The following is a 527,631-nucleotide window of genomic DNA, read 5'->3' on the forward strand; positions in this document are numbered from 1 at the left end:
ATTAAAGAAAGTTATAAAAATAAAGAGGGTTTTTTGAGGTAAGAAAAGCTTAAAGAAAAAGAATTTTATATAAGAAAAAAGTCTTGTATGGTAAATTTTGTCCTAAAATAAAATAACTGTTTTTTTAAAAAAAGGAGGGATGTTCAGGACAAACCAGAAAGTCATGAATTATTAGTGTAAGTCACAATAAGAGGATATATATATATAAATAACAAAAAACTTTTACATCATCATATTATTATTAAGTTTTGGTTTGCTTAGGAAAAAGATCTGAGTTTTAAAAGTTTTTAAATTAAGGTTATTACCTGCATGTGTTTTCTTGTATGTGTTACTGAAGTCCTTGTAACATTGAGTTACAGGGCTTTAACTCTTGGGTCTAAAAAGGACACCATGTCCTGCTGAATCTTTTTTTTTTTTGAGACGGAGGTTCACTCTTGTTGCCCAGGCTGGAGTGCAATGACACACTCTCGGCTTATTGCAACCTCCTCCTCCCAGGTTCAAGCAATTCTCCTGCCTCAGCCCCCTGAGTAGCTGGGATTACAGGCATTCGCCACCATACCTGGCTTTTTTTTTTTTTTATTTTTTTTTTTTAGTAGAGACAAGGTTTCTCCATGTTGATCAGGCTAGTCTCGAACTCATGACCACAGGTGATCCACTTGCCTTGGCCTCCCAAAGTGCTCGGATTTCATGGTGCCTGGCCTCTGCTAAATCTTAAACAGTGATAGCAATTAAAGCCTCATCTTCAGGTCCAGTAGAAGATACAAATCAAAATAAATTACACTCCAGAGACACAGGGCAAGAAATTAAAGCTGTTCAACTCAAGGCCCAGAGACTATCACAGAAGAGGTAGGTGTGTAAGATTAAAAGAGCTGATTTTGAAAGATAAAATATATTCAGTTTATCCATAATTAATCATTAGTGTCAAAGGCACACTGGTGCAAAATCAGTGTACGGACCCCTGTGTCAGGTTAACAAGGTTTTCTTGAAGTATTAACCAACTCCTTAATAAAGGTTATAAAGCCCTGTAATCCCAGCACTTTGGGAGGCCGAGGCGGGTGGATCACGAGGTCAACAGATCGAGACCATCCTGGTCAACATGGTGAAACCCCGTCTCTACTAAAAATTACAAAAAATTAGCTGGGCACGGTGGCGCGTGCCTGTAATCCCAGCTACTCAGGAGGCTGAGGCGGGAGAATTGCCTGAACCCAGGAGGCGGAGGTTGCGGTGAGCCGAGATTGCGCCATTGCACTCCAGCCTGGGTAACAAGAGCGAAACTCCTATAATCAACATTAAATATCATAGACTGTTTACAAAATTTTGAAAAACAAATGTAATTGGCTTTATGGTGTTTTCATATTAGGGTTTCTTGTTTAGAAAATTAAGTCTTCTCTCTCGAGGGATGAAGGTTTTTTGAAATCCTTGAATTATCACTTTGGTTAAATAAATGACTTTACAGTGACCTGTGATCCTATTCTATAATATCAAGTGTTTTAAACATTTTATATTTAACAAACTTTCCGAAAATCAAATGATAAATTATGTCTTTTTCTAATTTAATCAATTAATTAAGCCATTAGATTCCCTGAAGTCCAAAAAAATGATGTAATTTGGTTTATTGGGTATAAAAATTATATAGGAAGCATTGACAAATATGAAATGGTATTTGGTTTTCTTTGGGCTGTATTGTATAAATATCAGTATGTGTTCCAAAATTAGGGGAAACACCTGTAATTCTGATATAACTTAGGGTACATTATCAGTAATAATCATAATTGTTATGTTAGAATTATTGTGTGCCACAGAGGTAACATATTTCCTTGTCAATTGTACCTTTTGACTATGGCTGCCTTAAGATCTTTTTCTTCATCAATGGACAATTGTTGTCTTGTTTTTGTCCTCATTAGAATGTGGTTTTACAAGCCGCTGTAAAACTCCAACAGGTGCTCTTGAAGGCAGGTTTCTGACAACTTGGGAGATTGTGACATCAGAATAGAGGGAATACTCCCAGGACTCTTGGAGAGCTAAATGTTCATGAGTATCAAGCAGAACAGAAATTAACGGCATGGACTGAACCAATCTTTTTGACTCCTCAGCTGAACTCTTTTTCTGAGCAGGCAGGAATTCAGGTTGCTATAGACGTGTATGTACTGGCTACCAGTAACATACTTTGGTGCTGCGTAACTACGATACTTTCCCTAGTGCTAACATGCTCATTATAGTTTTTAAGACTCCCTGATGGAAAGAAAAAAAAAAGCACAGGAGTTTCTTCCAAAAAGAAGTCTGCAGTGTCTTTTCTGTTGTCTCTAAAGGAGTCCCACGGTGTTAGATTTCTGTCGTTGTTATTCCCTTATGTGGCACTGAAGTTGGCAAGAGGAAGGAAGGGCTGATATAAATAAATAAGGAAATGAACAGAGACAGCGCATGTGTCTAGCAGTTTAGGATGAGAGAAATTTCGTGGACTGAGAAATAGTCTAAATATCCATTTTAATTTGTGAAAGAAAAATAAAAACCTGGGACCCCAATTCACTACGCCAAAAGGAAAAAAATTAAGCTGAAAGCTGAGTCATACAAGAAGCTGTTTTTCCCTTTGTTCTTAAGCAGAGCGCTAAAGATAAAAAGGTTAAACAGCTCCCCAGGTAGCTACTCTGTGTTCATCTGATCTTATGTAAAGTGCTGATTTACTGAGCATGAGAAGAATTCATAATTAACTATTCCTGTACCTGCTCTCTTTCTCCAACAAGTAGATACAGTAATATGACCATATCCTTCCTTGTTCTCCAGCCCACCTTCCCCTTTAAATATTAAAGACATCATAATCATCTTTGGATAAAGACACAAACCTGTCACCTGGATCTGTCCTTAACCTTGGGGCAAAAAAAGGCTCTTCTAAATTGAGTGAGACCTGTCACAGATACATTTTGGTTTACAAATCGATGAGCAATGGAGGGAACTCTGTCCTTAATCTTCCTGGTGGGAGACAATGAACCCCAGGTATTTACCCCAGGCAACGTCGCCACTTCACCATGATGATGGACAACAGGCAACTTTTTTTCTGGAGTTTCAGCTTGCTTCCAACAGGAAAGGTAAGTTTAAGGTTGATTCTTACTTCATGAGATGAGAAGAGAGACGTTTTCAGCCTAAGCCGCATTCCTCGGTAAGTAGCTAGATGGCAGTTTTGTCTTGGAACTTATCCTTAATGACTAAAAGTTAATATTAACAACTAGCTGGTCTTAATTTCTTCTTATCGTTAGAGTGCCCAGTAATCACATACATTCTGCAATCATCTATTTGTTCAGCTTGTTTTTTTATTTGTTTAAGTTGTCGTTGTTGTTATTTCTTTATTTTTCTTACTGCGTTTGATCAGCTCTACCTGACTTGGTAAAATCTGTAAGAAAGTACCGTAGTTATGGGAAATAAGTCCTCTGAATTGGCTAAATTCCTGCAGCTGAAAAAAAGAAAAAAATCAACAGCAAAAGTTGTAAAAAAAGAAACATTGGCTGGGCGCAATGGCTCACGCCTATAATCCCAGCACTTTGAGGGGCCGAGACGGCTGGATCACGAGGTCAATAGATCGAGACCACCCTGGTCAACATGGTGAAACCCCGTCTCTACTAAAAATACAAAAATTAGCTGGGCATGGTGGTGCATGCCTGTAGTCCCAGCTACTTGGGAGGCTGAGGTGGGAGAATTGCCTGAACCCAGGAGGCAGAGGTTGCGGTAAGCCGAGATCGTGCCATTGTACTCCGGCTTGGGTAACCAGAGTGAAACTCCGTCTCAAAAAAAAAAAAAGAAAGAAAGAAAGAAAAGAAACATTTCGATTACCTGAGTGGCTTTATTTACATGGCAAGACCACCTCTGCTAACCAAGCTAAACCTTGGGAGCAATGGCAGTCACCCTATGCTGTAGTTCAGCCGCAACGATTCTGTGCTTTCTTCACTGTTATAGCCTGCGCTGGTTCCTAAATCAAATCCTTTCCGGTTTGATATTTGTTTTACTTTTGAGATACCAGCAGCCTGTGCCAGCTAGAATATGGTAACAATATTTAAAAGCATATTTTTAAGACCTCAATAGTTAAAAGGCAGCTTGATGAAAAGACACTATCCACAATTTGTTTCTGTATGGTGTGTGTGTGTGTGTGTGTGTGTGTGTGTATTTAAAAGGGCTTCATGCCTTTTTTTCCTTCTCCTAGGGTTGTGTTTTTGAAAAAACAAGTTTTTTTCTTCTCACTCAACTGAATTCTGCTTTTTCTCTTTACTTCTGCCTGCCTCTCCTTTCTCCTTCTACCCTCTGCTGCATGAGGCACTGGAAATAATTTTAACAGTGGTAATGAAACCAATTATCAAGAAATTGGAGCTGGGATTCCTTAAAGAAAACAGAGAAGGTGCCAGACTTTTGGGGGGGGTGAAACCTCTGTTTTTCCTTATGGAACCCCAAGAGTAAAAACAAACAAGGCCCTCTCAGATCTTAAACTGCTTGCTTTTGTATTCTGTTTCCTGATTTTTTTTAAATAAAATAGTTATTATTACAGGCTACTCTTGGGTGTTTAGGATGAGAAAGGGTGCTTAGACACTCAGAGCAACATCTCCATAACAAAGTACTCTGTAAGAGCAGAATGTGGCCTAGTCCCAGGATTTCTGTCTCCTTTTGGAGACCCAGGATTCAATGTGGGCTCTGCTCAGAGCTCAGAGATCTAGTTAAATAGAGACCACATCTAAAACTACTTAAGTGCTATTGGTCTCCTTATACAATCCTCTGGAAGATTTCTGTAATTTTATGTTTGACTTGGTATCCATTTTGAATCACTCTGTTAACACACCAGATTCTCTCTTTTTCTCTCTGTACTTTGAGAAGTAAATTTTCCTGATTTTTCACCTGAGAGTTGTTCCTTCCGTAAACAAATTTAGGCCTATGTATCTGACAATTGCCTAGGGTAATGAAGCAAATTATCAAGAAATTGGAGGCAGGCAAGGTGGCTCATGCCTGTAATCCGAGCCCTTTTGGAGGCCAAGGCTGGTGGATCACTTAAGGCCAGGAGTTCAAGACCAGCCTAGTCAAGATGTAAAAACTCCATCTCTACTAAAAATACAGAAATTACCTGAGGGTGGTGGTACTTGCCCGTAATTCCAATTACTCAGTGGCTGAGGCAGGAGAATGCTTAAACTCAGGAGGCAGAGGTCGCAGTGAGCCAAGATCATGCCATTGCCCTCCAGCCTGGGCAACAGAGCAAGACTCCATCTTAAAAAAAAAAAAATTGGAAGTCTGAAATAGGAGGGATAAAAAGAGGGAGGTCTTATGATTCTGTAAGATCTATGTGTCTAATACATCTATCCATTTATATATAATGTATATATTTCATTATCAAGAATATATAAAACAGCTCTAATTATTTGGCCTTAAAGGAAATAAAGGGCTTAAATCATATACTTTATAGAAAAATAGAGACCTTAAGCCCAAATGCTTTTTCAAGTTTATGTAACTTTAGTAAATTTGTTTTTTTTTTTTTTTGAGACGGAGTTTCACTGTTGTTACCCAGAGTGGAGTGCAATGGCACCATCTCGGCTCACCACAACCTCCACCTCCTGGGTTCAGGCAATTCTCCTGCCTCAGCCTCCCGAGTAGCTGGGACTACAGGCACGCATCACCATGCCCAGCTAATTTTTGTATTTTTTAGTAGAGACAAGGTTTCACCTTGTTGACCAGGATGGTCTCAATCTCTCAACCTCGTGATCCACCCACCTCAGCCTCCCAAAGTGCTGGGATTATAGGCGTGAGCCACTGCGCCCGGCCTGTAAATTCTTAATAAATAAGCTGTTTTTAAAGTTATTGGTAAAATAAAATTAGAACTCTCTTCAGCATTGTCAACATACATTGTTGTTTAGAGTGATCAGTCAGGCAGTTTAACGTTTACCTTTACCATATATTATAAGGTGTCAGAATTTGGCATGAGGATTATAAAGCTAGAAATGCAGCCCAAAAGAGTATTATATTTGTTGGTGTAATTTTTTTGATAAATAGGGCGTTTAATATTGTTGATTTAATGAAAACAGCTAAATCCTGAGTTATCAAAAAAACACACACACACGTTTATTCAACCTAAAGGTTCTTACTAAGGTAAACACCTGAAATTCACAAAATATAAAAACAGTTACCAGGGAAATAACATTAAATAATGACTAACACGTTTTTAACAAGTAGTCTAAGTAATTTATTTTAAAAATAAATTAGGTCAAGATAATAAAATAAATGCTTGTAAATAAACTTGTCATACAATTTGGAATCTAAAGTTATGCTAAATTAAATAATAGATATTTATTAAATATCTGAGTTATTCACAATTTTGTTAAAATTATATTATGGGAAAATATTTTTCTTTAAAAATGTGTTCTTATTTAAAGGAAAATGATTTTTGTCTAATTTAAAGGTTATTTATGAAACAGGATAAAAGGAACCAGTAAAGAAGAAAGATATAAAGAAAGTTACAAATATAAAGAAGTATTTTGGTAAGAAAAGGTTAAAAAGAGAAAAAAAATTTTTTTTTTTTAATGGTAAAAGGATCAATGCAACAACAGGAGTCAATGATCATAAAAAGAAAATTATTTTATATGAGAAAGAATCTTGTATGGTAAATTTATGTCCTAAAATAAAATGATTGGTTATTTAGGAAAGAGGGATGTTTGGCATAAAACAGGAAGTTCAAGCATGTCATAGGTGGTTTGTGTATGTCATAATAAGGATTATTTTTTAAAAAGAGGATTTATGTGAAAAAAAGTTTTTGTGATCAAGTTGACTATAATTAAAAGGAAATTATTTATAACAGACTTTCTAGAGATTGAGCTATGATATTAAAAATACACTAATACACTAAAGAATTGGTTAGAACAACAAAATTTTCTTAAGGTATTGATTTCTTTTTAATGAAATTACAAGAGATTTTCATTTGTTTTTAAATCAGAAGTTCAATTTATATTGCATCTCATTGTTTTTAGCTCTCTCACCTTTCAGAAGGATGATAACTCTCTCTTTCAACTTTTTGTAAGCGCCTGTAAATTTTTTCTTTAGGTTTTTGCTGCTGTTGTGGCCTGATGCTTAAATGTTTTATCTTAAAGTTATAAAGGAAATATTTTCTTCCAGTATAACATTCTGTGCTTTGGCTTTAAATTTTTATATGAAACAATTTCTCTATAAATTAAACATTAATATCAAAGGTACTGATGCAAGACCAGCATCTGGGCCCTGTATCAGATTAATAAGACTTTTGTAGAGCATTAGTCTACTTTTTAAAAAAATATATAAAAGGTTACAAAAAGGTTTATTGAGTTATATCTTATAGTCAAGATGTTTAAAGTTTAGATTTATTTATAAGATTTGGGAGACAGATTTAATTGGTTTTGGCCTCATGCTGTCTTTATTAGAGCTTACGGCTTGGGAAATTAAGTCTCCTGTCTCAAAGTATAAAGGTTTTGACCTTTATTAAAAAAAATATTTGACTTATCTTTTTGGCTAAATGAATGACTTATTTTTCAATGACCTGTGATCCTGTTTTGTGATATCATGTGTTTTAAACTTTTTATATTAGACAAGCTTTCTACAATCAAATACTAAATTAAGTCCTTTTGACCTCATTAATTTTTTCATATTAGGTCCCCTGAAGTCCAAAACAGATCTATATGGTGTATTTTCTATTAAGAGTAAAAATTATGCAAGAAGGATTGTTGAATATGAAATGGTGTTTAACCTACTCTGGGTTATATTTATATTAATGTGTTATTAGTGTGTGTTCTAAAATTGTAGGATATTCCTGTGATTCTGATGTGTCTCAATGTATGTTATCAGTAGTAATTATGATTATTATGTGTAAAATTGTTGTATGCCACAGAAATAACCAAATTTCCTTGTCACTTGTGTCTGTAACCATGACTGCTCTACAACTTTTGTCATCTGCAATTGTTTATTTACTTTGATCCTTTCATAGTGTGGTTTGTAATCAGCTATAGAACTCTGTGGAATCCACATTGGAGACTTTGAAATGGAGAAAAAATCTTCCAGGACTCCCATGGAGAGCTGATGTATTCATGAGGATTGCTGATCCAATATTGACCAGAAGTTAATTGTATGGACTGAACTAACAGACAATTAAAATAATCTTTTATAACTCTTGGTTTAAAACATTTGCTGATTTTGTTTTGTTTTTTTTTTTTAGCTTTTAAAACTTGAGTAAAGTACATATATATATATATATATATTAATTGAGACAGAGTCTCACTCTGTTGCCTAGGCTGGAGTGCAGTGGCACAATCTCGGCTCACTGCAACCTCTGCCTCCCAGGTTCAAGTGATCCTCCCACCTCAGTCTCTGTAGTAGCTGGGATTACAGGCGTCCACCACTATACCCAGCTAATTTTTGTATTTGTAGTAAAGATCAGGTTTCACCATTTTGTCCAGGCTGATCTCAAAATCCTGACCTTAAGTGATCTGCCCGCCTTGGCTTCTAAAAGTGCTGGGATTACAGGTGTGAGACACCATGCCCAGCCCGACTAAAGTATAGTCAGGCTATTATAAGCAAATTTTAAAACATAATTTCTTTCTCTCAGTTTCTCTAAACTTAGAAACTATTTTGTATTATGCTTAATATATGACAATATAGTTATTTGCATAAGTTCAGAAACAATCTCTTTTTTATAAGATGGCATAATTGGAGACATGGGTTATTTTACCAAGGCTTTGACCAGAATGACATTTTCAGACACTCTTGAGAAAATAATGTTGACATACAGAGCTGATAAAAGCCCCTTAGAAAAACTGGCCCCATACCTTGTCCTTTTAGGGTTCCGACCTGTGGTAAATAAAGAATGTCACTTTCTGACAGTTCCAGGACTGCCTTGGGACCTTGAAAAGAAAGGATTTACCCAATTCACACAGGAATCTGCAGTCACATTTAAATTCTTGGCTGGGCTCAAGGATCATAATAAGGTCTAACCCGAGATTCCTTATGAAAATGTTCCAGCAAAGCCATTTTTTTCTTTTTCTTTTTTTTTTTTTTTTCTTTTTTGAGACGGAGTTTCACTCTTGTTACCCAGTCTGGAGTGCAATGGCAGGATCTCGGCTCACCGCAACCACCGCCTCCTGGGTTCCGGCAATTCTCCTGCCTTAGCCTCCTGAGTAGCTGGGATTACAGGCATGTGCCACCATGCCCAGCTAATTTTTTGTATTTTTAGTAGAGATAGGGTTTCACCATGTTGACCAGGATGGTCTCGATCTCTTGACCTCGTGATCCACCTGCCTCGGCCTCCCAAGATTACAGAGGGATTACAGACTTGAGCAATCGCACCTGGCCGCCATTTTTTTCTTAAAGAGAGCTTATAGGGAAAATGATTATTCTTGCTGCACTGTATACATCTAATCAAGCCACGTTTAATGGGACTAGGATTTATTTTACAAATAAACTGGCTTTACTATGATTTTGTCTTCATAAAATTGGGGAATTGGGGAGAGAAAAATCATCTTTCAAGATGAACTACAGTGTACCTGTTACTAGATTTTAGCCTTGCCTAATGTTTTTAAATTTTTATGATTTTATACAATTTGGACTGAATTCTAAAATTTTCCCTGGTTGCAAGTCTCCAAAATAATATTTTCAATTTTTTCCTTCTTTCTGTTCATTTTTCCTGATTTGAAATCAATAAAAATTAAGCCATGCTTTCCTTAATGCCCTGAGAACTGTAGCTAGACAATTTAAATTTCAGAAAAAAATAACTGCAACCTATTTATATACATAAACCATTTTCATGGACTTCAGAGTAATATGGCCTGTATTAGTTTTCAAGGTTGTTTCTCTTTTTTGCTTGTTTGTTTTATTTCTCCCTCTGTTTTTTGCTTTGTAAGACATGAGATTTCACAACCTTCTAAAATGAGTTTTCCTAACAACATGGGACCTATTCATCTCACATTCTAGACATGAGAGATTAGACAGGATCCAAGAGGAAAGACTCATTTTTTTCTAAAATGCTTTCTCCAAAAGATTTTTTTAAAGTTTAGGGGGAGAAATGTGAAAGGAAAATAAAAATTTGGGACCCCAATTCACTGATCAAAAGGAAAAAATTAGGCAGTAAGCTGTGTCATGCAAGAAGCTGCCTTTTCCTTTTTTCTTAAGCAGAGAGCTACAGATAAAAAGTAAATATCTCCCCAGGTAGCTACTCTAAGTTCACCTTATCTTACGTAAAACGCTGATTTACTGAGCATGAGAGGAATACTTAATTGACTATTCCCCTACCTTCTCCCTTTCTCCTGCCACATGTGGATAGAATAATGTGATCATACCCTCCCTCATTTCCCTCCAGCATGCTTTTTCCCTTTAAATATTGAAGCTCTCATAATCACCTTTGCAGAAAGGCACAGACTTGTATCCCTGAACATCTTGGTAAAATGAACATCTACATTGATTAAGACTTGTCTCAGAAACAATTTTTAGTTTACAATTTCAATTGACTTGTGGCAATAAACATCTTTTTAGAAAAATTCTTTCAAATCTCTTTTTACCAGATTTTACCTACAACCAACAGTTGATATTTCTGGCTTTTGAATTTCTTTACCAAAAGGTACCTTCTCATGTGCCTTAACAAACATTATGACTTAATCATGGGCTCATGAGTTGTCTACAAAGAGGTGGCATGCAGTTTTTTACAAGATCCAAAGACAGTTCACAGTAGGAAAATTGGCTAGCTATAAATGGGGCATAATGCATACTTCTGTCAGGCCGTATTATCTATCTAGGGTCTTAAATTCTCAGCTGACCATTGGCACACAAAGACCCAAAAGCCTTGCATGCCCCCTACAGATGGAAGAAGACAGGAAATCAAAAGCCGTCCGAAGAAGAAGAAATTATAAATAATAAATTGGTACCCCAAAAGACACATAAATATGAAACCAAGAGGGGCTAGTTCCCTGACAGGAATCAAATCCATGCCGTGGAGGTAAAAGTGGAGAATTTTAACTGTTAGCCCACAAGGTGGAGTGATCTTTGTTGTTCCCTGTTGAGGAAGAAAACCTAAGACAGAATTTTAACTACCAGATCTATTTTAGGCCATATGGTTTGCTCTTAGTTTTATCAAGATAATTTTTAAGACTGGCTGTGGCACTACTATGTGTCCTTTTCAAAATCTGTTCTTTTCATTACTTGCTTAGAATAAGATCTCTCTGAAATTATTATAATAGCGCAGAGTAAGAGGCTGGGAAAGCAGCCCTGTCATGTAAATAAAACCTCTCAGGTAGTAAAAAAGCTAAGAAAGTGATCACATAATTTAAATATAGTCAAGATCTCTGAGCATAAGAAGAGGTCAGAGCCAGCTATTAGTAAACCTTGATCTTCAGCTACCAAATCCCAAAATGAAACCCCAAATGAGTTCCTTATCTGGAGAAGGGGCCCAAGCTGAGGATTTCTCTTCATTACAGAAGCAGTAAACTCTAAGAAAAGGCATTCTAGCTGGGCGCAGTGGCTTACTCCTGTAATCCCAGCACTTTGGGAGGCTGAAGTGGGCAGATCACGAGGTCAAGAGATTGAGAACATCCTGGCCAACATGGTGAAACCCAACTCTACTAAAAATACAAAATTTAGCTGGGCATGGTGGCGTGTGCACTTGTAGTCCCAGATACTTGGGAGCGAAGGCAGAAGAATCACTTGAACTCGGGAGGTGGAGGTGGCAGTGAGCCGAGATCGACCCACTGCACTCCAGCCTGGGGACAGAGCAAGACTCCATCTCAAAAGAGAAAAGAAAAGAAAGAAAAAGAAAAGGAGTTCTTTAGCAGCGTAAACCTCAGCTCTCAACCAAAAATGTTTGTGAGATCAGCAATCTCTGGAGGAAGAAGCCTCCAGACCTTGGCAAATTGTCCAATTGGTCAAACTGATAAAGAGCGTCTGCTGGTACCAGGGCCCTGACAGGAGAGTGGCTGCAGGCCAGGGCCCAACTCCATTCAAATAATTCATTTGTGGTTGCAAAAACGTAAACCAATAAGTGACTGAGGCAGATCTCAATTGACTAGAGGTTTATTTTGCTGAGGTTGGGGACACCACTTAGGAAACAGAAACACAAGTTACTCTGGGATTGATCTGTGATCCATGCATTTTCCAAACAGGGTTTTGGGAACTTCAATACTTAAACAAGAAAGAGCAAGGGGGTGGAGAAAGAGGCAGGTTACATTCTTGTGAGGTTTGATAAGCACTCAGTGAGTCTATGTTTTACCAGTGCAAAGAAGGTAGTAGAGGAAAAAGTCACTGAAGCACTATTCTCGTGCTCAGTACATCTGCATTTTACATAAAGTAAGCACGTGAAATTACAGCTATTGGGGGGAATAAAGGAAGGCAGTTTTTTGCATGACTCAGTTCCCAAGCTTAACTTTCCCTTTGGCATAGTGAGTTGGAGGTCCCAAGGTTTTATTTTCCTTTCACAGGAGAAAAGGACAATCCCTGTTAGGTGTGCTGTGATAGCAAGTTTGGGAGTTTTGGCACTCTGTTCTCTGACGGTGTTTGGGAGTTTTGGCACTCTGTTCCGTGACGGTGTTTGGGAGTTTTGGCACTCTGTTCCGTGACGGTGTTTGGGAGTTTTGGCACTCTGTTCCGTGACGGTGTTTTGGAGTTTTGGCACTCTGTTCTCTGACGGTGTTTTGGAGTTTTGGCACTCTGTTCTCTGACGGTGTTTTGGAGTTTTGGCACTCTGTTCTGTGGTGATGTTTTGGAGTTTTGGCATTCTGTTCTGTGGTGATGTTTTGGAGTTTTGGCACTCTGTTCTCTGACGGTGTTTGGGAGTTTTGGCACTCTGTTCCGTGACGGTGTTTGGGAGTTTTGGCACTCTGTTCCGTGACGGTGTTTGGGAGTTTTGGCACTCTGTTCCGTGACGGTGTTTGGGAGTTTTGGCACTCTGTTCTGTGACGGTGTTTGCCACCTAAAATGTGCTACAGAGATTGTGTCTGTGATACCATTTGTTTTCATGGCAAGAGTACCAAAGTAAACTGGGTAGAATCCAAAAGAAACTGCGTACAAAACTAACAGTTTATGGTATTTTTTTTGCCAAATTGTAAGCAAATTGTAGGTGTTTATTAATATCAATCCAAGGAATGACTAGCAGTGCAAAAACTAGATACTTTAGTGGTGACAATTATTTGCTAATAATCCAGAACCTATAAAAAACAGAGGGACACCGCATACTGTTAAATAAATAATGGAACAAGGAAGAAATTACAAAGTCAATTAGAAAATACTTTAAGATTACATAGAATGATGGCCCAGCACGCAAAAACGTATTGAATGCAGTGAAATGGTACATAAAGGGAAATTTAATGTTCAAATGTTTGCATTTAAAAAGGAAGTAAGGGCTCATATAAATAAGCCTAATCTTCTATCATACAATTCTAAAGGAAGAAAAGCAACTAAACCTGAAGTGAGCAGAAGGAAAGAGCGAATAAATTGTAAAGTTAAAAATAAAGGAGAGAATACAAAAGCAGTAGGTAGGATAAACAAATCTAAAAGTTGGTTCTTTGAAAAGGTCAACAAAATTGGCAAACTTTTCACAAGGATGAGCAAGAAAAAAAGAGAGAAGGCTCAAATTATTAAAATCAGGAATGAAAGGGGGAACATTACTGTTTCCCAGGTTCTAGGATCCAGGGTACAAGGAGGCTTAGCTTGCTCCCTGGTGGGCTCCAGGCTCTTGGTCTCTCACTCACCCAAGAATGGGAGAGGGGACCACGCTGGGTGCAGTGCACTTGCAAGTAAATATCAAACCCCAAAGAGTTTTTGCAGAAAGTGATTTATTTAGGCAGAGAAAGAGAAAAAGGAGAGAGAAAAAGATGAGAGAGAGAAAGCTTCCATGAAGATTATGGAAGGGGACCCAGATATGGAATCTGGGTGAATATGGGGGACAGGGACTTTTAACCTGGGAGGAATTCCCTCCTCCTCCAAGCCCCCTGGCCTATGAAAGGAGTTCCTTTAAACTTCCACTGGAGTGATTGATCTTTCATTCTTTGCTCATACGTGAAAATTTAAACAAGGACCTTTAATCCCTGGATGCCGTGTAGGGGGTGCATGGTGCTGGGAAGATTCTTGCTCTTGAAACTATGCCCCTTGTGGACCTGGGAAGAGAATACATTCCCTCATTACTACAGACTTTAAAGAAATAAAAAGGATATCAAGGGAATACTACAAAAAACTGAATGCCAATAAGTTAGACAACTTAGATAAAATTGACAAATTCCTAGAAAGACACAAACTATTAAAGATGACTCAAGAAAAAATAGAATATCTGAATAGACCTATAATAAAAAAATAGTTTAAATTAGAAATTTTCAAATTTTCCACAAAAAAAAAGCTCAGCCCAAGGTGGCTTTAATGATTAATAATGCCAAATATTTAGAAAAGAATTAGTACCAATTCTTCACAAAAGGTAGAGAGGAGGAGCAAACACTTCCCAGCTCATTCTGTGAGGCTAGTATTATCTTAATACTAAAACCAAACAAGGATATCACAAAAAGAAAACTACAGAACAATATGTTTTATGAATATACATGCAAAAATCCTCAAAAACTACTTACAGACCAAATCCAGCAACAAATAAAAAAGGTTAACTACATCCCAAGCGGAATTTGTTCCAAGAACGCAAGATTGGTTTAGCATCTGAAAACCAATTAATATAATACATGAAATTAATAGAACAAAGGACAAAACCATGTGACCATTTGAATAGATGTGAAAAAACTATTTGACAAAGTCCAGCACCATTAAGGACAGGGGATAAAACAACTCATCAAACTAGGAAGAGAATAGAACTTTCTCAACATGATAAAGAACATCTAAAAAAAAAATCTGAATAGATATTTTTTCAAAGAACGTACGCAAATGACAAGTATAATAAAAGATGCTCAGCATTATTAGCTGTCAATTACATTTGAATCAAAATTACAACGATATATCACTTCGCAATTGCTGATATGGCTATAATAAAAAACAAAAATATAAGCAAGATATATTGAGCAAGAGTGTAGAAATTGGAACCTTTATACACTGCTGCTGGGAATGTAAAATGGCTGACAGTTACTCAAAATGTTAAACATGGGGACCATTAGTTTTGTTGCTAGGTGTATACCCAGAGAGTTCATATGTCCACATAAAAACTTGTACATGTTTCCATTGTTCACTATTTTAATAACATCTAAAAAGTGCAAACAATCAAAATGGTGATCAACTGATAAATAGGCAAATAAAATGTGGTATATCATGTAGTGTTCGGGTATAAAAAGAAAGAAAGTACTAATGCATGCTGCAGTGTGGATGAACCTTGAGAGTATGATGCCAAGTGAAAGAAACCAAATCGTAAAAGTCCGCATATTGTATGATTTCACGGATATAAAATGTCCAGAACAGGAATATCTACAGGGACTTAAAGTAGATTACTGGTCATTTAGGGCTAGAGATGTTGATGAGAGAATGGGGGGGAGCTGGTGTCAATGGGTACAGGGCTTCTTTGGGGAGTGATGAAGATGTTCTAAAATTAGTTGTGAGGATAGTTGCACAACTCTGTGAATGGACTAAAAAAATTATATATACACTTTAAATTATTGAAGTGTACAGTATGTACACTATATTTCAATAAACCTGATATGTGCACACACATATCAGCAGCAAAAGAAAATACCGAAAAGATAAAGAACAAAAGTGTTCAGATTAAAGCGTGAGAATCTGAAGGTTTGGTCATCTACATCTTGTTCCACAAGTAAGCGTACATTGTCTACTGAACACAGTGGTCAGCTTGATCAAAAAATCTTGGTTGGAATCTGTTTCTTTCAAGATTGTCTTTTCTAGAAGAGCCCCAAAATAATCATCTTTGAAGTTTCTGATTAGGACATCTTTTCAGGGATTCAAACATTATTCATGTCTCTTTAATTGAGGACTTTAAGGATCAATATATTGGAGTTTCACGTCTATGTCCATTGTTAGCAGTATTTGAGAGAAACTTTTTCATTCGGGTTCTAGAGTTTTTCCTCTTATTTCTTTAAGTCAGAACAGCAGTTCTTCGGGTTTAAGCTCATGCAAGTTTATAGGAAGATTATGAGAAAAGGTGGCCTGTGCCTGTGAGTCATCAGGTTGAATGTGTTGCGTGAATTCCTTGCAGTATTTGTCTGTATCCACTTGCGATATGTTAGAGCCTAGAATGAGACGTGACATTTGTGGATGTTTGTGTAGGCCACCCTGTTACTAACGTATAAGGGAAGTGTTCACGAACCTCAAATAAATTAATGGCATTGACATTAAAGCCCTGGCAATATCTCAGGCTGTGGGATTTTGAGGGCTTCTCAGAGCTTTCCTAATGTTATTTTCTGAATTTTTAGAAAATCTTTCTTGAATAGTGAAGCTGACATGGGCAGAGAAGTTTCTGAGTAAGTGTTAAGGTTTTATAAAGGTCTTTGATGACAGTGCCAATAAATGGTGGTTCCTGTCACTTGAAAGATGGATTCGAATTTTGTAGGCTGGGAACCCAAAATCTAGTAATATTTTTCCTGCCATTGGAACTGTATGTATTCAGAAAGGAAATGCTTCAATTCAGCCCCCTCAAAAAATGAAGAATGAGAAGAACACGTTTAAATTCTAGTGAGTGAGTAGTTATCCTCCGTAGCTGTTCAAAGGCTATCTGAAGCTTACGTTCTTGTTCATGTCCCACTTTTTAGTTGTGCCTACATGATGCTGGAGACAGATTAGATACATAGTTTTAGTAAATCATGAACCTTTATATTCTGCTTCTTTTTAAATAACAAATTCCATGTGTTCAAATAGTTTTTCTCTTCTTTTTTTTTTTTTTTACTAAAAGCAGTTAAAAGAAGCAATTTTACTAAATTTTTACTAAAAGCAGTTAAAAGAAGCAATTCTGAAGCCTTCTAAGTTCTTGCTGCTTAGAGGTTTCTTCATTCGTAAGTGCATTACTCTTAAGTTCCACCTTCCACAAAGTCCTAGGATATGGAATAATTCAGCCAAGTTCTTTGCCACTTTATAACAAGAATGACCTTTCTTCCCATTTCCAATACCTTGCTCCTCATGTCCATCTAAGACCTCATCAGAAGAATCTCCACTGTCATGACCACTAAAATAATCTCTAAGAAGATTCAGGATTTCCCTACAGCCTTTCTCTTCTGAACCCACACCAAAATTGCCCTTAATGCTCAGTTCATGGCAATCTCGGTCTTTTCTCGAATTCACTTCAAAACTGTGCCATCCTCTCTCCTGGTTCCAAAGACACTTCTACATTTTTAGGTATTTTTCACAACACCACCTCACTTCTCTGGTACCAATTTTTGTCTTAGAACATTTGTACTATTATAACAGAATGCCTAGATATTTTAATAACAGAGGTTGGATAATTTATAAAGATAAATTTATTCTCTCACAGTTCTGGAGACTGGGAAGTTGAAGGTCAAGATGCTGCCATCTGATAAGAGCTTTCTTGACCATCTTGGTCAACATGGTGAAACCCCGTCTCTACTAGAAATACAAAAAATTAGCTGGGCATGGTGGCACGTGCCTGTAATCCCAGCTACTCAGGAGGCTGAGGCAGGAGAATTGCCTGAACCCAGGATGCGGAGGTTGCGGTGAGCCGAGGTCGCACCATTGCACTCCAGCCTGGGTAACAAGAGCGAAACTCCATCTGTAAAAAAAAAAAATGAGCTTTCTTGCTGCATCCTTACATGGAAGAAGGTGGAAAGACAAGAGAAAAGAAACTAATCTTATAAAACATCTCTTTTAAAACAGACTTAGTCCCATTAACAAGAAAGCACATCTTATGACCTAATCATCTCATAAAGGCCCCATCTCTTAATACTATCACACTGATAATACCTTAATTTTGGAAGTGACACATTCAAACCATAGCAGAGACCACTAAGGATAGGGAAGATTAAAACCAAGAACCAGTGGCCGGAAGCCTGCACTAGCTCAGTCGATATCCTGCTATCACACTTTGACAAAGTACGAGGCTTTTGCTACTGAATCAGAAAGGCCGCCTGTAAGCAATGAGTCTCAGCTACCTCCCATGAAATTCACACATCACACCAGGGACTTCTGCTGATAAGTGAAAAGCTAGAGAATCACCTGTAGGTAGGCAACCTGGACAGGTTATTGAAGGACTAATTTTAAATTACAAAATGTCTCTTTATGTTTCGTTTGCAAACAAAAAGAGTCAGTGAAGGCTTGGCTGAGCCAATTTCAGAAACAGTAGGGATCCACTTTTTGCAGTAGTTAGGAAAACTCAGGGGTCTTTTTAAATGTATCCTAATTACTAGCCTAAGAAAGTCTATCTTCTATTGGGAGAAAAGGATTTACTTTCTTTAGACAAATCTATCTTTGGTAATGCACTTAGTTTTGACAAAATTGTTACTTTCCTTTAAAAACTCTATCTTTTTAAAACATTTCTGGAACTCACCTGTTTTTTTTGTTTGTTTGTTTGTTTGTTTGTTTTAATGGAGTTTTGTTCTTATTGCCCAGACTGGAGTGCAATGGCGTGATCTTGACTCACTGCAACCTCTGCCTCCTGGTTTCAAGTGATTCTTCTGCCTCAGCCTCCCTAGTGGCTGGGATTACAGGTGCCTGCCACCACACCCGGCTAATTTTTGTACTTTTATTAGGTGAAGGTTTCACCATGTAGGCCAGGCTGCTCTCAAACTCCTGACCTTTGATGATCTGCCTGCCTCAGCCTCCCAAAGTGCTGGGATTACAGATGTGAGCCACTGCACCCAGCCTCACCTGTTCTTTAGAATACAGCAGCAGATCATCTGTATGTCAGATAAGAATAGAACCATAGAGAAATTTAAGGTTCTTAAAATCCTTGGTTAAGGATTATTATAAAATAGGATGGCATTTCATAAAATCCCTGAGGCTTAAGAGTCTAGGTATAATGTTAGCTGTGACCTACTTAAGACAGAGAGGAGACCCTGGGGATTTTGAGGAGGGGTTTCTAAGGGAGATTTTAGCTGACAAATACCGTTTGCACAGTGAACCACTTCTTACCAAGTTATCAGAAAAAGAAGAAAAAGACGTCTCCCCACTAAATGTTCTGGGGTGGTGGTTGTCTAACACGTTTGGAAATACTCTCCTGAAGTGTTCGTTGGCTCTGAGAGACAGCTTGTGTATCAGTGGCAGGGTTTAAGGTTGATCTTTTCAGTGCCATATTAATCCTTGAGTACTTAGACATATTTTCCCTGTGAGTTTAGGGATAAAATGGCATATCATGCATTTTTCCTCATCAGATTATTGACTCCCGAATCCCAAACAAGATCACTGTCATAACTTGTCAATCAAATCATGCTAAGTTCATTAAAGTTAGTACAATAAGAGACAATAGTGCTTCTTAGCAACGGGGTGAAGGCCACGGAAGAAATTTATGAAGTCTTGACAACTGAATAGAGTAGATTAAGCTAGATAGCTCAAGGTGCATGTTTTAGTGAGCTCGGGCAGCTGTCAGTTACCACGGATTGGGTGTCTTACACGATGCGCGTTTATTTCCAGTTGTTCTGGAGGCTGGACGACTGCAATCAGAATGCCGGCATGCAGCGCGGTTGGTTTCCAGGGCGGGGGGCGGGGGGGAGGGCGGGGGGCGGGGGGGGGGCGGGCGGCGCTTTCTTCCTGCAGTTGGCCGCCTCCTTGCTGTGGCCTCACGTGGCAGAGAGCAGAGACAGAGAAAGCAGTCTCTCTTATAAGAGCCTTTGAGGAGGGGGCCGGGCGCGGTGGCTCAAGCCTGTAATCCCAGCACTTTGGGAGGCCGAGGCGGGTGGATCACGAGGTCAACAGATCGAGACCATCTTGGTCAACATGGTGAAACCCCGTCTCTACTAAAATTACAAAAAATTAGCTGGGCACAGTGGTGCGTGCCTGTAATCCCAGCTGCTCGGGAGGCTGAGGCAGGAGAATTGCCTGAACCCAGGAGGTGGAGATTGCGGTGAGCCGAGATCGCGCCATTGCACTCCAGCCTGGGTAGCAAGAGCGAAACTCCGTCTCAAAAAAAAAAAAAAAAAAAAAAAAGAGCCTTTGAGGAGGGCACTAATCCATGGGGAGGGCTCTACCCTTATAACCTAATTATTTCCCAAAGGCCCCCCCACTCCTAACACCATCCTATTGGGTGTTAGGATTGTGACATTAATTTTGGGGCGACACAAACATGCAGTTCTTAACAATAGGAACTGGTTGGAACTGGGGAAAATGTGTGACACAGTAGTCTGGTGGATAAGGCAAGGTCTTCAAACCAGTCCTTGTCCCTCCCGCTGTCTTTTCCTAATGCCTTCTCTCCGCTCCCTCTTGCCACCCTCTTTTTCCCCTCCATCTACCCAAAACCTTTTTCCCCCACTGTCTTTCCCAAAGCCTTCTCCCCCGTCTCTGTGGCCACCCTGCTTTCCCTCATCGAGCTCACCACTCTTTTCTCCTCCATCTACCCAAACACAGTTTTCCCACAGCCTTTCCCCAACGCCTTCTCCCCACTCCTGCTCGCCAGTCCTTTCCCTTATCTTTTTCCCCACCATCTTTTTCTCACTCCCTTTTCCCACTGCTTTCTCCCAGCCCCCTCTCGCCACCCTCTCTCCGGGCACCGCCTACCCAAATATTATTTTCTTCACCGTCTTTTCCCCACGCTTTCTCTCCGCTCCCACTCGCCACCCTATTTTTCCCCTCCATCTATCCAAGAACGTTTTCCGGCACAGTCTTTCCCGCAATGGCTTTTCCCCTTCTGCCACCCTCTTTTCTACCTCCATCTATCCAAAAACTTTCCCCGGTCTTTTTCCCATCCTGGTTTCCCTATCTCCCCCTCCCTCTCACTACCCTCAGGGCCACTCCATCTACCCCAAAACTCTTCACCGCCGCCTTTTCCCTCTCCCGTTGGCTGCCGTCTCAAGTGAGTCTTTCCTTTTTCCTCCTCCTCCTCCTCCTCCTCCTCATCCTCCTCTTCCTCCTCCTCCTTCTTCCTCTATTTGAGACGGAGTCTCTCTCTGCCACCCAGGCTGGGGTGCAGCAGCATGATATCGGCTCACCGAAACCTCTGCCTCTGGGTTCTAAGTGATTCTCCTGCCTCAGCCACCTGAGTAGCTGAGATTACAGGTGCACACCATGCCCGCTTAATTTTTGTATTTTTTTTTTTTGTAAATTCTGGATATCAGCCCTTTGTCAGATGGGTAAACTGCAAAAATTTTTTACAAAGAACTAAAACAGATTTACAAGAAAAAAAAACCCATTCAAAAGTGGGCAAAGGATATGAACAGACACTTTACAAAAGACATACATGAGGCCAACAAACATATGAAAAAATGCTCATCATCACTGGTCATCAGAGAAATGCAAATCAAAACTACATTGAGATACCATCTCATGCCAGCTGGAATGGCGATCATTAAAAAATCTGGAGACAACAGATGCTGGAGAGGATGTGGACAACAGATGCTGGAGAAGATGTGGAGAAATAGGAACACTTTTACACTGCTGGTGGGAGTGTAAATTAGCTCAGCCATTGTGGAAGACAGTGTGGCAACTCCTCAAGGACCTAGAAATAGAAATTCCATTTGACCCAGCAATCCCATTACTGGGTATGTATCCAAAGGATTATAAATCATTCTACTATAAGGACACATGCACACGAATGTTCATTGCAGCACTGTTTACAACAGCAAAGACCTGGAACCAACCCAAATGCCCATCGATGATAGACTGGACAGGGAAAATGTGGCACATATACATCATGGAATATTATGCAGCCATCAAAAACAATGAGTTCGTGTCCTTTGTAGGGACATGAATGAACCTGGAGACCATAATTCTCAGCAAACTGACACAGGAACAGAAAATGAAATACCACATGTTCTCACTCATAGGTGGGTGTTGAACAATGAGAATGTATGGACACAGGGAGGGGAGCACTACACACTGGGGTCTGTTGGAAGGAATAGGGGAGGGACAGCAGGGAGTGGGGAGCTGGGGAGAGATAACATGGGGAGAAATGCCAGATATAGGTGAAGGGGAGGAAGGCAGCAAATCACACTGCCAGTTCTGTACCTATGCAACTATCTTGCATGTTCTTCACATGTACCCCAAAACCTAAGATGCAATAAAAAAAATTTTGTATTTTTTTTTGTAGAGACAGGTATTCACCATGTTGGCCAGGCTGTTCTGGAACTGCTGACATTAAGGACCACAGTCTAAGAGGCTGAATGTAGGTGGCAGGAATGAAGTCCAAGCCAGGTAGATAATCGACTAAGGTCATCACTCGAAATGGAGAATGTAAGAGGTAAGAGGGAAGGGAAGGAAACGGGCAGAGAATACCAAGTGCAAAGAAAAGCCTGAGATACAAGAATTTGCTGAGTAGTTTACGATTGTTGAAGGTGCATTTTATGTGGTACCCACAACCTTAGCTCACCTCGGTCTCCCAAAGTGCTGAGATTACAGGCCCGAACCACCCATGCCCAGGTTCAAGTGAATTTGATCGCTAAACCATTGCTCACTAAGCAAGCTCTTTGTCCAGGTGAGCATGTAATTTGCTGGTAGGAAAGTTATTTGTCCAGATGAGCAAATTGTTTACTCAGATAAATTGGCTTTCAGGAATTTCTTGAAGCAAACAGTAAAGCTTTTTTTGCTGATTTTATGTCTTATCTTTTTGGGCAATAATTCCCTAAAACAAATGATTAAGTCTCAGCCTTGATAGTTAACGTATGTGGACTCAAGTTTTCATAGTTCTCACTTGTTTACAGTCTTTTTTCTCTATTTAATAATAATTATAGGAAGGCTGAAATAGCAAATAGTATTAGAAATAGATAATAATATTTAAACATTAAATTACACAGACAGTAGTAGAAGAATTAGTATCTAGTGTGTGATCTCTACAAGTGAAAATGCATTAGTGTCTTCAGTGTAACAAATTGCAATGGCTTCCCTGGGACTTGATCATCATCACCAACTTATTGTTATCTGTGTTTTATAACCATTAATCACACCTTATATACTTAAGAATCTGCTTCAATACCTAGTGCTTTGTGATTTTAAATTAATTATAGATAAACAATATACTTTGATGTGAAAAGTGGTATGGCTTCTCTGAATTCGTTTAATACTCAAATTTATAAATATATCAAGTGTGCTAAGAACTTTCATTTGTTAATGTATAAGGGTTAGATAGACTAATGTAAAGTTGAAAGGATGTATGGTTAAGTACAAGAAACTAATAAAAGTGTTCCATGATTTAAGTGAAGTGGTTTTTGTTGTTGTTGTTGTGGTTTTGAGAAGTAGTCTTGCTCCATCGCCCGGGCTGGAGTGCAGTGTTACAATCTCAGCTCTCTGCAACCTCTGCCTCCCTGGTTCAATCAATTCTTTTGCCTCAGCCTCCCCAGTAGCTGGGATTATAGGCACCAGCCACAATGTCCAGTCGATTTTTGTATTGTTAGTAGAGATAGGGTTTTATCATGTTGGCCAGGCTAGTCTCAAACTCCTGACCTCAGGTGATTAACCCACCTCAGCCTCCCAAAGTGCTGGGATTACAGGCATGAGCCATCGCACTCGGCCTTAAGTGAGTTTTTCTGTACTCTATTCACTCCCTAAAACTTGTTTTAGATACTACCCCTGTCCATAGCCTGCCCAAAATGCAATTAATACTGCCATGTGAATTTGATCCCACCAGATATATATTTTTAAATCTTTTTTTGGTTACATCTCCTCTAAACTATTTCTAAATAGTAGAGATTCTCTGGAGTACTATTGTAGGGCTTTTAAATATACAATGCCTCACTTTGGGAGGTGACTTTGTCTTATATGAGGAGCAAAGGCCCTCAAAATGTGTTCATAACAGCATATGGCCTTTGTAAAATGTTAGGAAAAAATTAGGTACTGTAATCAATATCAGATAATCCTTGTCTTTTTCCACTGTGGCTTCCTCCATAATTCCTTCTATCAGAGGTTACTAGAGTAGCCAAGCACTTCTTTGGGGATGCAGCTAAGTGATTTCACTGAAGGCTGAAAAGGTTGATGATATTAATTCAATTTTAGTTTTCGAATTTATATTTTGTTGACAGTGGTGGGGGAGTAAAACCCAGCTAAGGAAAAAGTGAGTTGGGAAAATGCCATTTACCTGAAACTTGGATACACATTGAATATTTCAATAACACAAGTGAGAAAGTACAGATTCCTGATTTGAATTTAAACAAAGGACAGTTTCTGTCCTATTTAAATTTAATTATTTAAAAGGTGATAAAATTCAGGTGAAATAAATCAAATATGAAACAAAATTAGTAAAGATGGTCAGTGAAATCAATAGAGATTATTCTGACTTTAAGAAATGAATTAAAACAAGAAATTGTTCAGATCATATTAAAAGCCATAATTCATTGAGTAAAAATAAATTCAGGAAGAGTAAAGAGTTGGCTTTTGATGAATAATCTGATTAATAACAACATAAATTGCATGATGCACTGCTACAGTAAGGCCATCAGCAACCAATTCATTAATGAAATCTTGTCAATCCAGAGCATTTAAAATTAGTCTCTGAACAAGGATAATCAGTGGATGTTGGCCCAAAATCTCAAGATTGATGTTCCACCCACAGCAGTAACTGGCTGGCTGGTGACTTTGGCCAACAAAGTGTGAATAAAATGGACCACAAGAATTAATTTTAAAAATAGATAAAGTACTTTGAACTCCTTTAAAAAATAGTTGGATTTGACACTGTGGCAAGGATTTGATGATTGTCAGTTAATTGAACTGACTTGACAGATTGGGGAACTCTTCAACCCAAGTGCCTGCAAAAGGAATTATGGAGAAAGAGAGCCAACCTGAACTCAAGCACTCCACACTTGGGGACATCAGTACTACGGAAGGCAGGTTTGTGGGATGGTGAGGAGGTGGGGGTGTACTGGGAGATTGGTTAAAATCATTTACCTAGAAAATTTGGACCTTCAAGTTTCTTTCCTCAGTCTTCCAGGGCAGGGTAGGATGAAAGGTTTTGTTTCTGTTTGTGTTTTTTTCCTTTTTTTTTTTTTAATTATGTCTACTCTTCTAGAGGGGTAAATGTTTTAAGATTGCCTAGTTTGAGTAATTCCAGCAGGCTATAAGCCACAGGGATGGTCTCCAGTTGTCTGATACCTGTCCCTGGGATGATGATGACAAAAGGTATTTGCCTTTGGGGTGCACAAGCCAGGTAGAGAAGGTCCAACCAATGGCTCTGCGTTGGTTAGTTTGCATAGTGAAGGCTCCCAGCTGAGTGCTCTGCTATCTCTAAGAACTGGCTAGTCCCAGAGAGGAGTTTCTCCCCAGGCAAAAAGGACTCTTGAAGATTTCACGCACTATAATATGCCGAACTTTTAATAAATAAGTAGGTATATACAATACACAAGAGAAGGATGTACTCTTGCATAGGTGAATGATGTCAGAAGGCCTTTGAAGCCAGATCAAAGGTATTCATAAAACACTAAGAAAGGAAAATGGGTCTGACAACCCGACTTCTAGGAATCTCTGAGCCCTGTGGAGACTGCCTCTGAAGTCATCACCCACCCTGCAAGATGGTGAACCATCAGAACATTCAGGAGCCGGGACATATCCTTGATCTGCAGAACTGTATCGGAGCAATCTCACTGGGCCAACATTGGGAGCTACACATAAACCAAGGTTTCTGTTGCATTCCAGAACCCTGTGAAGGAAGCTAAACTGGAGAGAGACAGAGGGCAGCAAGTGGGTGATGAAGGTGAGCATGAGCAGAATGAGTCCTCGGGGGTAATGAAGCCGGGCATCAGCAGAATGAGTCCTTGGGAACTTGGAGCACAGGCCTTGCAAGGAGTGGAGGATCTGGGTGTGTTCTGAGGCAGTATCCAAACATTTTTAGGTCCGGATCTGTCTCTACCTGTTCCCAAGTGAATATTCTGACAAACAGAAGGTCATGGTAAAGGGCAGGGCTATGTCATGGGGGTCCCCGGATCTCTGCTCTGAGTAGCCTTGCGTTAGTCTGCCCAGGCTGCCATGACAGATCGCCACAGACTGGTTGTCTCAACAGTAGAAATTTAATTTCTCTCAATTTGAGAAGTTAGAAGTCCAAGATCCATGTATCGGTAGGGCTGATTCCCTCTGAGGCTTTCTCCTTGCCTTGCACATGGCCACCTGCTCAGTGTCCTCACACAGCTGTCCCGCTCTGTGAGGCTGTGTGCTGACCTTCTCATGTTATAAGGACACTGGGTAGATTGGAAAAGGGGCCACTCTCATGACCTCATTTTATCTTAATTTCCTCTTTAAAGGCCCTGTCTCCAAATGTAGTCACATTCAGAGGCTGCAGGCCAGGACTAATTCAGCCCATAACCAGTTCCTCTAAGAGAGCTGTCAATGGAAACCAAATGAGGCTCCCTTGCTGATAGGCATGCAAGAAAACTTGCAGGGGCAGCAAGAGCAAGGATGTCTGGAGAAGATGCACAGAGAAGCATGGGCACTCTGAGATCAGCACTTCTGGGACTGGAAGTACAGAATGATCCCATGGGCCATGGAGTAAATGCAGCTGAGGGAGTCAAAGTAAGATAAAAGCTGCAAAGACCATGCAGCAGGGCTGAGTCTCAGGTGTAGCTCCGGTCACATGGGAAACATTACTCCAAACTTCTCCTGGAGGGAGTAATAGAACAAGAGCGCTGGAGAAGACAGGGCTTCCAGGCGATCAAGCAGGCATGTGCTCAGCTCAGTAAGATGTGGGGTAGAGCTGTAACTGTACTCAAGAGTGCACCCAAGAGTGGGTGAGGCTGGGCACTGGCAGGTTCCCTGGGTGTTTGCATGTGCTCACTCTTGAGAGCCAAGCTTCAGGGGTCACCTGGCTGCTCTCACGGTGCTGTGTCCCATGTCAGCAAACATGCTAAGGTTCTGTAAGTTGCAACAGGATGGTCTCTGCTGTCTCCTTTATACTGTTCAGCTTTTGGGTTTTTTGTTTTGTTTTGTTTTGTTTTGTTTGTTTTTGCTAATAAGATCCTGTAGAATTACTAGGCTGACATACGTGGGATAACCACAAATCAATTTCTCCTGTATGAATTGCAAAAATTAATCAAAATACTTTATATTCATGATTCAAGAATAACTTGAATAGAAAGCCTGGTCCTAGCAGAGTGTTTATTTTTCAGAATATTGGGTTATCAACCAGCATCTATAGTCTGAAAAAATTATCATCACTTTAACTCCAAAATGAACAATGACATCATGGATAAAGTATATTTTTTAAAGGACTACATTAAATACTTACATACTTGATTTTATTAGAATTTTCAATAATTAGAAAATACTATGTTCTTTAAGAATCAATATATTAACCTGAAATACATGGGCATCGTTTCAACTTTTCATCAACCCCCTTGGATGACTTGATGTTGGTTATGTCAATTTTACGTGGAATTTCCCAACTTTTCTCACCACTGTGACTACTTTCCTTACCCAAAGACTGTCTCTTGGTGAGTCGGAATAATGTAATGGCCAAGGACAAAGCCTCTGGACTCAAAACACCTGTGTTTAAATCTCAGCTTCTCCCCTTACTCCCCATATGCCTCTTAACCTCATAGAGTTGCATGAGCATTAAATGAGACAGTATTTTAAATGCCTGACATTCAAAAATCAGCTGGGCATGGCAGTGCAAGCCTGTAGTCCCACCTACTTGGGAGGCTGAGGCAGGAGAATCGCTTGAACCTGGGAGGCAGAGGCTGCAGTGAGCCGAGATCATACCACTGCACTCCAGCCTGGGCAAGAGTGAGATTCTGTCTTAAAAAACAAAAGCCTGACATATAGTATGCACTCAGAAGGAGGAGGTGGGAATGAGGAGGAAGGGAGAAAAGAAGGAAGAGGAGGAGAAAAAAAGGAAGAAACCTGAATAAGGATATCACATCTTAATAATAAATCTCTTCAAGTGATTCTTTTTTTTTCCCCCTTTTTGAAATAGGGTCTCACTCTGTTGCCCAGGCTAGAATGCAGTGATACGATCATAGCTCACTGAAGCCTCAATCTTCTGGACTCAAATGATCCTCCTGCCTCAGCTTCTCAAGTAGCTGGCACCACAGGTGTGTGCCACTATGCCTGGCTAATTAAAAAAAAATTCTAGAGACAGAGTCTTGCTATGCTGCTCAGGCTAGTCTTGAACTCCTGGGCTTAAGCAGTCCTCCTACCTTGGCCTCCCAAGTGCCAGGATTATAGGCATAAGCCACCATGCCTGGACTAGTGGCTCTCAGGAGTCAGAAGGATAAGAAAAGTTTGGAGGTGAGAGTAATGACTCGTGGGCATGATTCTTGGTCTTTGCTCACAGTCATGTGCAACTTCAGAGGTGGCATTAGGTGTGAGGTTATTTGGCACTTACTGGCAATACTGTAAGTGCCAAATAACCTCACACCTAATGCCTAAGTTGCTGTACTACTTTGCAGTTTATCTTCACCAAGCAAGCATACGAATGCCATCTGGGACAATCCAGCCATGGATCCAGTAATCATTGCAGATGGCATGCTTGCACTGTCAAACGTTTCATGCACTTCACTCCCATTCATTTCTGTGTATAGTGTTTGGAGTGGGGAATAAGGGTAAGAACAGCTCAGAGAGATGCCGATGATTTGCAACAACGTGGATGAAGCTGAAAGACATTGTGTTAAATGAAATAAGCCAGGAAGAGAAAGACAGATGTGTGAAATATTAAATGTGGACTCTGAAAAGGTCAAACTCATAGAAGTGGAGAGTGGAATGGGTGGGGTAGCAGTGGATTCTGGAAATGATCATCTAAGCATATACAATTTGAGAGAGAAGGAAGAATAAGTTTGAAATCTAATGCACATTACAGTGGCTACAGTTAATAACAATTTATTGTATCCTTGAAAATTGCTAAGAGAAGATTTTAAATGTTTTCACCACAAAAAAAGTATGCAAGGTAATGCATCTGTTAATTAGCTTGACAGCCATTTCACAAGGTATACATATATCAAAATATCATGTTGGACCAAGCACCGTGACTCAGACCTGTAATTCCAGCACTTTGAGAGGCTGAGGCAGGCAGATCCCTTGAGTCCAAGAATTCAGGACCAGCCTGGGCAACACGCCAAGACCTCGTCTCTACAAAACATATAAAAAAAATAGCCAGGCGTGGTGGAGTGCACCCATATATCCGGCTACTTGGGAAGCTGAGGCAGGAGGATTGCTTGAGACCTAGAGGTCAAGCCTGCAGTGAGTCAAGATCATAGCATTGCACTCCAGCCTGGGTGAGAGAGACCCTGTACACCCCCACCAAAAAAAACTCATGTTGTACAACATAAATATATACAATCTTTAACTGTCAATTAGAAAATACATAAGCAGGTGAATTTAAATATGTCACTATCAGCCTCAATCTCTTAAACAATAGCCTATAGTCCATGTTCAGTCAAAATGGCATAATGAGGATACAGCCTCTGAACAGTTTTGGCGAAAGGCAGTCCACACAGCCCATCTCCTTCCCACACCGTAACCCAGACACTCATGAATTCTGACCTTGCTCTGACCATGGGCCATGGTCTGAACCTCCATTTCTCATTTATAAAATGATCAATTATTGCTTAGAGTCCCTCAAGTTCCAAAACCTTACGATTTAATGGGATGCATTTGTGAGGTTGAAGGCTCAAGTTAGGTAGTTTGTGACAAGAAAAGATACGAGGTCAACAGCTGCCACTGAAAGCGAGGCTGCCTCTGTGGTCTCATTAGCAATGTGACTGGATCAGAGAACCAGACACATGGCCAACCGTATTGTATGTTCCTTTGTGTGTGTTACCTGTATAGACAGATGCATCCACCTAAATTGTGTCTGTCAGCTAATTTTTAGTACCGTTATAAAAACATGTAACTAAAGTGATATTCAGTAGTGCTTCTTATGACATAGTTCTTATGAGAAAAGATGTATATCGTTGCCATCTGTGTTCAAAGATGACATTACTCATTCCTGAAGATTCTATATAGCAACAAAAATAAAACCCAAGGACAGTAAGCACTCTCTTTCCTGTGCCATTGAGCATCTGCAAAATTGATACTGACAATATGCACCATGAGCAAAGGAACTCACTGAAGCAGAAAAGAACTTAATTATCACCATCGTATTAGCTCAAAACCGATAAAAAAAAATATCACCTATGTGATCTCTCCTGATTTTCAAATCTTTTTTTTTTTTTAATTACAACACAATTTAAAGTAAACACACACATAGTATTTTACTATCAACAGCAAATCTGGAAGAAGTAGCCAGTGCTGATTGGTGGAAGTGTTTATGTGAGCTTCCAGCAGGCAACCCATATTGCTCTGGCAGCAGGCCCAGCAGGCATTGCTCTCTAGCGTTAAAAACCACCCTCTCCCCCACGGAGAAAATGACCCAACCAGCGGGAAGGGAATCACATTTTCCCAACACTACCTCATCCAGTTCCATCGTCCCCTCTTGCATTCTTACCATCACTCAGGAGGCCCAGACTGTCTCGTGAAAATTCTTTTCCTTACATTTGCTTTTAATAAAGATGTCCTCCAAGTCTTATCAAACCAAGCTGTCAAGTATAAATTTGGATGCATCCAGTGAAAATATTTGCTGGAATATAAGCATATGACTGATTGTTCAAATACCAACAATTCTACATAGCGTCATGCAGTTTTGCTATCCTTCTGCTGCTTTGTTGATATGATTTATTAAATATTGCACAGCCCCAGATGGACCACCAAAATACAACTCATTTCAACGGGTAGAGGAAAACACAGATTTATAAAACTGTTTAAGAAATGGTTAATTGCCTTTAAAAAAAATCCTTTTTTTGCCTTAGAGAAGGATTTGGCACATCACATTTCAAGTGGGAAGAACAAAGACACTGGTCTTCATGGACGCCTATGAAATCTACGTGGGTGTGTGTGCATTGCCCCAGAAATAACTGCCCTAGAAAAACTGGTAGAGGAATTTCTTATACCTCCCCAAATCTTCCTTTAGGATTTACGTCTATTATTTTCTTTACAGCTTCAACTTTTGCTGTTTCCTGGGACCTGCACTGCGTTTTGTCAATCTACTACTTCCCTCCTTCTGTTTTCCCAAGTCAGTTGAGAAGGTTTCCACGACAGCAACAGAGGTCATCACAATGGCAAGGAGAGGAAAGGGGAAGGGAAAGTCCCCCACTCCTCTCCCTCTGCTCCAGCTACTGCCTCCACCATCTCGGCAGCACAGTTTCCCCAATTTCTCCATCCCCAACTCTGCCCTACTCCTGATTACGCATTCTTTACTTCAATCTCTAAGAAAACACCTTGTAGACTCACTAAATCAGGATTTCCTTTGACATCTAGAGAAATATTATACCAGTTAGGAGTCTCCAGAGAAATAGAACCAATAGGGTAAGTGTAGACGTACAGAAATTGATTTATTGTGCAGGCCTGGCTCATGTGATTATGGGGAATGAGAAGTCCCAAGATCTTCAGTCTGCAAGCTGAAAACCAGGAGAGCAGCTGGTACAGTGACAGTCTGAGATCCAAGGGCCGAGAACCAGGAGCTCCGATGTCTGAGGGAAAGAGAAACTGGATGTCCCACTTCAAACAGAGAGAGTTAATTCACCCTTGCTTTGCCTTTTTGTTCTATCTATACCTTGAATGGACTATACAATGATCACCCACACTGGTGGGTGGTCTATACTTAGTCTATGATTCAAGGGCTAATCCCTTCTGGAAACACCCTCACACACACCCAGAATAATGTTTCACCTGCTATCCGGGCATTCCTTAGCCCTGTCACGTTGATACATAAAATTAACCAACAGAAATATTGTTTCAGATGTTATTTTTACATTTCATGTTCTAATAGACCTACTAGTCTCACATATGTCTGCCCCACCTTTCTCAGAAGGGGAAATAGGGAAAAGAAAGGAGAAAGAAACAGCTAACATAAAATGCTTATCAAAAACACAAGCTTCAAAGGCCCTTATGTGTGGTCCCGAAACAAAACCTAAGAGATTGCCACGCCCTGGTTTCCTGTGAGAGCGGTAGTCAGCTCTGGCTCTGGGGAGGCCAGAAGCACAGTCAAGGGGCTGGCCGGAAGCTGTGTCCATGACAACTCACTGTCCTACCAAAATGTGACGTTTCAAGGTACAAGGAAAACATGGAAGAGAATATCAGAAATTTAAACTGACCTGCATTCGGGTGCTATCTTGAAAATAAAATTGCTACACATAATGTGATTTTGATGCAGAACTCATTGCAAAGAGGTACCTTTTCCCCCCACCTCATCTGAAGTTGACAGTGGCTTCTAACCCACTGAGCTTTGCACAGCCTAGTGAGCTCGGCACTGTGGCGTGGCGCTGGACAGGTGGTCATCAACAGACCACACGGGGTCTTTCTTTTCTCTCTGCTGCCAAAGAAAACACAGCTGTCCTCTGACAGAGTCCCAGTGAATTAACACAGCCCAAGATGACTTCACTCCATAATAGAAAGTAAATTATCTTGCTGCCCTTATATCTTGGACCATGTAAAAGAAAGGTCCCGTTTAATCAAAGGAATACTGCTAAAAATATATGTTCTGTGAAAATATTTCTAAAAATATGTAACTGTGAAAAGTTCCTTACAAATAATGGTTTTCACTGCAAATCCAATATGTTGAGGATTTGACCATTCACACACAAAAATATAAAAGGATGATAACTTCTTTGTTCTTCAATACATTTAATATATCAGTTTTTTTACTACCACACATTATTGTCAGTCTTGTGGAAACTCTTGCCCTAACAGAAATCCTTTTGATTTTCTTTTAAATTTCAGATTGTGTGTTTTATCATCTTTAAATAATAGAAGGCAATATAAAAATTTTTAAATTTCACCTTTTCTGGAATTGCTCTTGAAATTCACAGAGAGATTTTGATGACTTAATTTTCCTAATAGAATGTAAACTCACATGGAAGACATAAATTTGTGTGGTTTATTGTTCTGCAAAATTCCCACCAATCTATTAAGCTGTTCATCTTCCCAGAGTTTTATCTTATTCTTTGCATCTCCATTTCCCCCACCTCTCGTGAAAGTTACAGAAAAGTGGTGAAGCAACCCTCGCCGAGATGATTCATGGCATACAGATATACTTCAACTATTTTCCTTCCATATTGTTAAAATTATTAATACCATAGGTGGGTGTTGGACAATGAGAACACATGGACGCAGGGAGGGGAGCATCACATACTGAGGTCTGTGGGAGGGAACTAGGGGAGGGACAACGTGGGGTGGGGAGTTGGGGAGGGATAACATGGGGAGAAATGCCAGATATAAGTGATGGGGAGGAAGGCAGCAAACCACATTGCTACGTATGTACCTATGTAACTATCTTGCATGTTCTTCACATGTACCCCAGAGCCTAAAATGTAATTTTATATATATATATATATATATATATATATATATATAAATTATTAATACCAATGCAAATTTATGTAGTAACAGAGGGGTTTTTGTTATTGTCGTCATTATAAAACTTCATGATTCTCAAGTGTATTCTCAAACACATGTCAATACCATTGTTCAGCTTCTCCACCTTGGAGTCCAAAAGCCTAATCTGCTTAATACTATAGATTTGATTACAGACTCATTGGGCCCCAGGCTCTTTGAGATTTTGTCCATTGCTACACGGCTGGAAGGTCCTTTTTTTTTTTTTTTTTTTTTTTTTTTTTGAGACGGAGTTTTGCTCTTGTTACCCAGGCTGGAGTGCAATGGTGTGATCTAGGCTTACCGCAACCTCCGCCTCCTGGGTTCAGGCAATTCTCCTGCCTCAGCCTTCTGAGTAGTGAGTAGCTGGGATTACAGGCACGGGCCACCATGCCCAGCTAATTTTTTGTATTTTTAGTAGAGACGGGGTTTCACATGTTGACCAGGATGGTCTCAATCTCTTGACCTCGTGATCCACCCGCCTCGGCCTCCCACAGTGCTGGGATTACAGGCGTGAGCCAGTCTGGCCACACAGCCGTAGTCATGTGAGCACTACACTAGCAGCCATGCTAAAAGAGCAGCTGATAGGCTAAAGTCTTTTCTGGGACGGTGATGGCACACATTATTTCTGAAAGATATAAATTGCTTTGGCAAGACAGCTTCCTGACATTTTTAGTTTCTTGATGAGGGTAATAATGTGTGCCATCACCACCTTACCATCTGTTAAAGAGAACAGATAAGAAATGATACTGCAGTGAAATTGCTTTGAGAAATCAATCAAATCCTTGCTGATCCTCTTTTTTGTTCTGACCAAACATAATAGAAGTCTTAAGTTCGGCCTTATTTTTCTGCAAACTTAGGGTAAATTTAAATTAGAGAATACTAATTGCCACTGGGAGGCAGTATAGTGTTGTGGAGAATGTATAGAACTCTGCCGGTAGCGGAGAATTCAAATCTTGCCTTTACCGTAACTAGGTGAGTGCTCTAGTTTAAATGCCTTCACTTTTTTCCATTTTCTTCTAAATGAACTGTGGATGAGGATATTATGAAATGACACGGCCCTTAACAAATGTTACCTTCTTCCATCCCCGTGGCCTCCTCTCATTCTTCCTCCTTTTTTCCCTCTTCCTGTGCTGGCCCTCTTACCATTCATTCCAAAAGTTAGTGCATTGCTCTCTTACATCTGCTGCTTTAGTGCTAACCAAAGTGCTTCTGGGAAACTCGTCATCTAAATTTCTGAAAGGAATAGTTAACTCTTCAGGTGGGAGCCACAATTTCCAACTTTCTTCAGCAACCAAAACTCCTACTTAACAGGGCTGGACATGCAATGCTTATGAATTGAACATAAAGTTATTTCTTAAAAGAAAACTAGTCAGATAAATAAGACATAGAGTGCTGAAAAGTAGCTTCTTTGTCATATCTACATCTTTTAGAAATGCTACAAGAGAGAATCCAGCCAGAAAGCTGGTATAAAATCTCAGTCATCTGGGTTCGCCTATCCCTACATTTGAGTTGCATCAAAAGTAAGTAGGAAGCAGGGAACCGGAGGAAAACAGAGGAGAAGAGAAGAGAAAATAATTTTTAAAAAATAATCAAACTGTCTCTCTCTTAGAAAAAAATGGGGTACTCAGTTACATACAAGTTAATTGCTAAGAATGGAAAGATTTCCTAAGTCCTTAGTTTTCCAAGATGCTGGATGCTTTCTGAAGACCCCGTTGTTTTCTACTTTCTCTTTTTCAACTCTCTGACCATCAATGAGGCATTTACCAAAGGCGAGATTAACTGTGAAGGCAACTTTCATATCAGCAACCTACAGCAATAAAATAAAGTAAATCCTATGTGGGTGATCTAAACAAGATTCTTTTATTATAAAATAATGACGTATAATAATAAATTTACAAACACGCTGATGAACGGCTGCTTCCAGAATCTCTGGGGCTTCAGCCCATGCCCATTCAAAGCTTTCAGACATATTTTCATGTGCTAGTATTAAGAGGAGAATGGGGAAAAAAATTCTTCTTTTAAGATTTAGCTTCAATTTTTTCCTATTTACCTTTTTTCATGATTTTATGCATATTTTGTGCAGTGGGTAGCCAGCTTAAGTGCATGGCTAAACTGTAGTGCAAATGTAATCTGAAGACACAAATCACAGAAACTGAGGCAACATACAACAGTAACCTCATCAGCCAGATGGACTCGGGTCTGAAAGAGAAAGGAAATAACATTCACTAAGTAGGCCAGGCATAGATGCTATTACATTTCCTTCCCAGAACAATATGCATAGAAGGTACACAGTGTGTGTTCCACTGATCTAGTGAGGAAATTAACGTGTAGGAAAGTTACCATGTTTTACTCAGTCATCCAATTAGGAGTTGGCCTTTAAACACAGAGCTTTGGCCGGGCAAAGTGGCTCAAGCCTGTAATCCCAGCACTTTGGGAGACTGAGGCGGGTGGATCATGAGGTCAAGAGATTGAGACCATCCTGGCCAATATAGTTCATTCCTTTTTCATCTGGTCAACATGGTGAAACCCCGTCTCTACTAAAATACAAAAATTAGCTGGACATGGTGGCGCATGCCTGTAGTTCCAGCTACTCGGGCGGCTGAGGCAGGAGAATTGCTTGAACCCAGGAGGCAGAGGTTGCGGTGAGGCGAGGTCGCGTCACTGCACTCCAGCCTGGGTAACAACAGCGAATCTCCATCTCAAAAAAAAAAAACCTGTAGAGCTTTATGACTCCAAAACCAACACTCTCTCCACGGAGAAAGGAGCATCATTAATGAGTTGTTTCAATGTGCTCCCAATACAGCTCTTCTCCAGAGACCCAGGCCCTTCTTGCATATTGATTTAGTCAAAAGTTTGTCTTACCAATTCATTCTTCATTTCTACTGAAACCATTTGACTTACCTAATCATCATACAGAAGACGACTGACCTATGCTGGATTTTTATTGAAACTGCTATCCCTAGAGACATCTGTCGGGCCAACAGGAACGGTGTCCTGTCCACCCTTCAGACCCCCAGAAGCCCACTACCCAAGCCCAGACGCTCCTCCTAGAAGTTCATTTCTCATTTCATCCAATTTTTTTACCTCTTCTCCAGTTCTCTTCTTTCTGTCTACCTTCCCACCACCCACTTAATTTGCATTTTTCTGGCTTCTTAATTTAACTTTTCTGGCTTCCTTCTTTCTGGCCTCAAAGTCCTGCCAGTCTCCATTCTGAGCCACTATTCCTAGGGGATCATCCACCTGCCAGTGAGACAGAGTGTTCCTTCGTGGGTGTACATAGAAGTCTGCCCCCTTTCTCAGAAAATCGCCACATACACATGAAGGTATTTGTTGTGTTAAATACAAAAATGGATGTTATATATAGATCTATATTTGTTAAATATAAATATATATTTACATAGTAGCTGCTATCTACATATCATCTATATCAATCCATATACGGATTTACATTTATGCCAGTGTTACCAAATGGTATAGAAAAAGTAGCAGTATAGCCCTCACCATATTTTAAAAATACTTCAATGGTAGCTATCTCTCAGCTTATATAAAATGCAGTTCTCAGCTTGGAGATATTACTCAATCCATAGTCACTTTGGGGAACCAAAGACATTATTGTCAAAGGGATACATTCTCTTATTCCCATAGACAATTTAAATCTTCCTGATTTGAAGTCCTCTGAGCTCTGGCCATAGAAAAGATAAATTCTGGATTGGGGATGATCTGATCCATGACACGGTAGCCCTGAGTATCACTCTGTAAACAGCATCAACAACTTTCTTTTTTTTGAAACTGAGTTTTGCTCTTGTTGCTTAGGCTGGTGTGTAATGGTGTGATCTCGGCTCACTGCATCCTCTGCCTTCTGGATTCAAGAAATTCTCCTGCCTCAACCTCCCAAGTAGCTAGGATTACAGGTGCTCACCACCATGCCTAGCTAAATTTTTGTATTTTTAGTAGAGATGGGGGTCTCACCAGGTTGGCCAGGCTTGTCTCGAACTCTTGACCTCGTGATCCGCCCACCTCAGCCTCTCAAACTTCTGGGATTACAGGCATGAGCCTCTGCACCGGCCAACAACTTGTCCTTATTTGCTGAAATACTTCTCTTCATGTAGTATGGAAAGATACACAAACTCAGGACACTCTTGTTTTCCTCTAGGTACAAAGGGACAAGGGCTGATGAGAAACAGACCCTGGCTGTCCTGGGCTTCCAGTGGGCTCTGGACAGAGGCAGAGACACCCCATTCCATCCCATTCACTCCAAATCTCTTCCTGTCCAGACTCTCTCACTGCCAATCACAAAGTGCCCACATCTAGGAATACCAGCTCAGATGCCTCTGCCACTTGATCCCCCCATTTCTGGTTAGATGGTACTTTGCCTAATGTTACCTCCCATCTGCACATTCTCTTTAGCCGGCAGGACAAGGAGTAAAATCATGGGCTTCAGGTCATCAGATCCTCTTTTTCATTTTGACACCGAAACCTTCATCTGAAATATTAGCTGTGGGCTCAAGGTCAGGAAAAGCAAATCTGGCTGGAAGGAGTGAGTGGTGGCGCTGGCATCCAGCTGTGGGAAGGAACAACAGAGAAAAAGGGAAAGGGAGAAAAGATCGAGAGTGAGGAGCTGCCAAGTGTCGGGAAGGCTACAGTCTCCGTGGGCATGGACCTTCACCAGACACTGGTATACCAGACACTCCAGTCATTGTTAATTCTTACCCTTTTCCCCAAGTCCAACTCTATCATGTCTTAGCTTACCACTGCCACTATCCAACAGTGTTTATAATCACTGGCCTGGACCAGAGCTATCATCTCCTTGGTCCTCAGCCTCCTAGAACAAAATCTACCTGCCTCCCTCACCTTTACAACCTTGTAGAATTAATCACACAGAGGTCCAGTTGTGGTGACAACACTCCCTTGGCCAACACTTTCAAGGGTCCATTTCTTCTTGAAAAATACATCATCGAATACATGGCCAACTTCAGTCTTACCTTCTGTATTAGTCAGAATGCTCCAGAGAAATGGAACCAATAGGAGAGACACAGAGATTCATCATTAGGGGAATTGATTACCTCATGCAATTATGGATGTTGGGAAGTCCCATGATACACCATTTGCAAGTGGAGAACCAGGGAAACTGGTAGCGAGGGGCTCAGTCCAAGTCCAAAGTCCTTCGGGGAAGCCAATGTTGTTGCTCAGTCCAAGCAGGGGAGATGCTGGTGCAAGTTTTGGAGACCAAATGCCAGAGAACCTGGAGTCCTGATGTCCAAGTACAGAAAAAGAGTCCCTGCTTCAGAAGAACAGAATTCACCTTTGCTCTATCTGGGCCCTAAGTAAATCGGACGTTGCTCACCAACGCTGGGTGAGGATGGATCTTCCTTACTCAGTCCACTGATTCAAATGCCGATCTCTTCCAGAAACACCCTTACAGAAACACCCAGAACTTACAGTTACCAGCTATCTGGGCCTCCTTTCATCCAATCAGGTTGAAACCTAAAATTAATCATCCTATTGTCCAAAGCCTTTTGCCACCTGGATGAAACCCAGCCCTCCAGTGCCTGTGCCATCTTCTCAATATTCCTTTTCATCTGCTTTCACCCCTCAACACTTTCTCGAACACATTCCTTAGCACACACTGTGTTTGTTTTTCTGCCCAGAATATTCTTCTTTGACATCTCAACATCAACATTCTACCTAGTACTCAGTATCAGCACAGACGCTTCTCCAACCCCGTGAATTTTCCCAATTGAGTGACTTTGGGAAAATGCTGTGACTTCTCTGAGCTTAAGCTCCATCCCCTGTCGCGTAAAAAATAGTGACACTGATGTGACAATGTGCCAGTCAGGGGAATATTTTACATATTGAGTGCCCAGTGCAGTGCCTTGTACATATTAAGTGATAAATTTTTTTCCAAGACAAAATCTCACTCTGTTGCTCAGGCTGGAGTGCAGTGGCAAGATCTCCACTTATTGCAACCTTTGCTTTCTGGGTTCAAACTATTCTCCTGCCTCTGCCTCCTGAGTAGATGGGATTACAGGCGTGTGCCATCATGCCCAGCTAATTTTTGTATTTTTAGTAGAGACAGGGTTTCATCATGTTGGTCAGACTGCTCTCGAACTCCTGACCTCATAATCCGCCCATCTGGGCCTCCCAAAGTGTTGGGATTATAGGCTTGAGCCATCGCACCCGGCAAGGTGACAAATTTTTAACGGATCCTTTTCATGAATCTTCTAATTCCTTCCAATCAGAATAAATCCATGCTTTCTCTATACACAGGTTATTATGAATACAAAATCACTAATCAAAATTTGTCTTTATTTAAGTTGTCAACCTGTCCTAACTCCTTATTTGTATGTAAATTATGTGAAGGCAAGGATTCTATCTTTTTGTCATCCCTTATCCTCTCCAGTCTTGGTGAACAGAAGACAGTGAAAAATGATGCGAAGACTGGTAGAATTCACTGTCATCTCTTTTTTTTTGAGACGGGGTTTCGCTCTTGTTACCCAGGCTGGAGTGCAATGGTGCGATCTCGGCTCACCGCCACCTCCGCCTCCTGGGTTCAGGTAATTCTCCTGCCTCAGCCTGCTGAGTAGCTGGGATTACAGGCACGTGCCACCATGCCCAGCTAATTTTTTGTATCTTTAGTAGAGACGGGGTTTCACCATGTTGACCAGGATGGTCTCGATATCTTGACCTCGTGATCCACCCGCCTCGGCCTCCCAAAGTGCTGGGATTACAGGCTTGAGCCACCGCACCCGGCCCACTGTCATCTCTTTAATAATGCATTCCTTGTTTCCATAACATACCTCCTCCCAACTTCCCAGGAAATCTGAGAGTGCCTCAAGCCTCAACTTCCAATATGCAACTCCTTTATGGGCCTTCTGCAATACCTGCCTCCTCTTACCTTTAGGAACATAGAAGTTTTGTCTCTGACAAATGAGGGCTTTTTAATCTAGAAGGGAACTGGAATGAACCATCTCCCACAGCATTAGGAGCCCCTGTGAACACAGTGGTCAAGTGTTGCTGAGACACAAGTGTTGTCTCTATATGGACAGGTGTGGAGACAGAGAGCCCTGAGAAGGCAGAATTCCCAAGGGAGATGTCATGGTGGCATTGGCACAGGCAGTTCAGCTGGGGAGGGAAGTGCACTGCTGAGCTACAGAAAGTGAGATTTGGATGCAAGGAACAGTACATGGGATGAGGATTAAATGGAGGTAAAACAATCCATCCTCATAAAATTTCTAAAACTAAATTTCTAGGTTTTTCAAAAAGTATAACCTTTAAGTAGCAGCATAGCTGTTTTTAACCAGCTTTTCCTATGGCCCAGTTCCTTATAGCTGCTTACTGCTTCAAAGTCATCCCTGTCACAATGTCCTAAATTCTATAGGGAACACCTTTGATATTAAGAAAACTTAAGTTTCTCATTTTGAGCTGTTTTCAGATCCTTCATTTCAGTGAGTCACTAACACCAGCCAGTCTGAAGACCCTCTCCAAGGAACTGACTTTAGCTCATGAATGTGAATGTGGTTTCTTCATCTCCCTGTCCCATGATATCATCCCTCACTTCTTGACCAATCAGCAATATCCACAGTTTAGCTCATCATTCGTCCTTTAAAATCCTATCCCCAGTCTTCTTGGGGAAGCAGATTTGAAGTTTCTACTCATCTCCTCATTTGGCTGCCTCATGATTGTTAAACTCTTTCTCTGCTGCAACTCCTGCTCTTTCAAAGTATTGGTCTGTTATTGTGCAATGGACAATTGAACCTGGTGGCTCTGTAACAAAATCACTAAGGACTCAGGTAGACTTTAGTACAATGCCCTGTACACAGCCTCAATATTGCTCACTCTCAGCTACTACATCCCCCAAAGATGGATATATCCGTGAGGCTTCTTCCCTTGCAGAAAACACACAAGGCTGAGCCCTGGAGAAGAAAACAAATGGGGTGATGCTAATGGGGAGTGAGGAGATGTTGATTAAAGGATACAAAATTTCAGCTAGACAGGAGGAATAAGTTCAAGAGACTGAACAACAGGAAGACTATACTTAATAACAATTATTGTATTCTTGAAAATCTCTAAGAGTAAATTTTGTTTTCTCATCAAAAATATGATAAGTATGTGAGGTAATGTATTTATTAACAACTTCAGTTTAGAAATTTGACAATGTATGCATATTTCAAAAAACATATACGTGAAAAATTTTGTAATTTTTGTTTGCCAATAAAATACCTTAAGTGAAAAAACAAAAACTGTTAAAACCCCACATATGATTATCCCACTAAATTGGTGGTGTCTATGTTTTAATTGTCAAAAAAAGGCTTAAAATTGAATTTTAGAAAGCTGCTAGTGGTCCATGTGCTTTGAAAAGCTCTTCAGACCTCTTGAACCCCAGAGTGATTCTAGTCCATTAGTCTAATTATTTGTGATTAGAAGGCAGAAACAGGGAAATTATTAATTATAAAGGATATGCATATCTATTTATCTTCAGATTTACAAAAGAGCAAACATTTCATTGGCAAAATTTACATCTCACTGCAAGTACACAGGCAAAAAATAAATACTCTCGCATAAAACAAGCTGAAGGGACATTCACCTGGCTCTGCTTTCCCAGTAGACAATCTTTGCTGAACTTAACATAGGATAGCATTGGTGAATTCTCATGTTCATATTTATGCGTTGCGAAAAGATCAAGTTCAACTGTAGTTTTTTAAATGATTGAGAGGAAACAGAGTAGAGCCTCCATGAGAGTTTTGTATAAAGATAAAACATTTGAAGAGATAATTCTCTTTCTCAGTCTCATTGATTCTAAACACAACTTTTACCAAGCAGATAAAAACAAAACTGCTGAATGTACATCATCGGCCTCAGAAAAAGAACTTTTGTAAAAGAGAACTGACAACATTCCACGTTTAAAAAGGAAAATGTCAAGCACTGTTCTGCACATGAAGGATAACCCCACATCAATGAATTAATTCTAATCCGAATGGATGGACATTAGACAGGACTACTAGTCACACATGAAGGATAACCCCACATCAATGAATTAATTCTAATCCGAATAGATGGACATTAGACAGGACTACTAGTCACACATGAAGGATAACCCCACATCAATGAATTAATTTTAACCCGAATAGATGGACATTAGACAAGACTACCAGTCATGTCAAATGTTTGAGAAAAGTTCTGAGTTAAATCATGGTAATTATTACTCATTCACCAGAGAAAATAATTAGATCATCAGTAAGAAACATTTTCTGAGATGCATCTGCATTTTCCTGCGTGATCTCACGTAAGACACTCCTCCCTCAGTTCAGTTTGCCCATCTGTAAGCTGAGGCTAAAGGGAGCACCTCCTCAGAGTGCATGGAGGACGGAATGAGGGAAGCACAGGTAAATGTGTACCAGGCAGCAAGTGATCACTCACCTTAGCTGTTATGATTTAAGTCAACCATTGCATAGAGTTTTCTCTGAAGAATGTGGGCCAGCTATTTTCAGCTTTGACAAATAAATTAACAACAGAGAAAGAAGAACCATGCAAATCAAAGTCTCGTCAAATGCTTATCACAACTTTGCAGATTTCAGAACATGTAAACCAGGTGAAATCTCAATTTAATTGTGTGTGTGCTTAGTCCAACAAAACCTGAGAAGGGCACATAAATATTGTAATTCAGGAGAATGATTGACTTCTGGTTAATTGCTGATGTTTCTGAAAAGGTCAAGCATTTTTAGCAGGTAGGGAGTTAGCTAAAACACTCATTCAAGGAACACAAACACACACACACACACACACACCAAGAAACAGAAACAAAATTGTTTTTCTTTGGGTGTTTAGAAATACAATCTCAATAGAGAAACAATTACAGATTGTAGTTTATCTCTGCACCCGAAAGTGTAGATGCTCAGTACTTGCTCTGCTTTGTAGCTGTTTCTGCTTTAGGTGTTCATCAATTTGGCCGAGATGCAGAAGCATTTTTTTCCATTGTTAGAAGAGAAGCTAAAAAGATTATGACTGAAGACTCCTTAATTATTAGAAACTATGAAATAGCCTCTCTTGGATTGTAATGAAAACATAGCCCAAGCTTTGTGCTTTGAACAAAATATAGTCGTCTCTTCTGTTTGGGGGATTGGTTCCAGGACTCTCATGGGCACCAAAATCCATGGATGGTCAAGTCTCTCATAGTGTAGTATTTGCGTATAATCTATGTACATGCTCTTGTACAATTTAAATTATCTCTAGATTACTTATATTACATAACACAATATACATCCTATGTATATTGAAGTTATGCTGTATTGTTTTTTATTTGTATTCTCTCTTTTGTTTTTTTCTGAGATGGAATCTAGCTCTGTCACCCAGGCTGGAGGGCAGTGGCACTATCTTGGCTCACTGCAACCTTGGCTTCCTGGGTTCAAGTGATCTTCCTGCCTCATCCTCCCAAGTAGCTGTGAGTAGCTGTGACTACAGGTGTGTACCACCACACCCAACTACTTTGTTGCATTTTTAGTAGAGACAGTGTTTCACCATGTTAGCCAGGGTGGTTTCGATCTCCTGACCTCATGATCCACCCACCTCGGCCTCCCAATGTGCTGGGATTACAGGCATGAGCCACCACGCCTGGCCTATTTATATTCGTTTTTATTGTTGTATTTTTCTTTTTGATATTTTCTATCCATGGTTGGTTGACCGCTGGTGCTGAACCCATGCATGTGGAAATGGAGACAGACTGCGAGCCTTAGAGTCAGAAGAACTGAGTGTCATTGCCACCTGCTGCGGTCTATCCTAGAGTATGTCACTTACATATAATAATGGTTCAAGTAAGATTCTATCCAAGCTGCTGTCGTCTAGCATGCCCACAAGTTCATCTGATGACAGACCATTCTGTCACTAGACTCCAAGTACCTATGAATTTTGGATCCCAACTTTAAGAACTGTTGGCTTTATCCTTGATATAGTTTGGATATTTGTTCCCTCCCAAATCTCATGTTGAATTGTAATCCTCAGTGTTGGATGTGGGGCCTAGTGGGAGGTGTTTGTGTCATGAGGATAGATCCCTTGTGGTTTGGTGCTGCCCTCACAACAGTGAGTGAGTTTTCAGGAGATCTGGTCATTTGAATGTGTGGCACCTCTCTCCTTCCAACTCTCTCTCTCTGTTTCACCATATGATGTGCCTGCTCCCCTTCCACCTTCTGCCATGACTAAGCTTTTTGAGGCCTCCCTGTACACTGAGCAGATGCCAGCACCATGCTTTCTGTATAGCCTGCAGAACCATGAGCCAATTAAAACTTATTTCTTTATAAATTGCCCAGTCTCCAGTGTTTCTTTTTTTTTTTAATTGTACTTTAGGTTCTGGGGTACATGTGCATATCATGCAAGATTGTTGCATAGGTACACACATGGCAATGTGGTTTGCTGCCTCCATCCCCCGTCACCTACATCTGGCATTTCTCCCCATGTTATTCCTCCCTGACCTCCCTCCCCCTGCTGTCCCTCCCTTGCCCACTCCCAACAGACCCTAGTGTATGATGCTCCCCTCCCTGTGTCCATGTGTTCTCATTGTTCAACACCCGGCTATAAGTGAGAACATGCAGTGTTTGATTTTCTGTTCTTGTGTCAGTTGGCTGAGAATGATTGTTTCCAGATTCATCCATGTCCCTACAAAGGACACAAACTCATCATTTTTTATGGCTGCTTAGTATTCCATGCCACATTTTCCTTGTCCAGTCTATGGTCTATGGGCATTTAGGTTGGTTCCAGGTCTTTGGTATTGTAAACAGTGCTGCGCTGAACATAAGTGTGCATGTGTCTTCAAAACAGAACGATTTATAATCATTTGGATATATACCCAGTAATGGGACTGCTGGATCAAATGGAATTTCTATTTCTAGGTCCATGAGGAATCACCACACTGTCTTCCACAATGGTTGAACTAATTCACACTCCCACCAACAGTGTAAAAGTGTTCCTATTTCTTCACATCCTCTCCAGCATCTGTTGTCTCCAGATTTTTTAATGATAGCCATTCTAACTGGCGTGAGGTGGTATCTCAATTTAGTTTTGATTTGCATTTCTCTAATGACCCGTGATGATGAGCATTTTTTTCATATGTTTGTTGGCCTCATATATGTCTTCTTTTGAAAAGTGTCTGTTCATATCCTTTGCCCACTTTTGCATGGGTTTTTTTGTTTTTTTCTTGTATATCTGTTTTAGTACTTTGTAGATTTTGTCAGATGGGTAGATTGCAAAAACATTTTCCCATTCTTTTGGTTGCCGGTTCACTGTAATGATTGTTTCCTTGGCTGTACAGAAGCTCTGGAGTTTGATTAGGTCCCATTTGTCTATTTTGGCTTTCATTGCCAATGCTTTTGGTGTTTTAGTCATGAAGTCCTTGCCTATGCCTATGTCCTGAATGGTTTTGCCTAGGTTTTCATCTAGGGTTTTTATGGTGTTAGGCTTTATGTTTAAGTCTTTAAGCCATCTGGAGTTAATTTTAATGTAAGGTGTCAGGAGGGGATCCAGTTTCTGCTTTCTGCACACTGCTAGTCAGTTTTCCCAACACCATTTATTAAACAGGGACTCTTTTCCCCATTGCTTGTTTCTGTCAGGTTTGTCAAAGATCAGATGGTTGCAGATGTGTGGTGCTACCTCCAAGGCCTCTGTTCTGTTCCATTGGTCTATATCTCTGTTTTGGTACCAGTACTATGCTGTTTTGACTACTGTAGCCTTGTATTATAGTTTGAAATCAGTAGCATGGTGACTCCTGCTTTGTTCTTTTTCCTTAGGATTGTCTTGGCTATGCAGGCTCTCTTTTGCTTCCATATGAAGTTTAAGGTGGTTTTATCCAGTTCTGTGAAGAAGGTCATTTGTAGCTTGATGGGGATAGTGTTGAATCTATTAATTACTTTGGGCAGTATGGCCATTTTCACAATATTGATTCTTCCTAACAATGAGCATGGAATGTTTCTCCATCTGTTTGCATCCTCTCTTATTTCCTTGAATGGTGGGTTGTAGTGCTCCCTGAAGAGGTCCTTTACATCCTTTGTTAGTTGTATTGCTAGATATTTTATTCTCTTTGTAGCAACCATGAATGGCAGTTTATTCTTGATTTGGCTGTTAGCCTGTTATTAATGTATAGAAATGCTTGTGATTTCTGCACATTGATTTTTGTATCCTGAGACTTTGCTGAAGTTGCTTATCAGTTTCAGGAGATTTTGGGCTGAGAGGATGGGGTCTTCTAAATACACAATCATGTCATCTGCAAATAGAGACAATTTGACTTCCTCCTTTCCTAATTGAATGCCCTTTATTTCTTTTTCTTGCCTGATTGCTCTGGCTAAAACTTCCAGTACTATATTGAATAGGAGTGGTGAGAGAGGGCATTCTTGTCTAGTGCCAGATTTCAAAGGGAATGCTTCCAGTTTTTGCCCATTCAGTATGATATTGGCTGTAGGTTTGCCTTAAATAGCTTTTATTATTTTGAGATATGTTCCTTTGATACCTAGTTTATTGAGAGTTTTTAGCATAGAGGGCTGTTGAATTTTGTCAAAGGTCTTCTCTGCATCTATTGAGATAATCGTGTAGTTTTTGTCTTTGGTTCTGTTTATGTGGTGGATTACATTTATAGACTTGCGTAGGTTGAACCAGTCTTGTATCCCCGTGATGAAGCCTACTTGATTGTAATGGATAAGCTTTTTGTCAATTGGTTTGCCAGTATTTTATTGAAGATTTTTGCATTGATATTCATCATGGTTATTGGCATGAAGTTTTCTTTTTTTGTTGAGTCTTTGCTGGGTTTTGGTATCAGGATAATGTTGGTCTCATAGAATGATTTGGGAAGGATTCTCTCTTTTTGTATTGTTAGGAATAGTTTCAGAAGGAATGGTATCAGCTCCTCTTTATACATCTGGTAGAATTCAGCTGTGAACCCATCTGGAACTGGACTTTTTTTGATTGGTAGGCTATTAACTGCTGCCTCAACTTCAGCCCTTGTTATTGATCTATTCAGGGTGTCAACTTCTTCCTGGTTTAGGCTTGGGAGAGTGCAAGTGTCCAGGAATTTATCAATTTCTTCCAGGTTTACTGGTTTATGTGCATAGAGTTGTTTGTAGTAATCTCTGATGGTAGTTTGTATTTCTGTGGAATCAATGGTGATATCCTCTTTTTCATTTTTTATTGCATCTATTTGATTCTTCTTCATTTTTTTTTATTAATCTGGCTAGCAGTCTGTCTATTTTGTTGACCTTTAAAAGAAATCAGCTCCTAGATTTATTGATTTTTTGAAGGGTTTTTTTTGTGTCTCTATCTCCTCAGTTCTGCTCTGATCTTAGTTATTTCTTGTCTTCTGCTAGCTTTTGAGTTTTTTTGATCTTGCTCCTCTAGCTATTTCAATTTTGACAATAGGGCGTCAATTTTAGATCTTTCCTCGCTTCTCTGGTGGGCATTTATTGCTATAAATTTCCCTCTAGACACTGCTTTAGATGTGTCCCAGAGATTCTGGTACAGTATGTCTTCATTCTCGCTGGTTTCAAAGAACATATTTATTTCTGCTTTCATTTCATTTTTTATTCAGTCGACATTCAGAAGCAAGTTGTTCAGTTTCCATGAAGTTGTGCAGTTCTGAGTTAGTTTCCTAATTCTGAGTTCTAATTTGATTGCCCGGTAGTCTGAGAGACTGTTTGTTATGAGTACCATTCTTTTGCATTTGCTGAGGAGTGATTTACTTCCAATTATGTGGTCAACTTTAGAGTAGGTGCAATGTGGTGCTGAAAAATATATATATTCTGTGGATTTGGGGTAGAGATTTCTGTAGAGGTCTATTAGGTCTGCTTGGTCCACATCTGAGTTCAAGTCCTGAATATCCTTGTTAGTTTTCTGTCTCATTAATCTGTCTAATATTGACAGTAGAGTGTTAAAGTCTCCCACTATTTTTGTGTGGGAGTCTAAGTCTCTTTGTAGGTCATTAAGAAGTTGCTTTATGTAACTGGATGCTCCTGTATTGGGTGCGTATATATTTAGGATTGTTAGCTCTTCTTTATGCATTGATCCTTTTACCATTATGTAACGCCCTTCGTTGTCTCTTTTGATCTTTGTTTGTTTAAAGTCCATTTTATCAGAGACTAGGATTGCAATTTCTGCTTTTTTTTTTTGCTCTCCATTTGCTTAATAAATCTTCCTCCATCCCTTTATTTTTAGCCTATGTGTATCCTTGCACATGAGATGGGTTTCCGGAATACAGTACACTGATGGGTCTTGACATTTTATCCAATTTGCCAGTCTGTGTCTTTCGATTGGGGCATTTAGCTCATTTACATTTAAGGTTAATATTATGTGTGAATTTGATCCTGCCCTTTTGATGCTAGCTGGATGTTTTGCCCATTAGTTGGCACATTTTCTTCATTGGTCAATGGTCTTTACCATTTGGTATGTTTTTGTAGTGGCTGGTACTGGTTGTTCCTTTCCTTGTTTAGTGCTTCTTTCAGGAGCTCTTGTAAGGCAGTCCTGGTGGTGATGAAATCTCTCAGCAATTGCTTGTCCTTAAAGGATTTTATTTCTCTTTTGCTTATGAAGCTTAGTTTGGCTGGATATGAAATTCTAGGTTGAAAGTTATTTTCTTCAAGGATGTCGAATATTGGCCCCCATTCTCTTCTGGCTTGTAGGGTTTCTGCAGAGAGATCCGCTGTGAGTCTGATGGGCTTCCCTTTGTGGATAACCCGATCTTTCTCTCTGGCTGCCCTTAGCTTTTTTTCCTTCATTTCAATCATGGTGAATCTGATAATGATGTGCCTTGGGGTTGCTCTTCTTGAGGAATATCTTTGTGGTGTTCTCTGTATTTCCTGGCCTTGAATATTGGCCTGCCTTGCTAGGTTGGGGAAGTTCTCCTGGATAATATCCTGAAGAGTGTTTTCCAGCTTGAATTCATTCTCTCCATCACATTCAGGTACACCTATCAAAAGTAGATTAGGTCTTTTCGTGTAATCCCATATTCTTGGAGGCTTTGTTCATTCTTTTTCACTCTTTCTTCTCTATTCTTGATTTCTCATTTTATTTCATTGAGTTGATCTTTAATCTCTGATATCCTTTCTTCTGCTTGATCAATTCTGCTATTGAATCTTGTGTATGCTTCATGAAGTTCTCATGTTGTGCCTTTCAGCTCCATCAAGTCGTTTATATTCTTCTCTAAACTGTTTATTCTAGTTAGCATCTAGAAGAGAGAGATCCAAGGTGGCTGACCACTAGCAGCTCAGGCTTGTGGCTCCCAGTGAAAGTGCAGAGAATGAGAGGATGCCACACTTTCAGATGAATCTTTCTTGTACAAGGACCAGGAGATTCCCAGCAGAGGAGCCTCACGAGTCGCCAGCGCGACTCTTGCAGCTTGCTCTGCGGTTTTGCTGGTGCCCCGGCGTGGCGGTTCTTGGTGCAGAGTAAACGGGACTGGTTCCCCTTTTGGCCGACATTTGGAGCTGATTGAAGAAGGGATTCAGGAGGGAAACCAGACGGAGACTCCCAGACAGAAAAGCACCAAGAATCTTGATGCCACTGTTTTAGCCAGTGCAGTAGGGTGCTCACATTTCAGCCCTGGGAATTAACAAGTTGGACTTCCACTAAGAGACCTAAGTTGAAAGTTGGTAATTACAAAGACAACAGGTGGATAAATTTACAACAATGAGAAGAAACCAGCATAAAAAGGCTGAGAATTCTCAAAATCAGAATGCCTCTCCCTCTACAGAGGATCACAGTTCCTCATCAACAGGGGAACAAGGCCTGATGGAAAATGAGTGCATTCCAATAACAGAATCAGGCTTCAGAAGATGGATAATAAGAAACTTCTGTGAGTTAAAAGAACATGTTGTAGCCCAATGTAAAGAAACTAAGAACTTTGAAAAAAGATTTGATGAAATCCTAATGAGAATAGACAATTTAGAGAGGAATACAATGAGTTAATGGAACTGAAGAATACTATACGACAACTCCGAGAAGTATGCACAGGTTTTACCACTCGAATTGATCAAGCAGAAGAAAGGATATCAGAGGTCAAAGACCAACTTAATGAAATGAAACAAGAAGACAAGATTAGAGAAGAAAAAGTAAAAAGGAATGAGCAAAGTCTCCAAGAAATATGGGACTATGTGAAAAGACCTAATTTACGTTTGATAGGTGTACCTGAATGTCATGAAGAGAATGAATCCAAGCTGGAAAATATTCTTCAGGATATTATTCAGGAAAATTTCCCTAACCTAGTAAGGTGGGACAATACTCATCTTTAGGTAATACAGAGAACACCACAAAGATATTCCTCAAGTAGAGCAACCCCAAGACACATAATTGTTAGATTCACCAGGGTTGAAATAAAAGAGAAAATTCTAAGGGCAGCTAGAGAGAAAGGTCAGGTTACCCATACAGGGAAGCCTATCAGACTCACAGCAGATCTCTCAGCAGAAACCCTACAAGCTAGAAGAGAGTGAGGGTTCATACTCAATATCCTCAAAGAAAAGAATGTTCAACCCAGAATCTCATATCCAGCCAAACCAAGCTTTATAAATGAAGGAAAAATAAAATTTTTCACGAACAAGCAAGCACTCAGAGATTTCATCACCACCAGGCCTGCTTTACAAAAGCTTCTGAAAGAAGCACTATACACAGAAAGGAACAACCAGTATCAGTCATCCCAAAAACTTATCAAAAGATAAAGAGTATCTCCATAATGAAGTATTTATATCAACTAATGGGCAAAATAGCCAGCCAGCATTAAATGACAATATTAAACTCACAAATATCAATATTAATCCTGAATTTAAATGGATTATACGCCCCAATCAAAGACACAGACACACAAACTGAATTAAAAAATCAAAACACATTGGCACTTTGTATCCAGATCCATCTCATAAGCAAGGACACACAAAGACTCAAAACAAAAGGTTGGAGGAAGACTCACCAATCAAATGGAAGGAAAGAAAAACAAAACAAACAAAAAAAACAGGAGTTGTAACTTTCATCTCTGACAAAATAGACTACAATAGTAACCAAGACTAAAAGAAACAAAGAAGGACATTACATGATGATAAAGAGATCAATGCAACAATAGGAGTCAATAATCATAAATATATATGTACCCAATATAGGGGCACCCAGATATATAAGACAAGTTTTCAATGACTTATACAGAGACTTGGACTCCTACACTAATAGTGGGAGACTTTGACACCACATTGTTAATATTCGATGGATCAATGAGATAGCAAATTAACAGAGACATTTATGATTTGAACTCAGACCTGGAACAAGTAAACTCAAAGAATATTTACAGAATTCTACACCCCAGGTCCACAGAACATACATTTATTTTTAGTATCACGTTACACCTATTTTGAAAGTGACCACATAAATGGAAGCAAATCACTCTTCAGCATTTGCACAGCATTTCACAGATTTAAACGAAATATTGGTTGGCTGTTTGTTTGTTATTTTCTTTCCTTATTCCTTCCTGTCTCTGCTGTTAAGCACAATCATCAGCATAAAAGAGGTTTTTTAATACCTATTTCTAGATTGCTTTCCAGCCTGGGCAATAGAGCAAGACTCCTGTTCTCTCTCCCCCTTTTCTCTTTCTCTTTCTTTCTTTCTTGAAAAAAAAAAAAAGCATCTCATCTAACCCTTTTTCTAGGTTTAGTTTCTTTCCATTGTGTTAGCACATATTCTTTTGGGTCTGAGAAGTTTGTTATTACCCACCTTCTGAAGCCTGTTTATGTCAGTTCATCAGATTCATTTTCCATCCATCTTTGATCCCTAGCTGGTGAGGAGTTGTGATCCCTTGGAGGAGGAGATGTGTTCTAGTTTTTGGTGTTTTCATCCTTTTTGCACTGATTTCTTCCCATCTTAGTGGCTTTATCTACCTATGGTCTTTGTAGTTGGTGATTTTCAGATGGGGTATCTGAGTGGATGTCCCATTTGTTGATGTTGAAGCTATTTCTTTCTGTTTCTTAGTTTTCTTTCTAACAGTCAAGCCCCTGTACTGCAGGACTGCTGGAGGTCCACACCAGACCCTGCTTGCCTGCAGATCACCCGTGGGGGCTGCAGAACAGTAAGGATTGCTGCCAGTTTCATCTTCTGTTATCTTCGTTCCAGAAGGGTACCTGCCAGATGTTGGCCTGAGCTCTCCGTTATGAGGTTCTCTTTGGGTATACCCAGGGGTCAGGGAGCTGTTTGAAAAGACAGTCTGTCCCTTATAGGAGCTCAAGTGCTGAGCTGGGAGCTCTGTTGTTCTGTGCAGAGCTGCTGGGCAGGTACCTTTAAGTCTGCTGCAGCAGAACTCATAACCGCCTCTTTTCCCAGGTGCACTGAACTAGGAAGGTCAGCTTTATTTATAAGTTCCTGATGTGCTGCTGCCCTTCTTCATAGATGCCCTGCCTACACAGAGTAGTCTAGTCACAGTTTGCCAGCAGAGGTGTTGCTGAGCTGCCACAAGCTCTGCCCAGCTGCTGTGTGAACTGCCTTGGCTGTGTTGTACTGCCTCAGTAGTGGCAGGCAGCCCTCCCTGCACTGAGCTGGACCATCCCAGGTCCAGCTTCACTTGCTGTGGAACTCTCAATCCAGAGCATTTCAGATTGCTTGTTTTGTGCAGGTGGTACCTGGCTCCCTGTCTCAGCCCCCTCACTTTCAGTTGAATGGGTGGCTCTGTCTCCCAAGCATTCCAGGTACCAGTTGAAATGGCCACCCAGATTTATGTGAGTTTCTGTGCACCAACCCGCAGCACCAGCCATGCTGAAAACTCATGGTGCTTTTGGGCCCAGGAATCTCCTGGTCTGTGGGCAGTAAAAACTTGTTTGGAAATGTGGTGAGCATCACCCTCTGCATTGTTCCTGCTGAGAACTGCACTCTGGAGCTATTCCTATTCTGCCATCTTGGATCCTCTCTCTATTTTTATAACAAGGCAAGAACGGCCTAATTCAATCCTCCTATAGAAAAGTACAATGACTGAATGAGAAACTTTGTAAAAAGACCCAAAGAAAAGAAACTACCTAATTGGATAGGATCAGAAAAGTCCTGCCTCTCTCTGGGAGAAGCAGTGACCCTAGGAATGATTAGGGTAGGACTATGTTCAGGTTCAGACCCAGGTGAAGGTAACAGGTGGAGGGAGGAAGCAGGCAGAAAGGGGAAAAGTGATTTGGGGGGAAATTCTAGGAGTCTAGAAAAAAAGCAATACAGGAATGGGAAATAAGCAATCCCTTTTATTGAATGGGAGTTAGTCTTCATAAACAAGTGTAGAGCATCCCAGATTCATTAAATATTAAAAACTGTTAGTGGGAGCTCTAGGAGTACTCTTCTTTCCTCTATCTCCTTGGTCCTTCAACATCCGACATGCCAGAATTCTGCCTGCAAACTGTATCCAGACCCAGAGGTTGCAACTTACACACACCTTGGCATTCATTTTTCTTGAAAAACTGTAACATAAGCACTTTTCAACAAGGATTTCATATATTATTTTAAAGGACCTATCCTTTTTTCAACACTATAGATATGGGAGAGTAGTTTAATTTCTATTCTTTTTCAGGGGTGTGATGGATGTGATGAGTGCCAGGTGGAGTTTCAATGATGGCCTCAAATTCTGACTTGAGGTTGGGCATTCCAATGACAGCAACAGGGAACCCAATCAGGCTCACACTACGGTAAGTCTGAGCAAAGGAGACTTATACAAATAATGTCTTATAAACACTTTCATTTTATCCCTTTATATTCTAAAAAACAGATTTAATGAAACAATGTATTCTTCCAACAAGCCATTTTTGCATTGTCACAGTAAACAATGTAATCACACTATATCCATCAGCATTTTGAAGCAATGATGAATATTTATGCATTTAGAACAATTTGAAACAATGGTGTGGGTGTCACATTCTTGTTTACATTGTAGTTGGTCTCTTTGATGCAGAATTTTGGACTTGTTTTTCCTCCGATGGAAAATCACTGGGTTTTTTTTTTTTTTTTTTTTTGGTCTCTTGTACATTTTCCTTCATTCATATTATTCACTGCCTGAAAGGAACCCAAATACACCACTGTGACATAATGATATTTTGAGCTAGACATCTGAGAATCAACAGATACAGAATGAGGTTTTTTGGTTTGTTTGTTTTTTCCAAACCTTACTTAGCCTAAATTCAGAGCCTCCAAATATAATTTAACTGTCATAAATATCCTCCCTAGAAGTTTCAACCAAGGAAGATCACTCCTATCACAGCAGAGAAGTTGGCACTAGGATAAGGAATCACCAAAGCAGGCCAGATATGGTTGCTCATGTCTGTAAGCCTGGTACTTTGGGAGGCAGAGGTGGGCAGATCACAAGGTCAGGAGACTGAAAGCATCCCAGCTAACATCGTGAAACCCCATCTCTATTAAAAATACAAAAAATTAGCCAGGCGTGGTTGCATGTGCCTGTAGCCCCAGGTACTTGGAAGGCCATGGCAGGAGAATCACTTGAACCCAGGAGGCAGAGGTTGCAGTGAGCTGGAGGTTGCAATGTGCTGAGATCTTGTCACTGCACTCCAGCCAGGGTGACAGAGTGAGACTCTGTCTCAAAAAAATAAAAGGACAGGAGAGGGGAGGGGAGGGGAGGGAAAGGGAAAGGGAAAGGGAAAGGGAAAGGAGGGAAGGGGAGGAGAGGGGAGCGGAGGGGAGGGGGGGTAGAGGGGAGGAGAGGGAAGCGGAGGGAAGAGAGGAAGGAATGGGAGGGAAGGGGAGGGGAAGGGGAAGGGAAGAAGAGAAGGGAAGGGAAGGGAATCACCATAGCAGACATTGTCACAGTGCTACTGGATCTCCCATCTGTGCTCCTAAGGACCCATTTATCATTTCTACAACTCATTTCTTTTCCCATGTGTCCTTTCCCTCTTTTCCCTTCCCTTAGTAAGTTGTTATATGGGCCCTAAATTCTAACCACCTCTTTGAGCCACATATTCTGTGTTCCCATGTATGTTCATAAACAAATGTTGCCTTTTCTTTGTTGGTTTAATTTAAAGGCCTCAAACACTGAATAAAGGGTAGAAGGAAAGGTTTCTTCCTCACATGCCCAGGAGCCAACACTAGCTTGGCATAGTCTGCAGTTATCACATTCAAATTTCTGAATGATACTAAAGACTAAATGATACTAAAGGTTCCTTTTGTGGACCTTACCTGATATTTATTTTGAAGGTCAGATAGATTAAGTTCCATACAGTTCATATGTGATCATTTACTAATGATTACACATGTACTGGCTCAATCTTCCTATGAAGACTGAGAAATGAGCAGGAAATTAACAATATTTCAGCTCTTATGTCTCCATCACAGCATATCACATAAAATCAAATAGAAGCTAGGTGCTTATTAAATACTTGTTTATTGACAAAAATAATGAGTAGGTTAGTTGATAGCTCCTTGATTCTAGTAAACAACCAGGAGCAGCCAGATGACAAAGCCCCAGAGATAGACTTTTTCCAACCGCTTACCAGTCATATTCTTCTTGATCATCCTTTCTCTTTGGGCAAATGAGATTGTAACTCTTTAATTTTTTTTTACCACAATCTCAAAGATGATATGCTGTACTTTGTTATCCTGTGTGCATTGTCTTTAAAAAGCTATAGCTTTTGTAAATATTACCCAGCTTCTTTAATATGTTCTCTGGTTCTCTTTGTTTCCTTTTCACAGGAGGTTTTTCTTTCAGGGAACATCTACTTCCAAGGAGACCACCGGCTCCAGCTATTTGTAGACACACTGCAGGTGTATTGTCCACATTTGGCCTTCAAAGGCACTGCATTTTCTTGGAAATCATTGCTTTTTAGCAAGGAACTCTGATATAATTGCTTCTCGGAATGAAATTCAGGATCATTTAAATGCAATATGCTTAAACAGGACATGGGGCTCATCTCCCAATGAATATTACATAGCAATGACGTGGACAATACAATTATAATTACTAGCTAAGGCTTTTAAGTCAACTGTCCTTTGTAAAACAAATGAGGACTTAAATTGTTAAGACTGATAGGATAAACTTTGATCTTAATAAATACTCCAATAAGATTCAAATCTGAAAAATTAAGTATACAGTCTATTTTAAAACAAGAAAATACCAAAGTAGATTGTAATTCCAGATTTATTCTAAGAAATTTATTAAACTAAACGTGTGAGGTACTTAGGTAATTACTCCGAATTTCTAGAATGTAGCAGATCCTTGATACTTTTTTTTTTTTTAATCATTAACAAATGGGACACTGGAGTTACTGTCACCCTTTTGTTTGGTATCTATTAGTTTTTCTGTTTTTCGATGACAGCTTTGACTTCACTCCTTTCCCTGCACAAGTGCACAAATTTGAAGAAACCAAAAAACATTAGAAGAAAAGCTTTAAGTTATTGGGAGTGCAGAGAGTACAGTGAATCTTAAATTCTGCTTAATGAAGGACTAGAAAGCAGGGAAGTCTTTCCCAAGACAAATTTCTGAACATGCTTATGCCATGGAGCCTGACAAAGCATCACCTCTACTGAGTGGATCAGTGCCAAGCTGGAAATAACACTGGTGATTGTAGGATTCATCCATCAGGTCAAGAGGAGTTGCAGGCTACTTGGCTCATTGCAGAGCTGGGAGAAACAGAGCTGGGATTACTATCCAGCTTCCTGCTTCCAGGTGAGTGGAGATCTCGGTGTTAGATGGGAGCCCTACCTCATGTGGGTTGGTGAAAAAGCCTGGTGTTTCTCTTAAGTTAAATTATAGAACACTTTCATGGGTGTGCTAAATTGGTCACAAAGAACTCTCATTTAATTCTGGGGCCACTTGTAAATAGGCAGGAAAAGAAAAATTTAAAAAGAGTCCTAAAAAGAGATGGAACATTCTTAATATAGTTATATTCTTGAATACCCAGTAATATATTTACATGATTCAAAAAATAAAAAAGAAAAGAAATATGTACAGATTGATAAAGTCTACCTTTTCTTTTTATAGCTTCTGAACTTTAAATTATAGTTAGACAGATCTTCCTATTACAAGTATAATAATTCACTCATTTTCTTCTGGTATTTTGGTAATTCCATGTTTTGTCATATCTGACTTGAGATGTCACCATGCTTTAAACCCCTCTGTGTGACGGTTCCACTCCTAGTCTTCCCTATGTTTCTATGTTCTGTCAAGTCGTCTGTCAATGCCATTCTATAGAATCTCTGAAGCTTTCAATATGTGTTAGTGTGTGGTAGAGATGGTCCCTCCTAATTGCTCTCCATTTTCAGAATTTTTTTTCTGATTCTTCCTGTTACTGTATTTTTCACATGAGCCTTGGAATTAGATTGTCACAATTCTAAGGTTTGTATTTTCATTGTGACAATGTTAAATTCATAAATGCATTCATACAGAACTGACATTCTTAAGATCTGGAATGTGGCCGGGCACGGTGGCTCAAGCCTGTAATCCTAGCACTTTGGGAGGCCGAGGCGGGTGGATCACAAGGTCAAGAGATCGAGACCATTCTGGTCAACATGGTGAAACCCCGTCTCTACTAAAAATACAAAAAATTAGCTGGGCATGCTGGCGCGTGCCTGTAATCCCAGCTACTCAGGAGGCTGAGGCAGGAGAATTGCCTGAACCCAGGAGGCTGAGGTAGCGGTGAGCCGAGATCACGCCATTGCACTCCAGCCTGGGTGAAAAGAGCGAAACTTCGTCTCAAAAAAAAAAGAAAGAAAAAAAATTTGGAATGCTCCTGTCCAATAACATAATGTATTTCCGTTTGTTCAAATCCATTTGGGACCATTCAAACGAGTTTTTAAACTTACCATTTAGTTATCGCACACTTCTTATCCATCTTTCTGTTGCTCTTTTAAGTTGTGTTATCTCTTTGCTTACACTCTCTAGTTATTTGTTAATAGACTATGGATTTCGTATAGATACTTTATATACGACTGCTTAATGAATTAACTTCTTGCTTGTAATAGTTTTTTAGTTTGTTCATTTGGAATTTGACAGTCACATAATCTACAGATGGAGAGACTTTCACCTCTTCCTTTCCAATTCCTATATTTCCATATTTCTGTACTTTTGTACTTCATATTTCATTGACTTAATGCTACCCCCACGCTGTTAGAGAGTAATAAAAGTTGAATTCTTGTCTTGGTCCTAACAAACACTTTTCCTTTAAAGATGTTGATTTGGAACCTGAAATATCATGTTAAGTAACCATCAGTTCATGACTTTTTCCTAAATAGTGGTCATACTCTGGAAATGCTTTTAGTATCTTTGAAGTTCGTCATATGACGTTTTCTATCCCTGAAACGATTAATACCATTTAATGATGTTAATGGATTTCCTGACAATTAATGACTTTAGAAATCCTGACATAAAACCTACTGGGTTACAATAATTGATTGCACTATGGGATTTTATTTGTGTAAATGATTTTTGCAATGACATTTATAAAATTGATGTATAATTTTCTTTTTTTAATATAATTTCAAGTTTTCTTTTAGCTTCAGGGGATATATATGCAGATATGTAACCTGAGTATCTTGTGTGATGCTGAGGTGGGGTGTGACTGATCCTGTCACCTAGTACTGAGACTAGTACCCAGCAGTTAAGTTTTGAGCCCTTTCCCCACCCCACCCCACCCCCCAGCAGTCCCCATTTATGTCCATGAATAACCAATGTTTAGCTTCCATTTATAGGTGAGAACATGTAGTATTTTCTTTATTGCATAAGCTTTATCAAATTGTCCAACTGCTTTTAAAAATTAGAAAGAATTCCTCTTTTAAAGCTCTGGAACAATTTAAAATAGCATTGGAATTATGTACCTTTCAAAGATTTCGTAAAAAATTCTCGTGTAAAAATCTCTTAGCTTGCGTTTTGGAGTAGGGGAGTGGCTCTTTAACAACTTTCAGTTTACCTTCTATGAAAGTAAATCTGGACTTTTAAATCTTTTCTAGAATCAGGTTTATTAAATTATATTTTCCTGGAAAAATCATTCTTGTAACCCTAATTTGCATATTTAATTATGCAAATTTGTTTTGTGAAAATAGCCTGATTATTTTTTAATCCTTTTTTTCTATGATTATTTAACTTATGTCATTTGTTTTGTGACATAACAAAACAAATATTATGTCATTTGTTTTAGCCTTTTTCCTCTTTGTATTAATTAGGTTTCTTAATGATGTACATATTTTATTGTTTTTATATTTTAAAAATCTCAGCTTGTTTATTACTGATTTGTTATTTTTGCACCATTATGGATTAATTTGTTTTACTTTTCAATAATTCATTTCCTCTGTTGTTATTTTTTTTCTTTGTACTTTGAATAATATACTTGGGGCTCAGTTTATTTATTTTCATTTATTTTCTTAAATTCATAAGTATTAAACACTATGAATTTTTTCTTGAGTACCACTTTAACATTTCTCAGATATTTGGTTATATCGTGTCTTTATTAATGTTATTTTCTCAAGTTCATTTTTAATTTTATACTGGGCCTATTTGACCAAGTATAACTTACTAGAATATTTTCAAATTTTATGTGAAAGAATATTTTTATTTTTGAATTTTAAATTAAATTTGGTTTTATTACACTAATGTTAAAAAAGCTAGCTGTATTAATTCTGCTTTTTAGGATTTATTGAGATGCTTCCATGTCCTAATGTAAGTTCAATTTTTATGAATATTACATGTGTACTTTGAAACGAGTTTTATTATCAATTTGTTAAATGTATCTAATCTAAAGCTTATTTTATTTCTTCATATTATTATAATACATTTTTTAGCTACTTGACCTATTATGGTTTAGGAGGACTAAGAAAGTTTATAATTTTTTTAACATTCTTTCAATGCTGCTACACAAAATGCATTACTATCATTTGATGTGTGATATCTAAAACTGCTTTATTTTTATTATGTGAATTTCATTTTCTAATATAATACATCTTTCCCTTAATACTTTGTGCCCAAGTTATACTGACTTATCATAAAATTACAATGTCTGCTGTCCTTTTACTTGAATTTTCCTGGCATATCTATGTACAGCCTTTTCATTTTTAACCTTTCTGAATTAGATGTGCCTCTCAAAACAGAATGAAATTGAGTTTTGCTTTGACACTATAAAGCAGCCACATAAACAAGTGTGCCAAATCTAGACATATCAATACTAACCTTAAATGTAAATGGTCTAAATGCCCGCAATTAAAAGACGCAGAGAAGCAAGCTGCATAAAGAAGCAAGACCCATTGGTATGCTGTCTTCAAGAGACCCATGTCACATGCAGTGACACACATAGGCTCAAAATAAAGGGATGAAAGAAAATGAACTAAGCAAATACAAAGGAGAAAAAGAAGAGGTTGCAATCCTAGTTTCTGACAAAACACACTAAACCAAACCGAGATTAGAAAAGACAAAGAATAGCATTACATAATGGTAAACCATTCAATTTAACAGGAAATGCCATCTATCCTATATATGTACCAAACACAAGAGCACTCAGATTCATAAAGGACGTTCTTAGAGACCTTCAAAGAGACTTAGAGACCTTCAAAGAGACTCCCACACAATAATAGTGGGAGACTTTAACACTCCACTGACGGTATTAGACAAATCATTGAGACATAAAATTAACAAAGATATTTAGGACCTGAAATCAGCATTAAATCAAATGGACCTGATAGATAACTGCAGAACTCTCCATTGAAAACCAACAGAATATACATTCTTCTCATCACCACATGGCACTTACTCTAAATTGATCACATAATCAGAAGTAGAACATTCCTTAGCAAATGCAAAAGAACTGAAATAACAAATAATCTCTTGGGACACAGTGCAATCAAATTAGAAATCAAGACTAAGAAATTCACTCAAAACCATACAGTAGCATGGAAATTGAATTACTTTTGGGTAAATAATGAAATTAAGGCATAAATCAAAAGTTCTTTGAAATGAATGAGAACAAAGATACAATGTAAAAGAATCTCTAGGACACAGGTAAGGCAGTGTTAAAGAAATTTATAGTACTAAATGCCCACATCAAATAGTGAGATCTCAAGTTAACTACCTACCATCACAACTAAAAGAACTAGAGAACCAAGATCAAACAAATCCAAAGCTAGCTGAAAATCATTTCTTTCCATAGGTAAATTAATCTATTCATATGTATTAATATGACAGGTATGTTTGTCTTAGCTGTAGTATTTTATGCTACATGTATTGATCATTGGTATATACATTTTAAAGGTACTTCACTGTATTGTCTGTGTACTTTTTATTTTTAGTTCTAATTCAGAAAGGTTTGCAATTTTTGTTAGTGTGATCATATTTTTAATAACTCAAAATAATCATATTTTTAATAACTCAAAAGCAGGAACCCTTAGTTCCTGCTTTGAATGTATAAAATGTATTTGTTCCAAATTAAGAACAGCAATAAAGTTAACTAGTCACATGTTTTCCTCATGCCAAACTTAGGATTATTAGCTTTCTCGTAATTTCACATCATAATCTTAAAATGTTGAAATTCTGCTACTTGATTGGACTGCTTTTGTGGATACCCTTTGGCTCTCAGCTATTACAAATGAGTCATTGGTAGGTTTATTCTACTTTCCACCATCTTCCCCACCATAGTTTATTAGCAGTATTATTTTTGCATAGTCAGAATGAACCTCTGTTGTAGTGGGAAATAAAGCATGTAATAGCCTCCAATACATCACCAGGCAGCAGCATAACACAGAGATTGCAGAACAAAAGGGTCTCTGATGCAGTTAACTCACTTGACTCCTCCTGTTTGTTCAATCAATTTAAAACATGCAGTGAGAAAAGCAAAGAGAAAGAGATGGAGCAATTCACACACTTAGGACAAGGTGCAAGAAGGACGACGGGATGCCAAGTATGTGTGAACTTTCCTATGTAGTCTAGGTTGACAGCCCAGCCCATGTTGGTCTTCAATAACTCATAGACATTTCAGCTGATTTCTTCTCACCCTCTTGTATGGTACCTCCTCTCCCGAGCTCAGCCAGAGCCCAGGGATCAGTCTGAATTCCCTAGAGTGGGAAGAGATGGCCCTATTTGGAATTCAGATTACTTGATTACTTGTCTTTGAGTCTTCAGCTCTCAGATGGGCTGAAAAAAAAAAAAGCTGTTTATCTAGATTTATTCATTATTAAGATGGGGCCACATTTTTGTTGGCTTTCTGTTACATTGGGACAAAAGTAATTGCTATTTCAGACAGTGAATTTTAAATCATAACTAGGCTCAAACAAGTCTTTGTTAGTCAAAATAGGAACCACTACAATTATACATTTTTTACCAATGAGAAATAAGTTTGCTATCCCTATAGCATAAAAATTGGTGCTTCAGGATTTAGCAAACTCTTGGAAAGCATTTTATTCGTCCTGCTGATTGTGGAAGCATTTTTTCTGCAAAAAGTTGTCAAGATGTTTGAAGAAATAGTAGTCAGTTGGCAAGAGGTCAGGTGAATATGACACATGAGACAAAACTTCAGAGCCTAATTCATTGAACTTTTAAGCATTGGTTGTGTGACGTGCAGTCAGATATTGTCATGGAGAACTTTGAGTTGGCCAATCCTGGCTGCAGGTCTTGCAGTTTTCAGTGCATCTCATCAATTTGCTGAGCATACTTCTCAGATGTAATGGTTTTGCCAGGATTCAGAAAGCTGTAGTGGATCAGACCTGCAGCAGAGCACTAAACAGCGACCATGACCTTTTTCTTTTGGTGCAAGTTTGGCTTTAGAAAGTGCTGTGGAGCTTCTTCTCTGTCCAACCACTGAGCTGGTCATCACTGGTTGTTATATAAAATTCACTTTTTGTCACATGTCACAATCTGATAGAGAAATTGTTCCTTTTTGTTGTGTAGAATAAAAGAAGGAAATACCTCAAAATGATGGTTTTTAAAAATCTTCACTTAGCTCATGAGGCATCCACTTACCTACCTTTTTTACCTTTCCAATTTGCTTCAAATGATGAATGACCAGAGAATCATCAACGTTGAGTTCTTTGGCAATGTCTCATGTAGTCATAAGAAGATCAGCTTTGATGACTGCTCTCAATTGGTCATTGTCAACTTCCAAGTACCAGTCACTATGTTCCTCATCTTCAAGGCTCTTGTCTCCATTGCAAAGCTTCTTAAACCACCACTGCACTCCACATTCTTTAGCTGTTTCTGGGACAAATGTGTTGTTGATGTTGTGAATTGCCTCCACTGCTTTACAACCCATTTTGAACTCAGAAAAGAAAACAACTCACTTTGCCCTTTGTGTAATATCATTTTCATAGTCTAAAATATTCATATAAAATAAACAGCAAGTAATGTCATTAGCAAAAAAAAAATAAAGCATGAAACGGGCATTAAAAGTATGTATAACATAACTACATTATTTATTCCAATATCAAACTGCATATTTTAACAGTGCAAAAACTGCAATGACATTTGCATCAACCTAATATATCCAAAGTACAAGCTGAAACTGCATAGCAACCTTCAACCATGGAAGTTTCTCTATTTAAAATACATACATAAGTTGTGTTTAGTTTGTTTTTTTTATCATCTGTCCTCTTCCCAATCTTCCCTCAGCCTCACTCCCCAAACAAATTCAATGTCAGAAATGAGGCATTTTCAAAGTTTAACTTGAAAAGTCACATCATCTGTTACAACTTTCAGTATTTGGGCAGAATTACATGGCAGCAAATAAATACAATAGTCGAAACTTTCAGATATAGAATCAATAATGATATTGTACCTTAAAGTCTGAACTGTAATTTTGAAGACACTAATAATTTTCTGCAGTTCCATAGTAGCATCTGTAAAACGAAAGCAGCTATCAGACATGAACAGGTGTAAGCTTATACAGGATGCAAAGAGAATTAGAACACAACATAAATACAAGTGAAGTGATTAAAGAATATCACTGAATGCTTAATCTATATTTCTGAAGCAAAGAGAGACACACATACTCATCATAAATAAAATACTTTTATTTTGCTATACACTATACAATTAATATTTATATATATTATCTATTATATTAACAAGGTTCAGACATGGATAGTTTCTTTATATTGGAGAAAGAGATTTCCAATGTGGTCACATTTTAGGTAAATTTACATTCTGCATAATCGAGATCTGATCTATAACAATCATCATATTTTATACATCAAATTTGAATTAGTAAAAAATTACTAATTTTTTAGATTTTTAAAATAAATGTATCATTTTAAAGCCAGTGGATTGAGTGAATAGTAAGTTCTCTTAAGTTTATTGCCACAAAGAAGCAATACTTGTCATTGCTAAAAAGATCTTTGATATTTTATTGAAAACTTTTTTTAAAGATTTTTTAACCTACATTCATAAGTTTATACTGGTCAGTAGTTTCATTGTGATATTTTTGTCAAGTTTGGTATTAGAAAAATACTGGCCTCATGCAATGAATTGAAAAGTGTTTCTTCTTCTATGTATTTTATAAAGAATTGGTACTGTTTCTTATTTAAATATTTGGTATTAGAGAAGTAAAATTACTTGAGGCTGGTTTCTTTTTTGTGAGAGGTTTTTAAATCACTAATTTAATCTCTTCACTTGCTACAAGTGTATTCACATATTCTATTTTTTCTTGGGTGAGTTTTGGTAGTTTCTGTCTTTCTAGGGATTTTCTCAATAGAAAAATACTAGCCCCATGGAATGAGTTGAAAAGTGTTTCTCCTTCTATATGTTTTATAAATAATTGGTACTATTTTTATTTAAATATTTGGTAATAAAGAAGTCAAGTTACTTGAGCCTGGTTTGTTTTTTGTGGGAGGTTTTTAAATCACTAATTTAATCTCTTCACTTGCTACAATCTATCCACATATTCCATTTCTTCTTGAGTCAGTTTCTGTCTTTCTAGGAATTTTCTCATTTCATCTAGGTTATCTACTTTATTTTCATGTAATTGTTCACAGTATTCATTTGTAATCCTTTATATATTTGAGTTCTGATTTTAGTCATTTGCTTCTTTCTTTTTTTCTTGGTAAAATCTAGCCTAGGTTTGTGAATCTTTAATTTTCTTTTCGAAGAAGCAACGTTTGTTCTCATTTGATTTCTTCTAGTGTTTTTCCGATTTTCTGTTTCTCATATATCCACTCTGATCTTCATTATTTCCTCCCTCCTTCTTGCTTTCGGTATAAGTTGCTTGTAGCTTTATGGTATCTTAATATGAAAGGCTGAGTTATGATTTAAAATCTTTTTTAATACACTGTTTACAGCTATAAATTTCCCTCTAAACACTGCTTACTACATTTCATTAGTTTTGGACATTGTGTTTTCAAGATCATTCATCTCAAGGTATTTTCTACATTTTCTTGTGATTTCTTATTTACCCATTGCTTATTAATAATACAAGCTATTAAATATCCACATATTTATACCTTTCCCAATTTTTCCTTTTATTATTTATTTCTAATTTCATTCTTCTGTTTTAAGAAAACAAACTTCGTAAAATTTCTCTCCTTTTAAAGGTACTGAGGCCTTTTCCTTAAAGGCCTGAGATATGGGTTATTCTGCAGAATGTTTCACATGTACTTGAGAAGACTCCATATTCTCCTGGTTTTGGGTGAAGCGTTCTACAACTAACGCGTTAGCACAAACTGTTTTATAGTGTTTTCAAGTCTATTTTCTCATTGCTTTTCTGCCTAATTGTTCTATCTATATTTAATGTGGGATATTGAAGTCTTAAAATATTATTGTTGCATTTTTCTATTTCTCTGTATAATTTTGTCAGTTTTCACAGTGTATTCTGTGGGTCAGTTTTCATGTTAATAATTCCTATGTATTTCTAATGGGTGTACCCTGGTATCAATAAAATGCTTTCATTTGTCTCTAGTAAGATTTTGTCTTATTATCTGTTTTTTCTATTAGTATAGCTAATCCAGCTCTCTTGTGGTTATTGCTTGCATGGTCTATTTTTCCATCCTTTTAACCAATTTGTGACTTTGACTCTAAAGTGTCATTATAGGTCTCTTGTAGATAGCACATAGTTTGACTATATTTTAAATGTATTTGACTAATCTCTGACTTTAGTTCGGAGTGTGTAGTTAATTTACATTTAATATAATTACTGATAAGGTAATATTTACATGTGCCATATACCTATTCATTTTATGTCATTTTCAATTGTCTTATGTCATTTTCAATTCTGTTCCTTCATAATCCCTTCCTGCTTTTTATTAAATAAATATTTTCTGGTATACTATTTAAATCTTCTGGTATACTATTTAAATCCCTTTATTTATTTTTACTATGCATTTTTTGAGCAATTCCATTAGTATTTGCCCTTGGGACTCAACATATCTTAACTTTAAAATTTTGGTGCATGTTAATAGCAACTTAATTTCAAAAGTACATATAATTTTCTTTTAATACAGGTTTATTTTCTTTCTTCCTCTTTGTGCTTTATTTACATAATAGTAATGACATTATAAGTCTACCAACACAGTTTTTAATTACTGGTATATTCCATTGTCTTTTAAATTGGATAGCAGAAAAAAAGTGTCACAGGTGAAATTATGCTTTACTTTCTTTTATATTTGCCTGTGTAGTTACTGGTGTCCTTTATGCTTCATGTGGATTCAGGTTACTTTCCAGTGCCTTTAATTTCAGTCTGACAGATTCCGTCTAGTATTCTTTATTGGACAGGTCTGCCAGCAACAACTTTTCCAAGTATTTGTTTTTCTGAGAATGTCAATTTCACCTTCAGTTTTGAAGGACGTTTTTTGTTAGATATGGATTTCTTGGTTGACAGTCCTTTTATTTTGAACTTTGAATATGTAATTTGACTAATGTCTGGCTTCCATGGTTATGGCTGAGACTCAGATGTTATTCTTTGTAAGGATCCCTTGTATTTGATGTGTGACTTTTTGTGACTTTTGCTCCCATTATGCATAAGCTAGTGTGATTGATGGTATCTCACAGGTTTCTGAGTCTCCATTCATCCTTTTTTTTTTTTTTTTGGAAATGGAGTCTCACTCTGTCACCCAGGCTGGAGTGCAGCGGTGCGATTCCAGCTCACTACGACCTCAAACTGGGTTCAAGCAATTCTCCTGTCTAGCCTCCCGAATAGCTGGGATTACAGGCATACATCACCATGCCCAGCAAATTTTTGTATTTTTAGTAGAGATGGGGTTTCACCATGTGCGCCAGACTGATCTCCAACCCCTGACCTCAGGTGATCTGCCCACCTCAGCCCCCACAAAGTGCTAAGACTACATGTGTGAGCCACTATGCCCACCCTCCATTCATTTTTATTCGTTCTTTTGACTTCCTGTTCCTAAGACTGGGTAATTTCAGTTGACCTAGCATCAAGTTCATGAATTCTTTCTTCTGCCGGTCCAATTCTACTGTTAAGCCTCTTCAGTGAATTTGTATTTAAGCTATTGTACTTTTAAACTGCAGAATTTCCATTTGCTTCTTTTAAAGTAATTTCTGTCTCTTTTTTTTTTTTTTTAGTGAGTTATCATTTATATTTTCCTTTGGTTTTTTAAACATAATTTTGGCTAGTTCTTTGAAACATATTTAACAGTTAATTTAAAGTATTTTCATAGTATATGTAATATCTTGTCTTCCTCACAGATAATAGTAACTGGCTTTTTTTCCATGTATCGATTATCCTTTCTTATTTCTTTACATATCTCATTTTTTTTCTTGAAGACTAAATAATTTAAATATGATAATGTGGAAAATTTGGAAATCAGATACTTCTCGTACTTTTTTGTTTTGTTCTGTTTTGACTTTATTTTTGTTATTTATTTATTTTCTGTTTGTGTTGTGGTTGCTGTGGTTGCTGCTATTACCGTTTGTTTAGTGACTTTCTGTATTTGTCATGGGTGGCATTGAAGCCTTGGCTTGGGTAGCTTAGTGGTCAGCAAATGTTTTGACAAAGATTTTTCTGAATGTTTTAGACCAATCAATCTCCCATCCTTTGCCTAGGGGCTCAGTGTGTGTGTTGGGGCAAGCTTTAATGCACTAGCACAACTTTTACAACTCTGTATTTGATTTTATTTCCTGTTTGTGCAGAACCTCAAAGTCATAAAGTAGTGAAAGATGGGAGCCCTCTCATGTGTCACTGTTATACCCAAGCGAGGTTTTTCTTTTTTTTTTTTTTGCTTTTTATATTTATTTATTTATTTGAGAGCCGGTCTCACTTGGTTGCCCAGGCTGAAATATGGTGGTGTGACCCCAGCTCCCTGCAGCCTCAACCTCCTGGGCCCAAGTGATTATCCTGCCTCAGCCTCTTAAATAGCTGGGACTACAGGCACATGCCACCATGCCCAGCTAGTTTTTAATTTTTTTCTTTACTGCATTTTAGGATTTGGGGTACATGTGAATAACATGCAAGATTGTTGCATAGGTACACACATGGCAGTGTGATTTGCTGCCTCCCTTCCGATCACCTATATCTGGCATTTCTCCCCATGCTATCTCTCCCCAACTCCCCACCCCCCACTGTCCCTTCCCTATTTCCCCCCAACAGACCCCAGCGTATGATGCTCCCCTCCCTGTGTCCATGTGTTCTCATTGTTCAGCACCCACCTGTGAGTGAGAACATGCGGTGTTTGATTTTCTGTTCTTGAGTCAGTTTGCTGAGAATTATGTTTTCCAGGTTTATCCATGTCCCTAGAAAGGACATGAACTAATCATTTTTTATGGCTGCATAGTATTCCACCATGTATATGTGCCACATTTTCCCTTTCTAGTCTATCATCAATGGGCATTTGGGTTTGTTCCAGGTATTTGCTATTGCAAACAGTACTGCAATGAACATTCCTGTGCATGTGACCTTATAGTAGAATGATTTATAATCCTTTGGATATATACCCAGTAATGGGATTGCTGGGTCAAATGGAATTTCTATTTCTAGGTCTTTGAGGAATCGCCACACTGTCTTCCACATGGTTGAACTAGTTTACACTCCCACCAACAGTGTAAAAGTGTTCCTATTTCTCCACATCCTCTCCAGCGTCTGTTGTCTCCTGATTTTTTAATGATCACCATTCCAACTGGCATGAGATGGTATCTCAGTGTGGTTTTGATTTGCATTTCTCTAATGACCAGTGATGATGAGTATTTTTTCACATTTGTTTGCCTCATGTGTGTCTTCTTTTGTAAAGTGTCTGTTCATGTCCTTTGCCCACTTTTGAATGGGCTTATTTGTTTTTTTCTTGTAAATCTGTTTTAGTTCTTTGTAGTTTCTGATATTAGCCCTTTGTCAGATGGGTAGATTGCAAAAATTTTTTTCCCATTCTGTTGGTTGCCGATTCACTCCAATGACTGTTTCTTTTGCTGTGCAGAAGCTGTGGAGTTTGATTAGGTCCCATTTGTCTATTTCAGCTTTTGTTGCCAATGCTTTTGGTGTTTTGGTCATGAAGTCCTTGCCTATACCTATGTCCAGAATGGTTTTGCCTAGGTTTTCTTCTAGGGTTTTTTATGTTGTTAGGTCTTATGTTTAAGTCTTTAATCCATCTGGAGTTAATTTTAGTGTAAGGTGTCAGGAAGGGGTCCAGTTTCTGCTTTCTGCGCGTGGCTAGACAGTTTTCCCAAAACCATTTATTAAACAGGGACTCCTTTCCCCATTGCTTGTTTTTGTCAGGTTTTTCAAAGATCAGATGGTTGTAGATGTGTGGTGTTGCTTCTGAGGCCTCTGTTCTGTTCCATTGGTCTATATCTCTGTTTTGGTACTAGTACCACAGGTTCACAGCCGAATTCTACCTGACATACAAAGAGGAGCTGGTACCATTCCTTCTGAAACTATTCCAAATGATCCAAAAAGAAGGAATTCTTCCCAAATCATTTTATGAGACCAACATCATCCTGATACCAAAACCCGGCAGAGACTCAGCAAGAAAAGAAAACTTCAGGCCAATTTCCATGATGAACATAGATGCAAAAATCTTCAATAAAATACTGGCAAACCAATTGCAACAGCACATCAAAAAGCTTATCCACCATGATCAAGTAGGCTTCATCCCGGCGATGCAAGGTTGGTTCAATATACACAAATCTATAAACATAATCCACCACATAAACAGAACCAAAGACAAAAACCACATGATTATATCAATAGATGCAGAGAAGGTCTTTGACAAAACTCAACAGCCCTTTATGTTAAAAATCCTCAATAAACTAGGTATTGATGGAATGTATCTCAAAATAATAAAAGCTATTTATGACAAACAGCCAATATCATACTAAATGGGCAAAATCATACTAAATAAATCCTCGATAAACTAGGTATTGATGCAATGTATCTCAAAATAATAAAAGCTATTTATGACATACAGCCAATATCATACTAAATGGGCAAAAACTGGAAGCATTTCCTTTGAAATCTGGCACTAGACAAGGATGCCCTCTGTCACCACTCTTATTCAATATAGTATTGGAAGTTCTAGCCAGAGCAATCAGGCAAGAAAAAGAAATAAAGGGTATTCAAACAAGAAAGGAGGAAGTCAAATTGTCTCTATTTGCAGACAACATGATTGTATATTTACAAGACCCCATCATCTCAGCCCAAAATCTCCTGAAACTGATAAGCAACTTCCGCAAAGTCTCAGGATACAAAATCAATGTGCAGAAATCACGAGCATTTCTATACATCAATAACAGGCTAATAGCCAAATCAAGAACAAACTGCCACTCACAATTGCTACAAAGAGAACAAAATACCTAGGAATACAACTAACAAGGAACGTAAAGGACCTCTTCAAGGAGAACTACAAACCACTGCTCAACAAAATAAGAGACGACACAAATAGATGGAGAAACATTCTATATTCATGGTTAGGAAGAATGAATATCATGAAAGTGGCCATACTGTCCAAAGTTAATTTTCAGATTCAGCGCTATCTCCATCAAGCTACCAAATGACCTTCTTCACAGAGCTGGAAAAAAACACCTTAAACTTCATATGGAGCCAAAAGAGAGTCCACATAGCCAAGTCAATTGTAAGCAAAAAGAACAAAGCGGGAGGCATCACACTACTGGATTTCAAACTATACTACAAGGCTACAGTAACCCAAGTGAGTTTAAACAGAAGCACCACACACCAAGTTTGTTGAGATTCCACCTTTAATTCACCAGCGTTCAAGAGTCAGCTAGAGCTCAAACCTCTTGGCCACAAACAAAGGGCCATCATCATTTTTATATATTATGTAAGAAAATTCCATCTTGGAAGCTTAAAACACTGAATATATTTGTAATCCATTTCTGACGACTTCTCATTTAGCTCAGCCTATATTTCTTATTTTCAGAAGCAAGTAAAAGCATGTGACAGAGGTTTAGAGTCAGATAGACTAAGTAAGCATCTCACCTCTTTCATTTACAATCTAGCCTCAATTTCTTTGTATAGAAAATGGGGATAATAACACCATTCTGACACAGTTGGGAGGCTTGAATGAGATGAGCAGATTTTTCACAACGTGATGGGTTGTGATGATTATTATTTTCTTTCCTGAAGATACCTGTATTTTTTTTTGAGACGGAGTTTCGCTCTTGTTACCCAGGCTGGAGTACAATGGCGCGATCTCGGCTCACCGCAGCCTCCGCCTCCTGGGTTCAGGCAATTCTGCTTCAGCCTCCTGAGTAGCTGGGATTACAGGCATGCGCCACCATGCCCAGCTAATTTTTTGTATTTTTAGTAGAGACAGGGTTTCACCATGTTGACCAGGATGGTCTCGATCTCTTGACCTCGTGATCCACCCACCTCAGGCTCCCAAAGTGCTGGGATTACAGACGTGAGCCACCGCGCCCGACATATCTGTATTTTTCTATCTAGATGACATGTAGATTATACCATGTTTAAAGCTGAATTTATGTCTTCTGCATTTTATCCTATGCCTTCACCAATTTTATTAAGAAATATAAACGAAAAATTGGCTCGTCCCTCTTTTTAAATCCTGACATTCCTCCTAATTATATTATTACTTCCTTCACTTTTATTTTCTAGCTAGTCTCACACACCCTACCTCATGTCGTGTTTTCTTAATGACAACTTCTTTGTTCTCGAATCTGTGATACTAGAACAGCCAGAATTCTCTTTGAGTATTTTTCACATCTCTTCTTCTCAGCTGCCTGTGACAGTTTTCAGTCACTTTTTGATCTTACTTTTACACAGTATTTTTAAATTATTTCACCCTTTAGAAGCCACATTTAACATTTCATCAGCTTCATCTAAATTTAGATGTGAATAGCATAAATTACTTATATTATAATCCCAGATGTGGCATCTCTGCTAATAAAATCAATTTCCAAAATATGAGTGTATCAAGTAAAGACTTCCATTTGGATAAGTATCCTCATTCCAGAAAAAAAGATTTTCAATGTGTCTTTTCTTATTTCTGTCAATGGTAAATTGAAATATTCTGAATTCTTAAAGATAAAATGTTGGAATTCTAGCCAGCATGGACAGCACACAAGGACTATCTTAGCAAAAATTTCCGTAATGGACCAAAAGGAATGATTAATTCCATGAACTGCTCTTTGCGACTAAATGTGAAAATTTAAGGTGAAATGAACCACGTTAGTCCAGCCCCAGCTCCAGCTCCCACGTGCCAACCTTCCTAAATAATCTGTACATTTCTCCTCATGACAATTCATTAATCTAATGTTCTTTGCTTTGACCGAATTTGATTTACATTTCACCAAATTAAAATACCACCCCTTAAAGAAACTGAGAACACATTTCTTGAAGAAATCTCACTTGTTTAACGTCATTTGCTTCTGCAAATTTCAAGATGTTTTACATATCTTCATCTCTATAGTCAACTAAATTGTTATGTTTAAATGTTCATTTTTTCTAAAGCATCTCTCTGAAATATTTGTCATTCTGCACAAAATTAAACCTCAAATCATTTCACTCATTTAACCATTTTTGCAAGAACTACATCTAATCATTTAACCAGCTTCACAAGAACTACCACTACACCATTGACTAAGTTTCTTACTAAGTGTCAAGCACTTTACTACTGTCTCAACATCTGTAATCTCATCTAATTCTCAGCAAACCTGCAAGCTAGGTGTTTTCTAAATTTACAAGTGAAAAAATTGAGGCTCAGGAAGGCTCAGCGAATTATATGGCTGCACATAGCTTCAAGGTTATGGAGTTTCGGAGTTTTAATGTTAACTCTCCACCACGTAGTCCAGTCACACTCTGGGTTTTCTAGTCCCCTCATAACTCACTAGTATGACCCATCCCAACTCTCCTCCTCCATGAGTACCTTATAGGAGTGTCTAGCACAGAGAGGTTGGACCATCTGCTTCTGTTACAGGTAATTTACTCACAAAGTTCTAACCTCTGTACCTAGACAAAGAGTACCTATGGTCTTCTTTGATATTTGTCTTTGAATTGATATTATTCCAGTCCAGTCTAGAAACTGTTTGGGAGAGACTTTGAGTCATTTTTTTAAAAAATCGTCCTTAATGCCCATTTATTCCGTAAATATCAGTTAAATTTCCTATTTCTTCACATTACTAAATCCTAATTCAGAAAGTATTTAGTATCATTTTCTGAAAACATTATATAAATGAATGGTGATAAAAATATTTTCTAATCTAAATCATACATTTAAAAATTATTTTCAATTTAATTTAGGTTAGTATTTTTAAACCAAATTATAAATAAGAATTAGAAGTATGAGTATTTACATAAACCAGTAATTACATTATGGAGTGGAGCCAGTACAGGGCAAATCATTAATATATACAGGCTAGCATGGTCAGTCATACAAGTTACATCAGTTACTTTCAGCATTTCAATTTTTTCACCTGTAAATTGAGAAAACAATACCTAGCTCACAGGTCAGCTGAGAATTGCATGAGATTACAAATCACTTTTCAAATCTACTTTAAATATATATAAGAATATTTGCTTTCTCATAATGTTCAAATGCTTCAAGTCAATTTTTAAGACATTTTAATAAAATGTCTCCATTAGAAGTATTAATATGCTTTCCTATATTTAAAACCAACATGGCAAACCTAAGTAGACAAAAAAAAAAACTTTCAAGGATCCTCAAGATTTTCAAGTATCTATTATTTGTTCCTGTTAAGAAGAGAAATTTTGCCAATTACTCTCAACAATTATTTCGTATTTATCATGATTACTGAATACTAGCTGAAAATACTCATGTGCATTCAGCATCATTATAAGATACATTGTTCTAGGCACTGTGCTTGTACAGTAGCAGATACTGGGAAGTGCAGGGTAGAATTTATCACTCTCTGCTGTAAAAGAATTCATTTTCAACACATATTTGTTAATCCATTAGTATTTCATTAACTTTTCCACCATATGTTTCCTGATAATATATGATGTTCACACTGTTTAGGATATTTTTATTCACTGACAATTTGAACAGTGAGGAAGAAGATCCTAAATTGCATGTTAATCTCATTCGTTTTTAGAAGGTATATTACATTATGATAATTGCCACTGAACCCAGAATTGTTGTCTACTTAACAACCTACAGAACCAAGTATAATTTGAAGACACAAAGAAAAGGGAAAATTCTAATCTGGTTAGTATTATGGGTCCAATAGCTAAGGTTTTAAAGGAATCGTTTGGTGTCATACTCAATGTTTGAGGTCAGTCCCCTAACCAGGATATGTTTAATTTAGGGCAAAAAAGTCATATATCACTAGCGCAGTCGGCCTCCACCTAAAGGGTGGTAAATCTAGTTACTGTTTTGTTTAAAAAACTGCAGGGACTGAGGTTAATTGTCAGAGAGGGGGGCACTGGCACTGGCAGGGTAGTGAGAGTAAATCCACCCTCAAGTCTCAGGAATGAGGGCTGAAGATCAGTGAGTTAGTAGTAAATTCACGTTTCCCTCAGGAAATAAAAAACATTTTCTGAGGAAGGGCTGGCAATAAGAGTGGCCCAGTCAGCATGTATCTTTCTTTGTCGTCTTTAAAAAGCGCTGAGAACCGTTCCGTGCACACTGGAGCTAAGTACTTAGCTGTGCTAAGTACTCAATACATAATTTGTAAAGCAGATATTTTCTTAACTTTAGCTACTCTTGGGCATTTTGTCTCACATAAGAGAAAAAAAACACCAAGAAGAAATATGCCTCCTTCAAATAAGGTTGAAAAATACCACACATTTTAAAAAGTGTTTTTGGAGCAATGATCCAAAGATTCTCACATGTTTATCTCAATCAGTGGTACTTGTGAGTGCATGTGTACACACACACACGGAAAAGCTAATTTGTGGCAATTTCTGAGAAAGGTCTTTATCTCTTTTTTTCATTTTTCCTATTTACGGGTTGGGGGCAGGTAGGGCTATGTGACTGGCTGCTATGTGCTAGGTGTTGAAAATGAAGAGGTGCGTAAAATATTATCTGTTCTGTCTTGGAATCCTGCTCTCAGGTTTTTGTGGTACAAAAGCAATATGGATAACAAATCAAAATTCTTCATTTTGCTCTATGTAAGGGAAAGTGCCCGTAGAATTATTTTAATCTGACAACTTGATTTTCAGTTAGGATGAATCTCTGTTACCGGAAAGTTAGTTTTTCTATACTATTTCCCACATATATGGTACATTTTTCTCCATAGTATTATCATATTATATTGCAGGTTTCTTTTATATCATATAAAATGCAATAAAAATATAATATTTAATATACCTTATAGATTTTAAGGTTTGTGAGACAGAACTTGACAAACAGATTTGAGGTGGGTACAAAAATTTCATAAACAGCAAACCAAAGTGATAATAAAGAAAACTCAAAGTATATGTCAGATGTAGTATTTTACATTAGATTGCCACAAAATTGTTAAGAAAAATGGTACCATGGAAATATGAGCAAAGGACATCAAGTGAGCAACAAAAGTAGCAAACAGAAGGCAAATGAACACCTGAAAGGTGTTCACTGTACAGGAATCAAAATAATTACATTAATGGTACAAAGCAGAACAAACGTTTACATCAAAGAGCCTGAAATATTTGCAGCTCATTCTCTGCTGATAAAGTATACTGACATACATTTTCTCAGGTTCTTTAGCTATATGTATAAAAAGCCTTTAAAATTATTGCTGGCTCTGTGGTGCAATGATAACACATTGGACTTACAAAATTATTATATCCTGGCTGGGTGCAGTGGCTCACACCTGTAATCCCAGCACTTTGGGAGGCTGGGGTACGTGAATCACAAGGTCAAGAAATCAAGACCATCCTGGACAACATGCTGAAACCCCATCTCAACTAAAAATACACAAATTAGCTGGGTTCATGGCCCCCGCCTGTAGTCCCGGCTACTCGGGAGGCTGAACCAAGAGAATCGCTTGAACCCAGGAGACAGAAGTTGCAGTGAGCTGAGATCTCGCCATTGCACTCCAGCCTGGCAACAGAGCGAGACTACGTCTCAAAAAAAAAAATTATTATATCCTTGACCTGTAGTTTTAATTTTAAGAATTTTTCTAAGAATTTTGAAATTTCCTCAAAATTTCAAAGATACCAAAAACTTAATAAACAAAAGTAGAGAAAATTATTCCAGTAATAATAAAATGGCAAAAATTAAGAACAACCTAAATTTCCAATACCAGGGAGTCTGATTAAATAAATTATAGTACACAGAATATAGTATATGATTGAATTAAATTATTAAAATTATACTTTAAATAATATCAAACAGGACTGGAGATAGGTATATTATATGAGGTCAAACTAGACAAATGGATAATTAGTAACTACATAATTATTCCGATTTTTAATTTGGACCCATAGTTTCTGCAACTATTATATGCACCAGCATACACATGTATTCCCAGATGAAGGTCTGGAATGTCACACACTCAAGAAGTAACAGTGGTAACAGCAGTTGTGTCTGTATGACTCATAGTTGGATAGCTTTAAGGAGACTTTTTCTCTTTATGTCTTTAAATATTTTTAAATTTTCTAAAATTAAAATAAATTCCTTTCATAACCATAGCAAATAACAGTTTCTTAAAAGAGTAGACATTGGTCAGCCAAAAAATAGTGTGAACATTCTAAACGGTAGCAAAAAACACAGTGGGGAGTACAGAGACAAGAAAGGGCCTCATGAGCTCTTCAGAGGTTCCTGCAAGGGTGAACTTTAAGCTTTCTATTCTCTTCCAGAATGTAAAGGCTTTTGCTGAGTCTGTGATCTACAATCACCCAAGCCCTCTAATTAACCAAGAGGGTACAAAGCAGTAATGAGTGTGTTTTGTAGGATTTAAAGAGAATTTCTCTTGTCCCTAAGGAAAATGGCCCCTGAGCCATCAATACCTTTCAGAATTTCCTGGTATCTCAGAGTTTCTAGTTTCCAATGAGAAGTATTCAAAAATATTTCCTTCTCATCACTGTAGCATAAAGGAAAATGTAGAAACCTCTCAAGGTTTGCAAAGGGCACCGTCATTCATCAAGGCCAAAGTAAGAATGCCTTCCATTTACTTTAAATTGGAAAAGAATAAAAAATATTGTAATTGCTGCTTGTAGGTAGGCATTCCCAGCACCAATGCATGATGTAGCTCACGTGAAGCCAACTAGGGACTGTTGGAAATGAATGCATTGTGTGATGGTAATGGATGCTTTGATTCTGAAGATTTTGTTTCTTTCAGTGTCTTTTTGTATATATGCAGAACTTAAAGTACTGAAATAGCAGTGATTTTCACAGATTGACTCGACATCACAGAAATTATGAAAATGTAACCCTTTGATTGACCCTAGATGCCGATAATCACTGCTCATTAGAAAAGGAAGCTCTAGGTAAGAAAAAGAAAGAAAGGAAACAAAGGGGAGGGCAGGAGAGTGGATGGTGGGGGTATGGGGAGAAGGGAGTGGAGGGAAGGGGAGAGAGGGTGGGAGGGAGGGAGGGAAAGAGCTCTCGGTTACAGGAAATGGGCTTTTTGGTGTGACTATTAGGAAGAAAAAGTTGTAAAAATCATCACACCACCGTCTGTAATTTTGTAATTTAGAATGTTCCAAATAAGAAAAAAAAAGCTGCACAATAAAGGTACAGTTAAGCTATATACAAAGTGCTTAGAACAGAAGCTGGCACAGAGAACAGATCTATTTGTGGACCCTGCAGCAACTCACATTTCTAGTTTACCATCTTTCTGCAGGACCATGGTGAGATTTTGATTAAGTCATCAAAATTTGCTAATTATGTCACAAAAGTAGCTATGCAAAAGTGCTGCAGTAGGGAACTATTTATTTATGCATTCATTAATATTCTAAGTATTAGTTGGCTAATTTTAGACAAAAGCATATAAATGTATCATGCTACTTTTCAATATACTTATAGTAAGTTGTTTTATGCATTGTTTTAATAAAATATAAATTAATTATTTCACTCATGTAGTTTTTAGAAGTCATCTTATCTTGGGATTAGGCTAAGAGTGAGGAAAAAAATCAGTGGGAATATTCCCAGAAGAAGTCTTGAATACACTCAGGAATAAATTATTAGAACTTCAGATTCAAGTTGACTCTAGGTAAGAATGATCAAGTGAGCCAGAATACCTTTCACCCTTAGTCTTCAGCCAGGCTTCCCTATTCTCTGTTCCACATTTCCAGGTAACTTCAGTTGACATGGGGTTTGATTGCCTTCAGGGGCATGTTGACAGCTGAGATTTGTCATCCCAATAATGAGAATTTTTTTTTTCAGATAACACTAAAGGCGTCAGATTGTATCCCACAATTCTACAGATATTTAAAAATTCATTATATCTTTTTATTAAAATAATTTCAAAAGAATTTAAATAATTAACAAATGCAAAGAAATAAAATACTAAGACAAAACATTACTTCCCATTAATTTTCAAGTCTTCTAAACTCTTGTTGAATTTAATCTTAATAGTTCTGTCTCTCTGACATGAGGAGAAAAATATTGCTCTAATACTCTTTGATGAGTCAAAATCTTTCTATAAGTATTCATTATTTTGGTTTAGTTCTTCAGAACAGATAGCTGTTAAAAATTCGTATATGTGGTTTTGACCCTTTGTGCTACTGTAAAAAAAATTCCACAGGTTGGGTAAACTACAAGCAATAGCAATGTATTAATATTCTCACAGTTCTGGAGGCTGGGAAGTCCAAGATCAAGATGCTAGCAGGTTCTGCATTGGGTAAAGTTTGCTCTGTCTCCAAGATGGTGCCTTGTTGCTGCATCCTTTAAAGAGGAAGAACTCATGGCTCACGCCTGTAATCCCAGCACTTTGAGAGGCCAACGCCTGTAATTCCAATGCCTGAGATCAGGAATTCAAGACCAGCCTGGCCAATGTGGTGAAACCCCATCTCTAATAAAAATGCAAAAAATTAGCTGGGCATTGTGGTGGGTGCCTGTGATCCCAGCTACTCGGGAGGCTGAGGTAGGAGAATTGCTTGAACCTGGTAGTGGAGGTTGCAGTGAGCTGAGATTGGACCACTGCACTCCAGTCTGGGCAACACAGCGAGGCTCTATCTCAAAATAAATAAAACAAAAATAAAAAATAAAGAAGAGGAATGCTGTGCCCTCACAGAATGGAAAGCATGAAAGAGCAAGAGAGTGCTCTTTCCAAACTGGTCCCCTTTCAGCATATATAGACAGTACCTATATTAGGGTGTTAATCCCCATTATGGAGGCAGAGCCCTCATGACTTCATCATGTCCCAAATGCCCCACCTCTTAATACATTAGGGATTAAGTTTCAACACATATTTTGGAGAGGACACCATCATTTGAACCACAGCAAACTTTTAACTGAAAAATCATGAAAGATCACATTTAATCACCTGTTCCTGAGTCTTCCTGCAGAGACAGAAAAAGAGAAACCGAAAGGAAAAGAAAATAACGTGTACTGACCTGCTTCTATATTGCAGGCACTCTCTTAGGTAATTTACATGTGAAAGTGTATTGAAAGCACTAGGTTTGTTGAAGTACAAATCAAAAATCATTTTATTGATTTTTCCCCATCTCTTCCTTCAAACTTTCTTACCTCTCTCTTGCTTCCCATCAGCTCTTTGGATAAGATTCTATCACCTTTCAGTAGTTTCTCATCTACTAAAAGAGTACCATTTTTGGAAATTATAGAAGTCCCACTGGGCGTAGTGGCTCACACCTGTAATCCTAGCACCTTGGAGGCCAAGGCAACTGGATCACCTGAGGTCAGGAGATAGTGACCAGCCCGACCAATATGGTAAAACCCCGTCTCTACTAAAGATACAAAAATTAGCCCGGCATAGTGGTGGGTGCCTTTCCAACTACTTGGGAGGCTGAGGCAGGACAATCGCTTGAACCTAAGAGGTGGAGGTTGCAGTGAGCTGAGTTCATGCCATTGCACTCCAGCCTGGGTGACAAGAATGAGACTCCACCTCAAAAAAAAAAAAGAAGAAAGAAATTGTAATAGTCCAATTTAGTCTAAAACCTGACTCTATTGTCATATCATACTCAAATATCTGCTCTTCCCCCAGCTCAGGGAACAACCATAATTAAAGAAAGATACACTTTCACCTTGCTCAGGCTTTTCACTCTCTCTCCTCCACCTTCTGACTCTTCCAGGATCAAAGCAAAGAAACTGGGGATGGGGGCAAAAGGGTGCGGGAATGATAGAGTCTTACCTGTGAGCCAGTGTTCCCTGTAGTCCTAACTCAGCTGAGCATGGCTGGCTGCCATGTCCTCAATTTCGGGCTGCAGATTTGCAGACTTTAAAATTCTCCACATAGAAAGGAACACATCAGAGTCTATATTAACCTATGTTCCCTCATCCTGGGGACAGATAAGAGTTATTTTGCCTTGCTCTACCCAAATGGCTGTGTCCAAATGGACCTAAAACAAAACTAGCAGGTGATGACAAGCTTACCTTCCTTTAAGGATCTTCAGTCTCTCAAAGAGTTTTCTTGAAGTGTTCCCTCTTGGCCTGTTGGGAAGGAAAAAGATACTTTTTTCTCCAAAAAGGAAAGCAGGGAAAAAAAATCTTAGAACTCACTGAAACTTATCCCCTCCTGAAAATTCCATCAGATATTGTCCTTGCAATTTCAAATCTCCTCTTGTAGGCTATAGGAGCTTGATGGTTGCTGGACCATTTCTGATGCGTTTTAGGAATTTCTGCTTGGACATATCTATTCTCATTAGAACGTGGAGGTACTTATTGGTAATTTAGCAAGGTAACAGGAAAGTTCCATTTAATATTCTATTACCCAGTCAATATCTCATATAACTGACAACAATCCTACAATGTATTTATTACTTTTTCCATTTATAGAGGAGAATGCCAGTATCTTTTGAAGTTAAGTACCTCTTCAAGGTCACATAGTAAGTGTATCCAGGTTTTGGAAGATGTCTCTAACTTAGAAGATATATCTAACTGCATATTTCTTCATGTACCCTCTGCATCAGGAGTTCTGAAACTTTAGTGTACATCAAGATAACCTGAACAGCTTCTGGGAATACACATTGCTGGGCCTCTGGGCAGGTGTGAGTGAAGACCTGGAAATTTGCATTTCTATCATGTTCTCACAGAATGCCAATGCTGCTGGTCTGGGAATTGCACTTAGAGAAACTCTTGTTGCCTCATTTATGAAAAGGTGAAAGGAAAATAATGTAAGAATTTTCCTCCTCCGAAGAGCTGTCCTTCCACACCGTGACACTTCTGACACTATTCTTTGGAAATTCACATACAGTGTATTTCCTTAATACCGTTTCTAAATTCTGCAGTTTTTGTTTGTTTTTGTTTTTGTTTTGAGATGGAGTCTCGCTCGCTCTGTTGCCCAGGCTGGAATGCAGCCTGGCATGATAGCACACTGCAACCTCTACCTCCTGGGTTCAAGTGATTCTCCTGCCTCAGCCTCCTGTAGCTGGGATTAGAGGCACATGCCACCACACTGAGTTAATGTTTGTATTTTTAGTAGAAACAGGGTTTCACCATATTGGTCAGGCTGGTCTCAAACTCCTGACCTCCAGGCTATCCTCCCACCTGGACCTCCCAAAGTGCTGGGACTACAGGCGTGAGCCACCGCACCCGGCCAATTCTGCAGTTTTTTTTATATCCTCCATTATTGAATAATGCAAACTGCTTTTCTCTTAACTGTCCACGCTTCTTTCCTTATTTCCTTTCCCCAGAAACACCTGAAAACAAAGCAAAACAAACATTACTACACAAAAACAGGCAGTAATTTTACCTTGTCCTTCCAGTTTTTCCCATTTTGGTGGGTCTTGGTTTCAAGACCTTTTTTGAATCACGTTTAAGCCCTCAAGGACACTAGGATGGAAAAAGCAGAACTGCATGGATCGAGAGGGATGGTAAAGAATCCAATAATGGGACCAGAGCACCTCTCTGGATGTGTTTAAGGGTCTGACTCACCGCCTCCATGGCTAGACTTCTCTTTCCTGAAAATGAAAGGGAGGACTGTACTGACCACTCTTCCACTGTTACAGTGAAGATCTGGGTTTTATCAGCAGTGGTTATATGTTCGCATCAGACTCTAACAGGTAGAACAAACCTCTTTGTAGAGTTACATCACTGGTTTTAATTTTCATTTTTCTATTTGCTACAACACCAAATGATGTCTGATTACTTTTCTTCTCTGGGAAGGAAAAAACAAAAACAAATAAAGACCAATTAGTAGCTCTAAAGGCATTCAAAATGAGGAGTGAACCTTGTTATCTTTTCACTAAGGGAGAAAGACAGAAAATTGCCTCCCATTTCATGGTATTCTTCTCAAATGCTGAATATGGCGCAATCTACTTACCTAATTATAGATGATTTATGACCATTTCCACTGAAGCCACAGAGAGGGAGCGTGTTTGTGAAGACAATATTCAGTTTTATGAAACTCAGCAGGTACCTCATAAGGCTGCTGTTTACTGCAAAAGGCATAATTACTTGTTTAGAAATGAGAGTGTGAGAGAACTGATGGGAAAAAAGATTAAAGTGAAATACTTTAGAAACTTAGTGATTCACCGATGCTGTTAAGCACATTTATAAACGCGGCCAAGGTGAAAAGGCTGTGTGTAAACTTCAAACAGACACTTAAAGAAGAAAGATGAGAACTCCAAATGCCTTCACCGGTGACTCCTCTTTGAGATGTTGCTGGCTGGGGGAGGTCGGCATCACTGGGCTTCCCTTCTTGCCTGGGTAACAAATCAAAGCCTCCCGTATTGAGCTGGTAGTAACTATAGAAATAGCTCTGTAGACGCTCTTTGGCTTCGCACTTGCTCAGCTGTTTTCTTCATGAAGTAAACACTTTTGTTTTAGGACTCACCATCTATTTCCCACTACAAAATTCCAGGGAAACCCTCGCATTGAAGGAAGGTTGGTTTGTGCAATTTAATCATCATGGCCTCTATATGTCACATTCATTTCTCTTAGGCACAAACAATTCACTTGGTCTCACGTTTTTGTACTCTCTTCTGTTACAAATTCTGCGCTCAGAAGGCTTGCTCAACACAATATACAATGGGCACTGCAGCTACCACTGAATATAACTTTCGTTTGACTGTTAGCTCTTCCTGAAGCATAAAATCAGGGGTAAAGTCACAGCATGGTATAAACAATCAAGTAAGAGCAATAAAGAGAAAAAGCTCATCATGTGATTTTGGTAGAAACGGTAGAAAAAGAAACTGCGTTGCATATATCTGATTATAAATATGCAAAGTCCTTCATCAACTTCCAGCTTTAACCATAAAGTTTCCTCTGAAATGAATTTGTACTCCTTTTATACTGTTCACTATCATCCAAAATATTTTTATTGCATTATATATTTAAAGTATACAACATGCTTTGATGTACATATACATAGCGAAATATCAAGGAAATTAACATATCCATCATCCCCAGTACTTACCTTTTCTTGTGTGTCGTAAAAGTACCCAAAACCTACTCTATTAGTAAATTTCCAGTATACAGCACTATCAGTGATAGCCCTCATGTTATACATTACATCTCTGGATGTATTCATTCCTTACAACTGCAACTTTGTACTTTTCTTTCCAATAAATAACAAAACTCTGGCTGAAAATAATAACACTAAATTTTGAGAAATTTGCAGCAAAATTCTTCGAGTGAAGACAAAGGCGTTTTAAAAAAATAGAATAAGTAGCAGCAGTTAAATGCATTTCAGTAGATCTTAGAGCTCTCAGATTTCTGAGATATGTAAGTAAGTCAGCTTGGAAAATTATTTTATATATTAGATAACTTGAGTCTAGAGACGTTGGGGCTTTCAAAGGAGAAGGCAGGAGAGTGAAAATTGAAAGGAAAAAATGTAAACCTCTAGAAACGTTTCTTCTTCACAGAAAGACCTTTATCATCAACTGGTTATATGTTGTTTAATTTCTTTCTTCAGAAAAACTCCTAAGTCATAAGTCTGTTCTTATGTTGCTATAAAGAAGTATCTGAGGCTGGGTAATTTATAATGAAAAGAGTTTTAATTGGCTCATGGCTCTGCAGGCTGTATAGGAAGCATGATGCACGCATATTCTTGGCTTTTGGGGAAGCCTCAGGAAGCTTTGACTCATGGCAGAAGGCTGAGCTTACACATCACATGGTGAGAGCTGAAGCCAGAGAGGGGATGGGAGGTGCACACCTTTTTAAATAACCAGATCTTGCATGAACTCACTCATCACCAAGGAGCTGACCCTAAAGTATTCATGAGGGGTACACCCCGATGATCTCAACACCTCGCACCAGACCCCATCTCTGTGACACTGGGACCTGGTAGGAGGTGTTTCTCCTACCATTTCAACATGCAATTTGAAGAAGACATTCAAACTGTATCAGCCTATAAAATATGTCCCCAGCTTCTGAATTATTTTTATATCTTTCTGTAGAATAATTTTTCTGCCCGTTCTATAATATTTCTCAATTTCTCCTTGTTAATTGTAACCCTCAAAATTACTTATAATAACAAGGAAATATTACATTTGATCTACTTTTTAAGGTAGAATTATTACTTAAAGGAAAGGTACAAATAAAGCGTACCAAAAACAAGTATGTTTAAATGGTAGCATCTCGTTTTTGCATCTAAATTTTAAATTTGCATTTACTAATTAATTGTAGTGTTTTGTAGCTAATGATCCTAACTGAAAAAACATCTCATTGCAGTTGTTTGATTTGACCATTTCCTACATGGTCCAGGGTCATCTAGTCCAACCAGCCAGCTCTTCCATTCATTTAGCCAATATTTATTGAGCATTTTCTTTTTCTTTCTTTCTTTTTTTTTTTTTTTTTGAGACAGAGTCTCACTCTGTCACCAGGCTGGAGTGCAGTGGCATGATCTTGGCTCACTGCAACCTCCACCTCCCAAGTTCAAGCAATTCTCCTGCCTCAGCCTCCTGAGTAGCTGGGATTACAGGCGCCCGCCACCACGCCCAGGTAATTTTTAGACTATTTAGTAGAGACGTTGTTTTACCATGTAGGCCAGGATGCTCTTGATCTCTTGACCTCGTGATCCAGCTGCCTCAGCCTCCCAAAGTGCTGGTATTACAGGCATGAGCCACCATGCCCAGCCTTATTGAGCATTTTCAATTTGTGTCAAGGATACCAACCTATCTATCTGCCTAACACCACTCTCACACACTCTTCATTCTGGAAGAGTTAGGATTTGGTTAGAAAGTGTTAAGCCTATATTTGAATTATAACTTGAATATACATGGGTTGTAACCTGCCTGGGAAGGTATAGTCTCCCCACTTCAAAACACAAATAGTACCAAATGGATCAATGAGAGTGATGAGTTCACAGAATCACTCCTACTTCCATTGTTTGGATTTTGGGCCCATGTATTCTACCTCCTTACGACATACAACATACAATGTAAGTTGATTTCTCTTTTTTTTGGAGATGGAGTCTTGCTCTGTCGCCAGGCTGGAGTACAGTGGTGCAATCTCAGCTCACTACAACTTCTGTCTCCTGGGTTCAAGTGATTCTTCCACCTCAGCCTCCCAAGTAGCTGGGACCACAGGTGCATGCCACCACACCCAGTTAATTTTTTTGTATTTTTAATAGAGACGGGGTTTCACCATGTTGGCCAGGATGGCCTTGATCTCTTGAACTCGTGATCCGCCCATCTCAGCCTCCCAAAGTGCTGGGATTACAGGTGTGAGCCACAGCACCTGGCCTGTAAGTTGTTTTAAGTTGCATATTACACTTGAAGGATAACATCTCAAGCCTACAGAGGCTCTTCTCCAAGCCATCACCCAGTTGCATCTTGAAGCATCTGTTTCTATGCTCTGCCAGACTGGAAGCTTCTGGACGGTGTGATCTGTGGTAGTATCACGGGATCCAGTGCTACGTGCTCAGTGTCACATCTCCTATTCAGTGAGTGAATTCTTTATTTCCCAAACAGTGTTATAAAGGAGTTCATGTCTGTAAGTCAGACTCTCTGAACCACTGAGTAATGGTACTGGCAAAGGCACTGTGGGATGGAAGGGAAAGGTAAATCTATATTTGGAATATATTATCTCTGATCAGCATGAATCACCTCTCTTCCTAGGGTAGAACCCATTCAAGTAAAAGTACCATGAAATGGCAGGTTCATCTCTTTAAGTCACAACACTGTACTGGGGGACTCAGTTTGGATCCCTATTTCTGACACATCAGAGCTTCAGCAGCAGTAGTAGCTAGGTTAGCCTAGATGACAGAAAACCCATGCTGTTAGCCCAAAACTTCCATCTCTGCCACTTGGCCAGGCTGTCTGTGGGCCCATTGCATAAGCACTGGGGCAAGTGGGCACTGAGGCCAGCTGACAACTCTAGACAAGTCCTGTCCTACTGGTTCTTCCATGTCTGCCCTGAAATACATAATTTGTAGTGCACATCCATGTCAAATACGATGATTGTCATGCTGTCTACCTACTCCCATGGCCCTACCTGCATGCCTTTTCCACAAAGGCCCCTGGTCCTGATCTTCCAAGCATCTTCTCTTCAGAACTCTTGCCTGAATTGCCTGAAAAATTTTAATTTTTCAGACTGTCTTCTCTTACTTACCAATTTACATTTAACTTATCTCCATGTCTTTTCGTGGCTTGATAGTTCATTTTTTTAATCATGGAATGATATTCCATTGTCTATATATACACCACAGTTCGTTTTTCCATTCACCGATAGAAGGACATCTCGGTTACCTCCAGATTTGATGATTATGAATAAAGCCTCTGTAAACATTCCCATATAAGTTTTAGTGTAGACATAGTTTTTCAAATAAGTTGAGTCAAATCAGTGTGACTGCTAGATTATGGGACTATGTGTAGCTTTGTAAGAACTGCCAGAACGTCTTCCAAAGTGGCTGCACCATTTTTCTTTCCCACCAGCCTGAATTAAGAGTTCCTTTTCTTCCATATTCCCAACAGAATTTGATGTCAGTATTCTAGTTTTTGGCCACTTTTTCCAACTTTTATTTTATATTCAGGGGTTACATGTGCAGGTGTGTTGCATAGGTAAATTGTGTATTTCAGGAGTCTGGTGTACAGATTATCGTGTCACCCAGGTAATATGCATAGTACTTGATAGGTAGTTTTTTGATCCTCATTCTCCTCTCACCCTCTACCCTCAGGTAAGCCTGGTGTCCACTGTTCCCTTCTTCATGCCCACGCGTACTCAACATTTAGCTCCCACTTAAAAGTGGTAACACGTGGCATTTTTCTGCTCCTGCATTGATTCACTTAATAAGCTCCATCCATGTTGCTGCAAAGGACATGATCACTTTTTTATAGCTATGAAATATTCTATGGTGAATATGTGCCACATTTTTTTTAGTCCACCATTGACGGGCATTTAGGTTAATTCCGCACCACTCTCTAAATTCCAAATTAAGAGTCCTTTATTAATTAGCCAGCGACCGAGAGTCAGCTCACGCTCAAAATCTCTCAGCCCCGAGGAAGGGGTTTGATCATCTTTTATACCTTAATTTAGGTAGGGGAGGGGAGTACCTAGCTGAAGCAGAATTTTACAGAGCAGAAAAGCAGATTAGAAGAAGCGGCTGCAGACACAGGTGGTTTCCATACAATTCAATAAAGGCAAAGGGCGGGGGAGATCAGGCCCCTCACACAGTGATCAAAGGGAAACATTTTCTTATAATAGCAGAGGGGAGGTATGCCAAGCAGAATGCAGTACAATGGTTAAAAGTGCTCAGAACAGTCCACTTCAATGCTTCTAAGTGCAGCATTATCCAGCCATGCACCCAAAGGGGCTGTGGTAAGGAGGGGGAAAGCAGGTTGGAGTTTACAGCTAAGATGGAGTCAGTGACGTTAGCCCAGGGTAGGTTATTACACTATGAATAGTGTTGCAACGAACATGCATATGCATGTGTCTTTATGGTGGAACAATTTATATTCCTTTGTGTATATACCCGGTAATAGTATTTCCGGGTTGAATGGAGATTTGTTATGGAGAACACTGAGCCTATTTCATTAACGTTACTTTTCTGCTCCCTTTGCCAGAAGCAGGAAGGAATTTTTCTTTCCTCTTTACCTTAAGAATACAGTTGTATGTAATCCCAGCACTTTGGGAGGCCGAGGCGGGTGGATCACGAGGTCAAGAGATAGAGACCATCCTGGTCAACATGGTGAAACCCCGTCTCTTCTAAAAATACAAAAAATTAGCTGGGCATGGTGGCACGTGCCTGTAATCCCAGCTACTCAGGAGGCTGAGGCAGGAGAATTGCCTGAACCCAGGAGGTGGAGTTGCGGTGAGCCGAGATCGCGCCATGGCACTCCAGCCTGGGTAACAAGAGCAAAACTCCGTCTCAAAAAAAAAAAAAAAAGAAAGAATACAGTTGTAGTGAGCGAGATGGAACCACTGCACTCCATGGGCAATAAAGGGAGACTCTGTCAAAAAAAAAAAAATACGGTTGGGTTTCTGGAGGACAATCCTATGCATGTCTGGGCATCCCCTAAGTCTGGGCCTCCAGGATTTTCTCCCCCTAAAGCCAGTTCACACTCAGCCTCCACAAGCATCATTTGTGTGTTCCAGCCTTTAGGGTTTCTGTCCGCTTCAGGTAAGCTGTTCTCTGATGAGATTCTCTGTATTCACCCGTTTGAGATTTTAAGATGCTAGTCTCCCCTTCGACCTCGGTTCTCTGACAGCTGATTTCCAGTTCATTCGTCTTTGTCCCTCTTTACTTACATGCTGGACTAGGAACAGGAAGCTCCCCCCCCCTTTTTTTCTTTAATACTTAGAACACTGAATGGCTTTTTCAATCTTCATATACATTTTTCTTTATGTGATTATTCTGAATATTTTCCAGTCCGATTTTGTGCTCCCTCATTATATGGGATTAATAACTACGCATATTGATTTTTGCTCTGCACTTCATTCAGCATCGTTTATATCATTGTCCTTTGTGCAAAATTCTCTAAGCTTAGGCAGTCTTTCCTGTAATTTCTTCTTTGCCTCATGGGTTACTTAGAAATATGTAAAGTTTGTGGCCTTTTTTTTTCTCATTTTGATCACTTACAATTATTAATGCAGGCATCCTCGGGGTTGGGTTTAAGCGATGATCTTGCTATATATTTTCTGCTTGGCTAGTAGGTCACTGTGCTTTCCCCCCTTTTCCCTTATCTTCTTAGGGATTGTTTGAATATTATCAATAATTGCATTTTATGTTACTAGCTGTACTTCTTTGTTATAGATTCCACTTTTATATATATTATAAACCCCACAATATATTATTTTTTAAATAGCAATTAACATTTAAAGAGATTTCAAATACAAAGGGAAAAGCCATATTTACCTACATATTTGTCATTTCTAGTATTCTTTTTTGCTTGTTTCCTTGTTTTTGAGAAAGAGTCTCACTCTGTTGCCAGGCTGGAGTGCAGTGTTGCAATCTCGGCTCACTGCAACCTCTGCCTCCCAGGTTCAAGTGATTCTCCTGCCTCGGCCTCCAGAGTAGCTGGTATTACAGGTGCACACCACCATGCCTACCTAATTTTTGTATTTTTAGTGGAGAAGGAATTTCACCATGTTGCCCAAGCTGGTCTTGAACTCCTGACCCTAAATGATTCACCTGCTTTGGCTTCCTAAAGTGCTGGGAGGCGTTAAGCCACCGCCCCCGGCCTCTAGTACTCTATTTATTTCATAAGTCAAATTTTAATGTGATATCATTTTCCTGTCACCTAAAGAACTGCTTTTAACATTTCTTGTAGCACTTGCCTCTTTGTAATGAATTGATCCTCTCAGCTTTTGCATGTCTGCAAATTCGATAATGCCACTTTCAATTTTGAAAAATACTTTTACTGGGTATGGATTTTTAAATTGACTCTTTAAAATCATTTCTTAAAAATGCCACTCCATTGTCTTCAACTCGATATTTTTTGCTCAGGAGCGTGTTCTTATTTTTATATATGTTCCTATAGAGATATATATATTTTTTTCCTGGATATCATAGCGTGTGCTTGTTCAGTTTTCTCCATGTTTCTTCTGCTTGGAATTTTTTGAGCACCTTGGATCTGTGGTTTTCTGAGTTTTCATCAAACTTGGAAAAAAATGGCTTAATATTTCTTCACAATTTTTTTCCTTCACCTGGTATCACTCCTCTTTTCTGGACTCTAATTTTACTAAGCTGTTCGCTGCCGCCTTTGAGTTCACGCACACCTGATGCTTTTTCAGCTGTTTTCTCTGTTTCTCCGTGGATCGTTTCCATTATTGTGCGTAAAAGTGAATTAATCTTTGCTTCCACAGTGTCCAGTCTGCTTTTAATGATATCAGTATTTCTTATCTGAGACATTATGTTTTTCATCTCTAGAAGTTTCATCTCTGGCTTCATTATATAGTCCAGTTCTTTGATCGTCTTGTTAGTATTTCTTCCATGTTCTTAAACATATACAGTATGTTTATAATAGTTGTTTTGATGCTGTTTTCTGACAGTGACCTGAATTTATTCATGTGTCTGTTTCTACTGGGCTAGTTTTTCTCCTGGCTACAGGTCATGCTTTCCTCCCTCTTTGATTGCTTAGTAATTTTTAATTGGATGTTGGGTACTAGTTTTTATTTTACTGTGTGGTTGCTAAACTTTATCATATTCCTTTAAATCTTGAACTTTTTCTCTGAGCCATGATTACGTTACTTAGAATCATTTTTGTCTTTTTAGGTATGCTATTAAGATTTGTTTGGTTGGTCCCAGCAGCCTGTAGTGTAGGGCTACTTTGCAGCCCCATTAAGGCAATGCCGGTCTGAGATTCTACTCAGTGGCCATGTGTTAGGAGGTCTGTGCTCTCCACTGGGTGTGATCCTGAACGAATGCATTTACATGGACGCACTAATATACACATTGTGTAATTACAAACTGTGTCACACACTGTGTAATCGCACACACTGTAACTTCACACACACTGTATAATCACACACACTATAATTCCACACACTGCATCACACGCACAGTGTAATTGCACACACTGTATCACACACACAGTGTAATTGCACACACTGCATCACACACACAGTGTAATTGCACACACTGTATCACACACACACTGTAATTCCACACACTGCATCACACACACAGTGTAATTGTACCCACTGCATCACACACACAGTGTAATTGCACACACTGCATCACACACACACTGTAATTTCACACACTGCATCACACACACAGTGTAATTGCACCCACTGCATCACACACAGTGTAATTCCACACACTGCATCACACACACAGTGTAATTGCACACACTGCATCACACACACAGTGTAATTATACCCACTGCATCACACACAGTGTAATTCCACACACTGCATCACACACACAGTGTAATTGCACACACTGCATCACACACACAGTGTAATTATACCCACTGCATCACACACAGTGTAATTCCACACACTGTATCACACACACAGTGTAATTACACACACTGCATCACACACACAGTGTAGTTGTACCCACTGCATCACACACACAGTGTAATTCCACACACTGTATCACACACACAGTGTAATTGTACCCACTGCATCACACACACAGTGTAATTGTACCCACTGCATCACACACACAGTGTAATTGCACCCACTGCATCACACACACAGTGTAATTGCACACACTGTATCACACACACACTGTAATTCCACACACTGCATCACACACACAGTGTAATTGTACCCACTGCATCACACACACAGTGTAATTGTACCCACTGCATCACACACACAGTGTAATTGTACACACTGCATCACACACACAGTGTAATTGTACCCACTGCATCACACACACAGTGTAATTGCACACACTGCATCACACACACACTGCAATTCCACACACTGCATCACACACACAGTGTAATTGTACCAACTGCATCACACACAGTGTAATTGCACACACTGCATCACACACACAGTGTAATTGCACACACTGCATCACACACACAGTGTAATTGCACACACTGTATCACACACAGTGTAATTCCACACACTGCATCACACACACAGTGTAATTGCACACACTGTATCACACACACAGTGTAATTGTACCCACTGCATCACACACACAATGTAATTGTACCCACTGCATCACACACAGTGTAATTGTACCCACTGCATCACACACACAGTGTAATTCCAAACACTGCATCACACACACAGTGTAATTGCACACACTGCAACACACACACAGTGTAATTGTACCCACTACATCACACACACAGTGTAATTGTACCCACTGCATCACACACACAGTGTAATTCCACACACTGCATCACACACAGTGTAATTGCACACACTGTATCACACACACAGTGTAATTGTACCCACTGCATCACACACAGTGTAATTGTACCCACTTCATCACACACACAGTGTAATTGCACACACTGCATCACACATACAGTGTAATTCCACACACTGCATCACACACACAGTGTAATTGTACCCACTGCATCACACACACAGTGTAATTCCACACATTGCATCACACCCAGTGTAATTGCACACACTGCATCACACACAGTGTAATTGTACCCACTGCATCACACACACTGTAATTCCACACACTGCATCACACACACACTGTAATTCCACACACTGTATCAGACACACAGTGTAATTGCACAAACTGTATCACACACACAGTGTAATTGTACCCACTGCATCACACACACAGTGTAATTGCACACACTGCATCACACACAGTGTAATTGCACACACTGCATCACACACACAGTGTAATTGCACACACTGCATCACACACAGTGTAACTGCACACACTGCATCACACACAGTGTAATTGTACCCACTGCATTACACACAGTGTGATTACACACACTATTACACACTGTGTAATTGCACACGCTGCATCACACACACAGTGTAATTCCACACACTGCATCACACACACAGTGTAATTGCACACACTGTATCACACACAGTGTAATTGTACCCACTGCATTACACACAGTGTGATTACACACACTATTACACACTGTGTAATTGCACACACTGCATCACACACAGTGTAATTCCACACACTGCATCACACACAGTGTAATTGCACACACTGTATCACACACAGTGTAATTGTACCCACTGCATTACACACAGTGTGATTACACACACTATTACACACTGTGTAATTGCACGTGCTGCATCACACGTGGTGTGAGTACACACACTATATCACACTGTGTAATTGCACACTGTATCACACACACAATGTGATTGCATGCACTGTATCACACATGGTGTAATTGTACACACTGTATCACACACTGCAGTTGCACACACTATTACACACACTTTGTGATTACACACACTTTATCAAAATTGCACACATTGTATTACACACACTGTATGATTGCCCATACTGATCACACACAATGTGATTGCACATACACCGTATCACACAATGGTGCAATCGCACACACTGTATCACACACACGGTGTGAGCTGTGGAGATTGTTTAGCTGTTCTTTTCTGATGGCTCTTTCCAGATTCTCAGTAGTTTCCAACTACACATGCTCATTTGGTGCTAAACCAAAGACCACAGGAGACCGGTCCACAAATCTCCAGACCTCTTTCCCTCTCCAGCATTTTATCCTGCAAATTCTAGCCACTTTGGCTCCCCTAGTTCTGAACTCCATTTCCCCAAGTCAGTGAGCTCCCTGGGCTTTCTTTGGATCCCTCCTTGTGCTGCAAACCAGAAACCCTCCAGGAAGCACCCAGCACTTTCACAGCTTGCCTCATTGGTTTGCGATCTCTTAGCAGTGTTGGCCAACGTCTGAAATCCACTGTTGTATGCATTTTGCCCAGTTTCCCACTTGTTCAAGGTAGAAGTTGAAATCTGGTGTCTGTTATTGCATTGTAGCTGGTGATTCTTTTTCCCAAATTGGCAAGATGTAAGTGTACACAAGTACAGCCCATATGTATTTAGACAATGGGCAAAGTTAAGCTATTACAGTGACAAGTGCTTTCACACACTGTTTAGAGTATGCATATTGGTATAGTTCTTGAAATAGCGTATATAATGGGGAGACATGTAAGGAGTTACATTTCTATCCAGCCAGTAAGGATGATTCCTGTTGCTTATAATACAGTGTGGAAGTGCTACTCCATGTCCAAAAAGAACCTGTATTGAACATTTTTTGATATTTATTTGTTTATAAATTTTGATATTAAAATTAAATAATCCAATGAAAATAATGCGTTAAAACTATGTGATGAGAAGGACCTATGTTTACAATAAATTATTAAATAAAAGCATCAACTTGCAAGATACCCTCTCTTTTCCTTTGTCTTTCTACATTTGGGAAATACAATCTTAGTGACTTAGGTGAACTGCAGCATTAATTTACAAATTTGAAAAAAAGATTTAATAATTCGTGAAGGTTCTCAGAAAGGGTAAGATATAATAAACAACACATACGCTTTTGAAAGAGTATATGATGCCACTGGACACACCCCTAAAGAGTACATTTTATTCTATTTGTACCAGGTGTGGTGTCACACCTGTAATCCCAGCACTTTGGGAGGCTAAGGTGGGAGGATCACAAGGTCAGGAGATAGAGACCATCCTGGCCAACATGGTGAAATCCCTTCTCTACTAAAATTACAAAAATTAGCTGGGTGTGGTGGCACATGCATGTGATCCCAGCTACTCCGGAGGCTGAGGCATGAGAATTGCTTGAACCCAGGAGGCAGAGGTTGCAGTGAACCATTGTACTCCAGTCTGGTGACAGTGAGATTGTGTCTCAAAAAAAAAAAAATGCATTTTATTGCATTAATCACATTTATAGTGCCTTAACTATTTTATTATATAAGTATATAATATTCCTAAGGTTCTTTTTATATTTAAGAACAATCCAATTTTTATTAATAAGTTGAATACCAATAGGAAATTAATAGCATGGGAAAATCTAACCAATGGGCAATTGTTTAAGGCCTAAAGCAAAAATATTTAATCCCAAAGGAAATTGGATTCTGTATCTTGTTTTTGTAATTCCCATTTTAAGAAATTAAAAATTTCGTATTAAAATATTCTTAGAAGATAACTCCTATGATCATTTTGGGTATCTTATTATACCCATTAAAAATTCTACTTAAAAAGGTCTAATAACTCCTCACATGCTAATCTGTAACGTTTACGCTTGTATTTGAGTCTACTAATGAATTTTATATGGCTCCATTAATCATTACAAAAGATATAAACTCCAAGCCCTAAAGGTAAGTCCCAAAGATAAGAAGCATATCTAGAGAACTGTAAAAGATAGTAATCTTTGGTTCCAAAGAAAGTCAAGCAATAGAATTACAATTCATTCAAAAATGTATTTTTGTCTTTACTCTGTGGTTCTGAGGCTTTGTGAGAATTCGAAGAGGTATCAGACAGTATCCTATTCCAAGTATTCAGTAGATAAGGGAGTTGGTTTAAATCAAACAGACTTCCTTTTGAACTTGAATTCATTTTTTGCCTTATTGGCTTCTGACTTTTCAGTTTATTTTCCTGGATTTCCATTTTCTCATTTATAAATGGGGATTCTGACATATCTCATTGCCTCGTACATAGCAAGGACTCAATAAAGCTTCTAACGTACTAAAGGAAAATATATTTCTGACGTCAGTGCCATGATGACAACAGCATCATAGTCAATAAAAAGGACTAAAATCTGCTAGTTGTAGGGCTTGTGTCAATGTGTGGTCCATGTTCATCGTCACTGCCATCTAGTGGAAATGTGACAAAGCGCACTGTATAAACTCCCCTGGGTATACTCTGTAAATCATTCCCATTCTCTGCAGGATGACATTAAGAACACTTCCACTACAGAGCACAATTTGTTAGTTTATTTCAGAATTCTTTCTCTAAAACAAGGTTAGGATCACAGAAAGGCCACTCGTATCTCTTTTCAGTTTTATATTAAATAGAGTGAAATTACAACACTTTACACATAAGAAGGGATCAGTGTTTTTTAAGTGACAAGTATTTCCAGTGTAGAAATTGCAATGACAAATCCACAGTATAGAAATAAGTTTAAGGCTCAGGGTCCTGAAAAAGAAAGCAGAAACTTTTATATAAAGACATAGAAACTATCCATAAAATAGAAATTGATGCAGAGGACTTGGAAGAAAGGAAAGATTTCTTTCAAGCGGAGATTATTTTCTATTTAAAAAATTGGTTGAAACCATCATATTCCTGCAAGAGACAGATGCAGCTGAAGAGAAAGACAAAAAAATGGAAAAAGACACCATGAACACCACCACCTCCTTCCTAAATGGGCTAAAGAAAAAGAATGGTGAGGCCAGAGGTCTGGCTAAGACTTGAGGGGCAAAAGAAAGGAGAAAACCAGTACCTTGGGAATCAAAGCCACACGGGTGAGCAGAAATGCTGTGCTTTCAAGGGCTTGAGAGCCTTGTGAGCATGGGGGAGGGGCGTTCCCTTTTAACAGCCCTCACGGTAATTGTAATTCTTCACTACGTCTGACACCCCATGGGACCTTGAGCTGCAGGTGGGCGGGAGCAGTGTCTGTGTTGTTGACTGCCATCTCTCCCCCTCAAAAATTGTGCCAGGGATATAAAACACATAACAGAAAAAGTGAGGGAAGGTGAGAAGGTGAAGAAAAATAAAACACACCATAGAAAATGTGAGAGAAAGTGAAAGAAAATGCATTTTTAAAATTAGGTGATTGTGTTTATAAAGAACTAAAACTAAACGTTTGTGGAAACTTCTTTTGTCTCAGTCCACGTTCTGTTGCTTATAACAGAATACCTGAAACTGGGTAATTCATAAAGAAAGAGAACTTATTTTCTACAGTTAAGGAGTCTGAGAAGTCCAAGGTCAGGGGTTGCATCTGGTGAGAGCCTTATTCCTAAGCAGAGTCCTGAGGTAGCAGCAGGCACCACACGGCAAGCTCACGAGCTCAGAATTCTCTTCCTCTTCTTGTAAAGCTACCTGGGCCACTCCTGTGATAACCCACTAATCCATTAACCCATTAACCCATAAATCCATGAATGGATTAATCCCCGGATGAGGGCTCTGCCCTCACGACCCAATCACCTTTCAAACTCCCTACCTCTCATTTCTGCCACTTGGGGGAATGAATTTCAGCATGAGTTTTGGAGGCAACAGATAAACAAACCGTAGCAGTGTTGGTGATAAAGAGAACTACGAATTTTAATGATATCCTATAATTTTATGATACAATAAGACAATGTAGTTAATGACGGGCTGCTTAACAAAGGCAAAAAGACTCTCCAATGTGATCATCAGAGCAAGCTGAGGTTCTGATGACAAAGTAGGTTTCATCTCCTGAACAGTTTCATTAATCAACGGAAATTATCTCTTGTCTGTATCTAGTAGACACACTATTTCTTTGAAGCCAAATACTTCCAGGACTTTTTCCTGTGAAGTGGTGTAAGAAGTAAATACTTGCTGTTTAACATGGGCTATGAAAACTATACTATAGTTTTTAGTTTTTCCAACAAAAGAAATTCTCTTTAAGAGATCATTGCTACAAATTTTAATGGCATATTTGTACTACATTCCTTTAATCAGGTCCAAATTTATTTATATATTTATTTATTTATTGAGATGGAGTCTTGCTCTGTCACCAGGCTGGAGTGCAGTGGCACGATCTCGGCTCACTGCAACCTCTGCCTCCCGGTTCAAGCAATTCTTCTGCCTCAGCCTCCCGAGTAGCTGGAACTACAGGCAAGTGCCACCATGCCCAGCTAATTTTTTTGTAGTTTTAGTAGAGATGGGGTTTTACCATGTTGACCAGGATGGTCTTGACCTCTTGACCTCGTGATCTGCCTGCCTCGGTCCCCCAAAGTGCTGGGATTACAGGTGTGAGCCACCGCGCCCAGTCCCAATTTAGATCTTTATTAGGTTGATAATGATAATAGTTGTATAGCAAATGTTCCCATATTTTATTAATTTAGGATCTCGCTGAACATATTTGTTTTATGTGTTCACACATACAAAAGGGATTTTTTTCTTTGGTTGATTTTCCCTATTCTAATTTTTTCATAGGCTTCCACTAAGGGCTTCTCTTTGAATGATTATTTTAAAATTTACCTTCCTCCTACATTGTTCCCCACATCAATCTTTTTCCCTTTCTAAAATAGTGCTTTTGTTTAGTTAAAATCAATGTCATAGTGGGAATGTTATCCACACAGAATAGTAGTATACAACAAGTTTTGATTTTTGTTTGCATGATTCCTAGTCAATATTGCCTCTAAAACTTCAAAAACTAACCAGTTAATCAAAATTAGCCATCTTCACCTTAGCAATTTCACATGAATCAGTGGAAAACATATGCTTCTGACATATTCCTATGTCCTAAAATACCTCTGTGCTGTATGTCTACTGACAATTCATATAGTATCGCACTTTGAGTATGCAAAATGACATACAGAGTAATTTATTCCTAGGTTAGAAATAGAAAAGCTACCTAATCCACAAGCCCCAGGGTACTGTTAGCAGTGTCTGTTCACAATAATCACAATGAATCTGATGCCTGTGGCCTAGTTTCACATTGCAGCATTCTGCGCCCAGAGCTCAGACAAGCTGTTCTGCTCTGAGCCACGCATAACAACTAGTAACAAACATTTGGGGCTTCCTGTTGAACATCTGCTGCAAGCACAGAGAGATATAATTACAACGCAGCGCCCCATTTCTTTCCTCCTGATCCACCAAGAATTATTTGTAATAGTTTTTTCTATCATTTATATGGTTTAAGTAAATTATGCAAGGAGATGTTGATTGTAAAATGGTTCTTTTGCCTCCAACCTGTTTTCTTTGGTTATGTCGGTAGGTGACCTGAGGTCCAGTGCCATCACTCCATGTCATCAGTGTCTCCCTTTCCTCTGTTTCTTGTTTATTTCATTACTGTTCCACAGACCTTATTTTCCTACCTATAAAAGTCACCTCGTATGTTATTACTGTTCTCAGTATCTTCTAAAACATGGGATCCTATGTTTTTATTCTCAACGCATCTACACAGGGCTTTCTTTATAGAGAGTGTGCATAACTATTGATTGCTTTTCTCTTTCCACTTCCTTCTTTTTTAAAGAAATTAGTCTAGGGGAAGGAATATAAGCTTCTGGACAGCGTGTGCAGGAGATGCTACTACTCACTATCTTCACTTTAGCAGCCTCACCAATACTCACACCAATATGCGCACACACACACACACATACATGCATAAATAGGCATACACACACCACACATGCACACACACCACACACACTACACACATGCACACACACATACATGCATAAACAGGCATACACACACCACACATGCACACACACACCACACACTACACACATGCACACACACCACACACTACACACATGCACACACATACATGCATGCATAAACAGGCATACACACACCACACATGCACACACACCACACACACTACACACATGCACACACACATACATGCATAAACAGGCATACACACCACACATGCACACACACCACACACACTACACACATGCACACACACATACATGCATAAACAGGCATACACATACCACACATGCACACACACACACCACACACTACACACATGCACACACACACACACACACAGGCACGATCTGTCTTTAGGCCTCACCCATCATCTAAAACAGTTTTCAAAAATGTCACTCAGGGTGACATGTCACCTCATGTAAAGTGAAAAAGTATAGTTTGTACTTATTTATTTAACCTATCTTTTTTCTGAAATGCTCTCTTCCCTCTGCTTCTAAAACCTATGCTGGGTACAGTGGCGAGACCTGGGCTCTGCAACCTCCGCCTCCTGGGTTCAAGTGACTCTCATGCCTCAGCCTCCGGAGTAGCTGGGACTATAGGTGTACACCACCACATCTGGCAAATTTTTGTATTTTTAGTAGAGATGGGGTTTCACCATGTTGGCCAGGATTGTTTCAAACTCCTGACCTCAGGTGATCTGCCCACCTCAGCCTCCGAAAGTGCTGGGATTTACAGGCATGAGCTACTGCACCCAGCCCCCATGCACATATGAGTTTTCATCTGGGAAAATTTCCTTCTCCAAGAAGAATATGCTTAATATTTCTCTTAGTGCAGATGTGCTAATAATTTTTATCAATTTTTAAAAATTTGTCTCTCTTTCAAATGAATTTTTTTATATGTTTTTTGAGACGGAGTCTCACCCTATCGCCAGGCTGGAGTGCAGTGGCACAATCCTGGCTCACTGCAACTTCCGATTTCCAGATTCAAGCAACTCTCCTGCCTCGGCCTCCTGAGTAGCTGGGACTCAGGCATGTGCCACCACGCCTGGCTAATTTTTTGTACTTTTTTAGTAGAGATGGGATTTCACCATGTTAGCCAGGATGGTCTCGATCTCCCGACCTCGTGACCTGCCCACCTCAGCTTCCCAAAGTGCTGGGATTACAGGCATGAGCCACTGTGCCTGGCCTAAAAGGACTTTATTAAAAAATAATAAGAAGAATAAAATAAAGATAAGAGTAAATGTTGCCAGAACCCTCATACACTGATGATGAGAATGTAAAATTGAACCACTCTTTGGAAAACGTTTGAGCAGTTTCTCCAAAACGAAACCTCCAGTTACTGTGGATCCCGCGATTTTACTTCTTCCTTATTTACCCGAGATACGTGAAAACATATGTTTACCCAAAAATTTTAAACAAATGCTCACAGCAGCATTATTCATAATAGCCAAAATGTAGAAACAGCCCAAATGCCCCTCTGCTGATGAATGGATAAACAAGATAGTCATACAAAGAAATGAAGTTCTGATACACCGTGGATGAAACTTAGTGAAAGAAGACAGTCACAGAACACCACAGACTATATAATCCCACTTATATGAAATCTCCAAAACTGGAAATGCTATAGACGGAAAGTAGATGAGTGGGTTGCACAGGACTTGGGGACAGAGGGATTAGGAATGATAGCTGAAGGATATGGGGTGTAAAATGTTCAGAAGTTATGCTGGTGACTGCAAAACTGTGTAAATATACTAAAAATGATTAAATGACACTCTTTAAATAGGTAAATTGTATGGTATATAAACATATTTCAGTAAAGATGTTACCAAAAAATAGAAGCCAGGTATATGTCTAAAACCTCGTTACAGTGAAAATGTATATTTTCCTGATTTTAACATTTAATTTTCGTCTATTTCTGGTTTTATTATGCTGTACCTAGATGTGATTTACATTGTATAAGTTGTATTTATCATATGTAGACCTTTTTAATTCCGTGATTGGTTGACTTTCTCCAGTTTTATAAAATTTTCAGCCATAATTACAGCAAATATTGCTTCCATCCAATTTTATCTTTCACCTCTTTCGGACTTTGTTTAGTGACTGGGTTTGGATTGAGAGTGTTTAGAGAGCCACAGATGCCTGTATTTGACTATTTAATGACGGTAGATGTGAGACATGCTTGCACAATCACAAAGATTGTTAAAAATACCAAATTGCTTTTAGCTGACCCACTGTGCAATTATATATGCTAATTGTGTTGCAACAACTTTTACTACTCTACATTAATTTTTGTTAGAGTGAAGAAAAAATTATAATTTATTAACATTAGATTTTCAGGTCATTCTTTTAGCTTGTTGGCTTGGATAAATTTACTTTTTTCATAGAAACACCAAGAAATCTGGCAAGAAATGTACACACACATATATATATATACACACACACACACACACAGTGTGTATCTATTATATGATATACATATATCCACAGATATATGTATATTTATACACTATACACATATATAGTCTGTTCTTATTAATAAATAGCTATTAAAACTGTAGACTGAGTCCTTGATTTCAGTTATTTCATGTTTCAGACTTAAAACATAACCTGGGTTGTACTTTTCAGAGTTGACGGTTCTCTGCTGAGACTCTCAGTCTTGCTTTTCACATCTTTGACTCAAATAATCACAGTTACATTGAAGTCTATATTGGTTCATTCTAAAACTTGAAGCTTTATGGCTCCCTGATGAATCATTTGAGTGGGTTCTAATGTACACTGTCTGGTCTCCTATACTGTTTTAAGCAGTCCTATATCTGGTTAATGCCATTTTCCTCCAGAGAGGATTCCCGACTGGGGTCCTAGCATGCAGGACCCCATCAGACACTGTGGTCATATCAAGTGTGGACGCAGTTTTTGCAAGGGCTTTGTTACCCCTATTACTCTTATTTGTAAGCTTCAGCTCTCAGCAACTCAGCTCAAAAGCCTTGAGGTTTTTTACCAGGATCCGGTGTCATTTTATTTATGACCTCTGGCTTCCAGTTTCAGTCCCTCACACAGCCTTGGGAGTTGGTCGGAGACACTACCCAGCCTTCCGTCTTTGCATTTCTATAATTCTCAATCAGCAAACAACCCCAGAGAAACAGGGATCCCTTTTCTGAATTTCTGTGTCTCAAATTTTGGTAGGCAATTTTTCAATTTATTTTTAGCGATTCTGTGCCTTCAAAGAGGTTTCCCCCACCCAGCCTTTCTACTTTTCTCATCAGGGTGAGGGACTCTAAATTACCTAGTGTACCATTATTGAAAGCAGCAGTCGGTCCTCCCAACTTTATTTCAGCTAAAGCGTAAGTTGTACCCTCTCAAATCTTTGACATTTTCAAGTATTTATCTAGTATAGTTCTACTAGATAAGCTTTTCTCCTTCCTTCTGTTACTTAAGTGAATGGTAAAAAGGAAATTTCTTTCAAGTAATTTGAAAGCACTTAAAGTAGATTTTTAGCTATAAATGAAAGCACATACTTATTGTTGCCTGAAACCCATGTCCTTCCTGTGGCTGTCCACACCTGTGTTTTTGTTTTGTTTTTTTTGTCAAGCACTGATGCAATTCTTTTTTTTTTTTTTTTTTGCGTTTTAGGTTTTGGGGTACATGTGCAGAACATGCAAGATAGTTGCATAGGTACACACATGGCAGTGTGATTTGCTGCCTTCCCCCCCTTCACCCAAATTTGGCATTTCTCCCCATGCTATCCCTCCCCAGCTTCCCCCCACCCTGCTGGCCCTCCCTTATTCCCCCCAGTAGACCCCAGTGTGTAGTACTCCCTTCCCTGTGTCCATGTGTTCTCATTGTTCATCACCCGCCTATGAGTGAGAATATGCGGTGTTTCATTTTCTGTTCTTGTGTCAGTTTGCTGAGAATGATGTTCTCCAGATTCATCCATGTCCCTACAAAGGACAGGAACTCATCATTTTTGATTGCTGCATAATATTCCATGGTGTATATGTGCCACCTTTTCCTAGTCCAGTCTATCATTGATGGGCATTTGGGTTGGTTCCAGGTCTTTGCCATTGTAAACAGTGCTGCAATGAACATTCGTGTGCATGTGTCCTTATAGTAGAATGATTTATAGTCCTTTGGATATACACCCAGTAATGGGATTGCTGGGTCAAATGGAATTTCTATTTCTAAGGCCTTGAGGAATCGCCATACTGTCTCCCACAATGGTTGAACTAATTTACACTCCTACCAGCAGTGTAAAAGTGTTCCTATTTCACCACATCCTCTCCAGCATCTGTTGTCTCCAGATTTTTTAATGATTGCCATTCTAACTGGCGTGAGATGGTATCTCAATGTAGTTTTGATTTGCATCTCTCTAATGACGAGTGATGATGAGCATTTTTTCCATGTTTGTTGGCCTCATGTATGTCTTCTTTTATGAAGTGTCTGTTCCTGTCCTTTGCCCATTTTTGGATGGGCTTGTTTGTTTGTTTCTTGTAAATCTGTTTTAGTTCTTTGTAAATTCTGGATATCAGCCCTTTGTCAGATGAGTAAACTGCAAAAATTTTTTCCCATTCTGTTGGTTGCTGATTCACTCTAATGACTCTTTCCTTTGCCGTGCAGAAGCTGTGGAGTTTGGTTAGGTCCCATTTGTCTATTTTGGCTTTTGTTGCCAATGCTTTTGGTGTTTTGTTCATAAAGTCCTTGCCTACTCCTATGTCCAGAATGGTTTTGCCTAGATTTTCTTCTAGGGTTTTTTCTGGTGTTAGGTCTTATGTTTAAGTCTTTAATCCATCTGGAGTTAATTTTAGTGTAAGGTGTCAGGAAGGGGTCCAGTTTCTGCTTTCTGCACATGGCTAGCCAGTTTTCCCAACACCATTTATTAAACAGGGAGTCCTTTCCCCATTGCTTTTGTCAGGTTTATCAAAGATTGTACGGTTGTAGATATGCTGTGTTGCCTCCGATGCCTCTGTTCTGTTCCGTTGGTCTATATCTCTGTTTTGGTACCAGTACCATGCTGTTTTGATTACTGTAGCCTTGTAGTATAGTTTGAAGTCCGGTAGTGTGATGCCTCCCGCTGTGTTCTTTTTGCTTAGTATTGACTTGGCTATGAGGGCTCTCTTTTGGTTCCATATGAAGTTCAAGGTGGTTTTTTCCAGTTCTGTGAAGAAAGTCAATGGTAGCTTGATGGGGATAGCGTTGATTCTGTAAATTACTTTGGGCAGTATAGCCATTTTCATGATATTAATTCTTCCTAACCATGAACATGGAATATTTCTCCATCTGTTCGTGTCCTCTCTTATTTCGTGGAGCAGTGGTTTGTAGTTTTCCTTGAAGAGGTCCCTTACGTTCCTTGTAAGTTGTATTCCTAAGTATTTTATTCTCTTTGTAGCAATTGTGAATGGCAGTTTGTTCTTGATTTGGCTCTCTTTGTCTGTTACTGGTGTATAGGAAGGCTTGTGATTTTTGCACATTGATTTTATATCCTGAGACTTTGCTGAAATTGTTTATCAGTTTCAGGAGTTTTTGGGCTGAGGTGATGGGGTCTTCTAGATATACTATCATGTTGTCTGCAAATAGAGACAATTTGGCTTCCTCATTTCCTATTTGAATACCCTTTATTTCTTTTTCTTGCCTGATTGCTCTGGCTAGAACTTCCAGTACTATATTGAATAGGAGTGGTGAGAGAGGGCATCCTTGTCTAGTGCCAGATTTCAAAGGGAATACTTCCAGTTTTTGCCCATTCAGTATGATATTGGCTGTTGGTTTGTCATAAATAGCTTTTATTATTTTGAGATACATTCCATCAATACCGAGTTTATTGAGGGTTTTTAGCATAAAGGGCTATTGAATTTTCTCAAATGCCTTCTCTGCGTCAATTGAGATAATCATGTGGTTTTTGTTTTTGGTTCTGTTTATGTGGTGAATTACGTTTATAGACTTGCATATGTTGAACAAGCCTTGCATCCCCAGGATGAATCCTACTTGATCATGATGGATAAGCTTTTTGATGTGCTGTTGCAATTGGCTTGCCAGTATTTTATTGAAGATTTTTGCATCTATGTTCATCATGGATATTGGCCTGAAGTTTTCTTTTCTTGTTGAGTCTCTGCAGGGTTTTGGTATCAGGATGATCTTGGTCTCAAAAAATGAATTAGGAAGGATTCCCTCATTTTGGATTATTTGGAATAGGTTCAGAAGGAATGGTACCAGCTCCTCTTTGTGTGTCTGCTAGAATTCGGCTGTGAACCCGTCTGGACCTGGGCTTTTTTTGGGTGGTAGGCTCTTAATTGCTGCCTCGACTTCAGACCTTGTTATTGGTCTATTCATAGTTTCAGCTTCCTTCTGGTTTAGGCTTGGGAGGACACAGGTGTCCAGGAATTTATCTATTTCTTCCAGGTTTACTAGTTTATGTGCATAGAGTTGTTTGCAATATTCTCTGATTATGGTTTGAATTTCTGTGGTATCTGTGATGATTTCCATTTTATCGTTTATTATTGCATCTATTTGGTTGTTCTCTCTTTTCTTTTTTATCAGACTGGCTTGTGGTCTGTCTGTGTTGTTGATCTTTTCAAAAAACCACCTCTTGGATTTATTGATTTTTTGAAGGGTTTTTCATGTCTCTATCACCTTCAGTTCTGCTCTGATCTTAGTTATTTCTTGTCTTCTGCTAGGTTTTGAGATTTTTTGATCTTGCTCCTCTAGCTCTTTCAATTTTGATGATAGGGTGTCAATTTTGGATCTCTCCACTCTTCTCATGTGGGCACTTATTGCTATATATTTTCCTCTAGAGACTGCTTTAAATGTTTCCCAGAGATTCTGGTATGTTGTGTCTTCATTCTCATTGGTTTTGAAGAACTTCTTTATTTCTGCCTTCATTTCATTGTTTAACCAATCAACATTCAAGAGCCAGTTGTTCAGTTTCCATGAAGCTGTGCGGTTCTGAGTTAGTTTCTGAATTCTGAGTTCTAACTTGATTGCACTATGGTCTGAGAGACTGTTTGTTATGATTTCCATGGTTGTGCATTTCCTGAGGAGTGCTTTACTTCCAATTATGTGGTCAATTTTAGAGTAGGTGTGATGTGGTGCTGAGAAGAATGTATATTCTGTGGATTTGGGGTGGAGAGTTCTGTAAATGTCTATCAGGTTTGCTAGCTCCAGGTCTGAGTTCAAGCCCTGGGTATCCTTATTAATTTTCTGTCTGGCTGATCTGTCTAATATTGACAGTGGAGTGTTAAAGTCTCCCACTATTATTGTGTGGGAGTCTACGTCTCTTTGTAAGTCATTAAGAACTTGCCTTATGTATCTGGGTGCTCCTGCATTGGGTCCATATATGTTTAGGATCGTTAGCTCTTCTTGTTGTATCAATCCTTTTACCATTATGTAATGTGCTTCTTTGTCTCTCTTGATATTTGTTGCTTTAAAGTCTATTTTATCAGAGACGAGAATTGCAACTGCTGCTTTTTTTTGCTCTCCATTTGCTTGGTAAATCTTCCTCCATCCCTTTATTTTGAGACTTTGCGTATCCTTGCATGTGAGATGGGTTTCCTGGATACAGCACACCGATGGGTTTTGGCTTTTTATCCAATTTGCCAGTCTGTGTCTTTTGATTGGTACATTTAGCCCATTTATATTTAGGGTTAATATTGTTATGTGTGAATTTGATACTGCCATTTTGATGCTAGCTGGCTGTTTTACCCATTAGTTGATGCAGATTCTTCATTTTGTTGATGCTCTTTAGCATTTGGTATGTTTTTGGAATGGCTGGTACTGGTTGTTTTTTTCTATGTGTAGTGCCTCTTTCAGGAGCTCTTGTAAAGCAGGCCTGGTGGTGACAAAAATCTCTGAGTACTTGCTTGTTTGCAAAGGATTTTATTTTTCCTTCACTTATGAAGCTCAGTTTGGCTGGATATGAAATTCTGGGTTGAAAGTTCTTTTCTTTAAGGTTGTTGATTATCGGCCCCCACTCTCTTCTGGCTTGTAGAGTTTCTGCCAAGAGATCTGCTGTGAGTCTGATGGACTTCCCTTTGTGGGTGACCTGACCTTTCTCTCTGGCTGCCCTTAGCATTTTCTCCTTCATTTCAACCCTGGTGAACCCGAGCCATGTGGTTGCTCTTCTTGTGGAATATCTTTGTGGTGTTCACTGTATTTCCTGGATTTGAATATTGGCCTGCCTTACTAGGTTGGGGAAATTTTCCTGAATAATATCCTGAAGAGTATTTTCCAGCTTGGATTCATTCTCTTCGTCACATTCAGGTACACCTATCAAGCGTAGATTAGTTCTCTTCACATAGTCCCATATTTCTTGGAGACTTTGTTCATTCCTTTTTGTGCTTTTTTCTCTAATCTTGGCTTCTCGTTTTAGTTCATTGAGTTGATCTTCAACTTCTGATATCCTTTCTTCTGCTTGGTCAATTCAGCTGTTGAAACTTGTGCATGCTTCGCGAAGTTCTTGTGTTGTGTTTTTCAGCTCCTTCAATTCATTCTTATTCCTCTCTAATTTGTCCATTCTTGTTATCATTTCCTCAAATCTTTTTTCAAAGTTCTTAGTTTCTTTTCATTGATTTAGAATATGTTCTTTTAGCTCACGGAAGTTTCTCATTACCCACCTTCTGAAGTCTGATTCCGTCATTTCATCACATTCATTCTCCATCCAGCTTTGTTCCCTTGCTGGTGAGGAGTTTTGGTCTTTTGTAGGAGGCGAGGTGTTCTGGTTTTGGGTGTTTTCCTCCTTTTTGCACTGGTTTCTTCCCATCTTTGTGGATTTATCCACCTGTTGTCTGAGTAGTTGCTGATTTTTCGATTGGGTCTCTGAGTGGACAACCAGATTGTTGATGATGAAGTATTTCTGTTTCTTAGTTTTCCTTCTAACAGTCTAGCCCCTCTGCTGTAAGACTGCTGAGGTCCACTCCAGGCCCTGCTTGTCTGGGGTATACCTGTAGTAGCTGCGGAACAGTGAGGGATGCTACCAGTTTCTTCTCCTGCTATCTTTGTCCCAGAATGATGCCCACCAAATGTCAGTCTGATCAGTCCTTTTTGAGGTGACTCTTTGGGCGTACAGGGGTCAGGGAGCTGCTTGAGGAGACAGTGCTGAGCTGTGAGCTCCGTTGTTCATTCAGGGCTGCTAGGCAGGTATGTTTAAGTCTGCTGCAGCAGAACTCATAAAACCCCTTTTTTCCCTCAGATGCTCTGTCTCGGGGAGTTAGGGCTTTATTTATGAGTATCCATTGCACTGTCCTGCCCAGCTAGGAGGCAATTTAGTCACTATTTGCCTGCTGAGTCTCCGCCCTACTGCTGTGGGGTCTTCCCTGTTGCCATGGGCTCTGCCCTGCTGCTGTGGGCTCTGCCCTGCTGTCATGGGTTCCTCCCTGTTGCTGTGGGCTCCGCCCTGCTGCTGTGGGGTCCGCCCTGCTGCCAAGTGTAATTCTCTGTAGTCCTCCTTATATGGGTGTGGTTAGAACTGCTGTGGTGATGGTGGCCCGCCTCTGTATTGGTGGACTCTCTCTGTTATGGCGGGTTGCCTTGGCAACGGCAGGCTGCGTCAGCAATGGGAGAGTACCTCAGTAGGGGCGGAATGTCTCAGTAATGGCAGACACCCCTCCCCCACCAAGCTTCACTGTCCTGGGTTCAGCTGTGCCAGCCTTAAAACTCAACCCCAAGCATTTCGAATCACCGTTTTGTTTGTCCCTGTGGGGGTGGGACCCACTGAGCCTGATCACCTGGCTCCCTGCCTCAGAGCCCTTTTGTTTTTTTTCTTTAAGTTGAACTGCTGACTCTCTCCCAGGTGTTTCAGTCGCCTGCTGAAAGGGCACTAGGATCTGTGTGATTTCCTGTGCAGCGACCCACTGCACCAGCTCACACATCGCTTCCTGGGAATCTCCTGGCCCGGCTCACTGTCCAAGTCCCGTTTAATCAGATGAATATGCTAATTTGCCCTCCCAAATCTCAAATTGCCAGTTTAACAGTGCACCCAGACCAGTGCGTTTTGTGCGGAGTGCTGCTGAGCTGTGGTGCCGGCCAAAACAGCCGCACCAGCCAAAACAGCTGCGCTGGTGTCTTGTGTCTCTCCTACACCTGGGAATTTCCCCATTCTGTGGGTAACAAAGATCTGTCTGGAAATGCGGTGTGCACTCACCCTCTGCGCCTTCACTGAGAGCTGCAATCCTGAGTTGCTTCTACAGCACCATCTTCTCCCGCTCCCCCACACCTGTTTTTCACTGCATAGCTCAGAGCGCACTATGCCACTCTTGCTTCATTTCACACTTGGGTAAGCTGCCTCACTGGATGCTGCTATGTTCTGATTCAAAGGAAAACGGAAGTGACAAGGAGGCAGAAGTGGGAAAATTATCTGCCTTCAGTGTATCATCCACATAAAAAGTGAACTGCAGGATTTTTTGTTGATTCAAATCCCAAGTCTCTAATGCGGGGGTGATATGATTTGGATTTGTGTCCCCGCCCATGCCACATGTGAAATTGTGATCACCAGTTTTGGAAGAGGGGCCTAGTGGGAGGTAATTAGCTCACAGGGTGGATTTCTCCCTTGCTGTTCTTGTGATAGTGACTGAGTTCTCATAAGATCTAATTGCTTAAGAGTGTGTAGTGCCTCCCCCTTGCCCCTCGCCCCTTTTCCTCCTGTTCCTGCCATGCAGAACATATCTGCTTCCCCTTCACCATCTGCCATGATTGTAAGTTTCCTGAGGCCTCCCCATCCATGCTTCCGGTACAGCCTGTGGAACCATGAGCCAATTAAACCTCTTTTCTTTATAAGTTACCCAGACTCAGGCAGTTCTTTATAGCAATGTACGAATAGACTAATTCAGAAGGGGATGCACTGCTTGCCTTGCTATTTTTGTTGCTACCTTTCTGGTCTTAGACAAGGCAGCCAACTATCAGTCATTTCTGTTTGGTGTGAATGGGTCTAAATGAGGCATGATTCTTTAAAGAGATTAGAAAGGTATCAATTTATATTCCCAGTGTTGTTGCAAATCTATATCTCTTGCCTGGTTTCTTGGTGTTTCTATGGAAAAAGTAAATATAAGCCAACAAGCTAAAAGCATGACCTGAAAATCTGATCTTCATTAATTATAATTTTTTCTTCACTCTAACAAAAATTAATGTAGAATAGCAAGGTTGTTGCAACACAATTAGGATATATAATTGGACACTGGGTCAGCTCAAAGCAATTTGGTGTTTTTAATGATCTTTGTGATTGTGCAAGCATGTCTCACATCTACCATCATTAAAGAGTCAAATACAGGCATCTGTGGCTCTCTAAACACTCTCAATCCAAACCTAGTCACTAAACAAATTCAGGTAATGGAAGTACATGTGTACATAATCCATGTAGCCATTGTCTTTCCTTCCAGTTGCCCTGCGTGTGTCAGATAACAGTAATTCAAAGAATGCTTGCTGCATGAATACGAGAACAGTTACATTATTTAATTAAAAAGCTAACCAATCAAATCAAACTATTTATAGCATTGCCTGAATGTTGATGGCTTTTCAGAAGTTCATTCTAATTAGGTCCTATGGTTACCACTTATAGAGACTACCTAAAAGAAGTGAGAAAGTGTACAGCTAAAGGGAGACACAGGTGAGTATCTCCATATTTTTGGCAATTCTGGACACACATGGAAGAACTTACCTCATTTTAAAGATCAGAATGAACATTCGAATTAAAATTATGCTGTACGTCTCAAAGAAATCAATAAACTACACAGCTCTTTAATTGTTGTAAGGCTTTCTAATACTAGACAAAATAGTGATATGCTACACCCAAATTCTTCATTTTCTTTATCTCTCCCTTTTTTTTTTTATTGAGACAGAGTCTGTCACCCATGCTGGAGTACAGTGGCACAATCTCAGCTCACTGCAACCTCTGTCTCCCGGGTTCAAGCAATTCTCCTGCCTCAGCCTCCCAAGTGAGTGGAATGACAGGTGCCTGCTTTTGTATTTTTTGTGGAGATGGGGTTTTTACCATGTTGGCAAGGCTGGTCTTGAACTCCTGACATCAAGTGATCCACCCACCTTGGCCTCAAGTGATCCGCCCACCTTGCCCAGCTTTCATCTTTTGATACATGTAAAAGCTGAAAAGCCTGGACAGGAATACTGGACAGTAAAATAGACATCGATAAAAATCCACCAACTCTATATTTACAAACTGCAATAAGTTTTCATTCAAATATTAGATAATATAACTTAACCAGAACACTAAAATTAAACTCAATGACTTCTTAGCTTTTTTTTTCTAACAAAATATTCTATTATCTAAATATATTACTTCTGACCAAAAATTCAGTGTGGATAGGACTGAAGGCTTAGTGCTCCAAAGATAAGCTCTAGAATAATTAAAATAGCAAAAAATCATTTGTTTTTAATTTATTATCCTTTGGGGATAATTGGTCTATTTCAAGAATAAAGTCATTTAATACTGCCAGGAGAAAAAGAAGTGGATTGGGTGCTAGAATGTGCCTTCAGGCAAAGATTGCTATCATAGACAGATTTAACTATAGGACTGTGTTTAATTAAACTTTATTACTTTATTTGCTTTCTGTCACATGAAGGGAAATAATTTACATTAAATTGTCAGTCATTTAAAGATTATCTGTGTTGACCAAACACACATTGTCTATGTAACTGACACTCATCCACTCAGTTCAGCCCTGCCTAGAGTTGTACAAAGACCTAAAATTAGGCTCAAATTCAAGACGTTCTGAAACTCTTTGGCTACTAAGGTAAGCACTGGAAAAATTAAGGGTCGGTGATGAGCGAGACAGAAGTCAGAATTTGAAAACCAGATTAAATAAGAACCAGAGGAATTTCTCAGTCAAAACATGAGCACAGAGAATGCAATACTCAGCCCAAAAAATTGGTTCAAACCAGGTTCCAGATCACCAGGCTCTCATTCTCATTTAGTCAACCATGCCAAAGCTCCAGCCCTGGAAGGACTAAAAGGCACTTCTAAAAGGGGAATCTTTGTCCCCTCCAAATCTCATGTTGAAATTTAATCCCCAGTGTTGGAGGTGGGACCTAACGGGGGCTGTTTGTGTCATGGGGTAATCCCTATTGAATAGATTATTACCCTCCCTTACAGGGGAGGGTGAGTGAGTTCTTGCTCTGTTAGTTCCAACAACAGCTGGTTATTAACAAGAGCCTGACACCTCCATCCTCTGTCTTGCTTCCTCTCACCAAGTGATCTCTGCAGGCTGGCTCCCCTTCACCCCATACCATGAGTGGAAGCAGACTGGAGCCCTTCCCAGAAGCAGATGCTGGCGCCATCCTTTTCTGGCAGCCTGCAGAACTGTGAGCCAAATAACCCTTTTTTCCTTATAAACTACCCAACCTCGGGTATTCCTTTATGGAAACACAAATGGACTAAGACAGGTACTTGATGGCATCTGATAAAGACAGGATTCTAGTCCACGAGGAGCCACCAAGAGAAAATCAGTGCTGAGAGGAGAAATCCAAATACATAAGAAGACACTTGCCCTACAAGATGACTTATGAACTACGGTGAAGACCAGAAAAGATGAGCCACAGACTGAAGAAAGATATTTGCAAGGAAAACCAACACAGGAATATTATACTGAATTCATATATGGTTTATTAACCTCACACACATGGGGGCAAGGAAAAGATAAAGTAGCCAATGCTGTATCAGCCGATATTACTATACTGTCAAAGGATACAATGGGCATCCACAGAATATAAAAACTATACTGCCAATGAACTGATTTTTAAAATGTTCAAACTCTCTTCTAATCAAACCAAAAGGCACTATTTTATAGTCATCTGATTGGAAAAAAAAAAACAGGTTTGATAGTACGAAATGTAGGTAAGAACATGTGGGAATAGCAATTGTATTATTCTGGTGAAAATGTAAATTCGTACCTCTACTTTGGAGAACAATTTGATAATAGCCATGAAATTAATTAAAGATGAGAATATTCAACAATTGCAGGTCTAGAGGTTACCACATATTTACATGGAGAACATACAGGGGCGTTCATTACAGAACAGGCTGTGAGGCGGAGAGAAAAGGGAGACTCTAATAATTGACCCTCATTGGGAACCGGGCAAGAGCACTGTGGCATTCATACAATGGCGACCAATGAAGTTGCTGAAACAAAACGTCCAGAAAACATGCATTTTTTAAAATGTGACAAAAAATGTACTAAGACTAGTCACATATATTTAAAAAGCAATTTCTCTTTTGAGGACATACATAGACTACATAGATTTTTTTATACATGGTAGTTTATGTTCGTGTCAAGGGTTGTGTGAGCTGGTGACAAGCAACTCTGAGTAACTGGCTACTAAGGAATGGAAAGAAAGGGATCCAGGTGCAGTGGCTTATGCTTGTAATCCCAGTACTTTGGGAGGCCCAAGCAGGCGGATCACTTGAGGTCAGGAGTTCACCAACCTGGCCATCATGAAGAAACACCATCTCTATTAAAAATACAAAAATTAGCTGGGTGTGATGGCACATGACCATAACGCCAGCTACTTGGGAGGCTGAGGTAGAGAATCACTTGAAGTTGGGAGGCTGAGATTGCAGTGAGCTAAGATTGTGCCACTGAACTCCAGCCTGGACAGCAGAGCAAGACTCCATCTCAAAAAAAAAAAAAAAAAAAAAAAAGAAAGGGCTCCGATGGGAATGTGGTGCTAAACTGCACGTGTAAATCTTTACTTTCTTAAACTGAAGCAAAATAATTAAAATATTTGTAAACCAGATTTGTCAAATCTGGTTGATGTAACATTTGTCTAATATATATTATTTTTATTTGAAATATTACGTATTATGCAGTTACAACTTTGAATTATTTAATAAGAAAGAAAACTTACTACAGTGCTTTATTTTCTCAATAAAAGCCTATGAGGCAGAAGAGTTAATAATGGTTAATAATGGTTCAAATAACTAAAGGAGGTATTTTATTTAAGGAAGAACTTCTTAAAGATGAGATTTCCAAAGTAGGCATTATTTACATAGGACAAATGCTATTTTATTGGGTTTATCAAAGATTAGGCTGTCTACAAACTTAGGCATCATTCTAATAAATATTTTAATACAGAATGTTCAAAATTTTAATTGGCAAAATAATATTTAAGTTCCTCCCATGCATAATCTTATAACAAGTATAATTTCATTTTTATAACACTTCAGTGCCTTACCTCTTGCTTCTCTCCAATTCACAAAAGAAGAAAATAGTGACACCTCCCTTTGTTCCCATACAAGGGGACGGTTTGAATCCAGGTCTCTAGGAACCCAAAAGTAATGCACCTTCCAAGGCAAAAGAGATTTACCATGTTACGACATACATAAAAACATAATAGAGTTAGGAATTGGATAAGTATAGAGGGTTGAATAGTGTTCCTCCAAAATTCACGTCAACACTGAACCTCAGAATGCGACCTTACTTGGAGATAGGATCTTCAAAGGTAATGCAGATGTAATCAGTTAAGATGAGGTCAAACTGGATTAATTTGGGTCCTAAATCTAATGACTGGTAACCTTTTAAGAAAAAGAGAAAACAGAACACAGACACAAGGAAGCAGCAAACACGAAGACGAAGCAGGGGGTGCAGTGATGCAGCCACAAGCCACAGGGCCACCAGAGGCTGGGAAGAGGGAAGGAGGGACCCTTCCTGAGCCTTCAGAGGGAGCAGGGCCCAGCTGACACCTTGATTTTGGACTTCTAGCCTCGAGAACAGTGAGACTACATTTCCGTGGTTGGAAGCCATGCCATCTGTAGTACTCTGTCATAGCAGTCATAGGAAACTAACACGGGGATACAGCTGAGACTCCAAATGTGTTGACATCATATTTAATTTTTACAACCTTTTGCTCAGTTCCATCTAGCTTTCTTTCAGCTTAGAGATTAAAAGCATAGTCCCTACCTTCATGCATGTACAAGGGGGAGGATTGGAATCCAAGTCTCTAGGAATTCCAAATTCCTGCATGTTCCAAGGCAAAATAGTTCACCATGTTATGGTATGTGTGGAAATGCAAGAGGACCAAGAATTAGATAAGCAATTTAAAATAGTCATCCTAATAATTCCCAATGGATAATAAATGGTAGCTGTTAGTGAAATCCATAAAAGAAATGTTTTATTTAGACGGCATACATCCATTCTGTAACAATCTCTATTTTCAAAACTAAAGCAACAAAAATTTATTAATTTCATATTTTTGGCCATCACCATAAAACAGAATCAATCTCATGTGATTAAATTTGGGGCATGTAACATATAAATCATGTCCTCTATTAATAAGATGCTCCTATTTGATTTGTAGAAGTTCATAGATCATTTAAAACTGAGTAAGTTATTTGCTTTCAGAACTATAAGGAGTATAGACTGATATTTGACAAATTGTTTATTTTCTTTCAAAACACAGAAATCTGCTGTTTTAAGTTTTTGTTCAGATTTCAAAATTAACTTCTTATTGGAGAAAACCAGTTTAATTATATTCTGATTTTCTGTGTTCTCCTTGCAAGAACCATAGTTTCCTATGAATTCAGGAAAGCATAAGTTCCCATTACCCCTTTACGTTGAATTGGGACTAACTGGTCAATAGTCCTTGGCAATAATGAGTTGAAACGAGCATTATTTTCCTAGTGTATTGCACAGATGCACTATCTTAACTGTGAAACTCATTAGAGTTGAGATAAGACCACAGTGGCTTTCACCAATAATGCCTCAAGGGCACTTAATTGAGGGGTAGAGAAAATCCAAGAGCTGCCCTTATTTAAAAACCCCTGGCTGGTGTTAAAAAGTAGGTACAATAGTATATTTGTTAAGTACCTTGGAATTAGCTATACCTGGTACAAATACTAGTACTTTCTAAGCTATTTTATGTTCAGTACTGGTCAGGTCTATGCAAACCTACTCCCCAAAGTCCTAAAAAGCTGAGAGTCCAAAGGAGGAGGCTGACAAATCTAGTCTCTTAGAAAAAAAGCATGTAATAAGGACTTACAAACAGAGGCCATGTCTGTGTCTTGCAGTCATGGGACAAGATGGTGGATCCCTGTACCAGTACCCTCCAGACCCAGAGCTTATATACCACAGGGAAAGGGTGTACATCCTTTACAAGGGAGGTGTAGGACAATTGAAGTACACTAACATCAAGGGATTGCACCGTGGGATTTACAGTAAGTAAATTTAGGATTTATGGCAAGTCCCCGCTCTTACACAAGGAACAACAGATAAACTGGATATCCTAGAGACCCTCCCAGAATGGCTTAACCAGGAGCCAACATGGTGGATTAGCATCCAAGATGGAGTTGCTATGGCATTTACATCTCACAAGCTTTAAGACCTAGGAAAGGGGGGCAACACTTCCTCTAAGCCTAATTCCCCCTCTGTGTATTGGGTTCATAAAAAAGTGCCTACCAACGACTTATCCATCACAAGGAAGGTGGAGTGATCAGCCCAGCACGGAAGGCTATTTTATCAGTGACATTGTTTAGAAATGCTGGCGTGTGCAATACTAACAAGCAGAGTGACTGTTGCTGTTGTTGTTTTGTTGTTGATGTTGTTGTTGTTAAATTTTCCATGGCCAAAAATCACTTCTTTACTACCGTTCCCACCACTCTACCCTAGGCTGGCAACTAGGACTCACTTCCCAGTGTTACCACAGGGATGAAACGGGCTGGTCCTGATGACATTGTCCTGGAGTCACTGCCAATGGCAGAGAACGTTGTGTTTATCAAGATTCCTGGGAAAGGTGAGATCAGACAGGCAGGACTGTTTCTCAGGAGCAGGTAACTGGCACCCGGGCAGCACTTCCCAGGGCCTACTCATGGCCGCAGGGCATGATATAAAGGGAGCACTGACTTCGGAGCAAGTAAGGTGCAGTCAGAACATGGTGGAAGGCTGTTTGTGTGACATCTCATAGCACCCGGAAGTTTATATTACATGCGCCACAAGATGTTTGGGTCCTGTGGAGTATTTTCATAGAAATCAGTAAGTGGATATAGTGTTGTGACTATGGACAAGGGGCAGGACCAAGAGGGCTGGCAGGGAAACAGAGCAAAGGAAGCATAGGAATCAGGCTAGGTAATTAGCTTAAATGTTGCTAATATCAAGATACTCTGACAAGATTAAATAATGTAAAAAGCAATAACATGAAGCAGACTTAAAATCTAGATAATCAACAAAGATAATGTGAGTGGGGAGAAGAGTAGACACTGTCACGTTCATATTCTTTTTTCCCACAGGAAGAAAGACAGACAGAGAAATATATGTGTGTGCTAATACATATCTGAAAATCACAAAGAAACTCTGGGAATAAAAACCAGAATGATCAGCTTTTATTTTTTATTTTTTATTTTTTTTGGGGGGGGGAGGAAGGCAGGAAGGAAGGGAATAAGGACGGTAGGGAGGAAGGAAGGGATGAAGGAAGGAAGGAAGGGAGGAAGCAGGGAGGGAGGGAGCGAGGGAGGGAGAGAAGGGAAGAAAGGAAATCAAGCAATGAAAGAGACATTGCCGACCTGGATCTAGAGGTTTACAAGTTGATTTATTTTTTTTTTGAGAGAAGGAAAGAAAAAAAAATAATAATAAGTAAAGGAGAGGAAGAAAGATGAAGAGAAAGAGGGAGAGTAAATGGAAATATTGCTTTATTTTGAAAAAAATTGGGTATTAATAATGGCCAATCAATGTTTCATTTAAACTAATGGGTAGGTGTGATGTGGTATTGACAAGAATGTATATTTTGTGTACTTGAAGTGGAGAGCTCTATAAATATTTATTAAGTTTACTTGTTCCAGATCTGAGTTCGAGTTCTTGATATCCTTATTAATTTTCTGTCTCATTGAATCTAAGTCTCTATGTATCTGGGTGTTAAGGATCGTTAGCTCTTGTTGTTGCATTGATCCTTTTACCACTATATCTTTGTTGCTTTAAAATCTATTTTATCCGATACAAGAATTGCAACTCCTGCTTTTTATTTATTTATTATTTATTTTTGCTCTCCATTTGGTTGGTAAATCTTTCTCCATCCCTTTGTTTTGAGTCTTTGTGTATCCTTGCATGTGAAACAGGTCTGGATGTAACCTGCCGTTGGGTTTTGGCTGTGTCTTTTGATTGGGGGATTTAGTCGATTTAAATTTAGGGTTACTGCCATTTGATGTCGACTGGTTGTTTTATTCATTTGTTGGTGTAAATTCTTCTTTATGTTGGTGCTCTTTACTTTTTGGTGTATTTTTAGAAAGGCTAATACTGGTTGTTTCTTTCTGTGTGTAATGCTTCTTTCAGAAGCTCTTGTAAAGCAGGCCTGGTGGTAATAAAATCTCTGAGTTCTTGCTTGTTCATAAAAGATTTTATTTTTCCTTCAGTTGTGAAGTTTAGTTTGGCTGGATATGAAATTCTGGGCTGAAGGTTCTGTTCTTTAAGGATGTTGAATATTGGCCCCCACTCTCTTCTGGCCTGTAGAGTTTCTGCCGAGAGATCTGCTGTAAGTCTGATGGGCTTGCCTTTGTGGGTAATCTGACCTTTCTCTCTGGCTGCCCTTAGTATTTTCTCCTTCGTTTCAACCCTGGTGAATCTAACGATTATGTGCCTTGGGGTTGCTCTTCTTGAGGAATATCTTTGTGGTGTTCTCTGTATTACCTGGGGTTGAATGTTGACCTGCTTTGCTAGTTTAGGAAAATTTTCCTGAATAATATCCTGAAGGGTATTTTCCAGCTTGGATTCATTCTCTCTGTTGCATTCAGGTACACCTATCAAACGTAAATTTGGTCTTTTCACATAGTCCCACATTTCTTGGAGACTTTGCTCATTCCTTTTTATCCTTTTTTCTCTAATCTTTTCTTCACGTTTTATTTCATTAAGTTGGACTTTGACCTCTGATATCCTTTCTTCTGCTTGAACAATTCGAGTGTTTAAACCTGTGCATACTTCTCAGAGTTCCTGTATTGTATTCTTCAGTTCCATTAATTCACTCATACTCCTCTCTAAGTTGTCTATTCTCAATAGGATTTCATCAAACCTCTTTTCAAAGTTCCTAGTTTCTTTACGTTGGGCTACAACATGTTCTTTTAACTCACCGAAGTTTGTTATTATCCATTCCTTGAAGAGTGATTCTGTCATCAGGAGACGCTCGTTCTCCATCAAGCCTTGTTCCATTGTTGATGTGGAACTGTGATCATCTTTAGAGGGAGAGGCGTTCTGATTTTGAGTAATCTCAGCCTTTTTACGCTGGTTTCTTTCTGTCATTGTAAATTTATCCTCCTGTCGTCTTTGAAATTACCAACTTTCAGATTAGGTCTCTTGAGTGGACGTCCAGGTTGTTAGTTCCCAGGGCCAGAGCAGCAGCGTTAAAACTGATGGTGCTTTTCTGCCCAGGATTCTCCTGTCTGGCTTCCTTCTTGTGTCCGTAGTAGGCGACTCTGCCTTCCCGGGGCTCCAAACCTCGGTCAGAAGGGGAACCGGTCCTGTTTACTCTGTGCCGAGCGCTGCCGCGTCAAGGTGCCGGCGGAACCGCTGTGCCGACCACGAGAGTCGCGCTGGCGACTCGTGTGTTTCCACCACTGGGGGATCTTCTGCTCCTTGAGCGACCAGACTTTGTCTGAAAGTGTGGCGTCCTCTAGTTCTCCGGGCCTTCCCTGAGAGCTGCAATCCCGGGATGTTAGTGATTGGCCATCTTGGATCGTTCTCATGATCAGCTTTTAAATCACTAAGGAAAAGAAACGAGAAAGGAAACGTAGTATTGTGAATAAATAGGAGAAAACATTAAAAACAAAGAACAGGACAAGGTGAGAAAAGATTCACGAGAGAGATGAGAGCCAGTTGTCACGCTTAAGTCGTGCCTAAGATAAGACACAACTTACAAATCACATCCCTGAGGTGGAAAGCATATCAACCTTTCTATCACTCCATTTCTATCTCGGGGAACAGAGAGGCCTAAGCCAGTGCCCAGTGATTCCTGAATTGGATGTAAATAAAAAGCCAAACCTTAACGACAGTTTCTATAATTTTTATACATGCACTCTGAGGCTGGATTTGCTGGTATTTTGTGAAGTTTAGTGCATCTATGAGAGGCAAGATTGAACTGGAATTTTTCTGGTTTTACCATCTTCAGCTTTTGGCATCAAGGTTAGTTTTTTAAAATAACATGAGAAAGTACTGCCTCCTTTTCCATTCTCTCAAAAATTTTATATATGAATGTAAGTTTTGAGCCAGGCTCAGTGGCTCACACCTGTAATCCCAGCACTTTGGGAGGCCGAAGCAGGTGGATCACCTGAGGTCAGCAGTTTGAGACCAGCCTGACCAACATGGTGAAACCCCATCTCTACAAAAAATAAAAATTAGCTGGTCCTGGTGGCACACGCCTGTAATCCCAGCTACTCAGAAGGCTGAGGCAGGAGAATCACTTGAACCTGGGAGGCAGAGGTGATAGTAAGCCAAGATAGTGTCACTGCCCTCCACCCTGGGCGACAAAGCAAGACTCCATCTCAAAAAAAAAAAAAAAAAAAACAAAAAAAAGTATTTGTTCATTGCATGATTTGTAAAATTCTCTAGTAAAATAATGGGGCAGTGTGTTGTTGGTGTGAGTAGATTTTTAAGTAAATACTTGGTTTATTTAATGACTATAGGTCTTTCTATGTAAGTTTTCAATTGTGCTTTTTATTTATTTATTTTTATTTATATATTTATTTTGAGACGGAGTCTTGCTCTGTCACCAGGCTGGAGTTCAGTGGTGCAATCCTGGCTCACTGCATCCTGTGCCTCCTGGGTTCAAGCAATTCTCCCACCTTAGCCTCCCAAGTAGCTGGGACTACAGACCACGCCCAGCTAATTTTTTCGTATTTTTTAGTGAAGACCAGGTTTCACCATGTTGGCCAGGATGGTCTCCATCTCTTGACCTCGTGATCCACCCGCCTCAGCCTCCCAAAGTGCTGGGATTACAGGCATGAGCCACTGCACCCAGCCTTTGATTAAAAGTGTCTATTCTAAATATATTTTTTAAACTGTCGTGTTTTATTCTATAAATAAACAGAGGACAATTCTATTATTAACAAATTTATTTCATGAAAAACCACTTAATTGCATGAAGCATACTCTACTATTATGCTTAAAATCTCATTATTATATATGATGACTAGTACTCTCTCGAGTATGTGTTCCAGGATTATTTGCATTACTCATTGTGCTGGGATGTATATACGGATTGATAGTCAGCAAAAGTGTTGCTGCTGATATTAGTGATTTTGGGAGCTTTCAAAGAAAGCACATCTTAAGATCGTGAGTTGAGTTCAAACTGAATGCTCCAAATTAGCACATCATGCTCCTAATTTTACAGCAAGAAGTTTCATTGACAAGACTTTCTAAGGCATTGTCACACAAAATTTTCTTAACAATGTTATGAGTATTTGGGGAAGGATTTAAAGTGAATGATTTTGAATTTCGCAAAGTTCTCTTAAATTTGTACCTAAAATTACACAAAATAAATAAAATGTTACAGAGAATAGTGCGTTAAATGACATAAAATTGGATGGAGACACGCCAAGTATAATTACCATAATTGACTAATTTCTCCCATTGAGGCATAGTCTTTCAGACAGATTTTTGAAAAATAGAATATTGACAATCTTAAAATATAGGAAAGTTTAAAAGTTAAACGAGAAGAGGCATGATTGAAATATTCACCATTCAATAATGTCAGACTTGCTTTCACACAATGATGTTTCTTCATCCAGAACAGGTGTCTAATATGTTTCTGTTGGCTGACTGACACACTGAATAAATGCGTGAATGAATGACTAAAATAGCACTATGATCTAATAAGGAGGTTTTCCAAGAAGAGTGTGGTCTTGAATGCGGTTCTCAAGCAACAGAATAACAGGACTTGCTAGAGAGAAGGTTGGGGAAGGCCAGGGCCCCTGTATCATGAGCCGCGTGAGTCCAAGACGCAGATAGCTTGAACCAGAAGGTCATCTTGGTAGAGGAGATCATCCCAATGGTTATGGGGAAAGATGAGCTGTGTGGGAATCCCTAATGACTGAGCCTAGCTGTTTACAGCTCATTAAGGAAAATGAGTGAAAGCGATCTATTAACACAGAACACACATCTAACATAAAGTCACAATGAAAGCAGTGGTTCAAACGATGTGCCCAGATCAGCAGCATCAGCATCTCCTGGGAACTTGTTAGAAATGTAACTCAGGGGTCTCACTCCAAACTTCATGAATCATACTTTTTTTTTTTTTTTTTTGAGACGGAGTTTCGCTCTTGTTACCCAGGCTGGAGTGCAATGGCGCGATCTCAGCTCACCGCAACCTCCGCCTCCTGGGTTCAGGCAATTCTCCTGCCTCAGCCTCCTGAGTAGTGAGTAGCTGGGATTACAGGCACGCGCCACCATGCCCAGCTAATTTTTTGTATTTTTAGTAGAGACGGGGTTTCACCATGTTGACCAGGATGGTCTTGATCTCTTGACCTCATGATCCCCCCGCCTCGGCCTCCCAAAGTGCTGGGATTACAGGCTTGAGCCACTGCGCCCGGCCGAATCATACATTTTGAAGTGGATCCAAATCTTTTTTAATGGGCCCTCTCAGTAATTTTGATGAACTCGAAAATTTGATAGCCACTATTTTAAAGAATTTGTTGCTGTATTTTAAAGTATTTTATCGCTGTTTACTCACTGTGTCTCATACAGTGGTGCTCGTAACACTTGTTGAATAAATGAGAAAATAAAAGAATAATAAGAAATAATATGACGAAACATCTGAAGCAATTGTATAATTTAAATAGGAAATGCTGTAAGCTTCAATCAAGTAAGAATGCATGAAGCATTTATTTTGGAAGTAACATGCAGCATGGAAAATATAAGGCATGTAAAGCACATTCCTTACCAGAAAGAAACTTGAATACAGTCAAGAAAAGAGAAGACATTTCAGATTAGCAGCCCAGTGAGACATGGTATGATAATGCCACATCAGTGGTATAGAAAATAGGTGTTTTCATTTCTTTGCCCTCTAGGCCTGATTGAAAGTTTCAGTTGGAGCAAACTACCTATTAGCATAGGTTAAAATGGGAAGGCTTCAGGGAAAAGGAAGGAAGTTCCTTCCTCTGCACCTGTAAGGAAGACATATAGGAAGACATATTAGATGACGGGAGCAGAGTGTAGAAAATGATGACCAAAAAATAAATCTAGGCTGAGGTTGTAAAACCATAAACACACTAGCTCTGTTAGACTGGAAGGCTTGTGTAAAGGAAGAATTACAAAGTGACACATTATATTGGGACTATGTTTGAGAGAGTTCCAAATTAGTGGCAACAGAGCTCCTATGTGATCCTTCAGGAACATGATTTGGAAAAAGAAACAAAATAATGAAAGTAGAACTTTTATTGTTTATATCTTAAAATGTTGCCTATTTTTAGCTAAAAGCAGACTAGCCTTAGGTTCCCTATGTATCTTTCCTCTTCCCTCCCACACCCCTCTACACTAATAATTTTGCAAGTGTAACAAGAGTAATCCTTTTTCTGTTGAATTCCATTAGCACTTCAGGCGATTATTTCAAATTCATCATCAGTTGGTGATCTTCACACTTAGGCTCCATTCTTTGCCCTGTAGACTTGATGCCTAGAAATTAATTGTCTGGAAAGCACGGAAGTACTAATGGCCGTTGTATTATGGGAAAAACTCTAAATTCTGTGCAGTGGAAACTGCTTTAAAGGAGTGAATATTCTTTCTCTTATATTCTTTTTTGTGAGCCCAATTGTTGTATATCAGATTCTTTAAAGTAAGTAACATCAGAAGGAAAGTTAAAGCAGTCCACGCTTCATTCAAACGCATATTGTGATTCGCACAAGATTTACAGATGAATTAACTTGTCTTAAATGACTCACTGTTCCACTCCCACCAGTGCTCGGTTATTTTTTGGTGTAATAATTACAGCCCACAGTAGAGGATTCAGAAGCACAAATCCACCCTGAGCAATTGCTGACTCAAAAAATAATAAAATTGTGACATCTGCAGAATGGAGAAGAGCTGTTTTTAGTTGATTCCATTGTTGTAGAAGAAGGCACTACCGGATGACAGACAACTATTTAGAAACCTATTTAATGCCTTTCTAAGCTATCTTGAGATGGTGGAGTAAGCTCGAATTATTTTGTAAAGATTCATAAAGATTTATGGAAGTGGCTGATCACACAAGCAGCAGGCAAGGTGATAACCACAGACTAGCAGGCCTCTGTTCCCATTGACGGCTGTGTAGTTTGCACCCCGGAAGCGGAAGCATCTCCTGGGACAGGGCTCATCAGAGCTCATGTGGACCAGGTGCTTATCCTATGGCAGACTCCATAGTAAAGAGTTTGCAAATCTATCTTTTTTTAAGCCTTACTGGGACCCTATAAACTAGACCTTGTGATCGCTTTAAGAGGAAGCTGAAGTGGGGAAGAGGCCTCCAGATGACCCAGAAAGTGACAAAGCTACAAGTTGGACCACTTCTTTTTGTATTTCAGAGTATATGACCTGAACCTCTCCCCACTGTAGAGCAAAACTCTGCTACTGCTGCAGTCTTGCCAAAGCACCATAATGTTTCAGTCTTATTGTCTGAGGTAGTACCTGGAGTCCTTTGTCTCACCACTAGACACAAGGGTGAGGTTGGAGCGAAAGTTTAACGAGAAAAAGAAGAAAGCTCTCCACAGCTGAGAGGGTCCCCCAAAAATGTTGCCAACTGCAATGCGGAGTCCAGGGTTTCATGGCCTGGAAGGGAAGGAATGTGCTGACTGGTTTGTAGGGCATCTTGGAGAAAGCATCACTTAGAGAGAGGTATGATAGTATAAAGAACCAACTGGAGGTAGAGGAGAAGGCTTAGTTTGGGACCTTGGCTCGGGACCAATCGGGGGCTGAAGTGATGATTCACCCTATGTAAATGAAGACTTAGCCCGTGGCCAATTACAGAAAGGTAGGCATATGTAATATAGGTGAAAAGTAACTAAAGCATGCCAAGGAGAGAAAAATGTGTCCAAAACAGGAGTGGAATTGTTCATAGGGGTTAACAGAGTGTTTCCATCCAAGGACATGGGCTCTTTCTTATCTGAGGCCAGCAGTCTGATTTTCAGGCTGCTCTTTGTATGAAGGAATTTTACCAAGGACCCACCCTAACTGCCTGCATGACCAGTTTCTTACTCTCTCCTCTCACTACTTCCAGATCTATTCACATTCACTTACTTAGATTTCTTCTATTTTACCTCAAAAAGTAAGTGTATCATACAAAGATAGCAATTATGTTTCAAACAACTTGCTCATAGTATTAACTAAAAAAAAATCATTCTATGACAAATCCTCTTTCAAGGCAATGAGACAGTTAAAAGAATTCTAGTTTCATTCAAACTGAACATGAGCCTAAGTTTTGGTCGGAATTCAAATTGCTGACACTTCAATCTAGAAACATCTGTTACAGCTGCTAACGAAGTTATTTAATAGTGATACATGAATTAAAAGTGAAATAGGGGTAAAGTGCTGTGACATACTTTCAGTAAGGTCTTTAATTTCTTATTTAACTGAAAAAGTATGATGCATTTTCCAATCAAAAAGTGGCAAATTAATTCAACTTTATTTTCTTGTCAAATGATCTTTGTATTTATTTCACATTTTTCTGTTTTATACACCTGTTAGTCCTGCATTGCACATACATCTAAAATCTAGGAGCATATCTAAGCTTTTTTGGAAACTCATCCATAACTTCCTAGTCAATCTTTTACTTTCCCTAAACTCAAAAGCCAATATGCTTATCTCTTTGTCTTCTAAGTGTTGAGAAGCTGTAATCTGCCTAGGGCAAATATCTGCTTATAGTTATTATTTAATAACCCTAAGATAAGATTTGTTCAAAGTTACCATAATTAACATTTCTCAATTGAACATAAATAAAATTATTGTTTAAAGTGAAAAAACTTCTCTAAAAAGAAAGGACCCACTATAATATTTTCCACAGCAGCTGTGCCACTTTTCATTTACAACAACGCACAAAGTTTCCAATCTCTCCACATCATCACGAATACCTTTTTTTTCATGATGGCTATCCAGCAGGGCGTGGTGGCTCACACCTGTAGTCCCAGCATGTTGGGAGGCCGAGGTGGGTGGATCACGAAGTCAAGAGATCGAAACCATCCTGGCCAATATGATGAAACCCCATCTCTACTAAAAATACAAAAATTAGCCGGGTCTGGTGGCATGTGCCTGTAGTCCCAGCTACTCGTGAGGCTGAGGCAGGAGAATTGCTTGAACCCGGGAGGCGGAGGTCACAGTGAGCCGAGATTGAGCCACTGCACTTCAGCCTGGCACCCGGCAACAGAGTGAAACTCTGTCTAAAAAAAAAAAAAAAAAAAAAAAACAGAAAAAATATTAGCTATCCTAATGGGTGTGACGTATCTCATTGTGGTTGTAGTTTTTATTTGCATTTCCTTAATGCTTAGTGACATTAAGCATCTTTCCATATGTTTGTTGGCTATTTGTATATTATCTTTGGAGTAATTTCTATTCAAGTTTTTTACACATTTTTAAATAGGATTATTTGGTTTTGCTGTTGATTGTAGGAGGTTTTATACACACACACACACACACACACACACATAATTCTGGATATTAATCCCTCATCAGATATATGACTCCGAACATTTTCTCCCACTCCATAGGTTGCCTTTTCACTCTTTTGACCATGATCTTTGACAATCAGAGGTTTTTGAAGTTTGAAGTAATATAATTTTCCTGTTTTTAACTTGTGTTGTGAATGCTTTTAGTGTCATAACCATGACAGGATTGCCAGATCCAAAATCATTAAGCCTTTCCCTATGTTTTCTTCTAAGAGTTTTATAGTTTTAGTTCTTCTGCTTAGGCTTTTCATTGATTTTGAATTAATTTTTATATTCAATCTAAGTAAGGGTCTAACTTCATTTTTTTACATGTTGACAACCAGTTTTCCCAACATCATTTGTTGAAAAAAAATTGCCACTATATGTTCTTGGCACCCTTGTCAAAAGACGTTTGACCATATATGCAAGAGTTTATTTTGGAGATTTTATAGTATGCCATTGGTCTCTATGTCTGTCTTCATGCCAGTTACACAGTTTTGATTATTGTAGCATCTTAAGAAGTTTTGAAATCAAGAGTGTAAGATTTACAACATGGTTCTTTAAAAAAAAAAAAATGCTTCGGCTGGCCAGGCACAGTGGCCCACACCTGTAATCTCAGCATCTGGGGAGGTCGAGGCAGGTGGATCACAAGGTCAGGAGATCAAGACCAGACTGGCCAACATGATGAAACCCCATCTCTACTAAAAATACAAAAATTAGCTGGGCATAGTGGTGTATGCATGTAGTCCCAGCTTCTCAGGAAGCTGAGGCAGGAGAATCAGGAAATTGTCTATTTTATCTAGGTCATCAAATTTGTTGGCATACTATTGTTCATAGTATTCTCCTACAGTTCTTTTTATTTGTGTAAAATTTATTGTGTTGTCCTCTCCTCTATTTTTAATTTTATTTATTGGAATCTTCTCTTATTTCTTAATATAACAATAGTTTGTCAATGTTGTTGATTCTTTTTTCTCTCTTTTTTTTTTTTTTGTTTGAGACAGAGTCTCACTCTGTCACTCAGCCTGGAGTGCAGGATGTGACCTGAGCTAACTACAACCTCCACCTCCCAGGATCAAGTGATTCTTCTGCTTCAGCCTGCTGAGTAGCTGAGACTACAGTCACACGCTACCATGCCTGGCTGATTTTTATATTTTTAATAGAGACAAGGTTTCACCACATTGGCCAGGCTGGTCTCGAACTCCTGACCTTGTGATCCGCCTGCCTTGGTCTCCCAAAGTGTTAGGATTATAGGCGTGAGCCACCACACCTGGCCTGTTGATCCTTTTTAAGAACTGACTTGGTTGTATTCATTTTCTCTATTGTTTTTCTATTCTGAATTGCACTTATCTCTAATTTTTACTATTTCCTTCCTATTCTGTCTTTGGGTTTCATTTTTTTCTTCTTTTTAGGTTCCTTAATATATAAAATTAGGCTGTTGTTTTGAGATCTTCCTTCTCTTTTAATGTAAGCATTTATAGCTATAAATTTTCTCTTAGCATTGCTTTGGCTGCATTCCATAAGTTTTGATATGTTGTTTTATGATTTTTGTCTGAAATACTCTCAAATTTTCCTTGTGGTTTCTTGTGATTGTTGTTTAGGACTATGTTGTTTAATATCTACATATTTATGAACTTTCCAGCACTTGGATGAAATATTAATTGCCAAAAACATGGCCAACTAAAAGTACTATACGGAGTAAAACTGTCCATCAAAATAAAGATAAATTAAGACTTTTCCAGATAAATAAAAGCCAAGGGAGTTCCTTAACAGTAGACCTGCCCTAGAAAAAATGCTAAAGGAATTCCAGCTACTCAGGAGTCTGAGGTGGGATTATCGCTTGAGCTAAAGGGCTCAAGGCTGTTGTATGCCACAGCCACACCTGTGAATAGCCACTACTGAAGTTTAGCCTGGGCAAGATAACGAGACCCTGTCTCTAAACAACATTTTTTAAAAAAATACATGTTTAAAAAGATGTGATACAAAAAACAATTAACAAAATGGCAGTAATAAGTCCTTTCTTAGCAGTCATCACTTTATAGATGGATTAAACTCCCTAAGCAAAATACATAATTTGGCTAAATGGATTTTTAAAAATTCAGTGATATGCCGTCTATGGGAGATGCACTTTAGAAACAATAACACTCATAAGCTGAAAGTGAGAATTAAAATAATTCCTAAACTTAATTCCTAGTTTTCTATTTAAAAAATTTTTGTTTTTAAAGATGGGATCTCACTTTGTTGCCTATGCTGGAGTGCAGTAGCATGATCATAGCTCACTGCTGCCTTGAATTCCTAGGCTCATGGGATCCTCTTGCTTGAGCCTCCTGAGTAGCAGGGCCTACAGGCATGCATTGCCATGCCCAGCTAGTTTTTACATTTATTTATTTATTTATTTTTGAGACAAAGTCTTGCTTGTTGCCAGGCTGGAGTGCAGTGGCATGATCTCGGCTCACTGCAACTTCTACCTCCCCGGTTCAAGCGATTCTCCTGCCTCACCCTCTCTAGTAGCTGGGATCACAGGCACATGCAAACACACCCAGCTAATTTTTATATTTTTAGTAGAGACATGGTTTCACCACATTGGCCAGGATGGTCTCGACCTCTTGACCTCATAATCCACCCGCCTCGGCCTCCCAAAGTGCTGGGATTACAGGCATGAGCCACCACACCTGGCCTAGTTTTTACATTTTTTAATAGAAATGGTATCTCATCATCTTGCCGGGGCTGGTCTGAATCTCCTGGGCTCAAGTGATCCTCCCTCTTTGGCCTCCCATAGTGCTAGGATTACAGGCATGAGCCACCTCCCCCAGCCTCCTCTAGTTTCAAGAGTTGCTAATGCATCTAAAGATTATTTGACAACATTATTATGAAGAAACTCATAATGTAATTTAAATTAAAATGTAAGATGTAATATTCCAAATGAACACTCTAAAGGTAGACAATGAGACAAGCTGACCCAACAAAAATATAGACTTCAATAGGTAAATGAAGATTCTTCAGATTTATTTCAAATGACAATTCCTGTAGCAGATAAATACTTATCATGTATTTACTGGTTTAATACTTATATTTATGTATGATTCTGTATTTTTCCCATAAACATATATTATCTTCTGTTTTTCAAGCATTTTAATTGTGTCTTTACATCTTTTCTCTCATTTTATCTTCTTCTCAGCCCTATGAAGAATCTGGATATTTATTATCATCACCATTTAGCTCAGGAAAAATTTATGTACGAGTTAGTTATGTTCAACCACTCATATGTCTAGAAATTTATCTAACAAATATTTAATCTGGCATCCATTATTGGCCTATTATTATCGGATGGAACTCAGTCTTATTCGTGGTAACTTTATGGTGAGATTCAAATTTATTTGTCATATTTAGTCTTTATACTCACCTGTGTAGTTACCATTAATTAACAGTAATATTAAGTCTGTATGACTAAACCATCCAAGAGATACAGTTGACCCTTGAATCTTGAACAATGCAGGGGTTAGTAGCATCAACTCCCACACAACAAAAAATATTGGTATAAAACTTTTGATTCCCCAAAAACTTAACATTACTGACAATGTAAACAGTCAATGAACACGTATTTTTATGTTATTACATATTATATACTATATTGCTATAGTAAAGTAAACTGGAGAAAAGAAAATGTAATTAAACAAATCATAAGGAGGAGAAAATATATTTACTCTTCATTAAGTCAAGGTGGATCATCATAAAAGCCTTCATGCTTGTCTATACTGGGTAGGCTGAGGAGGAGGAGAAAGAGGAGGAACTGATGTTGCTGTCTCAGGTGTGAAAGAACTGGAAGAAAATTTGCATATATGTGGACCCAGGCACCTCAAATTTATGCTGTGCATGAGTCAACTGTATTCTTATAGCCTGGTACTACAGTAGCCATGCAGAAAGCAGTGGTAACAAGATAAACATTGGCCTCACCTAAAATGAACTTTCAACATAGCAAAGAACAGTTACCAAACAAGTCTAATAATTGTAATACACATATATACAAATTCATTTACATATATAGTGAAAAGGGATTACAAGTGTTGTGTGAACCTGTAACACAACAATTCTAGGTTTCATAAAGGAACTGACAGCAAATAAATTTTAGCTGAAACTGGTTAAGTGCATAGAAACCAGCCAAGGAAAGAGTAAAAAGAAGGATGGCAAGTATGGAGTATTCCAGGAAAAGGGAAGTGTATTAGGCAGTTCTTTCATTGCTATAAAGAAATACCTTCAACTGGGTAATTTACAAAGAAAACGGGAAGTTTAATTGGCTCATGTTACTTCAGATTGTACAGGAAGGATAGCACTAGCATCTGCTTTTAGGGAGGCCTCAGGAAGCTTACAATCATGCAGAAAGATAAAGGGGGAACAGGTGGGAGCCAGAGCAAGAAATAGTGGGAGGTGCCACACACTTTTAAACAACTAGACCTAGATTTCACATGAGCTCACCCGTCACCAAGGGGATGGTGTGAAGGCATTCGTGTGAGATCCGCGTCAGTGATCCAACAGCTCCCACCAAGATTACATTTCAACAGGAGGCTTGGCATGGACGCAGATCCAAATTGTATCAGGAGGGAAAAGTTTGGAATAACTAAACAAACAGCACACCAGAAAGATAGGAGGAGGAGAAGAGTGTGTTCAGAAAGGCTAGAGAGGAGGCAAAGGCAGCTCCCAGGAAGGGCCTGTGAAGCATGTGAAGAGACATCCGTTATGAGGGAAGTGGAAAGCTTCTGAAAGGCAGCAGTGAAATTGCAGGATCAGGTTTTCATTTTCATGAGCATTTCAGCTCACTGTGGCTGACCAATGGCAAAGACAGTCAAGACCAGTGCTTAAGCATGTGTATTTTTAAAGTGGTATGACTTCAGGTTCCAGCTGCTCAACTGCTTCGTTTGTTATTATCACGACGTTACCGGGTCACCTGAACCTTGTTAAGTCCCAGTTTTCTCAGCTACAGTTTATAGGTGACCATAATGTTTACCTCATAAGGCATTTCCGAGACCACATGAATTAATACATATAAAGAACTTGCTGCCCCAGAACCTGGCAATAAGTAAGAATTCAGTGTTACCTCTTACCGTCACATTATTTTTTTCCAAATACTCTGTGTGTTAGTCCATTTTGAATTGCTATAAAGGAATACATGAGGCTGGGTAATTTATAAAGAAAATAAGCTTATTTGGCTCGCTGTTCTGCAGTCTGTAAAGCATGGCACCAGCAACTGCTTGGCTTCTGGGGAGGCTTCAGAAAGCTTCCAGTCAAGGTGGAAGGCAAAAAAGGGAGCCAGCATGTCACATGCTCAAAGGGAGCAAGAGAAAGTGAGCAAAGGAGAGAGGAGGAGGTGCCGGGGTCTTTTAAATAATCAGCTCTCAGCCGGGCACCATGGCTCACGTCTGTAATCCCAACACTTTGGGAGGCTGAGGCAGGAAGACCGCGAGGTCAAGAGATTGAGACCATCCTGTCCAGCCCAGTGAAACCCCATCTCTACTAAAAATACAAAAATTAGCTGGGCATGGTGGTGCACACCTGTAGTCCCAGCTACTCAGGAGGCTGAGGCAGGCGAATCACTTGAACCCAGGAGGTAGAGGTTGCAGTGAGCTGAGATCATGCCACTGCACTCTAGCCTGGGTGACAGAGCAAGACTCCATCTCAAAATAATGATCATAATAACAACAACATTAATAATAATATCAGCTCTCATATGAACTCAATACTGCCCAGGGGGCACTAAGCCATTTATGGGAGATCCACCCCCATGACTCACTAGGCCCAACCTCCAACACTGGGGATCACATTTCAGCATGAGATTTGGAGAGGACAAACATACAAATGATATAACTTTGGCATCAAAAATAAATTGTTATTACCCCAAATCCTTATATCATCTAAGGCATTTGTAGGTTATCTTAGAGATCTATTGATAAATATATAAATCAACACCAAGAGGAACCCTCCAGCCAAACAAACACATAACAACTAAATACTTTGCTTCTGGATGACTTTTGTGTAAATGAAATTAAGGCAGGAATCAAAACATTCTTTGAAGAAAATGAAAATAGAGACAAAATGATACGGTTTTGAATGTCCCCTTGAGATCTCATGCTGAAATGTAATCCCCAATGTTGAAGATGGGGCTTAGTGGAGGTGTTGGGTCATAGTGGTGGGTTCCTCATGACTGGCTTGGCACTACTCTTTGGAGGTGAGTGAGTTCTTGTTCAGTTAGTTCACGCATGAGCTGGTTGTTTAAAGAGGCCTGAAACCTCTCCCTTCTCTTGCTCCTGTTCTCACTATTTGAGACCCTGGCTCCTTTTCACCTTCCACCAGGACTGAAAGCTTCCAGAGGCCCTTACCAGAAGCACCATGTACAGCCTGTAGAATGAGCCTAACAAACCTTTTTCGTGATAAATTACTCAATCTCAGATATTCCTTTATAGCCATGACAAATGGACTAACACATACAACATACCAAAAGCTCTGAGATCTGGCAAAAGCAGTGTTAAGAGGAAAATTTACAATGCTAAATGCCTACATGAATAAGATAGATCTCAAATTAACAATATAAACTTCCACCACATGAGGCCAACAAACATATGAAAAAATGCTCATCATCACTGGTCATTAGAGAAATGCAAATCAAAACTACGTTGAGATACCATCTCACGCCAGTTAGAATGGCGATCATTAAAAAATCTGGAGACAACGGATGCTGGAGAGGATGTGGAGAAATAGGAACACTTTTACACTGTTGGTGGGAGTGTAAATTAGTTCAACTAATGTGGAAGACAGTGTGGTGATTCCTCAAGGACCTAGAAATAGAAATTCCATTTGACCCAGCAATCCCATTACTGGGTATATATCCAAAGGACTATAAATTGTTCTGCTATAAGGACACATGCACAAGAATGTTCGTTGCAGCACTGTTTACAATAGCGAACACCCGGAACCAACCCAAATGTCCATTGATGATAGACTGGACAGGGAAAATGTGGCACATATACACGATGGAATATTATGCAGCCATCAAAAACGATGAGTTCGTGTCCTTTATAGGAACACAGATGAACCTGGAAACCATCATTCTCAGTGAACTGACACAAGAACAGAAAATCAAACACCACATGTTCTCACTCATAGGTGGGTGTTGAACAATGAGAGCACATGGACACAGGAAGGGGATCATCACATACTGGGGTCTGTTGGGGGGAAATAGGGGAGGGACAGTGGGGGGTGGGGAGCTGGGGAGAGATAGCATGGGGAGAAATGCCAGATATAGGTGAAGGGGAGGAAGGCAGCAAATCACATTGCCATGTGTGTACCTATGCAACAATCTTCCATGTTCTTCACATGTACCCCAAAACATAAAATGCAATAAAAAAGAAAAGAAATAACTAAAATCAGCAGAATTAAGTGAAATTGTGACCAAAAATACCATACAAAGGATCAGCAACATGAAAAGTGGATTATTCGAGAGGATAAACAAGATTGATAGACTACTAGCTAGATTAAGAAAGAAAAAAGTAGGAACAAATAAGCACAATCAGAAATTTAAAAGATGACATCACAGCTGATCCCACAGAAATACAAAAATCCTCAGGGATTGCTATAAATATATACATGCATACAAACTAGAAAATCTAGAGGAGAAGTTTAAATTTCTGGAAACACACAACCTACTAAGACTGAGCCAGGAGAAAAACAGAAATCCTGAACAGACTAATAATGAGTCATGAAATCGAATCAGTAGTAAAAAAAATCTACCATCCACAAAAAGCACTAGACTAGGTACAGCTGAATTCTACCAGATGTACAAAGAAGAGCTACTCCCAATCCAAGTGAAACAATTAAAAAAAAAATGAGGAGGTGTGGTTGTGACTCTTCCCTAACTTATTTTTGGAGATGGATTTTTGCTCTTGTCGCCCAGGCTGGAGTGCAATAGCATGATCTCAGCTCACTGCAACCTCAGCTTCCCAGGTTCAAGCAATTCTCCTGCCTCAGCCTCTCGGGTAGCTGAGATTACAGGCACCTGCCACCACACCCTGCTAATTTTTGTATTTTTTAGTAGAGACAGGGTTTCACCACATTGGCCAGACTGGTCTTGAACTCCTGACCTCAGGTGATCCACCCGCTTCAGCCTCCCAAAGTGCTGGGATTACAGGTGTGAGCCATCATGCCCGGCCTACTCCTTTTTAACTCTGAATGAAACCAGTATCATCCTGCTACCAAAATATGATAAGGACATAACAAAAAAGAAAACTACAAGCCTACAGTCCTGATGACCATAGATGTAAAAATCCTCAATTAATTACTAGCAAACCAAATCCAGCAGCACATCAAAAATTTAATTATTCGTGATCAAGTGGTTTTTATTCACAGGATAAAAGGATGGCTTAACACATAGAAATCAATAAATGTGATTCATCGCATAAACACAATTAAAGACAAAAGCCATATGATCATCTAAGTAGACTTAGAAAAAGTATTTGATGAAATCCGACATCCCTTTATGATAAAAACCCTCAAGAACCTAGGCATTAAAGAAACATACCTCAGATAATAAGAGCCACCTATGACAAACCTACTCCTATGTCCTGAATGGTTTTGCCTAGATTTTCTTCTAGGGTTTTTTATTCTTACCATTCCCATTCAGCTTAGTACTGGAATTCCTAGCAAAAGTAATCAGGCAAGTTGAAAAAAAGGTATCCCATTAGAAAAATGGGAAGCCAGATTATCTCTCTTTGCTGATGATATAATTCTATACATAGGCAACCCTAAAGATTTTGCCAAAAGACTCCTAGACCTGATAAACAACTTCAGTAAAATCTCAGAATACAAAAATCAATAGCATTTCTGTACACCAATAACGTCCAAGCTGAGAAGAAAATGAAGAAGGCAATTCCCTTTAAAATGCCCACCAAAAAATAATAAAATATTTAAGCATACATCTAAGCAAGGAAGTAAAAGATCTCTGCAAGAAGATCCATAAAACACTGCTGAAAGAAATCCTAGATGACATCATCAAATGGAAAAGCATTTCATGCTCATGGATTGGAAGAGTCAATATTGTTAATATGACTATACTGCCCAAAACAATCTCCACATTCAACATGATTCCTATCAAATTACCAGCATCATTTTTCACGTAATTAGAAACATACTGTTCTAAAATTAATTTGGAGCCAAATAAGAGCCCAAATAGCCAAGACACTCCTAAGCGAAAAGAATAAAGCAGGAGGCATCATATTATCTAAGTTCTAAAGGCTGTGGTAACCAAAATAGCATACATAGCACTATTACAAAAATAGACACATAGATCAATGGAACAGAATAGAGACCTGTGAAATAAAGCAGCACACCTACAACCAATTACATTTTGCCAGAGTCAACAAAAATAAGCAAGGGGGGAAAAATACTCTGTCCAAAAAATGGTGCTTGTAGAACTAGCTACACATAAGCAGAAGAATGAAACTGGACCCTTGCTTCTCACACTATACAAAAAATAACTCAAGATGGATTAAAGACTTAAATTTCAAGCTTCAAACTATAGAGATCCTAAAAGAAAACCTAGTAAATACTATTTTAGACATTGACCCAGGCAAAGAATTTGCAAGAAAGTCCTCAAAAGCAAAGGCAACACAAACACAAATTGACAGGTGGGATCTAATTAAAGAGATTCTACACAACGAAAGAAACTATCAACAGAGTAAACCATCTACACAAGGGGGTTGGAATATTTGCAAACTATGCATCTAACAGATAATTGACATCCAGAATCTATATAGAACTTAAGTAAAAAAGGAAAAAAAACTAAATAACAAAGAAATTATCCTACCAAAAAGACATCCACATTCTTATGTCCATTTCAGCACCATTTAGAAGAGCAAAGACATGGAATCAACCCAGGTGTCCATCAATGGTGGATTGAATAAAGAAAATGTAGTCCATATATGGCATGAACAACTACACACTGAAAAGAAAGAATGAAAAAGTGGGCAAGGGACATGAACAGATGTTTAAAAGAAGACAGAAGCAGTGAACAAACGTATAAGAAAATGTTGAACATCACTAATTTATCAGAGAGATGCAAATCAAAACCACAATGAGATACTATCTCACACCAGTCAGAATGATCATTATTAAAAAGTCAAAAACAAACAGATGATGGTGAGGTTGCTGAGAAAAGGAAATGTTTATACACTGTTAGTGGGAATGCAAATTAGTTCAACCACTGTGCAAAGCCATGTGGAGATCTCTCAAAGAATTAAAAATGGAACTACCGTTCAACTCAGCAATCCCATTACTGGGTAGCTGTCCAAAGGAAAAGAAATTCTTTCACCAAAAAGTTACCTCCACTCATATGTTCGTGGCAGCATTATTTACAAGAGCAAAGACATGGAATCAACCTAGGTGCCCATCAATGGCAGATTGGATTAAGAAGATGTAGTAGTACATATACAACAGGGACTACAACACAGCCATAAAAAAGAATGAAATCATGTCCTTTGCAGCAATACGGATGCAGCTACAGGCCATCATCCTAAGCAAATTAACACAAACAGAAAACCAAATACTACTTGTGCTCACTTCTAAATGGGAGCTAAACATTGGATATACACAGGCACAAAGATGAAAACAATAGACTCTGGGAATTTCAAAAAGGGAAAGGGAGGGAGGAAGGGAGGGGTTGAAAAACTACCTATTGGTAGTTAAAATGTACGTAGAAAAACTACCTACAGTCTCTGCTTAAATGACAGGATGAGCAGGCCAAACCTCAGCATCACACAATCTACCATATAACAAATCTGCACATGTACTTCCTGAATCTAAAATTTAACAAAAGGCTGGTTGTGGTGGCTCATGCCTGCAATCCCAGAACTTTGGGAGGCAGAGGTGGGCAGATCACTTGAGGCCAGGAGTTTGAGACCAGCCTGGCCAACATGGTGAAACGCTGACTCTACTAAAAATACAAATATTAGCTGGCCATGGTGTCATGTGCCTATAATCCCAACTACTTGGAAGGCTGAGGTACAAGAATCACTTGAACCCAGGAGGCAGAGGTGGCAGTGAGCCGAGACTGCACCACTCCAGCTTGGGTAACGGAGCAAGACTCCATCTCAAAAATAAAATTACATTAAAAAATAATTTGAAAAATAAATCCATACCTCGGAATTCTTACAAATAATTTAATCAACTCTAAATTTACTGGCAAATTAACACACTGATTTTAACTTACTTGTTTTAATATGAAAAAATACAGTTTTGCTTGAACTCACAAATTTTGATGTTTAAAAACTGTATCTAAATAGTCTTGACCGAGTTACAAAGTTATGGGTGAAAATTGAACAGGGAGACGTGATCCACTAACCACTCAGTCATTCCATACTAAATAAAAGCAGCAGATTTTCCTAAACTCTTCCCAAAAGATATATTTCATTAGACAAATCCATGAACTATAGACAACTTCAAGTATTTAAAAATAAATCTCACTCTTGATATTGAGATGGAAAATAACATATTTTGTCTGTTTCTTGATTGAACTAATTCTCAACAATGTAACTTATGCTCTACTCAAAAACTGGCTATATGTCTATATTTTGATCGTGTCTTCTTTTTACATTCTGATAGAATCTATTTGTTTTCTATTAGCTTCATTAAAATAAGTGGTTAAATACTAAGAATAAGTATATAAATGAATAAAATCATCGATAGTCATTTACAAATAGATTCATTAAATATCAGTATTAGTCAAACGTTACACATTCGTGAGACATCTCAGAGAAAAAAAATGACAAGTCATGAGCTTACATAACCCATCCTGGAGCCTCCTTCCTTTTCCCTGGCTGTATAACGTCTGATCACACTCACAGACCTTACACACCTGAAGGAGTTACTAAACCTTTGAAGTCGATATGTGGCAAGCCAGGACTCACTAACAACCGCTTCAGTACTGACTGAGTGGTTAAGTTAAATATTAAACGCCAGCACTCTTATACAAAGGCTGGAATGTAACAAAAGCCCATTAAGGGTTTTTGCCTAGGCCTTTGCTGGGCCTTGAAGCATGACAAATATAGCTAAGGAATTCTTTACAGGACCCATTTAGGATTAAACACGTTTTATTGTGGGTCTGAAGAAACTCCCCAGGCCTTCACAAACAAATTTATTGGGGATCCAGAGGAACTCCTCAAACCTCTGTGATTTAGCAGGAGACAAGATAAGGGTAATGACTCAACACCGGGACCCACTTAGATTAATTAAATTTACTGAGGCTTCAGAGGAAGGTCTTCGGAACTCAGACTTTAGTTATAGATTAAAAGAAGTTAATCACTTAACTTACATTTTTAGGTGAATGCACACTTACACATAGACATTTAGCATAGAAGGTATATAAGCTTTGGAAAACTTTGTAATTTTGAGTTGGTCTGGTGATAATTTCCAGGCCTTCTCCCTGTAACTGGTTACAGAAATAAAAACTCACTTCTTCCCCAGTTCATCTGTATCTCTATATTGGGCAGCAAGAAAGAGCAGCTCAACCCTCAACTGGGTCCATGAATGATATTAGTGGCAATTCTAAAATGCAGGAAGAAAAATATATTGCTTAATACTGCAAGTTTCTTTTTTATTAAAATATCTTGAAGAAGTTTCAATCTTGGCTATAACTGGATCTAACTGGAGGACTTTTCTTAGTGACGTATAATAGTACCAGGTTGTTAAACTCACACGATCATGAAAATAAATACTGTTTTATCCGTTTAACTGGTAGTACATGCTCTTACGTACTTAGGAGAAATTCTTTAAACTATACAAATATAATAATATTAACCACAACTCCTTAGTTCTCATTCTCATGCAAGAAATGTAATTTAAATGTTTATTTTATGAATAATTAGGTAACTGATTCACTGGTATAGATTTTGAAACTTGCCTATATTAAAAGAAATATAGATAATTTTAGGAATCAAATGGAGCTTTTCAACGTAACAAAGAGTAAAGTGAAGATGATAAGGTGATTTTTCTTTCTTTTTTTTTTGAGACACAGTCTTGTTCTGTCGCCAGGCGCCAGGCTGGAGTGTAGTGGCACAATCTCAGCTCACTGCAACCTCTGCCTCCCGGGTTCAAGCAATTCTCCTGCCTCAGCCTCCTGAGTAGCTGAGACTACGGGCACACGCCACCACACCCTGCTGATTTTTGTATTTTTTTCTTCAGTAGAGATGGGATTCCACCATGTTGGCCAGGATGGTTTCAATCTCTTGACCTCGTGATCCGCCAGCCTTGGCCTCCCAAAGTGCTGGGATTACAGGCGTGAGCCACCTCAATAGGGTCATTTTTCTAATTCTCCTGCTAAACTCTTAGCATCTCTACATGAAGTGTCATTAAGGGCTGGAAAAATGTGTGCTGAGCTTGTTAAAGATCATCAGTGTTGCTTATGAAACATATTGTCACTCCAGTGTCATATATACACCAGACATCAGAATTCAACCTAATCCCATGGCATAGAGGCCAAATTTAAGCTTCAGGAAGGACACATTTATTTCCAATGACAAATTTTAGTTTTGATTTTGGTGTTTGATAATGATTAACATGATCAATCTCAACTTCTTCATCCTTAGAGCGGGGCCTCTGCCCCCAGAGCATCTCTTCGTCTTAGAAATAAATGTAATGATGGTCATATTCCTGCTTCTTCTGTATAAATTAGTGGCAAATACCAAGATATTTACTGGCCATCAGTTATTCACAGCATTGCACCACTGACTCACATTAAGTTGTCCCAGAAGATTTTCCCCAGAAACAATTCCTTTACCCGAAAACTGTGACAAAAATGGGAATTTCAAACACTGTGGCAAGGTAAAAAGGGACACACTTGTGTGCAGATAATTTGACTAGTTCCTGCAAAACCAACAGACCGTATACCTCACTGTAATTACCCCAGTAATGAAGATAATTTTCCGTTTTTTAATAGGTATTTTCAAGTAATGGCAAATCTCATTGTCCTTAGAAGGAAAGTGTTTCAGGACTTACAGAGAGAGCAGATCCTGGGCCCTACATCAATGAGGTTCATTTTTCAGCTTTAACTGTCAAATTAGATTTTTGCTTGAGTTGGCAGCAGGGCAATTGAGTTGCAAACCAAGTTATATGAAAAAAGGAATTTTAAAAGTATTTTACATATAAAGAACTCATGCCTAGAGGAATTAGGTCGTACAATTTCTTCAAAAATTTTAAGAAGTTGCTTCTTTCCCCTACGAATATATACTATAAAGTCGTTTCCCAAGGCTAAGTAAAAGACAGCATTTGGGGAAAGAAAAGCTCATAACCTGAGGACTTTCTGTCCTAAGGAAGGTGGGAGGAGGAGGGGGAAAGAGACAGAGGTAGAGCAGGCAGGTGTAGGCATATCAGCCCTACCACCCTGGATATCCAGGTCTGTGGTAAGAGGGAAGCCTTGCAGGAAGAGCTTAAAATATCAGAGTTGGTGGCCTGTTTCCCTTGGGAAACTTCGGGGAGGGCTCAATGCCATTGGAAGTAACCCTACTTGGCTACTTCCTACGTGATGAGAAGAGATGGCTCTGAGGTAACAGCCGGGTGACAGATAAACAGCAATGCTGAGGCAGTGTTGCTGTCCACAGGGCCTGTGTGCCAAGTTCAAGAGACTCGGAATTCTGCAGTAACTTCATGGGGTGATGCCATTAGGATTCCAGGGACACCATCAGAGGCATAGGCTCAAGGCCAAGAAAGCCAGTTTTCAATTTGCTTTACAGAAAAAAACCCAACTCTATGCCATATAGAGACAAAACCCAACTTTATGCTAATAAGAGACAACCAGCCTGGGCATGATGACTCATGCCTGTAATCCCAGCACTTTGGGAGGCCGAGGCAGGCAGATTACCTGAGGTTGGGAGTTTGAGATCAGCCTGACCAACATGGAGAAACCCCGTCTCTACTAAAAATACAAAATTAGCCTGGCGTAGTGGTGCATGCCTGTAATCCCAGCTACTCGGGAGGCTGAGGCAGGAGAATTGCTTGAACCCAGGAGGCAGAGGTTGCAGTGACCCGAGATCTAGCCATTGCACTCCAGCCTGGGCAACAAGAGAAAAACTCCATCTCAAAAAAAAAAAAAAAAAAGAGAGACAACCTAAAACAAAGTGATTCAGAAGTGGTAAAAATAAAGGGATAGGTAATGCATGCCAGGAACATGGAAATAATGAGAAAATAAAAGAAGCAATTGAGATCTTTTTTATTTTTTTTGAACCAGAGTCTCACTCTGTTACCCAAGCTGGGGTGCAGTGGTGGGATCTCAGCTCACTGCAACTTTCACCTCCTGGGTTAAATTGATTCTCATGCCACGGCCTCCCGAATAGCTAGAATTACAGGCACCCACCACCACACCTGGCTGATTTTTGTATTTTTAGTAGAGATGAAGTTTCACCACGTTAGCCAGGCTGACCTCGAACTTCTGACCTCAAGTAATCCACCCACCATGGCCTCCCAAAGTGCTGGGATTATAGGCATGAGCCACTGCGCCCAGTGAAAGGTGTATTTTAATGCTAAAAGCCATAAGTCACACTTGAAATACAACTTTTAGGAAAATTAATGAACCAAATAACATCAGCAATCACCTTTATAATGCAAAAAATATGGCAGATTCAAGGAGACCAAGAGACAACACACTCCTTACAGGAGACATTCATACACCTGTCAGCACAGGACAGGTCAAATGAACAAACAATAAATCAGGAAAAAGCATGCTCAAACAGCATAGCACAACAACAGTGAGGTAGCTCCATGGATGTACATTCACAAGTTATTCACAAAAATCGGTCCTATATTAGGATAAAAGGAAGACATCAGTGAGTTTCATAATGTAGAAATACTACAAGTAATAATTCTGCCCACAATATCATGAAGTTAGAAATTATCAGAACAAACATTTTTTAAAAAGCTCTTTTATCCTGGATACTAAAAAGCCTACTAAATGACAGGAAAAATACAAACTGAAATTACAAAATTTCTTTTAAAAATCGTAATATGGTGTGAACCCCAAAAATGTGAGATAGGTCTCAGTTAATTTAGAAAGTTCATCTTGCCACAGTTGAGCATGAGCCCGTGACGCAGCCTCAGGAAGTCTTGATGACATGTGCCCAAGGTGGTCAGGGCACAGGTTGGTTTTATACATTTAGGGAGACATGAGACATCAATCACTATATGGAAGAAGTACATTGGTTTGGTCTGGAATGGACAATGAGAAGCAAAGGCAGGAAGATTAGAAGTGGGGAAGGAGCTTCCAGGTCACAGACAGGTGATACACAAACCATTACATTCTTTTCAGTTTCTGATTAGCCTTTACAAAGGAGGCAAACCACATATGCATCTATCTCAAGGAGCACAGGAGTGACGACGTTGAATACAATGGGAGACAGGTTTGCCCTAAGCAGTTCCTGGCTTGAGTTTTCCTTAGTGATTTTAGGGACCAAAGGTATTTTCCTTTCACCATAGCATTAAATAAAAGTATTTGTGAGATATATCTGTTAGACATAGTGAACTCCAAGTTTCTCTTCAAAGAATCAGTACGCCAGTATGTTCAGTTCTTTGTCCTCAATTTTAAAGATTAATTTACTTGTAGTTTCAGTAAACGACCTTTTCCATCAGGTCTAATCAGTAGTTCACATCTGTTCCCCCAACCCCTGCTCCATCCTGACTAATCCCAGTCACCTGCTCCAATCACCTGCTCTGACCTAGGTCACCGCTGGCTACGTGCTCTGACCTGTCTTGTAACTGTCCTTCCTGCCAAACTACCCACCCTACCACTCTGGCCAGAACCCCTGCTCCCCTTAAAATAGACAATCAGAATTAGACTAGATGGTGCCATCCAATTCCAGCCAATAGGGGAACACAGCAGTAGGGGCTACCTGCGTCAGGAATAAGAACCCCTTCCCCTCCCTTGTCCAGGTGTGCACTTGCCATTGTTCCATCTGTGAGACATACCTTTCTATAGAAGTAAATTGCCTTGCTGAGGAAATTTATATTCGAGTGCTACTTCTTTTGCAGCACTAAAAATTTACATATAAAACATTTTAAAATGTAATTAGAAGAAAATTCATAACACTAAACACTTACCAGAGAGAATAAAAGAATGAAAGTAAATACATTCTTATCTCAAAAAACTAAAAAACAAAAACCAGCAAACTAAACCTAAAAAAAAAGAAAGATAAAAGTAGAAATTAACGTGGTAGAGTGTATAAAAATAGTAGACAATAAGTAAATCTGAATCCTACATTTTAAAAAAAACCTAACAAAAAGACAAAATATGGCCAGCTGCAGTGGCTCACACCTGTAATCCTAGCACTTTGGGAGGCTGAGGTGGGTGGATCACGCAGTCAAGAGATCAAGACCATCCTGGCTAACAAAGCCAAAACCCCATCTCCACTAAAAATATGAAAAATTAGTCAAGTGTGGTGATACACAGTGTAGTCCCAGCTACTTGGAAGGCTGAGGCAGGAAAATCACTTGGATCCGGGAGGCAGAGGTTGCAGTTGGCGAAGATGGTGCCACTGCAATCCAGCCTGGGCGACAGAGGGAGACACTCTCTCAAAAAAAAAAAAAAATAGAGACAAAATGCTTGTTAAATCAATCCTAAGGAGGGAAGAATGGGCACAGATACATGTAATTTTTTTAAATGACATAGAGGAATACCATTAAACCAAGAAATTTTTTAAATAACAAAAAATATTGTGCAGACTTCTACATAAATAAAATGGAAAACATATGAAATGAGTAATTTTCTTTGAGAAAGCAGATTACCAACATTAATTCCATGATAAATAGAAAATTTAAACCAACCAACTTTCCTAGGAGAAATCACAATATTATAAAACTACTTCACAAAAAAAAGCATCAGGCCTAGATGCTTTCACAAGAAAATTCTACTAAATCTTTAAGGACCAAAGAGTTCTGATACTCTATAGGCTGTTCAGAAACATTTTAAATGAAGAAAAGTGTTCTAATACTTTTTGTGAAGCAAGTGTAACATCAATACCTCAACTAAATTTAAAGAGTGACAAGATTACAAAGCAGTGTAACTGATACTGATGTATATAAGAAAAATTTAGAGAATAGCATACCACTGCGAAGTGGGAATCACAGGAACGCAATATTGGCTCATTATGAATGAACCCGTTCATGGCTGATTAACAGTTCTATCAAGAAACACATGAGTTATCTTCAAACACACTGGCAAAGTCTTTGAAAAAGTTCAACATACCTTGATGAAAACACTCGAGAAAATAGGAACCAACAGATGCTTTCTTACAATAAACAAACATATACGTCTCAGTCTTAAAGGCAGCATTTTACTTGACAGAGAAACACTGGAGTCGCTGACACTAAGATCAGAACAAGGCAAGCGGGGTAGGCTGCGACCCTGCATGTGGTGAAGGGGCTGCAACCAGCCTCATTCCAGGTCTGTGCTCTGCAGGTCTCAGTCGTCTGCCCCTATGACCAGGTCTCTGCCTCATGGCCTGATCGGGCTGCAAAGTCCTTGCCTTGGGCGATATCCTCATTGGGTCCCAGTGGTGCAGGTCACTTTGCCCTCACTGTGGGACCCACTGTCTTCCCCCATCCACTCCCACAGCCTCAGGTTCTCTCAGCTGTCTGGACCATATATTTGGCCAGGAGGAGCTCTGGAAGTAAACAAGGGAACTTCAGCCTTTACTAGACACCACAGGAGGGCAGTGCTTGGGGGCACAGAGGCCATTTCTGGTTCATCTATCTATCTATCTATCTATCTATCTATCTATCTATCTATCTAGGTTTTTGTTGTTGTTTAGACTGGGTCTTACTCTGTCGCCCAGGCTGGAGTGTAGTGGCTTGATCTCACTGCAACCTCCACCTTCTCCCGGGTTCAAGTGATCCTCCCACCTCAGCCCCTTCCCCCGAGTACCTGGGACCACAGGTGCTCACCACCACTCCTGGCTCATTTTTGTATTTTTTGTAGAGACGGGGTTTCACCATGTTGGCCAGGCTGATCTCAAATTCCTAACCTCAAGTGATCCACCTACCTCAGCCCCTGAAAAGTGCTGGGATTATAGGGCTGAGCTGCAGTGCCCAGCCTGCCTACACTTTTTAACCACTACCTGGCACCATACAGACTGGCAGAGAGCTGACTGTGGAGGATTCACTAGGGCATGATTCTATCCCCAGGCAATACCCCTAACAGCCAGTAAGGAAAGCCTCTCTCCACCTAACTGTCTTCATCAAACCCCTCTTTGTGATTCCACTGTGACTCCATTCTCACTCACCCCAGAGACTTCGACCTTGAGGAGGGATTCAGATGCCAGTGGATTCTTCCCCTTCCTTCTGTTCTCTGGATCCTCACCCAGCAGTCAAAGGGAGCTTTGCTATGTCTTGGTGTCTCCTGCCTCTCTGACTTTTTTTCATACCCTCCACCCATGTTGAATAAGTAGCCACACATCCTAGACTAAAGGTCCACAGGGCTGTAGGGAAAGGCTGGGAGGGGGAGCTGGGTTACCAAAATTAAGAAATACCATCTGCCGGGCTCGGTGGCTCAAGCCTGTAATCCCAGCACTTTGGGAGGACGAGGCGGGTGGATCATGAGGTCAACAGATCGAGACCATCCTGGTCAACATGGTGAAACCCCGTCTCTACAAAAAATTAGCTGGGCACGGTGGCGGGTGCCTGTAATCCCAGCTACTCGGGAGGCTGAGGCAGGAGAATTGCCTGAACCCAGGGGGCAGAGGTTGCGGTGAGCCGAGATCGCGCCATTGCACTCCAGCCTGGGTAACAAGAGCGAAACTCCATCTCAAAAAAAAAAAAGAAATACCATCAAAAACACTTAAGAAGTATCTCCACTGTACAAAGAAACAGACTCTGCTTTGTACTGTGACATAACTGTGAAGATCTAAAGTCTGGAAAAGGCTGAGATGTAAGAGAAGGCCGTGCTGCCTCCAACTCCAGAGGGGCTCAGGTACACTTCAAGCAATGACCATGCATAAAACCAGGCAGTGCCACTGATTTTTTCTAGAGTGACTAAATTTGGTGCATGGGAGGGTCATAGAAGAGGCAGTTTCACAACACAGAATATGAATGGCAGAGCTGCCAGAAAAAAAAACCCGGCCAATGCAACTGTGGAAATTAAATGTTCATGGTTTGAAGACAAAGGGTGTTATTAACTTTACACGCTTTACTTTGGATAAAGTAATAATAAAAATTTGGGAAAAAGATAAGTAGGAGAAAATAAAAGTATTGATTATATTCATGGGATGGAGCTAATCAATAAAGTTGAAACCTATAATTAAAAAATAGTTTAATTTTTGGAGGACTCAAGATGGCGCTGTGAGAACAACCCAGGATTGGAGCTCTCGTTGAATCTGCAAACAGGTGAGTAGGAGCTGCATTTCCAGACTGATCTTTGTTGCCCACAGAACGGGGAAACTCCCAAGTATAAAAAAGACACGGGACACCAGGCAGTAGGTCTGCCTGGGGAAGCCGGCAGCCGGGGCAGTGGCGGCCGGCCCTACCCAGCAATCCCCACAGGGCGCGCTTGTCCGGGTGCCCTGTTGAACCAGCAACCTGAGACTTGAGAGGGCTGGACTTGAGACTGAACGAGACTTGGACAGTAGGCCAGCCCAGGGGATTGCAGGGACAGATCATTTGGGATACCTAGTGGGACGAACAAAACCGCGATTTCAAACTATCCCGAGCAGACGGTCCGAGACGCTCTGTGGGGGAGGGGCATCCACCACTACCGAGGCAACCCGCCCCAACTGAGATACACACCCACTGCTGACGCAGCCAGCTGTTGCCGAGGCAGACCGTCACTACTGAGATACATGCCCACTGCTGACGCAGCCTACCGTTGCTGAGGCAACACGCTACAACGAACAGACTCCGCCGCAGGGCGTGGCGGAGACCACAGCAGAGCCTGCAGGAACAGGGCGAATCACACAACAGCAGGGCGGAGCCTCGGCAGCCAAACAGTGGCTAGTCTGCCTTCTAGCTGGGCAGGACACCTCAACGGACATCGAAAAATAAAGCCTGAACCCCCCAACACAGAGCATTTGAGAAAAAAAGGGTTTTCTTTAATGAGCTCTGTTGTAGCAGAATCAAACATAGCAGCCTAACAGCCCTGAATGAACAACAGAGCTCACAGCTCAGCAATTGAGCTCCAAAAAAGTACAGACTGTCTCCTCAAGCAGCTCTCTGACCCCTCTATATCCAAAAGACTGACATTTGGCAGGCATCATCCTGGGACAAAGATAGCAGAAAAAGAAACGGGTAGCATCCCTCACTGTGCCACAGCTGCTAGAGGTGCACCCCAGACAAGCAGGGCCTGGAGTGGACCTCAGCAGTCGTACAGCGAAGGGGCTAGGCTGGTAGAAGGAAAACCAAGTAACAGAAATACTTCATCATCAACAATCTGGGTGTCCACTCAGAGACCCAATCGAAAAGTCAGCAACTACGCAGACGACAAGCAGATAAACCCACAAAGATGGGAAGAAACCAGCGAAAAAAGGAGGAAAACACCCGAAACCAGAACACCTCGCCTCCTAGAAAGGACCAAAACTCCTCACCAGCAAGGGAGCAAAGCTGGACAGAGAATGACTGTGACGAAATGACGGAATTAGACTTCAGAAGGTGGATAATGAGAAACTTTTGTGAGCTAAAAGAACATGTATTAAATCAATGCAAAGAAACTAAGGAACTTAAAAAAAGATATGAGGAAATGATAACAAGAATGGATAACTTAGAGAGGAATATGAATGAATTAAAGGAGCTGAAAAACACAATACGAGAACTTCGCGAAGCATGCACAAGTTTCAATAGCCGAATTCACCAAGCAGAAGAAAGAATATCTGAAGTCGAAGACCAACTCAATGAAATTAAACGAGAAACCAAGATTAGAGAAAAAAAGCGCAAAAAGGAATGAACAAAGTCTCCAAGAAATGTGGGACTATGTGAAAAGACCTAACCTACGTTTGATAGGTGTACCAGACGGGGACGAAGAGAATGAATCCAAGCTGGAAAATACTCTTCAGGACATCATCCAGGAAACTTCCCCCACCTAGCAAGACAGGCCAACACTCAAATGCAGGAAATACAGAGAACACCACAAAGATATTCTGCAAGAAGAGCAACCCCAAGGCACATAATCGTCAGATTCAACAGGGTTGAAATAAAGGAGAAAATATTAAGGGCAGCCAGAGAGAAAGGTCGAGTTACCCACAAAGGGAAGCCCATCAGACTCACAGCAGATCTCTCGGCAGAAACACTACAAGCCAGAAGAGAGTGGGGGCCAATATTCAACATTCTTAAAGAAAAGAACTTTCAACCCAGAATTTCATATCCAGCCAAACTGAGCTTCAGAAGTGAAGGGAAAATAAAATCCTTTGCGAACAAGCAAGTACTCAGAGATTTTGTCACCACCAGGCCTGCTTTACAAGAGCTCCTAAAAGAGGCACTACACATAGAAAGGAACAACCAGTACCAGCCATTCCAAAATCACACTAGAAGTTAAAGAGCATCAACATAATGAAGAATCTACAACAACTAACAGGCAAAACAGCCACTTAGCATCAAAATGGCAGTATCAAATTCACACATAACAATATTAACCCTAAATGTAAATGGACTAAATGCACCAATCAAAAGACACAGACTGGCAAATTGGATAAAAAGCCAAAACCCATCAGTGTGCTGTATCCAGGAAACCCATCTCACATGCAAGGATACACAAAGGCTCAAAATAAAGGGATGGAGGAAGATTTACCAAGCAAATGCAGAGCAAAAAAAAGCAGGAGTTGCAATTCTCATCTCTGATGAAATAGACTTTAAAGCAACAAAGATCAAAAGAGACAAAGAAGGCCATTACATAATGGTAAAAGGATCAATACAACAAGAAGAGCTAACGATCCTAAACATAGATGGACCCAATGCAGGAGCACCCAGATACATAAGGCAAGTTGTTAATGACTTACAAAGAGACTTAGACTCCCACACAATAATAGTGGGAGACTTTAACACTCCACTGTCAATATTAGACAGATCAACCAGACAGAAAATCAACAAGGATATCCAGGGCTTGAACTCAGACCTGGAGCAAGCAAACCTGATAGACATTTACAGAACTCTCCACCCCAAATCCACAGAATATACATTCTTCTCAGCACCACATCACACCTACTCAAAAATTGACCACATAATTGGAAGTAAAGCACTGCTCAACAAATGCAAAAGAACTGAAATCATAACAAACAGCCTCTCAGACCATAGTGCAATCAAGTTAGAATTCAGAATACAGAAACCAACCCAGAACCGCACAGCTTCATGGAAACTGAACAACTGGCTCTTGAATGTTGACTGGGTAAACAATGAAATGAAGGCAGAAATAAAGAAGTTCTTCGAAACCAATGAGAACGAAGACACAACATGCCAGAACCTCTGGGACACATTTAAAGCAGACTCTAGAGGAAAGTATATAGCAATAATTGCCCATATGAGGAGAATGGAGAGATCCAAAATTGACACCCTATCGTCAAAATTGAAAGACCTAGAGGAGCAAGATCAAAAAAAACTCAAAACCCAGCAGAAGACAAGAAATAACTAAGATCAGAGCTGAGCTGAAGGAAATTGAGACACGAAAAACCCTTCAAAAAATCAATAAATCCAAGAGCTGGTTTTTTGAAAAGATCAACAAAATAGACAGACCACTAGCCAGATTGATTAAAAAGAAAAGAGAGAACAACCAAATAGATGCAATAACAAATGATAAAGGGGAAATCACCACAGATTCCACAGAAATTCAAACCATCATCAGAGAATATTACAAACAACTCTATGCACATAAACTAGTAAACCTGGAAGAAATGGATAAATTCCTGGACTCCTGTGTCCTCCCAAGCCTAAACCAGGAGGAAGCTGAAACTATGAATAGACCAATAACAAGGTCAGAAGTGGAGGCAGCAATTAAGAGCCTACCACACAAAAAAAGCCCAGGTCCAGACGGGTTCACAGCCGAATTCTACCAGACACACAAAGAGGAGCTGGTACCATTCCTTCTAAAACTATTTCAAACAATCCAAAAAGAGGGAATACTTCCCAAATCATTTTACGAGACCAACATCATCCTGATACCAAAACCCAGCAGAGACCCAACAAGAAAAGAAAACTTCAGGCCAATATCCATGATGAACATAGATGCAATAATCTTCAATAAAAATATTGGCAAGCCGAATGCAACAGCAAATCAAAGAACTTATCCATCATGATCAAGTAGGATTCATCCCAGGGATGCAAGGCTGGTTCAACATACGCAAGTCTATAAACGTAATTCACCACATAAACAGAACCAAAAACAAAAACCACATGATTATCTCAATTGACGCAGAGAAGGCATTTGACAAAATTCAATAGCCCTTTATGCTAAAAACCCTCAATAAACTCGGTATCGATGGAACGTATCTCAAAGTAATAAAAGCTATTTATGACAAACCAACAGCCAATATCATACTGAATGGGCAAAAACTGGAAGCATTCCCTTTGAAATCTGGCACTAGACAAGGATGCCCTCTTTCACCACTCCTATTCAATATAGTTCTGGACGTTCTAGCCAGAGCAATCAGGCAAGAAAAAGAAATAAAGGGTATTCAAATAGGAAAGGTGGAAGCCAAATTGTCTCTATTTGCAGACGACATGATAGTATACCTAGAAGACCCCATCACCTCAGCCCAAAAACTCCTGAAACTGATAAGCAACTTCAGCAAAGTCTCAGGATATAAAATCAATGTGCAAAAATCACAAGCATTCGTCTACACCAATAACAGACTTAAAGAAAGCCAAATCAAGAACGAACTGCCATTCACAATTGCTACAAAAAGAATAAAATACCTTGGAATACAACTCACAAGGAACGTAAGGGACCTCTTCAAGGAAAACTACAAACCACTGCTCAACGAAATCAGAGAGGACACAAACAGATGGAGAAACATTCCATGTTCATGGTTAGGAAGAATTAATATCGTGAAAATGGCTATACTGCCCAAAGTAATTTACAGAATCAACGCTATCCCCATCAAGCTACCATTGACTTTCTTCACAGAACTGGAAAAAACCACCATGAACTTCATATGGAACCAAAAGAGAGCCTGCATAGCCAAGTCAATTCTAAGCAAAAAGAACACAGAGAGGGGCATCACACTACCGGATTTCAAACTATACTACAAGGCTACAGTAATCAAAACAGCATGGTACTGGTACCAAAACAGAGATATAGACCAATGGAACAAAACAGAGGCACTGGAGGCAACACAACATATCTACAACTATACAATCTTTGATAAACCTGACAAAAACAAGCAAGGGGGAAAGGATTCCCTGTTTAACAAATGGTGTTGGGAAAACTGGCTAGCCATGTGCAGAAAGCAGAAACTGGACCCCTTCCTGACACCTTACACTAAAATTAACTCCAGATGGATTAAAGACTTAAACATAAGACCTGGCACCATAAAAACCCTAGAAGGAAATCTAGGCAAAACTATCCAGGACATAGGAGTAGGCAAGGACTTTATGAACAAAACACCAAAAGCATTGGCAACAAAAGCCAAAATAGACATATGGGACCTAATGAAACTCCACAGCTTCTGCACGGCAAAAGAAACAGTCACTAGAGTGGATCGGCAACCAACAGAATGGGAAAAAATTTTTGCAGTTTACCCATCTGACAAAGGGCTGATATCCAGAATTTACAAAGAACTCAAATGGATTTACAGGAAAAAAACAAACAAGCCCATTCAAAAGTGGGCAAAGGATATGAACAGACACTTTACGAAAGAAGACATATATGAGGCCAACAATCATATGAAAAAATGCTCATCGTCACTGGTCATCAGAGAGATGCAAATCAAAACCACATTGAGATACCATCTCACGCTAGTTAGAATGGCGATCATTAAAAAATCTGGAGACAACAGATGCTGGAGAGGATGTGGAGAAAAAGGAACACTTTTACACTGTTGGTGGGAGTGTAAATTAGTTCAACCATTGTGGGAGACAGTGTGGCGATTCCTCAAGGCCTTAGAAATAGAAATTCCATTTGACCCAGCAATCCCATTACTGGGTGTATATCCAAAGGACTATAAATCGTTCTACTATAAGGACACATGCACACGAATGTTCATTGCAGCACTGTTTACAATAGCAAAGACCTGGAACCAACCCAAATGCCCATCAATGATAGACTGGACTGGGAAAAGGTGGCACATATACACCATGGAATATTATGCAGCAATCAGAAATGATGAGTTTGTGTCTTTTGTAGGGACATGGATGAATTGGGAGAACGTCATCCTCAGCAAACTGACACAAGAACAGAAAATGAAACACCGCATATTCTCACTCATAGGCGGGTGATGAAAAATGAGAACACATGGACACAGAAAGGGGAGTACTAAACACTGGTGTCTATTGGGGGGAAAAGGGGAGGGCCAGTGGGAGGGGGAGGTGGGGAGGGACAGCCTGGGGAGAAATGCCAAATGTGGGTGAAGGGGAGAAGGAAAGAAAAGCACACTGCCATGTGTGTTCCTACACAACTGTCTTACATACTCTGCTCATGTACCCCAAAACCTAAAATCCAATAAAAAATTTAAAAAAAAAAAGTTTAATTTTTAATGTTTTTCATAACCTTTTTCTTTCTTTGAAAGGTATCTCATGAGAACGAAAATTCTCTAATGCAAATAAATATTACCTGAAACTCAATACAAGCCATATTTTCACTTGTTTCTTTCTTTTGTATTTGAATAGAAATGAATTTAACACTTTTTAAAATGTAAGGAGTACTAGTTTTGTAAATTACTTCTCTCTGTTTATTATCTATAAGAGAGAGATTAAGCATTTCAAAAATACTGACGATAGTTATTTTGGGCTATAGAATTTATAGGATGTTTAAATTTTTTAACTGTTTTTTATTTTTAAATATTTTATAATCAACAAGATTTAGGCCAGGCTCCATGGCTCACACCGATAATCCTAGCACTTTGGGAGGCCAAGGTGGGTAGATAATTTGAGGTCAGGAGTTTGAGACCAGACTGACCAACATGGGGAAACTCTATCTCTACTAAAAAGACAAAAATTAACTGTGTATAGTGGCAAGCACCTGTAATCCCAGCTACTCAGGAGGCTGAAGCAGGAGAATTGCTTGAACCAGGGAAGCAGAGGTTGCAATGAGCTCAGATTGTGCCATTGCACTCCAGCCTGGATGACAAGAGTGAAAATTTGTTTAAAAAATAAAAAATAAAAAAAGAGAAAATTAGTTTGACAAAATTTAAAGGTTATCTTGTAATCAAGTGAAATTTTTTTAGGTTAATAATATTAGTTGCAGTTAAGATAGTTAAGACCTTAAGATAATATATCTTAAGGTCTGTTGCTCTGCATAGACCCTGCAAAGAGGGTAAAAGGGCAGGCTACAGGACTGGGAGAAACAAAAAATTTCATATTACCATGTATATGCCGACAAAGGACTTGTATCTAGAATATAGAAAGAACTCTCAAAACTCAACAGTAAGAAAAAATCCAATTTAAAAATAAGCAAAATGAAACATTTCACCAAAGAAGATGGCAAATAAGCAAGTGAGAAGGTGTTTAACATCATTTGCCGTTAAGGAAATGGACAAACCAAAATAAGATCTCACTACATATTTATCAGATTGGTTAAGATAAAAAATAGTGATAATACCAAACACTGGTGAGGATGCAGAGAAACTGGATCAATCATCCAGGGCCGTGGGAATGTAAAATAGCAAAGACCTGGAACCAACCCAAATGTCCATCAGTGATAGATGGGATAAAGAAAACGTGGCACATATACACCATGGAATACTACGCAGCCATAAAAAGATGAGTTCCTGTACACTGTTTAAAAGTGTTTAACAGGCATCTTTTAAATAGACACATATATGTCCTGTCTTAACCTAACCATGCTCTCTTTTGGTGTGGGATTTTCTAAGACCATTTCTTTAATGTAGAACTGAGCAAGTTGGCCAGGATTTGGAGTATTACCAACAAGTGTTTTAAAAAAATGAAATTCAGAAAGGAAGAAAGCAAGCCAGAACTACAAAGACCAAAAAAGAAAATATAGAGAGAAAGATGGACAAAGAAATGGAAATGAAGGAGGAAGAGATGGAGGGAGGGCGGGACAAAATGTCTGCTACATTGCTCTTCATCATTAGACAGCAGTCTGTTTGTTTTTTTATAACATAAAGTTCAAAGAAGGATATGCTGGCCGGGCACGGTGGCTCACGCCTGTAATCCCAGCACTTTGGGGGGCCAAGGTGGGTGGATCGCAAGGTCAAAAGATTGAGACCATCCTGGCAAACATGGTGAAATCTCGTCTCTACTAAACATACAAAAAATAGCCGGGCATGGTGGCACATGCTTGTGGTCCCAGCTACTGGGAAGGCTGAGGCAGAAGAATCGCTTAAATCCAGGAGGCAGAGGTTGCAGTGAGCCAAGATTGCACCACTGCACTCCAGTCTGGCAACAGAGCAAGACTCCATCTCAAAACAATAAAAAAAGAAGGATGTGCTGACCAGATAATAATCCTAACTGGTGAATGTACTTATTTATTTATCTCACATTTGGAAAGCCAAACATTGTTAATGTTACCCTATGCAAATATTCTAAAATATTCAACTGATGATTTTGTTTAATCAACCTGTTGTAACCTGTAAACACTGCTAATCTCCATAGAAATAAAATATTGTTATTTTGTATATACATTTTTTTTTGAGATGGATTCTCGCTCTGTGGCCCAGGCAACCCCTCTGCCTCCCAGGTTCAAGTGATTCTCCTGCTTCAGCCTCCAGAGTAGCTAAGACCACAGGCGCACATAACATGCCTGGCTAATTTTTGTATTTTTAGTAGAGACAGGGTTTTACCATGTTGGCCAGGATGGTCTCAAACTCCTGACCTCAAGCATTCTGCCTGCTTCAGCCTCTCAAAGTGCTGGAGTTACAGACCTGAGCCACAACCATGCCCAGCCAGAAATGAAATTTTAAAAAGAATTTTTTTTGTTTTAAAAATGTATGAAAAGTTTGAATAATTCAAAAGGCTTGCATCATTTTTATGAAAAAAAAAAAAAAAAAAAAAAAAAAAGCACATCCATAGTTTTGTGAGAGACACCAGTTAGTTCAATTATAGAGTAAATTTTAAAATCCTGAAATGAACACCAAACTTTGACTCCTAATACGGTTGAGCTATCTCTAAATATACCAGGCAAGGAGGGCCTAGACGAAGCCACAGCATACCCATTTTGAGACCACAGAAGAATTACCTTCAAATCTGCTGTTTGAAAGCACAAGGTTAAGACGTTTCCGTTCATGTCCCATCTTACCATCAATTCACTGCCCAACCTTGAGCAAGTCGCTTAAACTAAGCAAACAATTCACCTGCCTTGGTCTTGCTGTAAAGAGTAAATGAGAGAAGAATTATAGTTCCCTTTGAGAACTATAAAGGTGCTCAGCATTATTGCTGAGGGCAGCATTTATCAAGAATGGCACAAGGAAATGAAGACACATACTTCCATATCTGCAATATAGAGTGTACATTGCAGTGTTTCTTTCTGCACTTAGGCTGAACTCAGCTACACAAATCAACAAAACACTGAACTATCTTCTCTTTAGCACTAAACACTAAGCAAAAAAATGGCAAAGTGATTTCATAAATACCACTAGCAAACAGTAGTAAATAGGTAATAGATTATAAAACTATTATCTATAATTCTGTCAATTACTTAACAAATTCCTCTTGATCACTATTCTATTTAGCTTTGGTGCTAGTTTCAGGGAAGAATTTTCAACCTAGAAGGGCAGCCTAACACATTAACAGACACAACAACAAACCAATTTCAGTTGGTAAGTCTGCAACTGAAAAAATCAGAATAATTATGTTGGAGAAGCTTCAAAAGGTAGACATGGTAGCTAAAATATAAATAGTAACAAATTAGGAAAGTCTGTCCTCTTTTTCAACTGTAAGATTTTTTTAAGCTATGATTTTTGCTTTAAAAATAAAAATTAGGAAAGTTTGTCCTTTATTTCAACTGTAAGATTTTTTTAAGCTACGATTTTTGCTTTAAAAATAAAAAACTCTAAGTTTTCTCAGGCACTGTGTACTATATTTAGTCTTCTTCAATATATTGATAGTCTAGCTAAGTGAACAACTCAGCTTCAATATATCTTGATATGTTTGTTATCTTTTGACAGATTCTCATAAAATTCTTTTCTGAAGGAAAAATTACAGATGCTCTGTGCTAACATTTTTTCTACAACTCAATTTTAAGATACTCTCACTCTAAATATGACTTTAATTTGGGAAAGTTTATTTCAAATATCAGTTAAAGATTTTTATAGAATACACAAAAGACAACTAATTCATTTATACTATTTTTAGAAAAGAAGTAAAAAAAAATTTTTTTTGAGATGCAGTCTCGCTCTGTTGCTGGAGCACAGTGGCAGCATCTCTGCTCACTGCAACCTCCGCCTCCCGGGTACAAGTGATTCTCCTGCCTCAGCCTCCCGAGAGCTGGGATTACAGGCAGGCACCATCACACCCAGGTACTTTTTGTATTTTTAGTAGAGACGGGGTTTCACCATGTTGGCCAGTATGGTCTCAATCTCCTGCCCTCATGATCTGCCTGCCTTGGCAGATCCCAAAGTACTGGTAGAGACAGGGGTTTGACCATGTTGGCCAGGCTGGTCTCGAACTCCCAACCTCACGTGATCCACTCATCTCAGCCTCCCAAAGTCCTGGTATCATAGGCGTGAGCCACTGTGCCTGGCCTGCCCTTCATTTCTCTCACCACCTCCGTGGAACTCTGCATCCTTGCCTTTTGCTCCTGAACTTTAGAAAGCTCTCAGGGCCTAAATAAGTTTGTTTCATTTTTTCTATTTTTTTAAATTGCATTTTAGGTTTTGGTGTACATGTGAAGAACATGCAAGATTGTTATATACGTACACACATGGCAATGTGATTTGCTGCCTTCCTCCCCTTCACCTATATCTGGCATTGCTCCCCATGTTATCCCTACCCAACTCCCCACCCCCCGCTGTCCCTCCCTTATTTCCCCCAACAGACCCTAGTGTGTAGTGCTCCCCTTCCTGTGTCCATGTGTTCTCATTGTTCAACACCTGCCTATGAGTTAGAACATGCAGTGTTTGATTTTCTGTTCTTGTGTCAGTTTGCTGGTTTCCAGGTTCATCCATGTCACTACAAAGGACACAAACATCATTTTTGATGGCTGCATAATATTCCACCATGTATATTTGCCACATTTTCCCTATCCAGTCTATCATTGATGGGCATTTGGGTTGGTTCCAGTTTACAATAGTGCTTCTCTTTTGCATACATAGGTTAGATTGTAAACTGTCCTGCAATGAACATTCGTGTGCATGTGTCCTTATAGTAGAATGATTTATAATCCTTTGGATATATACCCAGTAATGGGATTGCTGGGTCAAATGGAATTTCTATTTCTAGATCCTTGAGGAATTGTCACACTCTCTTCCACAATGGTTGAACTGATTTACACTCCCACCAACAGTGTAAAAGTGTTTCTATTTCTCCACATCCTCTCTAGCATCCGTTGTCTCCAGAGTTTTTAATGATCGGCATTCTAACTGGTGTGAGATGGTATCTCAATGTGGTTTTGATTTGCATTTCTCTAATGACCAGTGATGATGAGCATTTTTTTATATGTTTGTTGGCCTCATGTATGTCTTCTTTTGTGAAGTGTCTGTTCATATCCTTTGCCCACTTTTGAATGGGCTTGTTTTTTTCTTGTAAATCTGTTTCAGTTGTTTGTAAATTCTGGATATCAGCCCTTTGTCAGATGAGTAAACTGCAAAAATTTTTTCCCATTCTGTTGGTTGCCGATTCACTCTAATGACTGTTTCTTTTGCCATGCAGAAGCTGTGGAGTTTGATTAGGTCCCATTTGTCTATTTTGGCTTTTGTTGCCAATCCTTTTGGTGTTTGGTCATGGAGTCTTTGCCTATGCCTATGTCCTGAATGGTTTTGCTTAGATTTTCTTCTAGGGTTTTTATGGTGTTAGGTCTTATGTTTAAGTCTTTAATCCATCTGGAGTTAATTTTATTGTAGGGTGTCAGGAAGGGGTCCAGTTTCTGCTTTCTGCACACGGCTAGCCAGTTTTCCCAACACCCTTTATTAAACAGGGAATCCTTTCCCCATTGCTTGTTTTTGTCAAGTTTGTCACGGATCAGATGGTTGAAGAAGTGTGGTGTTGCTTCCGAGGCCTCTGTTCTGTTCCATTGGTCTATATCTCTGTTTTGGTACCAGTACCATGTTGCTTTGATTACTGTAGCCTTGTAGCATAGTTTGAAGTCCAGTAGTGTGATGCCTCTCACTTTGTTCTTTTTGCTTAGAATTGACTTGGCTATGTGGGCCTTCTTTTGGTTTCATATAAATTTTAAGGTGGTTTTTTTCCAGTTCTGTGAAGAAGGTCATTGGTAGCTTCATGGGGATAGCATTGAATCTGTAAGTTACTTTGGGCAGTATGGCCATTTTCACGATATTGACTCTTCCTAACCATGAATTCTCAAGGACTCTAACCTATGTATGCAAAAGAGAAGCACTAAGTTAAGGCACCAATTCCACATGTAAATTACCTACATAATCACAGCTTGTCCATTGACCAGCTTTATAACCTTAGAGAAACTAGTCTCCGAGCATCAGTTTCCTCAGGGTGAAATAGAGTTAGTAATACCACCTAATTCTGAGTTGCATTAGTTAATAAGAATACTAAATTCCCTTAATTAATAATTAATTACATCATAATTAACTAATATCTTTCATTAAATAATATCTCTAATTAAGTGCATTCAAAGCCCTTACTGTACCCAGCATGTTGCAAGTTCTTAATATATGCCAGACAAGGTTGGCAGCATTTCCTTAGGATGGAAGGCCATCATTTTCACCTCACTTATAATTTTAATTCCAGTTTTCCCCGCAGATACCAATACATCAGAAAATTTACCCTCTGTGTCAAAATATCACTTTATATTTTCTAAAATTCTGTAATTTTGTCTTCTATACGTACAAACAAATCTTCAAGCTTTTAAGTGTAGAAGACAAAATTCTAGAATTTTAGAACTGAAACAGACCGTTTTTATTATCTTCCCACAATTCTGAGCTGCCTCTAAGCTTTCCTTCAGCTCAATTAAACATCTATTAAGTACACAATGTGGAGACCCTAAATCAATCCATGAATTGATACTGTGAATAATCGACATATACTGGCACTGCTAACTCAGGGGGAAAAGATAGGATGGTGGCTCAAGCATTAGGTCATGAAAGGCCCAGACCTGTAAATATAGTAAAACAGCATACTTAAATTTGAGCTGAACTCAAGTGTAATTTTTCACAGCTTCCCTGTCCATGGCTACATGAGCATAAGAAGAGGACATTCTGCAGACACCAAATTAAAAGTTGTCTTTGTTTCTCCTAGCCTTGGTCTCACCTAATACACATGCGCATTCTTAGCTTATTCCCACCACCCATCCCATAGTCATCATTATTTTGCCATGTACGTGAAACCCGAGGAGTGCCTGCTCTCCAGAGTCATTTCCCAGCTCTGTGCCTCAAGCCTGTAGTTCTTGCTGGTCCATAGATCACTAAGAAAATGTCTGTTTCTGTGTGCTATGATGCAGTCTGCTGGGGACACATAGCTGCCAGTCTGCCCTGCCATGACCTCAAGCCCTAACACTCTCCAGGGGTGTCAGCACTGTGCCTGCTCCTTCCTGACATGTGCATGGCTGTGTTTTCGGTATACATAACTGAAGGAAATGTGGCAGTAGCTGCCGAAACCAAGCAAATAAGTTTATTTATTCATTTAACAAATGATACCCACAACTCACCAGGCACTTGGGATACAGCAGTGGAAAACCAGATGTGTCTGTTGCCATGGAGCTTACATTCCATCAGGGAGTAAATAAATAAATATTTAATATGTCAGGTGGCATCAGTGTGAGGATATCAACACAATGCAAGAGCTAGAGATGCAGGGAGACTGTGTTTGGATGAGTTTGTCAGGGAAGAAGGCATCGGAGCCAAGACTTGGATGAAGAGAGACCAAGCCCTGCTGATACGGGCAGGGATTATGTGCCGGGGGCAGGGATTATGTGCTGGGGGCAGGGATTATGTGCTGAGGACAGGGAGGCCGTGTGACTTCTCTGGAGGCTGCAGTCGGCTTGAGTTGTTTGAAGAAGATCAGAGGGGGCAAGATGGCTGAGGCAACGTATGCAAGGAGCAGGTGGGAGATGAACTACATCATGTAGGGTGTTATAGGCCAAGATAAGAACTTGAGATTTCACTTGGAGTGAGATAGGAAATCCCTAGGAACCAAGGCTAGAGCAGAGAAGCAATATGATTGGACTTGAGTTTTAGAAGAATCTTTCTGGCTGTTGGTCTGGAAAAGAGACTATTAGGAACTAAGGGTCTAAGCAAGGAGACCTGATTCATTATATTTACATCACCCGTGGCCTTTGATGTTGGGGGGTTCTATGAAATTATTACTCTATTTACACGTGGCCATTTATGTTTACCGAATGCTTTGTGCCAGGCATCATGTTACACACCAGGGCCATGAAGGAGATCAAGGTACACTTCCTGCTGTCTAAGGACTTACAATGTAATGGAAGACACAGATAAAATAATAATGACAACACTCAGTATAGGCGCTGTAATAGAGTGTTGCACCAAGTATTATCGGAGGAATAATACTTTCTAGTATTTTTTTCTATTTTAATAATTTATATTATTATTACTTTGAGTAAAGGAGAAAAAAGAAACTAGAACTGTGCACTATGACTTGCCAACCAGGTACAGAAAGAAGTGCACAAAGCATGCAGCCATGCAGACTGTCTCTGAATAGATCTGTCCATATTTGAAAGTTAACACCTATTAAAACGCAACACAGGCATGATGGAAAAAGTACTCGAAAATAAGAGAAAGAAAGCACCATGCTGAAGGCCTTGAAGTAGAGCAGATCGATGCTGCTCCTTCCTGCAGGAGCCAGAGAAAGATTTCAGAAAGTGATTTGTGTACTAAAGTGTTCTGGAAGACCACTATGAAAGAGGACTCCCACTGAAAATACAGGCTGAGATGAACAGACCATGGAGACATGTCTTAAATTATATCCTACCAGCTTGAAAGAGCAAATGCTTCTTCTCAAACTTCATTGACCTCCAGTCACTGTGGATCAGTGCGGGGCCCCACAGGGATTGGAAAGGATGAAGCACAACTTAAGGTGGGAACGCAGCAGAGCTCATTAGCAGATATGATTATGCATGAAGATTAGAAAATAAAGAGGTGGAAAGAGGCATGTCAGGCGGCCACTGTAAAATTTGAAATTGGCTTGGAAAAATGTATATAAAACAAAATTGAATGCAAGGTCAAAGTATTTACTGTGATGAGGACCAATGCCTTATATTGATGACAGTGCACTTTGTCAGGAAGTTGACAAAATTAAGGGCTGAACAATGAAGCACTGAAATACATAAAATACAAACATTTAAAAAATACAAAGAGAAACTGGCAAAACTGGAGTCAAGGAGGAGGAAGACAACTCGCTCCCAGAAAATGAAAAATCAGATAGAAAAAAAACAACATAAAGAATTTGAATATCACAGATATCCAGCTTGATTTGATGCATACATATACAGAATTGTGTACACCATGGATCATTTACAATAATTAGCCAAGTGTTAGGTTACCAAAAAATTCTAAATGACGTTTTCAAATCAGTAGCCGAAGTTCTGATTATAATGTCATGAAACCAGACAGTAAACAACAAAGGCTAGTCCAAAAGAACTTTCCACGTAGAAATGTCAAATTACTCTTCTAAATAACTTGTGGATAAAGAAAACCTCAAAACTAACATTAAAACTATTCAGAAATGAGTGAGAATAAAAGCACTATATATTGAAACAGAATTTGGACGAAGCACTAGTCAGGGAAAATTTGACTATAGAGGCATGGATTAGAAACTGAGAAAGATGGATAATAACTAAGCAAAAGAGTCAATTCAATAGAGTAGAAATAGAATAGTCTAAACCCAAAGCAAGGCATGTTAGCCCAAGGTAAAGAGAGTGAGCTCAGGAACCAGACAATAGAAACCTGACTCCACTACTTTCCATCTTGGTCCTCAATAAAACTATTTGACCTCTTAATTTTCTCATCAGCAAATTGGGAACTCTCATTGTCTTGTTAAATGAATTAAATAGATCGTACTGGAAAGGTTCTTAGGAGAGTGCCTGGCACACAGCAAGCATCACATAAATATAAGCTTATTTTAAGAAGAAGCAAATAATATAATTCAATTAATCAAGGATCATTTTCTAGTGGCAGAGGTAGGACAAAAGCAGTTTCTATTTTCTGTAAATAAATGCCTTTTACCACAATCTTAGATCCTCCAAGCATGCCCAGGTAGAGAGTATGTTGATGTTGAAGCAATCTAGATGGCTTCAGCAGTGAAATCTACCAAACATTTAGAGAGAAATTAATACTAAATTAACTTTTTGTTTCTAGAGTAAATTCAATTCTAGAATAAACCTACTAAACATAGGCAAGGTTTATACACAGAAAGTTTAAAATACTAAAAGAATTTTTTAATGATGTAGAAGAAATAGAGGGATATACTATGTTCATAGATTGGAGGAGGCAATCCTGTAGAGAATCTAGTTCTTTACAAACTTTTATTTTTTGAGGTGGAGTCTCATTCTTTCACCAGGTTGGAGTGCAGTGGTGTCATCTTGGCTCACAGCAACCTCCACCTTCCAGATTCAAGTGATTCTCTTGCCTCAGCCTCTTGAGTAGCTGGTACTACAGGCACATGCCACTATGCCCAGCTAATTTTTGTATTTTTAGTAAAGATGGGGTTTCACCATGTTGGCCAGGATGGTCTCAATCTCTTGACCTCTTGATCTGCCTGTCTCAGCCTACCAAAGTGCTGGGATTACAGGCGTGAGCCACCACACCCAGTCAAGAGGTAATTTTTTGATTTTCATCCTCCTCCCACCCTCCACCCTCAAGCAGGCCCTGGTGTCATTCTCTTCTTCATGTCTATATGTACTTGATGTTTCGCTCCCACTTATAAGTGAGAACATGTAGTATTTGGTTTTCTTTTCCTGTGTTAGTTCACTTAGGATGATGGCCTCCAGCTCCATTCATGTTCCTGCAAAGAACATGATCTTGTTCTGTTTATGGCTGTGAGGTATTCCATGGTGTCTATGTACTACATTTTATTAATCCAGTCTACTATTGATGGGCATTTTGGTTGATTCCATATCTTTGCTATTGTGAATCATGCTGCACTGAACGTACACGTACATGTGTCTTTATGGTAGAATGATTTATATTCCTTTGGGCATATACTCAATAATGGGATTGCTGGGTCGAATGGTAATTCCATTTAAAGTTCTCTCAGAAATCGCCAAACAACAAATTACTTTCTAAAAATAAAGAAAACATTTTCATTCCAAAACAAATGTTTTAAAAAGTGCTTATGTTGATTATCTGAGCCTTAGAAAATGATAAGCAGAAAAATCACTCTTGGTAGATATTCACATACTTAAGTTTCCTAATAATATCAGTCTTTAATATAATGTCACTAGTTTTTCCTGAAGACTGTATTTTATAATATGAATTTATTTCTTTTAAATGTTTTCATAAAATTTTCTTTATTTTTCTTTATAACTATGGTAAATACATTTGAAATCATTGCCCTAATCCACTGGCTCCTCTATGTGGGTCATAATGTTTTTAACTCAGAAAATCAAATTGGCAAGTATTGAGGTATTTATCAGCTGAAAGCAAATTTTACTGAATAGAGAACATTCTCATTCTCATGTCTGGGTTCTGTACTGAAATACATAAATATTTCAGCACACACTTCTTGTAGGTACTGTCTACTTGCTTCCATTCAGAATGCCTTTTTTCAATAACGCTTTTATAAGAAAATCCTCAGGCAAGTTACCACTACCTATAATTTTAAAAAATGTTTCACAAATTTAGATACCACAAAATCTCAATTTAATTCCATTCTAGTAAAGAATGCAATTTACCCAGTTACAACAAGAGTTCCAGCAAAAGATTTTGAATTCAGGTAGAAAAATCCTAAAGTGCGATTGTAGAACTTTAAAATTATATCTTTTATAACTTTTGAGGATTCTTCATTTAGCTTCTTCATTTTCTCCTTTTTTTTTAGGCATAAAATTTAATGTGCTCCTGTTTGTAAGCTTCATTTAGTATCCTAATTAATCCTGACCATTCCAAAAGACAGGTAACTACTAATTAAAATGTTTAAAAGAAAGGCCTTGAGAAGTTAAATAAGTTGCCCAAGGGTTATATATTTATTCATGGGAACCCTGCCAGAATATTCCCTTTGCCTAGAAAGCCTTGGTCATCATGGTCTCATCCTCTGTTCTCTTCATCCTATAGCTCTGATTAAAGTTTCCTTTACTCAATAATATATACTGAATATATATATATATATATATATATATATATATATATTCAATAATATATACTAAAATGCCTTCCCTAAACTTCCGGAGCATACGAAGTCTCCCTGCTTTACTTGTAATTTTCTTTCTAAACTATCTCCATGTAGTCTTATTACCAAGTAATCTCTAAGTGTCTAGAAGTCCTAAAAATGGCTATAATGTCACCAAGTTTACAGCAGTTTACTATGATGAGAGGTTGGGAATAGATTGCCTTATATATTTAAAAAAATTTCCATAAACCTTTTGTTAATTCAACAATGCTTATAAATGTTATTTATTCTTGAGGATTCTGCCTCTGTAATTGCATTCTAAAAAAAAATCATTATGATGACATCATTAAACATCTGGAAATACAAATAAAACATCTTTGGGGTATTCTGTTCAGAAAAGAATAAAACGCTGCTTGTCTGGCAACAATAACTTGTTATTTACTCAAGCTGAAATGTGGAATTTCATTTCTCCTGACCCGAATAAACTCTACTAACAGTCCTACAAGGAAGTTAGAGAGTCAAAGAACCCTTGCCTCAGAGCTCCTGTGAACAGCATCATTACACTGATAGACGTGTTTTCTGTAGCATATTCCAGAACCATTTGAGAACCATTCAATAGACAAAATGATAAAGATTAAGAGTTATTAAAACTGCCAAAGTCACAGTTAGGCAAATACATCTTCAGTAAGGACAGCACACATATCAGAACAGCCTTAGAGTAATATGAGAACTTTTTCATAGAGAAAATTACTAAAAAAGAGAAGAAAAGAATTATAGGTACAATATTTACAAACATTGCTATTTATGTGGCAAAAATACAGACTGGGAGGAAGACAGAAGGACGTGAGGATGTAAAATTGCAGACAGAGTAACAGTGTTTCGCTGGCATGTTACACACATTTATTTTTGTCGAATGTCTGTTTCAACACCACACCCCCAGAAAGAATTTTGGTAGCATGCAATAGAATGGTTTGGCATTTCTTCTGTACTAGAAAAATAAAACAGATGAAATAATTTGTGTGACTGTACTTATTGGGAAGAAAAGAAAATAATGTGGATTAGGACCACATAGAAAGGTGACCAAATACTTAAAATCCTGAGGTGCTATTGAGGTATGAGATTATTTTTATAAAATGCACCGTAAATTGCATTGATTCAGGCTGTTTGGGGTTGCAGTTGAAAGCCCGTATTTCACTAACTTAACTAAGAAAGTTTTTGTGGACATCAAGAATAGAGGTGCTTATGAGACACCCAGAGCCCGCTCTAATCACCTCCAACATTGTGCCTGCGTCTCTCCTGTCTGTTCTCACACCATGTCGACCTCATCTGACTTCAGGATGGTTTTTTCCACATGGTGAAAATGCAAATTCTAATAGTTTCAAAATTGTGTATCTTATGACCTCAATCACCAGGGAGACATTTCCCTAACACTCCTCTGGTACCTAGTGAGTGACCCACCACGGAATAGGCTCACTGACATGGTTTGGGTCCAATGACCCATGAATTGTGATCATGTGAAAAAGTGGAAGCGCCTGTAAGAAAAAGATAAATGGAGTGTGAGGAGTGATATTCATATAACCTCGGTCTGTGCAGTTCCAAAAATGGGTATCTTCTATTCCAGTGCATGTGGAAAGGTTTCACAATGTTTATAAAATGTCGTGAATAGAAGAATCTGTTGGCAACAAAATAACTTAAAAATATTAGCTAAACTTTACTGCTAAAAATAAAATAATTATACTGTGTATGTCAAAGTTCCCTATCAACTTCCTTTGCTGGAAGAGTGAAAACACAATTACTGTAATTCTTTGCATTTTTATATATTAGTTTTTGTTTTGTTTTTGTTTCTGAGATGGAATCTTGCTCTTGTCACCCAGGCAGGAGTGCAATGGCACAATCTGGGCTCACGGCAACCTCCACCTCCAAGGTTCAAGCAATTCTCCTGCCTCAGCCTCCGGAGTAGCTGAGATTACAGGCGCCTGCCACCACCCAGCTAATTTTTGTATTTTCAGTAGAGATGGAGTGTCACCATGTTGGCCAAAACTAGTAAAGAGTAGAAGACTAGGCTGGTCTCAAACTCCTGACCTTGTGATCCACCCACTTCAGCCTGCCAAAGTGCTGGGATTACAGGTGTGAGCCACCATGCCCAGCCTAGTCTTCTACTCTTTACTAAGGGTTTTTTTTTTAAACCTCAATTAAAGATATCAAACAAATTCAATTAGAAAATTAGCGTATTTGTTTAACTAAGTTATATTCTATAGATAAGGAAATTAAGGGACACATGAATGACATAAATTTCCCAACAATGAGCAGCCAGTTACAGACAGGGCAAAGACTCAAACACAGTTCTCTTCGTTCTAAATCCTGAAAACTGATAAACAAAACACAGTGTAACAGCATGATCCAAATCTTCAGAGATACGCTTCTAACAAGAGTTGTTTGTGTTTTATTTTTTTTTACTTTCTACATATTAATTCACTACAATGATGAAAGTTAGTATCAATTTTTCTCTTCACTATTAACAGAATAATATTTTCCTTGTTTTAGTTTGATTTGCAGTTTCTCAGCACAATTCCTTTCCCTCCTCTATTATGTTGCAATATATTACTCCAAGCAGTCTTTGCATAAACATATCAAAAGCCAATTTGGCTGGTGTGGGGAATTTTTGGCAGATAGGAACAGAAACACCTGCTACAGTCCTCTCTAATGGGCTGTAAATTAAGATTGTCAGAAACTTGCCTCAAGTAAAATCAGACAGGAGAAATGTTCCAAATCCAGCTGGGATGACTGTCAGCTGGTAACAGGTGTGTCTTAGTCCATGTGGGCTGCTATAATACCCTTAACTGCGTGGCTTATAAACAACAGAAATATTTCTCACAGTTTTGGAGGCTGAGCAGTGTGAGAGCAAGGCAGATTCAGTGTCTGGTGAAGCTCTCTTTCTCGTTCATAAATGGTGCGTTCTCACTGTGTCATCACATGGTGAAAAGGGAGAGAAATCTCTCTTCATCTTTTTTTTTTTTTTTGAGACCAGGTTTCACTCTGGTAGCCCAGGCTAGGGTGCAAAGGCGTGATCTTGGCTCACTGCAACCTCCACCTCCAGGTTCAAGCGATTCAGCTGCCTCAGCCTCCCAAGTAGCTGAGATTACAGGCATGTGCCACCACACCTGCCTACTTTTTTTTGTATTTTAGTGGAGATGGGGTTTCACCATGTTGGCCAGTCTGGTCTCAAAGTCCTGACCTCATGTAATCCACCCACCTCAGCCTCCTGAAGTGCTGGCATTACAGGAATGAGCCACTGTGCCATCCTCTCTTCATCTTTTATAAGGGCACTAATCCCATTCATGAGGGCTCCACTCCCATGACCTAATCACCTCTCATATGTCCTACCTGTTATGCCATCGCCTTGGGGATTAAGATTTCAACATATGAATTTTGCACGAAACACAAACCTTCAGACCAGAGCAAATGATCAACCATATCTTACAACTGGAGGTGTTGGAAGTCTTGATGATGTACCACTGGTACTTTTAGAAATGTGGCGTGACAGTATCATATGCCCCTTAAAAATGTCATTGACATCCTATAGCTTCATGGCTATGGAGAATGCAGTGAACAATGTAGAGGTTTTATCAAGGAAGAATTCAATTTTATTTTAGATTTAGAGTGTTTAAAAGTCTTTAAGCAAAATAAATCAGTACTTTGTACAAGCATATTTATTCTAGTTTCATGATTTTAAAAATAATATGAGATTTTCCAATTTAAAGGAGATAAGCAGATGACAAATTATTTAGCACAGCCTAAGAATTTTATTTCAAGAAGTTGTTTTGTTTTGTTTTTTTTTTTTTGAGACTTTTTTTTTTTTCACCCAGTCGCCCAGGCTGGAGTATAGTGGCGTGATCTCGGCTCGCTGCAACCTCTGCCTCCCGGGTTCAAACAATTCTCTGCCTCAGTCTCCTGAGTAGCTGGGATTACAGGAGCCTGCCACCACGCCTGGCTAATTTTTTTTTTCTTTTGTATTTTTAGTAGAGACAGGGTTCCACCATGTTGGCCAGGCTTGTCCCAAGAAGCTTTAACACACAAATGCACCCCTTCAGTATATTATGTGCAGATTTTAATCTAAGAAACACACAAAAATTCTCCTTAAACCTCCTCAACTAAGTAACTGCCCAACAATTTGAATTGAAGCTTGTGAAACATAAAGGAACACCTCTTCTTTTAAAAAACGTATTGATGTTATTTTGAAGGATTTCTGAAATTCAAGAATGTGGCTTTACGGTTGCTTAAAAGATCATAATCCTAAACCTTTTCAGGAAAGGCACTTTGTATCTAGGGACAAAGATGGAAAGCAGACCAGTAGCCAGGCCAGTAGCAGCAATCAAGTGGCTCCGTTCATCCGGAAAGGGACAGGAAGGCAAACTTACAGTGAGAAATCCACATTCAGGTAAGAACATGGAGTCAAAATTTAAATCCAAGCAGTATCTCCTTCCCACTTGCATAATAGTTTTATTTTTGTCTTTGGCACATACTGTTGACTCCACACATAATATCTAATGTGTTTGTAATGCAATGAATCAAGTTATTATCTTGCTAAATATTAGGCAATTAACCAAAACCCTTTATTTAAATTTTAAGATTTTTTTCACTTTTGTTGGAGATTTATGGGAAAAAGGGAAAGCAGTACTCATTTGTATTCCTCCCCTTCCTGAACAAACTGCCAAAATGCACAAAAAGCAGTCAAAAGTAGGGAAGAAAAGTTTATCTATACTGAAAATAGGGTATGTCACAGTTCTACAGTGCAAAATCAGGAGAACATTTGCCAACTTCTGCACACTTTGGGTGAGATGGAAAGAGGAAGCTTAAAACCAACAGATGCTCCCTTTACATGTGAGCACAAAAGTACAGAGAGGGGAAAGTTCTAGATAAAAGAAAGAATGGTGCTTCTTTTCTCCCGTCTAGCCATTTAGACTTTCTTCCATTTTGTTGGACAAACTTTATGACTATGACTTATACAACATGAACTGACCCATTCTAAGTGAATAGCTTGGTGAGATATGACAAATGCATGCACCTACGTAAATACCGGGACATCAAGATATGGCCATTTTTATCACCCACAAAACTCCTGTGGACCAATTTGCATTATCCCTGGGCTGCTTTCTGTGACATGAACGAGTTTTATATTTTTTTTTTCTTTTGTTTTTTTTTTTCGAGATGAAGTTTTGCTTTTGACCCCCAGGCTGGAGAGCAGTGGCATGATCTCAAATCACTGCAACCTCTGCCTCCTGGGTTCAAGCAATTCTCCTGCCTCAGCCTCCTGAGTAGCTGGGATTATAGGCACGCACTACCATACCTGGCTAATTTTTGTATTTTTAGTAGAGATAGGGTTTCACCATGTTGCCCATGCTGGTCTCAAACTCCTGATCTCAAATGATCCACCCACCTCAGCCTTCAAAAGTGTTAGGATTATAGGCGTGAGCCCCCACGCCCCGCCAAGTTTTGTCTTTTATAGAACTTCACATGAATAGTGTATACTCCATTATGCTTGGCTTCCTTCGCTCACTTTAATGTTTTTGAGATTCATGTATGTTTGTTGCATGCAACACCAGTTTGTTGCTTTTCCTTGCTGAGTTGTATTTCACTGTATAGTTATACCAGTCTCTTTATCCATTTACTATTTAAATGATGCTTCATGTTATTTCCAGATTTTGACTATTGTGAATAAAACTTCTATGAATTTTTATAGAATATTCACACAAGGCTTTGTGTAGTTTTATTTTTCTTTATAAATACCCAGGAGTGAAATTGCTAGGTTATATGGTAAGTATACACATTCAACCATAGAATAAACTTCCAGAATATTTTCCAGAGTGGCTATATCATTGCACATTCCCCAGTAATTTATGTGTTCCAGTCGTCCTACTTCCAATTCAACACTTGTTATTGTCTGAATTTTAAATTTTAGGCATTTTGATAGATGTATAGTGGCATTTTACACATAGCAGTGATGACTAATGACACTGAGCATTTTCATATGTCTTCTTTATGTTGTTTTTGTTCACATATTTTGTCAATTTTTAGATTAGTTTACTTGCCTTATCATAATTGGGTTGTAGAATGACTTTCTATATTTTGGATATGAGTCTTTTGTGTAATTATACGTAATATTTCCCTATTACTGCTATAATAAATTGCCACAAACTTAGTGGCAATGCAAATGTATTCTGTTACAGTTCTAGAAGTTAGAAGTCCCAAACTGGGTCTCACTGGGCTAAAAAAAAAAAAAGGTTGGCAAAAAAGAGAAGTTTTTGGAATTTTTTTTTTTGAGGCTGTGCCTCGCTCTATCACAGAGGCTGGAGTACAGTGGTGGGAATCTCAGTTCACTGCAACCTCTGCCTCCCAGGTTCAAGTGATCCTCATGCCTTAGCCTCTAGAGGAGCTGGGATTATAGGTAGGAGCTACTGTGCCCAGATAATTTGTGTGTTTTTAGTAGAGACGGGGTTTCATCACATTTGCCAGGCTGGTCTTGAGCTCAAGTGATCCACCCACCTCAGCCTCCCAAAGTGCTGGGATTATAGGCGTGAGCCACCGCATCCAGCCGAAAAAGGGAAGTTTTTAATTTTGATAAAGACCAATGTATCATTTTTTCTTTTATAGGTTGTGCTTTAGGGTTACATATTTAAATCTTTGCCTCCAAGATTAAAGCTATGTACATTTCCCTCTCAACTGTGTTTCTTCATTATCAATCATTTCAAAATATTTGATCATTTCCTGTTTGATATCTTCTTTGACCCATGGATTATTTAGAATTCTGCTGTTTAATTTTCAAACATTTGACGATATGAAAAATTTTTTATTTTTAACTTTCTAATATAATTCTATTATAGTTAGAGAAAATACTCTGTAATTTTATTATTTTTAAATTATCAAGTCTTGATAGTACAGCATATATGGTCTGTATTTGTGAAAATTTAAGGTGCACTTGTAAAGAGGGTGTATTGTGCTTCTCTTGAATAGCTTGAGCCACAAAATCCAAAAGTCAATTTGACTAAGTTGATTGATAGTGTTGTTCCATTAATTTATATCTTATTAATTATCTGTGCCCTTATTCTATTAATTTCTGAGAGAGAAGTGTTTGTTTCTCTCTTTAGGCACGCATGTTCTTTCTCCGTGTAACTTTAAGCTTTATTATTGCTGTATGCACATTTAATATACTTACGCATTCTTGCCGAATTAACCTCTGTGTCTTTTTCAAGTGTCCTCTTTACACATGACAATATTCCTTTTCCAAATTCTTTTTTCATATTAATATAGTCATCCTAATTTTCTTGTGATTTGCATTAGCGTGATATATCTTAATATTAATTTAATCTATCCATTTCTTTATAGATTTTTAAGACACCCTGTAGTTTAAAACTCTTTACATAGAATTATATATATGCACATATATATATTCGACTCAGTTTTCTCACATATTAACTTTGTACAGTATATAAACTGTTAAAGAAAGACCTTTTGCTTTTGTTTCTTGTACTTTAAAAAACCTACAAAGGACTTGTTTCTCCTATTTCTTATTCCACTCTTTGAATCATTCTGAAAGGAGTTGTGATAACTGAGATTTATTTATTTATATTTATTTATTGAGATGGAGTCTTGCTCACCCATGCTGGAGTGCAATGGCGTGATCTTGGCTCACTGCAACTTTCACCTTCCAGGTTCAAGTGATTTTCCGGCCTCAGCCTCCTGAGTAGCTGGGATTACAAGTGTGCACCACCACACCCAGCTAATTTTTTATATTTTTGTTAGAGATGGTGTTTCACCATGTTGGCCAGGCTGGTCTCGAACTCCTGACCTAAAGTAATCCACCTGCCTCGGCGCCCCAAAGTGCTGGGATTATAGGCATGAGCCACTGCGCCTGGCCTGAGGTTTGTTTATTTTTAAGCAGATTTATGTTCTACATTCTCTTTACGTAACTTGAAAGAACATCCCAATAAGAACTTGATGAATGATTATATAGTATTATAACTGATCATAATGAATATTGTTAAACACCAGAACTACTGGGAAATCAAAATAAACTCTTTAGGAAGGATGTCATGTACAAATAGCAAAAAATAAACCAAACCTTCATCAAAAGTGACAATTCCACTTTGATTATACATCAGATAATAATGGTCTATAAAACTGTGATGGATGAGCCCTCTTTAGAAATGAATTGAAATGCATAGACAAGAGTACATTAATGGATTTGGAAGGGTTTGTGTTCTTCCTGGATTATAACAAAACTCAGTTAAGTCCCTAAAAGCGGGGTGGAAATGATAGACAGCAAACCAGATTGCATGAATTTTTGGAACTACAGATGTATTGCCTTCACATAGACTCATAATAAGCCAAGGAGTGAATAAAAACAAATTTACACAAAGAAAACTATTTTTCACTTGGTATATAGGAAACATTTGCACTCAATACAGAAAGTGCCCCCACCCAACATGGAGATTTTGAATATACACTATGAATGTGTACTCATTAAGGATGCTATTGAAATCACATTAAGGGCCTGGTGTGGTGGCTCACGCCTGTAATTGCAGCACTTTGGGAAGCCAAGGTGGGTAGATCACAAGGTCGGGAGTCTGAGACCAGTCTGGCCAAGATGGTGAAACCCCCATCTCTATTAAAAATATAAAAATCAGTCGGGCATGGTGGCACATGCCTGTAATCCCAGCTACTCGAAAGGCTGAGGCAGAGAATTGCTTAAACCCTGGATGCAGAGTTATAGTGAGCCAAGATCGCACCATTGCACTCCAGCCTGGGCAACAGAGCAAGGCTCCATCTCAAAAAAAAAAAAAAAGAAAGAAAGAAAAAAGAAAACACATTAAGGATGCTTTTGAATAGACATTCTGGAGTGGTTCGTGTAAATCTTCATAACTTGAAAATGAATACAATTACACTGGACTGGAGAACGCTTACCTAGCAAGGCACACCCCATCTCCTTGGACAAGAAGATAATTGTAAAATATTGTCGATAACTCTGTATGGTCAGCCTTTTCCCTGACCTTCCTCATTCCAGGGCTAGAGACCTTGCATCATGGGCAGTAGCTGCAGTGGCAGGACCTTTGCACCGTCTTTTCTATTTTACAGTGGTCCACTCCGCCTTTTATTCTTCATCACCCTAACAGCGTGGCCTCCTCCTATGCAGGGAGTGAAGTGGAGGCGTTGTCTCCCCACCACAGGAAGCAGTGTAAGGACCAGCGTGGCATCTTCTTCGCCCTACAGCCAGGGCACCTGCATCACAACAGACACTTGTCATATGCTGAATTATGGCCACCTGGTGGTCTGAGGAATTGGGACTCGTGAATGTCAGCCTCAGACACGTTGTCTGAGGTCAGGAAGCTCAGGTGAATCATCTCGAACGCGATGCTCTTTCATAGTTTGCCATTGATTTTCCTGACAGATGTGGTTTAACGAGTATTCCATATTCTTCTTCAGCAAATCATATTAGAGAGAGAGAAAAAAAAAATCTAATGTAAGGAGATGCTGAGGCTAATTAGCAGTCTGCCATATTGTCGTTCTCTCTTCTCTGAAAGTTTCATGACTGTTTCAACTTCTGGCCCTAGAAGGCCCATATCTCTTGGCTCTATTTTTTAAATCTCATCACTATTTTAATGCATGTAATTTCGAGTCCCCTAGCCCTAAAGTCCTTTTAAAGCCCCAGCCGTCTCAGCTTTCCGCCCCCTGATCTCCCACGTGCTCTGCTCTGCGGGTGTGTTCTGGTCCCTGGTCCCCGCTAACGATCCCTGCCCCTGTCTGCGACACGCGCGTTGGGGCCTGTGGGCCCTCATCCCACGCCAGCTGGAGTAAGGGGAGAAACTACAGCCCTCTCCCAAGTCTCAAAAAGCAGATGTTTGTTGCAGGCTTTTTTGGAGGGACGGCAGATCAGGAGTAACAGTGCCTCCAACAGCAATCCTGCCTTAAAATAACCCTCCCAAGGAGAGCCAATTTCTCACTCTCAGCAGCATCTCCCACTCTTCCCCCAGGCAGGCTTCTCACCTCTCTGGTGCTCCCTTCTTCCTCCTCCTCAGGCAAATGTGCCCATGCTGTCGCCTCTAAAGTCTGCTCCCGGGGCCCCCACCGTTCTCCCGGGGAAGCAGGAAAGCAGTCCTCCGCTAACTGCCTCCCTCTTAGGGACGAGCTCCCTGGGGGTCTGGAGAGCACCTGCCTTCCTGCACCCTCGGTGCTATTGTGTAAAGCTGCCTCTCCACAAGCCGTCAGTCTCCTCCAATCATGTGGAAATCCTCACAAATCCAGGGCCACTGTTTTTACTTTATTCTTTAAACTGTCACATGATATAAAAACCATTATACAGATAGAAAAAGGTTTTAATTTTTAATTTTATTTATACTTAAACTCACAAAGTTTTATGTCAATATGTAATCGTCTTTGAAATTCCTCTTCTTGTTTCTTTAGACTTTCTTCCTTCACCTGCACCGGGATTGCCCAACGCACAATAAACACGGTCAGGCCCTCCTGCGTGTCTTCCCAGCGTTTCTGTGTGCTTGCAGAATCCCTACACACCGACAGAAACAAACGCAGAGACAGCTGCTTTCTGCTTTAGAAAGTTGGCATCCTACTATACATACCTTCCTGCATGCTGGTTTTCTAATTCAACAGTACCTTGTGAAAAACATTTTCAAGGCAACAGATATACTTTTAAATTATACTTTTTTTTTTTGAGGCAGAGTCTTGCTCTGTGCTCTGTCACCCCGGCTGGAGTGCAGTGGCACAATCTCAGCTCACTATAACCTCCGCCTCCTGGGTTTAAATAATTCTCCTGCCTCAGCCTCCCAAGTAGCTGGGATTGCTGGTGCCTACCACCACACCTGGCTAATTTTTGTATTTTTAGTAGAGATGGATTTTCCCCATATTGGCTAGGCTGGTCTCAAGCTCCTGACCTCAAGTGATCCACCTGCGCTTGGCCTCCCAAAGTAGTGGGATTACAGGTGTGAGCCACCACACCAGGCCTATACTTTTTGATAACTATTTCATTCATGCTGCAGATCAGGACTTTGTAACACCAGCACTATGGTTTTAGGCATGGAAACCACTGTGGTCGGGGCTGTCCTGGGCATTGGGAGATGTTTAGCAGCATCTCTGATCTCTACCCTCTAGATGCCAGGAGCACTGCTGCTACCTTCCAACTGTGACAATCAAAAATGTCCCCAGACATTGCTAAGTGTCCCCTGGAGGACAAAATCACCAAGCTGAGAACCACCAGTGTAGACGTACTATAATCTATAATGGCTTCATCCATTCCTTTATGGAAAGCAACCCAGTTTTTGGCCACCACAATGAAATGCAGAGATAAATATATTTGTACATATTTTTGATAAAAATTCTTTTACCAAATAGCTTTAAATATACTTTTTGTCAAAACCTTGGATCTGCAAATAAGCTTTCTAAACTAATAGAAAGTATTCCCCGTGTTCACTACATAAGCTAGTTAGCCAAGCCAATCTTTATTGTCAAACCAATTAGACAAATGAGTCTTTTAAATTAAAAAAGTTTCAAAAAATTTAGAGTCTCAACCAGGCTGGAGTGCAATGGCATGATCTCAGCTCACTGCAGCCTCCACCTCCCTAGGTTCAAGCGATTCTCTTGCCTCAGCCTCCTGAGTAGCCGGGATTACAGGCACATGCCACCGCACCCAGCTAATTTTTGTATTTTTAGTAGTGATGGGGTTTCAACATCTTGGCCAGGCTGGTCTTGAACTCCTGACCTCGTGATCCACCCGCCTCGGCCTCCCAAAGTGCTGGGATTACAGGCATGAGCCACCGAGCCCGGCTGAAAAAGTTTCAAACTTTAAGTAAGCATGTTTGACATATGAGAGGACTTTCTCAAACTGAGAAAGCAGAATTCTTATTGCAAGATGGACTGCTAAAAACAGTAAAGGATAACATTATTTTACTTCAATCTAATTCATCTATGCATTTTATAAGTTATCAAAAGCATAAATCTATACCGTCTTAAGTACACAATTCTAAGCAGTAAAATGTAATGTGTACAAAAATAAACTACTTACAAAGTTAGAAATATAATTCAAAGCGTGATATTCAGCAAATATAAGTATACATGGGCATGAACTCTAGTAACTGGCTTTGGGAATAAAAATAAGAAAAGATCTATCAAATACTTTTGATTTGTGATAAATTTTAATAAATATTTTTGTATATTTAATGAAGAAAAAAGGAATATGATATGAAAATCTGAGTAGAGCTGTTAGCGCATTTTATACAGCACATTCCAAAAACCAAAGAAGACACAAAAAGGAAGGAAGAAAAGAAGGTCTCAAACAAAGCTGGGGAGGTGGGCAGGAGCCAGATCATGAAGGAGCTTCTGGGCTGCATAAAGAATTTGGGCCTCTGTCAGGGAAGCAGTGTGAACCTATTGAAGAACCTTAAGCAGAGGGATGGTATTTTATATGTGCCTACTTTGAAAGTTGACTGTTATTAATCATAGGGTACCAGAGGGTGACATGAGAACATCCCAGAGAACCGTCCTGAGATTAATTTAAACAAGAAATGATGAACACTTGGGTTAAGGTGGCAAATGCAGAGCTGATGGAAGTGAGCGTTTGATTTAGTGCAGGGCTTGTCTTCAGAACATAATGGTGAGCACAGTCATATGGCAAGGATGGTTAAAGCCCTAAGAAGAAATGGAACCACTTGCACCAGGACCAAGCTGTCTGGAGCTCCAGCGTTCAGAGGCCACAGAGGCGACCAAGCAAATGGAGCACACCAAGGAGTCGTGGTAGAGACCCAGGCAGGAAGCCAGGCGAGTGCAGCGTCCTGCTGGCTAAGGGAAGGATGCTTCAAGAGTGTCAGGAGTAAGTGCTGGGGCTCAGAGAACAATACCCTAAATAAAGGCTTCAGAAGCAGCTGTCTCTGACCTTCTCCTGCCCTCCTGTCCCTGGCTCCTCATTCTCCCTGGGGACTAGCCCCAGAAACTAGAATCCTTCTTCCCCCAGGCAGGGTCATTGAAACCAGAAGCCCTCTTCCCCAAACCCAGCCATAACACCTAAAAATAGTGTTCTAACTTTCCTGCCACCTTTCTGTGTAAAATCTGGTCATAAAGAAATTCTCTGACCTACGTTGTTTGAGAGTAGGTCATAAGACCCCCATTCCAGAGAGGGTCCTGACCCACCTACCCAGAAGGAAGGAATGCTGCTCAGAGAGGCCAGGAAGAATCTAGATTGACAGGCCTCGCTGGGTTTCCCCATTTAGTCTATTAGCATTATATCATGACCTTTTTGTCCAGTCATATTTCTGCACATCTGTCCATATTTTGTTGAACCTCAATATGAAAATGGACAATTTCCCCTGTATCTTTGGGTCTTCATTCCAAAGGCTCCCATGCGACATAAAACTAAGATACAAGAAGCTTATATGACTTTTCACCTATTGATCTGCCTTTGTCCAACTGATTTTCAGGGACCCTGCAGAAGAGGAAGGGGATGTTTTCCCTTGGCCCTTACATAAGAATGCCATTAATACAGTGGTAAGAAAAAATGAAAGCCAAATTCTCTTTTGCTTTATATTTCCTGTTGAATAGTAAAAACAGTCAAAGCCATACATTTTCATTAGAGTCCTGTTTTTGCTGTGTCTTTTAAGTTTTTATGTGTAGTGTTCTTATTAATTTTCTAAACTACCAATAATTGCAGCTATTTCCTCTACCAAATAGTTATTTTAGAGAAGTTTATTTTAATTTTCAAGTGATTGTATTTTTTATTTAAATAGTCATTAGTGTACAGAGAAAGAATTTTTAGAATTCTTTTGAGGTTCCTTGATTAAGAGAGGTGTTTTTACCTCTACTAAGGGTAGAATTAAGTTGACTTTTCTTCCGCAATGATCTAATTTAGACCTTCATCTAAAGAAATTCAACAAAATTCTAATGACAACTGTCTTTTCCTAGTTTCTAATGCTAGCTAATTAGAGCTTTTTCCTACTTTCATATTTCATCCATTATTTTGACCCAAATCTGGAAATAATGAGATGTGCATTCAAATCATTGTCTTGTTCAGCAGCCAGGCTCAGGTAATAGTTTAGCTGCCTGACGCTGCAGCTCTCTTCCTAACGTAAACCATTGTTTTTTGTTTTTGTTTGTTTTTGCTTCTTTGCTCTTTCCAGCACAGTGTTCTGTGACCATGACAATACCAGAAGCATTTTAAATTCCATTTGAAGAAAAAGACACAATCTGCTTAGAATTTAAGCTGGAAACCAACAGCAAACCTCCTTGTTTCTGAGCCATGTTTTTTCCTACATCGTGTGATCGTAGCAGCCTACCAACAACGATAAGTCAGGAGTAACTTGAGGATATGTCTGTTTAATTGCTTCACCCCCAGTGTCAGATAAACAATAATAGCAGCACAAAGGACACGAGAGAGCATCCAATTAGTACAATCCCCCTGTTTTGTAGATGAAGAAAATGCGTCATCGCTAAGACTTTCACAGTTATTTAGTGAAAAATTTGCATTCGTATTTACACAAAGAGCAATGCCTTACGAATAGAAAACTAACGACTTAGTGTGATTTATGGAAATGTAATTTTGGAAAGAGCTACCCATAACCTCAGGTCCTTGAGAAAACAGGAAGAATAGAAATGGCTTTGTCAGCCTTTAAAAATGGCTGTTAATTTGCTATTCTAAATGCCAGCACGTATGTTACTCCAGAGAGCAGGGCATGAAAAGCACTCAAAAGACATTGAGGAGATTTATACTTGAGTTCTTGTATTTCAAACTCATTGTACTTTCTTGATGATGAAGACACATGATTTTTGTAAAACATGTTTGTAATTTAAAGACAGATAGATGCTGACTCGTTATGTGGATTGAAGTACTCTCCACATAAATAGCTGTCATCTGCTGTAGTTCCACCTGCCTCTACTCCTTTTCAACCTCTTTTTTCTTTGTTTTCCTTCCAACATTTAGTTGGAAATAAATAGTTATTTAAACAAATAGTTATGTAAGCCCGATAGTTAAATAAACAGTTATTTAAGTCCAAGTGAAATCGCATGTCTAAATATTGGAAGGAATAATGCTAATACTATTCTGATGTCTTTTTCATTCTAACTCTAATTTTAATTCTAATATTCATGCTAGCTAAAGTTTATTGAGTCCTTACTTGAGGCACTAAATGCTTTACAGGCACTATCTCATTTAACGGAAATAGCAACCTACTACTCTCTCTCTCCATTTTACAGATTAAGAAACCAGAGAGGTGGTGTCTGGTGGAAGTGGCAGAATGAGCCATCTACCCAGGCAGTCAGGATCTAGATAGAACCTGCAGTCTGTTTGAACCACTGAGCTCTACAGCCCCACCCACTGGTTCATTTGGGTATCAGGACATATCCACAAAAAAGGTAAAATGGAAATTATGGGAGCCTCCCCAACCACAAATGAGAAGGGACCACAGAACCAGTTTTTCTTGTAAAAAGGACAGTTGACCAAACTTGACCACGCATGCCACAGCAAGCTGATGACAGTGCCACACATAATTTTTCTTTTTCTTTTTCTTTTTTTTTTTGAGATGGATTATTGCTCTTGTTGCCCAGGCTGGAGTGCAGTAGCACAATCTCAGCTCACCACAACCTCTGCCTCCTGAATTCAAGTGATTCTCCTGCCTCAGCCTTCCAAGTAGCTAGGATTACAGGTGCCTGCCACAACGCCCAACTAATTTATATATAGATAATATATATATTGTAGATTATTATATATATTATTATCTATATATATTATCTATATAAATATATATTAAATATATAAAATATAAAATATATATAAATATATATAAAAATATATGTATATATATAAAAATATATGTATATATATATTTTTTAGTAGAGACAACTTTCACTCTGTGTTCAGGCTGGTCTCAAACTCCCAACCTCTGCCCATCTCTGCCTCCCAAAGTGCTGGGATTACAGCTGTGAGCCACTGTGTCCAGACCACACATGGTTTTTCATGAGCAGAGAGAAATATATTGCATATATCTTACCCTCTAGTTGTTCATTTTGAGAAGGAATAACGATCCAGAAAGAAAAGCAGATCCCATTCAGAAGGTTTATGAACACTTAACCAATGCTCATAGCCCAGTGCAGAAGGATAGGAAGCTCACCAAACCTACACAGGGTTTCGCCGGGTGGTGGTTTTCAGGGGAAAGTGGTAGACCTTATTTAGAAATACTTTCTCCTCTTTCTCATAACTTTGGTCAACATTAAGAGGGTATCTTGAATGGTTATTCCCATTGGTGTCAGACGAAGACTGAAAGCATCCATTGAATTTCATAGCCAGGAGGTTGCTAATGGAGATAATTTTAGTGGATTGGTGAAGGCTAAAGCAGGCATCAGATTCAAAACTGAATGAGAATTGTAAAGAGAAGAACGCTCTTTTAGACTATCATGTCTTTTGGACATGGAGAAAGAACTTTGGGCTTCCTTTGGTAGCTAAAGAGAAAATAGAGGCAAAATGACAGATGTTTTAAGATTCTTGAGCATAAGTAAATACTTAAGTGACAAAGGCTATAAAGAGGGAGAGGACAAAATAATCGATGGTATAGGCTCTAAAAAAGGCGAGAGCACAGGGACAAGACAGGGAGAGACAAATCTCCTGAGGATGCTGACAGAAATCCCCTCAACAGATCAGCGCAGGGGATGAGAAGAGCAAGAGACTGAGATCCTCTCCACCATAGCTTTTTATTTCCTGGTGAAGTCAGGGCTTGGGCAATATTTGCTGATTTCAATGGGATTGATCGGTAGTTGGAATTCTTTTAAATTTCTAATGACTATTCTGAAATAAATATTAGGGTAAATAAGAAAAAATTTGTCAAGATTTTGTCCAGTGAAGGGAAGGGTAGAATACTAAGCCAATGTCCTAAACAATACAGGATAAACAAGGTGGATTAGTGGCTGTTAAATAATTCTATACATCAGTCACTGGTAAGGTGTCCCTGTCTGGCGGCCACCATATTCATACTCACTCCATTGCCTCAGCAAAAAGTCTGGAATTCCACTCGCTGTCCAAAATGCATTGCTATGAGATGAAATCTAAGTTCCCTTAATCCCTTCTCCTCGTTTCGTTTTCTTCCTGGTATCTATTACTATAAAAATTATTGGATCACTTATTTAGTTGTCTGTATCAACCATTCTCCACACTTCGGACAGTTTCCACCCTACAGTACCACCATTCTCCACACCTAGGGCAGTTCCCACACTACAGTACCACCATTCTCCACACCTGGGGCACTTTCCACCCTACAGCACCACCATTCTCCACACCTGGGGCAGTTCCCACACTACAGTACCTCCATTCTCCACACCTGGGGCACTTTCCACCCTACAGCACCACCATTCTCCACACCTGAGACAGTTCCCACACTACAGTACCTCCATTCTCCACACCTGGGGCAGTTCCCACACCACAGTACCACCATTCTCCACACCTGGGACAGTTTCCACACCACATTACCACCATTCTCCACACCTGGGGCACTTTCCACCCTACAGCACCACCATTCTCCACACCTGGGACAGTTCCCACACTACAGCACCACTATTCTCCACACCTGGGGCGGTTCCCGCACCACAGTACCTCCATTCTCCACACCTGGGGCAGTTCCCACACTACAGTACCTCCATTCTCCACACCTGAGACAGTTCCCACACCACATTACCACCATTCTCCACACCTGGGGCACTTTCCACCCTACAGCACCACCATTCTCCACACCTGGGACAGTTCCCACACTACAGCACCACTATTCTCCACACCTGGGGCGGTTCCCACACCACAGTACCTCCATTCTCCACACCTGGGGCAGTTCCCACACTACAGTATCTCCATTCTCCACACCTGGGGCGGTTCCCACATTACAGTACCTCCATTCTCCACACCTGGGGCGGTTCCCACACTACAGTACCTCCATTCTCCACACCTGGGGCGGTTCCCACCCTACAGTACCTCCATTCTCCACACCTGGGGCGGTTCCCACACTACAGTACCTCCATTCTCCACACCTGGGGCGGTTCCCACACTACAGTACCTCCATTCTCCACACCTGAGACAGTTCCCACACTACAGTACCTCCATTCTCCACACCTGGGGCAGTTCCCCACCACAGTACCTCCATTCTCCACACCTGGGGCGGTTCCCACACTACAGTACCACCATTCTCCACACCTGGGACAATTCCCACACTACAGTACCTCCATTCTCCGCACCTGGGGCGGTTCCCACACTACAGTACCTCCATTCTCCACACCTGGGACGGTTCCCACACTACAGTACCTCCATTCTCCACACCTGGGGCGGTTCCCACACTACAGTACCACCATTCTCCACACCTGGGACAATTCCCACACTACGGTACCTCCATTCTCCACACCTGGGGCAGTTCCCACACTACAGTACCTCCATTCTTCACACCTGGGACAGTTCCCACACCACATTACCACCATTCTCCACACCTGGGGCAGTTCCCACACTACAGTACCTCCATTCTCCACACCTGAGACAGTTCCCACACGACAGTACCTCCATTCTCCACACCTGGGGCAGTTCCCACACCACAGTACCACCATTCTTCACACCTGGGACAGTTCCCACACCACATTACCACCATTCTCCACACCTGGGGCAGTTCCCACACTACAGTACCTCCATTCTCCACACCTGAGACAGTTCCCACACGACAGTACCTCCATTCTCCACACCTGGGGCAGTTCCCACACCACAGTACCACCATTCTCCACACCTGAGACAGTTCCCACACGACAGTACCTCCATTCTCCACACCTGGGACAGTTTCCACACCACAGTACCACCATTCTCCACAGCTGGGGCAGTTCCCACACTACAGTACCTCCATTCTCCACACCTGGGACAGTTTCCACACCACATTACCACCATTCTCCACACCTGGGGCAGTTCCCACACTACAGTACCTCCATTCTTCACACCTGGGACAGTTCCCACACCACATTACCACCATTCTCCACACCTGGGGCAGTTCCCACACTACAGTACCTCCATTCTCCACACCTGAGACAGTTCCCACACGACAGTACCTCCATTCTCCACACCTGGGGCAGTTCCCACACCACAGTACCACCATTCTTCACACCTGGGACAGTTCCCACACCACATTACCACCATTCTCCACACCTGGGGCAGTTCCCACACTACAGTACCTCCATTCTCCACACCTGAGACAGTTCCCACACGACAGTACCTCCATTCTCCACACCTGGGGCAGTTCCCACACCACAGTACCACCATTCTCCACACCTGAGACAGTTCCCACACGACAGTACCTCCATTCTCCACACCTGGGACAGTTTCCACACCACAGTACCACCATTCTCCACACCTGGGGCAGTTCCCACACTACAGTACCTCCATTCTCCACACCTGGGACAGTTTCCACACCACATTACCACCATTCTCCACACCTGGGGCAGTTCCCGCACTACAGTACCTCCATTCTTCACACCTGGGACAGTTTCCACACCACATTACCACCATTCTCCACACTAGGGGCAGTTCCCACACTACAGTACCTCCATTCTCCACACCTGGGGCAGTTCCCACACTACAGTACCTCTATTCTTCACACCTGGGACAGTTCCCACACCACAGTACCTCCATTCTCCACACCTGGGGCAGTTCCCACACTACAGTACCTCCATTCTCCACACCTGGGGCAGTTCCCACACTACAGTACCTCCATTCTCCACATCTGGGACGGTTCCCACACTACAGTACCTCCATTCTCCACACCTGGGGTGGTTTCCACCCTACAGTACCACCATTCTCCACACCTGAGACAGTTCCCACACTACAGTACCTCCATTCTCCACACCTGGGGCAGTTCCCACACTACAGTACCACCATTCTCCACACCTGGGCAGTTCCCACACTACAGTACCACCATTCTCCACACCTGGGGCAGTTCCCACACTACAGTACCACCATCCTCCACACCTGGGGCAGTTCCCACACCACAGTACCTCCATTCTCCACACCTGGGGTGGTTTCCACCCTACAGTACCACCATTCTCCACACCTGAGACAGCTCCCACACTACAGTACCTCCATTCTCCACACCTGGGGCTGTTCCCACACTACAGTACCTCCATTCTCCACACCTGGGGCCGTTCCCACACTACAGTACCACCATTCTCCACACCTGGGACAGTTTCCACACTACAGTACCACAGACCTCCACACCTGGGGCAGTTTCCACACTACAGTACCACAGACCTTTACATCTCTGATGTATTTGAGTATTTGTTTTTGAAAGGCCACCAAGTAACTGTACCCTGATATAAAACGTTTTGTAAGTTACCAGGCACTGAGAGGATAAAGACCTCCAGGAGAGGAATTCTGGGGTGGTATCCAGCCAAGGGACAGCAGAAGGAAAAGTAAGGGGACATGGCAGGCTCCACAGTAGGAAGTGTTTCCAGGACAAAGACAAGTTATATGGATGCCAAATGTTTCCATAGAGTAAGAATGAAAGTGGCATGGCCTTAAATTTCATATAACTTTGGTAAATTAGAGATTAGATCCTGGAGGCCATAGTTATAATTTACCAACTATTGTAGATTATAAACTATGATATATAGCATTAAATTATCATTCTACTGTACTTGGAAAAATAGCCTCTACTGTTTATAGTATATAGTAGGTATGCTAAGCCAGCTTTCCCAAGGCCTCCCTGGGTTTAGCTGATCGTATTCCATTTCTAGGGTTACAAATTCTAGAACTGAACCTATGGTAAGATCAAATCTACAAGTTAATAACCCATTTCCACAGAACTTCCTTTTATGATAACATTTCTTTTGTGCTCTTGAAAAATGAGCGTAGCTATATGTCTATGAAATCATTTTAAATGAACACATAAAGACATACAGTGAACATTGTGAAACACTATAAATTCTCTAGTCTCTGGTAAACTTTATGTTGGAAACTGACTGTGCTGAACATAGAAAACATAGTTCTTATCCTGAGGCAAACCCTTCAAGCAAAGATGTTTTTCCTTCTCTTAAATCTATTCCAAACCTAAAAGTTATTCTCTGTTCTCAACTGAAACGTTCAGGAGGAAAAGAACCATAATTACTTATTTTTGTATTCTAGTATCTAATACACAATGGGTTGCTGATAAATGTGTGCAAATGAATAAAGAAGTTAACTGCATCATTTTGTTTTCTTTCTTTTTCTTCCTTTTTTTTCTTTGTTTTTTTTTTTGAAACAGAGTCTTACTCTGTTGCCTAGGCTGGACTGCAGTAGTGTGGTCTTAGTTCACTGCAACATCTACCTCCAGGTTCAAGTGATTCTAGTTTCTTAGCCTCCCAAGTAGCTGGGATTACAGGCATGTGCCACCGCACCCGGCAAATTTTTGTATTTTTAGTAGAGATGGGTTTCACCATATCAGTTAGGCTGGTCTCGAACTCCTGGCCTCAAGTGTTCCTCCCACCTCAGCCACTCATAGTGCTGGGATTACAGGCGTGACCCACTGCACCCGGCCTGCATTATTATTTTCAATTTGATAACTGAATGATCTATAGATGAACGTATTTTTCACACAAGTTGAAAACTGACAACCAAATGTATAAATTAGGCCAAAGTGATCTAAGGTATAATATATTGGCTAAAAGAAACTTAACGTTGGTTGATAATTACTATGAATATTAGACACACACACTTACACACACACACACACATACACCCACAAACATACATACACATCTCTCAGGAACAATTTGGTAAAACTTAAAATTATTTGGTTATGAAGGGAAATATTTTGAGATGCCATTTTAAAAGATATTTGCAAAAGCACCTATAATTATAAAACTAAAAAAGAATGGTATTGGAAAAATTATTGGTACCTCATTAATGTAGTGTTTTGAGAATTAAGTGACATAACATGGTAAAGCCTTAGAATAGTGGCTAGGACATACTTAGTGCTCTGTGTATGTTGGTTGGTGATGATAAAGGAAGTGTTGTTACCATCTAAATTTGTAAAATATTAAAAATACCCATTTGAAATTGTAATTAGTTAACAAAACATTTACTGATCACCTAGGATATGCCAATTCTGTATAAGGAACCAGAGAAGAAGAGATTAGTAAGACATGGTTCCCGCTCCCTCTATGCTGTAGTGAGACCAACATAAATAAGTAAAATGCAGCGCACGTGGTGCGATAGTGAAATGCGCTCAAAGCTCTGTGGGGACGCAGCAAGGTAAGCAACTCACCCTGTTTAGAAGAGAACGTGAAGGTTCATAGCAAAGTGACCTTGGAATTGGATCACAGAGGATTCAGACAACAGAGGAAGAAAAGTGTTCCGAGCAAAGAAAACAGATATTTAAAAACCTGGAAGCAGGACACACACAGGGCACCCATTTTCATTAAAGTATAGACAACAGAGAGAAAAGGTAGGTGAGACTGGGAAGACAGATGACTTCGGGCTGTCAAGGGTCCTCTGGATATAGGATTTTTCTTGTAGACAATGTAAAACCACAGAAATTTTGGAAATGTAACTTATTTTAAAATAGTATTTTATCAAATACTTTGGAGACCTTATGAGAGCGGAGCCACTGAGAAAACAGAGAAGGATGTAGACGTGTGATAACGTTTCGGAAGACAGACTCCAGCTTTGCTGTCCTTCCCGGGGAGCCACCGAGAGCAGCGGCAGTGTTATCAGCTGCATTTGCACTCCAGTGAACTTAAAGAACTCAATTTAGTATCAGGGATTAGTTAAGGCATTGGGAAGAATCTGGCTCATTGCCCCAACCAAGGTGGTGAAACAATGCTGTTTCCGCATATATTTCACACAAAACTAAGAAGGATCCTGATTTCCTTAGATTTCGGTGTTTCCTCTTATAATTGCACATGCAGCAGCTGAGAAAAAACAAACTAACTCCAAAGCAATTAACTACCAACATGAAAGATTCTTCTGATGGATTTATTTAGCGACTCTTTGGAAACTCTATATTGACAAGTGTGTGATGGTCTTTATATATGAATCCTTCTCTTTAGAAATGAAAGTACCTATTAAAACTTTAAAAGTACTGACTATGATGACTATAAATGGGATTTCAAATACTATGGCCTTCAAAATGTTCTATCATGTGTGATAAGAAATGAAAGCCTCTCAGTCCAAAAGTTAGGTTTCAAAGGAGAGCGTTTTACATTTTCTATATCCATTGTGACATTTTATTATGGGAAGAAATCTTCTTGGAATAATGTGGCTATTTCTTGCATTTAGTAGAGAGCTGTTTCTAGGTAGGGATAGGGAGTTGTTTCAATGGACCTTTATTATTACAGATTTTCATGACAACTCCTTAGAGTTCATTCCCAGTTCTCTCCATTACGTTTAAATGTGGTGGCTTGGATGGTTAGAACAGTAAATATGTCTTTCTTTTCCTTCAGGGAGATTTGTACATACTTTGATGGACCCTTAGTGTCATGATGAAAAATAAATTGTCTCTATTTTTCCCTTCCGATGTCAATAATTTTGTATGATTATTTCCCTTCTGAAATTGCTGTTGTCCTATTGTGTTTTCAAGGTCCACTTAAGCACTCAAAGCTACTCACAGTTATATCCCCAGATGGCAGTTCGAGAAAATGTAAAACATTACATAGCAAAATGGAGGCTGTCTTTAAAGAAAGATGGCATTTTAATCTCCATTTAAAGGAAAGTTATAGAGCTCTTACGTATCTCAAAAGCCCAGAAAGGTTAAATAACTTGCCCAAGGTCACATAACTTGTAAATGGCAGATTTGCCTGACTCCAAACTTCTCAGCTTCCCACTGACATCCCAGGACCGCATTTCACATCAGCGTGAAGCAACTGATGCTTCCACATGGTACCCTGGATGCCTGGCCTCAGGCAGATAAGGAGCCGAAATGCCATCTTTTTCGACATTTATTCATTCAAGAAACATTTTTCAAGTACCAGATGCAGGGCCCTATGTTTGCAACAATAAATACCATTCTTGGTCCGAGAAATGCTTCGCCAAATGAGGGATGAAATCTCATGAAATAAAAAAAGAAGAAAGAAAAAGGATGTTTACATGTTAAGTGCTGTAAAAAGGAATGTGGAAGAGCTGAGAGGGAACGGAATCTTCTACTGCAATAGGATGAGGGTTAGGATAGTGAGACAGGCATGGGGCCCGCCTGTCCCTGGAAGCTGTGCAAAAGAGATGGGTAGACAGGAATAAGTGTCCACCGCAATCAGGAAATAGATAAAATCCAAACTCCATTTTTAAAACACTCAAATCCTCAAGATTGCTCAACCCCCTGATTTTTATTTGCACTTTTATATCTGATACACTACCTAGTCCTGCCTATATTTCTCAAATCAAGGTCTCCTTTCAATTCCCATTTTCACCATGTTATCCAAAGATACCACTACCCTAATAACATGTTACAAGGCTGCAATATTACCTTAAAAAGTCTTTAACCCTTCTAATCTGCCCTGCTTACAGCCACTAGATCTGTCTTCTTGGAATGCATACTTGACCGTGTTATTGTTATTCTCAAAACTTTTTAATGGCTTCTTGGGACCAGAGTAATTGGTTTGCAAGCTCTGTTTGCAATCCTCTTCACTTTTTTAAGTAAAATCTTTGACATAAAACTCCAACGACTAATGTACATTAAAATGTAATTTATTTGCAGAAGAATTGTTTCCAGTCCTCTGGGCCTTAGGGATTTGGAAAACATAGTTTTACAACATTAAGGATCAAGAAACACTTCTGGGTGCAGCATTAATAGGCACCATTACTACGAATTATAACTTAGATCCTTACCACTGGCCAGTGCTGGGGTCAGCAGGGAGCATGCCGCCAAGGCCAGAGTCATAAGCAGCCCTTTGAAGATCCCTGGGTGATTTGTCTGCATTCTAAGAGGTGAGCCGCACAGATTGAAGGTACTTTAGCATTCTACATCTTTCACTTATTGATTGTATGAGTCCCACCATCTGACCCCAGCAGTCTTCACAAAGGTAAACACCTACTAGAAGCATGTGTTACTACATTTCATGTCTCCTGTGCTCCAGGTGTGCTGGGCCCCTTCCTCTCAGGCCACGCCGTGTGCTCTTCTCACGCTTTTTTTTTTTTTTTGAGAAGGAGTTTTGTTCTTGTTGCCCAGGCTGGAGTGCAAAGGCACGATCTTAGTTCACCGCAACCTCTGCCTCCCAGGTTCAAGCGCTCCTCTTGCCTCAGTCTCCTGAGTAGCTGGGATTACAGACATGTGCCACCACAGTCACCTAATTTTGTATTTTTAGTAGAGATGTGGTTTCTCCATGTTAGTCAGACTGGTCTTGACCTCCCGACCTCAGGTGATCCGCCCGCCTTGGCCTCCCAAAGTGCTGGGAACACAGGTGTGAGCCACTGCGCCTGGCCACTCTTCTCACTCTTACTTCACCATCTGAGTTTACCTGCCCACCCCATTCCCTCCCCTCAACTCTGCCAATCGGAAAACAGCCTATACTTTACAAGACAGCACCAGGACAGATGAGATCTATTTTCTTGAGACTTCATAGCACTCAGCACCATTCTTAGACAATGTGGGTTATATTTTCTAGGTTTTAGTTATTTGGTTTCCATTTTACCTCCTCCCAGACTGAAAGTCTTCAGGGATTGGGGACTTTGGGTGCTTAGCACTATGTTTCAAGTATTCATGAAATATTTCTGGAATGGAACTGACAGTTACTTAAAGGAGAACTAAACGAAGGGGAGGGGAGTCAGCTGAAGTCAAATGACCAAGGCCCTAATTCTACCCCTGCGAAAAACCAAGGTACCTTAGTCAAGCCACCTAAGGCCTGTAATTCAACTTCTGTGACATGAGGAGGCCCTTCAAACTCTAGGATTATATTATTTGTGGGTAGCGGTGGTCATGTGCGAAACATATGCCAAGACGATAAATTTCAAATCATATTCAGAGTGTTACAAAGCTGAAATCCATCCTATACCTTTATTCTCTTAAAAATACACGTAAAAATATGAAAAATAAAAATAAAGAAAACAACACTCTGAAGTCAAATTACATGGAGTTATTAGATTTCCAATTATATAAATGTCATTAAAAAAAGAAAATCTAATCTTGGCATCGAGGTTTAAATTAGTTTATTTTATTTATTCCTCTAAAAAATCTCACTTCAAAAGCCTTTAAAGAAAGCTTATAAGATGCTTATTGTGAAAGGTTTATAATATCACAAAATGATATGAACCAAAGGAAAGAAAAATAGGAGTGGGAAATGGAAACAAACAGAGAGCGAAGCCCAAAGGCAAAACAAATTTTATCAAGACAATTATTTGCAGCTTTTCTAATGTACAAGCAGACAAGGGAGATCCTGAGGTTATTATGCACTCAGCTTTAGCATTCAACCTAGAAAGGAAACTCTTCCTAGATAAACAACTCATAAACTTCAAAACATAAATGCAAACCAGTGACAGAGAAATACAACTGTTTCTGAGTCCTTCATAAAAAGAACATGATTATGTAAGAAACCGTGCTCACAGAGACATTATAGTGGATAAAATGATGGGTTTTCATAGGGTATTTATTCTAAAATACAGTCCTCATGGTCTGACATTGAATTGATTTTGATTTCAGTAAATTTAATTCTACAAGAGCCAACACAGAACAGATAACCACAAGCTCTCTAATGATCTGACATGTTCAAAGGCATATTTGAGGATATTGTGCACATGAGACATGCTCTGTCATTTTTACAATCAAGATTTGATGAATATTAAAGATACCAATCCTGAAAAACATCCAGTAAGTATTTAGAAAGAACACATTTAGTGTTGACAGTTGAAGACTTGTGAATGAAGGCACTGGAGCTGGATTGGGTTGGCCGCCCTTAGAAAAGCCAAGAAGCTTATGGAGACATAGTTACCTGCCCAAAGATACAGCCACATTTCATTCGGGAAATGGCTTTGCATATTTTCCCTTGCATAAATGGACAATGGAACCCCCAACGTTATTGCCTGCGTGATTCCAATGATTTTAACCTTGGAAAATTTAAGGCAGGTATAGACAGAGAACCATGGCATGCAAAGGGAAATAGAAATGTTTCAATACACATGGGGAATGAAGGAGTTTTATTGGACCTGGATTTAACTTTAACAAATTATTTTTTGCTTTCTCCAAAATGACACTGGTCATCTGGGTAGATGGAATGCTGACTGGAAATTGATTTTTCTTTTTTGTATTATTATTTCAATAGGTTTTTGGGGAACAGACATTGTTTGGTTACATGAATAAATTCCATAATGGTGATTTCTGAGATTTTGGTGCACTATCACCCAAGCAGTGTACACTACCCAATGTGTAGTCTTTCATCCCTCAACCCTCTCTCTGGGAACTTCCTCCCAGTTCCCAGAGTCCAGTGTGTCATCATTATGCCTTTGCATCCTCATACAGTAGTTCTCACTTATAAGTGAGAATATACAATGTTGATTTTCCATTCCTAAGTTACTTCACTTAGACTTACGGTCTCCAACTCCACCCAGGTTGCTGTGAATGCTACTATTTCATTCCTTCTTATGGCTGAGTAGTTAAATGGGAAATTTTAATAAAGATCATTTGAAGGCATAGAAAAAAGTACATTAAATGTTACAGGTGCTGAGATTATTATTTATTAATTTTTATTTATACTTTATTTTTTAAGTTTCTACAAGGTATGTGAATTCTTATAAGCATGAATGCAATAAATATTAACCAATGATAAAGATACAAAGAAAAAGTCATCTCCATTCCAAGGTGAATGAAGACTCCATCAAAATAGCTACTAGATGTTTATTCTACAGAAGACAGGGAGTCTGAATTTTGGCCATTTTCTGGGGGGAAAAAATCACAAATTAATAAAGATGAATTGCCTGGAGATGGATTTTAATGAAAGTGGACATACGACAGCAGCATACTTATTACCTTGAATCGGTGATTGAATGTAGGGACATCTGGTAGCACAATACATATTGTTTAAACTATTTGAGCACATCTGGTCATATCCTATTAAACTCAAATCCAGGTAGAATTGGGGACCTCCTCGCGTCCACGGGAATTATGACAAGAAACTTTCCAAACAGCAAAACACATGCAAGGAGACACAGTAATACTTAGAGAAAAACCTTAATAGGATTCAAGTTAAATTAGGTATGTGTTGGACCATAGGATAAGTCTGAAAATTGACAAGCACAAATAAAGACATACTTTGCTTCAAGAATACGTGACAGAATTTTTAAATGAAGGAGAGAATCATACACTTATAACTACATTCTGACGGGCAGACAGCTTTTAAGTGACAGGTCATACAGAGGTATACCTTAAGTCATACATGACACCAGTCACTCACCAAAAGCTTTGTACAGAACTAGTATATATGTGCCTGCCACTGATGCACATTGGTGATGAAGTGGGGAACCCAGTAATTACAGAGCGTACTGTCAAAGGTGGAGGGGGGCAGATAGTCCACTCAAGTGTGATGTGTGCTCATGATGCAATCAAGTGAACAGCTGTTTGGTCTTTGTCCCTAGTTCCCAGCACACAGCTCTTAAAAGCCTTGGAGATCTCTAGAGTAGTAAGAGAGTCTTTGATATAGTGATGAGTGACTGGTGGCTGGGGACCCCTAGATATTTTCAGGATTGGGGCAGTTCACCAGAAAGATCAAGACATGATTAGAGGGTGGGAAATTTCAACCCCAACCCCAACCTACAGAGATAGGAGAGGAGCCAGAGACTGAGTTCAATCACCAAAGGCAAGTGATTTAATCGATCATGCCTACATAATGAAACCCCTCCATGACTTGGAGTTCCTGGGTTGGTGAACACATTCACATGCCGTAGGCTGGTGCACCCCAACTCCACAGGGACAGCAGCTCCTGTGCACAAGACTCCTCCAGATCTCACCCTGTGTCCTCCTTCATCTGGCTGTTCATTTGTGTCCTTGATAATATCCTTTGTAATAAACCAGTCATTGCTAAGTTAAAGTGTTTCACTGGGTTCTGTGAGCTGTGCTAGGAAATTATTAACCTAAGAGGAGGATGGTGAGAACCCCTGACTTTCTAGCCAAGTTGAACAAAAATGTGGGTTGCCCAGGCACCCAATACTTGCATTGGCATGTGAAGTACAGGCAACCTGCCAGGTCTGCGCTAACTCCAGGTAATTAGCATTAGGAATTAAATGAAAATATAGGGCATATAGTTGGCATTCAAAAATTCAGAGATTTGGTATTGATTGGTTTGTTTCAGAACTGCTAGGCATAAAAACAGCTCATAATCAAACTATGTAGGGAAAGTATCTTACTCTTTTAGAGAAGGCCCAAAACAGATTTAGAGAGATTAGGAAGTGAGTAAAATGTAAGTTTAGAACTTGCCTACAGCTGAATTGCTAATAATGTATAACACAGCCACCATAAGTAAAATGCATCGATTGTGAAGTCTCCCCAACACTACCAATCAACAAAGGGTTGTCTTTCAACCTTTGAAAACCTTTAATTCATTTATTTAATAGATTTGCCGATGTTGGGGACTTTGCCTTCTCCATCCTGTGCATGACTCCATCTGGCCCACAGTAGCATTCAATAAATAACTGTTGAGTGAATGAACGAACTGCTCAGGAAGGAAGTGCTTACTTGGGGCCTCAATGTTACTTTTTTTTTTTTTTTTTGAGACAGAGTCTCACTCTGTCACCAGGCGCCAAGCTGAAGTGCAGTGGCACAATCTCGACTCACTGCAACCTCTGCCTCCCGGGTTCAAGCAATTCTCCTGCCTCAGCCTCCTGAGTAGCTGGGACTACAGGCACACGCCACCATGCCTAGCTAATTTTTGTGTTTTTAGTAGAGACGGGGTTTCACCATGTTGGCCAGGATGGTCTCCATCTCTCAACCTCGTGATCCACCCGCCTCGGCCTCCCAAAGTGCAATGTTACTTTTTATTACTTTCTTGAAGGGATTCACAACAGAATTCTCCTATGTCTGGTAAAACATATATGGAAAGAAATAAGGAAACCATAACAAATGTCTTAAATTTGTCTTGGAAGTGGCCTTAAAATGTTAAGGAAGTTTGAGAATCATAAAAAATGTAATTAATTTAAATTATTGAAATTACTACTCTTAAGAAACACAGGAAAGGCTGACTCAGATACCATTCCACCAGACACCACTCATGTTTGAATCTGTGTTCTAGTTCTCAGAATAGAATAGTGCTCTAATTACTAGGAATGTGTTGGTGACATTTCTTCAGAAAAGAATTTTCCGTTCTTATGTATGATTTATTTTATAAAGCAAAAAGAAAAATATTCCAGTAAAACACATCTATAATTTAATGTTAATGTGAAAATCATCTATTTAAAAGATTATTTTTATAAGTGTTGGAACAAATTATTTCTTAAAGCAAAGATTTATGTGCACAATTTATTTTAGAGACCATGTACAATATATTTTCTGTTTCACATAAGCTAATTGCCTAACCAAAGCTTTAACCATTCATTGTCTCAATACAGTTAAGAAATAAAGTTAAGACACAATCAGCGTTCTCAGGGAATTCAAACAAACTAGACGAACACACCAAAAGAAGCAAGTAATATACTAAAAGTGATGGAATAATTTGTGAAATATATAATGGCATATGACATCCCAATTACATGATGCAAATAATTAATGAATAGCTTAGAGAAAATACCCTTAGTAAGAACTAGAGGAATCCAAAATGACCTCATAGAGGATGCGGAGCTAGGAAGAGCCTGAAGAAGAGAAAGAGTTTTGCTAGGAGCACAGACATGGAAAGGCCTTCTAGCCAGGAGAACCTTAAATGTACAGTAGACGGAAAGAGGAAGCCGCCTATTGCCTGCTCCAGCTCCATCTAATCAGCATTGAAGTCGAAAGACATATAATAAAGACATATTTATTATATGTCTCTCCAGATTTGCAATTTTAGGTGGAATACGTCTTTGTATATGTATATGTATATATATGAATATGTATGTAAATGTATATGAATATGTATTTGAATACATACCACAGGAATATATACGATACATAGCAGAAAATTATATGTATCTCCTATTATGTATTATATGTCTCTCCAGATTTGCAATTTTAGGTAGAATATGTCTTTGTATATGTATATGTATATGTATGTATATGAATATGCATGTGAATGTATATGAATACATACCACAGGAATATATATGATGCATAGCAGAAGATTATATATATCTCCTGTCTGTGGGGTTTATGTAAGTACATATCATATCAGTGAGACTCAAAATTCCATCTATGAACACAGATGCTCCAAGACATAATTTCTTCACCCTTGAAGCTTGCTCTTCCCAAAACTCCCTCAGAGAAAATGGCATTGTTCTTCAGATCCATAAATTTCAGTCTCAGTAGCTAAAATCGTTCCACAGCCAGCCAAACAAGAAAGCTCCAGGAAGCAGCTTCTCCCACGGTGGGTGAGTTTGGGCCCTTGGTCTGGGGTTCCTCTTCCTGTCTGTTGCTGGGTGGCTTTTTAGTTCTCTGGGTGGTGTCTTTCCATCAGGAGTGCCAAGGTGCTGCCCCCGCCATCCTTCTTAGAAGCACTCCTTGGCCAAAACCCACCTTTTGCTGTTACTTCCTAGTACGGCTTTCCAGATGGCTTCTGTTGGGTTCCTGCCGTGGCTCAGTTCTCTGCCGGCAATGTGCTGTGGGGCCGGAAGCCACTTCATTCAAGCCCTCTCTCTTACTAGTGATTTTCAACTAATACTGACCTTACCTTCCGCTAGTGAATGAGCAAAGCTTCCCCCTAAAACATGCTGTTTCTGTGTTTACCTCATTTAGAAAGAGGCACTCATAAAAGCCAACGGCATTCCTGGAGCACTTACTGTATGCCAGAGACTAGCTGTCTACGCACATTCTCTTACTCAGTGCTCACAACAGCCGTTTTATAAAGGAGGAAAATTATGTGTAAAGAGATTAGCAAATTGCTTAAGGCTAAAAGAGGCAGTCTCAACTTCAGCCTAGGCCTGCCTAATTCTGATGATTAATAATCAATTTCCAGCCTCTCACCATCAAGTGTCTACAAATTCTCTGAATTCTGAGTTCAGTCTTCCATCTTCTAAAGATGCTTCTCACCAACTGATGTTTGTACCTTAGTCTTTTGTTGTTATTCATTTTTGCCAGATTTATAGCTAAAATAATCCACTATTTTTCTTATGTTAAAATTATTGTTGAGTTTTTTCCTTTTTGCCCTATCACCTTATTTATCCAGTGCCATTTACAGCAAATTCCTCTGAAAAAATTTATTAATATGCATTATCTCTCGTTCTTGTCATTTTATTTTCTCTTTAAATTATTCTAATTGGACATTTGCCTTCACCACTCCATAAATCTGCAATGACTTCCATGAAGCTAAATCCAGTGGCCAATTCCTGGCTCTAATCCCACTGACCTTTTAGACTAATTCACCCCAGTTGACAACTCCCTGATTCAAAAGACACCACATTCACGTAGCTGTAGGACAGTGCCCTCGGTAGTCTTTCCTAATTCTCCTTCCATTTCGCTAGCTATTTCTTTCCCAGCACATGCCTCTCTGTCCTCATGTCCCCAAACTCTAAATATTAGCATTCACCAGTGACCTCTGGCTTAGTCTTTCAGCCTCTTCTCTCTCTAACTTCAGTCCACGACTTATTGATCCAATCCAGTCATGGCTTAAAACACCCATCTTTATATCTAAAGCCTCTCCTTTCAATTCCTAACCCATCTATCTAACTGCTTACTTGACACTTCTGCTTTGACTCAAATTAAACATGTCCAAAGACCAAACTCCTCATCTGTCCTTTTAAACTTGGTTTTCCAGACATCTTACCCATTTGTTTGGGGGCAAAAATTTGCAATTCTTCTTAGCTCTGCTCCTCCATGTTTATTACCACTTCTGCCCAAGCCACTGTCCCCTCCCACCTGGACAATTGCAATAAACTTCTGTCATCCTGCTCCTATCATTGTGCTCTTTTGAAAATCTGACTTACGAGGCAGCCAGAGTGCCATTTTCAAAAATTAAGCTAGATTATGCCAGCTTCTCAGTGTCCATATTCATCTGCTAGAGCTGCCACAACAAAATACCACCACCTGGGTGACTTAAACAAGTAAAACTTTGCCTCACAGCTCTGAAGGCTGGAAGTCCAAGGTCGAGGTGTCAGCAGGTTCGGTTTCTCTTGAGGCCTGACTCCTTGGCTTGCAGGTGGCTACCATCTCCCCGTGTCCTCAAATGGTGTCCTCTGAGCATGTGAATCCCTGGGGTCTCTCATGTGTCCTCATCTCTTCTCATAAGGGCTCCAGTCCCCCTGGATTAGGGCTCCAATCATAGGACCTCATTTAACCTTGTCTCTCCAAAGCTTGACCTCCAAATGCAGTCACTCTGGAGGCTAGAGCTTCCACATACAAATTTGGAAAGAATGCAATCCAGTCCACAAGGTATCATTCCATGGTTTTTCATCTCACTCAGAAACAAGCCAATGTCTTTTCAGTGTCTAGCAAAGCAATGCGTGATTGAGACATCATCCACCTCTCCACTCACTTCCTGGATACTACAGTCAAGCGAACTGACCACTTACTGTTCCTAGAACTAACAGAATTCTTATGTATTTTTTATTCTCCCTCCTCAGAATCGTCTTTCCCTCACTGTCACCCACCCCTCAGGTCTTTACTCAATGCCATTTCTCCATGGGACCTTCCTACCTAATTTTCAGTCGTAACTCCTGGCACCATCCACATACCATAACATCCTTTCCTGTTTTATTTTCCACCAAGACACCTGTCACCCTCTCTCTCAATATTGACATGACATGTATTTTACCTACGTATGTGTTTCTTGTCTGTCACTGAGCTCTGTGGTGGCTGAGGTTTTCGTTTTGTTCAGTGTTGTTCTCCATCATGTAAAGCAGGAACAAATATTCAATCAAGGTGACAGAAATTCATGACTGTTTTCAAGGGTATCCTGCTGATAAGAATTATTAACTATCTCTGAGATTGATTTGGTCTTGGCCAATAAGTGACCTCTACTTTCCCCTACTTATTAATAAACTTCTACTGGTTCTTAGACATCTCTCTGGCTGCTGACTTTGCAGAGCTACTCAAAGCCATTATTATTTCTTGTTTCTTTGCCTGTGTACTTAGAACATGCTGAAATCAGCACATATGAAGTCATAAATTCAGACCTCAAGGGCTTTTCTATGAAAGTCCATGGGTTATTGAGGTGTTAACATAAACACAAGCACTGCAAACAGTTAGAAAATTTAGATGAAAGCTGAGACTGTTTATCAAATGCCTAGTAACCAGCAGGCAATTGATAAATAATTTTATTGAATCTTTACAATAAGCCAATATATTATTAGGGTACTTAGTATTAATTAAGTCTATTAAGTGTTTCTTCTTATACTCAAGAGTCTATGTTACTCCTTTAATAAAATGACATTTTTTCAGAGTGTGCACTGTTAATTTACAACCCTTAAGAATTTTATATAACAAGCAGTTTAGCTTCCAGAGTAAGCTACCATTCTTTTATCTGTACACATCTCTGCCTTTTCTCGCACATGTACCCTTGGAATCTACCTTGATCTCAGAGGCTGCATATATACAGGAGCCCAGGAAGGCAAGAACAGGGGGGTGTGCCCTCATCTAGCCACCTCTGGAGCAGAGCTTTGCAAAGGGCATTCCTTAGGAAGATTCCTCAGAGGTCTTCTAGAATTCTCCAAAACCAGCATAATGTAGTTAATAGGAACATGGATTCCTGAAGTCATAGCCCAGCTCTCTCACTCACTAGCTGTATGTCTTAGAAAAGATAATTCACTTCTCTGTAAAATGAGGACAATAATAATGATGATGATAATGATAATTAGTACTTCTAGAAGTATGATGAGGATTAAATAATACACTAAAACAACTTAGAATTGTGCCCAGAACTTGTAAGAGCATTCAATAAATGGAAGTGATTCTTCTACATGTTACTTTTTTCATTTGTGTAAAAGCACCACAAATGTGTTTTCTCCAGATGATAAACATTTAATTGATTTCCAATCTTTCACTTTAATAAACAATGTCAGGTTAAGCATTCTCAGGCATGTTTCCATTACTTCAGGACATATGCAAAGAACGAGAATTGCTGAGTGTGAAAAATATATTCATCTTCATTGGATATTCCAAACTTGTTCTCTAACGTGTCTCGACCAAGTTCTATTTCCCCTAGCATTGTATGACACCCTCACCATCATTTCACATTGTCAGACTTTAAAAATGTGCCTATCCAATGTGTGTGAAATGACATCATTAGGTATTCCATCTTCATTTTTCTGATTATTGCAAGGCTGAGCATATTTTCATTTTATTGGCCCTTTTTATTTCCTTTTCTGTGAATTGCTTATTCACTGTCCTTTCTGATAGTGTATTTTGTTGGTCAAGGCAATACATAAAGCCAGCCTAGTTTCAAGAGGAAAGAAAATAGGGCTCCATATCTCAGTGGGTGGAGCAGCGGGCACATGAAGAGGGAAAGGAGGAATTGATGGTGGCCACCTTTGGATACCACCTACCACAATCCATTGTGTCCATTTATCAGATGTCCAGTTCACCTTTTTGTAATTATTTTAGCTAATTTTAGAGGCATTACCCACATCTTCCAGATAATAATTATTTGTAATTTATGCATTAATTACAATAATGTGTAGCATGTAGCCAGCCTTTTCACATTTCATGGTATCTTTTGACTCATAGAAATTTTTATTGTTAATGTAGTCAAATTCATTGCCATTGTCTTCTATGAATTGTAATTTTATGTCTCATTTAAGAAAATCTTTGCTATCACAAAGTCATCAAGCTTATTCAGCTGTTTTCCTCAAAATACTTTAAATTTTGTATCTACATTTGGATCACAAACCATTTGGTATTTATTTTAGTACAGAATTTGAGGTAAGAATAAAATCTATTTTAACTTGTTTTCATGTAACAAGTCAACTGCCTCAGCACAATCTGTTGAAGTGTCTAGATTTCTTCACTGCTATGTTATGACTCTCCTTCATATAAGATATTTTCATATATTTATAGATCTATTTATGGCCTCTCTAGCTATAACACAATACTCTTGTTAAAATAAGTATTAATATTTGATTTGATGATCCTCATTTTTTCTTCTTCAATTTGTTTTGGTTTTCTATGGTTCTTTACATTTGAAATACAATCAGTTGGTCAAGTTCCACTTGCTGGTGCCTTTATTGCTATTGCAATGAATTTTACCTCTTAATTATATTGTATGCAATCCAAATAAGAATCTTGCCTGGCATTTTTCATTTTTTCAAAGAAACTCACAAGCTGATTCTAAAATTTAATATAAAGCCATCTAGAATGTAGAAATCTAGTATATTCCAAGCAAGCTTGAAAAAGAAAAATAAAGTGGGGAGACTTGTACTATTTGGTTCCAAGACTTATAATAAAGCTGTAGTAACTAATATATTATGTGGTACTGGCAGAGGATTGACAAGTCGATCAATGGAACAGAAAAGAGAGCCCAGAAATAAACCCATGCCTCTATTGACTTTTGATTTCTAACAAAGCAATGCAATAGGGAGAAGAAAATCTTCACAACAAGCAGAGCTGGAAAAGCTGAATGTCCATATGGAGAAAAAACTGAGCCATGACACCCACCTCAAACCAAATAGAAACAAACTCAGAATGGACGATCGACCTCAAAATAAAGCTAAAACAGTATAGCTTCTAGAGGAAAACATAATATGATGTCTTCATGACACAGGGGCAGGCAAAGCATTCTTTAGTAGAAGACCAAAATTAAATACCATAAAATACTTTCTCAAAATGAAAAAAAAATTGCTCAAAAATAGATACCTTAAAAACTTGAATAAGAAAGATACAGATTGGGAGGAAATATTCATTTATCTGACAAAGATGAGCTATATAGAGTTTCTTCAGCTGGGCAGGTTGGCTCATGCCTATAATTCCAACACTTTGGGAGGCTGAGGCTGGCGGATCACCTGAGGTCAGGAGTTCGAGACCAAACTGGCCAATATGATGAAACCCCATCTCTACTAAAAATAAAAAATAAAAAATTTAGCGGGACATGGTGGCTTGGGCATGTACTCCCAACCACTCAGGAGCTGAGACAGGAGAATCACTTGAACCTGGAAGGCAGAGGTTGCAGTGAGGCAAGATCACGCCACTGCACTCCAACCTGGGCAACAAAGAGCAAAACTCCCTCACAGACAAACAAACAAACAAACAAACAAACAAAAAAACACTAGAATTTCTTCAATTCAGTAATAAAAAGACAAACAGCCTAAAAATATGCAAAAGACTTAAATAGATACTTCACAAAGCATCATATATAACCGACCAACAAGCATACAAAAAATCGTTGGACATCATTAGTCATCAGAGAAATGCAAATGAAACAATAATGAGATATAGCTAAATACCCATTAGAATGCCTAAAATAAAAAAAGACTGACAACACTAAATATCGGTGAGGATGAGAAGAATCAGAATTCTCATGTATTGTAGGCAGGAATGTAAAATAGTAAAACTCTCTGGAAAAAAATGTAGTGTAGTTCTTGCATAAAACTAAACAAACATCCCGTGGCTCAGCAATTGTACTCCTAGAATTGTGACATATTAATTCAATGAAATATTATTCAATAAAGAACAAACTTCTAATATACAAACAGCATGAAGGAATCTCAAATGCCTTATGCTGAGTGACAGAAGCCTTAGTCAAAACAATGGACACTGAATGGATTCGATTTACATGGAGTTCTAAAATAAGAAAACTTATCCTTAATAGAAAAACTCAGAACAGTGGTTGTCTTTGAGGGATAGACATATAAGGGAGTTTTCTGGGGCAGATGGTAACAGTCCATATCTGAACAGGGATTTGAATATTATTCAAATGTCAAAACTCATGAAACTGTACATTGAAGGCGAAGCTATCCCCTACTCACTCCCTATTTCAAAGCAATTGATGTATAACACCCTTCACTTTTACTGGAAAAATTATCTTGCTGAGATTGGTCTTTCTTTTGCTGGGGAAATTTCCTCTAACAGGTGATGTGGACTGAGAACTATATAATGCACAAGGAATCAATGCAGAATAGGAAGGTCACAAGCTTTGATGTGAAACAAAGCTGGACCCAGCCGCGTATTAACTGTGTGACTTAAGGCAAGGTCACTGACCTTGCTGAAACTAATCACATTCAAAACTCAGGATAATAATGCTGAAATGAGCATTTCCTGTGATAATTAGTGTAAATTTACGTTATGTTTTTGACTTCCTTTCTTACAGCTGGTGTAACTCTCTGAGGCAGCTAGTTTTCTGCAGAGGTTCAAGTCCAGCTCCCAATTTGGTGCAGGATGGACATGATGAGTTCCAAGCAATAAAAATAAATAAAATCTCCACCATTAAACAGAATGTCACAAAATGCACAACACTAAAGACAAAAACAAAGTTCAAATGCAGAAAGTAAAGAAAACGCAGATTATCTAAAAATAAATCACAACTTGAAATCACATTCCTCATTAATAGTAGAAGATGTCAAAAATGAGGAAAATAATTTTCAAAATGCTAAGGGAAGACATCAGCCAACTTAGCAACATTCAACTCAGGTAATAATTATGCAATTGTGAAACAAAGTGAAGACAGTTTTAGATAAATCAAATACAAACAGAATTTACCATTCACAGAACTTCCCAGAAAGAAATATCAAAGGCTGTTCTTCAATTAGAAGTGAGTGAAACCCAAAAGAAAGGCTTGGAATGCAAAGCAATTGATTGATCTGTTTATAAGTTTAAATACCCACTAACAATTACAACAGCTAGAGGGTATTTTTTAAGTGAATATAGAATAATTGAGAAAAGGGTATTGGCAGGAGTGATTTTGACAGAAAATACTTTAAACTCCTTGTTTTCCTCAGAAGAACGGTAGATACTTTGATTAGATTTAGACTCTATTCAGTAGGCACTTTGAAAATTGAAGGTAAGTGCTAAAATAATGCAAACAGACATGTTTTACACGAAGGAAACAAACGCAATTATTCCAATATAAAATTTTTAAAAATCAATGTAATTGGAAAACACAGAATAAAATAGTGAAAATAAATTTAAGTATATTAATAATCAGTGTATAGAAATAGATTCAATTTTCTAGTAAAAGTCGGGTTGTTGTGTTTTTAATCTGTGTATGATGTTTACAAAAGATGACCTGAAACACTGAGAGAGAGAAAGGGGCCAATAAACGTTGAAGATATTTAACAAGCGAATACTGACAACAACGAAACCATTGTATCAATATTCGTTTCAAATAACATAAAATTGGAGACAAAAATATTGTTAGCTATAAGGAGATTTATAACAATTAAAGGAAAATTTTACCAGAAAGATGTAGCATTCCTGACCCTACCAAACCCTACCAATGAAGGATAAAGAAAAAAAAAACTGAACAAATGCAATCCAATACAACTTCAGTGAAAATTGACTTAACAAACAAAAATGAATACTAGTAAAGATATAGATTTGAATAATGCAGTTATATTTTTAACATGACAGCCTAATATAGAGAACCCTGAAACCACAATTTTTAAGAAAACATAAAAGTCACAAAAATTGACTAAGAACTAGCCACAAAATAATTACCCACAAATATTGAGCATTTATTATGCAGACCTTGATGCCTAACCAAAGGTAATAAAATTAAAGTCCCAATAACAAAAAAAATTATGAAAACATTGTAAATTTAGGAAATTTTAATTTTTTCAAATAATATTTTCAAAAATTAATATGTTTATGAAAATATGATCAAATGGAAAAAAATATTAGGAGCTGACTGCCCAAGATTTTTTAAAAATTCATAAATTCAATATATCAAATCCTAGGCAATGGTAATAAAATATAATCAACTTTAAAAAATTTGAGATGCAAAAATTGAAAGGTAGTGAACTAATTTTTCCAATCAAGTAGATAGATAAAAGAAAAATAAGCTGGGAGTGATGGCTCATCCTATAATCTCAACACTTTGGGAGGCCAAGGTGGGTGGATCACAAGGTCAAGAGATCCAGACCATCCTGGCCAACATGGTGAAACCCTTGTCTCTACTAAAAATGCAAAAATTAGCTGGGTGTGATGACATGCTCCTGCAGTCTCAGCTACTCTGGAGGCTGAGGTAGGATAATCGCTTGAACCCAGAAGGGGAAGGTTGCATGAGCCAGGATTACACCTGGCCAGCCTGGCCACAGGGTAAGACTCTGTCTCAAAAAAAAAAAGAGAGAGAAAATAGACAAAAAATCAGTAATAACATGGCTCTAAATCCAAATGTTACTTTATTCTTTAGCCTGAGAAGAAGGTGCCACCACATAAAAAAAAAAGAAAAGAAAAGAAAAGAAAAAAAAAACTTTATTACAATTCTGTTTCTAATCTTGCATGCAAAATTACGACCACTAATGGGTTCATGGGATAGGGGTCTGAATAGAAAGTGCTAAGGAATTTAACAAACAGTTTACTAATTTCAGATTGGCCTTCTGATCCAATTTTGACTTGATAATTATTTTTTTCTCCCCTTCCTGGTCATTTTCAATTCATCCTCCAAGATCTACTTCAAAAGGCAAATCTCTGTTAAAACAGTATTTCTTAGTCATTCCTTTCTGCAGTCTGCCAAGATTCTTAAACTCATTAGTGTATTATATTTACTTGTTTATAACTGGGCCCACTTCCAGCCTGCTGAGCAAATGCAAATTGATAGTAGTAGCCATGTTTCTGCTAACTTCTAAATTAGGTAAACAAATTAAAGTTTTTCTATTTTCAGACTTCCTAACCTAACCTCATGAACCAATTAAATTGAGAATTCCACACCAGGCACTTTAAAATGTAAAGTAAACCCAATTTATTAAGTGTAATGGGCAAAGTGAAAAAGAAGGCAGTAGAGCCAGCCCTGATTCCCCCCAAAAGCAGAGTAGCCCACAGTTGGAGTGAGCTGCCTCCAGAGGGATGTTGTCAGCTCTGCATATAATTGTGAGGACACCTGCCAGGATGGTGAGTTCACTGCTGCTAGCACCCCAACTTTAATTATTTGTATTAAAGAAAAAGTTTAGTCTCAAGTGTCATCTGTACAAATTGTTTTAGTTTACTTAACAAGACCAAGCTGAGTAATACCAAAACTGTTTCATGACCATGTCCCAAGGAACAGCACAAAATTATCTCTAATTCACAATACATTCCAAACCTAACATATTTGAAACTGACCCAATAGTACCAGAGATAGTTCTTTTTGATAAGCATAGAAATTGATCCTTCTGGTCTTAAAGCTTGAAACTTATATTTGTTTTATCTGAGTTCCTTTCTCAGTAAATGAACTTCAGGCCTCTCACAAAAAGTATCAAAGAACTGAAACTCACCAGATCATCATATCCAGACAATGAAAGTCCAGACCCCTCATTCATTGTGATTGCTTCCTCACCCCTCCCTAGTTCCTGTTTTCCTACATATTGCTACATATCTTCCCTGCTATGTAAACCTATAATTTTAGTCAAAGAGATGGGTTTGAGACTGAGCTTCCATCAACTTAGCTGCAGCACCTGATTAAAGCATTCTTTCTTGACAATATTCATCATCTCAGTCATTGGCTTTCTGCACTTTGAGCAGCAGGACCTAGATTGAACCCCTGGTGTTTCACTAACATATTCAGTAACTCAATCTATTTTATTCAACATGCTTCTCACTTTACTTTTTCTCTGTGTATAAAATCTTAACTATATTCTTTTAAAAACTCCTCATTGGAAATCTGACACTACTTTTCATTTGCTTATTCTTCAAAGTGAGTAGTTAAACTCAGCTTTGAGAAATTTCTCACATAAAATGTTTTTGTTTTTTCTCTTCTGGCCAGCACATTTTTACAACATGTAGCAGTAGGTACCATTTGACTATCTGCTTAATTGTATTTAGTTGACAATAAATATAAAATCAAGGTTAAAATGCTTTCAAAGTATGTGAAATAAATTTTGTTTTGTTTTTGTTTCACTAGAGATAGGGGTCTCACTTTGTTGCCCAGGCTGGTCTCAAACTCCTGGCCTCAAATGATCCTCCTGCCTTAGCCTTCTAAAGTGCTGAGATTACAGGTGTGAGCCATATGCCTGGGCAAGTGAAGCCAACAAAGTGAGCAGTAAAACTCTATTGCACCTATTTTTTCCCCACCTAAAAAATATAACTATTCCGTTGTGGATTATTTTAAAGCATTTTAAAAGTTTTTTTTTTTTTTTTCAAAAACAGCAAAAGAGCACTGAGTAAAATTTAAAACATAAATTAAGAAAAGTCAGAGTTTAAACTTTATAGTTTCAATATGAAATTATGTTAGTTTGGAAAACTATTCATGACAATTCATGGTGAAGAAGTTTAAGGTTCACTGAATGTACATGCTATATATGGCAGAAAGTCATAGCTTAAGATCCCAAAACCAAGAAACATTGTGACTTCTAATTCAGGTTATTTCATGTTATGAATTTAAATATATGTAAAAATGATTTTCATATTCAAAGACTGAAATAACAAGTAACAACTATTTGTCTCTGACCATATTTACTGGCAGATTCTCAGTATATTTAATAACATTTTATATACATTTATAAAATATTTTTGAGTGTCTATATGTTCTAGTGTGCTAAGCCATATGACCTCCTAAATTTTCAGCCCAGTTTAGAGGCTTCAAAGCCTTTAATACACTTTTCAGAAGTGGCTGTTACAATGCAAAGATACCTGAAAGAGAATCTGACACAGTGGATACGAAGTTACTTTTTTTTTTTTTTTTTTTTTTTTTTGAGGCAGAGTCTCACTTGGTAACCAGGCACCAGGCTGGAGTACAGTGGCGCTACTTTGGCTCACTGCAACCTCCACCTTATGAAGTTACTTTTAAATAAAGTAATTTTTTAAAGAATCTTATGAAAGTTACAGATAATGCCCACTTTCACAAAATTTTGTTTATAAGTTTAAAAACCTCAAAGATACCGAAGTCTAGTATTTAGAGCCTTATTTTAGTTCAGTTTTCTAATTGGGAACCATAGCTCAGAGAGTTGCTGGACTCAACATTTTAGTGGCAGAGCTAGGATGAAACAAAGTTAGGATTTTTCATCCGAGTTGAGTTCAATACATCAATACACTCTGCCCTCTACTTTGCTCAAACTCAAAAGAAGTGACCAGAAACATTAAACACTTATCGTAATTCAAAGTTCTTATTAGATATGAAATAAACTTTAAATAGGACAGAAATTATAGGCATCATAACTATCTTATAATACATTTAGTAAGAATAAATAGTCAAAACAAGTAATAGGAAGTGATAGCCTATGCATGTGGCAAAAATATGCCCCATATACTTACCTTGAGTTGTCAACAAAAGGTGATCGTTTCAAGGAAGGGGGAGTAAGGGTATTCTCCAGCACATAAGAAGTACTAATCTACAAAGTCATACTTCTGTTAAGGTTTTCACTTTTTAATCTATACAGTTATGTAAAAATGTGAAGATGATATAAAAGTCTATTATAATTATAAAAGGAACAAGTATTACCATAACTTTCTAAAATCATCAGTAAGATGAATTATGCTAAGACGAAGGTTTCTGCTCAGAAGAGTAGCTTAATGTTTGTTAGAAGAAAGTTCCAGGGTAGAAGTCATGTTCCTTCCTGGCTCAGAGCCTGGATGCTAGCTGGAGCTCAAGTTTCCGGAGAAAGAAGCCATTCTACACAAGAGAGGAAAATGTATTTGAAACACCAAATAGAGAGAAATTGGGGAGAGGGGAGGACAGAGAGGGAAAAAGGAGGTAGAGCATGGGGTGCCAGTGAGGTGGCAGGAGGGCAGAACTTCCTGAAGTTCTCTCTTCCTCAGAGCCCCCAAATCTTGAGATGGTTCTAAAACTCATGGAATGTTTGATGCGAGTGGCTGCTTTTGGAAACAATTGAATGGACTAAATATTTCCTTTAGGATACTGACTGCAAGTTATCAAAATCTGCTAAATATCGTCTTTAGTATCTTTTTAACTGTATTTTTTATGATTCTATGACTTGCTTTTGTAAAGAACTTTCATGTTTTAAAATATTAAGCACCGTTAGAAATAAGAATTTCTGGTGCCAAATTTAAATATATCTGTGAAATTCACTCATGCACATGGATTTCATTAAGTTCAGTGAAGCAAATAAAAATCTGTTGTTATGGAAGAGACCTTTGACAGCTCATAATTACATAAAAATAAATGCATCAGTTGAAGAGTAGAACAAAATTAAGATGTCAGCATTGATGAATTTCATAACTAAAATTTTTAAGAAGCACTTTAAATCTCAGTAACTTTTGCTGTTTTGTGTAGTTACATTAAAATGGTAATGATTCATTTTGAAGCAACTTGACAGTAATTATTTGATTCTTAACACGTCATGAAAGTTAATTTTTAGAAACGATAGACTAAAATATATTATATTAAAATCTCCTTAGTTAATTAAGCTGTGAAAGACTAAGATGTAATAAGAATTCAATTTGTAATAAGAATTCAATTTGGCCCAAAACCTGGACTAATTTTATAGATTATAAGTAAATGAATAGCTCTAACACTTATAATTAAGGATTATAATATTAAAACAAAAGTGCTTTTATGTAAGTTAGAAGTTTGCCCAAAAGTTGGAAATTGAAATCTTCTAACTAGGTTTTCAAATGGAGAAATTCAATTTGAGGTGGAAAAATTTATAGAAAAATAACTTGAAGACTTCAAGTCCTACCACCAAAAAATGACATAGGAAAGTAAAAGTAAAGGGGATGCTTGAGGTTGATTTAAATGCTCTTCTGGTTTCAGTCTCTGTTTCTTCACACTGAGCTCTGATTATTAAGTCCTCAATTTGAAACTAAAATCCAAATTTAGAATCAGAAGTCCTCGGTCTGCTCCCTCAATCATTCGACCCAGATCGTCCCTTCTTCTCACACCTTTTCCACCTCTTCTACACGGGTAGCATCTCTGTTCAATTATATCCTCTTCCCTGCTTCTGTGGGTAATTTGTTTGCTCCTGTCAATCAGCTGTCAGGAGGACTGATTGGGCGACAAATTAATTTCTTATCTAGCAATAATTCTATAAAAACCCAGCACACAACCCCTCTCTTCCCTCCAGCTGTATCTCAGAATGTCACAGACACAGCCTGATGATGTTTGAACTTAACCTCTGGGGGAAGAGTGATCTAAAAACAATACAATTTCATAGAATGAAATTTGCTGAGGACCAATAAAAATGTGACTCATGTAATATTTCTATATTTTTATCTTTAAAAAGCTCACTATCTGCAAGATGGCTCCAAGTAAGTAGAACTTTCAGGAATAAGATTTTATAAGCATCAATTAATCATATATTTTTCTAGCATTTCCTTAAAACTGATTAGATTAGATCACATGACTTTAGACTGGGCGATTAGATTAGATGATCTATGATCTGTGCCTAGGGATTTCAGATGCATATTTAACTATTAAAACATCCAATGACATTAACACCATACTCTTCATTAAAAATAATTGATTCGGGTTCTTTTTTGTCATTTTTACATGTCTCCATTTACACTATATTTATTGAGTGGTTTGAATGAGTAGTAGGCATTTCTCAAATAAAGGGGGTCATGAAGGCATTTCAGGTAGTGTTAGCAGCAAGATTTCTTTTTAGTAAATATTGGTAGCCAAGAACAAGGCAAGTGAGTATTACAGGCTTCACTTAACAGCTAGTCTCAGATGAAAATCTGCCTGCACACACAGACTCATTACAAAAGGGACACAAGATATACAAAAGGGACACAAGATAGTCCCATATTCAGTTCTGCGAATTATATGAGGTCCCCAGTACCTTTCCCAAAGCATTCACCTAAGGCTAATGTGACAATATCCTAATTGTGGAATTCTGTTAACCAAACTTTCACATTCAGAAGCCAATGCTCATCCAAATCAGTGGCCAAACATTGGACCACGTGCAGATCCACTTCACAGCTCCACTCCTAGGCTGCTTGGCTCTCAACATTTTTCTAGTGTATTCGCACAATTATGCAAATATCTTTAAAATGTATCCAGCCAATCCATATACTTTGAACACCATGAATTTCAGCAGTAAAAGCCATTTTTAAATAGAACCCCATTTCTGACCTCCATTATGCTGATTTGTTGACTGAATACATAGACAGTGGAAGCACTTGGGGGAGGTACCTTTGGAGTGTGATGCTTCAGGGGAAGGAAGCAACACAGCGAAGGCGATAGGGGCAAAAGCTAGACTTTTCTGTTTGTGTCTTGAGTTACAAATTTGACGTGGGAATCATAAAATTGATTTATATAATTAGTAAACAAAAAGTTTAAAGAATAAACTGCCAAGGAATTTTAACAGGTGCTATAGGCTGAATGTTTGTGTCCTTCCAAAATGAAGCTGTCATGAATGGGATCGGTGCCAGGACATGAGAGAGCTAGCTTCCCTCTCACAGGAGAAAACAGCCATCAGAAAACCAGAAAGAAGGCCCTCACCAGAGCCTGACCATGCTGGCACCCCGATCTCTGACTTCCAGCTTTCAGCCACCAGGTCTATGGTATTTTGTTATAACAGCCCAAATGGACTATGGCAACCTGTTTTCAGTAACCACACTGTTCGTAAAACAATTGGTACTGGAATCCTGAAACTGACATTATCTAGTCTGAGCCAGCAATGAAAACGCCTAGGTATACACACAGAAAGACTTGTGCAGGTGTGCCAAAACATACATACAAGATTGTTCACTTAGCCAGAAACTGAAAACAAATCAAATGCCCTTCAACGGTAAAATAAAATGTGTTCTAACTATCCACTGTAATCCATAGCAACAATATAAATGAAGTTTATAAAAGGTATCATGCAAAAGAACCCAGACACAAATCTATCTTGCATCTATTTATCTACCATCTATCTATCATAGAATTTCATTCATTTAAACTTCCAACACAGGTAAAACTGGAATACACATAGCTTTAGAAATCAAAATAGTGGTTCCCTTTGAGTAAGAAAGAGGGAGTCACGTCTGGAAGGGAGCACAGGTGGGTGTTTCCAAATACTTGGAACATTTCTATTTTTGGTATGGATGTTCACAATGTGATCACCCATTGAACTGTATATTTATACTTCGTGGTCTTTTCCATATTTTTTTTAATAAAATGCTAATTCATTTTAAAATCTACCTCCCTCCTACAGGTTTTTCAATCAAGAGAAAATCATCATACAACAAAATAGTACTATCCTAGAGATGAAATAAATGGATTTTGCCTGTGTAAATGTATTATTTACATTTAATTGCTAATATCCATTAGTATTTAAAATGCATTTTATATTTTAGCTATTTTATAAAATTCTTAAAATTAGTGGTTAAAAGTGGAAGGTAAAATCGAAGTAAATTTAATCTTTATTTTTCAGAAGTAAGAACTAGGGAAGAAACTCTCCATATATGTTTATATTTTTTAATTTATAAAAATGCCAATATGATGATGATCAGTAATATTATTTAATACAAGCATTTTCAATAAAGAGGTAAATATAATCACGAGTGAACTTCAAAATGCCAGAGAAAACCACAGGAAAAGCCTTCATATTCCTTACTAACGCTTCCAGTTGAAAACCAGAAAGGCATAAAATATGCTCTTAAGAACCAGCTGAACTGATTTCCATATTGAAAATGTTCCACTTTGGCTCAAGTCTTTACTTAAAAGACCTTTTTAGATTTACGAAACGTCACAAATTATTTCAGAATTTAAAAATAGAACCAGAATCTGGGCAGTTTTATCAGTACATAGTCTCATCAGATGGAGCTCTGAGAGTTCTATGAAGAAACTTGAAAATACTGTATTACCTAAGAAAGGATACATTATATAATCATTTCCCAGCTTCACAGTGAAATCTGTTATGCTTCTTGTCCTGGATAATAATTTAATTTAATAATTTAATGATAACTATACATGCAAACTTTGCTATAGCTTATAGCTGATGTGGAATAGAAAAATGAAAGAGATACTTTAAAATGCAATAAGAAGAATGAACTCTGGCCAAGTTTACTGACAAAAGTAGCATGAAACTCTGATTCATTGCAAAGCATATTTTACTCTCTGGGTCTGGAAGTCATAGCTGTATCTTGGCAATTTTACCTTTAATCCCTACAAAATTATAAATGATTAGATTACTGCGAATTCTAAACAAAAGCTGTGGTGAAAGGTACTTTCAAGTTGCCATTAAATGGAGCAAGGGTATTGCTCCTAAACACTGAAGCACTGAGCATAGATTTTATTTTTTATTTTTTGCTGAAATGCCGTCTTGTTGACTCTAAATTTGGTTCAAGAAACAAGGTGACTTGACATTTGTTCCTATAACCAGAAAGGTAAACATCAAGTAGAGAGAGGTGCAAGATCCTCCTGTACAGTGTGGAAAGCTCAAGTGAAGGCTCATGACACAGCTCAGAATGGAGCTTCTCTATTCCAGCAAGCCCCACCATTCTCACAGATTCATTTTCAGGAATCTGTGTCCCCATCCCCATCCTAAACATCCTAAATACTCCAGCTGAGACACTGGGCATTGGAGGCCAAGAGAAAACATGCTGACATGCTGCATCTGTTTGCCTTCTGTGGCCTCTTTACTTTTGTTAAGTGTCAATGTCATGAATGGTGCAGTGCATGTGTAGGTAGGTGTGACTTCTCATCCAGCTCAGCAAGCACCATGACAAACTAGAACTTCAACAGAACCCAGAGAGTGAGTGGGTGCCTTTGCAAGGTTTCGTCTTGCTGTTGCTTTAAATTGCTGATGGAAACAACAAAACATAATTTTTAACTACAAGCTTGTGACCTGGTTGAATGTCAATTATTTCTTTTTTATTTATTTATTTATTTATTTCGAGATGGAGTTTCGATCTTGTTGCCCAGGCTGGAGTGCAGTGGCACAGTCTTGGCTCACTGCAACCTCCACTCCCAGATTCAAGCGATTCTCCTGCCTCGGTCTCCCAAGTAGCTGGGACAACAGGCATATGCCACCATGCCCAGCTCATTTTTGTATTTTTAGTGGAGACGCGTTTTCATCGTGTCAGCCAGGATGATCTTGATCTCTTGACCTTGTGATCCGCCCACCTCAGCCTGTCAACATGCTGGGATTACAGGCGTGGGTCACTGCACCCAGCCGAATGTCAATTATTTCTTACATGGATTCTTGTAGCTCTTCTTCCATAATAAATATGCCATGCCTTCCACTCAAATTACCCAGGGGACCTAGGCTTGGGGGGGGTGTGGTCAAGGATTTGTCAGCTCCAGCTCTGGACCACAAAACACACACCAGCCCATATTCAAAAAAACAGTTGCACATCAGCAGTTTTCTCTCTTCTTTGGCCTGTTAACAAATGCTATAGATGATATCTTCTAAAATTGGGATCTTGGTAGTTACGGCACTTGCAGTAAAAGGTGAAAAATGAGATTATTGCCTAAACCTTACTGATTCATTTTTCCCTGGTTGTTTTCAAGACTGGTTCACACCAATCATTGCATTCTGGTAAGAATGGTGGCATAGCACAGCAGTCAAAGGAGCAGGTGAAGGCCCACTTTGCCATCACTATAGTGTTACTCAGTGGGGAAAGAAGGGAAGGACATTTTTCTCCTTTAAGTTATTCCCAATAGTTGGGAAAATGATATTCTTAATAGATACGTATACTAATACTAAAACTAGGAAGCCAGAATGATACTCCAAAAACACTACCAGTACTTGTATTAGGTTAATCAATGTTGCAATTTGTTTTCATATCTATTTTCAACCTGCTCTATAAGATTAAGTTATTTACATGATTTATAAAATAAGTATACTTATATATTACATATGAAAATGTTCTCAAAGTAATTGAATCAAAATTCCGTATTTATCCATATGTATATACCCATATATACATATATAGTTAGCTAGTTAGTATGTTAAGATTTTCTTACCAGAATAGTAGAAATGCATGCAACATTTTCTATATTAACAAACAGAATAAATAATTTTAATCCTATCATTCATATTGTCATTTTAACTTTTGTTTCAATTATTTACAAGTATATAATTGCTTTACAAATCCATTTTTAATGGTTATTTTCTAACTATGTTGATGCTTTATGACCTGCCTAGTGAATTTAATTGAATTCAGTTGAATTTCCAATTTTATGCATATTTTAAATATGTTCTATGTTTATATTTATTTCTCAGTAATGTATAGGTAGAATTCTGAAAAATCAGATTATATCTCATATCATGATCTAATAATTAGGAAGTTATTGGTCAGTAATTTTCATTTTTAAAGGTATTGAAAACGGATTTTCCCCCTTATTTTACATTCAGAAAACAAAGTGAAAAAGAAATAAAAGAAAATGCCTGACTTCACATACGTAAGATAATATTTAGTTGTATATTCTATGAACCTTCTGCACTCATAAAGAAAAATGTATTTATTTTTAAAATAAAAGTTATTCTATAAGGCTGTTCTATATTTGTCTTATCACTATATCGTGAACACCTTTTCAAGACACATAAACTTATCTCATCATTTTACTGACTGATATTCCACCGTACAGCTATACAGTAATTCATTTAACCAATGCCTTATTGATTGGACATTTCTGTTGTTTACAAATTTATGCTGCAATTAATAATGCTACAACAATCTCAAAGTTCTTCTTTGCGACATTATCAAAATACTATTTTAAGAAAAATCCCTGATAGTATTAATGGAATCACTGTTCCAAAACACATTTTAAAAAGCTTTTGATAGATTTGTCTTCCAACTAATTTGTCTTCCAAAAACATTGTTTCAATTTTTAAAACTTGTATTACTAGTTTATGAAACTATCATTTGTCCAAAACCTTTATAACTCTGAATATGATCATGTTTTTCAATATTCACTAAAAGAAAGAATAAGTAATACAGCTATACCATCTAAACAATAGTAATACATCTTGTTTTTGTTCGCAATTCTTTAGTTAGTAAAATGATTTCCTTACATCCATTGGACATTTATGTTTCTATGTGTATGTACTGCCTATTCATGTCATTTGCCATCATATTAATAGTTTGTAATTGCACATTTAATTTCTTTTCTTTAAGCTTTATTCTTTATAATCCAGTGCTTATGACGGTAGGTTTTTTTGGTTTGGTTTTTTTTTTTTTTTTTTTTTTTTGAGAGTCTCACCCTGTCGCCCAGGCTGGAGTGCGATGGCACAATCTCAGCTCACTGCAGCTTCTGCCTCCCGGGTTCAAGTGATTCTCCTGCCTCAGCCTCCCAAATAGTTGTGATTACAGGTGCCCACCACCATGCCTGACTAATTTTATGTATCTTTAGTAGAGACGGGGTTTCACCATGTTGGCCAGGCTGGTCTCGAATTCCTCACTTCATGATCCGTCTGTCTCGGCTTCCCAAAGTGCTGGGAATTACAGGCGTGAGCCACCACGCCCAGCTCATGGATAGTGTTTTCTTATCAGCCACCCTTGGCAGCTGGAAAGGGCAACTTCACTGAGAGGGAAGGATTCTCCCATTGATTTCAGGATATATATTCCTCCTGCACCCTGCCTACCATTGCCAACAGTGGCGGGGGATTCTGACAACCAAAGTGTTCCCATTCACTTCCAAATGCTCCCCAAGATGGGCAGAGTACTGCCCCTTTGGTTCAGAAACATTTAATTGAATATTTTTGATATCCTTTAATTTCTACTTTTATCCCATTTTAATGGACAATTTTAAGTAAGAGCTTTACTATGTTTTAATTGAAAATCCTACTTTGGGTAAACTATTGAGTTTCACCTCATAGCTCAGTAGAAAATGCCTTATTTTTTTGATGATCCGTTGTCATTCAAAAGCATGTGTATTTCCTGTTATCACCCCTGTCAAATACATGATTCCGTTTCCATGTCATAATTTGTGTCAACAAACTGAGTGGGCTACTTCCAACTTCTCTCTCAAACAGCTGAGCTGACTCAGTCCCAAACTGAAGGCTTTGCTCAGTGTCTGAGACAATATGGCATGTGGAACCTCATCACATTGAGAAGTCGGCTTCAGCAGAGACCAGAGAATCCAGTTTTGAGCTTTCCTGCTTTTTCATTACAGAAGGGGATAGGAAAAATTTTGAATTCGAGAATCCAGAGTCCATCATATTGCCATTGTACTTATAAGTTTTTTGATCATCTTTTGTTAAATGATAGATACTTCTCTTTATTTTTGAGACAAGTATTTGCACTTTTTCCCTTTTCCATTTCATTTCCCTCCTCAGATGGCCAGCCAACTATACTAGTTCTATTTTTCACATTTAAGATTTTGGAAATCATACAGCTAATTTTAATCTAATGATTTTATCATTATGAAAAATACATTTCCCCATCAACATAAAGAACCAAACAGGCCGGGAGTAGAGGTTCACACCTGTAATCCCAGCCCTTTGGGAGGCTGAGGCAGGCAGATCACCTGAGGTCAGAAGTTTGAGAACAGCCTCACCAACATGATGAAATCCCATCTCTACTAAAAATACAAAATTAGCCAGGCATGGTGGCGCATGCCTGTAATCCCAGCTTGGGAGGCTGAGGTAGGAAAATTGCTTGAGCCTGGGACAGACGTTGCACCACTGAGCTGAGATCATGCCATTGCACCCCAGCCTGGGCAACAAAAGAGAAACTCCAACTCAAAAAAAAAAAAAAAAAAAAGAACTGAACTTTATATTATTTAATATTTTTATAATATTCTCTTCATTACTCCCTCCCAATGTCTGCTTTTTTAAAATACTGGAGCATATTTCTAGAGATAATATATGATGGTATAGTTTATAGTCTTCACACATTTTCTATTTCTCTTTTATCAAGCATAAGTGATGTATTAGAAGAACTCAAAGTCACACTGTGGTAAACCTGCAAATCTGTTCACCTCCTAATATTTAGTTTCAACAAAAATTTTTAAACCAAACCTGATTCAATTTCTATACTTACTTACCAGTTATTTTTCTTTCTGGATTCTGTCCAGAATTTATCTTTACTCGTGATACCCAAAAATTTTTTTAATGATTTTCTTTAGTTTTGCCAAAAAATGGTAAAACTTTATGTAAATATTTGTGTCTTTAGGAGAAATTTCCTCTTTTTTTCCTGCTGCTCCATCTTCTCTGGCAGCTCTACCTTCTTTTCTCTGTCGCTGAACTCCTGTAACTTACTTATTCTATCTTTGGAATCCAGCCTCTAAGCAGTTTGTCTTTTCTCCACAATTGCCGTGTCTTTCTTTTATCTTCGTGTTATAAAGAAAGTTACCTCCATCAGTCTTCCATGATCTTTTTTTCCTTTTTACCTAAAGTGCTAATAGCTTAACTTCCCACTTACTCAGTGACTTTAGGTGTCTCCACTGGTCTGCCAGATTTGGTTTCCATCAGACAGGCATAATGAAGAACTGCTCCCTCTCAAAGCGTCCCTTACATTAGAAGACAGCAGGGATTTTAGTGTTCTGTGCTATCGATCATAAATTATTAAAGGACAAAGAAAAAGGTCAGGTCATTTTAAAAGTGAAGACATCAAGTAGACAAAACGTCCAAGAATGATATTAGATAAATAAATGGGGATGAAAATGAATGACGGACCAAAGTAAAGGAAGAAGAGCTGAAAGAAAGAGGAAGTGAAGAAAAACTGGGGGAAATGATGCAAAACACAAGAGACTAAAAAAGGGAAAATGAAATTGTCTATTCATTTAAAAAAAGAGAAGGAAAGAGAAGAGAGTTGAGAAAAAATGGCAATGACAGAGTATATGGCACTCGTATGTCTTTAGAAATTAACTTTGTTGTGCCAGGCATGGTGACTTATGCCTATAATCCCAGTACTTTGGAGGCTGAGGCAGCTGAATCAACTGAGGTTGGGAGTTCAAGACCAGCCTGATCACAATGGAGAAACCCCGTTTCTACTAAAAATACAAAATTAGCTGGCATGGTGGCGCATGCTTGTAATCCCAGCTACTCTGGAGGCTGAGGCAGGAGAATCACTCAAACCTGGGAGGCAGAGGTTGCAGTGAGCCAAGATCATGCCATTGCACTCCAGCCTGGGCAACAACAGTGAAACTCTGTCTTAAAAAAGAGAAAGAGAGAGAGAGAGAGAAGGAAGAAAGGAAAGAAGGAAGGAAGGAAGAAGGAAGGAAGGAAGGAATGAATTAACTTTGTTAAAAATATTTTTAATTATATAAAAATTGATAGAGTTAAGATCTAGTAGAATTGAGTAGTTTGCATGAGATCATGGCAATAATTTTAACTATTCTAAATTACGATTATGAAATTTGAGAAACAGGAATTTCTCCTATGAAAAAGCCTACCAAAATACTTGGTAAAGAGGAAGAAATGTAAAAAGCTTACAGGAAAATAACTAAATACATATTAACAGTATTTTATTGGCTAAATACTTGTCTAGAAATAATACATTTTGTTAAGTTGCAATAATTACTTTTAGACCCTGAGGTACACCTAATATGCTGAAACAGTGAAACACAAATGGTAGTAGAGTCATAAAGAGTACATTCAGTTTCAGAACATGACTGACTTCTCCCAATATGTTTACCTACTGAAAGAACCTGGGCTATTAACTTTTATTATCACATAATTAGATTGAATTAAATAAAATGAAGGAAAATGAAATAGATCTATAGAAAGGTAAGAACATTATAATATTTCAATGAAACTTCAAAATTTTTTGCTTTTCAACAAATCACTTAACAGAACACCTTGCATAGGTATTAAGAAATTAGAGTGAAAAATTTGATGTGAAATTTATGAAAATTGAAATGTTATATAAAACCAAAAATTACTATGCCCAAGGAATAAATTTCAAAGATAAATGGGCCAAGATTGTTACACAAAATACCTGATTCGAACAAAATAGAAAAGGAAGAGGCCACATAGTCATTGCATGAAAACACTAATGATGATGAGGAGGAGGAGGATGACTATTATTTTTGAGACAGAGTTTAGCTCTTGTTACCCAGGCTGGAATGCAATGGCATCATCTTGGCTCACTGCATCCTCTGCCTCCCGGGTTCAAGTGATTCTCCTGCCTCAGCCTCCAGAGTAGCTAGGATCACAGGCACCCACCACCATGCCCAGCTGATTTTTTGTATTTTTAGTAGAGACAGGTTTTCACTATGTTGGCCAGGCTGATCGCTAACTCTTGATCTCAGGTGATCCACCCACCTCGGCCTCTTAAAGTGCTGGGATTACAGGCGTGAGCATTGATTATTAATGGTGGCCTATTGGAACTCTGAAATAAATTTTCACTGCATTGCTCATTAGTTTCATTATTTATAGCAAAGAGAAATGTTTTGAAATAATTCAAGTTCAGCTATAAAAATTAAGACTGTGAAGACTATCTGAAACATCTATCATATTTGATTGCTGCAGGAATATTTTGAAGCATTCTTATTTATTATCTAATATATTTGTTGCACTATTAAAATACCACAGAAAAAGTATTTAACTTGAAACTCAGTCCTATCCCCATGAATTATGATTTCTCATATTATAGGTAGAGTTAACAAGAAAATCATGCAATCTGTACATAAATGGCCATGAATCCATTAGAGAACTGTCATTTCTGAGTCAGTAGCAAGTGACCCATAAACTTAAGGAGGCCTGTCCCAGCTTAAAAACCAGTGTCCTAGCAAAAACAAGAATGTGCAACTGTTGGAAACAGACACGTCATGCTACATGAGTTGAGCTAATTCAATGACAAAAGAAATAAACCTGTTTGTTTTGAAATTATGTAAAACGAACTGATTTTTGAAGACAGAAACTGAAAGCAAGGAGAATCTAAGAATATAATCTGGCACAGTGACCTGCGTGGTGGATTGCATTATTGTTCTGAACTAGTCATTCTCCCTTACTTTTAGTTTCTATACAATTTAGAGGATTATACAAACCCACCTGCAGACAAGTGATTTACACTGTCTTGTGAAAGATAAGCGTATACATCCAGGCTCTGTTGATACCAGGTATGGGCAGGTGACTTGCCTTGGTGTAGGAGAAACTTGTGTTAACATGTGTCAGGTGAAACAGAAGCTTTAAGATCCATTGTGTGTTTCCACCAGCTCCCTTGATTTCCCCCCAAATAAATTCAAATTTGTGGTGCTTGGCACATCTCAAATAAGAGGTTCTGGGCCGTGCGCAGTGGCTCTCACCTATAATCCCAGCATTTTGGAGGGGTGAGGCAGGGGGATTAGCTGAGCTCAGGAGTTCACCACCAGCCTGGGCAACACCCGTGAATCCCCGTCTCTACTAAAACACAAAAAATTAGCCTGGTGTAGCGGCATGTGCCTGTAGTCCCAGCAACTCAGGAGGCTGAGACAGGAGAATCGCTTGAACTCGGGAGGGAGAGGTTGCATTGAGCCAAGATGGTGCCACTGCACTCTAGCTTGGGTGACAGAGCAAGACTCTATCCCCACTCCGCAGAAAAGAGGTTCTCCTTTAACCTGGGTCCTGGAATGAGAAAAGCTATGCAGTAGAAGCCAGACTGCAATGGTTGACATATAACATGAGAGAAAACTAAATATTTTTGAACTCTCTGCCTTACAAAATGTAAGCATGCTATTAAAACTCACCGCTAATATTCTCAGGTTGTGTCCTGTCACCCTTGCCAGACACTTTTTCAAACCATGCATGTGACAATTATCCTGAAATGAAAGTCTGCCTTTTATATAACTCAAACTTCTGCTTTTGAGATTTTAACGTATACACATAGGTTTCAGTCAGAGACATGAGTCATGAACACTCAGATCCAAAAATACATAGCTCAAAAATAGACTGGCTACAACTAGTAAAGAGATTTAAATCCCCCTTTCCCAAGCACTAACTATCAACAGTTATTTCTTGGACAGGATTCAGGGCTGTACACTCACGTTTCTAAAGCAATCTGTGTGCTGCAGTCACTGTGATGTAGCTACCCATGCCTCTCAGCCTGCTGTTAACCATGTCAGAGCCGACCTCTAATTCTCTGACCCACCTGGGGTCAGAAGCTGTGGGAGAATTAGAGGATTTTTGAGACAGAACCTCGCTCTGTCGCCTAGGCTGGAGTGCAATGGCACGATCTCGACTCACTGCAACCTCCGCCTCTCGGGTTCGAGCTATTCTCCTGCAGCAGCCTCCTGAGTAGCTAGGACTACAGGCGTACGTCACCACGTCCGGCTAATTTTTTGTATTTTTAGTAGAGACGGGGTTTCACCAGGGCAAGGTTTTATTGAATAGAAGTAGCTCTCGGCAGTTGGAGCTACAAGGAAGATGGTTTTCCCCTGGAGTTGGGCTGCTCAGCAGCCTGGGTTCTCCTCCGGCTGCCCCAGCCAAACTCCCCATGGTTCTGCTTCTGTCCATCAGTGGCCTGCAGGCATCATTCTGCTTCTGCCAGTCGGTGGCCTGCAGGCGTGCCTGTCTCGCGTCCCGTGTGTTCCTCCTGTGTGTCTGTCTGCTAGGGTCTCAGGGGCTTTTTAGGCACAGGACAGGGGCGTGGCAGACCAGGGTGATCTCACCAGTCCTCACCTAGGTCCGTGGGGGTGGAGCCCTAGCCAGGGACCACACCCTCCTCCACCCAGCACTTCGCTATCATTTAAAGGGTCTTCCCTTCCCAGCACTTCCATATCAACACGACATGTTTAAATGAGAAAAAAAAAATCAAGGGAAAACATTAATTTTTCTAATAAAGTAAAACATTAAAGGAATTTTTTTTGAAATTAATCACCTACATACCTTGCTTTAATATTAACTTCCCTTTGGAGGAACCAATTAAAAGTGGACTATACTAGCAAGTATCATTTGAAAAGAAGAGATGTTGGCATTCCTAAAAATAATAACTCACTAAATTCTTGTTATTGTGTTCTATATTTTGCATACATTAACTCATTTATTTCTTAAAGCATTCCTGTAATTTATATCTTAATTTTTACCCTCATGTTTCAGACGGGAAAAAAGAAGCATAAGGAATTTACTGCCGGACGCGGTGGCTCACGCCTATAATCCCAGCACTTTGGGAGGCCAAGGAGGGTGCATCACGAGGTCAAGAGATCGAGACCATTCTGGTCAACATGGTGAAACCCTGTCTCTACTAAAAATACAAAAATTAGCTGGGCATGGTGGCGCGTGCCTGTAATCCCAGCTACTCAGGAGGCTGAGGCAGGAGAATTGCTTGAACCCAGGAGGCGGAGGTTGCGGTGAGCTGAGATCTCGCCGTTGCACTCCAGCCTGGGAAACAAGAGCGAAACTCCGCCTCAAAAAAAAAAAAAAAAAAGAATTTGGATTAACCAGGACCTCTAGCATAAAGTTCAATATTCTTTCATCACAGCATGGTGCTCAACAGAATTTTAAAGTCACAAATTTAAAGTTATAGTTTAACACATCACCTGTAACAATTTACATACAAATGTGGTCACAGGAAGAGCCCTTGGCTTGTAGATAGTCTTATAAAATATAGTGGTGAGGGGGAAGAAAAGGAAACTTGAACGTCATCAAAGAAATAAACAAATAAGAAAGGGGATGGATTTTATGGAAATAACCTGAGAGCTGACTCTTACTTCATTTTAACTAAAGAAGAAAAAAGTGCACAGATAAAATCAGAACTGACGGCGTCCCAATCCTCTCTTTTCTGACTTCTGCATCACACTGGAGCGTGAGAGAAAAACAAAAGCTAATATTTTTACGTATATGCATTTTTCACAGCCTTTTTAAAATATAATTCTTATGCCACACAAAATTTACCCATTTAAGGTATAGAATTAAAAAAGGCTTTAATGTATTCACAGTTAGGTAACCGTCACCACAATCTCAACTTAAAACATTTTTATTAGCCCCTGAATGTCTATTTTTCATACTATGTCTATTAACTATACTATACGATGTTTTGTCATTGACTCCTTTCACCTAGAATAATTTTTCAAAGTTCATCCATATTGTATTATGTGTCAACAATTCATTCCTTTTATGGCTGAATAATATTCCATTGTATGGAGATATCATGTTTTATTTATTCATTCATCAGTTGATGTACATTTGGATTGTTTCTTCGTTTTTGCTGTTATGAATACTGCTACTGTGCACATTCATATACAAGTTTTTGTGTGGATATGTTTTTATTTCTCTTGAATAGATAAATAAATAGAAAATTTCTGGGTTCTCTGACAAGGCTATGTTTAATGTTTTGAAGCATTCCCAAATTGTTTTCCAAAATGGTTGCAGCATTTTACGCTCCCTCCAGCAATATATGAGTGTTCCAATTTCTTCACACCCTCACAAATTTGTGACTATTTGTCTTTTTTAGTAGAGCATTTCTAGAGACTGTGAAGTGGTATTTCATTGTGGTTTTGATCTGCGTTTTTTAAATGGCTAATGCTTTTGAGTGTCCTTTCCTACGCTTACTGGCCATTTGTATGTCTTTTTTTGGAGAAATGTTCATTTTCAGTTAGCTCGTGCTTTTGTTATTGAGTTCCTTATCAGATACGTAATTTGCAAATCCTTTGTACCATTTCCATGTTTTCTTTGGCTTTCTTGAGAGTATAATTTGCTGCGGAAACATTTTTAATTTGGATGAGGCCTAATTTGCTTTTTCGTTTGTTGCTGCTGATTTTGATGTGTGTAACAAGATTTTGCTGGATCCAAGTTCATAAAAATTTATGTTCTCTTCCGAGAGTTTTTAGTTTTAGCTCTTACATTGACGCACATAATACATTTTTAGTTAAATTTTGTGTGTGGTAGGAAGAAGGAGCCCAACTTTATTCCTTTGTGTATGAATATTCAATTGTTTTATCAATATTTGTTGATAAACAATTATTTTCCCATTGAATGCTCAATTAACTGCAAATGTGAGCATTTATCCAAACTCAGTTCTGTTCCATTGATGTATATATCTTGTGCTAGTACAATATAGGTTTGTAGTAAGTTTCTAAATCAGAATCATGAGATCTCAACATAGTTCTTCTTTTTCCAGATTACTTTCTCTGTTTTGGGAATCTTGCATTCCTATATGACTTTTGATATTAGCTTGTCAATTATTTTTGAAGCTAATGAAATTTATATTTTATTGACATATGATTGTACATATATATGGAGTACAGAGTGATGTTTCCGTACATGTATACATTGTATGATCCAATCATGCTAATTAGCATATTCATCACCTTAAATATTTATCACTGCTTTGACATGAGAACATTCATGACAAAAATCTTCTCTTTTAGAGATGTGAAATATACAATGCATTATTGTTAGCTGTAGTTACCCTACCGCGCAATGGAGTAGCAGCATTTCTTTCTCCTATCTAACTGTAGCATTTCACCTGTTGGCCAACTTCTCCCCTTCTTCCCATTCTCATTAATCTCCTCAGTCTCTGGTAACCACTGTTCTACTCTCAACTTTATAAGTCCATTTTTTTTAGATTCCACATATGGATGTTATCTTGTAGTATATGTCTTTCTGCGCTTGGCTTATTTCACTTAACATAATGTCCTCCAGTCTCATCCATGTTGTCACAAATGACAGGATTTCATCCTTTTCTGTGGGCAAATACTATTTCATTGCGTGTAATATTCTCTTTATCCATTCATCTGTTGATGAGCATTTGGCTTGATTCCATAATTTGGCTATCGTGAATACTAATGCAACAAACATGAGAGTGCAGATGCCCCTTTTCAACATATTGATTTCATTTATTTTAGATATACACCCAGGATTACTAGATCATATGTGCATTAGTCCACTCTCACGGTGCTAATAAAGACATACCAGGGACTGGGTAATTTACAAAGAAAAGAGGTTTAATTGACTCACAGTTCATTATGGCTGGGGAAGCCTCAGTAAACTTAAAATCATGGCAAAAGAAGAAACAAACACAACCTTCTTCACATGGCAGCAGCAAGGCAAAATGCCAAGCAAAAAGGGGAGAAACCCTTTATAAAACCGTCAGATCTAGTGAGACTCGCTGTCACAAGAACAGCAGCATGGGCTTAACCTCCTCCAAGACCAAGATTCAATTACTTTTCACTGGGTTCCTCCAAGACACTTGGGGATTACAGGAACTACAATTCAAGATGAGATATGGGTGGGGACACCGCCAAATCATGTCAATATAATTTGTCTTTCTTGAATCTTTAGTGAGGTTGAGCATTTTTTCATATGCTTTTGGGCTGTACGTTGATTTTTCTGTCTATATGATCTGTCCTTAGCTGAAATTAGAGTGTTGAAGTATGTTATTTTATTGCTCTCTATTTCACCCTTTAGATTTACTAATATTTGTTTCTTTGGGAAAAAAAGCAGCCTTTCACCATTAAGTATGATGTTAGCAGTAGGTTTTTTATAAATGCCCTTTATCGGGTTGAGGAAACTCCTTTCTATTTCTACTTCTTTGGATATTTTTATTAGAAAAGGATTTCATTTTGTCAAGTGGTTTTTCTGTGTCTATTAAGATGATAATTTGGTTTTTGTCTTTTATTCTCTTAATATGGTTAATTACAATGGATAGTTTTAGATGCTTTACATTTGTGGGATAAATTAGATTTGAGATTTGGGATAAATTCCATTGGGTCATGATGTATAATGCTTTTTCAACTTTTTTTATCTTATAAGAAAAGTGAAGCAGTGGGAGTGGAGAAGGAACAGAGAAATCTGTAACTGGTTGTGATCAATCAGTTATGTCACCACTGCACTTGGACCAGCTGGTCATGGCATATAACGCCTTTTATATACTCCTAGATTATGTTGGTTAGTAATTTTTATTTGTATATTCATAAGACATACAAGCCTGTAGTTTTATTTTATCATGAGGATTTTGTATGGTTTGATTTCAGGGTAATACTCACCTTACAGAATAAATTGTTAAGTGTTCCTCCTCTTTTATCTTTTGTAAGAGTTTGTAAAAAAATTTATATTGATTCTTCCTTAATCCTTTGGTATAATTCACCAGTGAATCTATATGGGCATAGACCTTTCTAGGAAGTTTCTCCATTTAGTAATTCAATCTCTTTACTTGTATTTTTATTCAGACTTTCTATTTCTTCTTGAGTCAGTTTCAGTAGTTTATCTTTGTAGGAGTTTGTCCTTTTTATCTAAGTTATGTTACTTTTAGACATAGAGTTGTTCATAGCATTACCTTATAATCCTTTATTTATTATAATTTTTTTAGATGGATTTTCACTGTTATTGTCCAGGCTGGAGTGCAATGGCATAATCTCAGCTCACTGCAGTCTCTCTGCCTCCTGGGTTCAAGTGATTCTCCTTCCTCAGCCGCCCGACTAGCTGGGATTGCAGGTATGTGCCACCACACCTGGCTAATTTTGTATTTTTAGTAGAGATGGGGTTTCTTCACGTTGATCAGGCTGGTCTCGAACTCCTGACCTCACATGATCCACCTGCCTCAGTCTCTCAAAGTGCTGGGATTATAGGCGTGAGCCACCAAACCCAAACTTAATCCTTTTACTTTTTAAGGTTAATAATGATGTTTCCTTTTTATAACTGATTTTTGTAATTTGAGTATTCCTTCTGTGTGTGTCTGTCTGCCTGTCTCTCTCATATCAGTCTAAATTTGTCAATTTAATCTTTTATAAGTATTAATTTTTTCTATCATTTTTCTATTTTTCTACCATTTTTATTTCATGTATTTCTAATATGGTCTTAGTACTTCTTTCCTTCTACTTGCATTATATTTTTTGTTTTTATTTTTTAAGTTCCTTAAGATAAAAGGTAAGGTTAGAGATTTGAGATTTTTCCTCTCTCTAACAGAGGCATTTATAACTAAATATTTTCCTCTAAGCACTGCTTTAGCTGCATCACATAGTTTTCATATATTGTTTTATTTTCATGTATCTCAAAGTATTATTTTCCTTATTATCAAGTATATTACATATCTATGTATTACTGGTCCAACAATAGAATTACATACATATTTCTTTGTGTAATTGATTTGCATATCAATTAAGAGAAGAAAGAAGAAGCACACTATTATACTGTCTTTTACAATTACCTATGTAATACATTTACTAGTGCCGTGTGTGTGTGTGTGTGTGTGTATGTGTGTGTGTATTTGAATTAATGTCTCTCTTTCAGCCTGAAAAACTTATTTTAGTGTTTTTTGTAAGTCAGGCTTGCTGGTCTTTGATTCTGAGGGAGGCCCTTTAATTCTTAACCATGTTTCTTAAAGTTTGTTGAACATATTTAAAATAGATACTTTGAAATCTATGCTGAGTTTAACATCTCAAAAACCATTCCTACTGCCTGCTTCATCTGCTGGATATGGGTTACACTTTACCGGTTTGTGTGTGTGTATATGTGTTTGCATGTTTCATCATTTTTGGGAAACTGGACATTTTTCATAGTGTATCATAGAAACTCTGAATTCTAATTCCCTCCCCTCTGTCCCCAGGGTTTGTTGTTTACTCATTTAGTGATTTGGTTAGACAATTTTAGAGAATTTTATTTTCCCCTCTGCATGCAGCTTGTTACAGGAAGTCACATGGTACAACCTTGGGCATGCATACAATATTCCTGAACCATACCCCTCCCCAAATCCCTGTGATGTTAGCCAGGTTTTCATTGATTGTGTCTCTCCCTGATCTCCCTGTTAAGCATCTGGCTGATCTGCCTTTATTAGTATTACACCAGTTTTTAGCCTTTACTAATTCTTAGCTGATTGCTCTAATATTTTTGACAATACCTGGAGCATAAACTCTTCCATAGTTGAATTTAATTACAGTCCAGCCCCCTTTTTTATGGGTAGTTTTTGAGACCTCCTGCAACTGTAGGAGGACTCCTTTTTGAGTCTTTTTTCCTGGCTGTCTCTTTATTTTCTAGCTGGTCTACTATTTAGTTGTTTGCTATAGTGGAGGTAGCAGCTTTCTCTTAATTGCTTATTACCAAGATCTCCATTATTTTTCATAGTGAACTTCTCCCCATTTCTGTTTCAAATGAAATCAGCTACAAAGTTCTCTATTCTTAAAGCCTGCCTCTCTTCCTAGGAAGAAATTTTGTTCCACTGCTCCAGATCTAAGAGTCAGGACAACAGCCTGCTTCTCTCAGAGTGACATCCCTGCTCCATGAGCAGGACACTGAGTGGGATTAGCAGCCCTTGGTCTTTTCAGCTTGCCTCTCCCAATATGGAACCTCCACCCCATGTGTTGGCTAAGGTGGGAGTAGTAGCTGTCCAGTATTCTGGACCTGATAAAACTTAAATAGAACTTCCACCTCACAGTGGTGGCTGGGTAGTGGGTGGTTCGGTAAAGCCCCAGTCCTCCCACACACACTTTACTAGAATGGAGTTTACATACATGCCTTGGTGAACTATGTATGAACATGATGGAGACCAAGCACCTTTCGGAAAAAAAAACAAAAAACAAAATCATGGACTCATAACTGGGGTAGAAGGATTCTGTATTCTTGGCCACATCTCCCAAGAGTACAGCTTCTGTCACACTGAGTTAGGGGTGGGGACTGAGTGATTAGTGATTCAAATGCCACAAACTCACATTGTTTTTTAAGAATATTTGTTAGATTTTATGAATAAAATATTTATTCATTTGCTATATGCCCTTAGGATGATGCCAGAGGCTTTAAATAGTTGGGTTCAAAAAAAAAAAAAGCAGTCTTTGGTAACCAAAACAGCATGGCACTGGTCTAAAAGTAGATACATACCAATAAAACAGAATAGAAATCACAGAAATAAAACCAAATACTTAACAACAAACTGGTATTCAACAAAGCATACAGAAACGTAAATTGAGGAAGGCATACCCTGTTCAATAAATGGTGCTGGGAAAACTGGATCACCACATAAAGAAGAATAAAATTGGATCCCTCTTTCTCATCAACGACAAAAATCAACTCAAAGTGGATCAAAAACTTCAAGCTAAGACCTGAAACCCTTTACAATTCTAGAAGAAAACTTAGGAAAATCTCTTCTGGACATTGGTCTAGGGAAAGAATTTATGACTGAGACCCTAAAAGCAAATGCAGAAAAAACAAAAATAAATACATGGACCTAATTAAAGTAAAAGATTCGGCACCACAAAAGAAATAATCATCAGAGTAAACAGACAACCCACAAATGGGAAGAAAATATTTGCAAATTAAGCACTGACAAAGGACATTAGCCCAGAATCTATGAGGAACTAAAACTAATCAGCAAGAAAAGAAAAATCCCATGTAAAAGTGGGAAAATGACATGAATAGACAATTCTCTAAAGAAAAATGTACAGAGGGCCAAAAATCATGAAAAAATCCTCAACATCACTAAACTCAAGGAATTGCAAATTAAAACCATAATAAAATAGCATCTTACCCCATCAAAAGCATTACTAAAATGTCAAAAACCAGCACATGTTGGTGTGGATGTGGTGAAAGGGAATGCTTACACACTGCTGATGGAAATGTAAATTATTACAATCTCTTTGGAAAATAGTATGGTGATTTTTCAAAGAACTAAAAATAGATCTACCATTCAATTCAGCAATCATCCTACTGGGTATCTACCTCAAACAAAAAGAAATCACCATATCAAAGAGATATTTACACACATATGTTTATTGCAGCACAGTTCACAAATGCAATGATATGGAACTAACCCAAGTAGCCATCAACTGATGAGTGATAAAGAAAATGTGGTATTTTTACACCATGGAATACTCCTCAGCCATAAAAAAAAGAACAAAATAATGTCTTTTGCAGCAACTTGGATGGAGCTAGGAGGCCATTATTTTAAGTGAAGCCATTCAGGAATGAGAAAGCAAGTACCGTATGTTCTCACTCATAAGTGGGAGCTACGCTATGGGTGCGCAAAGGCATACAGAGTGGTAAATGGACATTGGAGACTCAGAAGCCAGAAAAAGGAGTGAGAGATAAAAAACACTACGTATTGTGTACAGTGTATACTACTCGGTGAAGGGTGCGCTAAACTCTCAGACTTTAGCAGTCTAAAATTCATCCACAGAGCCAAAAACTATTCCTACCCCCAGGTCTATTGAAACTAAAAATTACATCATCATTTAATTTTTAAAAATAAAGCTCATCACAGCGAAAAATAAATTTCAAAACAAAATAAAAATAGTTTTTATCAGGTAGAGCTGTTTCACTGGGGAGAGGATCTTCAGAGATGTGCAGGTCACTGTTCCGGTGCTTTTCATATTTATACTTTCATGTATTGATTTAAAATTTCTCTTTCTCTGTTTTACAATGTAAACAATATGTTGGTATTCACAGAAAAAAATAATAAATTCATAAATGCATATAATTCATAAATATACATGTATCGAGTTGCTGAAAATTCTTTTTACCGGTAAGACATTCAGTCCAGTCTGGAGATGGTGTCCTTTGTCCACACGTCTGGTTGTTTTGATTTCCCACTCGGGATGTTTCCAGCTTTTCATCAGGGGACTCATAAGCTCTCTAGATCCCCACTGCGATCATCATCCCCAGCACAAACTGTTGCCAATGATTTCTTTCTAAGCCAACAAAGGAGACGTTCTGGCTCTGAGATCATGTTAGTTTCGGCAATTAAAACACATTAATAACTTTTGAATTCTTTGGCAGAAATATTAAACTGAAACCTTTACTGATTAGGACGGGCATTTTTAGAGCAACAGTTCACAATATCTGTCATTTGCTGCCTGTGAAATATGTAGGAAATTATTAATGTATCCTTAATAATATATTTCTATATACATCTTGTTTACCCTTTGCTTCTTGAAGGCAATATTTTTAGAAAACGATTATCGTTGTCTGTCATCTCTAAGACAGAGAAGTAATTACAGAAATATTGCACTGGACATTTCTGGAAAATTGGCTTTTCAAGTTTTTATTTTTATCTTTGCAAAAGTTTGCTTTTAAAAAGTATAATCTAGAAGTTGTAAACATTTCTTCCTTGCAGTTATCCATTCTGTTACATAAAAAACATTTTAAATGATCCAACATCTGTATGTTTCTACTTGGTCCCAAATGTGGTATCAGATTTTTATTTTTAAAAAATCATAAAACACATCGGCATGATCCTTTTAGGAATACATTTGAAAGTTTACCTCTTTAGCACACTCACCAAACATCTTCGGATACCCATACCATCCACACAAAGCTGCTAAAACCAAGATGCTCCCCCGTAATGCATATGTTCAACGAATAAATAAGTGATTGAAATACACAAGCACTAACTGGAAAACTGTATGTCATACAGAGAACCTCTTCAGGCCTTGAAAATGGAACGTAGTAAAGCGGCTTCCTTGTCCTGGGTTGGCATTCACTGTCCTAGAGCCCGCCTGGAAGAGCTAACTCAAGCACAGCGTTGTTTTCGCCACAGCCGAGTTCCTGCACGCCCCTGCGGGTGCCTCCTAGCGGCGGACTGGGACCTGGCGTTGGGCGAGCGTCTAGGAGTAAACTGCTGAACGCCAGGGGTTCGCGGTGGGCGGCTGGGTGGCAAGACTTTTAAAGCCTCGCAAATGGAACCCTCCCCCCCCCCCCACGCCCAATCGCCACAGGTGCTCTTTCTGACAGTAAAGGGCCTGGGTCAGAAGTGTGAAGATTGTGGTCCCACGCTCCAAGCCCGATATGCGGTCGTTCAGCAGTAATTGGGCTGGAAAGATGAAGGCGCCCCGTGTCTGCAGCGAAGGAGTCGGGTGGGAGCGGGAAATGCCCCTGTCCGGCGACCTGCGGGCAACAGCGGGGAGGGGGGAGCCTGACGGTGGAGAGGTGGTGGGGCGGAGGTGCAACGTGGAGCGGCTCAAGGGTTCTGGAAGGGTTCGGGAGGAGCGCGAGGTATGGAGGGAGGGGATCTTGGGGCTGTGCGAAGGAGGGGCGCTTGGAAGGGCGCGGCGTTTGGACAAGGAGGGGCTCGGAGTGGGAGTGGAGGGGCTCCGGGAAGGAGTGGAGGGGTGCGGACGTGCTGGAGGGACGCGCGTGGCTAGAACTGGAGAGACACGGAAAGTCGTAGAGGGGCGGGGCAGTCGCTGGAGGAACCTCTGAGGGGACGCGGGGAACGTCTGAAGGGGTGCTATGTTGGAACTTGGAGGGGAGGGGGATGCTGGAGAAGCACACGGTGATGGACAGGGAGGGACACGGGAGGTGTGGAATGGCGGGACCCGTCGCGGGAAGGACACAGAGGAGCGTAGGCTGCTCTGGAGAGGCGCTTTCGGGGATCTAAGAGGGGCGCTAGGTGCTGGGACTTGGCAGCGCCTGGGGCGGAGGGTTGCTCCGGGTCCAGCCTGGCGCGCTGCGGGGCAGTGCGCGGAGGGAGGTGACGCGCGTCCCGCCCGCGGCGCCCTGGGCTCGGCTGGGCGCAGGACTGCCCTGGCAGCGGTGCAGTATCCCCGGCGAGTTCCTGGGGGATCCCCGGCCCCCGCTTCCCCCCGCGCCCCGGCCAGCAGCACCCGCAGCCCGGACAGGGAAGTGGGCGCCCGCAGTTCTGGAAGCTGCTCCCGCGCCCTGGAGCAGAGTCGTCGCTGCGGTCGCCGAGGAAAGACTGAGCGGAGACCCGCTCTGTCCGGGGAGAAGCCTGTGGTGTCATCACGTCTGGAATGAAGGGAAATGCAGTGGCTGCTTGCGCTCCGAGACTCCAAGAAGTACAGCAGGTAAAGAGAATCGCCACGGCCAGCCACTTCGCCCTCAGTTCCCCAGATTCCTGGGTCCCTCTTTCTCCTCCAGCGTCCTAAACTAACCCCTCTGTTGTTCAACATCCTTATGCCGCTTCCAGCCTACCCCCAGGACTCCATCACAACTCGTGTCCTCTTTCTCCTCGCCTTCTCTGCCCCAGATGGCAGTTTCCTTCCCCTGCGCGCCGTCGTGAAGGCTCAGGGACAAGAGTGAAACGTAATTTAGACAGTTGGCCTTTCTTTGCCCAAAGACTTCGCTAACTGGTCCGCACTCTGCAATGGGACTTAATAACTTCTTGTGTGTCCGCGTGTGTGGTGTGACAGAATGAGAGTTAATTTGTTCTCTGCAAATGATTTTGCCAAAAACATTGTCCTGGGTTGCTTGCTGGCGAGTCTGTAATACCGAGTAAGCGGAGTGTCTGCAAAGTGCAGGGCATAGGGTTTACTTGGGGATTTTAGAGGGGAGTTGAAGCATAGCTGGGCTCTGTCATCTTCAGTGGGATTATATGATAACTTGATGTTCTTCACCACTGTTATACTCATTACCTCCATTAAGTACCAATAATTAATACTTACATATTACTTACATGCTATCACTTGGTTACATCAGAGTTAGCAAGTTGCTTGTTCTTCAATCATTGCTGAGTATTCTGGTGTTTCTGAATATTAGCACAGTACCAGACAGTTGGTCTGTGAAACATCCACTCATCCCGTGATAATACTGCACAGGTGGATTTTATAATGCGACACTCCATGTGTATCCATACTATTCATGCGCTAATGCTCCTGGGTGTTCCTTTACGCAGGTAAATTGGTGTTTGTAAAGCAATGGAATCGTATTTACATTTTTCCATGCAAATCTTTTGAATATGGGTCTTCCTATGCTTTTCTTCCTTTGATATGAACAGGCTATAAAGAAGTGTAAAGAAGAGAGTGCATAATTGTATTCCAAAAGTATACATAAGCTGAAATCTTGGTTTTCTGTTGATGGAATCTTTTACTGGCAGGTTCAGTATCTCTGGTATTAAAACTTCCCTTCATGACAGTATGCTTCCAAATTGACTAGCAAGCAGGCATCCATCCACAAGTGTTAAAATATTTTACAGTAGGCTGGGTGCCGTGGCTCACACCTGTAATCCCAGCACTTTGGGAGGCCGAGGCAGGTGGATCACCTGAGGTCAGGAGTTCCAGACCAGCCTGGTCAACAAGGTGAAACCCTGTCTCTACTAAAAATACAAAAAGGCAGGCACCTGTAGTTCCAGCTACTCAGGAGGCTAAGGCGGGAGAATCACTTGAACCTGGGAGGCAGAGGTTGCAGTGAGCTGAGATCCTGCCACTGCACTCCAGCCTGGGCAACAGAGTAAGATTCTGTCTCAAAAAAAAAAAAAAAAAAAATCACAGTTAACTTTTAAAGTTTTACTTTAAAATAAAGTAAGTATTTTACATAAGTACTCTTCTTTTCACCTTTAATGTTTTTGCTGAGTCAGACAGATACAATTATTTAGTATATGTTACACGTAAATAATTAACGTGTATGGTGTGCTTACACCGTGCCTCACATGTGCAGAGAAGGTGTCCTGTGTCACGACTGTAATCTATCCGACAGCTTTTCTTAAATCTCAGAAAAAAGATAGTGATAAATAGCGCATTTAATGAATTCAAATGATTAGAACTACATAGCCTAGCTGGTCTACATAGCAACCTTTAAAATCAATAAGCAAACTTTCACATTGTACAAATAATTTGTTTGCATTTTAAAACTACTAAAACACCTCTTGGAGATAATAAAAATAATAATACACCTTTATTTTTTGAGCCAGAGTTTTGCTCTTTTTGCCCAGGCTGGAGTGCAATGGTGTGATCTTGGCTCACTGCAACCTCTGCCTCCCGGATTTAAGCCATTCTCTTACCTCAGCCTCCAAGTAGCTGGGATTACAGGCATCTGCCACCACGCCTGGCTAATTTTTTGTACTTTTAGTAGAGATGGGGTTTCACCATGTTGGTCAGCTGGTCTCGAATTTTAGGCCGCAGGTATTGCACCTGCCTCGGCCTCCCAAAGTGTTGGCATTACAGGCATCAGCCACCATTTGTGAGCCACCGCTCCTGGCCTATTCTCCATTTTAAAAATAGCATTTTATTAATTGTGGGTTGTTAATATTTAAAATCAGTTTTATTTAAATATGTATACACATATATACACACATACTATATTACATTTTAATCAGCATCATTATGTTATCTTGGGAATTATTTTTTTCTTATTTTCAGACTCTCATTTAATGTTTACTACTTAACACTGTGTCCTTCTGTAATCTCAGCAAGTTGGGAGGCCGAGGCATATGGACCACTTGAGGTCAGGAGTTCTAAAGCAGCCTGGGCAACATGGTGAAACCCTGTCTCTACCAAAATTCAAAACTTAGCCAGATCTGGAACTACAGATGCCTGTAGTCCCAGCATCTCGGGAGGCTGAGGCGGGAGAATTGCTTGAACCTGGGAGGCAGAGGTTGCAGTGAGCCAAGATTGCGCCACTGCACCCCAACCTGGGCGACAGAGCGAGACTGCATCTCGAAAATAAAGAAAGAAAGAATAAAAAATAAATAAGACTGTGTTCTATAAGAGACCCTTATTATACTGTGGGTAAAATACATAAGTATCTGGAGACAGGGCTATAGTTAAACTAAAAAAGAATGATAATTTTATTTCTTTTTCTAAAATTGTATTGTTAGAAAGTGATTTATATGGACATGGTAATAGTCGTGCAATAACTCATACTTAAGTGATGGTGCCTTACGCCTTTTTAAATGGCAATTTTCTTAAGTGTTCTGTAGTTAAGCTTACGTGAAGTCAACAAAATGGGTTGTGTGGGCAGTGGTAACAATACAATGTTTTCCGTACCTGGATCCCTGGTTAAAGTAAACTTGCAGATACATTTCTGAACGCGTCATCTTCAAAATTAGGATATAAATTAACTACCTTAGTAACATGCATTTTCGTGTTTCATTTTTTTACGTATGAGGAAAATATCTGTGCTGGAATAGCGAACAGCAGGAAAAGTAAGAACAGGGTAAAATCAGGCTTTCCAAGGTAATATAAGGTCCTGCGGCCTTTGAGAATCTGGTAATAGTTAGAGATCTGCTGTCGAGAAAAATGTCTGGACCTAATAACTAATTGGGACTCAATTTCAATTAGGTTAATACCTAATTCAGACTGGGTTTGAAGAGGGGACCTAATTCTGGACCCCTGGCTGAGATCACCTAAATTAAATCCCAGCATGGATGTGGGCTTGGTTGCTTAAGGTACAAAACCATGAGTCATTCCCTTATAGCAAAGTATAGCTACATTAGTAATTAAATCATGAAAGCTGAACTGGAAAAGTAACAGGAATCAGATATTAATTTGTAAAAATACACTATTTTTTTGTCTAGTAGACTTTATTCAATATTTGTTGCTAAACTCTTTTTGTCAAAACTAAGATATAGTAAGTTACCTGAATAAGAAGAGAGGAAATTTTTAAATATAAAAAATTTAACTAAAATCATATTGAATTGAAGGCAAAGGCCTAACACCAGATATCAAAAGGCTACAGCTATATACTAAATTTATCCTTTTATAAGAAATGTTTGTGGAAATCATGGACTTATTTGCATGAAATTCCATGGATTGTGTTACACTTGGGTTGTCTTGCATTTTAAAGGCAGGGTGATGTACAGACACTGCAGTTGCAAATGCCCCCTTTACCAAGGACTGGTTGTATTCTTTCTCTCTCCTCTCCTGATAGGCCATGCAGTCCTGAACAGTGGCCTCAATTGGTAGCGGGAGTTTTTGTCTTCCTGTCTTTCTTCTTTAAGATTGTTGACTCAGTTTGTTTATTTTTATTTATTTATTTATTTATTTTGAGATGGAGTCTCGCTCTGTTGTTGCCCAGGCTGGAGTGCAATGGCACAATCTCAGCTCACTGCAACCTGTGCCTCCTGGGTTCAAGCAATTCTCCTGCCTCAGCCTCCTGAGTAGCTGGGAGTGTGCCACTATGCCCAGCTAATTTTTGTATTTCTAGTAGAGACGGGTTTCACCATGTTGGCCAGGCTGGTCTAGAACTCCTGACCTCAGGAGATCCCACCTGCTTCAGCCTCCCAAAGTGCTGGGATTACAGGCATGAGCCACCAGGCCAGGCCAACTCAAGTTTGTTTATAACTCCCCTTAATCCAAAATGATTTGCCATAGATACTCAAAAAATTATTCTCCAGATAATTTAATCATCACAGGCACATGTAATAGCATTGTACCATTACCTCTGTCTTCCAGCACTTGCTCTGAAAAGAAAGATGCTCTGTTTATTGTGTTGATGGAACTCCTATTTTAAAGAGTCACTTTAAGTGTTTCATTTCATGTCACCTTCACACATACCCTATGATTAGGACCCCATTTAACATGGAAGGAGACTGGGCCCAGAGAGGCTGCAATTCACTAAGGTAGTTAAACTGCAGAGGAATAAAGGAATAGCTGAGGCCAGGTCATTTATAAAGAAAAGAGGTTTACTTTGGCTCATGCTTCTACAGTCTGTACAGGAAGCATGGCACCAGCATCTGCTTCTGGTGGGGGCTCAGAAGGCTTCCATTATGGTGGAAGGGAAATAGGAACTGGCCCGTGCAGAGATCATTTGGCAAGAGAGAGAAAGGTGCCACTCTGCCCTCCCATTACTTAAGCTTGGCCCAGTCCCTCTCCCATTCCCTTAAGAAGCCATTCCATAGCTCCACCGCTCTTCTCTGGCCACCTGCCAGCCTGCTCCCTGCTACTCACAGCAGATGACCTCCCTGCTACTCCGGTGGCACTCAGGTGGGAGTTGCTTTGCTCCTGCCATCCCCAGTGATATCCTCCATCTGGGCCAGCATGTACCCTGTCCTCTTCAAGGCAGCCTTCTCCACACCCTTCCCTTTGCCCTTCTTCTTCTTCCCCTTCCCCTTCCCATTTTCTCCTCCATCTACCCAGCCCTCTGCCTCTCCCGTGGCCCTCCCCTCCCCTGGCACCTTCTCCTGCACTTTCCCTTGAGCATAAGCTCAAGATTAGATACTTATTTGAGGGTTATGTAAAAGAAGGACTTTCTGAGAGAGATGGCAGATACACTGACTAGTTTATTAAAGACAGAAAATAGAAAAGTTATTAGCAGCCTGACAATGAACTATTTAAGTTAATCTTATTTGGGGGCCTATGTTGATTTAATATTTGTAGAAAAATGCTAATAAAATTATTTCAGCATCATGTTACAGCATTTGGGTAAAGAATGTTTTCAGGCCGTTTCTGAACAATGAAGGAGCATAAACAAAGTGAACATTGCATTATCCTCAAGTTCCTAATGATGCTATATATGAGATACAGCAAATAATAAAGGCCTGAGATTTCCTGGGCTGGGTTTTGAACTACAAATGTTGATATGGATAAAAAAGAACAAAACCATAGCGAGAGAATGAACGGTGAAATTTTTAATGCAAGTGGTTCCCCGTTCTAAAATAATTCGTTTCAGTAGGAGCCAAACTTTTTTTTTTTTTTGAGACACAGTCTCATTCTATCACCCAGGCTGGAGTGCAGTGGCACTTTCTCTGCTCACTGCAACCTCCACCTCCCATGTTCAAGCAATTCTGCTACTTCAGCTTCCCAAGTAAGTTACACCTTGCACTTGCCACCACGTCCAGCTAATTTTTGTGGTTTTTTTTTAGTAGAGTCAGGGTTTCCCCATATTGTTCAGGCTTGTCTCGAACTCCTGACCTCAGGTGATCCACCTGCCTCAACCTCCCAAAGAGCTGGGATTACAGGCATGAGCCACTGTGCCCAGCCTATTTCAAATTTTACTTGTTCATTGCTGGCACTTACTACACAGTCCATTTTTATATATAAACTTTGTATCTTGCAACCCTACTGTAATTGCTCTTTAGGTCTAGCAGTTCTGTTGTCTGTTCTTTCTGATTTTCCACATAGGCAATCCTGCCATTTGTGAACACAGCTTTAGTTCTTCCTTTCTAATCTGTATGTCTTTTATTTCCTTTTCCTGTCCTATCACATTACCTAGGACTTCCAGCACAATGTTGAGAAGGAATGGTGAGAGGGGCTTCCTGGCCTTGTTCCTGGTCTTAGTGTAAAAGCTTTTCATTTCTCAACGTGAAAATGATGTTGAAGGTTTTCGTAGAAATTCTTTATCAAGTTGAGGAAGTTCTCCTCTATTTCTAGTTTACTGAGAGTTTTTTGTTATTTTTCTCTTCTTCTTTTTTTTAGTCAGAGTTAAACTCTTGTTTCCCAGGCTGGAGTGCAATGGCATGATCTTGGCTCACTACAAGCGCCACCTCCTGGGTTCAAGGGATTCTCCTGCCTCAGCTTCCCAAGTAACTGGGATTTCAGGTGCCTGCCACCACACCCAGGAAATTTTTTGTGTTTTTAGTAGAAAGGGGGTTTTACCATGTTGGCCAGGCTGGTCTTGAATTCCTGACTTCAGGTGATCCACCTACCTTGGCCTCCCAAAGCACTGGGATTACAGGCATGAGCCACCACCCAGCCCCCTTGTCCATTTTTTGATTGGATTACTGTATTTTTTTCCTGTAGAGTTGTTTGAGCTCCCTAGTTATTATGGTTATTATCCCTTGTCAGATGGGTAGTTTGCAAATATTTTCTCCCATTCTGTGGCTTCTTTTCACTTCGTTGATTGCTTCCTTTGCTGTGCAGAAGCTTTTTAACTTGATGTGCCAGGAAAACTTTTTTTCCATTGGATTTAAAATATACTCCTAGTGAACCTCTTTATTCTCTTAATAAACTTGTCACTATGGAAAGTTGTCTTTTTTGTGTGTTTATGAGAAATTTTCATACATACTGGCTGTTTCCCCTCAACTAGAATGTAAGCTCTAAGAAGACTCTAGAACAAGAGACCTCTTTTGTCCTGTTCATGGTGGTATCCTCAGCCCTGGAACAGTGTTTGGCACCTAGCAGGTGCCATTGGACCAAAAACAGCAGTAACAACAGCAGTAACCCCAGCAGGGTCCTGGTGGCTTTGCCATACCATTAACTCATATAACGCAAAAAAACACGGCGGCTCCTCAGTACAGTCGGTAATTAATTGCATTACTGTAACCTCTGTGTACAATAATGGACATTTCCATGCAGTTACCCAAAACTCTGTTACTTTTCTGTCTTAAACAAGAACTACATTTGTCATCTATTCTAGAAGACAAACATTTTTTTTAAATCAGCAAAGCCAGCTCACATATGTGACAGAGATAATCATTGATAACAATTATCTAAATAAAGCATGATTGACAGGCAGCCGCTATTAATGTGCACTCCACTGTGTTATTATATTTCACCAAATCTCAGATGCCCATTTTTCTCATATTTAATAGCTCTGAAACTGTGAGGCATATTACAATCAGTAATATGGTTTAATTTACATTGGAATTTCCTTTCTTAATGGCACAAAAGTAATGGTGTTCTTACAATCATCACTCTTAGATTTGATGAAATTCAGTAAGTGAGAAAGTCAAGGACTCCTCCATGAGGTTTATTGAATAATTAATATGTATATATATTTTTTAAAAACTTTAAACTGTCATCTTAAATTTTCCCACTAATCCTCTCTTACAAAACCTAGAAATCCTTCTCTACCCTCATCTTTGACCCCCTTCCCACCCAGAGCACAGAGCACTGAACAATCCTCATTCATATGAGCCAATACTGAAGATGTGGATTTCCATAACCTGCAAGTTCTGTTTGCATGACTAATGGCAGGGAGTTATTCAAATTTGCCTTCACCGTCTCTCCACATTTTTTAATACTCCTTTCTACTTGGGGTCGCATTCCCCCTCATTCTTCCATTTGTCAGGAAGTAGTGAATTCCTACCACACCACCATCACACTGTGGAAGCAAAAAAGGCAACTTATTTAGATTATCGCATTGGTTGGCCTCAAACTTGTATTGGATTCTTCGTGTTGCAAATGATCAAACACCAACTTTACGGTTTTGAACAACAAAGGCAATTTATTGACGGGTATAACTGAGAAGAACAAGACTGGGGCTGGCTTGAGCATGCCTTGATCCTTGGCTTCAGCGTGGCCATCAGTTTTTCTCCAGCCCTCAGCTCTGTTCTCTGCTGTGTTGGTTTGCTTGTGTGGCTGCTGACAAACCCAGGCTTCAAGCACTATCAGATTCAGGGCAAGTGGAGAAGAAAAGTGTCTTTCTGGTGGCAGAAATAAAAGTAGTGGAATTTGCTCTGATTAAGCCTAATTGGCTTGGATTGAATCCTTCTAAAATAATCTCTGTGAACGAGAGAATATCTGATTGGCCTGGCCTGGCCTGTCCTAAGTCACATAAAACCCCACAGAATCTAATGCTTGATAGAAATAGCTTTATTTCTTTCATGTTAAGGAACAGGGCTGTGTGATATATTTAATGTACTTAGGCCCAAACCCTTCATTTCTTCCTTTAATCGGAATCCTCCTTTCCTCTGAAAACGAATGGACTTCGTGATTGTTAGCTTACTCAGGGAGTACACACACATTAATTGAAATGATTTGAATTAAATGATGTAGGATGTCTGCTGCAGCCAATTGGCACAAATGGCAGAGAATCAGTGCGAAGAAAGTTTGGGTAGAAGTGGGAGTGACAATAAAGACATGAGCTTGTCCAATGAATTGTCTCTGCTTATGAGTCTTTAAACAAGAGGAGCTAAAGCCACCTGCATTGCCGCGTCTCCTCTTCTGCTGTCTTTTCCTTCAGCTTCAGCATAATTGTCTTGCCAACACGCTTGTGACCTCACAACACAGCATACTTGTTTTCACAGTGCCTCTAGTATCCAGGCATGCATTTTCAGAGGACAAAGATGTCCTGAGGGAACAGAATGGTGAAGACTTCTCAGTAGCTGGCATGAGGATGAGCGGTGAGGAGCACAGGGACCCTGTGGAGTAACCAGAGAGAGGCAGTGCCAGGAGCAAGGCAAGTGCCGCTGCTGGAAGTCCAGCTTCTGTGCCTTTCAGCCTACCACCATGCCCCTGTGCGTGGTCAAGCCTGCTAACCTGCATGCATCATAGCAGAGGACGTTGTTGACCCATGATGTCTATTTGAAAACTAAACTATAAAGAAAATAATATTATTTGGCTTGATTGTATGAAAGTGCTATGCTATGGTCTGCCTATGAGAGTTAATTACTAATTGAGCACATTAATGCTAAGATATACCATTAAGTCAAAATGTCTTTATCATATCAGGCATATGAAGATACTTTTATCATAAAGGCTACATGTATCATAATCTGTAATTCACATATCTTTTTTCTTTTTTTTTTTTTTTTGAGACAGAGGCTTCCTCTTGTTACCCAGGCTGGAATGCAGTGGCACGATCTTGGCTCACTGCAATCTCCGCCTTCCCAGGTTCAAATGATTCTTCTGCCTCAGCTTCCCAAATAACTGGGATTACAGGCACCCGCCACCATGCCTGACTAATTTTTTTGTATTTTTAATAGAGACGGGGGTTTTCACCATGTTGGCCAGACTGGTCTCAAACTCTTGACCTTGTAATCCACCTGCCTCAGCCCCCCAAAGTGCTGGGATTACAGGCGTGAGCCACTGCACCCAGCCCACGTATCTTATTATTATTATTGTTTTTAAAATACATTCACTTTCAGCATTAAGGAACAATTGTAATAACAGCTAACCATTTAACATATATTTTACTACATGCCAAATACCTTTTGTACATTATTCCATTTAATTATTTCATTAACCTTAAATGGGAGATAGTATTATCCCCAACATTAATAGGAGAAAATTGACCATTGAAGAAGATAACTGACTTACTTAACATTACAAAACTAATAAGTGAAGAAAGTAAATATAAAGCCCAACTGACTTCAAACCCTGAGATTTTTGTTATCTCTAGAGAAAGACAGAGAACAGAAGATTTTGAAACTAACACCATGTAATGCTAATCAGAATCAGAGTACAGGTTATCAGCCAAGCTGTCAAACCAAGGAGGCTGTAAGGAATCTGCATCTGACTTTTGGGGATCTAAGGCAGCAGTCCTCAGCCTTTTTGGCAGCAGGGACTGGTTTTGTGGAAGATGATTTTTCCATAGATGGAAGGCAGAGGGGATGGTTTCAGGATGTAACTTTTCCACATAAGATCATCAGGCAGAGCCGGGAGCAGTGGCTCATGCCTGTAATCCCAGTACTTTGGGAGGCTGAGGCGGATGGATCATGAGGTCAGGAGTTCGAGACAAGCCTGACCAAAGTAGTGAAACCCTGTCTCTACTATAAACACAAAAAAAATTAGCCAGGTGTGGTGGTGGGCACCTATAATCCCAGCTACTTGGGAGGCTGAGTCAGGAAAATCACATGAACCTGGGAGGCGGAGGTTGCAGTGAGCCAAGATTGCACCCCTGCACTCCAGCCCAGCAACAGTGTGAGATTCCATCTGAAAAAAAAAAGATCATCAGGCCTTAGAGTCTCTTAAGATGCGTACAGCCTCGATCCCTCTCATGAGTAATTCACAATAGGATTTGCACTCCTGTGAGAGGCTAATGCCTCTACTGATCTGACAGGTGGCAGAGCTCAGGCAGTAATACTTGCTGACCGGCCACTCACCTCCTGCTGTGTGACCGGGTTCCTAGCAGACTATGGACCAGTCCGGTTCATGGCCCCAGGGGTTGGGAACCCCTGATCGAAGAGACTGAGCCAAAGTCATCAACACCGAAGATAAGATTCAAAACCAGTCCCTGGTGCCAGGGTTGAGGCCCAGACCATATAATTGAAGAGAATCAGGTTTCCTGCAGAGGGAAGCCTGCCTTTGGACTTGAATATCTGATACAAGTCATCTCCACCGCCTCTTACTCATGTTAACCTCACCTTATCTATATCTTCATTCTCTGAGGCATTTGCAATGCTGCAATTGCAATATTGCCTGATTTTATGTCTGTGTTCTAGGGAACCTCTGAGGGAGGTGTCCAACAAGTTCTAAGAATATGTGGTTTTCTTTTTCTTTTTTTCTTTCTTCTTTTCAAGGAACAAAGTTGGTTTGTTTTAAGGTTTTGGTTGGTGGTCTCCAAGTTTGTTTATGAATTAATGAAAAACGACTTAGGAAAGTGACTGACACATATCTCAGTATGTGTTGACTTTTATACATTTATAAATTATATTCATGTATTATATTACTATATTAAGTATATTTAAAATATTTACAAATATTAGAAAATTTAAATAAATTAATAATAATGATTTGTGCTGTTGGAGAATCAATTGCCACTAGGTCTCTTCCAAATACATCTAAGTTTTCCTTTATTTCCTTCCACAGCCCTTAGTTCATGTCTAAATTGTAATGCTAACCATATTATTGAGTATATAGCTATCTGCCTCCTCAGTGGGAAAGAAAGCTACCCAAGCACAGACAGTTGATGGTTTAAAGTTGATGGTTTACTAATCATTTCATTATTTTAGCAAATAATGAGTATCTAGAGACTAAGGAAATGTAGGTATCACGACTCAGTCTCTGCCATCAGACTTAACATCAAGTGATGGATGAACAGGTAATAGACAAGCAACAGTCACTGATTAGCCTATGCTGAAGGCCAGGAGTAGGATGAAGGTGCTTGGGGGGACACCAGTCCTGCAAGAAAGGAGGGAGAGGGAGAAAAGGGTTAAAGAAAGACACATGTTGATATAGAACAGCCCCCACTATGTCGTAAATCCTCAACAAAGATATGTGGTCGTTAAATGCTGATATTAACATTTTTTTAGATTGATAGGATTGAGAAAAATTATACCTCTATTTACTGCCCACTTTCTGAACCAACTGAAAAACAGAGAAAAGAATGAGGCCAGTGAAGCTCTGTCGGTTTTTCATTTGTTTGCAAATGGAGCTGTTAAATAATACATCCTAGGTGCGCAGCAGTGGTGAACTCCTAATGTTGTATTCTGGACAAGGATCCATCCACTCACCCCACAGGCAGCACTGGGAAATCATGGGTCTCCAAAGGGAAGATTGCATCTTAAACACTCAGCGTGAAGGATCAATGCAAAAAGTGTCCTCTCTGCAGACATGAAGCCAGGTCCCTAAAGAGGGAAGAGGAGTCATATATGCAGGTCTGCTTTCTTACACCAGTTCACAGGTGAGGGGCATAAATCCACTTTCACTGGAAAGAAATGAGTAAAAATTGTAGAGAGTCCAGAAATATTACGATAATAGAAGAAACCATCTCAGAAAAGGAGTGTTTCTTATATAAAATGAAGATTTCCACAAATTTTCAATGGCCAGTATGTTTTCAAAGTTCCTGGGCACAGATAACTCTATTCCTCTATATCCAGACTTCTGATATTCTCTATTCGATTTTGCTATTTTCCTCCAAATTTACTTTTATCATCTATTATTCTTTTCATAATTCCTACCATCATTCACTTTCTAGCCCTTCATCAGAAATTTCTGATCAAGGTAAAGAAATTTAGGAACATTCATGGAATATAACTTCAGTGTTCTTACTTGATAATAACTAGTTTGCAATAAGAACAAATACACTTAAGATTTATAACCGCATGCTATCTTCTCTTTGATCACATCAGATATATAAAATTTCAGGTGAATGTAAAAGGAAATAAATTGGGAAGAATATTAATTTTACCAAAATATAGGCACAGATGCCTTTAAACAGTAATAATCTTACTCAATGTAAACTAGAAATGAAAATTAGGACAGAATCACACCTCTCTGCAGGGACTCTTAATGATAAATGTCAGTATGGCAAGGACTTCAAAGTTCAGTAGAAACTATTTCAATCCAGAATTCTATGCTAAATGAAATGAATTATTAACTAATTTGAGAACAGAATAGATAAATTTTCAGGCACCAAAAGTCTCAGGCAATCTGCTTCCCAACCTTCCTTTCTGAATAATTACTGAGGGTGCCCTCCATGCAAGCAAGGGAGTAAATGAAAGCGCATGAGCGAAGGTCCAGGGAACAATTACCCTAGCTCAGGAGAGCTATGACACCCGCTCAAGGCCACGGCTGTGGGAGCCTCAACCAGCAGATGGGAACAGGAGGAGGGAGAGCCCGCGTCACACCATACGGCAGAGAAAGGAGGTTATGTACAATGGTCATGATTACTACACGTTTGGCAGTAGTGAGGATGTGATTGAGGTAAAGAATGTAAGTGAAAAGGAAGATAATTTAAAAAACAAGGGAGGTAGAGGTTAGTCACACAAGAAAGTCATGATCCAACCGTGACAGAAACTGTTTATATTAGAGAATGAAGGCAAGTATATTTCAAGAAAAGCAATGGAATTGATTCCATACGGTAGATTAAATTAATACAAGTCAGGAGACAACTAAGAATGTCAAAGACATATTTCACACAATTTCTTCTTGTAACAAAGAGAAAAAAATGGAATTCAGAAATTCCAACAATAAAAACTGTATGGGAAAGCCATAATGTCAAGATGAAGTAATTAAAATATTTGGAGGGATATTGTTTTAAAGTAGATTCCATTTGGAACTGGTAATAGAAACTCTGAGTGGCACAGGGGTTATGAAATCAGTGTCTGTCTACGAAAAGAAGCATGATTATAAAAATGTGAACACTTTATTGCATTTTTATTTTTTTAATCAAGCTGGTCAAATCACAGGAGATGCCATTATGGTTTCCAAACAGGATGGACTGGAATCAGCTTTGATCATGTAATAGAGCAGGTAAACTGGAAGAGGGCTGGAGACAGGAGTGGAGAGCACTGTGGGCACAGGTGGAGGAGGGAGCGGCTGCAGCACGGTGCACTCAGTTGAAGAGCACAAGAGTCAAGATATACTCTAAGATTTTGAAACAAGAAATATTTAAGTAGACTGTGAAGTTGCCAAGTTGACGGCAGAAGGAGCTGAAAGAGGTGACAGAACTACGTAGGAGAAAGGAGGAGAGTGCTGCAGGATGAAAACCTGTGTGAACAAACCGAGTAGATAATGTCTAGAGTTAATACACTGAGACATAGCAATGTGAGATAATTAAAGTTAAGTGGTTAATAAAATTTAAAAAAAGGAAGATCTACCTGGTAACCTCAGACACAGCGAGGTAAAGGTGTAGTGGGGAAAAGGAGACAGCAGGAGATGTTATTACAAGGCTTTTTGATTGATTTCCTCTTTACCATGCTGAAGTCCTTTTTTTTTTTTGGAGACAGGGTCTCACTCTGTCACCCAGGCTGGAGTGCAGTGATGCAATCTCAGTTCACTGCAACCTCCATCTCTCAAGTTTAACCAATTCTCCTGCCGCAGCCCCCCAAGTAGCTGGGATTACAGGCACACACCACCACACATGGCTAATTTTTGTATTTTTAGTAGAGACAGGGTTTCACCATGTTGGCCAGGATGGTGACCTCATGATCCACCTGCCGTGGCCTCCCAGAGTGGGATTACAGACATGAGCCACTGTGCCCAGCAAATAATTGTTTTTAATGTATTTCCTGTGATTCTGATATGCACACATGACACTTTCATTCTCTGCCCAAAGAATCACTGCCCAAGAAATCTATACTTGATGGAGTTGCAATATCTGTTTCTTTTTTTTTTTTTCTTTTTTTTGGGGCTGTGGGGGGGTTAACAGTTTTGTGATTTCTTTCTTTTTTTTTAAATTGTACTTTAGGTTCTGGGGTACATGTGCAGATCATGCAGAGTTGTTGCATAGGTACATACTTGGCAAAGTGGTTTGCTGCCTACATACCTCCATCACCTATATCTGGCATTTCTCCCCATGTTATCCCTCCCCATCTTCCCAACCCCCCACTGTCCCTCCCCCAGCCCCACCCCAACTGACCCTGTGTGTAATGCTCCCCTCCCTCTGTCCACATGTTCTCATTGTTCAACACCTGCCTATGAGTGAGGACATGCAGTGTTTGATTTTGTTCTTGTGTCAGTTTGCTGAGAATGATGGTTTCCAGATTCATCCATGTCCCTACAAAGGACACGGACTTATCATTTGTTATGGCTGTGTAGTATTCCATGGTGTATATGCACCACATTTTCTTTGTCCAGTCTATCACTGATGGGCATTTGGGTTGGTTCCAGGTCTTTGCTACTGTAAACAGTGCCAAAATGAACATAGGTGTGTTTGTGCATGCATCTTTATAATAGAATGATTTATACTCCTTTGGATATATACCCAGTAATGGGATTGCTGGGTCAAATGGAATTTCTATTTCTAGATCCTTGAGGAATTGCCACACTGTCTTCCACAATGGTTAAACTAATTTACACTCCCACCAACAGTGTAAAAGTGTTCCTATTTCTCCATATCCTCTCCAGCATCTATTGTCTCCAGATTTTTTAATGATCACCATTCTAACTGGCATGAGATGATATCTTAGTGTGGCTCTCTTTTGGTTTCACATGAAGTTTAAAGTGTTTTTTTCCAGTTCTGTGAGGAAGGTCATTGGTAGCTTGATGGAGATAGCATTGAATCTATAAATTACCTTGGACATTATAGCCATTTTCACGATACTGATCCTTCCTAACCACGAGCATGGAATGTTTTTCCATCTGTTTGGGTCCTCTCTTATTTCCTTGAGCAGTGGTTTGAGTTTTCCTTGAAGAGGTCCTTTATAGCCTTTGTTAGTTGTATTCCCAGTATTTCATTCTCTTTTTAGCAGTTATGAATGGGAGTTCACTCTTGATTTGGTTCGCTGTTTGTCTGTTATTGATTTCTGCACATTGATTTTGTATCCTGAGACTTTACTGAAGTTGCTTATCAGTTTATGGTGATTTGGGGCTGAGACAATGGGGTCTTCTAAATATACAATTATGTCATCTGCAAAAAGAGACAATTTGATTTCCTCCTTTCCTAATTGAATACCCTTTATTTCTTTTTCTTGCCTGATTGCTTTGGCTAGAACTTCCAATACTATATTGAATAGGAGTGGTGAGAGAGGGAATCCTTGTCTAGTGCCAGATTTCAAAGGGAATGCTTCCAGTTTTTGCCTGTTCAGTATGAGATTGGCTGAGGGTTTGTTGTAAATAGGTTTTATTATTTTGTGATACATTCCACTGATACCTAGCTTATTGAGAGTTTTTAGCATAAAGGGCTATTGAATTTCGTCAAAGGCCTTCTCTGCATAAATAATCATGTAGTTTTTGTCTTTGGTTCTGTTTATGTGATGGATTACATTTATAGACTTGGCGTATGTTGAACAAGCCTTGCATCCCTGGGATAAAGCCTACTTGATCAAGATGAATAAGCTTTTTGATGTGCTGTTGCATGTGATTTGCCTGTATTTTACTGAAGATTTTTGCATCGATGTTCATCATGGATATTGACCTGAAGTTTTCTTTTTTAGTTGAGTCTCTGCCAGGTTTCAGTATCAGGATGATGTTGGTCTCATAAAATGAGTTAGGGAGGATTCCCTCTTTTTGTATTGTTTGGAATAGTTTCAGAAGGAGTGGTACCAGCTCCTCTTTGTATGCCTGGTAGAATTCGGCTGTAAACCCATCTGGACCTAGACTTTCTTTGGTTGTAGTCTATTAATTGCTGCCCCAACTTCAGCCCTTGTTATTGGTCTATTCAGGGTTTCAACTTCTTCCTGGTTTAGTCTTGGGAGAGTGCAAGTGTCCAGGAATTTATCCATTTCTTCCAGATTTACTGGTTTGTGTGCATAGAGTTGTTTGTAGTATTCTCTGATGGCAGTTTGTATTTCTGTGGAATTGGTAGTGATATCCCTTTTATTGTTTTTTATTGCATCTATTTGATTCTTCTCTCTTTTCTTTTTTAATAGACTGGCTAGCAGTCTATTTTGTTGATCTTTTCAAAAAACAAGCTCCTGGATTTATTGATTTTTTGAAGCATTTTTTTTTTTCTGTCTCTATCTCCTTCAGTTCTGCTCTTAGTTATTTCTTGTCTTCTGCTAACTTTTGAGTTTGTTTTTTTTTGAGACAGAGTTTCACTCTTGTTACCCAGGCTGGAGTGCAATGGTGCAATCTTGGCTCACTGCAACCTCCACCTCCTGGGTTCAGGCAATTCTGCCTCAGGCTCCTGAGTAGCTGGGATTACAGGCACGCGCCACCATACCCAGCTAATTCTTTGTATTTTTAGTAGAGACAGGGTTTCACCATGTTGACCAGGATGGTCTTGATCTCTTGACCTCGTGATCCACCCGCCTCAGCCTCCCAAAGTGCTGGGATTACAGGCTTGAGCCACTGCACCCGGCTGCTTTTGAGTTTTTTTGATCTTGCTTCTCTAGCTCTTTGAATTTCAATGATAGGGTGTTGATTTTAGATCTTTTTTTGTTTCTCACGTGGGCAATTATTGCTATAAATTTCCCTCTAGACACTTCTTTAAATGTGTCCCAGAGATTCTAGTATATATTGTCTTTGTTCTCATTGGTTTCAAAGAGCATCTTCATTTCTGCCTTCATTTAGTCATTTATTCAGTTGACATTCAGGAGCCAATTGTTCTGTTTCCGTGAAGTTGCATGGTTTTGACTTAGTTTCTTAATCCTGATTTCTAATTTGATAGCACTGTGGTCTCAGAGACTATTTGTTATGATTTCCATTCTTTTTCTTTTGCTCAGGAGTGATTTACTTCCAATTATGTGATCAATTGTAGAGGAAATGCCATGTCGTGCTGAGAGGAATGTATATTCTGTGGATTTGGGGTGGAGAGTTCTGTAGATATCTATTAGGTTCACTTGGTCCAGATCTGCATTCAAGTCCTGGATATCCTTGTTGATTGTCTTGTGATCTGTCTAATATTGACAGTGGAGCATTAAAGTCTCCCACTATTATTGTGTGGGAGTCTAAGTCTCTCTGTAGGTCACTGAGAACTTGCTTTATATATCTGGGTGCTCCTGTATTGGGTGCATATATATTTAGACTAGTTAGTGCTTCTTGTTGTACTGATCCTTTTACCATTATGTAATGCTCTTCTTTGTCTCTTTTGATCTTTGATGTTTAAAGTCTGTTTAATCAGAGACTATGATTGCAACCTCTGCTTTTTTTTGCTCTCCATTTGCTTGGTAAATATTCTTTCATCCCTTTATTTTGAGTCTGTATGTGTCTTTGCATGCAAGATGGGTCTCCTAAATACAGCACACTGATGGTTCTTGACTTTTTATCCAGTTTGCCAGTCTGTGTCTTTTGATTGGGGCATTTAGTCTATTTACATTTAACGTTAATATTGTTATGTGTGAATTTAATCCTGCCATTTTGTTTCTGGTTGGATGTTTTGCCCTTCGGTTGGCGCAGTTTCTTCATTGCATCCTTGGTCTTTACCATTTGGTTCTTTTTTGCAGTGGCTGGTACTGGTTGTTCCTTTCCACGTTTAGTGCTTCCTTCAGGAGCTCTTGTAAGGCAGGTCTGGTGGTGACAAAATCTCTTAGCAATGGCTTGTCTCCTTCACTTATGAAGCTTAGTTTGGCTTGATATGAAATTCTGGGTTGAAAGCTTTTTCTTTAAGGATGTTGAATATTGGCCCCCACTCTCTTCTGGCTTGTAGGGTTTCTGCAGAGAGATCTGTGAGTCTGATGGGCTTCCCTTTGTGGGTGACCTGACCTTTCTCTCTGGCTGACCTTAGCATTTTCTCCTTCTTTCAACCCTGGTGAATCTGATGATTATGTGCCTTGGGATTGCTCTTCTTGAGGAATGTATTTGTGGTGTTCTCTGTATTTCCTGTATTTGAATGTTGGCTGCCTTGCTAGGTTGGAGAAGTTCTCCTGAATAATATCCTGAAGAGTGTTTTCCAGCTTGGATGCTTTCTCCCTGTCATCTTCCGGTATACCGATCAAATGTAGATTAGGTTTTTTTTCACATAATCCCATATTTATTAGAGGCTTTGTTCATTTCTTTTCACTCTTTTTCCTCTTTTCTTACCTTCTCATTTGATTTCATTGAGTTGATCTTCAGTATCTGATATCCTTTCATCTGCTTGATTGATTTGTCTGTTGAAACTCATGTATGCTTTGCAAAGTTCTTGTGCTGTGTTTTTCAGCTCCATCAAGTCATTTATGTTCTTCTCTAAGCTGGTTTTCTAGTTAGCATGTTGTCTAACCTTTTTTCAAAGTTTTTAGCTTCTTTGCATTGGGTTAGAACGTGTTCCTTTAGCTCAGAGAAGTTTATCACCCATCTTCTGAAGCCTGCTTCTGCCAATTCATCAAATTCATTCTCCGTCCTGTTTTGTTCCCTTGTTTGTAAGGAGTTGTATTCCCTTGGTGGGGGTGAGGCATTCTGGTCTTTGATGATTTTATCCTTTTTGCCCTGGTTTCTTCCCATCTTCTTGGATTTATCTAGCTTTGATTTCAGGTAGCTCCTTGGGGAGGCAGCCTTTCCTTTGTCTGCCTGCAGAGGTGCTGCTGGCTGCCATGGATTCAGTGGAGCTGCTGCATAGATTTCCTGTGACTTTTGTTTACTCAGGAAGATTAGGCCCGCCTCTGCAATGGCAGCTGCCCTTCCCCCTGCCAAACTCGGTCATTCCTGGTCATGCTCTAACTGATGTGTTGGCTGTGATACTTTCAAGTGAGAGGGCTTCAGCCTGCTGGGCTTTGTGGAAGAGGGATCCTCTTGGCTGTATGGCCTGATTCCCTGCTTTCAGTTCCCTTTCTTTCTGGGGGCCAGGTAGCTCAGTCCTGCAGGCTTTCTCGGCATCAGCCAGTGCTTCCACCTAGAGCTGTGCTGACAACTCTGGCACTGCCAGAGTTGCTGCTCAGCCCTTTTCAGGCAGTTTGTGGGGGCTTTTCAGCCTGGCAAAGATCTCCTGTTCTGTGGGTTGTAGGGGGCTTGGGTGAAGCACAATATCCCAGTTGAAGTCCCGGAGGGTGACAGCCCCCATCCTCCAGTCAATTGCACGTACCTCCTGGGTGAGGCAGTGCCCTGCCCTGCCTCAACTTGCCCTCTTTGGTTTATACCCACTGTCCAACCTGACCCACAAAACGAACCTGGTACCTCATTTGGAACTGTGGAGGCCACTCGGCTTCTGTGTCTCTCTTGCTGGGAACTGCATTCCAGAGCTACCTCTATTCGGCCATCTTGGAAACCAATATCTGTTTCTCACAAATTATTTGAAGTCATGTGTTCATGGAAAAATACTTTCAGAATATTATGACCCAATTCAGTGATTGCCAGTGTGTAACTCATAACGCTCTGAGATTTTAGATAGTATTCTATTTTCTTTTCTGAAATGTGAGTTTTCTTTTTCTTTTAGCCTTTCTAATACCTCATTTCTCCAGCATCTCAATGATTCTTTATTGATTACATGTGAATTTTCTCCCTCTATCTTCTCTTAGAACACTAAGTTCGATTTTTAGAAGCATTGACTTTTAATTCCCCAAAGGCACCAGAAAAAAGTACATTTAGCAGTCTAATAACTGAATGTTTAATTGATATAACAATTTTACAGGGCATATTAATTATATTTGTTAAAATTTGTTCACTGGGTGATTCCTATTGATAAATAGTCAAAGAATGTGAGTGAGAATCATCAAAGTAATTACAACCCAGATGAAAACTCTTAGTTTTTAGTTGAGTACAAAATCATTTGATTACCTCATTTTGCTTATGTGAAAGGTCTATGGCCATCTGTTTTGAGGATTGTAACTTTAATTAAAGAGGCAAATAATTGACATAGTATTTCTAAAACCTTTTAAAGTTTATTACTTACAAAATAATTTAATTTGCATTCACATTTAATTTGTCCCCAAAACCATACTTTTATTACTGTTATACTGACCTCTTCTGGATACTTCTATAATGTCATCCAGTTCCTATATTAGCTCAAGATTTTAAGGTTACTGTACAGTATGGAATTAATATCATTTTTTAAAAAAGCTAATAAGGCTGATGTAACTATTCAGTTTACTTCCTTGAAGGCTCGATCTATGTGGGAATTGAACAAAAAGTTTATGATCTAGTAGACAGGACAGTATAAACAAATAACGACAAAAATATAAGTTACTACAGTTAAGTTTAAAAGTACACATAGATCTAATATTTGCCTTATATATTTGGGTGCTTGGGTCTTGGGTGCATATATCTTTATAATTGCTGTATTTTCTTGCTGAAAATGTTCCTTTATCATCATATAATGATCTTTTTTGTCTTGCTTAATAGTTTTTGACTCAATGTTTATTTTAAGTATAATTACCTCTGCTTGCTTATGGTTTCCATTTGCAGGGAATATTTTTTTCCATCTCTTTGCTTGTAGTATGTGTATCCTTAAAAGTGCAGTAAGTCTCCTGTAGGCAGCAAACAGTTGGGTCTTTTTATCCTTTCAGCCACACTATACCTTTTATTCTTTCAGCCACACAATACTTATTTACATGGAAAGTTATTGTTGATAGGTAAGGACTTATTCCTGCTATTTTATTAATTGTTTTCTGGCTGTTTTGTAGATTCTTTGTTCCTTCCTTCCTCTCTTGTTGTTTACGTTTGTGGTTTAGTGGTTTTCTGTGGTGCCACTACTGGGTGTATATCCAAAGGAAATGAAATCCATATGTCAAAGAAATATCTGTATCCACATGTTTATTTTAGCACTATTCACAATAGCCAAGATACAGAATCAACCTGAGTATCTAACAATGGATGAGTGAATAAAGGAAATGTGGTATCTATGCATGATGTAATACTATTCAGCCTTTAAAAAGAATAAAATCCTGTCTTTTTTTAGAACATGGATGAACCTGAAGGACATCGTGTTAAGTAAAACAAGCAAGCATGAAAAGACAAATACTCAAAAAATTAGCTGGGCATGGTGGCGCGTGCCTGTAATCCCACCTACTCAGGAGGCTGAGGCAGGAGAATTGCCTGAACCCAGGAGGCGGAGGTTGTGGTGAGCCGAGATCATGCCATTGCCCTCCAGCCTGGGTAACAAGAGTGAAACTCCATCTCAAAAAAAAAAAAAAAGAAAAGAAAAGACAAATACTGCATGTTCTCACTTATATGCAGAATCTTAAAAGTTGATCTCCAGTTGGGTGCAATGGCTCACACCTGTAATTCCAGCACTTTGGGAAGCCAAGGAGGGTGGATCACAAGGTCAGGAGTTCAAGACCAGCCTGACCAACATGGTGAAACCCTGTCTCTACTAAAAATACAAAATTAGCCGGGCGTGGTGGTGCATGCCTGTAATTCCAGCTACTCAGGAGGTGGAGGTTGCAGTAAGCTGAGATTGAGCCATTGCACTCCAGCCTAGGCAACAGAGCAAGACTCCATCTCAAAAAAAAATGTTGATGTCCTAGAAGTTGAGAGTAGAACAATGATTACCAGAAAATAAGGAGTGGAAGAAAGGGGAAGAGGGAGAAAGGGATGAGCTTGGTCAATGGGTAAAAAGTCATAATCAGAAAGGACAAATAAGGCTTGGTGTCCTATTGCACAGTAGGGTGACTATAGTCAACACAAAGGTATGTACATCTCAAAATAGCTAGAAGAGGGATTTTCTGTGTTCCCACCATAAAGAAATTATAATTTTTGAGATGATGGATATGCTAATTATCCGTATTTGATTATTACCTATTGTGTATTGAAACATCACACTGTACCCAGTAAATATATACAATTATTGTATGTCTATTTTTTAAGTATAGACAGCTGATCATGGCATCTGAGCAGACATTTTTTTTTTTTTGAGACAGAGTCTTTCTCTGTCTCTCAGGCTGGAGTGCAATGGCATCATCTCAGCTCACTGCAACCTCCACCTCCCAGGTTCAAGCAATTCTCCTGCATCAGCCTTCCAAGTAGCTGGGATTACAGGTGTCCACCATCATGCCCAGCTAATTTTTTTTTTTTTTTTTGTATTTTTAGTTGAGATGGGGCTTCACCATGTTGGCCAGGCTGGTTTTGAACTCCTGACCTCAAGTGATCCTCCCGCTTCAGCCTTCCAAAGTGATAGGATTACAAGTGTGAGCCACTGCACCTGGCCTGTGAGCAGACCTTTAAAAGTTAAATTATAATTTACCAGTAGAAAAGATGGGCGGTAACCCTAGTCAAAGATGGCCAAGCACTCAAGGGCATTGTCACTTTTGTGATTCTGAACTCCTGGAGGCTCACTGAAGGGCTTGAGGTCAAGGAGTGATACGGACAGAATTACCTGTTCTCCTCATTCCTCTGTCAGTCCCAGGTGTGTAGGATGGGGCCTGGCAGTTCCTGGAAGCAGACGAAGCAGGTACTGGGTTATAGCAACAGGTGAAGCCAGAATAGGTGTCCCCAAGTCAGGTAGAGACAAGAAGGGAGGACAGGCAGAGCAGGAGGTCCTGCAGAGGGAATCCACTGAAGTTAGTGACTGGCAGACTGGTGAGTGAGAGAGAGCCACAAGTCTGTCTTCTGTGACCTTCTCGGGGATGGTGTCATAAACAGAGGAAGGAATAATGGACAAAAGGGCAATGGGTGGTGTATTGGAGGAATTGTGGGGAGACAGTGGGTGTTATATTGAAAGAAAGGCTAAGCAGTTTTGGGGGATTTAGTCACAGTAATCCATGACTGCAGTTAGTTTATAAAGTCATGAGAACTATTAAAATGAGACTATTATCCATATAGATATTAACTTCAGCTGGGCCCTGGACATGGCCTAACACATTTCACGAGTCAAGTGACAACCCAGATCATTAAATTTTCTGTTCTTTTCAGAAAATTCCCCTATTTCCACATTCTCCCTCTACATATAACCTTACCTCCTACTTCATCTCACAAATAGAAATGATTTCTCCAAAACCGACCTGTTTGCACACGTTCCGAAAGTGATCCCCTGCAACCCAACCACTTAAGCCAGCAACAGGGTTTTCCATGCCCAAGCTGCAAAGGAAAAGCTTGATGACAGGACGTCAGGAAGAAAGGTCAGCGCTAACTGATGACTGTAGTAGCCAAGAATTGAAGCAGAGGGAGAACGAGGGGGAAGCCTGGAAAGGTCCTCATAGGTTAGTTCATAGGGCCATAGTTGGAAGCGTGTTTGTAGTGGAGCATCCAAGTACCAAATGGGTATGTTAGGCCAAAGGACTTTCAAAGTCATTTCCACCCATAGGCTTACTAGCCTTGTATCCTGGGACAAATTATTTTACACCCAAATGAGTATTAGACTAGATTTCCTTTAAGGTCTCTCAGAGCTTTAAGATGTTATGATTTCTTTGAGGACATTTCAAAATATGTATTAAGAGTTACAAACTTAAGCTGCCTCCATTGCCAAACGAAGGTCTTGCTTTACTAATTTCAACTAACTGATAAAATCAAAGGCTTCTTTATGTCATTCTTCTGCAGTGCTAAACATAGGCGTTGATAGTATTAAATGAATCTGTAACTATGAGTGGAGATCAAACACATCACCTGACTAATATTTTTACAAAGCAGTTCCCAAAACATTGAAAAGTTCATTGCTACGAAACCAATTTACTGATTGATGAAAAGGTCTCTCAATATGTAACCTTTAAATGCATGACATTTCAATCAGAATCCTGAGTTAGGAGTTTGAGACTTTGACTTTTCAGATACACACAGACAGAAAAAATACATTTCATGTCATTATTGTTTAATATATTAGATATTTCTGTTTAAAATTGATAGTTGTCTTATAATTTTATGTCTGAGTTCCCATAGTAGAGTACTAATGTGCAGAGAATTCATGAAAGGGTTTAAATGTCTAACAAATGTGAGATTATCTGAAGCTGTCTCAGCTTTTAATGTAAGGCCTGCAGCTGTTGGTATGATAGAAGCATCAGATTTCAAAAGACGTTATGGTAGAGTATGAATAAGCAGAACAAAGAGAAAAAGTCTCCTGACAAAACAAAATAAAAATGAAGCATATGCATTGTTATTGCATTGCTCCTTTTTTTCCTCAATTTTTATTTCAGGTTCAAGGGATCCATGTGCAGCTTTGTTACATGGATAAACTGCGTGTCACCAGGATTTGGTCGACAAATAATTTCATCACCCAGGCAGTAAGCACAGTACCCGATAGGTAGTCTTCCCACCCCACCTTTCTCCCTCCCTGCTTCCTCAAGTAGGCCCCAGTATCTGTTGTTCCCAGGTGTACTAAGGCACTGCTTCTTACAGTCAAGGTTTAGTAGCAAAATGCAAATATGAGACATATAATTTAGTAAGTTTTAATTCATGTTGCAAACCAGGCCACATAAAAATAATGCAAAATAAGATTAAGATTATTCATAAGTTTGATATGTATTCTATTGTCTTTACACTTTATCAAATGGAATGACCTAATTACTCTTAAATAATGATAAAAACAATTTAAGATCACATTGTTACATTCACATAATTTATTAAATATAATAGAAATTTAGTTTGCTAAAAAAGAACCGGCATAATTTTAACATGCAGAGTTTACCTTCTAAGATTTTCTCCTCGAATGTTAACATTTTTCATTTAAAGAGGCTTATGGAAAGTGATTTTTAAAGAGTGACTGTTAAAATGATAATATGTCGTTCATTTGGATGAGACTAGTATAAGTGTAATAGTCAAAAGGTTTAACTGTTGCATGTTAATTTGAAGAGATTTTTTCATAAAGTTTTATCAACATTTGTTTATACTGGAAACTAGTCTCAGAAGTTTTTTTTTTTTTTTTTTTTTTTGCTATTTGTTTGTGGTCAAGTTCTTTTAGAAAGTTATGATGATATGAGACTATCATGCTTGCGGGTTTAAACATTGGAATGTTGGTTTTGTAAGAAGAATGGTTTGGTTTTTTGTTTTGGTTTGGTTTTCGGTTTTGGTTTATTTTTGGCATGTGAAGAGCTGTGTCCCAGAATTGGTGCCCAAAGAATTTTAAGTGTGGCATGAACTGTTTATGTCACCGAGTAAAATTAGACCTGCCTGTTGCTAATGTAGGGGATGAAACATGAGACAGGGCTAAACACGTGACAACCCCTTCTCCGGAGACGGTTGCTGAAGCTTCCCCCTTTGCTGTCTATTCTGTAAGTCACGGAAAAGTTGGAAGCATTCTGTCTTCAGTAGAGCTCAGGCCGGTTGTAGTTCATTCGCCAGTGTGCTTTTCTTAATAGCTAAGGTAAGTGCTCAGTTTTTAATTGGATTTTATATCATTACAAAGTGCAGTCTAAAAACCAAACACTCAGGAGGTTTCTTAATCTTTCTTCTTTGGTGGTATAATAGTTAATACATTTAAAATAATGTCGAATAAATTGTATATCTCAACATGATGATATATCAAATGTCAATAAAATTCTCATTTCGACTAAGTTATTCTGACTACTAATAGGTATTTTAGCATAATCCTGTATTTCTAATCTTTTTAATTTGTAGAATGTGAAAGATAGCATTTCTATATTATTGGGAATTGAATTGTATCCGGCAGCTAATCTAGACAAAGCATCATCTTTAAGATCACCTATTTCTAATTCTGCTCTCAAACTTTAGTGCTGTAATTACATTTGCTTTAGAGTTTCTTGATAGTTTTGTTATAAACACTAAGAAATAGACTAAAATGAATGACAACAAAAGTTCAGTGACTTTGTAAGTTGGAAATAAACAAAACAGGAGCAAAATAGCAACCTGGCTCCCTGACTATTTTTGGAGTGAAAAAGGGAAGCATGTTTCTTTCCCCAAATCTGGAAAATATAAAGTGCTGCTCAAAATATGAATGAAAAAATAAACATAGGTAGGGTAAAATACACACGTGCTAATGCTTCGGCTTACTGAAGTTATGAGTTCTCCCTGCCCTTCCCTTCTTCCCTTCCCTTTCCTTCCCTTCCCCTTCCCCTTTCCCTTTCCTTCCTTCTTTTTCTTTTCTTGCTCTCTCTTTCTTTCTTCTTTCTCTCTCTCTTTCTTTCCTTCCCTTCTTTCGAGGGAATTTTGCTCTTGTTGCCCAGACTGGAGTGCAATGGGGCAATCTCGGCTCAGTGCAATCTGCCTCCCTGGTTCAAGCGATTCTCCTGCCTCAGCCTCCTGAGTAGCTGGGATTATAGGCATGCACCACCATGCCTGGGTAATTTTGTATTTTTAGTTGAGATAGGGTTTCTCCATGTTGGTCAGGCTGGTCTCAAACTCCTGACCTCAGGTGATCTGGCCACCTTAGCCTCCCAAAGCACTGGGATTACAGGTGTGAGCCACTGCTGTGTTTTCTAAATTAATATGTGACAACTAGCAAACAGAAAGGAAGGCTTACAAAAAAGTAATCAGGGAAAATATAACTCAGCAGGCTGAAAGATTTGCCAGCAGGATGGAGTAACTACCAGTACAAAATGAACCACAGAATACACCATTTATTTTTTGCTAATTTTCTGGCAAATATTTTGTAGGTATAAAGAGGCACCTTTGTAGAATCTAAAAAGTAATAGTACAAGTTGGGGTTCATTTTATAGGTTCTAGGATTCATTTTGGGCTGTCATTCAAAGACAAGTGAAAAGTAGTGTTAGCTGGGCATGGTGGCACAAGCCTAGTATAGTCCCAGCTACTCTGGAGGCTGAGGCAGGAGAATTGCTTGAACCCAGGAGACAGAGTTTGCAGTGAACCGAGACTCCAGCTTGGCAACAGAGCGAGACTCGTCTTAAAAAAAAAAGAAAGAAAGAAAGAAAAGGAAGAAGAAGCCAGGTGCAGTGGCTCATGCCTGTAATCCCAGCAATTTGGGAGGCGGAGGAGGGCAGATCACGAAGTCAGAAGATTGAGACCATCCTGGCTAACAGGGTGAAACCCTGTCTTTACTAAAATACAAAAAATTAGCCAGGCATGGTGACACGTGCCTGTAGTTCTAGCTTCTCAGAAGGCTGAGTCAGGAGAATCACTTGAACCTGGGAGGCTCAGGTTGCAGGGAGCCGAGATCGCGCCACTGCAGTCCAGCCTGGCAATAGAGCGAGACTTCATCTCATAAAAAAAAAGAAAAGTAGTGTTTCAATGTAGTTAGATATAGCATTCCAAATACTAACAAATGCAAGTATCCAAAAGATATCCGCTAAGCTCCCAGTTAAAATGCTGAAAATAAAATTGTTCCATGCTGTCCTTTGTACTTGCTAGTCATTCAACTAAGTTATTAAGTTGCATTAAAAATTAAATAATAATTGCAAGTTATAATCACCAACTGTCATTATTAAATTGCATTAAAAATTAAATAATAATTGTAAATTAGAGCGGATGCCCAATGTGTTCAGTTTTGCGTAATTTACAGGGCCTGAGGATCTCCCTCTGTTCCCTAATCCGTGGCTCATCACAACCCTCGTGTCTTCTCAGCTGAGGCACCAGGGCTGTGGTTTCCTAGTGGGAAGGGGGAAACTACTGCATCCTGAGGATGACTCTGCCACTGTTCTGTTCCTTTAGAACCCACCTTGACCCTCATGACACCTTCCTTTCTCTCCCTCCCTCCTCGTCTCTCAGCCTCGACAGCATCTGACTGGCTTTATTCTCCAAACTTACTGCAGGGCCAGAGAGCTCTACCATGTTCTCATGAGGATTGCAGGATCCATCACTTGCAACTGGCCATTTCAGATTGCAGCTTCAGTTTTAATTTTTTTATTTTTTGAGACGGAGTTTCGCTCTTATTACTCAGGCTGGAGTGCAATGGCACGATCTCGGCTCACCACAACCTCTGCCTCCTGGGTTCAGGCAATTCTCCTGCCTCAGCCTCCCGAGTAGCTGGGATTACAGGCACACGCCACCATGCCCAGCTAATTTTTGTATTTTTAGTAGAGACGGGGTTTCACCATGTTGACCAGGATGGTCTTGATCTCTTGACCTCGTGATCCACCCGCCTCGGCCTCCCAAAGTGCTGGGATTACAGGCTTGAGCCACTGCGCCCGGCCCCAGCTTCAGTTTTAATTTAATATGTTATGCTGTAGATAGTTTTGTTGTACTGGCCCGAGCATAGAAAGTCAACACCACGACAAAAGTATACCAAATTGCCAGAGGCCATGCAGGACTTGTATCTCTCCAACCCGTGGCCCAAAAGGAGGGTATCAAGACCTTTTATACCTGTAAAACCACCTCGGGAGTGAGCGTGAGGGGCGGAGGTGGGGGTGAGGGGCTTCAGACATTCTGAGGGCTACTGATTCTGTAAATCGCCTCCTGGGCAGAGATGAGGGTGAGGGGCTCCGGACGTTCCGAGGGCCAGGGGACTTTTCACATTCTGATTGTTAGTTAAGTGGTTCACAAAAGTCAAGATAAGCATTTGTTTACACATTGTCTGGGTGGGGTCCTTAATTACTTATTACAAGTCGCAGGGGCCAAGACGGCCTGGGTTTGGACTGCTTGCCTGTCACATCTGGGTGATAGATAGCAGTTTCTACAGAAAGCCGAGGTCTGGTTGAGGTATGCAGTTTTATGGGGCTTTTACCATGTCACCGTTTTATGGGAACATTGGTACAGGGGTCTTTAGTAATTCGTGGATTGGTAAAGGTCTCAGGACTTTTCTCAGAATCTGTGACAATCTCAGTGTCTACTCAACTTCAGTATGACTGGTGTGTAGGACCACTGAGGAATGCGGACGAACGGGGGGCTCGCTGTTCCCGAAGGCATTTGTGCTTCATCCTAAGCACCAGTGAAACCTTTGACTCTTTAGAAAAGGAGAGCAGTGAAGTGGAATGTGTGCCTTGGAAGGAGCACTCCAGTTGTCATGGAGAATGGACCAGAGGCAGTAGAGAAGGCAGTGAAGGGTACCTTAAAACCTAGCTTCGCCTTTGTGACTTGTCTAACTCTGTTTTCAAAATGCTCAGTTTTACTTGAGAAACATTTCTGAAAAAACTAATATCGATGAAGCGAGGCTATGCTTCAGAGTTTAGGCTGTGGGGCCAGACTGCCGTTTAACCTTGTATGAATTACTTAATTTCTACATGCTTCAGTTTCTTCATTTGTAAGGTGGGAGGAGTTGCATTGTAGCATCTACCACTTTAACAAGTATCAATTTCAGACCATATAAGGCAATTAGGCTTCTGACTTCTTAGTAATCAGTAGCTTCCATCGTCATCATCATTCAGTGTATCCGATTATCCAGACCCCCACTGAGGGCAAGTCAGTAAGACCTCAGGAAAATGGAGGAAACTGGTCAGGATTTTGAACCTGCTTCTCACAGCCCCCTAAGAAGGCACCAGAAAGGAGCCCTAAGCAGGCAGGAGACTCCAGGCTGAGGCTATTTCTGCTGTTTCTGTGGAGAATGTTCTCTACGCTCAGCCATGGCTGCTCAGAAGTGGTGTGTGCATTCCAGGATGCTAATAGCCCTCCTGGCACTCCTGGTGGCTGCCTGCCTAGCCCTACTGGTGACGTTTATGAAGCAAAGAAAGGCAAGTGACTGTTTACCTTTACCATGAAAATCTTCCTTTCGTTCAACATTTTAGCTCTTAATGAAAACTGTGTATAAAATATTCTCTTTATTTATTATTATTATTATTGGAGACTCCCTCTCTGTCACACAAACTGGAGTGCAGTGGCACCGTCTCGGCTCACTGCAACCTCTACCTCCCGGGTTCAAGCAATTCTACCATCTCAGCCCCCCAAGTAGCTGGGATTACAGGTGTGTGCCACGATGCCCAGCTAATTTTTATATTTTTAGTAGAGACAGGGTTTCACCATGTTGGCCAAGCTGGTCTCAAATTCCTGACCTCAAGTGATCCACCTGCCTCTGGCCCCCAAAGTGCTGGGATTATAACTGTGAGCCACCGCACCCCGTTTATATAAAATATTCTAAAATGTTAATCTTGGTGAAACAGTACAACTGTGTTGTCTCCATACTGGAATGTATTTGAATGTGTGTATTTTGGCAACATTTGAAGTCACTTTAAATCATCTCATTCCTATCCCAAAGCGAAGGTGATAATAAGGGTGGAAGTGCATAATAGCCCCGAAGCCAGCGGAAACTTTTTAAATGAACTGTCAGGCCATAGGAAAAAGACATATATACTACGTTTGATAAGAAACTTAATTAAGTGTACCTCAAGAATTCCTTTTTGCATTTAGAGACTTGTAACTAAAAAGAAGCTCAGTGTAGCTGATACATTTAAATAACTTCCTTTTCTTAAAATTTTCACTTAATATTGTGTGAATGTTTTTCAGCGTTAGAATTTAGTTATATGTAATTTTTAGGGACTAGGCAAATTGAAGGTTTGTTTTTTTTCTTGAGGGGGGACAGTTATAGTTGATTTGCTCGAAAATTGCAGATTTACTATAAAACCCAAAATACTTATAAAATACATCACAGCCTACTTTATTCTGTTTGGTTAAACACAGCCTTCATGTGTAATTTTAATTTAAGAATATTCTAAACTCTGTTATTCTTTGTAAACAACATCAAGTTCAAGAATCATGTCTACACAGGACAAACGGTACTGTGATATAGGCTAGTCCCCGTCACAGGGCTAGGACATGAACTGGCTTCTGGATGACCAGTAAGGAGGTCTTTTTTATTCTCTCTCTCTCTCTCTCTCACTTCTCAAAGAAGTGCCCTTGGCCTCAGCCCACATCTTACCCAGCTTCCTCTTCTAGCCTAGCTGGCTTCCCTCATTGCCTGAGGTCTTCCTCTTGAGAGCATTCCCTTAATAAATCACCTGAATGAGAATCTGCATCTCAGGCTGCCTCCAGGAAACCTGATGTGTGTCAGTGTCAACCTAAATAAGAAGCAAGGAGAGGCTCCCAAAGAAAAGGTGTTCGTTTGTGAATAGAGCATTGCAATGGGAACATGAGGGTGATGTAATTGTTCTGAAATGATTATCCCTGGCTACAAAGATCAATAACTAAAGTAACACTGGTACGAGATTGAACAGGCAGATGTCCTTACTGAAGTATTTAAGGTTGTGGGTTTTGCAATATTTTGTGATACTTTTTGTTATCAGCATACAAGCATAAAAAACTCAGTGGCCTTCCCTGGTTCTATTTGTCAGAGTTTTCTTAACATTAGTGACTCCATTTTGATTCTCACAACTTTCACATAGTTAAAGTGGAATCGTTTCTGAGAAACCCTGAGAAACCCATCAGTGTACCTAATCACTATTTTTTTTTTTTTTTTTTTTTGAGAGAGAAAGTCTCTGTTGCCCAAGCTGGAGAGCAATGGCACAATCTCTGTTCACTGCAACCTCCACCTCCCATGTTAAAGCGATTCTCCTGCCTCAGCCTCCCGAGTATCTGGGACTACAGGCACATGCCACCGTGCCCAGCTAATTTTTGTATTTTTAGTAGAGACAGGGTTTTACTATGTTGGCTGCTATGGTCTTGATTTTCTGACTTCGTGGTCCACCTGCCTCGACCTCTCAAATTGCTGGGATTACAGGCATGAGACACTGCACCTGGTCCCTGATCACTTTTAAATCCCAATTTTTCCAATAGCAGTTGCTTAAACAGGTTTCCCGGGAAACAGACTCCGAGTTGGAGATATGCATGCCATGTATTAGAACCCACCTTGAAAAAAAACCCTGTAGGAGAGCAAAGGTGGCAAAGTGGGCAGAGGGAGATGTCAAATAGCACTGTAGCTGCCATAGAGCTGGAAGCCTGCAGGGCTGTTCCCAAAGCCAGGGAGGGGGCTGGGCTTTTGCCCAGTGTACTGATGAAACATAGGAGTGTGTTTCTCACGGGGAAACACAGCCACGGGCAAGGCAGCTTAGGACAGTGTAAAGATTCTCATCATCAGCCATCACTCCTGCAACTGAAGGAAGGAGTGCCTTGGTTCTGAAGGGTGACCGGGGTGACATAGCACCAGAGTCCATCCATTGCATCACTCAGTTCCTCTTGCTTTGCCTAATTTGGAAACAGCTCCCCCAAGGGTTTGATTGATTGCTTTTCCTGGGGAACTGCTGAAGGAGTATTAATGACAGAAACTAGAGCCTCACCTTGTGCAGATGGTCTCGGGACTGCAGCCAATACTTATCCATCCTTTCTCCCCCCCACCGCCTTCACCTCCTCATTCAGCATTCTCTTCATTCTCATCTAACACCCTGGCTGGTCTGAGTCGCCTTGGGATGACCCTGATATTCAACTCTGAGCAGTCTTAGCCCTAGTCACCAACAATTAACCAGTCCCAATGCATTTGTGGTTCATGCATGGCTGAGCATCTGCTGTCAAAATGGCCAGAGGAATACCAGCAAATGCCTTGCTTGTCCACCCAGATGACGAACATATTCTTCCCAGACAATTACTGTCAGAATGGTGCATCCTGTCCTCATCAGTGGTATCCGGTGTTAGGAGGCGAAGTGATTGCATGGCAGCTGGAAGATGACTGGGACTCACGTTGTGTACCCCGGAAGAAGCACTCCCTGCTGGGAGCAGACTTCCAGATCCACAGAGCCCATGGCAGTGGGGATGGGAGGCACACACTTCCCGACTGGCAAACATGACCACTTCTGTGCTCACCACTGGTTCTCAGAGAGATGTATCCTATCCAGTGGGGATGAAGCGCCATAATGTTTATTGAATTCGGATGCACAGAACTGCCTTCTGATGCATCCCCCATCCTAACAGGGGATCTCAAAGTGGGGGCCTCAACAGCAACTTTAAAAGACTGTTCTATCACCCTGTTAGGCCAGCAGCTGCTGGGAAATACAGAAGGTAGCAAAAACAGGGGATCCCAGGTTCATCCATCTAGCGCCCCTCCACTTTTGCCATAAGGTGGGTCATTTGGCTTGTTGCCATGTCCTGTGGGATTCCACATCGGTGGATCACCCATTCTGTAAGTCTTTCGATAGTGATGCTGGCCAAGGTGGAAAAGAAAAACCCACCCCAGCCTATATGTCAGTTCCCGTCAAGATGATGTAACCCCCTGGCCACCAAATGGCCTTTTGGTCTTGTTGAGGGATGCTACTATATTCAGGTTCAGCATTGGTGTCTGCTGTGGACCATTTAAACATTCAGCAGGGGCAGTGGCTGGATCAACCTCGCTGAGTGGAGGCCTAGCATGGCCTCCCTCCCTGCCACCATTCTGGGCCACTCTGTATAGGAGCCCATTGTGGGAGCCCTGGAGTGGGTGGCAATGAGCCAGCTGTGTCAACTGGGGGAGCCCCTCTCACTCTGGTGCTCCTTCTCCAGTGGATGGTTTGGAGGCTGTTAATGTGGATAAAAGATCTTCCCCCTTGGTGCCCACTAGGTCCATCCACAAGCCTCTTAGATGTCTCTGTCCTCCCTATTCCAAATTCTCCCCTTCCAGCCAAGCCATTCACCACCATCCATGAGACAGTCTGTATTCTAACCTCAACCTCAGGTGACTTCTGTTTCCACAAGAATTAGATACACAGGGGCACTGCCTGCAACTTTGTCTGTGAGAAGGTTTCCTCTCACCACAATCTTTCACGGTAACCCCATTGCAATGTGGCAGCCAGCCTGTGGATTGCACCCACAGAGACCTGCCAAGTGTGGCCTCTTTCCTTCCCAGAAGGCTGGCCATAAGAGCTACCCCTGTGTGGCCGGAGCTGGGAGAGGTGCGTTAGTGGTGAGTGACTGGGACTCTGGGTCCCTCGCACATGGAGCTTATGTGTCCCCTCTGCCTGCCCCGTCCCTGGTGCCCCACTTCTGACTTATAGGGATTGCTGCTGGCTCCTGATTTTAGGCCTTGGTGCTCTCACCCAGAACTCAGGTCATGATGAGAAATTCTGTGCATGGGATTATGCTGTCCCATGGCCAGGTGCTGTTTCTCCACCAACACCTAGTGGCACTTAGAGAAGTATTTTACAAACAGCATATGGTTCTCTGCTGCAGATGGCATGGCCTGATTCCAAACTCCTGGAGGTCTATGCTGTGATTCTTCCACTTCAGCTTGCCATAATCCACTGCAGCTTGCCATAAATGCCACATGACCTCCTTTCCATCGTGGATGCATGTAACCCCATAGGGGCACCAGCAGGTCCATCCTGCAGTGTTTGCAGCCCTGATGCAGAGCCCTGTTCTGGCCACACTAAAGCTGTCATTCTGTAAATGGGTTAATTTTTCCAAGGCCAGAACCTGAAGTGGTCTAAGAGGCATCATTTTTCCTTTAAAGTGGTGGTAGGTGCAAGATACAATCAGAGGTCATTGTTATTTTGGTGATTAGTGTCATTAAATAATATTCTGCTATCAAACTATTTTAAAAGAATAAAAATAGAAAATATTTAAGTTTTTAATACATGTGGGGAATTAATACTGAAAATAATTTTAGTATAATGGCTCTATTTAAAATATTTTTGTATGAGTATACATGAAAAATACACGAACATTACATAGATCAATTATGTAATAATTTTAGTAAATTGGTATTTGATGAGTCTTAATTGATAATGTTATTAATATATCGCATTTAGAGTTCTGATTTGATATGAGTAATGTCTGTAGTAATAATTTCAGAACTTTGTCAAGATCTAATATCATCATCTATAAATGTATCATCTTTGAAATACTAAGATTATCTGGATTCAGAAGCCATAAATTTTTTTTTTTTTTTTTTTTTTTTTTTGAGACGGAGTTTCGCTCTTGTTACCCAGGCTGGAGTGCAATGGCGCAATCTCGGCTCACCGCAACCTCCTCCCCCTGGGTTCAGGCAATTCTCCTGCCTCAGCCTCCTGAGTAGCTGGGATTACAGGCACACGCCACCATGCCCAGCTAATTTTTTTTGTAATTTTTAGTAGAGACGGGGTTTCACCATGTTGACCAGGATGGTCTCGATCTCTTGACCTCGTGATCCACCCGCCTCGGCCTCCCAAAGTGCTGGGATTACAGGCTTGAGCCACCGCGCCTGGCCCAGAAGCCATAAATTTTATAGATACTATGCAATAATAGCAAATAGAATGCCTTCTCTGTGCTAATTATACTGGGAGCATTGTATTTTCCATTTGGAGCTTTGGGGATGAATTTTAGAAAAACATAGGCCTCCAGACACATGAGCTATCTACATATACTGGATGCATCACAACAATTACAAAGTTAATTGGATTGGTTATGAAAGTTATATGTCCAGCCATAATAAAATGGCTTTGTTTGAAATAATTATAGTAAGTGAGGCATGATAACCTTTATGAAACTTACAATTCTCATGACGTTAAATTCTTGTAATTGACTCACAGTATTATTACAATCCACCTGTTGTGAGAAAGTCAGCAGGTACAGGAGTCAGATAAACCTTAAGAAGTCAGATTCACCATTGCAAGCCTCATTCACAGAAGAAAACTATTGTATCACTCATGATATAACCTTTATGATGCTAATAAATGGCCCTGTGAAACCCTCATGTGTTACAAAGTTTTTTGAATAATTGAAAACTACATTTGATGAAACTTTTCTGTTGATATAACCTTCAGAAAATACCATACAATTAAACATGCCACATGTTTGCAGGTATTTTCTGAGTAATTTGCAGATACTTTCTGGATAACAGAACACAAAATCAACAACGAAAGCTTTAAAAAAAAATATATATATATATATATATATATAGTCTACTAAAATTACATATTAAATCAAGACATAAATCATCTTCATTTGACATTAAAATGACATTAATGTGTATACTTTAAAAGCAGAAATTGGCCAGGCGCGGTGGCTCAAGCCTGTAATCCCAGCACTTTGGGAGGCCGAGGTGGGTGGATCACGAGGTCAAGAGATCGAGACCATCCTGGTCAACATGGTGAAACCCCGTCTCTACTAAAAATACAAAAAATTAGCTGGGCATGGTGGCACGTGCCTGTAATCCCAGCTGCTCAGGAGGCTGAGGCAGAAGAATTGCCTGAACCTAGGAGGCGGAGGTTGCAGTGAGCCGAGATCGTGCCATTGCACTCCAGCCTGGGTAACAAGAGCGAAACTCCGTCTCAAAAAAAATAATAAAATAAAATAAAATAAAAATACTGGAAACTAAAAATTACTAATAATTTCCTTCTCTAGTCCACCTTTTTTCATTTAAAATAGTATTTCCCAAATTTCCTTTGTACTTTTTCAGATTTACAGAATTGATGTATATATTTCTTTTATAATAGTAAAGTTAATAAATTTACCATACTCATCCCAACTTCATTACTATATTTAGGATGACCACATAATTTCAAGGATAGTTCTTTATCTTTTCGTGAAACTTCTCAGCATAGCACACTAAATATAGCAAAACAGATGGATCGTAATTATCAATCACATCCAGTTATAATCGGAATAATTCTTTAATTCACATATACCTTTATTATACACACATATAGCTAGATTAAAAGGTCATCAAATCATTCTCTCTTCTTTACAATAGGATTGACTTTTAAAACAGCAAACTCTGCCTCGGCCTCCCAAAGTGCTGGGATTACAGGCGTGAGCCACTGCACCCAGCCTGTTCTCATTTATTTAAGAGTGAAGCTGAACATTTTTGCTATGTTTATTTGTCATGTGTATTTCTTTTATGTATATGCATATTCATTGCTTGAGTTTTATTGGATTTTTTTTTCTATTTTTCTTTAGTTGAAATTATTTCTATTTTAAGGATATTAACTTTGTCCTATCTTGAAGGCAAACACTTCTCCCAATTTATCTGCCCTGGTGTTCTTTGTGCCACACATCTCCTAGAGCAAGCACCTCCCCCTCCTCCTGCTTTCCGAAATGTTGGCGCTCATTCAGAATGATGTAAGTTATGATGCAAACAGTGAGGCAGAGAACACACTGAGAATTACTGCCATTAATTAACACAGGATGAGAGGTTTCTTGGACATTTAATGTAAAATAGAGATAAAACTCACTCAGTCATTCTTCGTATTAGCATAACATAAGCAGCCTGAATTTAACCAGCACACTAGCTTGCTCCTTCCCTGCCAGCTCACCACCTGCAAAAGCAACCTGTATAGACTGGATGCCTCCTCTCACTTTTTATTGCCTTATTACAATCTGTGTATATGGACTTGTTTCTAGATGCTCCATTTTCTCTTACTTGTCAATTATTTGTCGCTAGCTCATTTTTTTGTTACTGTAGCACAAAGCTGTGTCACAACCTGAGAGTAAGTCCCACTCCCTGTGCATTCGTGTGTTCAACAAGTACTTACTGATTGCCTATTAAGTGCACATAACTGATACTGGTCACGGTTACACAGTCACTTCATTGTAATTAACTTCTCACACAGGTAACCCTGTCCTTTGGAGGGATGATGCAGCATGGTGGTGATTGTTACCTAGTAAGAAATTACCTGTCTAGATATTAGAGTTAGGTGACATGGCTTATAAAGACAATTTTTGCAACTCTGGAAAGTAATTTTCCGGGAATTTTCTGGTTAACATCATATGTACTATAAGACATTTGCTAAGACCCCAGTCAGCAAGCCCTGTGGCCAGCAAGGACCCTACCCAAGGCAGGTAGAATGCCATCGCTCACACTCAGGTGAATCTCCCATAAAGATTAGAAGATGGTTTACTCTCTATCTGACAGATTGCATACAGTTGCAAAAAGAATTGGTATATTGGAAGGCAGATCTTAGAAAACACCATAGGGTGATAAAGCTGTTGAAATATAAAGCTAAGTTTGAAGGATGTGGCTGGTGAATGAGGAGATCTAAATATGTCTTATTGAAGCCCCTGTGAAAGGAACTAGAGAAAATATAGGAAAGATTATGGTTACAGAAGCAATTGCCAAGAATTTTCTATAACTGAAGACAAGTTCAATTGAAAACAGACACTGACTTGGGAACAGGAAAAGTTAATTCAAATTTATGAAATAAAATCATTCTGAATATGGAAAACACCGAAAGTAAAGAGACCTTAAAAATCCCAATGGGGGAGAAAAAAAGATGCAACATTAACAAAAAGCTTTGTATATATTTCTTGAATGAACTGGTGAAAGCAAACTGGTGGAAATTGGTACCAGAAAATCATTAAAACCAAAAGTGGTATGCCAAAGTCAGTATCAGACAGATACCTTTAAACTGGATAACTCATTCTTTGAGTTATTAGATAATTAAATTTCTCATTTCTAAAAGATCTGTTTAGTTCTTTCTCAAACTCACCTTTTCAAAAATCATGTGATATGAACTCCTTTGGGCATTATCCATGTATTTATCATCTTTTGTCTCAGACTCTTGACAATGGCCTACCAAACTAGGCATGACAGTAAATGTTAGTTGAAATGAAGAATGTCATTTAGCAACATTACCTTGTAGACACTACGCTCGATTCACTATGTTATATGCTATGACAAGAATCAAATAATGTAGCGGACAGACTACCTTTCCTTAAGGTCATTTTGTTTAAAATAACAAACTGGGGATCGTGAATTCAGAAGCATGTAAAAGCTGATATTTATGCCAAAGCAAGTATAGCGCTTCACATCTGGAGCCCTGTACATGAGAGGACTGAGAACTGTCTCTGAGAGATGCCTGGAGAATTAATCAAAATTAAGTAGAGCATCAAATTTGAAGGGCGGGTATCGGGAGAAATGATGTCGTTTTTAATAACATGTGTTTTAACCAAGGAGTCTATGAAAATCAATTTGGTTCAAGATACATTAAAAATCAGAATGATTATCACAGAATATAGATTTTAAGTTCTAATATACTTATTTCATTAATTATGTTTTGTAGAGGGTTTATAAATAGATCACAAAGTGCTATGCATTATTCCAGTGCAATTTCTTACCAATACTAATCCACTATGCAGTTGTCTTACCTCAAAGTGCTGAAGTTTGATAGTCTTCTTTTTTTCCTTTTTCTTTCTTTTTTTTTTTTGAGACGAAGTCTCGCTCTGTCACCAGGCTGGAGTGCAGTGGCACAGTCTCGGCTCACTGCAACCTCTGCCTCCCGGGTTTAAGTGATTCTCCTGCCTCAGCCTCCCGAGTAACTGGGACTACAGGTGTGCACCACTGTGCCCAGCTAATTTTTTTAATGTTTTTTATATTTTTTAGTAGAGGTGGGGTTTCACCGTGTTGGCCAGGATGGCCTCAATCTCTTGACCTTGAGATCCACTCGCCTCGGCCTCCCAAAGTGCTGAGACTACAGGCATGAGCCATCACGCCCGGTCTTTGATATTCTTCTCAAGCTTATTTTGAGTATATACCTAAAAGAAGCTGGTTGAACCAGGCAGCCTCTGAAAGTCTCTGCTGGCTCTCTAGATGAGTTATAGAGTTTAAAGTTATCTTTAAATTTAAATGTAACTTTCTATTAGTGTCTAATAAAAATGAAAGCCACTTGTGAGTTGTGAGAAATATAAACTAACATTCTATTAAACAACAAAATCAATTTTTTAGAAAAATATTTAAATTGAGTGTTTCACCTAGTGATTTAACTTATGCTTATCTAGAGTAAAAGGACTTCTTTATGAAGTGCAGGGAACACTGGGAGATGTCACTTAAAAACATTAAAGAAGGCTATCATAAAACACAGTATAAAAAGAAATACACCTGGCAATTTTTTTCAAAAAAAAGGTTGGTAAACACAGCTCAAATATGGGAGGACTAGAAAGCAGGTTGCCAGTTTCTGAAAGCCAGCGCAGGGGAAGTAGGGTCCGGCTTCTTACTCAAGATGTCAGCACAGCAAGTGCACAGATGTCGGGCGACTCGGGAGCCAAAGACAGCACATTCCCAGGGATCCCTTTTTCTGGGAGAACCTCACCAGACTGAAGGAGATCTTTCTGAGTCTTCTTCTGAGTCCCAAACAACTAACCACAATAAACATACCCTGTTTATGCGTAGGCTTCAAATTAACTCATAAACAGTTGAGGAAATTCTGAAGTAACTCTCAATCTGTCTTATTGCTTGTATGCTTGAATAAAAATGTCTGGGCATTTTTCCATTCAACATTTGTGTGTAATTAATTCAGCAAATGTTTACTGAGCACTTACTACATGTCGGCTGCCATTCTAGGGGCCGAGGGCACAACAAAATAATAAAACAGTTGAAAACCTCACCCTCTCGGGGCTTTTATATATAAGTAGGTAAAATATATAGTATGTCTGTGGAGTTAAGTGCTACGGAAATAAAAAAAAACAAAGGAGCACAGGAGCTCCGTCATGGTGTTGGTGGGGCCTATTATTTAAATAGGATGATCAGGAAGATCACTGATAAGCGATCTTTGAACAGAGAGTTGAGAGGAGCAATGCAGGCAAGGAGAGATCTTCCAGGTAGAGGGAATTATAACTGTAGAGTCCCTGAGGTGGGATCACACTCAAGGGACTCCTGGCCACGTAAAACCATGGTGCCTGGAGCAAGAGGGATCAGGGCAAGAGGGACTGGATGAAGGCAGGGAACCACATCTGCCGGGGTGAGGGGTTTGGTTTTTACTCGGAGTGAAATAGGAAGCCACAGGAGGGTTTGTTGCAGAGGTAAGGCATGAACCGATGCATGCTTTGAAAAGACCACTGCAGCCTCTACGTTAGCAATTGACTGCAGAAGATTTAGAGGCACAGGCAGGGAACAGTCAGGGTGGCTGTTGCAGTGACCCAGGTGAAAGATGATGTCAGAGGTGCTGATTTAGGGGACATATGGGCTGTCCTCATAACAGGAATGCTATCAGCCCTCCAGCAAACCGTGATAAAATTGTTTTAAATGGATTCTGAAGTGTTCTTGATGTTATGTAAGGTTGAACAAAAGCATTGTCTAGTAGAAAGAATTGCACTCTCCTAGTCTGTCCTTTCCAGAAATTCTGGAGCTGCCACCATTATTTCAGATGATACGCACTTTGAAATCAGTATAGTAGAGGGAAGTGGTTGAGAGTGACTGCGTGTCCAGAGAAGGCTTCTTTGAGGAGATGGCATGTGTGCTGCTACTGAAGGATGAGCAGGACCAGCAGGCAGAGACCAAATCCAGGACAAAGTTTCCAGGGTGAGAATTAGTGTGGTCTGTTGAAGAGCATTTACTCTAGCAAAGGACACAGTAGTACGTGAAGTCAAAGATGTCAGCGAAAGCCATCTCATATAGGGTCTTGTAGATGATAGAGGCGTTTGGACATTGTCACTGTCCAATCATTGTTCTGATGGCAAAGAGCCATCAGGAGGTTTGGAAAAATAGAGTGACAGGAGCTTACTGACATTTTACACATTGGCTGCTGGGTGGAGGATGGTTTCCAAGAAGGAAAAGAATGAACGTGGATTTTTCAGCAGTGTAGCTAAGAGCGTTCATAGTAGCCTAAACTAGTGCAGTAGCAATGGAAATGCGGTGATGTAGACAGATTTGCGATATATATGGAAGGTAGAATTGATAGGACTTGCTGATGTAGACTTGAAGGGAAGAGAATCATCAGGGATAACATCTGGTACTATGGCTTGAGCTACTGGTTCTAATATAAGGAAGACTGGAGGAGCTCAAAGAAATGAGTCAGTGAATAATGCCCTTATGAAATCATTAAACATTAAGGGGTTGAATAATGTTGACTGTCAGTCCTGGATATTTGAAAATACTTATGTAATGAATAGCCTAATTTTAGATAATCAGTTAGAATATGTGAAAATGCCTATTGTTAAATCGGAAGGAGATTTAAAGATTTGTTTTAACCATAACTTTTTTTTTTTTTTTTTGAGACGGAGTTTCGCTCTTGTTACCCAGGCTGGAGTGCAATGGCGCGATCTCGGCTCACCGCAACCTCCACCTCCTGGGTTCAGGCAATTCTCCTGCCTCAGCCTCCTGAGTAGCTGTGATTACAGGCACGCGCCACCATGCCCAGCTAATTTTTTGTATTTTTAGTAGAGACGGGGTTTCACCATGTTTACCAGGATAGTCTCGATCTCTTGACCTCGTGATCCACCTGCCTTGGCCTCTCAAAGTGCTGGGATTACAGGCGTGAGCCACCGCGCCCGGCCAACCATAACTTATTTTTAATAAGGACAACTCCATATCATCCCTAAAAATTAATGTGTGTCTTTTGCACAAAAATCCGAGAGAGGAGTATTTATATTCTGATTCATCATTGTACTACATTTACAATCAGGAAAGTCTTCATAATCTCCAATTTTAACTGTATAGCTAAAAAGTACTTTGGTTCTTTGTATAAAGGAAAAACGATTAATTTTTAAAATTTTTAAATTTTTTTATAAAGCTGAAATTGTTGCTAAAACTCTTACTGTAATTTACATAAAGCAATGAGCATTTGTAAACATTTGTATACACACACATATACACACATATACTGACCTTTTTGAGGGTAGGTTAATACTTGGGAGCTTTTCTTCCAGGCAGAGGTTAGGGTGGTATCTTGTAAAGAGGCTTTTGAATTCCAAGCAATTTAGTAGCTGAAGAAAGAATAATTCAATCACCTGACATAAAATCAAGTAAATGGATTCCTTTTTGAAGATATACATACCAGCTTGATTTTTCTCCCAATTAACCTTTTTAGAACTTGGCAATTTGATTATTTTAGGTTAATGCTTCAATTCCAAGTTTAACCCTGAAGAATCTTGATAGATAGATACACGGATATTGAATTTATCCACATCCAAAAATATGATCACTCGATTTCAAATAAGTTTATCATATATAAAATATTTTAAATGACAGATTAATATCTCTCTGTGATTGAAACACAGTGACATCTTTCAAAGTAATATTTAATTCTCCTTTTAAAAATCATTAATTTTGGAAATTTATGACTGAGATGAAAAATATGTTTACAGGCTCATGGTAAATCAGTATTAACAAGTTGCCTCCCTCATTCCCTCTCTCTGTCTCTTTCTCTCTCCTCTCGCGACACACCCGGTGGCAGATGGTACGTGAGCAGTACACTACAGCCACAGAAGGCACCCACATAGAGAGGCCAGAGAATCGGTATGTCTACAAAATTGGCATTTACGGCTGGAGAAAGCGTTGCCTCTACTTGTTTGTTCTTCTTTTACTAATCATCCTCGTTGTGAATCTTGCTCTTACAATTTGGATCCTTAAAGTGATGTGGTTTTCTCCAGTAAGTATCGTTGTTTTCTGGTAAGCATGTTCTTGTTTTGTTCACTATATCGCTTTGTCTATACTGTATTGATAGGAGTTTCCTTTAATGTAATTAACATTTGTTTTTTCTCTGCCCGAATCAGATTTCAGGAACAAAATATATATATGTAGCATTTACATTTTTCCCTTTTCTTTAAACCTCATTGTAAACTATAGTCTGCTGCTTTTGCGTGTTTTTACAGTACATTTTTTTATTAGTCATCTCTACATAGTGGGAATATCGTCATAGTCTTTAGTTTGTGGTTGATTAAGTCAAGATGATTTACTGATTATTTAATTCGTCAGTTTGTAAAACTGTATAAATCAGTTTTCCTAATTTCATTAATTCATAAATATTTACCTAAATGCCACTCTCATTTTTAATTTTTTTATTTACAGAGGTAATCAAGTTATGCTCTTTCATTTTTAAAAAACCCCATGCTGATATACAGTAAATCCATGTACACACTTCAGCATCTGACAACACATTTAGTAACTACAACATCAACAATCTTAAGGAATTCATATTCTATTTTAAACATTCTCGTATTTTAAAGATAGCTACATAGTCTTATATTCTCTGATAACATTTTGTGTACGTTTGAAAAAATGCTTAATGTAGCATGTCTTAATTTTGTGAGGTAGCTACAGTGAGTTAATAATATTGCAGAGAACATCGCAGGCAGGTCAGTCTGTTGCTTACACACATCTGAAGGTGTGATATGTGCACCGGTTCTTTGTAAAAACAATGCTTGAAGTCATTCATTCTGAAACACCTCCTATTATTATAATTCTTCACTTTCCACGCAATTATTTCTGTCCTACGATAGCCAGCAGATACATTATTTTATTGACATCATAAATAAATATTTATGTTTTTACATATGCAAAGAGATAAAATACAAATCAAATCAAAATATAGTTTGAAACTGTTAGTATTTTATATATTAATATAAATGTAATCAATATACGTATATAAGCTTTTATAAATTATATATAAATATAAATATAGAAATACATATGAACAATTATATAAATATATTCAAATTAATCCAATTTAAGTTGTGATTTCTTGGTTAAAATTTATAAAATCACTATTTCTACAGCATCACAGTACTATTTAGCTGCACTGGACAAGGTGACTTCATGAAAGTAACACAACTAACAGGATGTACGTTTTTGCACATCATATACATTTTAATATCTAAATGTAAAATATTTGAACATTGTTTGGAAACTGAAGCAGGGCTAAAGTCCTCAAATTACAAACCATGGGATTTTTCAGAGATAACTCTGAATAGAGAGCCCTGCATCAGCCTGCTGTATGTCCCTCAGTTAAGCAGAAGGTTAAGAGAAGCAGAGTCCTGGGAAGGAGGCCCGTGGAAGGGTCCAGGAGTGAGGAGAAGCCACCCATAGCCCAGTACATGCTGAGCAAGGACAGACTTTATCTGGAATGAATGATGTGCATTATTTCTGAAATATGGGTGAATTAATTTTGTAAGCTATGTGACTGTAAAGTGACAATATCTGCTTTATACTCTTGTCACATAGGATCTAAAACAACTTTGAGGTATTATAAGTAAGTTGTGCCAGCAGCTGAATCCACTTCACTGATGGAGAAAGGCTCCCCACAGAGGTCAGCAGACTTTCCTGCCATCACCACAGCTGCCCATTTCCTGCCACTTCTAGTGAGATATGATCATTGACGGTGGCATTTTTTCAGCCTTAGGAACCTGTTGCTAATTGCTAGCAAGTAGTCAGGATTCTTAAGTGCTGCCTTTAACAAAATAAGAAAAACTACCACTAATATTTATGGAATCAAAGGCAAGATACCCAAAGGCACTAACCTACAGAAAATGCCAGGCCTTAATTGGAAGATGCTGGCTAGACTTCAGGTCATTATTCTCAAAGTGGAATGGCATAAACGATGTAATTTTCGTAGGTGCATGAGTTTGATCTCTTGCTTTTGTAATTAGCTCCTATGTTTTGAAACAGTAAATTGTAAATTACTATATACTTTAATTCTTACTGATTTGAAAGATTTTAAAATACATGATCATGTTCTATTTATTTTAAATTTTATTTCAAGAACAATCTACGCAAGATCTACCCTCTTAACAGATTTTGATTGTACAATATGATATCGTAAACAATAGGTACAATATTGTACATGCAGATCTTTAAAACTTACTCATCCTGCTTGATTGAAATGTGCAGTCCATTGATTAACAGCATCCATTCTCACTTCCTCAGCCCCTGGTAACCATCATGATACTCTTTGTTCAATGAATTTGCCTACTGTAAATACCTCATACAAGTAGAAGCATGCAATATTTGTCCTTTTGTGCTTATTTCACTTTGCATAATGCCCTCAAGGCTTACCCATGTTGTCTCACATTGCAGAATGTTTTTCTTTTTTAAGGTTGAATAATCTTCTACTATATGGATATACATTTTCTTTATTCATTTGTCCTCTATGGGCATTTACATTTTTTCCACATCTTGATTGGCCACTATACATAGTGCTATGATGAACATGAAAGTGCAGATATCTCTTCCAGTTCCTGATTTCCATTGTTTTGGGTAAACAACAAACTATCTGAAAAGGAAATTAGGAAGGCAATCCCGTTTTCAATAACATCAAAAAAATGCAATATCTAGAAATAAACAACTAAGAAGGTGAAAGTCTTGTACAATGAAACCTACAAAATACTGATGAAAAAATTAAAGACACAAAGAAGAAGACATCCCATGTTCATCAGTCAGAAGACTTAGTATTAATAAAATGTACATGCTACCAAAAGTGATTTATAGATTCAGTGCAATTCCCATCAAAATGCCTATGTTATATTTTTTAAAGAAATAGAAAATTCAAAATTTTTTATTTTTTCATTGTTTTTGTTCTATTTTGGATTGTTTTAAGAAAACAATCCAAAAATATATATTTTGGATTGTTATATTATATTTATATTTTTTCAAAACAATCCAAAAATTTATATAGAACCACAAAAGACCCAAAACAGCCAAGTCAGTCTTGAGAAAGAAGAACAAAGCTAGAGGCATCACGCTTCCTGGTTTTGAAATATATTACAAAGCTATCACAATTTAAATGATATGGTACTTGCATAAAGAACAGCATATAGAGCACTGGAATAGGATAGAGATCCCAGAAAAAAAAAAAATCCATGCATGTGTGATCAACTGATCTTTGACAAGGGTGCCAAGAATATCAAATGAGGAAAAGATAGTCTGTTCAACAGGTGCTGGGAAAACTGGATTTTCACATGCAAAAGAATGAATTTGGACCCTTATCTTAAACCATACATAAAATTTAATGCAAAATGGAAGATTTAAACATAAGTACTAAAACTAAAAAAATTCTCAAAGAAAATATTTGGGGGAAAGCTTCATGACATTGGTCTTGGCGATGATTTATTGAATATCAAAAGCACAGGCAACCAAAGCAAAGATAGACAAATGGAATTACATCATACTAAAAAGTCTCTGTGCAGCAAAGAAAATGATCAGCAGAGTGAAAAGGCAACCAACCCATGAGATGGGAGAAGATATTTGCAAACTGGATATCTGACAAGGGGTTAATTTCCAAAATATATAAAGAACTCCTATAACTCAAAAAGACAATCTGATTAAAAAATGGGCAAAACATCTGAATAGACATTTCTTCAAAGAGGACATACAATGGCCAAAGTGTTCAGCATCATAAAGGGAAATACAAATCAAAACCATGGTAAGATACCACCTCACACCTGTCAGGATGGCTATGATCAAAAAACAAAAGTCAACAAATATTGGCAAGGATGTGGGGAAATTGGAACCCTTCCGCACTGTTGGTGAGAATGCAAAACTCACTATGGGAAAATATGTGGAAATTCCTTCAGAAATTAAAAATCAAACTACCATATGATCTAACAATTCTGCTTTTAGGTATTTATCCAAAAGAATAGAAATCATTTTCTTTTTTATTTTATTCATATATAAACCAATGTATTTTCTTGAACATTAACATGCCTAAGATCTAATGTGTCTATACAAGAACTTTTTTGAGTACTTTGACGCTGAAATGGTAAAGTTAAATAGGACTTTGAGCATTTGCAGAGGTCTGCATAATTTTGAACTTGTAACAATTAGCAAATAATTCTTTACCCAAACTCAGTTTAATTGCTTAACTATCACTCACTCAGTTGTTAGTCAGAATATAGGGAAAACCATAATTTTACAAATTAACCAAGTTTAGCATGGCTTTCTCTGTTCAGTTCCTCAAGAGTGTAGCAATGACATCTTTATTATTTTATATATACTGTCATTGCAACACCTCATCATGCTTTAATATTTCACTGTAGAAAACAGTAAAACTAACTGCAAATGTTGTTTTCAACAACGTCAAGGTAACATTAGGAGAGAAAGCCGGTAAAACATCGCAAAATGAACACATAAGGACACCAAAGAATATTGAAAGTTTAAGAGAGAGAGAGAGAAAAGACATGAGCAAAATGTTGACAAGAGAAATAATCTGAATCCAAATAAGGCTGAGCCTGGTTTTATCCACCCAGCTGGGGTTAGAAAGAACCCAAATTCCTAATATCTCACAAATCCAGTTCCACTTTTAGAATTAAAACTTCACTTAAGAGAAATTTACACAATTTCCAGAAAAGAAATCTGTTGAATATAAAGTAATATTTAGGACACTGTAAGAACTGATGCCGAACATAAAGATTCTAAAATATTCCCTGTTAGCCATTATAATAGTTAAATCAGTTAGGAACATGGTTATCAAAACAAATCAGTGTAGTAGAGTGCCTTATTATGCGTTGTTCATGAGTATAAAATAATATACATGGGTCATATCTATATTTTAAAATAAGATATCTCTTAATTTTTTATGACATTGACTTTTTAGAAGATCTTGAGAGTTATCAACCTTTGTTTGCATATAAAATATTTTAGTGCATTTAGTGAATGTACCTTTAGGCTATCATCAAGGTAAGATTAATGATTCTAAACTAACTATATTAACTCTGACGGTTAAATCTTGAAGGCACTTTTATTTGAGAAAAAAGATACAAGTGATCAAGGAAGAATCATAATACTAAATATTACCACTAAGCTTATAATTCTACAAAATACTTTGTTAATAAGTATTGTTTGTTTTCATTTATTACGGTAATAGGTAACATTGCCCTATTTAGGAGGTCAGGAAACCCTGATAGATTAAACCTTAACGAGGATTTACAATTAATTCATTTTGGAAACTAGCAATTAGGAATTCTTCATTAAGGACTTTCCCATTAAGAATCTTTCATTTTGCAAGAAAGTAAAGCCTTGCTAGAAAGCCTTTATGGATATTTCCTTAGATAAATGTTTTGTCATTAAGCAGTTAGTGATCATTCATAGGAAGCTAGGAAAATGTTATTAGGTGGTATCTTAATGACATTTACTTCAGCCTTATCATTATATTAATATAATGATTTGGAAAAGATTTGTAAAACGAAATGAAATGCAGATACGCAAGTGACCACAAGCTGTCTGTGAATGCACAATGGTCATGGAAGGTTATTAAAATATCACCCTTGTAGAGGTATTTTCTGAAATCCCATTTATTTTATAGACTTTCAACATTATAAAATAGGCTTTGTGTTAGATTATTTTGCCCAACTGCAGATTGATGTAAGGGTTCTAAGTAGATTTAAGGTAGACTAAACCAAGCTGTGTTAGGTGGGTGAGGTGTGGTAAATGCATTTTCAACTCTCTTCATAAATCAAAAAGCATCTATATTGTTTAAGCTGCTAACTTTGTGTTTTGTCATTAAGCAGTTAGTGATCGATCATTCATTGGAAATTTGTTAGACAGTAATAGAAAACTAGTATAGAAAACTAGTATACTCACACTATACCATGTGAAATGTTTAATTTCTCTTTTGCTGGATATTGACAAAAATAAAACAAAACAGAGAAAAACTCTAAAATTACCTAAATAAGCTTACCTGATGACCCATAATCTTGACCATTTATTAACAGAGAAATGGTTAGCTTTTAATCTTTTACCACTGGATATTGATATATATTTTAAATAACTAGGGAAGCAGCAGTAAGATAATATTTAGCTTGATCTAATTCTGTATGTTTTAACCACTTCCTACTGGGAAATTATTTATGAAATAAATTATTCTTTTCCAAAATATTTTGAAATGAAAAATAATTTCATTTGGAATGAAATTATTGTTTCACTTTAGTAGCAAAAATGTTCTTTGATGCATTAATATGAGTGATCAGTTTCACTCATCATAATTGAGGAAATTAGTGTATATATTGATGTAGTATTATGAAAAAAGTTTATGTTTAAAAGACTCTATCCTTTAGATTTTAGTGACTCATCATTTAGTATGTAATAGATTTCACAATCCATTCATGCCTACTGACTCAGCTTATCCTTCTTCATAATCATCCCATGAGCTTGAGATTGACAGACTACAGCTTTATATATTATTTCAGTGATTTCAAAGCTAAATGTATCGTAGCAGATATCAGGATTCATGAAGATCAGAAGAACGCACTGAGAAGGTGGTACCATGAAGGCAGTACACAGACTTGATGTCCTTGCACCATGTCCCAAAAAAAAGCCCTTTTAGGGTTTTATGGGACCCAATAATCACAAACTATTCCCCATCCAAATTCAAACCCAACTGAAAGGAACAAAAAGAAATCTGGCAGGGAGAGCTTAAAATATCATCTGTGTGATTGGAAGGTACTGGCTTTGATTTGCCCAAACATCTTGCACCCCAGAATTCGAAAGGTGACCCACCAAGTCACAGGCAGCATGGAAAATTCCTGATGCCTGCTGAAGGGGCAAGGACCTGATACTGTGATTCTTCCTGATAGGATTTCCTGTACCCACAGCAGACCCGAAATCCATGGGCAAGTAGATCCCTGGGAAAGTAGAGCCCTAGGAAAGCCTTCACTTCTAACTCTCTCCAGCCACACACATCACTCTCCTGCCTTGGGGTGCAGAGAGTGGCAGTTTCTCTCATGAAATGTCCTTCCTACTTCCCCCACTTAAGTGGTCTCATGTTGGTTTTTCAGTCTGCTAGAGTGACGATAAAAGTCAGAAACTGGGGAGAGGGGGGCAGAAAAGTGGAGAGGAAAGCTTACACCCCCCTTTTCACCATAGAGATCAAGTGATTATCCCACTTACCTGCGCACCACCTCTGGCTGTTTCAAAGCTCTGCCTGTAGGAATCAGGAAGAGGAAATAACTTCACTGTATTTATCTGATTTTACTTATTATTGAAAATCCATGAGTGGATCTATTTCTATTGCACTGAAAAACAAGAGAAACACACCAGCCTCTTGACCGAAAGCTGGGCACAGTTACCTCTGCAGTCTGGCTCTAAAACCCTCTCCTGTTGCTCATTGGCTTTCAATTCTGCAGACAGTTCTTTCTTGCTTCAGTGTTTTATGCTCTTCCCTCTACCTGGAGCATCCACTCCAACCCAGACACACACAAACACAGTCACATCTGTGTCCCCATCCAATCTCATGTGGAATTGTAATCCCCAGTGTTGGAGGTGCAGGCTGGTGGGAGGTGACTGGCTCATGGGGGTGGATCCTTCATAAATGGTTTAGCACCATCCCCTTGGTGCCGTTGTCCTGACAGAGTTATCATGAGATCTGATTGGTTAAGAGTGTGTAGCATCTCCTCACTCTGTCTTGCTCCTGCACCTGACGTGTAAGACATGCTTGCTCAGCATGTTGTAATCTTCATCATGATTGTAAGTTTCCTGAGGCCTCCCCCAAAAGCTGAGCAGAAACTACTGTGCTTACTGCACAGCCTGTAGAACCATGAGCCAATTAAACCTCTTTTCTTTGTAATTTACCCAGTCTTTGGTATTTCATTATAGCAATACAAGAATGAACTAATACCAGGTGTCACTCAAAATGACACTTTCTTGGTGAAGTTACATTGATCACCTCTGGCCTAAGACAGGATCCTCCTATTCTCTTTTGTAGGACTTGGTGCTAAATCACAGCATAGCACACACCACAAGTTTTGTTTGTATACCTTTTTTGTGTGTGTGTGTGGTTGTTAAATGTCTGCTAACCCAGTAGGACCACGTCAGTTGAGCCTGGTAGACTCAGGATATCATATAAAACTGATGCTCTGTAAATATTTCTTGAGTTGACAAATAAGAGATTTAATGAACAAGGGAGTATTCTTTTTATCTCCTTTAGTATAGTTGCTGTTAAGTAATTTTAGCAAATGAGTACAAAAAGAGGCAAAGTAACCCAGAAAAAGGGCAGATGCTTAAAAATTAGTAGAATTACAACTGAATCTTTGAAAGCCACATTAGAGAGGATATGAAAGCATGGACATGACTTGTGGCAGTGAGAAGAGAGGCTCCAGTTACTTGGGAAGGCTCTTAGAAACGGATACTGCTAAACTGCTTCAAAGAGAGGCTGGTGGATTCAGTCTGGGGAGAGCCCCATCTAAGTCTGTGTTGCAGAGCAGGTTTGGTTTGCAGACACTGCAAACTTTAGGGTCATCTAAAGTTTAAATTACACTCAGGGAATACAGCATCCGTAGCAGGAGTCCTTGACTCAAATTTCACATTCTTCCCCATATTATCTCCTTCGTAACGTTTTATGCTGACAGTGGTGATGTGATATAGATAGAGGCATTCCATTTCTAAACCGGTGAAAGGAAAGCAAGAGTGTATGCCTGAATGAGATCGTACAAACACATGGAAACTTTCTGTAGGGGGTGTCAGTTTTATTAACCATATCTCTGCAGTGGTCTCACTAGCCAAGGTACCCCTATCTTTGCAGTAGTTTCACTGGCAAATACTTTATTAGTGTTGCAATTTATAAAATTAATTAATTTAAGAAAAGATGACAGATGGGGCATGGTGACTCATGCCTGTAATCCTAGCTCTTTGGGAGGCCAAGGTGGACAGATCACTTGAGGCCAGGAATTCAGACCAGCCTGGCCTATATGGCAAAACTCCATCTCTACTAAAAATATAAAAATTAGCTGGGTTTGATGGCGCATGCCTATAATCCCAGCTACTCGGGTGGCTGAGTCAGGAGAATCACTTGAACCGAGGAAGTGGAGGTTGCAGTCAGCCCAGATGGCCTTACTGCACTCCAGCCTGGGTGACAGAGAGACACTCGTTTCAAAAATAAATAAATAAGATGACAATGTAAACTACTCAAATTACATTGTATCTGTCCTTGATCATTTATTGAACTTAAAGAGATCAAATTTATCCAAACCAAAATGACTTCTATTAAAATGCTTTTGGGAGCGTGTTTAGTATTTTACACATAAGAGCATACTTTACAAATATATTTTATAAATGTGAACATTTTATCAGATTGGATAGAGATTTTTTATATTTTAAAAAAATCTTACTTTGCTAGTTGTATGAACAAACAGAATAGCCATCATATTTTTAGTGACTATTGCAATGGTGTATCTTAAGGTATGTTTGTTCATCATCCCACTTTGCTTGCCTTCATCATTGAGAGGCTGGCAAGTGCCCCTAAGGCAGCTTCATGCAGCCACCTCGGGCGACCACGGTTCAGCCTGTGGGTGGTTCTGCTCTGCTCCCTGGGGCTGGCTCCTGTGTGCTCCCAGAGGAAGGGCAGTGTGGCCTCAGCTGCAGGGAGGCCACTAACAAATTTGGCCATGAAAGGAACTCTCTGAAACTGACCAGTTCCATAGATAGTTTTGTAGATAAATAGAAATTGACCCTTCTGGTCTTAAAGCTTGAACTTTATGTTCATTCTGAGTTCCTTTCTCAGGAAACAGCCTTCAGATCTCTCAAAAAAACTACGGAAGAACTGAAACTTACCAGATCACCACAACCAGACGTAAAATGCCTGACCTCTCATTCATCAAGATTGCTTCCTTGCCCCAACCTAGTTCCTGTTTTCCTACACGTTGTTACATTTCCTCCTTGGTGTTTAAAAAAAAAAAAAAAAAAAACCTAATTTTAGTTGATCAGAGAGATTAGTTTGAGACTGAGCTCCCATCTCCAAGTAAAGCCTTCTTCCTTGTCACTGTAGTCATTGGCTTTCTATGCAGCAAACAGCAGGACCTAGACCAAACCGCTGCTGTTTCAGTAACATCTCCCCAAAGAAAACAACATGTAGGAAGGAAGAGCGGTGTAATACTATCTGGCACATAAACCAAGGAAGCAACATCAACTTCTTTGCTGTGCTTATTTGATATGCTTGGTGGCTCCATTTAGCAACATTTTACCGCTCGTCTTCCAACTGCCTTGCTCTAGACGATGCTGGTAGCAGAGATATGTCTGGGGCCCAGATCAACCCTGTCTCTGCTGTTCTCCTCCGTCCCTGCCTTCATGACGCCCAGCTCATACTGTCGTTTGATTTTCAGCAGTGTGATAGTGATGCCTTAAACCGCCTCTACCTCCATCAGATTTGTTTTTCAAATGAATGGAACTGTGATTAAAAGACACTGTAGCATTTTTAACCAGTACCCTGGCATTTTCTCAAATTATTTATATTTTTCTAAAAGGTATTATATCAGTGCTTTTCCAGTCTAAAAACCAAATTGAAAATTTTGATTTATATGCTACTTATAATAGTGTAGGATTGAAGCAGAGGTCACAGACAGTAAGAACATGTACTAACTTAATGGCGTTTTCTTTCTTAGAAGACAAGATATTATTAAGACTGAGTATGGAGGATGAAGATAAACCTACAGCTATTCCAAGTACAGAGGAATTTCATTATCATGGATATCAATGATACAAATCCTATTATTACTGGTGTCTAAAGATACAAATAGCACTATAGTTTTAATTTTTATCCCAGGGATATGCCTTCAATTTTATCTTTTATTATAGTTTTTATGAGTGATTTAGCCATATTTCAGCAATTGGGAAACACAGAAGGCAACAGCACACATGGTCTCCTCAGCTACAGGCTCTTGCTGCCAGGAGGGACATTCATCAGCCTGAACTGGAACTACGACTCACTTTCCTGTCACAGGGAATATTATTATAACAAAACTAATGAGCTCTAGATGCAAACCTAGTCACTTTCTTCCCATTTCTACCAATAATATAAAACTGTTAATGTCTTCTGGTAACGTAATTAGTTTTTTCTCACAAATGCTAATGAAGATAATATCTTGAAATTATAAACCAACCAATCTTATTTACTTGCTTAGGTTTTATTTAGAAAAACCTACTTTGAGATACTTTCAAAATAGTGAAAAGAATATTAGCTTAGGATTCAGACTGGGTAAGAGTTTTGGTTTTAATTAGGATTATGTTCAATCTGTGATTCTTTAATTACACACACATACTCACTGAAAAGGATCCATTAGTGATTACTTATGTTAATTAAATGCTCAGTTTAACCCTGGCACAAAATTATGAAGTCCTTGGTGAAAGTTATTCTTTATTTTATTGCATTTTTAGTATAACATGAAAAAGTCCCTACTATCCTGTTAAACTTCTCATTATAAAAATAATATTAAACTCGTACAAAAAAAGTTACACTCAGACAAAAACCACCACCCCATTGGTACAATATGGAAATATGAATCCCAGCATGGATTATTTCGTAGGTATAAATAGAGTAAGCTGAGAGTTTTTTTAAAAAAAAAAACTAAAACTAAGACATATTTTGTGGATAGTCACCATTGTCATATAGCAGTAGGATTTAGGCTGTACATAATGGCCAAATGTGGAAGCCAGACCAACTTCAGGCATTCGGTAGCTGACAAGACCACATGCACAAAATGTGAAACAACAGAACTTCAAAGACGACAGTGCTCAAAAAATAAGATACATAAAAGAGGATAATTATCTACCTTTTCTTTTTTCTTTTTGAGACGGAGTTTCGCTCTTGTTACCCAGGCTGGAGTGCAATGGTGCGATCTCGGCTCACTGGGTTCAGGCAATTCTCCTGCGTAGCTGGGATTATAGGCACGCGCCACCATGCCCAGCTAATTTTTTGTATTTTTAGTAGAGACGGGGTTTCACCATGTTGACCAAGATGGTTTCGTTCTCTTAACCTCGTGATCCACCTGCCTCGGCCTCCCAAAGTGCTGGGATTACAGGCTTGAGCCACCACTCCCGGCCCAATTATCTACCTTTTCTTACCAACAAAACATAATAGAATCTTGAACATGTTTCTCCAGAGTAATTTCTCCATGACAGAATTATCATGGACATTCCACTAAATATCTAAAACTCTCTCAAGATGCACACTTCCAGGTTGGCCCTAGTAGTCTCACGTCTTCTGAGAGGCATTCTCCAAATTCTCCAATACTCTTTATTCAAGCCCCATTCACACTCTTGAATTTGTCTATACTATGGGTGTATCTATTATGTCAGAGATATTCAGGGGCCAGTAGAACATGATGCTTTTTTGAATCCTCAGCCATATCACAGTGCCAGATATATAATTTAGTACCCAATAAATAGTTTATGATTCAAAAAATCTGTAGATACAAAAGATAACTTTGACAGGTGTATGTGTATATGAAATTACCAATGACCAAGAAGGAATGACACAAATTTAGTACTAGATTGATAAGAAAAAATTACTGAAGGGCTTACAGGCAGGTTGATGGATCCAATATTACTATAAAAATGCATTAGTCTATTATTTTGTTAACAGAATGTGATATTTAATGGACCTTGATATTCCCTCACAAATTTTTCCATCTCTTCCCAAGTGCACTTGAGTAAATTGTTGTATACAATATGTATGTTCTTAAAGTTGTTGCTTTCCAAAATTTGCTGAAAGGTACACATTGCTGTCTAACATTGACCTCTCTTTGTATGTAAAATGTCCAGGTGAATAGCAAAAGCATCAGAACAGTTGATGATACAAATCTAATATAGTTCTCAGTCGTTAATTGCATAAAATGATGTGGACTAATTGATTCAATGTGGACTTATGCTAGTCGCCCTGACACTTTTAATTTAACCTCAAAGTATATTCTGCTTATCATGTGATCTGGGTGCCACCACACTGTTGGTAATATATTGAGAAGCACATTCAGCTCTGTGGAAATCTGTTTTAATTCCTGGGTAGTCATAAATGATAAGGATTGTAATGAAGAGCATGATGATAATGATGACAGTAACCTTTGTGTGGTGCGTTAGAATGTGGAAAGCATCACCACTCTGGATATATAAATGCTTTTTACAATGCCTCCTTTTCCAAATTAAGAGACGACTGTTAGTAATATTTTACAGGAGGAGAGGTTCTAATTTGATTTTTATCCTCAAATGGTTTTCTGAACACCACTTACTGAACAATTATGTTTCCTATTTGTTATTTTGCATTCATTATCATACTAAAAGCTCTTATGAATAGAGACTGTTTCAGACCTACATGTTGTATCTATCTTTTTGCCGCTGCTTTTGCTAGTGTTTTAAAACCCAACATTTCCAACTATAAATTTATCATTGTTTTCACATATACATAAGGGCCAGTCCCTTTTTTGACTTTCTAAGAGTTCTTAGCACTATAGCCTGATTATTCTTTCCTGCTGTTACAGTCTGTTATGAAAATTTTCAAACAGGAATTTTGAAAATATGAAATTCATCATGAAGTTGTGTGTCATTCTCATAAGGCACCATGTCAGTCTTTTCTGATTTTTTAGTTGTATCATATGTACTGCTAAATGAACATACCATCTGAGAATTTCGGAGTCTTTTCTGTCCCATGATTCTCTTCTGTCTGAAGTTTTTCTCCTATGGTAGTTCCTCTTCTACTTCTCCTGCATCATTTAATCAGCTCTACTTTACAAGATACCAAAGTAGGCTTGTCCATTTTTATTACTGCTACTAGCATCCAGTATACTGCTACCACATAATAGGTACTCAACAAATACAGGTATGCTTTAACTGAAATGTCAGAAATTAAATACTTTTTCTGATCACACAGCCAGAATATGAGAGTTAGGATTTATATCCATTCCATTTGATTCAAAATCAACCCTACTCAGTGTCCCTACATGAGACCTCATAAATGGCGGTAGTAAGAATAAGTAGCTGATGAGTGTACTTCCCTAACATGATTAAAAAAAAAATGTTTACAACAAACCAGCAGCCGAGAACATACTTAATACCAAAAGCCCAGAGGCATTCCCACTGAAGTGAGAACAAGAAAAGTATGTCCAATATACTACTGTAATTTGGCATTTTTCTGCAAGTTTGACAAATGCAACAACAGAATTAGCTAAATAAGGAATGAAAATAGATTAATAGAAGATGATTTGAGAAAAAACTTGCAAATAATTTTAGTATTACCTTATGAAACCCAGAGAATTAAGGAAAACTATTGAAAAAAATAAAAAGTTTACAATGTATGTATTTAGTAAGAAAACGTGATACAAAAACTAGTGTTCATTATACATCTGTATTTTGGTCTCAACTAGCTAAAAAATGTGCTAGAAGAAAAATCACACATCAGATTGTAGAATATACATAAATTCTTTATAAAACGAATAATTCAAATCTTATGGCATATAAACACCAAATACACCATTGGAACATAGAGATTTCAGGAAGAGTTGGTGGGGATGTAGACTGGTACATTCAGTAGTTAAACAATTTGTCCACTTTTCTGAAGATGTTAATCTTCATTACAATAAACGTAAAAATGAACTGTAACACTAAAATTATTTAACTTGTTTATTAAGTTAATGATAAATGTTAAATTCATAAATGTAAAAAATAAAATTTGGGGGAAATGATAGTAAACTCAACATATCCTGGTTAAAAATCAGTATCAGAGAGTGACCGGTATGTCTGCACACACTCAAATAACTGCTGATTGAGCAGAGATTGGACATCCTCTACATACTTATGTTCATTTCCTCCATGACAGATCTTGTGCTACTTTTATATTATATGAATACAAATAGACCAATGCATTTTAATGAGGGTTAATAGGAACAACCTTACTTTGTTGAAATGAGTATATCTGTTTGAGTCTAGGAAAAACTCATGAAAATTACTACTCTTTTTGGTATTGAGAATTCTATGGTGGGAAAAGTATGAGCCCAAATAACAATCTAAGTTAAGTATATATACATTATTTAATATAAATATATATTATTTTGGCTCATACTTTTCCCACCATAGAATTTTCAATACCAAAAAAGCATAGGTTTATTTTTTTTTTTTACAAATACTACATATATAATATTTATATGCTATATATTTTCTTTTATAGGTTTTTATTAGCTTTTTAACCCAAGTGATTTGAGATCATTTCTAGAATTATTTTTAATGTCTAAATAGACTATTCATATTTATCAGAAAACAAGTTTTCTATCAAGTGGGAGTTTGGGGGTTTTGTTTACTCACAGCTGCGGTACTATTTTTTTTTTTTTGAGACGGAGTTTCGCTCTTGTTACCCAGGCTGGAGTGCAATGGCGCAATCTCGGCTCACCGCAACCTCCACCCCCTGGGTTCAGGCAATTCTCCTGCCTCAGCCTCCTGAGTAGCTGGGATTACAGGCACGCGCCACCATGCCCAGCTAATTTTTTGTAATTTTTAGTAGAGACGGGGTTTCACCATGTTGACCAGGATGGTCTCGATCTGACGACCTCGTGATCCACCCACCTCAGCCTCCCAAAGTGCTGGGATTACAGGCTTGAGCCACCGCGCCCGGCCTACAGTACTATTAAAGGAATTTTTCTTCCTCAAGGAGAGGGAGGTATTTTTTAGGTTTATTTCATTTTGCCTAGCAGGGAGACTATAGTTAGTAATAAAGTATTGTATATTTTAAAAGAGTTAAAAGAGAGGATTTTAATGCTCTTACAAGAAAGAAATGATAAATATTTTAGATAATAGATATGTTCATCAATCTGATTTGATCATTTTATAATGTACACGTGTATCAAAATATCCCTTTAAACCCCATAAACATACACAAATAGTATTTGTCAATTAAAAATAAAAATATATTTTTGACTTTTTCTAAGAATCAACTATAAGATCATTGAGTTGAAATTAAATTATTCTCTACAGTGGCATTCTGGGAAATATCAATTTCATTATATGAAATTTAAGCTCAATAAATAAATTTACAAATAAATACCGAGACCTGGTTTCTGTGCATATTTGTAGAGTCTCAGAAATTCCCACTCGTCACAATTTAGATGACCAACTCCACCAATCTTTATCCTTTCTTATGCTTATCCAACAAGAAAATTCAAGTCCAGTCTTTTCCCTGATTCAGAATAAACAAAGGTCAAAGTCTCACAAAATATTGAAATTGCTATGGAAAGGGGAGTGAGTTAGTCTCTTTGTGGGTATTAGAAGATAGATAAGACAACCAATCACCGACTCTTTTCAGGATCCATCTTTACACTAAATATGCTTTAACTTTCCCACTAAATCCTAGGAATTCCCTGTCTGCGATATGAACCACCGGGATCACTGTCAAATTGAGAGGAAATGTCATACAAATCATATCATTGAAGGAGAAAATAGGGTTATTCGTTTACAGCAATGTTTTAGGATACAGCTGGATTTGAAATGTGTGAGCATTCATGCATGCAATCATTATTCCTTTTACAAGGAAAAAAATTTTATAAACTGCAACTTACATCTGATGCCTAAAATTGTTACTAACATCCTAGCAATAAATGAAAATTGTTTAGAAAACTACCAGAAGTGACTAAAAACAATGAAACCCTGAAGTAAGAAAAGAATAGTTATTAGGATAAAGATAAAGCAACACGGATTTGATTCGATGTTATGTTACCTAGGAATTGTTGGTGTGATGTTATAAATACACGAGGTTAAAAGTTTTTTTGAGGGCTGGGCACGGTGGCTCAAGCCTGTAATCCCAGCACTTTGGGAGGCCAAGGCAGGTGGATCATGAGGTTAAGAGATCGAGACCATCCTCATCAACATGGTGAAACCCCGTCTCTACTAAAAATACAAAAAATTAGCTGGGCATGGTGGCGCGTGTCTGTAATCCCAGCTACTTGGGAGGCTGAGGCAGGAGAATTTCCTGAACCTAGGAGGCGGAGGTTGCGGTGAGCCGAGATCGAGCCATTGCACTCCAACCTGGGTAACAAGAGCAAAACTCCGTCTCAAAAAAAAAAAAAAGTTTTTTTGAATGATGACTATATAACACAAACTGAAATGCAGAGTCATTTACTATGTACTATTTATTATCTTAGGCCTGCAAATTCTGAAGTGATGCCAATTATTAACCTACTAATTTTTTTAATGTATACTGAGCACCTAATATAAGTACCGCGCTGTATTGGTGGATCTTAAGAGCTGCCAGGGCCACTCAGTCATTGAACACAGTTTTGTTAGGTTCTATTATATATAAAGCATAGTGCTGAGCACTACAAATATACATACTATTTACAAACCCTGCTGTGCAATAGAAGTTTACATACATGTAACATAATGTGGTGAGGTTTATATGAGAGATGGGCTCAAATCTTTGTAGGGATCCTATGAGGAACTCATAATGGTTTAAGGAGGTTAGGAAAGGCTGCACACATTTAATTTGGTTAAATCACACATTTAATTTGGTTCTCATTAATGGAGCTTTCAACTGATGATGTCTTTGAAAATAGGAGTCTATTGCCTAGCAGGTAAGATTCAGTTCAGGGTAACATATCTCTATCGTAGAAATTCACCTGTACAATATACCTAATGATTTGTTTCATCCTTTGGACTTTCCTGCTCTCCTTTTTTAAATAATGCTTTCTATTTGGGGAAGAGCAGGAAAATCAAAGCTCAACTGGTTGAATTCAGATTCTTTTAAGACAGTCAGAAGGGGAGGACAGGTAGCCAATCAGATATATGGGTATGAAGTTCAGAACACAGAATTTAAACTACAGATAAAAATGGATTCTTCCATTTGGATGGCTACTATATCAAACAGAAAATACCAAGTGTTAAGGAGATTGTGGAGAAATTGGAATTCTTGTGCACTGTTTGAATATAAAATTGAATTGCTACCATGGAAAACAGTATGGCAGTTCTCAAAAAAAATTAACAATAGTTTTGCCATATGATAGATCAATTCTGTATTTGGCTATATACTAAAAGAATTGAAAACAGGGCATCAAAGAGATATTTGCATACCCATGTTCATAGAAGCATTATTCATAATAGCTAAAATATGGGAGCAACCCAAGCATCCATCAGTGGATGAGAATATGGTTTGTACACACAGTAGAATATTATTCAGCCTTAAAAAACAGAAATGTCATAATATGCTATAACATGAATGCTCCTAGAGGGCATTATGCTAAGTGAAATAAGCCAGCCACAAAAAGATAAATATTCTATGATTCCACTTACATGAGGTACTTAAAGTCATCAAATTCATACAGCAGAAATGCTGTAAGATTTAGCCTTATACATATTTCAAGTTGTACCCCAAAATATGTACAATTACAATGTCTCAATTACATATTAAAACTTTTAAGCCTGGGCGCGGTGGCTCAAGCCTGTAATCCCAGTACTTTGGGAGGCCGAGGCGGGTGAATCACGAGGTCGAGAGATCGAGACCAACCTGGTCAACATGGTGAAACCCCGTCTCTACTAAAAATACAAAAAATTAGCCGGGCGTGGTGGCACGTGCCTGTAATCCCAGGTACTTGGGAGGCTGAGGCAGGAGAATTGCCTGAACCTAGGAGGCAGAGGTTGCGGTGAGCCGAGATTGCGCCATTGCACTCCAGCCTGGGTAACAAGAGCGAAACTCCGTCTCAAAAAAAAAAAAACTTTTTAAAAGAAGAAAGTCAACAGTGGTTGCCAGGAGGTTGGGTGGAGGGGAGAATGGGGTGTTGTTTAATGGGTGCTGTGCTTAATTGTGCAAGAGGAAAGCAGTGCTAGAGGTGGATGGTGGAACTGGTCACACAACATCGTGAAGGTACTTAATTGCACGGATCTGTACTCTTAAAAGTGGTTAAGAAGGTAAAATGCGTATAACATTTCACTACGATTTTTTAAATTTGGAAAAAATGGATAAGCCCCCACACTGAAATAGTAATGGAAGCCAATTTGTAGCATGAATGTAGGAAAGTGCCTAAGACTGAACTTGAGGAAGCCAGTGGTCAAGGGCTGGGTATATAGGACGAGCCTGTTAAGGGATGGGGAATGTGGTTCTGGAGGTGGGAGGAACCTAGATGAGTGCAGCATGATGGAAACCAAAGGAGGATAATGTTTCAGGAGGGAGGGGTCCAGTGCCAAATGCTCCCGAGAATGTAAAGGGCATGAAGGTGGAAATTCCCACAAGTTTTAACAGCACAACAGTCCTTGGTGACCTCCAGAATCGTGTTGTCCACCCAGTCTGGTAACCCTTCAAGACCATAAACTCCTTAAGAGCAGGCACCTTTAACAGGCTTCTACATCCTCCTGTTTTGCTTTTCACTTAAGAAGTGTCCAGTAAATATTTACTACACAGTGAGCTCAGATGATGGTATTTATGGTATTTTGGGGCAAGTGATGGAACTATAGTGTTTTCTGAATTTGTTGATGGTTACACAAATCTATATATGTGTTAAAACTGATGGGCCTGCACACCTCAAAACGTTTCATTTTATTGTATCTTAATTTCTTATTATTTTTTAAATAGTAAGATTCTTTTTCTTATATGGTGATGGGCTCTTGAGGATTTATTACAAAATGACTCTTTAAATCTTATACATATTTTCTAAGCAGCTTTTTGTATTTATACAAGATTTAATAACATTGAATTTTGAATTAAAATACCTAAAGTTTTGGCCAGTCACAGTGGCTCACACCTGTAATTCCAGCACTTTGGGAGGCCGATGCAGGCGGATCACAAGGTCAAGAGATCGAGACCATCCTGGCCAACATGGTGAAACCTCGTCTTTACTAAAAATACAAAAATTAGCTGGGCATGGTGACACACACCTGTAGTTCCAGCTACTCAGGAGGCTGAGGCAGGAGAATCGCTTGAACACAGGAGGCAGAGGTGGTTGCAGTGAGCCAAGATCATGCCATTGCACTCCAGCCTGGCGACAGAGCAAGGATCCATCGGAAAAAGAAAAAAAAAAAAAGCTAAAGTTTTAATTTAGGAGAAATAGAGAAAAGGTGGTAGGCAATACATGAAAATGCATGTGTGATTTAAGTCAATATTAAGATAAATGAAAAAGTAAACAATAAAAAATGAATTTCTCTCATTTTTTTTAACAGACAGGAATGGGCCACTTGCGTGTAACAAAAGACGGACTACGCTTGGAAGGGGAATCAGAATTTTTATTCCCATTGTATGCCAAAGAAATACACTCCAGAGTGGTAAGAAAATGTTGAAAGACAAATAATTTGTGCTTTATGAAAAATAAGTAATGTTTAAGCACAAAAATCAAATATAATTTAGAGAAGATTTTTAAAGTGTAAACGTGCACATGCTCATGATATGCTCTTTATAAAAAGCTTGACTATGTGGTTTTAGAATTTATCACTGATATTACCTCCTAAAAATATTTCCTTTTAATGTACTTCAGGTCTGAATTTCGTGGCCTCAGTAATTTAGATCATAATAAACTGAAGGTTTAGAAATGAAAATCTTTACCAAGAACAATTTAAACTTCTTTATGTCAGAGCAACTAACTTAAATACATTTATATTAGGGCATTCAAAATTATCTAAGAAGCTTAGAAAGAACTTGTTCATTGTATTATGTTCTGCACTTATTCTAATAACAAATTATGATCTGTAAGATTCTACACAAGTCAGCATTGTCATTAAATAATTATATGACTTTAAGAGTAAATCAAGGTTTTCTTCATTTACCTTCATGGAGCTTAAGAATAAAGTGCAATAAGTTGAAACAATGTTTGCTATATGTTCGATTTTTCCGTAAGTCATGCTATGAGCATTACAGTAGGGATGAACATTTTTCTAGATTATTGATAAGTGGCATTACTTCCCCGACCCACACAAAGTTAAAAGTTCACTGAGCTGTAACTTCCTAGTTATTTGAAAAGCACAGTCTTCATTTTTCTTTCATATTTCTGAATATGAAAGGATATTTCAGTATCTTCTAACAGCAGAGGCTGTACCAGCTACTATAGGAGAATTAAAAGAAACAAAAGACTTTCTAAGAAACATGAGGATTTGTTAGATAAAACATACTCCCGAACCAGACATTCACCAAGCTCTACTACCAATTGCAACATGACATGGCATGAATACCACAAAGAGAGATCCCGCTGAGTGAAAAGTACATAAGTAGCTTTAGGTGCTGTTATGTTACTTCTGGGGCTATCTTATTGGCGGTAGGAGCTGGCAGATTACCTGCAGTATCATAGGTAGGTAAGAGCCTGATTCTGTGAGGCTTACACTTACCTTATGTCATACGCTTACCAGAATCATGATGGTTTTTCAGTGTGTGAAACAATCCTGTCCTACAGGAGCATAAGGAATTAATACAAGCTTTTGTAAAAAGGGAGGTCAGACATGAGTGAAGCATTCAAGTCTTAGAAGTTGGCCCTCTTTCTTCCTCAGAGTTGTGTTGGCTGATCTTCTGCCGTATTTTGTGAAGAATCAGACTGGTAGAATGGCCTGGTGACTGGAATCAGGTGATAGGATCACAGCAAATTTAATATTCTGGAATTAATAATAACTCTCAGATATATTTTATGAGACTTTTTCATCTCCAGTATGCTTTAAAAAAAAGGAAGCAAAATTATAGAGAGTATCTCAGATAATCACATATTGAAGTCTTAGAATGTGGCATTAATGAGTATGTCAATCAATACATAAAGTTCAGTAACAATTTGAGTAACATTACTGATAACAGAGCTGCACGGTATTTTGAAACCAATATGGCTTTCCAATAAGAGCAGTCCTAGAACAAAACTGTGCTTCATAACTTCTGTATGTATTGACATATTAATTATAAATCTCCTTTGCAAAGATGAGTCTAGGAAGCAGTTTTCATAAAATTGCAGAAAAGAAATTACCTTATGAATTTGCAAATTTTGACACATAACTCATTTATGTGTACTCATGGGCTGAGAGAATGTCTTCATTATAAATATGATTCAACATGCTACTCTGGCCTCTAATATCTGGTTACCCGGTAACCCCTCAAAAGTAATACATGAGGGCCTGTATTGAATTCATACTTTGAATTCATGGCTTAAACCCATCCACTATGCCCATTAGTTCAAACACGTAAGAATTATTTCCCTTAAAACAAAAAGATTTTAAAAAAAGATACAGAGCTATGATTAAAAACTAAATGAAACAAACATGTGATAAAAAAGCTTTACTTGAAATGATCATCTGTGAGGTTCACAGCCCTGAAAAGAAGCTTTAAGTTACAGCCAAAGCCCACAGTGTGACAGGGAACAAACGGTCACCTCGTTGGGACATCAGGCAAGCCCACTGCATGAGATGGCACTGCAGACAGAACATAACTACTATTTAAATAAAGTGGCTACAACTATTTGAATAAAGGTACTACAGCTATTTGAATAAAGCAGCATATAAAAATAGCTACAAATATTTGAATAAAGCAGCATACCTGAGGGGAGGGGGATACAAAGATGTCATTCCGGAACCTGAATGTCGCTGAAGAGGGAAGCCCTAAGCCGTCACTGAAAGACTGGGAGGCCCTGTGGACCAAGTGAAAACAAGAGGAAAGACTTTAGACCGGCTGGTAAGAGCAGGAAGGTGGACACATCCAGAGAGTGGAACATAAAAGCTGAAATTTCATATGATGAAATCTTCATCTTAAGAAAAGCCCAATAAACTTTACAAACAGGAAAATCAATATCCAACTAAATAAGGTCAATCTGCAAATGACTAGAAAAACATACTTAAGATTCTCAAAGAGATAAAGCTATTTTTAAAGGAGTTTTACTTAATATAACACAACATTGTAAAATCGGAAGAGAAATTATAAGGCAGAAATGACAGGGAATAGGTTTACCCTCCTGCATTAAACAACTGAAAAATGAAAAAACACATGAAACAGTTGTTTTCAAATATTAGACAGTGGACAGCTCAGGGGACAGTTATCCCTGTGAGAAGAAAAGCCAGTGACTCCTCAAATTGCCTTAACTCACTGCAGGAAGAGAGTTTCCAGGCTGCAATGAGGGAGAGGAGCCAATGCAGACACAGATGATCTCCCTGAGTTGAGAAGATAGGGTTGGGAGGCCAAGGAGACCCAGGCAGCTGCAATTTGCAAGACAGAGTACTGCAGAGGAGGGGCTGCTGCACATGGAAGGTGCTCCAGAGATGGCAGAGGCTTAACCCCAGCCCACCCCAGTGAAGTCCATGGATAAATATTTATCAGTACATGTGTGTGAAGAAGCTACCTTAAGACTAGTGAAATACCCACTCAAAGGGAGCAAAAGGAACATGGCCTTGAGTTCACACAGAATGGGGAACACTTCATGTTCCCACCAGAGACAGTGGAAAACTTCATAAATTATGGGCATCAGGCAGAATACCAAAGGGCATGGCTGAGAAGTGATACAAGATCAGCACTAGAAGAAATCCTGCTCTAGTCCACTCTAACAAAGCTTAACAGGAATCCTTGAAAGTGTCATGCTTTTTCCAAGTGATTTGCTCCATCCCAGAACAAAGTTCTAAAAAACTACATTTCGTCTGTGTACAAAGGTCGAGGAAAGCATAATCATATTAAGGAGAGACATAAAATATGGAAAACAGGGAAAAAACACAAAATAATCTTCTAGAGATGAAAAATATAACATCTGAAATTTTTTAAAAGCCGATATTGGGACTAACAGATTAATAACCAACTGGACACGACAGAAGAAAAGATTAGTAAAGTTGAAGACATAGCTATAGATACTCTCCAAAATGAAGCACAGAAAAAATGACTAGAAAAAGAAAACAACAGTGTATCAGTAACTAGAGGGACAGTGTCAAAGGGCCTTATGTATGTGTGAGTCTCCAAAGAAGAGGAAAGAAGAAAGGACAAATATTATTTGAAAAGAATAATGGACAATTTTTTTCCAAGCATGATAAAAACTTTAAGCCCATAGATAAAACATGTTCAGTGAACCCCAAACAAAAGAAACAAGGAAACTATAAGGTACATTATAATTAGAGTGCTTAAAAACAAGAGAGAAAAATCTTAAAGAGAAAACAGATGTATCTAGAGAAAAAGAATATATAACATACAAAGGAGTGAAAAAAAAAAGATGACATCAGCCTTCTAGTCAGTAACAATTCAAGCCAGAAGACACTGAAGCACCAACTTGAAAGTACTAAAAGATAAAAAGTCCAACCTAGAATTCTATACCTAGCAAAAGTATCTTTAAAAGACAAAGTCAAAATAAAGACTTTTTTGGACTTACTAAAGCTGAAAACAAGTTACTTCAGCAATCCAGCACCACAAGAAATACTAAAGAACGCCTTTCTGGCAAAGAGAATGTGCTGCTAGAAGAAAAATTGAGATGTTCACCAGAAAAATTTTAAACACCAGAAATCATTAACATGTGGGTATACAAAAAATAATGTTAAAAAATGTTAGAAGACACTGTACTCAAAGTCAAAAGAGTAACAATGTATTTGGGGTGTTATAACAGGATAAAAGTAAAATGTATGACAATAATGAAACAAAGACCGTAACAGAGAAAGATAGGACTGCTATAACGTTCTCACATCACACATGAAATGGCAAAAAATCATTGAGGATGGACCATAAGAAGTTAAAGATGCTTAGTATATCTAAAGTAAACTCATAAAACAAAAAGTATAGCTAATATATCAACTAAGGAGATAAAAATGAAATGACAATTACTCAATTAATCCAGAAGGAGACAAAGGAAACAAAGAGAAAAGGTGTTGAATACGCAAACAAATAGCAATTTGGTAGATTCAAACCAACTCATATAAATAATTATATTAAAATAATCACATTAAATGAAAATGGTCAAAACATTCCCATCCCAATTGAAAGACAGATTGTGAAACTGAACACAGAAGCAAGATCCAAATAAATGCCATCTACAAGAAACCTACCTTAATTATAAAACACAAATAGGGTAAAAGTAAAAGGTTATACTATACTATACTATACTATCCTGACACTAATCAAAAGAAAAGTGGGGTGACTATATTAAAACAAAGCAGATTTCAGAGCTATATACAGATGGTCATTTAAGATGACATAGGAGCAAATTCTTCAATATTTATATTGCTAAACACTTGTGGATCTACTATCAGAGCATCAATATACATGAAGCAAAACCTGATAGATTGTAAGAAAAAATAGAGGCCAGGCGCGGTGGCTCATGCCTGTAATCCCAGCACTTTGGGAGGCCAAGGCAGGTGGATCACAAGGTCAAGAGATCGAGACCATCCTGGTCAACATGTTGAAACCGCGTCTCTACTAAAAATACAAAAAATTGGCTGGGCATGGTGGCACGTGCTTGTAATCCCAGCTACTCAGGAGGCTGAGGCAGGAGAATTGCCTGAACCCAGGAGGCGGAGGTTGCAGTGAGCCGAGATCGTGCCATTGCACTCCAGCCTGGGTAACAAGAGCGAAACTCCGTCTCAAAAAAAAAAAAAAAAAAAAAAAGAAATATTCACATTTAGACTCAGGGATTTCAGCACCCCTCTCTCAGTAACTGATAGGAGAAGTTGATATAGAAGCAAGTTTGTAGACTTGAACAATGCTCAACCAATTTGACATAATTAAAATTTTCAGAGCATGCTGCTCAACAATAGCAGACTAGGAGTTATTTTCAAGTGTACAGGGAACATTTAGCAAGCTAGATCATATTTTGAACCATAAAACAATCTCAGTAAATTTTTAAACATTCAAGTCTTGCAATTATTTTAGAAGATCAATAAAATGGATAAACCTTTAACCAGACTGAATATTTTAAAAATGCTATGTATAACATATATACATAGCATACATATATTTTAGTACAATAAAAATTGTTTTAAAAAGTAAAAAAAATCAAAGTTAAGAATGATACTTCTAAAGGGAAATAAAGAAGAAAAAATAAAGAAAAAGAGAAAAAAAAGTTAAAAAAAAAAAAACCCTGAAAATCACATTCACAATCTATAGACTTCAATTTTCAGTTTTCTTTTTTTTTTTTTTTTTTGAGATGGTGTCTTGATTTTGTCGCCCTGGCTGGAGTGCAATAGCATCATCTTGGCTTAATGCAACCTCTGCCTCCTGGGTTCAAGCGATTCTCCTACCTTAGCCTCCTGAGTAACTGGGATTACAGGAGGCCACCACCATGCCCAGCTAATTTTTGTATTTTTAGTAGGGATGGAGTTTCCCCATGTTGGTCAGGCTGGTCTCAATCTCCTGACCTCATGATCCACCCGCCTCAGCCTCCCAAATAGCTGGAATTACTGGCTTGAGCCACTGCACCCAGCCGACTTCGGTTTTCTTAGCTAGACGATGGAAATGAAGTTCCTGGACTTCACAATAAACATCAGTTTTAATTAAAAATTTACCTGTTGATTGTTTTAAAGTACTTTTTTAAAAATGTAGATTAAAGAGCAATATAAGGTATTTCTTTTTTTTTTTTTTTTTTTGAGACGGAGTTTCGCTCTTGTTACCCAGGCTGGAGTGCAATGGCGCGATCTCAGCTCACTGCAACCTCTGCCTCCTGGGTTCAGGCAATTCTCCTGCCTCAGCCTCCTGAGTGGCTGGGATTACAGGCATGCGCCACCATGCCCAGCTAATTTTTTGTATTTTTAGTAGAGACGGGGTTTCACCATGTTAACCAAGATGGTCTCGATCTCTTGACCTCGTGATCCACCCGCCTGCGTCAGCCTCCCAAAGTGCTGGGATTACAGGCTTGAGCCACTGCACCCGGCCCAAGACATTTCATTATTATGGCAAATATGAATACAATTTTGTTGGTAATATAGATACAGAGCCACGTCTGCTCTGTCACTTATCAATTAAAAGAGCTTTGCCCTGTGAACAACAGAACACCCAGTTAGCAGTGGTGTGAACTAACAGGAGCTTGTAGTCTCACATAACAGGAAGCTGGAGGGGGCAGCTGCAGCATCGGTTCAGCACTCAACCATGTTAAGGCCAGAGTATCAGCCAGCCACCCACCTGCCCTTCATAATCACCAGATAGTTATGAGACCACATCCAAGACGTGTTATCAGGAAATGTGCAGTGTTCATGCATGTGCCTCTTTCAGAAGGAATGCAAAAGCTTGCCTGGAAACTCTGAGCCTCACCCTCTGCAAATCTCGGCTTACCTCCCATTGACCAGAATTGTGTCCCTTGGGTATCCCAAGCCTCAAGACAGTCTGAGAAAGCAAGCTGTCGTGGAAAACAGAAAAAGAAAAGGGTTTGCAAGTGACTCTAGGGTCAGATGACCAGAAGTGCATCCAAGAACAGCTTCCTTTGTCTGGGCTTGGGAGTGGATCTCACTGCTCTAACTGGAACCCTGTTTCCCATTCCAGGAAAATGGTCAAAAAGAGCCTGGAAGAGTGGGTATTTAAAGATTGGCTCCACCACGGAACTGTCACTGGCAGCTGTGTGTGGCTTTGAGGCAGCTGTAATTTACTCCCTGGGATCTCAATTTCTTTATCCCTATTTTAGGAATAATGGTACCTACTTTATAAAAGACAGGATAAAGTGAAAGGATCCATGCTAAAGTTAATTGATAAAGGGTTTAACTCTTATTACCATGCTAATTATTTTTAACAATACAGAAACAAGGGTTAAGGTCACATCACTGGATACCATAAGAAGCTGATAGATCATCGGCTTCCACAAAGAAAGTTGGAGAATTTCTGACACCTTAGAGTTTCCAAGGGCTCCTAAGACTTCTTTCCTTTTGAAACATCACATAATTCCCCACCACTCGAAGATACTTGGTTTCCTCCGAGTGAACCATAAAGCTGCCTGCATCCAACAGCCAAATTACTGAATTCCTTTTGAAGAAAATTGTTTATATAAAAGCAAGCAATCTTCTCTGAAACTAAACTACCTACCAGGCTTATGATAACAAAGAAAGTGTCATACTTTTGTGCTCATAAAGCCACTTTATCTTCAACAAAAGGTGCAAAAAACAGAGGTATCCAAAACTTTATCTTAATTCATTTGAAATTATGAGAGGCCTTTGTGTTTTTGAAAGTAACATGGTATTTCCTACAGGAAAGTTAACTATTCTCTGATTCATCTTCTTAAAGTATATCATGTCCTTGACACAAATAACCCACAAAAATAGAATTTTTATTCCTTGAAAAAGGAAAAGCACTGGTTAAAATTTGTTGTTTTAGATTTTTACCTTGTGGACTGAGTTGACACATTGTAACCAGTGCACATAAGCAGTGTAAACACGTGGGATTATCATATTTTATGAGAAAAGTTAATGTATCTACTCCCTTAACGAGACGATTCAGAACTTTTTAATTGTAGGATTTCCAGGATCTGTGACAATGTATAAATAATTTTATATAAATCCTAAATTTACATACATAGTATTATAAAGATACAATCATTTTAAATAGCACATATTTTGCAAATTTTATAAATCCCTTTCTAGGACTCATCTCTGCTTCTACAATCAACTCAGAATGTGACTGTAAATGCACGCAACTCAGAAGGGGAGGTCACAGGCAGGTTAAAAGTGGGTGAGTCCAGCTTTATCACGGTGTTTTTCCTGCATGTGGTCCATGAAAAGTGCTAAATGGATGCATTGTTTTTTCTTCTAAAGAAATCAAAGCTACTTATGAACAAAGTATGAATTTTCTAAATATCATGCTGTGTTGACCACAGAGAATAGCACCACAGGGTAGGGTGGGGGAGGGACAGTCTGAAATGCTTTGATTAGAGTTATTTTCGTTCCAAGAAATAGAATGTTTATTGTAGGTTACCAAAGAATCTTGCGACAACCACACAAAAGGAACCCAAGTAGCTGGCCTTAAAGAGCACAGAGACCAGTGACTGAGAGCCAAGAGTAGATTCAAGTCTCTCCCTGTTCTTTCTCTTCTGTCTCCTTCTCCCCATGTGCTCCATTCTCCTTCTTCCCAGTGTATCTTTGCCACCATTTTCACTTGGCTGTATCACTTCTCACTGTACAGAACCTACAGGGCCTCCGTGATTCTTACCTGCTTAGCTGTAGTTATCAACATCAAACAGTGTAGTCTTCAATTGTGGAAATTCCAAATCCACAGAGTACTCTAATTGGCCCAACTCATCTGTCCCATCATATTCCATTGGGTCAGTCAACTATGTACACCCATCCTATCAACTAAGGCTGGAGAATAAGGTCACATGGGTGCAAGGTCACATGGAATCCAGCAAAGGGAGAAAATGATCAGCAAGAAGAAATATAAATGAAAGCAATATCAGAAAAGCAAACCAGCTGGTAAGAAGGAATGCAGGCCAGGGTTGGCAGCTCACACCTGTAATCCCAGCACTTTGGGAGGCCAAGACAGAAGGATTGCTTGAGCATAGGTGATCAAGACCAGCCTGGGCAATGTCTTTAAAAAAATAATTTAAAAACTTAGCCAGTTGTGGTGGTGAACATCTGTAGTCCCAGCTACTTGGGAGGCTGAGGCAGGGAGGATCACTCAAGCCTAGGAATTCGATTCTGTGGTGGAAGAAATCCTGTGTCTAAAAAAAGAGAATAAGAATAAGGAAAGTATATATATATATATATATATATATTCACTATACCAACAACATTGGATAGATTTGCTAAGTCTAGGAAATTGGATGGCCTTTGTCATTATCAGAAAATAAATGAGCAGTGTACTGCCAACACAAACCTCCAATGTCTCTCTTTTTAATGGCTATTTTTACAAAAGAGAATAATGTTACATAGGAAATCACAGCCGTATGTTAATCTGATGATTCCTTTTAATTATACTTATACAAGGTGTTCTGTGCTTTATTCTCTGTTCTATAACTTACTGTTGATCATAAATTGTATCTCTTTGTGGCTTAGAAGTTTTGTTTAATAATTAAGTTCAATGGATCAGGAAATGAACCCGTTTTTCCTGCGTATACATTCTTAAGAGGTCTCTGAAACAAATACTTCCATGATAAATTACACAGTATTATCATATATCTTTACCATAATTTCTTGAAAATCTTTAACTGCCTGTAGCTTTCAAGCGTTTGAGGAATTTTTGCCATTTTTTTTCTCATTCATTTCAACAAATATTTGTTGACTGATTATGGCTACCTTATATGCTATCAAGTAATAATAAATAAAGAGTATGTAATTATTTCTTAGAAGCTACAAAAGTAGAATAATCTTCTTATATTCCTATAAAAATTAATTAGCACAAATACACATTCCTCTGTTTATCATTTTGTTAGATGTGGATTTTCATATCTCACACCAGGGACTTTAGATATAATATAAACCTGCCTCTCATTTCATAGATGAAAAAACTGAAGCCCTGACCAGTGAATTTGCTCAAGAGCACACAGCTAGTTATCAGAGAAGTCAAAACAGGAAAGACTGAGAACGAACTCCTCTCATCCAGCTGCTTCCACTGGCCCTCCTCTCTAATCAGATTTCTTGAAATTATGTCATGCCAGTAACTGTTCTAGTTCTGCAAATATAGTTTCCATTTCATTATTGTCACCAAGGAATTACCAGGGGTTATACATTTAAAAAAAAAAAAAAGGTCAGATGCCGTGGCTCACACCTGTAATCCCAGCATGCGGGGGGGCTGTGGCAGGAAGATTGCTTAAGCCTAGGAGTTCAAGCCTTCAGTGAGCTATGGTCACACCACTGCACTCCAGCCTGGGTGACAAAGTGAGACCATCTCTAAAAAGAAAAAAAAAGAAGGTACACACCAAAATTTCTTTGGTATGAACTGTTCGCCTCAGATCTCTAGTTTTAACTTCGGTGTCTCATGCCTGATAAAGTGATTAAATTAGTGATTTCTAGTAAATCTTTAGTTGGAAAGTCTCTGTTATATTGAGAACCTTGAGCTAGGAAATATCACCACGCTCACCAAATCCAAGGTTTTTATCAGTACATGACTTCCCACAGTTGAAACCCTTCCAGTCTCATATTTCCTGAAAGAAGGTAAATTTTGCCAGTTTGGGTGTTAAAATGTAATTTATGTGAACTAGCCACATTAATCTCATTTATTTAAATGAATAACTATTTTCTACAAAACCAGTGAAAACAACTGTCATTTAATACAGTCAAAACCAAAAATCCCAATTAAATTCTGACATGATTAGGATGTGTGTCCCCTCCAAATCTCATGGTGAAATGTGATTCCCAATGTTGAAGATGGGGCCTAATGGAAGTTACTGTATCATTGGCGGGGCGGGGGGTGGGGGGGATGCCTCTTAAATGGCTTAGCACCATACCCTTGGTGATGAGTGTGTTATCACTCAGTTCACATGAGATCTGGTCGTTGAAAAGAATCTGGGACCTCCCTCTTCTGCCTTGCTCCTACTGTTACCATGTGATGCCCCTGCTCCCTCTTTGCCTTCTGTAATGATAGGAAGCTTTCCGAGACCCTCACCGGAAGCAGATGCCGAAGCCATGCTTTTTACAACCTGCAGAACTGTGAGCCAATTAAACCTCTTTTCTTTCTAAATAACCCATCATCAGGTATTTCTTTATAGCAGTGTAAGGATCGACTAACACAGAAAATTGCTACTGAGGAATGAGGCATTGCTATAAAGGTATTCCTGAAAATGTGGAAGCAGCTTTGCTACTGGGGTTACAGGCAGAGGTTTGAAGAGTTTGGAGAGCTCAGAAGAAGACCGGAAGATGAGGGAAAGTTTGGAACTTCTTAGAGACTTAATAAGTGGCTGTGACCAAAATGCTGACAGAAATGTGGGCAGTTAAGAACAGGCTGAGGAGGTCTCAGATGAAAATAAGGCCCATCACCTGTGTGACGCCCTAGCAAAGAGCTTGGCTGCCTTGTGTCCACAACCTAGGACACAATGACTTAGGGTATATGGCAGAGGAAACTTCTAAGCAGCAAAGTATTCGAGAAGCAGTCTGGCTGCTTCTAACAACCTACAATCAGATATAAGAGCAAAAAAAAAACAAAAACCTTAAAACTTGAATTTATATTTAAAAGGGAAACAGAGTGTGAAAGTTTGGAAAATTTGCTGATTGGCACTGCAGTAGAGAAAAGATTCAGGCAGGCTGCAGAACAATCACATGCTGCAGAGATTAGCATGGCTAAAAGGGAGCCAAGTGCTAATATCCAAGACAATGGGGGAAAGGCCCTGAAGACATTTCAGAGATCTTCCAGACAGCCCATTCCCTCCCAGGCACAGAGGCCTAAGAGGAAGTCATGGTTTCAGGGACACTGCTTCCCACATCTCAACTGCTCTAGCTCCAGCTGTGGCTCAAATGGCCCCAGATACTCCTCAGGCCGCAGCTCTGGAGGGTGCAAGTCATAAGCCTTGGTAGCTTCCACATGGTGTTAAGTCTCCAGACCACAGAATGCAAGAGGAAGCTTGGCAGCTTGCACCTAGGTTTCAGAGGATGTGTAGAAAAGCCTGGATGGCCAGCCCGAGGCATGCTGCAGGGGCACAGTCCCCACAGAGAGATACTTTACTAGAACAGGGCTGAGAGGAAATGTGAGGTTGAAAGCCTCAAAGTCCCTACTGGGGCATTGCCTAGTGGAGCTATGGGAAGAGAGCCACTGCCCTCCAGACCGTAGAATAGTAGAGCTACCAGACACTTGCATCTTGAGCCTGGAAAAGCCATGGGCACTGGACTCCAACTCATGAGAGAAGCCACAGGGACTGCACCCTGTAAAGCCATAGGAGTGGAGCTGGCCACCATGAGGTGCCACCTCCTATATCAGTGTACCCTGGATGTGGGGCATGGAGTCAAAGGAGAATATTCTGGAACCTTAATATTTAATGACTGTCCTGCTGGGTTTGAAACCTGTATGGGGTCTATTATCCCTTTCCTTTGGCTGATTTCTTCCTTTTGGAATGGCAACATTGACCCAATGCTTCTACTACCATCATATCTTGGAAGTAAATAATTTGTTTGTATTTTATATCCTCAAGGTAGAAGGAGATAAATCTCAGATGAGACTTAGGACTTTAGACTTCATGCTGAAATGAGTTAAGACTTTGGGAAGGGATGATTACATTTTACAATGTGAGAAGAATGGGAGATTTGGGGGAGCAGGGACAGAATGATATGGTTTGGATATTTGTTCCCTCCAAATTGCATGCTGAAATGTAACCCCCAATGTGGGAATTGGGGTCTGGTGGGAGGTGTTTGGGTCATAGAGATGAATCCCTCGTGATTGGTTTAGTGCCCTCTCCTTGGTGATGAGTGAGATTTCACTCAGTTAGTTCACAAAAGATCTGGTTGTTTAACATTCTGGGCTTGGGGGTTTCTTTCCAAGGTGGCAATTAGAGGCATTATTAATTAGCATGCCTCTCCCACTTGGAAAGACAGTCTGTAGCAGATTATCCTGTAAACTTTTTCCCAAGAAGCAACTTAATAAAAAAGTTAAAGCACACTTTGAAAGAAGCAGTGGGGAGCAGCCTATACCGTGAACCAGGCGGGAAGCTCCCCACAGGAGACAGTGAACCTTCTCACACACCCAGCACGTCATCAATACAACCAGCATCTGAGAAAGCCATCACACAGATTCCGTATACCAAGGAACTCATACAGACTCTTCACCACTGAAAGCACCCAGAGCCAAAGCTAGGTGACAATAAGCTACAAATGTTAAAGTCATATACTCAAGGGGAACAAAAGTTTAAAACATCCCAATAGAATCAAAACATAAATTCAAAAATAATTATAAGAAAAAGGCTACCCAAATGAGAAAGAACCAGAGAAAAAACTCTGGCCAAATGAAAAAACAGGATTTTGTAACACTTCCAAAAGCTCACATTTACTCTCCAGCAGTGGATCCAAACCAATGAAATCTTTGAAATACCAGATAAATAATTCAAAGTGTTTATTATTAAGTTACTCAAGGAAATACAAGAAAAAAGTGAAAACTAACATGAAGAAGTTTTTTTTTTTTAATTCCAGATATGAGTAAAAAAACATCTCTAAAGATGTAAATCAAAAAACAAAAACAAATCAGAACTTTTGGAAATGAAAGACACCTTTAGGGAACTACAAAATGCAGTGGAAAGTTTAAACAATAGACTGGATCAAATGAAAGAATTTCAGAACTCTAAGACAATGCTTTTGAATTAACTGAATCAGACAAAAATAAAGAAAAACAAATTTAGAGAAATGAATAAAATCTCCACAAAATGTGGAATTATGTAAAACAGCCAAACCAAGAATTCTAGGTTTCCTGAGACAAAAGAAAAAACAAAATGTTTGGAAAATGGATTAAAGGGAATCACTGAAAACCTTCCTGGCCTTGCTAGAGATTTAGACATCCAAGTACAAGAAGATCAAAGAACTTTGGGGAGACTCATTACAAAAAAGACATCACCGAGGCATACAGTCACCAAGCTATCTAAAGTCAACATGAAGGAGAAAATTCTCAGAGCAGTGAGACAAAAGCATCAGGAAATCTATAAAGGAAAACCTAACAGACTAACAGCAAATTTCTAAGCAGAAACCTTGCAAGTCAGAAGGGATTAGGGTAACTTTAGTCTCCTTAAACAGATCAACTGTCAGCCAAAAATTTTGCATCCAAACAAAGTAAGTTTCATAAATGAAGGAGAAATAGTCTTTCTCAAAAAAGCAAATGCTGATGGAATTTGTCAATACTAGACTAGCCCTAAAACATGCTAAAAGGAATTATAAATTTAACACAAGGCCAATACAAACCAGAATAGAAACTCCTAAAAGCATAAAATTCACAAGGGTTATGAAACAATAACACAATAAAGGAAAAATAAGTTAGTAGGTAACAATCAACATGATAACTGGAACAGTACCTCACAGGTCAGTATTCACATTGAATCTAAGTGGTCTAAATGCTCCACTTAAAAGATACAGATTAGGCCAGGCACGGTGGCTCACGCCCGTAATCCCAGCACTTTGGGAGGCTGAGACGGGTGGATCACGAGGTCAAGAGATCGAGACCATCCTGGTCAACATAGTGAAACCCCGTCTCTGCTAAAAATACAAAAAATTAGCTGGGCATGATGGCACATGCCTGTAATCCCAGCTACTCAGGAGGCTGAGACAGGAGAATTGCCTGAACCCAGGAGGCGGAGGTTGCAGTGAGCCGAGATGGCGCCATTGCACTCCAGCCTGGGTAAACAAGAGCAAAACTCCGTCTCAAAAAAAAAAAAGATACAGATTAGGTGACTGACAAGATGGCTGAATAGGAACAGCTCTGGTCTGCAGCTCCCAGCAAGATCAACGCAGAAGGCAGGTGATTTCCGCATTTCCAACTGAGGTATCTGGCTCATCTCATTGGGCTGGTTAGACAGTGGGTGCAGCCCACGGAGAATTAGCCAAAGCAGGGTGGAGCACTGCCTCAACCCTGCTTCAAAGGGAAGTGCAAGGGGTCAGGGAACTCCACCCTCTAGCCAAGGGAAGCCATGAGGGACTGTGCCTTGAAGAATGGTGCATTCCAGCCAGATACACTTTTCCCACAGTCTTTGCAACCCGTAGACCAGGAGATTCCCTCAGGTGCCAACACCACTAGGGCCCTGGGTTTAAATCACAAAACTGGACAGTTGTTTGGGCAGACACCAAGCTAGCTGCTGGAGGTTTTTTTTCCATACCCCAGTGGTACCTGGAATGCCAGTGAGACAAAAGAGCTCACTCCCCTGGAAAGGGGGCTGAAACCAGGGAGCCAAGTGGTTTAGCTCAGTGGATCCCATCCCCATGGACCCCAGCAAGCTAAGATCCACTGGTTTGAAATTCTCTCTGCCAGCACAGCACTCTGAAGTTCACCTGGGATGCTCAAGTTTGGTGTGGGGAGAAGCATCCACCATTACTGATACTTGAGTAAGCGGTTTTCCCCTTACAGTATAAACAAAGCCACTGGGAAGTTCAAACTGGGTAAAGTCTACCACAGCTTGGCAAAGCCTCTGTAGCCAGACTGCCTCTAGAATTCTCCTCTCTGGGCAGGGCATCTCTGAAAGAAAGGCAGAAGCCCCAGTCAGGGGCTTATAGATAAAACTCCCATCTCCCTGGGACAGAGCACCTGGGAGAAGGAGTGGCTGTGGGCACAGCTCCAGCAGACTTAAGTATTCCTGCCTGCTGGCTCTGAAGAGAGCTGCAGATCTCCCACCACAGTGCTCAAGCTCTGCTAAGGGACAGAATGTCTCCTCAAATGGGTCCCTGACCCCGTGCCTCCTGATTAGGAGACACCTCCCAGCAGGGGTCAACAGAAACCTCATACAGGAGAGCTCCGTCTGGCATCTGGTGGGTACCCCCCTGGGACAAATCTTCCAGAGCAAGGAACAGGCAGCAATCTTTGCTGTTCTGAAGCCTCCACTGGTGACACATAGGCAAACAGGATCTGGAGTAGACCTCCAGCAAACTCCAGCAGACCTTCAGCAGAGGGGCCTGACTGTTAGAAGGAAAGCTAATAAATAGAAAGAAATAGCATCAACATCAACAAAAAGGATGTCCACATGAAAACCCCATCCAAAGGTCACTAAAATCAAAGACCAAAGGTAGATAAATCCATGAAGATGAGAAAAAGCCAGTGCAAAAGGGCTGAAAATTCCAAAAACTGGCATGCCTTGTCTCCTTCAAAGGATCACAGCTTCTTGCCAGCAAGAGAATAAAACCGGATAGAAAATGATTTTGACAAATTGATAGAAGTAGGCTTCAGAAGGTGGGTAATAACAAACTCCTCTGAGCTAAAAAAGCATGTTCTAACCCAGTGTAAGGTAGCTAAGAACCTTGAAAAAAGTTAGAGGAGTTCTTAACTAGAATAACCAGTTTAGAGAAGAACATAAATGATCTGATGGAGCTGAAAAACACAGCATAAGAACTTTGTGAAGTATACACAAGTATAAATAGCTGACTCAATCAAGTGGAACAAAGGATATCAGAGATTGAAGATCAACTTAATGAAATAAAACATGAAGACAAGATTAGAGAAAAACAGAATAAAAAGGAATGAACAAAGCCGCCAAGAAATATGGGGCTATGTCAAAAGACCAAAGCTATGTTTGACTGGTGTACGTGAAAGTGATGGGGAGAATAGAACCAAGTTGGCAAACACTCTTCAGGATATTATCCAGGAGAACTTCCCCAACCTAGCAAGACAGGCAAACATTCAAATTCAGGAAATACAGAGAACAACACAAAGATACTCCTCAAGAAGAGCAACCCCAAGGCACATAATCATCAGATTCACCAAGGTTGAAATGAAGGAAAAACTGTTAAGGGCAGCCAGAGAGAAAGGTCGGTTTACTCACAAAGGGAAGCCCATCAGACTAACAGTGTGAAACCCTCTGTAGAAACTCTACAAGCCAGAAGAGAGTGAGGGCCAGTATTCAACATTCTTAAGGAAAAGAATTGTCAACCTAGAATTTCATATGCAGCCAAACTAAGCTTCACAAAGGAGAAATAAACTCCTTTATAGACAAGCAAATGCTTAGAGATTTTGTCACTACCAGGCCTGCCTTACAAGAGCTCCTGAGGGAAGCACTAAACATGGAAAGGAACCACTAGTACCAGCCACTGCAAAAACATACCAAATTGTAAAGACAATCAACACTATGAAGAAACTGCATCACCTAACATACAGAATAACCAGCTAGCGTCACAATGACAGGATCAAACTCACATGTAATAATATTAACCTTAAATGTGAATGAGCTGAATGCCCCAATTAAAAGACACAGACTGGCAAATTGTATAAAGAGTCAAGACCCATCCATGTGCTGTATTCAGGTGACCCGTCTCATATGCAAAGACACATATAGGATCAAAATAAAGGGATGGAGAAACATTTACCAAGCAAATGGAAAGCAAAAATAACAGAGGTTGTGATCCTAGTCTCTGATCAAACAGACTTTAAACCAACAAAGATCAAAAAAGACAAAGGCATTACATAATTGTAAAGGGATCAATGCAACAAGAAGAGCTAATTATCCTAAATATATATGCACCCAATACAGGAGCACCCAGATTTATAAAGCAAGTTCACAGAGACCTGCAAAGAGCCTTGGACTCCAATACAATAATAGTGGGAGACTTGAAAACCCCACTGTCAATATTAGACAGATCAACAAGACAGAAAATTAACAAGGATATCCAGAACTTAAACTCAGCTCTGAAGACCAAGTGGACCTAATAGACATCTACAGAACTCTCCACCCGAAATCAACAGAGTATACATTCTTCTCAGCACCACAATGTACTTACTCTAAAATTTACCACATAATTGGAAGTAAAACACTCCTCAGCAAATGACAAAGAACAGAAATCATAACAGTCTCTCAGATCACAGTGCAATCAAATTAGAACTCAGGATTAAGAAACTCACTCAAAATTGCCCAACTATATGGAAACTGAACAACCTGCTCCTGAATGACTACAGGGTAAATAACAAAATTAAGGTAGAAATAAATAAGTTCTTTGAAACCAGTGAGAGTAAAGACACAGTGTACCAGAATCTCTGGGACACAACTAAAGCAGTGCTTAGAGGGAAATTTATAGCACCAAATGCGCATAGGAGAAAGTGGGAAAGATCTAAAATTGACACCCTGCCATCACAATTAAAAGAACTAAAGCAAGAGCAAACAAATTCAAATGCTAACAGAAGACAAGAAAATAACTAAGATCAGAGCAGAACTGAAGGAGATAGAGACATGAAAAAGCCTTCAAAAAATCAATGAATCCAAGTGCTGTTTTTTTAAAAAAAGATTAACAATGTAGATAGACCATTAGCCAGACTAATGAAGAAAAGAGAGAAGAATCAAATAGACACAATAAAAAATGATGAAGGCGATATCACCACCAATCCCACAGAAATACAAACTACCATCAGAGAATACTATGAACACCTCTATGCAAACAAACTAGAAAATCTAGAAGAAATGGACAAATTCCTGGACACATATACCCTCTCAAGACTAAACCAGGAAGAAGTAGAATCCCTGAGTAATAAAAAGACCAATTAAACATTCTGAAATTGAGAGAGTAATTAAAGCCTCCCAAACAAAAAAAGTACAGGACCAGATGGATTCACAGCCGAATTCTACCAGAGGTACAAAGAGGAGCTGGTTCTATTCCTTCTGAAACTATTCCAAACAATTGAAAAAGATGGATGCAATAGGGAATTCTTTCCCCATTGCTAGTTTTTGTTAGATTTGTCAAAGATCAGATGGTGGTAGATGTGTGGTATTTCTTCTGTGGCCTCTGTTCTGTTCCATTGGTCTACATCTTTGTTTTGGTACCAGTACCATACTGCTTTGATTACTGTCACCTTGTAGTATAGTTTGAAGACAGGTAGCATAATGCCTCCTGCTTTGTTTTTGTTTTTGTCTTTTGGATTTTTCTTGCTTAGGATTGTCTTGGCTATGTGGGCTCTCTTTTGGTTCTATGAAGTTTAAGGTGTTTTTTTCCAATTCTGTGAAGAAAGTCACTGGTATCTTGATGGGGATAGCATTGAATCTATAAATTACTTATGGCAGTATGGTCATTTTCACAATATTGATTCTTCCTAACCATGAGCTTATAATATTTTTCCATCTGTTTTTGTCCTCTCTTATTTCCCTGAGCAGTGGTTTGTAGTTCTCCGTGAAGAGGTCCTTCACATCACTTGTTAGTTGTATTCCTAGGTATTTTATTCTCTTTGTAGCAATTGTGAATGGGAGTTCACTCACGATTTGGCTCTCTATTTGTCTGTTACTGGTGTATAGGAATGCTTGTGGGTTTTTGCACATTTATTTTGTATCCTGAGACATTGCTGAAGTTGCTTAGAAGCTTAAGGAGATTTGGAGCTGAGACCATGGGGTTTTCTAAACACACAACCATGTGATCTGTAAATACAGACAATTTGACTTTTTCTTTTCCTAATTAAATACCCTTTATTTCTTTCTCTTGCCTGATTGCCCTGGCCAGAACTTCCATACTATGTTCAATAGGAATGGTGAGAGAGGGCATCCTTGATTAGTGCCACTTTTCAAAGGGAATGCTTCCAGTTTTTGCCCATTCAGTATGATATTGGCTGTGGGTTTGTCATAAATAGCTCTTATTATTTTGAGATACAATCCATCGATACCTCGTTTATTGAGAGTTTTTAGCATAAAGGACAGTTGATTTTTGTTGAGGGCTTCTCTGCATCTGTTGAAATAATCATGTGGTTTTTGTCTTTGGTTCTGTTTATGTGATGGATTACATTTACAGATTTGTGTATGTTGAGCCAGCCTTGCATCCCAGGGATGAAGCCAGTGGATACGCTTTTTGATGTGCTGTTGGATTCAGTTTGCCACTATTTTGTTGAGGATTTTCACATCAATGTTCATCATTGATATTGGCCTGAAACTTTCTTTTTTAGTTGTGTCTCTGCCAGGTTTTGATATTAAGATGATGTTTGTCTCATAAAATGAGTTAGAGAGGATTCCCTCGTTTTGTATTATTTGGAATAGTTTCAGAAGGAATGGTACCAGCTCTTCTTTGTACCTCTGGTAGAATTCGGCTATGAACCCATCTGGACCTGGACTTTTTTTGGTTGTAGGCTATTAATTGCTGCCTCAACTTCAGAACTTTTACTGGTCTCTTCAGGGATTCAACTTCTTCCTGGTTTAGTCTTGGGAGGGTGTAAGTGTCCAGGAATTTATGCATTTCTTCTAGATTTACTGGCTTGTAGGCATAGAGGTGTGTGTAGTAATCACAGATGGTAGTTTGTATTTCTATGGAAATTATCGCATCTATTCAATTCTCTCTTTTCTTTTTTATTAATCTAGCTAGTGGTCTATTTATTTTGTTGATCTTTTCAGAAAACCAGCTCCTAGATTTATTGATTTTTTGAAGGATTTTTTTATATCTCTATCTCCTTCAGTTCTTCTCTGATCTTAGTTATTCCTTGTCTTCTACTAGCTTTTGAATTTGCTTGATCTTGCTCCTCTAGTTCTTATAATTGTGATGTTAAGGTGTAGTTTTTAGATCTTTCCTCACTTCTCACGTGGGCATTTAGTGTGGGGCCTCTCCGGGGGTGGTGGGCAGGTGGGATAGCCGGAGGTGAGGGGATACTGGAGGGATAACATTAGGAGAAATACCTAATATAAATGACAGGGGGATGGATGAAGCAAACCACCAAGGCATGTGTATACCTATGTACCAAACCTGCATGTTCTACACATGTACCCCAGAACTTGAAGTATAATTTTTTTAAATGAAAGAAAAAGCGGGATTCTTCCTTAACTCATTTTATGAGATCAGCATCATCCTGATACCAAAACTTGGTAGAGACACAACAAAAAAAGAAAATTTCAGTTCAACATCCCTGATGAACATTGATGCAAAAATCCTTGATAAAATACTGGCAAACCGAAACCAGCAGCACATCAAAAAGCTTATCCACCACTATCAAGTTGGCTTCATCACTGGGACGCAAGGCTGATTCAATGTACACAAATTAATAAACGTAATTCATCACATAAACAGAACCAAAGACAAGAACCAAATGATTATCTCAATAAATGCAGAAAGGGCCTTTGATAAAATTCAACACCACTTCAAGCTAAAATCTCTCAATAATCTAGGTATTGATGGGACATATCTCAAAATAATAAGAGCTATTTATGGCAGACCCATAGCCAATATCATACTGAATGGGCAAAAGCTGGAAGCATTCCCTTTGAAGATTGGCACAAGACAAGGATGCCGTCTCTCACCACTCCTATTGAACATAGTATTGGAAGTTCTGGCCAGGGCAATCAGGCAAGAGAAAGAAATAAAAGGTATTGAAATAGGAATAGAGGAAGTCAAATTGTCTCTGTTTGCAGATGACATGGTTGTATATATAGAAAACCCCATGGTCTCAGCCTATAATCTCCTTAAGCTGCTAAGCAACTTCAGCAAAGTCTCAGAATACAAAATCTATGTGCAAAAATCATAAGCATTTCTAGACATCAATCATAAATAAACAGAGAGCCAAATCATGAGTGAACACCCATTCACAGTTGCTACAAAGAGAATAAAATGTCTGACTGGCTGCAGTGGCTCACACCTGTAATCCCAACACTTTGAGAGGTCAAGCCAGGTGAATCACGAAGTCAGGAGTTTGAGACCAGCCTGGCCAACATGGTGCAACCCTGTCACTACTAAAAATACAAAAAATTAGCTGGGCATAGTGGTGGGTTCCTATAATCTCAACTCCTGGGGAGGCTGAGGCAGGAGAATTGCTTGAACCTGGGAGGTGGAGGTTGCAGTGAGCTGAGATCACGCCACTGCACTCAAGCCCAGGTGACAGAGTGAGACTCCATCTAAAAAAAAAAATTACCTAGGAATACAATTTACAAGGGATGTGAAGGAGCTCTTCAAGGAGAACTACAAACCACTGCTCAAGGAAATAAGAGAGGACACAAACAAATGGAAAAATATACGATACACATGGATAGGAAGAATCAATATCATGAAAATGGCCATGCTGCCCAAAGTAATTTATAGATTCATTGCTATCTCCATCAAGCTACCATGGACTATCTTCACAGAATTACAAAAAACTAGTTCAAATTTCATATGGAACCAAAAAAATGAGCCCATATAGCCAAGACCATCCTAAGCAAAAAGAACAAAGCTGGAGGCATCATGCTACCTGATTTCAAACTATACTACAAGCCTACAGTAGCCAAAACTGCATGATCCTGTTACCAAAACAGATATATATATATATATATATATATATATATATATATATATATATATATAGAGAGAGAGAGAGAGAGAGAGAGAGAGAGAGAGAGAGACACCAATGGAATAGAACAGGGGCCTCAGAAATAACACCACACATCTATAATCATCTGATCTTTGACAAACCTGACAAAAAGAAGCAAAGGGGAAAGGATTCCTTATTCAATAAATGGTGTTGAAAAAACTGGCTAGCCATGTGCAGAAAACTGAAACTGGACTCCTTTCTTACACCTTACACAAAAATTAACTCCAGATGGATTAAAGACTTAAACATAAGACCCAACACCATAAAAACCCTAGAAGAAAACCCAGGCAATACCATTCAGGACATAGGCATGGGCAAAGACTTCAAGACTAAAACACCAAAAGCAATGGCACCAAAAGCCAAAATTGACAAATGGGATCTAATTAAACTAAAGAGCTTCTGCGCAGCAAAAGAAACTATCATCAGAGCGAACAAGAAACCTAGAGAATGGGAGAAAATTTTTCCAGTCTATCCATCTGACAAAGGGCTAATATCTAGAATCTACAAGGAACTTAAACAAATTTACAAGAAAAAAACAATCCCATCAAAACGTGGGCAAAGGATATGAACGGACATGTCTCAAAAGAAGACATTCATGAGGCCAACAAACATAGGGGAAAAAAGCTCATCATCACTGGTCATTAGAGAAATGCAAATCAAAACCACAATGAGATACCATCTCACACCAGTTAGAATGGCAGTCATTAAAAAGTCAGGAAACAACAGCTGCTGGAGAGGATGTGGAGAAACAGAAATGCTTTTACACTGTTGGGGTGTACAGAGTTGCGAGTTGCACTGTTCCTGCTGGAAGTAAACTAGCCTTGCTGAGTAATCCGTTGTCTTGGTGTGGATTTTTCCCGACGTTATAAACCCATTTCCAACAATGCCAAAACTGTCAGTACTATCTCAAGTGTGTGTTTCTCTAGGCACCACAATATAGGCTGCTGCTTTGAAACTTTCCTAAGAAAATAGAGTGGCAACTCAGGATGTGAATATGAAGGAGCATCCATTGCAGATGCCACAGGAAGAAGAAGCTCAAAACACAAGACTGGAACAGGCTTTGAAAGTGCTGACATTAAAAAAAAAACCATTAGCAGAGATATTTAAATTTCCAGCAGTTACTTGATTAATAATACTCAAAGTTCTGCAGAAAAATGACTAAAACAGCTGGAGAGCTGATTCCCAGGAACCTAATCTCTGGACTAGTGGGAATTTATGCGCTTTTTCTCTTTTGTGTTGATCCTCTCTTGTGGAGATTTCTATAGCCTTGTCAAAGAAGTAATCAGGTCCTTCTGTCGGATGCACCAGCAGGTGGCCAACAATTCTGTAAGGGAGACGAACCGGGGGTGTCATGACGTAGGAATCAGTGTTATCAAAAACGTAATAGCTTGACACCCTCTTGTTGTGACTAACGAACCCTCCAATATCGGCCCAATGAAGAATAAGCCGACATAAAAATGTGTTCATTTCTGCCGGGACTTTGATTCCGTTCTTCCGAGTGCCAAATTATCACATACAGAAGAAATTCTGGGGCAAGCCTACAGAGGCCGCAACAGAAGCAGAAGTGCAAGAATATGGAGAAGCCAATGCTACAGATTGCATTTCAGGAGTGGGAATTCTGAAGTCAAGAAAGAGAATGTTGTGAACAGTGAAGAAGGGTGGGGATGTAATCGTTCTGAGGAGGAGGAAGATGCCCGTGGTGTGTGGGTTGACATGTGCCGCTCTTCTGTGAAGAACAACAGGGACTTTTTCCAATGATTGAACTCGATGGAAGAAACATTTGGAATGATGCCTGTAGACCTAAGAATAAATGAAAGGTTTCTCTTCAAAGCTTTCCTCCTAGTTCGTTACAAATAAATAACAGTTTCTTCAAAGGTTAATTTACTTTAATGCATGCTTGGGGAGGAGGAGAGAACCACATCTGCCACCCTCAGCACCAGTAGCCTTCTAAGCCAGGAAGGCTTCCAGAAAATCTACCTGGCCCAACTTTGTATTGAACCCAGGGCTGCCCTGGGAAAGCCACAAATTGAAATATACTGAAATAAACAGCGCTGGGCCAAGAGACAAGTTACTTTCACTTGAGGCTACTGAACACTTTCATTAAAAATAAAAGCCCTCAGCTGTAGGAAGGTAAGACTAGCAGCTGCAGCAGCTGGAAAAACCGACTGAAAATAACATGTAAGAGAGAAAACCAATGTGAGTGCATTTTCCAGTGCCCCAACTAAAGGGAAGAAAAACAACTTTCTATGATGATGTATTATCACCCGAACGTCCAGTCAAAAAATAGATGTTCCTTCAGAAAAAAGCAACTGGCACCGTGAGATGTGCTTTTGCAACCGGGGGAAATAGAATAAATTATCTTCCAAACCAGTTCTTAATTCTTAATTCCAAAGGATAATGCTGAATTTCTGTAATTGCTCTGAATATTAGTCAATAGTCAATCCAAAAATATTTGTTTATGTTTAAAAGTACAGAGGTTACCATATTTTGGAAACCACAGTTTATAAAAAGATAAAGGGAAATTTATTTGAAGGACAGGATAGCACGGTGTCTATTTTGGAGGATGTGTGCAGCAGTGGGGTGCATGCATCATTACCATTGGTTGCAGACTCAGATCTGAACAAAAAGATACAGTCAAAACAGTGTGACTTCCTCTTCATCCCTTCTGCCTCAGTCCCCACCCGCTTCCTGCCTCTTGCTCATCCAAACCCTCTAAGTAGCCTGTCTCTTCAATATTAGGTTTATCCTTCCTCTATTCTATTTGCAAAAAAAATGAATATACATGTATGGTTTCTTAGGCTCCCTTCATACTTGCATAAGCATAAATACAGTAGGTAGTTTTTTGAACTTTACTTTTACTTTTTCACTTAATAGTATGTCCTCAAAATTACTCCATATTAATTCATAGAAGCCTTCCTTATTTTTCACAGCTGCATAGTACTCCATTATGTGGCTTTACCATGGTTATTCAACTATTCACCCATATATATTAACATTTAGGTTTTTCTCACTATTGTGCAATTATGTCACAAAGAATAACAATTGCATATATATTTTAGATTTTTGGAGGTATATCCTCAGGGTAGATTCCTAGAAATAGGATTGTTGGTATGTACATACTTAGTTTTGTTCAATTTTATCAAATTTTTCTCTAGAAGGTGGTAACAATTTAGATCCCCAGCAGCAGTGTAGGAGAGCGTATTTTCTGACAGCCTCACCAACAAAATGTGTCCTAAATTATTTCCACTCTCACAAGTGAGAAAGGGCATGCCAGTGTTCTTTTAATTTGCATTTCTGTATGATGAGCATGTTTGAATATTTTTTTCAGAAGTTTGAGGGCCATTTTTGTATCTTCGTTGTGGATTGTCTTCTCAGGACTTTTTTCCCATTTTTCTATCAGAATTGTCGTCTTTTATTCCTCAATTGTTAAGAATTCTTTACCAATTAGGCATATTAGCTTTCGGTCCAGGGTATATGTTGCTAACACTTTTTATCCACCTTTTATGTTGTTGTCTAACTTAATCAGGTATTTTTAATCATGTAACACTTTTATTTTTACTCGTTATTGTTATGTATTCAAATATAGAATCTTTTTTTCATTGCTTCTAGATTTTGAGTCATTGCTTCAAAGACTTTTCTGTACCAAGGTTAAAAACGAATTCACCTGTGTTTTCTTGTAGTGTTTGCATTATTTCACTTTTTAACACTTAGATCCCTAGTTTATGTGAAGTTTATTCTTATGTGGTATGAAATATGAATCTCATTTTATCCCTTCTAAGTTGTTATCTCAACATCATTTACTTAAAAGTCCATCTTTAGGCCAGGCACGGCAGCTCACACCTATAATCCCAGCACTTTGGGAGGACGAGACATGTGGATCACCTGAGGTCAGGAGTTCAAGACCAGACTGGCCAACATGGTGAAACCCCGTCCCTACTAAAAATACAAAAATTAACCAGGCACGATGGTGCATGCCTATAATCCCAGCTACTGGGGAGGCTGAGGCAGGAGAATCACTTGAACCTGGGAGGCAGAGGTTGCAGTGACCCAAGATTGCACCACTGCACTCCAGCCTGTGTGATAGAGTGAGAATCTGTCTCAAAAAAAAACAAGTCCGTCTTTAAACTGAAATGCTGTCATTATCATATACTAGATTTCTATGTCTATCAGGGTCTAACTATTTACTTTCTAATTTATCCCACTACTCCAGTGGTGTCCAATCTTTTGGCTTCCCTGGGCCACATTGGAAGAAGAATAATTGTTTTAGGCCACATATAAAATACACTAACGATAGCTGATGAGCTAAAAATAAAAATTGCAAATCCCATAATGCTTTAAGAAAGTTTACAATTTTGTATTGGGCCGAAATCAAAGCAGTCCTGGGCCGCATGCAGCCCACAGGCCATACGTTGGACAAGCTTGCCCTAGTCTATTTGTGTTTCCATGCCTGGTTACCACATTCTTTTAATTATGGAGACATCATGGTATGTTTTAATGTCTAGTGGGGCTGTCTTCCTTGTGTTTTCTTTTTCCAAGCTATTCTTGTATGTTTGCTTTTACATGTGAACTTTTGCATCAATTTGCTAATTCTATAACATAGTTTATCGGCATTATTACTGTGATTGCATTGAATTTATAAATTAACTCTGGAAGAAATGACATCCTATCATGTTGGGTCACCCTATCCACAAATGCGGAATGTCTTTTCATTTATTCAAGTGTCTTTTAGAAGTATTTCAGGCCAGGCACAGTGGCTCACGCCCTTAATCCCAGCACTTTGGAGGCTGAGGTGGGCAGATCACAAAGTCAAGAGATCGAGACCATCCTAGCCAACATGATGAAATGCCGTTACTACTAAAAATACAAAAAGTAGCTGGGCATGGTGGCATGTGCCTGTAGTCCCAGCTACTCAGGAGGGTGAGACAGGAGAATCATTTGAACCTGGGAGGCGGAGATTGTAGTGAGCCAAGATCGCACCACTGCCCTGGTGACAGACTGAGACTCCATCTCAAAAAAAAAACAACAGTATTTCAAATTTTTCCTCATATATTTTTCACACATATCTTATTAAATGAATTTCTAAATTTTTAATCATCTTTGTTGTTATTGTAAACAGCATTTTCTCCACTATTATTTATTTTAACTTTTGTTTATATGTATTGAAGTTATTTATTGTATGTTAATTTTATATCCTGCTGGTTTGCTGAATTTTTTTATTGGTTGAGTTTTTTGTTTTTTTTTTTTGAGATGGGGTTTTACTCTTGTTGCCCAGGCTAGAGTGCAATGGCATGATCTCAGCTCACTGCAATCTCTGCCTCCCGGGTTCAAGCGATTCTCCTGCCTCAGCCTCCTGAGTAGCTGGGATTACAGGCACATGCCACCACTCCTGGCTAGTTTTTGTAGTTTTAGTAGAGACAGGGTTTCTCCATGTTGGCCAGGCTGGTTTCAAACTCCTGACCTCACCTGATCCTCCTGTGTCAGCCACCCAAAGTGCTGGGATTACAGGTGTGAGCCACAGAGCCCAGCAGCTGAGTTACTTTTATCAGAGACTTTGAGGTTTGTCAGATACACTATTATATCATCTGCAAATAGACAATTTTACTTACTCAGTCACACACCTCTAATTGATTTTACTTTATCAATAAGTTTCATTGACTAAAACCTCTGCTCCACAATGTTGAGTAGCAGTAGACAAAGTGGATATCCTTGCCTTGTTTCCAACTGTAGTGGAAATGCTTCTAGTCTTTCTGTATTAAATAAGATATTTGCCTTACAATTAAAATACATCTACGTTACTATGTTAAGACAGCATCCCTCAATACCTATTTTCTAGAATGTTCATTGATCATAAATATGTGCAGAATTTTGCCAAATACTTTTTCAACATCTATGAAGATAATCTGATTTATTTTAATTAGATTAATTAGTATAATGTTAATCATTCCTTACTTAAAGTCAACCTTGCATTCCTGGAATACATATCACTTAATCAAGGTATATTATTTTCTTTTTTTGTTTTGAGACAGAGTTTTGCTCTTGTTACCCAGGCTGGAGTGCAATGGCGATCTCGGCTCACCGCAACCTCCGCCTCCTGGGTTCAGGCAATTCTCCAGCCTCAGCCTCCTGAGTAGCTGGGATTACAAGCACGCACCACCATGCCCAGCTAATTTTTTGTATTTTTAGTAGAGACGGGGTTTCACCATGTTGACCAGGATGGTCTCGATCTCTTGATCTCATGATCCACCCACCTCGGCCTCCCAAAGTGCTGGGATTACAGGCTTGAGCCACCGCGCCCGGCCCAAGGTATATTATTTTCTTAATGTGGTGTTGCCTTCTGCTTCTTTCTGATACTTGTATTTAGAATTTTTTGCATTCACGAGTGATACTGGCTTTTAGTATTTTTTTCTTTGTGCTTGCTTTTCTCATTTAGGTATCAGTGTTAAAGTTATTTAATTTCAATACCCTGGAGTAATTTACAGAGCATTTGAGACTATCCAGCCTTTGAAGGTCTGTTAGAATTCACTTGTGACACCATCTGTGCTTGCTTCTGTTTTGGGGGTAGTTTTTCAACTTCCCCATTTCTTCTGTAAACACAAGTCGGATTAAACTTTCTAATTTCATGAGGTCAGTTTCAGCAATCTCTATTTCCCTATAAAACTGCCTGTTTCATTATGGTGTTCAAACTTATTTGCAGAGAGGTCTGCATAGTAGTACCTGTTTTTTTATTTCTTCTAATTCAATGGCTGTTTTTCACTTGTCATTCCATATTTTGTGTATTTGTGTTTTCTCATTTTTATCAACTTAGCTAGTGTTTTGTTTATTTTGGTAATTTTCTAAAAAAACAGAATTTTGATTTATTAGATCTCTTTTATACTGTTTTCTTCCTTGTTAATTTCTGCTTTTATCTTTATTATTTCCTTCCTTGTGCTTCTTTCTTTTGACTCACTTTATTGCTCTGTTTCTAGGCTTTTGAATTAGGAACTTAGTCCTTTTTGTTTTTGAGACGGAGTTTTCACTCTGTTGTCCAGGCTGGAGTACAATGGCACCGTCCTGGCTCACTGCAGCCCCAGCCTCCCAGGTTCAAGCAATTCTCCTGCCTCAGCCTGCTGGGATTGCAGGCATGCACCACCACGCCCAGCTAATTTTTGTATTTTTAGTATAGACGGGATTTCACTATGTTAGCCAGGCTGGTCCCAAACTCCTGACCTCACATGATCCACCCACCTCAGCCTCCCAAAGTGCTAGCATTACAGATGTGAGCTAGGACACCTGGCCAATTCATATTTTTATTGACAGAGATGTTTAGTACAATGAATTTTCTGCTTGTCATGCTTTACATGCATGCCACAGATTCTAAAACACAGTGTTTTCAATGTCGTTATTTTCTGTAATTCTGTAATTTCTTTTTGTATTTTACCCAAAAGTTATTTAAAAAGAGACTTTTAAATTTCTCGGTGAATGGACTTTCTGTCTTTTCATTTGTGTCAGCAAATTCTAGATTTATTGCATTGTGTTTAGGGAGTATTATCCGTGGTCTTTCTACGTTATGAAAGTCACTGATGTTCACCTTGTGCCCTGATATGTGATGAGTTTCCGTAAATGTGCCATGGGCACTTGAGGACAGTGTGTATCCTCCATTGTAATAGCTTCATGTTCGGTCTATGTCATAAGACTTGCCTTGTGCAGTTTTTAGACATCTCATCACTTACTTGTCAGTCACTTGACCTGTCTTGTACTGAAAGTGATGTATTAAATCTAGTGCTATCCGTGTGTTGTATGGGTCCTTACATTTTCTATTTTTGTTTCATAAAGGTAGTTGGTGTGATATTTGTGGGATATGTCTGTGTGGGTTGTAAGTTTAGCATTGAATTTTGTTGTCATATTTAATGCTTTTGACTTGAATTTCACTTTGTCTGATATCAGGATTTTTATCACAGCTCTTTTAGCATTCATTACCTGCATTACTTTTGTCCATTCGCTAAGTGGCCTCTCACTAAGGCCCCTCAACTGTGCTCCCCATGGCCTTCGCTCACCGTAGCCTGTGATAGAGCAGGTGTGTGAGCAGTTGTAGTCCTGGCACTTGTTAATTTTTCTCCCTCAACTCACAGTTCTGCCTTTAAGTAATGCAAGGGTGTGGTTTATGTGGGATTTTTATAGCTGTGAAGCTATTCCTTAGAGTTTAGGGATGAGCTTTTGGGAAAGTGATTACTATATAGCCAGCATGGTAATCAACCACCCAGGAGTCCATCCTTTTCCAATTTAATAATGCTATGAAATTATAAAAAAAAACCATAGCATTATTTTAAGGCTATGTAATATTTCAAGAAATACATGTATAATTGATTCACTCACTGGAATTAGAATTTTTTCAATTCAGTTAATGCCACAATTCATAATTCAGGCTTCCCTTTTATATTTAATAGGCTATACAATACATATTTGTTAAATAAATGAAGAGAGGAACGAATAAAAGACTGTGGAGGATGGGATGGGCTGAGAACCCAGTTGGCAGATCGGATAGTGGTCTAAGGGATGGATGAGGCAAGATGACCCATCAAGAGTGGTCTAAAGTAGAAAAAGTTTCAAGCCCAAGTTGGAGTCATGACCTCAAAGGTCTGATGGGTCATAGAGATCATCATAAGTGGGAGACAAAGCCACAGTTTAGCAGCCAAGACAGATGGCAGAACTTCAACAAAGCCAGCCAGGAATAAACAAAGGGGATCCATCCAAGGCATTTGCTATGAACAGCATGGGGCCCTTGCCTAGTCATTGTAGGTCCATGACTCATGGTACATGGACGTGACAGATCGACCTGAAAAAACGGAATCAGGTATACCGAGGTCAAAAATCAATCAAATCAAATTTTAAATTTAAAAATTTATTGTGCATACAAAAAACAGTTCTCAAACCAGGAGACTTCAATTTGTGGTAAGAGGGAACTCAGGCACTATAGGCTGGTACATATACACATATGTATATATATATGGCAAAAATGAGGAGGTTGTTTAACCTTTACAATGATTGGTTATTACAGTCAGGTTTTCCAGATGGTTAAAAGTGGGTATCTGGCTGGGCATGGTGGCTCATGCCTGTAATCCCAGAACTTTGGGAGGCTGAGATGGGTGGATCACTTGAGGCCAGGAGTTCAAGACCAGCCTGGGCAACATGGCAAAACTCCATCTCCATTAAAAATACAAAAATCAGCCAGGAGTGGTAGTGGGCACTACTCAGGAGGCTGAGGCAGTAGAATCGCTTGAACCCAGGAGGCGGAGGTTGCAGTGGGTTGAGATCATGCCACTGTACGCCTGGGTGACAGAGCAAGACTCTGTCTCAAAAAATAAATAAATAAATAAGCCATCATCTTACAGCACTTTTGGAAGGCTACATAAGTTTTGCTTATGATTTTCGGGGACATTTACTAGAAATAACCTAAGTTTCACTGGCATAGCATAACTAGCTTTGTCTGATCAGGGATTCTCAAGCCTGGCCTCTTATTTTATTTTAGTTTATTTAACACAAGTAAAGGTCATTAGTGCCAGGCTTATAAAGTGGAACTGTATAATACAAGATTGTACCACGAAGTAGGAGAGCTAACAAGCACAGTTTTGTGCTTCCATTCCAGTCCTTTCTCTGTCCTCCCATATTTGCAACAGCAGAATATACGTTTCCTTTTTTTAAAGGACTTTGTGATATTTGTTTCTAAATGATTTTATTTTAAATTAAAGATACCCCGAGGAACAAAAAAAGTTGCTAATGAGACGCATTGTATGTATGTAAGGAAGAATTTGATGGTATTTTCACTAGAAAAATGCTTAAGTTAATTTCCCAAACTTAATTAATCAGATCACAAAACCATTAACTTTTTTTCTTTGTACCAAAGCCTCTCATTAAAAATGGTGCTGTACAGATAACTCTTTTCCTATCAACAAGGTAGAATTTGTATTTTATTTCTTAAAGACCTTGACGGCAAAAGATGATTACATCCTCAGCTCTAATCCATGTCCAATTAGAAAAACTGCTAGCATATTAATAAAAGTTAGAAATTAATTACAAACTCCATAACTATTGAAGAACAGTACACCTTCCTCTGAAGTGGAGAGCATATTTAAATTTGAATATGCAGTGTCTATTTTTAATAAAGTGAAGATGGGATTTTATTCACTGCTCTGCCTTAGCTCAAGCAGTTTCCTTTACCTGGAGAGGACTGTTCTTCCTTCATCAGGAAAGCATGAGCTCTTCCTTCCCTGCCACTTCAGGCATCGCCATCTCCGGACGCTGCTCTTAGCCTCGATGGATGGACCATGAATTCCTAGTCAAGACTCTCTCATGCTTGCTTCACAGCACTTAGCAAATTGTGAAACCAGGCTCACATGCTTTTCTTTTTAGTGGACCACGGAATCAAACTGCTACTCAGACTTACTATGAAACTAAACTTATTTGTTGAATATTTTATTGATGTAATAGCTATAGAAAAAAAGTGTCACTTAGTTCAACCCCTTAAAAATAAGGCCTCCTATAAGACAAGCCGCTGGTGAGCAAAACAATGAACTCTTACTGGATTAATTATTCCAATTATTTCTCAATTTGCAAGTCAGATAACTTCATAGTCACCATTAAATGCAAATCAGCATTTATATAATAAATACCTAGGCATATCAGTGACCTAGAAGAGGTAAAAGGAACTCTGAGTCTCAGATGGGGGAGAGAAACATACAAATACCAAAAAATAAAGTGAAGCTTTAAAAAGAAAAAGAGAGTAAAGAAAAGGAGATATGGCCGGGTGTGGTGGCTCAAGCCTGTAATCCCAGCACTTTGGGAGGCCGAGGCGGGTGGATCACGAAGTCAAGAGATCGAGACCATCCTGGTCAACATGGTGAAACCCCGTCTCTACTAAAAATACAAAAAATTAGCTGGGCATGGTGGCGCGTGCCTGTAATCCCAGCTACTCAGGAGGCTGAGGCAGGAGAACTGCTTGAACCCAGGAGGCGGAGGTTGTGGTGAGCCAAGATCGCACCATTGCACTCCAGCCTGGGTAACAAGAGCGAAACTCCGTCAAAAAAAAAAAGAAAGAAAGAAAAGGAGATATAATGTAGAGAAAAAAGCTTTATAACCGGAACTCTCACCAAAAATATTTATTTCTTTAAATGCTCACTGGAGAGTTTTAAATACAAATTAATAAAATTATATAAGAACAATTGGATGACCATGTCCAAAACTGATCAATGCATTAATAGAAAGGCTTTACTTAATTTCTACCAGGTATCCAAAAATTTTTACGAGAACTCTTAGGGTCAAAGGGACATGCACACAAAACTTACAAGATACAACTTATTTTCTCTACTTACTTATTATTTGTTTGTTTGTTTTTGTTTGTTTGAGATGGAGTCTCACTCTGGAGCCCAGGCGAGTGCACTGGGGCGATCTCGACTCACTGCAGCCTCCGCCTCCCGAGTTCTGGCGATTCTCCTGCCTTAGCCTCCTGGGTAGCTGGGATTACAGGCACACACCACCACACCCGGCTAATTTTTGTATTTTTAGTAGAGATGGGGTTTCTCCATGTTGGCCAGGCTGGTCTCAAATCCTGACCTCAGGTGATCAGTGCCCCTCGGCCTCCAAAAGTGCGAGAACTACAGGCGTGAGCCACAGCACCCAGCCTCAACTTATTACAGAAAGAGTATAAAGCTAACATACATTGGGGAACTCATGGTTTCTTAAGTAGATGATGAAGGCTGGGCTCTAGCGAGATGAATCCACGAGGCTGCCTGGGTTAGAAAGTGGAAGCATGAAAGAAGAATTGGGGAACACATATGTTGAGTGCCAAGTGTTCGTGACCTCACCCTCACCGCCTGAACGTCACAGCGTGAGCGGGCACCCACAAAACGCCTGCTGAATAGATGAAAGAGCTGGAAAGAAATGGGTCTAGAGCTCAGGTGAAGGGAGTAAGCTTGGACCCAAAAGTGAAACATAAGGCATGCCGGAAAAGACAAAAATGTCTTAGGGGAAGGGCAAAAACAGGAAGGTGTTCCTCCACAGTGATGACTGTTTTCCCTGTGGAGTCAGGGGCGAGCAGCTCTTCTGAGAACAATGGCAGAGAAGAGATTCGGAAATGATTCATCTGCCGGCTTAACTTTGACTGTTAAAGTGAGCCGTTTGTAAGATGGTCTTTCACAAATCTCACATTTCGGAATGCAAGATTCTTAGGTGCTTAATAACCAAAAGAATACAAGTTTAACCATGAATAGGAGAACTATTTGGGGCAAGTATTTAAAATCTTAAAGAAGCAGCTCTTAAATAATATATTTGTACATTTGTTGATATAGGTTAACATATATTTGACGTGAATTAATTTTAATAATACAATAGATTTAGACTTAAAAGTTGCAAAGTTTAATCACAGAGTCAATCAATATCCCTAGTGGTAACAAAAACCAAATCTTTAGTTATTTGATATTGTTCAGTGACATGGCATGTGTAAAATTAAAGATTTTCACACTGCTTGTAGTGAACAGTTTATAATAAACTGTTTTAATTAATTCTTCAGGTCCCAAAATGGTAGAAGTCCAGAGTCAACAGTTTCAGATCAACTCCAACAACGGCAAGCCACTGTTTACTGTGGATGAGAAGGAAGTTGTGGTTGGTACAGACAAACTTCGCGTAACTGGTATGTAGTAACGCGAGAAAAACACAACATCCTATAGAGCACACATCTGCAAAAACACACTGTACTATTGTCAAGCTTACGTGGAATCTTTCAAGCAGATAAGAAAAGAGAGTTTGAATGTATTTCATTTTCTCCATTGCATTTCTGTTGAATGACCTTGACGGATTTCTAGAAGAATGAAATCCTCTCCACAGATCTTGGCCCATTCTTCTTCCACCATAGTTTTACCCTTTGTCTCTTTCTTTCTTTCTTTCTTTCTTCTTTCTTTCTCTTTCTTTCCTTCTTTCTTTCTTTCTTTTCTTTCTTTCTTTCTCTTTCTCTCTCTCTCTTTCTTTCTTTCTTTCTTTCTTTTTCTTTTTCTGTGACAGAGTCTTACTCTGTCACCCAGGCTGGAGTGCAATAGCTCAATCTGAGCTCACTGCAACCTCCACTTCCTGGGTACAAGCAATTCTCTTGCCTCAGCCTCCGGAGTAGCTGGAACTACAGGTGCCTGCCATGACACTTGGCTAGTTTTTGTATTTTTAGTAGAGGCAGAGTTTCTCCATGTTGGCCAGGCTGGTTTCAAACCCCTGACCTCAAATGATCCAACCACCTTGCCCTCCCAGAGTGCTGGGATTACAGGCAGGAACCACAGTGCCCGGCCACCCTTTGTCTTTTTCTAGTTGGAGTAACCCACAGACTTATCAAATGTCACTATCATCTGTGCAGTTCAAGTATCTGCTCCAAGTTTCTTCTATTCTCATCGTATCAGGTACTTGAATTCCTTATATTTCCACACAAAAAAATTCTCTCTCTCTTTTTTTTTTTTTTGATACAAGCTCTCACTGTGTTGCCCAGGCTGGAGTGCAGGGCACAATCTCGGCTCACTGCAACCTCCGCCTCCCACGTTCAAGCGATTCTCCTGCCTCAGCCTCCCAAGTAGCTGAGATTACAAGTGCATGCCACCACATCTGGCTAATTTTTGTATTTTTAGTAGAGACGAGGTTTCACCATGTTGGCCAGGTGGGTCAAGAACTCCTAACCTCAAATGAGCTGCCCATGTCGGCCTCCCAAAGTGCTGAGATTACAAGCATGAGTCACCACGCCGGGCCAAAAAAACATTCTCTTTTTGAACTAAAAGTTGAACAGGGGTCTCATAGGACTCATTTTTAAGATTGGGAAGAGAAAACTTTATTAAAAACATTTTTTAGAACATATTCTAAATTCACTTGCTAAGCTTCTGTAAAGACTAGAAGACATAAGGAGACACTTGTTAAATCTATCCCAGTGCCTTTCAGCACTGCAGTGAAAACCAATAGCAATGTTATGGTCTCTCACAATACTGCCAATACTCCCAAATCAAAAAGAAAGAATGTTTCCTGGCAAAGGAAGTAGACCTCACCCTAATACAGGCCCTAACTAAACTGCATCCAGGAGCTGTTGTTTTTAAAATGATTAACAAAATAGACAGCTAGCTAATGAAGAAAAGAGAAAAGAATCAAATAGATAGAATAAAATATGATAAAGGAGATATCACCACTGATCCCCCAGAAATGCAAACTACCATCAGAGAACACTATAAACACCTCTACACAAATAAGCTAGAAAATCCAAAAGAAATGGATAAATTCCTGGACACATACATCCTCCCAAGACTAAACCAGGAAGTAGTCGAATCCCTGAATAGACCAATAACAAGTGCTGAAATTGAGGCAGAGGAGGAGTTCGGGAGAAATTTGTCCCTCAGGTCAAAAAAACATTATGAAAGAGAAGGTGTTAACTGGTCTTTTAAAAGGATAACTTGAATGCATGTGCTAGAGCAGGGGGTCCCCTATCCCCAGGCCATAGACGGGTACTGGGGGATCAGTGGTGATATCTCCTTTATCATATTTTATTGTATCTATTTGATTCTTTTCTCTTTTCTTCATTAGTCTAGCTAGCAGTCTATTTTGTTAATCTTTTTTAAAAAATCAGCTCCTGGATGCAATGATTTTTTGAAGTGTTTTTCATGTTTTTGTCTCTTTTAGTTCTGCTCTGATTTTAGTTATTTCTTGTCTTCTGCTACTTTTGAATTTGTTTGCTCTTGCTTCTCTAGTTCTTTTCATTGTGATCTTAGAGTGTCGATTTTAGATCTTTCCTGCTTTCACCTGTGGGCATTTAGAGCTATAAATTTCCCTCTAAATACTGCTTTAGTTGTGTCCCTGAGATTCTGGTACATTGTGTCTTTGTTCTCATTAGTGCCAAAGAACTTATTTATTTCTGCCTTAATTTCATTATTTACCCCAGAGCAGATTGTTCAGTTTCCATGTATTGTGTGGTTTGAGTGAGTTTCTTAATCCTGAGTCTAATTTGATTGCACTGTAGTCTGAGAGACTGTTATGATTTCCACCCTTTTGCATTTGCTGAGGAATGTTTTACTTCCAATTATGTGGTCAGTTTTAGAATACGTTCATGTAGTGCTGAGAAGAATGTATATTCTGTTGATTCTGGGTAAAGAATTCTGTAGATGTCTATTGGGTCTGCCTGGTCCAGAGCTGAGTTCAAGTCCTGAATGTCCTTGTTAATTTTCTGTCTCATTGATCTGTCTAATATTGACAGTGGGGTGCTAAAGTCTCCCACTATATTGTGTGGGAGTCTAACTCTCTTTGTAGGTCTCTAAGAACTTGCTTTCTTCATCTGGGTGCTCCTGTATTGGGTGCATATATATTTAGGATAGCTAGCTCTTCCTGTTGTTAGCTGTTCTTGTTGATCCCTTTACCATTATGTAATGCCCTTCTTTGTCTTTTTTGATCTTTGTTGGTTTTAAGTCTGTTTTACCAGAGACCAGGATTGCAACCTCTGCATTTTTTTATTGAGCCTATGTGTGTCTTTGCACGTGAAACGGGTCTCCTGAATACAGCACACTGATGGCTCTTGACTCTATTCAGTTTGCCGGTCTGTTCTCTTAATTGGTGTATTTAGCCCCTTTACATTTAAAGTTAATGTTGTTATGTGTGAATTTGATCTTGTCATTATGATGTTAGCTGGCTATTTTGCCCATTCATTGGTGTAGTTTCTTCATAGTGTCAATGGTCTTTACAATTTGGTGTGTTTTAACAGTGGCTGATACCAGCTTTTCCTTTCCATATTTAGTGCTTCCTTTGGGAGATCTTGTAAGGCAGGCCTGGCAGGTGACAAAATTTCTCAGCATTTGCTTGTCTGTAAAGGATTTTACTTCTCCTTCATTTATGAAGCTCAGTTTGGCTATATATGAAATTCTGTGTTGAAAATTGTTTTCTTTGGGAATGTTGAATATTGGCTCCCACTCTCTTCTGGCCTGTAGAGTTTCTATAGAGAGATCTGCTGTTAGTCTGATGGCCCTCCCTGGGTGGGTAACCTGACCTTTTTCTCTGGCTGTCCTTAACATTTTTTTCTTTTGTTTCAACCTTGGTGAATCTGACAATTATGTATCTTGGGGTTGTTCTTCCTAAGAAGTATCTTTGTGTTGTTCTCTGTATTTCCTGAATTTGAATGTTGGCCTGTGTTGCTAGGTTGGGGAAGTTCTCCTGGATAATATCCTGAAGAGTTTTCAAACTTTGTTCCATTCTCCCCATCACTTTCAGATACACCAATCAAACATAGTTGGTATTTTCACATAGTCCCATATTTCCTGGAGGCTTTGTTCATTCCTTTTCATGCTTTTTTCTCTCATCTTGTCTTCACACTTTATTTCATTAGGCTGATCTTCAATCTCTGATATCCTTTCTTCTGCTTGATCAAGTCAACTATTTATACTTATGTATGCTTCACAAAGTTCTTGTGCTGTGTTTTTCAGCTCCATCAGGTCACTTATGTTCTTCTCTAAACTGGTTATTTAAGTTAGCAATTCCTCTAACCTTTTTTTAAGGTTCTTAGCTTCCTTGTATTGGGTTAGAACATGCTCCTTTAGCTCCAAGGAGTTTGTTATTACCTACCTTCTGAAGCTCACTTCTGTCAATTCATCAATCTTATTCTCTATCCAGTTTTATTCCCTTGCTGGTGAGGAGTTGTTATCCTTTGAAGAAGAGTCATTCTGGTTTTTGGAATTTTCAGCCTTTTGTGCTGATTTGTCCTCATCTTCATGGATTTATCTACCTTTGGTCTTTGATGTTGGTGACCTTCAGATGGGATTTTCATGTAGATGTCCTTTTTGTTGACATTGATTCTATTCCTTTCTCTTTGTTAGTTTTCCTTCTAACAGTCAGACCCCTCTGCTGCATGTCTGCTGGAGTTTGCTGGAGGTCCACTCCAGACCCTGTTTGCCTGTATATCACCAGTGGAGGCTGCAGAATAGCAAAGATTGCTGCCTATTCCTTTCTCTGGAAGCTTTGGTCTAGAGAGGCACCTGCCAGATGCCAGAGCTCTCCTGTATGAGGGATCTGTTGACCCCTGCTGGGAGGTATCTTTCAGTCAGGAGACATGGGGGTCAGGGACACACTTGAGGAGGCAGTCTGTCCCTTAGTAGAGCATGAGTGCTGTACTGGGAGATCCATTGCTCTCCTCAGAGCCACCTGGTGGGAACGTTTAAGTCTGCTGACGCTGTGCCCACAGCTGCTCCTTCCCTCAGATGCTCTGTCCCAGGGAGATGGGAGTTTTATCTATAAGCCTCTGACTGGGGCTGCTGCCTTTCTTTCAGAGATGTCCTGCCCAGAAAAGAGGAATCTAGAGAGTCAGTCTAGCTACTGCAGCTTCGCCAAGTTCAAACTTCCCAGAAGCTTTATTTACACTGTGAGGGGAAAACTGCCAACTCAAGCCTCAGTAATGGTGGATGCTTTTCCCCACCAAGCTTGAGCATCCCAGGTCAACTTCAGACTGCTCTGCTGGCAGTGAGAATTTCAAGCCACTGGATCTTAGCTTGCTGGGCTCCACTGGGGTGGGATCTGCTGAACTATACTGATTGGCTGCCTGGATTCAGCTCCCTTTCCAGGGGAGTGAACTATTCTCTCTCACTGGTGTTCCAGGTGCCACTGGGGTATGAAAAAAAACTCCTGCAACTAGCTTGGTGTCTGCCCAAACAGCTGCTCAGTTTTGTGCTTGACACCCAAGGGCCCTGGTGACGTAGGCACCCAAGGGAATCTCCTGGTCTGCAGTTTGTGAAGACCATGGGAAAAGCATAGTATCTGGACCAAATAGCACTGTTTTCACAGCACAGTCCCTCACTGCTCCCTTGGCTAGGGGAGGGAGTTCCCCTACCCCTTGTACTTCCTGGGTGAGGCAATGCACCACTCTGCTTTGGCTCACCCTCTGTGGGCTGCATCCACTGTCTAACCAGTACCAATGAGATGAGCCAGGTACATCAGTTGGAAATGCAGAAGTCACCTGCCTTCTGCATTGATCTCCCTGGGAGCTTCAGACCAGAGCTGTTCCTATTCAGCCATCTTGCCAGCCACTGCCAAACGACAATGGGTAACGTTTTGAGAATTAGACTGAGTTCCAATCCCAGCTGTTCCATGAGGTAAGCACATAACCTCAAATGAGTATTTCACCTCTCACTTCTTTATACTACAAAGATCTGCAGCCTCTGGTCTCTCACTGTTACAGGATCATATAAAGAATTCAACAAAGCAGACACAAATTGATTGTGAAATTAAATTGCACATCTTGCAAAAGATGTGAGGTTTCAGGAAGTCAGAAATGATGAGAAATACTGGAATAGCTGGCAAAGCCACTAACAAAAGACCAGGAAAGTTACACTTTCCAGCAAGTAAAGAAGTGAAAGTCAGCCATGATGGTGATGTGGTAGTCATTTCAAAGATCAGTAATCTTAACTTCACAAGATTAACATTCACCCTTGTGATGAATGGCTATGCCTTCAATTTAACTGTTAGAGTTGTCCCTCCATATCTTCAGGAAACATGTTCAAAGAGCCCCAGGGGATGCCTCAAATCACAGATAGTACTGAACCCTATATATGCTGTACTGTGCTTTTTCCTATACATACATGCATGCTGTGATAAAGTTTAGTTTATAAATGAGGCACAATAAGAGATTAACAACAATAGCACATAAGAAAATAAAACAGTTATAACAATACGCTGTAATAAAAGTTGTGTGAATGTGTTCTCTCGCTCTGTCTTAAAATATCTTATTTGACTGTCCTCACCCTTCTTGTGATGATGTGAAATGAGAAAATGCCTCTGTGAGAAGATGAGCCGAGGTGAATAATGCAGGACTGTAGATAGTGCTTAAGTTATGAATTGTTTATTTCCAGAATTTTCCATTTAATATTTTAGGACAGTGGCTAACTGAAACCTCACAGAGCGAAATTGCAGCAAGTGAAACTGTGATAAGGGGGGCTATTAAATTATGGTTTTGTCACCAATGGCAAACATTTAGTAAACAATGTCCTATTGTCACACTAGGGTAGGCAGAGTTCCAAGGATTCTGCCACTGAGCCTTTCCTTCCCCTTTCAGTGTGGGTGGAATCTGTAAATAGGAGATGTCTCTCTGTGATTGTGTAATTTATATGGCAAAAGGAAGGTAATCTGGGTAGCCCAATCTAATCCCATGAGACCTTTTTAATCAGAGAAATTGGAAAAGCAAGAAAAATTCACTGCCCTGTTGCTGTAGGAAGAGAGAGGGACCATGTGACAAGGAGTGGTGGCCTCTAGAAAGTGCAAGAGGCCCTTGGCTGGCAGCAGGAGACGAGAAATGAACCTCAGTCTTGCAAGCATGAGGAACTGAACTCTGCCAACACCTGCATGAGAAGGGAGGCAGAGTCTGGCTCTGGGCTTCCAAACAACAGCCCTGCCTGGCTGACACCTGTGAGACCCTGATTACAGACCCTGGCCAGACATACTGGGTGGGACCTGAAACCAACAGAGCTGTTAGCCAACACATGGGGGTCGTTTTAAGTAGCTACATTTGCCATAATTCATAACACAGAAAAAGAAAACTAAATAGAGCCATCCTATAACTCCAACTATGTTTGAAAATGTTACACCAGAGAGAGATCCAAGATGGCCAATCGCTAACAGCTCGGGATTGTAGCTCCCAGCGAAAGCACAGAGAATGAGAGGACGCCACACTTTCAGATGAATTTCTGTCACTCACAGACCAGAAGATTTCCAGTGGAGGAGCCCCACGGGTCGCCAGTGTGACTCTTGTGGCCGGCACGGCGGTTTTGCTGGTGCCTCAGTGAAGCAGCTCTTGGTGCAGAGTAAACGGGACTGGTTCCCCTTGTGACCGACGTTTGGAGCTCCAGGAAGGCAGAGTCGCCTATTACAGACTCAAGCAGGAAGCCAGACCGGAAATTCCTGGGCAGAAGAGCACCATCAGTCTTAACACTGCTGTTTTGGCCGGCGCAGTGGGTTGCTCAGATTCTGGTGCTGGGAATCAATAAATTGGACATCCACACAGAAACCTAATTAGAAAGACGGTAATTGCAAAGACGACAGATGGATAAATTTATAACGAAGGGAAGAAACCAGCCTAAAAAGGCTGAGAATACCCAAAATGAGAATGCCTCTCCCTCTACAGGGGATTACAGTTCCTCATCAGCAACGGAACAAGACCTGATAGAGAAGGACTGTGTTCCATTAACAGAATTAGGCTTCAGAAGGTGGATGATAAGAAACTTCTGGGAGTTAAAAGAACTTGTTCTAACCCAATGTAAAGAAACTAAGAACTCTGAAAAAAGGGTTGATGAAATGCTAACAAGAATAGACAATATAGAGAAGAATATAAATGAATTAATGGAGTTGAAAAACACAACACAAGAACTTCGCAAAATATGCACAAGTTTTAATAATTGAATTGATGAAGCTGAAGAAAGAATATCAGAGGTCGAAGACCAACTTAATGAAATAAAACAAGAAAACAAGAATAGAGAAAAAAGGATAAAAAGGAATGAGCAAAGTCTCCAAGAAATATGGGACTATGTGAAAAGACCTAATCTATGTTTGATAGGTGTACCTGAATGTGACGAAGAGAATGAATCCAAGCTGGAAAATACTCTTCAGGATATTATTCAGGAAAACTTTCCCAACCTAGCAAGGCAGGACAATATTCAACTCCAGGTAATATAGAGAACACCACAAAGATTTTCCTCGAGAAGAGCAACCCCAAGGCACATAATCGTTAGATTCACCAGGGTTGAAATGAAAGAGAAAATACTAAGGGCAGCCCGAGAGAAAGGTCAGGTTACCCACAAAGGGAAGTCTATCAGACTTAGAGCAGATCTCTCGGCAGAAACCCTATAATTCAGAAAAGAATGGGGGCCAATATTCAACATCCTTAAAGAAGAGAACTTTCAGCCCAGAATTTCATATCCAGCCAAACTAAGCTTCACAATGAAGGAAAAATAAATTTTTTTTTATGAACAAGCAAGTACTCAGAGATTTTATTACCAACAGACCTGCTTTACAAGAGCTTCTGAAAGAAGCATTACACGTAGAAAGGAACAACCAGTATTAGCCTTTCCAAAAATATACCAAAAAGTAAAGAGCATCAACATAATGAAGAATTTACATCAACAAATGGACAAAACAGCCAGCTAACATCAAATGGCAGTAATCCTAAATTTAAATCAACTAAATCCCTTAATCAAAAGATACAGCCAAAACCCAACGATATGCTGCATCCAGACCCATTTCACATGCAAGGATACAGAAAGACTCAAAACAAAGGGATGGAGGAAGATTTACCAACCAAATGGAGAGCAAAAATAAATAAATAAATAAAAAGCAGGAGTTGCAATTTTCGCCTCTGATAAAATAGATCTTAAAGCAACAAAGATATAATGGTAAAAGGATCAATGCAACAAGAAGAGCTAATGATCCTAAATATATACACAGCCAATACAGGAACACCCAGATACATAAGACCTATAAAGAGACTTAGACTTCCTAGACTCCCACACAATAATAGTGGGAGACTTCAACATCAATATTAGATAGATCAATGAGACAGAAAATTAATAAGGATATCCAAGACTTAAACTCAGATCCAGAACAAGTAAACTTAATAAACATTTATAGAGCTCTCCACTTTAAATACACAAAATATACATTCTTATCAGTATCACATCACACCTACTCATAGGTTTAAATGAAATATTGATCAGCCATTATTAAGCACAATTATTGGCATAAAAGAGGTTTTCAATACCCATTTTTAGAATGAAACAACATTCCTGTTTTCTCTCCCTCTTTTTCTTCCTCTGTCCTCCTCTCCTTCATTCCTTTTTTCTTTCTTTCTCTCCTTCTTTCTTAAAAAAAAGGAGAAATGAGCATTTCAAATCTAAATTACTTTCATATAAATTATTGAAATAAAGTGGTATACAAGAAAAAGACATTTTCTTTCTACCACATTCTGTCTTAAAAAAAAAAAAAAACAAAGAAAGAAAAAGTTACACCAAAAAACTTGACCTCTTTTTTTATTTCATATAATTTCATGGTGTTACAATTATGACCAGGTTTTGTTAAATGTAAACTATAATAAGAATGTTTTTATAAGCTTTAATGCTTCAACACAAATTCCATTAAATCTTTTCTCCACAACCCTGTCTCTACTAAAAATATAAAATTAGCCAGACGTGGTGGCGCATGCCTGTAATTTCAGCTACTCAGGAGGCTGAGGCAGGAGAATCGCTTGAACCTGGGAGGCGGAGGTTGCAGTAAGCTGAGATGGCGCCATTGCACTCCAGCCTGGGCAAGAAAAGCGAAAACTCAGTCCACCCCACCAAAAAAAAAAACTTTTCTCCACTACCTGTGATAAAAGTCGGGTCCCTATTTTAAGCAGATTGACTCCAAGTAGCCTTTGGAGTTTCTCCGGTCAGCAAAAGCAACAGCAGTTGACAGCGAAGGAAAGAGAAGTGATAGGAAAAGAGACAGGCAGCCTCACTCTAAGGGACTGGAAAGAAAATCCAGTTCTTCACGCCGGGCGAGGTGGCTCACGCCTGTAATCCCAGCACTTTGGGAGGCCCAGGCGGGTGGATCACAAGGTCAAGAGATCAAGACCATCCTGGCCAACATGGTGAAACTCTGTCTCTACTAAAAACACAAAAATTAGCCAGTCATGGTGGCGCATGCCTGTAGTCCCAGCTACTCGGGAGGCTGAGGCAGGGGAATCACTTGAACCCAGGAGGTGGAGGTTGCAGTGAGCCGAGATCGAGCCATTGCACTCCAGCCTGGGTAGCAAGAGCGAAACTCCATCTTAAAAAAAAAAAAAAAAAAGAAAATCCAATTCTTCGCTTCTTTTCTACGCTCTTGTCACTTGCACAGCAGCCCACAGCTCTGGTGAAAGGACAAGGTAAAGTGGCCGTCTCCTTAAGACACTGCACCAAACTCCTCACTGCACCAAGAATTGCCATTCTTTGAGTAATTAGACAATAGCAATAGCAATTGTCTTAATTGCTCAAAAAGCTAAAACCTCTCTTTAATTCTTAAACAGCTTCCATTTAGACTTTAGTGATACTGAATAACAGTTTTTAATGAAATTTATGAAAGCTATTAAACTATTTCACCAGCTCAGTCTAAAACCAGTTTAGGCTTTTACGCAGGCTCGTCTTCCTCCCCGACAAAAAACAGAATTGGTCACCATGTGGCCACAGTTAAGGCTGCTTTTATTAACCCAACTTACAGAACATACTATTGGAATAACATCAAAATGTTGTCTTCAAAAAACTATTCTACACCATTGCCAGAACTGACTTCTGGCAGATGACGAATTGTTAGTTTGGTTGTCCTAAGTGTATTTTAGCTTCCTGGCAACAATTTGCTAGGCTCAGTCCATTTTCCAATATTACATTTAAAAACAGAGTTCTATAATCATATCCATTTCCCACCGCTAATGAGGAAAAGTAAGATCTAGCAATAGTCCCAATTCCATTTCTTTGTGCGTTCTGTGCAGCTAAGCAGGATCACATGAAGTCACAAGTGATAGTGTAGGAATGCTAGAGTCACCCATAAAGCCAGTGACAAAAATGGACCTGAAGAATGAAGTATTGAGCAACTGAAGAAGTGAAAATAAATAAGGATGTTAAGTCAAGTTCCCAGAAAAAGTCGTAAAGGTGCTTTTAGGAGCATCATAACACACATCCAAGGGCACAGAACACTCTGTGACACAGCACTGCACGCAGCCATCAACCCTGTGCCACCGTCAATGGTATTTCAGGTGAAAGGGACAAGAGACCCAATTAAAACAGGCTTAAACTGCAAGGACATATATTATCTCACATAGGAAGGCTGGGGAAAGAGTAACCATAGATTGATTGCTTTAGTAGCCAAGTACTATGTTACACTACTTTTCTTTTCTTTGCAAGTATGTTGATATTTCCCTTTTTGGTTGCAAAATGATTCCATCAGTTGCAAACATCACTTCCTTCTGCAAAGACTTCTCTAAATATGTATCGATAAGGGTCTCATTGATTTGGCATCTTAAGTTACTCTCCAAGCCTAAATTGTCCTCATATTAAATTAAATTATTTGAATTTTTTTTGTATGTGGAATTTGGCTGGATTTACTTTTTATAACATAATTTATTTTGATTTTAGTGTGAATTTAAAACATTCACATTCATCATGATAACTGCTCTGTTTGGCTTATCTATGCCATATTATTTCATTATTTTTATTTTTTAATCTTACCAGATTTGAGTCTGAAAACAAGCCTGGTGTAAGGGGAGATAGAGAGGGACCAGATTATGCAGGGATTTGCTGACCATTGTAAGAATTTAGGATTTGTTTTAAATCAATGGGGAGGCCTTGAATTGTTTTGAACAGGGTAGTCCTTGATTCATTATACATCTTAAGATCAATTTAACCATTAAAAGGGAGATTGGAGGAAAGAACGGAAGCAGTACGACCATTTAGGAGGATGTCAATTGTAGTACAGGTAATCAACGAAGGTGACCTGGATTGGGTGGAAGCGGTGGTCAGAGAGGGGAAGGTGACCTGGATTGGGTGGAAGCGGTGGTCAGAGAGGGGAAGGTGACCTGGATTGGGTGGAAGCGGTGGTCAGAGAGGGGAAGGTGACCTGGATTGGGTGGAAGCGGTGGTCAGAGAGGGGAAGGTGACCTGGATTGGGTGGAAGCGGTGGTCAGAGAGGGGAAGGTGACCTGGATTGGGTGGAAGCGGTGCTCAGAGAGGGGAAGGTGACCTGGATTGGGTGGAAGCGGTGGTCAGAGAGGGGAAGGTGACCTGGATTGGGTGGAAGCGGTGCTCAGAGAGGGGAAGGTGACCTGGATTGGGTGGAAGCGGTGCTCAGAGAGGGGAAGGTGACCTGGATTGGGTGGAAGCGGTGGTCAGAGAGGGGAAGGTGACCTGGATTGGGTGGAAGCGGTGCTCAGAGAGGGGAAGGTGACCTGGATTGGGTGGAAGCGGTGCTCAGAGAGGGGAAGGTGACCTGGATTGGGTGGAAGCGGTGGTCAGAGAGGGGAAGGTGACCTGGATTGGGTGGAAGCGGTGGTCAGAGAGGGGAAGGTGACCTGGATTGGGTGGAAGCGGTGCTCAGAGAGGGGAAGGTGACCTGGATTGGGTGGAAGCGGTGCTCAGAGAGGGGAAGGTGACCTGGATTGGGTGGAAGCGGTGCTCAGAGAGGGGAAGGTGACCTGGATTGGGTGGAAGCGGTGCTCAGAGGGCAGTGAGTTGCTCCAGTTTAAGATCTGACAGCTACAGGCTTGCGCATGAGTAGAATATATGGCAGGCATCCAGGGAGGACACTCAAACATAATACTTGTTTTGGGTGATGGCCTTACTCTCCGGATAATGGAGAGGCCTGAGGAGGAGGAAAAGACATGTGCTGGGCAGAGAGCATCAACAGTTAACATTTCAGACACATAAATTGAAGATAATCTGGGAAACTGCCAAGTGCATATGTCATGTCAGCTATTAGGCATGTGAGTTAGCTACTGCTCAGAGCAGAAGTCTAGACTAGAGATGAATGTGAGTGTAATCAACCACTGAGCTCCAAAAAATGCCAAAATTGTAGGCCAAGTAAAGGCAGAGCAGCCACCCAAGGAGAATAAGAAGGGTCAGGCAATGCAGTGGGAGAAATATCGCAATAACCATTTTTCTGGTGTCAAGAGAGACGGTTTTCTCAGAATTTGGACCCAGGAGAGATGACAGAAATTGTCACTGGATTTATTGCTATCTTAAGGCGAGCATTTTTCACTGGAGTAATAAAGGCAAAAGGCAGGCTGAAGTGGTTAAGAGTGAACAGGACGGGAGGCAGCAGAGGAAGTATGTGGGGACATAATCAGAAGTTTGGCTGAACAAGAGAAATTGAATTTTTTTTTGGCACCACTTGAAAAGCCCCTATCAGTCCATAAATGCTTGATGAATGTGTAGAATGAATCTTAGCAAATAGTTTCAGTGTCGATACAAAAATCCAGTGCATGTCTGAGATATATATTACTGTGAGAACAAAAGTATTAATATTGAATTCTTTGTATTTCTATAACTGAAGGGTCCTAGAAACAGCGGTATGTTGGAAAGTATGGAGCAACTTGGAGCAATTTGCCATTCAGTTGCTGAGCTCTGTCCAAGAGCACCATGACCGCTGGGCTCCTCTATACCATGAACTTTTCAGCTGCCTTCATGACTCTCTCGATCTGTCTTGCACCATAGTCTTACCACAAATCTTCACGTGAGCATCATTCATCATATAATGCTCTAGGATCCAGAAGAAAAGAATGGCGTGGTTTGAGTGCTATTACTTTGCAGCAGAAATGGCCAAGCCAATTACCATTTCTAATCTCAATATATATTCTAAAAAACAAAAAAGTTAACATTATTACACTGGGCTTTCTTTTATTTTCCTTTTTTATTTATACTTTGCTGTATAAATAATGCATATTATACAGGGTCATTTTAATTCATGATTTATATAATGGTATTTTATAGTAGAACTTTATTTCCTGTCTAAAATTTTACATTATATAACTTCAAATAATGTTTTATTTTTCACAAAGAAGCGGTATTACAACAATTGCATTTCTTCTATCATCTTGGCTGTTCATATTTAAATGAATGCAAACATAAAGAAAATGAAATTAAATTGAAGATCAACAACAACTTACTGAGAATGATTTTATGAAACCGTTTAGGAAAATGTATTTTATTGTATGCAAATAGTTTCTGAGGCGTATTTAACTTCGAGGCTGAACAGTAATGATATAATCAAGAGCATATAATTTGGGCATTTATCATTTCAATGTAGAGAAACTTCTGCTCTTATTTAAAGATACTACATATCAATTTACAGATTTTCTATCTCCCTATAAGTACATTACCATAATCATATGTCAACATAATATCACTCATTATAGTTAGATTAGAAGGGAAGTAATTGGCATGCATTTAAAAACTAATTACTGAGTTTTACTGCCCTGTAAAATAGTGCCACTGAAACTCTTTGAATAAACTCATCTATTGGGGAAAAAGAATTGAAGCTGCTGTGAAAGTTGATTATATGAATTGGGTCATTTTGTCTTACTCAAATAAATAGAGGGTCTGGGGGAAAAAGCACTCAGGACACTTAGCACCTTTTTCAAAAATTGTATTTTCCTCCAGCCCAGCTGCTGAAATGACTTGCTGTCACGTTAAGACCAGTGCTACCCAGTAAATGCTGAAACCACCTGCCGTGACACCAAGAAAAGTTCTTTCTACCTGCTGCCCTTGCTCACCAATCAGAGCTTGCCAGCTCCCAAAAGCTTCTCTAGTGCCATGAGTCGTCTTTCAAAACAATACACAACATTTCTTTTCTTTTTTTTTTTTTCCTTTTGTGATAGAGCCTCACTTTGTTGACCAGGCTGGACTGGAGTGTAGTGGTGTGATCTTGGCTCACTGCAACCTCTGCCTCCCAGGTTCAAATGATTCTCATGCCTCAGCCTCTCGAATAGCTGGGATGACAGGCATGCGCCACCATGCCTGACTAATTTTTCTAGTTTTAGTAGAGACAAGGTTTTACCATGTTGGCCTGGCTGGTCTCGAACTCCTGGCCTCAAGTGATCCTCCCACCTTGGCCTCCCAAAGTGCTGGGATTGCAGGTGTGAGCCACCACACGTGCCCACATTTCTCTTTCTAATAAAACCCCCAACTTTTCTCTTTGTTCTTTAGAGATATGCCCCAAATTGCAATTCTGTAAGTCCCCCAAAAGTCATGTAATGTAGAGATTTATCTCTATATTTATTTTGACCCAACACTGTGCTAAAATAAAAATTGCATATGGAAGTGGAATACACTGCAGTTTCTAGTTTTGTTTTACCAAGGGTATGTGTTACAGAGAGTAAAATGTGTTGACTTTTTCTCAGTCATACCATCCTGTTTATATAAAAATAGAGAAAACAATTGCAGAAAACTTTATGCCCACATTCCTTTTATTTCTGTATCTTAGTTATGGAAAGAAATCATTATCTTTTGATGATTCATAAAGCTCACTCTAGGCTCCTGATAGCAAACCATGACTTGGGTTTCAAACAATGCTACATAAACCACAGTAAATATACTTATATAAAACTAAGCATAGCTCTGCGTGTCTTCTTGAGAATGGACTTGAGGTATATTTTTCCTTACATTTTCTTTTATATTTTGCAAATCAGAAGAAGCAAGGAGGAAGAAAAGGATAAAACGAATACACATTATTGTACAAATGACTATGTTAAATTATTTTCCTCTCTATGCCAAACAAGAAATGTCTACGCTTCAGCCAAATCAGACATTGTGCTATAAAGTTTGGCACCGTTCGCTGTGGAAACTCCAGTGCTTAGTCTAGCCTTACTTTACATAATGGTTCCCATTATCATTTAGGTTTGCTTCAATGGTATTTTAAGATGTGACTTGTTATAGCATGTATGAGGATGCTTCTCATCTGAATATAATTTACATAAATTATAATATAAATTTCATGAGACTAACCTTCACTTATGTGTGTTCCTTTATTTCAGTTGATTATAGTTTTTATGTAAATCATCCTACTAAATCTGTTTGTAATTTTAAATATTCACTTTGTTCGGATTTAAATCCATTTTGCTTTTGTGCCGCAAGCTATTATTTCTTGGATAAGGGCTTTTTTCCAGTGTGGGTTTTTATCATATCTTCATATTTAAATAAAATTACTAAGGAAGTAGTAATTATAATAACAAAGCTAATATAGTAAGCAGTACTGTGGAGAAAATGTGGGTACTGTGAACTGTAGGGCTGGCTGGGCACAGTGGCTCACACTTACAATCCCAGCACTTTAGGAGGCTGAGGCGATCACCTGAGGTCAGGAGTTCGAAACCAGCCTAGTCAACATGGTGAAACTCTGTCTCTACTAAAAGTACAAAAAAAACTAGCTGAGTGTGGTGGTGGGCACCTGTAGTCTCAACTACTCAGGAGGCTGAGGCAAAAGAATTGCTTGAACCCAGGACACGGAGGTTGCAGTGAGTGGAGATCGAATCACTGCAATTCAGCCTGGGTGACAGAGCAAGATAGTGTCTTAAAAAAAAAATCAGTAACGGTTGCTGACAAGACATTTTGCCCAGGGTAAGGATTTCTCAACACAGGGGCTGAGAACCTTTACTCAAGCAATTTTTCTTCAGTATCTAATATTGAAACTACTACAAGCGTTGAATAAAAAATAAACATTTTAACTATTTCAGTATAGAAGCTCCTCAACTTGCAGTGGGTTGTCTCCCTGCAAAGCCACGGCAAGTCGGGGACCCTCTGTATTTCCTAAAGAAGAAAGTGCACAGCATGAGGATAAATCCTGAGATTCCTGTGGAACCACAAGAGAGAGAAAAACTTATAGAGTGGCAGCCACAGCCTCTAAGCCAAGGGTAGGGCCTGAGGCAGGGGTGGGATCCCAGGCAGGGCAGGGCCTAAAATAAGCCTGAGCAACCTGGGGAAATCATGACAGGCATATATAAGCAATGTGGTGCTGCTTATATCTGTGAATATGCCCGTAAAATTCCAGAGGATATAGGTTTAAATATAATGTGAAAGTTACATATGTATTCAACTTAAAATTCTTTGCTTCCAGTGAACTGGATTATTTGTTTATTCCTGGGCACTCAGCACATTTTCCTGCCCCTGGACGGCTGCTCTTTTTGAAGTTCTTGCTCGCAATCTCCGTATGTTCATAGAAGTTTATTTATTGTAAGACTCAGATCCGCTTCGTTTTCCTATATAGTCGTCCCTGGTGCCTCAAAGTAATTCTTCCCCATTGATGACCCTCCAAATAATTTGGCTGCACTTTGCTATTGGCACATAACTTTCTATCGTATCTTGTTATTTATGTATGAGAAAGCCTATAGCATATTGATTTAAAATGTGAGCTCTGAATTCAAATCACAGCCTTGCCACTTCTCAGCTGTGGAACCCTAGACAAGTTAATTGTCCTTTCTCTTCCTCAGCCTCCTGATGGGTACAATGGGAAAATATTACCTGCATTGTAGGGGTCTCAGTACTAAACAAGTTAGGATACATCAAAGAGCATGTCACCTTCACCTGTTTTTCTGCACCCTGACACAGGGCCTTGCATAGAATTAGGTTCTCAGACTCATGAAACAACTTAGAACATACTTATTTCTTGGAATTAGAAGGTCCATTTTCAATATTTAAAGCTTGTACTTTTTCTGTAAATACCTTGAGTGCCTTAGAAACAAATAGCACAAGATCCTATTCTTACACATAAAATCTAGATAATTAGTCAAATTACTGTTACTTAAAATATATGGATGTATGCAAATTTCAGGGTTTTTTTTCTTTTTTGATTTGAAGACTAACATTGCTTTCTAGTTTTAAAATGAGCCTGCTAATTTGTAATTGCTTTGAATAAAAACATATTTTGTTTATAGGAATGTAATGCAATCGTGATAGCCCCAGAAAAGTAAGGAAGCAGTTGGGCCCATTTTTCCCCCTGTAACTCAAACATCTGCAAAAATTCTGCAACAAAGAACAAAATCTTGATGTTCTTTAATATTTAGGCTAAATGTTCGTTTCGTCTGGTGCCACCTATGTCACTTCTCCTCCTGATTCATCTTTGTTTATTGTTTAGGGCCTGAAGGGGCTCTTTTTGAACATTCAGTGGAGACACCCCTTGTCAGAGCCGACCCGTTTCAAGACCTTAGGTAAGAGTTTTTGTTCAAATATCAACAACCTCTCCTGCAGAAGACAAGAGAGTGTGTTCTGGAATGTTAGCAGTGACTACTACCTGACTGGTACTTATCCATCAATTGTCTTTATTTTCAAGACTTTTCACTTATAACTAGATAGCATTTATTAACATCCAAACGAGTCCAGAAAGTCCTACTGACTCCACACTTGGTGCCTGTTCACAGCCTCCTCTTCCTCTGTAATCTGCCTCTCATGCTGGTGTCAAAGTGACTTTGTTAAGGGCAAGCTGGTGAACTGCTTCATTGCTCCCACCTCACATCAGCCATAGGAAAATCCTAAGCGCTTCACTGGGCACTCACAGCCCTTCATAGTTTGGGCTGTGACCGGCGGGAACTCCTCCTCTACCCTGCCGCCCAGACATGACAGGCTCCATCCCCTCTGTGCTTTCACACTGACTGTTCCATCTATCTTCCTGGGGCGCCCCCCTCCCCCAGGAGACCTCATGAATGTCTGCTCATCCCTCAAGTGTTAATTGGGATGCTACAGGCTTACCATTCATGTATTTTACAACCCTGTTATTTTCCCATGAAAAGTGTCAGCATAAGTTTCCCGAAGTTATTTTCAATTTTTAACACAAAGCATGTGTATATATATATATACGTATATATATATACAGATTTTATATATATATATAAAATGCTGTTCATCTCTACACCATCTGCAAGCAAGGCAAAACCTTTGAACCTTTTAGTGGAAAAGAAAGGTGGCCCTATGTGGCTTTGAAACGTCCAAAAGACATTCTTGAAAATGTCAGTTTACTTTAAATTTTTAAAAGATACATGCACCATTTGTAGCAAAAAGAACGTTATAAAAACCAAGTGCACGATAAATGTGAATTTGCAAAGTAGTTGGAAATACGTGGTGTTTCCCTTTTTCAATTTGTAGTAACAAGCACATCACGTAAAATCCACCATTTTAACTGTTTTTAGTGTACAGTTCAGTAGTCCTAAATACATTCATATCATTTCATGATCATCACCACCATCCAGCTCCAGAACTCTTTTCATCTTGCAAAACTGAAATTCTGTACCCATTTAACAAGTCCCCATTCCCTGCTCCTGGTCGCCTCTGGCACTCACCACTCTACTTTCTGTCTCTGTGTATTTGATTAATCTGGGCGCCTCATATGAGCGAAATTATAGCTTTTTTTTTCTTTTGTGCCTATCTTATCAGACTTAGCATACTGTCCTCACCCTTTGGTATATATGTACATAATATCCTGAATATGTAAAATCACCCAGTTCCATACATAAATTTATTATTTTTTACAGAATCTGTCTATGTATATTTCACCTTACCACTAGGCTACTGAATGTCATTTACAGCTATAAGTCTTCATTCCAATAATATATTTGTATTTTATAACAAAACCAAATTATATTTTTTGGGGGGAGGGAACAGGGTCTTACTCTGTCACCCAGACTGGAGTGCAGTGGTGGGATCTCAGCTCACTGCAACCTCTGCCTCCCAGGTGCAAGTGATCTCCTGTTTCAGCCTCCTGAGTAACTGGGATTACAGGCATGCACCACTACTGCCTGGCTAATTTTTATAGTTTTAGTAGAGACAGGGTTTCGCCATGTTGGCCAGGCTGGTCTTAAACTCCTGACCTCAAATGATCCATCTGCCTCCGCCTCCTAAAGTGCTGTAATTACAGGCATGAGCCACCATATCCAGCCCTAAATAATATTTTTAAATGGTCTTAAAGCTCATGCTATCAATTAAAATCATATTTAGAAGTTGCACTTGAAGTATATGCAGGACAATTAATATAGTTTAATAAATTGTTTATAAAAGGGAATACAAAGTACAGTAGGAATCCCAGCTTTACAGAGAAAAGCCTGGTGACAGTGGCCAAACTAACTTTTTCAGACTATTTTTTCTCATATTAAACATTACTGTTAGTAATCCCTACCTTAGAGTATTCTAGGAAAGATTTAGCAAGATGTTAAAAGTCTTTTGTAAACTGAAAAGTCAAACACAGACAATCTTTTTTTTTAGATAGAGTTTGGCTCTTGTTGCCCAGGCTGGAGTGCAATGGTGAGATCTCAGCTCACTGCAACCTCCTCCTCCCAGGTTCCAGTGATTCTGCTGCCTCAGCCTCCCTAGTAGCTGGGATTACAGGCACCCACCACCACACCCAGCTAATTTTTGTATTTTTAATAGAGACAGGGTTTCACCATGTTGGCCAGGCTGGTGTCGAACTGCCCTCAGGTGATCTGCCCACCTCGGCTTCCCAAAGTGCTGGGATTACAGGCATGAGCCACTGCGCCTGGCCAACAATCATTTTTAAAATTGTTGTTATATGGGCAGGTGCAGTGACATGGTCTCGGCTCACTGCAACTCAGCTTGGGTGACAGAGCCAGACTCTGTCCCAAGAAAAAAAATTGTTAGCCTACATAGATATTTGTAAATAAGATTAGAAAAATCAGCATTTTTTACATATTTAGTGTCCAATTAAATATTCATCAAAAGCAAGTAGAAGTTCAATTTATCTTACCCACAAAGCAAACATTTGTCACATAAAAATGAATTATGACTATAATTAAATTACAACAAGCTATGTTAATGATAATGGATCAAAAGATTAAAGAATTTTTATAGAGAAGAAAAACATTTTACTTTCCTAGGTTAGAAAAATGATTCAAATCTGTGGAAATAATTCTATCAAAGCCATTTTGAAATGATAAAATATGGATTATAGAAATTCCAAAACACTTTTAAAGTAAATGTCAGTTTTTAAAAATATATAGATCTCAATTAAACAATTCATCTCATGTTGTCTCCTTAAGACATAAATCTGCTGGGTGTGGTGGCTCATGCCTATAATCGCAGCACTTTGGTAGGCCAAGGCAGGCAGATCACGAGGTCAGGAGTTCAAGACCAGCCTGACCAACGTGGTGAAACCCTGTCTCTACTAAAAATACAAAAAATAGTCTGACATGGTGGCACACGCCTGTAATCCCAGCTACTCGACAGGCGGAGAATTGAGTGAACCTGGGAGGTGGAGGTTGTAGTGAGCCAAGATCAGAGCCACTGCACTCCACCCTGGGAGACAGAGCAGAGAAAAAAAAAAAAAGACATAAATCTTCTTACTTATACAGCGGGCTCTTACTGAAAAAGAAACCATACAAGAATATTCTCTTGCTTTCTAAAAGGCGGTACTGAGGGAGGATTGAGCAACCCAAGTGTTAAAACCAAAGCAATTGAAAAAAATAACAAAACTGCAAGGAGGTGCTTAAAGAATGTGGGGAGAATGCGAGGTGTGAATGATTATTCACTGAATGCTTTCCACTGCCAGGAACTGTGCTGGGTGCTGTCACAGAATTTGTTTCATTTAATCATGTAGTGATTGGCAATTTTATCACCATTTTATTAAGGCAGAAACTCAGATCTAGATAGTTGCATGTTCTAAGTCACAAAACTAGAAAAGTACCCCACTTGTAATCAAATCTAGCTCTGACGCCAGAGCCCGTGTACATCCGGTTTGCTGTCTCCACCACCCACTGGATCCTTGAGTAACTGATTCTTTGATTTATGCCCAGATGCCTCTGACTGAGTATATGATGGTCATATTTTCTTCTGCAGCTTCTTACCGTAAACTATGTTCCACTTTTTATTTCTGGTTCCAGCAACATTACTATTTTTGGCCTGATTACAGTAAAAGGATTCTAGAATATTCTAGTTAGCCTATAAAAATATTTAATGTGGATTTTGTAAGTGAAGATCAGGATGCATTTATAAATACATCTCTGGAATATGCACGTTTATCACAATTTAAACTTTGATATTTCCTCAAATGATAGTCATAGAAGGGTAGCTATTATTTTCTTTAAGAAGAATGATAACTAACTTGTACTAAAACTAGATATACATTTCCTATGGCAAAATCATTCGCAAGAAAGCATGAATGCTGACAAACTACCTTAGAGCAATCTTTCAGTCACACATGATGTCATTCATTTTTTTTTTTTTTTTTTTTTTTTTTTTTGAGGTGGAGTTTCGCTCTTGTTACCCAGGCTGGAGTGCAATGGTGCGATCTCTGCTCACCGCAACCTCCGCCTCCTGGGTTCAGGCAATTCTCCTGCCTCAGCCTCCCAAGTAGCTGGGATTATAGGCACGCGCCACCATGCCCAGCTAATTTTTTGTATTTTTAGTAGAGACGGGGTTTCACCATGTTGACCAGGTCGATCTCTTGACCTCGTGATCCACCCGCCTCGGCCTCCCAAAGTGCTAGGATTACAGGCTTGCACCCGGCCCATTCATTTTAAAAAATTCAGGAAAGGTGTATTAAATTGTTTATGTGCCAGAGTCCATGATAGATACTGGTTATATGGAATAAAAGTTAGGGTCCTTGAACTTAATGAGTTTACAGTCTATTGAGAAAAGAAACATGCAAACAAGTTAGAACAGTATCTTTAATTGCTATGATAAAAGTCAAACTTCTATTGGAGGCATAGACAAAAAAGTATAATATCTTCCCAGGGCAATCTGGGATGCTACCCCGGAAGAGGGAGCATTTGAATTCTGTGTAACACTATAAGGATGTGATGCCAATTAAGTAAGTGATTATTTCCATGTCTGATCTACATTGAAGAAGTTATTCCATCACCCATGACATAAAGCCACTTAAGGAAAACAATCCCTGCTGAAGACTGGCTTACTAAAACAATGGAACTGAACTACAATGGAGAAGAATTAGAATTAGCAGCTGCTACAGATAACCTCCTGAAACTGTTAAGTCATAGAGCAAGCAAAGAGATTTTTAGAACAAGTATAAATAAAATGCTCAAGTGAGGAAAAAATGAATAGAAATGTAAGACAAAGACAAGGTACTATGAAAAAATGGCAGATTTGGGAAATAACGAAATAGAAATTATAGAATAAGATATCAAGCAATTAAAATAAAATCATTGGCTCCCAGAACTTTGTTTTTCATACCATTCTCCATAACATTCTTGAAGGAACCGGGACTCCTTGGAGAAGTGGCTGATCTCAGGGCTGGGCCAGGAAATGATGAAGATGGGGCTTGGAGCAGCCTAAAGTGCTGAGAAATGCTAACCAAAAGAAAGGCATCACAATATTAACAGCAGACGGAATCAAAATTAGGAAAGAAATAGCATTCATAAGAATAAATGGGATCCAGTGCAGTGGCTCACACCTGTAATCCTAACACTTTGGTAGGCTGAGGCGAGTGGATCACCTGAGGTCAGGAGTTCGAGACCAGCCTGGCCAAAATGGCGAAACGCCATCTCTATTAAAAATACAAAAATCTGCAGGGAGTGATGGCGCATGTCTGTAATCCCAGCTACTTGGGAGGCTGAGACAGAATTCACTTGAACACAGAAGGTGGAAGTTGCAGTGAGCCGAGATTGTGCCACTGTACTCCAGCCTGGGCAACAGAGTGAGAGTCCACCTTAAAAAAAAAAGAATCAATGGAAGCACTACTTGATGAACAAAGGAAATATTTACCAAGTCAGTTGAGCAATGATGCTCTTTCATGGTTTCAATAACATAAATCATTTTGAAACAAAATGATTTTAGTTACTTTTTAAAACGTATCTGATGCAATCTAAGAAGCATGGAGATTTGATACCCACCATCAAATAACTGAAAAACATACAAACAAGCTCTTCTTAAGGAGTCAGAAAAGTTTTCTTTTTTCCTTGACCTAGTACTTCCAGTTCACTTACCCACAATTTTTTCCTAATATACACTACTTAGTGATTGATAGTATTTCACTGATCACTCTATCTTATTTCTCCACCAGAAATAGATATATATATTTACTCCCAGTGACCTATAGAATTAAAAAAAATTTTGGATAGAGTCATAATTTAAGGAGAAAACGATTGATCAAAACAGTAGAATTGTAGTCACCCTCCAATGCACACTACAACTTATTCTTCCTATGTAAGTTGTAATTTTGCATCTATTAGTCGGCCCCCCCCACCCTCTTCTCCTCCCATTATTGTATATTTTCAAATAACTAAAAGAGAGAATTTCAGATGCTCCCAACATAAAGAAATGATAAGTGTTTGAAGTGATGAATATGCCAATTACTCTGATATGATTATTATATATTGTATACATGTATCAAAATACATGTATCACTCTACTCCATAAGTATGTACATTTGTTACATATCAATTAAAAAGGGCCGGCATGGTGGCTCATGCCTGTAATCCCAGCACTTTTGGAGACCGAGGCAGGCAAATCACGAGGTCAAGAGATTGAGACCGTCTGACCAACATAGTGAAAAAAGACAAAATATTAAAAATACAAAATTAGCCAGGCGTGGTGGGGGGCACTTGTAGGCCCAGCTACTTGGGAGGCTGGGGTGGAAGAACCACTTGAACTGGGAGGCAGAGGTTGCAGTGAGCTGAGATTGTGCCACTGCACTCCAGCCTGGTGTCAGAGTGAGACTCCATCTCAAATAATAACAATAATAATAATAATTTTTAAGTAAAAAAAATCAATATATTAAGATTTTGATAGTAACAAAAAGTAAAATTGTATAAAAGTACATCTCTTAATGAATGGTTGGAACTTTTCTAAAACTATTTGATAGATCTGCTAATAAATATAGCTTATTAATAGGAGTCAAAATTAATGTGAGATACAGCAAGGTTTCTTTTCAAACAGTCTGCTTAATGTTGTATTCTTTAATTCCAAGTACCCCCATCCTTCTATTTCCTTTTCTTCTTTTTGATTTTACTACATGCCCAGGCATGCCACAGCACCAGCTCAATTCCTTTCCTTATTTGGGAAAGGAGTGGCTCTCCAGTTTGCCACAGATGAGCCCTTTCTTTTCTCCCCCCTCTCCCACCATGCATCCACCTTATCTAAAAAGGCTTAAATGTTTAGCCAGTGGAGTCTACTTTAAATTGTGCAGTCTGACCCCAGCCAATGGGGAAAGGACACAGAGTCAGGAGTCGCGTTAGGAATGAAAGTTTCTACTGTCTTTTGTTTGGCGTGCTCTGGTGGCTACCAGCCCTATGAGAGGCACCCTTCTGTGCAGAAGTAAATTTGCTTTGCTGAGAAATCCTTTGTCACCTGCTCATTTTTCCTTATGACTCCAAGCTTTATTTCTAACAATTAGGCATCAATATCTTTTCTGTTTTTAAGTAGATATCACAAGGAGCCTTGTTCACATAAATAAGTAAATATGAATCAAAAAGTTTTATTTAAAAAAAAAAGTCACTCAATGTTCTGAACCCTTCCCTAAATATACACCATTAAAAGTTATTTGTAATGACTATCAGCTGACAATTCATTAGGTCTTTCTTCAATTTGTGTTGAAAGTAAACAGTTGGAAACCGTGTAACTTGGCAAATGATTATCTCTGTAATCATTGTCATTCAATTTGTCAATTTTATCACCAATATTTTACATTTTCCCTTGCACATTACTCCTGGAAGTATTTCTACCTCAGGGTAATACATCATAATCGATTCAGAATGAATAAGCCTGTCTTTCCTTATAAAGCAGGAGAAGGAGATTGTTAAGAAGGATCTGGGAAAGGGAACCCCTGCAAGCTCGCAGCAGGGCAGTTCTGGGCAACAGTCTTCCTTTGTCCCTCATGAAGTAACTGGGACAGGATGTGTCACCTCTAGTAACCAGGAGAACACTTGACAAATACATGAAACAACCACTTTCAGACACTGGATAACAGAAAGTGCAAAACAAGATAGAAACTAATGAGGTGAGCTCTGCACCTGCCCAAGCTCTCTGCTCACAGGCACATTCAGAATCAAGGCACCGGGTAGGGGAATCCAGTCAGAACTTGGGAACCTCAGGGACTGGAGAAGAAAGAGATCCAAGAGCGGGGAATGAAGGCTGATGGAGTCTGTGGGGCACAGGATCAGAGAAGAGGGCATATGCCAGGAAAGAGCTCCAGAAATCACATACAGGTCCCTAGGTAGGCACGTATCAGAGGTTTTTCACTCTCCTATATATGGGCACCTATTTATTTACAATATTTTGTAGTTACAATGTGAACAAAATGTGCTTGGGCAGGTAATTTTTCATATCGTTGGAGAAATAGCTTCATGGTAAATTTCTGGGAGAGGAATCCCATAGGTGAAAAAGATAAATGCATATATTGTTTACTCAAATCCCCTTCCAGTGACTTCCCCTCTATAGTGTGTACCAATTTGCACACTAGCATTGTTATAGTAAAACCTATTTTCCTTTCCCCATAGCTCCCAACACAATGTTCTTTAATTAATCTATTTTAATTTTTGCCAATCTGAAAGGTTAGAAATTATATCTCAATATAGTTTGCATTTCTCTTAATATGAGTGAGATGGAGCAACTTTTCATGTTTAAAGGCCATTTTTATATTTCTTTTTGTGAATTATTTGTCTTTTTCTACTTTTTAAAAATATTTTTACTCTCAATTTTTAAGACTTCTTTAAATATTGGGGATATTAGCCCTTCATCTCTGATATATGTTTTAAATAGTTTTCTCCAGCTTCAGTTGGTTTTTAACTTATTGTACTTTATGCCATGCAAACATTTGAATGCTTATATCCTGTTTACTAATCATTTCTGTTATTGTATCTGGATTTTAAGTTTGAAGTTAACGTGTTTCGTGCATGGCTTTATCTTTTACGATTAGACCTCTGATCCACTTATTCGTTATTGTGTGAAGTATGATCCGTAAGGTGTGGGGTCTGCTTCTAATTGTATCTTTTCCAATTGGCCAACCAAATACGCCAGCAATGGATTGTTTATTTAAAACTCTACTTTTCCCCCTCTGATTTGAAATACAACCTTTACCACTACATTTCTCTATGCTTGGGGCTGTTCCTGCATTTGTTATTCTGCTGCACTAGCCTCCCCATTCATGAGCCAGTACTGACTTTGTTAACTAAATGGGCTTTTTTTTTTTTTTTGAGACAGTCTTGCTTGTTGCCCAGACTGGAGTGCGGTGGCTTTATCTCAGCTCACAGCAATCTCCACCTTCCAGGTTCAAGTGATTCTCCTGACTCAGCTTCCTGAATAGCTGGGATTACAGATGCCTGCCACCATGCCTGGCTAATTTTTGTATTTTTTTTGGTAGAGATCAGATTTCACCATGTTAGCCAGGCTGGTCTCCATCTCCTGGCCTCAGGTGATCTGCCCACCTCCACCTTTTCAAAGTGCTGGGATTATAGGTGTGAGCCACCACGCCCAGCCTGAATAGGCCTTAGAAGTTATTTTCATGTCTGGTAGGACTGACGGTGCACACATGGATTCATGTGCTCACACATACAGACGTACACATGCACACACAGACACACACATGCACAAACACACACATGACTTTGTATATCATTGAACATGAGTCTGCCTATTCTTGCTTATGTATTTTTGCATATGAACTTGAGTATTAACTTGCCTAGTTCCAGAAAACTTATCTGCCATTAGGATTACATTAAGTTTATAAATTCCCTTAGGGAAAACTGACAGCTTACTGTGTTGAATCATCTACCCAAGCACAGGGGGTGTTAAATCTGGAATGTGAAATATGTTATATGGAAAGTAATACTCCAAATGTAAATGTACAGTTGACCTTTTCAAGAAGGACTTACAAATATATTGGTTCTAATTGTCTTTTAGCTAAAAGGACCTTTTTAAGATTTAATATATTTTCTTAACAAACCAATTTCTGATTCCTTTTAAGATTAACAAATAAGATGAAAAATATGAAACCAAGTTACTGAAACAGAGGTCTTAAGGACGACCGAACTTTTACAGTTCACTGACGTCTGCAGTAATTAAAAGCCTGAGCCTCCCCTGAAAGACTGAACTGGACAAGTCATAGATGTTTAATCGTAGCCGTCTTATCTGAGTGACATTAGTTACCCTATAATGCAGCATCGTCTTTCGCAAATTTCTGTTCATTGCAGTGACCTTCTACTCCCTTCTAGACCTCAGAGATTATTAGTTTATTTTCTGTGAAGTACAGTCTTCATGAGTTTAGAAGATTGTTTTGTTATTTTTCATGAATTAAACAAGTCATCTTTATTGAAGACAGAAGCACACATTTCAGAAATAATGAAATCCCAGGAGTAATTTGGGTGGCTGTGGGATGGTGCCAGCATTGACTGTGAGTAGTACTTGGAACTATGCCCTGTTACGCATCTTTTAGGAGTGAGGTTATACAGAACTGTATGGTTTTTTTTCAAAGTTGTAATAACAGGTGATCTAATTCAAAGGAAAATATTAGAAGTCAGTATGCATGCATGGGAAAAGAAATATAGGGCAATAATGTTCATGCCATTGTGTCAGACTATATCTGCATTTAAAACCATAGATTCCATAAATTCAAGTGAAATACATGAATTTCAAAGCTCTTCATTGTCATAAATCATGAAGAATACTATAAATAAATATATAACTATGAAAATGCAGGCATTTATTGTGTAAATACAATTACATATACACAGTGTCTTTGCATAGTTCAGTAGTAAACCGAAACACAAGTTTTTATGTACAAAAAACCTTCAGAACAGAAGTGAGAAAATAAAAACCTTCGCATGGATCCCTGTGAATGTCAATATTACACTTAGATCGTGGTCATGTCTAACAAGAGGTGGATTGCTGAAGATCATGCATGCTTCGTTTGTTAATCGTGTATTTACCGACACTGATCTTTTTCTGGAGAGTATTTGGCCAGTATGAAAGTTAACTTATCCTTGTAGTATTCTATGAAAATAAACTTTCAGGAACTTGTCTTAGAAACCAGTGCTTGGGCACTACGGAGGGAGTGAGTTCTTTCAAAAACATTTTTGTTTTTGTGCTCAGGTCTTTAACCAGGAAAGAAGTTATTTCTCATGCGGATGTGAAGGAGGCAAATACTTCTCCTTTGTTTTCTAAGGGAGGATACCCAGTTGTCTCAAAAATCAGTCTATTCCTTGTTTATCTGTACTGCCATTTTTGTCATATATAAAGGTATTTTTAATAGGTGCCCTATTCTTGTTCATTGTTCTGACTTTTTTCTTCTTAAGCCATTGTACAATGTATCTGGTCTCTGCTAGGGCAAGTGTCCCCACCATGTCTTCTTCAGAGTTGTTGTATTTACTGTTTTTAGACATTTATTTTTCACATTGTTGTTGGTTTGTTCCTTTTTCTTTTCTTTTTTTTTTTTTGTTTTGTTTTGTTTTTGAGATGAAGTCTCACTCTGTCACCTAGGCGGGAGTGCAGTGGCATGATCTCGACTCACTGCAGCCTCCACCTCCTGGGTTCAAGTGATTCTCCCACCTCAGCCTCCTGAGTAACTGGAATTACAGGTGCATGCCACCACGTCAGGCTAATTTTTGTATTTTTGTAGAGACTGTGTTTCATCCTGTTGGCCTGGCTGGTCTCGAACTCCTGACCTCAAGTGATTTGTCCACCTCGGCCTCCCAGAGTGCTGGGATTACACATGTAAGCTACCATGCCTGGTCTATTTTTCATGTAAATTTTAAAATCAATTTTTCAGGTTTTATTAAAAACTCTATTGGTTTTTTCATTGGAATTACATTGAATTCATATCTTTATAATAATGAATTATCTTGTCCATAAATATGTATATCTCTTTATTCACAATCTTCTTTTATGCCCTTAATATTTTGTGATATTCTTAGGTTTGGCCCATAATTATTAGAATTCGTTACCAGGGTGTTCATAGTTTTTGTTTCTCTTGAGAATGGGTTCTCTTTTCTGCTACACTTTCAAAGTGATTATTATTGACTTTTGCATGGTAGTTTTTAACCCAGCAACTTTATTGATCATTGTTATTAGTTTATATATATTAATACATACATATGCTCAGAGAGAGTGAGAAAAAGAGAGAGAGGAAGATGGTGTCTTGTTATATTGTCCAGGCTGGCCTTGAACTCCTGGGCTCAAAGGATCCTTCTGCCTCAGCCTTCCAAGTAGCTGGGAGTGACTACAGGGGCACAACACCATACCCAGCTTAGTTTTAATATTTTGATTGTAGAACTTAACTGGTTTTTCCATTAAGATGGTTAGTGCCAAAAAAAAAAAAAAAAAAGAGTCATCCCTTTTATTACCATACTTCTCAAATTCCTGTTTCATTAATTTGGCTGGAACCTCCAGTAAATGCTGACTAGAAAGAGTAATGATGGACATCTGTGTTTACTTCCTCACTTTGAGAAATGCTTCTAAATTTTTTTAATTAAATGATGTCTGCTGCTATAGGTTTTTGGTAAGTAGTAATACCTATTATCAAATTAAGAAAGTTCCATTGGCCGGGCGCGGTGGCTCACGCCTGTTATCCCAGCACTTTGGGAGGCTGAGGCGGGTGGATCACAAGGTCAAGAGATCGAGACCATCCTGGTCAACATGGTGAAACCCCGTCTCTACTAAAAATACAAAAAATTAGCCGGGCATGGTGGCTCGTGCCTGTAATCCCAGCTACTCAGGAGGCTGAGGCAGGAGAATTGCCTGAACCCAGGAGGCAGAGGTTGCGGTGAGCCGAGATCGCGCCATTGCACTCAAGCCTGGGTAACAAGAGTGAAACTCCGTCTCAAAAAAAAAAAAAAGTTCCATTTTGGTCTAAGTTCCCACCTCTCCTTTTTCTTTGAAACAATGTGTGTGAGAACAATAAAAGTTTTGTGTAAACTCTGAGATGAAAGAGCCAGTACATTTTGGGGAAGTTGGATTTTTTCCACTTCAATTTATTTAATGAAGTTCCTCTTTTCAAGCCTTCAGTCTTCAGGTCCACTTTGATTCTTTCTTTGCTAGAAATTTTTTCTTCTTACTCATTATGGTCTTATAATTATTCATAAATTTTTATGATAACAGTGTGTTATCTTTTATTTTAATGCAAGGTTTGCACGGTTGCTGCTGCTGGGCCAATTTTACAAATTGCATTGCCAACATCTTCTATATACTTCCTATTTTTGTCTTTATTAGCTTCTTGCTGAGGCTTATTAAAACTTCCACTATAATTTTGATATTGTTAATGTTTTCTTTTGCTTTAATATTTGATCATATAAATCCCTGCTTAATCTTATGAATTGTTCCTTTTAATCGTAAGTGATGTGACCCTTTTTCCCTTACTTGCCTGACATTACAGTTGCTATAACTGCTGCTACTTTCTTCTGCCCTGATTTACCCGTTCCAAATATTTTATTTTCAATACGTTTGCAGCATTATGTTTCACTTGTTTCTCTAGAGAAAAGTTTTTGGTCTGAGATTTTCTTTTAATGGGTTAATTTCACCCATTTATATTTATGATGGTTACTAGTTTATTTCCCACTTTTCTATCATTTTGCTTTATTTACCATGCTTTTTCTTTTCATTTTTTCTCCTTTTGTTGGATTAATAAAGTTTTCCTTCTCTCCACCTATATTTCTCTGTAATCGTTCTATATTTCTTCTTTTAATGGTTGTCTTTTATTTGTTTATATGCACAGAGACACATTAATACTTGTCAATCAAGTCTACATCAATACCAGTTTCTTCCCAAATAATACTTTGCCTCAGCCTCCCGAGTAGCTGGGACTACAGGCGTGCGCCACCATGCCCAGCTAATTTTTGTATTTTTAGTAGAGACAGGGTTTCACCATGTTGACCAGGATGGTGTCGATCTCTTGACCTCATGATCCACCCGCCTCAGCCTCCCAAAGCGCTGGGATTATAGGTAGGTGTGAGCCACCGCACCCGGCCCCAAATAACATTTTTTTTTTTTTTTTTTTTTTTTTGAGACGGAGTTTCGCTCTTGTTGCCCAGGCTGGAGTGCAATGGCACGATCTCGGCTCACCACAACCTCCACCTCCTAGGTTCAGGCAATTCTCCTGCCTCAGCCTCCTGAGTAGCTGGGATTACAGGCACCTGCCACCATGCCCAGCTTATTTTTTGTATTTTTAGTAGAGACAGGGTTTCACCATGTTGACCAGGATGGTCTGGATCTGTTGACCTCGTGATCCACCCGCCTCAGCCTCCCAAAGCGCTGGGATTACAGGCTTGAGCCACCGCGCCCGGCCAATAACATTTTTTAAAAGTCACTTCCATCCAAACTTCCCTTTCCTTGTGGTTTTATTTCAGCTTTGCTTTTATTTATCTCCCTGCTGTATTTTTTCAGGCCATACCTATTTAGCTTTACCAACACATTTTTTAATGGCCATCGCTTCTTCTTGGAAGCATTCTTTTCTTCTTATTTTAATGTCCATAAGTACTTTTTTTGGTGAAGATCTATAAATAGTACATTTGTTCCCTGTGTCTGAAATGTCCATTTTCCTTTATAGTCAAGTGCTGGTTAGGCTGAGCTATTTCTATCTAGGCTGACAATAATTTTACACCAGCATCTTAAAATATATTACTCATTAGTGTACTTTTGATTCTTTAGAGACAATCTAATATTCATTCTGAATTATTTTAAGATTTTCTTGTTAATCTTGATGATCTGCAGTTTCACCACAAAGTATCTGGTATATATATGTTAGTTTATACTTGGGTATTGGTGAACTTCTTCAGTTCTTTGGTTTGAGAAACTCATGTTCTTTTTCAGTTCTGGGAAATTGGTAGCCTTGGTTCTTCACATGTATGTCTTCCTCATTCTCTAGAGGGTAGAGAGAGGTTTTTTCACTTGCAGCCTGTGGACCCATGAAGAGACCTTTTTACACGGGAGGTGAGGAGCTGCCTCCTTCCCCTTGATAAGCAGGGGAAAGTCACTTTTCTTCAGCCTTCATCTATGAGGTGTCCAACTACTCCTGTAGGACAGCTGGCTTGGTGCTCAGCACGTTGCCCTAGGGTAGAGATGTGGGCACAGTGGAGCTGACATACACTACTTATGGTGTTCAACGAGGAATCAGCCTCTGATCCCAAACACCTCGTGTGCATATTAAAAGTTTATTAATCCAACGAAGGAGAGAAAGAAGAAACAATGAAAAGAAGAAGCATGGTAAATCAAACAAAATGATACAAATGTGGCAAATAAACCAGTAACCATGATAAATATATTGGAATTATAGCCACTGCAGGCTGGGAGGATAAGGTGATGAGGGATGAGACATCACGCAACGGGTACAGTGCATGCCATTTGAGCAGTGGTTACACTGAAAGCCCAGACTTTTCCTCTATGTAATATATCCATGTAACAAAACTACGCTCATACCCCCTAAATATATACACATTTTGAAACTGTACTGATAAACACAGAGGTTTTCTTTTATATTAAATTGTTTTTCCAAATATGACATTTGAAAAAAAATGATGGCTCTAAAAACATGTATTAGGTAATATTAGGAAATTTCTAAAGAAATATAAAATCATGTCCAGTTTAGTCTTAGTGTTGAGGATGTTTATTAGATTTCAACCTTTTGAAAATTGGAAATTTTTGTATGGTATATAAGGTGAGTTACCCATTCTTCAGCCATTGATAATCCTCTGAACTGTTGTCTGAAAATAAAAGATTAGGTTTTCCTATTATACTTGTATTCATGCTTCCTGGTCTCTCACCTTGTTTATAAAATTTGAGCTTAATAGGAGCCTGAAAAAAGCTTTAAATATTTAGGCTTTTTTCATATTTTTCAGTTACTCTTCTTCTTCCTCTTCCTCCTCCTCCTCCTCCTCCTCCTCTTCTTCTTCTTCTTTTTTTCTTGAGATGGAGTCTCACTCTGTCATCCAGACTGGAGTGCAGTGGCACGATCTCAGCTCACTGCAGACTCTGCCTCCTGGGTTCAAGCAATTCTCCTGCCTCAGCCTCCCAGGAAATACAGACACCCACCACCATGCCTGACTTATTTTTGTATTTTTAGTAGAGACAGATTTTCACCATATTGTCCATGCTGGTCTTGAACTCCTGACCTCCATTGATTCACCCACCTCAGCCTCCCAAAGTGCTGGGATTACAGGCGTGAGCCACTGAGCCTGGCCTTCTCTTTTTTTAAAAATGACATTAACATGACATGAGCAGTAACTATTAAGGTCATACATGACTGACTGGTCATAGTCTATAAAAGCAATTAAAAATGAATACAGGGTAAACTTTGGAAAATGACTGACTTCTATTTATTTTTATTTAAAAAGGAGCACAACTTAAAACTCACCTGCTTTGTAGCAGCTCAGTACCATAGAAAAAAAATATTTCTGCCTCAGCAATCAAATCACCTTATTGTACTTTTTATACCAATTGTGATGGTTAATACGGAGTGTCAAGTTGATTGGACTGATGGATACAAAGTATTGATCCTGGGTATGTTGGTGAGGGTGTTGCCAAAGGAGATTAGCATTGGAGTCAGTGGGCTGGGGAAGGCAGACCCATCCTTAATTGGGTGGGCACCATCTAATCAACTGCCAGCAAATATAAAGCAGGCAGGAAAACCTGAAAAGGAGAGACTGGGTTAGGCTTCCAGCCTGCGTCTTTATCCCATGCTGGATGCTTCCTGCCCTCTAACATTGGGCTCCAAGTTCCTCAATTTCGAGACTTGGAATGGCTCTCCTTGCTGCTCAAGCTTGCAGATGGCCTATTGTGGGACCTTGTGATCATGTGAGTTAATACTTAATAAACTCCCATATATATATATACACATATATGTTGATTGGGCTGATACGAAGTACTGATCCTGGGTATGTGTGTGTGTATATATGTATGTATATGTATATGTGTGTGTGTGTGTGTGTGTGTGTGTGTGTGTGTGTGTCCTATTAGTTCAGTCCCTCTAGGGAACCCTAACTAATACAGATTTTGATACCAGAAGTGGTTCTAAAGGAACAGAATATTAAGGATGGAGTTCTTTATTGCTTTTCGCTTCCACAAGACATCACACTGGTTTACTACATTGATGACATTATGCTGATTGGGTCCAGTGAGCAAGAAGTGGCAAACACTCTGGACTTATTGGTGAGACGTTTGTGTGCCAGAGGACAGGAAAGAAATCCAGAAAAATTCAGGGACCTTCTGAAAGTCTACGTCAGTAAAATGTCTAGGGGTCCAGTGGTGTGGGGTCTGTCAAGATATTCCTTCTAAGGTGAAGGATAGCTAGCTGCGTTTGACCCCTCCTGCAACCAAGAAAGAGGCACAATGCCTGCTCGGCCTATTTGGATTTTGGAGGCAACACATTCCTCATTTGGGTGTGTTACTCCAGCTCATTTATGGAGTGATCAGAAAGGCTGCCAGTTTTGAGGGGGGTCCAGAACAGGAGAAGGCTCTGTACAGGTCCAGGCTGCTGTGCCAGTTGCTCTGCCACTTGGGCCATATGACCCAGCAGATCCAATGATGCCTGAGGTGTCAGTGGTGGATAGCGATGCTGTTGGGAGCCCTTGGCAGGCCCCCATAGGTGAATTACAGCCGAGGCCTCTAGGATTTTGGAGCAAGGCCCTGCCATCTTGTACAGATAACTACTCTCCTTTTGAAAGACAGCTCTTGACCTGTTACTGGGCTTTGGTGGAAATTGAACATTTGACTATGGGTCAGCAAGTCACCATGGGACCTGAACTGCCTGCATTGAACTGGGGGCTTTTTGCCCATCTAGCCATAAAGTGGGTCATGCACAGCAGCATTCCATCATCAAATGGAAGTGTTGTACATGCCATCGTGTTCAAGCAGGTCCTAAAGGCAAAAGTAAGTTACATGAGGAAGTGGCTCAGATGCCAATGGGTCTCCACTCTTGCCACCCTGCCTTCTCCCCGCCAGGCCTCATGGGGAGTGCCCTGTGATCAGTTGACAGAGGAAGAGAAGACTGGTTCACAGATGGTTCTGCATGATAGGTAAGCGCCACACAAAAGTGGACAGCTGTAGCACTATAGCCCCTAGCACTATAGTCCCTTTCTAGGACATCCTTGAAGGACAGCGGTGAAGGGAAACCTTCCCAACGGGCAGAACTTTGAGCAGTGTACCTGGCTGTGCACTTTGCATGGAAGGAGAAATGGCCAGATGTGTAATTATATACTCAACCATGGGCTGTAGTCAATGGTTTGGCTGGATGGTCAGGGACTTGGAAGAAGCATGATTGGAAAATTGGTGACGAAGAAATTTGGGGAAGAGATATGTGGATGCACCTCTCTGAGTGATCAAAAACTGAAGATATTTGTATCCCGTGTGAGTGCTCACCAACAGATGACCTCAGCAGAGGAGGGATTTTAATAATCAAGTGGATACAATGACCTGTTCTGTGGACACCACTCAGTCTCTTTCTCCAGCCACCCCTGTCATTGTCCAACAGGACCATGAACAAAGTGGCCATGTGGCACGGATGGAGGTTATGCATGAGCTCAGCAACATGGACTTCCACTCACCAAGGCTGACTTGGCTACAGCCACGGCCGAGTGCCCATTTTGCCAGCAGCAGAGACTTCAATATGGCAGCATTCCTCTGGGTGATCAGCCAGCTACCTGGTGGCAGGTTGATCATATTGGACCTCTTCCATCTCATGGAAAGGGCAGAGGTTTGTCCTCACTGGAATAGACACTTACTCTGGATGTGGATTTGCCTATCCTGCACACAATGCTTCTGCCAAGACTACCATCCGTGGACTCATGGAATGCCTTATCCACCATCATGGTATTCCACACAGCATTGCCTCTAACCAAGGCACTCACTTTGCGGCTAAAGAAATGGGGCATGTAATCCCAGCACTTTGGGAGGCCGAGGTGGGTGGATCCCGAGGTCAAGAGCTCAAGACCATCCTGGTCTACATGGTGAAACCCTGTCTCTAATAAAGATACAAAAAATTAGCTGGGCATGGTGGTGCATGCCTGTAATCCCAGCTACTCAGGAGGCTGAGGCAGGAGAATTGCCTGAACCCAGGAGGCAGAGGTTGCGGTGAGCCGAGATTGTGCCATTGCACTCCAGCCTGGGTAACAAGAGCAAAACTCCGTCTCAAAAAAAAAAAAAGAAAAGAAAAGAAATGGGGCAGTGGGCTCATGCCCATGGAATTCACTGGTGTTACCATTATTCTGAAGCTATTAGATGTAGAACGGTGACATGACCTTTTGAAGTCACAATTACAATGCCACCTAGGTGACAATACATTGCAAGCCTGGTGCAAAGTTCTCCAGAAGGCTGTGTATACTCTAAATCAATGTCCAATATGTGGTGCTGTTTCTCCCATAGCCAGGATTCACGGGTCTAGGAAGCAAGGGGTGGAAGTGGAAGTGGCACCACTCACCATCACCCCTAGAGGTCCTCTAGCAAAATTTTTGCTTCCTGTTCCCACGACGTTACATTCTGCTGACCTAGAGGTCTTATTTCCAGAAGGAGGAACACTGGCACCAGGAGACACAATCCCATTAAACGAAGTTAGGATTGCCACCTGGACCCTCGGGGCTAGTCCTACCTTTAAGTCAACAGGCTAAGAAGGGAGTTATAGTGCTGGCTGGGGTGACTGACCCAGACTATCAAGATGAAATTAGTCCACTACTCCAAAAAGGAGGTAAGGAAGAATATGCATGGAATACAGGACATTCATTAGGGTGTCTCCTAGTATTACCATTCCTGTAATTAAGGTCAGTGAGAAACTACAACAGCCCAATCCAGGCAGGACTACAAATGTTCCAGACCCCTCAGGAATGAAGGTTTGGGTCACTCCACCAGAAAAAAACCAGGACCTGCTGAGGTGCTTGCTGAAGGCAAAGGGAACACAGAATGGGTGGTAGAAGAAGGTCATCATCAACACCAGCTACGACCACGTGACCAGCTACAGAAACGGGGACTGTAATTGTCATGAGTATTTTCTCCTTTTTTTTTTTTTTTTTGCTAAAAAATGTTTGTGCATGTATACACTTGTACTAAGAAAATATCTTTATTTCTGTTTCCTTTATCATATGACATAAGATTTATTGACTTCATATCAGCATTTAAGTATTGTTAACTTTATGTAATAGTATTTGGATTGGGGATTGGTGCATTTCCAGTTGTACAAAGAATAGTTGTATTATGTTAGGTGTAATTATGACCTTATTATCTTTTGTTTTCTTTTTTCAGACAGTCTCACTCTGTTGCCCAGGCTGGAGTGCAGTGGTGCGATCTTGGCTCACTGCTACCTCCACCTCCCAGATTCAAGCAATTCTCCTGTTATAGCCTCCCAAGTAGCAGGGACTATAGACATGTGCCACCACACCCTGCTAATTTTTTATTTTTAGTAGAGATGGGGTTTCACCACGTTGGCCAGGCTGGTCTCGAACTCCTGACCTCAGGTGTTCCACTCACCTCAGCCTCCCAAAGTGCTGGAATAACAGGCTTGAGCCACCGTGCCTGTTGACATTATTATCTTTATTCAAAGATTCTGTATGATCTCAGGAGATGTGTATGGGTTCAAGTTGACGAGGGGTGGATTTGTGATGGTTAATACTGAATGTCAACTGGATTGGATTGAAGGATACAAAGTATTGGTCCTGGGTGTGTCTGTGAGGGTGTTGCCAAAGGAGATTAACATTGGCGTCAGTGGGCTTGGAAAGGCAGACCCACCCTTAACTGGGTGGGCACCATCTAATCAGCGGAGAACGAATATAATGCAGGCATAAAAATGTGAAAAGGCTCCCAGCCTACATCTTTCTGCCATGCTGGACTCTTCCTGCCCTCGAACATTGGACTCTGAGTTCTTCAGTTTTGAGACTCGGACTGGCTTTCCTTGCTTCTCAAACTGATAGACGGCCTATTGTGGGAACTTGTGGTCTTTTAAGTTAAAACTTAGTAAAGTCCCCTTTATATATATATACTCCACAATGGAGGTAAGGAAGAATATGCATGGAATACAGGAGATCCATTAGGGGGCCTGTAATCTCAGGATATATATATCCTATTAGTTCTGTCCCTCTAGGGAACCTTGACTAATACACCAATCAACTGTGAGATCTCTCAAAGTCAACTTCCAAGTCTTTTGTGTACATCTTTAATTGAAGTAATAGGAAGAAAGAATCAAATTCTGAAAGCAAAGTCAGTGTCTTATGTTCTAAAAAGACAACTGCTGTGATGTGACCTAAACATTTTATATGAAGGATACAGATTTATATATAATATATATTTAATATTACATGCACACACACACATAAGCATTTGGATATATTTCTGTGACACTGTTCAAAACTCTTTTCATTGAAGTCATAAGCAAATATTTATATATTTACATATTCAAAAAAGAGGGCATTTAGACATCTAACTGGCAAACTAAAATATAACAAAGACAGCAAACAAGTTATTTTGTACGTGAGTACTGTTCAGTGTGTTAATGGAAATGTATGCTTCAGAGCAATCTTAGCCTTTTGTAAAATATGTCTCAATCTAGGTTAAACTGAAATTTCTCATCTCCAAGTCTAGAAATAATGCAAAGGGTAAGAAGTTTGCTCTTCAAGCAGCGTCATATTATAATGTGATTAAAACTTGTAAATTATCAGGTTGAGGTCATTTTGTTGTCGTTTAATGACTGATCTTGGAAACAGACTCACTTTCAGAAGGATCTTCAAGGTCACAGATGGTTTGCCTGAAATGGACCAGGCCTAAAAGTGCTTCTGTATTCTTCCTTCCTTTCCTTCCTCGATGCAGGAAAAATGTAGACAGCAAATAGCAAACTGAGGCCAGATACGGTGGCTCATGCCTGTAATCCCAGCACTTTGAAAGGCCTAGGCAGGTGGATCATGAGGTCAGGAGTTCGAGACCACCATGGCCAAGATGGTGAAACCCCATCTCTACTAAAAACACAAAAATTAGCCAGGCACAGTGGCAGCACCTGTAATCCCAGCTATTTGGGAGGCTGAGGCAGGAGAATCGCTTGAACCCGGGAGGCAGAGGTTGCAGTGAGCCAAGATCCCGCCAACTACACTCTAGTCTGGGCAACAGAGTAAGACTCTGTCTATACATATATATGTATATATATACATATATATATATGTAGCAAACTGGGCAGGCAGTCAGCTAGACCACGCACATGGAGCTGTACCAAAGTGTTCCCCAGCCTAACTTGACCAATACATTCCATAAATGTCTAAGATTTTCTCATACTCAAGGTAAGACTTCAAAATGTATAGCAGGTCTAACTTTACATGCTCAGAAAATGAAACTTTGTCTTCTATAACAAATAGTGATAGACCAAAAAAACTCACCAATACAAGGGAGCAATTTATCAGGTGTAAAAAGTCTGTCAAATAAATGTTCAGTCAATTTAAGTGCAGATTCATTATCCAGGTACTTCTCTCTTAAGCAACTTTCTCTCTGCTCCCTGCCCCTCTCCTCCTATTAAACCCTAGCCCACAGGGGGTAGGATTTCCTAATTACTTATCTTTTTCTGTTTCTTCTGCTTCCTACTGCTCTTGAAGCGTTTCTTTGAAATCAGCATTTCAAACTTTGGGCTGAGCAGCTGAAAAGTGTTTCAAATGATCACATTGTGCCATCTGGTGGAAATACAGCCTTTTCCAGGCAGGGGCAAGTAAGATAGTTCCTCTGGGTCTTAAATTCCTGGCTTAACCACAAGGAGAGTCTGATAAAATTTACAAAACCGAAGCCAGCTGAGGCCTACCTCCCTCACCTCAGTTCTATCAGTTCAGTATTTTTTCCAAATGAAATCTTTCCATTTGCCCTGTAATCTTTCTAAAAAAAAAAAAAAAAAAAGGACCAGTCAGGCACAGTACCTCACTCCTGTAATCCCAGCACTTTGGAAGGCCAAGGCAGGCTGATCATCTGAGGTTGGGCGTTCGAGATCAGCCTGACCAACATGGAGAAACCCCATATCTACTAAAAATACAAAATTAGCAAGGCGTGGTAGTGCATGCCTGTGATCCCAGCTGCTAGGGAGGCTGAGGCAGGAGAATCACTTGAACCCGGGGCGTGCAGTTTGTGGTGAGCTGAGATCATACCATTGTCCTCCAGCCTGGGCAACAAGAGCAAAACTCCGTCAAAAAAAAAAAAAACTCTAACCAACTTATATTCTGTCTCATGAACATATGGAAAATGCATGTACTGTCCTTAAATCTATCTTTTTTTTCTAAATAAATTGGTGTTTTAACTGAAAAAAAAAAAAAACAAGCCCATCACAGCTACTTGAGAGGCCAAGGCAGGAGGATCTCTTGAGCCCAGGCGCTCAAGGCTGCAGTGCGCCATGATGACATCTCCAAAGAGCCACTGAGCTCTAACCAGCAACACAATGAAAGCAATTTTGTATAGTCATTCATAAATGGCATTTTCTTTTGAAATAGTATTGGAAACGGCTACATGCATGGACTGCTTTTTTTTTTTTTTGAGACAGAGTCTTGCTCTGTCGCCCAGGCTAGAGTAAAGTGACACGATCTTCACTCACTGCAGCCTCCCCTGCCCCTGGATTCAAGCGATTCTCCTGACTCAGCCTCCTGAGTTGCAGGGATTACAGATACGCCATCACACCTGGCTAGTTTTTATATTTTTAGCATAGATGGGGTTTCACCATGTTGGTCAGGCTGGTATCGAACTCCTGACCTCGTGATCCACACACGTCAGCCTACCAAAGTGCTGGGATTACAGGTGGGAGCCACCGCACTTGGCCAGGACTGCCTAATGTTTTCATCAGCTTTTAGAGGATACTAATCTCATAGACTTTCACTGACATAAAGTCTATTTCTTATTTCACATTATTTCTGAATTTATCGATGAAGAATGCACACTGTGTTGCCATTTGAGAATGGACTTGAAGATTTATATACCTTACTAGTCATATTTGCCATGCTAAGTTGAGGCATTGCTGGAGTGGTTTTATTTAATACTGTTTTTCCTTTGCCTCTTTTCCTCATCTCAGATTAGAATCCCCTACCCGGAGTCTAAGTATGGATGCCCCACGGGGCGTGCGTATTCAAGCTCCCGCTGGGAAAATCGAGGCGCTTTCTCAAATGGATATTGTTTTTCATAGTAGTGATGGAATGGTGAGTTCACAGATCAGCCTCCTACTGTATGTCCTGATGCTATCCCTGAGTATCATGTCTGTAAAGCTATCAGTGTTAAATTTCTGTTCGTTTGTAGGAAGACATTATGAAGGTCATAGAGTAGCAAAACAAGGCAAGCAAAAGACAATTTAGCTTTGAAAGAAGGGCCAAGAAAGGCTAAAATTATTCTGTACTAGATCCACACAACTTTCTTTGACTGACACTTGTGCTATCAAGTGACTTGTTGTTTTCAAGTTGGAAAAAACACACTACAGGCATTCAGAATTTACAGAGAATGTTCATTTTGCCATTTCCTAGGGATCCAGCTTCTTTGGGGATGGCTGTCCCTAGGAGTCACCCACCAACAACTACTGTCACCTTTCATTGCCCAGAGTGCTGCGCTAAAGCTGCATTTCCAGTTTAAATGAAAATGGAAGATGAAAAATAAGTGTTTTTTCAAAGTCAACTACAATAAAGATAAAACCTGGGACTTCAAGCCTAGAAATATTTGCCCCCCTTTATGGACAGGGGATATGTTCCAAGTCCCCTAGTGGAGGCCTAAAAACACAGTACTGAACCCTGCATACACTGTGTGTTCCTGGGCATACATACTATGCTGAAGTTTAACTTAGAAATCAGGCTCAGTAAGATATTAAGAACAATGATTGGCCAGGCACAGTGGCTCAGGCCTGAAATCCCAGCACTTTGGGGGGCCGAGGCAGGCAGATCATCTGAGGTCAAGTTTGAGACCAGCCTGGCCGACATGGAGAAACCCCATCTCTACTAAAAATACAAAAAAAAAAAACAGCTGGGCATGGTGGCACCTGCCTATAATCCCAGCTACTCAGGAGGCTGAGGCAGGAGAATCACTTGAACCCGGGAGGCGGAGGTTGTGGTGAGCTGAGGTCATCTCATTGCACTCCAGCCTGGGCAACAAGAGCAAAACTCCGTCTCAAAAAAAAAATGGAGTGATTATAACAATGTGCAAGCATCACTGCTCTTGTGCTTTGGAGCCATTTTTAAGTAAAATAATGGTGACTTGAACACAAGCACCACAATAACTTAGCAGTGGATCTCACCGTGGAGACTGCTCCTCAGTGATTCGCAGGCTGGGAGCGTGACAGCGTGGAGATGCTAGACACAGGGATGATTCATGTCCTGGGCAGGACAGCTCAAGATTCCATCATGCTAATCAGAAAGGTGTGCAATTTAAAGTGTTTAAATTATTTCTGGAATTTTCCATTTAATATTATCCAGAGCAAGGTTGACAGCAGATAACTAAAACCAAGGAAAGTGAAACAGCAGACAGCAGGGGAGGAGCTACTAAAATCTCACTGACACAGCCAACGTCACAATGAGGCTTAGGGTACACACTGCTCAATACCGATAACAGAACCTTGTTTGTTAGAAAAAAAAAAGGGAAAAGCTCAATTTCAGTCAGCCAGAAAAACCGACATGGTTGGGATGTTCCTAAAAGGTCTAGAAGAAAATCAAGGTTTGGCTTATAAGCTCATTCCAATCGTATGATGCCATATTTATAGATTTGTACAAATAACTGATGTCATCTTCTTGGCCTAACCCCAGATATTTTTATATGTATGAATGTGCTCAAAATAAGCCACTGCTGCATGATTTCTCCTGTACGTAGCTCCGTCTTACCAACAGTGAGTGCAGTGAGTGGGGCAGGTTGTGTTCATTTATGCCACCATTGCCTGGCTGTCATGCCAGGCCCTGTTGACTCGAATAAGGATGGTACCATGTCCAAGAGGTGGAAGAAGAGACCCAGAGCCATGGAACAGACCTAGGGTTTATTGAGGACTTATAGGCAGGGCGGTCCAGTAGCAGCGAGCTGGACTGGAAAGCTGCCCCCGTTCATAAAAGCATGCAGGTTATACAACACTTCCGCTTAGCAGTAACTTCCATTTAGCCCAAAACAAAGGACCTCAATCTGCCATCTGGCCTGTGTTCAAAGGGATGGGCCAGGTGCTCCGATGTCCTTCACAGATGTGGACTAAATCTCTGGGTTGGCCCCTCCTAGACTCTTTAGCTCAGAACTCTGAACACACACATTCTTCTTAGACCACAGAGTCATTCTCAGGGAGTGCCTGAGTTATTGCTGTCAAGTGCGTCTCCGTACACCAGATGACCGTGCGGGAAAAATGTCCCTGGATGCTGTTAGTACAATGAGAGGGCACATGGGTTTCCAGGCTCCTCCCCAGCCCTGGCCAGATCATTGCACCTGTGGCAAGGCACAGATCCCCTACACACGAAATGTGGAGCAGTGGGCAGAGGATTCAGCTGGAAGTCAGGAAGCCCAAGTCCTAGTGCTAGATCAATTCCCTCATAACCTGTTTGAATTGAGGAATCTTATCTGACCCTCTCTGGGCCTTTCTCCTTATTGTCAAATAGGAAACATGATATTTGCTTAATTATGTCACAGGGTTTTGAGACACTACTGTAGGAATATGGGTGCCAACATTTTGCAACTGCATTGCTATGATACTAACAGGAAGGTGTAGTAAAGGAGTAGGTGGATATGGTGCCATCATGGAGTCGGCCGTGAGAGCAGCCCCAGAGTGTGTGGGCAGGGCCCACCAGATGACAGCCTGCTAGTGGAACACACGTCTTCAGGGGAAGCCACTGCTTCCCCTGAAGTCATAACCTATGAAGTTACGATGTCAGGAGCAGATAAATGCAGAAATAAAAATCAAGTGTGTTGGAATCGCATTATGAAATCATGTTACTATACACTTAAAAATGTGTTACCTTCACAAATTTAAACTTACCTTACTTTTGAAATAGTACTTATTTCCATGAAGTAGGAGTCATTTTTACAAGTAGCACATAGCCAGACCCATAATTAAAATGAATATTCCTAATACGAGGAGCTAGTTCAAAGGATTGAAGAGATTTCAACTTCTCAACAAACATTGTCCCATAAAGGCAAAAAAAAAAAAAAAAAAAAAAAGATGAGCTTTGGAGGCAGTGTGTGGACTGCTCCAGCTAGAGTTTGCTGGAGGAGTAGGGGAAAAAAATGACAACTAGAAAAAAATTGACCAATTAACCACAAGAAAGGAGACAGAAGCCAACAAGTTGAAAGTGTGTTAGTGAAAAGCAAGTGCCCAAAGAACCTGAGTTGTTGGATAATAACCTAAAGAGATTCTACTTGAAAAACATACTAACACCTATTTGACTGTTTTGACCCTGACTGCACCAGACCACGCAGGGAGCAGAGCTGCCCGAGATGCTGTGGGGCCGTGCGATGAAGCCTCACCTGCCAGGGTCCACACCAGGGAATGCGTGCAGCAGACAGCAAGTTGTTAATAGATTGAAAGGCAAGGATAACAGCCACATAAACTAAAGCAAGGAGCTCGCCTCGTTGGCAAGGACAGGATTATGCCTACCCACATTCAGTTTAATTCCTTGGAACAAGTGAGTGTCCTGGAGTGGGCAGCCTTTGGCTGCTGGATGTGACAATTCTTATTTCTTTATCAAAAAGATTTCAATGGCTCTTTGTTTGCATTTCAGTTTAACTAAATTATCATATGACCAGAAAATCCAGTAGCTTTCATTTCTTTTTAATTGGCTTAGTCTATCTGTCTACTGCTTTTCTGCATCTAAAAGGAGGTAGTGCAGTTTCAAATAGTATTTAAAAGTTAGGGAAATGGCTGCCAGCTAATAGGATGAATTTAATTGCCTCTCATAGGAAAATCAAATCAGGATACATTTCATCATTCACAGGTAAAGATTATTAAGATGAATCTATTTCAGTGGATTGTACTTTATCCTAATGGGGATGAGAGGATTTTACATAGTCAAAGTGAGTCACAAGATAAATGTAAATTGGTAGAATTCTAATGTTTTTGACAAATAATTTTGAAAGGGGTTTTTAGAAGTAGCATCTCAAAACTAAAAAGTAATCCAGTTTATTGAAAACAAAAACTGTAAAGGTGAAACGTTTTCAAAATCGGGTCACATTTCTCAGCTAGACTGAAAGGAACTGTGAAGTCCCAGCCCGCATGTAAAATAGAACAAGGCTTTAAAAGAATCAGATAATTGAAATGACTTACATAAAGTCTCGTGCCTATTTCGTTTTCTGTGAGAAGAAACTAATTGGAAACCTTGTGAGAATGGGGATTTGCTGTTGACCAGGATGGCCCTCCCTTAATGCCTGTCATCTTCTCCCAACCAGCTTGTGCTTGATGCTGAAACTGTGTGCTTACCCAAGCTGGTGCAGGGGACGTGGGGTCCCTCTGGCAGCTCGCAGAGACTCTACGAAATCTGTGTGTGTCCAGATGGGAAGCTGTACCTGTCTGTGGCTGGTGTGGGCACCACGTGCCAAGAGAACAGCCACATCTGCCTTTGAGCCGCCTGTGTCCTCTCAGTGAGCTGTGTAGTGCTGGCCCCAGATCCTCACACCCGGGGAGCAGCTGGACATCGTGAAAGACTGAGGCAGTGTGGATGGGAAGTAAATGCTTCCAGAGGAACTCAAGAAAAAAAATGCGCCAATGAAAGTGTTTGGACAAAACTACATGCTCTCAAAATGCACATGGATGTGAGACACAAAAGTTGAAGAAATGTAAAAGCAATGTGTTTTTCCACTGGATTAATTTTCACCAAAACAATTGCGACTTCTCTCTGCCTCACCTCCCCTCATCTTGTCCGTGTGGGCACACAGGCAGTGTAGAGTTGCTGTGTGGGGCTCGTGTATGATGCTCTACTATGGATATCTAATGCCCCATGAGAGTAGCCTTGGTCAATACTAAAATGCCCAAAGTTCTATACAGCGTTTCATTTATAGCACTCAAACTTAACATCCTCCCTTCTATTTAATGCAAATATGTCAGGTTTCACAAGAACACTTTCATGTTTTGAAGGAAATTTGAGGTTGATCTGATTTTCAAGATGTAGTCAAAGGAATAAATTACACAAAATTAGACTTTCTGTATATAGTCAATATGCAATAAAAATCAACCTCATTTTTCAGACTTCACAGTTTTTTGGTTTTTTTGAATGGAGTCTGACTCTGTTGCCCAGGATGGAGCGCAGTGGTGTGATCTCGGCTCACCATAACCTCCGCCTCCCGCATTCAAGTGATTCTGCCTCAGCCTCCCAAGTAGCTGATACTACTGGCACGAGCCACCACGCCCGGCTAATTTTTGTATTTTTAGTCAAGACAGGGCTTCACTATGTTGGTCAGGCTGGTCTTGAACTCCTGACCTAGTGATCTGCCTGCCTCAGCCTCCCAAAGTGCTGGGATTACAGGCATGAGACACTGCGCCAGGCCCCAGACTTCACAGTTGAAGAATGTCTTACTTTTTTCATCTTCACACATCTCTAAGGTACGTATTATTTTTCCCCAAGTTACTGGTGACAAAGGCTCAAGTAGAACAAGTCACAAGGCCACATGGTCACTACTGAAATTAAACCAAAATATAACCCTAAATTTGCATAGCTCTTTTCACTTTTCAAGTTTCATGTGTTATCCGTGTCCAAAACACCTGTCTGTGTGATAATTGTACAGATGGAATAATACTTATTTGACAAAGAAACTGAAGCCCAAAGAGGTTTTGTCTCTACCGAGATCAAAGGGCTAGTCTGTGGTGCTTTCCTCTACACGAGACAAAAGTCTGGATGTAACTTCATAGAAATAAGACACTCAGCTTGTGAAAATATTTAGTGCCAATTGGCTGTATAAGTTGCTATCAAATAGGACACAGTGACCTCTGAAGACAGGTTCGTTTTGTATAGACCACCCACTACTTTGTAAAATGCCCTCCACCACAAAAAGTGGTGGGGTGTGTTTTTACTTATTATAAAAAGAATCTCCAAACAGGTGTATCACTGCAACTTTCTAATGACATGACATATTAATAACTATAAATACAAGTTCAAATTCATTTCCATAGTCTCAGAATCAAGAGAAAGTACAAAAGTGAGCTCTTTATTCCTAATGCTAAGATGTTAACAGCATAGACTTATAACAACTCTCTGATGTTTAAATTGCTAGAATGCATAAACACTTGAAATTTCAAAGTAAAAATACTGTGCTTTCCAAGCAGTTAAGAGCAAACTCAACTGAGTGTATCGTTCCTCCAATTTCACAGGCGGTTGGGTGTTTTTACTTATAAATAGGCATTTACCTTTTCCATTTAGTTAAGTTCTGAGTAAACTGTCTTCTTACTGTGACATTCCTATTGTCCTAGTAAATGGTTCCTGGTATTTTGTTCCATTTGTGCAAAACATGTCTTCAAGCCCAGTTGATAAAACACAAGATCACTAAACATTTATAAACTAGCTTGGTTCTCATAATATATGTCCAAAATACAGTGCGTAGATGATAAAGTGAGGTAAATAAAAGTAGTCAATTAGAAAGTGTGGAGAACAGAACCTTTTATTCTATTTTTTTTTATCTTTAGCTATATGGAATAATGTTGAAAGAAGTTGTTATTGATAAATGCATTCTCCAGAATAAGAAATTTATCCTTCATTAGAATCAAAGCTTTAGATGAGTTATATTCTAAAATGGATTACATAAATGTCTTCTTAAACATATTATATAATGTAATTTAAATTTTTATTGAAGGCATCAGGTCATGATTATAAACATACGTAACAGGGTATTTAGACTGATACTCCTATTGTACTATGTGATTATAGACTATTGAGTGTTGCTATATTAGGGATCTAAAAACAGCACTTATTTCTTTCCCAATTTATAAACTGAGTAGATACAGTAAAAAAGATGAAGATAAAATCTACTACCATCATGCTGTAATAATAAAGATAGCTGGTTTGCAGCAAAATGGACTTCCTAATACTTCACAGCTGAATAAAACACAAACCACTCTGGTCACAGGCAAAACTAAAGGTTCCCAACTTCTGTAGCCACTCATGAGGAGGACGAACATAGGCCTTCTCTGAGGGCAGCCAAATTCACATTAAAAGAGTCAAGCCATGTGTGTTGGGTTCCCCCGCCAACCCCACCAGGTCACCCAATAGGTAAAGTCTTTGCTCCTATGGAAAACAGGGAATGAGGGTAGAAGGTCTTCTGAAAGGGCAGAATCCTAATGGTTTTCAGGTTGTGTCTGCTTATGTAGCTTTGTGAACCCTTCTTTGATTTGAAACATCACCTCTCACTTGGCTTTAGCAGTTTTCTTCACATACTAAATTCCACTTCAAATATGTTTCTATAATTGCTATTTTCTACCAGCACTATAAATGTCATCCTTGAGATCTACAAAACATTTAAACTACCAAAAATGTCAACTGGAACTAATGAAACAAGTAAATCCCATTCATCCCAAAATCAGACCTGTGAACAACTCCTCTTCATTTTGTTAAATACTATTTTAAGATTTTGCCCAAATCATTTTTGAGCTCTCAGCACTCCGGGCTCTGTTAACTAATTGTATGGTGCAAGTTTTTCACTTGTTTCCTCACAGAGACTATGAACAATTGAGCCATCCTGCTGGGGACGCCCTGTCCCTGGAGCCTCTGCAGCAGAGAGCCTGCTCCCGAGTACAGATGCTGCTCCATGCCTTTCCTAGACTGCATGCTACTCTACTCAGGAGCAGCTGATCCACGCGCCAGTAAACAGCTTCCATTGTCTTTTTAAAAGAAAAGTAAACTATGGTAAAGGTGGGGGAAGCATAGAATAGCAAAATAGTTCAGGTCCAAAATTCCTTAACTTCAATTTCAAAATCTAAAATGCTTCAAAAAGTGAAAATTTTCATATGAGTCTGCTATAAACTATTGGTGGCAAAGCTGACTCGAATTACGTAAGGCTACTTCTCAGGTCTATGTATTCAATTTAGTGTGAACCCTCATAGACTTCACTGCAGAAATACTAATGCGTTTGATTACAGGTACAGCCTGACCGTGGTGGGAGCACTTCATTAAAAAGTTATATATACTTGTATTAACTTTCTAAAATAAAATTATGAGACACATTAAGGGTTTCATATATGGGATTATGAACCTGTGTGGGTCTTTTTTAAGCCTGGAAAAATCACAAAACTCCAACTAGAGCAACTATCATCAAGGCCAAATGAGGTTTTCTGTGTAAATTTTAATATTCAAAAGCAATAAAATCTAAGTGCAGAATTGGAGCTTTGAGGCAGCAAGTACTTTAAATAAAGCTGAAGATGCAGAATTCAGGTAGCTCCAGAACAGAGAGCACTCTTAGCCCTCATCTGCCTAACTTTGAAGACTTGTGCCTCAACTATAAAGATGAAGAACTCATATCTGTCAGTACTAAAGCGTGAATTAGTCCCAGCTATGCAGCTGTCCACTGAGGCAAGGAGAATATCAAGTCAGCCTCTACCTACAGGAAAAAAAAATATTTAATGTATCTGTTTCCAAACACATATAGGCCATATATATCAACTAATCTGATTCTCTAAAAAGGTGACATAAACTCAACTAAATCAATGAGCACCTAAATCTACTATATAACAAGCACTTTATATTCTATTAATCCTAGAAAATAAATCTGCTAAAATTCCAGCATGAAAATATACAAGAAAATATTTTCCTAATATTTCCAATAAACACACACATTGAAACTTAATATTAAGATGTTAAGTTTGATTTCCAGTGAACTGTTTCTCAGGAAATACCCATTATGATGATTTCATCTGTACATTTTGCTTTATTAAAAGTATGGCACTTAATATAACAGCAGAAATAATTACATGATTCACATCCAGAAGCAATACAATGTGGAGGTGCAAACATTCCTATTACCAATAAAAGTAAAAAATGTTTTAACATTTTCTGTAAGCCCTTAATTGCATAAAATATATTTAGCATCATTTACAGCCAGTACACTCCCATAAACTAATTTTCATTACCTTTCTTTTACATTCTGCAAAAAAATATGTTAAGGTAAACATATTTTATGTATGGTGAGACAAACATGAATCAAATGTCAGTTCTAATCATTCATGGGGACATATAAGCTGCTAATTATAAACCAGTAGATGATTTTTAACAATTTTTAGTTTTTAAAGTGAAAAAAAACTCCACTAAGTGCCATATTGAAAGAAGTTTTTAACGGCAGCACCTTTAGACAACAAAAGATTGCATCCTGTTCAACCACACTATATAAATTATGACATTTGTGGAAAATATGTACACACAAACATAAAGCAAGTGTTCTAACAGTTAATAAATGTTGTCCTGGAAAGCAGTTTACAGAAACAATACTAACACCTGGTAATAAGAACTGCCACCATTTTGAGTTTTCCATTGCTATCTTCATGAAACAGGAAGCCTGTAAACATAAGATGTTAAAAAAACTTAAATAAAGATGTAAAGTGCACTCAGTGCACTCTAAAAAGTACTACCTTCACACTCTTAATCAAGTAATAGGATCAAAATACTGTACCATTTTTTAGATGCGCTGAGTATGACATAAAATTGCAACAAATTCATAATCAGAGCCAGCTGATAAGAAAATAATGCATCCAAGAGGATCTACTTAAAAAAATGACAAACTACAAAGACTTAATTCCCCTTACATGTTTAAACCAATGATATATCCAGTGTTTCATTAGCTCCTTCAAAAATACCATGTTAAAAACATAAAATTATTTCATCTTAACCAGAGACATACATAGACTCTTATCTAACAAACTGCTAAGCTTTGGTTATATAAAGTGCAGTTCAATAATGTGCCATCCCAATCATTCAAATCTATCTAGCTATTCTGCAACTCACCACCATCTTCAAAATAGTTTTAGATTCAGTTAAGGTTTTCTGTTGGTACTCATGTTAACAACTCATTGCAGAATCCTCCCAAAACAATCTGCAATGTGCTTCACAATTCCTAGCTAACTGGCAATGAAGCTTAATGAAGTACAGCAATTTATATTTGTGCTACAACACATTCAAGATCTACCTCTTTTTTTTTTCTTTAAATACCTTCACGCTTTTTGTTGTATAAAATTTTCAAGTTTTATTATGATACAGGCAGTACATTCCATCACCCTCATAGCAACCTCAGAAGTGAACCTGTCATTTGGAATCTGAGGAAAAGGAAGCAAATCAGGATACCTTGTTTTTAAACTGTCTACACCATAAGCTTCCAATGTGTGAACATCATTTGTCAGTCCTTCAAGTTGCTGACTATATTCCTCTATTTTCTGAGCAAGTGCAGTTGGTTTTACATCTTTATCAGACTTTCCCCTCACAGCATAGTCAGCTGCAATCAAAGCTAACTTGGTAGAAAGGTAGCATTTAAAGCACACCCACTCATTGGCATTTTTATGAAGGTCATTCCTGGCAGCTGAGAAGTTTGCTCTGGCTTGTCTTAGCCATCTGCGTGCTTCCACTGGATTGCCAACCGACTTGAAAGTGGGAGGAACAAAGAATCTTTGAGAGTAAGTCTGTCCAGCTGAAGGCGGGCATTTTTCTTTGTTTTGCTGCTGTCTTTCAGATTTATGGCTCGTTGCTTCTTGATTCCATGAAGTATAGAATCTCTGAAATGAGTACTTGTCTGACTGAAATCGGGATGCTGAGGTTGAAAACGTTCGTCTAGAGGCCCTGTCTGCATTTTGATCTAGAAAAGCCTGTTTTTCTAATCTGTTGATTTCATTCTGCAAATGTTTAAAAACTTCATTGGCAATGTCATGGTTCTCTGGATTTTTGTCAGGATGCCATTTCAAATACAACCGCCTAATAATCTTTTTTCGTTCTGATTCTGGAAGCTTCCATGCTTGCTCCACCACAGAAGTCACTTCTTTTAAGACTTCTGGTAAAGAATTAACCTTAAGCTTTTTGGGGGACTGATGTTTTGAAGAAGTTTTGTGGCTCTCTCTGCCAGAAAAAAGAGGAGGAATACTTCGCAGACCAGGGGCAAGGAACTCAGTAGGGCTGGTTGGTGTAGAAGGAGCACTGTCTCTGCTTTGAGAGCTTTCGTCAGGTCTTGAAAACTTATACAGATCAAGAGAGCTAACTATTTTATATTCACTATAACCAATATCAATCTGATATATCTTTCCTAGAAAACTAGAATTGTCAGCATCTTCTCTTTCAACTTCTTGTACGATAATTGCGTATGTGTATGTTGGCTGGTATGATCCATAGATATCACCACCTTCAGCATCAACAAGGTACCCAACGTATTCTCCCGGGTAGAAAACATTCATTGGGTCCATAAGAAGAGTGTAATGAATTTCAGCAGGAATTGGTGTACCAGGCATTGGAAGTTCCAGCTTTGACGGCTCTGAAGAGTCATATTTCACTCCTAAACTGTCAAGTTTCTCACCGATCCTGTAAATATCATTGCATCCTAGCATAGCAATTAAATATGAAGTATCAGAAATCAAATTGTCAGTTGCTGATTTAAGAGTCATTGCCAGTGCTAACAGGAAATTAATATCTTTACTGTCTGAATGTTGAATGTAGAGCAGGATGACTGCATTCCCAAATCGTTTCAAAAAAGCAAAAGTTTCACTTCTACTGTGGGGAATTGGATTAAATCCTTTCACTCTTAATGTTGTTTGAAGCTTTTCGAAACAGGACACTTTCAATCCCTCTCTTAAAGCTTTGCAAAGTCTTATGGCTTTTTCTTCATTGGCCAGAAAAGCATTATCATTTTCATGCTTCATAATTCTAATTAGTCCTGTAATGAACTGTTCAGAAGACAAGAGTAACTGCAATCTTCCTTGAAGAGAACACAATGCTCCAAACTGACAAACTTTGGGAGTCTCTTCGTCTAACTGTTCTTCAAGTATACTGCTCAATAATCGAGGTCTAAGTTTTTGAGGAAAGAGCATTATCAATTTAGTATGAAATCCATGGTCTTTCCCTAAGTAGCATTGGCTGAGATCAACCAACATTTGCACACCAATATTCCCCTGGATTCTACTTTTATAATGTGGTGCATCATCAAACACTAAGATGCTTGACTTTACCAATCTACCATCTTGGCTTGGGAGGTAAAGTGCAAGATCTCGTACATTCTCCAGATCACCCCTCACCTTGACTGAATCATTCTGTAGACTCTTGAATAGACCAGAAACTACTCGCTTAACTGTACGCATTTCATTAGGATCTAATTGTTTACCTTCAGAATTTTTAAATATACGGCTCAACACTTCAACATACTGTTTAGTTGAAATAATATCTTCAGTACCTAAGTGTTTGAACAACTGGTGAAATGTGCCAAGTTCTAAAGGTAGCTTGTACAAATAAGGTTTAAAATCAGATTCATATTCTAGATTTATCACTACCTCCTCAGGCTTCAGAAGTTTCCAACCATCTTCTACCATCACAAAAGCAACCCCTCGCAATTGAAAACGAAATTCTCTTTTTTCTGCACTAAGGAATTCATATATGCTCCTTAAAACTTTTGCTCTAGTTTTTACCATTTCTTCATCCAAAGTTGTTATGTTGCATATGTTTCTGCAGTTATTGATGACCTTATCAAGAGGAGGATCCAGGTTAACATTAAGCATATTTAAAACTTGTTCAAGCTGTTCTTGTGGACCAAGATCACTACCTTCCTGTTCTTTGATGCTCAAGGGTGTAGCTTTCTCTGGAAGAATAGGGCAGGATGTCCATAACAGCTGAAGTACATCACATTGCTTGAATTTTGGATTTACCTGTGCTCCATTGAACTTTATAAGAGGAAGTGTTCCATTTACCTCTTGATATTGAGGATGAAATCTAATGAATTCTGCGGGGGCCCGCTCAGGACATAAGAATGGTATTAAAGACAGTTCTTTCAGAAAATTCCCAGATAACAAATCCATTCGTTCTTGGAATATATGATGGAGAAGGATATCAACTGTATTTTGCAAAGTTTCTTTGGACCAATTTTCTGTATTAGCCCTCACACTGATTTCCTTAGCAAATTGTAACAACTGCTGCTGAGAAAGTATATATTTTAATCCAATATTTCTTAAGAATTCCACCCAGGATGTCATAAATGTAACATGATTTTTGGGTTTTATAAGTTGTTCCAATTTCTTAAAGAAATCTTTAGGAATAAACAATTTTTCAGGAAGCATAACTTCAAAAACTCTCACGGTTCTATCATAGAACTGCTTTGCTTGCTTTAGTCTACTGTTGGCATCATGGATTATCAATAAACTTTCCAGTTTTTCAAAAAGTTGTTCCTTAATCTCTGATAATTCCTCAGCACTTGATAATCTATTCTTAAGATAGATCAAGTGCTCTAATTTTGCATCATAAGAGAGATTTTCAATTTTTGGTAAGAGGTGTTTCAAATATACCTCAAGATCATCTACAGGTACACAACCAATCACCTCATATAGTTCTTTTAAGTGTATTTTTTCTTCAAGAAATGCAGATGATGATGATTGTGTCCATTTTTCCACTTCAGCTGAAGGGATACTTTTTGTAAGTACGTAACATGTTCCAAATTTTGCAATGCTCACATAGCGGCCACTGATGGATTTATAGCATGGAAGTGACTTTAAAATTCTTATGTCATCTTGGGACATCAAATGATTCAAATTGCAGTTGAAATACATCAAAAGTGCTTCAAAGTCATTTTCTACTAATTTTTCCGTTCTAAATGTTGATGTTTGGACCATATAATGTAGAGCCTTCAAAATGCTTGTGGGGCTCTCTATATTTGCCGTGTGACACGACAACAGAGGAACAAACGTGCTGTCTTTGGAACAGATTTTGTTCAAAGCAAGCTGAATACAGCCAGCTTTCATTAGAGCATGAAAAACTTTATCACTCTGGGCATTTGGAAAAACTGCAATGTGCATAAGGCTGAGAGGAAGCAGAACATCTCCTTCAGGAACCACAAGCTGGTTGGCTGAAACAGTAAACTTTGTTCCTGGAAGCAATGCCCAGTCTTTTAGAGTATCCACAACAATGTCAAATTTTGGTTTTGTTTCTTCCTGATCTTCTTTCACACTTACAGACTCGCTGATAAAATGCCATGCATTCTTAAGCCAAGACTCACTTGCAAAATTGTCTTTCCACTTTGTGCAACTTTTGGTCTTATATTCTCGAGGCAACACAGAGGATAACAAATCAGCAAAGCTGGAAATGTCAAACACTTTTGCAACTTTACAGTTCAATAAAATATTACTATATTTCAAATATAATGTATTCATAAACAAGTCTTTGCGGGATGGAATCAATTCATGGTATGTTGTCAGAAACTTGGGTCGCTTTGCATCAAAAGTTTGCAAAACACTGTCCAGTGTAATAAGAAGGGGCAGTCCCTCAACTTCAATCTCATTTTCTTCTGCATCTTTAAAACAATAATCAACTAAAAGTTTTAAACTATGAAAAAGTTTTAGATTAGTCTGCTGGAGACGACAAGGCAGCTTCCCAATATGGCAATTAGTATCAGGAGAGGAAAATGTCATCAAAAAAGATCTGATATCAGCAGGGGTCACATAACTAACAGGAATATCTGCATCTATAAGACAGTGGTAAAGATTAGCAGTTTCATCACAGTTATAAACCAAGTTGAAACCAATTTCTAAAAGGAGATGTTTCAGTCTATAGACATTCTCTGCCACTGTTTTGCGTGTGGTGATATTATAATCTGCATTTTTAAGGTGTTGTAATTCATCCTGTAGTAAATTGTCAAAAAATGGCCTAGTTTTATTTGAAGTAGACATATTGATCCAAGTAATTATAACTGCAGAGTGCAAGTCAGAGCCATCAATATTTGGAGCTCGCACAACAGGCAAAAGACGTTTCATGTCTTCGTGAATGCAACTGTAAAGTGCTTTCACTAGACAATATAAATCTGGCTGTAGATCAAGACGGTTAACTGGGAAAAATGATAAAAACTTCTTTAAAGTGTCCTTTACAACATGAATAGGGGTGTTCTGTAAAACTGATAATGTTGGATCAGAACCAGGGAAATACCGTTTTTTTAACTGTATTAGCAATTCAACATATGCAGGAGCTATTAATGCTGTCATTAAACTGTTATTCCAGTCACTTCGAACACCAACTCCATTATCATCACGCCACAGGTTCCTTCTGGCTGAGTCTAGTGCAAAGTGGCCATTCACATGAAATGGCAGCCCAGTCTCCAAAGAGAGAGGCAGAAAGCAGAAGGCCCTATGGGGTTTTTTATAGTTGTGGGTAATACAAGCAGCTACTCCACCACGTGGGAAAAGAGTAATATCTTGATTCTTGTGGGCTGATATGACACTCTTAGATACTTTGTCCATACTTGAAAAACCTGATCTATTACAAATTAGCCATGTAGTCAGATTTCCTTCAGAGTCCTCGGTATCCATAGTGTATGTTATCTGTTGAACTGGTATGTCTTTAAGCTGCCTCTTTTTAGTAACACTATCAATTACAGATGCATGAAACTGTTTCCTTTTTAATCTGTCTCCATCTGTGATTTTGCCCTTCACTGAATACAGCACATTTAGAGCTCCAGTACTTTTAACTATTTCACAAATAGAAATTTTTTCCATGTGATTAAGAAACATTAGAAGTTCTGCCCCATCTGAGCGTAATTTGTCCAAAAGATTCTGGACCATTCTGTCTGATGCTGGAACAGATGAAATTTCTGAAACTTTTGCCATTTCTGCATTACGAAGAGGAAATCTGAACATTGTGCAATTATCCAGTTTAAAGTGGGTTCCCAGATAAAGATCCAGAACATCCGAGAACTGTGTCCTAAAATCTGCATCCAAATCTCTAAACATGCGTCCAGGACTAATGGATGTGGCCCCTGGTGCATATCTGGCATGAGGATCAAAAATACACAGGATGTCATTGCCAGAAATAAAAGATGGGCAGTCTGTGATATGATACACAGAATTGAATCCTATTCCATATTGTCCAGTTTTATAAGGATTTCCTTCTTTCGTGCCTTTTCCAAGATTCTGGATTCCTCTAACATCATCTTCTGTAAATGGCTGATTGTTGTACACACAAAGTGCTGGTCCTTGCAGTGGGGCCCACTTATCATCAAATATTCTATCAACTGGATGCTGTCTAGGATCAAACACAAAACATATTTCTGTCGCCTTTGCATCATCAGCATTCTGAAGAAGCTCTTTCAACATTTCCTTTTCAGAAGGATATGCATTAAGGATGCTCTTAATTCTGCTGGTCAATTTTTCTTTCTGTCCAAATTCCGTGCCAAGTGTTGTAAAACAGACATTGGATGCATATCTTTCTAAGGCTTTGTGTCGCTTTGGGACTGCTCCTAGTTTTACCGCTACTTCCCTGGGTATATCAGCATGACAATATTTTACAGTGGTATCCTTTACTTTTATCCAAGGGCAATCATTGTAACATAACGATTTAGCAGGGAGAAGCGTAAGATTAGTATCTGGCAATAATATCTTGCCATAATTTTTCTCACAAAATTCTTGTTTCTTTTCTCTAATGAGGCTCCATATTCCTTCACTGATTATTCGTCGACAAAGCTGAAAATTCTCTTCTGTTATTTGCTTTGTTCCTCTTTCTTGATCAATAGATTCCAAAACAAGAGCAAAATCTTCAACAGTGAATGACTGCCTCACACCTGCATTTTCAAAAAGTTCACGGAAATTATTTTTATATTTATTAGGCAACTGATAAAGATATGGTGCTGCCTCAAAATTTAAATGAAAAGAAACTTTTTCTGAGTCAACATATGCATTCTCAACTAGAATGAAGCTAAAGGGTTTTAACTTATCAATAATTGATATCTTAGTGATTTCATTTTGCATCATGGCTTCATGAAGGTATTTGTAGCAAGCATTGGTGATATTCTCCTGGTACAGTGTAATTCCATCATCAACTGATTTTGCCACTTCTTTCAATTGGTTTACAACCAGATCAACTGTTGGCTTCTTAAGTAATCCCAAAAACTCTTTAACAGCCAATGATACTGAACCACAACCTCTAAAGGAATGGGAATTTTCATTTAGAATAGGTTGCAAAAGACAAACTATATCTTGATGTTCAGCTGTATAAAGGTCAGTTGCTGCAAACATGGTTTCAGGCTTAAAACTGTTACCTTTCCAGTCCAAAGAAAAACCCGCTGGTTTTGTCAGAAATGGAAGGAAGGGGATTTTTTGATATTTTGCAGCAAAGTCCTTTGCTCTAGGATCCCTTATTTTTAGTTTCTCATCAATAAGACTCAATAGGATACTACTTCTTAGGCATGCAGCAACATGATCACTTTTATTAATTTCAGCTACTGACTCTGCACGTTCTAGCATATCATCCCATAAAATATCATCTTTTGCCATACCTAACTGAACTAGTTTAATCAAAATAATAGGATTGAGATAATCCTGAGTAGAACCATAAGGGAATCTTCCATCTTTAATATCAAATAACTTTGCAACTCGTCCTTCAGGGTGGATCAATCTTGATGGCAAAACCAAAGGATGCCCCTCCAAGGAACAAGGAATACATGGAGTAACACGAAGAATTCCTGAGAACTCATCAACTTTTTCATTTAGAACAAAAATCATTAAAGGATCTCTAAGTTCTGCTTCAATTTCTTGAATATTTGGAAAAAAAACTTCAGAAAAAAACTGTTTCTCTGAAAATGTGTTTTCAAGTAGTATCTGTTTACAGCCAGCTTCTTCAAATCCTAATTTTACTGAAGAAGGAAGTTCAACAGCACAAAGGTTTTTGGACCCAGTCTTCTTGAGGTATTTCAAAAATATCTTGAAGGCTGCTGAACCAACATCTCTTCTTTTAAGTATAGCATCATCTAGAAATCTTACATTCTTCATGGAAACCCAAGTAGACCCATCAGAGAAGACTCTGGTCAATTCTTTCCCTTTTCCGTGAGCTATATCTTCATAAAATCCTTGGCAAATTACAGAAAAATCATCATGAACTAAATCAGGATCAGGCCACACTGCATAGTAAGTATAATCCATTAGCTCCCCACTAGTGGCCAGGTCCCGTAAGACACTCAGTGCCTGTAAGTAAGCTTTAACAATAACATGTCTCATGAACGTGGTATTCCACCGTCCTTTTGTATCTGTCTTCCAGATTTCTTTCCTATTTGAAGTAACAGCAAAGCACCCATTGATGTGAACTGGCAAGCCTGTTTTTATTCGTAAAGGTAAATAGCAAAACACCTCCCCAATGTGTGGTTTCACAGTCCACTTCTGGTCCTGGATTTCTGACAGCAGAACTCCTACTGCCCCACATGGAACCAGTCCGAGTCTTCTTCCACTCTCACTCAAGGAAAACTTCAGAGCCTCTCCTGTGTCCATGCAAGTACACAGAAGCCACGTGGTACACTCTACTGTTTTTTGTGACAACTCATCTGCTGGCTTTTTTGATTGGCCAGACTTGGCCATTTCAAAGAGAGCAGCTGGGTCATCATCTGGACCTCTAAAAAGAGGCGACTGTAAATCAGCAATCCTTCTGAACACATGGTGAAATTCTTCCACTGTGATCTGAAGAATGCAAGATGACTTAGGTTCATCACTGGGAAGCTTTTTATTACTGCTGCTGCAAGTCTTCATGAGCTTAGCAGCCTCTTTTAAAACACTTAAGACAGGTGTGTTCAATGCTTTGGAAGAGCAGGATTTTTTTTTAATTATTACTGTATCTTGTGCTAAGCTGGGGTTGCTTTCCTCAATTTTCAAATACTTCAAATACATTGAGTTTACACTCTGAGTGAAAATGATAAGCCTGTGTCCACAAAGACTAAATTCATCCACAAGAGAATAAATATCTGCTGTATTATAGCAGGTACTACTAACTTCACTCACTTTTGCTTCCTGTTGAGTTCTGAAGGACAGTCGGAAAAGAGTTCCATTATAGCTGTAAGGTGCTTCTACAGTCAAAGGTAACTGACAGCCAAAAACATCTATAAATGGTTTGAACTGATTAGGAAACTTCCTAAGTCTTTTCTGTTGTTTACTCCAATTAATTTTTATCCCAGGATTGGATTTGTCTTTAATGTGTTTACTGATATGGTTTATGTTTGGATCGAACATTATCATAAATTCCCGACTCATAATGATGGGAATGTCAGTGATATGGTACACAGAATTAAATCCAAGACCAAACTTTCCAACTTTGTCAACTTCTCCCCTTTTTAAAGATTCTCCTAACCTAGTTATGTTCACAAAATCTGAATCTGAGAATTGAGAATTATTGAATGACCATAAAGCAGGTCCATGACAAGCTGCCATCCCTGGGTCTAGGAGGTTCTCTCTTATGTCCATATTTCTTCTCATGTCAATCAAGAAACTGCATTCTGTTGCATTTGCATCATCAGCATTCTGAAGTAGTTCTTTAAAAATATCTGATACTGAAGGGTATTCTTCTAGAATATTTTTAATTCTTACAGTAAGTGGTTCTCTTTGTCCTGACTGCTCAAATCCCATGTTTTCAGGGTTTATCAGTCTTGTACTAAGGCATGGAACTTTTAGCCATTCTGCAGTTTTCATGGGTATGTCCTCGTGCACCAAAATGATTGGTTCCACAGAATCTTCAAGTAAGTCATTAAGGTCGTCAACTTTAATGTCACAATAACAGCATTCGTGAATTGGCTTCATGATAAGTTTAGAAGGATTTTTGCTATGATGTATAGGAACTGGTGTGTTGGGGCTTGCTGGAATCTGATTGCTATAAAGCCATCTGATAATATTCAACATAAGATGAAGATTTTGCTTGCTTTCTTGTTCACTGAGATCTTGGTCACTTTTGAGATATATCTTCTGAATAACCATGGAAATGTGATCTGATGTCAACTCCTCTATTGAACCACAGACCTTAAATAGTTGGTGGAATTTTGCCATGGTTTTAGGTACATTATGCAAATAAGGCTGAAGGTCAAGATCATGGATTGGTTTAATCACAGCTTGGGCAAGTGGACAAAATTTTTTGCCAGTCCAAACCCATGGAAATTTTAAGGCTTTGAAAGAATCTTTCCCTTCATTTAGATGATCATGCATGAATCCATAAATTTCAAGCAAAATATGCTGGAATTGATAGTAGTCTTCATCACTAAAAGTTTTTGAAGTATACCAATCAACAACAATTTTAAAGTGTTTTAAGACAGCACTAATGCTAGGTTTTGTGAAAATCCCTAATGCTTTTTCCAGGTTTACATGGATACTTTCAACCAGAGGAAGTGAGGAGCCAACGAGAATTGCATGGCTTACATCACACATATCTGGTGGTGCACAGAGACTACAGAGATCTCCTTTCCAGACTAAAGAGCCTGGGTAATTTGGAGGCCTTTCCTTGCAGGCTGGAACCCATTTTATTTTCTTTAATGTCATCTTTCCTTCAGATGATTGCAACAGTGTGTGATTCTTATTTAAAACCAGTAGGAGGGTTTTGGCTTTCTTCAGAAGAACATCCTGATCTGGACAAGAACTGACCTGTAAGGCTTCAATTTTTTTTGCCACTTGCACAACATCCTTCTCTTTAAGACTGGCTTCGTTTTTTAAACCAATCTGTCTTAACGAATGAAGAGTATCTGGTGAGGTAAAAACTGAGGGTGGGAAATAAGTTCCTTCTTCATTATAAAAGAGATCCTTTAGTACTTCTATATCAGGGTCAAAGAGTTCGCCAGCTGATACCATCTGTTCCTGTGAAATCTGGATGAATTTTAATGGCGTTAACCACTCAAGCACGTTTGGATTCTCATTTTTAAGAGAAGACAGATTCTCAAGGATCCATAACATAAGCTGTGTTACCTCTTCATGTGAATAAAATGCATTTTCAATATCTTTTAAAAGAAGCTTTAAGCAGCTAGTGGTCTTTAATTGGTCTATTTTCAACATGTTTGCCAAGCGAATAGTAGCTTCATCACTACTGTCTATTACTGAAATAGAAAGTCGCAGATCTGCTGGGAGTTTGGCAGTATGGTGTAAGACTTTACAACCTTTCAATTTTGTATAAGAAGAAATTCCCTGACCAGAAGAATGGTTAATGCGTTTGAATATTGCCAATTCTTGAATTATTCTTTTCTCTTTCTCACTGCTATCAGTTAAACTAGCCAAGAACTTCCTCAGGGCATCTTTGTGTGTTGGAAGTAGTGAAGTTATTTGATTACACAATTTCTGCAATGGTATCTTCTCCATTATCTGCAAAACAGCACTTGGTAATGGTGAATGAATGTATTTTTTAATAAGTGGATGTTGTATAGATGCATCTAATTTTTTAAGGACAATCCCTCCAAGTTTTTGTACAATGTCTGCTAAAAATTCTGGAAGCTGTGCTTCAGATTCATCGTCTAAAATGACTAATGATGGAATCCTGAGTCTAATGAGTTCCACACATGCCTGACCTTCCTCTAGTATAGTTCTGGGGATAAGTGGCATCTCATCAAACAAAGTCAAATCCTCAGAAAAATGTATATAAAGATTCTTCCAAACCATCTTAAGCCATGAAACAGTTGGGTGATTTCTGTTTTCATCAAATGGATACCATTGAACGATCAACTCTCTGCCAGGCCAGAATGTATTCATTACTTCTTTGATAAGACGTGCAAATCGTTCTGGATTTAGAAGCTGCAGCTGAGTACATGGTCTTCCTGTAAATCATACACAGAAATGTTATAAATACATATAATTCTACTGTAATAGCTTTTTATTCTCACAAATAAAATAGTACTGGAAGGTTTTCTACGAGTTGTGAGACATGTAAAAATTCAGCAAAACTGGGCCAAAATAATTTTTTAAATAATAGTGATAGGAAATCTATATACAAATCCATATTTATGATAAACTGTGAGAGAAATAATTCTGCCTGGAAAATGTTTATTTTAAATAAATATACAAAATGCAATTAAATATGTTTTTTAAAGTATTCTATAATGTTCTGCAAATGGAATCAAGATGGAAAACCATGTTTAGTGCTTATTTTTTCACAGATAAAAGCAGCAAGGAAGAGTGCAGATAAAACTTATATAAGAACCTTTTCATTGAAAGGTAAAAATTGATAAGCAAACCCAATAAATGCCAAGTATCCCTTATCTGAATGATTGTGACCAGAAACGTTTTGGATTTCTGACTCTTTTGGACTTTGGAATATTTACATTATACTTACTAGTTGAGTATTCCAAATCCAAAAATCTGAAATCCAAAATGCTTCAATGAGCACTTCTTTTGAGTGTCATGCAGATACTTGTTTTAGATTTTGGAACATTCGGGGTTTCAGATATTTGAGTTAGGGACACCCAACTTGTATGAAGGACATTTTGTGTTAACTTCAAGTTTCCAGAAGCCACACAGCTGCATGACCTACAGAGAAGAAGGGCACGAAGCCGCACTTTCTGAAGCTGAGCAGCAATGAGACTTACATGGTTTCCTTTCAACAACTAAACAGATGTCTAATTTAAGTGTCATTTCATTTTCTGGGATTTGAATTCTCTCATCTGGAAAAACAATGGGAATGAGATTCTAGTCTAAAGACTGCTCTATATTTATGCTCAAATATAGAGTATATTTGTTACTTTTCCAAAGGGCCCTTTACTTAGCTACTTATTATTAAAGTGTGCTCTTCAGAGCCCTGGGATTTTTGCATTAAATAATTTGGAGGCAACAAAGGGAGCACGTAGGGCAGTACCGTGAAGGCATCTGAGCAGCTCCACTTTTGGATGTCTGATAAACTAGAACACTAAGAAGATATTTACTTGGGTTGTAGGGGCAGTTTTTACTAATTTTAACCACTGGTCTAGAAATTAACATTTTCTTTTGAAGTGAATTTAGTAGTATTTCTGAGTATATAACATTTATAACATCAGTAGGAACAAAATGAAAAAAATAACACTATACATCTACAGGTATGTTTTTCCCAGAGAAATAAAAAACATCTCAAATTCAATCTTGTATAGATACTAACATTCAATTTTCTCCCTATGTACATATCACTTCTAGACTCTTAAAAGAGTGGCTGGGCGTAGTGGCTCATGCCTCTAATCCCAAGCACTTTGTGAGGCCAAGGCATATAGATCACGAGGTCAGGAGTTCAAGACCAGCCTGGCCAAGATGGTGAACCCCCATCTCTACAAAAATACAAAAAATTGGGCATAGTGGCAGGTGTCTGTAATCCCAGCTACTTGAGAGTCTGAGGCAGAGAAGGGCTTGAACTCAGGCGGTGAAAGTTGCAGTGAGCCAAGATGGCACCATTGCAATCCAGCCTGGGTGACAGAGCAACACTTCATCTCAAAAAAAAAAAGAGCAGGCCGGGCACGGTGGCTCAAGCCTGTAAGCCCAGCACTTTGGGAGGCCAAGGCGGGTGGATCACGAGGTCAACAGATCGAGACCATCCTGGTCAACATGGTGAAACCCCGTCTCTACTAAAAATACAAAAAAAAAAAAAAAATTAGCTGGGCATGGTGGTGCGTGCCTGTAATCCCAGCTACTCAGGAGGCTGAGGCAGGAGAATTGCCTGAACCCAGCAGGCGGAGGTTGTGGTGAGCCAAGATCACGCCATTGCACTCCAGCCTGGGTAACAAGAGCGAAACTCCGTCTCAATTAAAAAAAAAAGCAACTTTGGAAAATATTATAAAAGGAATCCCACCTTAGGCCCTGGAAACTTTTGTGTATTGTTATTTTTTTATCTAAGAAAGCATACCCTTATTTCAGAGGTTTACATATCAAAAAGATGATTTTATCTTCTACCAAGAAATTGCCTTTCATGTAACAATAAGGCATTTAAAAATTACTGCCATAGAAATTTAAGCAAGGGCACACTTTTGCAACTTTAGGAAGGTGTCAATACCCAAATTCAGAATATTTTTCAGTTTCTACATTGTGTGATTTGGGATAATTCAAGTAGTAATATATAAGAAATTACAAAATCTTGTCAGCAGACTAGTATAGCCTATGTGACATGTAAGTTCCATTAAAATATAATTTTACAACATTGTTCTTTAAAAATGTTCACTGAATTGAATTTAACTATAATGGAATATCCAAATCACAAGGCAAGGATATAATACTAGAGATACAAAAAAAAAAAGTGTCAGAAATTAAAATTCAAAACACTCAGAAAACAAAAAAATATGCACTGCTTTGTGTTCTATGTTAATAATTACCACATGACATGCATTCCACAGATAATTTTACCCAATATCCTTGCAGGAAATTTGGCAATTTATAAAACATACACCTACCTTCAGGAAAATTATCTGATTTAATGTATAAATTAAATGCCAACAAAACACACAGACACACACACACACACACCCCACAATAGCATGCAACTAACACATCAGTCATGCTCAACTGAAAAAAATATGAAAGAAAATAAAGGAGAGAGAAAATGTAGTAAGACACTAGTCTACATACATTAAGTCAGTTCAATCTGAAGTCCTGAATTCTATTCACTTTGTATTTAAGACATTTAGCTTTTTAGTTATAAATGTCAACACAGAAATAAGTCTCCATGCCCTAGGCTAGAAAGCCATAGAAATTGTAAAGCACCTCTAATAGGATCAGCAAAATAATTTCTGTAGCAGTTTAATAAATGAATAGTTTTTGTAACCTTAAGAAATATCAGCACTGTCAACAGAGAGGTTAGCTACAGTACTGAAATTATTCCAAGAGGCAGAAAGGTTTAAATAATTACCAAATGCAACTTAGAAGGAACTCTTCCAAGAGTAGCTTTTGCTTCACTATTATCAGTTCAATCCCTCATATGTTCAAAATAATAACATCAACATAATGAATCACAACTCAGAGGCTAAACTTTTTTATTGTTTATGTTTATGTTCAGTGCTAACTTTGAGAATGAATTTCAGCACAGATGGAAATATATATATATATATAGTCTACTTAAAAATTTACTTAACCAAGAAATCTCAGTCCTGAATGCTTTAATTAACTGGGAGTTTACTGCATTCAACCAGACTCCTCCAGTCTCCAGCTGGCTACAAAAACAATCCATCAAAGGCTCTAAGCACAGCGACAGTTTTTTATACTTTTCTCTTGTACAGAGAGTGGCAATGGCAGCCTGGGTAGCTGATGAGTTCTAACAGTGCTCCACTATGTATAGAGATGCAAATCTCTTTGTAAACACACATGTAAAACAGTCAAGGTTCAATTAAATGGTGTACTGTAGATCAGTCAATCTTCAAAGAAATGAAGAGAAAATAGAAAAAAAGAAATGAAACAACCCAACGAAAAAAGGAAGTGAAGAAAGGGCAACCTTCCTGCCAGGTCAGACTCACTCCACCTCCAGCCTAGCAGTGGCACTGCAGACACCAGGTCCCAGCAGAAATGTCCTGCAAACCAGGGTGGTTCAACATTAGCCCCAGTGACCACATTTCTTCCTAAAAAAATCGTCACTGACTCTCTGCCACCAACTTCCTAGCTTTCCTTCCTAAAAAAATCATCACTGACACTCTGCCACCAACTTCCTCGCTTTCGTCTTAGAGACTCGTTGATGTAACCAGACAGCCCCAGAGTAAGTGTTAATTACATAGCCTACTTACATCAAGATTTTGTTTTCCTCTTTGATTTGACTACACCTTAAAACATGTAAGATACATTGACAACACTTTAAGAAAAATATAGTAATAAGAACTACGAATGATAAACCACTTTTAATATAAGCTAGGAGCCAAAAATTTTTATATGAATTATCACTATAATAATGACTTAGTTTCCTATAACTTTCCAAATAAAACATGAACTTGTGGAAAATAATACCACTAGTTGAGTGAAATTTTTAAAATTTATTTTAAAAAAAGGCAATCAGTAAAATGACACACGAGGCACTGTAAGAACAATCAGCCGACTCTCCCCAGTGAGAGCTAGGCTGGCCACCTTCCCTTCCTCAGCACACCCAGGACAGGGGGTCTCTGCTATCACCAACTGCAGCACACTGAGCCAGACTCCAAAACAGAAAGGCTGTGGCTGTCTAACTTCACAGTCATAGGTCCCAAACTCTACTTCCCTCTATGTTTTTTAATCAGAATATTTGTGTGCATCATATAATAGAGGTGCATTTACTATCACAAGTCCTATTAAATACCACAGCTTAAAATACAGATTCCCACACCATTCTTTTATTAGAGCCTAAATGTTCTATGAAGTGAATGTTTCCAAGTCATTTAAATATGGTTTTACTGTGGCAATTGTAGTAACAAAAGTCTGTGTTAGTATGGTTTCCTCTCTCCTTTAATATTATAGTCATTACTACCAGCAAAAAAAATTTGTTGACATAATTTCTAGCTACTTTGGTAAATGCAAAAACAGAATTCAAAGGACCAAATGAACAAAAACATCAGGCTTCAAATGAACACAACATACAGTTATCCTACCTGAATATCCCCAGAGAAGTTGTTGTGCTAGAATACAATTAAATCCATTCTTAGAAAAGGTCAGAATTGTCACAATTTTCGCAATGGTTACAGAAATTATTCTGTATCTTAAGATACTGCTGTCTGTAGAATCTTTACACATCCTTAGGTAAAAGAAAAGCCAAAAACAAAACTCCAAACATAGCAGAATACACATCTAAGATTTAAAGCCATATTTCAGTGCAAACTAAATCAAAGTACATAAGAGTCAGGAGTGTTGGTTCAGAAAGAAAGCAAAGAAAGGGTTATGGAATATGCACATATTTCATATGCACAAATTACATTATATCTGTATAACGTCATTTGGCAAGCTACCAGTGAGCTTTTTGCACAGGCTACCATCACCTTCAGTATTCTAGATTAAAAAACCTGATTTTTAAAACATTTTGGAGGCCGGGCGTAGTGGCTCACGCCTGTAATCCAAGCACTTTGGAGGCCAAGGCAGGCGATCACCTGAGGTCGGGAGTTCAAGATCAGCTTGACCAACATGGTAAAACCCCATCTTTAAATTAAAAAAAAGTTTTGGAGTACCTATACAAAGTGAGTGTACATTAATTCTAACTTTATAATAAAGAAAAAGAGATTTTATCATCTATTTCCACATCTATCCCTCCTTTGTTTGAATGAAGCAAGAAACATTTAATCAAGTGGACTGCTATAGCTTTGAGATGTCTGTGTATTTGGGTCCCTTAGGCTAAAGTGGTAGCTAAGATAAACAGCAAGGGTCTAACCAAAGAAACTGAAGCTCTTCTAATCTCAATATCATTCTAATCACCTTAGCAACAGGCACCTCATTAGTTAGGCAATACTGGTTGAGCATGAGAGTCTAGAAATGGACAACTAGACATGGTCCCAGACTTGGCCCTATAGTCTAATGGAGAAGGCAAGTATCACATAAATTATTACAAATACCTAAACAGGTACTGGTGTGTGTGTGCTGTGGAGACCAGAGCATGGAAGTACACATGGGCTGAATGAAAGATGAGCAGAGGTAGTGAGATGGAGGAGTTGGCAAGGAAGCCACAGGTATCATGCCTGAGGGAAGGGCAGAACATGCTATTCTCCAAACAGGAGAAAGCGTGGAGCTAGAGAAGGAGATGAAAAATAGCAAACATCTATAGAACCTTCCATGTACCAGGCATCTTCACAATACCCAGAAAATGGAGCCAGCTAATGAACTGCCTCATAGGAAATGTTATGGATTTTGGTCTCATCTAATAAATATGAAAAATTTTTAAATTATAAATAAGTCCTTGGTACCAATTATTAGGCATCTGTACTACTAAATAAACTGTTCTTGTTTCTTTTTTCTTCATCCAAAACCCATTTACCTGCTCTTCTAACTATGCTCCAATTTCTGATATCCATCCATTTAGTTAAGCAATTTAATACAGAAATAATTCAGACGTGGAAATTAAAAAAACAAAAATCATAGCTTCAACTCTGCAACTCAAGCAAGTCATTTAAATCCTTCAATTTCTTTGAGCTTCAATGTCTCCATCTCTCAAATGGAGATATAGGCTCTATTATCTCATGGTTGTAAAGAACAAACAAGATTACAGAAGACACTGATTTGAAAAGGAACTATTAACTCACAGACACAAAAACAAGATTTGCCTTTTGGCCTCTGCACCCCATCTCCTCCATGTGGTCCCCACCCAGCCTAGCAGATGAAGCATCAATCTGTCCAGTCAAACTTGGCAAGCAGGCTCTCAGCCAGACCTTGGAAATATAAAAATAAAGACTTCCCCTGCTCTCAAGGATGTCGCAGTCTAGCACAGTAAAAATATGATTCTCATAAAGCAAAGAGGATCAAATGGACTATGTACTGGGTTCCAGGAGCAAAAGAGAGGCATCCACCTCAGACTGCAGGGCAGGGATAAGGCACAGGGCTAGATATCAAAGAAAGATGCCAGCAGGTGACACATGAGCTCAGTACTAAATGATGAATAAATGTTAGCTGGACAAAGTAGAGGATGGAAAGAAAGCATTCTAAGCAAAAGGAACACCATGTACAAAAGTGCAGCTATAAGAAAATTTTCATACAGGAAAAAAAAAGTACTGAGCACCTATATTGAAGTAGGCACTGGGCCAGATGGTGGTGACAAATCTGACAGGTCTCTCTGCTCTCATGAAATTCAGGGAGGACTCACGTTCATCAACCTACAAGTGTTTGTATAATCAGAACAAAAGAGGGTGCTTGCATGCACTAAGGCTAGTGAGACAGCACTCCACAATCATGGAGTTCACAATCATGGAAAGTCCTCTAGTTCATGCTGGCAGAGCTAGATTTCTACTGATAGAATCAGTGTCCACTGGAAAACCTGCAGCAAGAGGGTGACATAATCAGATGAAACCCAAGCACTGGAGGCAGGGACATCAACTGCAAGAGTGCAGTAACAACGTTACGAGAAATTAGGGGACCTGTAATAAGCAGTGGAGTAAGACCAAAGGACTGGCACAGACAATTCAGTCAACAGATCCTGGAGGCTGTGGGGAACGAAGAAGAAAATTTAGGGATTCATTCTTGAGCAATCTTGTGAACGGTAGTGCTATTTTCATTGGGATCACTCAAAATGAGAAATAGATTTGGGGAGAGGATAAAGACTAAAGTTTTGAAATGGTGATTTTGAAATACTAATGGAATTCCAAGTACAAAATGCTAATAATATCTACCATTTGTCAGTATTTATTAAGTGCCGGATGTTGTGTTAAACTATATGTATTATGTATTCATCATTTGATCTTCAGCATGCTGCCTGCTATGAGTCAAATATTACAATAAAGCTTTCAATAACCTGACCTAGTGCAGTAACACAAACTTGAAAACAACTCAACTGGTAAGTTGTGATCATTCCCATCTTCCACTCAACCCTTATTTCATTATCCTTGTAGTGAAGCAATCCTGAATTTTATGTAATCAAATCCTGAGGACCTCAACTATACCCTTAGAAGGATATTAATGTATTACCATGTTACTGATGAGGAAACAGAGGCTTAGAGAGGGTAGAAAATTTGTTCCAAGTCACACAATAGAGGAGTAAGGTTTGAGCCCAGATTTGTGCAACTACAAAATCCAGGTTTTGAACCTCTACTACACTACCTGAAGACTGGGGTGGCAACTGAAGATATGGAGGTTACTAACCCATTCATGAGTGTGGATGAATGTATTCAAAGAAAGAAACAAAGTAAAAGAGCTGAGGAAGGAGCCCCCATATTTAGGGAGTAAAGTGAGGAACAGAGATTCACAATTAATTCTGAAAAGCAGGCAAAATCAGTGGATGCCAAAAAGGAATGGTATCATCATGGCTAAGGGCTTCAAAAAGAACACTAAGCTTCTGGGAGATCAGGTAAAAGAAACAGAAAAGTCCACTGGACTGAATAACAGAAAAATCATTAACTAGTGACATCAGCCAGACTATTTTAGTGGAATGACAGTGGAAGCAAAAGTCTGTTTGCAGTGACAATGAATAATGAGGAAGTATAGACAATTAAACAACTCCTTCTGGAGGCTGGACTATGATAGAATACAAGAAATAAAATCAAGGTTGAGGTCTGTTTTGTTTTCCCTGAAATGGAATATAGTGAAACATGTTTAATTGCTAAAGAAAGAGACAGTAGCAGTAAACACTACAAGTACAAGCAGTAGCTCAGTATTTAGCTAATGATTTTAAATGTAATACAAGGAAAAGGTAAAATTATTTAATAATGTGACAGATTTTGTTTGAGCTATAGAATTAGAGGAAAAGTTCCCATTGCAGAAAAAACGTATCATGTTTCTATTTCATGCAGTAGTACTTTCAAGACAGGCCAATCAGTGTTTACTGATTACTAGTAAACGGAAGTCCATAGTTCTCTGTGTCAGCAAAGCAATGGAATAATTATATGTAGAGCAAAAAATATCAAATGTTGTTAACACGTTTGTGATGTTCCCTACCCTATATATGAAGGAGGCTCCATAAATATAATATTCTGCCTTTCTTCTCCTGTACTCACTAATTCCCCCAATAGGCCCTATACCACCAGAAAGCAAGATGACTTAGCTGACTGTTAAGTTGAGAAAAAGCAGCTGCACATGCTCAGCAAGACTCAAAGGGACTGATGCTTAGTAGGAGCAGGACCTCTGAAAGAAGTTTGTGGCTTTCCAGGGCTGTCTGTGACTAGATTGGTGAGCTAATCCATTTCATTCTGGTCTGGGAGTCAACAGAAGTCCCATGCCTGCCATTGCCACAATCTCCAATATCACAATAATCAGTGAGAGTGGTGGCTTCTGACATCCATCTGCTCAATTCCTCTGCTTATGTCTTCACTGACTCAGAACTCAGGAAAGGAAAGCAAGGTGGCACTTACTGGTTCCCCCTAAGTCCCTATATCATCATGCTATCAAAACATTAAAACCATTAATGGCAATAACGTTATATCAAAAACTAATTTTTGTCTGGAATACAGATCAAAATAATTGAGAAGATAGCCAGGAGACAGGTAATCATCACCCACATGACTGGTTTAAAAAAGTTTAAAGGCTAGTGATATGATTTGGTTGTGTCCACCCAAATCGCATCTTACATGGGTATGTTCAGATGGCATAATTTCACTAAGCCTACATTTATGATATATGCACTGTTCTGTACGTATATTTCAACACAAAATTTTTAAACAAAAATATAACACAACATTTAAAAAAAAAAAAGGAGTTCCAAACTTTGGAGCAAAAATTGACAGGGTTATAGGAATGAAAGTTTAGATTCCCCAAAAGGCTGTTTTGAAGATGACAATTACAATTAAATGAGTAACTTAGATGTTTGAAAAATCAGCCTCACAGTTACCAACTCATAGTTACAAATGCCTGCTGGGAAACATTTACATATTCATTTTATTTTAGTCTCAATTAAACTCTGATCTAACTTGCCTCTCCCGTTCCAATTCATTTCACTTATATTTTAATGAACAAAGATATACAATGATTAGCAACCTTCCCTAAGCTATTATCTTTGACAAGAAGAAAGTACATTCCATAAAAGACACATCACAGAGTATGCCTGACAGTGTGAACAGCAGATCTAGAACTTCTCAGGTCAACATCTCACTTAGAAAAAGCTCAGGCAACAGCTTCACAAGGGAAAGGATGCTTGCAGAAGTGGAAAGATAGTATCAAAATTAGAACCATGGTGATTGTTTTCCCAAAATTACTGTCTTTTCCTAAAAGAAAGGACACCTAGCAGACACCCATCACTTTCTTAAGATCCCCCACAAGACCCCTTTCCTGCCCCTGTTACAGACTTAATTGGATTTGTTCACACTTCCCAGAAGCTGATCAAGTCTAATGCAAACCCAGTATCAAAACCACATAAAACCATGGAGGGGCAGCAGTGTCAGAAACAAACCAAGGACAGGGCAAGTGGAAGACCTGGCACTTGGCTGGCAACCTTGATCTTAACCCTTCTCTCCTCTCTGTGAAATTTAATATCACTGTCATTACCAAATGAGCTATAAGTTATGATGGGAGGCTCAAACAAAAAAAGAAATGGGAAAGCACTGGGAAAACTGTAAAGCACCATGCAGGTACAAGACGTTGACTATACCATCACCATGACAGGAGAGATTTTTAAATATGCTTATCACCTTTGGATTCTTTTAGATAGGATCTCTTAGATGCCATTCTAGCAACTGAAACATCTTAAAAGTCAAAAAGTATATTAGGTTGAACCATAAGAAATTGTTGACTTATAGGTATAAAATGAATAACTATTAACAGAAAACTTATAAAAACTTATTATTTTATAAAGAAGTTTATTTAAAGAATACTATACACCTATAATACCTCGGGATTGGGCAGCTTCCTTTAAAGCAGCTAGAAGGTGAGGTTTCAGGTTATCCAAAATAAATCTTCCTTCAAGACTTGGGAAAAGGGACCTAAAACAGGAAAAGAACAGCAATTATCAAAATCTTCCAACAATTCCAAGATTTTAAAAAATCGATCACATATTTTCAAGTCAGTTAAGCCAACTATTTTGTTTTACATAAATTATAATGCACACATCAAATCAAATTACAATATATTTGACCAAATTAGTACCTAGACTTTGCTTTAAAATATGAGGGCATCATGTACCCCACCCAAATTCAGAAATATTTTAAATGTCTTACAGTAAAATTTTATTTCTGAAATGCCAGTGCACACCCTCATTTATAAAGAATTACTTAATATACTATTTTTCATTAATTTAAATGTCATTAAAATAATTCATTAGTGACTAATTGGGCCTTGCTATTATCTGCACTTTATAATCACTGTTTTCAGTGTTCTGTTATTGAAATTTCCAAGAAAAACAACTGCTTAGATAACTTATTAAGTGATAAACATCTGAATACTTTTTCACTTTAGAATACTAAATGTATCCTTTGGTATTTAACAATGTACTTCTGGAAGTCCTCCTAACTACAAAATGAACATAGAAAACCACTGAATTTCACAATAAAGGACTCTAACAGTGAGCAGGAGCAGGGAAACCCTAAGAGTGAACAGGAAATGTCAGAAGGGGGACTCCTACCTTGGATATTCTGCTGAGGTAATATAAATGACATCTTGGTCTGATACAGATGAGGAGAAGGGGACAAAACTGCCATTTTGTAAAGGGAGCAGCTCCAACCCAAGCAGCTCACTGTAGGCTTGGTCAGAAAGCACAAATTCTAGAAGGTGAAGCTTTTCTTCAGCACTGCCCAGGTGTGCACACTTCCGTAGCACCTGCCGCACCCATGCAGGTGTCACCTTCCTCAAAGTTGTTGCACCAGAGGCAGCCACGAGCTGAACAGCAGCATCCACATTCCCTGGTACCTTGGCAATCTGCTTCCCTGAGCTCTGGAGGTAGTTAAGCACAGTTTTTGTGTATTCCAAATTTTCATCAAGTTCTGAGAAGTATACCTGCTCCAACCTGACCCAATCATGGCTAATTGAATAAATTACTGCATTCTGCAACAGCTCGCTGAACAGAGGCTGTAACACCGGTTGCCAGTGCACCTTGACTTTGCTCGCCTCAGGCCAAAGCTTATAGATAACATCAACTGACAAAGGGAAATCAGAGCTCTTTTCTGTCTCCAGACGTTTTATTGAATCTAAGATCAGAGTAGCATAAGCTTTGGGGACAACATTCATGACAAGAAACTCATTCCATAAGGCTGCCGGGTCTCTCCACTGATCTAGCTCTTTCCATTTTATGCTCCTGCGGTTGTCAGTCAGGCCAAAGAACCCACTGATGTGAACTGGGAGGCCCGTTCTGCTTTCCTCACCAGGTGGTAAAGGAAGAAAACAAAATGCCTTTCCTGAGAAATTAGACATTGCTCCTTTTGCTTCATCATCTCTGCTTGATAAAGGCATGGCTATTCCAATGATTGGGACAAATTTCAGTTCATCAGCTAAAGAGTCAAGCTTACTACTAATCCCTCGCCCACCCACACTGTTGCACACCAACCAAGATGTTTTCTGTGCATCCTTATTACTCTCCTCTTCCAAAATGATATTTACATGATATGTTACACAGGTGATGTTATCGTTTGGAGTCTTTTTACAATAGTTACTTATAGCAGTGCCCAGAATCTTTATAGAATTTGGCCGCTCGTGTTTCAGTGCCTTACTCTCACTTGAAGTCACTCTAAACACTAGTTTCTCTGTTCCATCAGTCTCTCGGACATACAAGGAGACATCCTGTACACTTTTCAGAAAGAGCAGCACTGTGTCAGCATCTGCCCTAAAAGACTCAAACAACTCAAGAACTTTCTGCTTATTGTAGAGGTTACTACTAAGTTGTGAAGGTTGTAGGCGAAGAGGGAAACGGAAAAATGTTCCTGGAAAATTGCCATTCATAAACGTTTCCTTGGTGCTTCCAAAAATGCCAATAAATGGTGCAAACTGGTCTGAAAGTTCACTAATTTCTTTGCTGTCATCTTTGAGATTCCAACATTGGCCTGATTCATGTGGGCCAAAAAGTGTTTGATGAGGATCTAGCATCCCAATCTGGTCACCACTAAAGATACAAGGAACATCTGTAAAGAAAAATTTAAGTCATGATCAACTCTGAAATTTTAGGGACAATTATGATAACAATTATAATAAGTAAGTATAATTACCATCAAAAGATGACATTTGAAAAAGCATGAGCCATAAAATCACTCCAAAAGAGATCTATCGAAACACAAACTTAATTTACCTTTGGAATGAAAAATGATTTCTTTTGATTCAAACTAATAACAAATGCCAGGCATAGAGACTTTGCATGATTATTGTGAAAACCTAGGATACATCTTCAAAAATCATTACACAAAAGATGGGGAGAGTATTTGGATATCTACACTCAGCCCCCACCACGTGAGCCCAATTCAACAAAACAGGGCTGCATCCTATGCTCAGCTTTACAAATTCAGCATAGGCTCTGAAAAGAGAGAATGAGTAGTAAAACACAGGCAACTCGGCCCTTTGTGTTGCTCAATGAGCACCTGCCCTGAAGCTCATAAGGTGCATTCCCTCCAGTGGTCTTAACCTCTCTGCCTCTACCTCGCTTCTTGTGCTGGGAGCATCTTACCACATGGAGCCTAATTACAGTATTGAAAGATACCCATCTTTTGTATAACACAGCCTCTAAATTGATACCAACTGCTTCACCTGTTCCTCAACCAAAGACAGAGTAGTATTCCAAAACTGGCAAAAAAACCAGATGTGTGAGACCCACTGTAATGAGAGAAATTCCTCCCCAGTGTGCTTAGGTGACAATCTCCCAAGGGTGATGTGATTTTGTTTGCCTCATAAGCTAACTTAGCACTTCAGCTTCCTGCAAGATTCAGCTCCAGGGAAGTGAATCTTTAATACCTATGGTCATCAAGCACAGCTTCAGCTGTCACCAATACCAACTCCTTAGCTCCTGAGTATCTTAAGTTAGCAAATGTCATGTCCACCAACCACATGGCTAAATCCATCAACACTGGGGTCTAGGGAACACTCACCCCTGCTCCCAATGCGCAGGGTCATACCCCCATGAATGAAATCAGGCCAGGTGGCTTCCTGACAAGATATAAGCATGACCTATGACCTTCTCAAATCCTCAGTTTAGAGAACAGTCCTCCATTAATGTTCCATACAAGTGTGCTTATTCTAAACTAGCAATCAAAACCACATGAGATGCAGGTGCTGGTCAATCAGTTGGGCTCTCATGTCACAGTGCGTTCCTGCTTAAACCTCCAAGCTTTTGCTACTCACATCTGTGCCCCACAACATTTACAAACCACTACATGGCACAGACCTGAGGGATAACTTGCAAAGAGGTGGACACACTGAGTACTGATATTCATAGATAATAGTCATAATATTTTAATAAGGAATTTAATTTTATTATATGATTTATAATTCAGTCAATATTATTTAATAGAATATATGCATATGAATATAAATGCAACAGGCTTACTAAAATTTGGCTGCAATTGGGATGACCCTACTTCCCGCTTGCCCAGGGCAGTCCCAATTCAGGCCAGTTGTCAGAGAATAGCAACACCCTCTTTCACTCTCACACATGTCCCAGTATGAGTAATAAAGTATATGGTCATCTTGGCTACAGTGATAGCCCTACCTGTGCAATTTCTCCTTCTCTTGCAAGACACAGTTTGAAACTAAACAAAAAGGACTAATTCCATTACAAAAATTTTTATCACAAAACTATAGTAAGTACTAGAACTTTCATTCTACAACAGCCATATACTCTTACAGATACCTAAGTATTTCCTATTATAACTAGGAACCAGAAACCTCATATTCTTTCTATATTAAAAATATGACTTCAAAGTAATCTTTAGAATGCTTGTAAGTCTAAGAAGGGTAGAATGAGAGAAGAAAATAAGAGATACGAGAACCATCTCAAAGATTTCCACTTTGTTATCAATACCATTAGATATTATGCCTTCCTCTTTAACCTTCTGATATTTAGAAACATGTACAAGAAGATCTGTGATACTCAGTTTATTTGACTCTTAAAGAGCTACAGTTTTGAAATTTTTCAGAGTAAAAACTTTGTGTTCAAAAGCTACATTTCAAATTTCACATCAAATGACTTAATATATTACACTGATTCCACTAGATCACAACAATGTTAACTTTTGGCATCACATGATAAAGTAAATCTTTGGTATAGTTACCATGATAATTTCAGAAAATTCAATATGCACTGATATTTCATTGACATACCTCCTGCTACTGACAGAAGAATCTGGGTAAGATGTCATTTAAAGAGTATCACCTCTGAAATTAACCAAATATATTACAGAATGGAGGATAAAATATTTTCTAATACCAAGACTGAAAAGCCTAATACTCTACCTGTTATATGATAGACAGAATTAAACCCAATTCCAAATCTTCCAACCTTCAGAGGGTCATCCTTTTTCCTGCTTCTTGCTATTTCTTGAATGCCATGCCAGTCCTCTGGGGTGAAAACCGCGTTGTTGTACACATACAGAGCGGGCCCTAGGTGTGAAAATGCGCAGGCAGGTATTCAGAAAGACACCAGAGTGTTCAATTCTATCTCAAAAGTTCCTCTATAGAAAATCTCTTATTTAAAGGGAATATAGAGAGGAGTGAACAGAGTCACTGAATTCCACACTATAATTCTAAGTGTTTTTACAAAAAAATTTAAGACACATACTGAGGCAAAAACTAGCAGCAGAAGAAATATAGTATTGTTGGTCAAAAATCCAAAAAAGAAAAATTAAAAGTTACTCAGCTACCCAAAAACGTAAGGCAAACAAGAAAATCAGTCAGTTACTACTCTATGTGAAATCTGTTCTAAATAGTATATCTAAATCTTTTTTTGGTAAATGGAAAATATTTACCAAATAAGTATATAATATTTCATATATTTCATAAAATATATGAAAATATGGGCAGGATGCGGTGGCTTATGCCTGTAATCCCAGCATCCCAGCACTCTGGTAGGCTGAGGCATGTAGATCACCTGACGTCAGGAGTTCGAGACCAGCCTAACCAACATGGTGAAACCCCATCTCTACTAAAAAATAAAAAAAATTAGCCAGGCACCATAGCATGCACCTGTAATCTCAGCTACTCGCAGGAGAACTGCTTTAACCCGGGAAGTAGAGGCTTCAGTGAGCCAGGGTTGCACTACTATACTCCAGCCTAGGCAACAGAGCAAGATTCTGTCTCAAAAAAAAAGAAAGGAAAAGGAATATATTATGAAGACTTGCTATCTAAAGAAACTATGTGAGATGATATGTTAATTTGTTTCAATATATACAGAACCATTTTACCATACACACACACACATATCAAATAACATGTTGTATGCCTTAAATATAAACAATAAAATTTATTTTAAAAAATAAAGAAATCAGACAGGCAAGGTGGCTCATGCCTGTAATCCAGCACTTTGGGAGGCAGAGGCGGGCAGATCACCTGAGGTCAGGAGTTCAAGACCAGCCTGATGAACATGGAGAAACCCTGTCTCTATTAAAAATACAAAATTAGCCAGGCAAGGTGGCACATGCCTGTAATTCCAGCTACCCGGGAGGCGGAGGCAGGAGAATCACTTGAACCTGGGAGGCAGAGGTTGTGGTGATCCAAGATCATACCACTGCATTCCAGCCTGGGCAACAAGAGCGAAACTGTCTCAAAAAAATAAAAAATAATAAACAAATCTTATTATTTCATAATATGAAAAATAATCCTTTAGTAAGATTAATAATCACCTTATAAGTGTTTGAAGTTTTGTTTTTTCATCAGCCTCTAGATTTTTCTATACAAGGCATTACTTGTATGATTTTTAAAACCATTAACGTGACAAATGTTTAAATAATACTGCAATTATATCACCTATCTATGTAAAATATCACCCATCTCCAAAGTAATTCCTTCAAAAAGTAATATTTATAAAATATTTCTGCACAAAGTATTTTTGAAACTCCATTTTGTGAGGCCGATCTTCAGAATCTCTAACATTCTTTGAATATATTCAACTATATTCACTCATCATACCTTAAAGATGATTAATATTTTTCATTCAAAAAGGTACTGAAGTGTAACATATATACAATAAAGTATGACGATCTTGAGGATGCAGCTTGATGAATTCCTACAAAGCAGATGAACCTGTGTCATCTCCACTCACATGAGGTATATAGGGCACTCCCAGCACCCCCAGAAGCCTCTCCTCATGCTCCCATCAATTCAAGGACAGACATGGGGATGTGACCTAGTTTGTTTTACAAAAATGGCATGATTACTATTTTTAAAATAGTCAAAGTTGGAATATGCAAACAGTCGAGGCTGCAAAGGCTTTCTGAAAAGGACAATCACAGAGTAGAGTAGGGACTCTGGAGTCAGGATGTCAGGCACAGCTCTCCAGTCACAGCTACAGCACTTCCAGAAACTAAAGCCATCAAGGCTCAGTTTCCTCATCTGCACAAGGGTAAGAATGGCTGTCCACTGTAAGAATGCTGAAAACCCAATGAGACAGCACAAATACGGGGCTCAACCCAGAGCCCAGCAAAGCAGACCCTAAAAACATCAGCTACCATTACTGTTGTTCACTATATGATACTGTCAGTCTATATGTAATGTAACATATAATTTTACATAAATATTACAGGAATAAAGTAAATACTTTGTTCCTACCCAACAACTAACTTAAAATGGCATATAGCAAGCAGTGTCTGGTTCCAAATGTCCATTACTCTACAAAGACAAAAAAAAAGGACCACAAAAAGTCACAACACTGAACACCAGGCTCGAAAATGAACCTCTTGCCAGAATCTCAGAAGAATCTGAATAACTACAGGGTCTGTGGACAGAAATTTTAAAAATTCAGCAGGGGACACACCCACATGACATTACCAGGAACACAGTCCGCCTGCCTGAAGAAACACCCACCTTCCTTCCCACTGTCAACTGGAACACTGGAGAGCTGACCCCTTACTGCCTGCTTATAGAAAGCATTTGTTAAATTCCAAAATTATAGGCCCTTGTCTTAACAAATGCAAATAACTAAGTGTTTTGCATAAAAAAAAATCCCCCTCAGATCTCCAATCTCCAAGGTTTTTTTTTTCTTTTTTGTGAGACAGTGTCTCACTCTGTCACCCAGGTTGGAATGCGGTGACACGATCTCAGCTCACTGCAACCTCCACCTCCTGGGTTCAATCAATTCTCCCGTCTCAGCCTCCCAAGTAGCTGGGACTATAGTCGCGCACCAACACACCTGTCTAATTTTTGTATTTTTTAATAGAGATGGGGTTTCACCATATTGGTTAGGCTGATCTCGAAGTCCTGACCTCAGAAGATCCACCCACCTCAGCCTCCCAAAGTACTGGGATTACAGGCATGAGCCCCCACTCTCCAAGGCTTTTTGACTATCAGAATGGCTATCTCTCATCCTACAACTTCAGTGCAACTCCTGCAAAGAGGATACATATATGAGTGCAGCTGTCCTGTGCTCTGGGACCTGGAGCTTTCCTTACACCCTGGCTGCTCAGTGGCAGAACCATACAGTGCACACGGACAGCTCTCCTCAGTAGGGAACTTGGAGAAGTCAGGGGGCAGGAAGAATCTAGTTAACATTTAATGTTTTTAATCAAGGTATAATTCTGATCATATTCATCCTGGAATTAGGAGAGATGCAGTATTTTGCCTTTGCTCTAATCAACTAGTCTCACAGGTTCATTCTCTGCTTCTATTATCAAGATCAATTTTAAAAGGCCGAGGAGGGTGGATCACCTGAGGTCAGGAGTTTGGGACCAGCCTGTCCAACGTGGTGAAACCCCGTCACTACTAAAAATAAAAAATTAGCTAGGCATGATGGTGGGCATGTGTAATCACAGCTACTCAGAAGGCTTAGGCAGGAAAATCGCTTGAACCGCGAGGCGGAGGTTGCAGAGAGCCAAGATCGCACCACTGCACTCCAGCCTGGGCAACATGAGCAAACATCTGTCTGGGCCAGGGTGGGAAGGAATAAATATCCTGAGAGAAAAATAAAAAGGCTGTCTGGGAAGGAAAGGGCTGGCAGCAGACCTGCAGTCTATTTCCCCCTTTCTCCAGGGAATACCCAAGAAAGAAAGAGATGACCCAGCCAAATCTCATTGCAAACATGCTGATGACAGACCTCTAGGCAAGCACACACACAGTGTTTACTAGGAAGAGAGTCCTTAGCTACTGGATACTTTACGAAGGTTGCTTATTGGAAATAAGCTTGCAATTCATACATTTATGAGGCATAATCCCCTCAAAAATGTTGTAAGTTATGTTGATTATCAGAGAAAATAATGTACATGTTTTATGACTGAAATAGCTTCTGCTGTGTCAGTGGTGGTCTGTGTGCATCACTCAGAAACCAGCTCCATGAGATCCAGGCCAAGGTGTGCCCTAGTGTAGCACGAAGGGACTCTCCATGCTTCCTCCACCTATGTCTTGTAATCAGCCATGTCCTTGAAATCCTTAGTAAAGTGTGTCATACTGAGTGAGAGCTCTCATCCTTGTGCATGTGATTTGACAATCTGAGTCTTTTATTATCTCATTATATAAAAATGAACAAAAAAAGTTGGCCTTAAGAGTTTTTGGCTGTAAAACGAAGTGCCAGTAAAGGAAAAAAGCCATGACACAAGATGACTGCTCACATCTGAGTGCAAACGAAAGACATTCTCAAACACACAAGAGCCTGATGGGCTTTCCAATAAATGTTTGTTAAATAGAGAGATCAAAGATCACTGCCACCTTTTATATAATATATCCACATTTTTTTTTTCAGACAGAGTCTCACTCTGTCACCCAGGCTGGAGTGCAGTGGTGAGATCTCAGCTCACTGCAACGTCCGCCTCCCAGGTTCAAGTAATTCTCCTGCCTTGGCTTCCCGAGTAGCTTGGATTACAAGTGTGCATTATCACCATGCCTGGCTAAATTTTGTATTTTTAGTAGAGACAGGATTTCACCACATTGGACAGGCTGGTTTCGAACTCCTGACCTCAGGTGATCCACCTGCCTCGGCCTCCCAAAGTGCTGGGATTACAGGCATGAGCCACTGTGCATGGCCCACATTTATTTTATTATTAATTAATTAATTTATTTATTTTTTTTTCTTTTTTTGAGATGGAGTTTCGCTCTTGTTACCCAGGCTGGAGTGCAATGGCACGATCTTGGCTCACCGCAACCTCCGCCTCCGCCTCCTGGGTTCAGGCAATTCTCCTGCCTCAGCCTCCTGAGTAGCTGGGATTACAGGCACGCGCCACCATGCCCAGCTAATTTTTTGTATTTTTTAGTAGAGACAGGGTTTGACCATGTTGACCAGGATGGTCTCGATCTCTCGACCTCATGATCCACCCGTCTCGGCCTCCCAAAGTGCTAGGATTACAGGCTTGAGTCACCGCGCCTGGACTATTTTTTATTTATTTATGTATTTATTTTTGAGACAGAGTTTCACTCTTGTTGCCCAGGCTGGAGTGTAATGGTGCAATCTCGGCTCACTGCAACCTCTGCCTCCCAGGCTCAAGCGATTCTCCCACCTCAACCTCCTAAGTCGCTGGGATTACAGGTGCCTGTCACCACATCTGGCTAATTTTTTATTTTTAGTAGAGATGGGGTTTCATCATATTGGCCAGGCTGGTCTCGCATTCCTGACCTCAGGTGATCTGCCCACCTCAGCCACCCAAAGTGCTGGGATTAAAGGCGTGAGCCACCATGTCCAGACCATATCTATTTTAAATTGGCCACTTTTAAGAAACCCATCTCTAAATATACTTCAGCATAACTCAGGACAATTATCTAGTTTCAAATGTTTTTTAAAACAAGGTGAAGTCAAGGCTAGAAGCAAAAAAATCATACGACCTCCTTACACTGTCAGTTTTACTACAGCACATCCATCATCAGTAGGACACCAGGTATAAAACATTATCACATATATAATCTCATATAATCCTCAAAATATCTGGGAGAAAAATTTTCTTATACAACTTGCAGGCAAGCAGTAAGTCAGTATGGGGGTCAGAGCTGCCATTGAGTGCACCAGTGCCTTGGGGGCTATACAACAGGGTAGTACTATGTAGGATCAGGACTTAAACTGAAGTCCCTTGAATCCAATGTTACATTAAGTCATAGGCTCTTTGAGACAAGATACCGTGCAAGCTAATCCTCTTATAAAAATGATCTGACCTCTGCGATGACCAGTCCATCACTAAGGTAGCAGCAGTCAGGACCAGAACACACACCTCTTGATGCTATGTCCCACATACCTCGTTTTTATAGAATATAGAAAGTACAACTTTCAAATGATAAATGTGAGCTAAGAATGACTATATGAGACATAACATAAGCTATCTTTTTAATTAACGATGTTAATTGGCCTTTTTAAAAATACATGACTTACATCTCTTTAAAAAGCTGTCTCAGAAAGTCTAAACTGATCCCACTTTTTCTCAGTAACTTTCTGTCACACATTCACAATGACTTCAGACGTATACTAATTTTTTTTTTTTTTTTTTTTTTTGAGATGGAGTTTCACTCTTTTGCCTCAGCTAGAGTGAAGTGGCACAATTTCGGCTCACTGCAACCTCCACCTCCCGGGTTCAAGCAATTCTCCAGCCTCAGCCTCCCGACTAGCTGGGATTACAAGTGCCCACCACTACACCTGGCTAATCTTTGTATTTTTAGTAGAGATGGGTTTTCACCATGTTGGCCAGGCTGGTCTTGAACTCCTGACCTCAGGTGATCCGCCTGCCTCAGCCTCCCAAAGTGCTAGGATTACAGGCGGGTGCCATCATACCCAACCAGAAGTACATTAAAATTTATGAACATTCTTTTTGACACAAAGCTCCCCAGAGTAGAAGTGAGATATTAGGAGTCTATTGGTTATGATTCTCTTATTCAATCAGTAATTTATTAGTTTATGGCTTTATCATCTTTCCTCTCATTTTCCTTGTTCTCTCCTCTCCTTCAATCTTTCTTCCCACCAACTTCAAAACAGTACTCCTAAAACGAAAATACACAAAAGCATGGCCTCTCACAACAGCTACCCAAATGCAGGAAAGTGTTACTATACACAAATGATGTCCCTTTAGCCTACTGATAACATAAAATACGAGTTGTTTGAATAGAATAAGAGGCTTTGGTCATTACACTTGCCATTTTGTTTTTTGAGTTTTCAGATTTTATTCTTTGTTCTCTAAAAATACCAACTGGCAGAGATACCTTCCCACCAAAAGCAGAAAAAAAACATCTGAAGAAGTGGAAATAAACATGCCAAAAAGTACAAATGATCATTAAACTGTTCGTTCATTAAACAAAGCATTAGAAATAATTAAAAACTGCCTGTTAGTGCATACAATTAAACTTATTCCTAATTATTGATTCTTACCCTGATATGGTGCCATATCTTTTGACCAAAGAGTCTCTGTTCCATATTGAGTTTCATCATATAAAAATTTAACTTCTGTGGCCCCAGCATCTTCTGCATTCTGAATTAATTCCTAACCATAAAATATACCACAAATAGTAATTAATAGCATAGTAATATACTGCCCATCTTTGTATTTTTCTACAATATTTAAAAAGTCAATATACTTAAATAAAGGAAACCCACTATTTGCAACATTACCTTTAAGATCCGGCAAGGTTACTACTGAAAGTAATTGTTACACACATGTGACAGTATGGTTGAAAAGTCCTTCTCCAATTATTTGCACTTAGAGTTTGTCTTAATTTGCTATCACTTAGCAAATTAATCCTGGGCCCTATTTTTAACTGTCTCATATTTACAATCTATCCAAAGCTTTTGTTCAAAGGAAATTACTCTATTTCCAAAAGCTGTACATATTGTCCTGTGTGGCAGGTAACTTAAACCTGAGTAGTTGCCAAAAATAGACCTTTTTTTTTTAATCATTTGCTTACCAAACTTACCTTTTCTTAGGGAATCAATAAAACCAAATAATAGCAATCTGTATGTACCCTTGCTTTCTAGAGAGCCTGAGATATGAACATGTTTTTGTCCTGCACTAAGCTGAAAGCTTCCTGATGGTCAGGACTGACTCATTCCTTTCATGAAGAAGAAAGCACTGCCATTTGTTTGGTGAATGGTGGGTGAGTAGAAGGGTGACCAGATCCATGTAATATAGAAAGGAAAGGGCAAACTGCAAGATTTGCCTCAACAAAATTTCCAATCCTAACAACCCCAATCACTTCTGCACACCTACCAACATCACGCTGGGCTCTGATCAGTTTGAAGGGAGCTCCAGAATCTGAAACAAGATTCAGCTCCAAGATCCAACCCCATGATCATCAAAAGAGCTTTTTTACTTCCCCAGAACCTTGGGATCACTAAATTGGAGGTAGAGATGGGCAATAACTGAAGAGAGCTTTAACTGATACTACAGCAATGTTAACAGTGATGCCTACATCAGAAGAGAGAGGTGAGACAATGTCCACATGAAATGAAACAACTACAAGAAGACTGAAGGAGCAGAAGTGAAAAGTCAGTTTTGAGATCATGTTCAGTTCCAGTACATCCCAAAGGGCTAGTGTGGTACCCATCAGCTATTCCATCCGAAACATGAACAGCTAGGCCATGCCTCCTGCAGCCTCATTATCAGCTACTGATTCCTCCTTATTACATAACTATTTCTCATGAGATTTTTAATTGTTTAGGCCTCATTCAATCCCAGAGAATCCCTAAAAATTAACAATCTTATTTACATTAGAATATTATAATATGAAGGATGGAAATAAGTATCAAATAGACAGTAAAACACAATGTAAACTTACAAAATGACAGCAGTTTAGATGTTCGACCCTGTTTTCATTCAGGTCTCTATTTGTGATTTACAGGTAGTTTAGGGAGAAGAGAGGCAGAAAACTAAAGATAAAATCCCAAGTCCCAGGTTCCAATCATTCTCAAGTTAAACGAAAAACAGGATGGGAAGCTTTTCCCCTGAACTGTAATCCTCAGAGATTGTACACTAACTCTGAGAAGCAGCAACAATACATTTTGTATTTGCTCTTGGGCAAGTCACTAAGAACTTTGGGACCTGTTTCAGCAAACACAAACAACATTGAAGGTGGTGGTGTAGGTCTTGGTGATTTCTAAGACTCCTATTAAATTTAAAACAGTCAAATTTACTAAAACATCCAAGGAACAAAGATTACATTGAGCTGGCTACAATACAAATGTATCTATAAGAAGGAAAGTGGAAGTTGTAGCCCTCAGCTGTTTGTCAGACCTTCCTTGTTTCTCAGCAAGGATCCCACCCATCACTTACAAACAAATGACACCCTACTCCTGTTACCGCTATACCTTCATTTTAAATTTATTCTATTCACTTCTTTCTACCCCAAAACCACCTCAAGGCAATACTCTTTCCATCCTCACTTTCCTAATAAGTCAATACAAATACAGTTTTCAAATGTGCTTTATGTGAACCACTGGTGCCTATGCTGAAAAATGGACTGCAACTGCTTCAACAGCCCAATCTTACCACAATCACTAAAGACACAGCAGTTCTCAGTGAGTGCCTACCTGAGCATGACTCCCTACGTTAAAGAGACCCAGTCCTGATTCCCTAGCAGTTTACAATCTAAACTAAAAAACATAATCAGGGCCAAGATACTGAAGGTAATAAACACTAAACAAGCTAATGAGAAGGAAAATGCATAACAACTGATCCACTTCGACAATTAAAGAGGTTTCTTATTAAACAAAAAATCTAATTTTTGCAGTATCTTCTATCATTGCTTTCTTTTATGGTTACTGGTTTTTCTGATTTTTGTTTGTTTGTTTTTCTGAGACGGACTCTCACTCTTGTCGCCTAGGCTGGAGTGCAGCAGTGCAATCTTGGCTCACTGCAACCTCTGACTCCCGGGTTCAAGCGAATCTCCTGCCTCAGCCTCCTGAGTAGCTGGGATTACGGGTGCCCACCACCACACCCTGCTAATTTTTATACTTTTAGTAGAGACAGAGTTTCGCCATGTTGGCCAGGCTAGTCTCGAACTCCCGACCTCAGGTGATCTGCCCGCCTTGGCCTCCCAAAGTGCTGGGATTTCAGGTGTTAGTCACCATGACTGACCTGTTTTGTATAAAGAGTATAATCAAACTAAAAACCATATGACACAAGGAAATAATAAAATAATGATCCTATTAAATAAGCCCTCCCAAAAAAGCAAACCTCTAAAATCAGGAGTCCAATGGGCATGCATTCATCAAGCCTGTCTAACTGTAGAATGTATTTGGCTGCTGGGTTGGTTGACGTGTAACACCCTGCACAATGTTCTACACAGAACATTCCTGGAGTGACACTGCTAATTACAGTGCCCAGTAGCTTAGTGCGTTTCTTTGCCTCAGAAACCTCACATATTTATACCAACTCCATTCTCTAATGGAACTATGCACTGATATATACTGCAGCCACAGAGGTATAATACAGCCATTCAAATCTAGACAACACTTTAAAAATTTAAACACTAACAGGACTTCTAAATAAATTTACTTCATCTCATTTTTAACAAGTAAATCACACAGAAACACAACATGTGCCCCACCTTAAGAATCTGTCCTCCTTCCGGATATCTTCTCAAAATGTCCTTGAGAAAATCAACAAGTGGTGGAGTTGTCTGACCAAATCGACCTAAAATACCGAACACAGTTTAAATGGGTTAGAAAAAAAATCCCATGACCTGTCACCAATTCATGACTTGAATCCAAGATATAGCATAACTATACAAGATACAGCTGCATACATCTCACTGCAGCACTCCGGTACAGAAATCTACCTGACTAAGCAATTCGGCAGAAAGCAAAGCAGAGTCAATTTTATCAAATCTCAAGATTTTTAAACTGGACTACAAATAAGCATTCAAAAAATGTTCAAAAATATAATAACTATTATTAATTCAAAAACAAAGAGCATGGTACAATGGGGAGGAGTGTTACTATTTTCCAAAGCAAATAAAATTAATGGTGTTATTTTGTGGCTCTTTGCCACAAATAATAAGCCAGAGATATTGGTGCCTATTATCACATTTTTAATAGTCTCAAATTCAACCAGTGTTCTGATTCTTCTGAGTGTTGCTATTTTCCAAAGCAAATAAAATAAATGGTTTTATTTAGTGGCTCTTTGCCACAAATAATAAGCCAGAGATAGTGGTGCCTATTATCATATTCTTAATATTCTCAAATTCAGCCAGAGTTCTCATTGTTGTAAAATTCAGCAGTCACTGTCTCAACGGCTCTCCACTTCAAGTAACCTCAAGCCTTGCCTAAACTAGATACTCCTACACCAACTGACCAGGTTACCTTCAGAGAGGTGACAGGAGGCTGTAGGAAGAATGAGAAAAAAGGAAGTAATGCCTCAGACACACAGCATTTCAAAAATCTGTTTATCAGTAAAAAGAAATCTCTGCTTTAAAAAGCAAAATTGTCACTATAAATTTATTTGCATCATTTCAGTAAAACCATGCACTGAGGCCAAGGTCAAACGAGACTGTTTCCACAGACTTCTATCCCACTCATTCTTATAACTAGCTCCCTCCGCACTTGTCTTCCTCTTGCCCTGACATCCCCTCATTGTATCCCAATGGTGTACGCTTTCATTTCATTTTTAAAACAATCGTTTTTAAAACAGCTTTATTGAGCACAACTGACATAAAAGCGCTGTAGATATTTATTTTGCAACTTGATGCATTTGGAGATAAGTATGTACCATGAAACCATCAAACTATCATTATCAGCACCATAAACGTTTCCATCATCTCCAAAAGTTTCCTTCCATCTCCTCTGTTGTGCTTTTTTAAACTTTTATGGTAAGAGCACTTAACATCAGATCTACCCTCTTAGCAAGTGTTAAAGTACACAATACAGTACTGTTACTCATGGGCCCTGTATTGTACAGTAGATCTCCAGATCTTATTTATTTGTATAGCAAACTTTGTACCCTTGACCCATGCCTCCCCATTTCTCCCTCCCCCTACCCTCTGGCAACCACCATTCTACTCCCTGCTTCTTTGTTAAAACTCAGTCTTGGCCAGGAGTGCTGGTTCATGCCTATAATCCCAGCACTTTAGGAGTCCGAATCAGGTGGATCATTTGAGGTCGGGAATTTGAGAGCAGCATGGCCAACATGGTGAAACTCTATCTCTACTAAAAATACAAAAATCAGCTGGGCATGGTGGCAGGCACCTGTAACTCCAGCTACTGGGGAGGCACGAGAATTACTTGAACAGAGGCTGACGCACAAGAATCACTTGAACCCAGGAAGCAGAGGTTGCAGTGAGCCATGACTGTGTCACTGCACTCAAGCCAGGGCGATAGAGCAAGACTCAGTCTCAAAAAACTAACAAACTCAATCTTTATGCAAAACAATATGGCATATACTTCTGGTAAAGTCAGTATTTTACCTCCCCCTTTTAAGCCTTTTGATTGAAGGTTTACAAAAAGATGACCATTTTTAGAAGTCAGATCTCCAATCTTGATCCAATCAGATAACTGAAAAAAAGAAAAGAAGATTTACAAAAAACAATATAGTCTCTAATACTGTAAACTCAAAACATTCTATCAAATTTTTTCACTTAAAGTAATGCTTGTTATATCTTCTTATCAGGAAGTAAGTTGTCTGGAGAAGTGAATATTCCAGAGAACAGAGATTTAGTCAAAAACTTTATTTAAAACTTTAAGGGATTAAAAGATTTTTCCTTAAGTGATTACAAATAGATACAAATAAATACATTTCTCCAGTAACACAATTTAAATTTTTAAATGATAAACCAGGATCATTAACATAAACAAAATCCTCCTTCTGATCAACATTTCCAAAATATACTGCTAATAACAAGGCTTCATGAGATCTTAACACATATTAGAGGACCAAAAAGAATTCTGTTTTTAAATTAGTCGGAATAATTTGGTTTTCAGGAAACTTAACATATTCATACATATGGTAACTTTCTTAGAAACAATTATACTAAATAATATTTCCCAAATTTTAGCAGAAGTTTTTTTCTTTATTATGAAAGAACACCCTATGGGAAAGTATTCTTAGACATATTTTGGAAAACACTGTTAAGTATTCCTAGACATATTTTGGGAAAAAACAAAAACAAAAAGTGTGATGCAGAATGAAGGGAAGAATGAGGCTTCCCAGCCTGAGCTGCCTTGGTCTATAACTTTCCTGAAAAATGCCTTGAGGTTTGCTTTCTTTTTGGCAATTCTTCTGTTTCTCATAAATGCAGGGTGCAACATGTGTTACCGTAACCCACAGGAGCAGTATAACAGAGCACTTTTTTTGAAAAATAACATAAATAATCTGAAGCCAGATCAACCTTCTCCCCATCAGGGTCCCTCCCTCAGTGTTCCTACAGAGTGACCTCTCACAGGTCAACAATCTGCAAAACATGATTCAAAAGCTCACTAGAAGGGCGACCTTCCTAACTGACCCTTCCCTGGCAGGATGTGAAGGCCATCCCTTACCATTTCAAACTTCAGTACTTTTGACTATCCACCACATTCTCACACTGATGCCCTCCAAGGTTCTAAAGCTCAACCTGTCAAAAGGTGAACTCATTCACGTTCCTTCCAATACATATCTCCTGTCTCTTCTGTATCTCAGTTAATAATGTCACCATCTACCTAGACATTTCAGCTATGACAGAGAAAATGTGTCTCTCCCTCCAAACCACATGTCCAATTAATCTCTGGATCCTGGCATGTTCATCCTCCAGTCTCTCTCAAATCTAACTTGCTCTTCACAATGTCCAGATGTACAGACTCTTAACATCTCTTGGATTTTTATAACAACTCCCCATCTGGTCTTCTTACTTTCTGTACATCATCTTCATTCTAGTCCCCATCTCTAAAACATGAAGCTGAGTAGGCTGTTACAGGTCCCAGCTTATAAAGCACTTTTATACATATATTCCCCCTAACCATTAAAGCAAGCCTATAAAAACCAGTTGACTGTTGCACAGGTACTTCGGCAAACAGAAAAAAAGACAGGAGGACCATTGTTCACAACAAAAATGTAGAAACAACCCGAATTCTGTGACATATAAATGACTATTATAGACAATTAAAAATGAATTAACTAAACTGCACACAAATTTAGACTAATAATAATATGATTGCATAAGATAAGCTGGCTCTAAGTTGCTACATACAGAATGTTTCTTATAAAGTTTAAAAATAACTAAATGTAAATAGCATGTTGTTTAGGTTACATACTCAGGCTACATATACAAACATATATGCACATATATACACAAACATAACACATATCTCTATAAACATAATTATACACACACATGCACACATTTATAGAACTATGAAAACTACCAAAAGGGCACAAGAATAATCAGCACAAAGGGGTCAGGGAAGAGAGACAGGCATACAGGCTGGGGAGAAGAACAGAGGTAGGTACTGACACTGTTCTTGTTCTCTGGTTGAATGATATCATCATAAATGATCATCCTATTGTTAGTTAAATAATTATTAAAAGAAAGTCCCAGCCTGGACAACACAGATACTGTCTCTATTTTAAAAAAAAAAAAAAGTTGTTTTTTTTTGTTTTGAGACAGAGGCTCGCTCTGTCACCCAGACTGGAGTGCAGTGGCACAATCTTGGCTCACTGCAACCACCTCCCAGGTTCAAGCGATTCTCCCGCCTCAGCCTCCTAAGCAGCTGAGACTACAAGCACGTGCCACCACACCTGGCTAATTTTTGTATTTTTACTAGAGACAGGGTATCACCCTGTTGGCCAGCATGGTGTCCATCTCCTGATCTCATGATTCACCCGCCTCAGTCTCCCAAAGTGCTGGGATTACAGGCATGAGCCACCACGCCTTGCCTAAAAAAAGTTTTTTTAATTAGCTGGATGCAGTGGTTTATATCAATACTCCCAGCTACTCAGGAGGCTGAGGCAGGAGGATTGCATGAGCACAGGAGTTCGAGGCTGCAGTGAGCTAAAATCATGCCCCTGCACTCCACCCTGGGCAACAGAGTATGCACCTATAGACACCCTTCCTGGAACAATCCTTGGTGAGTGCAGCTTCACAGGGGGAAACACTCCTCAGTTTCAGGCCTGCAGGAGAGGCAGAGTCGCAATTCCTCTCTACTTGCAACATCGACATTCCTACAGATGAAAAGAGGTGCCTATCTGATCTAAATAACTGAACACTGGGACAGGAGTGAGGCTGTCAGGTAGACAGCTTTCCTGCTGGCATGGCAGGGGAGCTGAGGTAGCTCCTAGTCTTCGCCCTGATAAAACCTCAGCACATCTAGATGAGGGTTCCCCCAGCCACCTTCTTCAAGCCTGGGACCTCTGCCCCCATTGGATATTGCATCTATCCACCTGCTTTAGCCACAACCAGTGCCTACCCAGGGATACTTCCCTTATAGGCCTGAAACCTGAATCATCAACTAAGTAAATAAAATGCTAAAGAAAATTAAATAAATAAAGTGTATGCCACAAGAAAACAAAATAAGCTTTAAGAGATCCCTGCCATTCCAACCCCATAGGAGACAGTGAATTTACCCAGACCCCAAGTACAAAACTACTGCAACCACCATCTGAGAAAACCAGTGTACAAAGATACTCTATAACTAAGAACTCATGTAGAGTCTTCACCCCAAAAGCACCAAGAATCAAATTAGGCTAAAATAAACTATAAACATTAGAGTCCAATCCCTAAGAAGGAAAAAAAAGTTTAAAAAATTAACGTTATACTGTACAGCAATGGCACAGCACACCTACTCCAAGACAAATCCCTCATGCATAGAACAGTATCTCTAACACAGAGGCTCAATAAATGATAAGCGTAATCTCAACAAATTTTACCAAACTACAGAAGGAGCAATGTGCCTGCCCAGCATCAGTTACTATCTCCAGCCTGACCTCTCTCCCTTGAGTTTCAGTTCCAGATTTGCAGCTGCCTCCTGAATATCACTATCTAGCAGAGACTTTAGGATTGGTTAGAATTAGCTTCATCTCATTCGTATTAGAAATAAAAAATCAGGCCCCAACACGTGAATTAATTTGGCATCTGTTATGTATACATAGGCAGGACAGGAAGTAGGACCTAAGGCACCCACCTCTCCATTTCCTGCAGTTTCCTAGATGCTTCTTTATGTCTCACCAACAGCTGAACTATATATAAAAGCAAACTAGTCACCACACTTCCCCCTCTGTAGGTGCTTATCTCTAATGATTAAACCCTTATTTTCCTGGTCTGACTTCCACCTTATTCTACACCCATCCTCCACTTCCACATCCATCTGGTACCAAACTGACCAAACTGGGGCAATTTTGCCTTTTACAAAGTCTCTTGTTTATCCTTTCCTTCGGTTTCACCTTCACAGCCACAGTCCAGAACCTCATTATCTCATACCAAGACAAAAGGATCCTACTTAGATGACCCCTGTCTACCTACCCACAGCTTCCAATCCCAAACACTCTGCACACCCTGCCGCTTTCACCATCCCATAACCATGCTTTGCACAGACACCTGCAAAAACACTTCTAATGGCAAGGCTAGCCACAACTGAGCCTTTCTCGGGGAAGGGCTCAGTCAACCACATCTAGGGGACAAGATAACCAAGTACAACCAGAGGAGGAACCAAAGAGTGGGTATAGACCCAGAAGGTTAAGCAATGTGGGCAGGCATGGAGAAAGGAGTAAGAATGACAAACTTTGCTCCTTCTCAAGTCTGTCTGAAGTCCTCAATCAGCCTCTCCTCAACTGCCACCGAGGGCAAAAGGCTGAGGAGAGGATGAAGCTAAGGCCATGCGGGAGTGAGGCCCTCACTTCATCCAGTGACTAGCACCCGGCCCAGCTGCGCTAGCCCAGCACTCAAATGCCTCTGTCTCGGTGCTTGCCCTTGCAGACTCCACTGGGCCCTCATTCTACACTAGGATGACGTGTCCATCATGGAGGTTAAGATCAATGCCCTCATTAAAGCAGCTGGGGGATATGCTGAACCTTTTTGGCGTGGCTTGTTTGTAGAGGCTCTGGCCAACCAACGTCAACATCAGGAGCCTCCTCTGCAATGTAGGGGCTGGAGGACCTGCTCTAGCAGCTAGTGCTTCATCCACAGGCGGTCCTGACCCTCGGCTGCTGCTACTGCTCCAGCTGAGCAGAAGGAAGTGGACACAAAGAATCTGAGGACTCTGGTGATGACATGGCTTTGGACTTTTTGACCCAATCTCTTTTACAGCATGTTCAGTAAAAAGCTGAACTCTTTAAGAGAGTAAAAATAAATAATAAAGCCTTCAACCAAGTCAATGTCTGCATGCCAATGAACACCTTGGGGAACTGATCAGGAGGACTGATCAATCGCCCCAGGAGCATGAAAACAAATAATAAATGTGTGTCAAGGAGGGCAAAGGACCAGAAAACTGACTCAAGTACACAGAAGGTCAGGATTACACTGGAGGAGGAAAAATCACAGATACCAACTCCTTCATCAATAATATTTGTATCGGGTCGTAAGGAAGCCCAACACTTGAAATGTCATCCTATACAATCAAGTCCTCATTCAATTATTTGTTAAGCTCTTTGTGACTCTTTTAAATGCTGGAAATGATGTTATCATATGTAGTTGTTTATTAGAATAAAAGAATTGTTTTAAAAGTTAACTGTCAGTAAAATGTCTTCAATTAAACTCCCCCTTCAAGAAGGCTATACAATTTTTACCAAACTTAAAGAATACATGACAATATGAAATATTCTTGTTTTCCAAAATTCTGACCTTCAAGTCATTTGCACTTTAGAAGTGTTAATATGTTTACTCCCCAAGATAATAGGTTCTATATTAAGTTATCTCTAAAGATTCTTTCAGTGCTAAATTTCTGTATCCAAAAATGGAGAAACAACTTCTAAGATATCAAAGGTGAAGACACTGACAGCATTCCACTTAAACGTATTACATAAATAGAAAAAAAATGAGTAATGATTAAGTCACTTCAATTATGATGTCTAAAAAAAACTTCTGACTACAATGCCCACCAAAAAACTGTCTGAGTTTCATAAAGTGAAGATTCAGACGAAATGGGACGGTTCGGGGTGGGGGATGCAAGTGGAAACGGCAAGGGATGGAAAGCCACAACTCGGGATAGACACAGGCGGCCACGATGCCAGAGTCACTCGCGCCGGCCGCCCCGCGCCCCGCGCGCCCGCCGTTCTTCCGCGCGGCGGAGCCCAGCCCAGCGCCCCCAGTCGCCGCCTACCTCGCGGCCGCCGTGCCACAGCCGCTGCTCTGACACCGGGAAGCCGGTCTCGGCGAAGATGCGCTCCTTCACGTCGCGCGCGGTCCAGGACGCCAGCGCCGCCACGGTCCTGCAGCCCACGCAGCCGGGGAGCACGGTCACCCGGACCCACCTGTGGAAAGCAAAGGGACGCTCAGCCGGGCCGCGGCGACCACCCACCCGCCCGGCGCCCGCCAGGCCTTGGCCCGCGTTACCTCTCCCCCATCGCGGCTCCTTGGCCGCAGCTCGCGCCCGCCCAGGACGCAGGCGCCTGCTTACGGCCGACCCCGCCGCGCCCACAGGCCCCGCGCGGGCCGAGAGGACGGGATCCGCATGGCGCAGCCCCGGACGCAGCAGCCCGCGCTCAGGGGCAACGCGAGAGGAAGCCGCGGCAGCGGAGGAGCAGGCGGGGGCTGGGGCGGCGCGCTCACGGCCCACTCTGGGCCCCGCAGGCGCCGCCCGCGGGCACGCGCCCACCCGCCAATACCGTTAGCTGAGGAGCCGCCCCGCCTCTCCCGCCTCCAAGGGAGCGCCCATCCCGGCCCCGCCCAGTCAGGCTCCGTCTTGCCCAATCCGGACAGTTAGCGAAGGAGCTGCCCCACCCCATTCGCCCACCAGGCTCCGCCCGCCAGGGAGTGGCCTCCTCACCCAATCCAGACAGTTAGCGAAGGAGCCGCCCCGCCCCACTCCCCCACTAGGCCCCGCCCTCCAGGCCCCGCTCCGCCTGCCGAGGAGCCTCTGCCAGAAGGCAAACCCAACAAGGGTGTCTCCATAGCGCACATCTAGAGGACAGGTGCATTGTCCCTTTTAGAGCTCAACAGGGCATTGAAATGCAGAACTAGCCATTTCTAGGGCCTATGTCTCCTTCAGCTCTAATTACTTTCATTCCATGGAAGCATCTCCAGTAAGATCTATCGTGGCCTCCGAGAAGGGAACGTGCTGGTTACAGAACAGGTGTCTTCCATGGTTTCGTTCTGTGTTCGGTTTTTGAGGCACAAAAGTAGGATCAGTGCCTCAGTTTGCTGGAGGAAGGCGAGCCAGCGGCAAAGATCAGAATGCACACAAATATATCCTATGACATGTTACAAATATTTGTAATTTATTTTGACAATATTATATTGTTGGTAGCCTGAATGTCTTCCCATCACAATGGCAATCTCCTTGAAAGCAGGAACGTGAGTCTTAGAGTTGATTAAATCGCCCCATGAAAAGGAAAGTTGCCTTGTAATTTGAAAGCATGTGAAGCTTAGAGGCTTTGGGAAACCTCAGGCTGTTCCTTTGGCTTATTTCTCACAGGTATAGATGATACACATTGCCAAAAAAAAAAAAGCGACATATATTAAGGCAATTCAAAGGCTACATCATGAACAAGTAAACTTGTGTACTATTTTCTTTTTCTTTTTCTTTTTTGAGACAGAGTCTCGCTCTGTGGCCAGGCTGTAGTGCAGTGGTATGATCTAAGCTCAATGCAAACTCCACGTCCTGGATTCAAGTGATTCTTGTGCCTCAGCCTCCCAAGTAGCTGGGATGTGCCACCTTATCCAGCTAATTTTTATATTTTTAGTAGAGACAGGGTTTCACCATGTTGGCCAGGATGGTCTCAATCTCCTGGCCTCATGATCCGCCCACCTCGGCCTCCCAAAGTCCTGAGATTACAGACGTGAGCCATTGCACTGGGCCTTGTGCTTTTTATTTTAAATATCTTGAGTAGAACAGAATTAAATTTTAGAGTTGCCACCAAAAATACATAATCATTAAATTGCCACTTCTCCCTTTCCCCCAAAACATATTATTACTCAGAGCTCATCATCAGTAGTAAATACAGAGAATGTCCTATAGCTGTTCCATCTTTCTTACCACAGTTAAAAAGAAAATGATGGAAGTCATGCATGCTTCTTCCTACTTGGGAAGAGTAAGTAAATATGCTCTGTCAATTAGAGGAGAATATGGTGATTCAGTATAAAGACAAGGCTAGAAAACCCTAAAGGGCAAATATGTACTTCTTTGCTAGACACAGTGGCTCATGTCTATAATACCAGCACTTTGCGAGGCCAAGGCAGGTGGATCACTTGAGGTCAGGAGTTTGAGACCAGCCTGCCCAAAATGGTGATACCCGGCTCTACTAAAAATAGAAAATTTATCTGGGTGTGGTGACACACACCTGTAAGACCAGCTACTTGGGAGGCTGAGGCAGGAGAATCGCTTGAACCCAGGAGGTGAAGGTTGCAGTGAACCAAGATCCCACCACTGCTCTTCAGCCTTGGCAACAGAACGAGAGTCTGCCTCCAAAAAAAAAAAATGTACTTCTATAATCAAACAAATCTGTACAAGCAAACGTATTAGAATATCAACAAATGGAAAGGGTGTGAGCTCTCTTCTCTGTCTGGGCCACGCAGCTGTCCCCAAGGCCTGGAAACCAGCTCTTGCCGTAGCGTCAAAGCATAACCAGGACAAATCCTTCACCCCTAAATCCTTCCATTAAAATACTTATCAATAAACTCCTGCTTCTACACTGTTTCTTGGGAGCCAAGCAAACAGGATGTGAAGACAGTGGAAACTAGGGGTGGGGTAAAGACTTGAGAGAGAAAGGATGACTTCACCAGGAGGTATTCACTAGAAGTAGAGTGGATGCCTCTGGGGAAGGAGGTGGGTGGAAAGAAGCTTTGAACACCTAAAATTCAAAGTGTCTTCAGGATTCATTTGAAAGGGTTACTCGGCATGGGAAATACAGAATGCCAAGAATACCACAGTAAATGAAACAAAGTCCCTAATAAGGGACTTGTTTAATAAGGACGGAATTTCAGTTTTACAAGATGGAAGACTTCTAGAGATGGATGGTATTGATGTTTGCACATTATGAATATATTTTAAATCACTGAACTGTATACTTTAAAATGGTCAACATGGTAAATTGCATGTGTATTTTACAATTTAAAAATACTAATTTTTTAATGGTAGCTCAGAAACACTTAAAAAATCGATGAGAAGCACAGACGAACTTGGGCAACCAGTAATTGAACAAGACCAAAGCGACAAAATGTTGCTAACAAGGCATTCATCATCAATCTTATGGAGAGAGTCCCCACATGCTGTGGGTTTTGTTTCCTAGTTTCTAAGCATACAATGATGGTTTCTAGTGTATGTTATCCAATACGTGACAGGATTATTTTGACAAAAAACATCACGAAGTACATGAGTTCCCTCAAAAAAGAAGTAGGACTCCAACTTTAGTGAAGACCTTGAGGGTTGGAGGGGTGAAATGACCTGCACAAAGTCACAGCTGGGAAGTGGCAGAGCAGGACAGGCAGCAGGCCAGACTCCAGCTGCAGGCTCTTCACATCTCATCGTCAAGACCTGGACTCACAGTAGTTATTAAATCAATACTGTCCTTTTTTTTTTTTTTTTCCTTGAGATAAGGTGTTGCTTCATTGCCCAGGCCGAAGTGCAGTGGCATATTACAGCTCTCTGCAGCCTCCACCTCCTGGGCTCAAGTGATCCTCCCACTTCAGCCTCCAGAGTCACTGGGACAACAGGTGTGCACCACTATACCTGATTAATTATCTTATTTTGTATAGGGATGGGGTCTCCCTATGTTGCCCAGACTACAATCAATAATATATTTTATTAAAGACAAAAAAATAACCAAAGCTCCTAATCTCCTTCTTACATTCTGGGAAAGGAAGACAAACGACAAACATACAAACAAATAATATATAAATTCTTCCTATGATGTCAGTTAGGAATAAGTACTATTTAAGGGGGCAGGGCAAGATAACAGAGCAAAGAAGACAGGTGGTTAGAGAGCTCCTTTGAGCAGAGGCCTATGTAAAATGCAGGAAGCTGATATTGCCCAGAAAAAGGCTGTGTGAGAAGCAAGGGGCCCGAAGCAGCTGCTGTGGTTCACACTCTCATCGTCTTTGCTCCACATCAGCATAACTGCCTCCTAATTGTGCTGTCTCCTCTAGTTTCCTCCTCTCCAATTCATTTCCCAAACTGCCACAAAGCCAGGTTTGGAATTGGTGTCTATTTTGTTTCTCACAACCTAAAAGAGGTCTTAACACAAGATAGGTGCTCTGAGTCATAATGAACTGTTATCACTGGTGGACGCTGGCCATGGGACTTCCAACTGTCGGTGCCCAGAGAGGTCTGCACAAGATAAATGAGAAGAAGCCTCCGTATTTCCATGGGGCTCCTGTCATACCTGAAATGCCCCATTCAGGAATGACAGGACACACACAGCAATCGGGAGAGGGATGGCAGGTGGCATCCCAGACCCTCGACGGCAGAGCAGAATAGAATGTCACATGGCGCCATTCATAACTTTTGCCTCAGCTGGCAGAAAGCCACGCATCTCTACACTTATCTAAAAGAGACTCTTAGTCCTGTGCTACTAACCTGGCTATATTTGATAAACCCTCTCCATTACAGCTTCCCATCAGATTCACTTCATCTTGAAAGAACAGACCAGTGATTTTCCCAAGTTGGCTTTACTGGTTCCCCACTGGCTTTCTTTTTATGCTTCCCTGGGGCACTCCCACACCTCCCCTCTCCCCGCACCCTGCTCCCCACACCATCTCCCCCTGCCCATCGGTGGCTCCTTTCTCCTGTCCTTAGGTTTTTATGGGAACAAATATTCAACTACAAATACTGTTTGGACAATTTTGAGTTCAGCGCATGCTGATACGTGAAATAAATTGGTGATCCAATTCATTTGGGTCACCAGGAAAGAAGACTGCAGATGGCACCTTGAGGAAGACTGAGCAACCTTGAGGAAGACTGAGCAGCCTTGAGCAGACTGCAGGTGGCACCTTCAGTGAGGTGTGACTAGACAGAACTAGACCAAAATCACTAAGTGGAGAGCCGAAGATGAAAAATTTTGCACCTGGAGCTTCCATGTCACTCAGGGTGAGAGGCAGAGACCTTAGCTTACAAGGCCTTAGTGGCCAGTCCTGCTCTTCGCAGCCTCATCCCCCACACCCCCAGCTCACTCCACCACAGACACACTTGGCATGCTTTGGTTCTTGAATGCCAAAGCTCACACCCTGACCCCGGTCTGTGCACTTGCTATTCCCCTGGCTTTGCCCAATCTTCTTCCAGATGGCACTTCTCACTCCCTCAGCTCCTTCATGTCTGCACTCAGGTGTCATCTTTTCCTGGAGGCCTTCCGAGAAACCATGACATTCCCAATGCCATTCCAGTACTTCTCACCCCTTCTACTCACCTGATACCTCTCCGCAGTACACACCACCTGATATGTTCAGTTATTTCTCTATACAGCGTCTATCTCAACCCACTATGTTGTATGCTCCGTAAGAGCAAAGCCACGGTGTAATTCGCCACTCTCTCCCCAGCACCTAGAATATAGGGCCTGGCATACCTAATGTCTTAGTCTGCTCAGGATGCCATAACAAAATGTCATCAACCGAGTGTCTTACACAACAGAATTTTATTCCTCACAGTTCTGGCGGCTGTAAGTCCAAGATCAAGGTCCAGGTAAGGCATATTTTATTCTTATGCCTCTTCTGTTGATTTTGCTCACAGGACCCCTTCTTTGTGTGAGTGTAGGGAAAGAGAGGAAGCAAACTCTCTGGAGTGTCTTCTTATAGGGGTACTGTTCCATTACAGAGGCCCCATGCTCATGATTTCATCTAACCCAATCACCTCCCAAATGCCTACCTCCCAATACCATCCCATCAAAGGTTAGGGCTTCCGCATATCAATGGTGGAGGGGCACAAACATTCAGTCTGTACCACCACCGGTACTCAGTAAATATTTCTGAATTTGTGAATGAATGAATGTTCGCTCCTGCCTGCACCCTGGACTTCCAGGCCTGACACCCTGGATCTCTGTGCCTCTGTGCCATTGTACTATTCTTGGTTTTCTTGGAAGAAAAACTACAAACTCACAGTAGAATTCGATGGAATAGTGAATCATGCTACAATATGGGGGACCCTTGCAGACATTCTGCTAAGTGAAAGAAGCCAGTCACTAAAGACCACATATTGTTTGATTCCATTTATATGACATGTGCAGAATCGGCAAAGCCATAGACAGAAAGTAGTTTAGTGGGGCTGTGGGGAGAGGGAATGAGGAGGCAGTGCTAAGGGGTGTAGAGTTTCTTTGGGGGATGGTGGAAATGTTCTGGAATTAGACAGTGGTGAAATGTGCACAATTTTGCAAACATCCTTAAAGCCGGCTGAATTGTACCCTTTAAAATGGTAAATTTTATGGTATGTGAATTACACCTGAAGCAAATTACCAGTGTAGCTGATGTGAATGCAAAGGCTTTTCCTGGACCACCTCTGGGCACAAAACCATTTGAATGAAAACACGGAATGAAAAACTTTGGTTTTTCTGTGGAGCCTAGCGATTGGTTTATTTCACTCTCTCCCTACAGTGCTCTCAGTCCACTACCAGAGTGGTCAGAACGGACATCTTTGCTCCCAAATACATACATCAGCAGGATAAAGTAAAATCTTATCAGAACATCCAGTGCGCTGCACTTGCCTTTCCTCCCCACCACATTTGCAGCCAGGCTCCAGCTTCACATTCACTCTCGGAGCTCTCCTATGGCCTGTGCCTATGTGTTCCTTCCCTCCCTGGTGCCCACTCGTCCTTCAGATTCAATCTCAACCCCAGCATCTGTGGTTGGGGGAGGCCAGATGCTCCAAGAGGCACCAGCACTGCGAGCCTCCCATCCACCCCCTTGCCTGCTCCTCCTGGCCTTGTCTCCTTCTGAGCCAGGGGTGAACCAAATACAGGGCGCCTGGATCCTGGCTCCAACATCCCTGCCTGGCACGGAGAAGTCCCAAGACTAGATCTGTGGGTTATTCCCCTGGTCCAAGTGGAATTTATTGGACAGGCCACATTCAATCACCATACGCCAGAAAAATGACAAAACTTTTCTTCTCTTTGTGCTCAGGTAGACAAAATTGCTTTGCTTTTGTTTTTAGCGGCATTAAACATGCTTTGGGAAATGAGGTCATGTTTCTGAGTCAGCATTTCTGCCTTTTCTCCTTCCAAAGAGGGCATTATGAATTCCCTAGAGTGCTGTACACTTAGGAGAAAACAGGATTGTACAGACTTTACATGATGCTTTTGAATCTACTGGTCATTTATAATGAGTTTGTTGTCTGGTTGCCAGAAATCCTGGGTTATTCAAAGACAGCTCTGCCAAAGCAAAATTAACCAGTGAGAGCTGGAAATACAGTCATGGTTACGTAAGTCAGTGAGTAATGCGAGAGGACTTAGCATTAGAAAGGAAAAACGTGGCTTGGGCTTCTGGATAGTGTAGGGACACATCTTGAGCTGCACCCCCATTTCAAGGAAGATTAAAATCACATGAGGTTTGTGAGTTCCTCTTACATCTATGACCATTAAGCATCCTCTCTTGCAACATTTTTTTTTTTTTTGAAGGAGTCTCCCTCCATCTCCCAGGCTGGAGTGCAGTGATACGTTCTTGGCTCACTGCAACCTCCACCTCCCGGATTCAAGTGATTCTCCGGCCTCAGCCTCCCTAGTAGCTGGGATTACAGGTGCGTGCCACCATGCCCAGATAATTTTGATGTTTTTTAGTAGAGATGGGGTTTCACCAGATTGGCCAGGCTGGTCTGCTGACCTCATGATCTGCCTGCCTCAGCCTCCCAAAGTGCTGGGATTACAGGCATGAGCTACCGCATGCCCGGCCAATAAGAAGTGTTTGACGCCTACTAAGAGCTCAACTAATGACAGCTTTATTATTATTGCTGTTATTATTCAGTCTCCTTACAGGCAGAGGTGTTGCTGTTACTCCCATCATCTTCACTTTCTCAGCACCCAGCAGAGTGTCGGCCCCACAAGCAATGTGCACAGTTAACGTTTACTAAACTCCACAGAACTGGGGACAGGGTGATGAAAAGAGTAGGGCACATAGGAGAGGAGGTGAGGTCAAGGTGAAGAGATTTGAGGTGCACAAGACTCCCTTTGCCTGCTCCCCCTATTTTCCAGCACTGGCCTTGAGTGTTCAGATGACGGTGCGGGAGGGAAGGAGGAAGACGAAGCCCAGAGTGAGGGGAGCGCGAGGAACCCATCCTTGTGTAATTCCTGCCTGGCTGCTGTGCCACGAGGTGAGCAGTCCCTGAGCACAGGAACCCGGCTCCTTTGTTAGGACACCAGTGCCTAGCACTGAGTGGGTACTTCACGTTTTATGACATGAATGAATAGGAGAGGAACTGAGTACCTCCCAGGTCAGTGCCTCCTACCACCTCACAGTAAGCCTGGGAGGAAGGTGGTACCATGTCCAGCTGTACAGGTGAGAAAGTGAGTTTAGAACCGTGATCTGTCCAAGCTCTCCCAGCAGCAGGCAGGAGAGCTGAGGTCACACCCTCGATGCACTACCAGGGAGCCCGGGAGAGAACAGAGAAGGGCAGAACATCAAGAACAACTCAGAAAAATAAAGGAAAAGCAGAGGGGAGATGAACTAATTGGAAGAGCAGCAAGAGTTGGGAGACATAGAAAAAAGGAGCAAGTGCCTCAGAGTATATTTGGCGTTTTTTGTTCTATTCCCTTTTTATACTGCTTCCTTTTTTCAATGTAATCAGTTTTATGATGGAGTGTTTCACAAGTTTATGTCATAAGTTTCCTACTATTGTATCTGCAGCTGAGCTTCTATTAAAATGCACTAATTATTAGCATGGATTCAGTTTAACCTACATGCTGCTATAGCCAGCTCACTCTCTTTCCATATGTTCTATAAGATGTTGCAAGAGCCAGGTGTGGTGGCTCATGCCTGTAATTCCAGCACTTTGGGAGACCAAGGCGGGTAGATCACCTAAGGTCAGGAGTTCAAGACCAGTCTGGCCAACATGGTGAAACTCTGTTTCTACTAAAAATACAAAAATTAGCCAGGAGTGGTAGCACGCACCTGTAATCCCAGCTACTTGGGAAGCTGAGTCACTAGAACTCCTTGAACCCTGGACACCAAGACCATGCCACTGAACTCCAGCCTGGGTGACAGAGTAAGACCCGTCTCAAAAAAAATGCTTATTATTTAACCTTAAATGCTTTATAAACACTATCTTATTTAATCTTCACTAAAATCTTAAGAGGCATTATTGTTTCTACTTTACACATGATGAAAGAGACAGTCAGGAACGTTATAATCTCAACCCTTTGCTTGAGATTCTAAAGACCATGCTCAGCACTCATCAGGGCCCAGTGTTCAGAGGTGTTTCCCTGGGCTTCTCACTGTTTTGTGGTTTCCAGCGCTTGGCAATCTCACAGTCTGGCCAGACATGGATAGCACAAAGCATGGGCGCCTGCGCGCGAGCGCGCGCGCACACACACACACACACACACACACACAGGCAAACACTCCTACTAACCTACACAGGATCAATATACAAACATGAATTACAGAATAGAGATACATACATTCAGCAAAACGTGTATGATCTTACACTTAGCTACTTCTCTTCAGTTAATCACAGTCACAAATGGGGATGGAGTTACTTGTCTAAAAACACACTGCCCTTTATTTCGTTTTGAGGTGGCTGTCTCAGAATCCCTAAAAGTTAATTTGATTAAACTAACATCCTCTGGTTGGAAGTACTTGAGAAACATGAGTTTATTTATCATATTTTATTTTTACTGTTACTTGCTTACATTCATTAAAGATTTTTTAAAATAAAAACAATTTTGTAAATCCCGTTTCTAAGTATTTGGACTTAGGGTAATATTGTCAATGACCAGTTCAATGGGTTATCATCATTTTAGTGCTGTGCAGAGCCTTTGCCACGATAACTTGGAAAAATGAATCATAGAAACCCTATCCACAAAATGACAGGTTTTTGCACTTGTGAAGAATAGCACCCGATTAATTTTGTTTGCCTATTATTAAAACAGAAGCATGCTAAGTCTTCCTCAAACAGATGAGAATATAAACGGCTGCACGCATTTGCTGTTCTGTAGAACAATTATAGTAGTTGGCAGGCATCCACCACTGGAGGGGACACAAGGAAAAGGCCAGTTAGAAATAGGTCAGGGGAGTTTTGGGTTTTTTGGGGTTTTTGTTTTGTTTTGTTTTGTTTTGAGATGGAGTCTCACTTCGTTGCCCAGGCTGGAGTGCAGTGGTGCAAGCCTGGCTCACTGCAACCTCTGCCTCCCAGACTCAAGCAATTCTTCTACCTTAGCCTCCCAGGTAGCTAGGATGACAGGCACCTGATGCCATGCCTGGCTAATTTTTTGTAGGTCAGGGGAGATTTTAAAGGAAAATTGGGGATGGATCCATGAAAAGCAAAATGGACTTTCCGTTATTACAAGTGAATTGAAGCTTCATCTGTTAAAATCTTACATTTTGCTCATTTCCCAAACTACTTCAAATGTTCTCTTGATAGAGTTGCATAGGATAGATTAGATAGTTCTAAAATAACAAAAAAGTGTTTATTTGCTCATTGATTATAAAAATGGATATTTTTTAATCATCGGGAACAAAATTGTTTAATCAGGGAAGCAAATAATAATAATATTTAAATGCATATTTTATTCAGGACTCAACAAATCCTAAATCTAAACAAATCATGATCGTTCACTATTTCTATAATGTTTATAAATATAATGGCTATGTGAGTTACATAAAGAACTCATAAATTTGAAAATCATGTAGGGCAGAGAATATAGCTCAGTAGACATATTCTTTTTTTTTTTTTTTTTTGAGATGGAGTCTTGCTTTGCTGCCAGGCTGGAGTGCCGTGGTGTGATCATACATAGGTCGCTGCAGCCTTGAACTCCTGGGCTGAACTCAGTATCCTGAGTAACTGGGACTACAGGTGTGCACCACCATGCAGAGCTTATTTTATTTTATATTTTATTTCATTTTACTATTTATTTTGGTAGAGACGAGGTCTCCCCATTTTGCCCAGGCTGGATAGAAGACATACTTTAAAATTCATCGGTAATTAAAACTGTGATATGTATGTTTGGCTTTTAAGCCTTTGTCACTTTTCCAGTTTTCTGACTATTTTCCAGTTTCGTTTAAATAATCTGAAGATATTATAGCTACAAAATTAATACTGCAAGTAATAAAGGTTGGTGATTCCCAACAAACCCTCTACCGACACATCCAATCAGCCACCATGCGAAAGTGTTTGGCCACGACAAATATCGTTTGGCTCCACTGCCGCCTCCTGCTGGTGTTGACGCAGCTCCCTCCTGTGCCTTACTCAAACCACCGCTCAGGGCCCCAGCTGTTCTCACTGCCCCACAGCCTTTCTTCTCCAATTGACCCTTCATGTTACCATCAAGTTATCGTTCAATCGAAGGCGACTAAATCCCTCCCCAGCATCAAGATATTTTTAATAGTTCAAGTTACCTGCATTGTAATGTCCAAATGCTTCCCAGCCTTGTAGGCGTGAGCTGTGCAGGCGTGTTCGTGTCTTTGTACTTTTTTTGCACTTTCTCAACCCATTCTGCCTTTTTCCCACAGCATCTGTCTCCTCCCTCCATGTTGAAGGTTGATGGCCCATGCTTGATAGCCCCATTCAAATGTCACTTCAGTTATAAAACTGCCTCTCTCTCCCCCCCGATACTGTTTAAGAAAAAATGGCAGTAAGTCCAGGACAAATGACACATATGTCTCCTTTCTTAACCTCTCTGAATACTTTGTATATCCCCCCCTCGCAGCTCTTTCCATATGACATAAACCATATATTTACCTGTTATGTCCCCCCTCAGAGACAGTGAACCATTCAGGAGCAGAAAACATGTCTCCATATCCCTTCTCCTCAGCATCACCCACTCCCCAACCTCAGTAACTGGTACAGAACCCAACACATGTTTGGGCAAATGAGGAAGGAGAAGAAGGGTCATTGCAGGGTGTTTCTGTCGAGGGTTGGTAAAAAGCTAGAACTTCAGCCTTAAATCATGTAATGGAAGAATACTGATCTCGTACTTAAGTGGTTAAGTGCATGAATGGGGTGTTGGAAACACTCCTTCAGATTTCAGGAGGTAGCAATAAAAGACATCAGAGCTGGGGGACTCAAATAACACTACTGATTTTTCACCCATCAATCAGTGCTCAAAAAACAGAAGGATTTCTCTAGGCGAGCCAATGCAAGATGACTTCCACCCTCGAGACATCTTCAGCATTTAATTTCCACTCACCAGTGACTACATAGCAATGAGTTGCATTTACTCAGAAACTGTGGAAACCCCCCTTGATCACAGCCTCTTGTATGTCACTCTGTGTTCCGCATCATTCACTGCCGAATAAGTGAATGCAGTGATGTTCACGTGTGGCTTCTCATGACCACTCACTACGAGCACTTACTATCTCTGTACAAATTTAAATTAGGGGGAGAAAAGGGAGTCCTTCTTAACTTTTCTGTTTTGGGTTCATTTCTTTAATAATTCTCTTATTGGACAGATATTAATAAACTGGTTATTGGAGAAAGTTGTGAGTTGATTTAGGCTTTCACAGCAAACTCCGTAACAGTTTTTCAAACCACAGGGAAGAGATGCACCATTCACTTTATATGAGTTCGGGAGATGTAACGGTGAAGAAAACCGAGCCCAACGGGAGTTGGGATTCAGGCTGTGGAAGACCTGAAGATGAAGGAATGGTTGGCATTCGTGCAGGATCTAAAACTTTTTCATTTTTTTGGCCAAAATTGTTATCATTTACTGAACACAGGAATATCTCAGAAAATACTTCTCTGTAGCATGGGATGCTATCTGATAGACAACATTTTACCAAGTAGAACTTCTATTGGGCCGGGCACAGTGGCTCACGCCTGTAATCCCAGCACTCTGTAAGGCCGAGGTGGGCAGATACGAGGTCAGGAGTTTGAGACAAGCCTGGCCAATATGGTGAAACCCCGTTTCTACTAAAAATACAAAAACATTGGCTGGGCATGGTGGCGCATGCCTATAATCCCAGCTACTTGGGAGGCTGGAGCAGGAGAATCACTTGAACCAGGGAGTCAGAGGTTGCAGTGAGCTGAGATCGTGCCACTGCACTACAGCCTGGGTGACAGAGCAAGACTCGTTCCCAAAAAAAAAAAAAGAACTTCTATCAATTTGGAGTCAATTCTCTCTGACCCTGCTGCTTTATCAACTAACTTTCTGGAATATTCTAAATCTTTGTTGTCATTTCAACAATATTCCCAGCACCTTCGCTGGGAGTAATTTCATCTAAAGAAACCACTTTTTTTTCTCATCCATAAAAAGCAGCTCCTCGTGCACTCAGGTTTTATTGTGGGATTCCAGCACCTCAGTCACATCATCAGGCTCCACCGCCAATTCTAGTTCTTGCTGTTTCCACCACTTCTGTAGTTACTTCCTCCAGTGAAATCTTGAATGCCTCAAAGTCATCCACGAGGGTTGGAATCAACTTTTTCCAAACTCCTGTTAATGTTGATATTTTGTGATCGCAGCTCACTGCAACCTCTGCTTCCTGGGTTCAAGCGATTCTCCTGCCTCAGCCTCCCAAGTAGCTGGGATGACAGGCATGTGCCACCATGCTTGGCTATTTTTGTATTTTTAGTAGAGACAGGATTTCATCATGTTGGTCAGGCTGGTTTCAAACTCCTCACCTCAGGTGATCCACCTGCCTCGGCCACCCAAAGTGCTGGGATTACAGGAGTGAGCCACTGCACCTGGTCAATCATGGATACTCTTAACAAAATCTAGAATGGTGAATCCTTTCCAGAAGGTTTTTAATTGACCTTGCCTAGATCCATCAGAGGAATCACTATCTATGGCAGCTATAGCCTCATAAAATATATTTCTTAAATAATAAGACTTGAAGTTAAAAATTATTCCTTGATCCATGGGGTGCAGAATGGATGCTGTGCTAGCCATCAGGAAACAATCATTCACCTCCCTGTATTTCTCCATCAAAGCTCTTGGGTGGCCAGGTGCAATGTTATTGAGCAGTAATATTTTGAAAGAAATCTTTCTTTCTGAGCAGTGGGTCTCAACAGTGGGCTCACAACATTCAGTAAACCATGCTGTAAACAGATGTGCCATCATCCAGGCTTTGTTGTTTCATTTGTAGAGCACAGGCAGAGTAGATTTAGCATAATTTTTTTTGAGATGGAATCTCACTCTGTCACCCAAGGCTGGAGTGCAGTGGTGCGATCTCAGTTCACTGCAACCTCCACCTCCAGGGTTCAAGTGATTGTCTTGCCTCAACCTCCTGAGTAGCTGGGATTACAGGCACATGCCACGATGCCTGGCTAATTTTTGTATTTTTAGTAGAGATGGGGTTTCACTAGGTTGGTCAGGCTGGTCTCGAACTCCTAACCTCATGATTCACCCACTTCAGCCTCCCATAGTGCTGGGATTACAGGCATGAGCCACCCCGCCCAGCCTGATTTAGCATAATTTTTAAGCACCCTAGGATCATTGGAATGGTAAATGAACTTGACTTCAACTTAGTTACCAGCTATATTAGCTCCTAACAAAAATCAACTTGTCCTTTGAAGCAAGGCATTGATTTTCCCTCTCTAGCTATGAAAGTCCTAGATGGCGTCTTCTGCCACTGGAAGGGTGTTTCTTCTACATTGACAATCTATTGTTTTGTGTGGTCACTTTCATTCATTATGTTAGCTAGATCATCTGGAGAACTTGCTGAAGTTTCTCTGTCAGCACGTGCTGCTTCACCTTGCACTCTTACGTTATAAAGATTGTTTGTTTGTTTTTTTCTTTGAAATGTAGTGTTGCTCAGTCGCCCAGGCTGGAGTGCAGTAGTGTGATCTCTGTTCACTGCAACCTGCCCTTCCTGGTTCAAGCGTTCCAGCAATTCTCCTGCCTCAGCCTCCCAAATAGCTGGAACTACAGATGCATGCCACCACCCTGGTAATTTTTTGTATTTCTATTAGAGACAGGATTTCACCGTGTTAGGCAGGATGGTCTCAATATCCTGACCTCATGATCTGCCCACCTTGACCACCTGGGATTACAGGCATGAGCCACCACGCCCAGCCCAATGATGTTTTTTCCTTAAACCTCATGAACCAACCTCTGGTAGCTTCAAACTCTTCTTCTGCAGCTTCCTCACCTTTCTCAGGCTTCACAGATTTGAAGAGAGTTAGGGCCTTGGTCTGGGTTAGGCTTTGGCTTAAGGGGATATTGTGGCTGGTTTGATCTTCTATCTAGACCACTCAAATTGTCTCTTATCAGTAATAAGGCTATTTTGCTTTCTTATAATTTTTGTGTTCACTAGAGTAGCACTTTTAATTTCCTTCAAAGACACTGTCTTTGCATTCACAACTTGGCTGTTTGACACAAGAGGTCCAGCTTTCGCCCCGTCTTGGGTTTCCGCATGCCATGCACACTAAGCTTAATCATTTCTAGCTTTTTATTTCAGGTGAGAGAAGTGCAACTCTTCCTTTCACTTGAACAGTAGGAGGCCATTGTAGGGTTACTAATTGGCCTAATTTCAATATTGTTTTGTCTTAGGGCAAAGGGATGCTTGCGGAAAGGGAGAGAGTCAGGGAACAGCCTGTCGGCAGAGCAGTCAGAGGACATACTGTTTATCGATTTAATTTACTGTATTATTTGGGCACAGTTCGTGGCACCTCAAAACAATTACAATAGTAACACCAGAGATTAGTAATCAAAGATCACCTAAGCTGGTACAATAATAATGAAAATGTTTAAATTATGAGAATTTCCAAAACGTGACACAGAGACACGCGAACGGAGCACATGCTGTCGGGAAAATGGCGCCAACAGACTTGCTGGATGCAGGGTTGCCACAAACCTTCACTTTGTTGAAAACAAAGTGTCTGTGAAAGAAATGAGGTATTCCTGGACTTGTCATTCTAAGGGCTTCACTACGAAGCTGGAAGACCCTTTAGAGATTAGCTCGTCCTCTGGTCACCCTGACCATTTCTTTTTGGTCCTCATAGATGGCTGGCTTTTAAACCATCTATGGGAAGATGCCATTCACCTGTGTAGGGTGGTGGTTTGAGTTTAGGTGATGCGCTTATATGGTCTCAGGAGTTTATCCAGTGGACAGCATGGTGAAGAGAATTCTGTTCCTTAGCAGGAACCTGCAACTTAATCTGTCCCTTAAGCTTCAAATCCACTTGTGACTTTTTTTTTTAACACAGAGTCTTGCTCTGTCACCAGGTTGTAGTACAGTGGCACAATCTTGGCTCACTGCAACATTTGCCTCCTGGTTGCAAGTGAATCTCATGCCTCAGCCTCCCGAGTAGCTGGGAATATAGGCACACGCCACCACACCCAGCTAATTATTGTATTTTTAGTAGAGATGGGGTTTCACCATGTTGGCCAGGCTGGTCTCGAACTCCTGACTTCGTGATCTACTCGCCTCAGCCTTTCAAGGTGCTGGGATTACAGGCATGAGCCACTGTGCCTGTCCATGACTTTTTAATTGTAATAAATAACATCTATAAAAACTAATATGAGACAACCAACATGAAAGATTTTAAAGTGGAAAATACTGGTTACTCCATTTTAAAGACCTTTGAATTAAAACAAACCACCATCAACTAGGCATGGTTTAAACAGTCAACTATTTGGACACAGAGGATTAAGGTAACTTAATCCATGGAGAACCCACTTTTCAAATCAAAGCAATGGGCTAAAGAGCCCTAACCTAACCCCTGTCCAGTGTTCACTAAATGATTAAGTCAGGTATAACTAGCGAGATTTACTTTAAAAATGCATAGTAATAATTCCCTTTTCCAAAACAGGAAGAAAGGGTTAATAATAATCTCTTATTACAAATGATCTATGTGTCCAGAGAATATGATGGTAAGATACTATTAAATAGCAATGTGTGTAATCATCAGAGAAATGCATATTAAAACTGCAATGAGATACCACTGTACTCCAGCCAGAATGGCTATTATTAAAATGTTCAAAAACACAATAGATGTTGGCATGGATGCAGTGAAAAGGAACTAAGTGTTGAAAAGGAACACACTGCTGATGGGAATGTAAAGTAGTACAGCCTCTATGGAAAACACTATGGAGATTCCTTAATGAACCAAAAGTAGATCTGCCATTCAATCCAGCAATCCTGCTACTGGGTATCCCACCCAAAGGAAGAGAAGTCATGATAACAAAAAGACGTGGCAGTCATACATTTATCACAGCACAGTTTACAACTGCAAAAATATGGAACCAATCCAAGTCCCTGTCAACCAATGAGTGGATAAAAACATATGATATATATATGTCTATGTATATACATATATATACCACAGACTACTACTCAACCATAAAAAGAAGAAAATAGTGTCTTTTGCAGCAATTTGGATGGAAGTGGAGGTCATAATTCCAAGTGAAGTAACTCAGGAATGGAAAACCAAACACAGTATGTTCTCACTCGTAAGTAGGAGTTAAGCTATGGGTGCACGAAGGCATACAGAGTGGTATGATGGACACTGGAGACCCAGAGGCAGGGAGGGAGCAGGGAGGTGAGGGGTAAAAAACTACATATGGGGTATAACGTGCCCTACTCGAGCGATGAGTGCACTAAAATTTCAGACTTCACGCTATACAGTTTATCCAAGTAACCAAAACTACTTGTGTCCCTAAAGCTATTAAAAATAAATAAATAAATTTAACGTAGTATTTTAGGGTGATAAAATACCAAAGACTCAGAAACCAAAAGAAGACATCATTTGCAAATATCAAATTTTCATCCATGTATTCACAAAATACATGAGTTTTCTATGGACAAGGCATGGAGCCCAATGCCTTATATTCTTTATATATTTATTAATAAGATTTAAAATGGAAACTTGTATGTATCAATTACCAAAAGCCCACCCATCTGTTAATTACTCCTTAGCACCCCTTACCATTTATCTAAAATACATATGTGTGTATACATATTTGTGTGTGTGTGTGTGTGCACGCGTGTATGGCCTATGTCTTTAAGTTACAGGAAGGCTTTGAATAGTTACTGTCCTCCTGACCACTAATGATGTAATAGGTTTAAAGTTTTATTAAGTTTCCCAATACTTATTAATGCAATTTGGGAGTTTGTTCGATAAATGGGAACTAAATATCTACTAATCAGCATGACTGCAAAATAAAACTCAGAATGATTAAAAAAATTAGTAGCCTGGGGATAATAAAAATGATTTGTTTCTGACCACCGACCAGGGTCACTGGAAAAGGCAAACACTTAGAAAGTCATCTCGTGTTACTAATTTTACTTAATATGATATCCTCAAAGTACATGCACTCTTCTCGCCAAATTTCATCCTCTGAATTTAGAAAGATCTGATTCTGTAACTCAGCTGAAGGTTTGAGCTAAGCCTTCTCTAATTAAAAAAAGTACAGAAATGCGTACAAGGGATACAAGCACATTATTCTCTTTAAAGGACATTTGCTTCCATTCTCTATACAGAGAAAATAGCAAATTACAGTGTCTGAAATCTGCTATTTTTGTACTCTGCATTTAGCCATCATTTTCTTCCACTGTGAGAAGGATCGATTCTACTCTTCTCTGTTTCTTTTTGCAGGGAGTTGGGATGGAAAAGGGAGCATTTCAACTTTACATCAAAACACCAAGTATTTGGCTGCATCTCCATATGCCAGAAGTCACAATAATGTGCAACCACTTTTATGCAGCTGTTCTGATATTTATATTTTCTATAATGATAGATGTTTTATATTTTCTACAATTTTTCAAGGGATTGTTTTTTTTTTCTATTCATTCTATAAGGGTTTAAAAGTTATTCTTTCTATAGGGTATAGAAATTATTCTTTCTGTAGAACCAAGTATTTTTTACTTGGTCTATGAGCTTCTGTAGGCTTCAAACTGTGTTTGGCTCTGAAAAGAATGAGTGCTTTATTTCTGCAATATTTTTCTTCTTACTACTTCTCTAAATCACAACATACTAGAAATAAGAATAACTTATACTGTAGTCCCAGCTACTCAGGAGGCTGAGGCAGGAGAATTGCTTGAACCCGGGAGGCAGAAGTTGCAGTGAGCCGAGGTCATGCCACTGCACTCCAGCCTGGCACCTGGTGATGGAGTGAGACTCTGTCTCAAAAAAAAAAAAAGAATAACTTACAGTAAAGGTTCACACACAGATTATTTTTTCTACTGATTAATTTTTTAAAAATATTGACTCTGTTTGACTCCAAGTTACCATTTTTACATGGGATTCCACCCCCAGGAGATTCAGTAAATGGGATTATTTAAAATCCTGGCTGAGCACAATGGCTCACGCTTGTAATTCCAGCACTTTGGGAGGCTGAGGCAGGCACATTGCTTGAGCTCAGGACTCCTAGACCAGCCTGGGCAAGATAGCAAAATCTCGTCTCTACAAAAAGTATAAAAATTAGCTAGGCATGGGGGCACATGCCTGTACTCTCAGCTACTCAAAAAGCTGAGATGGGAGGTCAAGGCTCCAATCTGGGTGACAGTGAGACCTTGTCTCAAACAAACCAATAAGAAGTAAATAAGTAAATAAAATTCTAATGTGTTAAGCTGAGTAATACATTAGTTTTATGGCATTCTCATGAAGCTATCAGTTTGCTTTTCAGTGAAGGCAACCACGGTGTCCAAAGAGCACTGATTCTCCTGCCCACAGATGTTAGGTAGCCTGTGAGTTCATGTGGTTGTCACACCCCTCATGCAGGTTTTTACACTGAGCTCGCTCTGCTGCTGCTGCACACAGGAGTCCCTCCTTCTCCAGCCCAAACCTGCCCTGGGCCATGCTGGGCTCCTCCAGGTGACTGCCATGCTGTCTGAGAAGTGCCAACACACCCGCACCTCTCAGTGCAGACACTGCCAAGGGCCGTGTCTGGGGACCAGTTCAACTTAGGGTGTCTGGGAATTGCTTTAAAACACTGACACAGGGAAAAGGTTGATACACATGCGGCAGAATTTCAATCATTGTGGAATCTGCATAATGGGTATGTGAATGCGCCTGGTGATATTTTTCTGTACCTCTGTACATGTCTGAAAATTTTCATGATAAAATTTTTTTAAAGAGGTCAGGAGGCACCAAGGGCAGGCAAAAGATTTCTGTCAATTCTGGGTGAAGGTGAACATCCAAGCATCTTTGCACATTCACCAAATGTCTTCCCATTGCCCCTGAGTCCCTGCCCACCCAGCTCTCCAACCCAGGTTGGACCCTTTGGACAACAGCACTGTGGTCACTTTGGCTGCAGGTGGAGTTGGCCCATATGGAGTCCCTGCAGGAGCTGGAGGGAAGGAAGACAGGACAATCAGGGGATTCATGCCCTCTGCAGCATCCCCAGGGCCTGGTTGTGTCCTTCAGCCTCAAGGTCACTGTCCTTCTAAGGAGCTTGCTCTACATCGGGACCCCGCCCTTCAAGGTTCAAGTAATTGCTCCTCTTCTAGTCCCTCATGTCTAGAAGGTCATGGTGCTACAGCTACTACTCTCCCCAAGTTCCAGGATGGCTTCTCAGGGTTCCATTTCACACTTCGCAGATAAACCCACGATTGATCCTAATTGGACTCTGGGGAGCCTGACTGGTGGAATACTCCACACAGTATGATTGCCTGTTCCATCCACTAGGGATAATGGGAATCAAACTCACTGTGATAGGTACAGCATGCCAGATTGGCAGAAAAGTACTGTGAAGCACCCATCAGTGTGGGTTCCCTCCTTTCCTCCCTGAGTTCCTTCACGTGGACATGGAACGTGGATCCCTTACCCTTCACAAGCTGGCAGAGCCAACAATGAGTCACCTTTTGCAGACCAGATGCAGACTGCAAATACTCTAAGGAAGAGCCCGGAATCACACATGCAGACTGACTTTCCTGTCTCTCTGGATTCAATAAAATGCAGCCCGGAGCTGGGACCTACAGGGAAACCAAGTCCGCTGGGTCCTTCTTTGTATTACCACTTGAAGAGGACCTCAGACAGTCAGGAGGCATCCTGTTGCCTTTTGATGACTCTTTTCCTAAAGACACTCTGTGCTCACAGGACTCTAATCCAGCCCTCTCTTTCCATTTTGCATTTCCTATGTAATGGCCAAAGACACTAGATAAGCCTCTCCCCAAAACAGACATGGAGGGATGACAGCTGCAAAAAGAAAATCCCTGAAACCAACAAAGTGGGATTAGACAGCGGTTGCAACTAACTTCTTACTAGGCTGGGACGGTGGTGGGCAGCACTTTTCCGAGAATACCTGCGAAATGAAAGACACTCTGGGGTGTGAGAAAACTCAGAAAACTATGGCTAGGTTTTGTGCTGTTTCTGGAAAAGGGAGTCATAATAACAATGGTTGCCTTTTCTTGAGCACCCGCTCTGTGTCACATACTATGTTTAAATGTTTTACATGCATAATCCCTAACGTTATTTCCTCATGATATGAAAAAAAGTAACTGATTCAAGGCCACACGACCAGCAAATGGCAAAGCTGAGAGTCAAACCTAAGGATGTCTGGCTCAAAAGCTTATGCTCTTTCCATTACACAATTTGCTTTCTCCTAAAGGAGGTGGAAGGATATTTGTTGAGGGTTTGCTTTGTCTCATTCGGATGCAGAGGTATCTAAGAAATAGCGGAGAGAGGGAGAAATCACTGAAGGGACAAGACATGCCCTTCTCTCGCCTCTCCTGGCCACATGTGAAGGGCTGGTTTTGAGCCTCTGAGAATGTAAAATGAAGCCATGGTGTTCATGAAATACTGGGCTGGACTGAGTTCACCCAGTGCCACCTCCATCCCAGAAAACGCAATTAGCACAGGCATGGGAGATGCCATTCACCAACCCTCACCACCGCATCCACAGGTGGCAGTCACCCTGGGCTCACAGGGTCATTGGGTGCAGGGGAGGAACCTCTTTCAGAGGCCACCAGCTGCAAAGTTCCCTGGACCAAGAGGCTCAAGTGGAAAGAACATGAACAAACTTGTTCCCGAGCCCATGTGAGACATCACCTCTCCAAGGACACCCAGAAATAACTGGGAAAGAATTTAAGCAGATGAGAGAAGTGTGGAGGTTAAGGTCTTGTCAAGCAAGTGAAGATTTGGAGCCATGGAGATATGTGTGTAAATATTTGTTAACTTATTTATCCTCACGAACTCCTGAAACCTGGGACAGGCGGAATGACAGCTAATCCACTTGCTCCTTCTTTGGGCCCTGGCTCTATTTCTGGGTTACCGGTACTAGTTCATGGCCTCAAGCCCACGTCCACCCCTGTCCCTCATCACCCGTGGTCCCTGATCATTTCCTCAGCCCTCTACTGCCCACCTGTTTGTCCCTGTCTGCACTGGTTTTCAGACACGTGGACCCCACGGACCTGCCTGCTCTCCTGAACACCGGACTCTGCTCTTCTACCTGGATTTTTAGTACTCCCATTGTGGTTTCATCAAAAATATATATTTGGTCTTTGTCCCCGACTCCTGGCACGGAGCACCTAAAACTCTTGGAATTTCCTGAGTGGTAAGAGTGTCTTTTGTTATTCATATAGAGTCCCTTTTGGCCTCACCTCAGTATATTCTAAGAGGTGACTCATGGTGGTCTTTAGATAGCTTATAGATGGGGGCTGGAGGCCAGGGGAACTAACCACATAATTAGCTGGAACTTTCAGCCTCACTTCCTATCTTCAGGGAGGGGAGAGGGGCTGGAGGTTGAGTTCCATCACCAATGGCCCTCTTTTCCACTACACCTCATCCTGGGGCCCTGTCTTTGGCCTACCTATTCAGCTGTAGCAAGAATGCTGCTAAATCAGTTTAACGAGACTCCCCTATCTTTAATATCTGATCAGCCTGGCCTGCCATCAGCAAGATTTCCCTACTCGTGATGTCTCCCCTTAGGAATTTCCATGCATTGACCCCTCTGCTCCTCAACTAGAAATCCCCATCTCTCTTTGCCATATTGGGAGTCGAGCCCAATCTCACCCCTATTGCATAGTTATGACATCTATTGCAATAGCCCTAAGTCTTCCTCACCATTTAAACAAATGTCAGAATAATCTGTTCTTTAACACTTACAGTGTCGTGACTTGCATAGGATCAGATTCATCATTGGGACTGGGTGTGGTGGCTCACGCCTGTAATCCCAGCACTTTGGGAGTCTAAGGCAGGTGGATCACCTGAGGTCAGGAGTTCGAGACCAGCCTAGCCAACAGGGAAAATCCCCATCTCTACTAAAAATACAGAAAATTAGCCAGGTGTTGTGGTGCATGCCTGTAGTCTCAGCTACTTGGGAGGCTGAGGCAGGAGAATCACTTGAACCCTGGAGACAGAGGTTGCACTGAGTGGAGATCATGACACTGCACTCCAGCCTTGGTGACACGGCACTCCAGCCTTGGTGACACGGCAAGGCTCCCTCTTGAAAACAGACAAACAAAACGATTCATCACTGGACTCCTGGACCTCTCAACTTGTCATTGAATCCCTGGACGCCTCATGCCCAGATGCACACCTTTGAAGCCTTTTTCTTCAGTTCTGACTGATTGATCAGGGATCCATTCATGAGTTCAACTCCTAAGCCAGTGCTCCAGGTAGAGACAGACTTTGATTCTTAAGATTCTGAGTCTACTGTGGAAGCTGGGTTAGAGGATTCCTGGGCTTCTCTGTTCATTCAACAGAGAGGCTGGCTCAGAGTCCTGGGCTTCTCTGTTTATTAGATATAGAGGCTGGATCAGAGTCCTAGGCTTCATTGCTTGTGAGGCACCATTAGTTAAGAGTATGGGAGCTTCTCAGTCACTGAAACCCCCCTTCTCAAGCCCTCGATGGCTGTGTGCTCCACCACTAGGGCCACTAGGGTATAAGCTCACTCGGTCTTTACGGAATAATTTTACTAAGACTAATTTGGAACTCTGATGGCCTCCCCAAACAGGCTCCTTTAAGATCTCTCCCTAAGCCATCACCTCTGCCCCTCTTTCCTCCTTTTACCACCTTTGATCTTCCCTCGTTCCTTCAAATCCTTTAACATGTTGGTCTTCAAACCCCTACTTCTCCACCATCCATCTGTCCACTACTGCCAGAACTTTCCCTTCCCGTTCAAGCCCCCCACCTCCCTACAGTCACTGGAATCTTAGGCTCCTTACTCACATCAGGTGCTCTCAAAGGACCCCCAAAAGCAATCAGATATATGAGCAAATGAGAATATTACAAGTCTCCTACATAAATATTGGTGGAAAGCATTAGGCATTATACTGAGCACGTAACCTTACCTTATTCCATCTATCAGAAACACAATACAGATAAAAATAGGAAGTAAGGCGAAGATAAGAGCCAAATATTTTATATAAACCTGTGGGATTTTTTTTTTAACTCTGTTTACCTGACTTGTGGCTAAAATATTAGAATGAAAGCTACAAGGTCTCTATTTGCATCTGTATGTAAGTTTATATATATGAATCTATGTAAGTGTGTTATGTATGTGTGGTGTTCTACCTTTACATGGTATATTCCCAAGTTAATTTATAAAAATCTCTTAAAGGATTTCTATTCACATTGGCTTAGAGATAAGTCAGTACTTATATAAATTCAGGCTGGGTGCAGTGGTTCACGCCTGTAATCCCATTACTTTGGGAGGCTGAGGCAGGCAGATGACTTGAGGTCAGGAGTTCCAGACCAGCCTAGCCAACATGGTGAAACCCTATTTCTACTAAAAATACATAATTAGCCAGGCATGGTGGCATGTGCCTGTAACTCCAGCTACTTGGGAGGCTGAGGCCGGAGAATCGCTTGAACCCAGGAGGAGGCAGAGGTTGCAGTGATATGAGAGCGTGCCACTGCACACCAACCTGGGTGACAGAGCCAGACTCCATCTCAAACAAACAAACAAACAAAAACACTTACATAAATTCAATATCCTAAAACTACCAGAAATCCAGAAACCAACCCAAATGTTTTTCAAGTTCACATGATTTGAGTGAATTTTTAATAACTAAGACTAGTTTGGTTTAGTAAAAGTGAATTATCAGCATTAAATATGAGCATTCTTGGATTTACGGTCAATTAAGGTAAAATTATAGCCACTAGATGTTTAAGATTATTTTTTAAATTATAAATTGAACCTAAGAACAAATGTATAAGTAAAGATGCAGTGAAAATGATTGTTTGCTATCCATCACTTCATATCTATCAAACAAGCAGTAAAACAAATAGAAACCCACATATTTAACTCTTCACCATTTTTTAAAAATTTTGTGATATACGCCTAACATGCGTATGTTAACTGAAAATAGTTAACAGGGAAACAACTTAAGATGATGGCTAGCTTTATATAATATTATAATATGTCTGCTAAAAACATTTCTATCTTTTGACAACTTGCAGCTTCAGAATTATGTTAAGTAATAGACATTCGTTAGCAATTTCTAAGCAATCTAAATTACTGAAACATTAATTACTAAGCCTAAGTTTAAAATTATATAGTTTTGGCTTCTTATTCTTTTCTTTTTTTTTTTTTTTTTTTTTGAGATGGAGTTACACTCTTATTACCCAGGCTGGAGTGCAATGGCGGGATCTCGGCTCACCGCAACCTCCGCCTCCTGGTTCAGGCAATTCTCCTGCCTCAGCCTCCTGAGTGGCTGGGATTACAGGCACGTGCCACCATGCCCAGCTAATTTTTTGTATTTTTAGTAGAGACAGGGTTTCACCATGTTGACCAGGATGGTCTCGATCTCTTGACCTTGTGATCTACCCGCCTCGGCCTCCCAAAGTGCTGGGATTACAGGCTTGAGTCACCGCACCCAGCCTGGCTTCTTATTCTTGTATGGTCTAGGGGGGGCTATGTATTTGGGCTTGTTAATAAATATGAAAAATTATACTATTAGACAGCATAATCCTATAATAATTTTGAGGTGGTAGATTCATAAAACTTGATAGCCTTCCACAGAATATTGTTATACAACAGACAATTCACAATTGTCTACTTCCTAGTTCTCTCTGTTAAAAAAAGGTTGCTAATGGTTAAAAATTTTAATCCATATTTTTAAATGAAACTACTAAAATTCATAAGGGTGAGGCAAAATAACTTTGTCTGCATAGTATGTTTTCATTGAAGCATTTACCTTTGCCTTCCCACCTAATTGCTCCAGAATTCAGAAACTCATCATCATGGTAATATAGCTATTTGCCTAAGTTCAATAAGAATCTGTTCTCCTGGTAACAAGACATAATTGGAAACTTTGGTCACAGGAACAAGGCTTTGACAGGAATGTCATATTTGAGAATGATACGCACAGAATCAGATATGAGCAGACAGTTTTAAGGAATGAAGGTTGACCTTATGAAGTGAATACTTACAAAGCCCTCTTGAGAAACCTGCCTAGTACCTTGCTTACAGAGTTCCCAGCCTTCGAGAAGGGTAAAGAAGGTCTTTTCCTGGCAGGCCCAGGAACCTTAGGACCTCAAAAAGAGAGAAATTCACCCGAATACATAGGTATTGCAGATAAAATCTGACAGCAAGTTCTTAGCATGGCTTCCAAACCTCCAGAAGCTTTCGAAAGTTTAATCTGGGCCAGGCAAGGTGGCTCACACCTGTAATTCCAGCACTCTGGGGGCCAAGGCGGGCAGATCATGAGGTCAGGAGTTTAAGGCCAGCCTGGCCAACATGGCGAAACCCCATCTCTACTAAAAATACAAAAAATTAGCAGGGCATGGTGGCATGTGCCTGTAACCCCAGCTACTCAGGAGGCTGAGGCAAGAGAATCGCTTGAACCTAGGAGGCAGAGATTGCAGTGAGCCAAGAGCATGCCACCGCACTCCAGCCTGGGCGACGGAGCCAGAATCGATCTCAAAAAAAAAAAAAAATGTTTAATCTGAAATTCCCTGTCAAAAGTTCCAGCAAAGCCAACTTAAAAAAAAAAATCATGTCATCAATTTTCATTCTTCTGCACCTATGTAAATAATCAGGCCAAATCTAATGAAACCAGACATTTTACAATTGAGAACAATCTTAGTTTAGTTATCCTGAATCAAAAAGCGGAATGACTATAGAGAGACATCTTATGCTTCAATAGAAAACTACACCATATCCGGTGGGTTATCAGTTCCTAGATGTGTTCATTGTCTTCGAGCTATTTTTCACCTCTTTGCAAATTGAGGTCTGCCATTTGGCACATTGCATATTCCATACTCTGCTCCAGGAAATAACCATGACCATGACACTGATGTCTAAACCATCACCAAACCCTCACTTGGCTTTCATTGAAACTGAAAGCCAGGAAAGCTATTGGAGAGCCACTGCCATCTTCATTCTGCCACCCAAAGATACTGCAAGCCCAACATCTAGACTCAGAAACTGAGTTTATAGTCTGCTCTAGCCATGCCTCTTTGTCTTTCTTTATATTTTTTAAAATGTCTAACTTGAACCATCCAGCAAATATCCTCTACCACCAAGTCTCAGTAGATCGTTCAGCTGGTCCCTAATGAACAAAAGACAACCAACGAGAAATGGACTTGGATAGTTCAGACAGAAGAATGTCTCTTCTTTCATGAACAACAAGAGGTACTAAAATAGACTTTCTCTTTAACCAAACTTTAGACAGGCTCCCCCACGACCCCTTTTTGACAAAGCATTGTCTTCAAGTCATAGGGTCCTGCCTATTCCTGCCTAGCCCAGTAGATGCAACCAACCCACCAAGTCAGTTCAGACGGAATCCCCTGACTCTGGCTATCTGATTACCTCCACATCCCATCGGATTCCTCAGCCCCACCTTGATAGCCGATCACCGTCTCAAGTCAGTTTAGCCAGAGTCCCTGACTTTTGATGTTCCCTCCTAGTAATTTTCCGCGCAGTGATCCCTCACACTGCTTGTTGGCTGTGAATCCCCAGCTGTCTTTGCTGTATTAGGAGTTGAGCCCCATCCCTCTCCCCTGGTTGCAATCTTCTTGACACCTATCAGAGTAGTCCTGAGTAAAGTCTTGACTATTTTAATAGGTGTCAGAATATGACTTTGAGAAAGTCACGTGACTCCAGTTGTCACATTCATCAAATTAAGCTCCCCCCTGCCCTGACATAAGAGAGGATCTCCTAGACATTTCCACTAGCCTGAATCAAACCCAAGTATGCCCTGCTCTGAAGCACACTGTAACTAACACTGTTTCCTTGGACCCCTTGGGGCAGTTTCTTTCCCCAAATCTGATCCATCCCTGGAATCGGCCTTTTGCACTGACATACTCTGATGCTCCAACATCTTCCTGAAAGCAATGGAGGAGGAGCCAGTCCCAAAGCAGCCTTCAACAAATGAGATTCATTATGCTGCAATTTTTACTCTAAAATTTCAGATGAATGGCCAGGCACAATGGCTCACACCTGTAATCCCAGTACTTTGGGAGGCCGAGGCGGGCAGATCATCCGAGATCGGGAGTTTAAGACCAGCCTGAGCAACATGAGGAAACCTCATCTCTACTAAAAACACAAAATTAGCTGGGCATGGTGGCGCATGCCTGTAATCCCAGCTACGCGGGAGGCTGAGGCAGGAGAATCACTTGAACCCGGGAGGCAGAGGTTGCAGTGAGCCAACACTGCACCATTGCCCTCCAGCCTGGGCAACTAGAGTGAAACGTCATCTCAAAAAATAAAATAAAAATTTCAAATGAATATATTTAGTAATATATCTGCTTTCATTTCATTGTGTACATCATATTTTATATACCTTATTAAATAGATAATTGAACTTGTTTTCCCACAATATTTCCATAGGGCCAGGGCCTGGGAAGGCCCTGTGTGTAAATGCTGTGACTCTTGTGCATGCTTCCGCCACGCTCACACACACCTGTGGCCCCAGAGCTTCAGAAGCCCAGAGTGGATCCTCTTTAAGAATTTTCTTTTCCCAGGAATAAGGAGACTAGTCATATTATGGTCTTAATAAAATAGGTTTTACATGGCTTTTATTTATTTATTTTTTTTTTAGAGGGAGTTTTACTCTTGTTACCCAGGCTGGAGTGCAATGGCATGATCTTGGCTCACTGCAACCTCTACCTCCCAGGTTTAAGCGATTCTCCTGCCTCAGCCTCCCGAGTAGCTGGGATTACAGGCATGTGCCACCATGCCCAGCTAATTTTGTATTTTCAGTAAAGATGGGGTTTCCCCTTGTTAGTCAGGCTGATCTCAAACTCACGACTTCAGCCTCCCAAAGTGTTGGGATTACAGGCGAGAGCCACCCCAGCAGGCTGGTTTTGCATGTCTTGATAAAAGTGTATTTATTTTTTTAAAAAAGACTGGTGCTTTGACTCTCAAAACACCTACTCCTATGTGTTCATAAATGTGGCTATATCTAGTCGCTGACATTTTAGCTTTAAGTAATTTGGTACGTAAAACCTATATAATGTAAATTTCTGCAAAAATGCACACAAAGTTAATTCATATTTTTTTCTAGCTGTAAATAGAATTTATCACATAGCGATTACAAAGACAGCATAACCTGCTGGTTTTTCAACATCCGTTAGATGCATCAGATCAATCCTAATTATCAAAAATTTATAGTTAGTGTCAGGGTCAATGACTCTACATAGTCACTCTTCTTTAAAATGGATATGTAAATGAAATTAACAATACAAAGAAGCCAACTGGTAAGTTCAAGGAAAATGATTTCACCTTTGATTTGGAAAAACGTCTGGTTCCAAAACCAGGAGGGAATGCACTAATATGGAGGCACTTTAGAAGGTTTAAAAAACATCCACAGAAATACTGCAAGATAGCATGTATCATGATAGATAAGTAGACGACTCTCGTGATTAAATAATTTAGCATCTGTAATGGAGTGGAAATGAATCTCACGTGACTTTTCATAATGCTAGAAATACAGAAAATAATAAAATATTCAAATTATTTAATAAAAATCAAACCCATAAAGTTGTCACAATACTCTTGTCCATTCACACTCTTAAGTAACAATCAGTCACAAAATCAATCCTGATGGAAGAGGCAAGTGCCACTGAAAAAGTACCGCTTTGTAACACTGTCTAATGGGTAACAATTTTCAAAAGGTAAAGAGCAAAACAAATAGCGAGGTTTTTTTCAATGTTTTGGTTTGAAAAGTCAAATATGAAGACATTTTATTTGCTGACATCTTTAGGTTACAAGATGTAAAGCCTTCCCTGATCTCTGTGGCACTAAAGTTTCAATTATTGAATGTAATATCGAAATACAGCATTCGAAATTAATGAAAGAGTATTTTGTTATGCTTAAGAAAAGCATACAGAAATTTAAGAAATAATTATATAAATATACATACATGTATTTTTGCACAAATCCTCAAGCTTGTAAAATAAACATATATTCTTCTAAGATAGCAACTAAATTTGAGAAAAGGAGCAAGTATTATATTTTATTGTCATAATTGATAAAGGGAAAAGTATTTCTCTCTCACTCTCTCTCTCCCCTCTGCTTCTCTCCTTGGGTTATTTGATACAATTCTAAGTATTTTAGCTGTTTATTTTGTATTTTCCAAACAATCATATGGCAGTGAGAGAGAGGCACTCACAGATACATTTTACGAAGGAGAGAATGGGCTACTTCTGGTCAACTCTCTATTACAATAGCCTCACTAGCATAAAGAAAATGCAAAACTATCTGGGCAAAGGAAAGAAATTATTTTCAACCCTTGGCTTGAAAAATCACATATACAGTTACAGTTAGAACTGAGGTATGGATAGTTGGTTCACTTTTACCTCTCGAGTGTTTCATTTGTTTTTGCCTATCTATGTCTCATTTGGGAAAATCCAACAAGCCTTAAAATCCCAATGCACAACATTGTCACTTAAAACATTAACTCACTTACCTGTTCTCCTTGGTCTCCATGATCACTTCTCCTGGATCTGTTTGTGAAAACCATGAAAGTATGTTTCTTCTTCTGTTTAAGTCTTCCCTCTGTGCTTCCTTTAAATGTGTACTCCAAATTCAGCTCTTCCTTGCCAGTGGAATAAAAAAGCCTGTTTTCCCCTCAGTGTCCATTCATCATCTGATGTCAGGAAACATGGTTGTGTTTTGCATTTGTGTTCCTTAAAGTATGACTCTCCAGTGTGATAATGGTTGCCTTCTGATTCAGCGGCCCACAGAAGTTCTGAAGGTAAAAAACAGTGTGGATTCACTAAAGGTTTTTGGCTTTCCCCCAAAGCAAACTCAATTTATTTTCATCTGATAATTTTCTGTGCTTCTTTTTGAAGGTTCCTAGGAAAGATGGTCCAGAAGTTCTTGGATTTTGAAGTTTCTCACCCTCATCTCAGCAGATGGAAAATATTCACTGGTAAGAGCCTTTCTTCTGGCTCTGATGACATGGGCATCTTGGCCTCACTTCTGTGATCCTAGAAGAAAAACCAAGGAAGGGTAAAAAAGACTTCAGGAAAAGCACTTGAAGACAATGTACTACACTGAAAATGGAATTCCTCATGGAAGACAGCCATGGTGCTCAGCTCCAGTGACTTTCTAATTATACTCTGCTGGTGGCACGACAGCTCTGCCAAAGAGCATGGCATTTGTCTCTCACCTCACAACAAGACAGGCAACCAACAAACATACATGTGCAGCTATAGAAATTAAAAGTACAGGCCAGGCGCGGTGGCTCACGCCTGTAATTCCAGCACTTTGGGAGGCTGAGGTGGGCAGATCACTTGAGGTCGGGAGTTTGAGACCAGCCTGACCAACATGGTAAAACCCCCTCTCTACTAAAAATACAAAATTAGCCAGCATGGTGGTGCACGCCTGTAATCCCAGCTACTAGGGAGGCTGAGGCAGGAGAGTCATTTGAACGTGGGAGGCAGAGGTTGTGGTGAGTGAAGATTGCCATGCCATTGCACTCCAGCCTGGGAAACAAGAGAGAAACTCCATCTCAAAAAAAAAAACAAAAAGAAAAGGAAATTAAAAGTACATCTACTTGACCACTTAGTTTCATGTTCCCTCTATTTCCCTGGCTTCTTCCAAGTGGAAACATATGCTTCACTCACACACGGTGTGCCTTTAACAACACCCTTTAAATCCAGACCTACAACTTTTTTTTTTTCAGTCTCCCTCTATTGTCCAGGCTAGAGTGCAGTGTTGTAATCTTGGCTCACTGAAACATCTACCTCTTGGGTTCAAATGATTCTCCTGCCTGAGCCCACTGAGTCGCTGGGATTACAGGCACCTGCCACTACACTCAGCTAATTTTTGTATTTTTAGCAGAGATGAGGTTTTGGCATGTTGGCCAGGCTGGTCTTGAACACTTGACCTCAAGTGGTTCTGCCTCTCGACCTCCCAAAGTTCTGGGATTACAACTGTGAGCCATCACACTCAACCCAAACCTACAACTCTATGTGTACAATAAAACTCATGTTTGAAAGCAAAATATTTACCTTAGAAAAGAAAGAGTAGACGAAGGGAATGAATTCAAGCTGGAAAATACTCTTCAGGATATTATCCAGAAAAATTTCCCCAACCTAGCAAGGCAGGCCAACACTCAAATCCAGGAAATACAGAGAACACCACAAAAATACTCCACAAGGATAGCAACCCCAAGGCACATAATCGTCAGATTCACCAGGGTTGAAATGAAGGAGAAAATACTAAGGGCAGCCAGAGAGAAAGGTCGGGTCACCCACAAAGGGAAGCCCATCAGACTCACAGCAGATCTCTTGGCAGAAACTCTACAAGCAAGAAGAGAGTGGGGGCCAATATTCAACATCCTTAAAGAAAAGAACTTTCAACCCAGAATTACATAGCCAGCCAAACTGAGCTTCAGAAGTGAAGGAAAAATAAAATCCTTTGCGAACAAGCAAGTACTCAGAGATTTTGTCACCACCAGGCCTGCTTTACAAGAGCTCCTGAAAGAGGCACTACACATAGAAAGGAACAACCAGTACCAGCCATTCCAAAAACACACTAAATGCTAAAGAGCATCAACAAAATGAAGAATCTACATCAACTAACGGGCAAAACAGCCAGCTAGCGTCAAAATGGCAGTATCAAATTCACACATAACAATATTAACCCTAAATGTAAAAGGGCTACATGCACCAATCAAAAGACACAGATTGGCAAATTGGATAAAAAAAACAAAACCCATCAGTGTGCTGTATCCAGGAAACCCATCTCACATGCAAGGATACACAAAGGCTTAAAATAAAGGGATGGAGGAAGATTTACCAAGCAAATGGAGAGCAAAAAAAAGCAGGAGTTGCAATTCTCATCTCTGATAAAATAGACTTTAAAGCAACAAAGATCAAAAGAGACAAAGAAGGCCATTACATAATGGTAAAAGGATCGATACAACAAGAAGAGCTAACAATCCTAAATATATATGGAACCAATACAGGAGCACCCAGATATATAAGGCAAGTTCTTAATGACTTACAAAGAGACTTAGACTCCCACACAATAATAGTGGGAGACTTTAACACTCCACTGTCAATATTAGACAGATCAACCAGACAGAAAATTAACAAGGATATCCAGGGCTTGAACTCAGACCTGGAACAAGCAAACCTGATAGACATTTACAGAACTCTCCACCCCAAATCCACAGAATATACATTCTTCTCAGCACCACATCATACCTACTCTCAAATTGACCACATAATCGGAAGTAAAGCACTCCTCAGCAAATACAAAACAACAGAAATCATAACAAACAGTCTCTCAGACCATAGTGCAATCAAGTTAGAACTCAGAATTCAGAAACTAACTCAGAACCACACAGCTTCATGGAAACTGAACAACTGGTTCTTGAATGTTGACTGGATAAACAATGAAATGAGGGCAGAAATAAAGAAGTTCTTCGAAACCAACGAGAACGAAGACACAACATACCAGAATCTCTGGGACACATTTAAAGCAGTCTCTAGAGGAAAATATATAGCAATAAGTGCCCGTATGAGAAGAGTGGAGAGATCCAAAATTGACACCCTATCATCAAAATTGAAAGAACTAGAGGAGCAAGATCAAAAAACTCAAAACCTAGCAGAAGACAAGAAATAACTAAGATCAGAGCTGAACTGAAGGAGATTGAGACACGAAAACCCCTTCAAAAACTCAATAAATCCAAGAGCTTGTTTTTTGAAAAGATCAACAAAATAGACCACTAGCCAGACTGATAAAAAAGAAAAGAGAGAACAACCAAATAGATGCAATAAAAAATGATAAAAGGGAAATCACCACAGATTCCACAGAAATTCAAACCATCATCAGAGAATATTACAAACAACTCTATGCACATAAACTAGTAAACCTGGAAGAAATGGATAAATTCCTGGACACCTGTGTCCTCCGAAGCCTAAACCAGGAGGAAGCCGAAACTATGAATAGACCAATAACAAGGTCTGAAGTCAAGGCAGCAATTAAGAGCCTACCACACAAAAAACGCCCAGGTCCAGACGGGTTCACAGCCGAATTCTACCAGACACACAAAGAGGAGCTGTTACCATTCCTTCTGAAACTATTCCAAATAATCCAGAAAGAGGGAATCCTTCCCAAATCATTTTATGAGACCAACATCATCCTGTTACCAAAACCCGGCAGAGACCCAACAAGAAAAGAAAACTTCAGGCCAATATCCATGATGAACATAGATGCAAAAATCTTCAATAAAATACTGGCAAGCCAATTGCAACAGCACATCAAAAAGCTTATCCATCATGATCAAGTAGGATTCATCCCGGGGATGCAAGGCTAGTTCAACATACGCAAATCTATAAACATAATTCACCACAAAAACAGAACCAAAAACAAAACCACGTGATTATCTCAATTGACGCAGAGAAGGCCTTTGACAAAATTCAACAGCCCTTTATGCTAAAAACCCTCAATAAACTCTGTATCGGTGGAACGTATCTCAAAGTAATAAAAGCTATTTACGACAAACCAACAGCCAATATCATACTGAATGGGCAAAAACGGGAAGCATTCCCTTTGAAATCCGGCACTAGACAAGGATGTCCTCTTTCACCACTTCTATTCAATATAGTTCTGGAAGTTCTAGCCAGAGCAATCAGGCAAGAAAAAGAAATAAAGGGTATTTAAATAGGAAAGGTGGAAGCCAAATTGTCACTATTTGCAGGCGACATGATGGTATACCTAGAAGACCTCATCGCCTCAGCCCAAAACTCCTGAAACTGATAAGCAACTTCAGCAAAGTCTCAGGATATAAAATCAATGTGCAAAAATCACAAGCATTCCTATACACCAATAGACTTAAAGAGAGCCAAATTAAGAACGAATTGCCATTCACAATTGCTACAAAAAGAATAAAATACCTAGGAATACAACTCACAAGGAACGTAAGGGACCTCTTCAAGGAAAACTACAAACCACTGCTCAACGAAATAAGAGAGGACACAAACAGATGGAGAAACATTCCATGTTCATGGTTAGGAAGAATTAATATCGTGAAAATGGCTATACTGCCCAAAGTAATTTACAGAATCAACGCTATCCCCATCAAGCTACCATTGACTTTCTTCACAGAACTGGAAAAAAACCACCATGAACTTCATATGGAACCAAAAGAGAGCACGCATAGCCAAGTCAATTCTAAGCAAAAAGAACACAGCGGGAGGCATCACACTACTGGATTTCAAACTATACTACAAGGCTACAGTAATCAAAACAGCATGGTACTGGTACCAAAACAGAGATATAGACCAATGGAACAAAACAGAGGCATTGGAGGCAACACAACGTATCTACAACCATACAATCTTTGATAAACCTGACAAAAACAAGCAATGGGGAAACGATTCCCTATTTAATAAATGGTGTTGGGAAAACTGGCTAGCCATGTGCAGAAAGCAGAAACTGGACCCCTTCCTGACACCTTACACTAAAATTGACTCCAGATGGATTAAAGACTTAAACATAAGACCTGGCACCATAAAAACCCTAGAAGAAAATCTAGGCAAAACCATTCAGGACATAGGAGTAGGCAAGGACTTCAGGACCAAAACACCAAAAGCATTGGCAACAAAAGCCAAAATAGACAAATGGGACCTAATCAAACTCCACAGCTTCTGCATGGCAAAAGAAACAGTCACTAGAGTGGATCGGCAACCAACAGAATGGGAAAATATTTTTGCAGTCTACCCATCTGACAAAGCATTGATATCCAGTATTTACAAAGAACTCAAACAGATTTACAGGAAAAAAACAAACAAGCCCATTCAAAAATGGGCAAAGGATATGAACAGACACTTTACAAAAGAAGACATACATGAGGCCAACAAACATATGAAAAAATGCTCATCATCACTGGTCATTAGAGAGATGCAAATCAAAATCACATTGAGATACCATCTCATGCCAGTTAGAATGGCGATCATTAAAAAATCTGGAGACAACAGATGCTGGAGAGGATGTGGAGAACAAGGAACACTTTTACACTGTTGGTGGGAGTGTAAATTAGTTCAACCATTGTGGAAGACAGTGTGGCGATTCCTCAAGGCCTTAGAAATAGAAATTCCATTTGACCCAGCAATCCCATTACTGGGTATATATCCAAAGAACTATAAATCGTTCTACTATAAGGACACATGCACATGAATGTTCATTGCAGCACTGTTTACAATAGCAAAGACCTGGAACCAACCCAAATGCCCAATGATGATAGACTGGATTGGGAAAATGTGGCACATATACACCATGGAATATTATGCAGCAATCAAAAATGATGAGTTTGTGTTGTTTGAAGGGAGATGGGTGAATCTGGAGAACATCATTCTCAGCAAACTGACACAAGAACAGAAAATGAAATACCACATATTCTCACTCATAGGTGGGTGATGAAAAATGAGAACACATGGACACAGGGAAGGGAGTACTACACACTGGGGTCTATTGGGGGAAGAGGGGAGGAACGGGGGGGGGAGCTGGGGAGGGATAGCCTGGGGAGAAATGCCAAATGTGGGTGAAGGGGAGGAAGGCAGCAAAACACACTGCCTTGTGTGTACCTATGCAAATGTCTTGCATGTTCTGCTCATGTACCCCAAAACCTAAAATGCAATTAAAAAAAGTGTACATTCAAAAAAAAAAAAGAAAGAAAGAGTAAATGTGTCATCAGAAAGGCTTTTACTAGTAATATTCTTTCAAACTATTGGTACTTGTAATAGTCTACCATTTTAAGAAATAAATAGAAGAAAAAAATGACAAACTTTTTATTTTATTTTTATTTTTTAGGATGCTGGACACAATCTGGGCTGACCCAAGGAAGTCTCAGTGAAAATGACAAATTTTTAGCCAGGCGCAGTGGCTCATGCCTATAATCCTAGCACTTTGGAAGGCTGAGGCGGGTGGATCACAAGGTAAAGAGTTCGAGACCATCCTGGTCAACATGGTGAAACCCCGTCTCTACTATAAATACAAAAATTAGCTGGGCATGGTGGCACATGCCTGTAATCCCAGCTACTCAGGAGGCTGAGGCAGGAGAATTGCCTGAACCCAGGAGGCGGAAGTTGCTGTGAGCCAAGATCATGCCATTGCACTCCAGCCTCGGTAAGAAGAGCGAAACTCCATCTCAGAAAACAAAACAAAACACGCAACAACAAAAAAAAACTGACTTCTTAGTCAGTATTTGCTATACAACAATGTTTCATTATGGAGAAACAAGGACTGTAGGAATAGTAGCCTAAGCTATGCTATTACATTATTAGTTCTTGGATATTCATGAAAACCCAGGAAAAGAAATCCATATTCACTGTAAATGCTTTTCTGAAATCATTTCCCCAGTAACTTGCTATAATTAAAAATATTACTAGGCATCATGGGTAAGATTAATTTAAACACCAATGCAAAATTGTATTATTCTTTCATTAATAATTCATGAAATTTTGATTGCCATGTCAAGAATTAGAAAAACTATTTATGTAAATTTAGGATCTAAGAATTAAAATTACATTAAGGAACTATATTAGCAAGAGGATGGAAACCTTTTGTATGATAATGACTTAAAATTGGACTTCAGTTTGAAATATTTAAATTATAATAAAGTAAAGGATTAGGATCGATTTCGTTATCTGTAAAATATAGGAATTGGAATTAAGTGTTCTAAGTTATTAGCACCTTTAAATACTACAATTCTAGACAAGTATGTATATTTTTAAACTCATCAACAATTCTGAGAATAGAAATTAATACAAATATACCTTTTAGATAAAAAATATTTTGCTAATTAATATGTCATTATAGATATAACCTTAAATATGAATTTATTATATAACACATGCAGGTTTTGTGTGGTCAATAGGAGCTCAAGGGAAATCTGGAATATGTTACACTGGAAACAAGATCTCCAGGGCTATCTGCCACTGGTGCTCGGCCTCTGTGGGAACATCGAGGGGAATCTGAGCAGTATTGATGTCAGTGGAACACTGCACATTCATGCTTGTCAACCTCACTGAATCTCTAATTCCAGTTTGTTGATATCTTTAACATGTTCTATAATCTAGAATATTAATTAACTTCATATCACCAGGCATGTTTAATAAAACTGCTAAACAGCATAGAGCCCCGTCGCAAATTATTAATTTTTACTCCCAATGGACAATGATACATTCATTACAAAAACCAATCTTTGAATAGTATTTCTCAGTAACTCTCTTAGCTCTTAGTAATTTCTCTTAACTCTCTTATAAATATACTGTCATCAGTTAGGCACAATGGCTCACGCCTGTAATCCTAGCACTTTGGGAGACGGAGGTGGGCTGATTGCCTGAGCTCAGGAGTTCAAGACCAGTCTGGGCAATGTGGCCAAACCCCGTCTCTACTAAAAATACAAAAAAATTAGGCATGGCAGGGTGCTAGTGTACGCCTCTAGTCCCAGCTATTCCTGTGGATTTCACTGTTTTGGCTAGGCTGCTCTTGAACTCCTGACCTCATGATCCACCCACCTCAGCCTCCCAACGTGTTGGGATTACAGATGTAAGCCACAGCACCCAGCCCAGTCTTTAATTTTAATACTATTTCTGCCATTAACATCTAACTCACAATTTAGAATGCCAAACACTATTGTTCCTTTCCCGGACACTTAGAACATATGCAGATGTTTATCTCACTGCAACATGCCATAGTCTCTGTAGTTGTCAAAAATTACCCACCATGACAACCATTATGCATACTGTGAAACAACACACGCGAACGTGAAAAGGTAGCGGTTACCCAGATCATTCATTTCCCAAAATCTAGCGCCTGATCAAATACCCTCATAATTTGTTTTCTATTTTGCAGTTCTAACATACTGCTTTGGTGATATTTGGCCTGTGTACCATGTATTTATTCTTTATTTAATATTTTCTCCCAAAATGATATTTTAGTTAATTAAATGTATTATGAAAAGAAACTTTCCATCTACTGTAAATGGAAACCCAGTACCACAAATAGAGAATAACTTTAAAGATAAATAAAATAAATACAAAATGACTTCTTAAATGCTGATCAAAGTGCCTACCGAAAACACTGTCTTTAACCTGCTCTTTGTTACAAAAAATGGAGATCAGTAAATTTATAAGAAATGTACACCCTTTAATGATTTTATCCAGAAAGAAGAAATGCTAAAAATTAATGAGTTAAGTATCCATATTAAGAACTTAGAAAAAAATATCTTGGGGATAAACCTAAAGAAAATAGGAAATAAAAATGAGAGCAGAATTAATGAAAGAGAAAACAAAGATACAGTGGGGACTAACAGAAAAAATAAAATTTAATTATTTAAAAACACTACTAAAATTGGCAAACTTCTGGAAGACTGATCAAGGTAAAAGAAAAAAAGTCAGCCGGGCACAGTGGCTCATACCAGTAATCCTAGCACTTTGGGAGGCCAAGGAGGCCAGATCGTTTGAGACCAGCCTGACTAACATGGTGAAACCCCATCTCTATTAAAATTAAAAAATTAGCTGGGCGTGGTGGCACATGCCTGTAATCCCAGCTACTTGAGAGGCTGAGGCAGGAGAATTGCTTGAACCCGGGAGGCGGAAGTTACAGTGAGCCAAGATCGCGCCATTGCACTCCAGCCTGGGCAACAAGAAACTCCATCTCAAAAAAAAAAGGAGAAGGGAACTTTTTTTAAGTGCGAATTAAAAGGCAAATCTTGTGCTTACCAGTGGTAACGATATTTCTCAATCTCTATATCTACTCAGCATGTATTGGAGGGAGCAGCCAGAACAAGACAGGAAAAAACAAAGAGGAACAGGGAGGAGGGGAAGAGGGAAAAAAAAAAGTAGAGTATTTGTAGAGTATTCCACATAATTCAGACAAACTGACAATATCAATAATAGATTTTTTCAAAATTACTGTTATTAATTAAATTTCATTTTACATACCAGCAAGAGTTTAAGTAAAAAGTGTTTGTTAATGATAGACATTTACGGTAGCAAGAAAAAAAAATGTTATCTTGGAATAATTATTATTTTATTTTATTTTTGAGATGGAATCTCAGTCTCTCTCCAGGCTGGAGTCCAATGGCTTTATCTCGACTCACTGCAACCTCTGCCTCCTGGGTTTAAGCAATTCTCCTGCCTCAGCCTCCTGAGTAGCTGGGGCTACAGGTGTGCACCACCACGCCCAGCTAATTTTTGTATTTTTAGTAGAGATGGAGTTTCACCATGTTGGTCAGGATAGTCTTGATCTTTTAACCTCATGATCTGCCTGCGTCAGGTTCTCAAAGTGCTGGGCTTACAGGCAGAAGCCACTGGGCCTGGGACTAACAATTATAATGGAAGAACTCATATAGGAATTTTAGAAAGAAAATCTATAAACTTAAATGAAAGACATTAAAGAGACCCTTTCAAAAATGGAGATATGTACATGATTAACCAGAAGTTTCAGTATCATTGAAATGTCAACTCTCCTCAAATTGATCTTTTAATTCAAAGCAATTTGAATCAAAACTCTAACAACCTTGTAAAATAAAAAGACAATAACCAAAGACACTACTTAAGAAGAAGAGGGAAGGCTTGCTGTAGAAGATATTACGCTTTAACATGAAACCAAAATGATCATGTGGCATTCACACAGGAACAATCAAAGAGAGTAAAAGGCTCCGAGACAGACCCTGGCATTAATGGGAACCTGATACATGAAAGAGGTATGGCGGGGTTTATTGGAGGAAAGCTGGGCCATTCCAAAAATGTTACTGGGGCAAGTGCTTAACTAAATGGAAACAAGCACAAAAATTTTTCTATACCCCACACTGTGTACGGGTATCAAATCTAGATGATTAAGCACATAAGTGAGAAAATCAAACCTTAAACATTTTAGAAGGAAGTGGAACACAGTATCTTTATGGCTTCAGAGTAGAGAAGAATTCCTTAAACAACAAATAGAAAGCAATAACCCTAAAGGAAAGGATTGTTAAATTCAAACTACAAGCCAGGGCGTGGTGACTCACACTTGTAATCCCAGCATTTTGGAACACTGATGCAGGCAGATCCTCTGAGCTCAGGAGTTTCAGACCAACCTGTGCAACATAGCAAAACCCCATCTCAACAAAAAATACAAAAATTAGCCAGGCATGGTGGCACATGGCTCTAGTCACAACTACTAGGGAGGCTGAGGTGGGAGGATCACTTGAGCTCAGGAGGCAGAGGCTGTTGTGCGCTTAGAATATCACTGCACTCCAGCCTGGGAGCAAGATTCTATCTCAAAAAGAAGTTCAAGCTACATTAAAATTAAGAACTTCTGCTCACCTAAGTCAAGCTACATAAAATAGAAGATATTTGCCACACAGCAATCAGCAAAGGATTTGTGTTCAGTATACAGAAAGAACTCTTGAAAATACAAAAAGAAACAACCAAAGAGAAAAGTGGAGAGCCGGCAACAGGCTGTAATTTATATTCTTTCATATTCATAATACCTTCATTTAAATATAATACAAAGACTATCTCTGCTTGTAATGAAATATATATTTAGTTCAACTTAATTTTTACTGTTTTAAATTACAGAAATGCTTTTTGTTCCTTAATAATTATGTGCTTAACGTTTTACAAGATTTTCAGACATATGTGTTTCTCTTGCATATAAATTCTCATCTGATATGTGTCCACATTTGAGTACTTTAATATAGCACCCATTTCCTTTTTTTTTTTTTTTTTTCTGAGACGAAGTCTCGCTTTGTTGTCCAGGCTGGAGTGCAGTGGCGCCATCTCGGCTCACTGTAACCTCCGCCTCTCAGGTTCAAGTGATTCACCTGCCTCAGCCTCCCAAAGTGCTGGGGTTACAGGCGTGAGCCACAGCACCCGACCAGAATATCATTTTTTAATCTAGCATTTGTGACTACCAAGGTGCCCATGGGTGTGTCTCCACAGGCACCGCCCTCTTCGTGGGGAGAGTGGGTGGGGAGTTTCTGTGCTCCCTCCACCCACCCCCATCATCCGGAAACTTGCACTCCTGCACACGTGGTGGAGAAGGCGCCATTTTGGCCCAGGAGGCTACTGGGTAAGATGTTCCTGAGGCTCTGCTCAGGGCCAGGAGATGAGGCCCAAGGGCTAGACTTGGGACCCCAGAGACGTACCACACCGGACTGCCCGACTGGAGTGAGCTGGTGCCCGAGAGCGAGAGCACGGCCCGTTGCGGGGCCTGTATGAACCCGCAGGGCGGCTCCACCATGGCACCAGGGGCCGGTCCCGCTCGGTTCAGACACCAGAGCCGAGAGGGGGCTGTGCCAAGACCACGGGCCCTCCAAGAAAGCCACGGAGCCAGCCAGCAGCGCCCAGGAACTGCCGAAAGCTTCGGCAAGGTACGCTCTGGACCAACACGGCTTTTAGTGTCTTTTCCCGGTGGTGGTGAATTTCTGCAAGGTGGGTAGGCCATGTTCAGGGCTGCCTTAGCCATTTGCAGGCCTAAAAGCCGTCTAGGAGAGACCCACAATGGGAAATCTAGACAGGGCTTGATTCGGCCCGCCATTTCATTTCTCAGTGTGGTTTCTCATGTTTCTTGGGAAACTGGGCCTGGGTTAGTTATTTCTCCATGCCACCCTTTCCTTCTTGAGTTTCTTGTAGTGTGCAGTTGCTATTTTTCCTTTTATATTGCAATCTCGAGCCCCACATTTTCTTCCGTTCTAATCTGTGCGTCCTCCATGCAAAGCCTGTGGTGGGGCTTGCTCTGGGGCTAGTTGAGCAGCCTTGCACTCCTGTTGGATGTAGGAGTTTCATCGCTGTTTCTGTGTGTGTTCACATTCTGTTATGAGTTACGTATCTTGAGAATGATTGAGAAGTGTTTTCATAGTTTAAAAGAATGCATATTCTTTGGGGAGATGATTTTATTGCATTTGGCCAGAGAATATGTGACCATTCAGTCGTTGAGGACTGGTATGTACACCTAGGGACTGGGTGTCCATATGGAACCTGATGTCCCTCCGGACCTAGCTGCCCACATGGGTCCTGGTGTCCCCTTGGAGTAGTCTGATGTTCCCTAAGGGCCTGAGCATCCACTTGGGTCCTGATGTTCATCTAGGACCCGGTGTTCACCTAGGGCCTAAGAGTCACCTGGGGACTGGGTGGGTCCCTTGGGCCTCATGTCCACCAGTGGTATAGGTAGCTGCTATGTTGGGCCTGTGTGTCAACCTGGTGCCTGATGTCCACCTGTGGATTAGATACCCACCTAGGCCTGCTGTTCACCTTGGACTTGGTGTTTACCTGGAACCAAGATGGGGTCTGACAGTCACCTAGGGCCTGGCCTGGTACTTTTCTGAGGTGTGACTATGAACCTGGGGACTAAAGTCTACATGGAATCCAGTGTCTACCTTGGGTCTGATGTCCACCTGGGGCCCAATGTTAAGCTGGCACCTGGTACTTAGCAAGGGCCTGAGTGTCCACCCCAGGCTTGATTTCAGCTGGGCCCTGAAGTTCTCCTAGTTCCTAGTGTCCACCTGAGGCCTTAGTGTCAGCCTGGGACCAGACATCCACCCGGGCCTGAGTGTTACCCAGTGCCTGAGAACTTCCTGGGCCTGGATGTCAACATGGGACCTAGATGTGCACCTGGGGCCTGATGTTCACTGGATGGGGGCCTAGGTATCCACCTGGGGCTGGTGTCCACCCAGGACATTTGGAATCAAGTGTTCACCTGGAGCCAGAGTGTCCATCAGGGGCCTGTTTTTGACCTGGGACCTGGGCATTTACCTGGGGCCTCAGTGCCCACTTGGGGGCTGACATCCACTTGGCTGTTGGCGTCCACCCGGGCCTAATGTCCACCAGAGTCCTGGGTATCCTCCTGGGGCCTGGTGTCCACCTAAAGTGTAGGTATCTATCTGGTGCCTATTGTTTACCTGGGTCTTAGGTATCCATCTGGGACCTGGTATGCACCTGGGGCCTATGTTCACTTTGGGCCTGTTGTTCCTCTGGGGCCTTGTGTCCACCTGGGCCCTGGGTGTCAGCTTGGTACTAATAGCCACCTGTGGCTTCCATAGCCACCTGGGCCCTGGTGGTCATTTGAAGCCTGGTGTTCTCCAGGGACTTGATGTCAACCTGAGGTGTAGATATTCATCTAGGTCCTGGGTGTCCACCTGGGGCCAGATGTCTAGCTGCAGTCTGTGTCCCTTTGGGGCCTGATATTCACCAGGAGCCTAGGCATTTACTTGGCACCTGGTATCCATGTGGTGTGTGCTGTCCCATGAGGACTGATATTCAGCTCAGGACTGGGTATCCACCAGGGGGCTGGGTATCCACCTCAGGTCTATCGTACTCCTGGTACCTGAGTGTTTACCTGGGGTCTGATATCCACCCAGTCCTGTTGCCTACAAAAACCCTCATGTCCCCCTTGAGCCTAGATGTCCACCTGTCCTTGGTATCCTCTGTGGAATGGGTGTCCACCTGTGACATTGTGTTCATCTGTGGCATGGGTGTGAGCCTGGTGCCTCATACACACCTCGAGTCCAGTGTCCACCTGGGTCCTAATGTCCATCTGGGGCCTGATGTCCACATGGAAACTGGGCATTCAAACCTGCAGCCTGATGTCCACCAGGAACGGTATGTTAGCCTGGGGTCAAGGTGTCCACCTGGGGCATGGTGTTCACCAGGGGCCTAGGCATCCACCTGGGGCCTGTTGTCTACCTGGGGCCTACTGTTCACTGTGGCCCTGGTATTTACCTGGGGCCTAGACATCCACTTGAGGCCTGAAGTTTAAGTGGGGCTAGTGTTCAACTGGGGCCCATGTGTCAACATGGGAACAGACATACACCAAAATGCCCGATGTCCGTCCACCTGGGGCCTGGCATATACCTGGGGTCTTGTGTCCAACTTGGGCCTGATGTAAACCTGGGGACTGGTGTTTACCTACGGCCTGAGTGTCCACCCATGGTGTATCTAAGTAAGTAAGGACATCTGAGAGGTCATTAGGCCTGTATGTGAACATGCAAATATCCAGTCATGATAACTAGAAAAATGCTATGTGCAAAGGAGTTTTTTGATGTACCTTATTAAATCATTGAATGGAACATGACCTTTCATTAAACAAGTTCCTAACACATGTTTTATGGACTCTAATAAATGAGATTACAGAGGCTAGTAAGCCTATATATAAACATGAAAATTCAGCTGTGAAACTAAAAAGAAGCCATGTGAAAGAAGCTTTGTGATGTGCTTTATTATATCGCTCAATGTAACCTGTGTTTTTATTAAAGAAGTTCTAAGCACACGTTTTGTACAAATTAAGGAATGACATTTCAGAGGCTTTTAGGCCTACGTATGAATATGTGGATATTTATCCTTAATAACTAAAAACAATCTGTGCACAAAGCAGCTTTGCTATGTGATGTTTCTTATCACTGACTGGAACCTGTGTTCTCATTAAACAATTTCCAAACACACATTTTGTAAAACCTAAGGAATGACATTCCAGAGGCTATTATGTCTTATGTGGATATTCAAATATCCATCCCTAATAACTAAAATAGTCTGTGTACGAAGATACTTTGTGATGTGCTGTTTCATATAACTGAAAGAAACCTGTGTTTCTACTAAACATGTACCAGAAACACATTTTGTAGAACCTAACTAATGAAATAACAGGCATTATTAGGCCTATATATGAACGTAAGAATATCCAGACCTATTAACTAGAAAAAAGCTATGTGTGAAGAAGTGCTTTGTTATATCACTGAATGAAATGTGAGTTTCCATCAAACAAGTTGTAAAAACACATATTGTAGAATCCATTTAGAGATTTCAGAGGCTACTAGGCCTATATGTAAACGTATGAAAATCCAGCCCAAATAACAAGCTATGTGAGTAGAAGCTTTGTGATTTGCTGTTTTATATCAATGACTGGAACGTGTGTTTTTATTAAACAACTTCCAAACACATTCTTTAGCACCCAAGAAATGACATTTCAGAGGCTATTAGATCTATACATGAATATACAAATATCCATCCCTAATAACTAGAAACAATCTATGGACGAAGAAGCTTTGTGATGTGCTCTTTCACATCACTGAACAGAACCTGTGTTTTTTCGTTTTTGTTTTGTTTTGATTTTTGAGACAGAGTCTTGCTCTGTCGCCAGGCACCAGGCTGGAGTGCAGCGACATAATCTCGGCTCACTGCAACCTCTGCTTCCAGGGTTCAAGCAATTCTCCTGCATTAGCCTCCCAAGTAACTGGGACTACAGGCGTGCACCACCACACCCAGCTAATTTTTGTATTTTAGTAGAGATGGGGTTTCATCATGTTGGTCAGGATGGTCTTGATCTCTTAACCTCATGATCCACCCACCTTGGCCTCCCAGATTGCTGGGATTACAGGCGTGAGCCACTGCACCTGGCCAGAACCTGTGTTTTTATTAAATTCCAAACACACATTTTGTAGAACCTGCAGAGTGACATTCCATAGGCTATTAGGCCTATATATGAATAAATGAATATCTATCCCTAATAACGAAAACCAATCTATGTGTGAAGCTTTGGGGTATGCTGTTTGATATCACTGAATGGAATCAGTGTTGCTGTTAAACAAGTTCCAAAAGCACATATTGTGAGTATCTAAGTCAGGACATTTCAGAGATATTAGGCCTATATATGAACCTGCAAATATCCAGCCCTACTAACTAGAAAAAAGCTATGTGGGAAGAACCTTTGTGATGTACTTTATTATATCACTGAATGGAACATGAGTTTTCATTAAACAAATTCCAAACATATGTTTTGTGGAATCTAATTAATGAGATTTCAGCTTTTAGGCCTATATATAAACCTATGAATATGCAGCCCTAGTAACCTAAAAGCACGCTATGTGTGAAGAAGCTTTGAGCTTTGTGATAAACTATTTCATACGAATGAATGGAACTCGTGTTTTTGTTAAGCAAGTTTCAAGCACTCATTTTTTAGAACCCAAGCAATGACATTTCAAAGGATATTATGCCTATGTATGACTACACGAGTATCCATTCCTAATAACTAAAAACAGCTTTGTGATGTGTTGTTTTGTATCACTGAATGGAACCTGTGTTTTTATGAAACAAGTTCCAAACATGTTTTGTAGAATCTACAAAAATGGCAGTTCAGAGGTTATTAGGTTTATATGTGAACATATAAATATCCACTAGTAATAACTAGAAACAAGCTATGTGTGAAAAAACTTTCTGATACGCTTTATTGCATCACTGAATGCAACCGGAATTTCCATTAAACAATTTCCAAACACACATTTTGGAGAATCTAAGAAATGAGATTTCAGGCTGGGTATGGTAGCTCACACCTGTAATGCCAGCACTTTGGGAGGCTGAGGCGAGTGGATCACCTGAGGTCAGGCGTTTGAGACCAGCCTGACCAACAAGGAGAAATCCCATCTCTACTAAAAATACAAAATTAGCTGGGTGTCGTGGCACATGCCTGTAATCCCAGATCCTCAGGAGGCTGAGGCAGGAGGACCACTTGAACTTGGGAGGCAGAGGTTGCAGTGAGCTGAGATTGTGCCATTGCACTCTAGCCTGGGCAACAAGAGTGAAACTCCACCTCAAAAAAAAAAAAAGAAATGAGATTTCAGAGGCTATTACAGCTATATATAAACATACAGATTTTCAGCCGTAATAATGAAAAACAGGCTATGTGAGGAGAAGCTTTCTGATGTGCTCTTCTATATAAATGAATGGAATCTGTTTCCATGAAACACGTTCCAAACACGTTTCGTAGAATCTCAGATATGACATTTCAGAGGCTATTAGACCTATATATGAACATCCAGTTCTAATAACGAAAACCAAGCTATGTGCAAAGAAACTTTGTGATATGCTGTTTTAAATCACTGAATGGAACCTTTGCATTAAACAAGTCCAAACACATTTTATGAATCTAAATAAGTACATTTCTGAGGTTGGTAGGCCTATATATGGACATATGAATATCCAGCCCAATTAATCATTAAGACGATATGGGTGAAGGAGCTTTGCAATGTGCTTTATTATATCGCTGATTGGAACCTATTGTTCCACTGTGTCCAGCAGTGGCCTGGGTATGAGCCTAGTGCCTAGTGTACACCTCAAGTCCAGTGCCTATGTGGGGCCTGATGTCCATCTGGGGACTGGTGTCCACTTGGGGCCTGATGTCTACATGGGAACTGGGCATTCACCTGGGGCCGGATGTCTATCTGGAGCCAAATATTCCCCTCGGGTCATATTTGGTGTCCCCTCAGGACACCAACCCACCTGGTGTCCACCTGGGGCTTGATGTTCACCAGGGGCCTAGGTATCTACCTGGGGCCTCCTGTTCACCTTGGACCTGATACTTACCTGGTGACTGGACATCCACTGGGGCCTGATGTTCATCCAGAGCTGGTGTTCAACTGGGACCTATGTGTCCACCTCGGACCTGACATACACCAAGATGCCTGATGTCCATCTGGAGCCAGGTTTCCACCTGGGACCTGAATGTACCTGGGGCCTTGTGTCCACCCAGGGCCTGGTATTAACATGGGCATCCACCAGGGGCCTGATGTTCAGCTGGGGCCTGGAGTCCACCTGGGGCCTATGTGCCAAACTGGGACCTGACGTCCACCTGGTGCCTCATGTTTACGCAGGGACTGGAGTCCACCTGGCTGGGGCCTGGCATCAACCTGGTATGATGTCCAGTGTCCACCTGAGTCCTATGTCACTTGGGGCCTGATATGCTGAGGCCTTGGTGTCCATTGGGGCCTTATATCCATGGCGGTAGGAGGAGGGGGAAATCCTTGTCTCCGTGGGCCCTGCCTGCCCTTTTCTTGGGGAGAGTGGGTGTGCAGTTTCTGTGCCCCTGCCCCTCAGCATCTAGGAATTCACCCTCCTGTACACATGGTGGGGAAGACGCCATTTTTGCCCACTTGGCACCCAGGTAAGTCACCCCTACTGCTCTGCTCAGGATGTGAAGATCTGAGGTGGGTGCTGGACTTGGGGCCACAGAGCCTTCACCCCGCCTGACTGCCTGCGGGAGTCAGCTTATGCCTTCGAGCTGGAGTGTGGCCACTGAGAGTCTGCGTAACATGGCAAAGAATATTAGTATATACAAAATTTTTATATAGTTGAAATGTTATTGATAGTAAAATTAAAATGCAGTATGATAGGATTACCTTGTAGGAGTGTGGTGCTTAGACACAAGTATAGGCCTTCTGTGAACCCAGAAAATCTGAGACACGTCTCAGTTAATTTAGAAAGTTTATTTTGCCAAGGTAGAGGATGCATCTCTTACACAGCCTCAGGAAGTCCTGATGACGTGTGCCCAAAGTGGTCAGGGCACAGCTTGGTTTTATACATTTAGGGAGACATAAGACATCAATTAGTGTATGTAAGAGGCACAGGCCAGACTGAGATGGAAGAATCGCTTGAACCCAGGGGATTGGAGGTTGCAGTGAATCAAGATTGTGCCATTGCACTCCAGCCTGGGCAACAGATTGAGACTCTGTCTCAATAAAAAAAAAAAAAAAAAAGAAGTACACTGATTCGGTGCGGAAAGGAGGGACGACTTGAAGCAAAGGCAGAAGACTGGAAGTGGGAAGGGAGCTTCCAGGTCACAGATAGGTGATAAACAAATGGTTACATTCTTTTGAGTTTCTGATTAGCCTTTCCAAAGGAGGCAAATCTATCTCAGTGAGTAGAGGAGTGACTTTGAATAAAATGGGAGGCAGGTTTGCCCTAAGCAGTTCCTGGCTTGAGTTTTCCTTGGTGATTTTGGGGTCCTAAGATATTTTCCTTTCACACCCTCAAACCTCATTTCTTCCTCCTTCTCTTTCTGAAAGGTAGGAAGCTGCTTCTACCCTACCACTTGGGGAGTGGCACCACCTGATGGAAGAAATCGGTCTTAGGTCTTCTCACTGTGGCTTGAGAATCACATAATCTCTTTGTGCCTGACTTTCCTCAACCCTAAACAGGGCCAGCTTGCCTTATTCATGAACTGTGTTGTAACAGCACTTAGTCAACTGCAGACGGCTTTTGCAAATATTAGATGCTACTACCATTGCTGATGTGGTATTTTTTAACACATGAAGTGAAGTGAAATGTGTTCATGATATTCTCTGTGCAATGATTGATGACCTCTTCTCATGCTTCTGAGGTCAAAACAATCAATGCTGCCCAACAGCTGTTAGGGACGGAGACTCCACTCCTCTCCAGCTTGAAACCTGAAGCTGCTGCCCACAGCTAACAAGCACGTGTGCCACTCAGTGACCTCTTGGCCTTCCCAGCAAAAATATCCTATTTTGGCATCCAGGCTTGACCCACAGTAGGAAGACTTGGCACTACTGTACATATGATCTCATTTAAGGAGTAGGAAGATTAACATGCCAGCTGATGTTTGGATGGGAAAAGTTCTTTGAGTTACACAGTTTGAAACAGAAACAGCCAGGAGACTTGGGACTTAAATCACAACCATTATATAAGTAATGCGTGCTGTTCCCTGAGCGAAACGCTGCCCTTTGGCAGAGGTAGGCGGGAGAAGAGTGTGGGAAGTGAAGAAGCTCCTGAGGTGACAAAGTGAATTGCACCAGAGAGAAGGGGGATAAAGCAAGCTTCCCAGGAACTGGCACAGGAACATCTAGCTGTCCCCAGAGGACTGGACAAGAAAGGCCTCTCTTGCAGGGATGAGATTAAAATACAATCAGGAGCCACTGTGTTACTTTATCTCCTTTGATATGCTGCCTTGTCTGTTTAAGGGTGTCTTTGGGACTAGTAAGTCCCTTTCGCTAAAGGACTTGTTCCCTTTTCACTCACAGACACGCCCCTGCAGCTGCACCTGGCAGAATAGCTTGAGTTTCCCTGGAAACTCTCCGAGAAAGGAATAGAGGCAGAATTGCCCTTTGTGATCTCCTAAGAATGGGGTCCATGTTCATCCAAAGATGGGAATGAAAAATTCATCCGTTTTTAACCTGTTCGGCCAAATTCATATGTGGTTCAATCCTCTGGGATATGGTGAAAGCTGACCCTTGAAAGCCCCTAACATTAAAAAACAAGGAGCCAAATGCAGACAGACTTCAGGACCACAGAACGCCTCCATGAGAATTATCAGCAAAGCAATCATCTCACCCTCCTGACTTCAGGAGAAAACATGAGTCAGCAAAGACTAAATTGTTTTAAAAATGGAATCTTTGCAAAATGGAAAAGCCAAATGAATTCACACTGTAAATCAATGGACCTTTAAGGCACAGCAAGCATTATGGATGACATTAATGAAAGACCCGTGTCGGCATAGTGTGCTGCTGGAAAGGTCAGGGTCACCATAGCCACTGCCCGACCTTAAATATAATCCAGAAATTGAATATGTACATAAAATAGTTTCTAGAGCCCCACAGGTGAAGCAAAGGTGAGTGCTACTGCTCTTTTGTGTGTGCTTAATTAAAGATTTTGATGTAAAATGTCAAATAGAAAAGATAGCGTATTTCAGATTTAATAAGAAAAACATATAAATTATTACCCCAGTGTTCAAATCCCTCTATGTCATACAGATGTTTCTTGTCTACTTTGCTGAAAGTTCCTCAAGAATATCTTATTCACCTTTGACTCCCCTACTTAGGTTTATGGATACAGAAAGTATTCAATAAAGAGTGAAAAATTTAGTCACTTTATCCAATTTGCAGATAATAAAACTACACATATTTTGTGTGTAGTTTAGCCCCATATTCTAGCTTGTCAACTGGCAGAGCTAATTGTGGGAGGCTGGGGACTGGCACTGAAATAGAAGCACCCAGAGTCTTAGGTTTGCCTTCAAAAGCTCAGTTTATCCTCAAAGATAAAATTTTACATAAAAATAACATCAGATATAGTGAATTGTATGGTATGTGAATATCTCAATAAAGTTGTTAAATGAAATATTAAAAATAGATTATATGACTAAAATATATTTGACTTTTAAGTGTCATTTCAGAATACTTGATAATATCTTAATTGATACTATCTAATAATACCTGACTTTTTGAAGGGAAAAATAATATTCGATTATTTCTTAAAAACTAACTTTTAGGAGGGGTGACCATGTACAGCCATGGCAGAGGCTCACTAAACTGTTATTCAATCTTTGAGGTGGGGATTTTTAACTTGAGTCCCATTTAAGGAGGAAGCTGAGGCTGCAAGAAGTTAACTGTGAGAACTTGTATGATGTGGAGTCGGGTTCCAAAACCCCGTCTATCTTACTCCAAATACATTTAAAATCTTGGGTATTTTTTTTTTAATTCTTAGCAGGGACTCTCAGGAATATGATGGTAAATTGAACATAGATCAGTTCTTCATTATCAGGATTGTCTCTGAATTGTCAGTTAGCATAAACATTTAATAAACAGTATTGGCTGGGCTCACGCCTCTAATCCTGGCATGTTGGGAGGCTGAGGCAGGCAGCTCACTGGAGATCAGGGTTCAAGACCAGCCTAGACAACATGGTGAAACTCCATGTTTACTAAAAATACAGAAATTAGCTGGGCCTGTTAGCAGGCCCTTGTAATTCCATCTACTCAGGAAGCTGAGGCAGGAGAATCACTGGAACCTGAGAGGTGGAGGTTGCAGTGAGCCAAGATCGCACCACTGCACTCTAGCCTGGGTGACAGACAACATCTCAAAATAAATTAATTAATTAAACTAAAGGGAGGCTGGGTGTGGTGGCTCACACCTGTAATCCCAGCACTTTGGGAGGCTGAGGCGGGTGAATCATGAGATTGGGAGATGGAGACCATCCTGGCCGACATCCTGTGTCTACTAAAAATACAAAAATTAGCTGGGCGTGGTGGTGCACACCCATAGTCCCAGCTGCTTGGGAGGCTGAGGCAGGGGAATCACTTGAACCCGGGAGGCAGAGGTTGCGGTGAGCCGACATCACGCCACTGCACTCCGGCCTGGCAACAGAGAGAGACTCCATGTCAAAAAAAAAAAAACTAAAGGGATATTTGGTGTAATTGACAGAAAACTCATAAAGATTGGTTGTAACTTATGTTTGAAGCTTAAAGACCTAACAAACTAATATCTTTAAGCTTTAAGTAGCTATCATTTATCAATTAAAGCTCTGTTTATATCATATTGCCAGATTTAGCAAATAGAAATTATAAACATATACACCTTAAGTTTGAGTTTCAGATATACCATGAATTATTTTTAGTATGTTTCTGTCTTATGCAATATTTTGTGTATTTTATCTTGTAACCCTATTAGAATTTTTAAAATAGGTAAATGTATTACTGCATTAAAAACAAAGAAAGAAGGCTAAACTATTGGTATATAAAAATGTGCACAAATTCTATTTACATATAAAATTCAAATACTCGTTTCTAGCACCTACTACTTTAATGAAGTAAAGAGGTTTATAAAATTTAAATGAACACCCATAATTATATTACGGTGGCTTTGATTTATTTTTAAATGTCATTTCAGAACATATTAAATTAAAAGGCTATGTAGACTGTGAAGCCCTCATTTTCTGCCCTAGATGACAGATTCATGGTTTAACTTGAGCAGAATATTTAAAACAAATGTTTGTTTTGATGTAAGGTTATTATAAGTGGACAGATCTCTCCTGACAAAAGCCAGAATCAGTGTGGCACATTGGGTTTCATATCATCATCAACTTGAAGTGCCTTGATGGGGATACCATGGTAGGAACAGAACTCAAGAGTTCAGTCTGAGAACTAACTCACTGATGCTAACTAAGAGAATTGAGTCTTACCATCTCTTCAACTTTTCCTTTACTAATAAATACTTGGGGTTCTACTCTCAAACTTACATTTTGTAATCGGCAAAATGGAGCTGCCTGCTTCATAAGGCTATTGTAAGAATCAATGAGACAAAAGCATTTTATTTGATCAAATAATTATTATAAACTGAGGGTACCCTAAAGAGAGCCATCTGAATCACTCAGCCAGAACTTGAAAGAAATTTAAAGATTATTTGATGTCTCTTACCGTAGAGATGACATTAAAAGGCTTTCTCATTAGCACAAGAGAAGCCAAAGCAGGGCTAGAGCCACACCCTTTGGTCTTCAATCCAGTGCTTTTCCCAACTTTACTATGTTCCCCTTTAGGTAGGGGTGCAACAGCCTTATCCTAGACGTTAAAATCTGATACAGTGTCCTAAGTGTAGAGTTCAAGGAAAGACAAGATGGCAGGAGAATGGCACATAAAGTAGAAATTAAAATAGTAACAGGATTGGCAATGCAAAGAGCAAATTGCCACCCAGGCTGTCCAAGATCAGAATAGCAGTGGAAATTGTTCTGACTTCCAATTTGGCATCCTCCACATCAATCACATTTAGTGATACTCATGTAGGCCCATGGTGGAAGCAGTCAGTATCATCATTGCTGCTGTCGCCAAGGATTTAGGAAGAGTTGTACAAAGGGAATTGGCTTTCCCTCTTCCAAAGAATAGTCTTATGGCAACATGGAAACATCACCATTCTTTTTATACACAAGAGGTCTTAGAACAGTGTTTTGTGCATAGCAAGAACCGAATATAGATTTTGTACTGATCAGATGCACGCAGCCAGAAGTGCACTTAAAAATTTATTCCTTTAGGGAAATGGTGCATGAACCACTCTCGCATGCTTCACCATGGATGGGTGGTTAGGTAGATGGTGGATTGAGTGAGAAAACAACAAAACTCTTACTAAATAGTGACACCATTTGAAGAACCTGCTAGGGGCCTTCACATATATCACCTGGTTTCAGCCCTGTGACCACTAAGTGAATAATTGCATCATCTCTGACACAGGAAGGAACTGAGGCTCGCAGAAGTAACGGGGATTGTGAGGGGCTGCAGAGTGAGGATGTGGTGGAGCTGAGATTTGAACCCAGGGCTTCTGGGGACAAATCCAGTTTAAAGCAACAGTTCATGAGATGCTTTGGATGTAAACAAACCTTAGTCTTCAAGGGCTGTAATTGGACTTTTCTTCCTACTATGTGAAGAATAGAAAACAATCATGGGAAACGTTCTTATATACCAAGTAAGATATAAGGAAAATATAGAAATGTGGAGAATCTGGTTTGCTTTGTTTGAAAGAGAGACTGAAGGAATCTTTAAGACCCAAGGAGAAAAGAAAGAAAAAATTGTCCATTCAAACAGCCCAGGTAGGTGAAGAAAGGATGAAGGGGACAGCTAAGGAGGAGAGAGGAAAGGAAACTGGGGGTGGTTGAGGAAAGGAAACTGGGGGTGGTTGTCACAGCCCAAAGTGAGACTTCCAGGCAAGATTAGGGAAAGCAATCTGGACGGTCATAAGTAAAACTGTTGGGACATCATGAGCCTGCATTAACATAGAATGCATCTGATTATCAATGGGCAGCTTAAAAAAAAATACTTGTCATGTGTCAAATACAGCGGAATTAAATGTCAGTTGGTATTACTTTTTTTTAGTCCATGACCCGCTGAATCAATTACTTTTATCTGCACTGGTGGAAGATGAAGAGTTCCCCTTCAAAACAACTTCGGGGCAGCTTGTGCTTAGGAAGCACGTGGAATCAGCCTGGCTTCTGCCTTCTTCTTAAGCAGAACAGGCTTTATCCATCTTCAGATGTAGAATAAAATTAAAGCCAAAATAATTGATATGTTATAATAGAAACAAATCCAGTCCTCTTCTCTGTTTTCTTCCTCTCCAGTTTTCTTCCTTATTATAAGGAAGAAAAAAAGACAGCAAGAGAGAGGTTCTGTTGCTAGAGCTGGAAAACTCTTTCAGATAATCTAATGATCACTTATTAGAATAAAATTAAATATGTGAAATGTTTTTAACTAAAAGCAGGATTTTCAAATATTATACAAGATAACCATTACATATGGCATTGTTTGAAGGCATGCTCTTTAAAGTGAGAGCGATTCTGTAACTGTAAGCTACTTTCAGAATCCCATCTTATTGTTCAGCTAGACTCTGGACCCCACACTGTGTTACTGCAGTGGCTCCATTGTGGCCATGCAGGGCGACCCGGGTGGAAATTAAAATGACAAAGCGGCTAGTCCAGCATCCTCCCCGAGGCAGATCTCTCTAGTTACCCTGCAGCGCTCCTCACCCACAAATTCACAGGCAGCCAACCCAAACTGTACATTTTCAAAAGAGCTCATTACTCACGGCTGCACGGCGCGCTGAAGGCGTGTCTATCTCCGTCCTCTCTGGAGGCGGGTATGTTAAGGAGAGTGTCCCTTTTCCTCACCCCAGCAGCTGCAGTGGCCGAGCCCTGGTTTCCCAGGCGCAGGGGACCGGATGGCCAACCACACCTCGGAGCCCGCTCGTCCGCGCAGGCTGGTCCTGTAGGTGCCCTTCTCGCAGGTCACCCAGCTGGAACCTCGGACTTACCAGGGGCTGTGGGCATCAGGGTCTCCCTGCCTTTGTTTTCCTCCAGTGCCATCTGCAGGTCCCAGCGTGACTGTCCCGCAGCCGCACTGAGTCCAGGCGGCTCCTGCCGCAGTCAGTTGCTCCCCCTATCCAGCGGTCTTTTTTTTTCTTCTTAAAGCGCCAGGACCGTCATCAACCTTAGGTGTCAATAATGCTACAAATGCAGCATTGCTGTTCAGTGTGGGGGTGACAGCCAACCACAGATTTTTTTTGTCTTCACCGGCAAAGGCTAACTTTTAGCAGTAGGTATGGCTAACAGAAGACTGGCTCTATTAAACACACCAGCTATGTGACCTTAGACAAATCACACATGGGTCTTAAGTACCTCATGGGAAATGAAGACCGGGCAATGCCCAGATGGGAAATCTTGTCATTACCAAAAATAACAAAACCTCAGCCACGCACCCACAGATAAAATACAACAGAGTGCATTTGCATTCCATGTTGTAGCTCAGAAACCGCTTTTTGTATGTTATTGGAGTTGGATATGAGGTTCCAATAGTTAAAAAAAAAAAAGCATTCACTCAAAATGTAAACTGTGACATGCTGTACAGAGGCTGTTCTAAGTTAAAATTTCTAGTCTCCATTTAATAATAAAAAATATTGTAACAATAAATCAAATAGAACTCTATTTTCTGGTTTCCTCTGATGGGGGATATGAAATAGCACCAGCATTTATTTCGTTTCAGCCCACAACTCTCTGGCTACTGGCCTGGACACACCATATTCCTCATGATAGTCTTCTAGTAGAACTGCCTGCTTTATCCATATAAATCTAGAATTTTGGCTTGTCTGGAAATACTGGAGCTTGGAAGCTTCTTGTTGTTTTCTCCTGTGGAAAATTCCTCTAAGTCAGCTTAACCAAATCTAGACCTGAAAAGGCTCAAATGATCTCTCCTGGGAGAAGACCACAGCAAGCCCCAAATGTCAGCACCAGCTGGGGAAGGAGAACCACTGCTTCTTGTACCTGGGTCTTCCCTGGGCTGACCCAGAATATGCCACGTCTAATGGTGTCTCCTTCACATCCTAGACTCTCAGATTTGTATACAGATAATTTTCTGGGAGAGAGGGAAACCTCCTGTTCAAAGGAGTAAATAATCACAAACAAAGCAAGTTTCTGTTGGGGAGAAATGGTGTCTTGTGAGGCCTTTTCATTGAGTTATGACTATAGCGCCATGTGGACCACCAGTCAGTCCCTCAGTGGCATGTGCCTGTGGAGTGAGCCTGCCCCTCTGAGGCTACCACCATTCTAATGTGGTTCAGCTGTCATCAGTTTAACTCAGCACACAACTGTTGAGCACCTGCTGTGTTCCTGGCACCAGCTAGACGCTGTGGACTAAATGGTGAATACCCAGTGTGTAGTTCACCCAGCAGGCTCTTCTACTCATAGCTGTAAACCATTATAACCCCATGGGGAAAAGTTATAAATAACTACATATATAAAAACTATATATAGTTTTCAGAAAGGTAAGACCATTTTGCCTGCCTGCTCCTACTGAATAAAGATGTCCCATGAAGTATTGGTTATTTGGAAATAGTGTCACTTAGCCAGGTGTGGTGATACATGCCTGTAGTCCTAGCACCTTGGGAGGCTGAGGAAGGAGGATTGCTTGAGGCCAGGAGTTTGAGACCAGTCGGAGCAACATAGCAAGACTTCAGGCTGGGCACAGTGGCTCATGCCTATAATCACAACAATTTGGGAGGTTGAGGCAGGTGGATCTCTTGAGGCCAGGAGTTCGAGACCAGCCTGGCCAACGTGGCAAAACCCCGTCTCTACTAAAAATACAAAAATTAACTGGGTGTGGTGGTGTGCACCTGTAATCTCAGCTACTCAGGAGGCTGAGGCAGGAGAATTGCTTGCACCTGGGAGGCAGAGGTTGCAGTGAGCTGAGATTGTGACACTGTATTCCAGCCTGAATGACATAGTGAGACCCTGTCAAAAAAAAAAAAAAAATAGCAAGATCTCACCTCTACAAAAATTAAAAAATTAACCAGGCATGGTAGTGCATACCTACAGTCTTAGCTACTCAGGAGACTGAAGTGGGAGGATCACTTGAGCCCAGAAGTTTAAGGTTATAGTGAGCTATGATGCCACCACTGCACTCTAGCCTGGGTGACAGTGAGACCCTATCTCTAAAATTTAAAAAAAAAATAGTGTTGCAATGTAGAGGTCAAAATATAAATATCCTTGTGATCACTGCCAGTGATACACATTGTTACTGTCACAACTAATGCCAGGTGTTTATATGTGGCTTTATACACATTGGAAAGGAGATTTCATGTGCATTGTAAGCCCTTCGTCCAGATGTGACAGCACACACAATAAACCATATAAGTTCAGTTATACCCATTTATGCTATTGGAATGTTGTTGTCAAAAGATTTAGATTTTGTCCTAACACCTTGAGAAAGCAAATATTTCTGGATAATTTTCGAATCACAGATCTTCCACATTCTGGGCAAAGACTGACTGTTAACATACCCAGGTCAGAGGTCAGTCTGTCTGTGATGGTTCATTTTAGGTGTCAACTTGACTGGGCTAAGGAATGCCCAGATAACTGGAAAAGCATTATCTCTGGGTGTGTCTGTGAGGTTGTCTGCCAAAGAGACTAGCATTTGAATCACTATACTGGGTAAAGAAGATTCACCCTCGCTCATGTGGATGGACGTCATCCCACATGAGGGTCTAGATAGAACCAAAAGTCAGAGGCGAACACATATTCTCCCTTTCCTTGAGCTGGTACGTCCCACCTTCTACCTTGGACATCAGAGTTCCTGGTTCTCATATCTTCAGACTCCGGGACTTAGACCAGCACTCCACCTCGTTCTCAGGCCTTTGGCCTTGTACTAGGACTTACTCCATTTGCTTGTCTGGTTCTCAGGCCTTCAGACTCAGACTGAGTCACACCAACAGTTTTCCTGGTTTTCCAGCTTGCAGATGGCTGATGATGGGACTTTTTGGCTCCCACAAACATGTGAGCCAATTGCCATAATACATCCTCTCTTATATATCTATAAATATCTTTGGTTCTGTCTCTCTGGAGAACCCTAAGCCAGTATCTTCACCTTACCCCAAACTGAGCCCAGAACATGAGAAAGCATACCTTGGTGCCACGGCTGCCCAGAACCACAAAAGTGCAGCCAGAGGATGAGTCTCTGCCATTTGTCCAGAGGTTTCAAAGAGCTGCTCCAACATGCTGGCTTCTTCTCCTGGGCCCCCCCAGCTGCTGTTCTTCCCACAGTGCCAGACTTTCATTCCAGCCACATCACGTGGCCAAAGCTCTGTTCATATGTGACCTGAAGACCGCTTGGCTTTCTTGGCCTCTTCCTCAAAGCTGTATGAGGGTCAGATTTTATCAAGTCAGAAAGGTTAGCATCTCAACCTGAATGATACCAGCTAAATCTCAGCATGTAGTCATAGTTTTGGAGTCTTCGCTTCTGCGATAGTTAATATTGAGTGTCAACTTGACTGGATTGAAGGATGCAAAGTATTGTTTCTGGGTGTGTCTGTAAGGGTGTTGCCAAAGGAGATGAACATTTGAGTCAATGGCCTAGAAGAGACAGACCCACCCTCAATCTGGGTGGGCACATTGTAATCAGCTGCCAGCACAGCTAGGATAAAAGCAGGCAGAAGATTGTGGCAGTATTAGACAGGCTTGGTCTTCCAGCCTACATCTTTCTCCCATGCTAAACGCTTCCTGCCCTTGAATATAGGACCCCAAGTTCTTCAGCTTTGGGACTCCTAGAACTTTGGCCACAGACGGAAGGCCAAGAGTCTGTGCACTGTTGACTTGCCAACTTTTGAGGTTTGGGGACTCGGACTGGCTTCCCTGCTCCTCAGCTTGCAGATGGCCTATTGTGGGCCCCCACTTTGTGATCATGGGAGTCAGTACTCCTTGATAAGTTCCCCTCTATATATACATCTATCCTATTAGTTTCGTCCCTCTAGAGAACCATAATGCCACCAGTTTTACATCATGCCAGCATGGCTTAATGGCAGTGATTGCTCTTGTCAGGGATTATAAAGATTACATTTCTACAGTCCAGGAACTGTCTGGAAAGTCACATGATTTTTACCTTCAGTTTCTTCATCTGTGAAATGGGAATAGAAGCATACTTCATTTTATTACGTTTCACTTTATTGCATGATGCAGATTCTATGTTTTCTACAAACTGAAGGTTCATGGCAACTCTGCCTTGAGCAAGACTATTGGAGACCTTTTTCCAACAGCATGTTATTACTTTGTGTCTCTGTGTCACATTTTGGTAATTCTCACAATATTTCAAGCTCTAATTATTATATCTGTTATGGTGATCTGTGATCAGTGACCTTTGATATTGTTGTTATAATTGTCTTCAGGCTCCACAAGTGGCACCCATATAGGACGGTGAATGTAATTGACAAATGTGTGTTCTGACTGCTACACTGACCAGCTGTTCCCTGTTTCTCTCTCTCTCCACCCCCTCCCTCCCTCCCCACTCCCTTGTCTCTCCCAGTCTGTCTCCCCTCAGGCTTCCGTATTCCCTGAGACAAAACAATATTGAAATTATGCCTATGGGCCAGGCATGGTGGCTCACACCTGCAGTCCCAGCACTTTGGGAGGCCAAGGCGGGCAGATCACAAGGTCAGATGTTTTAGACCAGTCTGGCCAATGTAGTGAAACCCCATCTCTACTAAAAATACAAAAAATTAGCCAGGTGTGGTGGCGTGCACCTGTAATCCCAGCTACTCTGGAGGCTGAGGCAGGAGAATCACATGAACCCAAGAGGCAAAGGTTGCAGTGAGCCGAGATCACACTACTGTACTCCAGTCCTGGTGACAGTGTGAGACTCCATCTCAAAAAAAAATTTATATATATATATATATGTATATATATATATGCCTATGAATAGCACTACAATGGCCCTAAGTGTACAAGTGAAAGAAATTACATATCTCTCACTTTAAATCAAAAGCTAAAAATGAATGAAAAATGCTCATCATTAATCATCAGAGAAATGTAAATCAAAACGATAGCATCTCACACAGTCAGAATGGCTATTATAAAAAGCTAAAAAATAATAGATCCTGGGGAGGCTGCAGAGAAAAGGGAACAGTTACATACTGTTGGTGGGAATGTAAATTAGTTCAGCAACTGTGGAAAGCAGTTTGGAGGTTTCTGAAAGAACTAAAAACAGAGTATCTCAATTCAGCAATACTATTACTGGGTATATACACAAAGGAAAATAAAATTGTCCTACCAGAAAGACTCATACACTCGTATTGTCATCACAGCATTATTGACAATAGCAAAGACATGGAATCAACCTCAATGCCCATCAACAGGTGATTGGATGAAAAAAATGTGGTACATATGGAATAGTACACAGCCATAAAGAAGGAAGAAATGGAAGCACCTAGAGGCCATTATCCCAAGTGAATTAATGCAGGAACAAAAAACCAAATACTATACAAATATTGCATGTTATCACTTATAAGTGAGGGCTAAGCACTGGTATACATGGACATAAAGATGAAAAAAGGCATTGGAAACTGCTAGATGAAAGGGTAGGGGATGGGGCCAAGGGCTGAAAAACTACCTGTTGGGTGCTGTGGTCACTACCTGGATGATGGGAATCATTTGTCCCCCAAACCGCAGCATTATGAAATATACCTGTGTAACAAACCTGCACATGTACCTCCTTAATCTATAATAAAAGTTAAAATCATTTTTAAAAAGCTAGAAATGATTAATCTTAGTGTGCATGGCATGTCCAAAGACTAGATGGGTCAAAAACTAGGCCTTTTAACTCCAAACAGCCAAATCATGAATGTAAAGGAAAAGTTCTTGAAAGAAATTGTTACTCCAGTGAACACATGAATGATAAGAAAGTGAAACAGCCTTTCAACTGATATGAAGAAAGTTTTAGTGGCCTGAATAGAAGATCAAACCAGCTACAACATTCCCTTAAGCCAAAGCCCAATATAGAAATAAGCCCGAATTCTCTTGAATTCTGTGAAGGCTGAGAAAGGTGAAGAAGTCGCAAAAGAAGAATTTGAAGATACCAGAGGTTGGTTCATGAGGTTTGAAGAAAAAAGCCGTCTCCTTAACATAAAAGTCTAGGGTGAATCAGTACATACTGATGGAGAAGCTTCAGCAAGTTATCCAGAAGATCTAGCTAACAATGGATGAAGGTGACTACACAAAGCAAGATTGTCAATGCAAGGGAATAATATGGTTTGGCTGTGTCTCCACCCAAATCTCACCTTCATTGTCGTTCCCATAATCCCCACATGTCGTGGGAGAGACCCAGTGGGAGGTAATTGAATTATGGGAGCAGTTACCCCCATGCTGCTGTTCTCGTGATAGTGAGTTCTCACTAGATCTGATAGTTTTATAAAGGGCTTTTCCCTCTTTGCTTGGCACTTCTCCTTGCTGCCACCTTGTGAAGAAGGACTTGTTTGCTTCCCCTTCTGCCATGATTGTAAGTTTCCTGAGGCCTCCCAGCCATGCTGAATTGTGAGTCAATTAAACCTCTTTCCTTTATAAATTACTTAGTCTCAGGTATGTCTTTATTTGCAGCATGAGAATGGACTAATATGGTGACACAGCCTTCTAGTGGAAGAATATGCCAACTAGGAATTTCATAGAGAGTAGTCCATATCTAGCTTCAAAGGACAGGTTAATTCATGTTAGGTGATAATGTAGCTGGTGACTTTAAGTTGAAGCTAAGTTTATTTACCATTCCAAAGAGCTTAAGTCCTTAAGAATTACGGTAAATCTGCTTATGGTTTACTGAATATTTTCAGCCCGCTGTTGGGACCTACTGCTCAGAAAGAAAGATTCCTTTTAAAATACTACTCATTGACAATGAACCTGGTCACGCAAGAGCTCCGATGGAGAAGTGCAAAGAAATGAATATTGTTTTCTGCCTGCTAATGCAGTATCCATTCTGCAGCTCATGGATCAAGAAATAATCTTGACTTTCAAGTTTTATTATTTAAGAAACACATTTCATAAGACTATAGTTGCCATATATAGTGATTCATCTGATGGATATGGGCAAAGTAAATTGGTAACCTGGAAAAGATTCATCCTACATTCCATTAAGAACATTCATAATTCATGGGAGAAGGTCAGAATATAAACGTTAACAGGAGTTTGAAAGAAGTCGATTCAAACCTTCACGGATGACTTTAAGGGGTTTAAGACTACAGTGGAGGAAGTGACTGTAGATGTGGTGGAAACTAGAATTAGAAGTGGAGCCTGAAGACATGACAGAATTGCTACAATCTCACAATAAAACTTAAATGTCTGAGGAATTGCTTCCTAAGGATGAGCAAGTGGTTTCTTAAGATAAAATCTACTCCTGGTAAAGATAACGTGAACGTTGAAATGACAACAAAGGATTCAGCCTATTCCATTAAGGTAGTTGATAAAGTAGCAGTAGGGTTTGAGAGGATTGACTCCAATATTGAAAGAAGTTCCAGTATGGGTAAAATGCTATCAAACAGTACCCCATGCTACAGAGAAGTCTTTGGCAAAAGGAAGTGTTGATTGATACAGCAAACTTCATTGCTGTTTTATTTTGAGAAATTGCCAGCTGGGTGTGGTGGCTTACTCCTGTAATCCCAGAACTTGGGGCGGCTGAGGCGGGTGAATTACCTGAGGTCGTGTTTTTGAGACCAGCGTGACAAACATGGAGAAACCCCGTCTCAACTAAAAATACAAAGTTAGCCAGGCAGGGTGGCTCATACCTATAATCCCAGCTACTTGGGAGGCTGAGGCAGGAGAATCACTTGAACCCGGGAGGCAGAGGTTGTGGTCAGCCAGGATTGCTCCATTTCACTCCAGCCTGGGCAACGAAAGCAAAACTCCATCTCAAAAAAAAGAAAAGAAAAGAGTAATTGCCACAGCCACTCCAACCTTTAGCAACCACCACCCTGATCAGTCAGCAGGCATCAACATCAATGCAAGACCCTCCATCAGAAAAAGATTACAACTTGCTAAAGATTCAGATGATCCTTATAATTTTTTAGCAATATAGTACTTTTTGGGAAGGTGGGCAAGAGTGGAGTCTCACTCCGTTGCTCAGGTCGGAGAGCAGTGGTGCAATCTTGGCCCACTGCAACCTCTGCCTCCTGGGTTTTAGCAACTCTCCCGCCTCAGTCTCCTGAGTAGCTGGGACTACAGGTGTGCACCACCATGCCCAGCTAATTGTTTTTTTGTATTTTTAGTAGAGAAGGGGTTTCACCATATTGGTCAGGCTGATCTCAAACTCCTGACCTCAAATGATCCCCCTGTCTCGGCCTCCCAAAGTGCTGGGATTATAGGCATGAGCCACTATACCCAGCCTGCAATAAAGTACTTTTAAATTAAGGTATGTACTTTTAGACATAGTGCTATTGCACAGTTAATAGACTACAGTGTAGTGTAAACATAACTTTTATTTATACTGGGAAACCAAAAAATTTATATGACTCATTTTATCGCAGTATGCACTTTATTGTAGTGGTCTGAACTGAACCCACAATATCTCCAAGGTGTGCCTGTGTTTCAGTACAGGACTATAAAATATTTGACACATAGTAAGCATTCAGATCATAGAGCTTATTAGTATTTGTATGTTACTTTCCAGCTTTGAGATACTTCCCCAATTTAAGAAGTATAATAAAGGCAAAGACAAGACTGTTGTCTTTAAAAGCTGCTGACATCCTTCAGCTCAAGACTTTCAGAAAACCCCGTTACATTTCTAACAACAACAACAAAATGACCCCATGACATGTTCTGAGAAGGCCTTATAGACCCCAAAGTATGAAAATATAAAGGGCGACCCAGCGTAGTGGGCCACACCTGTAATCCCAGCGCTTTGGTCAGGAGTTTGAGGCCAGCCTGGCCAACACAACAAAACCCCATCTCTAATAAAAATACCAAAATTAGCTGGGCATGGTGGCGTAAGCCTATAGTCCCAGCTACTCAGGAGGTTAAGGCAGGAGAATCACTTGAACCTGGGAGGCTTAGGTTGCAGTGGGCTGAGATCATGCCACTGCACTCCAGCCTGGGTGACAGAGCAAGACTTGTCTCCAAACAAAAGGAGAGAAAATACAATACCTGTTAGCACTCAGGTACTAACAGAAGTAAGACTTGGGGAGCATTATGGGTCCTAAGCACAAGTGGGCCAGCATGTTAAAGGCGTCAGCCACATTGCAGCTTCTTCTGAAATCCCCTAGGCTGCAGCCCAGAGTGGGCATATAGAAGATGTGTGGCCAATGCAAGCTGACCAGAGGAGACTTGAGGCAAAGCACACATTGGCCACACACCTTCTATGTGCCCACCCTGGGGTGCAGGCTGGGGGATTTCAGAGGAATCTGCAATGCAGCTGGTGCCTTTAAACATGCTGGCCCAATAGTGCTTAGGACCTACAATTCTTACAGGTCTTACTCCTGTTAGGGACCTGAGTGCCCTTTGTATTTTCATACTTTGAGGTCTAGGCAGAGCCCACTTTTTCCTCAAGCTATTTGGTTCTGGTGCCTATGGAGAGTCAGTAGATCCCCGAACTCTTTCTTATTTTCCTTCTTCTTATTATTTTTTTTTTTTGAGGTGGAGTTTTGCCCTTGTTGCCCAGGCTGGAGTACAATGATGGCATGATCTCAGCTCACTGCACCCTCTGCCTCCTGTGTTCAAGAGATTCTCCTTCCTCATCCTCTCGAGTATCTGGGATTACAGGTGGCCACCATGCCTAATTTTTTTTTTTTTTTTTGAGACAGTCTCATTCTGTCGCCAGGCTAGAGTACAGTGGCACAATCCCTGCTCACTGCAACCTCTGCCTCAGCCTCCCAAGTAGCTGGGATTACAGGCATGAGCCACCATGCCCGGCCTGAACTGTTTCTAGGAAGGCAGCTTCTAGAAGTTCAGCTCTGACCGAACATCTCCTGCAGTCTTCTTATGTTGAGATGTACAGAATAAACAAGTCCTCCAAGGCATGGGCCTGCAAACACGCAGCTTCTTTAGAGGGAGTTGTCTGTACAAAGCAGAAATCATGTTCCTTTGGTCCCTGCTTTGCAGTGTAAGCCTACTACCATGAAGAGTGGCAGACAAGGCACCTTAATTACAGCTCACTGAATTCTACCACACAGTGCAGTGTAGTCAAAATTACATTTGATTTTTAAGGTGATGTTTAATACCTCCCTTAGTCACCTAAAACACACGGAAAAAAAGTGCTCATTAATTTACAGGATTATCCACTCATTAGAAAAGGAATGTTGTCAATAGCCCAGACCTCCCTGAGGCCACAAAACAAAACAGGATCTATTCAACTAGGTGTTGTCTCAGGTCAGCCACCCAGCTGCAAAAAAAAAAAACCTTAAGAGATAGCTCTTTTTAAATATATAAAATCCACTAAAATGCGAAAATCCTACCACTCAGAAAAACAGCATTTTAGTGGGTGTAAACTACCCCAGGTTATTTCCTAGCACATATGTGCAATCAACAATTTATTTATTTATTGCATGCTCTCTATCCTTAAGGCTCTACTGCACATACTACAGGAAACAAACAGCAATGAACTAAACAGGCAAGGGCCCTGAAATGTGGAGTTTACATTCTAGTGGGGAGAGACCAACTATAATCAAATAAGCGTATATGCCAACTGGTACAAGAAATATTAAGAAGATTAAGCGGAGTAAGAAAATAGAATGACGACGTTGTTATAGGAGTTATTAAGAAATCATTTTAGGCAGATAGGAGAAACGTCCTTGGGAAGTTTTGTTTCTTTTTAAAACAGCTCCAGAAATGTTTCTTGTCTAGCAGGAAAGCCCCAGCTCTTAGAGATGGGCTAGCAACCTTTGATATGCAAATTCAGTCCGTTAGAAACTGGGTCCGCTCAAATGAGATTCACATCATTGTCCCCTTGCCCTTGCCACCACATGTGTCTGGCAGCATGGTCACCACTACATATCCCCACATGTGTAGAACATCATGGTTCCCTGCATTTGCATATTAAAAGGTTAGGGTGGGAGGGCCAGTTCCCCCCCAACTCCCCTCCAGAGGCTGCCTGAGTGACATGCCTGGTCAAACCAATCGCCTGAGCGCTATGGAAATCAGGCACCACCTCCTCCAGCCTCCTCATATAAGCACCACGTTTCCACCACACTCAGGGTCTTCTCTCTCCACTTTGAAGCCCCCCTCCCTCTATCTCTGTACAGGGGAGCTTCTTGCTTCTTTCTTCTTCCTTCTTTTTTATTGCCTATTAAGCTCTCCACTCCTTAAAACCACTCCACATGTGACCATCTTGTGTGTGTGTGTGTGTGTGTGTGTGTGTGTGTTTTGAGACAGTTTCGCTCTTGTTGCCCAGGCTGGAGTGCAGTGGCGCAATCTCAACTCACCACAACGTCCACCTCCCAGCTTCAAGAGATTCTTTTGCCTCAGCCTACTAAGTAGCTGGGATTACAGACATGCGCCACCACGTCTGGCTAATTTTGTGATTTTAGGAAAGACATGGTTTCTGCATGTTTGTCAGGCTGGTCTCAAACTCTAGACCTCAGGTGATTCACCCGCCTTGCCCTGCCAAAGTGCTGGGACTACAGGCATGAGCCACTGTGTCCAGCCGTCTGTGTCGTTTGATCCAGTTCGTATGAGACAAGCGCTGGTGTTCCTCCACTGGTCAGAGACACAACATTTTGGTACACTGGCTGGAAATCTGAGGTACAGCCTTTGTCGGAGTGGTGAGTGTGAGAGCAAGCATAAAACCTGTTCTATCATGCTGAAGCTCTCTTAGCCTCTGTGTTAAAATAAATCAGTGGGCAACCGTCAGCCTAGTACTTATGCTTAGCGTTGGTTGCTGTACTAAAGATACAGATGTGAGGCTTTCTGGGGAGAACATGGAGAAACCCCCATTACCCACAGGTATTGGGAATGTTGGCCATGCTTGAACTAGCTTCTTTTCACCAGAGACCTCACCATCATGCGAGAATGGGAAAAGTTGTGAGGTAACTGAAAAGTTCTGGCCAGGGCACACCCTGGTGTGATTCGGAGGCCTCTGGACCAGGACGCAGCCTCCGACAGACCATTCCAGGTGTTGGCAGAGAATCCTCAACTATCCTGTTGCAAAATTCTTCTTCCTTCTCTATCCACAGCCTCTTAATCTTTGCGTGAAATGTGCAAGGGTTTTTACCGTCTAGAAACAAGAGTTTTCGTCCCCTTTTCCCTCCACAATGAAGTGATTTGCTCCCACTTCCCTAGTGAGCAGATAGCATTTCTAAGCCAACAGCATCACTTTGTGGAAATGGAAATCCTCTACACGAGACACACTTGGTTCCTCATTTTTCACAGTAAAGCTGCAGCTTCCTTTTACACTGTTAGAAATCAGGCTCTAGTCCTCTTCTGGGAATGGGAAATCTCTGCTTTTACGGGAGTAAAATGTCTTCTGTAGCCAAATTTTAGTCTCGATGTTGTCCCACTGGCAGGAAAATGGCCATTCGGTTCCTGCGTTTCTTTAAGACACTATTCTGTCTCCTGTTTAAGACAGTACTTAATCAGCAAGGGGATTTTAATTTCAGAAGTTAATCGGGACCATTCTTCTCTGGGGAAATGCTTTAGCATGGGCCATAATAGCAGGATACAGAGTTCAATCTAGCACACCTTCTCCCTCAAAGAGCCCTTGCTCGGTTACGTGTTTTTCTTGAAATCCATCTTTTTTTAGAAAGGCACACAGGCCACACAAGTCTGGGAAGTTGAAGGGAAACAACAGGCAGAAGACTAAGACTGCTGGGGGAAAGCAGGACTAAGGCCCAAAAGTTTAGTTTCTCTGGTGCCATGGCTTGGAGTATCAGACCTGCAGTCATGGGCAGCACATTTAAATGAGTGCCAGGATTCAGGAGCCAAGGAGAAAAAATAGAAAAATAGTTTGGGGCCCTACTGTTTTCATTTTCATCCTGGATCACATATCAAAAGGAAGGACACTGAAAGGACACTTATTCTCACTTCTCTTTTTAGGTAGGTAACAACTTGTCTTTAACACGTACTCCCTTGAAGTGCATTTTAGAGCACTGGTACTCCTTCAACCCTAAACCTTTGAAGAAAAAGTGGCTTATTTTCTTTTGCCTAAGGGCATGGCATTTTTACTAGACCTTTGCAAGTGTTGCAAAATCAACCCAGCCTTTTTTAGCAATCATATCAGGCAGACTTAGAGAATAATTACCCAAAATCAAAGAAGAAAGTTCTAGGGGAACCATCTGAGGATTCCCTTATTTGGGACCGCTTCATGTACCCTTCTCATTGCAGGACCTTAGGCAAGTAAATGGGAGATTAGGCTGATTTTCTGATGACCCCGATAGGTATACAGAATCTTTGCAAAATTTAACTCAGGTATTTGTCCTTTCATGGAGCTTTGTTATGCTGCTCTCAAGCCAAACCCTAACTAACTGCAGCTAAAATAGGCAGCTCTGCAAGCAGAAAAGAATTTTGGAAATGAGCAGTATGTCTCCTATAGTAGGCTGAAAGGGAAAGGAGAAAATAGGGAAGGCAACACCTTTTTTTTTTTTTAAATTATTTGCACTTTTTTTTAATTGCATTTTAGGTTTTGGGGTACATGTGAAGAACATGCAAGATAGTTGCATAGGTACACACGTGGAAGTGTGATTTTGCTGTCTTCCTCCCCTTCACCCACATCTGGCATTTCTCCCTCCCCTTCACCCACATCTGGCATTTCTCCCCATGCTATCCCTCCCCAGCTCCCCCCACCACTGTCCCTCCCCTATTCCCCCCAACAGACCCCATTGTGTAGTGCTCCCCTCCCTGGAAACACCATTCTTAATGGAAAAATATGCAATACCTCTTGACAACCCTAATTGGAATGGCTTTCTAGGTTTTTTTTGTTTGTTTCCTTCTTCTGTTGTTTAAAATGGCTTCTATCTCTTTCGTAGTATTCTTCTAACCTGGGAAAGGTTAATTTTCCAAACCTGAAAATGCTGGGCTTAAAGTTAAGCTAGGGGGAGCCCAGAAGCCTGATATGCCAGCAAAAGGGTAAAAACTTCTTAACTAGTCGGGCTTTTAGCTTCTCTCTCTTTGTGCAAACAGTAAAAGGGATAATAAGGATCATTGTTTATATTCTCTGTAAATTTATAATTGATGAAGAAGGATTTGTGAGGTTGGTCTTAAGCTGTAAACAATCTGGTGTGCTTTGCTTGTCTTTCTGTATGGTTCTGTCAAAGAAAGGGTACCTTAGGTTAGGATACAGGCTCGGGACCCCATAAGCCTGCAGTTCAAGCCAGCCCAACAAAACGGTCAGTAACAAACTTGGCTACAGGCTTCCATCTTGCTTCATGTCCTTGGGAACATGACCTGTAACCACGTGGCAATACTTTGTTTTAATCTCCACCATTTTACAACGGTGGCTGCCTTCTTGTGCTAAGTCAGTTCCTGGGTGAGGGACACAAAATCAGATAAGCCAGTCAGTCTGGGTGGTGCCAGCTATCCATCAGCGGCAGGGTTTACGAAATATTTTATGCACTGATCTTAAGAGCAGTTTAGGGAGGGTCAAAATCTTGTTGCCTCCAGCAGCACGGTTCCTGGGCCATGGTTTCTAATCTTGTGGCTAGTTTTGGAGTAGCTGGCACTGGTGTCTGCTGGGGGCTGGGGGGCTAGGGAAGGGATAGCTGGAGGTGGGGAAATTGGGGAGAGAGAACATTAGGAGAAATACCTATTGTAGGTGATGGGGAGATGGAGGCAGGAAACCACAATGGCACGTGTCTACCTGTGAAACAATCCTGTATGACATGCACATGTATCCCAGAACTTAAAGTATAACAACAAAAAAACCCACCTAGAATTTGCATTGAATAATCTAAAAAACCAAAATTCTATAGACATAAAGTTATTCTTGTAGCATTATCTATATGCGATACAGCTTAAGTGCCTAAGCCTCAAGTAAATTATGAAATCATACAGTCATAAAAATAGAAAGTAGGACCAGCTACATAATTTTCAGATCCCACCCAAATGAAAACACTGGGTACTATGTTCAAAATTATTAAGGATTTTTCAATGTTGACAGCAGAGCATTAAACGAGTCATTGTTTATTCCCTTCTGGGCATGGGATCCTCTGTGACTTCATAAAGCCAGAGCTGATAGAAACATAAAGAGTATTTACTTAACTGGGAAATAGAATGCATGAATTAAATGCACTGTGGTTATGATTATGTACTATATACGTAAATGTGCAATGAACCTGGGTATTAACTCCAAATCACCAAAATAGCTACTTTAAGGTGGTAAGATCATGGAGTGGGAAAATGTTCCATGATCTTTATATTATTTTTGGACTGGATGTGGTGGCTCACACCTGTAATCCCAACACTTTGGGAGGCTGAGGTGGGCAGATCACAAGGTCAAGAGATTGAGCCCATCCTGGCCAACATGGTGAAACCCTGTCTCTACCAAAAATAAAAATTAGCAGGGTGTGGTGGCCTGCGCCTGTAGTCCCAGCTACTCAGGAGGCTGAGGCAGGAGTAGTAGTTCACATCACTTGAACCCAGGAGGTGAAGGTTGCAGTGAGGCAAGATCACACCACTGGACTCCAGCTTGGTGACAGAGCGAGACTCCGTCTCAAAAAAAAAAGGGCCAGGTGCGGTGGCTCACGCCTGTAATCCCAGTACTTTGGGAGGCCGAGGCGGGTAGATCACGAGGTCAAGAGATTGAGACCATCCTGGTTAACATGGTGAAACCCCGTCTCTACTAAAAATACAAAAAATTAGCTGGGCATGGTGGCACATGTCTATAATCCCAGCTACTCAGGAGGCTGAGGCAGGAGAATTGCCTGAACCCAGGAGGCGGAGATTGCCGTGAGTCAAGATTGCACCATTGCACTCCAGCCTGGGTAACAAAAGCGAAACTCCGTCTTTAAAAAAAAAAAAAAGGCTTGGCGTGGTGGCTCATGCCTATAATCCCAGCAGTTTGGGAAGCCTGGTTGGGCAGATTTTCTGAGGTCAGGAGGTCAAGACCAGCCTGACCAACATGAAGAAACCCTGTCTCTACTAAAAATACAGAATTAGCTAGGCTTGGTGGCACATGCCTGTAAATCCAGCTACTTGGGAGGCTGAAACAGGAGAATCACTTGAATCTGGGAGGTGGAGGCTGCAGTGAGCCATTGCTCTTCAACTTGGGCAACAAGAGCTCTGTCCCAAAAAAAATGAAGAAAAACTTTAAAAAAATCAGCTGCCTTCAGTCTGTACAAGCCTGGGTGTGGAGCTGCTACTATGCACCCAGTCAGAACTCAGCCTGGGAGCCAGTCAGACCTCCTACCAAGAACATTCTAGGATATTCTAGGATGAGGAAAGCCAAGGAGAAAAAAACACACATGTAGTTTGTTGGTAAGGACGGAAGATGAGCGCAAATGGTGTATGAAGTGGTCGAAATGCCTATTTTTGCCAAGTACCACAGCTGGTAGCCTGGGTTCACTGAAAGAGCCTTAGGTTCAAAGTTCGTGGGGAGTTTCCAGCCAGGTGGCAGGAACACTCTGCAGGGCTGCCTTCTCAGGTTCTGGCTTCGTTGCTTTCAGGAAGAGCCTCAGAGCACAGGAATTGCCAATCCCTACCTAGTTAGAGCTTTATTTGGGCTTCAAGGGTACTTCCATTCTTACCACATGACACTTCACGAGGTGAAACCAATGTCACCCACTGTGCATACCCAGCTCCACTGCTGCCTTATAGCTGACAGGAGTGTCCCCTGCTCTGCTCAGGAATGTTCACAAGCTGTCCAGGGTACACGGAGTGACCAGCAGAGTCAGGGCTCTGGCCCCAGTCTGTGCACACCACATCCAACAAAATAAGCCACCATCACTGCCTCCTGGAGATTCAAACGCTGTTGCATTTCTCAGCACACAGCATCATCTTCTTCTCTAATGGGTGCTTTGGGAATCCCTGTTTCTTTCCCCACCTTGAGCACCTTCCTGCCCCCTGCTTTATATTGGATGTTCAAGCTCTGGTTGAAGGCTCTACTACTCAGCGTGACAGCCAGATGATGGGAGCTGAGTTTCGGCCAGTTGATGGGCAGCACAGCCAGTGGGCTCACTCCAGGCCTTGCTTGCCTGATAGATGTCCCTCATCACACTGGCTGGCTGCTCATGGAGCCACCATATAATCAATACTTGTTACTCAATCCTTAGGTCTGAAGTCACCCAAGTTGGATTTTTCATCATTGGTTAAGAAACCGCTGAAGCAGTAAGAAACTAGGCTTACTATTCTGGAATGGTAGAATACAAGCCTCGTTTTATAGACATCAGATATGAGGCACAGCCTTTCCACACTACCCACAGAGGGGTCCATATGGCATTGTTCTGGATTCCTGTCATAATTTAAAGGGAAACTTCCGCAATGTCAGGAGCCCTTCATGTTCTGCAAATGAAGGAGGCTGTCCTTAAGTTCCTCGCAGCAGGAACCACTTAGGTGGCAGCAATCTTGACTTCCAGATGGAACAGTACATCGATAAAAGGAAAAGTGATGGCATCTACATCATAAATCTGAAGAGGATCTAGGAGAAGCTTCTACTGGCAGCTGGTGCCATTGTTGCCATGTCGGTGTCATATCCTCCAGGAATACTGGCCAGAGGCCCATGCTGAAGTTTGCTGCTGCTACTGGAGCCACTCCAATTGCTGCCGCTTCACTCCTGGAACCTTCACCAACTAGATCCAGGCAGCCTTCCGGGAGCCACAGCTTCTTGTGGTTACTGATCCCAGGGCTGACCACCAGCCTCTCATGGAGGCATCTTATGTTAACCTATCTACCATTGCTCTGTGTAACACAGATTCTCCTCTGCGCTATGTGGACATTGCTGTCCCATGCAGCAACAAGGAGCTCACTCAGTGGGTTTGATGTGGTGGATGCTGGCTCAGGAAGTTCTGAGCATGCGTGGCACCATCTCCCGTTAACACCCTTGGAACGTCATTCCTGATCTCTGCTTCTACAGAGATCCTGAAGAGACTGAGAAAAAAGAGCAGGCTGCTGCTGACAAGGCTGTGACCAAGGAGGAATTTCAGGGTGAATGAACTGCTCCAGCTCCTGAGTTCACTGCTACTCAGCCTGAGGTTGCAGACTGGTCTGAAGGCATGCGGGTGCCCTCTGTGTCTATCCAGCAGTTCCCTACGGAAGACTGGAGCGTCAGCCTGCTGCGGAAGACCGGTCTGCCCCTCCCACTGCTCAGGCCACTGAATGGGTAGGAGCAACCACTGAGTGGTCTTAAGCTGTTCTTGCATGGGCTCTTAAACAACATGGAAATAAGGTTTATGGAAAATAAACATCCGTTTCTAAAAAATAAATATAAAAAACTCACAGAGAAGCAGAGTGACTTCCTAAGGGGAATATAGTCATAAGCATCAGAATGCCACAAAGCTCTGTCTGGCTGGAACCTGTACCTGGTGATGCCTAATCCAGAATGTCTTCCTTTTAGTACCCCAGGATGCAGGACGCTGTCCTCACCCCACAGGCACCATCATGCCGTAAAATATGACCCCTCAGTGTAAACTCTGTTGCCCAGATTTACCTGAGTCATACAATATCTTTCTTGCTGTGTTTAACCTGAGATATGCTTTTTGGTCATGAATGTCTTCAAATGTAATTGCATAGAGCTTTGCAAAATCGTTTCATAAATGTTTTAATTTTCTCTGTATCATTATTCCCTTGGACTTTTTTTTTTCTTTGAGACAGAGTCTCACTCTGTACCCAGGCTGGAGTGCAGTGGCAAGATCTTGGCTCACTGCAACCTCCACCTCTTGGGTTTAAGTGATTCTCCTGCCTCAGCCTCCTGAGTAGATAGGATTACAGGTGCCCACCACCATGCCCAGTTAATTTTTGTATTTTTAGTAGAGACGGGGTTTAACCATGCTGGCTAGGCTGGTCTCAAAATCCTGACCTCGTGATCTGCCCACCTTGGCCTCCTCCCAAAGTGTTAGGATTACAGGCATGAGCCACTCTGCATGGCCTCCCTTAACTTTTTTTTTTAGTTTTTGAGACACACTGGAGTGCAGTAGTGTGATCTTAGGTCACTGCAACCTCCACCACCCAGCTTCAAGCAATTCTCCTGCCTCAAGTAGCTGGGATTACAGGTGCCTACCACCAGGCCCAGCTAATTTTTGAATTTTTAGGGAGATGGGGTTTCACTATATTGACCAGGCTGGTCTCCAACTCCTGACCTCAAGTGATCTGCCTGCCTTGGCCTGCCAAAGTGCTGGGATAACAGGCATGAGCCACCATGCCTGGCCACTCTTGCCTTATTTCTAATTATTTAAGAAAACATGTTTTCTCGATTACCAACTACAGGTTTATCTGTATTTTCAAAGAACTTTGTCGATTCCTTTTTCTGTTTTGCAGTTTATTTCTTCAATTATCTTTATTTTTTCTTCTGTTTGCCTTTGACTTCTTTTTTTTATTTCCCTAACTTTTTGAGCTGAATGCTTTATCCATGTATTTTTATTTCTTTATTTTTAAATACATATGTGGCGGAGGTCATGCAAGCTCCTTTGAGTACATCTTTAATTCTTCTGCTTTAATACAGTGTTCTTACCATTTTTGTTTAGATATACATTAACTTGGGTTTTGATTTTTTTTCCTCTGAGCCATATGTGGTTTAAGAAATAATTTTGTCATTTCCAAGTGGTTAATACTCATTTTGATTCTATTTATGTTGAAAATATGTGGTCTGACATTATAGGTCATTTTTTTTAATTTTTGTTAATTTATCATGATTTTCTGTGTGTCTTTAATGATATATGACTGTACCATGGGTCTAATTAAAACATTGTGCATTTTCTATTATAATGAAGTTCAATATATAACTCTACATCAACCTTATTAGTTATATTGTTCAGATCCAACATGCTCTTAATTTGAGTCTATTTGCTCTGTCATGGTGGACAGCGGTCAATTAAATTTTTCTGTTACTATTAAAGTGTCTATTACCATTACTATCACTCCTGTTACTATTCAGTGTCTCTTTATTTTATTTTTGCATCTCCTGCATTTCATATACTTATGGTGTTATTTTGTGCATAAAGATTTGCTAAAGCTGCTTTATTGTTGGAAATAGATGCTCAGTGCTGCAAAGAAAAATCAGCACTGAGAAAAAGGATTTCTCAGCAAGCAATTTTTGCTTCCCGGACTGCAGTAAGGGTACCCTCACTAGTCTTGCCACAAGAGTGCAGCAAACAAAGGAAACGCAGACATATTTATTCCATATGCATTTGGGGTTGTCCTTACTTCTGTGTCTGATCCCCCGATTGGCTAACAACTTTAAACTTTTCTGAACAGGTAAAAGCAGTGGTGAGCTGGGACATGCCTGTGAGCACAAGTATGCTTACAAGTACCTGTAAGCATAGCATGTATTACAGCTACATAGCATGGGGCTTAACAAAGAGTTATTAGCACACTTATGATTTGATTTGTTCTTTAACAAGAAAGAAAACTTTAAAGAGGAACTTTTCTACTTCCCATATTTATTATTTTACATATCGTTTCTGTAATTATTTCTGTGTTCCTCTTTGTCTCAATTAACATGTCCTGCCTTAAATTCAACCTTGTCTGATATTAATATTATCTCAATTTTTTCCTATCATTTGCTTGACCATTCTAACAATTTATTTAGCTTTGTATCTTGTATAATAGTCTGCAGTTTGGATTTGGTATTTTACTTATTTTAATATTTATTATCTTGTAGTAAGTGAGTTTATCCCACTGACACTTTTTTTTTTGGTTTAAATTATCTGACTGTATTTTAGTTTGGGGGAGGTTGATAATAGATATATGTAAATAATAAAGAAATTATTCTGAGGATTGTAACTTCCATGCAGAGGCTAAAATAGGTTCTGATAGAAAGTGTCTGGGATGGGGAGTTCTTTAGCTAGGATGCTCAGAGATGTTTCTTCAAGGAGATGATATTTTAGTTTACTCAATAAATTTTACAAGTACTTTTTGATTGCCTATATACGGCAAACATTTACGGGGTACCAGGAATACGGCGGTGAACATTTCTGCCCTTGGAGAGTTTATATAGTAATGAGATCAGCATGATGAGACATCAGTGCTGAGATAGAAGCAACTAGGTAAATCTCTGCCAAAGAAGAACCTTCCAAAGGAGAAGAAATATCACATGCAAAGGCCCTGAGATGGGAAGAAACAGAGTGTTCAAGAAACATAAGGTTATGGCTAGAGCATAGTGAGGAGAGGAGACAGCGGAGGGAGGTGAGTGGTAGAGGCAGGCAGGAGCAAGAATACAGAGGCATTTGGCACAGGAAATGACAACTCTTTATTACAATTATCCTGGAAAGCATTGGGTCTGATTTACATTTAAGAAATACCACTTTGGCTTCTCTTTGAGTAGAGCAAGAGTAGAGAGAGGAAGTCCAGCCAGGTGGCACTTGAATCATTTCAGGTGAGAAATAATGGTGGTTTAAACTAGAATTATAGAGATGAGGATGGTGAGAAGCAGACAGATTTGGTATATATTTTAATAAATTTGTACCAATAGACTGAATAACACAAGGAGAGGAATCAGTGATGACAAAGGGGCCGTGAAGCCCACAGCTGTGCAAATGGGCATTGATTATAATGAATTGTAATATGGGGCAGCTCCAGGGGCTGCAGGCAGTGGTAGGGGAACCAGCAGCTTTGCTAGAGGAGAACTGGACAGTTTGTCTTTTTATTTTACTTTAGGTGCATACTATATCTGGCATTTATCCCCGTGTTATCCCTCCCCACCCTCCACTCTCTTTCCCCTACCCCCCCACCAACTGCTCCCAGTGTGTGATGCTCCTCTCCCTGAGTCCACCTGTTCTCATTGTTCAACACCCACCTATGAGTGAGAACATGCAGTGTTTGACTTTCTGTTCTTGTGTCAGTTTGCTGAGAATGATGGTTTCCAGATTCATCCAAGTCCCTACAAAGGACATGAACTCACCGTTTTTTATGGCTGCGTAGCATTCCATGGTGTATATGTGCCACATTTTCTTTGTCCAGTCTATCATTGTTGGGCATTTCGGTTGGTTGCAGATCTTTGCTATTGTACACAGGGCTACAATGAACATATGTGTGCATGTGTCTTTATAATAGAACAATTTATAGTTCTTTGGGTATATACCCAGTAATGGGATTGCTGGGTCAAATGGAATTTCTATTTCTAGGTCCTTGAGAAATCACCACACTGTGTTTTTGTTGTTGCTTTCCACTTCAAGTTTCATCTTTTCCAATACGCTCCTCGTTTTTCTTCTCCCAAGCATTTTTTATTTGGGAAGTTTATATTCTGCTTTCAATTATTTAAGCTATTCTCTTTACAACATTAAGCTAACATGCCTAAACATCTGTTTCTCAGTGTGTCAGGTTTAGAAAAGGAGAAGCTATAGGCCATCCACTGCATGAAGAAATGGAGAAACTAGATCTCTTTCATTTCTTTCCTTCTAGTTTTCAAAGGAAAATAGCATTCCTGCTGTATAGAGAATGGGAAATCAGGGAGATTGATGGTTGGTTTGGAGTGTCAGCTTTACTAGGTGAAGGGTACCCAGACAGCTGGGAAAACATTATTTACTCTCAAGGTTTCAGTAGGCACTGCACCCATCCCTCTTCTCTGAAAGGGAAATCCAGGTGATTTGGCATTTGATGAGGATGATTGAGTTGTCCCAGCTGTGTCTGCTAGGGTGTTTCTGGAGGAAGGCGGTGTGGTCTTCAATGTGTGTGGGCGCTTTCCAGTCGACCAAAGACGCAGACGGAACACAAAGGCGGAGGAAGAGCGAACGCTTGCTCTCTCTTCTGCAGTCAGGATACCATTCTTCTCCTGTCCTTGGATATCGTAACTCCAGGTTTTCCAGCCATTAGACTCCAGGACTCGCAAAAGCGGCCCCTCTAGCACTCTCAGGCCTGTGGCCTCAGACTGAGAGTTGGCACCATCAGCTTCCCTGATTCTGAGGCCTTCAGACTCAAACTGAGCTCCCCTACCAGCTTCCTTGAGTCTCCAGCCTGCAGCCAGCCTACTGTGGAACTACTCAGCTTCCATAATCAAGTAAGCCCATTACTTCTAATGAACTCTTTCTCATATGTCTCCTTGTATATCTCTTACCAGTTGTGTCCCTCTGGAAAACCCTGACTAAAACAGGACCTAACGATACATGAGGTCACCATCTCCTCTTGTGTTGCAAGGCTGTAAAAACTAATGAAAGACCCCGGTACCCTACACACGCAGGCTCACATCCCTCAAAAATGAAGGTTTCAGTAACCCAATGAGGTAAAGGACCCCAATTTTTGAGATACTGGCAAAAAAAAAACAAAGGGAACTGATAGGATTTGGCTATGTCCCCACAGAAATCTCATCTAGAATTATATCTCCCATGTGTTGGGAGAGGGACCCAGTGGGAGGTAATTGAATCATGGGGGCCGGTCTTTCCTGTTCAATTCTTATGATTGAATAAGTCTCATGAGGTCTGACGCTTTCAAAAAGGAGAGTTTCCCTGCACAAGCTCTCTCTCTTTGCCTGTTGCCATCCATGTAGGATGCAACTTGGTCCTCCTTGCCTTCTGCCATGATTGTGAGCCCTCCCCAGCCATGTGGAAGTGTAAGTCCATTAAACCTCTTTTTCTGGTTTCTCTTATGGCCTTCAGATGATGGCAGCTTCAGCCAACATCCTGACTTTAACCTAACACAAGACACTTAATCACAACCATCCATGTGAGCTGCTCCTTGATTCTTGAGTTTCAGAAACTGGAAGATACTATTTCTTATTTCAACCTCTAAGTTTGGGGATAATTTGTTAAGAGCAATAGATAATTAATACATACCCTCTTCTTTAAATATTTACAGCTCAAAAAAAAAGAAAGATACTGTAACTATGGGTCATACAACCAAAGTCTCTCATGCATTCACCCAGACCCAGGCCCTGTGTCTCAGGGTGCTGTACTTTCTTCCTTAACTTCTTTTAAACTCATTTTATGATCGGCAACTTGTGGATTAAATTGTAAAGTTCATTTCCACCAACCAGTATCCCATCTATTAATTTGAAATATGGGTGGATACAGTAGGCTCTGTTTTTCTAACAGGTTACAAAGCTGTTTAAGTGTTTCCTTCTTCACCATTCATTCTGGGTTCCTGTATTAGTCCATTTTCACACGGTTGATAAAGGCATACCTGAGACTAGGAAGAAAAAGAGGTTTTGTTTTGTTTTTTTTTTTTTGCTGTAAGAAAAACAAGAAAAAGGTTTAATGGACTTACACTTCCACATGGCTGGGGAGACCTCATAATCATGGCAGAAGGCAAGGAGGACCAAGTTGCACCTTACACAGATGGCAACACCCACACTCCTGGGGTCATCAAGGGCCTGAGGAAACAATGCTTCTGAACAGGCTCATTGACCCTTCCCATACAGACATCAGCTCTACCCTCCGCCCAGCCTCTCCTAGCTTCTGCCTATTTTCTGAGTCTTCCTGACAATGCAATGAGCTAACCAATATCCTTCCAATTATTTTCTTTTTTGCCTGTTTGCAGGGTCCATGAGTGATGGGCAAGAGGACTTTGTAGAAGGTTTCCTGTCAGATGCACTGCATCAACTGCTTCAAGAAAACCTACACTAATATTTGGCATTATACTTTCAAGTGTTTGAAATCAGATTTGAATTTAAATGCACCAAGAAGTGGAAATCATCCTCAAGGCAGTCCAGATGTATCTGGAGTGTGTTAGCTTACTAACAATTCTTTTTTTTTTTTTTTTTTTTTTTGAGACGGAGTTTCCCTCTGTCACCAAGGCTGGAGTGCAATGGGACCATCTCAGCTCACTGCAACCTCTGTCTCCTGGGTTCAAATGATTCTCCTGCCTCAGCCTTCCAAGTAGCTAAGATTACAGGCATGCGCCACTATGCCTGGCTTAATTTTTGTATTTTTGGTGGAGATGGGGTTTCCCCATGTTGGCCAAGCTGGTCTTGAACTCCTGACCTCAGGTGATCCACCTGCCTCAGCCTCCCAAAGTACTGGGACTATAGGCGTGAGCCACCATGCCAGGCCAACAATTATTCTTGAAACTAGAAGTTCCTCACTGGAGGCAAAGATGAAGGAGGAGCAGTGAAGTCCGATACACATTGATACGTGTTTGACTGATGGAGACGTCATGGGGGAAGTGGTTAGGGCTCCGACAGAAGGTTGGGCCTGTGGAGGCCCATGAGGGTAGTAGCAAGAACCCCTAAGAGGCCCCCTCCCAAAGAACACTTAAAGACTGCAGATTATAATCGACCTTCATGCTATGACATTTGCAAAGTGAGTGGGTTCCTGTGGAAGAGCAGAGAGGACGCTACAATAGGGAAGAGCGATAAGTTAAAATCACTCAGAGCAGACAACCCTAACTTTCTCAAAACTAGTACTCAGGGTGGATTGAAAGACCGCCATGGGCTGCCATGTGGTTACATTACACATTCTATATTGATTAACATCAAATAAAGCTCAATTTGTAGGGGAGAAAAAATGTATTGTGATTTATATGTATGTTCATGTTTACGTGCATGTATTCATACTTCTGTACTTTTAAGTGTTTTCAAAATTATTTGTAATCCTAAAACTAATGTGACTCATGCAAAAAAAAAAGCAGGTTGAGTAGGTCTTAGATAATCAGATTCATTTCTTTTTACAATTACAGACCCACAAGGAAATTTTCCCAAAATGAAAACAGCATGCACCAGATGGAAGCTCTCAGGGTCTCAAATTATTGAGTAAAATGATCTGTGTGAGTCAGGGTTCAACCAGACCAGTGGGAGATGTGTATGAGGAGCTGTGTTGGAAGGAATTGGCTTAGTCTATTGTGGACCAGGCTGGGCAAGTCTGAAATTTTCAGGCTAGGCCAGGATTCTTGGCACAGGCTAATCTGCCGACCACAAGCAGATTTCTTCTTCTTCAAGGAAGCCTCAGCACTGCTTTTTCGGGCCTTTCACCTGTTTGAATCATTGAATCAGGCCCACCCAGATTATCTAGGATCATCTCCCTTTCTTAACGTCAGCTGCTCTTGGACTTTAATCATAGCTACATGGTATCTTCACAGCAGCCCCTGGGTTACTGCGGGATTAAATAACTGGATGGTACACTGGCCGAGTTGAATGTCAGAAAGCACAGCAGTCTCCCTCAGCTCCTACTCCAGAAAGGCTCTTTAGTGCAGTCATGCCAGAAGTCTATGCCTTCAAGTTCTGTCCTGGTTTTCTAATCCGGAAGTTACTGTTCCAGCCAAAAGTTCTGACCATAACCTTGTAATTCAGTGTCCCCACAGGAGCACAAGACTTAGAATCCAAGACACTTGGTTAAGAGGAGAGACAGTACATCAGAAAAACCCAGCAAAGCTGTGTATTAACAAGGGAATGTAGAAATACTCTGAGGCCCGGCGAGGTGGCTCATGCCTGTAATCCCAGCACTTTGGGAAGCCGAGGCAGGTGGATCACCTGAGGTCAGGAGATGGAGACCAGCCTGGCCAACATGGTGAAACCCCATCTTACTAAAAACACAAAAATTAGCTAGGCGCAGTGGTGGGCGCCTGTAATCCCAGCTACTCAGGAGGCTGAGGCAGGAGAATCGCTTGAACCCAGGAGGGAGAGGTTGCAGTGAGCTGAGATTGTGCCATTGCACCCCAGCCTGGGCTACAGAGAGACTCCATCTCAAAATAAAATAATTCTCTGATTCTCTTCATCTGCCACCTCACTGCAGTGAACTTTTCAACTAAAGAATGAAAAGATTCTTTTCCATCCCTTTTCTCTTCTCCCTGGAAGGATGACTTTGTATAACTGACACTGAGGTCCACAGACAACAGTGTTTTGGGTTTGCAATTCTAAAAACAAAGAGTTATTGCCCAGGGGGAAGGGGGCAAACTGTACCAACTGCTACCAGAGTTTTCTGTGTATAATTTAAACCAGAGGCTGCAAGTTGGCAGCAGTCAGCATGGCGGCAAGCGCTAACACACAAAAGAAGGTCAGGAAGAAAGAAAAAGATGGGAGAACTGGAGATGAAATGGTATCATCAGATGACCAGATGGTACCGTTTGAGCAGTCAAACTAAAGCCCACCGCCGCTGGCCCCTGGACCTCCAGTTCTGTAAGAGGAACACAGATTTCACTGGGGGAAAGCCGATTTTCATGGTTTTTCTGTTCTTTTAAGAATAAGAAATATAACGAAAGCAATACCTTCCACGATGCCTTGACCTGCCTGCCTCAGCAGACTGTTATGTGAATTAAATGTGGTAATGGCACCTATATGCAAGGTTCTGAAAGCCTTGCACAGGAAAGCTGTATGGGAAACGTGTGGTCAATCGTGCTTAATTATTAATACACCACAACATGCAGTAAGCAAATGGTTTATTTATGGATTTTTGCCTTTTCCTCACATAAGAGCAAATATCTGAAATTTTTTTATTCATGAAAACAATGACATTTGATTTTTTTTCATAAAAGCACTATTTGTACATTCACCATTTTCATTTAAATATGTATCTCCACTTAAGGAAAGATTTAGAAAAATGGATTAAGCAGGTTGTAGCTATATTTGTAGCACTGTGCTTGTCCATCAAACTTGAAAAATGCAGAAGTTACTTTGAACAATTAACTTGCCTTATTTGCATATACAAGGAGGAAACTGTGGATCCATAAAACTGGAAAAAATTATGTTGTGTCTTAAGTGAACCTTGCAAGGTCATCAAAGACCATCTCTGCTGCAGGCCAGCATAAATTGAAACCACCCATGAGAGATGAGTGTTGACCTCGCCTGTCATGCCACCTGCTCCTCATTAATCAGAAATGACATCTGGAGGCAAACGTGCCTCTCAAATTCTGGAAGGCATTCTGGTACATGATGACAGCATTTTTCCTTTGATCACAAAAGTGAATTGTACTTATTCAAGTTTTGCAAGAGCAGATTATGACTTCATGTGAACTTTCGAAAATAGCCTCCCATTCTCTTTTATGCCATTAAGTAAACTTTACTTGTTTGTAAAGAATTGTTTGTCATAATAACTGAACTATTAAACTTTACCACTTACAGAAAGAGTCACATTAATCTAGAAACAGCTGCCACAGTGATTACGCAGAGAGACTATTCCTTGATTTAATGCCCAGCTTCATCCCTTAGCTGGGTGACCTTGCACAAATTAACTACCCTCTCTGTGTCAGGATTCCCTCATCTGTCAAGGGGAGTGTATTGATCATGTTTTTTATTTTCTGTGTTTTATAAACCTTTGACATGTTGGGGGCCTTGCTGGTCAGGGAAAGATGGCCCCTCCCGTGGCTAGCTAATTCCTGGGGAGAGCTAACAGCTTGTCCCTGTGCATGCCTTTCATATGCAGAACAATCAATTCAAATCCAAAGTTCATGTCTCCACCTCCTTTATCACATTTTCACACACCAAGCCAATATTTCCCCTATCCTGAATCACCCCAGGACCAGGCCCCAGACAACAAGAGACCTCCCCATACCCCAGAGCATACGGAAACATTCAAAGCATGCAATCCCAAATGCGCTCCAGCTAGTCTCCCCTGCCTCACCTGTTCCTTCCCACAAAACCTACAAGGGCAGGCCGGGGGCAGTGGCTCACACCTGTAATCCCAGCACTTTGGGAGGCCAAGCCAGGCAGATTGTAAGATCAGGAGTTCGAGACCAGCTTGACCAACATGGTGAAAACCTGTCTCTACTAAAAATACAAAAATGAGCCAGGCATGGCGGGGCATGCCAGCTACTTCAGAGACTGAGGCAGGAGAATCACTTGAACCCAGGAGGCAGAGGTTGCAGTGGGCCGAGATCCCGCCACTGCACTCCAGCCTGGACGACAGAGGGAGACTGTCTCAAACAAAACAAAAAAAAACTACAAGGGCTCTGGATCATGTTTTCTTCCTGCCTCCTGCTGGACCCTAGTACTTCCCAGGTGGCCCTACACACCTTGGCAGCTGTCAGTCATGAAACCTCTCAATGGTATTGGCCTCTCATATGGATCACTCAGTCCCATTTATAAATTAAATCCTGGGTGCAGGTGAAATGGGGATGTATCGGAGGTTCCCACCTCCTGGTCTGGGAGGAGGATGAAGCAATTTCATGCCTGTGAAGCTTGAACAATCCCACGTGGCTCCACTCAACGGTGTCGAATAAGCCCTCTGCACTGCACCGGTCTAGGTCCTTCTCATTTGTCACCTGCTGTATTTTGCCAGCTCTGTTTTCCTTAGAATACTCATTTTCCTTCTCTCTGATTTGCACACTCTTCCCTCCTAGGAGCCTGTCACTGGTAGACCATGACCAAGAGCATCCCTTTCTCCCAGAGGGCCTAAGTCTTGCCCATGCACCATCTCCTCCCTCTGCACTAATACCTGCCCAGCATTGAACTTGTTGGAAAGCACATGGCTGGCTGGTCAGTAGCATTATCTTTAAATGCAAGCAAGACATTTTTTTTTTTTGAGATGGAGTTTTGCCCTTGTTGCCCAGGCTGGAATGCAATGGTGTGATCTCGGCTCACTACAACCTCTGCCTCCTCGGTTCAGGCAATTTTCCTGCCTCAGCCTCCTGAGTCACTGGGATTACAGGTGCCTGCCACCATGCCCAAGTAAATTTTTATTATTTTTAGTAGAGATGGGGTTTCACCATGTTGGCCAGGCTAGTCTCAAACTCCTGAACTCAGGTGATCTACCTGCCTAAGCCTCCCAAAGTGCAGGGATTACAGGCATGAGCCACCATGCCTGACCTTCCTTTTTTGTGTGACTGGAGACAGGGTTTTGCTCTGTCGCCCAGGCTGGAGTGCAGTGGTGCCATCTTGGCTCACTGCAACCTCCACCTCCCAGGTTCAAGTGATTCTCCTGCCTCAGCCTCCCAAGTAGCTGGGACTACAGGTGAGTGCCACCACACCCAGCTAATTTTTGTGTTTTTTAGTAGACAGGGTTTCACCGTGTTGGCCAGGCTGGTCTCGAACTCCTGACCTCAAATGATCTGGCCCATCTTGGCCTCTGAAAGTGCTGGGATTACAGGTGTGAGCCACGGCACCCAGCGCAAGCAACACACTCAATAACACTAACTACAAAAAATCCTACAACAGCAGCATTCACCAGATGTTCAAGGGAGCCTTTCATATGTCAGGAGCTGTACCAGGTCTTGGGTTTACTGAGAAAAGAGGAGCACTGTTGCACCCAAAAAAAGTACAGTCCAATAAGGGAGCCAGGCATGTAAGTTACTCTCTGCGGTGATAAGGAAATGGCAGAGGGGCCCTTGGGTGTATTGGGTGTGTAGGTGGGCACCTAGTCCTGGGTGAGAAACTTCCCCCGGAAAGTTTGCCTGCTAATAGATCTACTGTTCATCCTTAGGGATGAACAGTTAATTTTTCTTTTCACTCATGTTAAGTCCCAACCCTGTGCATGTACAACGTGCTCTGACCCCATGCACTTTCCCAGTCTCTCCTCTAAGCACACTCTGCTCTCTCATCCAAGAACACCCCCGTGGGCTCTCTTGAGTTCTTTCTCTCACTTGCCCTCTTCATGAGTCTCCCTTGTGTTCTCACCTGCAGGCTTTCACCAATGTCACTCCCTCTGGCCCACACGAGCCCCTGGACCAACGGCTGAAACAAATGGGTCTCTGGGAATTCTTGGTCTCCACCTGCACCAAAATCATGCCGGTGCCCTCTCTCAGGCATCCTTAACATCCCCACTGACCCATGCTCTCTGCCTCCACCAGAGCAGTGACAGTGCCATGGCTTCAGGGAACATGACACTGATACCCAGGAATGGTTATCAGGTGCCTGACAAATAAGAGATACATGTAGCTTTTTGATTAGTAATATCAAAATTCTGTGTTTCTACTTAAGCAATAGCACAAACAGATTGACAAGTCCCTTGTACTCTGTAATTCTTTGTCTATCTAAGGTGCAATTTGCCAGGGATTTAGGTTTACTCACCATCTGAAAATCAGAATACCCTTATAGGCTAAACTCCCCAAGTCCCCAAGCACAGTAGGATTTCTGAAGGAGTCAACTTTGGTGTATTCAAGAGTACATTGGGGTTTTTTATGTCTCTAAAATCATTGTGCTATACTTGCTATAACATATGTACAATTTATGTATACACTAACCAGCCTTTTTGTATGGTAGCTGTATTAGGTTTCCAGAGAATCGAAATCAGTGGGAGTTAGGTAGATAGAAATATAGACAGATGTATTAGGGGAACTGGCTCACATGACTATGGAGGCTGAGAAGTTCCACCGTCTGCCATCTGCAAGCTGGAGACCAGGAAAGCAAGTGGCATGATTCAGTCCACGTCCAAAGGCCTGGCAACCAGGGGAGCTGACAGTGAAATTTCCAGTTGGATGAGGAGTCCAACAGTGAGAGCTATGGGCTGGGACCTTAGCCCAGAGGCTGCACACACCCAGACCCATTATTCCATGTCCCCACCCAGTAGGCTAAGCCACATAAAGACGGACTTGACACCTTATAGGAAGAGACATTCATGGAGCTCACATTCTTAGACCTGGGGTTCCCTCATCCCTTTACCTGATCCTTTTAATCACTCATGGGCATCTACAACTGCCTGTCAGGATGCTACATCACCCAATGACATTTTGTGTGTGATATCTGAATCAGTGAAAGGCACCCTTTCTATTATCTGATAGAATAAAAGAACAGACACTGAGAAGGCCTCGGGGAGAAGGAGGCATGGGGGCTGGTTTCTACTCATACCAGTACTCTAATGCCTGTGTCTTCCTGCTTTCTACTCGCTGTCTAGGGTCCACTGGAGTGGGCCCAGTGGTATGCTGGAAGCAGCTGTGCACACTTCTTTCCAGTCCCCCTTTCAGTGACATCACATAGCCTTGAAATCAGCCATGGCTGGGAAGCATTTACACCATAGGAATAGGCAGATGCTACAAACAAGGGCTTTAGGAAGCTAGTTGCCCAGCACTTGCCATTGACAGTGCCCCAGTCAGACTTGCAGTCTCTTCGGTCACGCTCAGGATTCTCCGCTAAACTCTGTATTCTAATTCAATCAGCTGATTCTGATTATTCTCTCCTCCCAGTTGAATTTGGTCTATGCCAAGTCAGAGTGTTGTTGTGCCCTGCCCTACTGTTTCTAGTGGAAAAAAACTAAGCTAATAATAGATAAACTGAAATCACATTAACATATTAGTGACAAATGCTTACAGAGCTGAGAGAAGAAGTGTCTTCCACAAAATGGTGGGGAAATAATTAAATTTTTTGAAAAGTGTCACTCTTTGAGGAACTTCTTTAGTTGTCTCGATATCTAGCTCCCACGGTGCATTCTCCAATGTTTTTTTGGCTGTTACTGTTGTTGCTTATAATCCTCAAAACCGGTGAGTAAAACCATTGCCTTAAAAAGGCCGCTTTCCAAGCACGCACCCCGGGGCTTGGCCATTCTACCTCGACGCTCCTAGTTGAGCTCCTGCCTCTGACGTGCTTTATTTGGCCTTTACATTTCTGGCCAACCTGGTATTTAATAAATAAACATTTAATGGATTTTGTCAAGATTTAAAAGTTGGAGGATTTCACTTACTTTCCTTGACAACCGGAAGGTCTGAGAATACACAACCCATATTTTTAAATGGTCAGTGGTCAACAACTAGCCACGGCTGGGATGCGATTGCTCCCCTTTAAGTGGATTGCAGTGGTTTCATTCACACGGTCTCCGCCCAGCCTGCTTCTTTCACTTGCTCCCCGGAATGGATCGTGGAAATAAAGGTAACACTTCAGGAAGAATGGCAGCTCAGTTGGTGTGATTCTGACCTCCCTAAGGGAGGCCTTCGTAGGATAGGAGGAGGATTGATGGTGTCCAACAGCACTAAAGGTTGTCAGGATGATCTAATTACAGTCCTTTCTAAAACTGTTTACTCCAGTGTCCTGAATCTGAATCTCTCCACCCCAGACAGCAGATTATATCAGCGTCTGCCTGATGCATTCTCTTCACACAATAGGCAGGCACCATCTTTCCTCTTCGGCCCACCTGCAGACAGCCTGGGCTGAAACTGACCTTTGTGATCATTGAGGACACACACCTTGTTTGAAACTCTCCACAACATCCTTTCCAGAGATTCCCAGTGTTCTCCAGGCAACTTGCTAAGGCCCCATTACCTCCCACAGCAGCCATCCCGACTCTCAAGACCATCCTCTTAAATTGGACAGGAATCTGATGCCCATACTATCATACTAAAATTATACACCACTTGATAATTTGCAAGGTACAGTCACACACAGGGTGATGGTCAATTTTATGTGTATGTTGACCTGACTTGGCTAAGAACGCCCAGTCAAATATTATTTCTGTGTGTGTTTGTGTGTCTGTAAGGGTGTTTCTGGGAAAGATTAGGATTCAAATCAGTAAACTGAGTGAAGAATATCTGCTCTCACCAAGGTAGGTGGGCATCATCCAATGAATCCAATCTGTTGATGGTCCAGATAGAACAGAGAGGCCAAAGAAGTGAGAAATGAGAATCTTCCTCCCTCTCTCTTCCTCTCTCTCTCTCTCCCTCTCTCTTCCTCTCTCTCTCTCTTCCTCTCTCTCTCTCTCCCTCTCTCTTCCTCTCTCTCTCTCTCTCTCTCTCTCTCTCTCTCTCTCTCTCTCTCTCTCCTCTGTTTCCCCTCTTATCCTTGAACTGGAATGTCCATCTTCTCCTGCCCCTGGACACCAGAGCTCTTGGCTCTTGAGCTTCTTGACTCTGGGACATAAACTAGCAGAGCCCTCAGCCCCACTCTGGTCCCAGGCTTTCAGCCTCAGACGGAGAGTTACATCATGGGCTCCGCCGGCTCTCAGACCATCAGGCACAGACTGACTCACATCACAGTTTTGCTGGTTCTCCAGCTTGCACATGGGAGATGGTGGGCCTTTTTGGCCTCCATAATTACATGAGCCAAATCCCCTCCGTTATATACACACACATATATCCTATCAGTTCTGTTTCTCTGGAGAACCCTAGGTAATACAGACACAATCTCATTTACTCCTCACAGCAAAACTGAGTTATTTACATTATTGCTTCTTTCTGAATAAGGAAATTGAGGCTCAGAGAAGTTGCATGGTTGAGTCAGTCACACAGCTGGTAAGTAGAAATAAGATAAAATTTTTCTGATTCATATTTCAATATTCTTTCTTAGAACAATTGGTCTAAGGTCTATCCTGTTCAATAATACCAAGCATGTCTAATTCCTCTTTTCTACAACAGACCTTCATATATTTAACCACAGATGTCAAGTCTCCCATAAGCATTTCCTATTTCTCACTAAATATGCTCTGTTCCTTTCATCAAGAGTCATTTGACAAAGTTCCTACACTCCACACCACCCTCACCTCTTCTAAACAGGGCAGAGAGTTTGAAAGCTCAAATATGAAGACAATACTTGAGGCAGGTAATTCAGCCTGAGCACGTTAGCTTTTTTGGCATCCACAGCAGTATGTTAAGTTAAACATTAGGTGATCATGGGTCTCGCTTTGCCCAGGACAGTCTCCAATATGCTTGTCCTGGCTGAATTGTTAACGATGCTCTTGTTTTACTCCTGAATGTCCTAGTTTGGATGACAATTGCATGGTCTCCTTACCTATTAGGAAACATAATTATGTCAGCCACTTTCCTATGGATGCTGGTGCTTAGATTTGTCTTCTTGGGATAAAATTTGGACCCAAGAAAAAAAGAACTTCAATGTATCCATCTGCTTGAATCCACCCTATCTTATATTGCACGAATGGTCCCAATTCTTTGGTGCACTCTGTCCTGAGTAGCTTTGCAGGGCCCTCACCCTGCAGGGTGGTATCATTGTCCAGCCTTCACCATGGCTGTGTGAATTGCTTTGGCCAATGGAAAGTTAAGAGTCATGAGACCATAAGCCTGCAAAGTGTTTCCATGACTAGACTTGGGATGCTTCCACTATCACCGTGAGAAGGCTGTCTGGGATGGCCACTGTGTCCTGAGAGGAGACTAAGAGACACATGGAGCACAGGTGCCCCAGCTCAAGTGCCCAGCCTAGAGCTGAGATCAGCTGACAATAATGAGAGCTAGTTTAAGCCACTGAGTTGGTGAATTTTTTAAGGCAACTATACACAGCCCAGCTGCACATTACTCCAGCTTCGCAGGCTTTGAATATTGGACTCTACCATTCAAGCTACCATCATCCTAAATGTAATGACTTTGTATGCCATACACGCACTCACTCAGGTTCCCTTTTAACCTACTGAATAGGATAGGGCTATTCTGTAACCCTCGGGGAACAGCACTCCAAGTTAATAATTCAGTCAGCAGTCTGACCAGACCAGTTAGTTATATAAATTGATCATTGCTGACTTTTGTTGAGCACTTACTATTTGCAAGACCCTGTCTTAAGTATGTGGTATTGAGGGACTGTGTCAAGGAAAACCGAGTCCACAAGGGGCGTGGTTTCAAAGGCAGAAAATTCCCAATGACATGCTTGACAGGGCTTCATCCATTTCCCCATCTGGGAACTTACAGTTCTTTATCTAACTTTCCTGCAGGCAGGCTGAGTAGAAAGCCCAGGTGAGCTTCCTTTGTTTAGAAAGCCCAATGAAAGCTCCAAGGGAGGAGGCTTTGATTGTGGGTCAGGCAACCAATCCAATATCAGAGTCGAAGATCGCAGAGGAAGTTTGGAAAAGCTCCTCTCACTGGACAAGAACTTGAATGAGGCGGGGGTAACTCTGGGGTTAAAATCCCGCTACTCCCTTACCTATACAGACTCCATCTCTGGATCCCCTCCAATGGTAATGTGGGAGCTGTCTCTCCCTCTCTCCCTATAGGGATTTTCGTCTCTGGGATCCCCTCCCACAAGCCCATGGGAGCTCTCTCTACTTTCTCTCTCTCTCTCTCTCTCTTTGCCTAATAAATCACTCTCTGCAAAACTCTTTAGGTCCAATATTTACTTGAAGGAGCTCACCACACCTCCAGGACCTTCTCCGCATTCTTGGGTGAGTGAAAGCCCAAGAACCTTGGGCACATCCCATGGGGGAGGGAACTCAGCCCCGTCCCATCCCACAACCCAGTTACAGTACGAAAGATCACGTTTAATCCTCTTCACTCTATGAGTCAGATACTATAATCCCTGTTTCATGATGAGCACAATGGTGAGCACATGGCTTAAGGATCATACCCAAGTCACACAGCTGTAAGTGCAGCCGGGGTCCTCACCGATGGTGGCATCTTCACTCCTGGGCACCTTATTCCCACCCACCAAGTGCTGACTACATTACAGGAGAGCCTGGCACATGGCTCTGGGGGAGTTGGGAAACACAATCTCAATTCTTAATGGGATATCACTCACCAAAAAGTAGTCAGTGTGATGTAAATAAGAACCTGAGATTTGCAGATAGCCGGGCAAATGTGGGTTCTCATCTGAGCTCCAGCACTGACCTAGGGTCATCTTCATCTCTCCGAACCACACTTTTCCTGTCACAAAATGAAGGTAAAAATGCTAACTTCACCTGGTTGTTTAGAGTATATAAAGCTCCTAGCTAGGCAGATTAGCCAGTTCCAAGAGATACTTGCTCTCCTCCCTGTCTTAGGTAAAAATCGGGCTGGTCCGACATCTTGCCCTGTGGTGTGTGGACGTGCTAAAGTCTGCACTCAGGCCCTCCCTTCCTTGATGGCCAGGCTATGTTTTGTGTTTTTTGAAGCTAATTCTTTCTCTGACTAGCACTTGTTGCTGCTGACACACTGCACTTTCCGGTCGTAGCTTATTCCACAAGAAGAATTCAGTCCTCTTCTCGAGCTACCCAAGTGAAATGCAGAGTCAAGGCATTACTTCCTCTCAAAAAAAAAAAAAAAAAATTGGAACTTGAAAAACTAAACAAAGAAAACATTATAAAAATTCTAATTAGAACAGGGAATGGAAACTCATTTTCCAGTTTTGGAAACTGCTTCATCATTTTGATACTAAATTTAGAAATGAACTCAACTTTGGGGCATGTAGGACCTCAGATCTCTAGCAGTGCAGAGACTGAGTGGCTGCATTGTGCCCAGATAGCAATGTAAGTAATGACTGCAATCACAGGCTTTAGACTCAGAGACTCCGAGGAGGCTTATTAGCTGTAGGACCCTGGGCAGGTTGCTTAATATGTTTGTACTTCAGTTTCCTCACCTATAAGACAAATGACAATAATGCCACCTCATCCAGTTGTAGTCAGAATGAAAAGAAATGATACCTAGAGAAACCTTAGCCCATTGAAAACTCTGAAAAAAAACAAATCTTCTGAGTTATCATTACTAATGAGACTTTGCTTAGTTAAACGCCTCTCTTAGAGTACATTTTCTTGATTTATGTAGGCATTACTATTGTCATCATAGGCAGAGCTACAAGAAAAACAAGGAACTGAAAATAGTAGTTATTGGTCTCCCCTTTTAAACATTCCTAGTTAAGAACCTTAAAATGCTATTTTAACTTTAAAAAAAAAACTTTATTCTTTCCACCTTTTCCTCTCTTTCCACTTTTCCTTCCCCTCTCTCAACTGAAAAGTCTAACTGCCTGCTAAAGATGCCTGTGAACGTTTAACAAAAGAACAGGATATTGACATGATATTGAATCTGGCAGACACCAGCTTGATCATTTGGAAAACGTTGGCGTCAGAGAAGTGGGTCAGGGTGATAGAGCCTGCCCTGAAAAGAACACAGCATAATTTCTGACGTCGTCCTGCCAAGATGTGTGGACTGAGTCTAGTCATAAGATAACATTAGAGGGACCCAAGTGTATGTCATTTTACACTCTGAAAGGCTTGTACCTTCTAAGGCTCTCAAGAACACTTATGGGCTGAATCATGTCTCCCTCAAAATTTATATGTTAAAGTCCAACACTCAGTACCTCAAAATGTGACTATAATTCAGAGATAGTTTCTTTAAAGGGGCAATTAAGTTAGAATTTTAAAAAATTAAAATCAAGCCATTGACGTGGGCCCTAATCTGACATAACTGGTGATTTTGTAAGACGAGATTAGGACACAGACACATGCAGAGGGAAGACCACGTGAAGACACATGGAAGCCGAGGAGAGAGGCCTCAGAAGAAACCAACCCTGCCGACACCTTGAACTTGGATTTCTGGTCTTCAGAACTGTGAGACAATATTGTTGTGTAAGTCAATGAGGCTTCATTATGGCAGCCAGAACAAACCAAGACAGACGTGAACGAGAGGCAAAGACTGAGAAACTGTTCCAGATGGAAAGAAACCGACGAGATGTGACAGCTCAGGGCAACACATGACTCTGATCTTGAATACATTACAGGAGATATTCTGTACTTTATTAGAAAACAAGCTTTGTGTTAGGTGATTTTTCCCAACTGGAGGGTAATGTAAGTGTTCTGAGCACGTTTGAGGTAGTCTGTGCTTAGCTATGATGTTCAGCAGGTTCGGGGCATGGAATGCATTTTCAACTATTTTCAACTTTCATGGATTTATCTGGACCTAAACCCATCATAAGTCAAGGAGCATCTGTAGAGTGGTGGTTTTCAGGAGCTAGGAGAAGGGGAATGGGAAAATGTTGTTTAATGACTATGGAGGTTCCGTTTTATGAGATGAAAAGTGTTCTGGAGTGTGGCTGCACAATGGCGTGGATGTTCTAACACCGCTGAACTGGACACGTACAAATGATCAAGATGGTAAATGTTATGTGTATTTTCACCCCAACTAAAAATTTTTTTTTAAATATCTGGGCTATTATTTATCTCCTTATATTTATGTGTCCTTTTTTTTTCTAGCATGTAAATCTCTTGGAGGCAGAAAACATATCTGAAATTTACGGCATGTTTCAGAACCAATGGCCAGGGCGCAGTGGTTGCCGTTGACCAGTAACTACCCAGTTCCTGCAGCCGGGGACCCTTCCAGTGAACATACACCTGGAAAATGAGATTGCCCTATTCATTCCTCTGAATATTCCCCAGCATCGATCACCGTGCTCTTTATAAAGTAAGTGCTCAGTAAACGTTCGTTCGCGGTGATGCTAAGGACAGGAGGGTCTTTAACCCTTTCTCTCCCTGCTAGCATAGCGCTCAGGGAATCCTAAAAGCTGGCTACGCTGCCATTCTCCTGCCACCTGGGCTGCGTCTGCGGAATCGCTTCCTGAGGAAGTTGTCTAGACTTTGACTAGAAACCAAAGCTCCCATTTTTCATCTGCCATTTACTTTTCATTGTATACCTTATGGAATTCCCTACGCCGTCACTGTCAGTTCTTCACCCATTCTGTTGCATCCAGAGGCTGGAAATAGGCAGAAACGCCCCGCACGTGAGCGGGGCCCTGCAATTCACCTGGGGTTGGGAGTTTGCGTTTGTTGTTCTATGTCAGTCTGCAGCGAACCTGGCGATCCAGCGGGACCCGCGGAGGAGCGAGCAAAAGCCGGCAGCGTGCACGGCTGTCCCGCCACCCACCCCGCTGGGCGGCGCAGCTCGTCTGCGGGCGCGCGGCCGGGGCGGCCAGAGGCTTCCCCGGGACGCGGGCTGACGGCTGCCCCCTGGAGGCGCCCCAGCCCTACAGCCGAGCCGGGAGGGGCGGGCCGGCGGGTGCCGGGGGTGGGCAGCAGCGGCCGAGCCTCTGTGGCTTCTCTGAGTGCTGGGTCCGCCGGAGACGGAAGAGCCGCGGCCGCCAGGATTCCCAGCACTAGCCGCGTGTTGAAGGCCTGGAAGTGGCCCCGAAGCCGTGCCTTTCCCGCTAGCCGAGCAGAAGTGGGACTCGAAGCACCGAGGCTGGGATGCCTAGGCTGGTGACGCCTTGGGGCTCTCAGTCATACTTGGCAACCGGTCTACATGGCGATTCGGTGCTTTCCGGAATAGCAGATTCAGTATCTCGAGACCCACCTTCGTCCTTCCGCCGTTGAGCCGGGCCTGCGCTTTCCTAGGAGCCCTGCTGTCACCCAAACCTCCTGCTGACTTCAAGCTTAACCATTGGAGGGCGCAACCACATCATTTTTTAAACATAGGTTTCCCAGCCGGGCGCGGGGGCTCCTGCCTGTAATCCCTGCACTTTAGGAGGCCGAGGCGGGCGGATCACCTGAGGTCTCCAGTTCGAGACCAGCCTGACCAAAGTGGAGAAACCCCGTCTCTACTAAAAATACAAAACTAGCTGGGCATGGGGGCTCAAGCCTGTAATCCCAGCTACTCAGGAGGCTGAGGCTGGAGAATTGCTTGAACCTGGGAGGCGGAGGCTGCGGTGAGCGGAGATCCTGCCATTACACTCCAGCCTGGGCAACAAGAGCAAAACTTCATCTCAAAAAAACAAAAACAAAAAAACACGATTTCCCCCCTTAAAGCGGCTGAAAACGGTTTAGAGGAAAAAAGAAACACAAATAATCTGATATATATATATATATATGTCTGTGTATATATGTGTGTCTGTGTATATATGTGTGTCTGTGTATATATATGATATATATGAATTCAAGTGGGATTCTTCAAAACAGAAGGCTGTTACAGTCCCTTCATTTTGTAGCTGAGAAAATGAAAGCCATGGCACTTGAGAACTCCTGTTGCCCAAGGCGCACAGGTGGTGGGTAAGGAAGTTGAATATTTCTTCAAAGAATCCTTCCCTTCCATGACCCGGGAGGATCCGGCGAGAGAGCAGGGCCGTCCACATCTCAGCCAGGACACAAGAAGGCCCAGGGTG

General features: G+C 40.0%; 2 protein-coding genes, 2 long non-coding RNA genes and 1 pseudogene across 13 annotated transcripts; 3 read left to right on the forward strand and 2 right to left on the reverse strand.

The window, feature by feature from the left end:
- The first annotated feature begins 21,017 nt into the window (after window positions 1-21,017).
- Window positions 21,018-24,873, forward strand: LOC144582842 (uncharacterized). Its single transcript, XR_013536293.1, has 3 exons — window positions 21,018-21,878; window positions 22,142-22,291; window positions 24,763-24,873. It is a non-coding gene; the product is annotated as an uncharacterized LOC144582842 (long non-coding RNA).
- Window positions 24,874-233,957: 209,084 nt separating this feature from the next.
- On the forward strand, window positions 233,958-383,914 carry SGCG (sarcoglycan gamma). 5 transcript variants are annotated; one of them, XM_078375173.1, is made up of 8 exons: window positions 233,958-234,029; window positions 278,362-278,556; window positions 298,788-298,889; window positions 307,110-307,197; window positions 333,905-334,024; window positions 352,000-352,072; window positions 375,811-375,934; window positions 380,127-383,914. In XM_078375173.1, the coding sequence occupies exons 2-8, from the start codon at window positions 278,362-278,364 to the stop codon at window positions 380,298-380,300; spliced, it is 876 nt and encodes a 291-aa protein (XP_078231299.1). In that variant the 5' UTR covers window positions 233,958-234,029; the 3' UTR covers window positions 380,301-383,914. The 5 variants fall into 5 exon arrangements, with proteins under 5 accessions (XP_078231299.1, XP_078231300.1, XP_002748944.1 ...); XM_002748898.6 differs by lacking the exon at window positions 233,958-234,029 and adding an exon at window positions 260,737-260,837; XM_078375174.1 differs by lacking the exon at window positions 375,811-375,934.
- LOC103793460 (uncharacterized) lies at window positions 278,954-341,215 on the reverse strand. 2 transcript variants are annotated; one of them, XR_013536158.1, is made up of 6 exons: window positions 341,075-341,215; window positions 301,126-301,216; window positions 299,961-300,203; window positions 298,506-298,606; window positions 280,959-281,175; window positions 278,954-279,397 (listed from the first exon to the last, which is right to left on the reverse strand). It is a non-coding gene; the product is annotated as an uncharacterized LOC103793460 (long non-coding RNA). The 2 variants fall into 2 exon arrangements; XR_008481770.2 differs by lacking the exons at window positions 278,954-279,397; window positions 280,959-281,175; window positions 298,506-298,606 and having other exon boundaries at window positions 299,937-300,165.
- A 653-nt stretch (window positions 383,915-384,567) lies between the features above and the next one.
- SACS (sacsin molecular chaperone) lies at window positions 384,568-487,097 on the reverse strand. 5 transcript variants are annotated; one of them, XM_035302335.3, is made up of 11 exons: window positions 487,010-487,097; window positions 461,131-461,653; window positions 430,427-430,577; window positions 424,609-424,696; window positions 422,755-422,840; window positions 419,582-419,693; window positions 412,552-412,698; window positions 408,746-410,234; window positions 408,016-408,107; window positions 402,156-402,182; window positions 384,568-397,418 (listed from the first exon to the last, which is right to left on the reverse strand). In XM_035302335.3, exons 2-11 carry the CDS (start codon window positions 461,148-461,150, stop codon window positions 385,864-385,866), a joined length of 13,767 nt encoding a protein of 4,588 aa, XP_035158226.2. In that variant the 5' UTR covers window positions 461,151-461,653; window positions 487,010-487,097; the 3' UTR covers window positions 384,568-385,863. The 5 variants fall into 5 exon arrangements, with proteins under 5 accessions (XP_035158226.2, XP_035158227.2, XP_035158229.2 ...); XM_035302336.3 differs by having other exon boundaries at window positions 486,785-487,097; XM_035302338.3 differs by lacking the exon at window positions 402,156-402,182.
- A 17,301-nt stretch (window positions 487,098-504,398) lies between these two features.
- Window positions 504,399-506,209, forward strand: LOC118153517 (small ribosomal subunit protein uS2 pseudogene; annotated as a pseudogene).
- Window positions 506,210-527,631: the final 21,422 nt, after the last annotated feature.

The sequence above is a fragment of the Callithrix jacchus genome, chromosome 5 (genome assembly GCF_049354715.1).
Source record: "Callithrix jacchus isolate 240 chromosome 5, calJac240_pri, whole genome shotgun sequence".
In the NCBI taxonomy this organism is placed as follows: Eukaryota; Metazoa; Chordata; class Mammalia; order Primates; family Cebidae; genus Callithrix; species Callithrix jacchus.

What these genes read in the sequence shown, in the direction of transcription:
- SGCG (XM_078375173.1), top strand. Translation starts at nt 278,362, where the DNA reads ATGGTACGTGAGCAGTACACTACAGCCACAGAAGGCACCCACATAGAG. An exon ending in AAGTGATGTGGTTTTCTCCA is followed by an intron (nt 278,557 to 298,787) that starts GTAAGTATCGTT and finishes TTTTTTTAACAG; the next exon opens with ACAGGAATGGGCCACTTGCG. An exon ending in AGACAAACTTCGCGTAACTG is followed by an intron (nt 334,025 to 351,999) that starts GTATGTAGTAAC and finishes TTTATTGTTTAG; the next exon opens with GGCCTGAAGGGGCTCTTTTT.
- SACS (XM_035302335.3), bottom strand. Translation starts at nt 461,150, where the DNA reads ATGGAGACCAAGGAGAACAG. An exon ending in AAAAGGCTTAAAAGGGGGAG is followed by an intron (nt 422,841 to 424,608) that starts GTAAAATACTGA and finishes TCGGTATTTTAG; the next exon opens with GTCGATTTGGTCAGACAACT. An exon ending in AAGGAGGACAGATTCTTAAG is followed by an intron (nt 419,694 to 422,754) that starts GTGGGGCACATG and finishes TTTTATGGTTAG; the next exon opens with GAATTAATTCAGAATGCAGA.